The 544,703-nt window shown below is 38.8% G+C and overlaps 4 protein-coding genes across 5 annotated transcripts; 1 reads left to right on the top strand and 3 right to left on the bottom strand.

Annotated features, from left to right (window-relative positions):
* Positions 1–3,005: 3,005 nt before the first annotated feature.
* CPED1 (cadherin like and PC-esterase domain containing 1) lies at positions 3,006–148,280 on the bottom strand. Its single transcript, XM_074168371.1, has 23 exons — positions 148,137–148,280; positions 147,193–147,668; positions 135,975–136,161; positions 114,425–114,531; positions 112,421–112,496; positions 100,401–100,557; positions 98,759–98,927; positions 86,056–86,198; positions 84,585–84,657; positions 82,778–82,939; positions 81,710–81,814; positions 79,872–80,041; positions 76,227–76,294; positions 75,850–75,894; positions 73,794–73,980; positions 72,371–72,539; positions 25,789–25,906; positions 20,944–21,080; positions 12,049–12,269; positions 11,685–11,786; positions 11,390–11,477; positions 9,237–9,383; positions 3,006–3,209 (listed from the first exon to the last, which is right to left on the bottom strand). The coding sequence occupies exons 2-23, from the start codon at positions 147,442–147,444 to the stop codon at positions 3,006–3,008; spliced, it is 3,087 nt and encodes a 1,028-aa protein (XP_074024472.1). The 5' UTR covers positions 147,445–147,668; positions 148,137–148,280.
* A 15,321-nt stretch (positions 148,281–163,601) lies between these two features.
* ING3 (inhibitor of growth family member 3) lies at positions 163,602–179,029 on the bottom strand. 2 transcript variants are annotated; one of them, XM_074168025.1, is made up of 12 exons: positions 178,855–179,029; positions 178,606–178,677; positions 174,316–174,416; positions 172,855–172,920; positions 171,633–171,729; positions 169,428–169,499; positions 169,022–169,141; positions 167,687–167,844; positions 167,151–167,341; positions 166,101–166,293; positions 165,152–165,190; positions 163,602–164,500 (listed from the first exon to the last, which is right to left on the bottom strand). In XM_074168025.1, exons 1-12 carry the CDS (start codon positions 179,027–179,029, stop codon positions 164,384–164,386), a joined length of 1,401 nt encoding a protein of 466 aa, XP_074024126.1. In that variant the 3' UTR covers positions 163,602–164,383. The 2 variants fall into 2 exon arrangements, with proteins under 2 accessions (XP_074024126.1, XP_074024127.1); XM_074168026.1 differs by having other exon boundaries at positions 167,687–167,745; positions 178,855–178,972.
* A 27,627-nt stretch (positions 179,030–206,656) lies between these two features.
* Positions 206,657–254,933, top strand: TSPAN12 (tetraspanin 12). Its single transcript, XM_074168530.1, has 8 exons — positions 206,657–206,797; positions 207,160–207,296; positions 221,235–221,317; positions 221,967–222,102; positions 237,007–237,081; positions 241,699–241,806; positions 244,828–244,971; positions 253,264–254,933. Exons 2-8 carry the CDS (start codon positions 207,231–207,233, stop codon positions 253,567–253,569), a joined length of 918 nt encoding a protein of 305 aa, XP_074024631.1. The 5' UTR covers positions 206,657–206,797; positions 207,160–207,230; the 3' UTR covers positions 253,570–254,933.
* A 7,023-nt stretch (positions 254,934–261,956) lies between these two features.
* Positions 261,957–534,884, bottom strand: KCND2 (potassium voltage-gated channel subfamily D member 2). Its single transcript, XM_074165300.1, has 6 exons — positions 533,770–534,884; positions 279,218–279,380; positions 269,640–269,738; positions 267,949–268,044; positions 263,713–263,960; positions 261,957–262,134 (listed from the first exon to the last, which is right to left on the bottom strand). Exons 1-6 carry the CDS (start codon positions 534,882–534,884, stop codon positions 261,957–261,959), a joined length of 1,899 nt encoding a protein of 632 aa, XP_074021401.1.
* Between the last annotated feature and the right edge of the window lie 9,819 nt (positions 534,885–544,703).

Raw genomic sequence — 544,703 nt, 5'->3', positions numbered from 1 at the left:
GCTGTTTCAATGGTAAGTAATGGGACTAAGGTAAATTTATGGGGAAAAGAACCCTACATTATGAATATAGTAGGAACACTTTAATATTTATTCAGGAAAAATGTCACAGAAGATGTGATAATTCTAAAGTAAAACATTGATAGCAACACGTGCTCTGGCTGGAATTCAGATATGATAGTTTTTCTATTGTCTTAATCTGTAAATTTTCGTGTGCATGAGCGAGTGATGCTTCCATGTGAATCTCAACTCTCTCACATACCTATAGATGCTAGATATATTTTAAAGTGTAATGAAAAGTGTACCTTGGTACCTGTTCTAGTCTGCATTCCTTTTGTTTATTCCTAAGATTACATGGATCATATATAGTGTTGGAAAAAAGCTTATTTAAAGAACTTGTTTAAATAAAGATCAATTTGCGAATTGTACCAATAACTTTGTACAGACATATATATGTACATAGACATATAAAAAAATAGAAAACACGGGAAAATTTCAACTTGATACATTTCAAAAATATTAAGATTTGGAAAACATTAAGACATCTGGGTGTACAGCACAAGTAAACCATTTTGTGGTGAAACCAGCAAGTGATGAATTGCACATTCGCTGATATCAGCTACAGTATAACAGTCAGCTCTTTCCTTTTCATCATTATAGCTGATGCTTCAGCAATAGGCTTTGAATAAAAAAAAAACAAACAAACATAAAAACCCAGTTTGTGCCTTAAAAAGATTCGTGTACAGAAAAATAACATTAACAGCATGTGGATTTAAATGAGCTACAAAAAAAATCTTAACAGAAGCAGAATTGTAATACACGTGTCATTGATCATCTTAATACCAAAGGTATCTGGCTGCATTTTGTATCTAGTGAAATTAATGACCTGATATTAAATCCCTCAACTTTAAGGTTGTGCAGCCCTGGAGTTCCAGACCCAAGATTATATATTACAAAATTTGCATACAATTATGTTTCTTAGATAATCATATTGCTCAAAACCAAATGCTGACATTTTCAGCATTTATGCACAGTTCTTGACCCATCCTTCATGTAAAGCTCCATGCCAGCAAAAACCTTACATAGAAACTCAGGGACTTTAACTGTAAGCATAGCAGCAGCATATTATAGAGAAACAGAAATATTCACACTGTCTCACTAAATGTAATGTCATTGTCTAAATTAGGAGCTTTGTCAATATAGTGGAAAGTCTCCTCAATTAGATATGCCACATCCTCTTCTTGAGGATCCTCCCACCATCTCGGGAAGGCAAAGTCCATTTTGCATGACAATTTGCCATCATATCTCCCCATATCTTATCTGAAGGAGGAAGAATTCACGTTACTTTGGCTGAGGATACAGACCGTGTTGAGTTTAAGGATCTTTGGCAAATCCTAAATGTGGTGTTAAGAATTTCTAGTCCTACTTCTATGTAGGGCAGCCCCTCTGTGTGCTACTAAGGCCAATAAAGTGGTGATTAGTTCTGTGCTATAATTTGTTTCTTCCCTAACGTTTCTGGAGGCTTCCTTTCCCAAAGGCAGTAGAAGCTAGTGGAGATTATATATAGAATTGTGAAGGGCGAAGCATGCCAAAGAGCTGGGTGGATCCTTCATTAGACTTGTACTTACCTGGTTCTGACTCCCTTCTCTAGTGCATGGTAGGAGAGAGCAGTGCCCTGATTCCCAGCTTTGTGACTGGATTCATTAAAAATCCATAACTGGATAATTTTTGGGGAGAACAGTGTCAGGGGGCTTTGCTCTCTGTCACCACTATACGATCACCAGGCTGCTAAGCGTGGACCACGTTTGGTTTCCCACCAGGGTACCACAGCTGCAACTGAATTTGCTGTCAACGTGGTGGCAGGGGATCAGCAAACTGGTCCCTACTTGCAGTGGTGAAGCCTCTCCCTGGGATTTCACCCAGACTAGATCTGCAAACACTGGTGACGTAGCTGGGCTACAGCATGAAACTAGCATTCAGAGAAGGTCTTGTCCCTGCCAAGCAGGAGATGTGGGCAGTATATTCTGCTCCCATCGCATCGCATCGCACACTCGTCATAACAGATTAAAAAACAGACCCCAAAGTTCTTGTGTGCTCTTGCAAAAGGGATTTTTCTTCTGTTCTGGCTTCAGAAATTGGCAAGTGTTTTATACAAAATCATAAAAGAAATGGCACTTCCATGTGGGAAGAATACCTCCTTGGCTTACAGGCCAAGGCAGATGCTGAAGCACGTATCTAAGAAGTCTTCCTGCATATGGCCACTCTCGTAAACTGGGACCATAAATAAGGTTATGTTAACATATTCGCTATATTTACATGTTACATCGAGACAGTTATAATCAGTCTCAAGTCTGAGTAATCTATTTCTATATTAGCTTTATAACATGAAAAAAAATAAAGTAGACATCTGTTCCATCAAAGAAGGGGTGTGTTTTCACAAAAAACACTAGAGTTCAAAACTTGGTGTCATCAGTAAAATGCTAATAGACATTTTGAAATTGTATAAACCAAGTGTCCAAATAGAAAAAGGTTTGATATTGAAGGGAACACATCCACATAAAATAGAACTCTTTAAAATGGAATGTAGCCAGTTTCTAAATACATTCAAACATTACAGTGTCTCTATAAATAGAAAACTAGATAGTGCTGAAGAGCTAAAGCAGTCCTTTCCAAATCGTTCAAGTGTATATATTTCTTCCTCTTTACTATCATTAATACACAGCTGTTCTAGCCTTTGGCAACAGTTCAAGTAACTTCCCCTCTTCTCTCCTTTGCGTTCCTCCATCTTCCATTTTGACACCACAGAGTTGCCAGGGAATATCTCAATTTCATAAAGTTTTAGGAGAAACACCACAAGTTCCAGGCTCTGTTGGTGGGTGCGCAGCCAATCAAGGAAGCGTGTCATAAATAGCATGTCATAAACTCACCACAGTCCTTCGATTGTCACTCAGGTGGTGGCACATCTCAGTCCTTCATCCGAGTGAGGCTATGTGCTGACAAGCTCCCTCTTACTTGCACAGCCTGCTGAGAAGGATTTCAGAATAAACTTGATTTATTGGACCTCGGACGTGATATGGGGACTGAGAATTTGTTGCATAGTCCTGCAGTTGTGACGGTTTGCTTTGACTGCCGAAATATTTCCCCAGCGTATAGTGCCTTGATAACGTCATTGTTATGTGCGGACTTTCTTCAGTGGGATTGGATTTCACCACCTGCAAAAGAAGTGACATATCTCAGTGCTTTCTGCCTGCACCTAGAAGGATACACAGCTGTGTGTACAGAAATGCTGAGACAGTTCTCCACAAAGCAGGTCCTGATACTCTTACCTTGAGCTGCAAGTTGCTCACAAACAGTATTTTAGTGAGCCAACTGGTTACATACTAATTACAGTGCAAAACCTCATTCACTTAAGCACTGAAAACTACATGCATAGGCCCATTATACTCAGTTGGCTGATTCTGTAACGCCTTTGTATATTAGACTCTCTTCTCTTCATTAGGGACAATTTATCTGAACAACAAAATTCATACTTAACAGCTTGTCTGTATATTTACCATGGGAAAAAATAAACTCAGGACAGCCCTGACTTGCAGGAAGATTTAAATCCTGCTCTGATCCCAAGCACTTGAGGAACGTGTGCTGTGTCTCAGCTGTGAGCCTTGTGAGAATGTCTCATTCTCAGGTCTTGATGCAAACCTGGCCCAGTTCCATGTTGAGACGAAAACACTCGTGTCATTTTTCTCCAAAAAGGTACTTACAGTGCAATTTAACATCCCTCTCCCTGGTGCATCACACTGACATAACCACAATGTGGTTCAGTAACTTAGTTGGACCCCCAAATATGTATAAAACTCTGGAATTACCATGTTCAATTTGTATGGAATAAAAAAATTATCCATGGGACAAAAAATCCATGGGACTAACGAGAGAGAAAGCAACAGGTATGGTTGTCAGGAGCCTAATGACTGTGTGTGGGGTGGTCTCCCATAAGATGCAGAAGGTCTCATCTCACTGAACACAGTAGCTGATGAAGCAACTTCAAGAGAGGCAAAACCTCAGAATCTTGCACAGATGCAGGACAGAGGACCCCAACCCAAGCATTGGCAAATCCAGAGAAAGCAGAAAAGGGGCCAAATGGTTAACTTAGTTTTAAAAGAGTAAATATATGCTGACTTGATAGCTCTGATGCCCATCAGTTTTCCTGCTATATCAATCACATTAGACACTTGAAAAAGCAGGCTTCATTTATTAATGCATGTATTTATGCAGAAGCATATTAGCTTTTTAGAAATATAATGTAAATTTACTGTCACTGAACAATCAGAAACAATGTTCATATGTAGTGAAGCTCATAATAAATGAAGCAACACATACAAAATTAAATGTGAGTGAAGGAATAACATATGTAAAGGCTTGAAAGACTGGGCAGAGAGGCTGTGAGGGAGCTGGCAGAACTAAAAAAAGGACCAGGAATTATCCATGTAGAAAATTAATATATCCTCTGATCAATTTGATACAGCTAAACCATGGGCTGTTATTTGTTTTCATGCAATTACTGCAGGTTCATTTTTCTAAATTAGTACCTTAAATCTTACAACTGTTTCAAAACGATGCCACCTTGAACCAATCACCCAAACTGCATTCCTGTTAGGCATAATCTCCCAGGAATGCAATCTAATGTTCATCCAGCAGCCAGCCACAGATTAAGATACCAAAATCCCAAGGTTGCTAGTTTCTATGTTGTGACCATGATTTCATTGCCATTAAATAAGGAAATAAATCTGAATAAAAAAATAGGTTCCATAAAGTTCTTTATAACTGCTGGCCAATCTACGTCTCCATAAGCATTTGTGAAGAATGAGGTAATTAAAACTTAGGTTTGCATGTGTGCATATAATCGTAGAATGGTTTGGGTTGGAAAGGATCTTAACAATCACCTAGTTTCAACCCCCTGCCATGGGCAGGGACACCTCCCACTAGAGCAGGTTGCTCAAAGCCCCATCCAGCCTGGTCTTGGACACCTTCAGGGATGGGGCATCCACAACTTCCCTCGGCAACCTGTTCCAGTGTCTCACCACCCTCACAGTAAAGAATTTCTTCCCAATATCTAATCTAAATTTCCCCTCTTTCAGTTTCAGAACTAGAAGTATGTATAGGGCAGAAAGTTCCAGAGTTATGCAAGATTATTTGTCCCAGATTGATATAATCCCTTTGTGAGTCCAGATCTCTTGGCATTCTGAGTAAAGATTGTAGGGTCTAAAGAGCTGCAGATTTCTATGCTATCAGGGTGATCTGAGACCCTCTGAAGTGGGTTGGTGGGAACTCAATTTATCAGGACAATCAGGGGAAATAGCTTTCTGTTTGGCCAGCTAGCGAGAACTCGATGAGAACTGCTGAATGCATTTCATTTCATGTTTTCTGACTGCAAAGAATGGCCAGCCCTCCATTCCCGCATAGCTGTGCTTTAGCTCAGATGGCAATTACAGAGGGGTGCCTGTCTTCTGGGAGTTTAGGAGGTCACTATTTAAGAGAAAGAAAGTGAAAGCACAAAGCAGTAGATTTAATCCATCTCATCTGGTTTCATAAAACATGAAAAGTGCTGGGTTTTTACACAGTGTTCTTGGATCCATCCTTGGAGGCAAAATGCCATTTTCCTTGTGCAAACTGCTTCAGCACCTGATGAAACTCCACTTGCCAGGATGCAGAAATAAACTGATGACAAAACTGTTAAAACTAACGAGGTATCAAAAGCATCCAAGGACTTTCTTTTTGCTTTCCTCAAGGATCAAGTCTCATTTTGAGGGGTTGATGGATTCTCCTCGGCACTGCTATGCCTCTTTCAGGCACAATGGCCTCTCAGGCCTCATTAACAACAGCTACATGAGCCAAATTCTCCCCTGATCCTCACCAGAAACACATACTCTCTGTTGAAATTCCTTCAGCAGAGAAGTAAGGTCAAATCTGCCCATGATGGAGGACTGCATGAAAAATGCTGATGACCGATCTTGCTCTGCTGTTTTCCACTCAGTTCCATACAAAGCATCTGAAATATTCACTTTGAAGTTTCACTCAAATGCTCTGTGGAAATGGCGAGCATCAGCAATGACCCACGAAGACACCAGCATCTAGGTTCTAGACAAAAAAGGGTCAATAGAGCTGTCTGGGTGAAACGGAGGGAGACATCTGCTCCACGGGACATTGCAGAAATATCTGCTCTGCAACTTTTTCCCTCTTTTCCAGCTCCATTTGGACTGAGTTGTGTTTGTGCCTCTCTCATACTGAGCAGAGCAGATGAAAGGATTGGTTAACTAACCATACCTGCTCTGTTTGGTCCCAAAGCAGGACAGAGGCCACGGCAATGGGCTGAAAACTGGTGAGCTGTTGAGGAGCCTGATGTGGAAACCAGCTGCGAGGTTGACACAGAGCACATGAGGTCAGAAGAGTCTGATAACGCTCCCAAACCTGTGCTCAGTCCCAGTGAGCCTCATACTGGAACACAGTCCCAACCAGTGGCAGCTGATTGTCTCCCCACTCTTATTTGGGAACACATTTGCATTCTCTGATATTATATCTCTGTCTGTGATATTTAAGGAGAAAAATAAAATCCTTATAGTTATTAATTTTTTATTCTCCTTTATGTAAAGGTGACTGCTGTGGCTGAGATAATTAAATGTAATCTACTGGCTACAAGAAAGGCTTGCTATGCTAGTCCTTGGCCAGCAGACACCACAAGGACACTCTGGAGCCTAAGCTTGAATTTTACCATCATCACCACTGAATTTCAGTTTGTTTAAACTACTCCTAGGTTTAATTAGGCACAGTATATTTTGTTTTCCAGTGTATACTGTGGGTGTCTGATGAAGGAAACCTTATTTTTAGACTTTGCTTTTTTTGGATCTTGAAGGAAAATATATCACAGCTGTCCTGACGTTTCTTCACAGCAAAAATTAGTGCTTCCCCTTCATTCTTGGTGTCATGGCCCACCTTTGTACCTGTGAAGCTCTACGGAGCTTCTGTGCTAACCCTGTACATGCCCAGGTCCTTGGAACAGGCTTGGCCAGGAGTGCGGCTTACAGAAAAATAGGCATGACTTGGCAAAATAAGCAAAGGGGTTTTATCCTTCTCTTGAGAGATTCAGAAAACATTTGGTGGTCTCTCTTATTTGAAGTAATATGTTTTGTCAGAAAACAAATTCCTAAATTCATGCTGGAAAAACACTAGCATTTCACTTGTGTGGGTGATAGTCTTTTTAAATATCTATGCACTTTTGATAACTGTAATAAAAGTTCTAGGATTTTCTCGATAAGAACTAACTTGTGGAGTTCTGTCTTATAAATGACACATCCAATTGTTTGTGTCATTATTCTAGTGAGTTACCAAACTCCATCTTCCAACTAGTAGCTTCTTACTGGCTCAAAGCCCCCAGCTGACTGTGAAGCACCATAAATTCATTAACTCTTGGTTTCAAAGAGACATCTTTCATTGCACCCCTTTTTCTTCCTCCAGTTTTAACTTTTTGTTAACAATTTTTTCTCATTGTATATTTCATTCTATGAAAGAACTTGCACCTGTCATCTCTCTTTTGATCATGCAGAGGAAATGCTATCTTCCTGAAAGATATGACGGTTCAAGTTTTATGGTCTTAAACAGATTTTAATGGAATAAATTGTGGTAGTTTCCCAGTCTTTTGTTAAACAGACAACCCAGGTTCAGCCCCTAAGAATGAAGATCCTGATAGTATCACAGGCAATGTCTTACTGTGCTAAATGTGAGTTTTTCTACAGAGGTACCAGAAGACTTCTCTGTCCTTAGTTCTAGCAACATATTAAGGCATGGGGATACTGTGAGTACATGATTCCAGTTTTCACTGAAGAAATATTTTTTACTGGGAGTCAGGAGCTAAGCATCTGGAAAAGATATGAGTCTCCTTTATTCCAGAAAGATTTTTCTGGTTTCTAAAGAGGGTAATGTAATGTCCATGGGCAATGAAAGATGTGTTCGGATTCTCAGTAGACTGACTACTCAAATCTGGAACCTGGGAACTGTCCTTTTATACCAACAAGTTGGTGTCATGGGTAGGAGGAAGGACTTGGTTGTAACCTACAGGAATAGTCTGGTGGCCTCGGTGACAGTTCTTTAACTATCATATGCAAAATGACTGTCATCAGCCTTATGGCAGAGGGTACCTGCTTACTTGACTATTCAAAAATTACACTATCTGTTTTTATTCAGGGTTGCCTGCATGAAACCAGGGCTGCATTTCTTCATTTGGTATACATGAAGTACAAGAAATCCCAAACTAAAACAGATTCCTCCTTTGCTGATGGGGAAGAGCACTCACTATAAAAAGACATACCACATACTTAAAATATATCTTAAAGGAAACCAGAAAAACTTTAAATATCTTGTTTTTCAGACTCTTGACTTTCACTGGTTTGGCAGCCTCTGGGCTGATTTTGTGCCTAGATATAATAATGTGTTTGCTTATTCATTTTTTATTTAATCCATGGACTCATGTCATTTGTAATATATTGTGAAGATTCCTCTCCAGAACTTCAAATGGACAGAAGAATATGTTCTCAATTGCCCTGCTCATATATTTTACCATGTCCCTATTTCACTAGTCCAGCAGTTATAAAACAGAAGACAGAATTTCTATAGACTTCAGACAAAAAAGAAAACAGAGCTATGGGTACGAAATCTCTGGTTGTATAGTCAGTCACTGTAACTATGCCAGATAACTCTTTCTCAGACATATGGAAAGAGATACACACCAGTAAGATTGGTCTTTCAATTTTAAGCTCCATTTCAAATGTAACTCTGGTTTGATGGGAGTCTTCTGACCCCCTCAGTTAGGAAGGCTTAAGGAAAAAACCTGTGAGACTGATTGGTACAGCAAAAAAGATGAAGTGAGTCCATGCAGAAGCAGTAGAAATATATAATGCATAGCAAATAATATAAGAACCTGGAAACTGTGCAACATCCTTTTATACAGGTTGCCTTTGCAGAAAAGTATGTTTGTTTTTATTTCAAGCAGTTCAGCCCGTCCTCGGGCGGCATCGCACTTGGAGCAGAGAGGGGAAAGTGCTGTCATACAAACTGCTATCTCCACGGTTTTTATTCAGGCCAAACTTTGAGTCACTAATGCAAATCCTGTCGCACAGCTTTTTGTTTCTAGGCATCTGACAGTTAAAATATCTCTTAAAATACCTGGGAATGACATAAGCATCAACTATTACCTCATGGAAATGGCAGCCACACTTCCCTTGCAGGAATTCTTTGTAACGTCCCATGGTGATGACAAAGGTGTCAACAACTTCATAGCCGAAATTTTTTGCTGTATCCAGAATAACCAAGTTTTCATTCCACAAGTTTTGCACTTCTGCCTGCGGTCCAGAGAAAATATTGCAATTTCTTGTCAGAATGCCTGTTCAAGGGTTAATTTATTCTGCTACAGAAATGGACAGCAAAACTACATTTTGAATAAAAAAATTATGTTATACTCCAGACATGAACTACTATAAATTCCCTCTTGAAAGTAGCTATTATTCCAAGACTGTTGTAGATTTTTGCAGAAATTTCTTAGAATGGGTTTTTCAGCACAAAAATAGTCACAAGAAAGTCTTTTTTTTTTTTGCTTAAGTACAGAACAAATCAGGTTGATTTCAATGAGCTCTAGATTAAAATTAATTAGTGGTAACTATAATTACATTTCAACAGTTGTGTAGCTTCCTCCATAGAAAGAATTCAATGTTATTTTAAATATAATTACTAGGTAACCGGTTTTAATATATACTTAGCTAATGTGAGGTGTAATTCAGAAAAAAAATCCTATTATAAAGTTTTCTTTAATAAATAGTGAAATTGTTCCTGTAAAAGAAAAATTCAGCTTCAAATGAAAGTCATTGAGACTGTTGCTTAAAAAGGAGTTTAGGGCCATGAATACCTTAGAAATGGTTACACTGAAGAACAGACTATTATTTCTCAAGATACTGCAGGAAGGCCAGGAATAGAAAAAAAGGTTAGCCATAAATTTGCGAAGGCAGTGGATTTGACACTGAAGACAGAAGGGCTTTGAGAGTAGCTGGGGTAATCCAGAAGTCCAGAGCACCCAAACCACATGGGTAATTTGGCATATGATTCCAATATTGAAAGGAAAAAGAATGTCAGTTATGTACTGTAGTTGATTTTTTGAGTTTTATAAACTACTGGATGGGAAACAGAAAAAGGCAGTCCTGGGAAGGCTTTAATACTCTTTCTGTCCTTGCCTCACCTACCTTTGATCAAACTTCTGCTTCTTCCTCCTAGGACTGAACCCCCCTGAAAGCTATGGCAGGAGCTACAACATTTCTTCATGTTGTGACCAACCATTTCCCTACTGTATCCTAATTTGGTCATCTGGATAAATTAAGGAAATGATTGGAATCAATAATAAGAGATTTGGTAAAGACAAGGCAGATAGATAGTACTAAGTTAGAAAGAAAGAATGGGCAAAATCTGACAGGGCAGTCTCGGTAGGAAAAAGAAGGGGGAGAGTGACAGTAAGTCACACACTGAATACAGCAGTGTGTTACGGTTGCAGAAAGACGTGGGTGCCAGTCCTTGGTGTGATAGGAGCGCTGTACGTAAACTATGAAAGCTAATAATTTTCTCTTTTCAACACCTGTGAATAGCTGGAGCGTCACACGCAGCGATGGGAGGCATCGTTTACTCCATTCTGACCTCCAGCCCTTCCCAGCCCTGTCGCATCCACACACTTTGTATATGTTTAATGGAAAACCACCATCCAAATTGTAAGTAAAAATGCTGAATTGAATGAGTTACACAGCACATTGAAATGAGCCCATCTGTTGCTCTGAGGGTCTTGGACATGATTTAAACTGACTGTAACATCCGATTAACATACAAATAACAGGCTAGATTCACCGGCACATTCCAGCTGCTCTGTAATGTTCTGGCTTCATAGGTTGGTTACGATAGATTTATGGGGAGCTGTGCAATGCAGCCAGAGCAGTGAGTCTGATCCAGCAGTAACCACGGAGGAAGCCTGGGGAGGGCCAGTGCTCGAGGTGGTACGAAGAGCAATCTGCCTATCCCCAGCTCGATTTCTCAGCTTTGACAGCAGGATTAATGTCGGAGCTTCTTCTGGTTCTTGGGACGTCTGACTGAGCATGGCATCTCGCACGGCGCTCTGATTGCAGTGGAATCCACGAAATGAGGCAAATCAGTTTGAATCTGCATCAGCAAGCCGTATGAGCAAATATAAATGGTATTCTTTGATCCATTTAAAGCTTGCTCAGCAGAGGTTGCAACATATTTTGACCAGACAGCAAAATTATTTCTGAAATGACAATCTTCCATAAAAATGCACTCTAATTATACTGCAGCTTACCTGTGATAGAGAATGTATTCCATCCACTGGGAGGTGAAAGCCCATCCCTATGGATTTGATAATTACCAGGATATTTGATAGATTTTCCCTGTTTCACAAATAAAGAAAAAAGAAAAGATAAACATTTTACTCAACAGATCCATCTAGTGACACTTTGTTTTTATGTTTTCAAAGTCCATTAAGTGTACACTCATGAGAAAACAAATGAAATGTTTGTATTTAAAGTGTTTGGTTAAGTTGTTTCTCATAATTTATCATATCAAGGCTTGGAATAACACCAAGCACATAACATTACCTGTTCAACACCTTTTGGATAATTTGCAGGTGATTGGAATTAAGCCACTGAACACCACCTACAATTAATACGGTCTGGTCTGTATTCTCCAGGGGACGTGATCTGAAACCCAGAGAGGAAAAACAACACATGTTGCCTTAAAACAGATGGCAAACATTTTAACTGCATTGCACTGCATTTCAGCGAACTGTATCTGGCATCCTGATCAGAGGCCTGATGTCATTTTCTACTATTTTTCAACCACACAATACGGTCTGCACACGTTATGTTTAATTGTTTACTGATTTTAATTGTCAAATGTGTTAAACACATTTGTGAACAGAATGAGAATACAAACAAGCCAGCAATAGAGTTTGTACAATACCTCTGCAGCAGCTGTTCTAGTGCTTTTTCAAAAGTTGGTCTCTGGTTTGCATTCATCCAAAACTGGGGGTAGTAGGAGTAACTGATAAAGGTTTTCCCCTCATTGATATTATGATAACATTTAATATCATGAGTCTTTTGCCATTCCTGAAGAGTCTTATTCACTCTTTCTATTAGATAGTACATCATCCCTCTGTTAGTTGAGTCACCTATAAAAAGAATCTTTGGATAGAAAAAAAGATATGAATTAGAAGCTTTACACTCCAAAACCCAAAAGCTAAGAAAAGAATACAGCTCGTCTGGAGGCTTTTAAACCCTTCTCATAATGTTCAAGAAATATCTCTGTGAGCTGACAGTTCTCCAGCCCTGACATCTCAATACTAAAGTTCTCCTTTAGCAAAATCTGTGTGATCTGATTAACAAAAAGTGATATTATGTGTTTCAAAGACGAAAAGCACAGTTTATAGATGGCTATAGCTGCACAGTTAGTCCTGTATTTTTCATCCTTGCTGATCATTTATTTTGCTTAAGTTTATATTTACTTGCAATTGCTATTACAGAGCCTCTCATGATTTCTTGCAACTTCCTGCTTTCGTTCCTCCAGTTTTTCATGTGGTTTGTTCCTACACAGCACGTCTTGGTTAATGTCTGCCTTCCATAAATGTGATTCATTAGAATTTCCACCAAAGGGACACAAACACACACTCACACATCAGTGGATGCAGCTGCTGCCTTATTTGTAGAGAGATGATCTTTCTGCAATTTCAGAGGGGAAAAAAAGGGAGGTTATTTTGGTGGCAGATAATCTGAATAGAGTCCTGGCATGTGTGACGTGGCCACCAGGAAGCATCGTGGCCTGAAGGGAGCTAGAAGAGCTGTTAGAATGACAGAAGAACTTCAAGTATCAGTAGTCTTCACTGGGCTGCTCTGAACTTGCAAATGACTGAAGAAGTCAAATTTGGGCTTGCTCCTACTCATTCTGTAGACTCCCCTGACAAATCAAACATCTCTGTACGTGGAGACCACAGAACTTAATATGTGGGGTTTTTTAATGTAATTGCCCTATTTTTAGTGGATAGGACTAGCATTTCCTCCTGCTGAAGAAAACACGTTAGTAATGACAAGAGTTCAAGGGGGAAGAGAATCCAGCTTCACTGTGGTTTTCCAATGAAACTGTGTGCGTAATCAGTTATTACCACAATCATCTCAGCCAGAAAATCACATAGAGGAGCATAAATGTAAAACTGGGAGTCAGAAACCCCGTAGAGCTGTAACACAGTAAGAGACCTGTTCTCTGCGCAGCAGTGTGCTGCTTCTCCTACCTCCTCTGGCACTCAGGGTAGTTGGCACCCTGTAAGTTGGGGTTTTGTTGTTTGTTTTGTTTTTTTAATTTGATTTGGGATTTGATGCTTTACCACTTCCACCTTGAATGTTTGGTTCTGCAAACAAAATTCAGACTGCACAAGATCACATGTTTAAGAGTACATTTCCAAAGCTTCTCTTAGAGATTTTACATGGTGAAAGCATCTTCTCTCATCTAATACATCTCTATCTATCTGTTCCCTTCAGGAATGTCACAATTTTAGGGACTGATTCCAGTTCCCACTATGAACCTGTTGTGAGTAAAAATAAGACACATCAGCGTATCAATGACAGTTCTTACAAAACAGAAACAGTTTCAGATGAACATTCCCTGACCTGGTGTAAGGGCCGAGAACGGGCATGACAAGGATTTGAACATCCCATGCCTTGCCCATTGTGGGCTGCTAAGAGACCCTTGGTAGATTATGTGTGGTAGCAAACAAAACAAGAGCACCGAACATATAGAGGCTCTTTCACCTCCTGTCTTGGACCTCTCAAAGCTGCTTCACAGAGTAAATTCTTAAACAGCTGCTGTTTATTCTTGGACTGTACAAACCCTTCCCTCACACACAAGGGGTTTTCCAACTCTTTTCCCATTGTGTCAGAAGAAACCTCTTTAAACCAAGCATAACATGACTCAGAGAAGTTAAGGATCCTTGGGTCCTTGGAAGGACTGGTTGGATATTCTCTTTTTCCCTCGGTGGCAGACACAAACATGCATACAATCACTTACAATTAGGAAGACAGTCCACGCTTACAATATGTCCTAGTTCTAAAGTAGGTTAGCTTGAGGTTTTAAACAATTCTTTTAACTTGCAAAATGTCCTAATCTCTCCAGTCTGTCTATATCCTTGTCTCTTTAATCTCCGTTTCATAAGTCCATCACTGTAGTATGTAGATGTGTATCTATTTAAAAAGCAGTTCTCCGATATTAGCAGGCAAGGATATCATTAACTTGCAATGTGGGTGAGAACATTTCTGTAAAAACACAGAACGTCATTAGCAGAGTAACAAACAGGCTCTACTGAGTTACACACATAGAGTAGTTGATAGAACATGCTAGATTATTTCTCATCTATAAACATATGATACCATTTTGTTATTACTGCACATGGGGTTTTCCAATTGCAAAGGAGCATATTCAGCTATTAATTACACTGATTTGGAGATGTGGCATTTTTATCTCGCTCTTCATTCTACTGTGACTAAGATTCTGACAGATATTTTCTCCTTCTAACTGGATTTGGTTTGCTCACATCTACCACTGAATTCAAATAGCAGAACAACACCTTTCATCGAAAAAAAAAGGAGAGAAGAACCATGGCCAAGGCCAATGAACATGAGGCACAGATGTCTAGTTTTGCCAACACTGTGTATTCTCTAGGAATTTAAGTGTGAAGTGTCATTCTAAATATATACCATATGAAAATATCAGGTGGGCCTTGGAATAGTATTACTGTTGTTTCCCTGATATTCTGAGAACATGAAGGACGTGAACACGAAGAATCAGAACAGATTCCTTTAGAGCAGTCAGTATAAATGGACAAAATAAATAGCCGCTAGGGCCCAGGTATAATTCTTCAAATATTATCACAAGACTGATTGATAAGACTACAGACAGCCCACCTCTGAAGGAGTAAGTTCCGAGTCTCAGAACATCTCCATTTTCACTCTTAATGAGTTTGTTATGCGGAGGAAAAGCAGAAGGTCAGGAAATAAGATCAGACAGCTAATGCTATTGAGTGTCTGGGTGTCCATCTGGGAATGTATACTTATTCCTAGGAGAAGGTGTGGCTGAGCAGGGTGAGCCCAGAATGAGACAGATGGCAACATCACATTGGTGAGGAATACAGCTTGTTTCACTGGGGAAATTAACCTGAACTCTCAGAAACAAGTCTGCTAAGAGAATAGTTAAGACTTCTTGTAAGTGAGGAAGAGAGAAATGAGCCAAAAAGGACTTGTGGTTGCTCAGAAAATCAGATCAGAAGTGTAGGTTCTCCTCAAAGATGTCTGTCAATTATAACAACAATATTAGCTTTCAGTCAAGAGCTCTTCGACTGGTCAAGTCCATAACAGGACTGTATCACTGGAATCATGCAAATCTGTTTAACTCCAGCTACTTTTTCCACAGTGAAAATACAGCATTGCTGAAAGAGATGTCATTAAAACTAGGGCTGCAGTATGTGAAACCTACAGTCCCTGCCCTCTAGCCTTGAGAGACAGCTCTGAAGCCTGCTTGCAGTCATCACAGGAGGGTATCAGCAGTCACACTATGGAGACTGTGTGTGCTGGGATTTTGAAGGGAAGGCAATCCCGTAAGTAGAGAGAAGATCTCAGCTAGAGAGATGGGCATGCATTCTTTGTAACCCAATGAATCCCAGGCTGGTGGATACATAGCACAGCAAATCTGCACACACAGAGCACCCACTCATTAAGACCTCATCTGCATCCAACAATCTGCTTTTAACTATTGGTCCAACCATGCCGTGAGATGTGTAAATCCTGAAAATAGAAACAAATTCTTCTTTTTCTTCTCTCTAAAAAGAAATCCAGGCAGAAGAAGAGGACATTTGTAGGTAATACTACCTGCTTTTCAAACTGCCCTTTTGCAGAGCTGGCCAAGCACATTTTCTTGTGGTATGCAGGCCATCAGAAAGCATCTTTCAAAGCATCCACCTTTTTCAAGTCAGCTTCATTTTCAGCAAATCCTTGGAAGACTCAAAGGCTAAAATAAGTGGTGTTTAGCCCCAGGAAGAAACCTTACGTCCTTCAACTAACCCAAGAGCTTTGATGAATTAGAATAATCATTCAATGTAATTGAACGTGTGGTAGCTATGGCCACATTTATTTCTACACAGTTGCATGAACTTACTACAGTTGTGCGCACCATGTGGTATTTAATTTAATTTGAACCAGGGGCTCTGGGGATGATTCTGTATTTAGCTCTATGACAAGAATGAGCAAAATGATGGCTCAGGTGCATAGAATATGAAAATTTCTTTACAGTCTGGCACAAGGCTTAGTCATGTAGTGTTCAGGTCAATGGGGGATTTGTCTGCAGGATGACTAAAGGATCAGGCATACATAAGTCTGTAATTTTACCAGACAAAGAACAACACTTTCATGCCGACAGATGTTTTCAGTGTCTTCTGTTGCAAATGTTTGGTGTGAAAAATTCCATTATAGCTTACAGGCTTTAAAAGATTGTGTAAGCATAGTGGAATTCACTTCTTAACCAGACCTATCATTATAAATTAACCACACTTAGGAAATTTAAACACCTGTAAGTCCAAAACACTACTTAACTTTAAAATATTATTAAGAAATTATAAGTTAAAATTCCTGTTTTAACAGCTGAATTTTAAGTACTTCAGCAAATATTGCATTTTCATATTTCCTGTTCTTAATTACACATGACTCAATGGTACTTTTTTATAAGACTAAACTCTGAGTAGTATTTCTCGATGATAAACAAAATACATATCCCCCCTGCTATTGAGGCCAGCTTTCTATATGCTGCTAATTGGATAAATAATTACCTGTTACAACCCCTTTTCCCTCACCACTTTTTAAAGTTCTTGTACAAAAATCAAAGCTTCATATCTTAATCGAATTGTATAAATCTTACAGCAAAAACTCATTAACCACAGTTACAGAGGATTTTGTTGAGCCAATATAATATTTTTATTATGATTGCCTATTTCTTTGATTCAATTAGGACATATATGTGGAGTTCCCTAAGAACAACACAGCCTGCATCTCAGTACCGTTAGAGTTTAAAATGGAGGAGAAAAAGGACTGTAGATATTAAAAGTTGACTGAATGAAAATCTACTCAGCCAGAATCAGCTTAGCCTCAACACTTCAAAATTTTCTTGTTTACTGTGTCTGAAATACAAACATATGACTGACTAGTCTGGCTAACACATCATAAAGCAAAATAAGGCCTCATAAACCGTTTTTGTGGATGTATATCCTTTCTCATGTCTCCACCAATCTGGGTGTTACTGTTTCACTACAGGTGGTCTTACATTTTTATGAAACAGAAACAACTTAGCTCAAACACAGTTTTATATGCACACAAATTAAAATAACAGTTAATGATGATGTGAAATCAATTGCAAGTCATAGCCAGGGAAAATTAATTTCTGTTGTAGAGAAAGGAGATGACAATTTTAGAGATGAGCTCTGAAAAACAAATCAATTTTGATATGACATGAAAGCAGCCTGGAGTTCGAAAACAAATTAGAAAGCATTTTTGAAGGCTTGTTTATGATGCAGATAAGAAAGATGGGCTCTGTTCAGGTGACCATAAACATATTTCAGAAACATTGAGAAATGCATAAAAGAAATTAATGAGCAAGAGATATATCTGAATGCTGCATTTTACTGTTGTTCTGTGAAACAGGAAAAAACCAGAATGATGGTACATAAACGTACAGTGGATCTTACATGTGCTGGATTTCAGCCAAAAAGAGCATTCACTTTTCATCTTATCTCATCAGTTGCTGAAGTGCACCCAGATCAGGGACACAGCATAGCAGTGGTTAACTCGTTACTTGCTTCGCTTCACATTCATTAGAAGTAGAAACACAAGTAGGCTTTTTTTCTTTTTCTTTTGCTTTATTTTTTTTTTCTTCCATGTAAAACTAACAGGGAAGCACAAGAAAAGAGCCTTCAGTTATCGTAGTTGGAATTTGACAGTGGCATAGAGATTTACACCTCCAATTTAAAGGAAAAGACATAATAACAGACACTTATACTGTTTATAATGTCTTATCATGATTTTTTTAATTGTAATAAGTAAAGCCAGCAGGTCATAATCCTGAAACCAAATTATATTTTTTCCAGGACAAAAATCAGAGACTTTGCCTAGTGAACCACGAATGTCACTACCAGCTTTATGTGTGATTCCTGGTGAAATCTTGCATGACTGAATTTTTTATGAAGGTATTCACAAGTGAAATTCAGTCATAGAAGGCTGTTAGTGTTTTGATGGAAGATATGATGTCATTTGACCCAAAGATGCTACAGACATACGTGTGTCTGCTTTCCAGAGGAAGGATTAGTAATTATGTAGGGTGTATGGAGGTTTTATTGCCTTAGTTCAGAATAAACTTTGAGTAAGAATTCAGATGTAGATCATGATACATGACTTCTTTGTAAAGGATTTTGAATTCCAGAGACCAGAGTTACACAAGCTGAATATTCAGTGTGGCAGCATACTAAAAAATCCCAGAATACAGAGGCACATGGGTTAGTTGAGCCCATTTTGAGAAGTGGACACATGAGTGAGTTGTGTTTTTCTTAGCTAACTTCAGCAAATGGCAACAGAAATCAAACAGCATTCTAGATCATCTGTGTCGTCACTTGGGTTGATGATTTTTGCCCTTATGTTTTGCACTCATGCTTTTTTTTTTTTTTCAGTCTGCTTACATTTCCAGTGTGGAAACCTTCTGCATATTTTATTATGGAAACTATGATGTCATTAGTTTAAGAAGTCAGTGATATCTGTAGTGCTTAAAGACAAGGTATATAATGGTTTGAAACTAATAGCACAAATTAGGAAATATAAATATTTATAGATTGTTATCAAAATATCTTGTGTAATAAAAATGTATTTGTTCACAAGAATTATATCTTGCTGGCTACTCAACAGCTCTCTTATAAAAGATCCAGGTTGCTTAAACAACTGACAGGCATAAATCCCTTTCAGTGAGAATCTGAAAAAAATATTTTTTCTACTGCATTGCTTAGACTGTGTAAAGTAATATTAAAGTTTGCCTTAATCACAGGTGGAATCAGGACCTTATCAACCAAGCAGAGGACCATTTTTACTCATCTGACTGAGGTGTGAAGAAAGTCTCTCTTAGTTCTTAAGTTCTACCGACACGAGGGAGTTGGTCCAAGCTCTACATTTATTTATTTGGTGAAAGAAGCAAAAAAAGCTGTTGCAAAATGCCACACAAAGTTAAAATCACTGCAAAGTCATGACAAAAATGACATCAGCTGGAAAGATACAGAAGAAATATACCAAAAGGGGAATACGTGTTAGAGTGATGACTTAAAAGGAATAAACCAGTTAAACAGACATCTGTGCAAAGGTAATTGGAGTGATTCAGCAGATTTCTACTGAGCAGTGAAGGTTATCAGACAATGAAGGAAGACTTTTGCAAAAGATAAAGAATGGGAAACAAGTGCAATTAGTTTTACAGAAAATTTTCTTGCATGGTGTTAGTGTCGATCACATAGGATCTGGCTCTCATCTGATACTAGAATAGACCAGTGATCCCAGAGGGTCACAACATAGTGGAATTTGAATTAAGCTCACAAACATTCATTTCATATACTTGGTTTTAATGGACCCTTAACAAATGCTGAACTGTTTGAGACCCGTGAATGTGAGTGGTCGAGTTCAGGAGGTGGGAATGTCAGCATAATCCTCCCAGCAATACCCTGGCAATCCCCTGCCATGGTGGCATATTGTTCCTCAGCTGTCCTTCAATTGTCTGACCAAAGGGTGTTTGCTTATTGAAGCAGTCTGATGTCTACGGAAATTAAAGACCAAAGCAAAGCTATCGAATTCTTCTGTATTTTTTGCTGTGGTCAGTCCAAATGTGCTTGTTTTGTACATGAGGACCAGGTCAAGCCTCTCCATTGTCATACAAACCTATTTTTTTAAGGAAAAATATGCTAGGAGAAACCCACAGCTCTATAGTATAGTATAGTTTTCTCCATAGAAAACCACAGGCAGAAATAAAGCCAAATGGCAATGAAGGACTTTGTGCAGGATAAGAAATGACCAGAAAAGAAGGAGGAAATGTTAACTGAAAGTCTATTCTTTTTGCATTTTTCTATATAGAAATACTCTCATATTTTATCAAAATGCCACTTTTTAGTTACTCTTTTGTTACCTAGACAATGCACTATAAAAATCTTTATAACAATTAATTACTTACTTTCTGGATACTTGTATCCTCAGTAAGGTACCTGAGCCTCAGATCAGAGCTCTCTCTCAACAGTTTTACAGTCATAGCATGCTTATTAAGGAGACCTTGTATTTCCAAGCAATCACCTTAGAAGCTTCACTACAAGAAAAGAATGTGCAAGAAGACTTGGTAAGATTAGTGTGCACAAGCAACGCCATGCATTAGGTATGCAGCGGAAGAAACCCAACTTGCATGTCAAGTGTGAGACAAGATTGTGACAATAATGCAAATCCATCCTCCATTTACAGCCCTTATATACTCACTGCAGGTCTAACTGGTAACCAACTACACCGTAGGTCTTGAAACTCCACTGGTGTGACCTGAGCTCTCATGCGAAATGGAAGCAGACAGCTGTGTCTGCATATGAGGCTAAATTATGGATAATGGTTGGTTTTCGCTCCTGTGGATTTTCCATCGGAATCTTTCCCCAGTTATAATAAAAAGGGATTTTTCCTACACATCAATCACAACATTGTTTTTAAAGCTTCAGGACACTAAATAGCCAGGTAAATACAAACAAGTTAAAATGCAGAATCTGTTACATACCTTTCTGCCCTCCAGACAGCGCTGGAGCTCAGGCTTGGCGAGCACAGAGTATCGGCAGCCGTGGGGCTGCCACGTTATTTCTCTCCAGTCACAGGTCCTGTTGTCAGAGCAGCTGAGACAAGGGACAATCCACTGCCCTGGAAAACAGCAACGGGATGTCAGCACCTCCTCTGTATTTTTGTGAGCAGCTTTATTATACAGCAAGCGAGATATTTTTGAGTATTTTGTCATGGGAGTTTTCCCTAAATTAAATGCTCCCCAGCCCTTTGAAGAGAGTATTTCTTTCCTCTGTGTTATGTCCTTTTCATTTAGCCAGGGCGGGAGTTTCTCCTTTCCCAGAAAGAGCTGCGGATGCTCAAATTTGACAGTTGGTTGTGGGTTCATTTCTCAGTTCATGTTGCCTTTCTCGTAGCAGCTTGTCCTTTCTCCGCAGAAGGGATACAAGAAAGGGAAAGGGGGTGAAGAGGCTGAATGCGAAAAGAAATGAGCAAGACTTTGAAAGCTCCTTGATAGAAAAATGAAGCAAGAGAGAGGATGATTTTCCCTAGAAAATACTAATTTCTTTAATTTGTGAGAATTCAGAGGACTGTCCCAGACTACACATATACATTTCAGGAGGTGAAAGTTAGGTGAGATGAATAACCTATGTGATTTATTAGAGCCAAAAAATGATTTTGCAGATCAGGAGCATGAAGTGGGATTATCAAAAATTGGTGAGTTTTTGGCATCTCTTACCTAAGGTTGAATGGTTTTGTTATTTTGGTTTCCTAAAGCTATTAATTTCCAAAACCCTAGTGGAAGTTTGAGGGATTTAACTTCTGAAGGAAGAGAGGAACCTTTTGGGTAGCCTTTATATTCAGATCAATGCAAGAAACACTTTTTCTAGCCCATACAAGTGCACCATCCTGACAATATCTCCGGGTGTCTATGGCATTCTGCCAGCAAAACTTGCTTTTGCTCTGATTAAAGGCATTATGCAAGGAAGAGCACAGAGGCCCCCAGGTCCGTGTGTCAATGCTATCAGGCTTTGCTAGCACAGCCGGGCTTCTCACCGCAGACTAGCAAATGGCTCCAAAAGCAAATGTTTGCAGAGTAGACCCAGCCTTAGAGTTTGTGACAGTCACAGACAGAGAGCAGCTCGGCAGCCAGTTGGGTGTGCTTCACTGGCTGTGACAGATTACTGCTACACGAGAAGCCACAGCAAAAAACCAAGGCTGTTGCCTATCGACCTTTATCAGGCCAGGGACCAAGTGGGAGGCTGAGCGGAGCAACCCTGCAGCATCCCAGTGGCCTTGGGAGAGTCAGCTGCTACCTCAGGAGCAAGGGGATTTCCAGGGAGGCAGCCTGACCTTCCACTGAGCAAAAGTCCCAAGCGAAAATGTTTTGGTAAGCAGCAGGCTGAGTTGTCTCAGCAGATAAAGAAGTCCTTCTAAATAAAAGCATCAAGAATTGATTGTATGTGAGCCCACACTGGTACACCTAAAGGCAGAATGTATCCCACGGTGCTATCCCAGGTGTGTAGCCTGCACAGCTGCCGCTACGTCTGCCCCACGGAGAAGATGCTCACCCCACCCTCAGGTACACTTGTATTTGGTGTGGAGCAAATAATGGCAGACTGAACCTAAACAAAAAAACGCAAAACTCAACCAAAGCCTGGATGCTGACCACTGCTGTAGAATTCTTCATAAATGATCTGAAAGTTGGTTTGGGCAATGGTTTATATTTAAAAATTATATGAGAACTGGGCAGTTTTTTTCCTGACATTGTAATTTTTCTTTCAAACCAAATACATAAAAGTTCTGGCAATATCTACAACATCTGAGATCCCTCATTTTATAGATTTTTCTTCTTAACATCCCATACATTTATGAGCTGATCTGGTTTTAGGTAATAAACTAGAAAAGTAGAACTATATAAAATGAATATTGAGGAGCTGAAACATCTGAATAATAAAAGTTTAAATTTTGGCAACTGAAAGTGATAAGTACCTTCTGAAAAGCTTCTTTCAAATAGTTTGGTTTATATTCAATAGCTCTCTAGGTATATTAAGAAAAAAATAGATCAATTTTGGCATATGCTAAAGGTTACTGGCAAATGTAAAAAAAACAGAGAACAAGGATATACGGAGACAAACTCATGTTTATAGGAAGCACTGACATTTAATGCCAACAGAATAGTTGCAGGTTTTATATTTACATAGATTTTTAAATGATTCATGTAAATTTATGCATTTTTAATCCAATTATTATAAACTTTTCCTACTCTAACTTCCAGCAGTTAGTTAATGCATTCTTAACCTTCAAAAATAAAATTGTGTTAAAAGATTAAATTAATCTCATATGTAAAAGAAGGCGATTAACAGTGAAAAATTGCAAGCAATCAGTATTAGTCTGGAAACAAAGCTTATTTTCTATTGCAATTATAAGTTGTTTTTTCCCCATTGCTTTCAGCACCATTTCAATCATCCTGTGTTTTGTGGTGCTTCAGCTAAAAGAGTTAACATCGGCTCTACCAGGCAAGGGAAAGTTTACCTACAATTCCACATAAGAGAGAAGGAGAGAGAGAGCTGCTGGTAGTTTATTCGCAAATTAAAATTGGTAAAAACAAAGTTTTATGAAAGCCTGTAAGTAGGAGGTTTTCACAGGAAGAGTGAAAGTAAACTGAATTTTTGGCTCATTAGAGCAGTTTCTCAGTTGCATACGTAAATCTTCTGCTTAAGGTATGAAATTAAACATTGTCAGTACTCCCAAAACTGCTCTCCTAAAATGGCATGAAAAGAAATAAACTTTAAAAAGAATTCTTTAGGACTGTTTAACTTATATTTAAAAAATATTAGCCTAAAGTTAAAACTTTTAACCAATAAAGGCTGTTCACTTAATTTGACTGGTTTGTTTCTTCTTTCAGCCTCTTTTGTTTTTATTCAACCTTTCCCATTGTCATAGCCACAAATACACATATTTTGCTTTCAAGATCAAAATCAAAAGTTTTTCTAGTGTGCAAAACAATTATCCATATAAAAAGAAAAAATTATTCTAAAGTGACTACTCAAAATTTAAATATTTAACGTAAACTGATGCTAAAGATAGTTTATTGATTTATGACTAGTTTACTTTTACATTTGGTGTCTATTTGGCACCCTAAGACTCCAAAAAAAATTTTTCCCTGAATAGGCTATAGAAATATTTTTTCTTTTGCTTTTAGCTCCATTTATGAAAAATGAAAGCAAATTATTTTTAAAAGGACACACATGAACAGTGTAAAATGCTGTCTTACTTATGCAGAAGTTTTGAGTTTTCTTCTGAGAGGAAACGCCATTGCTTGGATTCTCTAAAAATTTAACTTATTTAAGAAAAAGAGATGTTGCCGCTTTAGCTGGGAATTTGCAATTGCTCCCACATGTGTTAGGAAAATGTTCACTGCCAGGATTAGGATATCATTCAGTTGTTACAAATTTTGAATGATTTTCTACAAAAAGCCATGCTTTCCAGTTCCACTTGGAAGTTGTGACATACATTAAAACTATATAGCCTCTTGTTGCCAGATACTGCAAACTCCAGACCTAGGCTCATTAGACACCTCTTGGCAATCTTCACTTTATAAGCAGAAGTTATTCTTCCCTATTTATATACTTGTCCTTTGAGAGTACATCTTCTGAAGCTTTTTTTTCCATTTTAATTGTGTATATTATTCGCAATAAGGCTGTAAAAGATATTTTATATTCAGCTTCACTCAGATGCAGTATTCAAAAGCAGCATGTTATACATCAGGAGAAACCCTTTATGGACTCTTCTGTGGATTTGTTTTGGGCTTTCTAGTCAGGAACTTTATGTCCTAATATAGTAGCACAGGATGGGTTGTGCTTCTTTATGATTCACAACTTGCTGTGTGATTAAAATACGCTGCTAGATGCAACAGTGTCCCCTTTGTGCATTCCCTTCATATAACACAACATTAATATATGCCTCCGTTTCACATGAAGTGGTGCATTCGGGCAGTTCCACATTCCCTTTACTTTGTATTGATTATTCCATGAGTTTGTGCAAATTTACTACTGTGAGAAGCTGCTCCTATCTATGGCAAGATAAAAAATACAGTTGTGTTAGTAGACCGTGCAGGAGTGCTGGGTTGTTTTCCATTTGTCTAATAAAGAATTGAACAAAATTACTTATTGTCTAATCAAGCAACAACTTCAGCTATAAATAAGACTGCATACCTGAGTAGTGCTGTGGGTTACTCAGATTTGTTAAAGTACACTTGCATAAATCTTCATGCAGCTGTGACCTAAACATGAATACCTGTCCGACAATCTGTTGTCATCTGGGTTGTCACTAAGCCAAAGAGATGTCTCGATTGTATTGGTTGTTGGATAATGTTTGATTTGTCCATCTATTTTTTTAAGGTCTCAATATATGTAAAAACACACACTTTATTGTTTGAAATTGTAAATTGTTTTTGTGTTTCCAATATAGAAGTGGAAATATAACATTCAAACAGGTAAAAATGTTGTGTTCTTTTTCTAAAGCTAATATTTACTTTAAAATAATCCCTTCCATTTAGAATAAAACATTTTTATTTTAAATGGTTTTGATGGAAATATCTCAATGCATTTTAAAGGCTACATGACAATAACACAAGTAGTGGTGGATCACTGATTAGAAACTTATTAAACAATAAATTGTTCCATAAACTAATTATCCTGATTTTAAAAATCTGTAACTATTACAAGTGATTAGTTCAAATTATTGTGCTTGGGTTATGTCCATAGAAAAGAGGAAATATGATTTGTAGTTTTACTTTGATGAGGTGCACGAGTTAATTTGCAGAAAAAAACGATTAAGTACAAACCTTTTGTGTCTCCAGCTTCACAGGTCTTAAACCCTGTCTGTGAAATTGCCGAGAGGTATTCATGAGACAGCGGCTGCAGGCCACAGGACTCCTCTGGACGAATTCGAGAACCACAGTCCTGAATTAAAATGAAATCCGTGAAAATGACAGCACCACACCCATCCATATGATGTTGAAATCCTCTTCAAGGACATTTAAAGAGGAAAAAAGTTTTTTGGGGTTGGTTCTGGAATTCATTCATCCTTTGCTCTTCAATTTGAAATTTAGAATCCTTATTCCATTCAGACAATGATTTTGTAATAAATTATCCCAATCCACAGTAAATGTACAAGATGCTACATTTACTAAAGATATAAGAAAATTTATTAGGGTAAACATATGTAACATTAATGTAATGTCATGTTGTCTCTACTTATCGTACAATCTGTACTTATTTGCCCTCAGAAACTTTGTATGCATATCTGCAGTCATAAGGAATACATTTCTGACATGAAATGCCCCAAATTAGATTCTGGAGATACAGGTGCATAAAGCAAAAGAGAAATAAAACAGAAAAATTGCAAGGGCAAAATGCAGTGTGAGATGTAATCCATAGTAAACCTCAGACACTACCAATAAAGGTAACATAAATAATGGGCATACTTATGTTTAAAAAAATTTGCCTTTTAATTAATTTTCTTCATAGAAAAGAATCTGATCTTTTTTCACATTCTAGTTAAAGAAGAGTTCACTAAGACCCACAATTAACACAGAAATATTTTTTCTATGTTTATGCTTGGATACAGAAATATGAACTGATTATTAAATCAACAGAATGTAGTAAAGAACGAGAGATTGCTGATGCAATGGCATGCATTGTAATAAGGAGCTGAGTTTCTCACATTTTGATAACTTCTGATAAATTTTATAGGCATGAGTAGAAATGTATATGACAATTAATGCCAGATGCCTAAAACATTAGCAGTAACAATCTGGAATACCAGTCAATCATTTGAAATTAACTTTCTTAAAATTTGCAAGCGAAAAGCATTATTGGCTTTTATAAATCTTGAACATTATTCTATATGGAAGGCCAGAGGTGTTGCCAGCTCCCAAAAAATTCGGACAAAATATCCAGATAAACAGTGATTCCTTACCATAAGTTTTAGCACATGTGGGTTCTTACATTTTAAGTAATGAGCTATATCAACCTTGTGCCTTACAGTTATAATGGCATGCTATAAATGACATGACAACGTTTGTGACACTAGGCAATTCTTTTGGTACTTATAGACATCTACGGCATATATGGCTGCATGAGTTGCTCATTCTAGTTTTCCTGTAGAGAAATAGCATTCCTGGCACTTTTAATAGCATTTTTAATCTGTTTTAGATGTGAACTTCAGGATAAAATGAATCACATCCTAAAAATACCTTTCTCCCTCAACCGTGACAAGAGTTTAGAACAATTCAGAGGCGTATACCTGCATTAGTTCAGATTTCAAATTACTTTGAAAAAATACTCATCCTCCACACTGCCTTGCCCAAACTGGTGCAATTGCCAGTTGTTTCATCAGAAGATAGGAGTATTCTGGGGTCAGTGTTAGCTTAAGAAATAGCATCTACTATGTCATATTTCATTGTCTCACCCTCATTTCTGTATTGTGAAAGGCTCACCAGAACATGAGGGTTATTTTCACCAAAACTGAAAAGCTATAAAACTGGGACTTAAAGATGTGAAAAAGATCATTTTACGAGAAAGGAGAAAATATTATTAAATAATCAGGGCAATCATTACTTAATGTGATTTTATTTTAAAATACTTTATAAAAAATGCAGTTGCAGCTCTTTCTGGCTAAATGGAATATTAGCCATGGTAATGTTCAAGAATTCAAAATTTGCCTTTATAAAAAATTGCATATGCTTAGTGCTACTAATTGCTTACAAACGAACCACACAAATGGAAGCACACTTTTATTGCCCTGTATTCAGGTCAAGAAAGAGTATTCTTGAAACCAAAAAGAATAATAAAATGTAATTTCTCAAAAAAAAAATATTAATTGGTCTTTTCTTCACTGAAGTATGCTGATTCCTATTTTCATTTTCTAATATGATATTAAAATTAATTTGGCAACTTTCATGTAATATTATTCACTGTTTCCATGAAATTATGCTATATCTAGGATGCTATGCCTAAATTGGACCAATGAGAAAATGACAGTTATGTCCTAATATTGTCAAGGTGAAACTTGACAGTTTGTAGGATATGTGCCACTGATATAGATGATATAGATATAGATTCATATAGATATGAATGCATCCTGGAGTTTATTAAATACTGGTGAATCTTGATTATGTAATCAAAAGACAAAGTGAAATAGTTGTCTCACAATTAATCTGATGTTATTAAATTCCATGGTGGGGGGAAAAAACCAAAAAGTAGAAAAGAAATCTTCCCACTGACTTCAAAGGGTCAAGGTCATTTTTGTTTGCAAAAAGTCGGAGAATCGGTAGATATGTGTGGGTTCTTTTGTACAGTTTTCCTGTTCTCTGCTTAATGCTCTATAACTAGGGAAAGCTGTTATGACAAAATGAATGGCATGGTATCTTCTAGTGTTAAACTGTGATGTTGTCTTGGAGCCTCTGGGTCTGGACACACTGTATAGCTATTTGACAGTACTACTTCAACTAACATTACCATCAGAAAGCTCCTACTTTGCAGTAAAACAATTTGCACAGGACTTCACAAGAAAGCCTGAAATTCCTGAATGTGCTGCCATTGCTCTCGACATAGTGCCATAAAATAACTTAACAGGGATTTTCTTGTTCATACCTCTGCCAAGGGTATGTGTTTAAACAAACAAAGCTTGATTTTAATTGCATTCCTTGGACAATATCATTAACAACAGTTTCATGTGGCTTGTTTATTACTAATCACAATCAATCTGCAGGTCAATCTACATCGCTGATTCCCTTTGACTTTGTTGTCTTTTCAAAGACATGCAAACCATGAATTTTAAAAGACACTGCTTATGTTTATTATGTAACTCACATCTCAAACTGTAGGGTCATGAGAGACTGTGAAGCACGGAGCAAGCCTTATTTGTTTCATCTTTACTTTTGGGGGAGACCAATCCTTTATCATCATTGACATATTAATATAATGTGCAAAATGAATCTGCAGCAGCTACAGATTTACCGTAGCTTCACCAATGTACGGCTCATTAAGGGCTTTTCTAACTAACTGCCTGCAGATTTCTTAAAGTTTTCTTCAGGTGCTGCAGTGACATGACATCCTTGCCTTGCCCAAAGATGCAACATCTTGTGATGTATGTTTACAAAAGATCACTCAGGGCAAAGACGAGAGCCAGACACGTAAAGTTAAATGATAGCTCTGTGTCTGTGTCTGTGTCTGTTCTCCCTGCAAACCTTCATTTTTAGAAGGCAGACATAAAACGACCCTTGAAATGTCTGGACTAGAATCAAAAGAAAAATTCCCCTGCATTATGTACTTCAGTGCACAGTTAGAATCGACTCTTTATAAGATTGATTTGGCATTTTACTAGTAAACTTTCTTTTATCTTCACAGAAGATTTTCTGGATACCAGCAAATAAAAGAGGAATAAAGCTTTCCTCTGTACATCTAGATAGCTTTCACTTAGAGAGTGAACGTTTCTGGAGTCCATCTGCTGTGTGAAATGAGAATTGTTTTTTGTTCTAACTACAGCACAGTGAACTTGATTCTTCATAAAGTTTTAGCCTTCAAGAGATCATGCAGATTTTTCAGCCTGCTAATTTACAGTTTTTTCAAATTATTAATTTGGAGCTATTAATGCATACATCATTTCATTTATTTACAGTCTAAGTGCTGGATTTAATAAGAATTTTGTTTGTTTAGGTCAGCTGTCAACAACCACACTGTATTTCCTCTCAATTATATGCATAGGCATATGCATATACATATACATACATAGTTTCACTCAGGTGTACATAAATATTAAAAAAACCATAGTGATTTTAAGATCATATTGATGTGTGTGTGTGTGTGTGAGAGAGAGAGAGAGATAACCAAAGCATTATAAAGATGATCCACACTCATGCAGCTAATATCATGGAATGAATGTCATATACACAATACCATTGTAGTTGCAGTTATGCTTTAGATTGAGATCTAACTTAACTATTAATGGATTTTTAATTCCTGTTGTATCTTTTTACTACATCCACCCTAATGAAAGAATGATTACTCTGAAAGTACAGTAATTGCCTACAGAATAACCCCATAAGCTTCCACCAAACTGCAAGCAGTTAAAAGGAGAGAAGGTAAGAAGCCCACAGCTTTCCTAGGAGAAGTCGTATCGAATAGGGATAAATCGTTTGTCTGAACGTGTTCGTCTGAACGGTCAGTGCTCCCGCAGTAACAGAGCACCACATAACAAAAATAAAGTTACTTTTAGCATCTACAGCTGCTGCTACCTGTCAGCTCAAAAAGACATTTTAAAATAGGAAGGTAGGATTTTCAGAATTTTTCTGGAATAACCCAACTCTGTCTATTCAAAGCTCTTACTAAAACTATCATTTTCAGTGGAAGCAGACTTATGTTAATGAATTGAATGCTTTTGAAACTCCCAGCCAGGATGCCTGTGTGTAGGCTCCACGCTCAGCTTTCTCAGTAAAAGCCTTCTTGCATTTGTATTAAAACCCCTAGCGATAAATGGGGATGGTGAGCTCAACACCTCAAAAGACAGGTAATTTCTGCTTAGGTACTCGTGCCTGAAATTGCACCCAGCCCAAATCACTGAAGACTACCCCTACCAGACTAATAAAGGATTAGCATATCAGAATGTTTTAAACTAAACAAGGGAAACATAACTAAGCTCACAGGAATTTGTTTTAGCATTTCATACAACCAACAGGTAGCCAAAAACCTGCATCTTTTTAACATCCAGAGCCTACACGTGTCTGGGAACAGGTAGATGAGATAAAGTTGGATGAGAAGGGAGGAGGCCTCTCCATCCATGGAACTCTGACCCTGCAGTCCTTTGGCCAGTGTTGCCCATCAGCCTGGCAGGTCACCCAGCCACCTCCCCCACGGCACCACAGCCCTGCCTCATCTCATGATGCTGCCAGGGCTGCCTTATTTTTTTTGACTGTTTAGATTTTAGACATGACAGAAAAAAGCTTCCTGTGAAAGAGGTAGTTTTGAACCTTTTTCTGTCGGCCTTTGCAGGCTCGCTGACTTAATTTTATTTGATCAGGTTCTATTTAAGCTGACCCAAGTTTCTCATGAAATCCTTTCATCTCTCTTTAGTCCATCTTTTTCTACTATTTTACACATAACTAAAACTGGATGAAAAGTGATTAAAAATGATGCTATGGAAGGAATTCTAATAAAATTAGTCAAAGAATGAGCTCATGAAATAGTGAAATTGTATCTTATTGCTAGGGAATAAATTGTGAGCAGATGGGTTAGTTCCACTCTATCAACTTTATTAATATGGCAGTAATAAATGAAGGAACAGTTGGCATATTGACTTCTATTCAACCGTCTCCCTCTGTCCGGCTGCATTATTCAGTGATAGATGAACCTCCAAAGATTCAGAGGTTCAGGCTGCTTCAGTTCAACACCCAAATTAACTAGATTGAACTGAAACTCCTGGGTGTACAAAATAGGACTAGAAAGCTCTCACAAGGAGAGAGGCAGTCTCCCAAGAAATTTCAGTTCACTACTGCTTTTGGCTGGGAAACAATGACTATTATTATTCATCAAGCACTGTCTAAGACATAGATGAAGACATTACCTACATCAAAAGACACACAAATCCATTAAACAGAGAATATAGGATTAATGCATTGAACTGATGGAGTAATGTGTCCGTGTGTTGCAGCTATGTTTTAAAGGAAAGAAATTGCCACCACTGTGTTTTGTAAGGAACCTAATGTGTTCCATCTGCAAAAATGGGATAATATTTCCCCAATGACCCCAAAGGCACTGTCAAAAAAAAACACATTAAAAGACTATGCGATGCTCAGTTCCATGGGGATCTGGTAGGGGCTATAAAAACACTTTAGAAAAGGAGTCTGGGCACTCACAGGGTTGGAACATGCAGTGCACAGACATCAGTAGGAGACTGGGAATGATATGAAAAGCTGAGATGCTGGCCATATTGTCAAGGCATGGTGGAGACATCAGAGACAGTTTGAAATGTGGACAAAATGCAGCCATCAGTCTAAAATGCTTTCAAGTTCTTACTAGCGCTATTCATGCTGTTGCTACAGTTCTTCTTATTTTTTCTTAAGAATACAAGAATACCATGAATTGCAGGACTTTTCTCTCTCAATCACAAACCTGTGACACAAGAGTGTCATATCTACACCATATCTTTACTATTTGCTAAAGAGCTTTTGAAAATCCAAGTAGGTGCCTCTCTACAAAGGCAACTGTCCAAAGCCCATACAGACTATATGAGCAAATAAATTTCATCTTGACACTAAAGCAGATGCAAAGTGACTTCCTCTGCACTGAGAATGCTAACCTCGTAGAAAGAAACTGTTTTGAGAAACAAGCACTCTTTCTAAAGAGCAAATATTGCAAGTTTCATACCACTATTTTAATATCTTTTATGCGCGTAGGGAATATAAAAGAATCCCTTCAATCTATGAAGCATTTTGATTCAATTCCTTTTTACATCACGTTTGATATTGCACACGATTTCAGTTAGACTCTCTATCTGCCTTTCTGCTCCCAAATAGTCAATAGTTCAAAGTTCTGCATTTGTGAACCATAGAATGAAAATATTCTCGAGGGCTAAAAAAGGATGACTCTTAATCTAGCAGAGACTTGTGAATTATAACTCTGAAGAGCTCAGAGATGCAGCAGAATTAGTTGAAGTAAGATGGCTGAATGTGAAATCCAACCACATTAAGAAAAAATATTGTAATCATAAGTTTTGGAAAATATTTCAAACTGTATCTAAAGATAATTACAGCTTCTTTTTTTTTTTTTTTTCAGTAATTGAAGCTAACATCTGCATGGATTTTTCAACTGCTTTCTTAGCAAACATGTTTTCCTAATACAACTAATGATATTTTTCCCAAGGAAGAATAGTGACAATTTCCAGCTTGTATCCTTTATAAACTAAAAAAGCAAAGCAAGACAAAAAAGGAATGAAAAGAATTTAGTGTTTCTTCCTCCCTCAAAATGAAGATAAAACAGGAACAAGTAATAGCAGATAAAAAAAAGCTATTTTAGATTCTGGTGGGTTTTTATTTTAAAAAGTCAGACAGTAATGTTGACCTGGAGACTTTAAGAGCTGCATCAGTTTTGGATTCTCACTGAGTCCTCCTCTTTCCCTCTGTCTTTTCCCAGTGCAAGCTCTGAATGCAAATTGACTTGAATTTTGCCAAGTTCACTACCTGAAAATGGGGAATAGCCTGAGAAAACCATGTGCTTTGATAGTGCAAGAAGTAAATATTTTATGTGCCAATCAGAGGAATTATTAGGTATTTATGGTTCTTTCTCAATAAAGTGCTCTTATGGCCCTGACTGTTTTCCCTGGTAATTAGGCTAAAAATGTACTGTATTAGCTGGAAAATCCCACTGCCTTGTGGCTATTTTTGAGGAGCATTCTCTTCTACTCTCCCATGCTCAGGATATATGGCATTCATGGTTCATATTGCAGAGAGATCTATACTCTACACCTTCCTACGTGCAAGAAGCACTTGAGCTCTACCCTTTATCCCTTTGATTTTAGACTAAAGACCTTTATATCACAGCTACGCTACAGCTATGCTGAACACAGCAGAACTTCTCAGACTGAAAGGTAATCACTGCATTCAGAATGTATGAAAAGGTACGAGAGAAAGAATGAGTTGAAAAACATTACTGTTCATAAATTCTGAAACTGAAATACTCTGAGAATGAATGCAACACATTGAAAAAAAATATGTTAGCCAAGGACTGAGTCCATCTGCTAACCACTAACCAGTGCTAAACCACTCAGCAGAGCTATGCTAGTCAGCCCCTTTGCCCCTAAGAGAGTTCAAAAATCCCTTTGCCAACAGTGCTTGATCTGATAATTGTTCTCAGGACATGCCACTGGGAGCGTGCAGTGCACAAAGCACTAACTGGTATTTCCCTGGTACAACCTTTCCCTGTGATACAGCAAAGACAGTTTAAAGTCCCTCTTTTGACTGATTTGCAGCAGAGATTTCAGTTCAAGCTCCCAATATCTTGCCTCCAGTTAGCGGGCTATAGGCTCTTCTGGGCAGTTCTGTCTCAGTCTCTCCCAAGGAAGCTGTTTGCGGGTTGACATAGTGCTTAGAGACAGTTTAGCAATGTGGGGGGGTTCTTTTGTAAGGTTTTCTTTTGGTTTTTTTTTAATCAGAGTTGGGTTGGACTAGATGATCTTAAAGGTCCCTTCCAACCTAGACGATTCTATGATTCTATGATGCTATTATTTGCTTTGCACATACAGTTAAATGCTGACTTGTAAAGAGCCTTGAACCTGCTCTACCCGCAGGCTTGATGTGTGTAAAGAACACAGGGTGAAACCGGATGAAGGGAGAACCGCCAGGCTCCCTGTGAACTGTTACCTGAAAAAGGACCTACTGAAGTAGGTACTTAACTCCCTGAGAGAGCACGGGGCAATTCAAAGTGGAGGACAGGCTCTCCTGTAACCCAAGACTGGATGTGTAACTCTCAGAGAAAGGCACACTTAAGATACATTCCTTTCATATGATTTTCTGTGGGGCAATACATCTGACTCCCTAATCACTGTGCTGGCTCATATAGAATCTTATTTTTACAATCTGAACTCTTCTATTTCAAATTTAAAAAAGGGTTGCACCCAGACACTTTTTTGTGTGTGCTTTCTTTCCCCAGTTTATCAGATGTTCTACTAAAAATAATAATAAAATAAACCTTTCCCTGCAAGCTTTACTTCCTTAACACTCCCTGCGTAATGCAAAAGGAGTCCAGTTACACTGCTTAGACATGGTGTGTTTCCCTAGGCCTCATGCTTAAATCTCTCTCTTCCCAACTGATTGCCATGGATTCTCCTGCACATTCCCTGAACATGAGAAAAGGAATGCAATAGTGGGGTTTTTTGCAGCAAAATATTCATGATAAATAGCAAGCTGGTAACTGCCAAGCAGATTGCAAAAAGAACTAAGTTCTCCAAGTCCAATTCAATAGGAGCACTGATTTTGCTTCTTTTTTCTTCTTCTCATTAAAAAAAACAAAAAAGAAAAATAAAATTGGAATGTTGGGATTTCCTTTCTTAGTCTCAATTGAGTTTAATTTGGCCCAAAGGATTAAAAAGGTATTATTGAGCCATGGATGGATTGACAGCAAGATTTTAAGAATTTTGTTACCTTGGGAAAGTAGAAAAAAAAAAGGTAAGGAAATAATAAATAAATAGACTAAACATATTCATCAAGAAAGCCAGAAAAGTTTATTACTCTATTTATGTTATGTTGGCTGCATGGTGAATTAAAATGTCTTTTGTTTAAGGAATTAGTGCACACCCTGTTTTATACAGAAATTGTTCTCTGTGGCATACTAGGTTTTGGAAAACACGTCAGTCGTGCATGGTCTGGGGAACACCAAGGAAGCAACTAACAGAGGCTCAAAACACCAAGTGAAAGACTTCTGAAACTGTTTTCCCAAACAATGCCAAAAAACCCAGCGAGTTCCTGCCTTTCATGTAAAGACAGAGTCTACATATGTGTGGAGGCTTCACTCTAATGGAAAGCATGCTTGAATCTGGTGGACAACAGGAGGTATTTCCCTTTGTATATTTACAGTCTGCACTGACGCACTTGTTTGAAGAGCCCGAGCACATGGCCAGCTTCGTGCAGCCATGCACTTTGATGTCAGCTGGCTTTAATGGTGTCCCAGGGAACACAGAGGGCCAGATCCTGAGAGCAGCTGTGTTGAAAACCAGAGTCGTTCAAGTCAGCTCCCAAGAGCCAAATACCCTCCTCTTCAAAAAGCAATACCCCTGGTGAGAGGACAGAATCACAGAATAACAGAATCACAGAATGATATGGGGTCGGAAGGGACCTTTGGAGATCACCTAGTCCAACCCCCCTGCCAAACCAGGTCCAACTAGAACAGGCTGCACAGGAGCATGTCCCGGAGGGTTTTGAACGTCTCCAGAGACGGAGGCTCCACCACCTCTCTGGGCAGCCTGTTCCAGTGCTCTGTCACCCTCAAAGTGAAGTTCCTCCTCATGTTTAGATGGAACTTCTTATGTTCAAGTTTGTGCCCGTTACCTCTTGTCCTGTCACTGGGCACCACTGAGAAAAGGCTGGCCCCATCCTCTTGACACCCACCCTTTAAGTATTTATAGGCATTGATGAGATCCCCCCTCAGTCTTCTCTTCTCCCGACTAAGAAGACCCAAGTCCCTCAGCCTTTCCTCATAAGAGAGATGTTCTAGGCCCCTAATCATCTTTGTAACCCTCTGTTGTACCCTCTCCAGCAGTTCCCTGTCCTTCTTGAACTGGGGACCTATGCTTGCTCTCCAGTGAGAGTAGCACAAATGGTTTGTCTGCTCAATAACCACTCTGCACTGAAAAATATCACCCAGGTATAGATGGCCAGAGGGACACTGAGGTGTGCCATGGGACCAGACCTGAGCCTGTGGATGTCCATTCTGTGGAAGGCCACCTCAGAGACTACTGCTCCTCACCTGAAAGGTGCCAAGAACAAAGAGGTACATGAAATAGATGTGTGCTGGTTGCAATGTCCCCATTCAGGGCAGGGATGATCCCTAGCACCTTGCGCTTTGCTGGCATCTTGGTGGGAGGCAGGTCGTAGCGGCTGGCATTCCCACACACAGCAACCTCACCATTCTGTATTTGGTTCATTTTTTTAAAGTGGCATTCGATGAAGGGCCCATCTCTGATAAAGATGATAGATAAAGTCCACCTCTGAGGCTTTCCTGGCCAAATATCAGACCCTTCTCTTTTTAAGACATTATGCTGTTTGTTTAAGTGAGTCGAGGGACAGGCTCAAAGATCTTGAGATGGTATATCTTTAGCAAGGACAGCATTTACACAAATCTTTCTAACTGTAACCAACAAACATTTTATGAAAAATATATTAGTGATGTAAAGTTTAGAGCCTTGTTGCATGCACAAAGAAATGTGAGGACTAAAACTAAGAATGTGTAAATGACACTAGAGAAAGTCTCAGTGCAAAGGTCCAAGACAGATGGACAGTGCCTGGATAGGTCTCCATTTCACACTATCCATAATTAAAATTGAAGATACTTATACTCAGAAGGTTTTCTATAAGCCTGTGGTAGTGCAGAAGGGAATACTATGACTTTTACTCCGTATATATGAAAGAGAGTGAGAGAATGTGAAGATTTAAGGAGTGGTGGGGTTTTTTTCTCCTTTTTTCCTCTTGAGTTAAAAGCTTCAGTAAAAATACAATACTTAAAAAGAAATCAGCCAACATCATTCAAGATTAAAGTTTCTTGGACAATGCACACAATGAAGACTGTATCAAAACAGAAAAGATAAATGTATTTATAGACAGTATCTGGTTATCATTTATACTTCCCTTTTACCACACTGTGGCTTACCATGAAAAGAATGAAGTAACGAAGGACCGATTTGTCTTTGAAAATCAATACATATTTCATTCAAAAGAACCTTTGAGTTAGAATATTTTCCTTGCTGTCTAATAGCTATGTCCAGCACTAAATTTTAAATATCCCCAGATACTCATTTAATATACACAGCTGGGAGACAGAAGTAAGACAGGCAAATGTGTTTTCCTAGAACACCTAAAAATCTGGCCACGTAGTAATTTATTTTCTAAACTATAATGGGGTCAAAATTTACTCTAATGAATTTGCAGCACACTTCACAGAAGTGAATTTCACGGATTTTTATTAATCATGATCTTTTTCAAAAGATGCTGATTAAAGGTTTGCCTTCTGGTGCATAGCAGACTGAAAATGCAGTCTCCTTACAGCTTGATGGCTTACCGAAGAGCAGACTGCATGCAGGTAGCTTTCACACATGGGCAGAAACAGATTGCATGCAGTTAGTGCCAAATGAGCAGATTGAAGTTAGAATTCACCCGCTTTCTCCAACAACCTGCTCGCAGTAATTTACTACTGCATGTCCTTTTCATTCAGCTAAAGTAATCAAGCAGCCACTAGTTGAACAAGGTCCCCCTCACAAAAACCAACTAATTACTTCTGAAAACTGAATAATGTGCTTAGTGACAATGTTTATTCTACTGCACGAGGCATGATAAGTGAAGCTGCGCTAAAGCCTTGCTTTGGTCAATACTGAGATCACATTAGCACGGAGATGAAGCATGGTGAAAATACAAAAAAAACCTTAAAAATAAAAAATAAGGATCCCTCAACAATGTTTTAAGGCAGTTAATTACAGTTTATTAATCACCCAAGTTCCCCTGACCTACACAAATAGTTTTATACAGTAATTTACTCTCCCTAATATACAGACATCTGGAAGATTTCTGTGATTCACTTCAGGTCTGGGGAGCAATGAGGAGGCAGATAATGCAGCCAGTGCAGCACTACAGACATAACTGGATCAAAATGACTCAGGTTGTTCCTCCCCCAAAATGTCAGAAACACGTTAACTACTGTTTTTCTCAAGGACAGAGGCTACACCTGGATCTGGGCAATGTCCCAGGCCCAGGCAGTGACCCAACCTACACTCACCAAGATTCAGCACTTCAAAGAAATAACTCTGGACAGAGCCAAGGCCTCCTCCACCTTTCCTATGTATTTTGAGTCAGCCTATGAGGCATTTTATGTTTAACTTTCTTGTGTCCACTAATAAAATGAATTGCTGTAAATTTAGGTTTCTGGAGCAAGTTTTTCCTTCAGCAAAGTAGGCATGGCTATATTCACATCCCATAGCAAGCCCTCCCACATTATAATTCACATTGTTTTCCTGATTGATAGGATTATTTGATTACAGGCAATGCGCCCTGAGCAGCTCTGAAACCATGGATTGAATATTATCTTATTGTTTAAATATTTTTGCCTAGACAGATGAACAGTCTAGCTGACGGATTTCTCTTGGCCTGCCCATACTCTTGTTTTTTAACCAGCTATTTTTAATCTTCCTACTCTTCCTGGGTAAGATAGTGGATATCTTGCAATAGGAATTTCACTCAGAGTGTTTGCCCAGTAGTAACTCAGCAAAACCCCTACAAACCCTGAACCAAACACACAGCTCAGATTCCCTCCAGCGTGAGTCCTCTTCCACGTGGCAAAGGGTGGCCAGAACTTAATGTGGACACCGAGACCCTGGCCTTGCTGCAGACTTGGCTGTTGTGGAAAACTAAAACATTTCCAGTTCGAATCAGACTTAGAGGATGTACTACAGACAAAAGGACTGAGATAATGGAAGGGACTTTTTCCAGCAAATATTAGGTTACAGTATATTATGATACAGCACTCATTAGATACCATTATATACAGTATACTGTAATCTGTATTAGATACATTATAGTAATTTAACAAAAGTTAAATTAAGTATTAGTGCAAGGATGTTGTCATTTTACTTTTACTTCTCTTTAATTCCGTCCTTCCACATCCTTTCCACAGCCTTTTTATCATTCAACAACAGTTGAGGTTGTATAAACTTTACAGTCTTTCTTTATAGAAATACACAGATGTGGAGTAATCTTGCTGTGCTGATTCTTCCATACTGATCTTTACCCTCCGGCTGCTAATACCCCTGTCTCTCATAAAAATGGCAGTTCTGCATGACTGAATCAGGGGAGGATACTTCTAGGAAAGTATTTATGTTTGATAACTTACTATTTCTTTTCAGTTATTTTCTTTTCATGTTAGTCACATGAGGAAGAGAGTGAGAAAGCTTGAAAGAAGGAGGAGGAAAGGGAAAAGAGAAGAATTTGGGTTATATAAATGGCAAATGAGTTTCTTAGGGTACATAGCCGTCTAGATGTGCCATGTTATGACAACTGAATAGAATTGCTCACATAATTGCTTGCAATTGCTAAAAAAATACTAGGAGATACTTCAAAATGCCTCTATTTTGCAACATTAAACTTGTCTTCTATTATGTTGAAAGCATTACGTAGGGGGAAAGAACTCAAGATTGACTGCTAGTCTGAAAGCACTGTATTACTATTTTCATATGGAGTGCACTAAAAAGACACATAGCAGATATAAACTCTAGCTTAAAATTTTGCACTGCAAATGTCCATACAAAGACTGATCTTAATGGACCATCACACAGAGATTATGGTGATTAAATTTCTTTTCGGCTGATGAACTTCAGCATCTAGCATACTGGGGAATGAAAAAGTACGCAGGTCCAACAAATTACCTCAATGCAGCTATGAAGACCCAGACACACAGAGGTGCCAAATGACCTTCACGTTGCCAAGTTCAACGGCTTGGGGATTACTCCACTTTCTCCTGGTAAAACAGTATATACCCCTCCCCTGTATCAGAGTGCAAAAGTGAAGCTCCATGTAAATGAGACTTGGATGTGCTGTAAGGCATCTCTTGAAAAGAAAAAAAGCTGTCTCAGTCCTCTTCTGCCTTTCTCACCCTCCAGTAACTGACTGAAGTTGTGAAGTTAGTTCTGAGTTAAAGCCAAACGAAAGAGGTGCTATCATTATTTATGAGTGCTGGTGGTCCACTGGCAGTGTGCCATTCATAACCAGTTTTTACAAGAAGTTGGACATTTCCCAAGATATTTTTTTTCCTGTCTTCTAATTGACCTCAGTGGCAGCTGTTGAGCACAATTATCTCAAAGGCCCACACGACTAACGAGTACCTCTCCACAGCAAATACAATGACTTCCAAAAGTAATCTCTATCCTTTCACAATGCTTAATAGTGAATGACTCAAATGCCAGGAGCTAATGCAAGGTGTAAGTGCCCCAAATACTCATTTTTGTACCCTACCAGATACAGCTTACAGACTTGTTTTTTCCAACAGAGCAATTCTTCAGATCTGCTTGTCCTTTTCTGAAGTACAAGCTCCTTATTTGAAGCTTTTCTCACACAGACAGTAATGGTATCAAAAATATGATATCAAATCATGATATACTCTCAGAAAAATGACAAACGGAGCAAAAGCATGCTGATCGTAACTTTACAGTGATTTTATCTGGAATAACTTGCCACTTGCAACATCTACATGTGCAGTGTTTAAGGGGTTGTCTGACCATGTGTTTTTGCTCCACATCTGTCAACTAAGAGCAGAGATCTGTTTGCACAGTGTAGTGCTCTGGAACATTATGATACTCCCACAAGTATTTCTGGTTTATAAAGCAAGAAATGGGTTACCTTGAGGCTGTGGTATGTTCATCTGTGTTTTATAAGTTACAGTTGTAACACTCTTCATATTTTATAAATTGTATTAGTTACTTCAGATGACAAATGATAGAATTTCAAAATGAAAATACACTCCTAATCATTAATATAAACTAACATATATAACTTTGAATCTTTCACATCATAATGATTTGCCACAGTCAAAGAGCACATCTGATTTGTTTTATAGCTCTCAAAAATGTGCATCTTCTTCCATACAGTTCACAGAATCACAAAATCATTCAACTCGGAAAGACCTCAGGAGGTCTCTAATCTAACTCTTTGTTCCACACAGACTCAGCTATGAGATCAGACCAGGTTGCTCAGGTTGCTTTGTCCATTCTGTCTTGAAAACCTCCAAGGATAGAGCCTGCACAAGCCCCCTCTGCAGTCTGCATCACTTGACTGTCCTCAAAGTGAGAAATGTTCTCTTACATATTCCCAGCCAGAAAATGTCCTGTTTCAATTCACGACCATCGGCTTTTGTTCTGCTGTGCATCTCTTTCATAAAGAGCTCGGCTCCCTCTTCTTGGCAACCTCCTCATAGATATTGGAAAGCTGCTATTAACTCTCCCTGAAACCCACACTTTGGGATAAAAAAGACCATCATCTCCCTCAGCCTCTTCTCAGAAGGTAAGTGCTGAAGGCCAAATGTGCCCTAAGGGCTCTATGCTGTACCTTGGCATGCACACAGCCACCTGAGACCTGATGGTGCTGAGATTCAAGTTAGAAGTAGGTATTCCTCTAATTTTGTCAGCAAAGGCTGATTAGTAAATATTCTGGGAATTTATATGCCAGGCTAAAACCAGTAGAAAACACAGCTAAGAGGTCTCTATAATCTCTAAGTGCCTAATGAGTAGTGCTGAGATGTAGGAGATGCAAGTTCAAATCCTTTATGTACTGATTGATGGGAGTTCAGTTAGCGGTTTAAGCGAAAAGTCTCCAGTGGGATAAGCAGAAACTAACTGTAAAGTAGGGGCTCATCTGGCATGAGGATTCTGCTTCACTTTAGGCAACTGTTTCATAGATTAAAAAAAAGAATTTTTACTATGAGTTGTAAATAGAATTCCTAATTTAACCAGCTGCACAATACCTATTGTCATGAAGTTTTATTTCAGTAATTGCAAGTTTGACAAGTCCTCTATTTGATGTTACTAGTATTTTAACTCCTACTTAGATAATTTACAGCTTCAACTAAACAAGGAGCTGTAATTTAGCACTTACTTGGAATTTACAATTAAGTCTGGTTATCAATCACAGTTCTGGTCTATAAAGACAAGATATTTTTAGCAATACCGAACTCAAAATATGTATTCATTTATATCAGCTTCTGTCGTCATTAGGGGATTGAACATGGCAGCTACATTTGCAGAACAACCTTTAAAAATATTATATAGTAGTTTTCTGAATTGTGTAGCATGACACCAAATGCGGTTTATTAGAGACTAGCAATAGCATGAACCATTACAAAAACATAAATTAAGAAAAATCTATTGCAAACACATCTGCAGTTACAGCAAAGGGCTTAGCAATCAGTCACTACAACCAAAGCCTCCTAAACAATAAGAGTGTAGAACAAACATGTCTCGCTCTATTTTAAAACATGGCCCAGTAAATTAATCAACAGCCTGTGGATGGAAAGCTACATGTAGCAGCTGTGCAGATAACAGAGGGGTAGGATCTTTGTATTTTTACTCCCCAGAACTGCTTGCTCCAGACAATCATCATTTTCTTATAACGAGTAACTAAATAACAGTATTTCTGCAGTTTAATAGATGTGATTCCCTTAGCAGGACAGAGGGCTGAGATGTGACAAAAATTCCAAGTTCTGTGGCAGGAGATGGAGCAAGCAGGCAGGGTAAGAGCCTGTTCTCGCTAAGCACATGCATACGATTCCCATTCACACCTCCCTGCTTTAGGTTCACATGTTTAAGGTTGAGCACTCATATCAGGTTCATGAGGTTCAACAAAAGCAAGTGCAGGGTCCTGCACCTGGGCTGAAACAAGCCTCAGTATAAATACAGACTGGGGGATGAGGTATTAGAAAGCAGCCCTGAGGAAAGGGACTTGGGCGTGCTGATGGACGAGAAGCTGGACATGAGCAGGCAATGTGCACTTGCAGCCCAGAAGACCAATCACATCCTGGGCTGCATCAAAAGAAGTGTTGCCAGCAGATCCAGAGAGGTGATTCTGCCACTTTACTCTGCTCTGGTGAGACCTCACCTGGAGTACTGTGTGCAGGTCTGGAGCCCTCAATATAGAAAGGACATGGACCTGATGGAGCAGGTCCAGAGGAGGGCCACCAAAATGATCAGGGGGCTGGAGCACCTCTCCTATGAGGACAGACTGAGGGAGCTGGGGTTGTTTAGCTTGGAGAAAAGGAGGCTCCGGGGAGACCTCATAGCGGCCTTCCAGTACCTGAGGGGGGCCTACAGGAAGGCTGGGGAGGGTCTGTTTACAAAGGCCTGCAGTGACAGGACGAGGGGCAATGGTTTTAAGTTGGAGAAGGGGAGATTTAGATTGGCTATTAGGAAAAAGTTCTTTACCATGAGGGTGGTGGAACACTGGAACAGGTTGCCCAGGGAGGTGGTTGAGGCCCCTTCCCTTGAGATATTCAAGATGAAGCTCGACGAGGCCCTGGGCAACCTTGTCTAGTTGGGGGTGTCCCTGCTGACTGCGGGGAGGTCGGACTAGATGACCTTTGGTGGTCCCTTCTGGCCTGGACCAATCTATGAATCTATGAATCAGTGCTGGGTTGAGAACAAAATGCTCAGCACAGGAACAACCACTTCCATTCCTGCAGTTGCTGGTGTTACAGGCACAGAGACCTCTTTCTGTACTCTCTTTATTGTAAGAGCCCTCTTTCACAGATAATAGCAAGGAATCTCACAGGTCTTTTCTGAAGCTGCAAGACAGTCTGCAAAAATTGTGGAAAGGCAGAGTACAAGCTCACTAAATGTCTTTTGTCTCATCATCACCTAAACTATACTTCTGGTTTTAAAGTGACCATGATCTCTGATCCTTGAGAAGGGAAAGAATAGGGTTGCTATTGACTTTGAGAGAAGAGTTGTTTTCTGTAATGTCTGGATGGCGTGGGTTAGGTTCTCCAGCTCACTCCCTGGAGGATTGCCTTTCTCCATTCGCTTTGCTGAGGACTGAGATGCTCTAGCTTTGGCATCTGAGAGAGATGATCAGATTTGTACAGGGATGAACACCTCTCGCCATTTTGTTCAGGGGATCTTCAAATACACTACATACATAAGGAATTGAGATAAATATGGACATATTTAGGATGACTATGAAATCCAAAGTTGTATTAAATTTTTTAACTATAATATTTTATGACAGAGACTAGGTATTGACACAAGAGTTTTTTATCATTAGTGTCTTGGCATGTAAATTGATGCTTTGTCCCATATTCCTGTTTAAAGGTGCCCTGTAAGAAGGGCAGCAGATGAAGCCATCTGTAGTGAAAGGATGGAGAGCAGCACCTCCAGAAGTTGATTTGGATCATGCCAAAGTTGATAGTCTTCTGGAGGAACCAGAATAGTGCCCGTTTGCAACAGAGGGAACTTACTCTAAGTATCTCCCCAACACAGATGCTCCCATGAAGAGTTAATGCGAAGTCAACGCTCCTATCAAGAGGAATGGAATTAATCCAGGTCCTTATCACTACAAATTAAGTTTCCAAGCTTCTTAAAGTCCAGTATTTGCTCAGCAAGTGAGAGGGTCAAAAACACATCCAAAATTAAGTGTATCATGTGCTTTTTCCATCAGACACCTACCCCTAAGACTTACACACCATCTATTTCCTTCCTCTTTTCAGGAAGACAACTTTTCCAGATGATCCTTACCTACTTTCAAGCTTGGTATTTGTAGGTTAAGGAACACTCTTGAAAGAGCCCAGATTGGCAGGCTGGGATTTGAGAACTCAAAAGAATGAAAAGTGCGTTTTTGAACCTCTATACTGTATGTTAATTTGCTGTGTGTTCATATTATTCTATTACAAAATAATAAAAGCAAATCATGATATTTACAGATCAGCTTTAATATTCCAACTGTTTTTGAACAAGTTATAATGTGTTTCGCACCTAAAGGTAGGGAACAGCCACAAAAGTATGTAACTGGAGCAAAGCTTTATAACTTCATAAGGTGAGGGGTGAACACTTTGAATTTTTATTTCATAGAAAGTAAAGACAGAACCTTCAGTCTTATCACTGGTAGGTTTATTTTTCCATTGTTTATTTAAATTATAAATTGCATTCCTAACAGATGATAAAAACCTGGATGAAGGGTAAAGCCTCAAGGCATATAAAGAAAAAGTAAAGAAACCCACAAATTTATACTTTCAAATAAAATTATTATGGGAAAAGTGGTTTCACTGTTCAATTTCCTTCATCAGTCATCTTTTTTTTTTTCCTTTTCTCTTCTTTCACTTCCTTTTCCAAAACAAACCTTTATGTAAAAATCACATTAGCGCTGTAATGATTTGACCCTGTACTGGTAAGAGTTTTAGGAATTTTCAGTGGGTAAAGAGTCAGCTCCAACACGGGTCAAATCATTTAGGAACATGTGCTTTCATTCCACTGAAATATATGTCCGCAGAATATCCAGCACCAGCACCCCACAAGTCTTTAACTTCTGAACATCATACCCATCTTCAGATACTCAGTAGTCAGAAAGTGGCACCACAGTTACGACAGCAGGTTTGATCTATGTCTATCTCATGTGCTAGTGGATGCAACCAACATCCTGCTAAAGAAGTCTGCACCACATTCCCTGCCTTCTGTGAACAGGAGACCCGTGTAACTTCGCATGTATGAGTTGTCACACATGTTTTATCAGGATTGCTCAGGATGCAAGTTACACAGGACAGGTTTCATCTGATCAAATATTAACAGCTGAAATACAGACACTACATCTTTATAGCTAAGCCATTCAGACAACGTAAATAGATATTCAAAACAGATCAGCTGAACCATGCCTTAAAACTGCCGATTTTTCCCAGCTGACTATAAAGGCATCCAAAGGAACAAGCTCAGCTGTGGAGCTCTACATTGTTGAAAACCGAAGTCAGGTAAGACAGATCCCATCCACAGTGTACAAGAAAAGCTTCTCAGTTCACAGAGGACTTTCCCTTCTATACCACCACCATATTTTCATTTTTGCAGAGTGGGGAATAAGCAAAATATTTGGTACAGAGGGCCAACATAAGCGGTCAACTATCAGAGCACCCTTTAGAAATGCACATGGTAGCTCTTCACGTACCACGTCAGCTCTCTGGCAACTCATCATCAAACAAATTTCTTATAAGTCTGCTACAAAGCACAGAGGGAATCCACACTACTATCCTCATCTTTTCTACTGTCAAAAGAGTAGACAGTAAAAGATACTGTTAATATTCAATTTTACAGCAAACCAAATATAAAACTTAACAGGCTGCAATATACAGCAATTTCTTTCACAATCTGTAGCAGAAGCAGTCAAAGAACATATGAGCTTTGAAAGGGCTTTGGAAACAGTTAATAGTGGGCAATAAGCCACAAAAATGAAAAACAGAGCTTTGAGGCTACACTGAAAACTGTGCTATTTTCAATATCTTGCTTTCAAAGGGAACAACAAAATGCATTCTGAAGAGATGATACTCTTTCATATTTCTTTTTCGGTGGATTTACATGTTTTTCTGGGCTCCTGTCTAAAGCTGATGATTATTATTTTAATTTATTGCAAACCAGAAAAGAAATAATCAAATTCCTATTGAGTGTGATATACTTTTAATCCTTGACTCGGTTGTTCATCTGCTTTTTGCTGAAAACATCCACAAAACGCACAAGTATTGAAGTAGAATAAAACAACTACAGTGCTCCATTTTCTTTTTCTGAAACACTGTTCTTTCTAGCAGAGGTCTCTGTCTTTATTAATGAACCTTTCAGACAGAGCCTGGTCTATAAAGCCTCACCTTAATTTGGCTTGTCAGGCATTCAAACTCTGTCACACCCACAGAACAGGGAATAAAGAGTTTCTTTCCCAACCTAAGCCCTGGTGGAAAGAATTATTAAAACCGGTGTGGGTGATGTATTGACTCTGCTTTTCTGGGTTTGAGCCTCGCAGAGGTCTCTGAAAATGCCCCTTGGCTAAGGACATCGTAATTTCACCTATCTGGACCAAATACCAAAGTTGCATAATATAGCCTACTGTTATTTTGGCCTTCCACAGCTTTTGTCAGCAGGATCTTCCCACACAAAAGGACCGAGTTGACATGTTTAGACTTCTGCGGTTATTTTTGAAGTCTTATCTAGGCTTAAAATATGATACACAATCATTTTCATCATTAAAATCAACATTTTTGGTGGCTAGACCAAGCATAGTCTCAATAATTGAGACTGTTTGATCTTTTGCCTATTACTAATAAGGAAGCCTTGAGCCCTGTTTCACTGGATTAAAGCATCAGTAAGGCAGAGTGGAGTGTGGAGGTAAAATCTGTAACACAGTGTTACAAAAGGAAAAAAGGCAGCCTAACGTACTCCTGATTAATGATGCACAAGTGTGTATGTAACCACAGTCCAAATTTTATTTTCAGAAACAACCAGATAGATTCTGCATCTAATAAATTAACAAACATCTTGACAAGATATGTTCAGCTCTTCTGGTACCTATGTGTTAATACATGTTTCCGAGATGAGGAATGTAGCATCATTAAAATTGAAAAAAGTCATCATTTCAGTATTCGTATGTGGTCACAGGTCTCTTTGCAGCTGCTTTTTTACTGTCTCGTTTCTGTCCTATTTCTGTTCTGTTGTTTCAAAAGAACACAGCTTTACATACTCTCTCTTTGTTCAGCACACTAGAGCTTAGTGTAAGTTTAACATATGTGACACAGCTGATGTTAATAGACATAAATGTCCCCTAAAGTAGTTTTCCATATTTATTTTGGAACAGATGTTTGACCTCTTTTTGTGTCCTTGGACACTGGCCATTCCATAGGACTTTGAGATACAGTAGGAGATGTGTGGCTAAAACGTATTTTGTTCAGCAAATGTATCTTCTTTTCAGTTGGAATTACCACCAATATCAGAGGAAACATTTTATCTGAACAGGAAAAAATTAATAATTTGCTTTCATTGTGCACAATTGACCAGAAATGTAGAAAAAGTGTTAAATGCTTCCTATGACTATGCTGTAAAAAAGAAGTTAATTACAACTTTACCTCTTGTGGCAATATATAGCTTCGCATACCCATACACAACAATTATCTTCAGATAGAAAAGACTATTTCTAACAAAACACTTTTGTCTAGCTTCTCTATTTGGTGTTATGAACCCAATACGAAAAAAGATTTCTGGAAAATTTATTGATTATTATTAAGCTGAATGTCTGGAAAAGCATTAGAGCGGCAATATATGGTTTGAGACCACTTTGCTAGCAAGCAAAATATGTTGCCTGAAAATGTCTTTGTTTTCTACTACATCACAATTCATTAATTTAAACTAGGTGGACATAATAGCTTGCTTTGAACTATGGATTAAAGTAATTGCTTGTTTTCTTTTTATACTTTTATGTATATCATAACACCACAGTTCTGTTGACCTCCAACAGCGTCAGAATTCTTCAGCAATCATAAATGAAGTCTTTATTCTTGAGCCCTCCTTCATTCTGAGTTAAAATCTGTATCATGAGTTTGTCTCCAATTCAGTGACTTCCTTTTTCAAATTCTGCCTTCATTTCCCTAATGTCCATATGTACGGTTACATAGCTCTGTAACAGAATGTTTACTGGATCAAAAACAAGGGAAAAGTCTCATTGTTCTAATGATGGAATCCATCCCAAACTCTATTAGCTACAAATAATTCCTTCCTAAATTGCTCAGTTGGCAAGGAATATCCTGGTTTAAAACCCTCTTGACCTTTATCTTTACAGAGCAAAGCATTTGTGAGCAAGATTTCTGGCAATAAGAAGTCTCTAGATTACACTTCTCTCTTGTTTCACAGCTTTAAAACTGAACGGACAGAGAAGAAGCTCTTAAGCTCAGATATATGAAATATAGATAGAGCAAATCATTAGCAGTTCTATTTTATTTCCAGTTTAGGCTAAACTAAATGTAGCACGGGACAGCTTTTTACAAAAGGAAATCTGAGTTGTGAGAATCACAGACATGCAAAGCAGGAAAGAAAACCACGAGCAAAGAAACCCATAAGGTCATCTAGTTCATCCTCCCATATTGAGGCAAGATCAAGTTTACCAGCAGTTTTACTGATCTCACTTAAAGTCTCCCAGTGAAGGGCATTCCACAATATAGCCGAAAAAGTCTGGGAGAAGCCACATAATCTATTACTCATGAAATGCTTAGAAACAGCAACGGGTGAAAGGAACGAGCAATAATGTTCTTTGCCAAATATCTGTTTTCCATTTATTGTTTCTTCTTTATAGGACTTTCCTTTGTTTCATAGACGGATCTATAACTAACTGCTATTAGAAAGGAATTAATTCACAGGGCAAAAAGCAATGCTCTACAGATCTGCAAATATAAAGTTAATTAAAACCAGTGCAGAGGAGAGACACTGGCATGAATAAGCACGTGAAGGATTCAGAAAGAAGTGAATCCAGAATTTTAAACCAAAAAGGATATTTAACCAAAAGACCTGATAACAGAGAATTCCAGATTATTTTTGCGCATTTCAATTAAAAATGTTTAAAAAATACAAATTCATATAGGATACTCCTTACTAATCCCAGTTACTTTTACATGAATATGGCTAAGAGTCAAATTCTTCTGAGTGGAGTTTTTGATTAAATGTGATATGAGAGAGTATATGGTATCCTTTGGACCTCAATGAACTCTCTCCTTCAAAATGTCAGAGTAATGGTAGAGAAGCAAGATGAATTTTTATTTGAGTTTGATGGAAATAAACAGCAGTTTACAAAATTGTAAATAAGAATGATAAAGATATAAAATGTATAAGAACAGAAAAACAGTATTAGTGAATGTGCTCCCTCTGAACTTCTCCATATGAGAATACTAGGATATATCTTCTCTCGTATTTAGCTTTAGATTAAGGCAAATTTGGCACAGTTTCTAACTTGGTGAGTGGGGAGTTGCAGTCTGGCTCGGCAGATGATGCTCCTGCCTTAGAGTGCCAAAGGTCCAGAGGCTGAAACCCAGCTGCAGTCACGGGCAGGATACATAGACAGCAAGTTCAATCCCCAGCAAGAACCGGGATCCCTTCTAATTGGTTATATCCACTTGTATATTGGATCACCAGCTGGCAGGCACAAAGTACTGTCGGTGGTATTTAGCAAAGTGGAAGTGCTACAGTCAACTCAGACTTTCAAAGACAGGTGAAATTTTGCTAGAGGCAGTGGAAGTACTCCCTGCTCTGCTCCCTGCGGCGTGCACCCACAAAAAGCAGGTGGAAAAGCTGTATTCACAGGAATAACAGAAAAACCAACAAATTACAGGGTTGATTCTGGCTCAAAAAGTGCCCAATATCCTTCACTGAACTGTGGAGTCTTAAAAGTCTCCAGCGTTGGGGAGTCCACCACTTCCCTGGGGAGATTATCCCAATGGCTGACTGTTCTCATTGTGAAAAATTGCGTTATATTTAAGGTAGCAGAGAACCATCAATCCATCACCCCAGTACCTCAATCCATCACCCAGCGACATAAGAGATCAAAGTCAAGGAAAATTCCACTCATTTTCTCTAAGAAATCCTGCTTCAGCAGGGGAGTTGGACTAGATGATCTATATGGTCCCTTCCAACTCTAAAAAAATTCAGTGAAAATTCAGTGAAATTTGGGATTTTATCCAAGACAAAATATTTGAAGTATCAAGCAGATGTTAAAATCTGTAATTATCTTTTGGACTAAACTGTCAGTGAACGACAGTTCAGCTTGCTCAGGGCTCAGTTGGGAGGGATTCGTTGGGAAGCTTCCATGGAGGATAAAGGAGTGCTGGGAATTTTTCAAGAATGCTCTCCTGGAAGCACAAAAACAGTTCATCCGCTTAAAAGGTAAGGGAAGTGGGTGAAGCAAGAGACCCCCTTGGCTTAACTGTGAGCTTCTGAGTCTGCTCAAAACCAAAAGAAAAGTGTACCAGAGATGGAAAAGCAGACTAATACCCATTGAGAACTACAAAGGCATTGGCAGGGTGTGCAGAGGTGCAGTTAGAAAAGCAAAATCTCAGCTCAAATTGAAACTGGCCAGACATGTCAAAAAGTACAAGAAAGAGTTCCTCAGGTACACAAACAACAAGCAGAAACAGAAGGAAAATATTGGCCTGCTGTTAAACAGGAGAGGTGAATTAGACAGAGGTTCTCAACACTTTCTTCACGTCTGTCTTTACCAGCACTGTTGGGCACCAGTCCTTGGAACAAAATTCCAGGTTGATGCAAACACAGACTCACCACCAGTGAAGGAAGAATTTGTATGTAAACAATTACAGCAGCTTGACCCCTACAAATTGGTGGGTCCTGACATTATCCACCTGAGGGTGTTAAGAGAGCTGGCTGACATAATTTTGAGGCCGCTCTCCATAATCTTTGAGAAGTTGTGGAGATTGGGGGATGCCCCAGAAGACTGGCAGAAGGCTGATGTCACTCCCATCTACAAGAAGGGCTTAAAGGAGGATCCAGGAAATTATCGGCCCATCGGTTTTACTTCAGTCCCTGGGAAAGATATGGAATGAATCCTCCTGGGAGCTATCACAAGTCAAATGAAGCATGTGACTGGGAAAAGCCCACATGCATTCAGCAAGGGTAAATAGTTCTTGACAAACCTGATCACCTTCTACAACAAAGTAACCTACCCAGTTGATGTGGGGCAAGTGGTGGACATTGTTTACCTGGATTTCTCCAAGGCTTTCAATACAATTTCCTACAGCCTCCTCCTAGGGAAACTGATGTGTTATGGTCTAGACAAGTGATCTGTGCGGTGGGTGGGAACCGACTGGCAGGCACCCAGAGGGTGGTGGTAAATAGCTCCTTTTTGAACTGGCAGCCAGTCACAAGTGGGGATCAATACTGGGCCCAGCTTGTTTTATTCCATTTTTCTGGTGTGCTGATTTCAAACGAGAATTCTAAGGTTCCCAGGCAAACTATATTATTAAGGGGAGTATCTCAGTCTTTCAGACAGTGAAGGAATAGTTCAGTCCTCCTTGACTTTTTCTAATTTAAGGTCAGGTGTGTTATGATGCCCTCAGTCCTGTTTTGGAAGCTGACTAGAATGCCTGAACTGCTTATGTAATGTGTTAAAAGTTCGTCATATTCAAGCACGAGATTCAAAGTCTAACAAATACATTTTACCTGGTCTTCAATATAACACCCTTACCCAAGCTAGCAACAAACAAAAGTTAAGAGACAGAAATATATCGGTTCCCAGAGGTTTCCATTTAAAAGACTGCTGTTAAGAAAATGGGATATTATATGTCATAAAATCATCACATAATCAGAGCAATAACAATGAGTTACGGTTTTGGCTCCGATCCACCAAAGTTTCCAGATGCTTTGCAAAATGCACAAGCCTGCAGTCTGTACTCAGTTACAATAGCTTCAGTTACTTCGGTGGGGTTACGCCAGACTGACACAGCAACAGCTGAATGCAAGCTCAGTCCTCATTTGCAACAATAAAATATAAAAAATATAAATCAACTTAAGAAAAAAACCCACGCAAGTATATTACTGATTACAGTAAACTGCTTCATAATATCTACATAAAGTATGCAATATATCTGAAAAGAAATGCATAAGTGAAATAAAGACAATAACCTGTGCCAAGCCCCTCCTGTGTTGCCATCCTCCTAACACTTTCCCTTCTTTGACATGCAAGAATTTCATGCAGTTTAGTGTCAACTTCTCTGCTGGAAGGTCCAAGGCTCCATGTCTCACAGTGTGAATTTGCCTTCATGTTGTTTGGAATATGTGCTAGTTATCACACATATTTACAAAAGGCTTCTGGATGTTATTATTTGGTTTGGAAATCATAGAATCATAGAATGGTTACAGTTGGAAGGGACCTTAAAGATCATCGAGTTCCAACACCCCTGCCATGGGCAGGGACACCTCCCACTAGACCAGGTCGCTCAAAGCCCCATCCAGCCTGGCCTTGAACGCTTCCAGGGATGGGGCATCCACATCTTCCCTGGGCAACCTGTTCCAGTGCCTCACCACCCTCACAGTAAAGAATTTCTTCCTAATATCTAGTCTAAATCTCCCCTCTTCCAATTTAAAACCATTACCCCTTGTCCTGTCACTACATTTCCTGACAAAGAGTCCCTCTCTGGCTCTCCTGTAGGTTCCCTTCAGATATTGGAAGGCTGCTATGAGGTCTCCCCGGAGCCTTCTCTTCTCCACGCTGAACAACCCCAGAAATGCATCCTAGTCATGTGCCCAAATCTCCTTGAAATGTGTGGGCAAAGCTGAGTGCAGAATTGAAATCAGTACGTGCAAATGTGTATTTTTCAAAAGGACTGAAGGGGGTTGGGGTTCTGGGAGCCAAGCACCCTCTCATCCCTCAGCACAAACTCTTTCTAAACAAAAAAAAAAGGGGGGGGCATTTTATCCTGCATACTGCAAGTTAAGAACTGCTAATAGTGATACATAATGGAAGTTTCTCTCACTGAGATCTACAGTGCTTTCCCTGCTGTTTAGCTGATGCCTTCAATATAAACGTCTTTTACATTTTCCTCTTAAAGGTTTTTTGGCAAGAAGCATTGCCTTGTACCACCAGCTGCTCTCTGTCTGTATGTGAGAGTAAGCAATACTGGGAATTGCCTATTTTTAAAGGCTTATGGTGCATTATCTTTATCGGGAGAGAGTGGGTCTGGGACAAAATGCTGAGTCTTAGCTCCCTGCCAAACAAGCTGTGGAGAAGCACTCCCTGGGCTCAGGCACAAGGAAGTAGAACGGCTCCCTCTGTGCAAGCACTTTCTGCACCACCCCGCAAACTGGACAACTAACGTAACATCCCAGCCAGGCATTCACAGACCATGTCCTTACATCCCGGCTCTCAAAGTCCTTGGTATGCAGTTCACCAACAGCCCCTAAAGTGCTCAATGATTTGGTGCAATACCTAAGAACGCAGTAATCCTGTCTTCAACCAGGGGAAAAGGACATCAGTGCAGGTGTTCACTCTACTCTGGGCTTCACCCCCGGACCTAGATGACCTGACAGTCTTTTGTACTCATCTTCCAGTTCTGCTTGGGACACACCCAATTTATTTGCAAGTTTGAAAGTTTCGCTGACACCTACTTTCCTCATCCAACAGGGGAACTGGAAGGTTTGTGAGAGTGAAACCTGTGTGTGAACTTTACCGGTGACTGAGCTGACGAACGTTGTGCTTGCTCCCTAAGGAGAGGTGGATGCCTGGGAGCATCAGCTCATTCAGAGCAAATCGCAACCTCATTCCCTCAACCTATATGCATCCTCCTAACAAAATACAGCAGAATTCTCAAAGGAGATGACAAAAGTGAGAAAGTTGAAAGGAAAAAGGAGGGAGAAAGAAAAAAAAAAAAAGTCCTATAAAACTTCAGGCAGGAGAAACAGAGCAGCATAATCTTGTACTGTTATTAATTTTATTTTGTTAATTTTGCTCTAAAGATGAACTTTAGTTTCTCCACCCTCTGTAGCAGTCAGACTATTACAGTGGGAGAGTGAATGCGCAAATGAATAAGGAGCAGCAGTGGCAGAGGTTATCACAGTCAAGAAGCTTTGAATACCAGAAATAAAATACTGAAATACCAGTGTAAGTGCACCTGCCAGGGACTGAGATCTACTGCTGTAGACATTGCTCTCACATGGCTACTCTCTTCAGTGAATTTGCTGCTTGTATAGACAACTGTAATGCTTTCCTTTGGTCACTGTAACCCATCTAGAGTATTTTGATCTCAAGGTTACTGAAACACAAATAAATTCTTGAGTCATATGTTCCTGCCATTTGTTTAGTGGTATACAGCATGCATACTGCAGAGACCTATCTTGTACATCCCTAGGCAGGGACTCTGCTCGTGACCGGCCCTGACTATAGCTTTCATTTAGATTTCAAGTTTTCAGCCACAAGATTTGAATTTTAGCTTAAAAAAACCACCCAAACTGCTCTAAATGGCTCCACACCCTTTAAAGAATGGAAAAGTCATGTCCTAAGATTTTAATGCAAAGATTAAAAGACAGTCCTGCATCATGTATCTGCACTTCTTTGATGTTTTCCTAAGATCCACTACAAATACAGAATACTTGCTGCGTACTTTTTCCTCAAATTGTATCATGGGATTTCCAGATCCTCATGAAGACCTCAGTTTAGCCTCTTCTCTCTTTGCACAATCAGTTAGAGGATTCCAGGTGTTTACTCCTAGGTTAGGCTTGTCAACTCATGCAGTGCAAAGAATATAAAGGTTTGGCAGAGGGAAAACTTAAAGTATTTAACTGCAAACAAAAAGGAACAGTAAGAGGAGTGGTTGATTTGATAACAAAAATGAATATCTTGCAGATTTCTTACAAATGAAAGTTCATGTTGAGCTCATGTTGAGCTCAAAACAAAATCGTATTTGCCAAAATACATAATGTGCACTGTGTAATATTTTAAGGCATTTTACTATTAAAAATAAAAAATGGTTCAATTATCACTTGATCAGCTAAAGCTTTAATTGAATATACTTTTTTGCCTTGAGTAAAACAGCTACAGAATATTTGAGAATATTTGATTTAATACTGCTGGTAAAATATTTTTAGGGAGAAATTTTAAAGGTACATGCAAGGTAACTATAGCTAGTTGAGTATTTTGTTACTCTGTTCCTAAATGAGTGGAAAAGATATTCACAACCTAAGGTCTGAGTAGTTACCCAGGTATGATGCTTAGAAGATAAAAGCTCAGTCACTCCAGCACAAAACATACAAATCCAATTTTCTCTCTGTCCTTTGATTACTTGTCCTACTTACCAAGACTCTGGCCTGGTGGGAACTGAGGACACATACACTGTACATCCACTAGATGTACTTTCTGGAATGACATGCCTTTTGGCCTGTTTCCCCCCAAAACATTTGCTCAAACTTCATGACTTTACCAGCCAATGAAGACTAGCATTTTTTTCATTGTGAAAGGGACATCAACGGTGGAACTAACAGACATTTTCCACAAACATTTGCCCAAACAATGGGACCAAATATTACCGATGGACGCACAGACAGAAAGACAAAAAGGAAGAAAGTATAAGAGAATATATTCTTTCTTTGTTAATTCTGAATATTCTAGCAGATTATGATGTTCCATCAATTTGTAAAGACTTCAGGAAATCCCAGTGTAAAACTAGTTCAGAAGAGATGATTCAGGCCTCATACATATATAAGCAACTCCTTGATATTCATCAACGGCTCTGTGTAATCAATGAATTTGCTTCTCTGAATTACTAATATCATAATTCACATAGGAAAAAATAAGTGCTCTATTTAAATTTTTCTAAAGATCAGTGTCATTTTTTCCTAAATATCAAAGCATGCCACCATGAAAAAGAGCAAAAAGAATTAGAAGACAAAAGTCATGAGCATTGATAGGCACTACAATTATGTTTCTGTTTTAGGAATAAGTAAGTACTGACTGTCCTGTTTTAGCACTGGACAAATGTGAACATGGATACAATTATACACATCCCAGACTTAATAAATTCTGCTTAAGTCTTTGGGCCTGCAAAGATGGAGACATATGGTATTATTCAGAACGAGTTATCCCAGTGACTTCAGTGGGAACATCCACAGTGTGTGAAGTTAAGTGTGCATACTCCTTTGCAGAAAAATGCACTAAATCTTCATGTTTTCCCTCTGAAACCTCATCAAGCCACGGGGATTAGAGCTCTCCTCAAGTATTTTCTGAGTCTTTTTGCTGTCACCATATTGTTGTTCAGTTCCTGCATTCTGTTAGCGTTCCCTTTTGCCTAGAATTTACTTGGCAGCTCTTAGAGATTTTTGGTAACATCATAACCAATTTCCATCACATCCACCCTCTCTCACAATAAAATTCTGAAGTGTCAAAGGTCTGTCTCAAAAAAAAAAAAAGGCAGCAGCAACCACTAAACAAAAGTTGTGCAACCTTTCTTTCAAGCACTGCATCTCTTGATAATGCTGGCAAACTACATAATAATTTTACTTAGGAATGTTTTTATTTTAATTAAAAGAAAATAAATCCTCAAGAAATTTTTTTCCAATCCCTTTTTTGCATTGTCATCTGTAGCTTAATACCATGAAAAACACTAGTCTGTTGGACCAGCAAAGGTATAACACAATGGCGACAGAGAAAAGAAGGAGTATCAGTAGGGTTTTTGAGTTGTGACAACATGCTTCATAGAAGAAATTCATATAGCAACAACAGGTCATGGGAATTATCTTAACCTATCAGGTGACCAGCCAAAAACATTCAGGGTTTGGTAAAGGTACTGAAACACAGGTATCTAGTGCCACTTGGGTGCATTAGGGTGTAAAAAAGATATTCAGCATACTAAGCACTTACACAGAACTGGCAAGTATGCGCAGTCCCAGTCTCTTTGGGTTCAGCAGCTTGGGATGAGATGTGATACTGGGTTTCTGATGTGTCCAGCCAATTGATCCTTGTTCCCTTTCTCTCTGATCCTTTTCACATGGCAGTTCCTAGTAAGTTCCTCTGTCTTTTTCTAAAGTGATTTCATTTCTAAAGAAGCAATTGTTGGGAACTTCCCTGCTGAAGCATTTATTTTTCTTGGAGGAACTCAGGCTAAGAGGTCTGAGTGACTGGAAGAGTCCTAAATCCTTCTCCCAGCAGAGCATGGTATGGCTGGGAAAGGGCTTGTGCCTTTGTATCCCATTAAGGTCGATAAACAGAGAGCTGACTACGGAGTAGGGTCCACCTTGAGATACAGGATAGGCATTTCTTTAAAATTTTAACCCTTTTTGGTGTTCTTCTAAGACTTTAATTCTTTTTTGTGGTTGTGCTTGCCATCCATGCTGAAAACACAGTAACACGGGGAATGTCTGAAGGAAGAAGAAAATAATGGAACAAAAAAAAATAGAAAAGAAATCCCTAAAACATAAAAGTGATGGTTCCATAGGAAAGCACAGGCACTATTTGTATTCCAACCTACCACTGGTAAGAACTGAGAGATTCTGCAGCTATCTCCAAGTATTTTATAAATTAAGGCATCCTGCAGAACATAGGAGGGGTATGCATAAATAAAACAGATGATTCTAATTAAAAATAAGCTGGTTTCTCTCACTGGAACAGGGATACTCTGAAGGGTGTGATTCATTTTGAGAGACTCTCAAAGTAAAAATGGTAGCCAGAGCACTGGCTAAATTCACAGGTTAAGTGACAGATTCATAGACCCTTTAAACCACATGACCTATAGAAGACAACGTATACTCAGAGGGCATTTCACTGTGTGTAACTGAAGAAGGCTCTATTCTGCAATCTCTTTGAGCAGAAATTTCCCCCTTTTTCAGAGGGTTAGACAGAGGGGGCAATGCTCATTTAGAGGCAAAGGGATAACAGAATAACAGGGTGAGACACCAGCCCACCTATATCACATATTACTCAAATTCTTTACTGAAGCCAGAGGACTTCTGTGTATGGTGGCTCATTGTCATGGCTGTTTCACTTTTCATGCCATGCTCAGACATTAAGCCACTCACAACTGGTCCTTCTTAAATAAACTCCAGAAGCCTTTGATCTGTTTTCTACAAGGCTTCCCAGCAGATATTGGCATCTACTTTATTTTTCAGACAACACGGATGGAATGAGATTTATGAATAACTTCTGTCCTCTGAAGCAGTCTGGTTGCAAGCAGCTGAGCACATGCCACTCAATGGAAGCCTCAGGATCTGCAATAGAATTTGTTTCCTTCCTAAAACTTTTGGGAAAATATATTTTTCAAAGTGAGAACCACTGCCAGTGTGGTCAACACGTGAAGGCTAGCATTTTCAGACTGAAGATCCCAACTGTGGTTGACACTAATGTTGAATACCTTCAACAAGATTAAGGTGCAAGGCAGCTTCGCTACGATTCTTACAGTGGAATTTTAAAATTGATGCATTTTATTACAAAGTATAGACATCAGCTTCAGAGCAGTATCTGACTTTCCAGTATCAGACACACACACACAAATTTCTAAAAACACTGAAAAAAATAAGTCTCAAGTTCCAAAATGAATTACCCCAGCACTGAATACTGTTCTATTTTTCCCCCACTAGCATATTGCTGTCTCTCTCATAGAGAGTTGTGCATGTAAATGAAAGGAGTCTGAGATGTACAGAGACTCCAGCTGGAAAATATTGTTGGTTCAACACAATAAAATGAGAAATAGAAATATATTCAATCATAACTGTATCAACAAAAATCACATAAATAAATAAATAAATAAATAAGTGTACCAAAAGTATTGTGAAGCAGACTACAATAATTCTTTATAAAGAGATCTCATACTACAAAACCTAGGGATCGAGACATAGCAGTAGTGAAATGGTTTTGTCTTCTTTGAAATGCAGTGAAATATGCCCCTAACCAATTTTTTTTCAGCAAGTAGGTTGACTGTGTCTTTAGCAAAAGAGCAAGGATTCATTCCAAGAGTGGTAGCATATTCAAAAGTAGGTAAATGACCTTCAGACTCTATTTAAAGTTCAAGCTCATTTTCTTCCAGTAACTAGTCAGACCCCCGGAACACCCTTACTGAGGTACTCATGTATTCCATTATGTTTCTGCAATGAATCCCACTTTTTCTCTACAAACTTAGTTTTAATCGGTCACCATTTTTATTGCAACACTCTGTGACTAATTTATGCAGGTAATTATAAATGTTTATATTTATTTCAAATTTGACTAATTAAAAAACAGATTCGCTGGGTAAGCTTTTCATTGATAAACTTTAAGTTCACAAGCACCTGCAATGGCTGGAGGTTCTCACCCTAAAGGGAATAAGGCTGGCCTTGATTCTGACCTGTGACTACTCTGATGTGACTGATTTAAATTAAGTACTTCCTTGTTTATACCTACACACACTAACCCTGAGCAAAATCAGTAACACTTATCATACATCAGTCATTCCATGCTCTTTTACGATATGTTGCATTATGTTCTGTAAACACCTAACTTGACAACATTTATCACACAGGTAGCACATTTTATTTGTGCAGCTAAACAAAACAGTTTGAAAGCACACAGAAAAAAGTACTGAACACCCTGAATTCCAGATCGCTGACTCGCTCCATAAAGTAACAATATCTGCTGAGATGACCGTGGTACTGTAGTTCTTTCTCCTTATCAAATACATGTAGTAGGAAGTTTTCCTCTGCTCCTTTGTCATCTTCTTTGCTGCTCTCTTATTTCATGACCTCTGAGTTAATCCTTCTATTCTTCCTATTAGCAAGTTTAAGCAGGCAAACTTCAAACAGACTAGCGATGGGTCACAAGGTTTAATGGGCACGTAGATAATCATCTAAATTACATTTCTGGAGCTGATGGGCCAGACAGGCTTAGAGAGTAACTTTACCAGCTTTCACTGTTAATCAGCAAGGATTGTGTGTCTCAGTATGTATCTGCCTTTGCCTGCCTCCCCGAGGGGCTGGCTCATACTGACTGATTAGCAAAGGCAGCTGCATTAGCTTTCTTCTCCCACAAAGTGTGTTATGGAGGCCCAAATGACTTGAAAGGCAAATGTGACCACAGCCCAAACACCAAGCACTCTCTTCTCATCACTGTGGAATTGCTGGCCCTCCTCTTGCAGATTATGATACTCGGCACAACAGTTGTTGCCAATTTTCATGATCTGTTAACACTTAGGAAGCCTCACGCTGAAGGCTCTTCTTTCACATCTATTGTGGTATCATCAAGGGGAAAATTCAACAGGCTATTTCACATTTTCTGATGAATTTGAGAGCAGTGTATGAGGTGAACTGAAAAGAATACAGTAATTGAACTGTCAATAGTGAATGGCCTGGATTTCAGCTTTGAAACACAAACTGTAGAGGGTTAGCTAAAGAGAATAACAGTTCTCTGTAGGATACAGACAATTTTACAGCTACAGAAATAGCAATGGATATGTACTGTGAACCTGATTTTCTCAGTGAAGATACTTACATAGCAAAGTGTACCAAATCTGAGTCTCTTTTTTGTCTTATATTGGTGGTTGTGTTTTATATCTATCCTTTTGATTCCAAAAGGAACAGGAGCAGTGGAGAATTGGCTTCCTGACTTTGGCAGGAGCTTGTCCTTCAAATGTTATGCTCGTCTTGCATGGTAAATACTTCTCAATGATTAATTTTACTGCTCTTTATCAAGTTGTTAAATAAATGCAAAATCAGACCAATTAAACTATGACTAGCTACGCAATAAACTTTTATTGTCTTACTTAGGTGCAACATAGGCCAATACCAGCACTCTTTAAAAGTAAAAACTGTTTATAACTCTATACAGAAAAGAATTTGACTAACTGTCTAAGAAGTTAAACAACTTTCTATTTTGAATCTCAATTAAGAACATTCTACAAGAAGAAACTACTGAGGAGAAAAGTAAAACAATCAAGAACACTGATTTCCTTATTTGCCTCTTGAACTTTGAGAAAGGAAGTTGGATTCTGACTTTCCACAATTTTTCATAGATGAAACTATGAAACATGTATGGCTCTGTGATCTAGGTGCAACTACTTCTGACTTCTATGTTTTTCCAGTCCACAAAGCACGCTATTTCTCAAGCTTCTAAAGAAGGGTGAGTATTTCCTGTTTTATCTGGGACAGGCCCAGAATGCAAGGACTGCTCCATATTGTTATAAAACCTTTAGGTATCAGTTTTGTTTCAAGTATTCACTGAGACATGGGATTATCCAATTTCCCAGCTTTCGTGTGGCAGCCTGAGTAAGATACCCATTCTTGGTGCCACGGCATCCTTGGCTCTTTCAATGAGAACAAAAATGGTGAAACCTCTATGCCAGAAACTCACAGCAGGATTTCAGTTATGTCCCATCCTCTTTACCAACATAATGCACAGGAAAAACGATCTGAATTTCAAATATGCATTGTGAGCCAGAAGAGGTGATAGCCTTTATGCAGTGCAGCAATAAATCACTTCAATCTCCATTGTTCTATTGTGCCATATGGCTGACTTGCAGAACTACCCTTTTTGCTTTTATTTTACCAAATCACAATTACAGGATTACCATTAAAAGACAGGACAAATTACTCTGAAGAGTTATGGAGTAATTACTACAACTTATTAGTCTTCCCCTTGTATCATCTTCATAACAGCCTATACCCTCTACTTCATATCACAGCTTTCTAATGGCAAAATGTCACCAACAATTCCCACCAGCATCAAAAGCTGAGATGATCAAAGCACAGCTATTATTTCTGGAGATGCGATGGTAGGCAAGCTTTATTTTCTGCAGACTCATTTTTTGACCCCACATGTTAACAAAATAAGTCTAGTTAGGTCAGACCCGAAGTACATTGAAGTCAATGGAAGTCTTGTCCCTTTTCAAAGGGCTTGGATTAAGGATATTTTTCTCTTCTTTTACTATTATACACATCACAAAAATTGGTACAGAAGCTGTTACTAAATCCAAATGACAGTCTGTTTGGAGATTCTCAGAACTGGAAGAGCTGAGGTGTACTTGCACAACTGTCCACTAAGCAACATGCAACTTTTTTGTGCCCTAATCTTGGCTTTAGACAGTTTTACCATGCACAGCTCATGGCACCAAATTAACATGGAGCCTGGGTGCCGTGCAGCACTGGCACCTTCTGTGTTACCTATATTTGCACCAGCTTGCCCACAGCCAGCACAAGTAGCTCCACAGCGCTCTACTGTCACGTCAGCAATTTAACAAATACCATCATTCACAAAAAAATGTAACTGAGGCACCACAGAGCCCTGGTATGTCACACAAAGCTACTGAAGTTTAACGTTATAACAATAACTTTTGCTCCAGTACAAACTGCAATGACCATTCATTAAAAAAAACCACAGATGCATGCGCAACATATATTTTGCAAATACTTTGCCCATATGCATGTACTGATTTGTCTGTGACTTATAAAATGACAGTCTGATCACCTGATCATGATGATAACACTTTGTGTGCTGTCATACAGTGCAAGTTATTTCTAATTAATGAACTTTCCCTCCATGAATCAGGCACATTGACAGAATGCAAACACTGACACAGCTATTTACCCAAAACATAAGCTAAATATTTCAGCGAAGCTTCAGAAACTTTGGATGACATTTTCTTCCCCCCCACCTCCTTCTATTGTACTTTTAAGCGTGTCATTGCAATTCCTGGAGCTGGTAAAGGAGAACTGCCTAACTGCTACTTTGCAGTTCTCATACTTACGTGGCTCATCCAAAGACTTGTAAGGCTTTACACTTTACTGAGTAGTTAATCCTTATATCCTTATGTTGCACAGTTAGAAAGGGAAGCATGGAAAAACTATGGGCTACACTCTGATTACACTAATTAAGTACAGTTACTGTAGGCAGTGCAAAGTCTGAAAGCAAGAGCTTGGCCCACATTGGTGAACGAGATAGCTAAAGCTAGGTTCCCTGTGGAATCAAGGAAAAACAACAACTGTTAGAGGGTGACTGAGAGTCCCCTAGCACATCCATCATCTGTTCCCCTTCAGAGATCTCAGGTGCCTTCATGAGGTGATATCACTAGTACAGTACACAGGGTACATCTCAAGAGCACCTGGCTCAGGGCTGCACGCTCAGAGCTGCCTCTGCCTGCTCAGGGTCTGGCTCCAGCAGTGCCCTCCTGTAGGCAGGGGCAGCCAGAAAGAAGCAACCCTTCTGTGGGTAGTCAGGCTGGGTCAGGATTCTCCCCAAGCTCTCATCCTCTAGGCTGGTCTCATGCTGAGGCGATTTGAGCACGTGGCTCCCTCTTTTCCCTCCATCCATCAAGCTGTACCCCTCCTGCCCAAGCTGGGCCACAATGCAGAAATGCACGGAAGAATCATTGTGGAGGGCAGGGAGAGGAAACAAGAATAAACACAAAAAGTCTATGCTACATGGAGTCTTCTGCAGAAGTTACTGCTACCAGTTCTCTAGCAAAATGTAATTGATTCCAGTGGTGTTACTGGGCCTGTATTATACTGAAATCATCCAAAATAAGAGCAAAAATAGAAGCATAAGCAAAAATCAATTTTAAATATGTGGGATGATTGCCTGATAACTCAGTGCAAACAAAAACCCCATAGCTAACAAGAATGATATAAAACCAGCTTTTCTGATAAGCTTTTCCAGACAACAGTATTCTCCCAGGAACTGAATTGCTTACCCAGCATTTACTGTTGCCTGTTTCCTTTCACAGCCACCCACAATGGTTCACTGATATTATTTCAAAAGGCATTTCTGTCCTGTGGTTAAAGGCAAGGAATCAGAAAAAACTGGGTCTAGTCCAGTCTGTACTAGCAGTCCTTGATGGACTCAGAGATAGCACTGTATCTACAGAATCTGCATCCATAGCACTGCATCTGTCTTAGCATCTCCCCATCCTGCAGCACCCTAGGGAACAGGTATTGCAAGGCATCTGTCAGGCTTAAATGTCCAATTACACACCCCACCAATACCAGAGGAATCTTGTTCACCACTTGAAATGACAGGGGTTGTAATTTGACTCCCAAACATTTTTTAGTCATGCACTTATGAATATCAGCTTGGCTACTTCCTGGACAGATCTTCATCTTCTGTACCTTTAATGTGTTGCGGACACCCATGAGATGATATCAGTATGAAGGGGGAGAAAAGCCTGAACACACAAAAAAATCACTGTCAGGTCATTGAGCTTTATCTTTTATGGTTTTGTTCCTCACATAATGATATACTAATGACATTTTTCTATGGCAGCATAATAGCAGAATAACTGTTCAAGTCAGGAGTCACCTAACTGAGTATCTAGGATGGTGGGATGTTCCGACTAAGACTCTGCTAAACTGCAAACACACTGAAGAGGGAAAGGAAGGAGAGGAGATACTAAATTTTCCACTGGCAAGGTAGGAGGTGCTACAAACAACACTAGCTGGTGTCAATAAATTCACTGGTGATTTAGAGATTTCCTGATTTAGGAAGATCTTAACTACAGGAGTGCTGCCCAAGGAAAGGGAGCATAGGAAAAATGAAGGCTGAAAGCGGCCTAAAAAATTCTACCTCTTCAGGGACTAATTATTTTAGCAACCTAATACTTTCTCTGGCTAATGATCATAAACAAAATTAGTTAGTTGGCATCATCTCAGTCATTATTGGCTTAAAATTGTTGAATCACTAAATCGGCATTCACATGGATTGTCTTAAAGCACTGGTGGCAAGTTATCTGTCAGTGATCTGTGTAACACACCATTTCCCATGTACAATCCATTGTAATAATGACAAATGTAGCTGCTGCATGGAAACATCCGCTCTCTTCAGTCTCTGCCTCATACTTCTGGAGAGTTTTCCTGGAGGGTATCTGGTATTAATCTTGCATCACGTGTTAAACAGGAAATGTAGCTATCTAGAGAAGATTAAGCACAATATAAAATCAGGAGTGTAAGCAAAATGCAGTAAACTGGAAGACTATACACTTTTCTCCAGGCAGCTGGACCCAACATGGAACTGAGCCTCAAAGTTTGGGCTCGGTAATGTGACATCCCCAAAATGCTGGAGGGTATGATGACGGTCCTAGTCAGGCACAGCCTACTGGAGATACGGGATGAAACTGTAAAGCAAATTTTCATTCCATGCTTAGAGAAAGAGATACCTAAATAAAAGCACAGCCAAACTCATTCTTTTTCTGGTTCTTCCCACCTTATGCCTAATTTTGCCCATTTTCTCTGTATGGCCTGTTCAGAGCCCGGCAGATGTCTGATGGTGAACAGTGATTGTGGGAATCCTTGATTAGCAGATGATAGTGCAGACTATGTATGAAATCAGCTGTGTAGGTGAGAGAAATGACCGTTTGATTTCTAGAGAAAACCCAGAGCATGACATTAATTCCCACAAAGGACAGGTCTGTGCTCTGTTAATCTTTTGAGACCTTTCCTTAAAGTAGCAGATACTGCCCGCTGATCAAGATACCAGCCTAACAGCCACATCTCTGATGCTGAGATCCAAAAGGAGTTCAGAACAGCATAAATGTAAAGAAGATCCATCACAAACCTTAATTGTTCCTCTGACTCATCTACAAAGCAATGCTTTAAATCATCACAGAAGTCTTTGTTAAAATTAAGAAAATGTGGTAAGCCTTCTCTCCCCGATAATGTAGATGTTGACAAAGCCAGAATATGCTGACTCTACAAAATATTTTGTTCTGAGATTGACACAGAAATTAACCCTCTACTTGTAAATTAGTTCAGTCCCTTTATCATTAAATATTTTAAAATCCCCTTCAAATACTCTTTAGGTTTTCCTGAGCTGTTGTTTGGCCATGAATACTTGGGAAAATTACTAACAATTTCAGCAGTTTTATGCAAGTGAATTCACTCACTAACATTGCCTGGCATATATAATGGAAGAGCATTTAGGCGTATGTTTCTGTCAGGACAGGTATACCATCACTGTAATTTGGAATTGCTCCTCTGAAATTAATTGAACTATGTTGACATACAGCAGTTGAAGATATAAGCCTTCACCTTTCTTTTTATGGCATTCTCTGTGTACTAGCTCTCTACTAATTTTGTGGCTTTCATCTGAAATGCCTCCAATTTAACAACGTATTCAGTTTGCTACATATTTGCTCCTCAAGGTTATGTGAATACTGCTTTGTCTTTCCTGGTGAATGGGTTGCAGGCACACAAAACCCAAAATAATTTATGCTTTATTTAGTAGATTAATAGCAATGCAAATGTACTTCAGGTGTTTTGTGTGTTTTCACCCATAAATCACTTCTACAATTTCTAAACATGAAGCTCCCGCTCATTTAAAACCAAGCCTCTGGGTTTTTTCTGCATGACTATAACTATTCACTCGTGAGAGCTTTAAACCAATCTCCATGTGAATTTCTTTCACAAAGAAAGCAAAAGCTGCCTTTAACAGCACCCACTACCACTCTTCTGTGCTCAACTGTTCACTCTTGCCCCTGCACCTACCCCTTCCCTTGTGTCTACATACAGAGATTGGGAACCTTATCCTAGAAACTAGTCCATTTAGGAAAAAAAAAAAAAGTTCTCCCATCTGGTTCACGAGTAGCTGCAGGCAAGGAAAGGGAAGCTTAAGTTGGCATTGCTCCTGGAAAAAATTACTGTCATGCTATGCTCTCTACAGTGTTTCTGAAGAAAATTTAGAGTATAGACTTGAATATTTGAGATCTAATAATGAATGGGCTTTTTGCTTGTCCCAGCCACTCCCTCCTTGAAAACAGAGTTAGCATTCTGGACTGCACAATAGCTAAAATCTTAAACTTAACAGCTATGTCATTTGTGTCATAAAATATAATTTTCAAATTTTAATATCTTTTCATCAAATAACCCTCTTTGAATCAAAATATCTTCTTTTGAAGAATGAATATGCTTTTCTTTACATATTTTCCATAATAAGAAAGCTTTAAAAAAAACAGAAAAAGAAAAAAAAAACAGGGACTCATACTATTTTTGTTTTAAGTTTGTGGCATTTTTTGTTGTTTTCTGAAAAACTCAAAACCACTGGAAAAATTCTCATCTGCTCTAGATCTGAAAAGACTAAAGAATGCAATGCCTGATTGCTCCTATAATGGATATTCTTTTATTCTATGAAAGGGAAGTAAGCGAACTGCAAATAGGGTAGAGTCTGGTTGCTGAAATAATGAGGCTGTATATTCAGTTCCAGAGATGCGTTTTCTATGTGTCTGCAAGCAAGACACTCAAACCCAGAATTGCCAAGAAGGTCAGCAGCTACTACAAACAAGCACTTCAAAACCTGAGTCTGCACATGGCATCCCCATGTCCTAAGGACAGAAGAGATGGGTGGTCTGTGATGGGGATCACACTGAATCTAATGAAGCTAATGGGAAATACAGAAGAGACTAATGTGTTTCAAGCCTTTCCTACTACAGGGCAAGTTCTTTGTTTCTCTCCTAAGCTTTTTTTTAAAAAAAATTATTTAATATTTGCAAGGTTCTTTGAAATCTTTGCATGAAAGCACTAAGCAAAGAGTTAATTCATGTTTCTATAATTGACAGTTTTTACTTGTACTGTATGACATGAAAGGCATTGCAACTGTAATAGGATGGAGTTTAAAATGAAATAAAATTATTTTATTTTCCTTGGGAAATTTATAACTTGAGTGGAAAAAATATAAGTATTCTCATCTTTTTTCTTTTTTTTAAGGTTTCTTCTTTTCTAAAGGGTTTTCTCATCTCTACCCCTCAGAGACTATAGTAAAATTAAATAAAGTTATTATATTAGGCCTAGGTCTTAATTGTTTTTTCATCAATGGAAGTTTAGCAGACAGAAAGAGAAATCAACATCTTGTTGCTGTCATCTTGTTGCCAGCTGCATTGCAGCCATTTGGTGTTACACAGTCATGCTATACCAGTATCTCATTATCAGCTTTGTTGGACTTCTTATGCTATCTGAACTCTAGGAAATGAATATGATAAAAGGGTTTATAAAAATAAAAGAGATAATCGTACTTAAGAATACGGTGTTTATAAAAATTGGGAAAGTTTCTAAAGCTGTTCTCCTGTGAGTCCATTCTCTCAGACCTGAGAAAGCTGTAGGACAGCCAGAGCATCAGCCCACTGCACTGCACGGATTCGGGAAAGTATTGCACAAAGAGAGTGATACACACTACAGCTATAAAATTAGCTACCCATTACTCACGAAGCAAATGCAAAACCAGATAAATAACTGTACTACTAAGATACAAAAAAAACCCCAAACAAACTAAAACCCAACAACAAACCTGAAACGTGGCAGCAGGACACTATAGGTACAAAAGTTCACAGTATCACACAAGGTTCCCTAAGCACATCACCAGTTACTTTCCATGATTGCAACTAGGCAAAGATTAACAATCAAAGACACAGCATCCACAAATTTCAAGTGAGGCACAGATAAATTTGTTTGCATTTTAAAGATAATGGACAATGCAAGAATGAATAAAATATTTGTCCTTTATGACAGTGTGTACGTAGTCTGGAATCTTTCACTTGAGAGTAATACTGATACCCCTGTCTTAAGAGCTCACCATTTTTTGCCGCTTGCTTTGTATTCTGCCTATCTTGGTATAACAGTTCCACAGGTGATAATGAAACGGCACCATTTCTCTCAAGGACACTTAATTTGAATGTTGTCAATAATTGCACAAAATTAAGTTAAAGCACAAACCAATAACCTCTCCATTTGCAGTCCAAGCAATACTGTGAGAATGCAGAACACACAATAAAAGACACCCAAAGCTGCTGTAGGTGCTATGGTGCTGCCACAGTTTATTCCCTACTAATTTGGTTTTAATGAGGATATTATAGCTGCTATCAAAAAGTAGAGAGGGATATATTTTTTCCCCTTTTAGGGGCTGCAAAGCTTGGAACCACACACTTCTTAACTCAATAGCTTTGAAATTAATCCAGGATTATTCAACTGCATGAGGATTGTTAGAAGACTGGAAACAGCATCCTGCACTCTGTCTTTTTATTGTAACCTTCCTTATAGTATCATCTTGCAGTGAAACCTGAATATCCTAATGGGATTAAACATAAAAGAAAGTCAGGAAAAAAAATTGCTGGATTAGAATTTTAACTGAAGCCTTCTGTGAGAAAGACCACACCACTGTCAGTGACCTTTCTCTCCCCATGTGTGATCCCAGTTGTGCCTAGTCGAGTGTCCAAAGGAGACTCCATCAGTTCACGCTGTATTTATCCTTTTGCTCCTAAAACAGGTGTCTTGTTACTAAGAGAACAAGCATTCATGCCATTGATCAGGGTGTATTAACCCACCCTGCAAAAGTGCATAATGTTCTCTGGTATGAAAAGCAAAATTTAATGATACTATTTAAAACCTGAGTTTTGTATTGATAAAAAACATCACTTTAAGCAAACAGCAGTAATTTCTGTTCTAGCAAATAGGGAAAAGGTGAAAAAATGCAGGCTTTTGAGTGTTGAAGAATGCCATTTCTATCTCCAGCTCCAGCCTTCATTTGTTTTTAATTGCACTCTCTGATAAGTTTGCCTTTAACATATCTAAAAAACCGTTAGTTTAGAATCTCATACTCTGTTTTCACAGCCCTCATTAGATACCACAAGAATGCTTTTCATCTCATTTTTACTCTAAACTCCTGAAGTCCTCCCTAGCTCTGAACAATTATATTAATTAGAGAGCAGTTATTCACAGATGAGCAGAAAACCAAGCTCAATCAAAAGGAACTTCTAAAACACTTTTCATTTTTATCTTTCTAGATCTCTTTGCCTTCAGAGGGCTTCAAAGATTCATACTCAGTCTCAAAAATGTTATCATAAAACATTAACAACAGTGTAAATTCTAGTGTGGGAGGATGTGTATGAGGTTGAATTCCTGTTCTTACACCCAGATACATGCCCCAAATTGGGCAACAAGAGGAGATTTCCTCACATTTTTCCAGCCAGCGTGCTCTCCTAGTAATATAACTCAAGCTCAACCTACTGCTGCTCTCCTTTTCATACTAATTCACACCTAAGGTGTCAGGCAAGTTGCTGTACACCTACACTGAAATCTTAGGTATTATATGTTTTTACTCTTACTTGTTTTACTGTAACAACTACTAGATCTAGTGCTGAGCCAGTACAAAGAGCAAGAAGATGGTTCTTGACCTTTTGAGCTCATAAGATAAGTGTAAGAGAAGAGACAAAGAACAAGCAGAGGGCCAGACGGTGCCATAATCAGGTATTCAGATCAGCAGTCAGTAAGCTATGACTACTACATACATTTTCTCTGACAGTTCTGATTCACAGATTGAGATAATTATTGTCAACCTACAATTTGCTATCAACATTTATAATCTCTTTGGCTCCTGTTTTAAGCCCCAGTGTTTATTTCTCCACAAACATAAAAAAAAAATCTATCTTGATCTGTCCCATCTCATAAAATGCTTTGCCTTCTCCCACCCTGGTCTCCCAATCTCTTCTGCAGTATACAGAAAGAAACTGGAGAAGGGAAATAAGTTTTACAAAAAGGATATATTGATACATGAACATCTTCATAAAGAGAAATAAAGATAGGATTATACATTTGACATGAGCATGGACGACAGTTTCAGCACTATGGTTTTGAAAATCCTGCTTCCTGGTTACAGAATTAATTGTGATGAAATACATTCCTTCAGGATGCTCTAATATTTAGAATTAACCCACCAAACTTTTTAATCTGCCTAAAATCCTGTAGACAAAAGCACTGCCCTTGATTATGATTTACCATGTCATTTTCCTCTTTGAATTGACTGGCTTATCTTTGCCCACTGTACCAAGTACCAACATTTAGTCCTCAAACTTTGGAATTCAAACAGCTCTGCTCCAGCCTGTGTCCTAGGTTTTTTATCTTACAAAGAATATCTTTATCACCACAGTCTCACTAACTGAAAACTTCACTGTTCCTTTATTTCATTATCTTTATTCCAATTTTGTATCTAATTTAGCCTGAGCTTCCCTTCCCCAGACTCTTTCTAGCCCGATCAGACAGACTCTCACCCTTTTTTTCATTCAAGAGACCCACTGCTTCTTAAGGACTATTATTTGTTAGGAGTAATTTATTTGTATTCCCAAACTTACATGTGGACAAATATGATGTAAGCGATAATCATCCCTTCCTTTGGAATCATCCAAAGGATGTTTTTTTCCATTGTGTTTGTTGCTCTTCTCGAATAAACCCTTTTGATTCATGACTCGTCTAGCAGCATTTGTCTTGAACATTGATAAACACACCGTCATCATAAATATATTTCCTGGTAAAAGGATTTCATGTTTCCAATGTCATAGATATAAAAACTGCAGTCTGCCTGCTGCACAATACAGAGGGACTGTTTTCTCACAAGCAAAGAACAGCTCTCTGACGGGTAAGGTTTTGGCTGACAAAAGTAACGATTAATTAACCCAGAGCTGTCAAATATATGATAACTATAATAGGTACTTGCACTGTACTTACTTTTTATATCCAAAATGTTGTGTAAATTCTGTATTTCATACAATTATAGCATTTAGAACTCAGATTCTAATCTCACCAAAACTGGCTCTACACCAGCTTTGGCCCATGTACCCTAATTTATACCATAGGATGAACAGAAACCAGTTAAATTCACTATTACTTTGTGTAGCAAAAGAAAATAAAAACAATACCTGCACAAACCCACACATCATATAGTCATCAAACAAAGGCAGACTAGGTCGGTCCTCTCGATAAATGGTGATTTTGTAGCTGCTCACCACCTGAGGGCTGGGCTGCGAATCATCTGTTACAAGAACAACGATTTTGTTCAATCCAAGGCCAAGGGGGTAGTTAGCAACACTGCAAGGCAAAACAGGAAAGAAGTGGAATGAAGACTAAAGAAACAAATATTTACTCTATCTATGGCAGCTAAACTTGCTCCTTGAGGCTTCTATTTCTAACATTTACCTTCTCTTACAAAATACATATGATTTTAAATAAAAAGCAACGTAAAATAAGATTTGTAACAAATCACAGTTCTTTCAGGAAGACAAAATACTGACAGAGAAACTTAGTGAAAACAGCTTCAGTGGCAGTAGCACCTCAAATACTGTGTTCAGTTTTGGGCCCCTCACTACAGGAAAGACACTGAGGTGCTGGAGCGTGTCCAGAGAAGGGCAATGAAGCTGGAGAGGGGTTTGGAAAACAAGTCTTATGAGGAGCGGCTGTGGGAACTGGGGTTGTTTAGCCTGGAGAAAAGGAGGCTGAGGTGAAACCCTATCATTCTCTACAAGTACCTGAAAGGAGGTTGTAGCGAGGTGGGGGTCGGTCTCTTCTCTCAGGTAACAAGCGATAGGATGAGAGGAAAAGGCCTCAAGTTGCACCAGGGGAGGTTTAGATTGGATAGTAGGAAAAATTTCTTTACCGAAAGGGTTGTCAAGCGTTGGAACAGGCTGCCCAGGGAAACGATTGAGTCACCAGTCCTGTAGGTATTTAAAAGACGTGGTACCTGGGGACATGGTTTAGTGGTGGACTTGGCAGTGTTGGACTCTATGATCTTAAGAGTCTTTTCCAACCTAAATGATTCTATGATTCTATGACAATCTCATATAATTCTGATGAAAATGGATCATTCTGAATGAGTGAACTTGAATTTATTTCTTCTTTTGATCCCAGCTGCCCTACTCTGACCCACATAAGCAGACTGTTGGCTGACGGACCAAGCCCAGCAGGGCAGTAGCTTAGGCCACAGTGCACAATCAAAGCTTGGATATGAAAGCTCAAATTCTTTGCTGTCTGCTGTGTGCAGTGTAATAATGGTCTCTTCCAACCCAGCTTTGATGCTGTCAGTGACTGGAGAAGCTGGGGGAGATGCTAGCAACTGTGCGCTCTGTAAAACTAGGATTAATTATGGCTTGAGAACATACTACCATTGCCTTCAGGACTTCGACAAAAAATACAAATAGCTGAGTGCTGAACTCCCTCTGAACTTTCCTGTGACTAATCTACAGGCATTCTGTGCTTTTGGAAACACACAAAAAAATCTGTAATATTCTGGCATATTTCCAAAATTAAGGACACTTTTAGTTTTTACACTCTTTTTGTCACTCATACCTGGGACCTTTCTTCTCATCAAGGTGTACTTGGCATTGACAGTTAGAGGGTTCTGCTCCTATCTTCACTGTCACCATGTCAAATGGGACTTCTGCGTAGTATTCTTTGATCTTTGGGTTAAACTGAGGATTCAAGTCCAGCTGTGGACTGGTGAAGATCTGCCTGATATGAGATAGGGTATCTTTATCTGTTCCAAGAAGGCATCAAAGAAAAAACTGTGAAATGTATGAACATTTTTAAGTAACATGCAACTTCTGGCAGATTGATAACATGTACAGTGGCAAGATTTTTAATGCCTGGTCACTCTGAGACTGATAATCCTGCTGCAAGGTCTTAATGGAGTTTGTATTAGCACTTGAGAGAAATTTTTAGACCCTGGAGGGATTTTAATCATTCAGCGCCCAACGACTCTAGTCAAAGTCTCAAAACTCAAAGTCTGAGTAAGCCTTTGAAAATGCAAGGATTAGGTCTGAGAGATCCTGTCTCCAGTTGGTTAACTGAAACTTAAAGAAGAGTTAGGCCAAAATTCATAACCTACTTAGGTACCAGCCTGTGTACAGGGTTTATGTACATGTGTAATTGCCAAGAAAAATCAAAATAAGTAAGACACACTCTTACTGTTCATAAGATCAAGTCACATGTAGGTATGTAGACCCATAGGGTCATTTGCAGTACAGCTGGAAGAATGTTTTATTAAAATTCCTAAATCAACAAATTCCAGCTCCTTGCCTGTGTATGAAATCTCCACAATCAAATCCTATTTGCTCAAATGTATCCTTTATTTTGTAGTGTTTGCCAAATGACTCATGAGAATTATTTGCTGGCAACCCACTTTTGACAAATATTTTAATCCAACCTATTGGATTCAGATTTACAGTATAATTACACATTCAAAACTTGATTTCCACATATATTCTCTAGTATGTGCTTAAAACTGGGTACTTTAGAAAATACTCCAGCCAGGAAACTCTTTTACTCTAATACCTGAAAAATCTTGTGGCTTAAAAAATGGTTTATAAGGGTCATGAAGGATGCAAACCGTTCTATGTGGGCCTTTTCTATCTCATAATATATGCCTTGAGAAACAAAGCAGGGCAACTTCAGCACTCTTTTGCATGGATTTAAAATGTAAAGGAAGTTATTCCAGTGGAAGAACAGAAATTGGACTAGATTTGTAGGTAAGCAGAGGCTTATAAATAGACACACAGAAGGTATTTTAAAAAATCCTGCAGATGAGTATAAACAGTTCTCCAGATCCTGTATGCCGTACCTAGAAAGGTTATCTCACTAGTAGCTTAAAAATGAGGAGGAATTTTCAAAATCAAATATCAAGCAATCAGAATGGTGATGCCAGTCAGCCAGCCCAGGAGCCTTTCTGGCCTCTGACTGACACAGAGGAGTTCCTGGAGGCACCACGAGATCAGTAATAGAGGGGAAATGAGGCTCAATGAGTAGAAAACCCCTTCCACCACCGAGAAATTGTTTAACATTTATAAAGTAGCTTCTCAGATAATGTGTCAGCGAGGAAGGCAGCAGAAAGCAGTGCTCCCACCAAAGGCAAATATACTTTAAATCTTTACATATCTTTAAATATACTTTAAATATTCCTACAAGCAGATATTTTAGAAAAACTCTTAATCTCTTAAGCAGCTCTTTAAAACTCCACCACTGAGCTGAAGACTGGCCTTACACAAGAATGATTGAACTCCATACAAGTTTAAAGGTTATTATTCCACAAGAACAAATGTATGCTAAGGTTCTTGGAACTAAGGGGCAAAAGTCTATTGAAGTACGGCAAGGGATCAATGAGTACTGGAATACTAACATTAATATGCATGCATAGCAATGTTTAACTTTGTGCTTGAGGCTTATTGAACATAATAGCCTGATTATCGAGTGATTCATAAACATTTTTGCTACTTAAAAATCCTTTTTATTTTAACATAACAGCCCACAGGCACTCCATTCACTGAATGGTTATGTAGAAAACCCCAAGAAATTTGTTCAAGTAATCACTCTTCTTCCCCTTTAGCGGTCTAGAAAGACCCTGACTTACCATAACTGCATTGTCTTTCTTTAGTCTTACTGGAATAATGCAATGCTGAAAGATAAACAAAAACAATTAGTAATTTTCTGCTCTAAGACTGATTCAAAACCCTATGGAAGAAGGAACCCTCATTGTGTCAATTATAAAAAATACTGTGCACTTTTATTCTTTTCAGCATGAGATCTTTGCTTTAGGCTCATGAGCACTGCTCGTGGCTCAGCAGAACAACTTACACAGATAAGGAAGAAATTGGTCTTTTATATGTAGTAAGCCAAGACCTTCCAGCTGGAATGCAAAACAACGTAATCTAAATCATACATGGTATCAGAAGTAGTAGAAATAGGGAAAACATACCGTATATAAAAGACCTTACTCTGATCCCTTACCTTCATGATTCTTCCTGAAGTCAGACGGAACATTCTGCTTAGAATTCACATTTTCTTGGGAAGAATTCCTGTCAATTGAATAGCAGACATATTTCTACATGAATGGAAGGAACAGAAACCATGGGAAAATTTTCAAAAATTTCTATATGGCAATCCAGGGAACATGGTATTTTAATATTCTCCATGGAAAGATGAACGTTCTGGATTCATGTTCCCAGCATTAGCAATATTATCTGAATGAAAGTGAGAGAAAACACACATTCTATAATAAAAGTAGCATATAACATGAAAAAAAAAAACAACCCAGAAATAAATTTCGAAACATAGTTGAATTGCTGGGAAAAGGAAGCATGAATTCATATAATGGAACAGCTATCTGTTTTGATTTGTTTGTTAAGTAAAAAAAAAAAAAAAACCATGATCAACGTCCTCTGTGTGTGTGTGTGTATTATATATATATATAAATCCTCAGTGAAAAAAGACAATTGCAACAATTCATTAACATGTTAGTGGTGTCCATATTGCTAACTCCACAGACTTTTTTCTTTCATATAGCATTTTGGTAGCATAGTAGAAAAAAGGCAGTAGGTTTCTCTCCAATCCATGTACTGGACCTCTGGCTGATAAGACTTTTTTCAGAGGTCCATTACCATTTCGTGTTTTCCTCTCAGTGTTTTCCATAGAAATTCTCATAAAGCGGCTTCTTCCCAGATACTGCTGCCCATTCAGTTTGGATTTTGAAAGACACAAAGTCACTTTCTGTGCCAAGGAAGGGAGGTGGCAATATTGTTCTGTGCAATCAGCTATCACTAATGTTTCAACAGGAGCCGCTGAAAGCAATATTGAGGTCAATCATGGTAAAAGGTAAACTGTCCAATAATAAAACAGAGATTTCTGCATTATCTCAATGAGATAAGGAAAGAAGCAGCTGGCAGATCCGTGTGTCTCTGTGTGTGCATGAAAATGTAGTTCTGAGCTTGCAGTGTCTAGACACCACCCTAATTTCATGCACATTCATGACCTCCTTCAAAGGAGGCACTTAGCAAACTTTTAGACAGTTTGTTTTCCAAGTTATAAGTAATTTTGCACCTCTCTTTCTGCTTGCCAAGGAGGTCATGGCTAACACCTGTCAAATACATTTTTTTCTCTCCTCTGCTCCTTTTTGATTGCCCAGTCCCAAACCCTACCGTAAGGTGAAAATAAGATTTATTAACTCTATAACATGTCAGACTTTGGCTTAGCCAAAGGAAAGCTCCGAAATATGGCAGCCACCACCACTGCAAGGCCCCAGCTTCCAAATGAGTGGTGTGATCTGTACGTGTCAACTCTGTAAAGGGATTGTAATTATCATCAGAAAACATTAAGAGACATATAATAACTCTATGCAATTACAGGGGGGTATCAAAATGTAATATTTAGAAATGTTAGTACAGAAAGATACTCAAATTACAGTATTTACAGAAAGACACTCAGATTACAGTGTGGCCAGCACTTTTCCAAAGATATAATTTTATTTCATAAAAGCATTTGCAATTTCATTGACCTGCTTAGGCTTTTGTCTTATGCAAATACAGAAGGGTTAGCTTTTCTCATTAATCTGATTCTCCCATGCTACCCTGCTGTCTGGACACAGCCAAACATACTTGTCACTGTACTTCACAGCCCCTGTTCTAAAAGACAGTAATGATGCCACTCTTAGTCATATCAATTGAAACTGCATAAAGTTGAAAAACAGTGCACAAACAATCAAATAACACAGAAAATGGATTTCAGTGCACATGGTAGGTAGTACCACTCCTTAACTTTGTCATATATTATACCAATACATCTGAGGTGGTCATTCTCACCTAGGCTGTAACCATTTCATTATAGTTTGAGATGAGTTTCTAGAGTTCTTCTTGCTTCTCCTGTGGAAGGAATTCGGAGAGTTCACTAATACCATTTAAGGTTTCAATATTAGTCATGTAGATGAAATGGGTTAAGACCAGGAGACTTCTTTAAATCCTGTCTCCATCGTATGGATTCATGCTCAGTGAACAGAATAACTGTACAAGACCTAAGTCAGAAGTCACTATTTTTCCCATAAAGTATGTTGTCTGGTTGGACTGCATACCTGAGTTATTTGGGGAGTAAGCTCTACTAAGCTCTTTCTTCCCTGCAATTAAGTATAATTACATGCATATCTGACACATGCATCACCATCATTGATTCCGCAATGTCAAAACATATGGTATTTTATATAGTGAATGAACAGAATGGCTTTATTAGCTTAGCCATTGCAGAAAAACACAGTGCAAAGAAGCAGACTGGCCTATGCCCTGGAGAAAGGTCATGGTACTTCTACATATTTATACACATACAATAAGAAAAAAAAAAAAGAGGCCAAGGGGCTTGCTTCAAGTGAGTGAGTGGCACAGCTTAGATTAGAACAGAAAGCTGCTAAAGGTTGGTATGCTTTGATATGCAAACCTAAATATTTTGGCAAAAGGGCAAGGGCTTACACATGAATGCAAGCAGCTGCATCTTTGAGTTACTTTTCATGGAGTGGCCGGCAGTAACAACAATAACACTTACTGCATTCATGGAACTGCTTTTTTTCAAAACACTAATAAACAGTTACCTAGCACGGTGGTAAAGTTTAAGCTCCACTTTATAGCTAGGCAAACAAAGATACAGATGACTATTGACTTGCTGAAAGCCACGCCCATGCAATGAGGAACAAAATTAATGCCTTATATAGTCATTATGGCATTCTCCCAGCAAAATGCACAAAAGAATGTCATTCACGCATTTAACTTGAAACTCAGCGGCATGGAGCACCCACATTGTCTGATGCACCTCTGTTCACAAGCCTTTGTTTGCAAAATCATATATGCCTGTAGTCAGTAAAGAAGTGTGGCATACATGTGTATGAAACGTCATTAGCCAAGAGATAATGAGTACAGAAAACACATTTTTACAAATTTTATAATAAAAATATAGCATACCACAACTTTTCTTCTTCCCTCTCCCCCTTTCTTTCTTCCTTTCTCCTTCCCTCCTTATGAAAGTTAAAATTCCTTGCCAGAAGCTCAGTGTATCTAACCTCGTCATTACAATATTTTTCCAGCTTTTCAAAAAGAGTTAAAATGAGGTTCTCAGAGTATTATGCTCTTTGACCTGTATCTTGCTGGACAGAAAATTTAGAGCCACTCAAAATTATTAGTTCCTTTTGGAAAAATCTTCCCCTGAAACTTTATATTTTCTTTACAGTTTTGCTTTTAATTGGTGAATAAATTAAAAGACAGTCTTAATCCTGGTAAGCACTCCTAATTTTGAGTTTCCAGTTGTTCAGAAGCAACCTAATTTACTTCACATTTATTATAAAAAAAATTACTGTAACTCCAATTAATTTTTTTAAGCCAGAGCCCTCTGCCTTAGAAAGAGAAGCAAAGAGACAAAACTGTCCTATGTAGAAACCTAGCTACATCTCTAATGGCAAAATGGCTGACTGTGCTCCGTGATGGGATTACAGACCTTCATCTCAAATGTTATAAACCTACCTACATCTATTGAAGGATTAAATTTTATGATGCTCACTGAAGCTACTGCAATCAATACAATTTGAGAAACTATCCTCAACATATCATGTAATAGTTATCTTACCATTCTGAAAGGTTAGGATGTGCCTCTTTATTCATGAACTGGAATTGTTCAAGTAAACTGGAAAGCAACCAATGCACAGTCAGGACTGAACCAAGCCGCCTCATTGGGTCTACCACATGGTAAAGGTCACGCAGTAAAGTTTGAATCTTGGGTGCAGGAGAAGGGAAAAGCTGAGAAGAGAGACATTGATTAGAGACTACAGATTATAATATTTGTAAAATGCAAAGAAGTGTGAAATGATCACAAGACAGTGTATATACCATACAGATGGATATATATTAATGCTCTTTCCCGCATGTGTAGAAAATGATTGTCTCGCCCAGCCTTGCAAATCAGGATTACTAGTATTTACATGGAAGGCTAATGCCTTTGCCTCTGATTTGACTTCCTGTCCCGGTTTGAAGTAAAACTGAACCAATTTTCTGTTCTGTAAATTTACATCCTAGCTAGGCCTCCTCTAACTCTCTGAAATTAACGGCATATTGTGGAGAAAACTGCTCGTTCTCAGAATGATAAGACCAATGTTTGTGCTCCATGCCAAGGAATGGTATGCAGAGAGGCCTTTGCTTATACTTATTGCTATAACAACCAAGGTCAGCCCATTTCATTAATTGATCCTTAGAGGGTCGGAAACGGAAAAAACGTAGAAGGGTCACATCAGTGAGGAGGAGTGGACAGGACAGGTGACCCAAACCTGACCAACTGGGGTATTCCATCTCATCTGCCCCATGCTCAGTATAAAACCTGAGGGATCAAAGGGTCAAGCCCCTTCCTGCGATGGCCGACGTCCAGAGAGGACTCTGTCTGTTCATCTGCCTTTGGTCCCGATCCATGTGTTCCTGACTCCAGAGCCGGAATCCAGTTCCCATCCATCACTGAGTCCAGTCTGGGACTTCCCCAGTGCCTGCCGGTGACGTGACTGTCATCCTGGGAGCTTGATACGGTTTTGTATATATTGTATCTATTTCATTATTTTCTTCTTTATTTTTATTTTAATATTAATTCTTCATTAAAGTAGTTTAGTTCATTCTAAACTTCTGAATCTCCTTATCTCTTTCTCCTCCTCTCTCCTCTTTTAGGGGGAAGGAAGAAGTGGGGGGGAAGGGCCATCTGTCGGTCTGGTTTTGGTAACTTAGGCCGAAACCACGACACTTCCAGATCTATTCAACTCAATCCCTCTTCAGAAAGTCTCACCAGTCTCCAACCCTGATACTCACCAGGAGGTCTAGAAGAAATCCTGATATCATACAGACTTTCTGAACAACAGATCCACTTGCAAATCTTTTTTTTTTTTTCCCCAGTACTCATAATTTCCCTCAGTAACTGCCATGCCTATTCACAGACACTGACTTATTCTTGAATCTATGTTCTTCTCAAAAAATGAACGCACTTGAAGTGTGGAGAAGACATATTACTTTTTTTCACCTGCTTTTTTTGCCACTTTTTCATCTATATCTATTCTGTGGTCATGATCTCAGTGTTGTACTGTCTCCAGTTCTTCATTCACACCTGCTTTGCTTCATTACCATTCTATTTTCTTACCAACTCATTAGTCACTTACATAATTTTCCTCGTTTTCCTTACATTTTATTTTCTGGCCTCTGTTTCTGCTTTAGCTGTCCTTTTCAATGAATCCTCAACTCAAATTCTGTTTTATTTCTTTTAATTTAAATTCAAAAAATCCTTCAAAATAAAATCAGCATAACCTCTACCTCCCTGCTTCCCTGTCCATCCAGCCAAATACATACACCAGAGACAGCAAAGAATGGTAATGAAGGAGAAATGTTAAGAGATTTACATAAAATGTGTCCAATACAACAAAACCCTGTTTATGTTACCAGCTCAAATTGTCCAAGACTCTTCAGCTCCTTTATGAAAGTAATCATTGAATTTATCTCTTCTAAAGACAAACATTGTTCATCTTCTCTGTGGTAAGTTCCATCCTGTGAAGGAAAGGGCAGCATATTCTCGTGAAATCACATGGAAAGCAATGTGCTTTCATTAGACCCCAATCCCTTCAGTGATCAAAGGAACAAGTTACAACAGCTCTCAACTTGCCCTAACCTCATCCAAAGTCATGTCAAGCCAGCTCCTTGATAGCTCTTCCCATTTCTCAGTCTAGAATAAAGTAGGCTGTGCGTTAGCTTTGTGTAGAAAAGTGCCCTCAGAAGCTACCATGGAAGAGATTACATGAAGTCTAGGCAATGACATGGACAGTTTGAAACGAGAGCTGGTCTCCTGCAGAACACAGACATAGGTAATCACGTCTATGTGCGTGTATGTCTATGGTTTCCTACTTTATCCCGTCATAAATTTAGAACCCATGACTCTGTTTTAGTCACACCTGTCTGAGAGGCACAAGTCACGTGGATAATTTAGTCCCTTGCAAGCAGGAGGCTCCTCAGAAATGCACTCTTAAAAGTGCCCAGACTGAGATAAATACTGCTAAAGGAGATACCAGCTTTTCAGAAATAGTTTTGACTAGGGATGCAAACTTTATACAGATCCTATAAATGCAAAGAATTGTAATTGTGGCATTCAGAATAAGACACAAAGTTGTAGGAAACAAGATTTAATTCTGATGCTCATGAATCTGCTTGTCTGAGTTAATTAATTCTAGGTTTATGAAAACACACAGACTTTTATATTAAAAAAGACCATTTAAAAATGGTGGGGAAAGTACTGTACTTTGGGGAATGACATAATTTGACAGTGGAATTTTTATAAAAGAAAATTCATTTGTTTACTCTAATTACAGTTTTATTCCCCAGAATTCAGTAACAGAGAGTTTTGATTAAATAAATTCTTCATTCTATAAGTTGGCACCAACAATTTCAGAAAGGCATTCAATTTAGAATGAAATATTTTCAAATAGTTAATAATAAGAAATAGGTGGGATGAACTACCTTGTTCACAGTTGATCCATATATTTTTTGTAAAGCTTCTATGAAACTGGATGTTTCATTAGATAAGAGAAATTTAAAAGTATCTTCAAAAAGAAATTCTTTGAAAGTTTGGTCCTGAATGTCTGATTCATCGTCATCTTGAAAGTCAAAGTTTTCATGCACCTAGCGGAAAATAATGTAAGAATGGACAGGTTAGATATCAATTCCAGTCTTCTCGTAACCACATATACCAAACAAACTATTTATAAAAAAAATAAAAGTCATCATCATACCACTGATAAAAAAGACGGGATTATAATATAGCAAATACTGTATCACATTTTCTGTCAGAACTACACATCACAATGTTTGCTGACCTCCAGTGGATAGACTACAACATTGCAGTCTAATGTGAGAGCATTTTCCCCACGTGTTTGATTTGAAATATGATAAAAAAAATTAAAATAATAAAATATGTCATCTTATATGCTAACATAACTTTTGTAAAAATCAGGTATTTAGGAGTTACTACAGATGAAAGTATAAGTTTTTCAATCTATGAACACGAATAAACTCATGTTTATAAAATATTAATAAATTAGTATTTTAGCATAAACACAAATATAACTTTAAGCTGCATGGGATGTGTGCATACTACGGTTTCCAAGGGATACTATTCAGAGTCAAATGTCATAGTAATTATCAACAATTATAATGAAATTTGTATTTTCATAACAAACTATTAAACCCTGCTGATTTACTGTACATTTATGGATTATGGCTGATAGCTGAGAATACTATACAGGCAAGTAAATATTATGCTTGATGTTTAGTTTTTTAAGAAACTCCTGGGAGAATTTTTTAACAGCCTAGTATAATATTTTTAAGTTGTTATAACAAGTCACATTTCTTATACTAGCTAAACAAGTCTTGCCAGACTAATTAAGGATATTTTCTTCATGGATTTTTTAAATTGTGCAAGCTTTCTTTTATGTGTCCATTTGTTCTTTGTGTTCAAAGGATGTTTTTTTTTGGTGAAGGACGGAGAGATTGACTGCACTGTTGTTACTAGAAAATTGAACAGATTTTAACTGAGGGTGAGTTTTAAAAGTGTTCCCTGTAATTTCCTGGGATATATTTACTGATTTTTTTTTTTTTTTTTTTTTTTTTTACTTTTGTGTGTCATAAACATGGAGAAAGATTTTATATACCTAGGTATACACACATATTCATATGTATATACAGGGGGAATGAGAAGCAGCTGGAAAGCAGTACAACTTTTGTTTCTGGCCAGACTGTTCTGAGGCAGGAGTGGTACAAAACTGGCACAGGGAGTTTATGCCATAGGTCACATTTCTCTGCTTTTTGAGGGACTTGAGGACCATGCAGGAAGAAGGCAGCACAGTCGAGGTCAAAGCAGGTCATGAACTGAAGTACAATACAATTCATGGAGAACTTCAATTTGTATTAAAAGCCAGTTGTGGTATTTTAACTTCCTCCCTTCACCTCTGTTCCGGCACAGTTAATACCTAACACTGCTTTCATGCAATTTTTCCTATGGATTTTGCTTTGCTGATATTCAGTTGTGGTGATAGGCCTTTAATGCTAAAACTGAAAGGTTTGCACACTTAATGGTGTGTTGAACAGGAACTTTGTCCCTTAAAAGCTGGTTTCTCCCACAGCAACTCCCCACTTTTAGGCAAAATTAACATTAATGTATTTGTACATTTCACAGAGATTCAAGGATACCTATCAAAGAGGGTTCACTGCTATGTTCTTTTTGGTGTAAGTTTTTTGTGTCAAGCAATAATTTGTGTAATTTTCTCACCTCAAGAACTACTGGGTATATGGAGGTGCTGAATCCAATGTCAAAGGTTAGCATTTGAAAACACTGGCTGCATCTGAAATATAGAAATATAACAGGAATTGGATTTAGTGAGATTAGGTACTGTTGTGAAATACAGAATCACAGAATCATTTAGATTGGAAAAGACCTTTAAGATCATCAAGTCCAACTGTTAACCTAACACTGCCAAGCCCACCACTAAACCATCCCTATATATGCTACAATGACATACAGATACAGGTCCAGAGAATGCCCACAAGAATATATACATGTAGGTCAAGAGAGAGCATGTGACACAGACTAAATAAAATTTCTCAGAAGAGTCAGCAGCATTAAACATAGATGGAGCCAGATTGTGAGCTGATGAAAGCAGTACTATATTAAAGTGTATTTATATGGTTGACTTCTAAACCAGTGAGGGAGGTGAACTGCACTGGAGGAGGAAATGTCTTTTGATGAGAATGAGGTCCTGCAAAAGTTTTGAAGATATTTGGAGGGCAATAGACGGTGAAACTCTCTGGGCTCACTGAAGCAAGAGCTGTGCTGCAGCTATGGGGATGTCTGAAGGCATGGGCGAGCAGCTCTGAGCAAGTCTTGGGTTACATAAGCAAGAGATCCCATTGATAAAAAAATGTAAGAGTTTGGACCACTGTCACAATAGCTCCATCCCTGTTACACTCCTCCCCTCTTCACTACCCTCTCCACTCACAATGTAATCTTTATTCCCAACGTGCGTAAATCAAATAATGAGCTTTATATTACTTCTACTAGAACACCTGGGTTCTCAAATAGCTTTATAAAACATATAAATGTATAAATAGTAATGCATTTAGTATTTATCATAAAAATGTCAGGGATGTGACATAACATATATAGGACAAATACTAATTTTAATTAATAAAAATATTACATAATAAAGGTTGATTTATGTATAAGAACTGTAACACTCTAATAGGAGTGATTACAATGACTTAACACTCACAGAATATCACTGTTGCTGCCTAGGTATATTTCATAAGGTACATTTCATAAAGTATTCTACAGTGTCTCTTGTTCAGATTGCCTACCGCAGCCAGCTCTGAACCATTTGGGTCACTCTAACATTAAATATTTGCCATATGACAGAAGGGTCACTGAAGGGAAATTCACCTTTATATGTTATGACTAGCCCAGTTGTGAGTGATTTGTGATCATTTGTGCTGCCTGAAACACTTAATCGGGACACAGCATCTGGTCCTAAGTATTCATTATAACATTTTACAAACTAGAAACACTGTGGATTTTGAAGAGTTTGACACCCTAAATGCAGCACATCCTCGCTTTATAATAAATTATGAAATAGAGATTTTTTTTTATATTTTATTTTAGGAGTCATGTATCCTCTACAATTTTTATTCTGTTTTAAGGAGCTATCTGGACAACAGCATAGCAATGACCACTGCAAGTCACTTACTGATTGAAAGAATTTGGTCCTGAGGCAGATGATTCAGTGAAGACCTCAGTTATAAGTAGAAGTTTGCTTATAGCTTCCTTCATGTTGTTGAAGGCTTGTTGGGGAGAACTGCTTTTGAAGAATATCTCAAAAAACTTTTGCAGCTGTGAAAGAGATTGCATATATTTTTGAACATTTACAATGAAATCAGTGTTTAAGATCATAAATTAAAAAACTGGTAGAAGTAAAAATTGCCTTAGAATGCCAACTTCAGTTCTTATTCACTTGCACAGGAAAGTGGCATAAAAAGCTCCATGCAGCATACTAGTAGAGTATGACTTTTTCTTTTTAATAAATAAGTATATCAGAAACAAACTCTGTATTAATGCTTTTCAAAAATGTTTCTCACAGTCTAAGAGCACTTTGATAAAACCTTTTGCTGTCAACTGGTTCTAGGCAATGGAAACCACAAACACTTATTTCTTCAGCAGTAAGAGCACACTCAAAGTAAAAGCCTTCTCTCTTGTTAACGTCCTGTCCCATGGGCTATCACACTTGACCTTGACTAAGAATCCTTACCTCAGGTTAACAAGCTGCAAATAGAATATAGAATAAAGACGTTGAAGAAATGAACAGCCACTGCAGCCTGTGTTTTGACTGAACTCTTGCACATCCTGAGGTTTTCAGACTTGTGAATCCTCTTAATGGCATATTCACTGGCCTGCACAACACTGCCCTCAGCTGCTTTCAGCACTCGTGCGAATTCACCCATCCCACCATTTCAGATAGAGATTCAGGGAAGCAACTGGAGCAACACAAAGACCCAGTGAAGAGTGGGATACAGCCAGGTTTTGTTACATCAGAGTCCTCTGTGCTAAGAAAGGCACTGCCTTTGAACCATATTTCCATTAGAGTAATCACATGGCACAGAACCCAACTAATGCTTGAACTATGTAAAACTATCAGATAATTTAGTAGTACTATATTGCCAAACAGATACATTTACATAGTAAAAAAGTACTATCTTCAGAGATAAGGCACATGAAGTGCACATAAAACGTGTTTTGCATTGATATTCAGAAAAGAAAAAATTCAGATTGTTTCCAGGAATTTATCTACTAAATTGACTTAGAAATGGCATTACATATGTACCAGTATCACCCACTTATACGTGTCCCACTGGGATAACGTGATGGAAGTGTGCAGGCTTCTGTACACAATCCCACTGGGGACTGATGTGGTTGGCATCTCTCTAGCTGCCTTTGACTACTACAGTCATAAAAAAGCATCCACAGCAGACGGGTTAACCAAGCCTGGCCTTTAGCAGAAATCTGTAACAAGGTTTAATGTGATATTTTGGCTCTAAAGCATGATCACAGAATCACGGAACCACAGAATGGTTGAGGTTGGAAGGGACCTCTGGAGGTCATCTTGTAGCACCCCCCTGCTCAAGCAGGGTCACCTAGAGCTGGTTGCCCAGGACTGTGTCCAGGCAGCTTTTGAATACCTCCAAGCATAAAGACTCCCCAAACTCTCTGGGTAACTTGTGCCAGTGCTCAGTCATCCTCAAAGTAAAAAAGCGTTTCCTGATGTTCAAAAGGAACCTGCTCTGTTTCAGTTGTGCCCATGGCCTCTTGTCCTGTCACTGGGCACCACTGAAAAGAGCCTGACTTTGTCATCCTAACAGCCTCGCTTCAGGTATTCATACACACTGATGAGATCCCCCTGAGCCCCTGAGAAGTTTCTCCAGGCTAAACAGCCCCAGCTCTCTCAGCCTTTCCTCATATAAGAAATTCTCCAGTCCCTTAATCATCTAAGTGGCCCTCTGTTGGACTCTCTCCACATTTCCTCTTGCACTAGGGAGTCCAGAACTTGACACAATACTCCAGGTGTGCCACAAGGGCAGACTGCTGGCTGATGGTCACCTCAGTGTCCACCAGGACTCCTAGGTCCTTTTCTTCAAAGCTGTTTTCCAGTTGGTTGGCCTCCAGCATGTACTAGTGCCTGGGGTTGTGCCTTCCCAGGTACAGAACTTTGTGCTTCCCCTTGTTGAACTTCATGAGGTTCCTGTCAGCCCATTTCTCCAGCCTGTTTAGGTCCCTCTGGATGGCAGCACAACCCCACTCTTCCTACTTTTGTGTCATTAGAAGGTACACTCTGTCCCATCATCCAGACATTTAACAAAGATGTTGAACAAGAATGGAATGGACCCAGTATGGATCCTTGGGGTACACTGTTAATTACTAGTGATGTGTTATGAAGTATTCACTGTGTTGACAGCAGATCTTACAACATACTTCTGTGCACTCTAGTCCACAGAATTTTCTAGACAGTGCTGGAACCTCCCCATGTGAACTTGTATACTGCCAAGCACACTAGTCTGCATTGGCATAGATGAATGGCTTTCAGTTTCTTCAGGCAGCATATTGTCATTAAACCTAATAAGCACTTTCCACTTTCCTTTTCAAAAAATATTGTATCATTGCCTACTGCCAGCCATGGGAAATACTCAAGTATACAGCTAACACTGATCCCCCTTGCTTTTTTCCTCTCTTCAGTTCCAGTAACTCCATTCAGTTGTGCTGGTAAATAACTGGTGGGTAGGAAGTTGTTCTGCCTGTCTTCCTGTTCTTATCACCTCTGGTTTTATTCTAACAAGTGGTTCCCTTCTCAGGCTTTACTGAATAAAATAAATGTCCCCCATGCAGAGGACTGGGCTGAAGCTTTGAAGTGCCTGGGACTTTTTCTCCTCTTTTTGATAAAGGTATGTAAAATGCCAGTAGACAAAAAATGACAACAGTATATATGACTAAAGTTATAAGATTGAATCCAGACTGCCAGGAAAATGCAAAGCAAAAGTTGCACATATAGCCTCAACTCTGCCCTTTGGATATTTGCACCATGTTGAAATCCTGAATTACATCACACTGTATTTTTATGCTGTAGAAAGTTTTCCACGTGTACCGCAATTCCATGAGTCTCTAGGGCAAAAGAGCCCTGGAGCTGCTATTTAGAAAGAGATTATGCAAATCCTCAGATCCCACTCCATTTCATTGCCACAACAGGCTAAAAGGGAGTCCATGTTTTCCGAGATCTAATATCACCAAAGCTGTGTTTCTCCTGCAGAGCAGTACAAAGATTAAGAACAAGAAGCTGCACATTTTTCAAATCAGTTCTGATTTAGATTCATCTCTGAGTGAAATTGTCCCATTCCAGTTCCTTGTTCAGGCCAAAACCAGTTCATTATCCTGTTCATGTGAAATAAAAAAATTAAAATGAAGACTCATCTCACCAAGGTGGGACTAGTCAGTGGTTCTTCAGCTGACTTTGGCAACTATTTCCAGCATCTCTCCCAGATCCTGTACATCCCTCACATTCCTGCTACACTGGCTTGCACCTTTTCTTTAATCTCCTAAATATGCAGTGGGTATTGAGGGGATAAGTAAGAAGCTGTGTTATTTTGCTGCACAGGGCATATAAGGAGTTGCAGAATTTTATAAGGAGAGATGGCATTACTGGAAGGAAGGGAAAGAGGGACAGAAAAAGCCCCATTAGCTCATTTGTTCCTCACTGTAAATCAATTCCTAAGCACCTCAACACAAAGGATACAGAATGCATATATTTCCAGTAAGAACTGATGAAAGACAGGCTGATTTGCCCTATTTGCACTCAGAGCACACTGTTGGCTATAATAGCCACCTGTTTCCAACACAACAGGCATTAAAATACAACTGGCTTCTCCAAGGTGCTGCATTTTAGTTACAGACCTCTTAGAAAAGAAACATTACTCAACAGGTTCTCATTAGGGGATATCAGGTTTTAGGACAATGTTTATTTTAAGCCAATGACTGAAAATAAATATTTAGTCAGGCTGGTTCAGGACCAATGGAGACAAGAGACAAATACTTCAGGTTAAATTCCAATTAATGAAAAAAAATCCTATTTAAAAAAGTTCAGGTTATGTTTGACTCCTACAGATTCTATAGGATTCTCAGCAACTGATAGGGAAAATGTAAAGTGTATGAATTAGGGGTGATAAAGTGCGAAAACCTGCAGCAACAGCAGGTTCTTCTGAGTGTGCCCAACAAAGACATATAAATATTTGTGATCAACTGAAAAATATTAAAGTCACTGAGCTGAAGGTTTCTTCAGATGATTGCCACTGATGCTGGTTCTTTCAGCTTCAGAGGAAACAGAGTACCTGTCCAGCAAGATTCAATCTCATTATTGATTGAACATGATTAAAAGCAGCATTGAATTGTGAAAAGAGGACAGATGGGAAAAACTGGTGGCAATCACAGGAATTTAGTCTGGGAGAACGCTGACCTCTGGCTGGCAATTTTTTAAGCAGAGAAATAGGGATTAAATTTTAGTAGGCTGTAAAACTTAACGCAGACATGCACATACATTTTGTACAATGACACCATTGTATACAGAATTGCAAGATTTCTCAGGACCTGGAAGATGTTCATCCACATTCTGGATGCATACAGTTGGAGGTATGTTCCACATATTTATGTAATGTCTTACAGAAGTGTGTAAATGCAGTCAAATTCCATGGATCAAGCACATATTTTCTGTAAAGACAGAATGAACTAGAAATATTATTAAGATTAATTTTAACTCATTGACCTTTCTCTCACTGATAACTACTTTTGCTTTAGGATAAGCCACTGGAAAAAAAAAGATTTGGCTAACTCAATATTAATTTTACAGCACTTTTTCTCAACCCACTTTGACATCCACTTTTTAAAATCTGCAGTCATTAAAATAAAGTTTATGATCTCAGTGACGTGGATCCCTTCGGCTCCTCAAAAATACACTGAACCATCAGTTAAAGGCCTGACACAATGAAAAAATGCAATTTAATTGATAAAGGAATTCTGATTTGCAAGCTTCCTGTACAAAACCATGGGGACTGAAGGAGAGTGGAAGAGTGTGGTACCCATAAGGCTGGATGTTATGGTGACTGTAGTAATTCCCTTGAGAGGATTTTCCTCTGGCAATTTTTCTGCAAATTAATTTCTTAGGAGAGATGCTGGGGCAGCCTGGGGCAGCGAGCTCAATGGCCTGCTGAGGCCTGCCCTTAGAAAGAGTATAAAAATTAAGCGTAGCGATCTTTCTGACATTGCCTTCTAGCTCAGTCGTGGCACAGTTTTGCCTTCTGATGAGACAAACAAGAAAGATTTTCCTTAACTAACCTTAGGCATGGCAATAAATGCAAACTTAAAACACCTGCCTTCACTGACTGCATTGATTAGCTTTCTGTTGATTGTAACAGGTGTTCAGAGGCCCAGTTCACATGAAGACAATTCGCTCAGGTGTCAAAATCTGCAGAGGAATCCCACCCTACAAGACTACATGGCTCATGTTTCTGTACGAGCTAAATGTCTAGGTTCCTTTTATTCCTCACTGCAGAACGCAGACGCTTGAAGAGCATGATTTACTGTCCTAAGGCAGACACGTCAAAGCAGTGACATTAATTGCAACCTAAAACTGCTCTGTTCCTCCAGTGACTGTACAGGGAATCTAAATGAGACACTGAAGACAAGTAGGAGATATACCATGGGAGTGTTCACACTGCCCACCCATGGACAACAAAAACTGTGTGCCTGGAATATACAGAATTGTCTGGGACGATGTTTGTCCCAAACTTATCATGATAACGAGGAAGGTGACCAACAACAAGGTTAAACAGTAACCAGGAAATTACAAAGTGACTTTTGAAACAAGGAAGGAGTCAGCTTGGGAAATAATATAAAAGCAGCATGAAAATTTTCAGTGGGGGGAGAGGCTTTGGGGTGGAAACAGCAGCGGTCAAAACCTGGTCAGGCACTGCCAGAAGTCAGCCACATCACAGCAGCTCTAGAAACTGCAGGGAATTCTAGGGTGTAAGGATGGGCATGGGTCCTACGTGGGTACATGTGAAACGGGCACACACAGGGCTGGAGCCCCAGCCTCTCCAAGCAGAGGTTCATGCAAGAAGGGAAGCTGCATTCCAGGAGAGGGGGGCTGTGTTTGTAGCCCCTGCTGCCTGTGAGACAGGGTCTGGGTAAATGTGAGTGGGTGGGTGTGACTACAGCTTCACGGGGTATTTATAGAAGGATGTTTAGAAATGTGCAATGTTTATTAACATTTTTGACTATGGTATCACAGTATCATACCTGTTCTGTTACTGAAATTGATGGTGAGTTTGTTATTATTACTGGTTGCCAGTTAATTTCATATCAACAATTAGACACTTCTATCCTGGTTTTGGTTAAACAATGTGAACTCATCAATTCTTTCCTGCAATGGTGTCTCACCTTTGGAGGTGTAGCTGAGCTCTGAACTTACCTAAGAGGCAAGGAGATGGAAGATAAGAGACCACTGGGGACATTCAGTATTTCAGTGTAATTTTGAGGTTTACATTTTGGGATTTGGTGCATCATACTTTACAGGATTTGTGTGAATAGATTTTGAAAGAACCTTGCCGGTTCCTAGTTGTAGCCTTCAAAACTAGATGGCAGACAAAATTACCAGGGTCGTATCTGAAAGCACGACCTTTCGTTTCAAGAAATTACCCTTTTTGTAGTAATAAAGGGTGTCCTCTCCAGCTTGTTCTGCCAGGCATTGGAGCTGTTGCACTCTTTCTGATCAATTCGATCTTTGGGGTCTCAAAAGACTTAAGGTAATTGCCTCTCCTTGAAAATAGCTGAGGATGTTTTCACTTGAATCAATTCAATCAATCTCTGATAACTTTCCGTGTAGGCTGTATACTCTCAGTTCATTTTTGTACAGTCATTCTCCTTACTGGATCTATATTTGATGAAATCTCTTCACCACATCCAAATACTTTTGGGTGTAAGTAGTTGTTCTTAGATAAGAAAATACTCTTTTGCACACAAACAAGAATCTCTTTAACTATACTTATGGAGGTATCTAAATATCTAAGATGTCTGGAAGAATACAGACTGATTCCACATAGAAGGCCAGAAAAAACATATTTTGCAATGAAGCTATTTCCTATATTGCCTGCTAGTACAGGCAGACCTCTCCACTGATCACAGTGTATAGAAAAAGTCGTAAGACATGTAATGGGAGAAAAATGTACCCGTAATCAAAACAATGGTTCCAGAATACATCACAGACAAAACAGTGCAGTAATTTATCATAAGTTTATAGTGTTAGCTTTAGGTAGGTCTGTTTATTCATCCCCTGATTTATTGTTATGATGTGCTGTTTGGCTGGAGCTCTAACATGACTTTTGATGAAGGAGGAAACCACAGTATTACTCAGCTATTTTATACAGTAAATTTCCTCCTTATGTATATGTTTTTCTTTACATAAGATTTTTTTCAAAGAGATATTAATAGTTCAGGACAAAAAAACCCTCTTATCCCTTAACGCTTTTATAACTTATTTACATGGAGGAGAAAAGGCCATCTGAGAAAGGTTTCCTCTAAAGATCTTTGCTCTTAAGACTAAGCCCAAAGACAAAAGGCTGATCACTAGCTTTAGCAACTACTAAATTAGGTCTTTTGACTGAGACTAAACTAAGAACAGTTTCCCAACGCTGCATCGACTTCTTAGTGGAAAAGTAAAGGTGATTCACTAATACTTCCCAGCTCACTGTGAGAGGAAAAAGCGGATCAGCTTGACTAAGTGAAGCTGGAAAGCAAAAAGGGAAAGATGAGAATGAATATCAGGATAATGGTAGGTAGGACTAGGGAAGTTGGGAGACACAAAGGGGCATGCTTACAGAGCTGCCTGGATTGAACAGCCAGAGCAAGAGGATCTGGGGGCCAGGAGAAAAGCAGAGAGCCAAGGGCCTGGATAACAGTGTAAAGACTTACTTATGACATAACCACATTATAATGAATAATTAGTCTAAGCCCTCACTAGCTAAACTGGGATGTTCATAATGTGAAGAGCAGAAGAGAACTCCAGGAAGAATTTTAGCATTATTTGTGCACTGCATGACAGTTTGACACAGACATAGAGGAGGTAAAGAAGGAAGAACTACCCATTCTTTCTCTTAAGACAAGAATTAGGGATATGAAATTAAGTAATCAGGTAGAAATTTTAAAGCAAACTATTCTTTCTCAAGCAACACATAAATAATCTGTAGAGTCTCATTGCTGCAAAACAGCAGGTTGGGAAGACCAAAGGCATTAATGGAGAGTATTAATAGAGAATTGCATGGCATAAAAGTCCACTGGAGCTTATTAAACATAAAGAAATATATTTCACTTCCAGTTTTGTGTTTCTAACCTTGCAGGTTACCAGAAATAGCTTTAGCCTGCCTAGGGATGAATACCACTTTATGCTTGTCCTGTTACACACTTTCATGATGCTTTCTTGCCTGGTTGTTGCCAGAAACAGAATTTCAGACTAAGATGTCTTTGATCTCCCCCAGTCCAGGCAGACTTTCACTCTTATATCAGTGAAAAGAGAAATTATAGGGCTCTAGATACTATAAGGACAGAAAACAGAGATGGCATTTATGTTATGCTCAGTCTCCCAGGAAGAGGAGCATTACAGCATTTAATTCTCTACACAGGCTACTTGCAGGAAAAGTGAAATGCATATGCTAAATTCTTACAGAACCAAATGAACAAATTTAATTTTATTCCCAAATACCTCTGCAATCTAATTGATTAAGAGTTGATGGTAATTTTCTTTTGTATTTGCTCCTTCTAAGTGAAAGGGCAAGAATAAGGAATTAAAAAATAAAACAAAAGGAAAAAAATGTGAGCCCTTCTACTGTTTCTAAGCATTTTGCTCTTTATCTGTGTGTACGTTTGCATTCTATCTCACATTAAGTATCTGCGGCTACTACTTGAAGCAGTATCAAAACTGGCCACTTGAGGGCAATACTGTAACCTAACTGTCACAGTGTTCGGCCCTAAGCCAGACCTCCATGTCATATTAAACGATGTATTTCCAGGGTAGGTGAAGGTCCAGTTTTATTTGCATATGCGGTAAGTATAAAAAATAGTTCTCTTTACTCAAGTTTCCAAATGCTTACTACACAGAGAATTTCAGCAAGTTACAGTGACTTACACGACAGCAATCTTAACAACAAACTGCTATAATAAATTATGTTTACTTCACTGCACAACTGGAAAATCGCTTAAGAGCAGAGGTTCAGCTGAGGGTACCGAGTGTTATGCAAGAACACCAGTCAAGGAATTCAAATCCAGGAGGCACCTGACTGTCTATTTTGGAAGAGCAAAAGCAAGATGAGCCAGAGCGGGGGCCGTGGGAAGATGCTGACAGCACAGAAGACCCTTTGCAGGTGACATGGGATGTGGCACAACTAAAGTCTCTGAAAGTGTATCCCTTCATTAAGAAATGGGACCAGGTTGGGAAAGGTTAATGGCAGGGCAAAGGAAGCACTTTGCAGTGTGTTAAATCTTGAGATAATGAATCATAAATGACTGTTTTGCACACCAGCTTCTATAAAACAGAAAATTATTCAGGGGCCAGCCTTCTGCTCAATACACATGCATAATGTCAATTAACACAAAGGGAATTATTGCATACATTGACAGAGGCCTGTCCCTTAATTGGTACCATATGCAAAATAGAAAGCTTCTATTTTATTATTAATTTTTCAAAGCACAGATGGTCTAAATAAGGGGTTTCCAAATTTCCTCAAGGAAATAAGACTATTACGCAAGTCTCATATCAAAACATTTGTGTGGCAGAAAGCCATTCTCTCCCCTGCATTTCCTGCATCTTCCCAACAGGGGCCCAAATGTAGTCGCACTTTTGTCACTCCTTGACTACACAAAATCCTCATGCCAGCACAGGATTTAGCTTCCCTTGCTTTCTGAACTGAGATACTAAAATATGTATAATGCAGAGAAAACCTGGCAGCTGGTGAGCAAAACACACTTGAACTCTTCCTGAACTGCCATTTGGCCAATGCTTATTTGAGGAGTCATTCTGAAGCCTTGCCACTATGATTAGGATAAGTAAATCTGAGTTGTAAAAATCATTTATAATAGTTTACTAACAAAGCAGCAGTGGGAAATGCAGTATTAAATTCATGAAACTTCTGTTTTTCTTTACACGTTTTTTCATAATTATTTGATATCATCTGGTACCCCACCTCTAGTCTTCTTCAAAATCTCTCTTTCCTGTACACCACATCCTGGCTACTTCTAGCAAACTTAAAGACTTGTTGTACACAGGGAATCAAATTTTAAACTTAACATACTGATTTTGTGATAGTAATGTTGTAACCAAGTTAAAACCACAATTGTCATCAATAATAGTTTAATTATACTGGTAAGAGAAAATTTGCTGACCAGAGGCCTATATACACTGAGGAGGTCTCTAAATTATTGTGCAACATTACTAAAAGCAGGACATCTATGATGGTAATGCAGCAGATTAAAATTATTCTCATCTGTTCATTTAAAAGAAATAATAATTCAGTCAGCTGCTCTGGGGGAAAAACACATCAAACACCAGGAAATTTTTCCCGACCAAAGTCTCTTCTATAGGTATGTTCACTCCCCAGTGACACCCACAGGTATTCTGTCAATCAGCCGAAGAACAGGTCTTAGAGAAGCTTTCTGTCATTATTGACCATTGAGAGGTTGGGCTTCACAATGTAACAAAGAGTTTTCTGTACTACACAATAGAGATGGCAGAAACGGAAAGCTTAGGAGGTTTCTGGATCAGGTTCCTTGGCTGGTACAAATACACATAGTTCTACTGTCTACTTTGGAAAAGCCAACCACTCCGCTGGCACTGTACGTTCCACTGGCAACAAGCCACAGCTTCATGACATTTATCGTGATGTTTATGAGAAACTTTGTATAATCTCATCCCAAAGGATATCAACAATTGAATTCAAACAGTCTCCCAAGTATTGTTTTCTGACTGATGATCTCCTGTCTGATGCCTCTGCACCAAGCACAAAAGCCTCTCTATGATTCTCCCAGTACTGCTCTCCGGCCATTCTGTGAATTCCCAGTGTCTCAATTCTCCTGGAGACCCCCTGACTCCTCCCAGGTTCTTTATAGAGCACACCATTTATGCTGAGAGACAGTCTTATGCACCCCACTTGCCATCATTTTTTAATTTGCATTTTAATCTATACATCACTACAAATTATGCTTTCTGTGGTGCCTATTTTTTGTTTATTCCTTGCCATTCTGACAAGTCTGCCTAAAGCTGTGGAAGATATAACACCACTGCAGCAGTAACCAGATTGGAACTACTGTAGATGTGCTGCTGCTTCTATCTATCATTTTTATTGCTTCTTCAGCTGCCAAAGTACTCTGTAAATGGTGGCTGGCACCCTATTCAGCAGACTTCCCTCAGTGGGAATTATTTTACAGAGCCATATCACAATTACTAATGACTGCTAGCCTTTAAAGTATGTCCCTACTTCTGTTGCAATAGAGATGCTGCTGGACATTTTGCTATTTTAATAAACATAAAACAAAACTGAACCCCAAGATTTGAAAGCAAGTGACCATTAGCCTTCCTAAATGTAAATAGAGGAAAATAGATGGCAAAAGAATATATTTCCATGGTCTTCCACAGCTTCCAAGAGGAGAAAAGAAAGAGAAATAGGTTCATCTCACCTAATTTTGGCAATCTAGAATTTGGCATGTTCTCTAAAAATGTCGTAGCCCATGGAAGGAAGCAGACACTTTTAGCAGGAAACTCATCTCATTCCAAAATTAGAGTCTAAATTGGGTGGGATGATTTGTTCTTTAGAGGTGTCTGTTTCTCCAATAACTAGAATTAGATAATGAGCTTAGACTAGGCACTTAACTTTGAGAGAGCTAAAATTGTAGAACATACCAAATGGCTGGCATCATCAGGAGTCCTGACAGTGGACACCACAATATTCAGACAAGCCAAGACCTGCTCCTAGCCCAAGAAGACTACATGGGCAAAGTGCACCCATCCTCAAATGGCTGCTGCAGGAGTTGATCTATGTGACCCCAAGAAATCACTGCTACTCTGTCAACTTATTCCCTCAAAAGGAAAAAGAAAAGGAGCAGCCACAGAACTGCAGTTCCTTCTTGAAGAGCTGTTGTGTTGCAAGCACAGTTCCTTGCTGAAAGAACAAAGGAATAGGAAGGCATGTTTGGAAATCCATAAGACTGTTCAGCAAACTTGATGTTGAGAGAGAGGGCTTTCTCCAAGCACTTGGAGGTGTTCAGAGTTAATCCTATTAAGGCACACGTGAAACATCTTTCTTCATAAAACCGAGACCATGGGAGGCCCGGCCCACCCTCTCCATGGTATACTTCCTTCTCCTTATTTAGAAGTGCCCTGACCCTCTTCCATTCTGTTTTACTGCATCTAAAAAGGAAATCTAAACAAACCATTTTAAATATTTACTTTCTTTTTTTACAACACTGTCAATGTCCGGGCAAAAAAACATTGCTGCATGACAGTACCCCCACTGCTGTACTTTAGAAAAACTCCAACCTTGCAGCTCCTGTCAAATGTCACAAATAAAAATGGTTTCTGAGGCAAGCAAATCCCAGGGTCCTTCATAACCCCCACTGCACAGGGCAACTCTTCCCTGCTTCATGAAGCAAACCCCACTCCTTCTGAGAAATGAAAGCTGTACATTAGGAGAATATTCACTGTCAGCTGAGGACTGCAAATAAAGAAGGGGTAAAAGAGAAAGAAGATATTATCTGGTTTTCTGTTTCTGAACTTTGCCTGAAAGATGGAAAAATTAGGAAATGAAACATTTTACCTTTACAGAAAAGTGCTTCTTCTTGGGTGGATGCCAGACAGTGGCGGTTGAATGAATGAAGGCCCGCAGAGGTGTTAAGGATGTCACAAGCACATATGCTTTGATGATGACAGAAAGGTCTTGAGCTTTAAGGATGTCCTTGTGGGCTGGTGTAGCTGATACTTGATTCCTGGAAAGTAATAAAAGTACATAGCATTAATGAAGTGCTTTTGCAAATGAGGAAATTGAGATATAAGAAAACAGTGAAACAGTGAAATTAGCAGAAATAGGGAATTAGCCTTTTTTCTCCTGAGTTAAGCAACACAGTAAATGAAACCAAGCAGGCTGGAACAAAGCTTTACATTAAGTATTTTTATTGCTTTCGGTATTTTTAAATCTTAATTTCCATACATAGAAAGTAACTATGTTAGGAGGGAGTTATATTTGAAAGTATGTATGGGTAAATACATTGTGGGCATATTGTAATTGTTGCAGACCCAGGACATTCAGCATGAAGGTAAAAACATTAAAGAAATCCAAGCAGTTTAAGTAACAGAAGTGCATAGTCAAGGTATCTAGATTTAACACTGATTTGTAGTGAATTCAGAAAAAAACCCAAACAACCCCATGGAAAGACTGCACTATTGTTAGCACTTTCTTCAACGTAATAAAGGGACACAAACATGTGGTACCACATGCTTTCCCTAATAAAAGCCATAAAATATAATTCCAAGCATTATGAAAGACCATGACACCTAGGAATAACCCATAATAAATCAGCTAAACATAAAAGAATTATGAAAGCTAACTTTGTCTAGGAAGTGACACGGCACTCTAGGTACTGGTTTACAGCTCCCACAGCCCACACAAAAAAGAATCAGCCATAGAAACAGGACAGAAAAAAACAAACCTAAGGGAAAAATCTGTTATTTAAAAGCTCATTACTTGGGGAAATCAGAGCTATACTTGGGTATATTCACAAATGTAGTAATTATTCTGCCTGTTAAACTCTCTGAGTATCAATCTACCTCACAGCAAATGCAATGAGAAGATGACTGTACAAATTACGGGTCTCCAAGACTGATTATTGGTAAAAGACACAGAGCTTTCTTCCCATTTCTGTGTAATCTTTGGCAATATGTGGCCTTTCCAGACCTCAATTTTGCTATCTTTTAAGGGAGTCTAATAATATCTATCTTAAAGAGACCTTTTTCTCCCCCCTGAAGAATGGTAGGTCCTCAGAGCATAAAATTTGTGAGATACTGTAACACAGGAAGCAGCACTTGGACAGTCAGTTCTCAAGTACTTCTTGGTTCTTCACTTAAGGGAGGGTCTCTGTGCAGAGGACTACGTATGTGTCTGTGGTAGATGCAAGGCAGGGATAAGGGTAGCAAATAGCTCAGCCGTTTTGAGACCTAAACATTCAGGGGTGTCTCTGGGTCTGTACTTGCTGTTTAGGTGTCTCGATGCCCTCAACATAAAGACTCAGCTGCTCACACACAAAGCTTTCAAGCTTGGCTAGTACAGACACAAACATTCTGCAAGTATAAGAGGCACAATGCATCCAAATGCTCCTCTCTTGCTATATTCTGCATCCCTGACTCCCAACAAAAAGCACAATGAAGCACTCGCAGTGTCTGAGGGTGGGGTATCATTAGCTTACAGCTGTGTGCTAGTGCTTTGCTTCCACCAGTACCGCAGATGGGCAGCACGTGTCTTGTGAGTCCTTTCGCTCCTCTGGGACACATTGCTTGTGGCGCTGGCCCTTGACAGCCCAGGTTGGCCAGAGCACTCCGGGGTGACGACTGGGAGCTGCAGGTCTGAAAAAGTACCAAAGGGATAAGAAGGAAAGTCAGAGGAGCATTGAAAGCAGCAGTCAACTCCTGCTGTTAAGGATTAAATGTGCAAAACATAATAGGTAGAGAGGAGCTGCCAGCATGTCAAAAATGTAAATTAACAACTGCTGAGACTGTAGCCCTTTTTGGATCTGCTAGCAGAGAGCTTTACACCTACAAAGCACCCCCTTCCAGCTGCAAGCTCAGAGGCTTAGCTGCAACTCCCACTTCACAGGTGAGTGCATGAGTGCTGCATACAAAAAACATCCCCTTCCCCCTTTTTAACAGAAATCCTTTATTTCTAAACACAGGATAACAAAACTGTCTCTCACGTAGCCCTGATTACAATTAATGGGGTTAAAAAAATTATTTGACTAAGGACCAAGGGACTTTGCCACAGTAATCACACAGACAGCTCAGTAAATAACCACATATCCTTGTTTTGAGGTTCACCGTCTAAGGCAACATTTTCTAGTTACTGAAATCTATGGGAGGCTTAGTTCTGACACCAAACGCAGTGAGAGCAGACTGATGTAACAGAGTCCTCAAGATTACTGAGGCATGTGACTATTAACAGTAATCAAAATATTGTGATGTGAGATCAATCAATGGGTGGCATGTATTTTCTATTTTTACTGTGCTGATAAAAAGGCACAGAGCCCTTATGTTATGTCATTATTTCATGTAGGGTGGTTTCCATTAACTCTAACACACCTCACATTTCAAGTTCTTAAGTAATAGTCAGGGAAAAGTCAAGCTGTTCACATTATTCCCAAACCTTATTACTTATCTTTTTAATGACATACTGCATCGTGCTAATGTTATGAATTTATTTGTATAGCTTCTCTTTTAATGCATGCACTCTTCACTTTGATGCATGAATGAAAAATAAAACTGAAGTTGTATTTCTGGTGATGAGCTGTGAGCAGCCTTTCAAGGAAAAGTACTATTCATTTTCATATTCAGATCCTGCTAAAATGACATTGTGATTGTCTGTTTATCGGCTGTTCATCAGATCAGCTCAGTTCAGCCTTCCAAGCTAAACTGGGATCTAAAATTAATCTGATCTTTTGCCTTACATGTACCCTTTAGCAGGATTAAAGCCTTTATTAATCAAAACCAGACTTTTATTAATATAGCAGCTCATGTTCAGATTATACTTTCATTGGTATCTTTGTGTTGTGTTACACATCATAAGTGATTTGGACTTTGTAAGTGACTACCTGTTTGCTGATGTTACAGAGACAAAACAGACTACTCTCTGCCTATTTGGCTGTCCAATGATAACAGGAATAAGTCAGTAAACTCCCATTAAGTCATTTACATAGAAGACTTCCTTCTGAACATGCACAAGGAGCATAAATCAAGTGTTTTTTCTTCCATATCTGCCCTCTAAAGACACAACGGCATTTCACTATGGCAATTCCCACCCTCTAAAGAGACAATGGCACTCCACCATGGCAATTTGCAATGGTCTCACTGCAACTACTCCTATGTATTGCTTTAGTTACCTAACTGAAGTGCCTACATTAGCAAAATAGTATTCTTAGGCTTTGTCTTTAGGCAATAGAGAGAGAGACCAGTCCTTGGAGTACTAAGAGAAATACCAGTTCTGAACTGCTCTCTGAAAGGGTCTGTTTTTTTCACTGACTATGCAAGAAAACTAAGCTACTTGGAGCTGCAAATAATTTCCAGAGTGTAAAGTTTGATCATACATCTTTGGTGTTCAGGCAAAACAATTAAAACACATAAAGGCCCTCCACAGTGCACAGATAACTTCAGAAACCTTTTTCTGATTTATCCTCACCCTGGTAAAAAGGCAAGACACAGACCTCTGCTGTTGCATCTGTGTATGGAGTTATGGAGCCAAGCCCTGTTCCCCTTTATCTTGGTACTGTCGCACATCCATCAGGAACAGCCCAGCAATGTCAGACTCTGGAGTTCAAATCTCATGGCCTAGATCTTCAAACAGCAAGATCTGTTGACCATGAGTGGCATCAAAGTCACACAAAACCCAGTTAATCCCATGACAGCAATCCAAGCTACCCCCTTGCCAATGCTGCCTAGGGGGACAGATGAGAGAGAGACAGATTGTCCTACCTTGGTGGCTACAACACACAGCTGAAAGAAGGCAGAAGTGTGCTTCCAGAACAAGCTCCCTATAACATATACAACTTTTACATTAGGCTGCGGCTACATGACACCACTAACAGAACCATGCAAATAACAAGAATGACAGATCTTCTCCTCTCAGCTGATCATCTATAAGCCAAATTATGTCAAAGGTCCACATTTTTCAGCAATTGCTTTAATAAAAATAAGCATAATGTTGAGAAAACAGAAATGCACAAAACCTAATTTCCTTATTTAAAAGAAATCAATTATTTCACTGAAAATAAGAACACGGAAGCAGAGAATGGGTGTTTAGCTCATTACTCAAGAGAAAGGAGAGCATCTTTTCCTTTTTAAAATATGATTTTAATTGTGTTGCTAAGGGAACAAGTAAGCCGTACAGTATTAACTCAGAAGACAGAATTTGAAAAAAATGAGATCAGGTTTGTACCTATATTTACCCCTCCTAAATGAGAGTTTTAGCTGTTTTAGGGAAATAGAAAAGATTACTTTGACATTAATTTATTTCTCACTACCCAGTGGACCATTTACTGGAGCTAGATATAACAACAAAAAAAAATGGTTAGGGACAGATGAAAAACAGAAGTGTTCTGAAATTCTCAAACTACTGGGTAGAAGATCCTTAGTATTGCCCTAAGTCATTGCAAAATGCCTCAACATTAAAGAAATGGAAACCTGCCATCTCTTGAAGAAGAGCAGGTTAAACAAATTGAGGGTGTTGGTGATTAACATAGAGAACTTAAAAAGGAGCAATGCTTGTAAATTATTCCTCATGCTATAGAGCATCCTGTTTGCATAGTGCTTTACACACCTCTGTTGGTTTTGTGTTAGCATCCACCTGGCAGACAGCCCATCGCAAGGTGGCTGGAAGAAGGAGAAAGGGGAGTGAGACTGTCACAATGTGCTCACTCCTTTGAGATGACACACAGCACCTATATCATTGGGCAAAGCTAATGAGGGAGTGACAGTCCATCGCTTTGGTAAATCTACTCCTAGTAATCAATGAATTCAATTATCATAATAATAAAGAGATGTCAGTAGCACTGAACTGCAGCACACTCAGCTGCATCAGTTCTCATGGCAACTCTTCACCTGGTCTTGCACTCGAAAGCAGTAACACTGTTCATTAGAGCTGTAAATTTGCTAACCAACATTATCATCAATGAAAATTAGCCTGCAGTGCCTTTACTGTTTGCTGTAATTGCCATGTTTTTCCATCTTGAAATCACTCTACAAGCTGTTGTTAATTAACTAGTCCTTTTGAAGTACATAAATAACATCAACATTTTATAATAGGAGAGGTGAGGCAGGCTCAGCAGTTGATGTGTGTCAAGCAGCTTGGGAAACCAAGTTAGGAGGAGTCCCAGCACCTGAGTGTCACATCCAGGTTACATCTCCTCTTTCACAAATCCAGATCCTAATACCAGTAATTCCTCAGTAACAGACTCTAAAGATCAAAAGAAAAAAAAAGAAGATGTAAAATAGTAAAGAATATTTTCCCTATTAAAGTGGCTATGCAGTAATTGAAAGGCTACACAAACTGCTGGTTTTCCTGAGGAGCAGCTGCAGGCTTTGCTTTGTCTCAAGTAGCTTTTGCTGCCGCCATTTCTGATGATCCGGTGTACAGCAAAGGACCCAAGGCCGGATACATGCTTTCACTTAAAAAAAAAATAAATGCTTCACTTCCTAGAAATTCTGGCTTGAAGAATGTTTCTTATGCTGACATCTCTGAAATGGTACCATTGAAAACACCAACAAACAGCACCGCTTTACCTCTGCCTATAGTGTTCTCCATGATACCATTCTGATGGGTAAGGAAGCCACTACAAGTTCTCAGCTGAATTCACACATTAGCCCTCTAACCACAGCAGTGGGTAAAACATAGATCTGAGACATGGGAACAGCTGGGGGGCACATGTGAAAGGGAGGTCTGAGATCCACCAAAGCAAGTCAACACCTCTAGATCAAAACAATTAAGCACCTCTTTGTCACATGAACTGGTGGTAGACATTGTTCTGTCGACTGCAATCTCTCAAAGTACCACAGAGTCAAACAGATCAGTTGACAGCAACAACTGATATCTAATGCAGCAGCTACACTGACATCTAATGAGGCCTTTCAAGTATTTTACACAGCTATGACTTCTTGCTCCCTCTCCCCCCATCTCTGGCTCCCAAGTTATTTACTTGTCTTTGGCTCAGAGTTCTGAAGTGTAACATGAGAGTCAACCCATATGCAATAAAGAATAGCTGATTTAAGAGTTACAACATGTGGCTGAGCAAAAGGTTTACCGATAGCTAGAAGTACATTCAGACAAATTAAGACTTCCTGGAGCAAATCCAGGTCAGTGTTGACTCTGCTGCAGCCGTGGGCACTGGTGGTAAATGGAATGCTTAGGTTAACAGGAACATCTGGTGATTTGCAAAGGTAGTGAATTCAGCAGAAGACCCTATTGGCTGAACTGAGTAACACTCAATTGAAAGAAGAGGAAACAGATGATGAATGAGAATGTGTTCTCTTTATCCTTCCTTTTATATTACCCTTTGTTGTTACAAGGAGGGTTAAGATATGGTTTTGTTTCTTAAATATTTTAACTCAAATCGGCTCAATAGATCAAATAGACGATATTTTACACACTTCAAACATGGAGAAAGGACAAATGGTTGTTTAATGAAGCACAAGGCCAGAGACGGATGAAACGCAACTGAGGTGCTGGGCTTTGTCCTGAGCCCAGCACATTGTTCATTTCTTTCATAAAGGACATTGTAAGCTTGGCACATTTGTATTTGCAGAATCTTCATCCAATTGCTTTTCTTTTTAAGAGGAAAAACATCACTTCAGATCATGAAAGTCCATTAATCCTGAAAAGTATACAGGAAACTTTCCATCTTCATAGAAGCCTTCTGAACTTCTTAGATTTTCATAGTGGTCATCTGTCTCTAGCAGGAGCCTAAATTCTCTCGCACAGGAAAAAAGGAGAATGACCGCCACCTCACATCATTTCTCAGCAGCTTCTGCAGCACAATATTCAGGAAGGACTGATAACAAGTCCTCTCTGCCTGCCTTGCAGGCTTGCCCTCTGACAGGGCATCTCGGTGTTAGAAGAACTTCATATTGCATCCTGTGCTGGGGTCATCCATCTGCCTGACTGGTGTGGGATGCTGGAGCACAAAGAGCTTATTTCTGAAACAGACTGGGCAGGCTTCATTGGTACAATCTGGTCCTCTTCTGGTATTTACAGCTGGGCAATTTTCCAGCCTTTGTAGGTTGGAAAGGTGTGTTAAACAGCTGCAAAGATTGCTTCACATCAGGAGATGCTTAAAAAGCTTTCATGGAGTCTTAGGCAGACTTCCGAGCACCTCCGGGACTAGAGGATTTTGGTCAAAATAAAGCCTACTATCCAGTACCTTTTGCTCAGTCATGTATAGAAACCTGCTCTGAGCTGCATAACCATGAAAGTAATGAGCATTAAAAGTGCATTTTTTCATTTTTCAGTGTTGATTTTGGAGGATGGATGATTTCAGTTGAACTACTGCCATTACATGCCTTGAGGTCATTGCAGACTCGTCACAGAAAGCAGACCTATTCCATTTAATTGCCTCCTGTTATCCATTTGACCTATCGGGTGAAAAGACTCTGAAACAAAGATAAGTACTCTCCTATGGTTTACACATTATGCCTTGAGGTTGCTAAAGAAAAAGAGAGAACCTTTAACACACAGTTTAATAACCTATGCATTTAGAAAAGGGTGGCTGTGAAACTCAAAGCAGATGCTGGGTATTTGAAGGAAGCTAGGAAGACTAGGGGCAATCCTGGCCCCCAGTGAAGTCCTGGCAAAATTTCCATTGATTTCACAGGAATATGGTTTCTTCCTTGATACTTAACACTCCTGTGATGGTTCTGACGTGTTATAAGCTTCATTTGTGATGTGCACATTGCTGCAGGTTCAATATGCCACCCACTAATGACTATTGATCTAGCTGTCCTTAAAAGGCTTTCATATTCAAAAGATGCAGTGATCCCTCCCTCTGTAATACAGTTAATCTCAAAGCAAGTCACCCTGAATATTTTGAATGGAGAAATTTCAAACCATTTGACATTTCTAGGTATTTAAACTATCTAAAGTATATTTAGTATTTAAAAAAAAAAAATGTTTATAGTAAAGCAGATGTAGAGGGAAAGGAATTTAAACTGTGAGTTGGAATGCACTGAAATTCCTGCTAAAAAACACCCGTGAAGTTTCAGAGTTATAAAGACAAAATGATGATAGCGCATAATTTTGAAATGTATGTGTTGTTTATTTTCCCCTTTAAAAACATCAGCAAATACAGCTTCAGTTTAGATTATTAATATACCGTGTTTTTTGCTTCTCTGTTTTGGCAGGTGCATGGAAAACAGTATTTATTAAATACAGTGTTTGCTTCTTCATTCCTAAAGCATCCTCACGGTTAAAAGATGGGGTGGGAGGGTGTTCAACATAATCCGGAAGGGCTGCTTCTTCTGTGTGCAGCCTTTATACTATAACTTAAATTTATAGATAAGCTATAAAACTCTGGAAAAAGCAATTCAGTTGCTCAGTTACATGATTAGAACCACAACTACAATTCTGTACTAGTAACAGGGTAGAATATAGAATATTATAGGCCAAGTAATTAAATTCATTTAGCTCTTTTTCTTCTTTTTTCAGTTTCCTCATATTGGTTATTTCAGAAGTACATTTTTGTCCTATCTGAGATCTGACCTTGTTGTAAAACAAAGAAAATCCTGCCCCACATAGTTCATAATGAAATTAACTCAAAAAAAAAAATAAATCAGATGCTGATTTTATTGGCCATTCTTGAGACTATTAGCAACTTCAGTAGCAGAAAGGTGGTAGGCACAAAACTGATCACAACTGGTGTGCAGACATTTACAAGGCCCAGCTGGCAAAAGAAACGCATTCCCCTATGAAGAAGCATGTTTCTGTCACAGAGGTGTTGAATTATTACAACAGAAAGTAAATTTAATCTAGAATTTCTCTCTTACATAGGTGGCACAATGAGGCTTTGCTTCCTCCCCTCACTTCATCACGCTTCCCACTGACTCCAGAGTAACCCAGGGATGCTGGGGACAGGCAGGGCAGATTTGCTAGGCAGGGGGAGAGGAAAGCTGGAGTGGGGTTAGCACCAGACAGTAAATATATCACATAGTGAGAGCACAGTCACACATCTGCATTATTGTAGCTCTCCCTCCCACCCAGTTTCATTGGGGTTGTGCTTAACCCAAGACCTTCTATGTGATTAACACCACTGTCCAGCCCCACAGGTGACCAAGTGAGCACACAAGGCTGGCATATGCTTATAAAGTCACTGCACTAGTGACACTAAAAACAAATGCAGAAGGGAGGCTTACAGCAGAAGTATTACTTTAAAAAGAATTGGTGAGCTGGATGGGTAGAGGAAACAGCTATGCATGGCACAGGCTGGGCCCTGGAAGTGATGAAGCAAGACAAGTGCCTGTGTGGAAAGACAGACTAGCCTGGACTGCTTAGGGAACAGAAAAATCAGGGAGGCAGTACTGTAAGCATTCCCACTGCTTCCCCAGGCAAAACCTGACAAAGACTGTATTTGTTGTGCATATATTGGGATGCCTTTCCTGTGCCCTAAACTGAGGCCGGGCAGTTCTGCTGACATTGTGGACCTTAGTCCTCTCCACCTCTCAGCTCAGAGGCAGGAGGCAGCCAAGCCCAGTTGTAACTACATGTGTGATGGGACACCGAGTAAAAGCACCTGAAATATCTTTGCCAGTCATTTTCCAACTTCAGAGGGCTTCTAGATTTGGGTTGCTTGCAGGAAGACTTCATTCACAGATCCATGCAACAGCTGCAGTCTTTGCTGACCTAAGCAATAAATGCCAGGAGCCCTCCTTGGTCATTCAATAGCCATTCCAGAACCTCCTCATGGCCCAAGTCCCAAATAGTGAGCAGACTTCAGGAACCTCATTAAAAAACTGGGCCAAATGCCCTGCAAAAGCAGGAGTGAAACAAATCTTCTCAGACTGAGCAGCAAGCACTTCTCAGTGTCTTCTGTACTGAATTTTAAGATCCATTACCATTCTTATGCTTCATCACAAACCCACTGCAACATACACTCATCCTCCAGCAACTGCTTTCATCTCTTTCCTTCTCTTACGCAATCCAATTTATTCACACACATCACATATTTTTGCCTTTTTTGCTCCTCTAAATTCTTCCTCCAGTCTGTCTTTCCTAACTTCTTTTCTCTTCCCAGCTTCTCTCCTGTCTCCTGAAAAGGCGTCGTCACTGGTATGTGTGTAATTTTTCCCCCCATACAGATAGAACCAGTCTGAATTTTCAGAGTGACAAAAAGATTTTTCCATTAAAGAGACAAAGCAAAGAAACAAACACTGACCTGGTATTTTCTACAACTCATTTTCTTTCCCTTGTTGATACAACAGGGATATGAGAAGGGGCATGCTCTCTTAAATACAAAACCTAGCAGCTTAAGAGTTCCACAACAACAAATACAATAACTTTTTTTTTTAGAAATAACCTTTACTCTCGTACCCACTGCTTATCAATATCAACAGTGTCATACACACAGTAAATCCAGTAATGCCATTCTCTCCATCTTGCTGCCTGCTATTTCTTTCTACAACTTAGTGTGCCTTTAATTAGGTCACATAATTCTTAAAACAGAAACTTTGTGTTTTCACTTTTACAGGAAATTGCTTGGCTCCTTGGGGGGCTGACTAAATGACAAACACAGTAATAACAAACCAACTGATCCTCTTCAACAAGAATTACAGAGAAGCCCTGTGGACTCAAACACACAAGAGTGAAAGTACGTGACTGATTTAAAAGGAAACAAAATTCTGTGGGGAAAATATTGATGAAAACCATTCTTTCCCCAAATAATTTTAAAAGTGAGGATCAGACAAATTCTAATAATTGGCAACTTTGCAGTTGGGAAGAAATGTCTGTCAGAAAAAGAAAGGAAAAGAGCTGGCTTTATCGGATAAATGGAAGGGGAGGAGAGGATCTGAAATCTTGGGTCTATGAAATCTTGGCTCAAACTTGCTTTAAAGTTTGCCTTTTTGTCATCTTAACCTGAAATCAAATTATTTACCCTTCTGATTCTAATTTCACCTTCTATAGGTGAATTTCACTAATAGTAAATTAGATGTCACATGTCCAGTGATACTGAAAGGGATTAATTTCTGGATTGAGACGCTTTGAGATCTGGTATATATAAAGATAACTCCCTGTGTGCCACCATCTAAGTTCCCAGTCCTCTCAGTGGATGTTACTGTAGTCTATACATCCAGAATGGAGCAATTCAGCTGAAAGTAAATGCTCTTTTGGGCTTGGTCACTCTGAACTATACTTCTGTTAATTTTGGGAACTTAGATACCAAGCGTTAAATTCAGGTGTCCACATATAGGCACCTACCGCCATCTAAGACACCATAGGATATTGCTCTGAGCCTCCACCTGCCAGACCAGAAAGACACAGGTTTTGTGCCAAATCTGCCCATCCTACTGGGCGTCCTGGACTCTCCATGGCATCTCAAGTGACATGAGACCCTTGCATTGAAACAGCTACCTTGGCCCCTAGGCCACACACTAATGTGCAGACACCTAGATTTAAGAGACAGATTTTTATTTTTTTTTTAAACTTTAAAACACTACAGCTAATTTAGGTTCAAAATCTTTTTTACTGGTAACTGAAATGTGAGGAGTGGACCTTTTTCTGTCTGACAGTCCTTCAGCAGACTGCTAGAATAATCCTCCATTACTCAATGGGTAGGACTCAGACCCCTGCTGCCAAGCACACGTACTACTTTGATTTCAATGGAATTTCAGCATCAGTCAGAATGGCTTTTCTGACTTTTTTCCAGAATGCCAGGAAAGCACTAATAATGTAAGTATGGAATAAGATGTTTGCAAATGGCCCTTCCCTAAAGAAGGGAAAACACCGGATAGCTTAACAAACCGCATACACAGTGGCTTGTACCACAGTTTATGGACATCAGTGAAAATGTGCATATTTTAAGAGGAAAGCTCTGTGTGTGGTGAGTGCCTCTTGTGCTTGTGGTTTTGCGGTAGCAAAATAATAAAACTACCGCAATTGGCCTTTCTCCAAGTAGCACGGCAAACCAATGTTTTTTAAAGGCAGTCTGTTGCAACGTGAGAAGGAACTACCAGTTCCTGAAGTGCTTGAAATTTTTGGAAATCTGCTCAGGTTTGTCTGAAACTGGTACTGTATCAGAATACTTTCTAATTCACTTTCCAGTGCAAGGGAAACAAGACACTAGGCATCACTGAAGACATACTTAAAACTCATCCAGAACAGAATATATCACTTACCTGCTGTAATATGACTTCATGATAAAGAACCCTCCTGGGACCTGGATAGATGTTCCTTATACTGCGCGTTCCTTATGATCAGTTTTGACAATTTACTGCACCAGGAAAATGGAAATGTCTAATTTAAACTGACCCTCAACATACAGTTCTTTAAGGGAAACACTTCACGTAAGTTTTAAATATTGATCAATCTTTAGATGAAACAGTAAAAAATGAAAAGGGAAAATATGGTATGCTTAGGTTAGGAGCCACCTACCCTCAACTTTAGTCAAGCATCCAAGTGTGAGGTATTTAATCTAAGCTACTCGTCTAGGCTTCATTTACAGTCAGTGGTGACAGGTAATTGGGCAGTAAGTACCTGCAGAGGGTAATTCAACACACTTATTTTAAACACCTATTTCAGGATAAAATGATTAAGTGTTTGAAGGTTCCCCTCTCTCTCCACTGGCTTAAGGGGAAGACTGGAATACCGGTGCAGAAGATACCTGATTTCTAAATGGTTAAATGAGATGTAATGAATCCTTTCCTTATGTGCTAAATATAGCATTATATATAAAAGGTGAAAAGGAAAGTGGGGAGAGGGGATCAGACCAATCAATCTTGTATATTTCTCTGCAAACAAAGCTAAATACTAATGGAATAAATGTGGGGTTGGTTGTTATTGTAATACAAAACCAAAAAGGACAAGATTATTTATAAGCAAAGTTTATATTGAATAGATCATAAATCCAAAATAGCATTGATGTTGGATCTTTAGTGGTGTAACTGAGATCAGAATGTGTCCCTCTGTAGTTTAAATACACCTAATATGGTGCACAACAGTTTTTTCCAGTTTCTATTCAAAGCTGAATTTCACCCATAGTAAATCAGAATTCTCTGGCAACAGGCCCATAACCTTTAAACTTTTCTGGTTGATGATCTTAATACACAAAGGGTTTTTATCAGTAAACTATGTCTGGATGGGAACCAAACTCCAGCTCCTACTCCTTCTCCATGCCACAACATTTTTGTAAAGCTGAACAAACATATTACACCGAACCCAGGGCTTTGAAGTGTAAACATCAATATACTATATTAACACAAAACGGTCCAAAAATAAGAGACTTATAGCCAAATTATTTCTGCAGTGTGCAATGGCTAAACAAGGTAGTATCTTCACCTGAGAAGATACTGCATAACTGTAATTTGTATTTAAGTGGTGTCTGAAATTGTTTCATTTTTTCCCCCTATGTATTCATGACTAAAAATAAAAAGGAACTTTAAGTCTGACAGTGTCATTTCAGAGACTTCCTGTGACAACTGTTAAAGGACCATCATCACATACACAGATTTGAAGAAATTAGGTTACCTGAAAAGGCTTTTGTTATCTGGCATAATCCCTCTTTTCTGCAAAGGAAATGCTGGATTTCTGGAAGCAGATTTACCTGTATGTAAAAAGAGAAGCTTTAATGATTTCATTCCGAAAAATGCTCTTTCTCCTGGAGCCTTCAATAGGTTTGTGTTCAATTTGTCAGAGACACCTCATGTGCAAAACTCCTGCCTGTGTCAGTAGTGAATTACAACTTTGCCATTCCTGCAACGTGGGATAATGAAGTTAAAGTATGGGCTCTTCCTCCATGGCCCATCACAAAACAAAATTTTAGACTTACAGTTTTCCTCCTGGCTGCTGAGTTTTCACCCCTTCTCTGCCCCCATTCCAGTTTCTGTAGCTTCTCTGTTCACTGCCAGTTACCAATCACTGCCTCTCACTGCATGGAAATAGCCTATGCCTCTTGAATTTCTGTGCTTGGGAAGAGTGGTAAGCTAACCTGGCACATCCAGTCTCTGCAACAAAGAACTGTTTTGCACCATGGTATGGATGTGCCAACAACGAGTAATGTTAGTCCAATATTTAAAGTTATCCGGAGATACGGGCCGTCTGGTTTAAGTCCCTGCTGTGTTGCAGACTTCCTGAGGGAACTTGGACAATTCCTTTGATCACCTTATGTCTCAGCTATTCATGTGTGAAACTTCTGGATGTTGCTGAGTGCTGTAAGGGTTATTATACTGCACAGTATTAGAGGCTCAGATATGATAATATGGGTAGAATGAACAAAAAGCGGCTTGCACAAGCCTGGGGTGTTTTATGATCTGAGATCTGAATCCCAAGCATGTATATTTCTAGCAAACTGGAACTGCTATAACAATTTCCTTTTGGTTACACTTAGATAAGGCATCTTGTCCCTCAGAACCCCAGTGTACATGCTCCTAGTTCAGACTTCTGTGGACACAGAGTGGTTTTTGCATCCTTATGAACTCACACTTGAACTAAATACCTTTTAAAAGCAGCTTTTTTTCTCCCCATCCCTCAGTTCAGAGTCTATAGTTTTGGGTCTTGCCATTATTATGTGTTCCATTGTACTTGAAATATAAACCAAGCTTTATCCATAGTTCAGTCACATTTTTCCAAACAAAGCCCTCAGTTTAATTCACTTGCATATTTTCACCAACAAGTCAAGTCAGGTGCTTATTTAGATATTTGCATATCTAAGTAACCTTAACTGTGCCCAAAACATACTCAAATGAAAAAAAAAAAAGTCCTGAAAATACCAGGAAATATTGGCACCACCAATGCTTTGGACTGTGAATAACCAGATTGCAGTGCCAGAAAAAGGAATTCTCATGAAGGCCCTGGAGAAAGACACCCATCCAACTCACACGTTATCAATTGTAGGAGCACTGTTCACACATTATCAATTGTAGGAGCACTGTCATCGTCTGGAGAGGTGCCTGAATTATGTTTACAATGGAGCAATTACATTAGATGAAACTCAATACTGATATAAGATGTGAATTCTAAATTAGACCAGCTATCTTCTGCTGATGCTATTATTCTGAAACATTGCATGAATTGGCTAGTTGTTTCTCCCCATTTCTAAATCCCCTTTCTTCAATGGGGTAAATTGCTTAAATTTGCTTTTGACTTCTGTAGGCACTTTTTCTGACTGACGTGCCAGTTGAGGGTGGCCAAGAATGCAAAAGTTCAAGCTAAAGAAGAGAAAAGGAAAACTTGACATTCAGTTGTAAAAATGTTCAGTATTCACACTGAAATACTTACATTCAAAATAGCATACTACGTCCAAATGAGAAATTCCTTTTGATCACTGGGTGTGATATAAAGAATGAAACATTGGTAACTGACAAGTATTTCTCAGTAGATAGGAAACCTGAAAAAACTTTTTAGTTGCTGTTCAACTGTGCTGCTGCAGTATAAAATGAGGATCAGATACTTTTCTTTTTATGAGTGAGTGCTGAAAATCTGGGCTAGCCTTGTCCTGTCATTCCCACAAAGTATAGCACAATAGTCCCATACCTTTTGGAATAACTCTAGACGATGCAAGTCATCTATTTGAATGCAGCCAGTACCATCATTTTTTCTGGAAGATAAGCAGATCAAAAGATCCCAAGGGCTTATACCACCTATCAGGAAAGAAAAAAAAAATTGTAGTGAGAAAGAAACTGTCATGCAATTCCTATTTGAACAAAAAAATACTTAGACCCAAATCCTGAAGAATAACAAACTGTAGGAGCACTAAGTACATGAACAGCTACAGGTGATAGAAGGGAAAAAGACATCTATTCTTCTATCATTCACTATCACAGTTCAGTCTCTGGAACCATATTCAGATATTTCACAGTTGGCACCTCCTGCTATACCTGCCTACTGATGTCCAGCCCGCAGGTGTCTGATCTGTTTAGCATTCAGAAATGAAAAAGTTCGATAACATGGTGCTGTTTTAATTTGTTCTTTTTTCTGAACTCCTCAACACGAACACTTACAAAGCAGATCCATGATATGCAGTGTGATCTTCTGAGGTCTTCCATAATTGGTAGTAAATTTTACAGGAAGTAATATTGGTCAGGCTATTGGAAACAGCAGGAGTTTCTAGCCTGAATTTTGGTGTAGCAGCTTTCTAAATATTAGACACTGGATTGCCAACATCTAGACCCGGTGTATAAGTGGGAATTAAGTTTCACTGAGCAAGTAGGTAGCTTCTGAGCTAGCTCCGATTCTTCTTTTCTGACCTGTGAGACCACGGGATTCTATTATCAGGAAACAAGCAACATCAGAGTCAGAGATGGCTGCTTGAAGAAGAGACAAAACTAAATCGCACCAATAAAAACACCATTACAGATTAGAAGATCTTGGAGTTTTTCCATTTCACAGCAAGTGATGTGGTGTAGAAATGTCAGTGTAGCTTCGAACGAGCTTGGTCAGCTCCCTGAAGTGGTTATTTGTTTTCTTCCATATACAGCTTTCATAATCTGGACTAGTTAGAGATGATGGCATCTCTCAAAAGATTAGCAGAATCATTATATCTGTTGAGGACACCACAAATACATTCATTAAAGGGTAAACTATTTCAGTGGCAGGATGACAATTAGAAATTAAGAACTTCCAAACAGCAAGGGCAGCCAGAGCAGCTGTATAGCATCCAAGGCAGGGTATTGCATTAGGTCAAAGCTCTCTGCTGGACAGCTATTTCAGTGAACTGGTTGGTTGGTTCTTTGTCCCAAGGCTGGGAAGATTAAATGCATATTATTTCATTTTATGCTCTCCATCTGTGATACCTTCCTAATTTTATTAGATTACCCCCTAAATTTGGTCCCACTGATGGCCCACAGAGATATTTATTTTGGCTGATTTCCCTCTCCAAAATGTAATTTTTTCCTATCCCAATAGCAATTGCAAACGCCAAGCAGGGTGAAGACTTCTGTTAAGGAGATTTAACACTCTATTTACATTAAACACAGTAATGAACTGATTGTGTAGAATGGGTCCAGGACTATGAAAGTAACTATCAGCTTTTTAATGTTTATAAGCAGTGCAACAAAGCTGAACAGTTGAATTTTCAGTTCCGCTGCATCCATTACTATAAAGAATCCTTCAATTTCACATTATGAGAAGTAGTATTATGGTATAAACATAATTAAGGCATGTGAAATTTCGGCTAGACAGATTCACTATATGCTTCTTTGTGAAAGAAACAAACAAAAACCTGCAGGTAGATAAAAATGGCACAGATAGCAAATGAAACATTAAAGATATGTACAAGCAAATACTTCATTTTAGTGCAAAAGACCGACAGTGTTAACAACCTACTCGATGACCTCACCAGCTGTGTAATTATCAGATAAGCAAGATGTTATGCCTTTGACTAGTAAACACCTTTGAATAAATCATTATAATTACATATAAAGCACAATGCCTAGCTGTGTACAAATTGAAAGGGAGCTGGAGGGAACTCCATTTCTCAGAAGCAGTTAATTTCCTTCCCTTGTTTATTGTTACACATCCTGGCCAGGGATGAATTTGATCCCTGACTCGAAAGGATATGCTGCACTGTGTATCATTTGCCTTTAGGACATAGCAGAGTGATCGATATGAACGTACCGAAGAGAAGAAAAGGAAAAAGGGCCCCCAGACCCCCGAGCCAGTGCCCAGGAAGTAGAACAGTTAACTGCTAGGAACAATTTTTCAGGAGGGGTTGAATGCCTGCCATTATTTGTGTTTTCTACTTAGAGTAATTAGATATCTAGCCAGCTATTTCAGCACAGAACAATCAGAACTGAAACATGTCTATTTATAGAAAACAGGAGACTTCCTATTAGAAAAACAACGTACACCTAGTGCTGTCTCTCGGATTCGGGCTGACGGAGCAGTCTGACCTCTATTTAAATGTATCAATACATTCCTCATCAACTACACTTGAAAAAATGTTCCCGGAAAACAAAAATGAAAGAAGCATGTGTTGCAATATAGCCCAGAAATTGCCCATGTCATTCCTCTCACAGTTTAACTTCTTGTGGAATATTAACATCTATGATCATAAGACCATGAGTCTGTCTCCCTTCTGCAAACCTGGTAATTATAAAACCCAGTGACAAGGTGCTAGTGTTATTAATATTCCAGTAACATCAAGTGGCCCAGGAAAAGGATTCCAAGCTGTCGGGCACTGGATTTTAACACCGAAGATGCCCCTCACAGAAATTATGTCTAAGGCAAAACAAGGTATAATGTGTGAGCTAAAACAGTCCACAATAAAAGAGAAAGGAAGAACAAAAGTGATAGTAATAATACATGTCATCTGCATGGAAACAACTCGTGTTTCAAAATGTTTTTAGAGATATTTAATGAAGAAACATTAATAATGCCCATATTATTCCATCTTCAACGTACACACTGTTTTGCCGGTTTCCTGCAGACTTCACATCAGAAGTGTCTTTGACAGGACACTTGCAATGAAAGGCTAAAATGGTTACTTCATAAAAATTTAGCTATTTGCAATATGCAAATGTTTTTTTCCATCTAAAGGGCTTTGTCTACAGCAGAGCTCAGCATGCAGGAGCTGTAGACCACTTAAACAGTATGAAGTCCCACCTCACGGAGATGATCTCTACTGTTTTGTATTATTTTGCGTTTGCAGCAAACAAGCAGAAGAGTGGTAATGTCTTATGATGAGAATATACAATTGTCTGTTCATCCCCCCTCTGAGCACCTTTTTGAACCAAGATTTTTTAGTTCAGCCTGTTAAATAAGGCTTTGCCTACACAAGGAATGTTCATCTGCAGAATTACATCTTATTATACAGGCAAAGTGAGCTTAATGTGGATATGGATTATGCCGCAGTATGATTTTATTCATCTGTTTTTTTAGGCCAGCTCTTTCCTTCTCATCTCCTCCAGTCTCTGTAACCCCATTTTACAGTCCCATCTTCAAAAGAATTTGTGTACCTGAGATATGTATCTCATATTTACCTGAGAATATCAACCTGAGTTGGTAATCCAAGAACCAGTATTACAGCATACTTTGATTTCAATCCTCTGTGACCACCTTTAATTACTCTCATTCTGAATGAGTCAAAGTACATGCTATACAATATAGAGGGCAATAACTTTCAACTGAAAATTGATATAATGTACAAATTATAATTTTCAGCAAGATACCACTGTTTTCATTGGCTTTGACTCTGACTTGTTACTTGGAATAATTAAAATGGTTAATGTGGAAAAATAATCTAAATGATAACCTAGGGAGAAAAACCAATATGTTTTTTAGTAGCGGTGGAAATAGCAATGCAGAGACCGATAAAAACATTTTACTTTTTCTATAAAAATATTCTGCAGAGAGGTTTTGTATTCTGATATAGATAAAAGTAAACAGAAACAAAATGAGAACTGCAGGATTTAGTGGGGTTTTAAGCTTACAGCATATACATTTTCTTGATGAACTTCAAGAATTTCTGAAGGGGATTTCTAAAATTAAGTCATCTTATTCCTATCCGTGAAATTCTCCCCATGAACTATGGCATTGGAGGCTGGATTTTGCGGGAAAACTGTTAGAGGCATGCCGCTCCATGGAGTTTTTAATCTCTTGTGTGTGTACAGAGAAAAATGTTATTTGATTTAACCAAATGAGTAAACTCAATCTCAATACCATAGCTCGAAATTTCATTTTTCAGTGTTAAGGTCCCCATCCTGGATTTTGAAATGAAAGAACTTTGAAAGTCAAATACAATTTTCATCTTTTATGCTCATCTTTCTGTACTTCATTCATTCTGGGAAATGAAAAGGCTGGTTAGCTTTATTTTTATTTTAATTTCTAGTCAATTTGCAATTTTGCACTCGCACCATCACCCTAAAAATAATCAATTTACCAGCACTAGAGGATAAGAAGATGACAAGAAACAGCCAACATTTGTTTGTCAAGAACACATCATGTAAAACTAGTCTAATTGTTTCTGACAGATTAGCTGATTTAGTGAACAAAGGGGAAATACTAGCAATGAAACGGTGTGACTTTATTAAGTCTGTAGACACTGTTTCCATAAGATACCTATCAGATGAGGCACAGCTATTTGAAAAAATGAAAGTATAGTATCAAGGTGGATTTCTTTTTTGGAGCAGAAACTCAAAAAAAACACTATACATTGTTTTGTTTTTTTCATTAACAAATTAAATCATGGAATACCGAGTGCAGTTACAAAGAGCGAATTCCAAGATGAGGGGAAGCATAAGCAATTTGGAAGACACGATCAGAATTCAAAAGAATTTTGACATATGGTCCAAACTCAACCTAAGGAAATTCAAAACAAATCCAAAGTGCCACAATTTGGAAGGAGAAATCAGATGGACAGGTACAAATGGCCAGAGAGCACTACCACAGAAAATTACCAGATTCATAAACTGTGTATGGCTAAACAATATAATATTTTGCACAAAAAAAATTTCTCAAATAACTTTTGCGTTGTTGGCAAAGATTTCTAGGGACTGAAACAGCTGAATTCCCCCCTTTAGAATTGCAGTTTTAATTTATTCTATGTAACACAAAATTCTAAATAATAGGGAATATTTCTTTACAATAATAACCCTGCAGACATTAAGAACTGCAGCCAAACCTGATTATGAGTGTTATATACAAGGAACAGCAAAATCCTGCTGCTGCAGTTGTTGTTGGTCAAACCTCACCAGTAACACTTCTTCCCGGTTTTGGAAAACACAGTTTCAGGAGAGGGTTACAAGAAGGAAGTGGGTTTTGGAAGACATTGTGCTGGGTCTGAGTGGGATGGAGTTAATCCTCTTCCTAGTACTGGAATATGTTACTTTATGGGGCTACAGAGCCCCTGCCACGGGAGATCCTGAGATTTGTACATGATGTTTTTTTTAAAAGAAATTCCCCTCAGCTCTACTTGAAACATATTTCCAGGCACTCTGAGCTGCATGGATGTGAAGAGAAGATTTTCAGAAAAAGGTATTGTTTAGGTACTGACACATTGAACTGTATTCAAATATCCTTTGGCATGTTGCAATCCTGATCTGTAAAAAAAGAAATATGATGAATGTAAGTTTTAGCTTCATACATCATGAGGCCTCATAGTCTACAGGGGGAAAAAAAAAGTCTATTTCCTCTGCTCCTTCAGGGTAATGGAGTGAGCACAGACTGAACCTAGGTTGGTGAGGAGGCACATATTTATGGAAGTAGCTGCTTGTGCATAAATCCAACTTTAAACAAGACAGAGGAATATGTTTTACAATGCGGGCTTCATCCCTGCAATGTAGTCAATTTATAGGAGTCAATAGTTTGCTAGTCAAGAGTTTAGAGTGGAAGAACTACCAGATGTCTGAAAGACAAAACTACTGCCTCACTGCCTGACTCTGGACTCTGGCCTGGATTTTATGCCCCTCAGCATCTCAGAGGGCAGCACCATCAGGCAGGCTGCGTGACGGGCTTTGGGGAGGTGGGAATTCTACACCTCTGAAGATCTGAGCTTCACTGATAACACTCCCGGGAAAATTATCCTTTGAAGACTATTTCTGGTTATGGCAGCTTGGCTGTCTCACTTATGCAAAGATCAGAATGCCGCTTGTTGGACTGAATGCTCTTTGTTAACAATACAGCCTTTTACAAGCTTTTGATACCACTGTTTCATTTGTAGGGCTTTCCTAAAGGAACGGCTTATACCTAGCTGTGCAGGGATTTTCCCCTTAAAGAAGTATTTATTGGAAATATCTTAATTTTTCTTTTGGCGTGGCTCTTGATAGTCATGAGCTACCACCAATTTGAACTCATAACAACAATGAAGAAATGGTCACTCTGCTGAGTGGAGATAGTGTAGGAAAAGACAGCAAGGTTTCTGATATTTTCTGAGCTATTCTGGAAAGCAGCTGATCACCTGCCCATGGGCAAACCTTTCTCTGTTTCACACAGTGTGCTCCATGCTACTTGTTGAGAGTGACTGTACTGTGCCATAACACACAGTCCAGTCCAGTAACCACCTGCTTAACTGACAAATTAGGCTGAAATATTTTGGCACATGAATTGCAGTGTCGCATTGTAAGTGTAAAAAACCCCAAAAAACAAAAAACAAAACAAAAAAAAACCCCACCCTAAGTATAAGGCTGAGATTGTTGGATGCAGTCAACTCATTCACGAAATACTTTGTACTGTTTCTGTATGGCTGCCAGGGAATGACAGCAGGAATCCTGAGGACAGCCACTATTCCCCCCGGTCCCCTTGAGGATGATCAGGGTTTTATTTTGGCTCAGCTACCCCCTAAGTAAGAGGATCTGGAACGCCAAGGGAAGCATTCTTTGCAGAGGAGAGGCTGGAGTGAACCAAACGGAACCAGTCTGATTCTAAGGACAGCTCATCTGTCCTGCGACAGTTTAGTACAAAACATTGCCCTGTGCTCAAGAATTAATGCACAGTCACATCTGTGCATTTGGAGAGTGAAATAGCCATTTGATGTCCTATCACAGTGCCTCACCCATAAAAACAGGGTAATGCTTGACTCTTCTGTACCTCTGCTGCAAATACTCCAGAGACATGTTAGGTCCAACTACAAATGGGGAGGCATAATGCTTCCACTCTTGTCTGGAAAAAAAGAGAGAGTTATTTTATTGCTGTTTCCTTATATAAGGAAGGGCCAGGCTGCAAGCCTGCTTCTCTTGGCAATACAAAGCAAAATTTTAAAAGTACAAAAATAGGTGAGTGTAACGAGCCAAGAGCTACCTGTCTCCCCCAGAACTTCTCAAATGTGGCAAGATGTTTTCCTTTTTCCACCTGGTCTCAGAATCTAAAACTGCCTTGGACCTACTGACCAAGTCAGCCAGTAACCCTTCTTCCTTCCTGGAGTAGTTGATAATACAAGGCAGATGACTTTCTCTAAAAGAAGCAAAAGAAATCTATTGCAGGCATAAATACAAGAACAGAAAAGAGAGACGACAATCCTTTCTCCATTTATGTCACATTCAGTCACGCAATAGATTAACAATACTTTCTTCAATCAACAAATTACCCTCCTTTAAGATACAACCACGAAAGGATTTGCAGATCTGCAGCGAATGATTTAAAGCAGTGTTTTTCAATTTGCAAATAACTGTCTGTAAGACAACAAAAGGTAATGCACAAAAAAATTGCAGTATTATTAAACTATATCCATATATTTTTCTGTGCAACCAAAGAATGAGCAGAATACTGGAAATAAAAGTAACTAAAGTACATTCAAAAATTATATTAGAGATGAGAAAAAGAGTATTGCAGTATGTAAGACAGGTGCATTAGACAGTTCTTAGTTTATCAGGGAGAGACTGTGACAAGCTAAGAATAATTCTCCACTGAGCTGTATTACAGCTTGTAACTCTAATAACCTATAGTTTTTATCATGGCATAATCTGTCAACTCAAGCTATGAAAAGATGTTGTCAAAATACTTTCTGAGCTACAGTAGAGTGCAATAGCAAACAAAAGGAAAATATGTAGTCCTGACCCAATAGCAAACACATCAGGGCAATTCAAACACTCACGCCTGTTACTCCTCTTCTGTGCTTATACATCATGCTTTGGGTGAATATTCAGATTACTCTGGTATGCTCTCCACACATGGGTACTTTCTGCATAGCAAGCCTCAGTGAAAGCCTACTTGTATGCAAGCTAAAATGTTTCATATCCCTGGTTGCTCCCAAATGCTGGAATTCTTGCTCTATGCATATTTAATAGACCAGGTAGGCTACCACAGTCCATGCTGCTACATATGTTCCTCACTCACATAGGAAAGTATTTTGGAGCTGAGATGGAATTACTTCCATCCCAGAGGAAGTACTTGGTACCTTGTTAAAGCACACAGCTGTCACAGATCTGCCAAAGCTCACCTAATCCATCTATGTAGGTGCTTCCTTACCTGCTGTGAAGGTGGAAAAAGAAACTGACAGAAAAGCCAGATTGAGAGATATTAGAAACAGGCTACTGACGGTGGACTGGGATGTAGAACTAGGTGAAAACTGGAAAGAGAGGGTATGCATATGGGGAGGAACAGGATGCAGCTGAGACACGTAGGGATCAGAAGAAACTCAGGGAAGGCAGGTCTATAGTTAAGGAAGTCACTATCCATATGCCCTGGAAAATTTGCAGAGACATCCCTGCCCTGGTAGCAGGGTTTGGGGCTAAGCATGAGAGGTGGCAGCACACCATGCATGGATCAAAGAAAATAAATCAAAATATTACCAGATTTTCACATGTGCATCCTGCTGAGGGAGGAAAACCTCACTGCTTCATGTGATGAGGAATAGGGCACTCAGTTCCCCACGCCTCAGCTCCACCCTGCTCTGTGCCAAGGAAGAGGACTGCCTGACACAATTGCCTTTGGACAACCCTCACTTCTACATGAGCCAAGTTATTCTAACTGGTAACTCTTGGGATTATATCCAGGAAAGAAGTTTTTATCCCTGTTCTGTGCACCCTGAGGCAAAGTCATGTGAAAAAGCAGCATGCAGTCATGAAGTGGAAAGATGTATCATGAGCAAGTGACTCAAATCAAAGTTGGAGAGTGCATGGCACAGCTTTGGCGTACCTAATTGTGTGCTACTTCTGTGCATATATGCCTGCTCTGGTCTGATATTCACAAGGTTCTTCAAGATCTCCCACTGTTTATTATTAAGTTATTTTATTTAAACTTCAGATAACGTAAAGAAAAGTAGGGGAGTCCCAGGGGAGACTCAGCCCCAATGCCCATCACCGTGAGTGAATGGGAGCCCAAAGCACCTTGTGGACCTGGAGGGGGGGGAAGTGTATTGCCTAAGGGCTTGGGACCCATTACAAAGTACACAGTAAGAGCATTTCCCAATTGCTTATTGGAGGTATCAAGGTGGTTTGAAGAGGAAAAAGCATGGAAAAAAGAGGAATAAAGGGATTAGAAGGGCTTGCCATCTCTAAGCAGTGGGCTGGTTGCTACTCTCGGCTGGTCATTTCTGTACCTGGTCAGGGCAGTCTGTCCTGTCCTCTCAATAAACAGTAGTGGCAACTCTTTTCCTGTCTGTGGGGCTCTCTCACGTGTGCGTATATGTGTGCGTGGGTGTCTGGGGCTCTAAGTGCAGACCATGGAGGGGGACCAAGGCTTGGAGGCCCATGTGTCCACGAAGGCAGCAGCTGGAGCGAGTGTACAAGTACGTGTGTGAGCACTTGGCAAGTGGATGAGGTCATGGGTGCTGTTTGTGAGAGTGATGAGTGTGTTGATCTGTGTAGCTGGATGTGTGTGTGTATGTATGTGGTGTATAGGTGTGACCGTGAGCCAGCTGGGAGTACATGCTCAGCTTCACTGCTGGTTGGGTGTAGGGGCACAGCTCTGCATCAGCCTCACCTCTGTCAGGCTGCCAGATTTGGCAATCTCTGACTTGGATGAGTGTGTTCACAGGAGCTACAATCAAAACGAGAGGTACTGAGGCATCTTACCCACTATTACAAAGCCTGCTGATCCTGCTACTCTTACAAAAAGGAGCCTGGGTGTTTAGAGAGACATACACAACAAATGGAAAGAGCTCAAGGCTGGAGAAAAGATTCAGTGGGTGATTTAACGGGAAAGTAACACCTGGGAAGGACGAGTTCTGCCCAAGGAAACAAAACTGCCAGCTTGAGTATACTTTCCATCCTGCCCTTCACCCCAACCTTTCTACCACTTCCATTCTGCAACAGGACACAAGGAACCTGAGCTGAGAAGCCTTCTGAATGACAGCACTAATGAAAATTCATCATTGACTTTAAAGGGCTGAAATTGTGTTAGAGCTGAGAAAACAGTCTCTTCCCTTCTATGGATATAGAAGAGCCCCAGGGTAAGCAGCTAAGGAGTAGATGGGTTTATTTGTCTTAATGTCCTGTCTCATTCTAATTACAATTAATTAGGATAACAATTACAATGTTAAAAGTATGGTGTTTGATCACCTATGCAAGAAACAAAGACACAGATTTTAAAGTGTGAATGGCAGCTCTTGATCACTTCATTTACAGCACTCAGCCATCCTATGAACCCTAATTAATGTGTCAGATTCCTTAATACCCAAGACACAGGAAACAATCCGAATACTGAAAAAGAGAAGCTTGGGAATAAAGGCAATGGCTAAACTAAACAGTGTCAGTACACAGGCTCAACCACTGGCCTGCAGTCATCCTCTGTGTTTGTTTTCTTCTTGCTGGGTGGCCACGCAATGCCCCAGGGGACAGCTCAGGCCAGTGACAGTTCACAAAACTCAGTGAAGAGCAGGCCACCCTCAGTCAGGGGAAAAGAGTTTAGACACGTGGACATGAGCCACATGACTGCACCACTTGTCCTCAGGACCTGGGAATTGACCCATTTCATTTGTGAGTTAGACAAAACCACAGAAGACAGTGATGCAATAATTAAGTCACGACTAACATAAGGGAGATTTCCATCTGTACCCCACAGATACTGTTTTCTATGCAGCACCCTACGCTGCCTTTCAACTCTATCCACCTGGCATGCCATGGGGTAGTGAATGTCGGTGATACAGGCATCATCATACAAACCATGTAGAGCATCCATGGGACATGGACTCTAAAGTAGAAGTTAAAATTCTCTCTCTGAACATTTTAAAGAAATGTAGGCTCAAACCTCTCACTTTTGAAGGTCCACAGATGCCCCTACTTTGTTAGATTTGCAAAAAAAAAGAGTGTACTGTAACATCTGGGTTGTAAATCAGACGTGTTATGATGCTGGGTAGAGAAGAAAAAACCTGTTGCTTTCTCCTACCCCACACACCAGCCTGCCATAAAGAAGGCAACCTGACTAGTCTATAGGTACCTTCTGTGATAGTACTTTCTTGAATACTTCTTTCTTTCTATTCTTAGAGCTTTCTTCAAAGGTCTTCTAACCTTTTTCTAAAGTCATTGATTCCAAGTGAAAATGGGGTTAATATGTGCCAAAATCTATGTATTTAAAGTCCTTGTCTTCAGCCCACTCTTTACAGACAATTAATTCAATTAATTTTTTTGAAGACTGACTCTAGACAGGCTCCAGTGATACTTCACCTCACCGTGGTTGTGAAAACTGGAGTGAGGGCTTTTCTTTTCTTTTGTATTTTGTTTTTGAGAGAGTTGTTGAAGCCAAATGGAAAAAAAAAATTTAAACATCTAATTCCCATTTAGACAGACAAATACTTCTTGATTTGGTCCAAAATATCTAGGTCTTGTTCTTATTTTGTTTATCAGCCTGTTTAACAAAGTACTTCGGTATGCTGATAGGTTTTCAATTTTATCTCTTGTAAAAATATAAATAAAGAATTGTAGCAAACAGTGGTTTTCTTCCAAATAAAGAAAAAGTGGTTTTGTCTTATTTTACATTCTATACTAAAACTCCTTTTTCAAAAAACTGAACGATTGAGCTGTATTCTAGCTGTCACATCTAAAATAACTGTGGTTCTGCCACGTTCGTCTTGCATTTACACAATGCAGAAGAAAACTCAGTATATTCTATGTACATACATGATTTTAGTAGTTGCTATAAATTAAAAATGAAACTCCTTTTTATAGCTAAATGTTTATTTTGGAACACATTACGACAAATGTCAGAAACAAAGTCATTACAACAATGAGCTTGTTATAGAAACACTTTATGTCTTGAATCATTTGTTTCAATCTTTCCAAACTGCATACCACTCAGCTCTTCTGTCCTTCCCTCTGTCTGAATACATTTTACTTATGTGAGGCACCACTGAGGAAATACGTTAAGGCTATATTTTTTTAATCTTGCTACCAGTTGCTCAAATCCAATTCCTTTGTTACTTTTTCATCCAAACCCTGTCTATATTTTGCCTTTGTCTTGTGAAAAATGGACATTGTTTTGTAAGGAAACACACCTGCCAAAAATGATAGAAATTAATTATATGTGGGTTTTGTCCTTTCTAATTAAAGTAATAATAGTAATACTCACTTTTAGTAAGTTTTCTGCATGAAATAATTTTTTTCAGAAATCTCAAAGCCCTCACTTGAAACTGAGGGATAGTTAGTTTTGATTTCTGACTATGTCAGATAAACGTCCTTTCTCTTCAACGTCTGTGCAAATAAGGATTCCTCCAAATAGACAACCTCATGGGCCAAATAAAAAAAAAAAAAAAAAAAAATCAATATTACCTTGAAAAATCAACTCTGAAGGAGTATAAGGAACATCAGAAAGGTAGAATAATCATTCCCCTCATGAAGGAAAGGTTCCCATTTGATGTAAAATAAGCCACTGTAACAATATGGTGTGTGAAATTTTCAGAAACATTTTCTAATCCATGGGTGGCTACTGCACTTTTGATGTCTGGGGCATTTTTGGGATGCAGCATTCAAAAGAGCTGTCAGCTGAAAGTGGATGCAGCTGGAGAAGTTGGACTCTGAACCTAGGAATGGAGTGGGCTGGCTGCAAATTACAATGAAGGCCCACACAGTGTATAAGCCTTTTGTTATCTGAACAACTAGAAGTCATGGTTGCTAAAGTAAAAAATAAAATTAAGTGGTTTGGTTTCAGTGGTATGTAATGCCTCTACCTAAAATGGGAGCACAATGATGAAAGACACCACATTTCTCGCAGCTGACCAGGGCTCAGAGCCAGTGAGTGCATCAAAAAGGAGGGCAGTCAAAACACTGGCCAACACTAATGCAACAATCCCTTAGAGGGAGTGCTCTGGCGGGGCTGCTCCAGGCTTCTGGCGAGGCTTACTGTCATTCTCCCGGCACCTATATTAGTAGACAATCATCTGACATTTAGGAACAGTCATATATCTTTATAAACCAGAGTCTCTGCCTGAACCCTCTCAGAGCCAGGATTCTTAAAGCAAAGCATTTAAAAAATACTTGAATAAACAATTATCTGCTGTTACCTTCTTATCCCATAGGCTACATTTACAAAACAATGCCTCTAACTCTTTTACAGGATTTGCATGTTACTAGCATATTATAAAGCTTGTATATTTACACCTTAATCCCTTGTATTTATTTAATTTCAGTGGACTCACACATTGTTTCTTTTCTTTGGCCGATGTGTCTATCTGCCTGGACACTGGTGTTTTTCAGATTCTATTAACATGACATCATTTATTCCACCAAAGGTTTTAATTTCTCACTTTGTAATCAGTGTGTAATATTTTAATTATTGTGAGTTCTAAGTCAGCCCAATAAATCCACTCTCTACTGGACTGTATGTTCTGTTTACACGACTAGAAAGAACTTTGAAAGAAAAGTATGTTTGGTAACTATATGACTAAATGCTATATTTTGGTTTTGACTTGACAAAGTTCAATGCCCTCACGTTTGTTATGAACAAATAAAGAATTTCCCTTTCTTAAGGAAAAGAGTGCATTGAAACAGGGGATTTAGTACAATTCTACAGAGGGTTTATTTTAGTGATACAAAGAAATAGTTTGTGTGCTCTTTTGCTAGAAAACATGAATATGTTCTGCTAATAATTATGAAGGAGAATACATATTGTTCAGAAAAATACATGATGCATTTAGATTTTCTAACAAGAAACCACAGCATTGCATTAGAGAGCAGCATTTATTTGGGGATGTCAGAAACTGAGCTGTCTTGTCCTAAAACCAGTGATGTCTGGCATGAGATTTGGCATCCACTTTCAACCAGTTGGCAAATAGCCAGGCTTAATTGCTAAAAGCAAAATTTAAAAGTGATCAAGGAAGTGTATGTTTCTGGCATGCATGTTCTTCCTACAACTATGTGAACTTTCATTTAAAGGAAGCAGAACAAACAACAAACATTAAGCACGCTTGTAACTCAATACGCTCTGAGGATCACATTTCTGCCTATTTAGCTTGTTTAGGAAGCCAAAAAGAATGCTTCTGAAATGTATGTTTTACTTATCAAAACTTTGCCCAGGACTCACATGACATATATTTTGCATTAGGAAACCAACCAGTTTTGTATGCTGTCAGCCATGTACTTGTACCAACAGTTAACCAAAATGAGTTTTGGGAGAGAAGTTACATCTTCTAGATTTGAAATTCATATTTGTAAAGTAACCCACAAAATACTTCCGTGGCTAGCCTCACCATTATTATTTTGCACAATATTTTAAATTACTTACTTGTGATAGAATGATCCTGTGCTTTTGCTGGCATGCTAGAATCTCCAGTCCTGCTTATTTAACCTTACCTCCATAGGGTTGTTTACACTTTCAGAACCTGATTTCAATTTACTTTAATTTTCTCAGAGACTTTTGTATTTATAAAAGCTGAGCATCTAGTGACCTCTCTATTCCTGACATTTCCTTTACTCTCCACTATGAAAAAGAACAAAAACCCCAGTGTCCCATTTCTGTTCCAAAAAAACTAAACTGCTTCCTTCAGTGGGTTGGTCCTTGTAATTGAAAATGGCAACCAGATGTTTACAGAACACACCAGCAATTTTCCTTGAGGCCTTTAGTCTTTATAATTGTTTGCTAAAGTTAGTTGGATTTCATGGAAACTTGTTTGAGGCTGTAACAAACAGCAAGTAGGGTCTCCTCCTAACTGTACTCTGAACAATTAAAAATAAAAAAATGAAATAAAAGTAAAGTTAGAATTAATACAACCTCCTGCTGTTAATGAATTTCAAACTCCATAGAAAAACAGTCACTAAGGCAGGAGATCTGGTTCTTTTAATACTGATTTTGACATGCTGTCCCATGAAAACCATCCCTATTTCAGAGTATGTTATTTGCTTTCTACCTCCCCAAACTCCAGTTGGCTATACTCCAAGCACCACCGATTTTATGCTCCCTTCCCTTTTCCCCACTCCTGTCAGGAATATATTTTCATAGATTTGGGGTTTCTGAGAATATTTTGCATTTTAAGAAGATGCTGTAAGCTACATATTGCTTGTTCCTCAGCTGATGGAGTCACCACAGCTGGTTCATACATCTGACATCTCTCCATCTGCTGTAGAAATCGCTGTATTTTCCCTCTTCAGTTCCTTGTCTGCCTCATTTTCTCAAGGCTGGGCATAGACTTCAAGAAGTCTATGAGTCCATCTTGTTACACCATAAGGGGACACACTACACCCAATAAAATCTCCTTACCTAATATTTCAAAACCTCTAAGACTGAATGCTCCACTGCTCCAGGGGATCCATTTGACTACTTCACTAGCCTAACCCCCAAAACAGCTTTCCTAATATGTAACATAACTTTTGTTGTTGTTGTTGGAGAACTTCATGTCCTATTTACTGTAGCATAAAGAAGAAATTATTCTTTTTTCCTTGACAGCAGACTTTTTGAAGATTTTACATTAACAAGTACCTCTCTTCCCCAGTCATACCGGCCTTCACACTCTTTGAAGAAAGAGCATCACTGTGTCCTCCTGTCTCTACTACCTCCTCTAATTCTCTCTACTTATGATGATATAGTATGTCTTGGAAAATGAAAAGCGAATGTCTGACAGTCACCAGACATGGCCCTAGGGGCCTCCAAAACCCACGGCTGTAGTTTATTCTCCAGACTAATTAGCAGCCCTGAGGAAACTATTGCCGGCTGCACTTATGAAGTAGCACTTCTGCAAGTTCCTACCTTGCTGCTGGCCAGATGTCAGCAATTAAGCTGATTGTTTTGCTGATTTAGCCTCTGGTCAAAAGTATGAATAGTGAGGAGTACTAGAGGTGATACAATATGTTAAAGGAATAACATAAGGATATACAGCAAGGAGCATGTATTTCATCCTAGTTCTGACAGTGACTCATGTGGTTTCTATCCTAGTTTCTCCATCTGTAACTCTGGTGCAGCAACATTTCTCTGCCTCCGAGTCCTACTGTGAACAGAGGTGAACAGACGCAGACATTTTCTTCCCATGGAAAAACGTAGATTTTCTTTAAAGAACAATTTTCCAAAGGATACCCAACAAACCAAAATGAAAAACGGACAAAGACTGACTTGGGAAATTGCCTTTGGGGAGAATCAAAGCAGAATTTTCTTTCATCTGTCCTCAACTACTTCTTCAGTCATCCACCATCCAGAAAGAGACAGAAACCTGCAGCTACCATCACGCCATGTCTGCTGAACACCTGTGCTTGCTCCTGCAGGCTCACGCTTCCTGACATTCCCCAAGCAGCAGCTTTTACAGGGAGCAACTGCCAGGTACAAGGAAGCAACAGAGCGCTCTGTAGAGACCCAAGGAGGGAGGCAGCAGAGGCCATATCTGCCCTAACAATACAACAGTTCTCAAATCAGCATTTTACAGCAAAATTAGTTATGTCTGAATATATTCAGGTTGCTTTAACAATGAGGGGTTATGCACTCCTTGCTGTAATACCTAACTAATGCCACGAGATGCCACCTTAAGTGCCAGACAGATGTCCTGACCCCAGCACGTAATGAGAAGGGCCAAGATTCACTCAGATTTGCTCCCATGGGTCTGTTGTCTCACTCATCCCTTCCTGTTCTTGGTGCAGCTCCACCCAAGCACCACTCCCACATCTGCAAAAAGCCAGATCATCCTCATAGTTGCTGGAACCAGGGCTTAATTTACACAGCCAAGTACATAACCACTGCATGCTCTTAAAATGGAAGAAAACAGAACAGAATTCAGTGCATATTGATAAAGTCAGAAAAGAGGAAATAACTTCAGATCTAATATACTTCACAATATATGTACATTTAAGGATATATATAGTATATGATCTCCACTTTACAATCTCAGGTGAATGAATAGGACATGAGGCTAGTCCTGATTTCAGTGGAAATAAATATCAAGACTTATTGACCCAAGAGATAAATATCAACCAAAGCTAAGATGGGTTCAATACTTATCTTATGGAATAATAAATCACAGAAAAAAACCCACAACCAAATCAATATATGTAGTGTAATGATCTTTCTAATGACATGGTTAAAATTTCATCTTCAGTGGATGTCACTCAAACTGCAAATAGACACCACAGTAAGGTTTAAATACTTAACTGTAGTATTCTAAAAATAGGAAATGACTATGTAAAATCAATACTATGAAAATGGTTTATGATTCTTTTTTTGAAGTCACTCATTGCAATTGCAAAAACTTCCACAAAATTATTAAAAATTAATATTTTAAAGCAACCAGGAGCTTATTAAGTTACACTGTACTCAGTTTGCCAGCAGCCTGAATAGATGGGCTTTTTTTCCATGGCCAAACTGACTGGCAACCACTAAGGTTATGCAGAATCTTTTCCAGTCCAAAAGCTAGCGGTAACAACAGAGTTTTGCATGTTAGTGCAGAATGAATTAAAACTGGCTGGTCACATTTTTAGCATATAACTGCGTGTGTTTTTCAGAGCCTGCAGTTTTCTGAGATTTGTGTAACTATTAGTAAAGGTGAAGAATTGAGAAATGAAGGAAACGCCTATTAAGGGAGGGTCACCATTGACTAATGAGGCAAGAACATTGAGCAAAGACCAGAAAAAATGATGGCTCCAGAAAGAAAGATATAAGTAGTTTATTTAACTTAGAAGATGTCATCTTTGGAAAGTATGGAATTCAGGAAAGGTTCGGACAGCAGACAGTAACTAGGCAACATTATTTTTGGAAGGAAGAAATGCTTTTTAATGCAACAAATTTCTGAGATAAAACCTTCCTGTTAAAAAACATTGTGAAAGTGTTGGCAGGACATCACAGAGCCATAGGGACCCACAGATCCTGTTCATCTTTGCTCTGGCCCCAGAGATGAGAGCTTCCCCGACTGGAGGGAAAGGGAAGAAGGCAAAAAAACTTTGGGAAATACTTGGCAGGTTCTTCTCCACTGTCTGCCACTCTGGAACGACCTAAGGGTGCTCTGAAGCCAGGTGGCACATCCCACTCACCTCTGATAGAGTATCACAGCTCTGTGCCAGGCTAAGGCAAGGAAGGCCTGAGGCTCATGCAGCTCAGAACAGAAAACCTCCCAGGAGAAAGTCTGGAGGTGTGGGATTTTCTCACTCCTCCTGGTCCTTTTATTATTTCCCATGAAGCTGTATGACACCGGTTTCACACCTGCTCCCAGGCTGCAGCAAAGGCAGACCACGTCCCAGAAGCTATGACTCTATGAGCAGATTCTCACATTTATTTTTTTTTTAAAAAAAGGAGGAAGGAAGCAACAGCACACCAGGCACACCTTCTTCTGCCTAGCTGGCAAACAAAACAAGTGGACCATTTATAGATGCTCTGGCCAATACAACCTGGTATCTTTTTCATCAGCTGTTACCCAACTTCATTTGAACTGCTTGCTTCATGATGGTCTTACCACAGACACTGGAGATACTGACCAGTCTTAAACGGATCTACCCCAGCAGCCATTGCGTGCCCAAGGCAGCAACCGCAGATCTCTGCAAAGCCCGACTCTCCCATCATCTGCTACTAACACAGTCCCACCTCTCTATCTCCATTCCTGCAGCAGACTGAGAGATGTGTTAAACCTTACAGCAAAACTGGCTCATTTAGGGCTGCTGCAAAAGGAAGACTCCAAGAGCTCAGAGCAGCCACAGATATCATCAGCCCATGGGCTTTTCCCTCCATGTGGGTTTAATTGCTAAGGAATGGTGAAAGCACAGCTACTTTTTGTTCAAGCAAAGCTGCTTGAGAATTTACTGACAGAGCTATTTTTCAGAGAAAAATTAGGGGTTTGAATAATTTGTATTTTACTGCAAAAGCATCTGTACAGATTTTTCATAGGAAACCCATAAACCACAGTCCCTTTCACTGAAAAAAAAAAATAGTATCCTTTTCTCTTTTAGCCAACTATTTTCCAGTTACCAAAACTAAAAATGTTTTGGTTGGTCTGTAAGAAGGGAAAAATTTCCACTGAAGAAAACTATTCTCCTGGTGTTTGTCTCTGACAGCAATGAACTCAACACAGTGCTGCAGCCCAGGTGTGGAGGATCTCTCTGGAAGATCAGTGTGCAGAGCTGTCACGTTTGGGTTTCAAACGGGAGCAGAACTGGTCCAAAATGAATAGCGGGCCAGCACAAAAAAGTTAGGAATGTTTTGTGGTGAATTTTTTTCCATATATGACTTCAGCTAGACTCTTGGCTCTCAGCCATTCTAAACAAAAAATCCTTTCAAAATTAGAGTGAACTTTGAAAGATACACGAGTAAGACAGACTGCACAAAAATAAAAGCACCGGTTAGAGCTGCTAAATAATACCAAGTAAGAAGGAATGATTCTTTTTATAGATTTTTCACAAGACTTATGATCTGTTTCTCAGTCCATTATCTATATCTTTCTAGTAGAGGCTCCAAGGAACATATTTTTTAATAATTTATAACACTCGTATTAGGAAAATATTATGACAAAGCATAGCTCAAAATACCCTTCTCCAAAATAAGGAGTAATATGCCATCCAGAACAGTAAACCCCATCATGTACTCACAAAAAAACCCCAACTTTGAGCGTAACTTGTTTAGTTCTAAGAAAAGATCATTGTTTTGGTATGCAGACACGCTCTTTTACTTACTTCTTGTTTTTAAAATGTAACTTTAAAGCTCAGCACTTACATAACACAGGGAATAAAGGCAGACTTATGTTGCCATGAAATTGAATTAGTAGAGTCTTACTCTTTACCTTAAATTGGCAAGTATTTGACTTTTTTTACGTACTCCAAACATCTGCTGGAAGCTGTAGGATGTTCCTGGAAAATACCTAAACCCTTTTTATTTTTTTTTTTTTCCTTACTGGAAAAATACTACAGGAAGTACTAGTGCTAACCTGTAAAATATAAATACCCACAGTTAAATTGATTTCTGCAGAGGGAGTGTATTGCAGAACTTCAGCCTGATCTGATCACTGTAGCAAAATCTACTAGTCTTTTTTTTTTTCCTAGGTCATAACTGAATTTGGCATACCCACTTCCTTGGCCATTTGAAACAAAAACATTTCACAGAGATGGTGCACATGGTCCCCAGAAATGCCATCTTTTCTCTGCAGCCTGTCTGACATTAGCAAAGCCTGTCCTACTGTCTGGCAAAGCAGACCCACTGTCTCGTGTCACTCTGAGACGGAAAGTACTCAAGGCAATGAGTGGCTGAAAGGTGCCTATGAAACCACATTAAAATAAAAGAGTGAGGTGAAGACAATTTGTTATTTCTTGGTACAGCCTGCCAAGAAAACTGCATGTACCTCATTTTAAAGAAAGTTTCTTAAAGAAACTTGAAATTAGTGGTGGAATTTTGAGCAGCCTCAAGCATGCTAAGTAATTATGTTTTTCATCTATGAAACTACTCTGATGATTGGTTGTAGCACAAAGCAAAACTGAGCTCTCTGGTAACCCCAGGAATGCATTGCAAGCCTGAATGATGCAAGCGGCACTCCCTTTAGCATAAGAAATAACCAACCACACCATTTTTCTACCGACAGAATGGTGGCCTGTGTATTTTTTTCAAAGCCTTCCAGTTCCAAAATGGACTTCCAGCAGAAGACCAAATTGAGATCACAGTTTCAGTTCATACCTCTAAGGTGTCCAAGAGCCATGGTCAGCATATATATAACTGGTACCCAAAGTCTCTCTATCAAGCACAGTACAACTCTATACATCAAAGCTACACTCCCTTGTGCAAGAGATCAAGCTTCCTCAGTAGCCTGCTTTAATTGTGGATCAAATTACCACAGGAACGAAGAACCAGCAGTAATTTACCCCAGCTTCTGCTGTACGTGCAAATGCACTTCTTCTGTATCATGTTCTTTAACAAGCTTACAGAACAGTCAAAACATTACCAGAGGAAAAAGTGTACCTTGATGCATTTCTTTAAGAGACCAAATGAGAAAGAACCAAATATAGCAGGTATTTGTTTTGTTATGGAATGCTCTACTGAAAGTCACTCCGTTATTGTATTGATGAAGTTGGTATGAGAAGTCATCAGGAACCAAACTCATCTTGTCAAGACTATGATGAATCCCTCTGCTGCATTTTTTTTTACAGAAGGAATTATCTAATTAAAGAATCATCTAATTGTGGAAAATTAGCTGCATAACTGGGAAGGGCTAGAATTTGTCTTGTATCCTTGCTTGTATTCAGAGTTTGTAAGCTTCACCTCTGTGGAAGAATGCTAGATCAATAGCTAACATTTAATAATTAATGAATTAACTAAGTCAAATTATTCTTACTGTGATAAGGGCACCCATGGCTGGGATCTTCCATCAGTCTCCGGTTTTCAAGGACTGTGACTGTATATCCATGCTTTGCCAGGATGCGCTGATAAAGCTGACGCTCGGTTTCACGGTGGGAAGGAGGTGCGTACAGAACTGCTCTTCTCGTACGGCTTCCAAAGTGCTGGAGAATGGAGTCGTCGATCTACAGCAAACACAATGCAAAGACAATGGTTGTAAGATAGGATGCTCCTCAGCAGTATAATATATAATTGTTATTTTTCACAAAAAGAAACTAGTCACTTTCTGTGACAATCCAGGAAATATTTCTAGTATAATTAAGAATTCTCTTTGAATCACGGAATTCTGACCACAAATTCCATTTTTTCTGCCTTTCAGTTTTTTCTACCTTCATTGAGGACTGATACTGGGTTTGAAAGCTCAGGGTGGCAATGGAGGATCTTTAAACCATGGTCTTCCCTTCATGGAAACATCTTTGGTGAAATCTGGGCTGCTGTGGTGAGCTGGTAACAGTACTTGCCAGCTGACTTTGACTGTGGCCTCAGGCTGGTCTGTGGGTCACCTAGCTGAGAGGGCTTGGTGGGTCCCATGTCAACTGTTCCATGGAACCTGGTCCTACGCTGATGGTAAGTGCAGGGGTCTGAGTTCTGCTGTGCAGCATGATTAAGAAAAATAAGAAGAGCACTGAGGTAAAAGCATCCAGAGGCATCCTAAACAGTACTGTAGATTGCTGTGCCTCTAGAAAATTAAATGTAAACTTGTCAGTAGTTTAGGCAACAAGGTTGCCTTATTAGTCCAACGTGATCCAGCCCATAGGAGGACTGGCAGAGAGACTTGTATAAAGGAGCAAGTGGAAAGGTGTATGATGTGTACATCGTGTAGTGAATCCCAAGGAACACTTGGATTGTCTACCATTCACTGTCTTCCCATACAGGGGCTAGGGACCATGGCATCTAGAGAAAACCCTTCCTCTGTATAATAGCCTGAGATACGGCCCTTGTCCTTCTTGCAAGGACAAATGGAAAAGAGCCACCCCAAAGACACAGAGATATTGTGAACTTGACATTAAGATCTGCAAAGACCAAATTATTGTGCCGCTGTTATCGGGTCTTAAAGAAAGGGGGATATCTTATGTCTTAAACATAAGGCATAAGACTTGGATGCTCCATGAGGGAAACGGGTCACTAATATCTGGAATAATCTAGCTTTTTTTTTGCAATAAAAACACCATTAACAGCCAAGGTTTGTTTTTGATGAAAAGTATGTCTTCAGGATTGAAACATACCAGCATTTAAGGGATTAAATTCAGAACATGAAATTAGCTCTTGGCAAGTTCATGAATTTCACCCTAGCAGTAGGTAGTATTATGTCCTTTAAAAACTGAGCTATTCCATAACTTCTAATTTTAGTAAGCTTATCACTGGAGATAGGAAGTGCTACACAAACAAGGCACCACCACTTTCTGCACAGCAGACCACACTGAAAAGAGACTGATGCTTTGATATAAACGAATGTCATTCAAGATGTGTCCAGTTGTTTATAGGCCTAGAGTCACTCTTCTCAGCAGTCTGTTCCCCGATTACAGGATGCAGTTTTATGTTACACTTGGCTGAAGTGTAAGCTTCTCTGGGGCAGTGAGGAGAACATACTACTTTAGAGCCCTGAGCCTCTAACACTATGTCTGCTTTTGCTCCAGAGCACACATCCCCCGTGGAAAGGGTTAGCACCATTGATGAGGGGACCCTGAAAAGTATCTTGATACAGCACTATCAGAGTCTTCCCTGTATATTTGCTAAATGTGCAACCAAAAACTGCCTTAGACACTGGGATATTCAAGTAAAGGCTGATCACATGCTGGCCGGAAGAAGCACAAATAGCACAGGGTGAAGTCACAGGAACTGTGTTCGGTAACTGTCAGATGCCCTCCCTGGTGTCCCAGAGTTTTTAAAACACATTAATCAGGTGGCAAGCACAGCGTTAGAGCATCTCAGGTCATCCTTCCCCACCACAGCAACCCCCATTCCTTCCCCTCTGCCTTTGCCCCTCCCTTCTCTCCTGTTATCTCCTCTCTTTCCTGCTCTCCTGCAGTGCCAGCAGCCGCTGGCAGCCCTTCCTCTCCATTTCCCTCCCTGTTCCTAAATCCAAGCCCTGGCTTGGCCCCCCTCCTGTGCTCCCTCTCCCTCCTCCTCCAGGCGGCCCAGCCAGACACTTCCCACTTTCCATTTCACTTGCTGTGCGGAAGAAACTCACCGCAGAGAGAGAGAGAGAGACCTCTCCCTTTATTTTGCAAGCAAATCCAATTTTCCATCCCACGTGTGCAGCAAGGGCCAGTGTGGTGGGGTGAAGCAAGGACAGGTGAGGAGCGCAGAGGGGTGGTGCCCCAGGACACATCCCTGCCCGTTTTCAGCTGGAGACTGTGGCTTCTCCAGCTCCCGTCCCTCCCGCTGCGGCTGAGGGCGAGGGTCCCGCCTGCTGCAACAGGCCTTGGTGGCCCTGGTGACCATCTAGGCTTGGGGGCAGAGCTATGCCCTCTGCCTGGGCCAGCGAGGCACAGGGGGACAGGACCCAACTGGCCTCAGGGTGTCCCCAGGGCCCAAGGGATCCCTCAGGGTCGGCCTGTTCCAGCCTGCTGGCTGCAGGATCTTCCAGGGGAAGGGAGCTCTCCCTCGCGCCGCCATGGGAGTGCTGAGGCGGACGGCTTCTTCCCTAGCTCCCTGGGGATTAGCGGAAATGTTTACAAAGCTCTGGTTTGGCAATGGCAAATATTGAGGAGAACGCTGATAGTAGCATTAGGAAAAAAAAATAAATAAAGGAAGTTCAAGTGATGGTGTTAACGTAGGACACTTCCACAGGGCACAAAGGCAGACGGCCCTGAGCGGCTCCACGGGGCCTGTGCAGCAGCCGGCTCCCAGCGGCCGCCTCTCACGGGGCCTCAGAGGGCTTGTGGTGGCCCTTGCACACCACCAGCTGCTCCAGAGGGCTGTAAACACCATCCAGAGACACATAAAAATCCTTCAGGCTGCTGGTGCCCAAAGCACCCTGACACAGGGACAGAGCTGGCCTGGCTGGGGACACGCTCCCCTGCACCCACAGCCTCCCCTCCCACCGCCCAGGCGCTGGACACCAGGCACATTTATCTTCCCAAAAAGCCATGACAGGATCTTTGGGACACCGAGAAAATTCAGGGTCCTAAATTTAACAGCTTGGCTTGATGTCTAATCCGGTACTATTAAATAATATGAAGTAGCTTGACACCTTTTACGGTGCTTGTTTGAGACCCATGCGTAGTGTTGCCAAATTTATTTCCTCTGCCCTTTCCTTTCAGAGCTATTTGCAGTCCAGGTTACAAGATGCAACGTGTCCTCTCTGTTTTCTTGCCAAGCCAGTGCAATGTAGGGTGGTTTTTTTCTTTTGTTTTAAACTACCCATTGGCTACACAGAATTAAAAAAAAAAAAAAATCTAGCCAACTGCATGCTTGTAGCAAGTGATTTCATAATTTTTTCCAAAGCTCTACATAAAACGCCTTACATCACTGGCCATGCTGATCTAGTTACTACTGGATGTATTTCAGAATTTCCAATATTATAGCAATAGCAGTCATGTTTATACACTTAAAGAGTCTGCTGGTTTTTATAAAATGTTTCTCAATCATAAAAATGCAGTCTGGGCAGAGAGCTGGTATAAAAGAAGCAGAGTGCGATAGATGAAAATAAGCTGTTCACATATTTTAATGTTTTATGGTTTTGATTTTTTCGGCATTCCTATAACTTTTACGTGCAGTAGGTTTAGCCCAAAAAAAAACCCCAAAAGGATCCATAACATTGGGAATATTTGAGAATATTTGTTAAATGGTCACATGTTTTCATGTCCCAACCATTTTTTAGCTCTTCTCCAGTTTGAAGTCTCAAGCTATTTGTTAGCAGGTCAGTTTATTACAGACTCAATACACCTCATGTGAAAGGGATTGGTAAAGAACATCTGTGGCCCATGTCTTATCTAGAGAATGGTGTGGCTATCTCCAGTGAAATTAATAGGCTTTACAGCAAAGCTGAGATTTCCCATATGATTTAGGATGAGGCCTATGTCAGCTTTGACATGATATACCTGCTCTTAGAGCTTGCAAACCATTGCACTTAGCTGAGTCACTGACCTCATTTTAGTGCAATAGGCTGTTACACAAATGATCCCCAGCCTTAACAACTGGTCTAAACAAACCACAGGGGGCTTTAAAGTGAATAAAAATGCATAAAAATGAATTTTGTAGTTTTATTTTCAATTTATAGAATAGCATGAAAAACACAAATGAAAACAAAGTAAGCTCCGTGAAATTTATTATGGATTTTTAAAAACTTATCAAATCAAATGTATAGTCCTCTGAGGTCTTAACAAACAAGATAAACAGCCCAGTTTATACAACATGAAAGCTCAAGAATTACGTAACCATCCTTGTCTGACTGAAAATAGACATCTATTATCTGAGTTGTAATTCTTAGTTCTGTCTGCCTGCAAGTTCCACATAGCTGTGAAGTTCTCTGTTAAAGAGAAAATGTTTTGACATTTTCCTTGAAACCAGTTTATCCAATTCTAGGTTATGAATGTATAAAGATATAATTGATTGTATTAGTCTCTGAAGCTTTCCTCTATTGTACAGAATTGCCGGGTTGTTCCAAAAATCCAAAACTTGGTCAGTAACTGAATCTTATAATATATAATTACTGTCATTGTTTTAGCCAAGAAGAAAATAGCAAAGATATTTCAAGTTGAGGAGAGAAAAACAGTTCCTTGGCGTTTTTTCAGATTCCAAGAAGATTGCATAATTCCATAAATATTGATGCATTGTCTCTGCCTGGCAAGGAAGCAAATATACAGGTTGAACTGTTGCCATAGAATTTCATTGACCATCACTTCAACTGCAGAAACAAAATTCTTCCTCCTAACATAATGGCCCAACTCATGTCTGCCTGAGCTTCTCTCAGGAAAGAACTCAAAAACTGTGAATCATCTTGTCAGCTAACCAGTTCTGGTGGCGCTGGTCCCTGTGTCGGTCTCAGGCAGCCACTCTTTTACACCCGGCTAGCCAAGGCTGTCAGAGTCTTGTCCAACAGCTTCAAATAACTTGTCTGCAGCTTGCTTTAACCTCACTGCTTTCTGCTGGTACTGGGCTGCTGCAAAAGAGATGTATGAGCCTCTATGCAAACCAAAAGGCCTTTGCATGAAAGGGGAGTGCAACAGAAATACCATGAAAAAGAAACAGCGTTATACAAACAACACTGGCACTACTGGCAATATTCACAGGAAGCAAACTACCTAAATTCTCATTTAGCCAGCAAAGGAAGTGTGGCTCTACCTTCTACCTGCTAAATACCACTTAGCACAACAACATTACAAAAATTCCATGAGTGAGACTCTTAGAAACTACCGCACTAATATTAAACAGCATCAAAGAGAAGAGTGATAATAAAAACTTAGCATGTGGTTCTAATGCCCTAAGTCATTCATTTACAGGACTGTGCAGACCTTTATTAATTCCAAATGTGACTTTTAAGTTCTTTTTCATGTTTGCATAGAAGTTCATAGAAATAGTAAGTTGTTCATACTACCGTTATATTTGAAGTGCACATAGCTCCCATATCAAGAAGTAACAGAGAAGTTAATTTCCTGTTTCACTTTCTGGAGGACATTTAAATGTGTTGGCTTTATGTTCTGTTAGATTTCCTAATCAGAACGGACTGGGCTGTAGAATGAAATGGTTGGAATGTAATTCTGCTTCCAATTGTTTGCTGAATAAATATAGAACAAGCGACTAGATTACTGGCACTACTTTGATGGCTGGTTTCTGATGACTTCATAAATCCAAGAGCAAAACTGGGGTTATTTGCATAGTCATCACCGGCACTCTGAGCTGGAAGTACAGAGCTACTTTATCAAAATGCCTTTGCTTTCTGATTGCGTGTAGTCCACGGTACCAACTGCCTTGTCTTGAGGACAGATGATGAGCCAGTCCTACCCATCTTATCAAAACAGCTACGTGTGAGGAGAGAGCTCCAATGAAGCGCGTCAGTGAGATTCTGCCTCCGTTTCCCATTTGCTGCTGATGGATCCTTCTCAAAGTTCCCTTCCTGCAAAGAGCCTCCACCCTGCCCCTCTTTCCTGACTGCTACCACAATAGCCTTGCCCTTTATCACCAAAATATCTCTAGCTATCTGAGCAGTAAAAATAGCTGTTTCCTCGCTGCCGTTTGCATTTTACATTGAAAAGGGGGGCAAAAAGTCCTGCTTTCGCAGGGTGCAATTTGAATGTGGTATCATTCCAAGGAAACCAGTTGCTGGTACCACACCATCTGTCAATTGCTTTCTATTACCAGGGGTTTCATACTAGCAGAGTTCTTTGTTCTTTTGTGAGGAGAAAAGAGTTCTTATCCCCCTACTGTATTCTATAAAATAAATATCCTTTTTAAGATTAAATTTACTTTAAAAATGTATCAAACCTTATTATGCATAATGTAATCTTCTCTATCCGGAGCTCTCACCACACTCCATTTCTGCATAATAGCAAAAATCACCCCTTCTCATTCTATCATCCAGCTTCCTTTCTCTTTTGTTCATACATTTACATTTCAAAAGTTTCCACTAGCTTTGTCTTTTCTTTCCATTTCCATTCCCATCCCCATCTCCCATTTCTTTTCCCCTGCACAAATCCAGCCCCCTCTGTGCACAATCTTTTCTGTGCTTTTGAGGACAATGTTACTTTGCAGCCATAGTTCCCTGCTCTGCCTCCCACATCTGCCCCAGCCAGTGCCTCCTTTCCCCACACCTTCTTCCATGACACTCCTCTCCTGCTCCCTTTCTTCCCTACTTCTGACTGAAGCAAGTACATTCCATTTGAAAAATCAATAGGAAAACAACAGACACATGCCTTTGGAGGGTGAAGTTCATCAGATTTGTTTTAAATGTCTACATTAAGTCATGATTAATTTTGCATCAGAGGCAGTTACTTCCATTGACCATGAAGTCCAGCTTTCTGGCTCTGAAGAGTGGAACGTTCAAGTAAAGAGAGGATAATTCCACTCTGGATATCCAGAGTTCTTAAGTTCTAGTAAAAATTCTCAGCTTTTCAGGAATTTCACTTCCGATTTTCAAATATAGGTACCTGGTCCTGTAACCTGTGCAAGGTGTTCAACTGCATCTCACTCTAGATCTTGGTTAGAACTAAAACACGATGTTTCTCTTTTTTTTTTCTTTTTTTTTTCTTTTTTCTTGCTTTTTTTTCTCCATAGTATCTGTGAGATATGGCCACATCAAGCTGTCATTATCTTGCTTCTTCCATGCTGTCCCCTGCCAGTAAATTATATCCTATCCTATTTTTTCAGAATAAAGCTATAAAAATCCTTTCCCCGTTCTCCCCATTTTCTCACCTCATTATAGCTCCTCTTGGAAATATATATCTTTTAGATCAAACATAAGTGGCAGGTCGAGGGCCTTGAAAGTGCATAGAACTTTTTTCACCATACCTATTATCTTTCATTTATTAAGATGCCAGCCTCACCCACTCATAAAATTCTCATCAAATCAGCTGCATGTCTTTTTTGTTTTCTTTTTGTCAGGTAGCCTTAAATGGCCAGGGGATGTGGCAAGGCTCTTGTGAGTATCCATAAAATAATCTCCTTCAAGACCCATCTTAAAATTTAAAATCTCATTTTTTATACATTGGCTGTGGCTGAAGAGCTAGTGTGCCAAAACTGTGCCTTGCAATACTGTCTCACTGCTTCCTCACAACAGCAAAGGTACTACGCCTACCTGGGCAAAACGCAGTCCTCTGCAGAGGCACCTAAATTGGCTCTGGCTGAATTGATTCAGAAGGTGGAAACACATCTGCTACCAGCTAATTAGCTCTTCTCAGAAGTGGCTGAGAAGCAGAGTTGAATTACTTAAGAGGAGCGTAATGGTTTTACATCAGTCTGTTACCAAAGGTCTTTCTGGTCCAATACCATGCCAGGCAAACCTACACAGGGCTTGTGTGGGCTTTTTCTTTTTGATACCTATTTCAGTTTAGATGCTAAAACATCAACTCTCCTCCTTACTATATGTATTTACGAATATTTCCTCATGCAGGAGGATGTGTCTGGCTGAACCCACAGACCGCCTGCTGCTTCATGTGACATCCCCCTCTCATGCCTTTAATGCTGGAGATGCAGAAATAAGCCTTCTATTTTTCAGGCTACAGATATTAACATTTAATTTTATACTAGAAATTGTTGACCTCTGTTTATGTGAAAATAAGGCTACAGGACCAGCTCTCCAGCAATTTTTAAAACTCCTGCGATTGTGATACCTGCGAGAGAAGTACAATGAACTCTGTTGGGTTTTCCTGGCTATGAACAAAATCTGCATTTTTGCAATTTAAAAAAGACAGGCACTATGTGCCTGACAGTAGTGGCTCCATCCCAGGGCCTCTTGGATGTAGTTAAAGTCCCATTTATAGACCAAATTGGCAATTTCCATCCCTGTGCTTTTTCCACGTCAGGAACTTTCCCTTCCAAAATGAGACAAATTTGGAGATCAGAGATGCAGTGGCAAAGCTGCACTTTTTCTTCAGATCTGCCCCTCCACTTTCCCCAGTGGCTCATACAAGGTGCCAGCATATTTTTTTTTATCTTTTTATTTTTTAGGCACTTGTACAATGCAAACTCTGAATGGAGAAATTATCAGACCTTGGAAGGGGATTTTGCTCATGCAATACCAATCATAACCAAATTCTCACAGCGCGCTCAACACAATACTGATTGTTTCTCTGAAGGAAACAAGAATTCAATCTGCCCCTACCCAGTCAGAAGAGATTCTGTAGCATGAGAGATGCTATGGCGTAAAAGCCAGAAACACTGAGTATTATCTAAACGATATTATTTTCAGCCAGGTCTTCTTTTCCTTAAAGCTTATTTGTGAACTTCGGTTTCATAATACATGCTGCAGTGTTTGCTTTAAGTCACTGTTTAACTGCACAACAGATTCTTATTAATAAATTTGCTTGCTGGAGTATTTACAGAATAAGAATACATGTGTGGCTAGTCAATTAAAAATGTGAATAATTTAGACTATATTTTAAAGTGTTTTTCCAGATTCATACATGAAAATTTAAGCCAGAGCTTTAATGAGAACTTGTGTCCAAACTAGCTACTGTGGGTGGGCACGTGACTCTAAAATAAAACAGTGTAAAGTTTCAGCCATGACATCTGTCTTAGATGTTACTGGCTACCCAATAAAATCAAGCAAGATTCAGATAACAGTTCAGTTATCTGAATAAGCAGCGGGCGAAAACAGACAGTTCAAGAACACCCTCTCAAAGCAAAGTGGTAGAGATTTTTGGAGATGTTTGTCTTTCTGTTCCCTGAGATTGTTATTCAGCCCACACAACCCGCAGAGCATTCTCTGGAAACAGAGAGCAACTTAGAGTAACATCCCAACATGTGCAAGACATTTTGTTTCTCATGCTCTAGAGGGAACTTTCAAGACAAATAGTGAGCCAGCTATGGGTGGTCTTCAGAACTTGAAGAGGAATGTGTTAGAGTAGCACAGCCCTGGAAAACATACCTATAAGGGTTAACATATGCATTTACATCTGTACTATAGGTTCAGAGCGTGCGTGTGATAGTCACATCCAACCATGTAGGCTGGAGGGCCATGAGTACAGCATGTTGTAAAAACATAAGCTTCCTTCTCATTTCAAACAGCCAGCACACCAAGCTCAGCATCAATCTGCATTTTTCTCAAACAAATTGAGAAAGAGGAATTTACAGATATTTCCAGCCAAGCAATATGCTAGAAAACCTTACCATTATTCCACCAATTCTTGCAGACTTTAGGTAGCCCAAGGTAAGATAGGAATGTTCTTTGCCATTACCACAGCAATGAGTAAAAGGGAATGGACTTTAAGTGTCAAAAGTTGTAACACAGTGCAAACCACGCTTGTCAGCTGTGCGTATTTCCCTTTAAATTGTAATTCTTCATGTCACATTGCTAAACAAAGCTAAATCTGGGTACCTAGTGTACTAAAGCATCATTAAAATACAAAATTATGACAAATGCAGCATGGAGCACATTTCTGCAACTTGTAAGAAAAATCTCTCTGACCTTCAGAAGAACAAGAATCCATTTTTTAAGACTTAAGGTTAAAGAGTTCATGCCAAAGCTATTTTACATATCTGTTTTCGATTGTTGCAGAAGATGCACTTTACAACTGCTCTCCTAAAATCAATATTGCTGACCTTTCAGACTGTGAACCCTATCTATTCAGAGGCAGTGTTCTAATTTATTTTTTTTTAAATTTGAACTGCTTTATGTGAATGCTGTCCATAATCTGTGAAATCACAGATTAATATTTATAGTCCCAATACAGCTGAATATAAAACACCAGCATAATGGTAATTTCACAGTGAGATATCTGCTGCACTATTAGCAGCCCTCTATAGGATTGAAGAAAACCTGAAACATTTGTGCTAGTGCTGATCACAGATTCCAGAGTAAAAATAACTACCTCAGCCTGGACCATTTAACAAACCACATTTTCCAACTAAAATAACAGCGTCTGCATTTGTTAGTTTTAACATCCATTCTAGGAACCCTATACAAAATAAACATGAGGTCAGGTAACCTAAGGACAAAGTAAATTTTGTGGGATAAAGATTCCAAAGTAAACAGCATGATTTTAAAATGTGAAAAGCTCTTTTTTTTTATTTCTCAAATGCAGTTATACTCAGCTTTTCAGCAGAATCCCAATAAAGTTCAAAACTTGATGAGCAGATAACTTTAACACCAGGCAGCTGCATTCCCGGTGCTAATTAACAGCCTCAGTCACTTTCGTGAAACCCCACTGGCTCCTGATTTACGTGCCTGTACTGTAAAGCCTCTGACCCAAGTCCTAAAGCCAAAGTAAAATATGGGCTGTGCAGCAAACTGAAATCCCCCTGGAGTCCCAGAGCAATGCCGTGTTTCAGCCGAAGATTTCAGGATTCCTGTGTCAGTGACAGCACGCTGCGGCGCTGGTAAGGGAGATGTGCTTGCGCATATGCCGCTGTCATTAGATCACCCACTTGTTTGTATACAGATCTCAAGACTTCCAAGCTTAGGGCTAATTTTAGCTGGACTCGGATGATCCTGCCAGACTCGCTATCCCTCGCATTGCTAATTATTGCTCAGCACTCTGCTCCAGCTGACTTACCTTTTTCACTGTCTGTGAGTTACTGCCAGGGAGGAAGCAGTGAGTGGTGCTTGGGGAGACCTCCTTGTATCTTTCTTGCTGTGTTTTAGTCACTTTGCTGGGTGTGATCCCATGAATGACTGCCGAAAGGATGCTGCTGGTCATGAGAGGAGTCAGGGTCTGGCAGAACAGGCAGATGGCCACCACCAAGGCCAGAAGAAAGGGACGAGGGCGACAAAGCCTGCGGCACCTGGGGACTTGCCCACAAACCATGGCCTCTTTGCCGTCCTCACTTCACCCTTTGCCACATTGCAGAAGCAGTCCAAGGATCCACGTCTTGCCAGGGTAAAAAAAGTCAAAGGCACTCTTTACCCAAAACTAGTGAGAGTTTTCCCCATTTCTGCTGCTGAGCTTTTTCCTGGTGCCTGGCAAGAAGTCACGGGTTCCAGAGGAGCAGAGGCTTGGGAAATGCCTTCCCATGAGGGTACGGGAACAACCTGTGAAAAAACAAGAAGTGAGCAGTGGCGAACAGCAGCCTGCCATGGGGTGTCCTGTAAGGAGTCGTAGCATCCACACCACGCTGTCGGGAGAGCAGCCCTGCCGGCAGACAGGTGAGGAGCAGAAATCTTCACCCCCTGTGCAGAAGGAACGACTCAGCCAGACAATCGTATCCAAGAAAGCAAGAGGTTAAAGCTTAACACGTCCTGTCCACAGCTGAAAAAGAGTAAGAGAGTGTACCAACCTCGTGAACAACCGTTTGCTGTTTTTTTTCTCTCTTGCATTCTCAATTCCCACTTTGTTTTTACAGTTTCCTTCATTCCAGTCCTTTTAAATTGCCTCCTTCCTGTCAGCATGCACGGCTTTCTCTCTAAAAGTGATCATTTATCTGAAAACTGACAGCCTATGAAGATTTTCGCTTGCATTTGTTTTGTCCAGATTGCGAGTTCAAAGTTAGGTTTACTTACTCGGTTCTTATCCTGTTAGAAGTTTTCCGTTCTCCTCTAATGGGCTGCTGATTAAAACCACTTGGAACAACCCTGGCTCATGATCCCAGCTCGTCTCACACACTCAGGAGGCAGGCACACGCACATACACACACCATCTGAAGCCAGTTGGACCACAGATTTCATATAAATAAAGGCTGGACTGCTCAGAGGGTGGGGCTAAACTAGCTCCGCTCCGGGCAGGCACGGGGTTTGGAGACGCAGCCTGGGATCTGGATGGGGAACAAGAGGTGTCCTTGCTCACACTGCATGCCTCGAAGCCACCATCACGGCAATTTTTAGAAAGCTGCTGTTACAGCAACCAGCCTAATTGAAACAATATTAATATCTTGCAGGCAGTGGAAATCTGAGCAGCACCTGCAGTATTTTAATCCAGATTAACAAAAATGTTGTAAAAGGCAGCAGAATTACTTGGATTTAAGTGTCACTGACAAAGCAGTTGTCAGTAATTTTCCATAGAAGATACAATATCTCATAGCAGTGTATAAATAAAACTTCTTACTGATGTCAAAGAGGGAAAGAAAGGAGGGCGGACAAAAATACTCCAATGAAAACACTTAGTATCTAAGCCACAGAAGGTCTTAGTTACTACTTCCCCCTGCTGACACAGGACAGGGATGAGACAGATGGGAACAGTTGAGGAACTCTGTTATCTTTATAGACCTAAACTGCTCATATAATCAAGATCTTTTAGCTAAAAATATCTGTGTACAAGTCGTCTATTTTATCCTCCATCCTTAGTTATTTTTGAAAAGAAAGACTTCTTCCTGTACTGCCTCATACATAAGAAATGAGCGTTGTTATGATAACTTTGAGCCAACCTACACAATCCGACAGCAGCAGCAGCCTTAGCAAGTTAGAGGCCTATATACAGCAACAAAGAGTAGAGTATATATTTGTTTGAAGTGTTGGTGTTTATTCAGCTTTCAAATCCTTTTTCTTTTTCCCCCCATACTAAAACCATCAATTTTCACATACAGGAAAATGCCATAGAAGTGATTCAACACATCACACAGAACCTCAGCTGGCACATGTGCTGCGTTTGAGTGTCCTGTCTGGGGCTGTAGTTGTCTACATTGGATTCCGGGGTTATCCTGAGCAGGAAAGGAGCACAAAACTTGCCTGGACCCTTCCGTGACAGATGCTTACCGTCCAGACAGAAACTCCCATCTCTGCTCTCTGGGTTCATACTGCCTCTCCTCCCTCCTTCCCAGCATACCAGCTCACATCCCTGGGCCCTGCTCCAGCCAGTCCATGCTGCAAAGCCTCTGGCAAGGCAACAAATCTGGCTGGTGGACATCGGAAAACCATGGGCTCCCTGCAGCTGGCTTCGGGGTAGGTCTATGCCATACAATGGAGAAGGATACCCGGGGAGCTGGTACTTTCAAGGGAGGGTTGTGGAGACACTACAGCCAGCCTGGGAGCCACAGTAACCCCATCAGCAGAGGAAAAGAACATAATAGAACCGCTTTATTGTTTTAAGAGATTGTCCTGTGGTTTCTGGCATTCCCTGATTTCTGGACCACAACCACCAGCTGTGTGGGTGGCATTTGCACGGTTGTCAACCTCTCCCAAATTCTCAGTGAGGGGATTTTAGTCAGAGCTTTATGTGCTATTGGTAGAAGACTTGATTAAAACCAGTTTATAAAGATTTGGATTAATGGTTGCTTCATGATGTGGAGATCATACCCCCTTGCCAGAGTCCCACACTAGAACAAAGTCATCATTTCTGTCCTCACGCCCTGTTCCTTCAGTTACCTTCAGCACAGCAAATAGCCACGCTCTCCCTCCAGCCCAACATCATTTTCCCCTTTCAAACTCATAAGTAGGGTCTTTATCCTCACATTTTCCCCAGTACCTCAGAGCCAATTAATCCTTCCTGCAACCCCAAGGTCACCCATGGGCCCCAAGTCTTCAGGACAAGCTGACAATTTTTACTCATTTATGGTACCATGACTGACACTGCAGAAGCAGAGATGAAGGATATCAGCAGCGGGCAGGCAAATCGCTGCCTCCTGCATAGTCCTGGGGATCAGCCTTCTGTTCGTCTGCTTTTCCCAGATGTTCCAAGGAGCAAGCTGGCTTTTCCCCTATGTCCTGTGGTTTCTTTTCATGACAATAGCATGTAATGCACATTTCTTAAGCTGTAAATACTTTTCTCAATCACAGCTAGAGTGCAATGAACAGGATTCCTGTCATCTTTCCAATCAGTATTCCACATCTCTGGGCTTACATGTCTACTGATTTATCTGGTCACAGTCTGACACCTCAGAAATTAAACCGGGACTAAATGGGGACTAATTCCCCTGGCATTAACTAGTCATTTAGGAAAAGGATATAAGTGGATAAAGAGTCAGGGGCCCAAACTCAATGAGGAAGCTTCTTCAGTGCATAATATTCAGATAACTGCAGAACACAATTATCTGGAAGATCAGAGGTATCCAGCTCAGTATTTATACTCACAGGTATATGTACATATTTGAGAATTCTTAGCAGAAAGCTGCAAATCTCTTCTTTCTGACATACAAAACTGGGATTTCCAGACCTGTTCCTTCCAATGGCTGCTCCCACTGCATGGATGAAGGGCTCTCTACCCGGCTTACCTCTCCCTACTCCTCCCACTCACTCAGGACTGCTTGCCTGGATGCTCCCTACAGCAGCCAGCTGCTGCCCTGCTCTGCGTGAGGCAAGGTCCTGCAGGCATCGCTCCTGCCAAAACCAACGAGTTTCAGAATCCCAGTTCCATCTACATCATCTAGAATAGACTGTAAGTGTTTAAAGACATAGAAAAGGTGAGAGGAAAGTCACAAGGCTTGCTAAAGATTGCCAGGGACTAGGTTTTGAAAGGGCTTAGCCAATATGCCATGCAGGCATGTAATGAGCACCATTCATCATCTCACTGGGGTTTTAAGCCACCCAGCTCATATTTACACAGCTTCCATTTTACACAAGTCTCTGTGTTTGTTCAGTGGTGAAAGCTAGTGACCACTGTAGAATGATTTCCATGGTCTAAGTAGTGACCTGGACAGATAATTGCCAGGAGCTTAACCAAGAAGAAAATATCAGAAAGTTAGCAGGAATTTAAGGCCAGCTGAATAAATCCATTCTATGCATGCTTAACTTCACTCAGAGATCTAACTCGAATCATTCTGCACCTCTGAATCAAGATAAGTCTAGATATAAGTGCTTGTAAGATCAAGTCTTGATATAATAAAATCATTTTGCATCAATAATTTCACTATATAGAGGCTGCCAAGAAGAAAATATGTTTAAAAACCGTTTCACAATTGCTCTTTTCTACAACAAGTTTCAAATTTCAAAGTATAGTGTCCTAGCAACCATTTCGGTGATAAATGAGCTCACATGAAAAATAAGCTCAAACAGATAATTTCTAAATTGACTGATAGTCAAGTCCTTGTAATCATGTCTGTCATCTTCACAGTGCAAACCTACATGGAATTTTCATTGTTTATAGTCAACTTTTAAAATTCTTTTTTATTTTCTAGCATACTAAAAACTATGCCAAGGGCCATAAATTCGCACTAACTTCAAAAATTGGATAAAGGCTTTATAAACAATAGGCATTAATAGCACTGTAAATATTTGAGCAATAAACATCCAGTTAAACTGTGCTGGAGAGAAAGCCAGCTCAGCCACACCCTCCACGATTTTTGACTTCGCCCTGAATTCAATCCAGATTGCCACTGGATTTGCAGTGTCTTCAGTCCTATGTGTGGTCCCATTACAAGTCGTGAATGGGGAAGACTGGCACCGAGTGAAGAAAATAGGAGAAATACATTTCATTACTGCTCTGCACATTGGAAGTTTTGATACTACTGAAGTTTAAATTAATCCCAGCATAGTAAAAACCCAGGCTCTCTCCCCTTTTCCCATTCACAGAACACTGTAAGCATTAATGATATTGTGATTTTGTTCCACAGAAAACTCCAGAGAACAAAGATTCACGTCTCAATCCAGCTTTGGCTCAGCCCTCTGATTTTGGCTCGCAGAGAAGGCAGGCTAGCAGGGAAGATTCTGTAAATCCTTGGAAAGCAAAACGGCTCATGTAATGGGAGAAGAGTTTTAGGGGAGACTCCCCTTTCGGTTTTGCTTCTCATTATCTCATTATTGTTCAATTTATTTAATATTTTGCCTTTTGTAAGAGGCAATGTATTATCTGGACTACATAAGCAGTGTGTTTACTTCTTTTATGGTAGGATTTACAGTCTGTATGTATATATAGTTGATATATATTCAATTTTAGATCCTTAGTCTGTCAATTTTATCAGTGTGTTAAGAGCTGTGATTGCTGGATATTTTGCCCCAAGAAAGATGCTCTTAGGCCTGAAACTTCCAGATCAATCACTCTGGTAGATCCCTGCCATGGAAAGGGGAAGGTATTGTTTGCTCCCCTTTCCTCTGCCTTTAGCATCTTCTCCTCACCTCTGCTCCTGCTCTTTCCCTTCCTCCCTCCCTACCTTGTGGTGGAGCTCATTAGATCCTTTCATGAGAAAAAGCTGCGCAGCTGGGTTGGTTTTCTGCCAGGTGAGCGAGTTGAACTGACGCTTGGAGAGGTCCAGTGGGCCCCAGTGCTGGTACAAGCTAAATGGCAGGAGAAGAGGAGCGAGAGAGGATGTAAACAGAGGAAGGGAACAGGACCTTTCAGGCAGTGTCAAAGCTTGATATTCAGCTCACCAGACTACTGAACCTACACCAGCTTCCCTACAGTTTTAGGTAGGATCTCAGCCAACTGATTGGTTTGTCCAGACGCATCTCTCTTGTATCTCAGCCATGTCCTTCACTATGTTTTGGCAGAAGGGTGACAATGAAACACAGGTATCTATATATTTATATATGTTAATAATACAGAAAGTTGCTTGACATCACAGGAAAGGAAAGCAGCTGAAGACCAAAGTCTTATGAAGATACTGGTTCCTGTTTAGCAGGGAAATTTGCATGTCAGGAGGAAGAAAAGGAGCAGTAGTAGAAGAAAAGTCTTTCCTTCTTCCCGTCTACAGTTATTCACTGACTCTTGACATGATCCCTTGGCAGCAGTTATTCTGAGATTGTACAAGATGTAGACAAGGACAGCAAGGGCTAAGCATGGCAGTTTGGAGGCTACTGCGAAGAGGAAGGAGCGACCCCTCAGCCAGGCCTCCAGGGTGACAGTAGGATGTATCCAAAATTGCTTCCTATGCACTGGGAATGTGTGGAGCTTGCAAACCAGTCAGGGAGCTGCTGGAATGAGAGCAGCAAATGTGAAAGAAAGGACCAGTCTGTAAGGGTATTTAGCAGGTAGAAGAGAACCATTTACAAACCTTTAATTTCTAACATTTGGCATTCTGCATTTTCTCTGGGTTTTTTCTTTTTTTTTTTTTTTTTTTAAATTTAGTTGTTCTAGTTTCTGTTCCAATAAATCCTAAATACAGAATTGAAATGTCACTGTTCTCCAGGTCTTGTCTTTATTCTCCAGGTCTCCAGGTCTTTATTCTTCTTTGTGTGAGCTACGTTTCATTCCTTTTTCACTTTAACCTGGCCTCATTTTGTAGGTAGCCAGAATGTTTATTTTTTTCTCCTGTTCTACACCACAAGTGGGCCCAAAGTGGACTCAAACCAGTCCAACAAATGAGAAAAGCCAAGGTAACCAGAAAATTCCTGGCAGTCATCCCCAAGCATCAGTGCTTTATACAGTTGCCCTCAAGTTCAGAAGCAAGATCTGTTTCAAATAAACCAACTTTTAGAAGCTGAAAGAGAAAAATACGACTCCTCATTCCATAAACACTCACCTTCCCATTCACCCCCTAAATTCCTTAAACCATATTTTCTTCTATCCCTTTACCTTTGGCTGCCTTTCTTCCTCTCCACTGCTTAGTTGGAACATCCTCTCATTCTTTAGCAGAGCGGTTGCTTTGCTGAGACCACTCACAGACTTTTGAATGACCATCCCACTGCCTCCTACGTTCACAGAATCACAGAATCACAGAATCACAGAATCACAGAATGATATGGGGTTGGAAGGGACCTCTGGAGATCACCTAGTCCAACCCCCCTGCCAAAGCAGGTCCACCTAGAGCAGGTTGCACAGGAACGTGTCCAGGCAGGTTTCGAATGTCTCCAGAGACGGAGACTCTACCACCTCTCTGGGCAGCCTGTTCCAGTGCCCTTGATGCTCTTTGGCAGCAGGGAAACAAATGGAAGGCTCCTACAAACAAGAAAATATTGTCACCTCTTTTGTATGCATATAAAACAAGAGTGCAAATGCTCTCACGTCTTTGTGTTGTCCTCCAGAGGACTTAATCTGTGCTGCTGGGGACGGTGTGCCTGCCACAACTGGCAAACAAGCTCTATCATTTTGGACCAAGTTTTCCGGGTGCCAATCGTTTCAGACATTTTGGTCATTAAATTTTGGTTAGAGCCAGAGCAGTAAATATCCATGCCAATGTACAACTTAAACCGCATCATGGCCTCCACTGACTTCAGTGGATGAGTTCATCCACATGGGTGTTTTAGGCACAAAGGAACAAGAACTTGATTTTTTCCTGTCAAAAGGCTTTGTATTGATGGATTTTTGTTTAACAGAGCTCCTCTGTTGGCAAGGAGAGTTTTAAGACATCACACAGAAATGCAGACTAAACGCTCAGCTGTGCCTCTCAAGCCACCCATACATTTAACCAGCCCCATCAAGAGCAGCCATTATTACATATACTGGAGTATATAACAGTTTATCCCAGTTTGTTGCATTCTCGTGGTGCTGCCAGAATATACAATAAGCCAGCACAGAAATTCCTCACCTGGGGCACTTCACATATTGTGCACATATATAAGAAATTATTGTACAAGTAAATAGAACGTGTGGAGATGCAAGACATGCCGTTTTGTTGTTCTTACGGACAAGCAGAGAAAGATAACGGTGTACTGCTGAACTTACTGATCTGATTATAACTGTGCACTTTCTCTCATGAGTCCAGCTGCCGCCGCATGATTACAGCAGAACAAGATAACAGCAACCACTGCGGCCCACAAGTTACTTCAGAAATACCCTTAAGTACACTACACCTTTTTAGCACTGAGTTTTGGCAACCTGCTCTACAAATAAGGCTGGAAATGAAGTTTAACCATTTTTACAGCTAACAAAAGCAAGGTGGCTGGAATAAATAGAGTGAAGGAGGCCACACAGAAAGTGCAGTCCCCACTGCAGCTGGCGTGAGGACCGATGAGGTCTTTGTGTCCTGCCCCACGCAGAGTCACTGCGCTGCCTCTCAGCTCCGGGCTCTCGGCTGCCCGGCTTGTCCAAACCAGGCCTGATGCCGTGGCGATGGGCTGGGAGGAAATGGCTTGGAAGTCGAAACTGAGGGAGGGAGGTCATGCTGAACCGCAGGGATATGGCTGGGAGGGGGCTGGATACCACACTGTCAGTGGGGGATCTTAACCATTTTGATGAAACACGTCGTGTGTAAAACTAGCAATCCAGGCAAAGGGGCTGCTGGAAAAGAAAGGTTTAAGGAAGGTATTTCTCATCTCTGAGAGATCTAAAATGTTTTGCTGTCGTTTTCTACCCATCACAACTAATTCCAATTGTCCAGAGGGGCTTAAAAATGAAGAGAAGTATTTTTGTTCATTTTCTGATTACTGGGTTGTTGAGGATTGTCTCTTCTGTGGGTTTTTTGTTACATTTTTCAATTATAGAGGTACGTTCTACGACTAGAGGTAGATGTAGATGTTTTTAGGATTTGATTTTGCAAAAATTAAAATACAACCAAAATATAATCAAATCAGAATCCCTCTGAAATACAGTATGAAATCCCCTCTGAAATACAGCTCTTATTACAATTTTTAAATCGATCTCTATTTCCATACAACTATGTTTTGATGCACTTTTAAAACTAAAGCATATTGAAGACACAATTTGCTTTGGAAAATAATGTAAAACCTGGTAGTGCCAACACAGAAAATTAATAAAATGTATACAAGGCTGATAGCTAATTTGCTTGTTTTTAAAACAGACTTTAGAAAGATAATTACAAAGAGCATTGGGGGTGAGTAATGTGCTCGAGGAAATCCTGCTTTGGCAAGGGAGTTGGACTAGATGGTCTCTAGAGATCCCTTCCGACTCTGACAATTCCGTGATTCCATGAATAGCCAAATACGAAATCAGGTTACAGTTTTATAATGTGCTGATGTAATTATGAACAATATATTTAATGATTCCTTCCTTCATGAGTTTAAATGTTACTGCTTAAGATTTAAACAATAGGGAAAAGGAAAACTTGGAATCTTTTCTATTAAAAGGCTTGTCAGCCTCCATAAAGAGACATTCCCAGTACATTCCTTTCACCCTCTTAACAGAAGTCCTTAAGTAAATAGCTGTAGGTGAGTGTTTGGAAAGCACTTTCAAAATGGAAAGCACTTTAGCGTTAGTAAATCTTGACCATTAATGGAGATACTAACAAAAACAGTTGGATTTTTTTCTCTTTTTTGCTTTTGGGAATCATCTTTAGCTTTCCTGTCCGGGGCTAAAACTTCACTGAGATGTTTCCCCGGTGCATATTTAAGATTGTATTTGTGTCTTATGAGAGCAATCACCAGTGTTACAGAAGTGGGAAAAACGGTTCTGACGTAAGTGACCCTCTCCAAGGTAATCATTACTTCTGAAATCAGCACTTCTGTGTGCAAAAGCATGCTTTCCATCTGTGTCTAAGAAAATTTCTACTCTGGATTAAAATGATTAACATGGAATTTTTGGGGGTAGTTTTAAAATAACTGCTAGTTTAACTTCTGTTTATTCCTCAGTTCCTTATCTGTTCCAAGTGTAGTAGGCTATCAGGATCTCTGGGAAATGTATGGTATCAGATCTCTGGGAAATTTCTAGTGCACATATATACCTGCCTAAATTAAAATAAGGGGTCGGTCAATGCTATTGGCTGTAGAACCATTTCATTTTCCAGACCTGACTAAGGAACACATGTTTTTATTGTGAGTTCATTCAACTATTGATTAATCCATCCATCTATACAATGTGCTTTCTTTAAAAGTCTGGGATTAGTTGACCCACAAATAACACGACAGAGAAATTAAGCACATTTTTAAATCAAGAATACCATATCCAGATGAATTCATCACAGAGGGATGCTCCATACTGTCACCTTTTCAAGCCAACCATGTAACTGAACATTTATTAAAATAATTTTTAAATATGCTGAGCACTTATTTTCACCCCCACATAGAAGCAATGTCATTTTAGTCTCAACAAAATAAAAGAAAATGGAGCTGTAAAAAACATTTCTTTTATCAACACAGGGAAAAATATTCCTGTATTTCTGACAAGAAAAGATTCTCTAATTCCATAGCACTTCCCTGACTGACCCATTCCAGCACTTAACTACACTCACGCTTGCAAAGTTTATCCAAACATCTATCCCACATGTCTCTTCCTGAAAAGAAATAATAAAACTGGCTTTGAAGTCACAGGGCCACAATTCCACAGGTGAAACAATATAAAATTAGCTTCGTATTGCTCCCCTATTTCTGTTTCACCAATTCTCACGCGTGGAAATATAGTATTACTATTATTTATTCTTCTAGAAAGAAAGGCTTAGTATAACCCTAATTAGGGAAACTACATTAACTGTCAACCTAATAAATAAACCTGTGTTCAGCAATAAAAGTACACTTAGAATTCCCCAAAAATGTTATTTTTATGAAAAATATAGAAATTGTAACTGAACAACTGCATCTACTTTATTTAGTTACAAATCCCCTCATTGAACTCCTAAACTTCAGTAAAACTTTTCTTCATTGGCAGTAGCCAGTTCCATAAATGTGGGCATACAGATTTGATTCAATGTGTAGGGCATTGCTGAACAAATATTTAGTAAGGAGCAGAGCAGTCACAACACTCAGAAGTTTTCATTATATAAGGTACAAGGTTCAGATAAGTACTAGGGCCTTGAAGATGTTAAAAGAGCTGTGGATCCTAACATTGTTCCTCGATTTCTACCGCATTAGGTAGATTTCTTGTACAGTCGTGAGGCAAGTAGTTTCTCTACTCGTAATATGCTAGGGCTTTTTTTTCAATACCTTCAGGATTATTTTTTTTCCCATAAAAGGAATACAGTTTGCAAAAGTTAAAGTCATGGTTATAATAAAGACTGTTAATCTATTGTGAACTAATGTAGGAAACTATTGTGTTTTTCTGAAGTCTAAGACATGCCATCTGCAAGCACACGTCTGTAAGGAATCATGCAACTTGTTGACAACTTTTGCATGCTCAAGTAGCTCCTAAATACAAGATATATCTAGAGGAAAAAGCTGCTGCTGGTCTTTAAATAGAATCATAGAATCATCTAGGTTGGAAGGGACCTTCAAGATCATCTAGTCCAACCATCAACCTAACTCTGACAAAAAAAGCCCCATCGCTAAACCATGTCCCCCAGCACGTCAACCCGTCTTTTGAACACCTCCAGGGATGGTGCCTCAACCACTTCCCTGGGCAGCCCATTCCAATGTCTGATAACCTTTTCAGTGTAAAAATTCTTCCTAATATCCAACCTGAACCTCCCCTGGCACAATTTGAGGCCGTTTCCTCTAGTCCTGTCGCCTGTGACTTGGGAGAAGAGACCAACCCCTGACTCTCTACACCCTCCTTTCAGGTAGTTGTAGAGAGCAATAAGGTCCCCCCTCAGCCTCCTTTTCTCCAGGCTGAACAACCCCAGCTCCCTCAGCCTCTCCTCATAAGATTTACTCTCCAGATCCCTCACTGGCTTTGTTGCCCTTCTCTGGACCTGCTCCAGCACCTCAATGTCTTTTTGTGGTAAGGGGCCCAAAACTGGACACAGAACTCGAGGTGGGGCCTCACCAGTGCTGAGTACAGGGGGACGATCACCCCTCGGGTCCTACTCACCACGCTGTTCCTGATACAGGCCAAGATACTGTTGGTCTTCTTGGCCACCTGGGCACACTGCTGGCTCATGTTCAGCCGACAGTCAACCAACACCCCCAGGTCCTTTTCTGCCAGGCAGCTCTCCAGCCACTCTGCCCCAAGCCTGTAGCGCTGCATGGGGTTGTTGTGACCCAAGTGCAGGACCCAGCACTTGGCCTTGTTGAACCTCATCCTGTTGGTATCAGCCCATCGATCCAGCCTGTCCAGGTCCCTCTGCAGAGCCTTTCTACCCTCCAGCAGGTCGACACTCCCACCCAACTTGGTGTCGTCTGCAAATTTGCTGAGGGTGCAATTCTTTGTATATTCTTTGTAGAATATAATGAGTATAAAAGCAAGATATGCATTTGAAAGAGCTAGAGGAATATTACTGTGCCTTGCTATAGATGTACTGAAGCGTGGCATTTTTCCTGTCTTAGTTACATTATTCTCAGTGCATTTTAGGCAGTCCTGGGAAGAGTAATAGAACTGTGGAGACGGTGGCCATAGAGTGTGGCTTAACTTTAGTTATTCATGTGTAAGAGTGTAAGAAGCCAGACCCTTCTCCCTCTTGCTGTTCTGCCTCTCGGAGCCTTCTTGTGTAAGTGCAAGGCTGAACTCTCTGCTGTCAAGGTGAAGGCCACCCGGGTCCTCCTTCTGTCACCCGTCACATCCGTCACGCGCAGAAAGTGCACGGTCCAGACGTTCCCGCAGGACGAGGTGGGAGATGACAAAACTTGCCAGGAGAAGTGAGGGAACAGTGGGACGTACCTCCCTGCCGAGGGGGAACAGGTAGGGGAAAACAAACCCCAGGATTTCTACTCTTTATTGTGTGTGGTTGAACAACATTTTGCAAAGTTCAATAAAGAAGGGAAGAATGCAAATGACTCTGTGCTCTTCAGCGAGACAACCCAGCAGGATTTTCAAAGCAGGAAGCGAAGTGTATTTCCTCTTTCTATTTCAGACCTAGAACAAATAAAACCCACAGCTGAGAAAAACTATTACTTCTTTGCAATGCAAACGGACAACACAGTTTAGACGGCAAAGACCTCTTTTTGTACTGCTAGAGTGCTCAAGCACATCGCTTCTCCATTTGTGGTACTACAAATACCTCCTCATCCTAAAAATTCACCCAAATGCTGGGGCGTTGAGGTGAAACTAAACCCAGCTGCGTTGCAGAACGCCGAAGGGTCACCCAACCCGGTGTCTGGTGTCAAACAGCATTCCGTGGTGGGTGCACATCAATTTACACGGTGCAAAACTCCTTTCTCTTCTATTCTTTATCTCCTGCTGGGTCATTCTTAGCACTCGCCTGACTTGCTGCTGAGAATGAGATGGTGCTTCCATAGAATTACCTAGATAACTCCAAAATCACATTCCTATGCGGCAATAGCTATTTCGGAGGCCCCAGCTGCGGGTAAATTAAATATTACTTTATATATTCTTTTATATTTACAATATTTTAGCAAATGTTGAATTACATCTTCCATTTTATCAGACACACTGTATCATGAGATTGTTCTGCTATTTTTAACACTTTCTGGGTTGGTAACTTTTGAGAACCCAACATAAGTGCAAACATCACGTTACTATTTACCCCCGTTCAACTGACCTTTTACGGATGTGTTGAGCAGCAGAGTCCTGCTGGGCTCCTTCAGCAGCCTCTCCTTCTTGGGAATATTGGTAATTTATTCCTTTACTCTTTTATTATTCTGTTTTGCAAATAGCCACGTAGCATTAAGGGACCTCTCCTCTCCAACCAGCACATCACTGTTTTTTAAGGAAACTTTAATGAGATCCCGGGCATACACCACCCTGGGGTTCTTCGTCTACTCAGTGAAGCTTCCCAAGGACTCTGACAATATGTAACGACTCACACGTAAACTAATTCTAGCCTTTATCGGTTTCTATCAACGTACAAAGAGATAAAAATCAAGCTTGTAGATCCAACTTCAAGCTTTTTAAAAATTAGCAAGTTTTTATCACTTTTCATTCCTTAGACATTTAAAATATGTAGTAATTGCTCAGATAATCCATTCACGAGTTCTAGAACTCTCAGGCAGGTTTGGTCCCACCGATTTGTTGCAGACCCACTTCTGTAGGTGCCTGCCTTTGAAAGCAACCCTCAAGCAACCTCAGAAAGGGTCCTGCTACTCACGTTTGTCTAATCTCTTGCACACGGAAGAAATAATTTTGCTTGTCTTGCAAATCTTCAGTCCTTTTTGCTCCATAATCGTGTGCTGATCCTTAAGCTTCTCTCACAGGATTCCTGCTTAGAGGAAAACAAAACTAAGGCAAGTACAGGTTTTATTGTTCTACACCTTTGTCTTAGGTATTGCATCGTATTGCATTTTTTCCACTTTTTTCACATTTGTCCATTTCTATTTTTTAAGCTTAGCCACAAAATCCTACTCTACTAATGAGGACAAAGGTACATTTTTTCCTCTTGTAAATTCTCTAGCTCCTTCATGAAAATATAATTTAAATTGGCTAATCAGGGCAACAAAGATGATCAAGGGATTAGAGCATCTCCCTTATGAGGAAAGGCTGAGAGAGCTGGGACTCTTTAGCCTGGAGAAGAGAAGGCTGAGGGGAGACCTTATTAATGCTTTTAAGTATCTGAAGGGAGGATACTTATAATGCTTGTAAGTATCTATGAGGGAGGATGGAGCCAGACTCTTTTCAGCGGTTGCCAGTGAGAGGACGAGGGGCAACGGGCACAAGCTGGAACATAGGAGGTTCCACTCAAATATGAGAAGAAACTTCTTTACGGTGAGGGTGACAGAGCACTGGAACAGGCTGCCCAGGGAGGTTGTGGAGTCCCTTTCTTTGGAGATTTTCAAGACCCGCCTGGATGCAGTCCTGAGTAACGTGCTCTGGGCAATCCTGCTTCAGCAGGGGAGTTGGACTAGATGATCTCTTGAAGGTCCCTTCCAACTCCAACAATTCCGTGATTAAACAGTGAACCAATGCTCACAGTAAAAATTCAAATCTGGATTTGGATTTGCAGTCTGTACACCATCTGAGGTACGGTCAACCATCAGAGTGAGGGACGTTGTGCTATATATGTTCTTAATTCTTAATGGATGTACTTCTTAGCCCTAGAGACTTAGACATTCAGCCCAAGGGGAGTCTGGATTACCCGTCGCTTATTTAACTTCAGTTCATAGCACGGCACCAGTTTCCAACAGAACAAATAGTTTCTTATCTCTACGGTCTCAACAGCCTCACTTAAAACCAGATATTCCAGTCCTCGAGTGGTTTTTTTAGACCGAGATTTCCACAGCAATACGTACACAGCGGGTTCAGTTCCCAGTGTTAATGGAACCTCGTTACACTGCTCTTTGCTGTTTACTTTCACCAACTTCTATCCTGTTATTTTACCAAAGTCTACTTACCGTCCATAATCCCCAGTTTCCTTCTTGCCTATCTACTGTTACCCGGTTCATGGATTTAAAATGCCTATTTTTTTTTCATTTTTAAATAAACGTTGTGGCACAAGCCTGGTTTCATTTTGGTGTAGGTAAAGCCTGCATTTTCTGCCCATACTCCTATTGCTGATGAGCCCAACTCCTTCTGTTTCCCAGACACTACTTGCATACTGGTGCATTGGAATACTGCCTCTCTCTCTCCCTCCTTCCCTTCTGCATGGCTTCGGAAAGCAACAGCCCAAAGAGCAACCCACTGCTGAAATAAAATCTTTATTCCAAAGGGAAAGTGTATTTTTTTAGTAGCGGAAGGAAGGAGGAACGAGGAAAAAGGAGTAATAATCTTGTTTCTGTTCAGTGCTGCTGCGTGAAAGAGCCGTACAAAAACAACAAAAGGAAACTGTCAGTAAAAGGAAATCTACAAACTACGTCCAAAATAAGCAAGTGGGGAAAAAATATGGAAAATCTTTCTTTTATATTCGTGCTCAAGGATCTAATTTTAAGATGAGTTTTCTGATCCTGTATCGCAACACATACAACTCCCAGATCCAACCATTTCTGGGGCTGCACTGAGGCTTCCTGACAGGATCCTCTGTTAGCCCAGGGATCCTGCAAGGAGCAGGAATTCCCTTGCTTTTTGCCTGAACCGTGTGTTGCTTTTTACATGAAAAGCACTGTGCGGGAAGGAATACAGCAGCTGCAAGACACATACCAGGGTTTTCTTCTCCCCTTCCTATTTCCATCCGTGCCACGGAAATAGGAGGACAATCCTGACTGGGGATCTCTCTTGACACGGTAGAGATTTTTGTTTTCAACCACTTGGAAAACAGAGGTTTTGTGCCCATTGAAGCAGGTGCCACTTACCATCTGGAGACAGGGACAGCGAGGCAAGTGACACTTCATCGTCTGCCCGTTATGTGTATTAGTTATGCACCCACCAGAGAAACATCCATCTGTACAACGAGCCTTCCCACGGGTCCTGTGTAGCAATTTCTTACGTAAACTGAACTGCAGTCTTGTGAAAGCGTCTCAGGGACAAAGCTTTTTTTTTTATTTTGACAGACGTACAGGAAACATTAATTTGAGGAGTTGAGGTTGTTTTATTTTAACACCTAATACAATTCAAATTTAAAGGATTACTTGCACAAAAAAATAAACACATTTGGTATAAAAATTTATCATCACTTTAACACCTTTTTTTTTTTTCCTCTTATGGCCTGCACCTTCTCTGGAGCAGAAACATATGAAGACTAATGGCACAAGTTCGTTTTATTCTACAGCATTTTTTTGTTTGATTTTACATACTCAAGTACCCTAGAGGACAACAGCCCGCTGTATACAAGAACCATTTTCTTCAGCCTGCTGAATTAAGTTTCATAAAGAACCAAAGCTATAAAGGCATTTTAAAAACCATTGTCTCATTTTTTTTTTCAGAAGCACTGACTTTTTGCACCATTTATATACATAGTGTTACATAACAGCTCTTGAGTACAGTACATGCAGCAGAATATATCTGTTGAATATAAAACATACATTTAAAATCTTGACTTATTGGAATTTTTTGAAGATTGAGTAATAGTAGAATGCCCACTGCTTAGAGAAAATGGTTTGATAGTACAAATGTCTGCATATGTTGGCCGCTGGAACAATCCAAGGCTCACTGGAATAGTATCTGTAGCACATCAATGTGCATAAATAGTTTACTTACAATATTAAAACACAACTAGCAAAATCAATAGTTCAAGATCTTATGACTGCTATGTTAACCCTTAAGTGGTTGCAAAGAAGTGTGGTGGGGGGTTCCTCCCCCTCCCGAGTCCCCTATAAAACCTATAGTATGCAGTTTGTTTTCCAGACGAAGGAACTTATTTATGCCGACTGCCTCTTCTCTTCATGGCAGCCGTGCACTGGGGACAGTACCATTTCCCTTTCGGTGCTTCTGTCAGTCCAACACATCCATAGTGGAACCACTCAATAGGGCACTGTAAAAACAGAGTTAAAGAGAAAGTTTTGAGATTTGGGTTTTTGGTTTTTTTTTTGAAACACCTGTCACAAATACAATTCTATGAAAATGAAGCACGAGTAAAAAGCTTAGATTCTGCTTTCCAGACAAAGCCATGGGACAAAACGAGAAGAGAGGAGGACATCGGTCCCTAACATATACCCAACAGACTTAGAAAAGCAATAAAAATCCTAGGAGTCATATATGGACTCACATAACAGAAGAAGTATGTTGTGCTTCAAAAGACTTAGTTTAACAACATTAAGTGACACAACAGTAATCTTATAACGCTTCTTTTTAAATGTAGTATCTCAATAAATGCATTATTACATTCAACTGTTCTTTTACAATGTGTTTTTTTTTTTTTGTTTTAATGGGACAACTGGTATCAGCAGTGACACAGCTAAAGGTTCCTAGAAATAAAGGGCATTTTAAAGATGTCAAACCTTCCCAGTAAAGGCTGAAGCCTTCTAAAAGAACCTGAACTGCGGGGACAGCTGAGGAAGAGTTTCATGAAGAATGATTCAGCTCATATGCACATTACTCTAAAAAACTCTAAAGAAAAGTAACTCCTGCAAGAAATAGCTACATGCACAAAGCTCTCAAAAACCTTTTGATCTTTGTTACTTACATCTTGGTTATCACAGCCTACCATTTCACCATAGGACACCTACGAAATAAGAAAGAAATCCCCTTATTAATAATTACATTACTACATAAAAGCAAACTGTTTTCAAAGGGCTAAAGTTTAAGTTTCTTCCTTTGAGGAGCTTTTCCACTAACAGCAGCAACAATATTTTGATTTTTCTTTTGTTACATAACCCAAAGAACATGTTCACAGCAAACTGATTTTCAATATTTTTTTTTAACGCAAAAAAAAAAAGATATTTCTGCCTATTTCTGGGTGGATAAAAAAGGACAGCATTCAAAACCTGAATGAAGCACATTTTGGTCTAAACAACAGCGCTCAGTACATTTTCAGTCCAGTTTTCAAGATTATGTTGCTGTCTGGCATTTCCCTTGCACACATGATAGTTTCAAGCACTTTGTTGGAAACTATCAAAAGGAAGCCAAAGTCTTAGCAGGGTTTAAAATAAGAAGAGGCGTTTTAAATGCAAGTTTCTCATGTTGTCATCCAGTCTCTCAAGTTTCCAGGTGGCTTTCACAAAACTAGGTTTTTATATCATCAGGGTTTTTTTTCATTTGTGGAGCTTTTTGGTTTTGTTTTTTTTTTTTTTTTTTTTTAAAGGAAAGGAGGAGAGACCAGGCAAGTTCTTTACTTAGAATTTTAACTAAATTCACTGAATTTAGTGAACCGGTTCAATTTTGAATTTAATTATTCCTGCAGTCTTCACTAAAAGATTTAAAACTCTCTGGGTATGTCACATCACTGGAAAACTTGCTTGTTTTTAGCTTCAACAGTTGAGTTCATTATTCGTACCATGAATAAGTAAATAAAAACAGATCAGGATTTCAAAAGACTGCAAATAGGATGTTTTAAAATTAGCAATCAGAGAAGGAAGTCCAACTACAGCAAAACAGCAGCTCTAGCTCTGTTTCAGGCTGGAAGCCATCCCTACCTGATTACAAATGCAGTATCGTGGCTCATTGGGATCATAGGTCCAGTCCACTTGGCTATTAGAATCAGACTCTGGTATTACTGCTGTTTGCTGAGACAGTTCTTGTGCCAGTGCAGATGAAGAAGAACATGATGACAGAGACGAAGAAGAGGAAGATGATGAGGACTGCTGACTTGAGGATTTGTTGTTGTTTCTGAAAAATAAAAAAAATAAATAAATCATAATTTAAATTCATTTCCTGCCAAGTGAAAGCATCACAAAACAAGTACTTTGTTGACTCTGAAATACTGCAATACGTAAATCCCAAAGCATCATTGCCTAACAGATTTCATTCACCAACTGCAAGAACTGAAATGAACACAATGCTCTTTGGAAAAGGAAACAAGTCTTATCAGCTTACAAGTGCAAGACACACTATTCTCATCAATGGAATTTAACAGCTTTAAACTGCCAAATGGCTTTAATGAATGTTTTTCTTCACAAAATTGTCCATCAACAGCCTTGTTGTAAAATCTCCATTAAAATCATGTTACCAATAAAATAGCAATTTACATATAAATAATGTCATATGTCATGTACAATAAGTGTGTTTTGAAGATGACTGACTCAATGTTAATCTCCACTCAAGCATCACCAATCACTCCACAGGAACAGTGCCAGAATACAAATTCTATGCTTTTGCTTATAGGTCAGATCTGACACCCAAGATATCCGTAGATGAAAAATGCTTCTAAGAAAAAATTACTAATCAAGCTGTGAACACACACAAATTTGTATGTAAGAAAAAAAAACACAAGTCAGTTTAAAAGGATGAGCATTTTGAGATAAACTCTTTCAAGTACAATTTGTGATTGTTGCCACAATGTGCTGTGATATTGTTTTGTTTAAAATGTTTTTAAATTTCATTTTAATCAGAAATAAAACTCTTTCTGTCCTAGATGGTCAGCCATCGCAAAGCATTGTGATTATAAGGTCATGGCCCAGTACCTTTAAAAGAAAGCTTAGCTGTCTTAAAAGCTGTAATTGCAGTCAACAAGTAAGAAAACCTACTTGCTTTTTCTGCCACTTCGTGAATCTGTGGTTGATGAACTTAATGTCTGTGTTAATGTAGATGCCAGAGCTGATGATGAATATCCAGTTGAATCTCTGGATAATGAAAATTCTCTTCCAAGCTGAAAATCATTGTTCTTAAATGCTTCATAGCTGGCTTTTAGACTGGATGTTCGTCTTCCTTCCTTCATCTAAAACGAATACTGATATTGTATCAGATCACACAGCAGAGCTCTTACAGAAGACATATACCAGGCTGCTAACTGCTAATTATTTGCACAGGTTCATTAGTCACCCTGCTAACAAAATTATGTAGTGGTAAAAAAGTGTAAGAACATCCCACAGGAAAAGCTAGAAAACAATCTGTCCCTTTATGCAAGTTTTACAGGACGAAACTGTAGCACAGAAACAAAAATGAGAACTCGAATCACATCAGCTGAAAGTGATCATGGGAATTCAGATTAAAAAATAAAATCACTAGTCTTCCGTCTTTATCAGCAGCGGATGGCAGAATGACAAGAATGTTTTGACATTACCTGTGCCGTGGCTTGCACTGCTTGAGCTGCTGCCATGGTAATTGCACCGGCCCCAGATCCTGAAGATAATGAGCCCAGGTTATATGATGCCAATGGTTGAGAAGAGTTTGTATTGTATGCATTGTTTGAAGAGGATGATGAATTACTGTTTCGACACCCTTGATGAACAGAACACATTCATGAAATTCAAAATGAAACTAAATTCCTTTGCATTTTAAGAAGAGTTATATATGATGACCAGTGAAAGAGTGGGAACTCCGTTTATGTATCAGAGCAATCTGATCATTTGGAAAAAAAGTTTTAAGAAGTCATTTGACACAGCCAGTATTGGCCTAAAAAAAAAAAAAAAAAAGTTTGTTCTGCACCTATCCTCATGTGCAAGGAGTCCTTCCAGAAAGAAAGTCTATTATATTCAGCTATCAAAGAACTGATGCAGCCGCTATGTCTGTATCTACATAAACCCAGTCTCTGTTGAAATGATGCCGATTACTGCACCATCAAGAAGGTAAGAATTTGATTGCACACCTATACTGTTTTGAAGTAAAACTTTTCACAATTTTCATTCTAAAAACTATAAATCACAATTTTAATGCAAAACAGGTTTCCATGGCCATTTACAGACTGAAACCTGCTCAAACATAGTTACATTTTATTTGCCATCTCATGTGAAGTTCCTTCAAAAGAGAAGTAAAATGGATATGAGGGAGACTACTTAAAGCTGACGAACAGCACTGAATGCCAAAACATAAAGTAGTTTACTTACTATAATCTCTCACAATCTTTTATTTTCCGAAAAGAAACTATGAAACACCCCAATTTTGAAAACGGGAAAAAAAGTTGTGAGTTTTTTTTTTTATTCACTACTCAAAAAGACTTCTCACCTCTTTTGAAATAGGCAACACACCTAAGAATTCTATTTTACTGTAGCTGAATGCCATGTCAGACCGACCCTTAAGGAAAACAGTGGGGAAAAAAATAATAATCTTTTCCTTTACTTTGGAATGTTGCATGCATTTCTTTTTCCCAGAATAATAACACATTGATCCCTTATATTTCTACTACTGGCTGAATGAAACTGTACTGTTATCTTCTTGCAAGCAGTGTAAATAAAAAAGAAACAGCCAACATGCAGCTGTTACATGACAACAAAGCTGATGCACTTTATGGACAACACAGATGAGTAACAATGCCTGCAACTTCTCATGTTTCAAATGACTGAGCATCCCAAAGGAAAGAGTATGAGCCTCTGATTCCAAAAGACAGTAACTCACAGATATAACTGGGTTTCTCTTCTTCCGATTAAAAAGTAGTAAAACACAAGACAATGAAGATTACCTGGTGTATTCTCTTTAGAAGCATCTGAAGTAAGGGTAGATAGAAGGGCTTCAGATTTAAACTTCTTTTCAGGAACGTGATCTGTTGTACTGTGATGAGAAGATGGATTGTGTTTCCTTTCTAAATGAAAAAAATAAAAGGAACTTAAACGTAAAACCTTTTCAGCTTGAAAGTCAAACTATATATTGGCATAATAAAACAACACTTTCAACTATTTTCCACCAGGAAAACCTTATCATTTCATTCTTTGACTTCTTCTGAATAGACGTTACTATCATTGCATTATGCCAGTCTTTTTCCCCCCGATGTTTGGAGAAAAAAAGTTCTCAACATTTTTTTTCTTAGACTACTCAACAAAAATAAGGAAACATCCAAGTGGACACGTTTTTAAGTCTCAAATACTTACTCTCTACTGGAGTGTGAGAATGGGCGTGATGGTTATTCACAGGCTGTGATGGTGTATCCAGCTCCAGAGACCCTAAGAAGGTAGTGAAAAGGATAGGAAAACTTCAGTGTCATCATTGGCATGGTTTTGACTTTTAGATACTAAATGAATCTTTATAATATTAACCAAATTACTATGCAATTATATCTATTTTGAGCTGAAACCCTTCTGGTAGTACAACCAGGAGCCAGTGAAAATAACAGTTTTAAAATAAAAATTGGGACTGCTACTATTCAACTGTTGAAATCAAAAAGGTAAACTCAAGGCCAGTAAGGAAAACAAGCAACAATATTGCCCTCAACATGCCACTCATTCAAATGAGTTGCACACCAGCTGCTGATGGTTGGAAAATGCTGCACCAAAAGTACTGACAATTTACACCAGTATGAACTGCAAAGAAAGAAGACTGTAACAGGTAAACTGTATTAATGAGGCATTTTATCCCACTGAGTCCATCCTGTCTCACTGAGTCAAAACACACGAGCACCAGCAATGTCTTTTAAGATGATCTGACATTCAACGGGAAGGCCTTCAGATCAGTATCCAAATTTTCTTAACATTCAAAATACAGAGAGCAAAAATCAAAGAAGACGGGGAAAAAAAAAGGCGAGGGTGGGGTGGGGTGGGGGGTGGTGTGGCTGGCACAAATGCAAGTCTATGTCTAAGAAACCATTTATTGTAATGTTAGCCATGAGGCTGAACGATCAGACCATAGGAGAGACTTTGACCATAAATTTCCATTAGAACAACATAAAATAGTTTGTGTATCAATCTTTGGCAAAAAGATTTTGAACTAGCTGCAATATCTACCAACTTACATTATACAGAAGACAATTCAAGAAAGAATTCACAATCATTTTTCAACATTTCTTTACCTCTTTCTTTTTCAGTACTTTCAAAAAGTACACGAGTGTATTGTATTACAAAAGTTTAAAGAAAATTATTCTAGAAGAGATTCAAAGCATAGGAAGGCATTTTGGCTGAGATAACATTAATCATGTTATGAACTAGTCCAAAGGCTGCCCTCTGGCGGAACCTCAACAATATGTATTTACTCTGAAAACTAAAAATGTTAAGAGGCTTCTACTTTTCACTATATTTAAAACAAACAAACAAAAAATACTTAATGATGCAACACGCAGTCTAGCACATTTCTATTTTGAGTTCTTGAAATTCAACCTACCTACTTCACAAAACACATAGCTCTACTGAAGGCAGTATCACATCTTAAACTCAGCTGGGATTCCAACTAAAATAAACCAGTCCTTTTCTGTAGTTGCTAGTTCAGTATAAGCAGTTTTTGTTCCTGTTATTTGTAATACCAGTTACAAATAAAATATCTAAAACCTCCCAGCTCTAAAGCCATACAAAGCTCAAAGAAAGAGTATTTATTCCTAATCTCCTCAAGCGATTTAGGTTACTTTTTACTATCTTTGGATATGACAACAGTCACTGCCTCTTAGCTCCATAATCACAGTAGTTAAATCAACTTTGAAATTTATCATAATCACATTTGAACTTGATGTCTAAATGCTGATGCGTACAGAAAGGCCAGATTCTTCTACACCAAGCTGGCCAAAAAGCTGTCACATCACATTTTTGTTCACATTCTGAATACCAACATTGCTGTATTTGTTAAGCCCACAGGTTTCTTACCCAAAATGCTTCTTCCTCACTACCCCAGTACAAAACAATCTGTTCCCTCCCCTTTAAAAAAAAAGAAAACCACTGACTACCTAACTTTACTTGATATTCCACACCTGTAACTATTTAAACAACCCTCCTCAATTTGGTGGCAATCAATTCAAGTAAGAAATGGTATACTTTCAACTGGGTGGGTGGCAAGCTTAGGCTGAAGTACTTGTCTGAATACTTACAGTTGTTGAAAACAGGTTTAAAGAATTCTGTACTTCACTACAGCAATCCACAAGTGCAACAGTTGTGTGGAAAAAATTATTCAAATTACTCAGTTGTATTTTGACTTCAGTGGTAAAAATTGAGGTGGAAACTAAAATTTGAGAATCACTGACTGACGAAAAGTATGCAGGTTGGAATACAATTTTGAAACAAGTGGAAATACTGCCATCCACAACAACTGTATGCTATTTTTTTTTGCAAATTGACAGAAGATCTGTCAAGTTCTTAAAGAAAATCATGCCTACTTACGTCTCTCTAATATTTCTGTAATTCCGGCATTATCTGCTTCAAGTTCCATTTTAAATTTAGCAAGTTCCTGGTCCAGTTTTCTCAAATGACGGTCTACCTGTTTTTGAAACAGAGCAACAATAAATAGCATCCAGTTCTGGAACATGAATATCTACATCCTTAATATCAGGCTTACTAAATGTTTCCCTTCCCTTCCAGCAATTCTTTGCCATGCAGTACTAAGCACGTATGAAAACGCAGAGAAGCATAACTTCTCCGTCACCTACATTTCCCTAACTCAGCAGAGATACTACAGTTAACACCAAAACAGCACTGTTGCTCCTAAGCTGTGCAGTCAATCACAGGATACAAGGTGGCTGCACACTGGCTCAGCAGCTAGAAGGCCTGCTCTTACTGCAGGCAATGTTCCCAAATACAGCATTAAGTACTTCTTTTGAGAAAAAAGATGAAGAGGACTTTGGGGTGTTGTAGGTACAAGTACAGAAAGGGCAAGAGAAAGAACAGTAGATGACACGCACTTTAGAAGAGGGTGGGTTGCACTGGGGAAATTGGAAGTTTACTAAATTGCAATTTGTATGCCTCTACACACATGAGTAAAAGGGTCTCTAAACTGAAAGTGTAAAGACGTGTGCATTTGACTAAACTATGACCTGCTGTTGGGTACTGAAAATGAGTGACAAAAAATAATCTGAACTTAATATCATGGAAAGAAACACTATGTCCCAAATGCTTTCTTCATCCAGAGGCATCCAGCAGAATGTATCGGTCTCTAAACTACTAAAAATTGAACAGGTTTTGGCAGTTACCAGCTAACCAAAAGAGAGGGGCTAAGTTCCAACTCTAGCTAAAGCAGACAAGAAAGATTTGGTTTACGTCTACTATATTTTAGTGCAGTCTGACTTGCAGGTTCTGTTCTCTGAGAAAATGTAAAATAATTATACTTAAAATTCAAAATCCACACGCTACAAGGAAGAGTAACTTGTTTGTGATCTATTTTCAGAAAAAAAACGAATAAAACAAAATCAACATGCATGAAAGCCTTACGATTTCTAAAATTATTTCTCTGCGTTTTGTATTTAAGTGACACTACCCAAAGCAACAAAATTCTTAGAAGTCAGTAAAATATTAAATGTTTCTTTCACCATGAAATAAATCTTTATGTAGCTGACATAACAGTACAGGGAGCACAGCTGTAATGCTTATCAAAATGTTTAGAACTTACCAAATCATATATTTGATTAGCCAGTTGCACTTTTTCATCTGCATCTTCCAAAGCCTTATAATAATCCTGTTATAAAGAGAATTATTTTAAAATTATGAATGTGACTGAATTAATTTCAGTTATTTTATCTGGCACAAACTGTAAGTTAAAAGGAGAAATTCAAGTCAGTTTTCTGAAATACTGGGAAACTGTACTATAAACAACAATCAGCATAATTTCAGATGAGAGATATAATGTGTATCAATTTATTGTTTGTGCCTTAGAAAAAGCCGAAGCACAAGATGTGGACACTTCCTCCTAGAGTGATATTTAGATTTCAGCAAGAAATGCTACAGAAAAAGAAACAGTCTTGGATTTATTTTATATTAAACAGCATAAAGTTATGGACTCAAAATGAGATGATGTCTTTTACTTCATATGGATCTTTAGGAGCACTGGAGATACTACTGCCCTTCAAAATGACGCTAATGTGAGGGGAGGCCTTTCCAGTACTGTAGAAATAGAGATAATGATGTGTATGGTTTATAGCTTAAATTATTTTAAAATACACTTATGTAACTCCTAAGTGTATGATAAAATAATTTGACTACAGCAATCCAATTTTGAAGTCTGCTCTCACTAACGAAAATCCACAGCCAAAATTTTTTTATTTTTAAAAAGGTATGTTTACACATGGTTTTACTCTAGATTTAAACAGGTTTAAGTGCCTTTTTATTCTCAATTTCCATTGAAGAGTATCTAGCTTAGGCCAAACCTACCTGACATTTTGGTTCAACTAAAGTAAAAAGTAAATTTTTCATTTACTCTAGTGAATCAGAGCTTTGACTGCTTCTCTGTTTAAAGACAGAAATCTATTTGTATTAATTAAGGAGAAAAACCCCACCCTTAGCCAAATAAGGGGCTGAAGTAGCAACTGTAGGAGACTACAAAGGAGTTTCTCCTGACAAAATGACGGACTACCTGGCTAACAATACCATTACCAATGCCTGAGAGTTGAAAGATAAAACAAAACACATCCATCTTCTTCTTCCTCCCTCCCTAAAGCTACATATACCATACCTATAACATATATAAAGACACAGGCAGAATCACAGGAAATGCTGATGCTAAGCTTGAAGAACATCCTCTAAAAGAAAGCCAATTAACTTACGCAACTTCATGTCACACAAGCGAAAACAAAAAGTCTGAGCTGAAAATGTAGTATCTGGTTTCCTCACCGTTTCAGGACCATAATTTTTAAAATGCTAGCAAATACTGGGTAAAACTTGAGAGAAATGCTTGATCAAAGAAACCTTTCAGTCATTTTTTTCCTCCTAGATAGTTCTATCCATCTCTGTGAAAGCCCAAGGGAAGTCACACTTCTGAACGCTTAAGTCTCCATCAATCATAAGCTATTTTTTTTTCCTAAGGTTATCTCTGTTTGCAAAAGAAAAATGTGAGCCACTCCTGTGATATCCTTACTTTTTTGATTGATGTCATTTGTTCTTCTCTCCATTCAGGTTTGTTTTTCTTTGCGTTCATAAAAAATTCATTTACCCTCTGCTCAAGCTGATCCATTGCATCTGTAGCACAGGAAAAGATTAAGAAAAATGTTATCTTCTCATGTACATAAACATTATGAAATAAGGCAGAATTTTTTTCTTAAACAAAGTTGACAGGACTGAGGTGCAAACTATTAGAGAGGAAAAAAACTAAAAAAAAAACCAAAACAACCAAGTGACAGTGGACAGAGGAGGGAAATATTTACCTTAATTTCCAAGAAGCAGAATTGCATTCTGGTAGGACTCTCATCAAGGTTCTTGTGCGCTCCAGCATGGGACAGGCAGGACTCCAAGTTCTAAAGGTTTTTTGTCCCTAAGAGCAGTGGTAGTGACTTAAAGCACGACCCAAACTCCTCACCCAGGGCTCTAGACTGCTGACTTTGGAACATTCTAGCCAGTTACAAACTGAGCAGGAAACAAAATGTTCTCCTAAGAGAAACAGTCAAATACAAAACCAAATAATTGAAAAAATTAGTGCCTCAAAAAGGTAGAGAAACTGAAGAGTCAAGTCACCGCCTTTAAGTCAAGTCCCTCTCCGTTGTATGGTAGGAAGGGTGAGGGCAAATTGAAAGCACTCACAAAGTTATTCCTCCCCACCCCCACGGGAAAGCCCTAAGGGGTAAATGCCCTGATGAAATACTATTTGGACAGGACAGGATTCTCACTTACATGAAGTTGAGAAATATCATAAGGGGAAAAATAAAGCCACCAATTCTCTAACATTAGCTATCATATGAAAGGAAAATGTCAACTACAAGTTATTTGTTTCGTTGTTTTATTGAAACAGGAACAGGGATTCCCTTCCCTTTCCCTCCACCCTCCTTCAAAAGGGAAAAAAAAAAAAAGCACTGAGTTTACTATTTCAACAGCCGGACAGTGCATGCAACAGCTTGCATATTTCCAAAAACACGCAGCTGCCTCAGTCAAACTAGCTTTGACAGCCTTGCTAGTCCCAGGAGAGATGACAGTACCGAAATTTTTTTCACAGCACTCTCAGCAATACTGTCCAGATAGCAGTTTCACATTAAACATGACAATGCATCAACTACCTACAGACTTCGGGCTCTGGGTGTAAAGCATTTAAGGTACTTTCCAGAAAGCACCATTAAAACTGGATCAAATGATTGCCAACATCTCTTACAAAAAAAAAAAAAAAGGCAATTAACTAGTTCAAGAAACTCATGAATTCCCAAGTATGATTAACTGTTCAAATCCAACAGAGCCCAAAGGTTTTCTCACTCTGAAAATTCACAAAGAGAACTGTTCACGTAAATAACCAAAAATCATTCATACTAAATGATCAAAAACATTAATCAATTTTCCCTATGCTGGGAACGTCCAGCACCAAAACCAACAGGAACCTTACAACTGATCGGACAGAGGGCAATTAATCCCAAGCCAGAAAGTTGTGACATAGGCTCACATCAATTTACTGAGACCCAGACAAAGTAGTCAAACAACTTTGGTGTAGAACAGGTTAAAGATGGGAAAATCCGTGCAACGAGCATTTTCCACTTGCACTGTGCTACTCAGGGAGAAGATTAAGAAGCCTGAGCAGCAAGCAAGCAGCACACCCTTTATGTGGAGGCTTCTAAAAGCTTTGCTCTTTGGCCAAATGACTATAATTTGGTCCATAAAGCCAACAGACTTTGTTCTATCTCCTATTCCCAGAGTGAAAACAGCTAGATGATAATTATTCCAATGGCTCCATAGACATGAAAAGAAAAAAAAAAAAACCAAAACAAATAAAATCTTCCCTCTTTACTTTTTATTGAGGACACGTATCAGTCTGTGTGAAACTGCGTAAGGGAAAAATTCCACAGAAACTTGGTCTCTCCTGAAAAGGCAGAAATGGCAAAGGGGAATGCACGTCAGATCTATTAAATTATATGAGAAGTTCTCTTTGGTACACTCAAGTTTCTTCACCTTTTCTCCCTCCCCTACCTTTTTAATCCAACTGTGATACTATATTCTAAGATACTAATTTATTAGTTCAGATTTCCCAAGAGAGTTGCCAGTAGTTCTATTAGGAAGGAGGCCTCTTTCCAGAGCTTGACATTTTACCACGGAGGCCTGATAATCCATGATTTAAACTTAAATAGAGAAACACATTTTATGCTCCATGTGGAGCTAAGTTAAAGCTCGAGTCGAGTCACAACCGAAATAGTTTTCACTTTTCCCACAGCAGTCATATCAGCACATGCAGTAGGTACAGCTGGTTTATTATTTCTTCCTACAACAAACAGCAGCACCTGCCCCATTGGAAGCCCAGGTAGTCCAAACAGGACAGAATACAAAGTCAACATTGGCTCTAAAACACAGCACACAGTTATCTCTGAATTACAACTCATATAGGTTTCTGGGACAGCATCACTCATTAAAGTACTGACTTCAAGTACTTCAGAGACACTGAATCTTTACAGTAAGTCACTACGTCACACCATGAGAACAACCTCTACGTTTGCATGTAGCATTCAGTGGGCAGTCTGGCAACTGATGTTGAAGAGATTCTAGTACAGAAGTTTTGTAAATGTCTCTGGATGCTTTGTCACACATTGGTACTTCTGTAATTCTTGCACAAGGTCCAAGAGAACTTTTCTCTGGGCCTAAGGTTGACCTTACCATATAATATTCAGTGTTATTTGCCATTTCCAGTTAAAGCAGAGGAAATGACACTACTACAGCCTTGGCAGTGCTAGTTGGCTCAGTTCTGAAACACACTTCAAAAAAACTACCAGGTTCTTTGCCTCTCTACTGAATATAAATAAAATCTGTGAATTTACTCAGGACTACCTAAGGCAGTGAGCTACTCACTCCCTCTCCTGGTGCTCCCTAGCGATAGTTACTTCAGAGGTATTATCTCCCATAAGGAGCCATTGTTCTGTTCCCACAACTTTAAGCACTGGACCCAAGAGAGCACATAGGCCATAGTATACAAAAAAATCCTATAGCCAGTTCAACACATGTCAGCAAACTTCTGCTGGGTCCACTAAAGTAAATACCCAAGGGAAAGCCTGAGACCACACTTTAAAGTGTTATAGGTTAGCTACTGTTTTCAAGAACTGTGCTTCCATGTAGTGTTGCATTTTGTATTCCTGTATGGCATTCACTTGTTATTTCAACCCTTACCCTTTCTCTTTCTTAAATAGTCCGACCCTTCTCTATTGATGATTCCTCTCATCTTTTCTGCAATAACAGTTTCACTAACAAAGACCTTTGCATCACTGTTATAGATGAACGTATTAATTGTGTGTAAAATAACAACCCTACCTAACTAGGTGTTACAGGACACCTAAGTCCCTGATGAAATTGCATTAGAGAAGATGAAAAGGGACTGAATCCTGGAAACAGCATAAGGCAGCATATTATATCAGGATGCAAGCAGAGGTAAACAACGCAATCAATAAAGAAACTGACAGCAGACTGTGTATTTGCTTACCCGTCTGCTAGGGCACAAGCAAGTACGCAAAAGGTGCCTTCACATATGCTACTATGAGGGGAGCTGGCTGGAAAGTTTCAGAGACAGCATGCTGCTACCTGCTGGAGAAGCAGGACATAACTCATGTTCCAAACCACCATCACTGCTCTTAGGGATCAAAAATCTAAAGAGTTTGGGACGTGCCACCGAAAATGCCTTTGGGAGCAGCACAAGCCCAGGAGTGAAACTCCTGTAAGATCCTACTTGCGCCGAGATTGAACTGCGGGCCCAAGGCGGGGGCCGGGGCGGGCCCGCAGCGGGCGGGCGGGCGGCTTGGCGGGGCCGGGGCCCGGAGCCGCTCACTGTCACGGCGCTGGGCGAGCGCGCTCCGCCCCTCGCTGCGTCCCGGCGGCTGCCGGCGCGGCGCCGGGTCTCCGCAGCGCCGCCTCCCGCGGCCGCAGCCGCAGCGGCGCCCGCACAGCCGCTACGCCGGGCGCCCGCTGCCGACGAGACGCGCCCGGCGCCCCGGGGAGCTCGCACCGCAGCGGCGCTGCCGAAGAGCCAGGGCACGGGGTGGGGAAGGAGCGCGGGTCGGCGGCGGGGAGCGGGGCTGCCCGCACAGGTCGGGGCGCGGCGACGCCGCTTCGTCCCCTTCTTCCCTCCTCCTCCTTCTCCTCCTCCCCTCACCGGGGCGGTGGAGCCGTTGCCCGCGGCCGCCCCCCGCCGGCGGTGCGGTGCGGGGAGGGGCGGTGCGGGGGCGGGCCGCGGCGGAGGGGGGCGGGACTCACGTACTCTGCACCTGCAGGTCCATCTCCCGCATCTCGGTGAACCTGTCGCGCAGATCCATGGGAAGCTGCTCGATCACTGCGGGGACAGGGAGGGGCGGGGGAGAGGAGGGAGGCGGTCGGTCAGTCAGTCAGTCACCGCCATGGGGGGGAGGGGGGGGGCGCCGCCTCTTCGCCGCGGCTCCCCTCGCCCCCGCCGCCCCCCGGGCTCCCCTCCACCGGCCGCCCGGCACCCCCGTCCCGCACACACACTCACTCTCCAGATAGTCCTCCAGATACAGCATGGCGGCGGCCGGGCCAGCGCCAAGGGGCTTCTCGCTAACGGGGGGATCGTCCCTTCCAATATGGCGCCGCCGCCAACAACACCGGCGCCTCGACTCAGCGAAAACAACATTGGCGGCGGACGGCGCTGGCTCGGGCCGCGCCCCCATTGGCTGCCCGCGCCGCTGACGCGCACCGTGCCGCGCGCTCTCTCCTCCCGCGGCCTCACGGGAAATGTAGTCCGCGCGGGCAGGAAACTACCCGTCCCGTCATGCACCGCGCCCCTCGCCCAGCTGAGGCGGGGGCTGAGGCGTTAGCGGCTTCGGCGGCTCGCTGGAGCCCGGGCCTTCTGGCCCTTCTCGGTGTGACCGGTCTCGTGTCCCGCCTTGCCGTGTTTCCTCTGGGAGCCCCCGCTCAGCATCCCCGCTCTACCATGACGCGCGGCTGCCGGCCCCCCGGAGGGTGCCCCGGCCCCAGCGCCGCGAGTCTGGTGGGGAGCGGGGGAAAAACGCGCAGCTTTTCCATCAGGCTTCGTGCTCTTGTTTGTTTATCCCTTATTTTAAACGCTCGTAGCTGGCAATAGTGCATAAAAACCACTATTGAAATTACTCTCTTAATTTCTGCGTCTTCTGTGTCAGTAACTGGGTAGTAACGTTGCGGGCACGGGAGAGCGTCAGCTGCTGTGGGCTGCTCAGAGGAGAAAAAAAACCTGATGATTGCAATCCAGTTACAATATTTCTTATTGTAATTAATTTTTAAATGTTTGGGGATGAGGTTTTTCACGCAGTTTCAGTCCCCCCGAGAGTTTATTTCATCACTATCTAGTATTTATTGCTCAAATCATGGACTGATGCTTTTGTCCTGGTGTGTTTTTCGACTGGGGGAAGGAGTTCTTAGGGCTTGTGCGATGTCAGGTGTAGGTACAGGCACCTAAGAATTGCAGTAGCAGAACAGACTGGCTCTGCGCCCTCTCCTTTTCACGTTCTCACCTGTGCTGGACGCACCCAGGCAAGGACAGAAAGCGGATGCTTCAGCGAAGTCTGAGTAAAAACCCACGTGGGATGTTTTTAAGTGTCAGGAGCAATGGAAAACGGCATTCTTTCCTCATGTTTTAAGTTGATACATTGTGAGTAGTTAGTTAACGAGGACTGAGTTTTGGGAAGCGAAGCGTAGCCTTTATGAAGACTGGTGTTAGCTATGTCCTGAATACATAAGGCATAGCTAAGCTTTTTTTTTTTTTTTTTTTAATCTCTCTGTCTTTATAGATGGAAAAAAAGGTATAACAATAACTATCAATTTAGCAAAAAAAGTGCTGTGCCAAAGTGGTCGCTTTCTGCACTCACTCCATCATAAGCCATGTAGTCTCTACTGCCAAAACAGAAATACCAACTAGTTTCGTACGTACCAATGAGCTTATTTTCACTGGTCATTAAGCTTAGTTAGCTTTAGTTGAAAGAATCTGTATACTATTGCTCCTTATCCTGGGTTGAGAGACACAGGACTGACTTTTCTTCTAATGCTGGGGAAAATTGCACTTTTAGAAGACTCTAGTGTCTGAATTTGTGAAAATATTTACTTTATAGCCAGCCAGGCTCTGTGGGATTCAAGGTTAGTGTTTTTGAGCCTTGCCAGGTGCAGGGACAAAGAGCAAGGCCTGGGCATTTGACCCAGGCTGGCCAACAGGAGTATTTCATACCATGAACGTCACACCCAATATAAATTAGAAAAGTTTGCTGTGTAGCGGGCTCTCTCTCCCTGATCGCGGTGGTCCAGACAACTCCTTGCCCCGGTGCCAGAGCCCTGAGGCCTTCCCTTCCTCCTGAAGCCATTGCGCTCGCAGTGTCCGATACTTGCTATCCACTGCTGGGAGTGCACAGCTTCCTACTGATATAGATGGCTGAGTATAATTTCTGTATATTTTATATCAGTATTGGGATTAATACTGGTTCTTTAGTATTATTGTTAATTATTTAGTCTTAGTCTATTAAATCTATTTATATTTCAACCCTTGTGTTTCTTTGTGTTCCCCGATTCCCCTTTCCGGGTGGGGAGGGGTCATCGGGTGATAGAATAATTGTCTAATGACAATAGATTGTTATGGATTCTCTCAAACCATAACACTCCTACAGATCACTCTTTAATGTATGACTTCTGGCACACTGGTGTAGGAATGGCAATATTTTTGAAGTTTTGTGTGAGAAAGTGCTCGGCCCCGTTTTGTTTTGTAGAAGACAAGATTGACCCCCTTCTTCTGGGAAGATAAATGCCTGCGCTTTTATTGCAGTGGAAGGGTTTCATGCAGCGAGAGAACTTAGTCCATGGAGAAGCACAGCAAAGTAATGACATCCTATATTCATTAGGAGAAAAGCTACGTGAATTTAGGGAAGTCTGAATTAATGGGGTCACTTTCTTTTGTGTTCAGTGGTGACTTTAATGCTTTTTAAAGAAAAAATTTTGTCGTAGACATGTTTGGGTGCACATTTCATGCAGCCGAAGTTTAAAAGAATGATATTGTATGCAAATACCATACAAAGACTCCACCGTTAGAGCCACAACTGAAACATAGTCGTACAGTACGTTCTTACCATTTGCTCCATGACCAAAATCCTAGGATGACCAGGGCATTGGGACCTTGTAACTTCTCATGCTCCAGTTTTCATGAGTTTGCCACGTTGTCATCTTTGCAAGCTTGGGAATGCTCACTGAGGTTTATTGTGCAAGGGTATTTTCATCTAGTTCCTGTGTGTTGTGGTGTCCAGATCAAGCAAACCAAGAACCGCAGCTCTTGGGGCTGGTGTCTCAGTCACTGCCTTTAGTAATAGCGTGTGCGCTGTCTACTTTTGGGGAAAGGGAAAGTGAAACCCAGGCACGCCAACAGAGTGACAAAGACAAAATACCAGCCGGGCTGGCTGGTCTCTTCAAGGTGTAACTGCCCCCCTTTATGTTTCATGGTTTATTGGAGCATGTGAGAGACTTTTAGAAAAATAGGAACCTGCTTGAAAAATTGTTTGTTGTAGTGCTTTTACAGCAGGGGATGGGAGGGGATTATGTAGTAGAATACAAATGAAAATACAATTCAACTTTGTTCAGTATCTCTCAAAAAGTAACCAGAACGTATTTATCTAGCTGTAGTCTTCTTCAGTACTTTTTTTTTTAGACAGGTGGAGAAACTGTCGTTTTTCATTTCTGCCAATGTTAATCCATATTGTAGAGTCAAATGAGTAGCCGTACCAAGTTCAGTGGGATTGTGTGTATAAGTGTCACTTATTATGATATACTGATGGAACTGAGCTCAAACTGACATTTAAGAAGTGATTATCCGCTCAGACCATACCCCCCCCCCCCCCCCCCCCCCGTTTTTACAATGGAAAACTTCCCATTGTGTATGAATGTAAAGAATTAACTCCATTGATTAACTCACCATTTAGAACAGCCTAATTAGAACAGCTCCTGATAAGGAAACATGGATTAATGACAGTGTTTATTGGGATGCAAACAGAGTGAAAAAGAACTAACCACTGACTCTGAACTCAAGGTAAAAATAAATTCAATTTGTGAATTCCATCGACATTGCTCAAAAAACCTTTTTGCAGCAAGAGAACTGCTTAGCACAGAGAAAGGAAGGGAGGCCACAGGAGCTGCTGTTTTCTCCTGTTGATACAACATTATTAATGTTGATAGCATTTCTCCAGCAAATGTTTCACATAAATCAGGTATCATCACTCGTGACAGAATGATGGCATAAAGGAATATTACAGTTGCCCTGTGATCTACCTAAAGCTAATTGCTTGCATGGGTTTCATTAGTTTTCAACTGACAGGAAAAAAACTGATTAAAAACACGGATTTATGTTCTGATACACGCTTCTGAGATGGAGTTAGGACTTCTAAGTCTTCTCCCTCACTTCTGTCCTTACCCATTCTAGATGTCTGTAATGTCCTTTTGCTATAATTGTCATTTCTTCTGTCTCTTTCCACGTATAGGGTTCTTTGTTACATCTCTAACTCCATCCTTTCCATCTTCATATTCCACCTCCTATCAATGCATTGGTCCTTCCCTTTCCTTGTTCCTTCGAGATCTGCTCTGTCTTCTAAGATGTATGATTTCCGGGGCTTTCTGTACCCATTTAGGACACTCACTGTTACCTATTTTCTTTAGTACTCCGATTTTTAACTCATGTCTAATCCAGTGTTTCCAGATCTATAGTCCTTATGTTTTGTTTCTGTGTTTTCAAGAAGGACATGTTTCTAACGCTTTGCTTGGAGAAAACAAGGAAAGACCTCCCTATCCCATCCCTAGATTGATGCTCCAGGTCTCAGCTGATGCTGGTAGGTTCCTGGGTTCGATTTCTCACACGGGAATGTCGCTGCCCGTTGGTTGCACGCACGGATTGCTGATGTATGGAGTGCAGAAAGCAAACCCTCTCTGTTCCTGAGTGCCAGCCTGCTCTCACAGAAGGACCTTAAGACACAGTGACAGCTAGGCAGCACCAGGCTGTGGTGCAGCAGAACCTATGTACAACTACAAGCCTGGGTAGCTCTTGAACTACTAGAAATGAGCATTTTTGCTTTTCTTTGGCACCTGCCGCTGCTGCGCTGCTGCGGTCCTGTCTGGCGGGCCAGAATCCATTCACCACGGTGCGTTGCTGCAAGCATGTGTTGTCGATTGCAGCATTCCTAGCAGTTTTGTCTGCCAGTGTCAGCATCAGGCCTGATGGTGTCCTCACACACTTTCAACTATTTTATTATAATTCCTCTTCACTTCCTGTTTGTTGCCTGCTATTTTTCTGCTGTTGCTGCTGTTTTTCCATTTTTTCCAGTCCTCCCAGTCCAGCTGTCCTTCTCAGCTGCTGTGAACCCCACCATCTCCCATATTCCACCCATTCTGCTGCTGCAGGGGCATCACCCACAGGCTCATTCTCCCTCTGCAGGAAATAACTCTCATTCCTGCTGTACTACACACCATGGCTATTGGAGGACATTAGTTAAATAACTAAATTGTCTTGAGACTGAGCACCATGTAAGGGTTACAGCATGATCGTATTTGTTCTGGACAATCAACTTTATGTAATGGGAAACTCCATCCAAAGCCGGATCCTAGGAAAAAAGCTGGGTGAGACTATCAAATACATAATGTTACCCTTGTCTAGTGCAGCACTGTGCAGAAACTTCACACTTCCATAAAATGATCCTCAAAAGGGTAAATTTGGCCCAGAAGTATTGTGGCTGGATGGTAATCTATCTGAGAAATCACTTTCCTTTTCTACTTATTACAAACTCTTTCAAATTCTGAAATTCACATTCTTATTTCTGGAAAAAATCCATGACCTCAGATAATTAATTTGCTTTAACAGTCAACAGGAAAATGGAACTGCCATTTATCTTTCAGCTTGACTTTGTGTACAGACTCAGGCAATTACATCTTCATCTTTTAGTTAATTTTATCTGCTGCAGACTCAGTTAAATTTACTTGCAGATTCCAGTTATTTCCTGAAAGGCTGCAGGATATGAGCAGTTGCTGTTTATATATTAATCACTGAAATGTTTTATCATGACTTCCTAAGGAAATAAAGCTTATATGAGCAATCCATATGTTTGTGTGCACACTTCTTTATCTGTCCTTTTACTCTGCCCTGTCTCTCTTGAATTAATTGACTAATTTCAACCTATCTGAACAAAAAGTTATTTTATTTTAGACATGAATTGTGTACTCCTTAAATGCTGTGTTGTCCCTAATAGTTTTGGGTTTTTTCTTCCTTTCACTGAGGCAAAGGTTGCAGTATGAAACTGCCGCCTATTAGACTCAAGAAAATCCACACACCAGAGCAATGAGTTCCCGAACCATGGAAAAAGCTCCAGTTGTTGAACATAACGTATTTGGCACTGTTGTAAGCCACAAATGCACAAGGAACCAACTTAAGCAGTTTTGCTGCTCAGAGAATGTCTGGGTTTGTTCGCTTGATTTTCTTAAAATCCTGAATCCTGGGTCATGTGGCATGCATGGGAATAAAGTTTGAAAAGAATTATTTTAATGATTATTTAAATGCTTCTAGTAAAATTTTAAGTTTCAAATGCCTTTAGCTGATTGTCTGTTATGGAAGATATTTATTGCTTTTTTACAATTTTCAGATTTGCAATCATGCTTTTTTTCCATGAGGTCAGCACATTCTTGTTGCTGGAAGAGGTCCATATCTGCCAGCTTTCCAGCAAGAAATGCTATAAATGCCTGCTACGACATCAGTGGCACAGAATAATGGGGGATATGACACCATCTATCTAGACGTGTCCTCTGAGAGTTGAGGTCTGCAGATGGAGGAGGTTAAAAAAAAGGCAAAAAACCCCCTGAAAGTTAGGAGATGAGGATGCGGTTGTGTTACCCTCCACCCAAATTCATGCCCTTGTAGCCTCCTTTGTCCCTGGTGCAAATTCAAAGAAGTTGAAAGCAGCAGCAGGGGAAGGAAATACTTCGAGAAATTTGCCAAAATAGTGACATTGTGATTGACTGAAGGAGCTCAGCTGCCACAGGAGAGGATGCAGCCTTTGAGGGTGGGCATGAATCTTCACTGCTCTTGGGCATACGCTGTCAGATACATGAGGGTAACCCAGAAATCACCTTCTCCTCCGTGATCATTAAGTAAGAGCTGTGCAGAGATTACGGCTCCTGAGAATCCAGAGCTCAGACTCAGAGGAGTTGTGGGAGAGGATAGATCCTTGTGACAGAATGCAAATACTGTAACATCTTATAAAGGGAGAGAAGATCTGCTGGAATTTAGCACAAGACATGGGTCTACCTTTTTGCTGTGATAAAGTTAGGCAAAACTTGGGGGAAAAATGGAAGAAGAACTGACTTTCTTGAAATTTTATTACTGGATGTATTTAAGATGGTAATAACATTGTAGCTGTGATGCTCTAAAGATATAATTAAGGGATCTTTCTGGGGAAGCTAATTTACATGTCATTTATTTTATTAGGGATGTATACAATTGATGAAAATACAGACAATTTGGAGAGCACATAAGCTCTTCTCCACCTGTCCTATTGACATTTTTTTGTGTGATGTTTTTAGCTTTTATAAATATTTCACATGATCTAAACATACCTGGTTTATATATCCTTGGTCAAGTTTGCAACACTATTAAAAATATATCTGCTTAGCTTACAAATGAACTAATATTATTCTCTACTGATTTGCATCAGCTTACTTTAAGGTTATTATTGTTTATAATTTTTGTTCTGAAATGCAAATTTATGGTTCCACATATGGTGAGCCCTGTCATGTTAGTGACTACCGAAATAAAGAATAAAAGGTGGCCACAGGCTAAGTTAATACCTAATTTGTTTTTCATCTCATGCATTGGTGGCATAACCTTACCATATTTTTAGTGGACTTCTAAAGGTTTGCAATCAGCATATACCGTAATGATGTAACAGATTACCTAATGTTTGCATAAATGCAAAAATCTTTAATGTAAGCATGCCCAAGGTTATTTGAAATTGCATTGCTAAAACAGAACAGGCGATAAGTCCCATTGCAGTCCATTTTAGAAGGACTGATCTTGTTTCAAGTTTTCAGACAAGTCCACGATTCTCATGTTTTGCAAGGCCAATACTTTCAAAAAAAAAAAAAAAAAAAAAAATAAATCTAAATCTTAAGCGGGCAACATTCTTTTATTTTAGTGCACGTGGAAAGTTTCCCCGTTAGACATCCACCTTGTGACACAATTGTGCTTCAGCAAAATAGGAAGAGAGTTACACAGTCACTGTGGACTTAACTGGCATAATATTAGTTGGCATTCATTGCAACTAACAGCACATTTCCAGTGTTGCAAGTGGTAGGAATGCCACTTCAAAACCAGCTTTTCTACCATCAGCACTGAGTTCTTACAAAAGAGTTAATTTTGGTGAAGAGGTTCTAACTGAGATACTTTCCAGCTCTCATTTTCATGCATGTTGGTTGCAGAGCTGTCTCATCTTTTACATTCGCATATGTTTTGCCCATTAAATTTGTTGGTATCACAGAAATTGTAAGAATTAAGAGCTTTACCAGAAAAGAGAGCTACTTCATTGGAGGCTGTTAAGTCCTGGTCTCTTACAGAGGCCACAAGTTGAATTTACAGCATGTCAGCAACTCTAAGTTAATGTGGCAGGGGAACATATTTTTATTAAGAAAAAAAATCCTTATTGTTAAATAACTGTCAGTAAATTATGAGGAAAGTAATAAAATTGCTGCATTTTTTTACCCCAATTCAATTTGAAAACAAAAAGTAAGTATTTTTTCCCTGTTAATGAGAAATCTTGTATTCCACTTAGTTACAGTCTCAGACCTTCTCTGCTCTTCTTTGCATCTCTGCCTTTAAATATTAATGCAAAACACTTGGGAATGCAGCTGACCAGGAATTCTTCAATGGAACAATTTTTTAGCTGGAAAATACTCATTCATTATATACTAAGGCACTTGCAAGAACCAAGGTGCTTCAACAGGACTTTTACTGAAATGCAAAACTGAAAGAGAGCAAGAGGTATAATAGGTGATTGGGAAACTCTCTTGGGAGATAAGCTACAAATTCAGGAGTCTCTTCTGCCTTATCTCAGGTGTTGGGCCTGAGATTTTTTCTTCTTGATCTTAACTTAGTCCCCTGACTGGGAGAGAAACTGCTATAGAGCTAGACCAACAGTTATTCTCCGTATCTGGGATGTCGGGTACTAAGCTTCACAGCTTTGTTGCAGAGAATTTAAACAAAACATACAAATAGAAAAAGTCATAATCCATCTCTAGCTTAGGCGAACCACTGCAGAGCTGATATCCTGGGGGTTGGAGCAGATTCTGGGACAGGGAGGAATGGCAGACCTGCAGACTGAACCTGAACCTTTCCCACTCTAGGTAGATTCCTCTCGCTGCCAGACTATTATCTCTGCATCCATAACATTGAAAGGGTTTACTGTCATTAATAAAGAAAAAGAACATTTAAGAAACCTTAAAAACTTTTGCAGGATTAAAAAACCCATTTCCTGGTCTAACCTGATATTGGGCATCTTTCATCAATAGAGGACAGATTTAATAAAAAATATTTATGATTATACATGATTATAAACTCATGTTATTTCAGTTTGACTGTGATTCTATTTATATCCTGATATTGCTAACATTAAGAATGACTTTTGTTAGCAGTGAAATCTTGTACTCTATGATTGACAATGTTCTGCATATAGAAAGGGTGAGTCTCACCTAAAAAATTTGACAGAAAACTTAAGAACTTTATATGCCTTAAAAGACAGTGTTTTATAAATTTTCGAGAACAATCCATTGGCTTCTAATTCTTTGCATAAGGTAGAATCTTAAAACCATCAGGTAACGCTACACATCCCTCTGCTCCACTCTGGTGAAACCATACCTGGAGTACTGCATCCAGCTCTGGGGCTCCCAACATAAGAACGTGGACCTGTTTGAATGGGTCCAGAGGAGGGCCACGAAGATGGATGATCAGAGGGCTGGAGCGCTTCTCCTATGAGGACAGGCTGAGAGAGTTGGGGTGGTTCAGCCTGAGGAAGAGAAGGCTCCGGGGAGACCTTATAGCGGCCTTCCAGTACCTAAGGAGGGCCTTACATGAAAGAAGGGAGGGACTCTTTATCCAGGGAGTGGAGAGCGATAGGAGGAGAGGTAACGGTTTTAAACTGAAAGAGGGGAGATTTAGATTAGAAATTAGGACACAATTCTTTACTGTGAGGGTGGTGACACACTGGAACACGTTGCCCAGGGAAGTTGTGGATGCCCCATCCCTGGAAGTGTTCAAGGCCAGGCTGGATGGGGCTTTGAGCAACCTGCTCTAGTGGGAGGTGTCCCTGCCCATGGCAGGGGCGTTGGGACTCGATGAGCTTTAAGATCCCTTCCAACCCAAACCATTCTGTGAATCTATGAACACAATGTTGTAATTTTATAACAACATTTAGCTGCTAATTAACATCGCAACAGATAAGTATTTGATAAATATAGAAACGGGTCTTAATTATTTTTTATCATGGATGTCAACATTTCTTTACTGTGATTATGTCTGGGCTGTTTTTCCATTTTGGGGCTAAACATAAATTCAGATTACGAATGTTTGCTTCTAAAGAATATTTACTGGAGGAAGAAAAGCCTAAAATAGTATGTCTTAGCAGGTCTCTTTGCTTGTAAACAGGATTAACACAAACGGTGCTGCCAGAACTTGATGATTAATGGTTCTAAACACTATAGATCTGCATTATGTAATGCATCTCCTATCCTTGAAAGGAGGACTGTAATTTGTCATTGTTGTCTAGAGCTAAAATTACAACAGGCAATTTACAAGAATAGATTGCAGTGTTTTATAATTGCATTTTTTTAATTCATATGGTCTTATACGTGGATAAATGTTAGATCTCGGAGCAATGCATTCATTTTCTGTGTAGTGACGTGCAATGGCTGGATAATCAATTATACATTTGTTTAGCTAAAATGACCTCTATCATATTTCTCATACAGTGTGGTACCTGGTAAGTAGCACCACAGAATAAAACCACACTCTTCCCACCAAGAAGCACTCATTTCCAACTTTTATTTCCTCATCCCTACTCAACCCTGTGACCGGCAGGGTTTGCAGCTAACCCTTGGGGCTGGAGCATGTTCTGCCTGCTAACGGGAATTACCTTCTAGTCCCTTGTCATCATGCCCTTATGGGGAGCTTCTTTCTCATGGGCCCTCCCCGGCACATCTCCTTGCCCCTCCTGTGGCCCCCTATTTTAGACAATGAATGAATTCTCTGTCTGGCCTTGGCTCATACCAGGTATATGGCTCACTGTAGGCTGCAGAGTTCATTAAAAGGCACACGATATTTCATATTCAAAGAATTTCTCTCTCTTAACCTCTTTGTACTCTTTCACAGTATTACAGAAAATTTATGTAGGAGATGCCAGACAGAAAAACCTGATTCATGGCATATATATATTTTTTTTATGGGAATGCATTAAGAATCCAACATTTTAGCTTGTGATATGGTCTAATATGCCCTAATAATTTGAATGGGAAATTCCATTGAATCAGTGACTTATGGTTCTGGAATTGCTCAGTGACCTCAAGTGCTGGAGGACAGATGTAGCTTGCCTTCTTTATTTACTGATGCTGGCTCATAAATGTATCTTTCTAGCTTGGACAACAGAGACAGCTCCCTTGTGGGCCACTTAGTTGAACTTGACTGAAGAATGTCTGCCCCTGGAAAGAAAAATATTTGGTTTCCAACAGAGAACTGGAAATTTCTGTGCCAAATGGGACAGTGTTTGGAACAAGCTACAACAGAATGGAGAGAAGATTAAATTATCATGCTAGGACTGAAAGTTATTATATAGATAAGTAAAAACATAATACACCTATGCAGTGTTAACTGCATAAAGCTCATGAGTAGTCATTCCTTGGTACTTCCTTTCAAAAAGATAGGCAGATTTTGTTAAGTGTATAGCATAGGCAGCAAGTGATATGGTCACATCAACCTTTTTAAAAGAAGACAAGTATAGGTCACGCAAGTCTTCGGAGACTTTACAGGGCCCTGCAAAATTCATACTAGCCAGAGCTAAATGCCTTTGTATCTAGCGTCACATACATTTAAAGTATAGTCTTGAGGTGCTCTGTGTCTGCTGCCTGTTTCAGAAATGTAAGAATTTATTCACTATTAAGAATCAATATATTACACATATTTTTAGTTCAGGACCAGCATATTTGAATCAAGGACAAGCATTGTCATCTGGTGAGGATTTCAGCTTTAATCACCCACTCAGATTTGAATTTTAATCACACCCTTCCAAACACACATCCACTCCATATACAGACGTGTATGTGTGTGAATGCATGTGTATACATACACGTGTTATTTTGGCAATGGTACTCAGATCTTGTTCATAATATTATCTGCCATTTATCTGTCCTTGCATATCTCATTTCACATACCTATACTTATAGATTCAGAATTTGAAAGTAATAGGAAAAGAAAAGAATGTGTATTTTCAGTGAAGGCATCTGTGTGGTTTTATGTAAGATTTTTATAAGATTGCATTGAAAAAGGGCAAAGAGAACATCATGAAGGTAAACTTATAGAATTTAATGGAACGTTATAACTTTGTTGTATTTTTTATTTATCTTAAAGATTTCATTAGGAAGTAGTAGTCATACTATAGAATCTTGTAAGATAATGTCAAAAATAAAAAGAACACGTACTCAGGTGAATTCTGCAAGTTTTAAAGTAATTTCTGTAGAATCCTACCAGCCTCCTCACTCTGGTGAATTCTAAAAGATTTTCAGTGGAGACTCTGTTCTTCAGTCTGTTCACAGGAAGGCTGAAGGCATGGATACAGCTGGACCATACACGTGCCTTGCTCAGTGAATTACTAGTAGCTATCATTTGCTGCCTTGCCACAGCAGTAACAAAATAGTAACAGAGAGCAGAACTCCCATATCGGGTAGCACACACGCACCAGCTGTCCCTTTAACCCACTGCTCTCCTCCTTCCTCATAACTCGCCTCCCCCTTTTTTTTTCATCTTCAAATATTGCCTGTTTTTTACTTATGAATAATACTTTGTTTACAATGTCACATTTTAAGTACCCAGTGAATTATGGAAAAAATCTGTGTTTGCAGTGGAAATAAAATATTCACTTCACACTGATAAAAGAATCACAGAAGTTTGCCCTTCCCGCTAGTATTTGTGTAACTTTAAGAAATGTCTTTGCATCATGTACACAGGTGCCATGTGATGCAGGAGTTACCATGGAAACAACACTATTGAATGGCAAAATCAGGCTTCAGATTGGCTTTATCTTAATCACCTTCAATTTTTCCATGTGTTCCAAGTATTTTTCTCTGTTCAACATGAAACAACAAATCTGTGGGCTGAAGGATGATATGCTTCACTTGCACAACTTTTCAGGCATTGCCATCCTGTTATAGTAATAAATTCCTTTTGTTCCTATTTTTGTTCCTATTTTGTTCCTATTATTACTTGTATAAAAAAGACAAGTAATGGACAGAATCACAGAATCACAGAATGATACGGGGTTGGAAGGGACCTCTGGAGACCATCTGGTCCAACCCCCCTGCCAAAGCAGGTCCACCTAGAGCAGGTTGCACAGGAACATGTCCAGGTGGGTTTTGAATGTCTCCAGAGACGGAGACTCCACCACCTCTCTGGGCAGCCTGTTCCAGTGCTCTGCCACCCTCAAAGTAAAGAAGTTCCTCCTCATGTTTAGATGGAACTTCTTATGTTCAAGTTTGTGCCCATTATCTCTTGTCCTGTCACTGGGCACCACTGAAAAAAGACTGGCCCCATCCTCTTGACACCCTCCCTTCAAGTGTTTATAGGCATTGATGAGATCCCCCCTCAGTCTTCTCTTCTCCCGACTAAGAAGACCCAAGTCCCTCAGCCTTTCCTCATAAGAGAGATGCTCCAGGCCCCTAATCATCTTTGTAGCCTTCTGTTGTACCCTTTCCAGCAGTTCCCTGTCCTTCTTGTCTGTATTTACAATACATACAATCTTGTATGTACATACAGACAAAGCATGTATGTATTTTATCGACATATCTTGGGAAGATATTGTAAGGCAAACAATTCCCAATGGAGAGTTTAAGCAGGCCATAAGCAATGGTGATCCCATAAAAGGTCCATCATTGGTGCCATGCTGTGTTTTATGGAATAAAGGAGAATGGTTAGTTTGGGAAGGAACTCGAGATACCACAGAACCTGTGGATACTTGTTAATTGAGCCACTATCCTATTGCATTAAGACCTCTATCAAACAATGCTTCCTTCTTTGAATATAAATTTCATCATATGAAAGAGCTTTTATACGATTCTTTGTATTATAAGAGGTTCTCAAAGGAAACAGAAAATATACATGAAATAATGCTGTACATAAAGAAGAGCTATTTTCTTACGATAGTGATGACTGGCGAAATGTGTCCAATGTACTTGTATAATGTAATTCAATACGTTTTTTATGTTATCATTCAAGCTCATTGACTATGTAACAGAACTAACAAAATATCTTTAAACATTTATGCTCTCAGATCTAGAAAAGAGTAACAAACAATGGTGAAAAATATGTCAATGTTTAAGAGTACAAATATAGTTGCTAAGTATTTACGTTATATTTACTTGTAGAATAGAATCATAGAATCATGGAATGGAATGGAATGGAATGGAATGGAATGGAATGGAATGGAATGGAATGGAAAAGCTTACAGTGAAGACCTCCAAGTAGCCTTAAGATTTGTCTAGCAGAATTCAGGCTGCACAAAACCAAAGGAAAATGCTGATCAAAATTATCTATGTCTGGAAAATGGGGGGAAGAAGGAGAAAAATTTACGGATAAGAAAGAGAAGAGAGGGGATAGGGCAGATGATAAATGCAGGAAGTAGAAATGACAGAAGACTGTGAAGAGAGAAGGCTGCAAAGTCATGGATCACTCATGAAAGGGTAACACATAGCCAATAAGGATGTAGGAAACAATGGTGGCTAGTCAAAAATGGTTCGGATGGTGATCTCCTAGCCAGATCAGTGTTTAATAAAGACAAAGCTAAGCTGAATGGACGTTTTGGTAAGAAGAGCAATCACTTCAGAGAATAAAATCAGAAAAAATATGTCAAATCTAGAAGGAGGGAAGAAGCCAAATGAGTTGTCAAAATTAGAAATGCAGTTTCCTTCATACTTAAGAAATTAAAATGTCTTATTCTAGTCTTGAAATTGTACTTTCACCCAGTCACTTCCCTTTACCTCTGGTATTCTCAAAATTGCTTTAACCCCTCAAGAAAATGTTCTGTGCTTCTCTTGGCTTTTTAAAAGTCAAACATAATATCTGGCATTAGATTTTGACAGGGGTGTGGACTCGTTAGTTGATATGGTTTTATAAATAAAAAAGATAAAATGCATGAATATTTCATTGTCATTGTACTTTGTTATTAGTTAGAACAGGGATTTTATAGGCTAAGAATTTTTTTATGAAATCACAGTTGAACCTTCTGCAGTGAAAACTGCCATCCCAAGTTGCAGAAACTGGTGAAGCAGGAAAGCATGCCCCTGCTGCCCAGTAGCGCTGTGCAGTGTGAGGCTGTCACTAGCCTAGTCATTTTAGCATCGATACCAAGAAGTTGTTGCCATGATGTGACACAGACAGAAGTTCTTTTGTCTTGTCTCCCAGATCCAATAGCTCCTTACAAATGTAAAATGTCCCCAGAATAAGGTTTATTGGTATTTTAGTTTAATCAGTTTTGCATATAAAATACTTCTGTGTGTATAATTTGTTCTGCTTCCATTTTAAAAATCATACTGGATTGCTATTAGAAGCATGGCAGTGCCAAGAGATGCTGTTTGTCCTTAAGCTGGAGCAAGCGTTGCACACAAAGCGACTGTGATAGAGCACAACAGTAGAACATGAGTAGGAAGAAAACGTTCAGAATGAGTCTATCAGACTTGGGGAGTTTATTGCTGCTGGTTTTTCTCAGTGGAAACTAATAAAGGGTTTATTCCATCTACTGTACTTGAGTAGAAGTGCAGGAAGTTGCCGCAGACAAGCTGAAATCTTTCATAGGTCCACAGGACAAGAGGAAACGGCCTCAAGTTGTGCCAGGGGAGGTCTGGATTGAATATTAGGAACAATTTTTATGCTGAAAGGATTACGAAGCATTGGAAGAGGCTGCCCAGGGCAGTGGTGGAGTCACCATCCCTGGAGGTATTTAAAAGACATGGAGATGTGGTGCTTAGTGATGATGGTTGGACTCAATGATCTTAAAGGTCCCTTCCAACCTGGACAATTCTATGATTCTATGAATTAAATGTTTATCAATAATTACGAAGCATGAATACCAGTCTGGGCATTTACAGAATCACAGAATCACAGAATCTTCATGGTTGGAAGGGACCTTTGAGATCACTGAGTCCAACCACTAAAAAACCCCCCAAAAACAAACAAAAAAACCTCCCCCACAAAACACCACACCCCACACCCACCCACAAACAGACACAAACCAACAATCTCAGGCACTAGAGCATGCCCTGAAGTGCCACGTCTACACGTTTCTTAAATACCTCCAGGGATGGCAACTCCACCACCTCCCTGGGCAGGCTGTTCCAGCGCCTGACCACCCTCTCAGTAAAGCAATTCTTCCTAATATCTAATCTAAACCTCCCCTGCTGCAACTTCAGACCATTTCCTCTGGTCCTGTCATTATTCACTTGGGAGAAGAGTCCAACACCCACCTCTCTACAACCTCCTTTCAGGTAGTTGTAGAGGGCAATGAGGTCCCCTCTCAGCCTCCTCTTCTCCAAACTAAACATGCCCAGTTCCCTCAGCCTCTCCTCATATAACTTGTTCTCTAGACCCCTCACCAGCTTGGTGGCTCTCCTCTGGACATGCTCCAGCAGCTCAATGTCCTTCCTGTAGTGAGGGGCCCAGAACTGAACACAGTACTCGAGGTGAGGCCTCACCAAAGCCGAGTACAGAGGCACAATCACTTCCCTGCTCCTGCTGGCCACGCTATTCCTGATACAGGCCAGGATGCCATTGGCCTTCTTGGCCACCTGGGCACACTGCTGGCTCATGTTAAGCCGGCTGTCCACCAACGCCCCCAGGTCCTTTTCTGCTGGGCAGCTTTCCAGCCACTCTTCCCCAAGCCTGTAGCGCTGCCTGGGGTTGTTGTGACCAAAATGCAGGACCCCGCACTTGGCCTTATTAAACCTCATCCCATTGGCCTTGGCCCACTGATCCAACCTGTCCAGGTCCCTCTGTAGAGCCTTCTGACCCTCAAGCAGATCAACACTCCCACCTAGTTTGGTGTCATCTGCAAACTTACTGAGGGTGCACTCAATCCCCTTATCTAGAACATCAATAAAGATATTAAACAAGACCGGCCCCAAAACTGAGCCCTGACGGACACCACTGGTGACCGGCCACCAGCTGGATTTCACCCCATTAATCACAACTCTCTGGGCATGGCCATCCAGCCAGTTTTTTACCCAGTGAAGAGTACACTTGTCTATGCCATGATTCGCCAGCTTCTCCAGGAGAACGCTGTGGGGGACGGTGTCAAAGGCCTTACCAAAGTCCAGGTAGACAACGCCCACAGCCTTCCCCGCATCGAGAAGGCGGGTCACATGGTCATAGAAAGAGATCAAGTTGGTTAAGCAGGACGTCCCTTTCATAAAGCCATGCTGGCTGGCCCTGATCCCTTGGCTGCCCTGCACTTGCCATGAGAGCTCACTCAAGATGATCCTCTCTATGATCTTTCCCGGTACTGAGGTCAGACTGACAGGCCTATAGTTTCCCGGATCCTCCTTCCGGCCCTTCTTGTAGATGGGCATCACATTGGCCACCCTCCAGTCATCTGGTACCTCTCCTGTTGACCAGGATTGTTGATAGATAATGGAGAGAGGTTTGGTGAGCTCTTCCGCCAGTTCCCTGAGTACCCTTGGTACCATCTGGCCCCATAGACTTATGTGTGTCCAGGTGCATAAGCAAATAATTAACTACTTCCTCCTGGATTATGGGGGGGCTCTGCTCTCCATCCTTATCTTCCAGCCCAGGAGGCTGAACACCCTGGGGGTAGCTGATCCGACTATTGAAGACAGAGGCAAAGAAGGCATTAAGTATCTCAGCCTTCTCCTCGTCCTTGGTCACAATGTTTCCCCCCACATCCAGTAAGGGATAGAGATTCTCCCTGACTCTCTTTTTGTTGATGTATTTATAAAAAGTCTTTTTGTTGTCCCTTATATTAATGGCCAGGTTGAGTTCCAGCTGGGCTTTTGCCTTCCTAATTTTTTCTCTGTATAACCTAACAAGATCTCTGTACTCCTCCTGAGTTGCCTGTCCCTTCATCCAAAGGTGGTAAACCCTCCTTTTTTCCCTAAGTCCCATCAAAAGCTCTTTGTTCAACCAGGCCGGCCATTTTCCCCGCCCTTTAATTTTGCACCTCATGGGGACAGCCTGCTCCTGGGCCTTTAGGATTTCCTACTTGAAGAGCAATGACCTTCCTGGACCCCTTTGCCCCGCAGGATTATCTCCCAAATTTAGCTGCTGATAAAACTGAAAATGAATTCTGACTGGGAAAACAGAATGATTTCTTTTTCCTTCATTTAAAAAAAAAAAAAATAATGCAAACCTCAGGCTAAAAAGGTTACCCGAGGCAGGTCTCATTTGCAAAAGTAGCAGCAATATAGACATATATTACATAAAAGCCAGAAGCCAAAGCAATTTATATCTGTACAACAAAGTGCATAAAGCAGTAGTTCATACACAATGAGAACTATGGCTATTAAACTAGCCTATTAATCTATAAAGCAAACTTTGTAATCAGTCCAGCAATTTTTCAGTCTCAAATAAGCCATTTGATGGGAGTCTAATTAGATTTGTGTTTTAGTTCTGGAAATACCACTGTGTGCTCTTTTTCTACTGCCTTATAGGCCGTAACAAGTTGTTCCCAGGACACTTAACAGACAAGTCACATTTTCATTGTTCAGTGGAGCCTTGAGTACATTCAGGACATGTCCTGCAGAGCTGTTCATTGTAGTGATTCAAGGACACCTGGTGCTGTGGAACAAATGCTTTATTTACAAATACAGATTTAATGAGTTTCTGACGTGCAGTAAGTTATCCTTTGATCCAGAAAAACAAGAGTTGATGCATACTAGTGTGATGCAAACAGAGAAGACGATTTAAACTAAGGCATGTCATAGCTATCAAAAGCATCCCAATGCTGTAGTACTGAAGTAAGAGCTCTTTGATAAACAATCCACCAGGACTGCAATGTCATTTTAGCACCTTCCATGGAAAATCAGGGATGAATGACAGTAGGTAAGTGTCCAAGTCACTGATGTGATAGATCAGAACAGACAATTCTCTTTGATAATGGTGTTTTAGTGTCGGATGAAATTGAGCTTTATGGCTTTGGGTTCCTACTCTGTTTTTCAGAATCACTTACAAAGTCTATTTGTAATCACTCTGGCATTGCTAGGATGTTATACTAAAGATGTATAGCATTTCTGCACCCCTGTTTGTGACCACTTTATCTTATCTGGTTGATTATGTAGCTGTGTTCAGCCATATCAGTACCAACGGGTAGTGGCACGAGTACTGATGATCTCCAGCACCACTGAGTGGCAGTCCAGTTCTGCATGCTTATGTCTGCATGGCAAATCCAGCACCCTCCCTCCCCAGGATGCTTGGTCCATGGGAGTAATGCATCAACATCTCAGTAAGACAATTGCTTACATGATGAGCAGCCAAATCACTGACTTGAAAAATGGGCTACATTCATGAAAGGTATTATACAGAGACTCTTTATGGTGGAATTTTAACAAATAAATGCCATGCATTCTCATCTGCCAACTTAAAATTAAAAATACTTGAGAATTACAAGAACTTGTGAAAATAATGAGGTTTTGTGTGCAGAGGAAGCAGTACAATGATTCTGCTGTATATGTTTGTGAAGTATTGTTGTTTGTCTTGCAGCATATAGAGGCTCCAAGATAAAATCAAAGCCTATGCTGAGTACTACCTACAAAAAACTAGCACAGAGATGGCTCAGATTTAGGGCACAAGAACCTACTTCATTAATATAAAGGAAATAGAACAAATTTGGTGAGGACGTTACAGTCATCCTCTTTCCCATGAAAGATCATTTCTGATTCTGACTTTAATGAAAGCTAGTTACTTGCTGACTCTCGTGATATTAGCCTATTTTCTCACATGAAGAATCCTTCACATAGCAGAAATGTGAGACTGATTACAGTGTGAAGGAAAAATATGGTAGTAACTCTCATATCACTCATCATTCATAGTAAGAAAAACAGTTTGGGCTTAGATACGTTCACTTCTTCTGATCATAAGTTCAAAGCAATTAAAACCTGTCACTTGACAATTTCAGATATTCGGTAAAATAAATGATGCTTTGAGAGGCATCCTTCTCATAAAGACTTTCCATGCCTCTTATATTTTTTCTGTTTAGTTAAGTATCTTGGCAGGCATGTACCTTTGTCCAATCAGATCTAATCATCACGTCAGACTTAAAAAGTCATGGTAAAAATCTGTCTTCTAACATGGAAAAAGAATATTAGAATGAAGAAAATTGCAGCCAGACAACTTACTTTTCTTTCCTTCTCTGAAGAGCTTCTGTCTAAAGCATCTTCACTCCACACTTCCTGCCAGGCTTTATAATAATAGCAAAGTAATATATAGTTCAGATGACTTCATATCCCTTGTTTTCTTTTTCAAGCCTCAGCATCCCTCCATCTTTCTCCAGATTTTTACATGCTCTTTTATCTTGCCTGTACTTAATGTCTTTGAATTTCCACTCATCTCTGTCATTTCTGTGTCCTGCTTTCTCCTGCGATACACTCAAGCCTCCAATGACAGTTTCAGCAGCAATTTTTATGGAAACTGTGAGCCAGCCAGGGGGGCTTTCAGATCCAAGGAGAAGGGAACACCGGTTGTCTTAAGGCATCTCATGCATCGTAACTCCAGGCTTTGTCATCAGAAGACTTCAGTGTAAGTGATCCAGACACAGCTGTCACCTCAGACACTTCTTTATCTGGCTCCTGCATGACAATCTCCAATGCAGAGAAGAATCTGAACAAGGCAGGGAAACTTAGGAAGAAAAACAAGTTAGCTGCAGAGAATACTTAGAAGAGGACAAAGGAAAAAGTAGAGAAAAATAGGATAAGGATAAAAAGGAAGAAGGTGAAACAAACGGGAAGAAGGAGCATACTTCTCCCCTCCCTGTAAGGCCACAAGGTAATTGATGGTTACTTAAGTGCTCTTCTAGTGCTTTGCAACACCAAATTCTGCTTCATTGCCTCTAGTCAGTTCTCTGCTAATTCTTACTCAGAGTTGAGCTCTGATTGTCACACATTCCAGACCTGGGACCTTTATTATGGAAGATAATCCCATAAAGGTATGTGTAATTAGATGGAACAACAGGGTGTGACAGCAGCTTTGTTACTGAAGAGCAACTATGTGCAGACCAGCACATTCACCTTAGTTAGCAAGGGAATCCTTTCCGGAAACCTATTTCATATTTACCCTGATGTCCCCAAAGAAAAACTGCCCTAAGAGATAATTTATCAAGCACCGAAAAATAAGGAAGTGTCAGAGTTACAAGATGTCTGTGCATCTTTTATCCCTTACTAAATTATGATGCTGGCTTTAGTTATACAATCATATGCATTTTTCCCTTTGACCCTTGCTTCATTATGTGTAAAGAATGAGCTTTTTAGTGTATTCTTTTAGCTTCATTCAGTGTGTGGTCTGTTTACTTTCCACTATTGAGTCTCAGCTGTTAGGGCAGTCATATATTTCCTACTAGCCTGTTCTGTGGTTCTTACCGCACATAGATGTTTTACAAACATTCCTCTCCACATCACTTGACCTGAAAGAACGGAGTTTTATCATCTCCAGCTTACAGCTGGGAAGCTCAGGCTGTACGATAGGAGTATCTGAGAACTCGGGCTGATCCATCTGAGTAGTTCACAATGGGTAACACTTCATATTTTCAAAGGACAGTTCCCAGTAGCTTCAGATAGAGCTGTGAATGTTTAAACATTTCTGCAAATCAGCCTGTGAGATCTGAAGCTGGACAATGAAAACAGAGAACAAAATAAGCACCTGGGGAAAATGTGATTAAAGGAACTTGCCACACAGGGACAGGGCAGTGAAGACTGACTCCAGTTCTCCAAAGCAGCTACCGCCTGGTGATGAGATCTCCCTCGTATTTCCCTGTGGCACCAGGGCTTTATGATAAGAAGCATCACGCAACCTTGATAACTAGCAGTGCTACTGGCACATCGCAGATACTAAAATGTGCTCTTTGCTCATGTAAAATCCCCTGTTGTGCCTGGAAAGGAAGTGCAGACTACAGTAAACAGGACTCTAAAGATCACTGTGCCTTTTCTCTTTTCTGGAGCAGTTCCAAATGCTGGATGCCTCCTTATGGGATTTAACTAGAAGAGAACGTCTAGCAAAATCTCTGTGACTCCCATTATAACATCAAGCACCATATATTGAAGAAAAGCCACCAGAAAACAATAGAGCAAATTTTTCAAACTCTGTCTTTTAGCGTAGGCAAGATCTTTCTGTTGAACTGAAATCCATACTTATGGAGAAGGGAATAAGACTAACAACAGGCACTGGGAAGATTTCTAGGATAAACAGCAAGCAAAATCATTCTGTGGCAGGGATAAAATAATCCAACTCCATATTTTTCAGGCCCTCTAGCTGGGCTCACCTTGGGAGTCACTTTAAAGAGCACTGCTCTTTTAAATCTATGAAGTATTCTTTCTCCTGAGCTCTGTGACACATGGCTCACTGACCATATGACATTTTCTTGCTTGCTTCTCAGAAATTCACAGTTATACTGTCTGCTTAAACACTTTTAGTGATTGGCTCTGGTAGCAACCTTCCACCTCTCACTGGCTGTGCATATTTTCTGGAACGGATGGGATTTCCAGACTGTCCTAACAGGGAGTTAACTCCTAATGAGCTGATGTGCACCCCTACTGAGGATTCTCATCTCCCGGCTTGCGTAGCACATCTCAAGACTGTTGACCTAGAAATCACAGAGCCAGATTCATCTGTTTCTGATTATCAGACGCATCGTTTTTGGTATTCCTAACATATTAATTTTGATATAAAGGACATATTTTTCCAGCTGAATTTGGTTCTCACATCATTTGTTTGACATGCAGACTCTTACGCATTTTTATGCTCTTTAAAAAAATAAAGTAAATAAAGACTGACAAATGTGTGTCGTTCTTTTTCACCAAGTATTAAGAGTAAATTTGAATCTTCTCATTTTTCATTTTTACAGCTGCTATATGGTATATTGTTCTCATATTTTTAATGTGTATTATTGTTTCTCTCCATTCATTTTCTTGTTCCAGATGTCCTGACTTTGACGACTCCATGCTCGTCTGTACTTATACCCGTACTCATCTTCACAGAGAAACATTGAAGCTCGTTGTGATGGATGTTATAACTCTTTAGTTGTTTTTTGAAATGTACTGTGTATGAATTAAATATATTGTGTATTTTAAGAAGAGCTTTGCTGGCTGTGAAAAGGAAGGCTGTTTGCATTGTCACTGCTGCTGTCCTCTAGTTAAGGAAGAAAGGAGATTGCTCCCCACCCAAAGGATGACCCAGAGGAGCTTCTAGAGGGACACCAGTGGCCAGGACAGGAGACAGAGAAGAAAGAGGTAGAAACATAGGCTTAGAGGGTAGCTCAGGTTGGAAGTGACCAGCTGTGAAGTCAGACCACATTGCTCAGGGATTTATCCATCTTGGGCTCACACTAAAAGATTGTTGAGGGGAGAGGAGAGCAGATCTGCAGCAAAGCCTCTGAAATGATGGGAAAAAGGAAAATTGTCATAGAGTCCCAGAAAAAAAAACCTGCTGAGATCTTATTTCAATTCAAGGAGCCACGGAAAGGTGCTGAACTAGGAACCAGGGAAGCCCATTAAGCTAGAGTGTTTTCAAGACTATGATTTTAATCTCTTAATCTTCTGTATTTTATTTTCTGTATTTTACTAATTTCAAGTGTGACTTTATTCCAGACTGTTGTTTTCACGTTCAAGTAAAACCAAGCTTTAGAAAATTAAGAATTTGGTGTCTCTTGATGTCTTTATTTCAGAAGAAAGGAGGGCACTTTTACCTCACGGTCTTGAGCAATGCTGGATCCTGTTACAAACATGCATTTACCAGACAGGTTATTCCTGAGCCAACTAGTACACCTTCTGTTTTCTAGACGGATATTTGCGTGATAATTTTGTTCTTAGACAAAACTCCATCCTGCCCATTGACATTAATGCTGTCATTAGGGAGGGATATTGATAGGGCAGACAGTTATAACCAGTGCTGAGCACCAGCAAGAACCAGGCTTAAAAACAAGGCAAACCAGACCCTGGAGAAGTTAAGCAGTGCATCAAGCGAAGAGCAGAAAAAGGGAAACATGAACAGGAGGGCTCTGCAGTAAATGGCTCAAGGAGTAAAGGGAGGGAAATTAAGGAAGTCTGAATGTAGGCTAAGGAGCAGATCTGGACCAAAGTTGAGAAAGAGCTAAGCTAAGCAGACAGGACCAAAGCACAGAATACCATTACCATCAAGTAACACACTGAGAAAGCAAGACCAAGTGGGAAGATGCCTGCCTGAGACATTGACACACCACCAGCTAGCTTCAGAAATCCATCCTCAGAGATCACTGTCGGCTATTTACGTATTTACTATCTTGTGAATAAGGTTGTGTGTGAACAATTTGCTCATTGGAGTAGCCTGAGCTGAATGGTACCACACAGAATTAAACAAATTATGTGCCAAAGCACAAGAACATGTATGTTCCTCTGTTCAGTACTCATCTGAGTAATTTTAAATGTTATAGCAGCATATAGAAAGACATTACTTTAACTGATTGCTTTTTCAGTGATAAAGTTTCCTGCTATCCAGGATCAGGTTATTATCACCTATAAATTTACACACATGCCTAATGCTATTCCACTTGATCAGGCTACTCATGTATTTTAAATTAAAGACACTTGCAGCTATGTGCTGGATGGATGTCTTTAATATCTACTCCTCTTTTCGTCGGGTTTCCTGATGAAGAAGGGCTTATGAGATCATACTGTAGTATTAACACAGAAATATGTCTGTCAATCCACACTCTTCTAATAGCCTCTGAACCTGTTGGCCAATTTCAAGCACATTTGACAAAGAGGAGCTAGCTTACAGATATTAAGTTTCCGTATATCAAATTAAAATAGGGAGTTAAGTGGAGGAAAGAGAGGTTATTAGAGTTATTGGTATTTCCATCCCCCTCTTCTGCCATTGATGGAAAGGCTGTATCATGAACACTTTATTTAAGTCTATAGAATTCATATTAGAAAGCTATTGAGGATGCCCTGTCACGGAAAAATGGAAAAAAAGCTTCACAATTTGTAGTTCATTAGACATTGGAGAATCCAAGCAAACAATACCAATCCAGAAGGCTTCAAGAGTTTCCATGCTTGTAAGTCTCTGTGCTACACATTAAAGAAACATTACTTGCTAAGAGCAAACTCGTGTTTCAAAAAATCATAAAAATTAAGAGCTTCACCATTAGACTTCTCTTTGTAAAAAATATCTTCTTGTCTTGTCCTAAATAAAACCCAAAGTATTTAGTTTAAAGGAAAACAAAAAATCATGTACTGATGCAGCATAGTAGCTTCCCTGTTTTTTTTTTTTATTTATTTTGGTAATGAGCTAATACTTCTAGTTTAGTTACTGTTTTGAATGCATGGGAACTTTCTGTGTATTTCTTTCCCAGTGTTGACATCATGGAAATTTCACAAAGTTTGACAGCCTGGTAGAAAGCAGTATTCCAAAGGGACCATCCTCTGGACCCTATAGTGTTTGGCAGACATTCATAAATAGGACCTGTTTTCTTTAGGTTTTGAGCAAAATCTCTTCTAGACAAGTAATGATTTAGCTAACAGCAAAAGGACAGAAAAATTCTTTGATCAACTAGGGGATCCTCTTTATGTTTGTGATGGAGTTATTGCAACCGAATTTTAAAAAATTAGTCTAAGAGCATCTTACAGCCAGAGACCTCAAAGAATGGAAACTCAGAGACATAAAATCTTTAAGTGTCATTTTTAGTAGGGTTCTTAACAAGTAAGAGGTCTAAGAGACTGGTTTTCCTTTTCCTTTCCTCATATTCCTTACGTACTAGGAATAGTTCAGCTCTAAGCCAAAAAATATCTGAAACAAGTAAGAGAACTTCTCATTTGCTATTTTAGGCATGTTTAAAGAAAAATCACTGGGTGTAAGGTAATTGAGAATTTTTTTAGTGCCTTTTTTATAAAACCTTGCTCAGGTAATTTGTTCTCTCCCAGAGAACAATCAAGAACAGAAACACAACCTCAATTATTTTTAATTTGGTTTATAACAGACTGTAGTGTCCTCAGCCAAGGCTGAAGCTCAGTTGTAAACTGACACTTTTTTTTGTAAACTGGCATGGTTTCACTGAAAATGCCGTACCTGTTCAAGATCTGTCTTGCTGACTCTGTTCATGTGAAGTCTTCAGTAATAAGAGGAATGAATGGTATGTAAACAGCACAATGAATGTACAATGTCACCTTTTAAGAGTATCTGGTTTAGCTCAGTTTGCCTTATTTAGGTATGGATTTAGCAATATTCACTGAAGAAATGTGGCGTACTACACTTCCCGGAGGGGCTCGTGATTCCAGAAGAGAGGATCAAAATAGCAGCTAAAGCTTAGCAAATTTCAAGGAAGAAAAATCTTCACACACCACGTTCTGCAACATTCTTGATACTTTCAACTTTACTACCATTTTCACTTCTTTAAATTTGGCATAAAATCCCTGTTGCATGGGATTTTATGTCCATCCATGTCCATTTTACTTCCTGTTTAAGAAAGGATAAATACACCTGAAGAGTCTGTCTGCCCCGATTCATTACTAATGGCATGAAATAATGGAACTTAAAGCTTTAAGTGAGATCCCACCAGCAGCCCCAGTGACACGCATTCTAATATCTGGAATTTGTGTGTTTTTTCAAGTCATTGTTTCTAGTGCTTCAAGAAACAGTTTTTTCCTTGACCTCGTAAGAGCTAGATTTTGTCCATTACATCTTTTTTCCGCTCTCAGCTTTCACTAGCAATTGTTAAAACAGTCTTTATATAACATGGACTGAAGACCATTTTCCTCTTCTAGTTAAGAAGAATTTTTCAGTGGATTTTCTTCTAATTTTTGTGATGGTGCCACTGCAACATCTTTATATGTATTCATGGAAAATTCTTTCCTAGTCTGCATATAAGTCTGTTTCAGATCTTCCTTTTGAAATATGGAGATACATATATGTTGAAACAATACAGACGTCAGTAGGAAATTACCAACCCAATCACCAGATGCACACACACTTTAACAGAGACACGATGACTTTTTCAGCTTAGTCGTAGCACCTGTAGGTATTATGCACAGTGTGGGGCACATCAACGGCCATTTTGCCGAAATGATAACTGCAAATTTTGCCTGTTTCTGGAATAATTTATCTCCAATATGGCTGTGCTTCTAAATTTGCTGTTTAGCGGTGGGGAGCAGGTGCTGCGCTGCTCATGACCACATTTGGGTTCGATGTCCGCAGGGTTTTATTTCCGAGGCAACAGCGCTGAAACCTGGTGAAACGCCTATGAAATCTTGCGAACGCTGCCATGTTTTCTGAGGTATTTGCCACCTTGGGCCAACACACTACAAAAGGGGGGTTTCGTGTACTTCAGCTTGGCTCAGCCCATTGCTTCACGTCTCCCCTGAAGAAAAAAAAAAGCAAACTAACCCCCAAGCCTCGCCTCAAGTGGGGTTTTGAGAGCATCTGTCAGCAGGGAATGCGCTTGGGGGGTCACCTGCTCTGGGCTTTGTCCACAGGCTGGCAGCCAAAACCACCCAGGTGGGCGCAGCTCCCGTGACGGAAACCCGCCGCCTCTCCCACCGAAATTCGGGCACGCCCCGAGCTGTCACTTCCACTCGGGTACGTTTTCAAAGTCGGCGGGCGGTAGAAACACCTCTGCTTCTCTTCTCCTCGCCATCAGTGGGTCAGGGCCCACAGGCCCTCCCTCACCCCCTCAGGGCCCTGACGGGGCGGGAAGGGCGGCGGCGCTAGGACCCGGCGGGCGGCGGGCGCGGGCGGCGGCGCATGCGCGGGCGCGCCGGTGCAGCTGGTCGCCGCCGGGCTCAGCGGAGCGGAGCGGGGCGCCGCGGGCGGGGGCGGAGGGGGCCGGGGGCGGCCGGCGGGACCTTCCCCTCAGCGGCTCGCACCGCCGGGCATGGGCGCCGCGGCTCCGCGCTGTGTTGCCCCTCCCCGTCCCCATGAGTCCTCGCCGGAGCAAGTGAGTGAGGGGGGCGCCCGGGCGGTAAGTGGCCACTGTCCCCCGGCCGCTCGCCCCGGGGCAACGAGGAGGGGGCCGGCGACCCCGGGCCGCGCCTCCGCTACCCTCTGCTCCCGGCGCGGCCCGCGGCTTCTCCCCTCTCCACGGTTTTATTATTTATATTAAAAAAAAAAAAAAAAAGTGGCCCGTCAGCATCCCCGGGCGGGGCGGGCGGAGAAGGGAGGCTGCCGGGGGTGGGCGACCGGCGGGCGCTGCGGGGGTCGCCGCGGGGCTGGGCCCGTCCGGGGCGGACCTGCGGCTCGGGACGGCTCCGCCGCCTCCACCTGCGCGCCGGTTCCTCGGCAAAGGGGAACTCGCACGGCCCCTCTCCGCCTCTTCCCCTGCAGGGCGCTGGCGGCCCGGCCTCGGGCGGGAGGATGTGGTGAGAGGATGGGGCTGTCTCCCGCGGGGGCTCGCCATGGCCAGGGAGGACTCGGTGAAGTGTCTGCGCTGCCTGCTCTACGCCCTCAACCTCCTCTTCTGGGTGAGTGGAGCGACCCGGGCCGGGCCGGGCTCCCGCTGCCGCCCGAGCAGGTGGCGAGCTGGGGCGGGGGGGGGGTGGGGCGGGGGCACGGCCACCTCGAACCGCGGGGCTACCCGCACTTGGCAAAGGGCTACAAGTTGCCTGCCTCCGTGTATGCCCCGTGTCCGGCTGTTCCCATGAGGGAACACTGATTTAAAAAAAAAAAAAAAAAAAAAAGCCTCTGGAAACTAGTTGGAAGTAAAATTAGATGTGGTATTAACCTCGTGTTATAAATACACGTGTGAATTTGTGCACCTATAATATGTAGAGAGGGAGATACTCACAAGTGCTGTGGCTTCCTGACTGGGTGAGTTTCAGAGCATCCCGTGGCCCCAGCTGAACTCCGAGCTCTCGCAGGTACCTGAACAGTCAGCTGCTCCGAAAAGGCCTTGCCCAGAGTCTTTTTTGTACTTTCAGTGGCCAGATCCTAATTGGAAGGCAAGGCCTGGGGTGATCTTTCTTTTGTTTTCAGTGTTTCGGTCACAGGTGTATTTATAGCAGCAGGGTTTCTCGCTTTCCAGCATAAGTGGGTGTGATCAGCGCTTGCTCCCAAAGTTCCACAGCTCTGGACAAAAAGCGTGATGGAGATTGCTCAGAGTCCTCACTCACTTTCACCAAATGAAATCTTCACCTGAACAGTTGAGATTTATGCTGGATAAGGGCAAAAGGTGTTACAACCCAGAACTGTTCACAGCCACTGACTCTTGAGGTGCTGTAGACTTGAATGATGCAAGGATAACAATTGCCTGGGATCGAGCTTAGTTGGATTTGAGATGAAATCCTGTGATTACTGAAAATTGTGAAGATGAGAATATGAGTGAGAGAGAAAAGTGATAAACAGCATTTGGTACAGAATGGTACTGTTTATATAATGCAAGTGATCTGAAATTCTGTTGAAAGTATGTAGCTTTGTATATTATGTAAAGTAGAGGAGAAAAATAAGTTATTTCTGTAGTGGACATAGGAATATACTTTCCTTATCTCCTTTTAATAGGAGATAAGGAAATCTTTTAATAACAGGATAAAATACAGCATACATGTTGTTCATTGGATACTGTACAGCATCTAAAAAAACATATTTTCTTTTAAGATGAAGGTTGCCTGGGTTCAGCTGACCTGAGTTCAACTTTGGATTTTTACACATAGACTTGAGTTAGACTTGAGTGAACAGACATCCATATGGTGGAAAACATCCTGTCCTGCAGTTCACTGCTTTCCTTTGGTTCCTGTGATTCCTGCCTTGAGCTGTCCTCATCGGTTCCCATTCAAACCTTAACTCACTGCTGTCTGTCCCCTTAAACTTACTCTGCTCTTTTCCCTTGCTTGTTGGCTGCTGGGTCCCATCAGATTTATTATTCAGTGACAGCTTATTATGGTTGAAGCCGCTATTTAGATGGTACCCAGGTAACCATCTAAATGAGGTTGTACCCCTGTGCTGTGTCAGTTGGTCTGTTGCGTGGTGATGGGGACTTTGGTGCTGGAGCTTCATTTCTCAGTCCTGAGATGCTTTCTTTGTGTAGGAAAGCCTGCCCCTATCTTTGGAGGGCACTAGTGCATTGTGTTGCAGTTCTCTAGGGGAGATCAAACTCTCACCTGGGAGATTTAAATGCGTCTGCCTGCCTTGCTCAATTTTTAATCTCCTTTCCACGTCAGGTTGCTCCTTCCTACTTTTCATTGTTCTTGAACCTCAGGCGTGGAGCTACTCAGCACCTTTGAGCTTGGGAGTGGAACAGCATTAACTACAGCTGTAATGCAGTGGTGCTGTTAACTTTTTCCATTCTTAATTCGTGTCTAGATTTGGTTTAAAGCATTCATGGCTAGAAATAATTTCTCATTCTTTCAATTTTTTTGCTTTTTAAATAATGATGTCTCAGATCACCCTTAACTACAAAAATTTTAAAATTCGTCCCTGTTCCCCAGTCGTACAGGAAAAAGGATCTTCTGAGTCTGTTGTGGTATGTGTCGTGGTGACAAGTCGTAGGGAAGAAAATGTTAACTTCTCACGCTTGTCTCCAAAATATAAAAAATGTCAGTAGTTAATCTTCCTAGCTGAGATCAGGACACTGGAAATTACACCCTAGCAGCAAAGTGAAATCTGTGTAGTGCTGAAGCATGTGAATATGTAATTAAATAATAAATGCCAATATAGCAGATGACTTGCACCACGACGTTGCAAAGAATTAAAGCTGTCTTCCATAACGCATATAAAATTAAAGGTGTTGGAACTCAAATGAAAAATTCACCAGTCTGTTTGGAATTCTCTGCATTTTACACAGCAGATGAATGCAATGGTTTCATTCAAAACAAATAAGCAAAAAAACCTGAGTCTGCCAGAATTGTGTGGTAAGAAATAGGATGCATGGTGGGTGGGTAGTTAAATGTATTGCATTTACATCAGACTTCTTTGGAGCAACATGTGTGTAAAAACCTCTTTCTGCTTCCTATCTGGTCCTGTCCGGATGTGTATTTAACAGCTAAATACAAATCTGCTACGAGCTGCTTGTTGTAGTGAAATCTCCCATATCTTCTTCTCTGTCAGAGCCTTTTCTGAGTGTCAGGGCATGACCCCATGGGGCCGAGTTTTATTGTGAAAAGTTCCCCTGACAGCAGGTACCCACTGGTGTGGGGATGGGGGGTGTGATTTCCCCTTGCTGCCGCTCTTCCGTTTGGAAGGCTTTAGCTTGCCTGTTGCTTATGTTAGCGCTTACTGTGATAAATACCAGCCCAGGTTACGGGCTGGATGTCAGGAAGTTTAGAGTAGATCAGTCCCTTGAAAATGTGCAGCCACATTCCTCCTGCGTCATGAGAGCGGCGGGATCTGTCCCAGTGGGTAAAGATGGGAGCAGTGTGTGATTCCAGAGTCTACAGACCTGCCAATCTGGGATGCATATGTGTGATTCTCTGCCAGCCCTATCTTGGAGGGCTTTATGCTTTCTCTTGCTTGTTCCTTCCTTCCCAAGGGCTGTTGCCTACAAATGTCTTCAAGCCTATTGGTAACATCCCCAGTTGCTGTGGCAGTTATCAGTGTTTGGTTGAAAACAGTGAAGATGTGTGTGGTGACTTTTTAAAATCATGGTTTGTTTGAGGGTCCTGGCTGGAGTAGGGTGACATTCTCGTTTTGCTGTGGTGGTGTCTGGCAGTAGATCTAACCACACATGGTGCAAAACGAATTGCTTTCTCCTCCAAGCTGGGTATTGATGCTTATGAAGGCCTAACAAAAACTGTGCAGGAGCCAGTAGTCACTGTCTGGTACATTTTGATTGACAGCCTTATAGAAAGGAACATCAAAAGTAAGCTTCAAGCATGTTGTGTGTGCAACTGTCCCAGTGTGTCTGCGATGGGACTCCAGCATTTGTCATTGGCAGCCTGGTGAGGGCAGGCTAGTGCCTGTGAAGCTCCTTGAGAAGATGTTACGCATAACAATTGGCTAATCTGACCATCAGTCTTGCTGAAAAGTTTAAGATGCGGCTGGTTGCCCACAACACACTAGTGTCTTCATAATTTGGTTGCTGTTGGAGCCTACAGATGCAGAGAAGTAAGAGAACATTATTAGTCACTCTGCTGCCATCCTTGTAGCTCCTCCAGAACATTACTTGCAAGGGTACAGCTGTGTGTTGTCTTTTTGGAAAGAAACTTTTGTTACTGGGCTCAGCTGATGAGCTGTGATGGGTAACTGTAGACAGGGCAATGTAGTTGTGTGTGCGTGAGAGGGGAGCAGGCGATGTTTTTTCTTACGCTTTTTGTCATTTCTGGCCTGAAGGCTGCTTAATTGTAAATAATTCATAAGCAATCAGCTGGAAGATCAAGGCTTTGTTTTAGTGGTTCATCCTGTTTTGATAATGGACCAATAAATGTACTGCCTTTACTGCTCCAGAAAAACATTGGTTTTGTGGATGTGAATGGATCGGTACTTCTGGAGCTGCGACTTGCAGCAGATCTTGAAAGGTGTTTTCTTCTGAGGTGGGAATAAATCTGTTGTCAGTGCTCTAATTGTTGTTGATTAAGTGACTGACTGTGGTAATAAACCTGATGGTGCCCTTCTGGAAGCTGTTGAATCATGTCAGTTGAATGATGCATCTAACTGCTTGATGTCACTTTCAAAGCAACAGGAGTTGAAGTTTCAGGACCTCACCAGTCTTCTAATTTTATGAAGTTTTTTTGACAGTGCCCTGGACAAGGAATTTCAGACTAAATCCTGCAGTTAACATTTGGTTACATTCTTCTGTCATCCCCAGGTATAAATGAGCATCACTTTGAGACCCAACTTGATTTCTGCAGGTCTCTCTTCTTACACTCTGTAACACTGCTATTTTCAGCGTTCTGGACAGCCTAATAAAAAGAGGGGACTTTCAAAGATGTATGATTTGGTGTTTGGTAGTCAAGACTTACTGCTTAACTAGGCAGATTGTCTTAGTGGTGCTTGAGAGAAGACATGCTCCTACTGCTTCCTAGTTTTCTGTTCTTAGTGGCAATACTGGTCCTTGTTATGTCTAGATAGCATGTGTCAGGACTTGGAGAAATTTAGTTTTGACAGCTCTACAAACATATTTTATGCAGTTTATGAGACTACAGGGCCTTTCCTTCTGCTGAGGCTTTTCTGTGTCAGTGAGCTCCTGACGCTGTTCCAGCTCAGTAGCAGTCATGAATGTAACATGAGCATCTTCATTCATTTTGAGCACTGTATAACTTGTCCTCACAGAAATCCTCCTCACCACATTTTGCAGTGTTGCCATTGGTCTTCTGTACTTTGCTGCAGTCTCTTTCCCCATTAAAACACCTTTGCAAATGTTTATGCTGGGGAGACCTTCAGTCGCAGACTATGGCCAGCCCATCATAATGGCACAGGCACAACACAGGAGGTTATCTGAGGGCGATGGCCCCTAGGGGTTGTACTAGAACAGGAACTAGAAAACAGTGCTGAGCACAGGGAAAATTCAGTGTCCTGGCTGCTTACACTAGTAGAGGATTAAGTATAGCAATAGCTTTGAGAGGTACAGGCCTGTTTTACTTTTCTTGGTAGCTCAGCCACGTGTGTTCTCTCAAAAAAATTATAAATAGTCAAAACTGGTGAACTGGTAGTGATAGTAGATGCAAGTAAAAGCAGCCCAATTTTTTTGTCAATTTTCTCATTTAAAAGAAAAAGCAAAATACAGATAGCACGCAGGACAAAGTCTGTATAGGCTTTCTGCCTTGAGAAAACTGCCAGCTTTTTTTTTTTTTTTTTTTTTTTTTTTTCTGGTGAGCATGTGAGGCGGAAAGGAGGAGCAGCTGCCGTTGTGTTGCTGGTAATTGAGGATGACTGCACTATAGTGGCTTGGGCAAATCAAGGTTGTAAGTTGCAGATGACTGTGTCATAGGTAGTAAGGCTCTCTTAACCGATGATTAATAGTGTCACTGGATGTTTGAGCTAAGTCGGCAATGTTGCCACATCCTTCACCTTGTGAGGTTTTTCTGCCTGGGGATACGCTGTTTTTGTTGAGAAGTGCCTCAGCTTTCCTTCACTTACATAGCAGTACTATCTGATTTGGACTATGTGGTTGCAGCCAATAAACCCTCCTGGCAGGCAGTGGAAATTGTTTTGCATCTATCTTAAATTTGTGCTTGTGAACAAAAAAATCGCATCAAATGAAAGAGGAGCAAGCTTTCAGTTAGTTTTCCTTTTGTTTTGAATACTTTACACACTTAAATCTTCTCGTTTTGGCTATGCATACCACCTGAGAATTTCAAGCAAGGGAATATTAGCGTTGTGCAAGGAAGTATTTAGGGTGGTTGGAAGTGGTGGTGTTGTGTTTCCTTCTTTTTCCAACCTCAGATGTATGTATTCAGTCTTGTAATTTTTTGCTTCGTTTTTCAAATCTACTGTGACATGAGAAAAAAAATCAGTCTATCCTTCCTTCCCTGGAACCAGATTCTGCACAGAGGTTGAGTTTCTGCTGCTTTCCAGCTTCAGCTCACATTGGTGGGATTTGTAGATACTTGGTATGAACAGAATTGTCAAATTTTTAAGGAATTTAAGTAACTGATAATACCTGTTGAAATGAACGCTGCCTGTCTGGGTACCTGTAGCAGTGTAAACATGGGGTTCGTTCTAGGCTAATATACTCTGCCTTTAGCGACTGCAGTGTAGATGTGCATAATTGAATCCTGATTTTTCTCAGCATTCTTGTATAAAGAAAAATACACTGGCTTCTGTGGGAATATGGTGTCTTTTAAAGGAATGTTTTCAGCAGAGCAAGCTATAGGCGGAGTTCTAAAGGAGCAGAAATACTTTTAATTCTGGCCTTTGAGAAATCTCGTACTTCTTGATGTCTTTAAGCTGCAATATTTATATAGCATTGTTGTGTTACCAGATCGTGTCCTAACGAAGTAAGGCAGAGTTCAGTCATAAGTCAACTTTGTATCTACTTCTGTATAACCCTTTATACCACATACCTTCGTAGGTGACATGGCTCACCCTGCGTGGCATGTCAATGGTGAATTTGTAGATGAGTCTCTGCAAAACGGTCCTGAAAAAAAGAATGGCTTGATATGATGATGATGAAAAGGAAAAAAATAAACCCAGACCCCACCCTGATTTTAGAAATAACATTAATATGCTTCTTAAAGGGCATTCAGAAATCAGTGAAACACGGATGTTTTTTGTGTGGTCCTAACGATTGATTGTGTGGAGCTCATTGCACCAACCATGAGAACGAAGGCACAAACCTGTGCTGACTGGATTTGAGCCAATAGCTCAAGGGGAAGGAGAAACTTCAAACTATATCCTTATACTGGTAAGGACCATCATTTCCAGCAGAACTGGGAAGGTGCATCTGGCCTGTAGGTACTTGCGTTTATTTTTTTCCTGTAAATTCACATTTTTTTCTGTAGAAGATAGATACCCAATTATTCATGAATCCCCAGGCACTGCTTCTCTAACGTGAAGATTTTCATCATCTCAAAATCTGTGGTAGACACTAGACAAGGTGCATATGAATAATACCTATTTTTTAGTGTCTTGTAGCTATTTCCCACGGTATAGGGGACAGTTTAATTTCATGCAGTTTGATAGAAGCATGTGATTTAATTTAAAAATGCAGGTTCATTTTAGTAATCTTCATGGGTATTCACGTGTAAAACAGGAAGGTTAAGTGATGTACCCACAACCAGCTGATACGTAGGTCTGTGAATCGTAGGAAATACATACCCTTTTCTCGTATCAGTCTTCCAGTTGTGTACCCGGGCTTTAAAAATCATTTGCCTGCTGTCTGTCGGTCCAAGAGAGATTGACTACTGCCTGTGAACAGAAACAAGTTCTTACAGAAAAAAAAAAAAAAAGAATTTATTGTGTATAAGTGAAGATACATCATCTTGAAGGTGGTGTGTGCTTTTGATGTGGATCTGGACACTTGAGCTCTGAGCATATGAGATGGTTACTTTTGAGGGAAGAGTGACACAAAAGGTGTCCTAGGTAGTCACAGAGAGAGTGGATGCAGAAATATATGCAATTTCTTAGCCCTCTTTGCCTTTGCCTTTACATGACGTGACGCGATGCAGAAGTTGATACCTGGGTGTGACACTGGGAAGAACGGGCTGCGAGATGAACTGCGTCTCGACCTGTTTGCGTATTTGGGCTCTCATTTCACAGTTCTTCACGCTGCGCTGCCACAGGATCCTTGCACAGCCAAGTGCTGGAAAACTTCCCCGCTTCCCTCGGGAGGGTGACCCTTTTGCAGCCTGTCAGTGCTCCCACCCCCACCCCCCCCCGGCAGTTGCCTCATTGCAAAGGGTGCAGGTTCCAGCCCGTGCCAAACACGGAGCAGGTTGTTCCCTGGCTGTTGCAGCTGTGCAAGCAAAGCCGGATTCAAAGCGCAAATAAGTACATGCTTCAGCTGTTGGCAAGCGGGAGGGGACCAAGACGTAACCCTGTGTAGGAACCTTAGCTAAAACTCAGTGTTGGCACGTCTGTAGAATGAAAGGTGCGTTAGTGGGGAATAGGGGAATTTCCTTTTTTATAGGCCACCCTTCGTTCTGTAAACATTCAACTGCTTTTGCCAGGTAATAACAGAAAAACAGGACCTCTTGTCCTTCCCTCCCCTGCCCTTATGCCCTTCTCTCCCAAAAAAATGCAGTCGCCTGTTTGTGTCATCTGAGTCATCTGTGTTTGTTCAATGATCTGAATATTGAACTTAATAATGAAAATCCTGTGAAAACATTGCAACATGCTCATTCATGACCTTGTAGTGATTTTGGCCCCCGCCCACCTCTGCAAGTCATAGCTTAGGTTACCCAAATCAATTTTAACTGAAAAAATTTCTCAAGGATTTTTTATTTACTAAAACTAAATGATATATTCTGATGAATGTTGTCATATCTTGGAAGTAATTTCCTTGGAGCTGGAAACCTTTTTCTGCAAAGCAAATTCCTCCGTAGCGCTGCTGTTCGATGTTTTGTACAGGTACCAGAGCGTGGCCTGAAGTTGTTTATCCCATCTGTTTGAATGAAAAGAAACGTGTGTGATTTTTTAATGTGGAAGATACTTTAAATCTTTCTCCCCTTTTAATAATTAAGAAAACCCACCCTTCTCTCCAATTTGAGGAAAGCAACTTTCATTGTTAGAACATTAAGGTGTTAGAGCGTTTGAATGAAAAAAGTGACAAGAGAATGAAATCAGGTGTGTAAATAGCTACAGCAGTTGGTCTTGCACCCTCAAAGACAGAATTTCATGTGTATTTATTAATTGAAAATGCAGATTTATTTTCCAGTTTAGGTATGGCCTCAAAGACATTGTGAGTAGTACTGTTGCAGTAAGGGCTTAAAATGTGTACTTAATGAATAAAAGATGATTTGGTGTTTTAATTTTGATGGGTAATTTATGTATAAGAGTTCCAAGGACAATTTAAAGTATGTTTGGAAATGACCACTCCTAATAGTTGGCGTTCGTTGTTGGATATTTTAATTCAGTTGTCTGAGAAAGCTCTACTAGCTTTCAAATATCAGAAGAAACTTCTTTACGGTGAGGGTGACAGAGCCCTGGAACAGGCTGCCCAGGGAGGTTGTGGAGTCCCCTTCTTTGGAGATTTTCAAGACCTGCCTGGATGCAGTCCTGAGTAACATGCTCTGACATGCTCTGGGCAATCCTGCTTCGGCAGGGGAGTTGGACTAGATGATCTATATGGTCCCCTCCAACTCTAAAAATTCAGTGAAATTCAGTGAAAAACTTTATGCTATAAATTAGTTCGTAATTTTAATATATTATTCTGTGATCTGCATATTGCTCGTATATAAAAACATAATTTATTACCTTTGTTTAACAGGGTGAAAATATATTTAAAATTGAGAATGACAGCAGGCAGTTTTGTAAACTCTTTGGTGTCATGTTGATGGCTATATAACCTACTGTGACGGTTCAGAATGAAACCCACAGTGACTTGTGCAGCCAGCTGCAACAAATAAACATGTTTTACCGCCTACTGTCATATTATGTTTACAGCACAGCAGACTGGCTGTCATCAGAGAAGATGGCATGAAAACTTTCTGGTGAAATGATGTAATTGCTAATGTGGTGAGAATTATTTTGGTATTTTTAGTTCTCATAAACTTGCGTCCTTTCATCTGATTGCTTGATACAGATTTCTAGCAGTATTTTAAATCTAAATTAGTTACAAAACAATGGCTGCCAGTTTTTTAAGGCCACCTTTTTTCTGCTCTCCAAACGAACCAAGAAAAACTGTTATCGGACCTTGCCCCTGCCCGTGACTCCTTGGAAATGGGATGGCAGTGAATTGCAGTGACGTGACTGTTGTTTGTTGCTGGTAGGTCTGGATGCATATCAAGGTTCTTGGGGAGGTTGTTACTGTTTACTGTTCCTGTCTGCTGAGCTCATGGGCTGTTATGCTGCTGGTGTTGGTGTAATTTCTGTGCAGGTGGCTGAAGATCTGCCTCTGCCCTAAGTGGTGGGTGCCTGGAGCCTCCTTAATGTCCATTGGCACCTGAGGACGCTTGTGCTTTACAGGGCTTTACCTATGTTGAGTCAGCAGGAGGCTATGGAGGTCGGGCGTGCACGTCCTGTTCTTGTTGTAATTCCCCTGTGGCTATGGAGCAGGTGAGCAAGTCGATTGATGGGTGTGAGTTAGTGCTTGATAATCTTTTGTCGCTAAACTAAACATCAGTCATTATTACACAGGACAGTCTGGCGTTGCAAACGCATCTTTCATCCCGCAGGGTGTTCCTGCCCAGGGAACTTTTACTGGTCAGAAGGGATATGACTTTTTTCCTAGCGCTTACTTTTGCAAGTGAAGAGCTACCAAGCACCTACCAGGTTATGTGCTGTAAAATACACCTTTTATAATCAACCTGTTGCTGAATTGCTTTTTTAGGATATTGCGGTTTGCTCTTCCTTGGGCCTCTTTGCTCAAGAACTTCTTGAGTATTTGCCAGTTCTCTTTCTGAGCCGTGTCTTTATGCTGCCCCAGTTTGACAGTGTTACTGACCTTCACGGGTGTGAGTCCAGTGTGTCCCAGCACTTTGGCTTTCAGCTTGTTCGGAGTAATAATTCACTTCAGACTTTCTTCAAAACAGGGTGCCAAAGGTACCTCCCAAGGAATTTGTCTGGTTGGCAGGAGGGTGTTGCACATGCCATGTGCCTGTAACCTCTGTGTAGCAGCGAGGTAAGGCAGGGTGGGTGAGATGTAGCCTGGCTCTCACAGAGGTTACAGGGTTATTCAGGCATGTCAGTTTATGTCCAGCAAGAAACAGTAGTAATTGGCTGTTAACCATTTACGCTGAAGAAGAACAGCCAGGGGGACCTAAGTGGCTAAAAGCTTTTTTGAATGAAGTGAGAGACCTTTCATAGAGAGCTTGTTCATATGAACTGAAATAGTGTTCATGTAGTTACATTATTGGTGAAGGTTACATTTCCTAGGTGAAAGGAAGCAATCTTTGTCTTCCAGTTGCTATTCTTGATAAGTGAAAATGGAGTCATGTTCCATGATATGGTCATGAAGCGTTTCTATAGAAGTCATGTGGCCATGTGTTGGCCACAGCTTGGAGATGTGTCTGCCTAGACTTTCCCCTCACTGATTTTATGCGGGAAAAATACATATCCAGGTAGAGAAAACTCAACTTAGGTAGACAGATCAGAAATATAAGTTCTCCTCCTTCCTGATTTGCATTTGTAGGGAAGTCATTTCTTCTATCAAACTGAATAATTCTTTCAGTGGCAGGGCTCTGCTGATTTCTTTTGGTCTCTAGGAAGTCCTTTCTGTCCCCTCTGCCTTTTAGCTGTTTGCTTCATGATCTCCCTGTTGTCTCTGGGAGACTGTTGGCTACAATAGCCTTGTGATGACTCTCTTGCCTGCTAAATCTTACCTCTGCTGCAGAAGCAATCTCTTGCCCTCTTCCAAGGAATCCACCTCCTCTCCTTGCTGTATGGGAACGTATTGCCACATACTGAGGGCTGAACAAAAATGTGTGCAGCGTGTCAGTTCCTAATAGAGAGCGGGGACTGGGCAGTCCACCAGTCTGGCATGGGAGGAAAAATATTATTTAGCAAGTGAACATTTTTCTGGTACGGTTTTTGTAGCAGGACCATCTGGCTCTTGTTAAAAGTTGCTGAGCAGTTTGGTTTTGATGGACTTCTCACCCCTGAGCACCGCTGCTGTAAAGCAAAGTAACCAAATTTATCTCAAGTATTTTGCTATAAAAAGAGTGGAGGTGGGAGCTAACACTATGTCTGTGTGCATCAGCAGGCCTTGCAGGAAGGGGTGGAGGGTTAAAAATGGTTTCTGTTGCTTTTTGACCATAAGAAGGTAAGCTGGCTGCTTGTAGTTGTCTTTACCTTTCTTTGTGTTAGAAACATGTTTTTTTTATTGCTTGTGTGGTATATTTGCCTTTCTTCCAAGGAAGCAGCTGTTGCTGAGGAGTTGATGTAGGAGGAGATTCTAGTCATCTTCTTTCCCTTGGTCCTGCAGCTTCCTGCAAATAACACAACAGAAAACGCTATTTACTTCTGCTGTTCCACCAGCCAAAATAGATCCCACAGAGCGCAGAGGACATGTGTGTACGTAGTAGGCTTGTAGCATGCAGTAGCTTTCAGGATTCAGTTTGCAGCCTGCTGAGCACCCAGGGCTCTCGCTGGCACCACCCAGAACCAAGGCAGTGCATGAACTTTGTGCATCAGTTTTGAAAAGCAGGAGGAAACCGTGGGGTAGCCACTGGGACTTCTTGTGAAATTTTAAAGGCAGAAGTAGCCTGCTGTGGCTGTGCTGCAGGCAAAGGAGCCAGTAAGGACACAGAGAGACTTTTCTTACATGCTGGGTTTGAATTTATTAACTTGTCCTTCGTAACAACTTTAGGGAAATAAGAGGGCATGTGGGAAGGTAGTTGTTGAAAGCGACAGGGGAGATTAGCACTTCTCACTGATTTAAGAAGCTGTCAGTATAATGCTGAGGTTTCCTGGCACGCACCTATACAATGCATGAAAACATTAGTAATCGGGAGAGCCAGTGTGCTTAGGTCTCCGTTCACGGGTGCTAGACAGTGGTGCTTCTGAAGTCCAGAGTCTGCCCGGTTCAGCCCCTGAGCTGCAGTTCAGGCTTAGGTGCGCACGTGAAATTGGTATTTCTAAATTCTCCTTTGGGTGTGATAAACCAACTGAATTCGCTGAGATGGTTTGAGAAGTAAGCAGTGGCATTAGAAACCTTAACTTTGCTCTGTTTTGTAGGAAAGCTTAGTGGTTCACTCCTCTCCTTGAAGGTGTTTTTAGCTGTATCTCTCATCTTTGGTTTGGGGAGCATTGCTCTGCCTGTCCTGTGTGTGCGGGAGGAGACGCAGTGCTCTTGGGGCCTGAGAACATGCACAAAGGTGGGGATGACTGCTGCTGTTAGGTGAGCCCTCCTCCAGCAGGAAGGACATACTGACTTACCTGGCTGCTGCAGTTGTATTACCCAGTGCAAAATACATGGACAAGTGCCGTGAAGAGTGCCTTGTCCTCTAGTGGTACCTCTGCTACAGCAGCAGAAGAGCTGGTGCTGTCACGGTGCAGCAGGTATCTTCTGAGCAGGTTGTTCCAGTTTGGCTTCTCAAGAAAATCAGAGACCAGAGCTTCTGCTGGTAGATGCGAACTGCGCTGGGGTGCACAATAGCATCGGGTGACAGAAATCTGGGTCTGCTGAGGTGGTGGTAGGTTCTAGTTGGGTTCAGGCTCAGGGATTTACTTGCTGTAGGAACAGTCCTGGTGAAATTGTAGTGGCTTTTTGCCTCTCAAGTGCCTGGCAGGTTAGGTACCCAAATACTTTGATGACCTGGGGTTTATAATTGAAATGCAGTGAGTTTTATTGTCATTTTACCGTTCAGGAAACTGGGGCATAGTGTTCATTATATGACTTTATCTGAATGAGCAAGAGGATCAGATTCTTCTAAATTTGACCCCAAGACAAATCTCCTCTCCTATATGTCAGTGTATCGGTACTGTTGCATCCTGTATGGGGCTTCAGATTATTCTTCCCTGGCTGTGTACCTGAAGAAGGCTTCGTGGTTTCACACAGACTGGTGGATATCACTTGTGAGCCCTGACAGGGTCACTGATTTTAGCAGCATAAACTCTCCCTGTTGTTTCTGTGGTACATTGTGCAGTGGTGGGACTTGAGCCGACACTGGGATCACTCCACTGGGTAGAGGAGAAGGTATTTCGGACATTAATTATCTATACTGGAAGAGAAGATAATTGTCACTGGCTCCCTAGGTACTTGGACAGCAAACCAACTCTAAGCATACAGAAGCACAGTTTTGGAGATGGTGTGCTGTTTGGATAAATGAATGCATGAAAGATGTTACTCATGATTGATCCTCTACTTAAATTATGAATGACCTTGAAACTTTTTTAAATGCATGATAAACAACTTCATCTTTTCTTTTTAGTTGATGTCCATCAGCGTATTAGGTGTTTCTGCTTGGATGAGAGACTACCTGAATAATGTTCTCACTTTAACTGCAGAAACAAGGTAAAGTTTTCCTTAAACCTGTTAATCTGTGTGGGTGATTGATTGTGGTGTATGTTTTTCGTTCGGTATGGCAAGTTTCCTAATTAGGATTTCTAGAATTAAGAAGCCTTCAGTTGAGCTAATTAATGTTTTGTTGAAAGGTGTGTTTTTGCAACCATTTGTGGCTTCAGTTGAAATTAGGGAAGGGGAAAAGATATGATTTTAGTCTTGTTTTATTCCTGTGCCTTTCTCTGCTGACAGGGATCGATTTTTGGCCCTTTGCCAACATGTATCCATATTATATTACTGTTTGGTTTTTGAATACTTTATTCAGTCCAGAGATTTAGGAATGCTGTTAGTTTTATTACAGCAGTGCTTATGAGCCCTAGTGATGGAACAGGGCCTCATTGTGCTATGAGCTGTGCAAGTGCAGGACAGGGGGATTGCCTTTGCCCCAAAGAGATTTCGGATGATGCATTACTTTCTGGTTCCTGAATGCAGCATTTGACTTTAAAACCACATAGAAGAGATTTCTATGAAACTTGTAAGGTCCTGGAAATATCACATCTGCTATTCCACCGTTTTTGTTTTAATGGCTATATTACATTTTTTCTTCTGTATCATGTTTTGTGTGATTATGCCTTTTGATTATAATTCTGATTGGATTTAGGGTGGAGGAGGCTGTCATTTTGACTTACTTTCCTGTGGTCCACCCGGTCATGATTGCAGTCTGCTGTTTCCTCATCATAGTTGGAATGCTGGGCTACTGTGGAACAGTGAAAAGAAATCTGTTGCTCCTTGTCTGGGTATGTTTCATAACCTCTAAAACCAGCTAACTTTTTGCTTCACTTCAGCAGTGTAAGAAAAGTTTTAATCTACAGGCATTACATAAATACTGATTATTTTTTATTATCATGTTATGATATCGGTGAGGAATTGTAATTGCAAAGCACACAGTAGGAAAGAATTTATTGCCTAGGCTGCATTATGCTGTGTCTGAAAGACAAGCAGTGTCTCATTTGCAAAAATCCACTTCATTTAGTAGAGGAGTTGCTGAAGTGAAAAATAACTCAAAGTCTTAAGTACTAATAATTATAGGAACGTGAGTCTGAGTGTTCTGAAATAAACCCTTATTCTACCTTTTTGTCTCTTGGCTGTGCAATAGCTGAATAACCTAGACTTTGCTTTATCCCCACAGTTGGTTGTGTGTGTAAAGTAACAGCATTTGTAGCTAATGAAAGTTAATTCTGAGTGCATTCAGAAGCTTTGCTTTCTCTTACATGAATGTGGAATTTTGCAGTTGCATTTGGTTGTGAGCAAGTTTAAAAACAAATTCCAAGTACCCAGCTTTTTCCTTTGTTTGGAAGCTACGTAATTGAGCCAACAGCAGCTGAAAAGCAATAGTATCTCCTGCACAAGGCTCTATGTGCAATTTAACTTTGCTGAGGCTTTGACTCTCAAGGGAGCCAAATGCCTGACCTGGAAGTCAGCGAGTTTCAGGACAATAAAGAACATACAACCAAAAAAACCCTCCAAACCAAAAGCCCATCAAACTTGCACGAATTTCAAAGGTTTAGATTTTTAAAATGTTTAGACCATTGGCAACACTGAGGTCAAGGAGTGCCACATACCTGTATGCTTCTTAGAAGTCTAGCAGGTAGCCCCCTGCAGAGTTGGACTTTGTCTTTTAAGGTGAAGGTGAGCAGGATTCCAAGCAGTCTGTAAGCCCCAGAGAGTGGGAGCGATGGATGTGAAAAAGGTGTATCAGACCTGACTACCACAATTGCAGTAGGAGAAAGTGGAAAGGTAAAATCCTTTGGCTCTTGAGAGTATCCAGGAGTCATACACAAGTAGAGTTGGACTCCTGGTGTTTTTTTCACTGCAGTGTGTATTGGATTCTCCCAAGGTGCATACAGTTGCATTTTTCTTGTGCATTTGTGCTGGACTGAAGTACATGATACCTGGACCTCACAATTTTTGCACAATTTTTGCAAAAGTGGTCATAAAAAACAAGTGAGAAGTTAGCTGAGATTTATGCAACCTTTGCTTTTATCAAATAGGAAATATTCTGACTGCAACTAAAACAGTTGGGAAACCGTACCAAATTTTTGTATTAAAATGTCTGTCTTATTTGTAAGGTTTGGAGTAAGCTTTATTTGAGACTTCCAGCTGAAGGTCTGCAGCAGAAGTGTTCTTCAGTTGCAAGATGGCAGATGCTGTTTCTCCTCTTAGATATTTGTTAAACCTGTATACAATATGAAGATTTTGTTTCAAAGCTAGTAAAAGTTAGGAAAAACTCTCATTTAATTCTGAATACTTAATAGTTATATAGTAGTCATGCATTTTTTTATTTCTAGATTTTAACATTGCAATGTTAAAGGCAATGGAAGTGAGTCCTAAGACAGATGTTACTTAGTTATAACCACTTGCATAAAAATAATGGATTAGTGTAATTTCAGACCATATAATTATTTATCTAGTAATCTTCCTTACATACTTTAAAAGGGTTTTGTACATATTTTTGTTTTATATAAATAGTGAAAGTATTAAAAGATGGTAAACTTAATAAGCCCTTAGTTTTTATAAGGTCATAAGATTATTTTCATGAAGTGATTTTTGTTTTATAGTAGTGATAGTTTTTAATGTGAATTAAAATTAATTAAAAGGCATAAGCAACTATATGATGGAGACCAATGCTACATAGTATTTGAAAAAAAAATTGTCATTTTTGGTATAAGCCTTGAAAAAAATCATAACTAATTCAAAAGAAAATGAAGTTAAAACTTGTTTTGGCCTTCGGTTTATTTAAACTGCCAGTGAAAAGAAGAAATCATTCATAGCTTTGAATGCCATCTCGAAATAAATTATTTAAAGTATTTTTAGGCAGTCAAATTATACTAAATCAAAACAAGACATTTCTATCATTTTAAATTGCACTATTTCATTTTCAGGAGCCTGAGAATTTGCTCTTGCTAAGCAAACTGATAAGCAAAACTAAGTGATATCTTCCTAAGTATGTTAGTGTCTTTGATTAATTGTTAAATGAATGCAGTCGTGTTGTACCACAGAAGTATGCAGACATAAGTCAATGCTTCATTCATCAGACTAATCAGAAAAGTGATGGATCAACAAAATGAGCTTTTGTACAACCAGATGAACTAAAAGAAAAGAACCTTCATGTAAAACATTAACAATGTCTTCAATCATGCTTTTAATCTTCTTTTTGAAGTGCATGAACAGCCATAATGATGGCATGCAGAGTTATTTGGATACAAGTCTTGACGTTCCTGGCAGCATGCTAATTGCTAATGTTAATTGAATTGGATTTTTGGAAAATCTAATAAAGCATAAGGACCATAAAATATATATATATGGTGTGAGATGTTTTTAATACATCTGAATACATAATTATTTTCATTTGTTTGTGAAATTTTGTCTTGCAATTAAACGTTTGAAACCATCCCAGCTTCACATGGGGCATAAATACAAATTGAACTAATGTTTACTCAGCTTAATAGTAAGGAAATACACCACCTCAGTCTTCTGTGGTGCATGCTCTGGATTATTTGTAGAACCAGCAGCTTAAAGGTATTATCATTTAATTACTTCAGGAATACGTAGTCCTGAAGGCTAGTTGGGATCAAGAGCCCCTGTCTACCTTAAGTGTCTATAATATCATTGTGTTCTGTGTCATGAATGACCAACGTCCTCATGTAGAAGTGGCTGTGATGCCAGTCTAAACTGGAAGAGCTGGACTCCTCCAAGTCACTGTCTTGAATGTATGAAAAGTCCAAGGATGAGAACTAGAGTCCAGGTTTTGTGGTACTTATTACAGTTTTTCAAATAAAATTCTTTAAATTATTTTTTTTTTCAAGTCCAGAACCATCCTTTGCCTCTTCTCTTCTGAGGCTCTGTACATTTTGGATTGTTTTTAATGTCTGTTGTGCACATAGCCTAACTAAGGGAAAAAAAAATTCCCCCCAAAAAACAACACATGCATGTATTGTTTAAGAATAGTAACCTCAAGGGTGTGTGAATTTTTTTGAAGCTCTTATTTTATTAAGACAACGTGAGTAAACTCATTTGCTTGACAAGAAGAGCTTCATGAAAATCCCACTGGAAAATATTTTCCTGGCTGGAGTTTTTATTGCAAATTCTCGCATTTATAAGTATGAGTCTTCTGTAATTACAGCATTCAAACAGCACAGGATTCAAATTTGTCTGCATATGTTTTCACAAAGGGAAAACCTGTTAGAAATATTTGATGGTCAATAGAGCAAATCCTTTTACTGATTTTTATCATAAAGTTGGCAGAGAAATAAATATTCCTCAGAGCTCAACGTTTTTAGACCTGTTGGTGTGTGGTCAAACAGCTTGTTAACTCACTTACGGCAGAACCTGGTTATAAATTGGAACTTGGCAGACTAAATCTTCTATTAATTGAGTTGAAACAACCAGACAAACCATCATTAAACTTTTCTTTCTTTCTAAATTGATCTTTTCTTTAGAAGCAGGCAAATATTTTTTGTAAAGAGAAAAAAAATGAAATGCTACTGTGTTTTGATTGAAAGGGCAAACTGGAGATGTGTGACAAACCTAAGGTTCAGCGTTGCTGAAAGTAGTTTCTGTAAAGTCCATCTGAAGAATGACAGGGAACCACTGACTCTGTCACCACGTGGGGCAGATTCTTCTATACCCATTTCAGTCGCCATGTGGATGCAGAGGTGATAGGGATGATTAAATTTGGACATCTGCTATGTTGCAAGGTATCAGTTACTGCTAATGCCTTCCTAGAAGGGACCCTTACTCTGTGTGACATGTTAGCTGCTCTATGGGACCACAGCACCAACTATTCTGCAGTGCTTGTGGCTACAGTTGGCCTTAATTACTATGAGAGCTTAGTGATAATTACTTTTTGTCTTTTTTTCTTTTTGTGGAAGCATGTATTTCTGCAATAATACGTAATATAGGTTATTTTTTCTGTAATAATAAAGGATATTTGCGCTGACCCATGTGGACTCTTACCACAGTCACAGCTGCTCCAGTACCTTGTACTAACATTTGGCACTGGAATTGTTATTTACCAACCAGAAGTATTTCTTCATTATTTAACTACCAAGCGTTGAAAGGAAAGAAATTAATGACACACATACTTGGTGTAAACCCGTACAGTTTAGAATTAGACAGGACAGAGACTGAGTTCATTTTCATATTTTGTGCCTTTTGTCAGCAGCTTATTTACGAATGTGGTGTGAGCCGGAGGAGAGCAGAGATTCACAAGACAGGCAGGTCTGCCTCGTTGAAAGATGTGTTTAAGTGGGTTTATAATACTGTAGTACAAGTTTGATGAGAAGCCAGTACTGTGCTAAAACTCAAATTCAGATAGTTAGTGGTAAGTAAGGGACTGGACATTTAGCTTGTATTTTGAAGTACTGCTTGTGTGATGTCTACTTGTAAGAGAAAATACACTTAAAGTTCACCAATTTTTATTATGCCCCAGTAGTTTCAGATAGGAGCAACTTTCTCAAGAAAATAAATATAGCTTTTTTTTTTTTTTAATCTTTCCATATTTCTAACTTTGAATTGAAAGGTGAACTGCTTGAGGAGATGCCTGTATTAATCATTATTAGACATCTTTTTGCCTTGAAATGGGATAGAGGGTAAGCTTCTGTCCTGTTCACATCAGGGTTTTTAAGGTTCAAATTGTTAGATTTTGAGGTTGGTGTTGGTGATGCCGCGGTGTCACCACAGAGCAAAGTGGTGCACTCTGTAGGGCTCCCAGCGTGGTAGAGTGGTCTATGATGGACTTGGGGTCCAGTGCCAACCTCTCTGTCTGCCTGTGTAAGCATGAGGTGCATGTTGTTGACCTTGTCTTCTCCAACATAAATGTACAGTGCTGTGTATGTACTTAAAAGTCTTTCTCAAAGGCAAGTTCTTTGAAACAGTGTCCAATTTTCTTAACTAGGAGAGGGAGCTTAGAGAGGAGAGATGGAAGTTGCTCCGTGTTATGGGTTACTGGGAGGCATTTAGGGATGAAGGGTGCTGCATGCTGAGCAAACTCCGAGCGAGAGCAGCTGCGTATTTGGGCACCACGGAGGGAAGAGAGTTGGGATGGAGGAGCACGACAGGAATTGAACTGGTGGGAGTGTCCAGGTCTTCTTATGAATGCTTGGCTTAAATCCAAACGTTTGCTGTGCTCATGGTGATGATCTTCATCCTTCAAGCTGGCACTTAGCAGCTGCCTTGAATGCACAGCTCTGTTGTACCAGAGCAGAGGCAGCACGGTGCTATTTGGCGCAGTTATCCCACAGCTCAAAGTAACAAGAACTGTCCAGCCCCTTGAGGACTGTTGAGGGAAATGCCTTTAATTTCTGAGAGCAAGGCTGGACAGTGTGGTTATGATGCCGTTAAAATGTTATGATGTGGTTATGATGCAGTTAAAATGTTGGAGGTTTTTTTGCTTACTTCTGTAATAGTGAAGAGCCACTTGCTCATCCTTTTGGAAAAAGTGCTAAGTTAAAAGGTAAGTATCTGTTGACAGTTGTCATTTTATGGTTCCAGTATATTTTCAGCATGAAACATGCTGCCTGGACTTCTGTGACACACTTTTCACTGTATGCTATACTTTTAGACTCACCTGATGGGGGTGACGACTTTTCTTGTTCTTGGGGATGTTATGTCCTGAGTATTGGTTTTACTAGGTGTTACTGTGTCTGCCCTCATGATCCAAGACTTTTGGAACAAGCATTGTTCCTTTTATCTTCCTTCTTCCTGTTCCCCCCCATTCCCACTTGTTAACACTGTTAATATTGTTTCCTTCCTCCAAGTTCTTGAAAGTCTTTGATGCCCAAGGCAGTAGGAGAGATTGAAATGGCACCAGAGCTGAAAAAGACTCTGGAGTGATACTCCCTAGTAACAGAGGCAGGAAGGTAGTAATAGAAAGGTTGGTGAAGTGAAATGATGGAAGCGGGTACCAGGAAGCTATTGAAAAGACAGGAACTGATATGACAGTAGGTTCAAGGGACTGGAGTTGTTGAGGTTAGAGAGCCGGGAGTCATACCAGGATGGGAATGAGGGATGCTGCATCTTGATTGACAAAAGATGGGCAGCTGCTGAGATGATGTGTGGTCTTGCTGCCATGGTACCTTTTTTCCCCTCTGTCTTTCCCAGCTCCTCTTTTCTCACTGCTTGTTTGCCCAGCTTTTTTTCCTCTGCTGAAAGGATTTAGGGAATGGGAGGGTCCCTGAGAGCAAGGAAGGAGTGAGTAAACAGATCCATAAAGCCCAGCCAAACCTCCGTGTCTTATATGAAACGCAGCCCAGCCCCACTGTTGGGTCATGCCTTGAAGCTGTGATTCAACTGCATTCTTGCATCCACTAACTGAGTATGGAGTGGATGTCCTGTCAGGCAAATTAATCTCTCTTTCTTTCCTAATCTTGCCCTTTTGACTAATTAACCACAGAGACACTTTGCTGCGTGCACAGGGGCTGCAGTATGGGTTTTATATCTAAGAGCACTTCTTCACTCCAAATGGTGAATGTTTGAAGTGCTTTGGGGCATGCTGAGGCAGACTTATTGTGCGTATCAGCAGCAAATTGGTCTATTTTACAAGGAAAAGGGATTTTCTTGACTAAAGGAACATTTTTATGGTGTTTAATTTCCTTGGTAGAAAATAAAGAGGGGGTATAGATATGAAGGGAGCTGTGTTTCGAAAATCTGTGCAGAACAGTAAACTTTAGTTTTTTATATATATATCCTATTAAATAAGGGGAGAAGAAGGGGAAAGAGACTATTTTAAGCCGTGAGGAAGTTATGGTCTGATGTCTATCTTTACCTATGTCCTGGTCAGTACTTTACCATGACCTTGCAATGACCCTTATTCTTTGGAGTTCATTGACTTGAGGTAATTGAGCCTTGAGCAAATAAATCTTAATAATTGTCTCAAGTGTGCATTTGCTTATTTCTAAAGTAATATTTGTTTCCTTATATAAGCAAAGATTAACCCTTAAAGTAAAAATTTAAAACAGATCATGAATATCTCACAGGAGAATGGAAGCTGTTAACAAAGTCCTAACTATTCATAAATAATTTGTTTAGTTTTTAAAAAACAAAGGGATCAATCAAAAAAACTTGGACTCGTACCTTAGGAAATGAAAATGTTCATTGCCATCATTTTTTTTTTTTTAATTCAGAAAATTAGGTACAAAGGTTTTAGAAAAAATGGTAGCTATTTATATAAAACTTGGACTTTGCAAAGGACAGGCTTTAAGACATTTTGATTTTGTGAAATTTTGTGATCTGGGAAACCGAATCTAAAATAGTAGAAATATTTGATCTTTTTGCTGTGGAATGTATTTATTTGGAAGAAATGGATGGCATCCAGTAGCTGCTGTTGTAAGTTGGTGGTTTCAGCCCATTTCCTTGTTGACTTGTGACTGCGTCTCTCACAAATTTCTGTGTTGTCAAGCAAGTAAACCAAATTTTAAATCAGAATGACAAATGAACTGTTAATCCCTTCAGGGCAGGGCTGAGGGAGGGAGGAAGGGGGGGCAGGGGAAAGTTTGTGCTGTTGGAATGGATAAACAGGATTTCAGTTTTCCACGCAGCTTGTCTGACTCCATTTAGTGATTGTTGTTCCATTTTTAAAAAGCGTAGCTGGATTAATCATTCAAATAACCTCATTAGGTTTTAAACTAACAAAAGTAAAAGGAAACATAGCTTGTAACTTACTGAGGGAGGAAGGACTTTTTATTAAGTTTTGCACAGAAAGAGTTTGGTTCCCGTTGGTGATCCAGCATTGTGATGGTGGTCATCTGACATTTCTCAGGGTGCAGACAGATGTCTGGATGACTTGTGTCTCAGAAGAACAAGGCTGATGCTCTCAGGCTCTTAGGCATTGGGAAATGCGATGCACAACCCTCTTAAAATCTTCTGGCATCTGTTTTACATACCATGTACTCCAGTCTTTTAGAGATTCCCGTAAGGTTTCATTCTGCAGCTGCCTTACCCTTGGAATCTCCTTCAGCCCCTGCCCTTCCCTCCCAGAGCTTTCCTTGCCTCTCTTGCCATATGCACCACGTTGCCCAAGAAGGCAGTGTGAGCACCAGACAGCAAGTCTGAGGATGCTGGACTTGCTGATGAGCTACTCTTCATTTGCTCTGACATAAGGGTTGTGTTTTTTCTTGATTCTGGGAATGAAAAAAACCCAACAAAGTTGTTTTATATCCTCTGGGAGAAAAGAAAAACGCTTGGGAGGAGAGCATTAAAGCTTTAAAAAGTTGTTTATTAAATGAAATACAGCACATGAATGATGATTCACTAATAAGTATACTGATCCTTCAAATAAAGGCACATTTTCTCAAAAATGGAAAGATTTCTACAGTTTTGTAGACCAGATTCTCCAAAAGCTGTAACACCCCCACCATGCTCTCACTTTTCTTCACCCATGTTGGAACTTTCGACTCCAGTTGTTAGCCCCTGCCTGCTGTTGCCATTTGCTTTCATAAACAGAATGCTCTCTTGCTTTCTCACTGTCTGGAGGTGAGCTTAAGAAACTGCCAATATTTTGAGTATGTTGTGTGATGGGATATATTAGTTCTCTAGGGATGAATTTAGTAAACTGTGAAGTCTCTTCAGATTTTGTAGGCTGACAGTAGTTAGCTAGGAAGCTGTCAGAACAGATGAAATAGGGTCCTAATCCCGGTAACAGGAGCGTCATGCAGCATGCAAACCAGAAGGTCTGACAGAAGAAAAAGATAAATTAAGCTGTTCTTGTGCCTTTCTAGTTCTGATGAAATTTGGGTTGCCACGTTTTCACCAGTTGCCTAGGCTCTTGCTTCCAAATCACACTTTCAGAACACAGACGAAATGATCATAACCACATTTGGTACGAGCAGGATCAAGAGAGCATGGCTGGGCTTGTGTTCAGGTCTTTGATTCTCCTTGCATGTGGGCTAACAGCCCACTGATTTTACAGGTTATAGTAGCTGAACGCTGATGAAGTATTCCATAGGTGTGGGGAAGTGGTTGAGTCACTATCCCTGGAGCTATTTAAAAGGTGTGTAGAAGTGGTCCTTAGGGACACAGTTTAGTGGTTTACTTGGCAGTATTAGGTTTAGGGCTGGACTTGATGATCTTAAAGGTCTTTTCCAACTTAAATGATTCTATAGGTCATTGGCAAAAAACTACCAAACCCAGCTGCGGTAGAGGAAAAAACACCCATGTGCTACCACCTCAGGAACATAGTTGGGTGTCCACGGCTTTGTAATATGGCTACTCTTATCTGCCTGGGCTGCTTGGCACCACCACAGTGACTCATTGGTCACTACGTACCCGAAGTCATCGAATTTCTGTGAGGACTCCTGCTCTTAGCTTCATTTCTGGCATAATGCTTACACTAGAGTTTGGAAGGGCATCCTAAGAGGAGAGTCACGTGTTTTTTGTATCTGTGCCAGTGGGATTATCCCACTGGCAGATAATAGGGCACTGGGTATTTGGTGCAGTAGCCAAGGCAATGTGAAGGAGACTACTGCAGGATACTAGGGTTTTAGCTCTAGTTTTCCTTTGCTAAATGTAATTAGAATTTAATATTTCCACTGACAAATATCTCTGAAAAATTCAGTGTTCTTGGAAGTACTTTGGAGAAGAGCATTTAAAATGGCGACTGGAGTGGGAGGAGGAGCAAAATTTTTACAGACTCCCTCCATGTACTGTGTTTTCTGAACTCCAGTTTTTCTGTCATCCTGTTGCCATGTTAGTAACAGTAATAGAAGGTTATTTTTCACCAATTCTTTTCACCTGTTGCCTAAGAAGCATAGACAGATTGTATTAAGTGATTAATTGCAGGAATTGTGTGGTATATTCAAGACAAAAAGTCTCTAGCACTACAGTAAAAGTTTTGTATTACATCTCTGCAAAAAAAACATAAAACATTGTGCTTCACGCTTTATAGCCTTCCCTGCAGTTGCCCATGATTGCAACAAAAAATTCTATACTCTGCAGGACAGAAAACCACAAGGGAGAGATTCTATGTTGAGAGGCATTTCGTGTGTGTGCTGTTCACCATTACTCTCATAACTGAGTGGGAATTGTTGGAACAAAGACCTTTTAAATGAATGCAAAATATCTTAGAGTCAGTAAAAGCAATTTGGTGCTTGCGTTTGCTATTTTTATTTGTATCTAAATGGTTGAGATGATCAAGAAAGAAATGTGTTCCTGTAATGTATTCTGTGGTGGTGGTCATTCACTTAGTTTGGTAGAGCGAGCAGAACAGCAAAAAAACTGTTAATGAAGATAAATTAATTTTATAGTTCTGTTGTTAGCCTTAAATAGAGAGACAGGAGGACATTTTGGGCATATGCCAGAGGATATATGTCCCATGTATGGAGCACTGGCATATATGGAGTTTGTATCTTGTGGGATGCCACTGCTGTCTGCAGGGAATTTTTTTCAGACTGAAAGTTTTGATCCTATATAGACAGTCTGTACAGATCTTTCTAAAAATAGTTTTAAATTATTTTGATTTTTTTTTTTTTAATGCATAGGTGAAAATACCAAGTACCTTTCCAGTGCTTAGTCAGGTTCTGATAGCCTTTATGCAAGTAGCTATCTGAAAATAGCCACCTGAATTAGCGCAAAACCTATTACTTCAATGCTAGTCCCCATGTTTTGGTTTCTTTTTTTCTGTCTTTCACTATTTACTTGATGGTTCCATACCTTCTGTGGTTGAATTTCATCATCGGATTTCCATTTCATATGTTCTACTGTCCCACTGTCCTTTTGTCTTATATGTGAATTCCCCCTAGAAGTGGACTACAGTTGTCTGACTTCCACAAGAGCAAGACCTCTGCGGAGGCGGTTAGAGCTTGTTGTAGCTGCGTATCGTCTCACAGTGTCTTTGTGCTGGCTGGGAGTAAGTGGATTTATGTGTGTGGTTTCTGCATCAGAGGTTTCAGGGCAGGATGAAGATTTTGGCTGTGGTTGCTCTTACACCTGTGCCACATGAAGAGTATTCCACCAGAACAGGGTTTGGTGACCTTTCCTTAGCCCTTCATCCCCCTGTCTTTTCCACATCTCTTTGAAAGTGTTTTTTATAGTATTGACTTTGTTTCTGTTCCTGCTTCTTTCCTGTTTACTCTCTTGCACAAGAAAGGAAAGGGAATGGGATTCTCTTGAACTCCAGCGTTCCTAGTTCCTTCACTTCTGTCTCGGGACTGATGTGCTGGAAAAAATACAGTTGTTTAAACTTCCACAGGTTGCCAGTGCTGCAGGGTTGTGCTCTGGAGCCACACACACATACCCATGCATTCCTGCATTAAAATATTTGGGTGCTTCTTCAAGGTTCCAGGTACTGGAGGAGATGCTCCTGTTCGGTAAGCTACTGCTTCACTGATCTGCTGCCTGCCCTCCTCCTCTGTGGCCAGCATGGCGAGCCAGCTTAATGAGGAAGTTGTGTGAGAACCTGCTCCTGCTAATAGTTAACATCCATCAGACACTGCAGGGATGCTGAAGCTTAGGATCTTGGCCACATTTGTGTCTATGGCATAGTGAGGAGCAGTAAATGTCTGCATTAATTTTTTTTTTTTTTATTGGCAAATATTTTTACTTTTTTTTTTTTTTTTTTTTTACTGTCAAAAGAGTGTTTTCTACCAGCATTACAGTTACTCGGCTTCTCTCGAGGAGGAAACATTTTAGCTTTTTACCAGTCTTACTGGAGGAAATCCTTCTATGAAACTGACTCTACTGGGTTTGTAACGGGATGAAAGCACCACATCAATTTTCTAATGACTGGGGAAGAATGATAGTGATTACCAATTACCTACAAAAGAAAGGTGTTGAAAGTTTGTAGGATTTCCCTTGTAAAAGGTCTCTAGTTCTTGGGAGTGATCGTGGCCTTGCATTACCGCTCGTAGATTTTTTAAATTTATTTTATGGTAACCTGCAGATATCTTTACAAAACCATTTGCTCCCTTCTGTGCCTTTCCTATCCTACTCTCTCCCTGCCAAAAAAACCCCACCCAAAACAAACCAACACAAAGAAAAGAAAAATCCAGTAGAAAATACCTCAGCAATGGCTGAGAGTGCTGTGAGGGAGGTGTGCTCTAGGAGGGAATATCAGTGACCTGCTGGTGCAGTTCTCAGGGCAATGCCCAGTGGCGCTCCTCAGTGAGTTAAGTCTCTTTTACAAAACATAGACATTCGGCCCATAGGAAGAATTATTAAGGCTTCCTTCTAAACCAAGTCCCTGTTTTTGGCAAAAAGCAGAAGTGTGTAAATGCAGGAAGATGCATTTAGCATTCAGACTCCTGTGGGAATTTAACTGGGGACAAAGAATAAGCATTGAAGCCAGTAATAATTTCTGTATTTGGAAGATGGAAATTAGGGGTAATAAATTTAAATAATGGTTAGAGGGTCTTTCCCTCCTCCCCTCAACTTATATAAGAATTATTTGTTTTGCAAACCATTACATTCAGAGGGAGGTATAATATTCGCCTTCAATAGCAGAGTGAAACTGAAGCTCCTGTGTGTGGGTTTGGTGCTTGCAGTTGCTCAGTTCTTAGAATGGGCTTTCATGTGTGTAAACGCCTTGTGTCTTTTTTTGTGGGTTGGTTTGTTTGTTTGGTTGGATTTTTTTTGTTGTAATTTCCCTTATGGACAGATGAGGTGCTTTCTCAGGACAGAAGGCTTGATTCTGCAGTGCCTTGATGTGTCCAGAGGTAGCTGGAGTCAGGAGTCTTCAATTCCTGGCAGGCCCAAAAAAATTATTTTCTGTCCCAAGCTGTATTCAGTAACTGGAGAAAATCTTGGTTTTGGATCTTCTGTCCGACTACCAGAAGCTTTCTTAACTATATGCTGACAAAAATGAGGAGTTTTCAAATTTTAAGAGTTGTGAATGAAGGAAACGTTACAAGGAACTGCAAATGAAGAGTTTTCCAGAGAATGTCACAGGTACACCCCCAGATCTATCACTTTCACTATCATCAGTGAATTTTGCTTAAGATTTGAGGATAGCAGGCAGTCCTAGGCTTGTTATTCAATTAGAGTATAAAACCAATGACATTTTCTTTGGCAGCTGAGAACTGAAATTTGTTTTTCACCTAAACACTTAGTTGTTTGCCCTTTCAGAAATGTCAGTATTACCCATAATGTTCTTAAACTTTTTTTTTTTTATGAAGAGCTAAAGCATGTGGCATTCTTTCCTCCTTTCTAAGTGAATACTTTGCAAAGCACATTGGTTTGGTTTTTTTTGAGAACCTTTTGCATAAATTGCAGGCACTACGTTAATAGTGGATACATTGTCTAGAAGCTCATGAATTTGTTTTTCAGAGAGAGCATCATTGTTCTTACAAAGTATGACTCAAATCTTTTCCTCTCTTGGACCTTTGGAGGATGAACATAATGGTTATTGAAGGCCTATGCTAGAGCTCTGCTTAAGCTCCCAGTGTGGATTTATAAGGATACACAATGTTCTGTTCAGCTGTAATGACTATGAAGGTGCAATGTGATGTTGTGGAGACCAGTCAAACAGCATCTCTTCTATAAACACCATCTTTATTGAACAGACTTTTGCGGGGGGGTGGATGTGAGTACAGGTTTCTCTTGAAAATTCACATGGATATTTTTACATGCATGTTTTTAGTTTGTTTGTTTGCGTCTACAAACTTAGTGCAGGGAGTTAGGTTTTACCAGCAAGTAGAAGTTATGGCAAAACACTGTTCAATAGCTGCCAAGCTATCTGTCTATTACCGTGTTCCAGACTGGTTGATTGAAGAAGATGCCGAAAATTAAACTCCGTGAAGTCCATAACTTTGTCTTGTGTACTGAGAACAAGGGGGAACTCAGTCCATTCGCATGGAAGACAGTTTGGAGTTGAGAATGACTGGAACTATACTTCTGCTTTAAATAAAAGACAAACAGGTTACTTTTAATAGATAACACCAGTTATAGCAGTCATAATTTCCATGCAGCTTTATCCTGCAGTTCAGAAAGGGTTTGCTGATGCTGTACAGAAGATAGTCCTACTCTTTTTAATTGCAGCAACTGTTTTTTCTAAACAGCCATTAAAAAGACCTGTAGAGTTCCTTCATTTATATGTGTATTTTCTGTTTTTAAATAGTTCAAGGGTTAGATCTGGTAATAATAGACAAAGATATTTCAATCCGTCTCAATAAATATTTGTACATTGGTGCCTGACCTCAAATATCTAAATCACTGTGATAAGAACATAGCTTTCAAGAACCTTCTTTGCTTCCATCATGTCAATTTTCTCTTTTTTATTCTTTTTTTTTCCCCCCACTTTTGGCTATTAGCATGATTTAGATATGTTGCTTAAGTCGATAGAACCGAAAAAAACCATTTCTTTTTCTATGTATATGAGGGGAAAAAAGATTGTCTTTGCAACTTTTGTAGCATAGTGTGTCATGATATATTGCCTTGTACTCTTGGGCAACAAGGGAATGAATTTGTTTTCCCACTGTAATGTTCATATGCTTCATGTTCAGTTAATAAGAAAAGTCACATGACTTAAACTTCTAGAAAGCTTGCTGCATTAATCTTTCATATTTTGGTTACAAAAATGTATTTCAGAGTCCATGTCTTCAGTCATGTGAAATGTTAATAGTGTCTTGAGATGTCCTTTAATATTGTTAAGTCTCGTTTTCAAAGGTACCCTGAATATCAAAAATAACTTAAGACCGTTCTGTTTTCTGCAGTACTTTGGAAGCTTGCTTGTAATATTCTGTGTTGAACTGGCCTGTGGTGTTTGGACCTATGAGCAGGAAATAACGGTGAGTCAGAAAAGGAGGCTGCGTTTTTTCAGCAGAAGAAAACAAAGATTTCCATTAGCTAGCTGTTTTCTAATTGCTGTAGTGTTTATCCTTGTTCATTATTCTGACAGTCTAATTTCATCTGCCTTTTTTTTAAACGGAGAATTCTTCTGGGAAATCTTGTCTCTCTGGAAGGTTCTGTCTGGGTTTCTCCCCACCCCCTCTATATTTGAGAGCCAAATTCTGTAGCCTCTGATTTAGGGACTTTATTTTTTGTTAATTCTTGCTTAGGGATGTTCTCATTGAAGTCAGTGGAAGTTTTGAGGATAAAGTATGAACTTCAGGCTTAAGATAAGTATTTTGAGAGAGGAGATGTGAGAATTTGAAGGGATTTTGCCCCAAAAGGTTTTCATGTTTTAAAGAGCTGTACCTGAGTGTACTACGTGGTAAACACAGTGTGATCTTTCAGTAGAGGACTTGCTGTCTGCTGCAATCTTCATGCTGCCTCCACAAGCCATAAATGCCAGTTTTAAGCAAAACATCTTAGCTATAAAACGCTCTTCTGTAAACTTGTGAAGAGGTTTTATCTCTGTCTGGTTTTTATAGCTGTGCCAGCCTTTACTTTTCAAACTGAAGACTTGTAACCATCATGCAAGAAAATGGGTGAGTGTTAAGCAGGAATTAAACTGAAATGTTATTCTGCTGGTTGCTATATCCTTACCTCTGGTACTCAGTCTGGTACATTTTTATGATTAGAGGGACAACTATTTTCTCTGAGCTGCCAAGATATGCCCAATATACTGGTCTTTCCAACAGTGAGTAGCAATTACATTGCAGTAATGGGAGGGAGCTGCCTTGAATATTTACACGGTACTGGGACCAGAGGAATATCTGGCAGATTTGAAGGCTGAAGTTACGTGGCAGCACTCATTCCCTTGTGGTTCAGATTCCAGAGGGGTGTTCTAATATAACAGCGACTGAGGCTATCCCTTTACTTTAAATGACAGCTTACATTGATGCATTTTAAAATTGGGAATGCAGACAAGAGGCATGCTTCATCCTATGGGTACAGCTGCCCTCTGCGGGGGCTTTGCCAAAGCTGACAGTTATCACATCAGCTGACAGTTATCCATCTTTCCACAGAAATCTTGTCAGTGGAAGCTGCCTGAAATAACATGGCCCTCGGTGCTCTAGTACATGCCTTCTCCAGCCCTCACTATTCAGTTAGAGAACCTGAAGTTACACTGTGGTTTAGCGTGACCCCCAAGCTTTCAGTTACCTGCTATGCTACTGAAACCCAAACCTGGAATAGTTTGTTAAAAGCTGATGTAGCCCTACCATATGTTAAGGCACTAGTGATGCTGCTTCCCTCTAGGAAAAAAAAAAAACAAAAAAAACGCTGTCCTGGCACGCATTTGCCAAAAGAAGCAGTGCTGAGCTCCATGTCTGCGCCTTCTGCAATGGGTCGCAGTGAACCCAGATACTCCACGTTCCTCTTTTCTTCCCCTTTCTCCCAGGAGTTCGAGTGCATGCACGTGAGCACGCAAATATAACAAGAAAAAAACCTTTTCGTCAGCTGCTTTTCTTTTTTTTTTTTTCTTTTGTCTCTCTTCTTCTCTCCCTTTATATATTTTTTTTCATTCCTTATCCCCTTAAATAGTTTGGGTTTGTTTTGTTTTTTTTTTCTCTTTCCATCTGATTTCCTCTTCCCATTTCCTTTGACCTAACACCACTGCTCTTTGTGTGAGGAGGTGGGCCAGACACAGGTAATGTGGCAGTCTGGAAGTGCACAGTTGTCTTTCAGTGTTTCTTTCATACCTGTGCAGGTCACTCCCCTAGAGCATGCTTTCTCCTGCTCTACTTGATAAAGATAAGAAGATCCCCCTCTTATACCTATGGCAGGGACTTGATGTCACGTTGCTTTCAGTGTAGCATGAAATCACACGACCCCTTGGTAGGTTTCAGAGAATCAGTTGGCATTAGTGTAGGTGGGTGGGTGATGTTGTAAAAAATGTCACTAAGGCATAACCGCCTCTGCTGATCCGATATGGGCTCTCCTTGGCGTGTGGACAAGTTGCTGTAAGAGTCCTTGTATAAACAATTTTCCTTCCAGCTCATGATAGCTCTCGGTGTGAAGTGTGCCTCATGAGTAATTTATTCCACCCACAAGACTAAAAAGCCAGCATGGATTCTTGGCTTACTTGGGCATTGGTCAAGCCTTGAGACTCATTAGAAAAATAAAAATGAGTAAGTAGATCTCAATGGCAATCCAAGCTTTGCAGAATTTATGCTAAAATCAAACCAGAATCTCTAGTTTTTGTTTGCCTATGTACTATGCAGAAGTGTTGGTGTATAGTCAAACAAATGCATCTTGAGATGATGTATTGTGCACTACTGCATGCATGAGCTGAAGCTGGTTAGTAGATACATCAACGTCCTTAGTTTGACATCTTGGCGTTCTCAGAGCAGTCAAACACATGGATTCCAATATCTCTCTGTAGCTCCAGAATCAAATTGCCTTCCCACAGTGGAGTTTAGTTTATTTTGACTTGCTTTTAATTTCCTTCTGTCACTTCTTGTTTTTTTTTTTTTTCCTCTGCTTTCCGTTGTTTTCATAAAGAAGTTGGACGCCTTGTGTTACGTGCGTAACCTTGGACTATATTCAATTCAAATAAGATAATAAAAAAAAAAGTCTAGCAAATATGAGCTTAATTGCAGCAATAGCAAATATTACCCAAAGAAAGCAGAGTGCTAACTTCCAGTGCAGTAGAAAGAGAAACGCATTGAGTACAAACTATATTATTATATTATAGTGGCTAGTGTAAATGTTTGCAGTAGAAATATTCTGTGATACTGTTTTTTTTAAGTAGTTTTAGTACTCTACTGATAGCACAGTTTTCATGTGGACGGTTGTGAGTTCAGTGCTTTGTAGCTTAAGAAATAAAAATCCTGCTAATTCAAAGGTGTGTTAAATTTCTGAGATATTATTAATATATTAATATTCAGAATATATGAAGCTTTACCAGGGTGTCAAAATTGTAGTATATCTTAGCAACAGTAATGAAATACTACCAAATATTCTTGTTTGGATTACGAGGTCAGGCAGGCAGTGTTTGTCCCTGTATTTTTGTAGAGCATCTAGTGTGACAAAGACCAGGCTCCTTGGGGAATATTGTAATCATTATTTTTTTTTCTTAGATAACTTTTATTGCTATTTGCAGAATGCCCTTACTGTTTACTCCAAATTGAACAGGATTGCTAGAGTAGCCGGGCTCCCACACCCTCTGAATGAAAGCTGATATTGCAATTGTGATTTCTTTCACCACGACTGTTAGGGCTAATGGGAACAAGACAAAACTCAGCATGAATGGTATGTGTGCCTAGAAGGGCAACTGCAAAATCTTCAGCTCCTTGTTTTAGTTTGGCACACTGAAATTTGTGCTGCTGAGCAGAAGTTAATTTCTTATCTTGACTCTTTCACTGCATTGTATTCCAGGTGCAATAGCACTTGCTTCTGTTGTTTCTAACAAATTACTAATTGAGGGTTTTAGACTGACAACAGAGAGCACCAGCTCCTCACTTCTGAGCAGTCGGATTTGAATCATAGAATGGTTTGAGTTGGAGGGGACCTCAAAGATCATCAACCCACCTGCCATGGGCAGGGACACCTCCCACTAGACCAAGTTGCTCAAAGCCCCATCCAGCCTGGCCTTCCAGGCGTGGGGCATCCACAGCTTCTCTGGGCAACCTGTTCCAGCATCTCATCACTTTCAGAGTAAAGAATTTCTTCCTAATACCCAATCTAAATCTCCCCTCATCCTATCACTACACTCCCAGATAAAGAGTAGAAAAGTACTTCGAGAATCCTTCTTTCAGAAGAAAAGATTTACAGGGTTGTGAGTGTGTGTGAAGAAAAAAGTTCACATGGCCTAAGCTTTCTAGTTACCGTCCTTGAGTGAAGATAGTGAAACTGACTGCCTTCAGGATACCTGTGTGTGGGACTCCAGGCAAAGCGAGAAGGCCACTGAAAAGACTCTTAGGGTAGAATTCATCTCAATTAATTTTATATATTTAGAAGTTAGATGTTTAAACCTAAGTTTGTCACCTTAGTGAAGTGGATTTGAGCCTTCCAGGGGATGATTCATCTGCTCTGTTTAAAATATTAATCAAGATGAGATGAATTGCCCTGTTTGGCTGTTTCTTTCTTTATATTGACTAAGATGACACCAAGGAGATACCTAAACTAGGACAGACTAATGCCATCCCTGATGACTTGAATGGGGCTCAGTGCAAGTTTTATGCCAGATAAAAAAAAAAATAATCTGGTAATGATGTAATCAAATTGTACCCAACTATCTCTGAATCTCTTCAAAATGCAACTACTTTTCCACTGCAAATTAATTTGTAATCAAAGGATGCAAAAAACTTTTTCTTGATGTTGAAATATGACTCCTAAAGTTTCAATACCATAAAAATTGATGCACTTATTTCCCTGTTTTACTCAAATACAGAGTTATTTTGGTCATTGCACTGAAATTATCTCAGAATAGACAGAAGTTGTGGGTTTGGAGCCACATGCCAACTGACCTATTTTATGATCTTTCTGTTAAGTGAATCGCTTTTCTCTCCTTGCTCCAGGTTCCAGTGCAGTGGTCTGATATGATCACACTGAAAGCCAGAATGACCAATTATGGCCTGCCTAGGTACCAGTGGCTCACCCATGCTTGGAATTTCTTCCAGAGGGAGGTAAGAAAACAGTTAATTCATGAGCTGAAGTAATACATGCTCAATAAATGTTATTTATTAGTTAAAGGAAAAGGTTTATTTTTAAGTGAATAGGTAAATGCAAGTTCATTTCATGTGCAACCCTGTGTAGTGATGATACATTTTAACATCACTTGATATCTAACTCTTAAGTTTTTGTAGGCTCCAAAGACACTAAACCACAAAAAACCCCAATGTTACTAAATTCAGTTAAATTACTAACACTGCCTTCTCCTTTGCCAGTAAGGTTAGGACACCAACACCTTTTAGAATTATTACAACATTTAAGAATATGATGTATATAAAATTAAAAATCTGCAGGTAAAATAAAATGAACATTTCTATATGCTTTTTTAATATTAAACTGTGCTCCCCTTCCTGTGTGCCGTGTTAGTTTCCTTTCACAGAGCTGTCATGGTTAAGGTATGTTTAGCTGGAAATGAGTAGAAAAGGAAGTTTCCAAAAAGATGCCAACACTGTCTCTTTAGAGGTGTGTTAGAGGCTGAGGTTAGAGAAAGTGATCAGGATTTTTATTTGCTTTGACCGGGGTGGGTAGGGGAAAGAAACCAAAAAGCTGCCTTGTGTATTCACAATTTTGCCCTCTGGCCTACTAAAATTCAGAACTGTTTTTAAAGAATGAGCTATTATGTTACAAAAACATGAAATTGCCCAAGGTAAAACCCATTAACTACAAATATGACTCACGTGCAGGAAGAGAACTCTTTAAATGCCTGTCATTGTGCTGCCCTTGTTGAAATGTTGAAATCTATCATTGTTGCACAGATTTCCTGTTTATTTAAACATTTCTTGGCAGCACTTGGCTAGTCTTTATTTATAGTAAAACCTGAAAGACTGAGTGAGGACTACACGAGGTTAAGCATCCCCCACTCTCCCGCGTCCCCTGCTCTGGCTGTGCAAGTGCGCTGTGAAACAGAGTAATCCTTCATACACAGGTAGCATTTGTGTCTGTTCTGTACCTGAGATAACATAATCAAACGGTCTCTGTTTCCCTGAATAGACCTGATACTGTATCCAGGTTTAAACGTATAAGTTGATTAAATTAAAAGCTGCTTCTTATACTCCTGGTTGTTGCAGTGTCATCATAATGGCTGGTTTTAATATGAATATCAGTAATAAAACTTCAACTATGCCTTAACTCTTCACAGGAGAAAAAGTTCAGTTTAACTATGAAAAGTTAGATTTCATAGAATGGTTAGAGTTGGAAGGGACCTTAAAGATCATCGAGTTCCAACCCCCTGCCATGGGCAGGGACACCTCCCACTGCACCAGGTTGCTCAAAGCCCCATCCAGCCTGGCCTTGGACACTTCCAGGGATGGGGCATCCACAACTTCTCTGGGTGAGAGATTCCTATATTCCATCTCTAACCGGAGGAATAATGTGGGGAAAGTTTGAAGTGAACTGAGAAGGCTCTCTTACAGTTTCTAGTTAATTGGTGGGCTCTCATTTTTATTCTTTCTACTCATAACTCAGATGATGGATGTGTGAGCCTGGTATGTGCTTTATGCCTGGATGAGCGGTATGCTTGGGACCCTTCTTCAGTCAGCATTTCTTTAGGAAAAATGTTGTGATTACAGTTCTGTTCCCAAAGATTGATCAGCTTGTGCTCTTTCTTCTGTATCTTTTAACATCTGAGAGAGATGGGAAATATATTTCCCCCACAGCCCTCTTACTGGTTTAATCTCAGAGTTGTGGCTGTGCTAAGGAAGATGGGATGGGTCAGTTGAAGTCAGGAAGGAAGAACTGGGTGGGGGGAAGAAAAGATTTGAGAGTAAGAAAAAGATATTTAATGAAGTTGTCTTTGCAATAACACTAAGGAGCTAAAGCTTGAGTTTTCCTTAGAAAGTCCCATGTTGGGAGGATTTTGACTGACTAACGAATTGATAAAAACGGAGACATTAAAGCTGTGGTGAAAAAGGAAGTAGTGAGATCTGTAAGAGGACTGGTAATGTCAAGGTATGGTGTGTGCTGATGTGGTGTCTGGGCACTGATCTGCTTGATTGTGGCGGAGGAGTGCCATGGTATATAGGACTCTGAAGTGGGTAAGGGGGGCAAAGGTTTCCAAGCCCGTGGGTCAAAGGAACCAGGTGAATTACAAACACTCAGGCTGGTACTGGAGAACATCCAGAAAAAAAAGCAGCAGTGTGTTCCTGCAGCAAGACTTTTTTTTTCAGTCATACCGAGTCCCCATCCAACGCTGAAGAAAATCTAATGTAGCTGCTTCAGCGCTTTTTTATGTGCAAACAGCTAGGAATGTGTCAGGCTGGTCGTTTGGCTTTAAATCTCTTGGTGTGCTTTGCAGAGGAGAAAACAGGTTGTTAGTCCTGGTGGGTTTTATAGCCAATTATGGCTCATCTGCTTTGCAGCCAGACTTTCTACTTTTATGATTGATTCTGTTGCAGTGTTTATTTCAGTGATACCCCCTCCTTCCGTTTTCCTTTTCAGCGTTTGTGATTTCTATACCTTTTTGCCCACTTTTTAAATCTTTTTCTCTCTTTTTTTTCTGTATTCAGATAAATCTGTGCTTTTTCTCATGTAGTTTTCAACAGATGTGTCCATAGCTATAGCCTTGCAGAAGCAGTCCTCACTCATAAGACCTTAATTATCATTTCCTACTCCTTCAGTTGTTCATTAGTCACTCTTTTGACATGAAATTATCATGTTCCTTGTAGTAAGGATAGCAGAATTACAGGGTAGGACAGTTTCTGTGAAGCATCCTTTGAGAGAGCAGTTGGGATTTAAAGGGCAGAGCAATATCAAAAGCTGTTTCCGAGGTGTTCATTGGTCACGACATTACATTTTTCACGTTGCTTTTATGTCAAAGCACAGCAGAAGAAGATATGTGGAAGCTCTTATAGAGGTTTTTAGCCTTCCGTAAATATTTTTGAAGTAGTTAATAGGAATTTATGTATCTTGTTTGATGACCTACTTTTATGAAGAAGTAGCATCATTATTGCTGATCTTGGTTAATCCTTCCTTTGCAGTTTAAATGTTGTGGGGTGGTGTACTTCACAGACTGGCTGGAAATGACAGAGATGGACTGGCCGCCTGACTCCTGTTGTGTCAGAGAGTTCCCAGGATGCTCTAAGCAGGCACATCATGAGGATCTCAGTGACCTTTATCAGGAGGTAAGAAGAAAAACGTGGAAGGCTTTGTACGTTCTTCCTGATCCAGTCATTTTTCCATATTCATCACTTGCAGTGCAGCAGAAAGGTTTGTAGAGTAATTGTGTTTATGGAAAGTGTTTATTGTGTTTGTTTATGTTTATTATTTTTTAATGCTTAAGGGCAGGGGGAAGGAAAGAAGAAAGAATGAACTCACTCACCTGCCCTTGCCTGGAAGTGAGATAACTTAGTAGCAGTGCTGTTAACATCTGAGATACGCTTTTGTTTTGTATTGATTAGGTTGGAGTTGCAATTTGCTCCAGTCAAAAAATAAAAAATTAGTTTTGGTGTAATGTCTAGTCTCCAGCTTGCCAAACTAAGAAAAATACTACTTACCCTGTGGTAATGAAGACTCTAGTGGTATGCATGGTGAAGGATGCTTTTGAGAAGTCCTTTGGAAAATGAGAGTTCTCTTGTTAGCAGGGCTCGTGAAAGGAGGCATATAATTCAGTTACTCTGCTGTGAGCATGCATAGAAACTGTGTGAAAATGCTCTTTCTCTCTTAACTACTACATTACAGTAGGATTATTATTTTAAAAGAATAAAGAAAAGCCTTAAAACCAGGAGAAGACCTATGTGAAATCAAAAAGTGGGTAATGGAGGAGATCATGGTAGCAAGTCATTACTGTTCTTAGGGTGAAAATTATAAAAACAAGTAAACATGTTCTCTACTAAAGCTGTGCTTAACTGTTCTCACAAAAAAGTTGTCCAAAGTTACCTTTGTCAGGGAACCGCTGCCTACTTTTATTTTTTTTTTTTTTATGTTAACAGACCTCTGAAGACCTTTAATTATGTATTCAGTAATATCAGAATGACCAAGAGTCCAGGTAGTCCAGTAGTGACAAAAAGCATGTCTCAGTCAAGTAGTTAAGAGGATCTGAGAAGAGATATGTTCTTCGTTTGCTTGCTTGAAGAGTAATATAGGGTGGGTAGGAAGGAGGACAGGCCTGAGAAGCGTCCTCTCAGATGCTGCAGCACGAACATTTCTCTAGTGGACAGCACAACTCTGTGTTATGGAAGAGCACACAAAGAACCATTTTATCTTGTCTCAGTCTCTTACGGCTGTTCAAGACTCTTTCTTACAAGAATCTATTATGTAGCTCTTCAGGAGCTGTGGAGAGATACCTCTGAAGCAGGGGAGATTCACTATATAAATAAGCCAAGATGAATGTTAGCTGTTGCCAGGAAACAATCGAATTTTGGCGAAATGGCATCACTGCCATGGAGTGTTTTGCTAGGTTTGTATGGCATTGATTCTATAAGCAGAAATTATACAATCTATTCTGGACTTTCAGACATCCATCCTAGGCCTCCTGTGCTTCTACTAGGAAGAGCTGCCAAAAGGCAGGTGCCTCAGAAGGCCAGTCTGTGCTAGGGAACCTTAAAGACAGCAGCAGATGCTGTTTTCTTTCCACCCGCTCCTCATAGAGCCGCACCTGCCTTATGGCAAGGCTTGCAGCACTGGTTACACTTTAGAAGCTTCAGTCTCTGAACGGGAAAGCCATTCAGGCTTCTTCTGGGGCCTGCCGGTCTCTTACGCATTCTTGAAGAAGAAAGAACTGTGGCTCACTCTGCAATAATGTTTTTGGGGTTTTTTTTGTAATACTGTTTCCGGTATTGATGCCGTACAGCCCAACTCTGCTATGGAGAGCCCTCAAGGACTGTAGATGTATGGAAGCTGCGGAATGTTAATTTGCCCTAAGCGTCCTTCCTGCTTATGTAAAAAGGCAAGAGTATGTGAGCAGTGTCGCTCAATAAAACACTAATTTTTAAGCTCAGGAAGCTTAAAAATTTCTGAGAAGATGTGTCTTGTTGAAACTGCAAAGTTTTCTCATCTCTTCTGCTAACATTTCATTTCCACAGCCATATTCCAGGAAAGTGGTTCTCTGCACACTTAGTATGTTCAGGTTCTTTTGGTTCTACTTAGAGAAAATTAACAGCCAAATATACTGATGGTGTAGAACATAAGGGTTCTGTTGAGACCCACTTGATGAAAAAAAAGGCTTGCCTGCCTTTTTTTCTAAAAGAAACCTGAAAGGCTCATTTCTGTTCCTTCTCCTACCCCTACAGCATTTTGGATGGATTCAGCTCTTACCAAAAATTTCTTTTTTGTTGTCTGCTGCAGATTCTGTTCCAAAAAGGGACAGGCTGTTTTCTGTTTTGCCAGTTACAAAGATATTCCGTTGCTCTTTGAGAAATGTACAATATTTGGTTGGCAAAATGTTTGGTTTTTTTTTTCCTTCCCCATAGTGCTTGCCTGTGGGTTGTCTCACAGGCTCATACAATATACTTGCTAATATGTTTATCAATATCATGCAAAACGAACTTACACTTGAAAGGCTAATCTGTCTGATTTCTGCTTTGGAGGATTGAAGGAGAAAAGCTTTTTTGGAAAGTGATTCAAAACCGACTTGCATAGTCTGGTGGTTTGAGAGGGAGCCTGATGAGATTAGCCTCGCTAGCCTAAAATTGGCTTATGTAAATGCTTCACAAGTCCATTTTGGTACTTCAGAAAAATTCTTTGTAGCACTTCAGAAAACTGAAGTTCAGTTTGGCTGGGATTGCTGTAATTTTCTGCTGGGATCTCAGAGCTTTCTGTAGTCTAAGTTGGAATCCTTCAGAATACATTTTTTGTAGGAAGAAGGGTGGCTTACTTATAATTTTGCCTGGTTTTGGCAGGAATCACATTTCCCCTGCTGAATTTTGAAAGCTATTTTTCCAATATGTAGTCTTCTTGGACTACTGTTATTCTGATGAGCTTCACCTTTGGTGCAGTTCATGGAACTGACTAACCCTGGCAAGAGCGTGGTTGTGAGGGAGATGCATCAGGTGACGATGTGGCATCGGAGGTTTGTTGTTGTCTGAGGACAAGGAGAGCTTTGCCTGTCTTGTGATCATAGAATCATAGAATGGTCTGGGCCGGAAGGGACCTCCAAAGGTCATCTAGTCCGACATCCCTGCAGTCAGCAGGGACGCCCCCAACTAGATGAGGTTGCCCAGGGCCTCGTCGAGCTTCACCTTGAATATCTCAAGGGAAGGGGCCTCAACCACCTCCCTGGGCAACCTGTTCCAGTATTCCACCACCCTCATAGTAAAGAACTTTTTCCTAATAGCCAATCTAAATCTCCCCTTCTCCAACTTAAAACCATTGCCCCTCGTCCTGTCACTGCAGGCCTTTGTAAACAGACCCTCCCCAGCCTTCCTGTAGCCTCCCCCTCAGGTACTGGAAGGCCGCTATTAGGTCTCCCCGGAGCCTCCTCTTCTCCAGGCTGAACAACCCCAGCTCCCTCAGCCTGTCCTCATAGGAGAGGTGCTCCAGCCCCCTGATCATTTTGGTGGCCCTCCTCTGGACCTGCTCCATCAGGTCCATGTCCTTTCTATATTGAGGGCTCCAGACCTGCACACAGTACTCCAGGTGAGGTCTCACCAGAGCAGAGCAAAGTGGCAGAATCACCTCTCTGGATCTGCTGGCAACACTTCTTTTGATGCAGCCCAGGATGTGATTGGCCTTCTGGGCTGCGAGAGCACATTGCCTGCTCATGTCCAGCTTCTCGTCCATCAGCACCCCCAAGTCCCTTTCCTCAGGGCTGCTTTCTAATACCTCATCCCCCAGTCTGTATTTATACTGAGGCTTGTTTCGGCCCAGGTGCAGGACTCTGCACTTGCTTTTGTTGAACTTCGTGAGGTTCGTCTGGGCCCACCTCTCCAGCCTGTCCAGGTCCCGTCCCTTTGGTCTATTGACAACACCACACAGCTTGGTGTCATCTGCAAATTTGCTGATGGTGCTCCCAATCCCTCTATGTTGTTGATAAAAATGTTAAACAGTACCAGTCCCAGCACGGACCCTTGAGGGACAGCACTTGTCACTACTCTCCATCTGGACTTCAAGCCATTAAGTACCACCTTCTGGATGCGACCATCCAGCCAATTCCTTATGCACTGAACAGTGCACCCATCAAATCCGTATCCCTCCAATTTGGCAATCAGGATGTTGTGAGGGATCGTGTCAAAGGCCTTACAGAAGTCCAGATAGATCACGTCCATAGGTCGGGAACTGTAGCCTAGATAAAATGATTGGTAGGAGTTGATATCTTCGGGGAAAAAAAATTGCATATGCAATATTAGTTCTTTTGTTTCCTAGCATAATTTTGAGTATGCTCAAAATTTGACTAATGCTGATGGTTTATCTTTTCTACTCTGAGAAGTGCCTCATTTTAAGATCTGGTCCTTATTCTGTGATGTTGCAGTAAATCAGAAGTATATGCTTTGTCTCCATTTTAAGACTGAAAATATAAAATGGTCTTTGTAATAAATGCGAATCACAGCTTTAATCCAAAGCTCTGTAGCAGTTTGAAGCTAATTCTTCTGAATGATCGCTGCAAAGTTTTATATTATTTTTGAGTTGTCAACAAGAGCTCCCTGTTTAGTGACAAACTTTTACTTTTGCCAAGGAAAGTATATTTATGTACTCTTTAATTGCAGGCTACCAACTATGAATGTGTCGCATAAGCAGAAATAAAGTGCACGAATGGGAGGATAACAGGGGTGGCTTGATATTTCTCGATTTTTAAGCTGATTTTGAACGTGTATTAGAGCAGAACTGTAAGAACATCATTAAATGGAGGGAGGCAGCCTATCTAGATTGGGCATAATTTGTCTCAGTTATGTGTCTGTACTGTAGGAGATGGAGGCATTAATGTTACTGCTCTCTGTTAATGGATGTTTCCTCTAGGCAACAAATGAGCTGAATTTGAATACTGCTGTGGTTGAGCATTTTTAAATTGTGACCAGCATGTACCTTTATCCCTTAAAGTTATCAAAACTATTAAAATGCAGCCAGTTTCTCTGTAATTAAAAACAAATTTGGAAAGTAGTATAATTATAACACTGTTTTCTAGTTGAAGAAAAAAAGACAGCAATGTGGCAATTTTTGCTCCTCATCAGGTTCAATGACATTACTTTTGCTAGACTGTGACGTTTTAGGGTTTTTTTTTCTTTTCAGATTTCAAAGAATCCACGTTTACTCCTTGTTTACTCCTTGTTTACTCCTTGTTTACTCCTTGTTTACTCCTTGTTTACTCCTTGTTTAAACTATGTTAATGTGTAAAAAATGACACACTGAAATGATGAATGGAGCAAAGACATTGAGATCCTTTAACTTACTCTGGTACAATTGTTGTATAGTACGTTAATTTTATTTAGATCCTAAATGAGAATCTGTTGACCACAGTGTGAATTTTTTGTGTGTGAGGCAAGAATCAGGCCTTTCATCAAATACATTCAGGACTGTAGCATTTGAAATTGTTGGCTTTGGGGAATTTCAGTGTGATTGAAAACTGTTGTTTATCATGTCCTGTCTTTAGATTCTGTCACTTTGATCAATTGCTTTCTTTTCATAGAAAAGCTGTAAGAAATACGTATTAAGGATATAAGTGCAAAAATGACATTTTGAAGACAGTGCCCAAACTCTGAATTTTCCCTTGGTGGCTGTGTACCTTTGATTTCTGTGCTGTGAAGGCCTGTAAAGTTTAGAATAGAGAATAAGCATGGCCTAGAGTAGCTCAGGGCCTTCTCTTCAAAGTTTTATCCTTTCTAAGACTGGGCATCACCTTTTCTGAGCAGCAAGAACCATAGCTTGTGTTTACACTGTTGTCCAGTAGTACCTAGAGCTAGTGTCTGTGTGTCACTGCTGCCTTATGAGGGCTTTGGAGCTTTCCTGAAGCCTTCTACAGTAATTATCCATTTAAGCAAACTGGAGCATGCACTGATGGATCGGAAAGAGCTGAGGAGCCAAAGAGCAACTACTCTTTCTAAATTTCCATTTCTAGGAAACATCAACCTAGATGTGATCACCTAGAAGGTGACTTTTTTTTTTTAACATACTTTTTGTTCATCAGACTTTTTCTGTGTAAATAGTAATAGTAATTAATATGATTCTTTAAATAATTGGTTTGGATTTGCACCTGTTCAATGGTAGGGAGAGGTGGTGTGTGTCATCCCAATACAGCGTATGGATAGATGGTCAGCCCTTTGGAGCAGGGTCTGGCTGCCTGGGTTTGTGCAGAGCCTGATGCAGAGTGGGTCGTTACAGCTGCTCCCACAGAGGTTAATGAAACAAATCAAGGCAGTGACACAGTGAGGTGACTTTCTAGCTCAAATGTCTGCATTGGCGTAACAGTCAGTGGTGTGTGTATTGGTACTTGCGTTGCCTCAGAGCTGTAGGTAGCCCAAGCCAGCCTGGGGACCTGCCATGGCCAGGGGTGGTCCCTGCTGCAGCCAGAGGTGGTGTAAAGGAGGGGAAAAAGTGTGGAAACTACTGTGCCAAACCAGTTCATTTTTGAACTGGTAAGTTTCCCTGCCATTTTTCACAATATTGGCTTTGATATTGCCTCCCAGTGACAATGGGGGTGATTTCAGTACGGTTCCTAATTAATTAGTAAGCAGGCATCGTTTTTCAAATTTTACCTTACGTGTGAACTGCATAACTTGCAAAACTCAAACTAGATTTTTTTTTTTTTTAGCATAAATCTTTCCCGTTACATTTTGCTAATGCTCTATTTATTTGCAGTGAGCTTGGCTATGAGAATTCCTTTGGATTTTGATGAATTCCTCAACTGCTGGAATATTTATAGCCCGTGGCTACCTCGGCTGTGGACACTCCCAGAAAAATGGGATGAGAAATCTGTCAATGTGTGATGGGCTTGTGAAGCTTGATGGTACCACAGAAGATCTTTAGCTGAGGGCTGCCATAAACAGATGGAGGAAAAAAAAGCAGAGCCAAAAAAATATATATTTTTTCCTTTTTCCCCCCTTTTTTTCTGCTTCAAGACCTAAAAATGGAGCAATATCCACAGGTCAAAAGGCTGAGGGCTCCCTAGCTCAGCATCTTTGTGGACTGCTTAGATGTTCCCGTCTGGGGAAAAGGTTCAGTCACTTGGAGAAGCTCTTTAATTCTTGAAAGAGGGTGGATAATCTACTTGTTCTCCTTGCCTGTGATCTTGATAATGTCACAATTTAGGGCTGGAGACCGCTACTGCCAAAATTTTGCCGTAGGGTTTGTGGTGTCACTTCTCAGGAAGTGAGAAGTGTCCCATCGTATGGGACAGGGGTTAGTGGTGGTTTTGTCAGTGTTAGGTTGACGGTTGGACTCGATGATCTTAAAGGTCCCTTCCAACCCAGACCATTCCATGATTCCATGAATGACTTGGGAGTTGATGTGATTTTTTTCCTTTTTTTCTTTTTTCTCTTCCTCTGAGCAAATATCCAGCAGTCTTTTCAAAGACATTGGGATATTGCTGTGCTTTAAGTAGCAACAGCTCAGCACAAGATACAAGATAAAACTGGCTCCTGGTATAATGCTATCATAACAATCAACAGAGAAGTTTCAACAGTCAGATCAGAAATTAAGCCAGGTAATTTTAAAATACAGCCTACGGAAAGAGGAGGTAGGTGGAGTGTAACTAACATAAATGGATATGCTGTTTGCAGTGAGGAGATGCTTCTCCTTCAAGAATAAAAAGCAGGAGTAATGCCACATATATGTGGTATTATTACTACAAAGTACTAAGTAAAATCTGTTTGTACTCACTGCGTTCTGGAAATTTGTCAGAAGTCCTCTGTTAAAGGTTATTCTGTTCAATGCTCCTTACTCAGACAGTGTCTGGAATGTAATGATTTTTCTACTCCCTAGGGACTTTCTGCAGAACTAGTAAACTGGCATATAATGAGTCCAGATAAAGCACTAAAAAAGAACAGGTGGGAAGAAACACTGATGAGGTTATGCAGGTCTGTAGATCTTTCCTAGAATAATAGTGTTTTAACTTCAGATTGTGGTATTATTTGTAGAAAAAGTCTGAAGATTTTAAAATATTGACAAGCTTGAAGATCTGCAATTTAAGGAGAGAAACGAGGATTAAGAGGATTTAATGGCTTTTAAGCCTTCACGAAACCTTTGAGTTTCTTTAAAAATCAGTGCTAGTTGATAGGAACTCAGATTAACTTTGAGTGATTTCTGAATTGAAGAGCAGCACAGATCTCTTGGAGCTTGTTACATGCAGTAAACTCTCAGTGCATGAGAAAACTTTAAGATGGCATTATGGAGGCCATTAAAAATTAGGGAAAATAATTTTCAAAATATTGCTTGAAGGAGGCAAGAGAGGAATTTTGGGGAGCCAGCTCTAGATAAGATGAGAGAACCTTCGGAACTGCAAGGCAAATAATATTGACTAATTTTTTTAATCTATTGTTGTTCCATAGGGATGCGGTAAAAAAATGTACAGTTTTCTGAGGGGGACGAAGCAATTGCAAGTGCTGAGATTTCTGGGAATCTCTATTGGAGTAACGCAGATCCTGGCTATGATCCTCACTATTACTTTGCTGTGGGCTCTGTACTATGACAGAAGGGATCCCGGGGCAGATCAGATCATGGCCCTGAAGAGTGACACCTCACAGCAGCTGTCCTGTCATTCCGTGGAGCTACTGAAACCAAGCCTGACAAGGATCTTTGAACACACATCCATGGCAAACAGCTTTAATACACACTTTGAAATGGAAGAGCTATAGGTGATTCAAGGAATCTAATCTGAGAAGTCACAAAGGGGTTCAACTGGGTTTTGTTGTTGTTTTTATTCTGTTCCATCAAGTATGCCAAATATACCAGTCTTCCCATGCTTCAGAAGACAGCTCGTGAATGGAAGGAGGCCTGCACAGAAAGAAGGAAAAGCCTGTCAGCTTCTTAGAAGATCACGGAATCACAGAATTTTTGGAGTTGGAAGGGAGCTCTAGAGATCATCTAGTCCAACTCCCCTGCTAAAGCAGGATTTCCTAAGGGCCATGAAACAGTTGATTTTGTTTGGTTTTTTTTAAAAGGCACTCATTCACTGGGCACAGAAATACTTAATTTATTGTCACAAGCTGTGTATGTGTAAAATACCGATTGATTCACAGGTAGACAGAACTTCTAAGGAAGCATCATGGGAAAGGAAGAGAAACACTCGTCTTCTGAAGAAGTAACTGTGCTTTGGACAAGCAAAATGTGACTTCAGCTCAAATTGACTTACATTTTTAATAAGCCATTTGGAAAATGTCTTAATCAGGGATCTATGTATATATAATTGTGTGTTTTTGTGTGTGCATGGAAAGCAGAACTACAATTCAAGTCAATACTTGGATTTAAAAATTTGCGAGATTTGTAAAAAGGGCAAGATTTTCTTTTTTCTAACAAAATCTTTATCTTAGCTGTTTTTAAAGATGTTCTAAAACCTCTATTTTTACCTAACAACTGGGTTTTTTTTAATTTTAAATATATTAAACAGGGATTAAAAACAAAACTATGACTCTGGACAATAGACTTCAATTTTCTGAGTAATTCTGGAGAACTCTTCTTTGAAACAGTTTGTTGTATGGACTATTTCTTAGTAAAAAGAAAAGGAAATAAAACCTTAAACATTCTTTCCAAAATGGGAATCGATATGGGAGTAGCACATTTTTATAGATAAATCTTTTCTCCTGTCTGCGATTCCCCTGAAGGTAGAAACAAAAGACTACAAGGAAAATGCTTACAGTTCTGGATGTTATTGCAATAATTGAAAAAGTACATAAGGAGAAATTTTACTTTGGTGGCGTCTTCATTAAGAACTCTCTAGTGGCTTAAAATGCCAACTGGAAACAGCATTGAAATGTATTTATTGAGGTGGGGAAAGTGCATTTTACTGTATTTTTATGAACAATGTTTATTTCATAGGATTATTTTTACAGTTGGCCACGCTCCTGAAATATATATTTGTTCCACTGAGTACAGTAGTTTGTGGCAAATGGGTTTTTAGATAATACTGCCTTTAAAAATTCTGTCATTTGTTTTGGAATTTGTAAAAGAAAAGGAAAAAAAAAAAGCAAGGTGTGATTTGGTAGACAATAAAATTACTTTTGTCTCGAATTCCATAATGTCTTCTTTATTTTGAAGTCCTAGAATGTGAATGCTTTGGGTAGGAGTTGGGAGTGTCCTCCTGCTAGTTTGAGTTAGTCTGACATGTCTTTACTCATTCCACTTACTCTGTTGTGGAGAAACTGAATTATAAATTTCATTTTCCTTTTTTATTGCTTCTGAGTAAGCTTCTTAAGGGCTCATGAAATTTATCTCTTCAGCTGTGTGGGCTGTTGTTTGTTTTTTTAGCAGTGTATATGTGGGTGTAGTTATTTCACGGCTACTATTGCAAGCAAGATTACCTTTCTGCTTTCGTTACTTTCCTACAGAAATGCTAATACTTATTTTGGGAGGTAAGAAAAAGGCTAAAGGATAGACTTTCCCAAAATTTTGCTTGGAGTATCTTTGTCAGAAATACTTCCTCATGTGGTGTTTGGGAAGCCTGGTGCCAGCATTACTGCAAATTTCCATCCTTCCCATCGCTCAGCCCAGGCAGCGTTTCTGTGGCTTTTGGTGAGGTTCCTTTGCAGAAAAAGAGCAAGTCTCTGAACCTGGATGTAGACCAGCTCTAGACTTGGGAGTGCTACAGAGGCCTGTGATGGTACACAGTGGAGCCATTGTTGGGGTTTTTCCCTGTTTTAAAAAAAAAAAAAAAGAAAAAAAAAGCCAAACCACAAATTGTGGAATGTTGGAATGTTTTGATTGTGGATTGCATGGATTACAAGTACACAGCTACATTCAGTTGTGGATTACAGCTGAATATAGGGAATTTCACCCTAAGTAATGTAAAAAAGTGCAGGAAGAAGTCCTGCCCTTTGTCCAGGAAATCCTGACACTTAAAGTTTTACCCAAGGAGTGTCTGTGGAAGCTCCCTTAGCCATGCTTCAGCACCCCAAACCCTCACACGGGATGACTCCCTAGGCTACCAGTGAGGTTGCCTCTGTATCTTCTCGTGTCTGGGTTGGAGCTCATGAAGGAACAAGTATGGCAAGCCAAGCTAGGGAGATTTGTTTGAGAAGTCCACAGCTAGAATTAGAGATACTGACAGCCCAGGTCAGTTGGTTTTAGGCTTCCCAGCTGGTGAGGAAGCACTACCATTACGTGTAGTCAGGTTATTCTAAGAGCAGGAGTAGGGCTGGCTGAAAGGGTGAGCCAGTGCACTTCTGGGACTGGCTTGGGGGCAAAGGCCTCCCTCTTCTAGAGAAATGTTTATGTGGTGTAGTCCCTTGTTAGTGTCTCCTTAAATCCAAAAACATTTGGACACTGTGAGGTAGTAATCCTCTTCCTAGGTATTGAAGAATGGTATTTATTCACCCCAGATGTTAGTCTGACAGAAGAGGTTAGAGCTGCAAAGTGACAAATTATGCCAGAGCTTCTGCAGTCAATCCAGGGTTAAACCCAGGATTGCCCCTACAGGGGTGTAACCAGTAGTGGTTACATGTACCTACATGTATGGTCCTTGTGGTGGTTGCCAGACCTGGGAATAAAAAGCAAGCAAGGTGTTAACGGCACCCAGAGAAACAACAGGCTCCGAGGTCTGGAGATGTCCCTGGGATCTGCTCAGTTTTTCAGTAAAGAAGCTCATTCTCTTTCGTCAGCTCAAAAAGTGAAAGGGATTTCTCGTATCACAGCTAAACCAGGAGACTAGGTCCAGGAGGTGGTAAATCCAGGTGGTGGGGTTTGAGGTAGCTCTTCTCCAAACCTGATTTGGTGGTGGTTCCCTTGTTCAAGAATTGTTTGGGGTAGGGCTCCTTTGATACAGAAGCGACTTCCCAGACCAGTGTTTGTGGACCACCATGACAGTGAACATCTGTGGTTGAGGTGACCTCACTTGGGCTTGCCTACCCAAATCCTGAGGCAGTCTGTGTTCAGAATGGGGCCAGTTTCATCAGGGAAAGGACCCACATCAGGAATGAAAAAAGTATTCCCTTCCCTAGTAAGGACTAACTGATAAGTATTCTGGGAAAGAATCCTATTTTGAGTATTTAACAACAGTTGCTGAAGTAGGTCTCAGCTCTCAATTGGAAGGCTTTCAGACTTTTTTCTTTCCCTGTGCTCAGGCTCTGAGATGTCTCTGTTTTTCTAGGGCTTGTTCAAAGAGCCTTAAAATTGATTGACTTGGCTGCTGCGAGTCTGTTCTTTTCCTGTAGAGCTTTAGGATATACACAGGAGCGAGGCTGCTTGGCGAGAGGGGAACATTTAGAGATACTCGGAGCAGTGAAAACTACTTCATCCTTTTATTTCCTTTTTCCTCTCAGTTTTGCAGGAGTACCTGGAGAAGGGTGGTGTGTTGTTTCTTCTCTGCAGCATAAACTGTAGTGAACCAAGTATTTCTTGTTTCAACAAACAACTATGGAGCTGCTCCTTAACGTTTTTCACAGATGGCTTAATGTTGAGGAGAGCAACTGTGTTAGAAAAGGGGTCACCCCCTTGCCTGCATCAGGTGTTTCTCTTCAGCCCGGTGGATCACCCCGACTCCACTCAGCTGTGGGGCTGAGTGAGGTTTGCACCACACAGTCATGACTTGGGAGTGTGGGGAAGCAAAACTCGCTATTCCTAGTCTTTAGACAAGGTATTGATCCATCTGCCAGCAGGTTGTATGACAAAGCTTTCTGAAGGAAATGTAACTGTTTTCTGTTCTTTAAAACAGTTCATTTTGTAAAAGCAATCCGTAAATATAAGGGAAATTATAAAGAATAAATAGTAAAAAGAAAGGCTGATAGTCACAGCAACTGTACAGTTAAATATGATGGAGACAACGATTTTCAAATAGTTTTTGAAGTTTTTACCACAAAAGCATAATGTTTAATTCATATGAATTGCTATTATTGAAGTGAGATTGAGTCTAAAACTTTAAAACTCGCATATGATTGGCAACATTTCTTTTTTAAAAAATAGGATGTCCTAAATACTTCAGAATTTTTATGCATCTACTTGCTTTTCATTCAGTGCTCCCCCACCTTCAGTTGTTTGTTGTACATAGGTACTGTGAAAATGGGTATGTAAAAGTAGATAAACAGATAATGCAAATAGGTAAGAAATTAAGCTGTCCAGGTAATTGGGTATATCTTACGGTCTTTGTCAGTCTGAATATGTTGTTCGCTCCTGATCTTTCTTTCAGCTACACGTTTGCATACCCTGTCAGCTGATTGCAATTCCAGAACACCTGAAAAATCTTCAGATCTATCCGTAGTCAGTGGGAAAATAAAGTCCTGGTAGGGCCCAGATGGAAGAACGAGAGCAGATGATCTCCTAAGCACCCTCCCTACCCAAACCTTTAGGATCCTGTAATTTCACTAATATATATTCCTCCGGACCAGTTTCCTCTCTGAAAGCCACCTTCCTCCCTGGAGCAGCTGAGGCTGCATCGTGTTCTTGGCTGCGAAAGCCTTCTCTCGGCGGTCAGTGTGTTTACACAGGGACTATACCCAAAACCTTAAAATGTAAAGCATATGCTTCCAGTTTGCCTCTGGGAGCCATTTTATGTGGGAGGACAGTCGTTCTCCTTAAAAATGCTCTGGGGTGAATCACAGGCAGGTATGACTTTTACCTCTTTTCCCCCCACAGAGCAGTAAGCTCCTGGCAGAGGTGGCTGTGGAGAGGTGTGAGTTCATGTTGCTGGAAATAATTTAATACCCCAATTTTCTCTGCTGCTGCAGGCTGGGATGGGAAAGGTGGTGGCCACTCGCACAGGATGGGGACAGCTCTGTGTTATGGTATCACAGAATGGTTGGAGTTGGAAGGGACCTTAAACATTATCTAGTTCCAACCCCCCTACCATGGGCAGGGACACCTCCCACCAGACCAGGTTGAGTTGAGGTAGCTCTGGTATGGTTCAGATGCGCTCATGGCTTGCCTGGAATTAGTGTCGGGGAGATTTGTTGCCCTGAAATCTAGTGTTCCTTCAATCGTGCTAGGAAAAAAAATGAAGTTCCGTGAATAAGTTATTGCAAAACCAGATTGACCCATTCAAGCATGCAGATGTTTTATTTAAATATTCCTCAAATGTCTATTTATTCAGCATAACGCATGTATTATGCTGCCTTCTGAAATACGATATATGACTGTCAAACAAAATTGTCAAAACAACAACCTCGGTTTCTTTGTATGATACACAGAAATAATTACATTTCATGTACAGTACAGATGCATTTTACACAGTCATCAACAGTCATTCACTACCAAAACAGCATTTAAATCACCTAAAACACCAAAAGAATGTGTATTTCCCAAATTCAGAATAAATTAATGATTTTGCATGTGACATATGGAAATAGGAGACAGGACTGGAATTCTGAAAAATCATATTAAATTATACCTTAGGCTGCATTTAAGAAATGAAAGTACAAGTTGCTTCAGGGGTATAACTGTTATGCAAGTGTATTGCTGTAGTGCATTCTTTTTAGTCCATATGAAACGGAGAATAAAGAGATTTTAAAAGACACATGACCTGATGGAGTCAGTAGGTTTCCTAGGTTGTATGTACTCTGTCCCAAAGCGGGCTTAGTAACTGCCTTTTTGCATTATTTACCCGATATAACTCATCAAGAAGTACCATGCGGCATAAAGAAGTTGTTGCTGCAGATTGGTAATATCAAGGCAGTTTTTATGTCAATAACCATTTGCCAAAAGGTGGGGACCAAGCTGTTCCTTGTATGAGTAACCATGGGTAGAAGTAGGATGCAAGTAAAAACCCTGGGTCCATTCTGCCTCTCTTTCAAACCCAGTTAAAACTTACGTGACCCACCAGCTTCAGCAGAACTACTGCGGTTTTCCAAGAGAGTGAAAGAGAGGAGAGCAACCTCAGGTAATGGACCTCAGCAGAGTTCCTCAGAAGGAGCGCTCCTCAGAAGAAGGCTTGAAAGAAATGTAGAAGCTCAGTTTACAATGACGACGTTATTCTGATTTGCAGAAAAAGTGGGAAGTTAATTGTAAATTAACCAAGCTTCCAAGTAAGTAAATGATAAAAGAGTAATGCATGACATTATGTACTCCTTTTAACTGCATTTTAATTCTAATATGTGATATTGTTGTATTTTGGTGTATATACTGTAGCATGATAGTCTGTCATCTACTCTTCAATCTCTGTTGACAGGTAGAGCGAAAGACCAGTATTTGTGTGCAATAAAAAGTGTATCATCAGCAAGTTGCAGTTTTTAGTGGGTATTTTCTCCTAATGTAAATTTTCAGGTCAGTAGAATGCTAGCAAATACTGTACTGAAACATACACTACTCAAACTATTAAATAACTGTGTTAATCATTTATTTTAATGGCATCTAATGCACTGAGCCTTTTGATTTATATGCGTATTTTATTTTGCAGACATGCAATCATTTCTGATCCAGTGTTTTTGATGTATATATGTATGTATTGATATGCACATATTCCATGTATACTTGATGTATATGATATATGGTATGTCATGTATATAGGAAGCAGTATGGTACATCTCCTAATGCACTGCCATGAAGAAAAATGACACTTTTTTTATCAGAAAGGTTTCTGGTAACGTCAATGTCTTTTAAAAATGAAGCCAAAAAGCCTCCACTAGTAGAGCCTTCATATTAGCTTTTAGGCCTGCCCATGTGCGTAAATTCCAATTGAAATAAAGTATATTTTTATATATTTGGGACCCAATCCATTGTTCTATGAGTGTTCTTAGGTAATTAAATATCTTAACACAATTAAAATTCTCAAACAAATTTTAGTATGCAAGTTTACAGATAATTACAAAAATATTTTAGCCATCTTTTTTACTGATTATCTTTTGGTGTCTTCCAGCGTAGCCAATACTCTGGGTGCTGCAGTATGTCAACAAGGAAGGTTTAGAGATAAGTGTTAGCTGATCCCCAAAACACTTTTTTTTGGTAATTTTAATTCAAATAGGATTGATCCTGCAAGAGTACACTGGGATGAGAGGTTTGTTCTGAAAATACAGAAGTAGACAAGATGTCTACGGAAGAAAGGACCGTGTTGATTCATCAGTAGCTTTGAAATCCCAAATAGTACAGTAATACTGGAGTGGACAACAAATTGTCATAGAAAGAGAGGACAGTGGACAGAAAGAACAATGACTGAATAGCGCATTTGTGGTGCACGGTTTGGCTGTAATATTATTTAGATGCTTGCCATTAGAAGTTTATAGTGTAGATGAAGTTGTGTAAAATACCTTAAAAAAAAAAAAGAAATCCTGATTCCTGATACAACAGGTGTACAATGACTTATTGCAGTTGTAACAGTACCTAGGAAGCAAGATAAAACAATAGTAAATATTGAACTAACTGAACACCTTTAGTTCACTAATGAGTGTTTGAATAAGAAATACTGCATTTTTCAAAGGGAAGTTATTTGTACAACTACCATGGAACATTAACAATCAGCTTGTTGTAAGTGCACGGAAATGCCCCTTTCTACAGTAATATTTTATCATGCCTAATCTGAAAAACAACAAAAGTAAACTGAGATCACAGCTCCAAATAATTTCAGCATGCATTATGGTTGTAGTTCTTTCAGTCAGTACAAACATATTTCATATGAGCATTTTTTTCTTTCATTTTTTGATAGTTTCTCAACAAGTTTGTGGTTTATTAACAGGAAAAAAAAAAAGACACGTTATCAAAATGTTTCTCGTTGTTTTGCATTCAGCAGGAACACAGGTTTGTTTCTATTTTTTGTTTTGCGTTTTTGTTTTTTCTTTTTTTCTAAAAAGAGCTCTCATGGTAAGAAGAAGCATCAATGGGGACATTTCATTGTGCTCATATAGTAAGTCAGGATGGTCACAGAAGATTCCACCGCGCGTCGGTTCGGACAAGGGGTAAGAAACTCCTTTTGGTTCACACGCTACGACACCGAAACCCACAGAGTGTTTTGTTTCTCCGGCGCCTCTCGGTCGTCTGCGGCCGCTGGCGCACGTGTCAAGGGGCGTTGGCTTTGTCAGCTCGCTCATCGTTCCTCGCCACTCCTTTCTCACTGCTCGAGCTCAGCTTGCAAGTGGTCTTTATGCTAATTTATAAATAATTCCTTATTTTATAAAGCGGATACTCTGACAATGTTTCCTCCCGAATACTCGGGAGACTCTGGCCTATCATCTCCTTCGGGTGTGGTGACTGGAGGTGTCGGGATGCTAATTATTGCTGTAGTGACGTAAGGCTGCTCACAGTTTAGTTTAACGCACTCTTCCACTTTGGCATTTAAGCTGGAACGGCTGGAGGAAGAAACAAAAATCCATGAAGACAGAAAGTCCACCCTCCTGCAAGCCTCCTGTGTGCCCAGTCCTGCTCCCCGAGGTGGCCGTCTCCATCCTGCCCTGTTAGAGAGCTCCAAGGTGCCAAGCAGCACCACCCCGCCACTCTGTAACCCAGCAGCAGGTGGTCCATGTCTGTGTCCATGGACTGGCCCCCTTTTTCCCTTCCTTCCCACTGTTTCAGCACTTCTAAAAGTTTCCCAGCCCATCACTTAAGTGTTTCTGAGCAGGGGAAGCATTTGAGCTGCTCCCTGGGGAGCAAACTTACATAGACTTAGTGGAAACCAAGGGGTAGTCCCAGTCTCCTACCAATTCCTCCATGCCATGGTTATTTAAGAACATTTTGTATATTACAAACCCTCAAGAGTAATACACAGTCATATACGCACTAATAAAGGCCAACGTTGCTGCAGTACCTCAGCATCGTAAGAAACTTGTAAAACTCGAACTGTTGAGGCGAGATTGGCATTTTGTGCTTGTGTTTTTAGCTTGTTTTTTAGCACAGAGCTGGTGCTTTGTGTTTTTACATACCCTCTGACTGAAAGTTTGGTGCAGGAAAGTCCTCTGGCAGAGAAAGGATGGGTAGAGGCAGAATATTTCCTGAAAAGCTAAGACAGATTGGAGCTTTGTGCTGGTCAGGAGGTCTCATTGCGGAACAGCTTCAAGCTGTTGGATTGTTCATGGAAGTGAAATCCAAACCTAGTAACTATACAAAGCAAGCTACTCAAAATGTAACTTAACAGGACAATCTCTATAGCAACTAGTGCTGAAAGTGCTTCTTTTTTAAATGGTGGCATGTTTGAGTTCAACAGAAAACAGTTCTGAATGTCCTGAGACCTTTGCTGAGTTTTTGGAGGTGGTTTTTGGATATACCTGAAGGCCAAATGGTTTATTTGTGAGAGTACAGAGATGTTCAGTACATTACAGACGCTTGGACTGCGCTTTCCTCACTTTTGTAATAACTCCTCAAGCTAAGAAATAAATTTTTCTTATCCATTTCATATTTTTTTTTTAGAAGATTCTTTCTTATGACTATTGCACGTAGGACTCCAGGAATCAGTTTTCTCTGCTCTGTGGAAATGTGAGGAAATCTCATTTGTCCTGTGCTTCTGAACCAAACCAGTAGAAACAACAGGGACAGACCTTTCTCTCTCTTCCCACTTGCTCGTCTCGTATAACTGAACTGCACATTTTTCTATGCTAAATTTTTCTTGTTACATGTTTGTCCATGGCATATAATATCTGGTGCTCTATTTAATCTGTGGTCCCTGGATGCTATTCTCTGCAAATAGTACACAGAGGTTTGTGGGGAGGGCAAGAGAGGGCAGAAATGGATATAGAGAAGGACTGTTCTGTTGTCTTGGCTTAATCTTGGAGCAAACTAAGTGTGGGATGTTTCAGTACTAGTGTCCGTTCTGGGGTGACTATTTGACTTGAATCTTTTGCCTCACAAGCCTACCTGCAGAGGCCACAACACCGCTACTCTACAGCCCTTCTCCAGGGGCTTCAGTTCTGGGTGTGCTGGTGCCCATGAAGTACCTGTTAGACAGAGGCGTCCTCTCCACACATCTGATCTGGATGGTGCTGAGCTCTTGAACGCTGCCTGGGCGGCTGCCGGTGATGGTGGTGTTTGGGATGCGGTAAGTCTTTTTATGTCTTCGTGAGCAGCAAGTGCTGGTAACACCTTGTTGAGACGAGAGAGACGGGCTGTGGCTGGGGGGTCTATTGACTGTGGAAACCTCCATGCAGCTCTCTTCATAGACTTGCTCATCCACAAACTCATGATTCTAGCCCGGAGGAATCCAACAAAGGGACAAAGCACACACAGAAAGATAATTAAAGTGAACATATTAATCATGATTGTTTAAAGGCTTAAATTGACACAACTGAATAAACTGGGAAAGTTATACAGTTTATTCTTGATTATGGTGTTTAGCCTTTATTAGCCTGGGCTGAATACCAATACAAATGCTGGAACAAAACGCTCAGAGCTCTAAATAAGAAAAAGTTAATCCAAATTATTTTGTAAAATAGCACATGATTGTAATGTAGTTTGCATCATAAATATCTGTATAATCTATGAAGTGCCACAGAATAGGGGATTATATTTATTAATAAAAATGCAAGTGGTGCTTATATAAATGCTCTAGATGTCATTTGGAAATAAATAAGATTTATTGTGTTGAACTGTAATAAAATAAAAATCACAATTCTTTTCCAGATGAGTTTATAAAGCTTCCTGTTGAGTTACATGTTAGAAATCAGGATCTGAAACAGTGTGTTTCAAGGTATGCACCTATGTCAAAGAAAAAGATTCAATTAAATAGAAGTTTTGATTAGAAGAGATGAGACAGTTATTTAAAACCATCCCAAAAGTTCCTAATTACTGTAGATGGATGTATTGAAAGCGGTTTAGAAGAGCATTTAGTTAAATGAAGTAGTCTTTATTCATGCAATCTTTGCTTAATCAATCCCAGCATAGACAGTAGCCGTACAGGGTTGTCATAGAGCTGAATACAAATTCAAGCAAACGGCTGGTTTATGTTGACTCAGGTAATTAGGGAGTATTTCACACATAGCTGTGATTTCCACATTATCTTTGTGTGCGAAAGAGAGTGAAATAGTCATGTTGCTTACCAGGGGGAAGGAATTTTTACAGTTGTTTTAAAGTGGCAGCCCAAATTAAGCAGAGATTAGGAAATATGTTTATGCACAGTTTGAGAAAGCCGCTTTCTAAAAAACCAGATCTTTCCAGTTACTGCTGGAATCAGTCTGCATATCTTGAGAATGGTTTAGGGAGCATTTTCTGGGGGTTTTTTATGGTCTGCACAGTCTCATTCATGTAAAGTTTGTTAGCCTGCTGCGTCTTTGTGCATTAGATTGAGAAACATTATTTTTCCCCCTAAAGAACGATGCGCTAATTGGAAATGTGCTGATATTTTCCAGGAGAACTACAGTAAAGTGCTAATATAAAATATGTGAGCGAAGTAAAAAGAGTGACAACTGTAGCCAGGTTTTTGCTACACATGGAAATACCTTCATAGGCATATTATTTTTATTTCCATTTCTTCTGTTCTTCTTCACTCATACATAAGTTTTTGTGCACGAGTGGTGTTGAAGAATGCCAGTTTTAACTGATACGGAAAGAAAGAACTTGCTTGAAAATCGACTTCTATAAGGTGTATTTTAATCAAGATATTGAATGTGATCACACAGTAGACATAAAATTCAGAGAGAAAAATTACCTAATAGCCATCTTTAGATTACGTTCAGTGGCTTACAGTAAACTCTGCTAGTTTTCCAATTAAAAGTAATTTTGTGCTTCCTAAAACTTTTATGGAGAAACCAACTCAATTCATTCAACTCAATTCAATCTGTAGGGTCCATTAAAGAGGGTTATTGAGTGAACTTTTAATGTAGACTGGAAACATTTTGAAATTATATAATGGCTCAAGTTAATATATTTGATTATACTTATTAATTAAATGTTCTTAAATCAGGTAAAGTAGCCTGTAAAATATAACTTTTAGTGCAATTATTTTCATTATTAATGTAATTTTCACAGAATTCCATAACATTGCCCACACTGCGTTTTTTAGAGTGGAAGAGATCTTATCCTATTGATTGTAAAGTGCTGGAAAAAAGAAAATATGCCTCTGCTTAGCATCATCTGGACTGATGCTTATACCAAATGATATCTCAAGGGATGAGGAGAGGCTAAGAAGTCCCCTCACTCTTGCTGTAATACCATGAACCAGCAACTTGCCAGAATCCACAAGCTGAGTGCCCAAAATTTCAAGTTTGCACTAAAATTTTAGGAATGCATGATCTGACCAGGCAGTCGCAGAATATGGCTTGGAACCTCTGCGTACATTTTTGTGTTCATGTGTCATATGAACATCAGTACCAGTAGCAGGACCCAACAAACAAAGAAAAATGAAAGTAGATTCTATGTGAATTTAGGAAATGAGACAGTGCTTGCTTTATAGACTTTTTTTTTTTTTTAAATCCTTGTTTAAGGAAAGAAGAAAAGAATAGGGTTACATATTCCATCATTATGATAACAGGAAATGTGAAACTTGGGGAGCCTAATCCAGCTCCTACCAAATGAATCAAAAATATTTTCCTATGATTTTTATAAGACTTTGACAAGACTAAGGCTACTATCAAGGCTTTTAAATATGTTTGTAATGTTCAACTGTGGAACTATTTTTGAGGCAGATTGCTGTTATCAGGTTCCAGTACAAAATGTCTCAAAAATGTTCTAAAAGGACCCAGCCTGAATCCTGGCAAAGAACCCACATTATACTCTGAATAGGAAGCAAGGCATTTTGTTCTACAGCATATAATATAAAAATAAATACTCCAAAAGTAAGAATAAACACCTGTAGGATGACATATTACTAAGTGATGTAACAATTGAGCCATTCTATTTACAAAGAAATGCTGTCAAAAGGAGAACATTAAATTAATTTAATTAAATTAAACATATACATACATCATAGTTTAATTTAGCAATGTCTGTTGTGGGGAAAATTTTTGATTTTTTTTTTTTTTTTTTTTTTTGAGAAAGAGGAGAAAGACTTTCACATTGAACTCCATCAAATATAGTAGAAGATTTTTCTTTTAATGAAAATCTAAAACCAGGCTATAAAGAAAAGAAAAAATAGCATAAATTTCCTCTACATGTACAAAACTTAAGGAGAAATCATATAACTTTTATGTTTAACTGGAACTCATATAACTAGATATAAATTTGTAAATGGTATTTTAATGGATGTTGACCAATTTACCTACAATATAAGGTAAATTCTACATGACAATATAACCCCTGCAAAATTATAAAACTACAAGGAGATAATTTTAGTGAAGTTCCCAAGTCTACAAAGATTAAATTCAATATAAATAATATTTATGTTCTTAATTTTCTTAGGAAATTATGAGAGGAAACAGTTTAAATTTAGGGACGATTAGGGTTACTGCTGTGATGTAATCTGTCCAGAAATATACTATTAGTAAACACGGCACTTAGTTATCAGTGAATCATAACTCTGCTGTACTTTACTATTCTTTATGGCTGTATAATTATTCAGGTATTGACCAGGGAAAAACATAGAGAGCTCGTAATAAGTAGTGCTTTTGATTTATAGGGAGTTTCAAATCTAGATGAGCATATTTGGGCTGTTATGAAGTACATCGGTGATTTCTACAGGGATCTCAGTGTCAAACTGGAACCAAAAGACTTGAAAGCTTTGCACCTGCATCTGGATGTAGCACTTTACGTTTCAAAATAGGATACTGGGGGATCCTCTTTTACAGTCACTTCAGTAAGAATCACATTGACGTCCAAGGAAACGCTCAGCAGTTCTCCCTCTACAAAAGCCCAACGTTTGCTCAGGCAAAAACTTGCTTTGACTGCACTGAGTATTGAATGTATACAGATTAAAAACTGTGTTTTACGAACTGTACTGCAGAACAGTGCAAATCATAACATTATCTTTGGTATGAAAACCATACCGAATGTCACACACAAACAGCTTGGCTATATGGATGTCATCTCACTGATGCCAGTATCTTTCACTCTAGGTGAGGCTCTCATCCAGGGTCTCTGTTATTTATATGCAGTGGGTATAATGCCTTAAAATAAAACAAAATGGCTTTTCTTCCCAGTTAACTGCTTTCATATAAAGGCTCGTTAATTGGAAGAAATACTGAAAACATTCAAAACTAGCCTGGTGTTGGAATTCACAGGAAAACACAGTTCTCTTTTCTTACCGTAGTTTTTTCCAGGCAGTGAAGCAGGTGGTGGTGCTGTGTTTCAAAGGAAGAGCCAGATTTGCTAACAAAGGCCTGTTCTTCTTCACTGGAGGACTGTTAATACAGACAACTCCGTATTATTCTCATTTGTGAACAAGAGGGCTCTTATCCAAATATTTGATCAGAACTAATCTGGATTGTACACGGTAGCGTAACTGTAATTCCTCATCTACACAATATAACCCAAATAATTTTGGACCCCAGTTCTCTTTTGCTTGTTTGGTCTTTTAATCAAAATATTTTCTTCCCTTGCGCCTCCTTTTAAACATTTCCCTCTTAGATATTTTATGCATCGATGGAATAGTACAGTTTATAAGTGCAATCAACATGTAAGCTTTGAATGTTGAATCAACGCATGCTTAAAATTATCATAAATTTTAGTGATGGTAATTTTTTTTTTTTTTTTCCTGGGAATGTGCCTCATTTGAAGGAAATTAAACATAGTTGTCCTCTTGGGATCATTTCATGGCACTGAAGAATTTGTGGTATTGCTGCTTACACAAAAATTCATGTCAGTGATCCCAATCTGCTGAGTTTGGAAAGCATATAGCAGATGTTACTGGCACAGAATGAAGAATTAAGTAGAAAGCATCCACTGTTTATTAATTGCTTTCATAATTATTCACTAGAAAGCAGAAGACTAAATAGAGGAGGAAGTGGGATAATAGGAAAGATTACAATTCAATTTGGGGATATTTGAAATCTGCATGGCAATTAAGCTATTTGGTGTCTTCTTAGTTCAAAGGTTTGCATTCTTTCAAGCAGGAGCGGAAGCGAGGGCTCTGACTGCTCGCCTTTTGTGTGAGACCGGACGGACGGACGGACAGCCCCTTCCTCCTCTTCTGGCTATAGGTTAAAGCATTCGGCTTTTTAACACATATTGAACAGAAAGGGCATAGAGGAATGAAAGCCTTCCTGTATCCCTCAGGGAATTGCCTAAATGCCAGAAAATGGCAGGGATTATAAAACACTGTGTCTTCAGTCTTTCTCAGCTGGCTGCAGCTCCGTGCAGCCAAGGGGCTGTCTCCGGCATCGCAGTCGCTCTGGATCCCGCTCCCAGCCACTGCCTGTGGCTCCTGCTGCTCGTCCTGGCTTCCTCGGCAGGGTACAGGGCGGGGATTTGCCTCAGGTAAACTTAGATTTCAATGTGTTTGAAGTAATCGCCAGGATTCTCCTCAGAGCAAAGTAAGTGCTTCCAGGGACCAGGTGCTTCCAGGGCTTTTCACTCTGCAGCCCTGCAAATGGTACCCCAGACCTGCCTCTTCCCTTCACTGAGGATGAACCCTGGTTTTGCCACCCATGTTCTACCTGTCTAAAGCCAAATGAGATAAATCCAACTGACCTCCTAAGAGGCAAACACTGTACTTTATTAATGAGGCCTGCTATGGGATCTAACTCTAAAAATGTGGGTTACATTTGAATCCAGCATTTCTATCCGGCCGTTTCCCCTGTCTTTTAACACCCCGTCACCGACTCTCATAAACTTCCTTTAACAAAAGTAATTGTCCAATTTATCCTTTCTTAATCTACCTCTAAACATAATATGGCCTAAAGACCCAAGTCGACTTGCCCTGGTGATAAATATAATAAGCTACTACTGGGCTGTCATTAAGCTGTTTCTCTGGAGGTGGAGGATATGAAAACATTACCTGCTGCAGCTGGTTGCTCAGTAAGCCATTTCGTTTGCTCTGCATGTAGGCATTAGCACTCCCACTCTTTGCTGCACGAATTCGAGCAAGTCTGGCTTTCTGGGTAAATAGACAAAAGGAAGAGTGTCACTTGTACTCATATCCATTATTCTGTTTATCTAAAACTGCTAATTGGAATCAGCTGCTTATGAATACCAATATCATAAACACAGAAAGTCTGCATTGCATCTGTCCTCCAGGTGGAGCAAATCATAAGTGCCTTCCTATTTAAAATGCAAATGACAGAAGTTTTTATTTGTTTGCATGCATCAGCTAATAAGAACAATGATTTTGGACAAGGGAGTAGACAGATCAGCGTGTAAGTGCCTCCTTTTTTTCATTGCTGCAACTGTGCCACTGCTTATGCTTTGTGGATCAGGAACATGGGCATCCATCTCAGCTGCTCCTGCAGTGAAGATCTCCTTAAAGGGGAAGAAATGGTTCAGAAAAACATAATATTGCAACTGCTGTGAGCTGGTTTCTCAGAGCCTTCTGGGTTTTTAGAATAGCAGGATGTGATAGTGTTTTTTTATGCTGTTTCTCAGCTAGGTTCCTGAATGTTTGCCAGGCCTTTTAAAAGCCGTTTTACCTCTTCATGTCTATTGGTATAGTCAGATGGTCATAATCTGTCCACAATCTGATTTTTCAGAGTCTGCAGGCATCAAATTTCTGGGAGAGATTCGAGATTTCTCAGGTGAGCTTCACTGCTTGTGAATGTGACTTTCACCCCAGAGTAGAAGGTGGCTCATGAGCGAAGGACGCTTTGCATCCACTGACTTTTGCACAATAGTTAAGAGCCAACATTAGGGGAAAGTGTGAAGAAAAGGCTCTCTCAACCAGTAATATAGAAAACAGGAGCATTTATGGAATTTCTAGGATGGCATCCCGGTTCGGTGATGTTTGTAGCTGGTGACATGTAAGAGGGTGTCTAGATTTATCTTCATGCATTGGTTTCTGATCCTGAAAGCCAAATGCTGAGCAGCATCTGAAGTTGAATGGCCACTGAAGCACAGAAGGAGACACAGTGAAGAACTTGAAAAACTGACTTTGATATATTAATAGGGATTTTCATATCTGATAATTACTCAGTTGGCATTTTCAGAAAATAGAGGGAGCATTTCCCCCCTTACCCCAATTTCTGTGGCATTAAATGTCAGTATGAAATAATTGAGAATCCCTGAATACTTGTAGAGGGAGGCAGCCTGGTCACTGTAGCTGCCAGATCTCTCTGGCATGATTAATAATTAACTGACTATGAGGAATGACTCAACACCACACTTCTTTGCACTCACAGCCTCAAACTCACAGATCTTCTCAACAGCAAGCCAAGAAATTCATGACAGCTAACAGTAAACACGGCTAGAATCTGGTTTATGTTATATGTCCTGTATTTATTATCTTTTAATTGTTCTGAAAGAAAATAAGATGATGTTGTGCATGTGTGCATCACTGAGTCAAAAAGCTCACATGAGAGGCTGTTGCCTTATTTTGTGAGATATTGGCCATTTTAGAATAACACATTTCTTTGTCACCTTCCTCAGTGCACACAGCCTTTCCAGCTACGCAGGTAACGCACTGTATTCCAGTGGTAAGGAGCGAAGCACGCAGATCACCTGCACTGTGCTTCTGCACAGATGAATTCCTACCATCCCCTTCCTCCTGTTAGGAAAGGGCATCTGCAGCCCCACGTTCCATCACCCTGGGTGGGTCCCTAGAGGCTGGACTGGGTGTAAATGTCCAGTCAGTGCTCTTTCACCATGGCTGACCAGCCCTGGGCAGCCTGGCGTGCTGCAGTGAGCCACCCAAGAGGGCAACGTGCCAGGCTGGTCTGTGGTCCTCAGGAACCCACCAGTGTGGGAAATGCTTAACAGCTCCACTCTCCAGGCTCACACAAACTCCTTGATGGCACATCCAGGGTTAACAATGTGGTTAGGGTTGAGTCCTCAGGGATGGCAATTAAAAATCCCCTTGTGTTGGCAGATAATAGGTTATTTTCAAGGTGGAGTTCTTCAGATGCCAGCACGAATGGCTGAAGGTTGGGGTAAGAGCATTGCAGAAGAGTCATGGTTTGGGACATGTGCACTGGGTTATGTTCATAAATATATTACAGGTCTCTCTTAGCACTACTGTTTAGCCTTAGGAGCTTGAGACACTTTAGAGATGCCTTTGCAGAGTGCAATATAGAGTCCCATAAATAAGTGATTTCAGTCACAGATTTTTTAGCTGTGGTACTTTTTGGTGTGCTCTTTATACATGGAAATTAATTAGGTTTAATGAACAAAAATTTTACATACATTAGTTATGCTTTTCCTTTTAGCTTGCATATTCATTTTCTCTTAATAATTGAAATAATAATTATGGTGCAGCACCATTTAATAAAGAAATATAAAAAATATAACAGTTCATCAGACTGTCTCAATATGTCAATGTGCTACAACACATATAATACGAAGGTTGTACTTTCCATGTGAAGATTTCAAATTGCTTTGCAAATATGAATTTATTGCATCTTAGAAAGCTTTTGCAAGGTGGAAAGTAATAGCTTACATTTTTCTAGCTGAGACTCATTCAGATGGCCTGAATTTACATCATTTACCAAAGAGAAGACAATACATCTATTACTGAGACAGAACCAGATATTGTGGCTTTCATGCTTATACTTCAGCTTACAGAACATACTCCTGAAACTGGACGTGTTTACAAATCTGTTAAAGTGACAAGATTTCTTTCAGGGCTTCTGCCTGATTTATATCGGAGCCTGTAGCATGAGTAGTCTCATGACTCTTCACATTCCCTATCAAGGAATCACTAAAAGCTCATGTCAGCCACAGGATTTTAAGGGCTGTGCACTGGGGATTGAATTCTCATGAAGGACACCAAAATGATGTGATGACATCAGGAAAGCTGTGATTACAGAAGAACTGTATTTTCCTTTAGTCTGCAAACTGCATTTTCTGCCATGTACAACAGAAAGGGAGCGATAACTGCCCCTTTCAACCACTGCAAAGCCCTTCCTAACTCTCCCCTTTCACGTAATATCTAGCAAAAAAAAGAAAGGATTAAGTTCTTCTGAAGTAGATTATCTTCTCTGCTGTGACGTTTTCCCTGCCGGCCGCTGAATGTGATACTTTGATTTTGGTAATTTTTACGTTGTCTAGGACAAACCCAATGTAGCTGAAATACAGCTTTTTTATTTATTCTGATTAAATTCCATCATAATCATCATGTCTGAAACTTCCAAAAGAAAGTGATGATCAGCTCTAATTCTTACTACATCCCTTGTATTTGCACTGAACTTCTCTTTTGAATGCATCACTTTTTTTTTTTCTAGCTTCAAATTTTAAAACTTAGAAGTGGAATTCACTGTTAGTCAACAGCTGGTTCTGTCAGTTTTAGAAATATAAACATTTATTTTCACAAGATTTTAAATAGTGCTAAATGTAGCACTGTGGGGTATTTACAACATCCGGCTTTTAACATCCAAGATGCCTTCAGCTGTCCAGCTGTGTTTAGAGAGAGATTTTGTCAGGAACACTTTAGGTCAGGGTTTTCTGTGATGCTGGGAATCATTGTTGGCAAGAGTCACTCTTCAATTTGCTATGAAAGAAGCCCAGGTAGTCCAGGTAATTTAATACTTAGATAGCTCCTATTTCTTCTGCTGCTCTCCAGACAACATACCTACCTATCTTACCATCAAAACTCAAAAATTACTAATTACCTTATATTTATTATTTTTTAATGATCTCGTACAATTAAAATATAAGAATTCCTTCACAGTCATTCTGTGTGTACTGGTTTTGGCTGGGATAGAGTTAAATTTTGTCATAGTAGCTGATATGGGGCTATATTTTGGATTTGTGATGAAAGCAGTGTGGATACCAGAGAGATGTTTTAGTTGCTGCTGAGCAGTGCTTACACAGAGTCCAGGCCTCTTCTGCTCCTCAGACTCTCCCACCATCGAGTAGGCTGAGGTGAAGAAGAAGTTGGGAGGGGACACAGCTGGGACAGCTGACCCCAGCTGACCAGAGGGATGTCCCAGACCATATGATGTTGTGCTCAGCAATGAAACTGTGGGGGGTGGATGTCGGTGGGGGCTGCCACTGCTTGGGGCCAGCTGCACATCAATTGTTTTCAATTGGTGAGCAATTGTTTTCTTTTGCATCATTTGTTTTTCTTGGTTTTTATTCCCTACTCCCCTTTGTTGTTCCCTCCTCTCCCTCCTACTTAAAAAAATACTAAACTGTCTTTATCTCAACCCATGAGGTTTTGCACTTTTACCCTTCTGATTCTCTCCCCCATCCCACTGTGGGAGAGTGAGGGAGCTGCTGGGTGGTGCTCAGATGCCTACCGGGGTTAAACCACAACACTGTGTCTCCTAGAGGAATGCCCAGATTGCCCAAAAATCAGTCACATCATTGTTATTTACCTCACTTTTGGTTTGGCCTTTCACAAATCCATCCTATATGTTTGCTTTCAAGTGAAAAATCAAGCCCACGTTTCATGCTCTGATTTTCTAATTTTCAGTAATTGCAAATAATTGACTTCAGATTAGCTGACAATAATTTATAGGATGTCAGCATGCAGTAGAGAAGAAAATGCTGTTTACTTTGTACGTTAATGGATATGGAATTAAATAAGGTTCATATATTTGTTGTTGTGCCTTGCTTTCACAATCTATTCAAATTATTGTTCAGTAAACACAAGTTTTACATTTCCATTCTGCTAAATTCAAAAATCTTGAGTAAATTATTGTTAGTTATGCTTCTGCAACCCCACTGAGCCTATCTCATTTAAAAAAGTCGTAATGGCTAGCAGGGTTCCCTACCGCAAATGCTCAGCTCTAGACTGCCAGGTGCTGTTAAGCAGTTGTTGCAATTTATCCTAGAGCTATTTATATTTATCTAGTAACTAATTATTCATAACTTGACAGGTAAATATATCATGTATAATCAATAAATAATAAAGCCAAGCCAATCTTCAGGATATATTTTGCTATGTAAGGTAGAAGACCATACTCACATGAAAGATTCAGGTTGAATTTTATGTATTAAGTCAGATTTTGGAGCTGATAGTTGTTTGGGTGTTCAGCTGAGGCACCATGCAAAGTCACTCTTGGGAGAAAGCAACTAGAACTAAGGCTCCCTCAGTTACCAAGTAATGAACAATAATGGGCAGATGGACCCACACTTAGGACTTGCTGGCTAAGAGAATACAAGGCTCTTGCCTTCAAAAATGCAGAAAAATAGTTGTATGGAAAACAGGGTAGCTATGCTATCCTCCTTTCCTTTCCCTGTGCTGGTAGTCATCCCAGTGAATCTGACACTGTGAGGATCTAACCATACCTTAACCTTTGATGCCTATCAAATACGGAATAGGAAATTGTATCTGAATTTACCTAAACCTTTCTTTTCCTTTCCCCTCCTTTTCTTTCCCCTTTCCTTTCCTTTCCTTTCCTTTCCTTTCCTTTCCTTTCCTTTCCTTTCCTTTCCTTTCCTTTCCTTTCCTTTCCTTTCCTTTCCTTTCCTTTCCTTTCCTTTCCTTTCCTTTCCTTTCCTTTCCTTTCCTTTCCTTTCCTTTCCTTTCCGCATGGATCAGTCACAACACATCTGTCATAACTTTGCCACCTGAAGGCACTGATGGGCAACCAAAATAACTTGGCCTCTTGAAGTTGTCTCTAGCTGAGAAAAGCTCCACAAATAGGATTCTTCAAAAGTGTTTCAGTTATGATAAATCTGCTTGAGGAAAAGGCATAGTAAGACTACAGGGCATAATTAGTTCTGCTTTGAATTCCAATACCTATTTGGGATTATTTATTTATTTATTGTCAGGATAGGTAAAATCCTTCTTTTCCGATAGAAGAAAAAGTTCTGTTTATTTTACTTTGTTGTTCATTTTAATCTATTTTGTTTTATATTGAGGTCTCTTTTACAAAAATAGATTTCCATGGTTGGAAGCAGGAGCTTCCTTTAAAATCATTCAAAATGAGATGGTATATAAATAAATTTCTCTCTTCTGTCTTCTCCTGAGCATTAATGTGCAGCATCTTTTTTGCCAAAAAGAAAAAAATGGAATTGTCTAATCTTGAATGGCTGTGCAGAACTCAGTAAATTTGTATATTGATAGTCACATGGCTCTTGAACAAACCTAATATAAGTGACAAAAGTTTTCTGCTGAAAATTGCCAGTGCTCCTGGGACTAGATTTAAGCTCTTCACCAGAGAACTTTCTCTTGAGTTTCCTTACAGCCCAAATGTTTTGCCATTTCTGAAGACTGCCTTGATTGAACTTCTGTATGAGATATTGATAAAGTAAGTTGCACAATCCAAATATACAACCCACTCAATCAGATGGAAGCTGTTGTAGCCAGCAGGAGGTACCATCATCTGCAGGGGTTCATGCCGTGCTCCATGAAACAGCACCTTCTTTCAAGCTTATGTTCTTCAGCCTTAGAGAATAGAAATAAGGTTGGTGGCTAGGGAAACATTTATTTTAGAAAACTGTGTAAAACTTCTATTGTATGGAATGAAGAAGGGATTTCAAACTTCAATAATGTGACCTTTTTGCTTGAATGTTCTTATACAATGCATTACAACCCTCCTGTGAAATGCAAGGCTAAACTTCATAGTTAAATATTGCTAAATATGGACTATATAGTATGCAAGAAGTGATTTTTTTGGATTTTTTTTTTTTTTCAGTTCTTGAAAGCAATATTCAGTTCAACATCTCAGTCATTTTAGATTGACAGAGATTAACTTTGCAATAGGAGATATCAATGAAACACATATCCAGTGTTAAATTAGTCAGACCTCGAAGCCGTTTTCTCCAAAGCAAGAAGGGCATTAACATGGTCAGAGGAAATCTCCCATCCTCACTGTTGGCATTGTTCTGGGGAGCAGAGGAAAAATGCTTGGCAGGATTGCTGTTCATCATTTCATATTCCTCTTTGAAACATACAATGAGCTCACTGTTTTGCGAGGAAAAAAAAAGTCAGTTATTCGCTCAAGCAGCTTCTATTCAGGAAGAGATTATGGGGAATATCAGCCAGTCTGCCAACCTCATTTTTGCAAGGTATTTTCTAGTGTCCACCTCTTTTTCTCCGGCAAGTGTAAAGCAGACATAGAGAATTTTGTTTCATGACATGCAATAGGAGACAGTTTCTATCTGAAGTAAGGCGGTTGTGTCTGCAGTTATTATGAAAGCTCAGAACAGGCACATTGATTGCTGGGATCAAGCAGATCTGTTATCCGTGACTGGCGCAATGCTCGGGGGCACAGTAATGAAGCGCTGTGTTCTGGCTGATATATGCCGTTCTTTCTCTGTCTGCTGCCATTACGCAAACAGAAGTGGAAAAGTTCTCGACAGAAACAATGTAGTGTGGAAGTGACGTTTCTCTGCATGTTCCAGCTGTGGGAGTGGGGAATGCACAGCTGGAACCAGCACATGGGACAAAACAGCATGCAAAAGGATGGTTGGAATTAGTAGGATAGGTGAGGTACAGTATTTGGATCACTGAAGCAGCACATATTTGAAACCAGCTTTCTAGAAAGGTGTGCCATTTCTGTGATACATCCAATTTCTTTTATGGCCATTTTCCTCATCTGACAACCTTCTTCCAAGATGTGGCCATTAAATGGTACAATATCTTAGCCTGGGCTTGTGACTGAGTTTCTTGGTCACGTATCTGTTTCCCCTGATTTTAAGATATTCTGAGAATGGTATCATTGTGTACATTTACTTCATTTCCATAAAGAGATCAGTCAAAATGGTGACCTTTCTGGTCAAAGGCCAGAAAGAAAAACACCAACATTTTATATCTCTAGACCTGGTGCTGTTGTCTATATGAGACAGATGCAACCTGGGGTGGCCCGTGTTCCCTGGTCTATGTACATAGTCCCCAGCCATGGCCTGCCTGCATGCCTCTGTGGGCAGCAATCCTGCTCTCCCTGGACCACTCAGGACTTCTGAAGAGAGGCCATGGGACCACAGAAAGGCCAATGGTGACACCTCAACCTTGGCAAGGTCTGTGCTGCCTCCAGAGCCTTCTGACTGCCACTGTCAGTTGTCATGGATTCAGCTGGGATGGAGTTAATTTTTTATTTATTTTTTTTTTCTTAGCAGCTGGTGTAATGCGATGTTTTGGATTTGTGATGGGAATAGCGTGATAGCACACTAGTAGTTTTGGTTGTTGCTCAGCAGTCAAGGCCTTTTCTGCTCCTCACACCTTCCCGCCAGTGAGTACGCTGAGGGGGGCACAAGAAGTTGGGAGGGGACACAGCCAGGACAGCTGACCCCAACTGACCAAAGAGATATTCCATACCATATGATGTTGTGCTCAATATGCTAAGCTGGGAAAGAAAAAGGAAGGGGGGAATGTTCATACTGATGGTGTTTTGTCTTTCCAAGTAACTGTTACACGTGATGGAGCCCTGCTTTCCTAGAGATGGCTGAACTCCTGCCTGCAGACAGGAAGCAGCGAATGAGTTCCTTGTTTTGCTTTGCTTGTGTGCATGGCTTTTGCTTTACCTATTAAACTGTTTTTATCTCAACCCATGAGTTTTTTCTCACTTTTACTCTTCCAATTCTCTGCCCCATCCCAACGAGGGGAGTGAGCAAGAGGCTGCGTGGTTCTAGCTGCCAGCTGAGGTTAAAGAGCAACAGTAATGTATCTTGGCTCCCTTATCAGGGCTTCAGGTGCCAATGGAGGCTATCTGAGCTGTTTAGCATCATAGGGTTGGGAGAAGTGGATCAGGAACTACTATTTTGGCAGTGATGTGGAAATGAAGGTGACTACCCAGGCTGGGCTGTGTCTCTCCTGGTAAACAGTTCTTCCTGGCTGCTGACCTTGCCATATGGGTCAGAGATGGAAACTGTCTTGTTGCAGAGGTGGTTGATATTTTAGTGAGAAATTCAGAAAATCGAGGAAGCTGGAAAAAACGACTTTTGCTTTCAGCTTTTTCTGATTAAGCTCTTTTTTCTGAAGCCTTTTAAGCAAACTAGAGCTGAGGAGACAAGTTCCCCAATAATCAGATTCCCCAGAGACTGAACCTGGGAATTAAACACATGGATTAGTGAAGCAGGCTGTTAGGATAGACATTAGAAATCATTATTAGGGTTGTGTGTTTTTTTTTTTTTTTTTTTGTTGGTGGTGGTGGTTGTTTTTTTTTTTTTCAGAAGACTCTGGTGGAAAGAAAGTCTGCCTGAAAAACACAGAAAAATCTTCAGTGTGTGGGACTGCAGCTATTGCCTGAAAATACTAGATCTAGCCAAACAAGTAGAATGAATTACCACAATAGATCTGCAAATGATGATAAATAATTTAAAGATAAATGAACAGGTTTTGGTTTTTTTGTTGTTTTGTTTTGGGTTTTTTTCCACTAAAAATAATACCGTATTTGCATCTAGGACATGGGCTAGGCATTGAGGACATACATATAGTGGTCCTTTTGCTAAGAAATACTCACATTGAGGATACACACCATATGCAAAGTCATATTTTATCTATTGCTCAACAAAAAAAGTGGGGAAAAATTAGAAGCTCACCTTTTGTGCCCTGCGCTTGTCTGCTCGTTGATTCTGGTGGTAGATGCGGCTGAAGTTGGAGACAATTACAGGAACCGGCAGAGCAATGACCAAGACCCCACTCAGGGAGCATATTGAACCAAAAATCTTGCCAGCTATTGTCTTCGGCACCATGTCACCATATCTGGGTTAAAGAAAACAAAATGCTTAGTAAAGACAAAATCTCTGCTAAGTATTGAATTTTAAGATGAGTTAATTGCAGAATAGATTTTACTTCTCTTGCAAATATTACTCACTGCATATAAATAATACTTTATACACATATGCATAGACATATAGCATGCCCATCATTGTGCACACATCATAGTTTTAATTTGAAGCTAATGTTGGGTGTCCTGTCCATCAAACTGTGGGCACCTATGTTCTACCTGCTGTAGTTTTCCCAGGCTGCCTCTATTGCAACGGAGAGAGAGTGACCTTGCTAAGGTAAAAAAAAAAGATTAGTGTTGAAATTAAGTCCTTACTCTGCTTGTTGGAAGAACTCATCACTTTCCATCAGCAAGATCCTAGGGAGAACACTTGGTAAAATGAATAATCTGTTATCTCACTTAAGTTGATATAGTACTTTCATTTAGGAGGGTAGCACATCTTTGGAACAGGTTGCCCAGGAGATTGTGGGCTTTCTATCCTTGGAGATTTTCAGCACTTGGCTAGACAAAAGCATGGCTGATCCAATCTATTGTTGTTGATAGGCCTTCTTTGAGTGGGAGGCTGACCTCCAGAGGTCCCTCCTATGCTTTAGCTGAAAGCAAACCCAAAAACTCAAGATACAGGCAAGCAACAAAACACATTCTCACTGCAAATCCTTCCAGTGCTTAAAATTACTAGGGCTGCCACCTTTCTTTATGATGCTGGATATTGTTTTGTCCAGCAAGTAAAAACATAATACTACTGAAGCATGTAAAGGCATTCCAGTGACAGCTTATCAAGTGACATCAGCCCTTTGCACTCTGTAGAATGCCGTATTCTACAAGACAAGTACAGAATTACATACTATAGAGTTTAAAATAGAGATAAGTTACCTTCAAGTACCATTCTGTTTTTAACTTTACTGCATTTTAAGTTATTATTAAACATTGATTGTAGCGTGTGAGTTTAGTATGCTCGTGGGCAGAGAGTTAGCACATTTCCCTATTGCAAAGAATTTATAAACTGTTAACACAAGGAGAGGGAAGAAATAAAACTGTAGGAGGGGCAGCGTTTGGAAAAATGCTGTCTGGAAAACAAAACCTGTCTGTTCAGCAGGAACTGGAAAAATAATAGAGAAGATGGGGGAGAGTCTTCAAGTCACATGGTCCAAATTGTGCACTTAATCATGAGAAGGAGGGCATAAAGGGACGAGGATATCATATGATGGAGAATCTATATGGGGTTAGAAAACACCTTCTAGCAATGAGCGCTCTGCATATGTCAAAAGGAGATTATGTATCAATTTGTAGGTGAAGATGAATGCTTTGCATTTTGTAAGAAAAGAGGAATGTGTTTAACATAAATATTCAAATAAGTTGTCATCCACAAAGATATAATATAGATGACCAAGTCTTAGACTACTGACAAAGATTATGTTGTGTAAAATAAATGTATTATTTGCTTTATAAACCATACCCGAGTGTAAAATTTTCACAGGAAAAAAAACACATAAATATTTCTATCAATAACACCCCCACCTGCTCATAATTTGACTGCTGTTAGTTTCTAATTTTGTGACATGCAGGACTGGATAAAAAAACATAGTACAATAGAATTCATCTTCTAAATTGTTACTATAGCTGGTCTTAATTACGAGTTGTCTAAAACTGGAAAAATACTAGAAAGAGAGTTCACATCAACATTTGCACCTCACAACACAGGCATTTTTGGTGCTTATCTTCCTAAAGCCAGAGCTGACTATCAGCTGTCAGGAGTGATGCATACCCAGCTGCTCTTTCCTTTGGGCAGGGAAGTGGATAAGCGACCTTTCAAGGTCCTTTTGACAAACAGGATCCCCAACACCTAACTAACCCCAGCCTTTTTTTCAGGCGGAGCAGTGAGGTGAGCAGTGGGCATGGGGCCAGGGTGGTGAGCTTAGGGGATAATCACTGATAATCCGTGATTTACACTATTTGTTACTGTTTTACTTCATTCTTTTAGATACAATTCAAATATTTTCTTAAATGGAATCAAAGTGTATCAAAAGAAAGCTATTCAAAAGGTAACACACACCTGACACAAGCAGATCTTGGAATGCAAAAATTTACACTTGCCCTCTGCTACTGGACAGATCTCTTAAACTAGATTCCTGAGTCTATATTTAGATGCCTATCACTTGAAATGCTAAATTGCTGAACCTTCATAAGCTCACATTGTCACCAGTGGCTGCTGTGGACAGAAGGCATTTCTGACTCTAATTAATTTGATTTGAAGTTGCTCAGGGATATAGTTCGTCCTGTTGATAATGTAACACTACAATTACGTGAATCAGTGGTGACAGGAGCTCTTAGCTGATCTATCCCTAACATTTCAGTATTTATGTGTGGACCTAGCTACTGGCATAAGGAGGTGCCTTTTCACAGTATTTCAGTGTTACACAGTGAAATAAAAAAAAAAAAAAAAAAAGGATTGTTTGATATATGAAAGTATTTTGCAATGTTTTTCTTACCTTCTGGGCAAAATGACAGGTAGATGGATATACTGCTTATTTTTAAATAGCTTGCTTTTGATTTTTTTTCTATTTCAGCTTGGATAAGTTGTAGTACCATGACATTTTCCAAATGTAATGTTGTTTGTCCATTGTTTAGTGCTAATAATGTCTCTCACATCGTTAATAACCCTTACATATTTATTTTTTCTTCTGTTGATAAACACTGTGTTTGAGAGGTTTAAAAAAGTTACGGTCAGAAAAAATGACTTCCAAGAAATTAGCTTTCCTGCACAGAGTGAGAAATATATTTGCTCATTTTTGTGACAAAACAGTTTTTACTACATTTGCCCTGGTTAGCCTTACTTTCCTTTGGGACAGTGAAACAGATTCTAGTCTAGTGTAGTCTTGCTGGATTATTAGTTATACCTCATACATCACTGAATACCACTGATGGAAGTGGATGACATAAAATGAAGGGGAAATTTCCTCTTTTAACCCACCTGAAATTGCTCTATTTGTTGGAAAGTCTCAACTAATAAAGAACAGAACCCCGTTTTCAGACACCAGGGTAGCCTTGTGGTGCTTGTATTTCAAAGTGGAAAAATTATACTTGACCTCTAAAACAAATTCTAAATTCTGCAGAAACTCTCATCCCTTCAGTCATGGAGACACAAAAATATGGAATCTTATTATGCAATTTTCACAGAGTCACTTTTCAAAAGGGAACCATTTCAAGGTTTTGTCTAGTGCTACCCTGCTTGTCTCACTGCTCTTAAGACTGTAACCACAAACATATTCTCCTTCCTGTGTTTTTTTCCTAGTTGCAGCCTTTTCATAGCTTTGTTTATAGTCTGTTCCACATATGTCTATTATTGTGGTCAAAGTTCAAGTTGGCCTTTGGGTATTTATGATTTGTACTGACAATCTAATTTTGTAACGTCAAAAGTGTCATCCCAATATTGTATGATCTGGATGAGTGAAGTAAAAGATATGTCTGACTGATCCCTGTTATCAGTCAGGTGCATTCTACTTCATTAGCCAAAAAGGGAAGGGAAAAGGCTATGACAAAGTAGATGTGTCAATCAAGTTTTACCAAATCACAAGTCAGAAATTACATGATCAAAGTAATGCATAGGTTTCACTGGATGTAGTCCAGACCGGTCAGGCATGTGCTATTGTTTGCAGTCCGTGGATATCTGTTCACTAAGTAACATCATACAGGGAGGGAGGGAAGGAGCGATGGACGGGCAGATGGAAGGATGGATGGATGGATGGGTGGATGGATGGATGGATGGATTTAAAGGCATGTGTGTACGTCTCAGTTGTTCATATTCAACAGGTGACAGACCACTTTTGCATATGTGACTCCTTACTGCAGGGGAAGCCAGCAAGCCACTGGATTCCTTTATTTTGGAAATACTGCATCTTTCAGAGTAACAAGGGCATGATTTCTTATAGCTTTGCATGACAGATCTGGGGGCATGAAATGCAGCTTGAAACACACACAAAAGGCTGAGCTGTTATAGGAACTTGGGAAACAGGAATGTATTTGGGTTTACAAATGCCCAATCTGTAACCTAAGCATTGCCACGTCAGAGCTTATGTGTGGACATCCACCTGCCGAAGCAATACTGCTTTTTTAACTGGTGAGTGGAATATATCTGATGTTGCACGCCCATAATTCAAGAAATCTCAGACAACAGAGGCTGTATTTTTGGCATCATCGGCTATTTATCTCATTCCTGAATCTAATAGAGACTGGGTTTTGATGTCTCTAAGATGGAATATTTCATAAGTCAAAGGTCTGAATTATAATTAAAACGAGTCACACCTTTTGGCCATTTTTCCTTGATATGAGCAGAAACGTCCTTTCTTTAATAATCTTCAGAAATGAGAGGGACAATGTTGTTTATTTAACTTCTGTTTGTTTGTTGAAACACAAGATTAATTTTTTTTGAAGAAAAAATAAATATATTTTGGAGGATAAAATAATTAATCACAGAAATTGTAATTTAGCAATATTTTTCTATGTGTTTGACAGATCAGAAATGCGTATTTGAAATAGCTTACTTTGGATAGAAACATGACACACACCCCCCGCAGATGACCTCTACAGCAAAACTCTGAGACTATAGGACATAAATAATAGAAATAAACCCAGGATGTGCATTTTTACAAAGACCAAATAGTTTAGAGTGATACTGACAGAAACAGGCAAGGAAAAAAATTGCCAGTATTCAAAAAGCTTAGCTGCAATAACGTTTACTGTCACTAGAGGGCATAAACGCCATTAAAATAAATGCAAATGCAAACCCATTTTCAAATCTGTGTTACAAATGCATGTGCTCTCTCCCACCTCCTTCGAATTCATTTACATTCTTTAAAAAAAATATTACATTGATTGAGGTCTGTTGTCTGCTCCCATCTTAATTGCTGAAAAGGAAAGCCAGTAACATTTTTGTTTTCAAAGTTGTAAAACATGTCAGAAAATAATGGAGTTGTAAAATAAATGAAAAGGAATTAAAATTAACTTGGTAATATTTATTTTTAAAGCAAGGGAAATTTTGACCAGAAAACAATGAAAACAGTACAAAATCCATGGAAACGAAGCAATCGTTGTAGAAGTCAGCATGGCACATTCTTTTTTTTCAGGTGTATGAGACAAATCAAGTTTCCCAGTGGATTCAGCATGTCATCCAGGCAAAGTTCAAGCTTTTTGCACTGGAGCTGATTAACAGAATGGTGTCCTGCCTTTCCAGGACAAGGTCCCATCCTCCAGCTGCTTGCTTGCTCTGGGCAGGGTGGGTGCTTTACCCACCTGGGTGGGATGATGATGCACCTGCCCTCTTGCTTCCCGTCTGGGCTGGTGGCCGATTCCTGCTCTCCAGGAACCACAGGCAGAGCCCCAGAGGCTGCTCTGGTGAGACCTCTCAGCGAAGATTATACATCTGCTCATCAGCCCATGCGTTTAGGCAGCCAGCCACCCAGTCGGGCACGCACTTACGTGCCGGCAGAGGGGAGAAGGCAAGAAAAGCAATTCCTATCCTCTCTGACACTAACGGTAATCATGATGAATCTGCAGCCTTACCTAGGTCTTAAAATAGCTTAATGACTTTGGAAAAGTAATTTCTAATAATACAAAATATTGCTGTTAGTGTGAGATGCGGAACATTACATAGATTATTCCAAATTTTATTCCAGCCTAGGGAGATTCTGTAGCGAATTGAAAATAATCTTCCCAGCTGCTTTTACTGCTGCAAAGGGCCCTCTGTTGCAATGGCCCTCTCCTCTGCTCAGTAGTGATGGACGTGGTCCTCTCTGGGGTTCACAAATGTTCCTCCAAGAGCTGGCTAGAATGATCGCTCATGAATGATGAAAACCACATCTGTTCACAAGAGTAGCAGTGCTCCCTGGGCTTTCCAGCCTGCAGTGCAAGAGAGTCGAACTATTGCCCCTGCACCTGGCTGAGTTTACAGTTTCTGAAATAGAAAATTTCTAATACAATTCAGGGATATATATATATATATATTTTTTTTTTTTTTTGCATGTGCACCAGGGCTTTCATCTAAGAAGCTTGAAGAGATTTGTAAAGGTGGGCTTTAGTACCTAGAGGTCAAAAAAAGGAACTTTTGCATGGAAAAGATAAAAAGCTTGCCCAAGGAAACCGTCCTGGCTTCTTGCAGTCAAGACAGAGCACCAGGTAACCAAATTCCCTCTGTTTTCATTTACGATAAAATATTAAACACAAAAAGGTAAAAAAATTATATTTTTTTGTCATCTTTCCCTCGCTCCATAGGAAAAGCTAATATTCTAACTGTTTCTGAGCTGCTGCAAAGCACCACAGAAGTGCGATGCCTGGTTCATGTTGTATGGGGGCTATTTAAACTATCAGAGCTACAGCTCAGCTGACTCCCACCAGCTGCGTTGCAGTCACACAGACCGTGTTGCAGTTACACAGACATGCTACTGAGGTGGCGTTTTGTTTCGTTTTTTCCCAGATTTCAGAGGCAAAAATGAGGATTTTTTTTTTTTTTTTAGAAAAAAAAAAGAGAGTATTTCTGAATGGATCAGACACTTTTTATGACTAAGAGAAGACAAAAAGCAGACAAACCATTCTTGATGCAAAAACTGCAAGCTGCCTTTCCTAGTGTTACCTAAACTATGGTGGTTCTCACAATGCACTGGCCATCATCCACACTCACAGGTGAAAACGGGATGTTTTTAGAGTTTGTGGGCAAAGGGAGCTTCGCCCAACCTTCCCCGTGGCAGCGGGATTCTGCGGCAAGTGCAGGTGCCCTCACCCTGCGTGGCCCCTGCCAGCGCCCGAGCCTTCTCCTGCCAAAAGGTGACACTGAGACCATGACAATCACTGCTGAGGGTCTCTGCACACCAAGGCAGGCATTGGATTCTGCTCCAAACCCCTTTTTGGCTTTTGTTTTTAATGAGGTAACATCACGGCCCGTTGTGGAGTACCTTGGAATTGAGGCTTCCAGCACCAGCTTCTGTGTCAGAGATGCTTACCTGGTGAGAGATCTACCATGTATTTGATGGGGTTTTATGCTTAGTACAGTGGATGGAGGACAGTACATCAGCAATAAAATTCATCAGCTGGATTGCCACACACCCCAGAAAGGAGTGACTGGTTAAGCCCTGCCTTTGTGTTATCACACAAAGGTGTGAATTAACCAGTCACAAATAATTCCCTTCATACTAAGGCTAGATCTAGGACTAAGCAGACATGTTGCAAGGGAGTTGTCAGATAACCACTTTAACTTCGAGACCAGATAAAAAAAGACCATCAGTGAAGAACAGAAACTATCCATTTTGAGAGGAGAAAAAGAAGTGCTATGCATAATGCAATATTATAGCAATGTCAAATTATATCTGACAATTGCAAAATGGTGTCCTTGTCTAAGGAGGGTGCTGTAAATTCTTATAAAGCTGTTCCCTAGAGCTTTCAAGCTGCTCGGTGACTAAATGTTGGCAAATTGACACTAATTAGTCATTCATTTCAATGTTACATCCAACAACAGATAATTTAAATTGCTACTGGTAATAAGTTTAAGTGGAATTTCAAAATAAGCTGTGTTGCCTTAAGGATTCAACCTGTACATTTACAACTTGAAAAGTATCTGAGTTACTGTTTAGGAGCTAATTTTATTTTTAAAACACCACTGTATGTGAATGTGTAGAGATACAGGGCTAGATTAGGAAAAATGAGACAGAGGTAAGTAAAAAAGTCTTCATTTCCTACAATCATCGTTAGTCCTAAGAATACTATATCTAATTAACATAGAATTCATTTATTACTTTGTTGTATTACTTTAGAATTTCAAGTCTTTAAGATACCATGGTGATAAGCACAGAATAAATGCTTGGCTGGATAGTTATTCATAAGATGGTACAAATGATTGCAGGAAGAATAGACTTCTCCCCTGTCACTCAGATACTTAGCATTTTCTGGGGCCCGATGTAGACATTCCCTTTTTTCATTCTATTTTATGTGAAGCCAAATGTAACTCAAAGGGAAAAAAAAAATAAAAAAAAATACAATTTCATCTTTGCTCCTGTAATTCTGACTTACTTCCCTAAGAGGAAATGTTCCAAGGTCTCTGCTCCTAAAAATCAATGACTTGTATCACTTATTTAGTAAGGATCTAATTTTTCAACGGTTCTTTTGTCAGTGCATGCACCTGCACACAAACATATATATATGGGATGAACTGACCAGCTCAAGGCTTAGAAATGAACAGCAGAATACCAATAATAGGTCAGACCAAAACTTCCCCTACCCTAACATTCAGTCTCCAAAATTTAACCTGAAGTAAACAAACATATAGGGAAAAAGAGTGGGCTAAATACACATGATAATATCCTTGAATGCCCTTCCATCTTCCAACCACTTACAAATAATTCAAGAAGTACCAGAACTGTAATTTCTTTGTAGTTCGTGATCCTTAGTGGATTGCACCTCCATGGGCTTTATTTTGTCCCCTTATATCCGTGTACATTTTTGGCATCCACAACGCTGTTTGGCAGTTCCTTGGTCAGTGTTCTTTTGACTGCTCTGGCTGCAGTCCCTTGCTTTGTATGATGCCCCCAACCGGCTCCTTGTATTTAAAAAAGCAGCTGGTGTGTGATCTCTGGCCACCCTCCTCCTGCTACCTGTGTTTTCATACCTACTTACCTTATGTCTTTTCTAGCCTTACAGATCCTACTCTGTTCATACAGATTGTACTCCCTAAATTTGATCGTACCTTTTGGCCCTTCTCTGAATCTTCACCAATTCTTTTATACTATTTACAAGAAAACAAGACCAGAACCGCACACAGTTTTCAAAGAAGAGGTACGGACAAGTTCAGAACAGCTTATTTTTCTGGTGCCAACTTGGATGGTGAGGCATTGCTATTCACAATGTTAGTATGTGGTTTCTCGGCCTGGTTATTTCTCTGTCCAAATCTTAATGGTGGGAGCTGGTAAAATCTACCTTACTTCCCAGTTCTCTATCACTGTCAGAGGAAAAGGAGCTGTTAGGCTTCTGGCACAGCATGGGGGTTTTGATGACCATCATGACACAATCCTTACAAAATGATAAATGAAATGGCATAGCTCACCCAGCACCTCTGCTAACCAGAGGAAGAAAATGCACTCCCAGATTAGTACCAACATTTAAATTAAAAGAAATGCATCTTTGTTAGTCATGTGAATATGAATTTTTAGAGGATTTTTTTTTTCTTTTTTTTTAAAATCTTCTTTTCTGTATTCTTTCAGAAAATCCTTTATTGGGAGAACTGGACTAAAAATCAATACGAAGTTAAAAGATGGTGTTTCATATATCATGGAGAAATAGGAACTGGGATGAATGTACACCAATCCCAAATGCTCAACAGTTTAAATAAATTGATCCAAATACAATAGAGTACAAGGAATTTCCAGTAGTTCCTACACAAGACATTAACTGGAAGCAACATGAACATCAGGATGTAAAAAGCCCCACCTTCAAAAGTAGCACCATCTCTAACCACTCCTCACATTAAAGGTTAGGGGCGAAAGATGGGCAATGCCTTCAGGTGATGGCCTGGCCATAGAACCTAGTGAAGACTGCATAAAGAACCCATAGTAAAGGTGGTAAACAAGGGCAATGTGAGATTTATTGACTACGCCAAGGTTGGCTTAGTCAATAAAATACCACACATTTCTGCATTCTAGGAACACACTGTTTAGTAAAACTTTTCAGCATCGTGACTAAAATTAGGACTGAGCTGTGAAGCACGGATTTTGGTGCAGATTCAAGTGCACCTTTCTGAAGCCCAGGGATGTGCCACCCTGCTTCAGTGGAGGGGTGGAGAGAATTTTCCTATTAGCAGTATGATTAGGTACAGCCTGGATCCAGTGTTACTGTTTCACCCCAGAAATATTGCTGAAAATTTAATGTAATTAATTTCTCCTACAGATTTTCTTTTAGTTGCAATATTTGTGCTAAATACCAGCCAACTCAAAACAAAGCATTGATCTGCCAATCCATTCCTAAATTTCTCTTGAGTATATATTAGCCATCAGGTCAAACTGCTCCAAGTATAAATCGCATTAACACTAGAAAAGCACTGTGGAAGTTTGCAAGGACAGCCGTGCCTTTTTTTTGTGACAGCTACTGGGCACAGCGCTGAGATCAGTGAGCTGATCTCGCTTGGGAATCAAATCCAGCTGCTCCCACATTCAAGTAAAACTCTGACTGACAGTGGTTTTAGCCACTGCTGGCATTACTGCGGCTCAGCGCTATAATGGACAGATCAAGATGTAGGCATGATTCCCAGCAAATTCGGAACTCCTTGTTTTGCTTTATTTCAGCAAAGAACTAGACAAAGGCCCCAGTCTGCAGCACTGGTTTGTCTGCACCCTTCGGCACGTGTATGGCATGTAACTGAAAAACATTCTGGTTTTTCTTCCACATGTTTAGTCCAATTAGATAACATTGGAGTTTAGTATGTTAAAATACTGATAGTGAATATTATTTTAGGAACACTTTTGAAATATTAACGGAATTATTTCCTTCTCTTTAAAAACAATCAGAACTCCTCATCCTCCCAACTTTCTCTTTATTTCTTGTTTTGCTGCAAATATTTTCATCTCACTTGAAAATAGGCTATTGTATCACCTTCAGCACTGGCCAATTAGGCCAAGATAATTTTTTGCTTGCCAACACGACCACCAATGGACCAGTATTATTTTTACATTCCTTCAGGCAAAGCTGAAAAACACAAAATCGCTTGTGTCAGTGTGACAGTGCTACTGGCCTAACCTTCTATGGATCTCTGCCAAATATTGAATACTTCAGTTAATTTTTCTCTAATGTTAACTCTAAATCTGTTAAACCCAGAGTAAAAACTACTCTAGTGTATTTTTATACACACACACACACACATATATTTTATATATATACACTTAGATAAGACTAAGATCTTTCCCTTAAAGGTAATAATAATTCTTTTGTATCACTTTTGTACAATAAAAGATTTACATAATCCAGGATTTTAGTGTCCCTTTCTAGCTAGTAGTCAAGAGAATATTTTTTCTAAGAATATCTACTGTTATTTTGCCTATGAAATGCAGCTCTTTCCTCTTTCATGACATTTTTCATGCCTTTCTATTCAGAATATATTTGAGAAAACATATCAGTGGAAGTTACTAGCTACAATGGACTATTTATCTTTTTTTTTTCCTCAATCTAATTGTCTTTTTTGCTCTTTTCCAATTTTTGGGGATTTCTGAGCTTGCTCAGATAAGTCCAGGAAAAATGAAACAATTTGTGTACTCCAAGACTAGCAAAACAAAAGGCTATTCTGAGTTCACTCAAGGCTCCTCACAATTCAGTTTTCCATCAGTGCTAAATCACCCCAAACCTTGAAAGAAGGAGGGGATGCTATAGTATTCAATCCTCTTAAACTTTCCTGGCAGAGTAATTCATTTCAGCTGAGCATAGCTATATCCCGTTTCTTGCAAAGAAACCAAGAGCCCGTGTGAACTGCTCTGCCCATGGACTTCTTAACCCTCACCCTCCCAGCTGCCAGGCACTGCCTCCGCAGGCTGGAAGAGCTTGGCATTACATAGTTTATATAATTTAAAGATGGAAATGTGTAATTATTACATGTGAGAAGTATTGGATCGATGGTGAGGAAACTAAAGTCTTCTGTTCATCAGATTGTGCAGTGTGGACTTTAAATGCTTCACCACACTGGCTTTGAGTCTTGACATGACTTTGAATGGATAACTTTGGATATGGAAAGGTAACAGCATGTTACAAAGAATAGAAATGGCTTTGACCACCTCTGCCAGTTTTGATAGTGCATTTTGTAACGTGACCTCTTGTGTGCTAGTAATTGGACTCAAGCCACCAATGAATCTCTAAATGTTAGCAAACTGCCATGACATGGTAATGACTTTCTGTCACTACTACCCCATTTCTATTTGAATTCACATCCCATAACTGAAAGGTTCTGTGTCTCACATCCAATCCTCTCATTCAGTCATTCAGGCATAATGTTCATAAAGCTGATCACCACCATTCTTTTCACAGGTAGTAAAGAAATAAATTTTCCAGGTGCTTTATCCATTTTTAAAAAATGTCTCCCTCTCTGTTGGTTACAACACTTAAAAACTTTTTGCCAGAGCCCTTTCAAAATCTAACTTTTTAAAGATCACTGATAGTGCTTGAATTTTCTCATGGATCCCTCAGAAATGGAGCTTCTGGGCCACTACACATCCTTTCCATCATGTTTTTAAATGCAAACTCTGTAAAGTTTCAGTATGCATTAAAAAGTCTGGAACTTTATGGAAAAATTGCCAGATTCCCAATGGTAAAAGCAAGGATTTGGGAAGGTCATGTGAGACTTCTCTGTCCAGAGAGATATGAGTATAGATACTCCACATGTGTACTCAAGAAATCATGCTACAGGGAATGCTGGAAAGGGATTTTCTCAATCTCCTCCTGTGCAGCCTGTATTTCATAAAATACTTAAATATTCAGAAAGCTAAGTCTGCAATTTGGTACTGTTCTAAATGAACAATCAAACCACAACTACAAGAAAAGTTGTAATTTTTTGAACAAATTAATTTTCATTTTTCAATTATGACATAGAGAAAATACTTTACCCACCAACAGTAAGTAGAGCTTTTGGAGGCTGGAAATTTCATGGAGGGTCAAATCCCTCATGCAGAAAATCATTTTGATCCCAGCTCTCCAAAAGCTAGTTCGACTGCATCAAACTCTGAGGCTGGAATTCAGAGGGAGCCCATGCACTTACTTCTCTGCCTTTTGGAAGAAAAGCCTTATCCTGTTCTCTCCCTTCTTCAGGTTTTGAAAGACATATGTGTTTCACTTAAGATGATGGCTCAGAATGTATTCCTGGAGGATGGAGCCCTCCTTGTAGCATGGATCTGGATTCCGTGAGGGAATAGGAATTTAGTCCCCCAGCACTGCTTTGGCTTTTTTCCCACCAATTGGCTTACACTGACCTTCCCCGGAGGGCAGACTCCTTTTTTAGGTGTCTAATTCTTCCGTCATTATTTGGCACAGCCTGTGTGCAAATCGTTATGCCTAATAATTAGATACTGCAGTGCTCAGGGTTGTGACACGAGACTTTCTGAATCATTAATATTATGCCTCGGCTGTAATTCTTTCCCCTTCCAAAGGTTGTGTGTCACGCTCAGAGAAATGCTGTGGTATGTCAGACATCAGCATAGAAGAACTGTAAAAGTTACCTTTTCAGTAATGATTTCTGTGCTGCAAATAAGGGCTCCTTCTGCTTATCCACCAAGCAGTGAATTCCCCAAACCAGTGACTCCTGAATGATTTGAACCACATACCAGGTTCTTTGACCTACTGTGAACCTTTAGAATCACATTGTTAATTGAAAACACTGTAAAAGCAATACACTGCAGATCATTTATCTTGGCCTTGCAGGCTGTGTTTTTGGACCCCTTGATGTAAACAGTACCAAACAAGTAAATCTCCTCCTGACCAGCACTCTGACCGCAGCTGGAAGATTATTTCCTGAGCCACTCTCTCCAGCTTGACCTCAAGGTCCACAATGGCATCAAAGAATAATCTAAGAGTCTCTACCTGTCTCCACTTCAAGCACAACTATATTCGATGTATTTATCTTTCTGTTTGTCAAAATCAATCAGGAACTCTAACCAATATCTGACAACCCTTGTGCTTAATTTTGCCTGTGCCATTCACTGAAAATGTTGTCCTTGGATTTCAAATTTCTACTCAACCTTTTGGTTCAAACTGTGTTTCTTTTATCTCTACAACAACAGGCGCAATTTAATGAGGACTGCCAAACCCTCTCCTTTTTATGCATTTTCAATTAGTTTTGCTTCTCACTGAGTATAAATCTCTTTTTAGAGACCTTTATATAGCAAGTCTGCTGTCCTTTTCTGCTGTCAGGTTTGTTGTTTTCAGTGTGTTGAACACTGATTTTCTTCCTTTTCTTCTTGACTTTCTTATTATAGGTACTTTCTTGTTTATGCCCACATTATGACTGCACAGCTTGGGGGATGGAGCTGGCATCCTGGGAGAAGAGAGTCAATGCTGCAATCCTGGTGCAAAAAGATTATATACCTCAGAGCACTGCTTCTCCGCGAACTGGGTTGGGGCTCCCTGACAATTGTCCCCCTGGTTCCCCACTGACTTTCAGCACTGTACAGAAGTTGTGTATCTAGGGAATGTGTAAAGAAATGACTTGTTGGGCTTGAGCTGTTACATGGACAGAGGAGTGACAGATATGGCGGCATGTCACTGCTGTGTCATCTTGCACACCCTTACCTCCAGAACTGACTTCTGCTTTCCTGTGGGAGGTGGGAGTTGGTGTCTCATGATTGCAAGGACTCTTAAACTGACTTTTAGCCCAGATATTTACCATACTGGGTCATTGTAGTCTGAAACCCGGAGATGTTAATTTTTTTTCAACGGTAATATTTTTTCCAAGTTAGATTTTCAAGTGAAGTATTTCTTCTGATGAGGACCAGATTTTGGCCTCTCCACTTTCAACAATAGTTTCACTTACTTCGGTAGGTCTTCTTTTATGAGTACTTGTTCTCGGCTGTAAGTATCTGATGTTTGTGATCTGGCTCACAATTTATATCTGATTACAGAAGAGACCCCATCAATGCTGATGTTAACGCTGTATGTTGTTATGATAAGGCACATTACTTAATGAGGTAATTTGCATAATTCCTATTAATTTATCTTCTGCAAAAGACCTCCCCATTTTCTCCTGTCCATTTTCAAAATACGCTCTACTTTCACATTTGTACTGGTTCCTGGCACCCTGCTTAACTCCACCTGGTACCACACCAGAGGTTCTCCTTGGATCTCTTCTGTTTCTCTCTTTTCAGTATCCTGCTTTCCCCCACAGCTGCAGTCACAGCATCCTTCTTACAGGAAGAGATTGCTTAAAGTCAGTTGGGAAAAAGGGATGGAGCATGGATCTATTCCACTGCCACAGCAACAATGCATAGCAGTGGGCCTCACCATTCTCATCCTCTTTTTCAGTTCCATACTTAGGATTACTTCTATCACTACAAAAAATGAACTATTAATAATTTTCATAAAAAGAATAAAAATATTTCAGGCATCTGAGACAATAATCATAGAATAGTATCAGAATAGATTGGGTTGGAAAGGACATTTAAAGTCATCTGGTCCAACCCTCCTGCAATAAGCAGGGACATCTTCAACTAAATCAGGTTGCTCAGACCCCCATCCAACTTGACCTTGAATGTTTCCGGGGTGGGGCATCTAACACCTCCCTGGGAAACCACCCTTTTCACCCAACATTTTTCATTGCTTTCAAAGTAGGGCAAATTTTCGTTGTAAATATTAGGAGAGCTTCTCTTTCTTCTTACTCAAAACTGCTATTAAAAGCTCCTATGTCAGATAGCAATTCAAGCCCTCTCTCCAGGCCTTTCTTTCTTTAATGTGCTCATCAGTATTAACCACTAAATGCATTTGCCTTAGAAGCTAGAAGATACCTACTTTCTATTACCAACGTTATGTCTTTAATAAGTAGGCATGCAGGTATGTCAGTGATCTGTTCCTCTTCAGAAGGAGTTTGAAGGAATGGACAAAAAATCTGCAGGGGGTCAACTTTCACAGGAAAGAAAATAAAAGACCAAACTAATGGAAGCTTCCTAGGGAATAAAGCAGCAATTCCTGTCTGTGCCAATAATCAGAACACAGCTGAGCGGTATTTTTTCCTTCTGATTTTATATTACTCCACTTTGCTCTTCCCCTCCCCAGCCTAAAAATGTTCCATTCTCTCAGTCATTAAGAACTACTGTCCAGTCATTCAACCTCAAATTTCAGTTTGTAGGACCATGGCCTACAGGGTTTGAGATCCTGCCTTCATATAAATCTGTATATCACCATATGCATAATGTGAGGATAACCTTACAAAGAGAGTGAAGAACAAAGGGCATAAGCAAAGAGAAGAAAGAAGCGCCCAGGGACATGCTTCCTCGGGAATTATTATAGACATGTCTATAAGGACAGCTGTACATGTGGTCCCACTGGTGATTCGGTTCTGTGAAGGTTAGGTGGGGGAACCCAGTCGATGCGTTGATCACCTTTTCAAGAGGTTTATCAGCTGTAGCTCAATGCTGTGCTGGCATAAGCCTCAGACCAGGTCTGGATTTCATCCATCAGCTAGTACTGCTGGTATCCCACAGGGAGAGGGGGAATGCTTCTGCTCAGAGGAGAGGATGATCTGTGACCCTTAGTGGACAATATGGACCACATTTTAGGGTGTAGTTACTGGTGACTGGAAGACAGTGACTCAGCTCATCTGCACCCATTCTGCCCTTCTGAGATAACAATTATACAACTATTAAAAATGAGTGATCAAACAAAAACAGTCCATGCGGTTAGTTTTCCTGAAATACGGAGTTCATCAAAGTGTAGGAACAAAACAGTGGTGCCAAATTCCTGTTAGTACAAGTGTTTGCTGCAGTAAGAGGACTAAGCCCTATATAGTGCTGGAGAAACACTAAAGACAATCAAAACTTCATGACAGTCCAAGTAATTGATGCATTTTAGCTTGTAGCTAAAAGATTGAACAGATTTACTTAATCCTTACAAACCCCCTCCATCTTAACTAGTTTATAAACCTATATAATGTATTATTTGAAAAATAAATCAGGATGTGACACAAAACAACAGGTATAATAAATGCTGTTGTACTTCCAAAAGTCTTTTTGGACATCAGATGTAATTACACTGATATTTGTTTTATTCTATTTCCATAAAAAGGATGAATTTGTGGAGGTCATGTACTGCATTATACCTGGCCCTTTTTACTCAGCTGAGTAAAATGCATTAGGGCTACAGGGTAGCTCTTGCCAAAGGCCGAGTGGCACCATAAAAAAAGAACACTTAGCAGTGGAGACTTCATTAAAATATATCTCTCTTCCTTTTACAGACAAATAATTTTGCTTTGTTGGAGTAAAAATCCTGCTGTTACACAGTCATGGATGCTGGTTTTTTTGTATCTTAGTCTCTCAAGGTCTCAGGGTAGCAGTTATGGAAGCCTAACACAGTTTTTTTTGTCCTTCTATGAGGAATGCCCTAAAACTCCATTCCAGACCCTATCTGCAGTATTTGAGGAGGGCAAGAGCAGCTTATGAAGAAAGACAGGCGTATTTTCCCAGCTGAAGCCAATGCAAAGGCAATATGTGCGCCCTTACGTGTACTGTCTGATCTTATTCATTGGATTATCAAGAGCAGGATTAGACCCATAATTATCTTTCAAATCGACAGGAGGTGGATTAGGGCTAAAACTACTGATAACAAACTGTTTTCTTCAAAAACAATCTGCACATGAGGTTTTAGGATTTAAATGCAAAAAACATTTGTAAGCAGTATAAGAAACTACTTTTGAGTTGAAATTTACTTGGAGGATAATTCCATAATGGCCAACAATTACAAGTTTGTGTAATGAGTGTTCTTTAAGCTCTGGAGATACAGTCTCCTTTGACTTCTAATACAAAAATATGTAATTTATAAAGTAAAGTTTTGAAATTGTTGAGACAGGGAACCCAAAATAGGGCTTTTCATGAAGACAACTTTCATGATAGTGAAACAAAAAGTTTTTCTGTGACACGGCACTACATGAACATTGTAGACTAAATTCTAACCTCATTTACATCAATGAATCCCCACTGGAATCAATTGGCTAGTAACACAGAAAAAGGGGTGGTGAATTTAAGTCTGAAAACCAGTCTGTCATCTGGAATCTTTCAAATAAGTTAGGAAATATGCTCCCTTTTGTTGATGATGAGGATTTATTACTACTGTTGCAATGCTAATATGCTTATGTACTTATAAGTACTAATATACTTATAGACAGAGATGAAGGCAGTGTCTACACTTCAAAAACCTTAGCAGAGCTAAGGTTTCATGAGATGAAGCCAAAATGGAGAGAAACTTGAATAGGAGTTAAAGTACATATTGTTGATTGTATGATTTTTGAGAATGTTGTTTTGTGGTGGGAATGTTCCTTTCTCTAGTAAGAATGGTGGGACACATGATGTGTACCTGCATAGGCCTTCACCTGGATTCGCCTGACTTCCCTTTGGAAAGGTATCTGAATCTGAGTCGGAGAGCTCTCATTTCTAATGGATAGTTGAGCCATTTCCAAAGACTTTGGGATAATTTCTTTCTTATCATCATCTGAAAGCCTAGGTAAACTCAAGTGCTTAAAAATGGAGAGCTAAAAAGCAGAAGAGAAGAATCTCAGCTCGTACATTAATATCTTCAGAAGCAATGTTCAAGAGGCTCAGAGACCAATGATGGTGCTCTTTAGAAGTTCCTCAGGCTCTCTTTCCAGTTGTCAAGATCAAAAACGTTTCGTCTCAATAGATCAGTAAATATTTAGGGAAATAAAACATGTCTTTTTCTCTGAGATGCACTGAATACTTCAGTTGTTCTTTTTTTCTCCTTATTTGACTACTTCCTTGTCAGTGCATGTGTACTCGAGCATGTGTAAGTGCATGTACACTAATTACCTTTGGCCAGACTTTTAGGGAGTTTAATAAATAATATATTTGCTTTTTATTAGAAAGTCTGGTACTTGTGGTTTAAGTATCTGATGCCTGGTGTTAGAGATGATACTTGTGACTTTTTGTTTTTGGTTTACAGTTGGGGCTGACAGGTCATTTCTAGTCTAAAGATATTGTACTTCTTTTTTATTACAATTTTTATTATTACTCTGCCTTAAGCAATGGAATTTATACTTCAATATTTCGTGTACTTGGTCTATTAAGATACACATGCTCTTCTCCCTTTCCTTTTCATTTTATATGCTCATACATTTTTATGATACTACTCTAAAGGATTATCTGTAAATCAGATCATGCTCAAGTTTTATATTAGTATGTGCTAAATATTATAGAGAAACTGTTCAAATCTATTTAACACACCAGACCGGAAACTCTTTACTGAGAGGTATCTTACTGGGCGTTTCCTAGGTCCCTAATCTCCATTAGCCTGAATAAACAACTGCAACCCACACAAAGCAGCTAAATCCAGGACTAGATTGCTTACTGAGGCAGAAAAAATAATCTTTCTGCAAGTTGATGTTAGCGAAGTCAAGAGAAAATTACATATGTGAGTAATGTGTTGTCCAGATTGAAGTACTTTCTTATTCCTATACTTGCCAAAATCATATTTAAAAGAGAATAAAACATAAAGCACTACTTCACTTACAAGAGCTGCCCGTATGCTCATCAGTGCTCAGCTCAAATGATTTCCTCCAGCAAACAATAAAAAGCAATGTCACTTCTTAAGCATTTGGAACAATTATTCTAGGCTGAATATATTATGCAGTGGGATGTCTTTTGTGATCTGAGATGCTGGTCTCAGTAACTGCTACTCATTTTATAAAAGGGACCCAAAGCCAGCCCCCAAGAAAATAAACACTATGACGTGAGCTGAAAGACATCAAATGATGCTCCTGGAGCTCTTCAGTGGCTTATTGTCATATCCAGTAGGAATACAGATGTGCTGCCCGTGTTGATGTAAGGAATGGCACAACGACTGCTGGGGCCTGCAGGGTTTGCAAACCAGAACTCTCTGCAGAGGTGAGGCTGCCAGTTGCGTTGGTTTGTGTATCCCTTGGATACAGGCACATTTCTAACACCTCTTCAGTCTAGCAGTATTTTCCAGGCAAGATTTTCATGAAAAAGTTTTATAAAACAATAAACTGAAGAGAAAGAATGTGATAAGGGAGAGGACAGAGTGCTACTCCATCCTCTAACAGTGGCTTACTGTGTGAAATGGGGCATGCTTCTGTAGGCACGTTCACACTGTCCGCTGTGGCGTGTAAGGTAATGGAAACAACCCACCCAACAGCACCTGAAGGCCTTATCACAGGCAATGAGAATGTGGCACCAAACTCTCTCTATTTTACTCTATCACAACTGTGGCAGAAGAAGGAATACTAAGGAAAATGAGAGCCTGCTGCTGGGTATGGGACTGGATGTCAAAGGACAAAGAAAAGGCGGAGATACTCAATGTCTTTGTCGGGTTCTTTACTGGAAAAAGTGCCTTTACAGAGAAGAGCCTGCGTGTCACGGTGGGCAAGCTGAACATGAATCAACAGTGTATTCTTCATAATCACATGTACATCTCCATTACCAGGAGTTTAGCCATCAGGATAAGTAAAGTTATTCTAGAACTCTATAGAGCAATTTTGAGATTGCCTCTGGTGTACTGTGTCTGATTTCAGACTTTCTGTTGCAAGGGATACATTGGTAAACTGGCAGAGAGCCACCAAGACAGAGGAGTCTCTGCCCTTGGATATATTTGGAAATGGACTGGAAAGAGCATGAGCAGTGTGACCTAACTTCAAAGCTAGCCCTGTTTTGAGCTGGCTGGACCAAATGACCTCCAGTGACATTTTTTCTACAATTTCATGATTACGTAATGAGCCAGCAGCTCTTAACAGCAGGTGGACTCTCAGCACTCCTCTTGGTTTGAACTACCACGAGATATGTAATCTGAATACAGTCCTTTGCACTTCTATTTCCCCTCCCTTCCCTTGATCTCTCTTGTGCTTTGAGTTGCTATGAGGTTTGTGGTGCGTAATCCCCAGCGAAAGACTGTTTTATGTTTGTAGAGCGAACATGGAGCACCTAGTTATGATCGCTGGGGATATTGCACAAATAATAATAAAAACTCTTTCAGACTGCAAAAGAGTGAAATTTTGTCCTAGAGAACCTAACCCTAACCAACCCAAGGCAGGTAATGTGCACAGTTAGCATCAATATTATATCTTCACTTTTGCTTAATGTCATTATCAACTTCCCCCTTCTTTGCCCCCCAACACTTCCCCTCCAGAAACTAAGAACTGTTATTGTTTAGCAGTCAGAGACCGCTGAAATGCTGATTGGGCTAATAGAACTTGGGAATTGCTACCCTGGTTATTTCTTGCCCCAGGCTAACTTTCCTAGTGAGATTCTAAAATGAAGCAGATGATGTGACATCATACTCAAATCATGACTGGCTTTTTAAAATGAATTACTGAATTACCCTTGATTTTATTTCTCATTTAATTGTAAGCCTTCTCCTTCAGCTTTGCTGAAGCTTAATACATGTTTTTATATTTATTTGCATTTTGTATCTGTCTTGGTTTCAGCTGGGATAATTTTCTTTTTAATGGTTGCTGTGTTTCAGATTTGGTATGAAAGGAATGTCTATAATGCATGCAGTTTTAGTTGTTGCTAGGTGATGTATATATTATTTAAGGACTTTTTCCAGCTTCTTATAGAAGCTGAGAAGGACCATAGACAGAACGATGGAATGACCAATGAAATATTCCATACCATAGATGTCATGCTCGGTATATAAATGGGGGTTGGCCGGGGGGTGGGACTCCATGATGACTGCTCAGGATGGACTGGGCAACCAGTTCACTGGGTGCTGAGAGTGACTTGTGTTGTATTACTTTATCTTGTATATTCTTTTACCATCATGATTATTATTGTTATTTTTATTTTCCTTTTCCTATTATTATTCTATTAACCTATCTTTATCTCAGCCCACAACTTTGTTTTTTTTCTCATCTTTCCTTTCCCCTCCTTTTCTCCCCCTTCTCTCTACCCTTCTGGGGTAAGGAGGAGAACTGCATGAGTGGCCGCATGGTCCTGGCTGCCCGCTGGGATTAAACCATGACAGTATCATAACGCTTTAAATGTATTTCCTCTAAATAATCTCTACACTACTGGATATCAAAAGCGTTTACAAAAAGGTCTGTTCAAAAGTGTAGCCAGGCCTTCATTTTTGGTAAATTACTTAGGATTTGTGCAACGTATTAAAATACAGCCAAGTTTGCATCTGTAGGCTACATAAGATCCAATCGGACTTACTTGAGCCCAGTGCCACCTGAAAGTAGCTAAATTCTGCTTCTAATGCCACTTAGTGTATGGGTACAATACTGTCGTATTTGTACAGCACCGGATCAGTAACATCTAAGCTGGGCTGCCTGGAACATGTCCAGACATCAGCTGGAACCCAGAGTCAGGTAGGTTAACCTTGGCTAGCAGCCAGGTGCTCACCAACCTGCTCTCTCACTCCTCTTTCTCAGAGCAACAAGGGGAGAAAATACAATGAAAAAGCTCATGGGTCAAGATAAGGCAGGGAGACACCTGACGACTCTGTCTCCCCACCCCAAGCGGTGCAGAAGGATGGGGAATGAGGACTGTGGTCAGTTCATAACATTTTGTCTCTGCATCTCCTTCCTCCTCAAGGTCTTTCTCTGATCCACTGTGGGGTTCCTCCCATGGGATACAGTCCTTCATGAACTGCTGCAGCATGGGTTCTTCCCATGGGCTGCAGTTTTTCAAGAATGGGTCCTTTCCATGTGGGTACAGTCCTTCAGGAACAAGCTGCTCCTGTGTGGGTCCCCCATAAGCCACAGCTGCTGCCAGGAGACTGCTCCTGCATGGGCTTTACATGGGCTACAGCTTCTTTTAAGGCACCTCCATCTGCTGTTGCATGGGGTCCTCCAGGGACTGCAGTGTGGATGTCTGCTCCAGCATGGAGGGACAACCTGCTTCTCCATGGTCTTCTCCGGGAGCTGCAGGGAAATTTCTGCTCCATTGCCAGGAGCACCTCCTCCCCCTCCTTCTCTGACCTTGGCACCTGCAGGGCTGCTTCTCTCACTCCTCTGCACAGCATTTTTTACTCTTTCTGAAATACATTATAATGGAGGCACCACCAGCATTGCTGATGGGCTCAGCTTTGGGCAACAGCTGGGTCTGTTTAGGAGCTGGCTGAAACTGGCTCTCTCTGACATGGGAGCAGCTTCTGGTGTCTTGTCACAGAAGCCACCCCTGTAGCCACTCCCCTAACCCCATCCTGCTATCAAAATCTTGCTACATAAACCCAACACAGGGCAACATGGTGATGAGCCCCTGAACTGGCTCAGCTGGAACCAATGTGACCAGAACAGAGCTTACCAGCACCAGGTGAACTGTCCCACCCGGACTCATGCCTTTCTGCTGCCCTGAGGCCTCCCATTACCTCTCAAGGGACTGTGGACTCCTGGTCTCCACCAGTCCTGAAGTAGGAGGTATTTCTGCATCTGAGATACCACAGCTCTGCATTACAGCAGCTGATGGCAAGTAGACTCTGTTGATGCTTCTTACTGTGCTCTGTTCGGTCTTGCCCTGAACTCGTATAACTGTGAGCATTCACAGAGAGAGTTCAGATGAACAAAAAATAGACCAGAAATTTGCTATCAAAGAGTGGGCTAGATTCTTTTCAGACCCATTCAGAATGACTAAAACTGTTGGCTAAATAACAGCTTGCCAAATTCTTGTGAATTGCTTGTCTGTTTGCTGCTTCCAGGCCCCTGAGAACAAAGCTCAGAGATCAAAACCCACACGTGGGGTGGCCTTACAGACAATCTCTGGATTTTGAAAAAAAAAGAAAGTCTGAAAGAAGAACTGAAACAGACTTTTTTTTTTTTTTTTTCTATTCAATAGAATTCACACAAAAAGTAGACCTGGAAGACAGGAGAACAGCCAGGCCCATCTTCACTGGCTCTGAAGCCTGCTTTAACTGGATGGCAGCAAAGATTTTCAACATCTCATCTGATGATAACTAACCATCACAAGAAAAGGCCATTACCCGCTCAGCTCTAAATTAACTCTCACTAAATAGCACAGATGCTATAATCTCTCAACTACTGATCAGACTATCACAAATAGACCAGCAGAAGTGGTCTCCAGTCCCGACTGTGAGCTGGCGCTTCCCAGTTTGGCCTCAGGTCTGGATGGGTCATAGAATTTTTTTTGTCCTCTGGTCCATAAACCTGCCGCCTTGTTTCTCAGGTCTCTGTTCTGGCTTCCCATTAATTCTCATCAGGCGCGTTGACTAAATTTCTAAATTTTAAAACCCGCCTGCTGAGGGACTGCATGCCCTGTGCTAATTGTTGCCTCTGATAACCCTTACGGTCCTCTGGAACAATGGAACACCACCAGACTGGTGTGTGCAGGGAACAAAACTTGCAGAGAATAATGGACATCATCACGCCCTCTTCTGCACAAGATAAGAATATCCACATTACTCTAAAAGCTTTCAGAACAAAAGATAACACTTAGCTTATTTTCCTTCAATAATTTATTTACACATGCATGAGACACGCATTTGCCCCTTATCACATAAATACAAACACGAGCAAACAAACAGAAACAAGTAGTTTTATCTCTGGGCTTGTGAGGAAAAGAAGAGATATAGTTATTGTTTCTGTTTCAGAACACCATAGGGACACCCAAAGTCTATGAAAGTAAGACTCATTCAGTATCAAGACGGAAGCAAAAGAGAGAGAGAGAGAAAGAAAGGTAATATATATGTAATATGAATCAGAGAGATTTCAGCTAGGTTTTCAAATCCCCAAAAGTGTATGCATGTCTGCCAGAAATAAATATTTTCTTTTGACTGATAAACTGAACTAACTTGATATGAAAGCAGATATTTCTTTGACAGAAAAACATGGACACCGGAGCGTCACTCTGAGGAGAACTGTGGGTTCTCGTGATGCCCAGTCAAACATGTAATTTGCTGATGAATAAGCTTATTTAATAGACCTGTTTTCTTTTTTCTGATACTGTGCTTTTCTGCCCATGAGTAGGCATTTCTTATTCTTTCTTGCACTCCAAATCTTAGATACGTGAAATGTTGCCCAAAATGTCCGTACGGGAGCTTCCATAATTTCTTTCAATGAGGATGGTTGCTTGGGGAAAATGGGGTTATGGAACAACTCAGCCTTTCTACTGCTTTGTGACAGGGAGGGTGCCAAAATTTGTTTCACCCCCCTCCTTCTCCATCCCAAAAGCTGCTACCAGTCAGGAATGTGTAAAGCTCAGGAGGTATAAAGCTGCTTGCTGCTCTAGGCTGAACAGACCCCAGGCTGGCACTGCATTGGTCCCTTTCTATGCTGTTCCTTTCTTCTGGGCCATTCCAGTCCTCTCCATCCCAGTGCTCCCATCGTGCCCTGCCTGGTCTCTATTAAAAAAAGAATGCCCTACTGTTCCTTTTAAATGAATCTGCAGATGACAAAGGTTTGTTCAGCTGCCTTTGTGAGGCATCTCAGTTCTGCAGAAATCCAGGTCGATACCCATTGCTACTCCAGTCTGCGCTGGCAAGACTTGCAGCCCACCCCTGTGCGTACACATTTGAGGAACAGGGGTCACAGGCCATACAGTGTCATACAATGAGGCTGCGACTCCTTCCTCTGGCGGTGGGAAATGTTGTTGGTGCTGGGATAACACAATTATCTTCCTGCTTTTGCTGGAAACATTTTGAGAATATGAAAAAAAAAATAGTAGGAGTTGATCTGAGATGTGATCTGTGCCCCTCAACCTCTTTATCTTTTTTTTTTTTTTTTTTCTCAGTAACTCGAGGCTGCATTTGCCTGCACTTGTTTTGTCTGTGCCTGAGTGTTTTCAGTTTCATGCCTGGTTGCCTGCCTACCTGAGCACCGCTGAGAACATGTTTTTCTCTGTGAAAGGAATGCATATGTTTGCCTGCCTGCTTGAACCAGGAACTATTTCTATGGGGAAAAAGAACAATTGCTGTTGAATTACTGGCAGGCACTTCTTTCTGAAAATTGTTCTTCTTGTAGACAACAGCTGAGGTTCACTGGGGTGAATGCAAGGTTGTGTAATGTATTTCTACCTGCCCAAGCCTATCCATTTTTTTTAGGTAAGGAGAGAGTGCAGTTTCCTACATAGAGAGAAGGGATTGTTCGGCCACCCTCAGGGTTAGAAGGCATGAAGCTGTGAATGGTGGATTCTGGATCCTTCCATAATCTCAGCCGCAAATTATTTCTTTTTATGCTGGATAAAATGGCCTCACCAAGAAAAGTGAGGATACAGCTGCTTTCCATGGCTGCAGCTCCCTATGGCTGACTTTTGTCCTTAAAGGCCTTGAATGTGGTCTGTGTTAAGGGTAATTTAAAGAAACTTTTTTTTTTTTTTTTAATTTGGAGTAAAAAGAGCTTGTGAGTCTAACACCAGAGCTGCAGCAAGAGGCATTGTGTATTCCTTCTAGCTTTGTGTTATGTTTTTGCCATGTGTGTGGATATGAAATCAAAAGTTCCAGCACTCCTTCCTAAAGGCAGATACTGAGCAGCACGTTATTTTTCATCTGCAAAACACTGCCAAGAAAGTGGAAAAAAACAGGGAGAAACAACATAACCTATGTTACTGCAGAATCTTAAATCATGGCTGAAACGAAAACCTTCTCAATCCCGTATGTACTTAAAATGCACTATTCTGAGAAAAGGAAAGAGGCAAATCCATGGAAGTAGGAGTCATATCACAAAATTAAAAAAAAAAATCTGCTGCACAGCATTTCTTGGAAATTCTGTAAATAATAAATTCAATACAAAATCAATACACAACACGGTTGGTCTTATTAAAGTCTGAAAATTTTCAGTAATTAGAGCTGTATACTTAAGGAAAGAAAATAGAATTGAAAGTTCTCAGTTTTTTACTAGAATTTAACCTGAAGGAATTGGGTTTGTTCCTTTTTATTTTTTTTTTCCCCTGGTATTATCTTCTCTTTCCCTGGTCAATGAAAACTGATCATTTCAATTTACTTCCAGGTTTATGCCCTGTAACTAAGCTCTTATCTGATAACAGCTGGCCTTTTCTCATCTTTCCTATCTTCTCTTTTTCCTTAATATACCACTGATCTCAATACACATTCTCTAAACCTCTTCTCTATTCCTCCATCCCTGGTTTGTGTCACTGCAGAACCAAAAGTGTGAAATGTAGGTTTACACTGTGCATGACCTTTTTCAAGTGGTCTTGGCTGTTTTTCATTTTGAGGAAATCAAATGTAGAACACCAACTTTGGATAAGTCTTTTGAGCAGGAGGTGGTAGACCAAACCTTGGTGCTAACAAGAAATTTGGGCTCTGTTTTGTGGGATTCTCCAACTATTTTTCCTCTACCCTTATTTGCATACCTGCCCGTATTTCTCTGTTAACTAATTCAAAGCTGGACCTTCAATGCATTCTGCTAGGAGAATGTCTGAAATTTGTCCTGAGTAAATCACAGACATTTCTCTGAAATGACATTTATAAGAACAAAACACTTCTCCAGTCAATTTTCAGGTTTTAATAGCAAAGGCTGTTATCACAGACCTCAACTTTTAGGGGCTAAGAGATCACATCTGCCTGGCCATGTTTGCATAACGTATACTGGAAAAATCTGTGTTCAGCAATTTGGTTTCAGCCGCAGGTGACATGATGCCTCTTGTTAATACTGTGCCATCTTCTGATGGCTGGTCAGACCTGCTCCTTGCCTTTTCTATGTATTGATTTCTATGTCTGCTTCCTAAATTAACTTCTTCCTTCATTTTTATTTCCCATTTGAACCTATTTTGCATACTTTTTGTAGATATTTTAGTGTTATTACATTGAGTCCTCAGCCAGCATTTTCTGTGGTTGATTCAATTTCCTGAATTAGAAAGAGTAAATTTTCCCTTTTGTTATGTGATGAAGTTAGTCAGAGTATGTAAAAGTCATTTTCTTAACTGGTACAGGGGCTTTTCCTATTTATAGGGCAGTATTTTTAACTGTAATAAAGAGGTCATTTAGAAAGTGAGGCATTTCTTTGTCTATGAGCATTTTCCTTGAACAAATGGCAGCTGGGACAGAAACTTCAGATTAGCATATCTCTCTGACGGTCTTTAAGATGATCTGGTAAGATCCAGGCTCTTCACTGTCACCAGCTAGGGAATATGCATCTTTGAAGTATTTTTACCAACTCTTTGTCATTTTTGTTGTGAGCTGAAAAAACTTTTTCTGTGTAGAATTTAGTAATCCCTAGTCTGAGATCTTTTCTAGTAATTTCTCCCACTTTTTGCAAGTATTCTTGAAGGAAATGTAATGTTTTCAATCCCAGATTTATAGATATCTGAAGCTGCAGCTCAATTCCTGGAAGAGAGGTATTGCATATTGTTGTTTTGGATAATGTCTCATTTTGATGTAGATTGAACTATGCTTTTTTTTTTCTGTCCACAACTATTTCTTTTTTTTTTTTTCTTTGTAATAACAGATATCAAACCAACTAAAGTTGTTATATTTGGAACAAATATTGCATAGTCCTATCTAAGCAGCAAAATATTTTGAGGCATACCTTGGACATCTAACATCTGCAGTAGCCCTTCCTCGTCAGAAGGAAAACTTAACAAGCCATATTTTAAAAAATAAAATCCCACAAGGTATTCTACAGCATACAATGCTTTTCCAATCCAACAGACTCTTCCCTCTATGCCACCGCATCATCCAACATCTAGCTCCTCTCATGGCCTTAAAGCTCAACCCTGGAGAACTCTTAAAGGCCCTATTTATATTCTATGTATACTGGATTTTAATTTTTGGAAGATATGTAGCCTTAATTTTCAGCTCATGTGCTACGTTACCTGGCTTGGGAGTGTGGGGGGATGAAAAATCCAACAAAAATGAGTACACTAATCTTTGTTAGCTTTAGAATCACATCTTTGCAATTTCTTTCAAGCCTCCTCTAGGTTTTGTAAATGTTCATCTGAAATCTTCCCAGTTATTAGCATGTCATCCAGATAACAGACAACACCATTTACCCCCTGCCTTACTTAGCTCATTATTCTTTGAAACACAGCAGGTGCTTTTTCTGTTCATACCTAAATAGCCCCTTATGTGTGTTTGTCGTCAGAATTTTTTTTTTTTAATACTAGCTGCAAAGCCACCTGCTGGCACTCTTGGGACAAGCCTTGTTTGGTTAGCTCCTCTCCGCTCAGCACTTCGCAAATAACTATCCTGCTCTAGAAATTCAGTGTTGTCCAGTCTGAGTCAACGAGCACTAGTGATTTTGTTTCTGACAAGATTTTCTCTACTGTCCCCCCGACATACAGTTTGCTCAGCCCATTCCCTGACATCCAGGGGAAGAAACAGACTCTGGTTTCCATTGCAGCAGCTGCTTTTCCGCCAGCTTTTGCAGAGCTTATGGCACAGGTCTCCTCCTGAGAAATGCAGAAATTACTTTGTCACTAACAGATGACACTGCAGTTATACCCGTTACTAAACCATGTCTGTAACGAACACAACTTTCCTTTGAATTTTCCTACACTGTTACACAGCTGATTAGCTACTATCCACTATAATTTAGACTTAGGGAAACAGCTTCTGCCCGCCGCTTTCAGTTATGATTGCTTTCAATGTTAACAAAGAATATTTGTAAATTACAGTGATGAGAAGACCTACCTGTTAATCATTACTTGTCCTTACACTACCACAGTACAGTGTGCTATATATGTTCATTTTCTACTGTGCACAGCCAGTGCTCAGTTATCCACGGACAGTTTATTTAGTTGACAGATTAATTGTGCCACAGATGCAGAGACGCTGGGGGAGGCCAGCTCAGTTCTGGCAGGATTATTCATGCAAGTGCAGTTCTGTGCAGTTGTTGATACATTAGTCTCACTGGGAGCACGATGACCCAGCCAGGGAGGATACAAAGGACCACAGACATCTCCAGCCAGCTCCAGCATGGGCAGGACAACCAGGCACAGTAAGGTTCAAGCAGATCCACTTGGATGCATGTGAGAAATGACCCCGGTGCTATGGTTAGGGGCCTCTTACCAGATTAAGTAGTGTGGCATGAACTTGCCAGCCACTTTAGGTCCAGCCCCTGGCAAAAGCTCATAAAATCTTCAGAGAGCTGTGGAGCTTAATACAGAGGAACCCAAAATAGTTCCGCAAAAATCAGTTCAGGATGAACAGGAAACATTAGCTCAAATTCAAGACCAGCCATACCACCCTTGTAATCACAGCCAGTTTACTGGGATGCTCCTGTTTAGATCTATTACCCAGGTTTCTCTGATACCCATTGTATTCCAGACCCTACAAGCACCTACCCTTCTGGCACTGTAGCTTCTTACACGAATGATGCTCCTGACTTGGGCTGTAGTTCCCCAGGCACTTTGGTGGAGACACAGTGAGCTGAGAGAATGGACTCAGGTTCAAACACTTAAGTTCCCAAGTTAGTTTAAACCAGATTACTTTGCAATATGGTCCATGACTGTCCAAATACTTCTGCCAGCCTCATGGAAGCAGTGGTACGGAGGTGGAACTATTGAAACAACCAGTAGCAGGAAACATTTTTAGGCCTGGCAAATACCAGAATACTTTAGCCTTCTAGTTGACAAGTTGCTTCCCTAGATAAAACTATTGTTCTTTTTTTTTTTTTAAAAAAAAAAGGTAAAAAATAATGGTGAGCTTTTACTGGTTTCCTTAGATGATCTACTATGTCTTTATCTCAATAAGTTCCAGTGTAAAGTATAAGTCTTTAAGGACCATTTATGCTTCATATCTGACAAAGTTAGGAAAATAATTTTGTATAGTGGAATCTTCCATACTGTTTGTATAAAAAGACTGTACTGTCAAAGCCTGAATCTCTTTCAAAACTTTTCTTATTTGCATTATATAGGGTCCCTTTTACCCAATGCAAAGTTTATTTTTTGCTCTCTTTTTTTATTTCAAGATCCCAGATGTTTTGTGTTTTGCCATTTGCACAGAAGTTAAAAAGTATATAATCCACTGTTTTTTATAAAAATAGGTTCAGAATACGGGTCTATTTCCTTAGGATGCAAGACAATAACTCCCAACATCCAAAAATGAAAGACAACTAAAAGAGAGGAATAATTTATCCTCCCTTGCTGCAGCAATTGTAAATCATAATTGAAAGTAAAGACTAAGTCTTGATCACACACATTTTGTATCATTGCTCTACAAGAGGGAAGCAAATCCTTGACATTTAAAGCAGAGCTGAAATTGGGAAGCTGAAATTGTTTAGTTCTTGTTGGAAGGGCCTTTCTATGCAATTGCTCTCTTTGGTCCAGTGGAATTACTTAAGGAGAATTTTATAGATGTACTCCCCAAACTTGTTATCCTTTCTAATTCCCATATGAAGATTTTAAACTCTGCTAGAATCAAAATCTTCTTCTAAATGTAGAAAAAAACCCAACTACTGAAAAGAGATTGAAAAAGGTGGGAATTATAAATTCAATCTAGATCTCATTTACAGTGGTAAAAATCAAGAAGTATTCTCATTTCTGTAACGTACAAGTGGTACGGAGCTGGCAGTGGAGGGAGGAATGTAACTGTCTTTCTTATGGTTCTTTTTCTCTGGGTTACATTATATAATCCCAAGCAAGAACAAAGCTATGAGCTATATTTATTAATGATGAATCTGAGTCAGTACTTTCTTACACCACTCTAAAAAAATATGATTCCAGAGGTGTTGCATTGATCTAAATCTACAGCAAAATCAGAGTCAGGTCTCACTTTGTCATTTGAAACATTACTTAATTTGGTCCAAAGCTTTCTTGTCTGCTTTCAGCACAATAATTAATGGATGCCAAAGGATGCTGATGCCTGTTGCAGACCGACCTAGACAGCTGTGATCTGGAAATGAAAAACTGGAAGAACCGAGTGGCAAAGAGTTAGCAACGGTGCTGTGGAGAAAAAAAATAATAAAAAGAGGGAAGGAATAGAAAACAGAGCAGACAATCAATGAAGGCTAGGCAGAAAAAGAATCCTGATAAACTAGTAAGAGATGGGGTGAATTTCGTCAAATAGAAAAATGTATGTGCACGTGGAATGGAATGATAGTAGGAGTTAGAAGATTACACCATCTTACAAAGTGTTTTCTGAACCTATGAGGTAAGTATATCTTTGAAGAAATATAATATAATTGCTTGTATTGTCATACAGTCTCCTTTTGGGTAGATCAGGGGAATCTGCCCTTTGCCCTTGAGTTTTTAACCAAAATCTTGTCTTGGGGCAGAAACACTTGTTAAGTAGCAGGGTTAATGTCACAGTTAAAGAGTCAGGAAAGTGTTATTCTGTCTGCCGTTTGTGACCTCCTGTCTATGCAGCATGAATAAAACAAATTAGAGGAGAAAATATCCAGCTACATATCCCTGATTTCTCTTTCTAAAGGAAATTACCTAGAAGACACTGAAATCCACAATGGGCTGCCTAAAGTATGACAATAGATAGGTGTCAATTGTCAGTATTAGATAGAATGCATATAAAATAAAGAGGATGAATATCTATATTTGCTTGAGTATAATCCCAGGCCCATTATCTTCAGCAGAAAAATCACCCACAGCTTCAGGTCTTTGTAGATTTTTTAACCCCAACAGCAAATGGCCGAAACCACTCTTTCTCTGTTTTTTTTTTAGCTTTCTTTTTTTTTTTTTTTTTTTTAATCTGTGCTGTAATTGCTGAACCTCTTTTAGATGTTATCTAAACACAGTCTGCATATGGATTCATTACAGCAATAGTTAGAGAAAAAAATCCAAATATATCTACCAGTGAAGTCAGAATAGCTACATGCTATGTGTAAGTGAAATGCATTTATTTCAACATGACTGCAAATGTCAGCTGTGCTCCAGGTATGGTCAGATCACGGTAACCATTCCAAAGTTAATATGCAGGAATTATAATGAAGTTTAAATGTAGTGCACTGACAGAGTACACTTAACAGTCAAGGCTTATTTTTAGCAAATGGAGCTGAGAGGATGCTCAGACTCCATTCATAAAGCTACAAAGTTCAAGAAAAAATGACTTATAATGATTATGCTCTCACTTAAAGGTGCACACAAAAATTCTGTTTAAGGTATATGGACTCCTGATTTGTTTTATGTACCCAAAAATAAAACTTGATACTTCTGAACGACATGGTAAATCCCAATTTATTTTTTTTTTAATTTTTCCTAAGAGGTACAGTTTACATTAAAAGCAATGGGATATATTTCATTTTGTATTATCTTTCTAAAGTTACATGTTTGGAAGAACTGGCCAGCTTTTTTGTCATAGACATCTTAAGGATGATTCAGACAATCTGCTCCACACAGAAAGAAATCTACCACATACTATTTAAATGGACAGTGCTACAACACCAGCTCCCTGCCTGCTAATCACCAGTTACACCTGCTCAAGACCGATGCCATTATGAGCTGAGATTAAATGCTCATATGAATCTTGACTTTCCACTGCAGCCAGGCTTTCTCATTAGAGATCCAGGACCCATGAATGGTTTCAGGTTAATTGCTTCTAGACATTTTTCTCTTTTCGGAAGTTTCAGGTTGTGATAGTTCTAAACTGCAGGAATCATTTTTAGAAGCCCTTCATTATAAAACTTCAACATCTGTAAACCTAGTGGTTCATTATATTTTCAAACATTCAGAAACAAAGAGAAGAAAATCCTGTATGTGAAAGTTAAAATGGTCTGGTTACCATGGCAAATATATATATGCATTATCATTCCCAGGAAAAAAAAAATAATTCATTGATCAGGGCACAGGTTATTTTTCATTTCTTAATTTATCTGTGATATTTTGGAGCATATCTTCCTTCCAGCAAAATATATTGCATTCATAAACACTTAAAGGATTATAAAGTAATCACATTTTCTGGCAAAATATTTTTTAAAAATAACTGCTTTGTGAGATATGTATAGTGCATTCCAGTATCTCTTCACTAAAAAAAAAAAAAAGGAAAGTATTCCCTATGAAATCTAGAGAATCTGTGGGGTTCATTTAATTGTTCAGTAACACTATAAATTATGAAGGAAAGTACTGTGGTCTGTAAAAACATAGTGCAACTGCAATTAAAAGCTATGGAGAAAGCTCTTAGATAAATAAAGGAGATATTATTAGAAGTATGGTACAGAAAAGGTCAGCTGGTTCCTATTTACTTGATAAAATTAAAAGCCAATGAATCTGATTCATGCTGGCATAGTTCCACACTTTTCATGGAGTTGATGGTGGCATAATAAAGATCAGGAAGTATTACTTACTGCACAGCACGTTTTTGAAAATCCATCGACAGTACTAAAAATGCTGAATGGCAACAAATACCACATTTTTGAAAGTATCTCTTTTTCGACTAAACAGAAAGGAAACGAAACGTCACCCTGAAACAGTGAATTGAGGGGTGTTACAGACCTATAGGACGCCCATCTAATTATTGATATAAATTGCTGCATGAATAAAATAATACCAGTTGTAGGAACAATGCAGAGAAAAGGGACATCCTGAAGAAGACAGGAGTCCACTATAAATTCATGCGTGATGTGCTGTTCAGAGCAGAACTGTCTGCTCTGAGTGTGTCAACACTCCTTGACAGCTGTGATACACCTTTTCAGAAACAATCCTGGCTCTCTCCTTAATAAGTACTTATGCAAAGGAAGAAGAACTCTCAGGAACAGTCAATCTGTTGCTTAGCTAGCATGACAAATTTTGCTCTCATCAGACTCATGCACTTCTTATTTGCTGAAGCTAACATGGATTGCAGAGTTAAAAATGGGAACAGAATATGGCTCCTCTGTAAGTGCTTTTGTAAGGCACTCTTCTTCTTAATTGCCCACCCTATTGTATATTTCATTAGTTCATAATCACACTTTGTTTTTCATGCAGCTTAGTTTTGAAGCTTAAGAAAATCTAAAACTGAAAAGCATTTTTGTTATTGAACTCTAGAGGTGCATCAAGTCACTTCCCATAGAATGCATTAGTGTTCAGAATATTTTGGTAATGAAGAAGGGCATGGCTTATTGAGCCCGAGTTACTTTTTTGGTTTATTTCCTTTTCAAGTGAACTTATAAAAAATTGAAGAATCTCCAAATGACAAGCTTGCTTTCTATTGCTATTTACAGAACAGGTACAAAATGTGAGCTTCTTTGCTGCAGCCTTATGCTGTCTTACCCAACGGTGGGAAAAAATGGGGTACTAACCAGAGATACATGCATATTTTACATAACTTTTCAAACATTTTAAAATGGGGGAAGCATGACATTTATTAATACCTGCTGCCAACATCACAAGGAGACCATTACTTCTAACCAACACTGAACTGAAAATATCTGATGATTCTATGTATTCCAGAAAATAAGAATTACATTACATTAATATTCATATAAATATTAATATTGAATTTATTTTAAAAAACCTGTAATATTCAAGATAGCTATATGTTTGGGATAATTTAAAGAATGTTGTCCTGTGCTCAGGTTCCATATCACTCCTCAAACCTATGAGCTGTATGGTGCTCATGCTGAAATGTTATTTAATTTAGTCTCTCAAAGCCCACGTATCCTACTGTTTTTTAAGACCTATTCAGTTTGCAGATAAATTTTAGCAACACTCTTTTCCTCATTTTCATCAGATATCTGAAAGTAATGGCTTAGGACATCTGTAAGATCTATTTGCCTCCTTCTGATTTTTGTGTCCTGTCTCAAACTTTACACACATGGTTATTTTCTTTCTGGGGTGGGAAGAGGGTCAGGCAGGGTGAAGTGCTGCCAGTGCAAAATTAACCTCTAGCAGCTGCTGCTTTGGTGACCTATAGCAAAAGAAAGGAGGTATCTGAAAATCGTTACATTCCTTTATGACCTTTTCAATTTGCGGAGACAAGAATGATGTTGGCATGCAGCACAGTCCCGTCCAAAGGTTCTTGCTAAATTGTAGTGTCTCCTGTTACTGGGACAGTTTTATCTACTGCTTCTGCTTATAGTGCTTCCCTCGTGAAAAAAAAAAACCAACAAACAACCCTTCTTCCTCTGCTTCCAGAGAAAGCAGTCTGAATCTACCTCCAAAAAATTTCCACTTTGCTAAGTCTTTTTATCCTCTGCCTCTGTACTATATAGCCTTTTTCATCAGAGAAGGATCTGTCAGTAGCAAGCTGGAGGACCGCTGCCCAGGGACCACGCTTATTTCAGACAGAGGTTATGTAAAGCTCTGGAAACCAAACTTCTCGTGTTTTTGGTAGGCTTGCTTTTGTAGAGCCTTTGCTAGTAGATCTGAGGAATGGGAAGGTGTGAAAAGATGAAAGGAGCTCAGCAGATACTTCAAATGATACCAGTGTTAGAGTTTTGTCCTAGTGTGAGAATGCACCAAATCTGAGAAGGCACTTTATTGCTTACTTACTTGCTCCTGGCTTTAGATACCTTAGTAAATATGAAACTTGGGCATCTATACTTAATTTATTGTCCTGCTACTGGAAATTAAGCTTTATTATGCATAGTGAAACAGGTACAGCTAAGTATGCTTAGCATGGTCTTTGCTAACTGGGGGTTACAAGGTCCTTGGTACTGTCAAGGTCCTGAGGGCACTAATGGCCTTCTTTGCCTCCCCCATCCCTACCACAGCCCAGGAACCCTCTCGAGGCCGTCAACCCTTGTCCCAGTGATGCCACATAGGGCAGGTCTCCAGCTGCCCACAGCCCTGCCCAACCGTGGGCTGTGACAAGCTGGGTCCATATCCTGGCCTGGCCTTGGTCAGTCCCCACTCCCATGGAGGTGCTCAATGCCTGGGGTTGGGGTTGTTTCTTGTGCACCCCTGATATGTCCTCCTCCCTCAGGGCAGGGTCCCCCAGCCAGGGCCCGTCCCACTGCTGGGGCAGTGGGATGGGCCCTGGCTGAGAGACCCTGCCCAGGCACCCTTAGGAGCCCCTGTTGCTCCCAGCAGGAAGCATAAGCTGTACATAAACGTAACTTTTAACTTTGGTAGACAAAGTACTGGAAAGGGGGAATAAACAAAGTAGTGAATATGAAACATCTGCAGTTACTCCACATGAAACTGGTCCAGAAGACCAGTTCTGGCCTTTCTCACATCTGGCGATTACATTTTGCCATGGCCCTACATCCTCAAAGGAACAGGTTTGCAGGTATGCCTGTTTGTCGCCTGCAAGAATGGGTAGTAAAAGTTATACATCTTCCATTGAACAGCTGTTGTGAAACCTTGAGCTGCTATAAAATATTTCTACAAGAAGCTGATCTTATTTTACAGAGAAGTAACAGAGAAATGACTATACGAGGAAGATAAAATGAAATGAAGTGGTATTTGTATCATCATATATTTCTGAAAAGACCATAATTTTAGAGGTGATGAAATTGGCACTATTTTTTTATTGATTTGCTGTATCTGTTCTGGTTCTAAGTGGCATGTAGAAAATATCTTTTACTAAAGATTATTAAAAGCCTATCTGTCTAACTATGAAGTTAGTCTGCATTCACTCTGTGGACCTAGACTAGCAAAAGACAGCATCAAAATCATTAGAGGTCTTTTGATTAAGAATTACTAAGAACTTAATTTCTTAGTAATTGCTTGGAATTTTTTCTTTAAATTTTCATAATGGTGAATTCTGTATTTTTTCTAGTAACCCACTGAATCTAAAGTAGTTAGTTTGAAAAAAATTCAGAACAAATCTGAAATAGTTAATTTTATGCTTCTACTTCTCAAAACAATGATTATTAATAGTATTATTAATGACTTCTCCCCTTCCAGGCGTAAGAAGGCATTCCCTTGATTAAAACACACCCCTGTGTATTCTAAGAATTCTGGGAAAAAATTGTTATGTGTAAAATTTATTGGAAATATTTTAAATTCCTGCCCTGTTTCTAATGATGAAAAACTGCAGCTTTACACATTGTGACAAAGACACAGGATGAAGGATAATTACAGAATGTGTTACTACCATTCATGTGTGAAATCTTCTAGGCTGGAAAAATGCATGCTCTTAGATAGTAAAAGAGACACTGGTTAAACGGATAACCTTGATGCACAGAAAAATTCTAAACACGTCTAGCTCTTCACCAGGTATTCATCTGAGAAAGCCCCTGTGTACCACACTGTTTTTTATTCTGTTTGGGTTTTTGCTTTTTCAGCACAATGATACTTTTTAAAGAAGAAATACCCTAAAGGTCAAATTATTGTTGAAAATTAATTCCTAGCTAATATATTTTTAAGTAGCTGGGTTTTAGGCAATTTTTTATTATACAAGTCCTGAATTCTTTGCTAAACTATGTATTTTACCTTGGCAAGGAAACCTTTTATTTTATTTACTTGACTAAGACTCATGTATGAATACTTAGATGATTTAGAATGTGTATGTGTAAAATTTATGCAGCTATGGTATTTTGCTTGAAATTGCACTTATTTCTCACAGTTCATTACACAATCCACAAAGAGATAACTTATGAAAGAATATTCACTTAAGGTACACAAATCTTTTAAGCAAAAATAGACCCACTGTTATCCAGCAAAAAATAAATCCAACCCCCCTCTAACTCAATCAAAGAAACAAATTAATTTTCAGATAAACATGTTTGCATAAGAAGCTGCTGGAGATCAAGAGGTTTTTCAGCTACTCCCATGAAGCGTTTTGTAAGTAAAAAGCATTGGGATCAAATAGTTAAGAATGTCAGCAAAATAAAAAGTATGACATTTTCATAGAGCTGATCTAAAGCAAAGCAAGATTTTTGAGTTATGTACTGTCCATGCTATAGATCGCAACAGGTTATAACATTTCTCTTTTTTTTTCCCTTTTCTCATTTGTATCATGTTTAGAGATCAGTCACTGCTTCTTGTATTTCAGTGGTGGTACCAGCACTGATGGTAAGTTACTCTCACAACAGCTTCTCATATTCTTCCATGCTCTACCACATGTGTACCTTCCCTGCCAGACTGTAATCAAAGTGTCTCTCAGCACAATCTGTTTCTGCTGTTCCCCCCTCAATGGATGGTTAGGAGAGATAAACAGAGAGGGATGAGAGGAAACATCCACACGGTATTTGAAATTATAACAAAAGAACTTTATATTTCATTTGAACATTGTAAATATTTGATATTTCTTTCACTCCACTCTGTGTGCACAGCCAACATGAATTCTTACTCCCTGCAGCAAAGGTGCAGACAACTGCATGACTTAATGTGATACATGTAGTACCACTGAAGTTGCTAGGAGTATTCAGTAGTTAAAATAAATAGGAGTAAGTTTTTGAGGGACCAAACCATTTTATAGTAACCTATTTTGAGCAGGGATGTTCTTTTCTGCTCAGATGAGCCTATCTAATTTCCTACCTAAATATTAAACAGACAAGCAACTTGTTATAATACAGTTCTCAGGGAGAGAGAGTCAGTATTATCCCCATCTTTGTGAGACTCACAAGCCAAAAGATTCAGAATAGGAATTTGGGTGGTTGAGGTTAGTCTTTAGAAGGAGTCTTTTTTTTCCATTTACTGCAGAGGGACCCCTGGGAGACCAGACTTCGTAAAAAATGCATCTATTGTGCAGAATCACCAGGCTCAGCATCCAGATTTTTTCACAGGCGACTTGGTTGATCTGGAGCAAGTTACTGAATCACAAGTACTGCTTAGTCAACTATTGCCTTTTCTTACAATTACAGCAGTTCAGTGAGGCCTCTGCAAATTTGGGGGTTGTGTTATTCTTACCAAGTTTCTGTCAACAGAATGTTTTTAAACTACAGAGCAGCATACAATTATAGCTTATTCCATCTGCCTTCCTCTTTGCTTTGGAAGATTTTTTTGAGAAATAAATCTTTTAATGATTCTGTATGAAAAAATCTGTTAGTCAATTAATATAAATAGGAACGGAAATGATATTACTGTAGTACTTTTTTGAATAGTAAAAGTGTTCCATAAAAACTCTGAATTCCCAAGGTTTTTAACTAATTTTATTTCGGCTTTATTGGCAACAAAGTTGCATGCATATGCAACACCTTTTCCTCATGCCCTCAAGGAACAAAAGCTGTTAAAAACATTATAAAGAAAGCTTTATGACTTAAATCTGTTGTGTTTCTCCTTGTGTTACACTGGAAAAATACTCCATAATAATAAAATTAGTTAATGAGGAGTTTCATCAATTTAGAATAGCAAAAATGCCCTGGTATATCATGTAAAGCGGAGTTCTGCATTGTTGCAGCAAACAAAGCAAAAAATTCAAAGTACATGTTTGATCAAGCGCATTTGAAAATGCAAAGAGTGCTAGATGTGTATCAGATGTGAAATAATCATAGCCTGAATCTACCTATCAATTGCTTGGAATATGAGTTATAATTACTTGTAACTAAAACTGCTGGCAAATTAGTATTTTAAACTGAACTGCAGGAGAAGTATAAACAATGGACAGAAGTATGTCATTTAAGAGTAAAAGCTATATTCAGAGAATAAAGAAGTAGGGGCCACTTCAGCATAGCTGAGTAGGAATTAATGGAATTTGAGAAGAGATTCTAGTCAGTACTCAAGGCCAGATGAAATCTTGTCACTTCTGTCAATGCGTGCCTTTGGTTTCAGTGGGGTCAAGATTTCTACCCTAATATCAGATTTGAGGTCCATCACTTCTTATTCCAATCTCAAAGTCAATTTTATGTGAAAGTGGAAATGTTGCATTCCCTAAGGTAAGCCATATAATGCCTTATGCTGGACCTCCTTCTCTCCTACTTTTTGTGTAGAAAAAGAATGCACTTATATTTAAAATGTTTACAAAAGTGCTTAGTTTTTAAATCTATTTCTTTAATGGGAAGAGAAATTCTTCCACATCTGCTTGATCACTGCCTCCTAAAAGCATATTCAGAATGGCAGTTTCTTTGGTCAGAGGAGAACTTAAACTGATCTTTAACACGGACAGAGATCAGGAAAAGCCATAAGTTAACCTCTGTCCTAGGATTTGGGACTTGCTTGAGTCAGGGCTTTCCATAAAGCAGTGAAAAAAAAAAAACCAAAACAATTTATATAGCCTCTACCATTGAATAATTCCCAAGCAATTACCAGGTACTGCCTTCGAGGTTGTACGTCTTCAACGAATTCTTCACCCCACCTCCTTGCAACAGAGAAGAGTCTGATATCATCCAGCTCTTTGAGACTCATGCAACAAAAGAAAGAAGAATCAACAGGATGAAGAAAGAGTCCTTTCTTATCCTCCCCAATAGGATCCTCTGTCTTGAGATTTACTCAAAATGTGGATAACACCGAGTAGGTTCTAGATAAATTGAACTGTATTTTAATTACTTTTTTTTTAGAAATGAAATGTTTGCCATACCCTTATGTGTTCATTACTGGGAGAGGAAGCCAATTATCTCATTGGGCTGATTTCAGTTTACAAAACAAAGAGAATAACATTGTGCTGTACAGAGCCTACCATGGCATCTATATAGCAATAACTTTAAAGTTCTCCTTGAAAAGATAACTGTGTTGGCTTGCTTACAAATGTTATCACTTGCATTGCAGACAACCACAACCACACATCAATGCCTGTGATTCCGACCTCTTAAGTCACTTCATGAGAACCCAGATGGTCTGGTTCAACTGCTTAGATGTATATACAAGCTTACAATGCTCAGCTCTGTTTAAGGGTGAATTTCCTTTTGTCTTTGCTGTTAAAACCTTGGAAGAGTTTTCTCCTTCTGACTAGGCACCCTGAGACAAATAGTTTTGACCTGAGGAAAGTTGTGTCACTTACTCCTAGGAAAAACAATGACTGTTTCACATGCTCTCTTCTATAGAAAGACCTCTGCAAGTTGATCTTCTGCAGAACTATGACTGATTCCATTTGGTTTCATCATGCATTCAATTTATCTGTGCAATGATATAAGGTTGTTTTTTAAAAAAATCACGTGTCTGCATAGGCAAGATTATGTGAAGCTGCAGTAGAATCAGGTACTTGAGCTAGATTAAGCACTGGGGTGAGTCTACTAATGGCAGTAAAACGATCCTGTAACCTAATTGCCATTGCTTCCTGGTGTTAAAACATCACCTAGAAAACCAAATTGTGTAGCAGGCTGATCATTGTCAATAAGTGGAAAAAGCCATTATCTGTCTGCCTATGTGAATTTTTTTGAAGGGATAGAGCAAACATATAATCGGAGTACCCCAAATGATTCAAAGTCCCCATAACATACTTTCAGAAAGAAAATCAGTTCTTTGACAGGGTTTAAGGAGTAAAAGGCTGGGGACAAAGGGGACATTTGGGAAAGTGAGAAGAGGAGATGAGATATGTTAGTAAAGAAGAGAAACATGAGGGAAAGCCTGGGTAAACAAGAAAAATTAATATAAGGAGAATAGTGAGCAGAGGAATGGAAAACAGGAGGAGTAACCTGAGAGAATAAATGGGAGTGCCTGTTAGCTTCACTCTTCTCTTTTTTAAGCTGTGATTCCCTATCACCCTTGGGATGTTTCAGCTCAGCCCCATTCTGATGAAAGTGTCAAGATGCAAGGCCCTGGCATCACCTAATGTAGGTGAGCTCTTCTCCTTGTCTTCCTCATGGCAACTGGGATTTGTCTATTACCTGTTCCCTGTTTCTCTTTCCATTAGTCAGGACCTCAGTCGTCTCTGCCATTTGCTTTCACAACAAGATAGAAAGGAGTAGGAGGAAGGACTGTGTATGCTCAGAATGACTCTGCCCTCCATGTGAATGAGAATTAAGGTTATTTTGGCATTTCAGCTCAGTTGGTTTTACTTTTAAAAGCTTTGAATACAAAAGTAACTCTTCACTGCCTGGTATTTAGAAGTCAAATTTTGCTGACCACAACAGAAAGTACTGAGAAAAGCTAATTCCGTGATACTGAATTTTTTCAGTCAACGTGTCTTCTACTTTGCAGAGATGCTGAAAAATTATTACAAAGTGTTTTAAACTCTTCTGAGAAAGTTGAAAACAATGGGTGTGTATAGGTATTTGTTTCACAAAAATATAACAATGACTTAAGTGATATGATCAGTATTTTTAGAAAAAGAAACAAACAAGTAAAAAATACTGTTCTGCCCTTTTCTCTATGCTGTAACTAATGCATCCAATGTTTTTAACTAAGACAGATACTTCTGCTACAAATTTGTAAATGCGGAGCAAGCTTGATTTATAGAGGAATTATTTAATGTTCTGTATTTAAGGTCTATTTCTTCTCTGTAAGTTAGTTTTGGAATGAAGCACACACCATAACTTTTATGTTATTGTTGTTCAGCCTTGTTGTTGGACAGTTAATTTGCTATAAAATCTACACTACATCATTGTTATTAATTAGAGTAGCCATGAACTTGCCTTTCAAAAGCTATTAAATGCAAATGTTTAGCCACATAAAAATATAAATGTGCAGTGAAGTTCTTCAGAAGAAAAATGCCATGAAAGAATTAATGCAAAGTAATTAAATCTTCACTGAAAGGAATGCACTTTGTAAAGTGATGAACCTAACTCATGGGATAAAAATATAAAAAATGAAAAATACTATGTCAACTGACAATAAAAACAAGACTTTGTGGCTTATAAAATTCAGAGGATCAGAACTGTACCTTTACAACTTTATTCATCAAGAAGCTGAAGAAATAGGTTAGTGTAAGTGAAGTGATCTGTACTTTACAGTCTGCATTGTGAATTGTCAAGGTTTTTCATAGCATTAAGAGACATGGCAGATATGGTATCACTAACCCCTTACATGAAATTTTTTCAAATATGTGTACCTTTTACAGAGACACAGAGTACTGTAAAATATTAATGGAATTATTCCAGCTGTGCAAGCAAAATTAAGAATTTATCTAAGGTTTATAATTTCAGAGATTTAATCCAGAAATTGTTCCTTAATGGGAACATATTATCCATGTGCTTAACTGAAATTATTTGCCTAAGTGCTTTTCTGAAGAGAGAAAATCCTCTTAGACACTTAAATGCATTTCTGATTCATAGCCTTAGATTTTAAGAGACAAGGTTTATCATTTGCTTCCATTCTGTACAGCAGCTCATTGAATACTAGCCTGGCTTCAGGTGCTCCTAGAATACCAGTAGACAAATAATAATAAGTCTGTGTTAAAATAAGTGACAATGTTAATCAGAGAATATGTGTTTGCAATCTACATACCCTTGGAAACAGAAATACTAGTGTCAGTTTGAGGAACTCGTCTGAATTATGCTCTGTTGGGAATCCGGTAGGAGAGTAACATTTTTTGAGTATCTATAGAGAAATCTTGCAATAAGAGATGAAATAGTAAGTGAACTTTTAATTCACCATGATTGTAAAAAACTTATAGGAAAATATATTACTGATTAAGATGTCACATGTCCTTTAAATGGGAATTACATTTGTTGTATCTGTACCATATTGCAGTGAATATGAGATAAAATTAAGAATGAGCTATGTATCAGAGAAAGGTGTTCAAACCAAGAGGTTTAAGTGTAAGAGCAACAGACTGAAAAAGACCTGCCAACTACAAAAAAGAAAATAAATTCATAGTCAAACGAGTCGGGAATGCAAGCTGTGTCTGACAAAGTCGCATGGAATAGGCACAACCATTTATGGGATTAAAATACAGCTAAGGTCATTTAGCATCAGTCCTTTGCCAGGAACCCAGTAAAAACTTGTGAGCTACACTAAGTACTCCTGGCACAGATACTATACAGCTAACATATATTGAACTGTTACAGATTAATATCTCTCCTTCTTCCCTTGCCATGGCCTCTTGAATTTTGTTTTTATCTGGTTAGAGAACAACACATTTTCTATCACTCTTATTCTAAGAGAAAGGTCAGCTCTCAGTGTGGCCAGGCCTCTGCAGGGGAGGCACTTCTGTGCATATTTCAGTTCTCTAGTTGCACTCTCTGTGCAATCTTCTAGTTGTGCTCTCTGTCCAATTTTTCAAGCCAAGCTGGCCTTTTTCAAGCCCTTACTGGGAAAGGAAACAACAGGCAGTTTATGTTGCTGTAAATTCCACTCCAGCAGATTTTCAGACCACACACCTACCCCATGAATTCTGCCAGTAGAAGCTAGCAAACATTTTGACTGAAGGCAGGCAGGAGACTTGTAGAGATAAGAAACTTCTGAGAAGTTGTTTAGGAGAGTTTTAACCTCTATTACTTTAAATAAGGGGAGGAAACTCTTTTTCTGAACTCCTCGTTCCCCTTCTGATTAGTGCATGATGATGGCCGACTCATAAAAAAATACTTCTGATCATCATATTGGAGGTTCATGACCAACATATCCCACCCACCTCGTTAAGCAAAACCAAACCACTGGAGTAAATGTGGTTTCCAGTTGGCTGCTCTGGTTGCTGCAATTATGAAACTGACTAAATCCTGGAGCAGTTTAAATTATATTTGAATCAATGAATTGGACACATAGATATTTAACTAATCTCTGATAGTTAAATGGCATCCTTCCTCTAGATACTGGTATGCTGTTTCAACAACATACAAGTGACACGAGTGGGATTACTTTCTTGCACAGAAATTAAAGTCGTTATATCTTGGACAAATGTTAATAATAATAAAAAAATAATTTAGATATCCTACTTCCTTTGTCCTGTTACTTGTATCAATTCCTTTCAGAACATGCTAAAATATGAAGTATTTCTCCAAGAAGAATGTACTTCTTTAAGAAATACCTGTACTGTTTCTACCACATTATCAGGGAAGCAGTAATTGCATTGGCATAGTTTGGAATGCAATCCTGACTAAGAGTTGGTGTGCAAATGACTAGTGTCCAACAGATCCAGTGGCTTACACATATTCTTTTTTACAGAAATTTTCGCTCTGAATATGATGTGTCATTCATGTTATCAAAAAAAGGAATCTTTTTTTTATTTTTTTTTTTTTTTTTAAACACATGACCGTGCCATTTTGGAGTAAAGCAGTTGCAGTTCAACAACATGCTGCAGGTAAGACAGAATATAGTGAATTTACAAAATATTCTTACTGTAAGAATGAAAACGTCGATAGTTTTCCCCATACGTGTATAGAAATGTCTCAGATACATTTTTTTTGTTGGTTAGTCATGCTTAAAAAGAAAGAAAATACATCTGCAGGGACAGTTGCTAAAGTTACAATTAGAAATAGGACTGGTAATAGGGGTAGGTGGTTTTGCCTGGTAGATAAAAACTAGTTTTAATTGAAATGAGATGACACATTTGGAAGTGTTGGGTAAGATGAAAAAGGAAGAAATACATAATTTGAAGAAAACCTGAAAATTGTTATCGAAACATTTAGTGCATTTTGTGTTAGTGTTATAAAAAGATTTTAGAAACCTTTATTCTATAAAATAATAGGTCAACTAGAATTTTCATTTTGGAATACATTTAATTTTAAGAACTGCTGAAAAACAGTATTTGATGTTTTGGAAATTTCTACCCATTTTTTGGCCCGTATTTTTGGCTAGATTCAACTTAATTTAGAGAATAGCTCTAGGCTCTTCACAGATATATTTTGGAGTAAATCTGCTGTTCATCAAAAAGCAATCATTTAACCTCATTAGGAAAAATATTGCTGATAAGTGTTCATAATTCCTCATGAAGAAAATGAGTATTCATTTAAAATGGTCACAAAAACTGTAGCTTACGAAACTTAAATCGTGGCTAGTGAAGTAATTTTAGAGGCAAAACTACTTATTTTAATCTCTTCTGTAGTATGCATCTGGTCTGACCAATAAAGCAGGCTCAAAACAGAATTATACTAAATGGGATTGTGAAACACATGGAAAACTCCAACTCCAATTGTATGCTTACCCTGGTTACAAACAATTTAATTAAAAATGCACTTAAAAATAGGGAAAATACAGAAGCATGCTTATCCACTGGTCTCTTAATAACTGAAAGACACCTTCTGGCACAGTATAAGGAGAGTTTGGAGCCAGAAAACAGAAATAGGTTTTCACTGAGTTGAACCACTCTCCAGTATTGAACTGTAGCCATAAATGTACCTTTCTTCCACAGCAGTGTGACAAACTTAACAGTGAAGCAGCTAGCTAACTATTCTTCATCTCAGCATAGAGATGAGATGTCTTTCAGCCATTACTCAAAAATATAAGATTTATAAGATCAGGATGGGGTAAAGTTTCATATGGGTTAAGGTAAACACAAACCCAAAATACCACACTGTTAAAAAATACAGACTTCCAGTGTATAGATATACGATTCCTCCCCTCTTTTTCCAGTTTCAGGTGGAGTCAGATGTTCTTTGTCAACTACTTTTCCTAAGGTAGCAGGGTGTTTGGGGGGACATATTTTTTCTTTTTTTTTTTTTTAGTGGGAACAGTGGAAGAGGGAATCAACAAATCTAATTTGCAGCTGTTGCGCTTTTAACCATCATGTTTCATTCCAAATGGTAAATAATAAAATGTCTCTATAGAAGTCTGTGTTAATAATGAAGATTATCAGAAACGTTTTCATCATGAAGCTCTGTTTTAGCTTCAGGAGGGTCTGTCAAATCAGAAAGTCTAATATATGAGGCTGTAACCTGTAGCAGAGTGCTCTTGCAGAACACAGAGGTGGCTCATTCAGTTTACATAGTATCTTGTTTGAAGAATCTGGATCCCCAGAGACTCTTCCCTACAGGGCCTTCCCCTTTGTGTTATTCCTTAAATTCAGCAGTGAATTGGATGCTTTCAAACCAGCATGTGCTGATCTAACAAGAGAATAGTCTGTTCCCTCCACAGAGGAGGACTTTACGAGGATCTTTTGCTTAATAAATCCAGACTTTCTTACTACAGTAAAAGTTGAAAACTTTTTATTTTTCAGCCAGGCACAAAGGGAAAACTGATTCCCCTTCCATCTGTATTTGGTTAAGCACCCTAGTCCTTAGAGAGAGAGCTGCTGCACATACCAAAGCCTATCTTCAGCTTTTAATTCAAGTTCTTTCTGCAGACATTTCTTAAATCATCAGGAGCAGATCCTCCTGGAATCTCTGCTAAGGCACATGGAAAATAAAGAGGTGATTGGAGACAGCCAGCAAGGCTTCACCAAGGGCAAATCCTGCCTGACAAATTTGGTGGCCTTTTACAATACTGCCACAGGCTTGGTGGACAAGGGCAGAGCAACACACACACACACACATCATCTACCTGGACTTATGCAAAGCATTTGACACTGTCCGGCACGACATCCTGGTCTCAAAATTGGAAAGTCATGGGTTCGATGGATGGACCACTCGGTGGATAAGGAACTGGCTGAATGGTTGCACTCAAAGGGTTGTGGTCAATGGTTCAATGTCCAATTGGCAGCCAGTGATGAGTGGAGCTCCTCAGGGGTTGGTACTGGGACCAGTGCTGTTCAACATCTTTGTCGGTGACATGCACAGTGGGATAGAGTGCACCCTCAGCAAGTTTGCTGATGACACCAAGCTCGGTGGCGCAGTCGACATGGTGGAGGGAAGGGATGCCATCCAGAGGGACCTGGACGGGCTTGAGAGATGGGCTCGTGCAAATCACATGAAGTTCAACCCGGCCAAGTGCAGGGTCCTGCACCTGGGATGTGGTAATCCCAGGCACAAATACAGGTTGGGCGGAGAATGGCTGGAGAGCAGCCCTGAGGAGAAGGACTTTGGGGTGTTGGTGAATGAGAAGTTCAACATGAGCGGGCAGTGCACACTGGCAGCCCAGAAAGCCAACCGGATCCTGGGCTGCATCAAGAGAACTGTGGCCAGCAGGTCGTGGGAGGTGATTCTACCCCTCTACTCGTTATACCCCACCTGGAATACTGTGTCCATCTTTGGAGTCCTCAACACAGGAAGGACATGGACCTGCTGGAACGGGTCCAGCAGAGGGCCACGAAGATGATCAGAGGGATGGAGCACCTCCCCTATGAAGACAAGCTGAGAGAGCTGGGGTTGTTCAGCCTGGAGAAGAGAAGGCTCCAGGGAGACCTCATAGCAGCCTTCCAATATCTGAAGGGAGCCTGCAGGAGAGCAGGAGAGGGACTCTTTGTCAGGAAGTGTAGTGACAGGACAAGGGGTAATGGTTTTAAATTGGAAGAGGGGAGATTTAGACTAGATATTAGGAAGAAATTCTTTACTGTGAGGGTAGTGAAGCACTGGAACAGGTTGCCCAGGGAATTTGTGGATGCCCCATCCCTGGAAGTGTTCAAGGCCAGGCTGGATGGGGCTTTGAGCAACCTGCTCTAGTGGAGGTGTCCCTGCCCATGGCAGGGGGTTTGGAACTCGATGATCTTTAAGGTCCCTTCCAACTCTAACCATTCTATGATTCTATAATTTCCCTATATTAAAAATGTCAGGGTTTTTTTCCCCATGTCATTTTATTTGAAGATTTACCATTCAGAAAACACAGGAACCAGAGCAATTAATGTGTCAGGCCATAGGCAGTCAAACACTACTGAGATAGATAGCTCTGATAGTTAATGTTATTTCCCCTGTGGTTCCTTGCTCCCTCTCTGCTGCTGAGGTTACCGAGTAGCTGGGATACAGCATGTAAGTGATCCTCAATGCACTCCCTGGCAGCTTACCTCAGCATCTGCCCCAGCAGGTTGAATTAGCCTGCCAGACTCTGCCCAGAGCTGGTTGAGCACATGCATCTGTGAGGATGATCACTTCATTGTCCGTCCCGAGGTAACACCTAGGGACAGTGACGTCATACATAGCTACAGCCCTTTGGCAAACATATGGCTTCACCTTTGTAAGATTGCCACCATCCTGGGCACACTCTGGTTGTATCCACCAGTAACTTCCTCAGGGGAAGCGCCTTCATTATCTTTTGAGGAATCATCTAAAGAGCACTTTGCTTCACTTCATTTAGCTTCGATTTAGCAATCGTACTGAGAATTTCCTTTGCCTGTCTTATCTGACTGTAGATTATGTATCTGCCCAACACCTGCTGAGAAACCTGTGAGGATGCTGTCCATTTCCCTATTAGGTTCAAACATTAACTACCAATGAGCAAATTCCGCTCATCTCCCAAATGAAAGGCAATCAACTGCATAGGAGAAAGACACTGTATATTTTATATAAAGTCATTGACTCATGTAAAAAAGTTAAATGCATTTGGTTCAGTACATTTCCCTAGGTCTTTCTAGAAGAAATTGACCTCTTTAGTAGAATTTCACAGGAGTAAACATGGTATGACATGAGCAAGGAAAAATTCCTGGATTTTAACCTTAGAACAGTATATATAGCGTTACCACTTTTATGTTCAAAGTATCAGTTCCATTTTAGAGTGTATTATCTCCCATCAAATAAAAAAGTACATTAACATGAATGTGCAGATAAGGATGCATTTCTGGTAAACTGAACATAAAGCAAGATAAAAGGATGCACCAACCAAAGTATCTTGAACATATCAAGAGAGAAATATTTTACTGGTTTTTTCACTGCTTATTTTTTATGAGATTTGACTCAAAAGACCAAACATGAATTCTATTAGTGAGATCAAATATTCTATGTTAATTATTCTGCCACTTGCTAGTAACAAAAGAATGCTAATATCAATGTACTTCTAAAATCTAAAAATGTAAATGTAAATTAATGTATAATGAATACCAAAAAGCACTGTAGCTAATAAAAGATCAAGCTTACTAGAAAGCCAGTAGCAGGCTTCAAGGCAATCTGCTAGATTAGAAAAACACTTAGTTTAAAATTAATAGAAAGTAGTAGGTAAACAGTCTAAACTGCAAACAGTGACAACTTTACAGAGAAATAGGTTAAATGACTTTTCTGCTTATATTTTGGGGCTATGTAGAGTGATCTGTCTGATTCCATCTCACTTGTCAGTTCTCACTGGTTTTCTCTAATTAATTCCCTCCATTTTGAATGTCAGTATCAGATGGAATCAAACTGCAGTATACATTACTGGAGCAGAAAGTTGGAGAATGTCAGATAGGCAGCTGCCATTTTCTGACTTTTCCATGGGATTTTTATAAGCTTTGTATGCTCATGACAAAGATTTATATGACAATTTGAAATCAATGGCAGAGCTGCTGCTGACTTTGGGGAGTCTGGGAATTCACCAGTGCCAGTCAAGTTAAACTCAAAAAAATGGAAAAGCAGAAATGTAGTTGGAGACTGAGAGATCTGATTTTCAGGAAATGCTCAGAACTTGGCTTCTGACAGGCAGGCCCCAGTGCTATGCTCCAAGTTGACCACTCGAATCATCAATCAATGATTGAAAAAGCTGGATTTATTTGCTGATATTATGACACGCTGCAGGAACTGAAACCTCAGCTGGAATACGGAGGAGATGGGGGAAACTAGAGATTTTGCTGCATGGAAGTTTATAAGTGTTACAGACTAAAATCAGAAAGGAAATGTAAGAGCGCACAACCTAATTTTGGCATGGCAGTGTAGCATCCAAGAAGACCGTGTGCCACAAAAAATGGCATTTACAATGTTCATGGGGAGAATTAGGCACCTCAACCTGGGATAAATCAGGCAGCCATCCAAGTGGGGAGTCAGCTGGGGACAGCCTTTAGAAAAATGCAGGGGGAAAACCTCAGTCTTGAAGTCTGCCAGTCTCCTTCTGCAGGTAAGAATCTCTGTCCAGGCAGGACTGAGAGCCCAGAAGCTTGTGCTGAATGTAGGTGCTGATTACCTTTCCTTAAATGAGAGCAGATCTTGGTGTTTGGAGTTTGGTGGTGTTTTGGTGTTGTTTTTTGTTTTGTTGGTTTTTTTTTTTATTTTGTTTTGTTTTGTTTTGTTTTTCCTAGTATTATTCACTGTGGCCAAAAAGTAGAAATGTACTGGTCATACATGAAGGAAACAAGGTGATGTCCCTACTGTAGAAGCTGTTCAGGACTTGCAGGTCTACTTGCAGGTCTGCTCCTACTTGCAGAGGAGGCTAAAGGAAGCAAGTCTGCTGAGAGAAGCTCAGGTAGGAGTTCACCTGAGAACTGGAGTTTCTGCTCTAGACCCAAAGGTGGTTTGTATGCTTCGTTTTAGTCACATACCATCTGTGGAGCTGGGACTAGGCAAACAGATGAGTCTTCACTCTAGAGCCTACTCAAAAGAAAGTCCTAACAGCGTCTCACGGTTGCTTACACATCCCTTCCCAGGAGAGGGGAGTGAATCTCCTCAGCCCGAAGGTGGGGAAACGGTGCTTCATCTCCTATGAATTTGTGAGTACATTAACCCTTAGGCTGTGGTTACCGAATGGAAGAGTGTAACTCAGTCATGTTTTAAAAGAAAGTGACTGTAAAAGAAAGTCATGTTTGAGAAGTGTGACTTCCCCAGTTCCTGGGAAGCCCCCTTGGAGAGAGGCAGCAGGATACCCAGAGTCTCAAACAGCAGAGTTATAAGAAGAACAACAAGCTGCTCAGTCCCATCAGGACTGAGGTGCTGCCGGGCAGCGGCAGAAGCAGCTTGGCAGGGGTTTGAGGACCTGAGACAGAAACCTGGTTAGCAGTGCCGGTGGTTTTCACGGCTCAGACAATGGGAGATTTCAGAATCACAGTTGTGTGCAAAATAAAGTTCACCTGAATTCTCCTTTAAGTGTTTCTTTATATGTGGCCTGAAGTTTCATATCCATTAAAATTCACAAGGATTAAAATCTAATTATTATATTGTTGCTAATTCTGAATTTAAAGTGCTCTATCTGGCAGTTAAACAGAACAGCTAATCGTGTCAATCCACTCATGCATAAATCCATGGAGGTTAGCAGAACTGTTTTGGGGTCTATTCAGGTGCATCTGGAAGTGTAAGAGGCATCCTTTAATGCTCCACTTTGAGTTGAAGGATTAGAATTTTAATAGCCGTAAAAAAACGCCATGAATTTTAACTTTCAAACAAACGACTGAGAGGGAAACATGAGAATGTGTAAATTGGCAGGGTGCTAGCTAGCTGTGATAACTTCCATTTGCACAGAGGTGCCCCCTGGTAAGGCCAAAGTAATTTAGCTGTTCATAAAATAGAGATCCATATTTGAGGGATTCATACTTTTGGCTTTGCCATGGGCAAAGACTATGCACAAAGAAAGTTTTCTATAGAAGGATGGGACACAAATTTATATCTGGCATTTTAAAAAGTTATATTTCCCCCCAATTTTAGATCTCAGATAGATTCCATTTAAGATTTATGTTCCATCTGTGAGGAGGAAGTGGTCTTACAATAGACAGAAATAAGATTATTTAGTTTGGAGAACGCGGCCCCTAGATTACCAGCACTGATTTTGCAATGGAAATGAGTGATGCAAAGTAGGATGAGGGAAACAGGGAATAGGGCTCAAGATAGCAACCTAGTACTTCCAGAAGCTCCTGACCAAGTCACCTAGCAAAGTCCTGCATAGCTAAGTCTAAGTGCAGAAGGGGAAACCATACCTATGCTGTGTCAAAGTTACAACCAGATCACCAGGTACCTCCGGTGTACACTGCCAAGGGAACTGCCCTCCAGCACATTTGCTAAATCAACCCACCAGCTTCTTGTGATTTCAAACACACCTTGGGCTAGATTAACCTGGGCTGATGGAGTCCATCGTGGCACTAAGGTGACTAGCACCGAGGGAGAGCAGGTGGATGTGTGTGCGTGTTGGTTCTTCTGAACGTAACTTTACTGCTGAGGTGAAACTTGTGTTCACCAAGGACTTCACAGCAGCCAGTGATGGTTATGGAACTGTTACTATTTATAGTGCTTTCCAAAGTCTGAAACAAACCATTTCCCCAGCTGCTGTGATCACAGTATCCTTTAAACCAGAGCCACCTGACATTTGGAGGAGCTAGATGTTGTGAACAGGGTAGCTGATTCCCTGCATATACTACCCCATTAAATGACTTGAATATGAACCATGCAGGGAAGGACCCATAAAGATGGAGATTACAGCCTCAGAAATCATTTTCCTGATGATGTCAATCTCACATACAGAGGCGCGTGGCATAATCCATGTCTGCTGCACTTGTCTCTCCTAGAAAAGAAACTGCTGGAAAACTGAATACTAGTCCTAGGAAGAGTTGCTGCATGCAGGTTAGTTTTCTTTCATACAGATTGTGTAGATAAAAAAATTCTTAAAATACAGCTTATGTGTAATGCACAGAACTTTAACATAGAGAAATAATGCCTTTTCATTCCTAGAGCTCTTAGACTTTAATTGAAAATATTAACACAAGTAGTTGCATTTTTGATTTAACAAAATAGAAGAAGTAAAACATCCTTTCTTTTGGGATAGTGTTATTCATTGTGCACACAGAGCGTGTACAATTTAGGGCTGGCAGAAGCAGATAGCTGAAAGAGCCTTCAGCGATAAGGACAATATTAATACATTAATGATTTTTATTAATATATCACAATAACTTTAACATATTCTATAGAGGATTATAAATAAATCTTTTTGTAACTTACAGAGCTACATAATGGTGGCACAGAGGATTTACAGCATCTCTTAACTTTAAGATTTTTTTTACACGGCACAAGTGTTTAATAAAAGTGTTCAATGACACTTATTGACATTTACTTTTCCCTTTGCCATACATTTATTAAGTTTGAATATCACATTCACATTAACATCAAACACATAAAATATGGAATAGCTGGAGAGAACAGATGACATATTTTAGTGCTTTGATGTTGATGCCAAAGTTTTATTTAAGATATTTATATGTAGCCTAAAAAGGATAATAAATATCATTGAAAGCTCACTATATTACTAGAATTTTCAAAGTCCACAGGGTAGACTGAAAGTACTGAAAAGTGAAAAATAGAAATACTGCTAAACAATCAATCTTCAAAAGCAATGAATGTTATTAGGAAACCACGTTTAAGATATCTGTAATTTAAATTTGATTTCTGAAAAGTGGAATGACACGTACACAAGAGTTTCAGAATAGACATAAGAATGGGTTCCATTAGCTTTTTCTGCTTTCTTACATGGGGACCATTTGCTTCAGAGGCATTGAAGAAAAGACTACTGTGTACAAAGTACTTACTATGAAGTATAGTATGTTTTAGTAATGTAAAGTACGGTCAAAGGCTGACAAAAGCAAAGAAAATTTCCTTGACTAAAGTGTTTGCCAGTTTCTACATACTGCTACGTAGTTGAAATTAAATTAATCCATAGAATTGTAGCAAGAACATGAGCAACTGAGCAAGAAGGAACATGTGCTTGGTAGATTAAATTTATCTCTACTGTATTTCTCCATTCACAGTTTGTGCAGGGATGAACGTTATTAGGCATGAGCAAACTGGATCAGATTAAAAGAAAGGTGAGCTATCCATCTCAAAGAAAGCTGCACCAGAAGATTTTAAAAAGAATAAAATTGTTTTGGTAATTTTTTGTATTAGATAGTAACCATTTATTGTTAAAAATATCCAATTATGTAAATTGGAGGTTATCACTTGAAGACAAAATTTCATTACCAAAATATGTAAATATACTTTAATGTGAACTCAGATTTAATTTGTTCTTGATGGCATTCAATGCAGGAGAAAGTAGAGATGAGAAATTCAGTCAGTGTTTCCCAAATATTAAAAAAATATGCAGACCTACTTTGGATTAAATGTCATGCTTTGACATCTCTTTCTCAGTTTTGTAAAACCTCACAGTTAGAACTAACTTTTTTACTCATTTTAGCTGGGAAACTTTTTCTGTAAGTTTCTGTTTAGATGCTTGAACTCTCACTGATATATTTCAATTGACACTTAGACTCCTAAATATCTTTGTGTATTTTCTCCTTCTTATTGCTTGCTGAACATTCCTAGATGAAAAGTCAATGGAAGCTGGTGGATGCTCAGTACCTGCAAAGGAATCATTCCTGTGATAGACAGCTATTATAGCACCAAAGAAATTCGGAGTCAGGTCAATTACTGGATCAAGGCTTAAACATACACAAGAACGTCAACTGTAAACTCTGGTTTACAAAAGGACAAAGGAAGAAACTTGCTCTCTGGCTTTATATTGTATTGCTTTCTCAAATCACTGAGGATTTTGGAGTCTATTCCCCGAGTTGTTATGTGTCAGGTTCAGCAGGTTTGCTCAGTTAGTATAAGAAACTGCAGATGTAACACCAAGAGTCATGAATGCTCAACTTGGCATGCTCCTGAAGAACACAGGGAAAGAAAGAGGAGACAGAGATGACAAAGTTATCAAAATACAGGATGAGAGAGATGTAATACTTTCCCACAGTCATGATATCCAACATATTTCTATGGTCATCAGATTTTCCTGGATCTGCCCATTGCATATCAGTCAGTCAATCAGGGAACAGCAGACAACAGCACAGCCTTCTGTGCTACCCTCAGGTAGGCTGAGATCTCATCCCAAAGGGTAGATTATCAGTACATACTGTGCTAGCCATATTTCAGTAGCTAATTATCATAAATATGACTTTGGTTCACATTTCCTGTTTTGGGCTACATCCCCCTTAAAGCAATTGGAAAACTTTGTTCTTGAGGTCCTATGAAAAAAGATTACAATGAAATTTGACTAAATGATTTATTATGTTTTATACTTTTTAATTTCAGGCTATTTTATTGGTCTTGAGATAAGAACTTGGGCTTAATACTAGTCCAAAAATCCACTTTGGAAGGTCTCTGAAGTGCCTCAGTTGAAAGAGCCCTTAGAGTGCAATGCCTGAGCTGGACATTGCCACAGTGCAATAGCAGCCTTAGATCACCTGCTCTTCCTTCTCCCCATTTCTCTTTTTTGGTATACTTCTGGGAGTATACCTGGGAGACTTCTGACAAGGAGAATCCTTAAAAACCTTGTTAGATTGGCTGGGGAGATCCCTTAGTGTCAGGCTAAACTTCAGAAATTCTGACTTTGTGGAGATGTGTAACCTCTCACTAGGAGGTAATGTCAAGGAGAATTTCCTGTTATCACTATGAGAGCAGAACAAGTTATAAACCACAAGTTATTGGAAAATCCTAGTTGGCATCAATTTATCTGCTTTGGATCTAGGAAGAAAAGCATACTTTAAGGTGCTTCTCTAGTGTTCTGTATAAATATTCCTAAAGGGTATGAACAGATATTAAAATCTTCCCTGTTCAGGTCTACATTATATCAGATTTTATATCCTACCTTCCAGATAATAATTTAATCAAGTAACATCCAATTGATTTTGTTTCAAATGTCATTGAGCTCCCTGCTCAAATTCTACTGCTGTCTATTTAAAAACTGGATAAGCCCTGCTGTTTAGAAACAAAGGTAATATTCTTAACTATGATGAGAAAGTATTAGCATCACTGTAAGTAGCTTCGAATAGGGAATGGCTCAGCAGATAAAAGTTTGTAAAATCATTATTTAAGCTTGCATAAACAGCGTTTGCTGTAACTCTACGCGGGTGAAAGATGGACCAAAAATGTTACCTTGATCACATTTTGAGATGAACCTTACAGTATTAGACCACGCATTATCTTTCTGTCAACAGCTTTAGAAACAGTTGTTAGCAATACATATAATGTCTTTTAAACGGTAGCTCCTTAAGGCTGATGTGATCACTAAGCCACAAGATTTTATAATTAACAGATTTAGTTAGCAGATGTAGTTAGCAGCACTCTTATAACATTAACAGTCATATATACCTAATTTCAAATTCTGCCATATGAGATTATATTAAAAGTTTGCTTCTGGCAAGTATAATTTGCATATTAATACAATTTAAAAAAAAAAGAAAAGGAGATACACACTTTTTACTTTTTTGGAGAGAAAATCTACATAGTTAGCACAATTCAGATGGTTTGGGATCTCTTACAAAGTCTGTCTATGCTTTAGATCTCTCCCACTTTGCCCACTGTCTTTGTCTTCAGTGTCCAGTCTCCCAGATGTCATACTCAACATGAAATCCTCTTGAAAATGTTTCGGGGTGACTTATAGGATCAGTGTGCTTCTGCTAGAAAACACATCTAGGCAATTCCTATTGATGCAATAGATCAAAATCAACGACCTAAGCTTTTGAGAAGGAAATGATGGAAACGTTTAGAGGATCAATGTTTGACTGTGGTTTTTATTCGGTCATTTTCTTTGGCAAGTGGATTAACAATATTAATGGTTAGTTACCAGTCACACGATGTGCATCCTTTGAACAGCAGCTTAATCACTGATGTTTTCCTATGGACATGAATTCTCTCACACATATTTTTTCATGTAATTAATGTGTATCTGTTGTTTGAAAACTTTTATAAATGAACCGTACATATCTAAATGCATAAATATAGAAAGGTAAATAAACACGCATGTATGAGCATGTGCATGTGTGCACACACATGCACACACACATGCATAAGGCAGAATTAGTACTGTCGTTTAGTTGCTTTGCAACTGAGTAAATAATTACTTACCATGAGGATATGGACAATAAGATTTATTCCCCCATAATCCTTTGTGCTTGTTCTCCAGATTTTTTAATCAGATTAATGAATTAATATTTTGTTCACTTTTTGCCAGCCAAAAGGAGGGAAAGCCTGAAGCAAACAGAATTCAACCTCTTGATAGCTGAAATGGTTGCAGAGTCTCCATCTTTGTGAAAATTAAAAGCTGTGTTGGACAATATCCTGGGCAACCTGGTCTAGCTAGTTGACCCTGCTTTGAACAGGGGGGGTTGAACTAGATAACATCCAGAAGTCCCTTCCAAACTCAACTATTTTCTGATTCTGTGAAGGTTTCAAGTTTTGTTTTCTTTTTTTCTAATGTAGCAAATATACTGTATGAGCCATTTCTGATAACGCAGGAAAGGAGATAGTTACTTGAAAAGCTCCATGTTGAATAATCATATTTCCAGAAAATTCAGTAAAACTAAACAAAATGAAGAAAAAAACAGAGGAACTATTCTAGTAACTTGCAATAACTCAGACTTTAGATATTTAAATAAATAGTTCACTGGAGTGAGAAATCCAGTTCCCTGCATCCTAACCAACTCTGTTACTGGAAGTCATACTGTTCAAATGTCAAATACCTTTATTATAAAAACAAAGGGGAAGTGGACAGAGGCATTATCCTATAAGAAAGTTCTCTGTGGAAGACATAATATGCAGCTAAACACATACTGGAGTGAATTCCAGTAATGAAGCCAGTTGGTAACCACTACCCTCAGATGCTGGCTTAGTGTAAAAATCATTTTGCGAATCAAAGCTATAGAATCAGATTTAAAACAAAAGAACCTCAATCAGCTAATCACACACCCCCACCACCCACACAACCTCACCCCTTTCTAAAAAATTTGGAGGAACGAAGAACATCTTTCACAGAGAGGGAACTCTTTCCAAAGTAAATGTTAGAAATTCCTTGAAATAAATGGAGGCATTTCGCTCTTTCACTCCAAATATTAGGTTCAGAGCTGCCAAGTTAATTTGCTTTCTGCCAGTCAGTAATGGATTTATTGTTATGAAATTACTCTTACATTGCGAAAAGGGAGCAAACAGCTGGTACCTTTCTAGTTCCTTCCACAGAAAATATCACTATGAAGATGATACTATTGATAAGGACATGCAGGAGAGTGGGAGTGTTCTGTAGAACAGAATGTTTCAGCAGTGTTTTTTTTCTTAAAAGCTGCGGAAGATGTATTCAGTTTCCAATCAGCGAGCCTACAGAGGTCTTTTGTCACTGTAGAGTCTGAAAATCAATTTAAAGTTATTATATTTTTGCTACATTTTGTGGTTTTGCTAAATTAGAAGCCCACTAAAACGATGATGGATAACGTCAGAAGTGATAAAACGTATGTCAATATCAGCATGTAAGTAGGTAGACTAATTAAGCATTCTCCTCTGTGTTCTTAACACCACAGCATTCTGTACATTTATTTGTCTAAGCATACACTTAAAAGCCTTAAGTCTAGACTGAAGGGAGTACTGCAATTAGAGCTCCAAGGACATTTCATATTCTTCAAAAGGAGAATGTTAGGTCCCTGAAAAACTTTTTCCAGACTAATGTAAGAGTTTGAGTCATGTGGCACTCTTCTTGGAGGGATGGAGGTCATTTCCTGAGACTCAACCTACATCACGGGAAGCTTATTTTTCTTAGTTCTTGAAATTTCATAGCTTTGATTACAGATTTGATGGCGGTTATCAAAATGTAAGACGCAGTTTTTTAAAAGAAATGGTGGAGGCATGTAAAATTAATGGACTTTTTTGGATATTTCGGCCTAAATATGCCAGTGAGTAGGTAGATCAAAAGACTACAACCTTCATCATGCTTCTACTAGTTTAGGTAGATGAAAGCCAGATTGGAAGGCAAGGCAGACACTTGTCTGTAGAAAACTAATAATTAAGAGAAACAACAAAAGGAAAGCAGGCTAAGACACAATAGCAGGATTTGTAATTCTGGGTCTTTCAGAATGCCTATGACCAACTATTTTACCATGCCTTTACAGAGGAGAGAGGGCCAGCTCAGCTTTATGATTGTGATTCCTATTGCTCTATTTTTCTTTTGGGATACATACACGTTGTGCAGCTTCTACGAAGATGAAAAGAGATGTGGATGAAGTCAGAAGGTCTACATAGGAACTGAGTTTCAGAATGAGTAACTTTTGTTAGGAACATTTAAAAAGATCATAAAATTCTGCTATTAATATCTAGTGCTTTGTTTTGCTGTTTTTCAAGTGTTTCTTCAGTTGTTTAATTTGCTTCTTTAGTTCCAAGTGATAAGATGTGCTAAATCATTTGACACTGTGTGCTATGATATTTATCACATACAGAGTTAAATGTTATTGCTATATAATATCATGAAAAATGGTATAAATATTTTACTCCACTTTTTTCAACTAATTAGACCTAATGAGAGACACTGTGGTTCTTAATCATCTTAAGTAATTACTCTGCTTTGTGAATGAGATATTTAAATGCCTTATTGGTAATTGATTGATGAAGGTTTATTTAAAACATGTTGACCCTTTGCTTTGCCATCACCACTGAGTGAATTTGTATTAACAATAAAATGCACCAATGGAAATTAAGTGTAAATCTCAGCTTGCCACTTTCTCCCCCCTACTTAAGGCCAGTGTATGATGACTCAAGTCTGCCTCAGCGAAGATCTGGAAAAACAGAAGGAAAACTGTAAATTGTGTCTCTAAGAATTATATACTTAAGTGATAATGGTACTTGTTTTTCTTATTTTGTTTTTTTAAAAGAAGGCATTTATATTTTCTATCAAAACCTGTTCACTGGGCTGATTTTAAAGATTCAATTTACAAAGCTCCTAGGGGATTTTTCACACATCGTACCTAACATACTCATAATTTTTTTTGAATTATATTGTACTGTCTTATATTTATGTTTCTGTGCCCATAGAAAGAACTAAAAAAAAGTCTGGAATAATTCAGGATTCACCTTGCTGTTCATCTGTAGGAGAGATAATACAATGATAAGTACTAAAAAAGACTGATACTGTAACAAAAATTTCTTTTTTATTATAGAAATATTGCAAATGGTGTTTGTTTATTTTTTTATTGCTATAACTAAATGAAAAATAAATACAATGTTAATAATATATTTTCCAAGAGTTAGAAGTTCTGTTACAGAATCAGAGATGTTGAGAAATCCATACAAAAAGGCTTTGTCAGATAGATATCATATTTTGAAAGAGAGAAGCAGAAAATGTTAGTATTAGTTTTATTTACATCTTCAATTCATTTTGAAATACTTATGGATGTTTCAGCGCAAGAGGGTAGATGTGTGACCAACACCATTTGTGACAAAAATTTATAAGAAATTTCTTTCAAAAGTTATAAGGGTAACATAAGAAGACACTTGAGAATTCTTTCTCTGTTTATTCCATTAACAAATATATATTTATATTCTGAGAATTTAGGGTATTATTAATTATGTCTTTAGATTGGTCATACCTACAAATGCACTTCTTCATCACTTCCCATCAGTAAAGAATTTTTCTTTTGCTGTTTCTTGCATGAGGGTAGAAAAGGTTGAAAATGATTGAGGTATGAAATGTGCTTTTCATTGGTTTCAGATAAGTGCCCACTAATTTAGTTTGCAACTTTTGTTTAGTTTCCTTTCTTCTCTCTTTTGAAATCAATAGAAGAAAAAGGTGATGTAAATATTTTCTAGCACTTATTCAGCATCTTAATTAACATTCAGGATTTTCAGCAATGGGTGCCAAATAAATAATTTAAAAGATGTAAATAGTATCCATTTATGAGAACTCAGAGGAGCATCTATTCAAAAAGAAAAAAAATCAATCTTTTTAGTACAGCCAGCGTAAGTTTTGTTAGTTCAAAGTCATTATGTTTGGTTTAAAAGATGTGAAGCTGCACTGAGTTCTTAGATGCACTTTTCAAATTTCTCTTTCTTGATGTTTGAAAACATAAACAGGAAACAGGCCATCAGATTGATTCTAACAAATTGACCTGGTAAGTTGTGTTTCATTTCTAGATCCTTTGATTCAGTGCACTGGAATCCAGCATTGAATGCTGCTGAGCGCTGCTCTTCCACTGAAATGGAACCTGAAAGAGTTTCTATTAGTGAGTTAATTTCCTTATGTGCTCTTAGAGTTTTGCTGCCATGTTTCCAACAGCAGCTTAATCTCTCAGCAGACTTAAAAAAATCATATAATTTAATTATAAGTTGTGTTCCATTTAGGATCTTGTAACTTTCGTTACTACTAAATACCACAAATGTGTGCTTAGTAACTCCTCTAGTGCCAGAAATCATCGCCAAACAGCGCTGGGCAACATTAGCACCATGGACAGCGCTGCCACCACCGCGGGTGCGGTCGGCCCCAGGACCACTGGCCTCGGAGGGGACCTCAGCAGCACTCTAGGCCAACTGCTTCCTCAAAACAGACTCTACCAGGAGGTGAGACCGGCTTGCTCAGGGATTTATCCTGTCTGATTTCGAAAAATTCCAAAGATGGAGGTTGAACTACCTCACTGGGATACCTGTTCTGCTGCTTGACTGTCCTCACAGGACTTGACTGTTCTTATTAATGTCCAGCCTAAGACTCCCTTGATTCCACTTACACCTTTGTCTTTTTCCTCCCACCATGAACCCCTGGGAAGAGTTTGGTTATGTTTTGGTAACCCCCCTACACATATTGGCAAGCTGCTGTTAAGCCTTCTTTTCAGAAGGCCTTTTCTCTCAGAAGCTTCTCCTCACAGGGCAAGTGTTCCTGTCCTCTGACCAGTTTGGTGGCCCTCTGCTGAACTTTTACCAGTTTATCAAAATCTTTCCCCAAACTGGATGCAATACTGCAGGTGTAGTATAGCAACTGCTGAGTATGGAAGTATGGATGAGTACGGATTGAGGGAAAGTCACTTCCCTCAACCTCCTGGCTATGCTGCTTGTAATGCAGTCTAGGAGGAAGTTTGGCTTCTTAGCTGCCAGGGTACCCTGCTGGCTCGTGTTCAGTTTGTGCTCTGCCAAGACCCCTACAGCCTTTTCTGCAGAGCTGCTCCACAGCCAGGCAGTCTCTAGCCTGAACCTCAGACAGGCGTTCTTTGTTCCCAGCTGCTGGATAACTCAGGAAATCTGCTGGCTAGTAAAATAAATAACCCCCACAAGACTTCTCCTACAACTGCCTTAAAAAGGAATACGCAAGTATTTTAATGAGTGGTATTAAAAGTTATGAGACAGACAGCCAAGATTTTTGTATTTCTTAAGCTGTAGACTCCAAGCAGGAGTGTCTTAATCTTGCAAGGTATCCTTGGTGGGCTAAATGAACTCAAAGGAAGGCAATGCACAGTGGAGGAATATACCATTTTTTCTTAATAGCTAATAAGATGATTGCATTAACTGCAGATAAGGAAGATAAAGAAAGAGAACCAACTTCCATCTGTTTTCATTCTATAATTTATAATTGAAAAGAGAGAGCATAACATTATCAACCCCAAAACATTGATTTTTTTTAATCTAAAATAACAGGTATATGCCCCCTTGCCAAACATTTGTATTACTTTCTTAGCTCAATATGTTCTCGATACCACTTTCCTGTATAAAAAATTAATCAGCACCAGCTGTTCTAGCCATTATTTCTCTTGAGTATATTGTGTAAAAATACAAAATATCTCTCAACTACTATTCAATGAGTGGATATATTGAAAATATATGCCAAGGAAAGCAGGTATTTTGCAAGAAGACTTATAAACAGATCTTAGCTCAGGTATGTATTCATGTCAAAAATTTTTTTCTTTAAACTATGGTTATCTAGAGGCATTTAAAGGAATAAAATCCTTTAAAAAATAAGTCCTTTAAAGCGGTTTAAAGGGTAACTGATAGCAGTTACCAACCTGAAATAAAATGCATTTGTACATGCTATCCAGGAATTAACACTTCAGAGCATTCTCATAAGTATATTTCTACTCAAAGGAGAGTATGATTAATATTTTTAAACTGTATAACACACCAAGGCAAGTTTTAAAAAATTCTTATTCAATACTCTTCATTTGTCATGAATTAGCAGGTTCATTTTAGTGTTAGTTATGACAAAGTTTTTAGGGATCTAAAGTACAAGATGTTGTGGATGACAGTATTACCTGTCTTCTCAATGCACAGACCCCTTCAGCTGGAGACATGAAATACTCATTTCCCATTCATTACCCCAAATCATCCCACTCAAGTCATTCCACTGCCAACTTAGTCTTCTTATAGTTCCCCCCTAATAGGCCTTTGTAATAAGAAAACTTACTGCTTCTCTGAAAGCAGAAAAGAAGATGCAAAGGGCAAATGCAAGTATGAATGACTGTGTATATGTGAGGCAGCATCAAGGGAAAGCATCCTCTGCACATGTTTGTGTGTGTGTGTGTGTGTATGTGGGCGTGTGCATGTGTCCTGATTTGTGCTGCCACGGCAATAGTATGGATCCATAGTTACCCTGGTGAACAGAGAAGGAGAAAACTCTGGGGCTCCAAGTCAAGTGGATTCAGCTACTCCTTAGTGCTTACCAGTGATGTACAGACAAGGCAGAACAGGACACATTCTCATGGCTTATCCACAGAAATGCAAGGCCAGAAAAACGGAATGACTCAGGGCAGATCCATATTTTTATATATAATGGGAAAAGGATTTCTGTAGGTGTGAAAGGAAGAAAACAAGGTAAAACTTGTAAAACAAGAAAAAAAAAAAAAAAAAAAGGATTCAGGGTTTCCACTTTAGAAAGAGGTGAAAAACTCCTTTCCTCACTAATGGCCAGTCTTAATGGCAGCTCTCTTCAGCAGCAGCTGGGAAGGATGCAGTATTCCTTGGCATGCTGTAAACTTTTTGGGCAAACTACTCAGGGGGAACGTGTTCAGACAGTTACAGTCATACATATCAATCATTTCACAGGCAGTACTCTGCAGTGACGCCGCTCCTTTTCTCCTCTTGCACCCAGTGTTTTTAGCTGAGTAGGAAGAAAAGTGGCAGATTCTGCAGGGCTTCTGAAGTCCTTTCCCAATTTTCCTGCACTGGTGATTCGCTGAAGGCAGTAGCTTTCTCTCACGAGACTTTACCTTGCTCAGGGGTATGATTTCAGGGCACATATGCACTCTATTATCCCTTTATACACTTCCATTCCTACCACAACAGATAAGATCTGAGGAAAGGGAATTTATCACTTGGTGTCTCAAGGAATTAGAGGAACTGGCATTGAAAGCTGCCAGATATAATAACTGTTCTTATGGTTGTACATTATTGTACCTATTATGTTAGATATTGCCTAGTCTTCATCTGGCCTCAAGATCTATGCACTATGAACACAATATAAAATCATCTTGCAGTTTCTCTCTCTCTCAGTTCAGGCCGGATTGTTTAGTCAACAATCCAGAAAGAAATTTGGTTCGACTAATTTACTTGTAAGAAAGTTTTCCAGCCTGTCAATCTGCAAAGAAGTATAACTCCAGAGCAACTTCACCTTGATATATAATTGTATTTATATATATATATATACACAGCATATCCAAGTATGTCCCACTGATAATTTTGTACTTGAATTTCAGGTCATTTTGTGAGCAAGGTCTAACATTAAAGGAAATTTGAATTAAAATATTAATATTGCTTTGGGCAAGATACTACTGAAGATGAAATGTGTGGAAAATCAAAGAACGAGCTAGGCAAAACCTTCAAGAAATAATTTGAATGTGGTTAATCTTCATATTGCTTTTATGGCACAGGCAGATATATTGGGTAATATGAGATCTGTTCCAGTTTTACGTTCTGTGAGGCATTAAAAATTTTGGAGTAGTGGTCCACAGAAATCACAAGGACCATTGGCAGGTTAGAAGCTTGTGTATGGAAGATCAGCCTGTGAGAAGGAGAGGACATCTTCAAAGGTCTGTAGCACAATCTCTAGGCTCGATTCTGCATGCTTTGTTACAGCCAGTGTAGAGCAAAGCTGAAGCTTGACAAATGAGTATCTTCTGCTTTCCTTTGTGCTAAGAGTTTAATATTTTGCCACAGGCAGAAGACCTTAATGCTTTCCCTCAAAGACTTTCATATTGGCTTGGCAGATATTGGTGCATTTCAACAAATCATAAGTTATCTTCATGATAACTTTCGGTAGATCATTTCAGGGTGGTTGGGATTAATTTCTTAAATTCTTTTGAAAATTCTTTTGAAGCACTCAGAAAAGTGATTTTCCAGTGCCTCCCAGGCCTTACAGTACTCTAAGAGATTTACTTTCTCAAATTGGACCCAAAGCAACAATGATATTACAAAATAAAAGTTCTTTCCATTTAAATATATTTGACACGGGTTTGGTCTCTTCTTTTAACAGTAATCCGTTTCCTGTGACCCAGCAATCCAATCAAGTATGAATCAGTCTCACAATTCCCTACAGGGGGAGCATTGGCCTTCAGGCCTAAACAGAGCTTCCTGCAATTGCTACTATAAAAATATGCTAATAACAAATAAATGAAGTGAGCTATGCAGACAACTGGGTTCAATGTTATCAGCAGGTAAGTAGGATGGCTCAAGCTGAGATCTTTGATAGGGTCATTGGTGAAGAGAAATGAAGGATCCTTTTAGACTGTCTCTCATAAAACACATTCCTTTTGGTTCAAAGGTGCTTTATGAATATCCATTTTGTGGATTGTTAACAATTAATGTAACTCCTTTCTCTGCCTTAAGCAAAAGTGTGTAAGTCTGGGAAGTAATCACTATGATGTTAATTTGGTGAATGTTTGTAATGCACATTAGCTTATAGTACACAGAAATTAGGAAAGTTCCATATTCCAGAAAGTTACCTGAGAAACTTTAAAAGGTTAACATATACAGATACACTGATAAATAAAAGAAAGTCCATATTTAGATACACCTATACACATGCACATAGAAGTGGTGCAGACTTTTCCTTATGTGCAGAGACGACCTGTGGTACATATATACATTTGACCTTATTACTTTCTTAAAAAAAAAAAAAAAAGGTTCCTTCATCTCATTTCTGAACTGAGGACACAGATACTGAACTTAATTAATAAATTGTTGCCAAAAAGAATAAAAAAAGATTGTTTCTCTCAACAGGGTGGTTGCTGTTAATAAAAGCATTTCTTTAAACAAACCATGCAGAGAAGTAACTCACTAAGAAGGATGCAAATGATAAGAAAACCTGTGTTTTCCTTTTTGCCTTCAATATTTAATAAAATGAGCTTCTTCAGGCACTACCTGCTTCTGTGTTAAAGAATGAGAGGGCTACTGCATATTACTATCAGTTGCAACAAGCCATATGGCATCTACTCTCTGTTTCACTGAATTTCACTGAATTTTTAGAGTTGGAAGGGACCATAGGGATCATCTAGTCCAACTCCCCTGCCGAAGCAGGATTGCCCAGAGCATGTTAGAGCACGTTACTCAGGACTGCATCCAGGCGGGTCTTGAAAATCTCCAAAGAAGGGGACTCCACAACCTCCCTGGGCAGCCTGTTCCAGGGCTCTGGCACCCTCACCGTGAAGAAGTTTCTTCTCATATTTGAGTGGAACCTCCTATGTTCCAACTCGTGCCCCTTGCCCCTCGTCCTCTCACTGGCAACCACTGAAAAGAGTCTGGCTCCCTCCTCCTTCAACCCACCCTTTAGATACTTATAAGCATTGATAAGGTCTCCCCTCAGCCTTCTCTTCTCCAGGCTAAAGAGTCCCAGCTCTCTCAGCCTTTCTTCATAAGGGAGACGCTCCAATCCTTGAATCATCCTCGTTGCCCTTTGCTGGACTCTTTCCAGTAGTTCCCTATCCCTCTTGAATTGGGGAGCCCAGAACTGGATGCAGTATTCCAGTTGTGGCCTCACCAGTGCAGAGTAGAGGGGGAGAATGACTTCCCTTGACCTACTAGCCACACTCTTCCCTATGCAGCCCAGGATTCCATTGGCCTTCCTGGCCACAAGAGCACACTGCTTGCTCATTGTCATTTTGCTGTCTACCAGGACCCCCAGATCTTTCTCTTCAGAACTTGACTCCAGCAGGTCCACACCTAACCTGTATTGGTGCCTGACATTCTTCTTCCCCAGGTACAGGACCCTACACTTTTCCCTGTTGAACCTCATGAGGTTCTTCCTTGCCCAGCTCTCCAGCCTGTCCAGGTCTCGCTGGATGGCAGCACGGCCCTCCGGGGTGTCAGCCACCCCTCTCAGTTTGGTATCATCAGCAAACTTGCTGAGGATACACTCGGTCCCCTGAGGATACACTTCTCCCTGTTGATGTTCACCGGATCACTTCTGCAAGCCAGCTACAACTCATTTCTAAGCAGACATGCAATATGCTTTCAATGCCATGACTACACAAGGGCATCAAGTAAAGTTTGAATTCAGGTCTGGATTCATAGCATTTGAGTTCAGGATCAACATGGAGAGAGAAAGCAAGGCCCGGATCACTTGTCAAAGTGGGCTGAACTGCTTTCTGGAGGTGTCTGCCTCTGTCCATTGATTGTAAAGGCAACCTACAGCTACTAGCATCCTAATTTGGGAGGCTCAGTCAAGTCAAACAGAATAAGCCCAGAGCTCCATCTCCACCAGACACTTTATTCTCTCTGTTTTTCACTTGTTTGCAAAACAGGTGGTAGTTAACAAAGAGCTACAAAGAGAAAAGGTGGAGTTATCCTTTCCTATCCTTGTATTCATCTGTGCAGAAACGAAACACAATGTAGCCATTGCTCTTAAATACTTTGTCCCTGATATAGATTGTGAATCTTTAAAAACTGGACTTCACTTTACTTGCAAGGGAGATCTGTCTTCCACAATTTAAAGGTGGTTCTGAGTATACAGTTCCCAGTATTTGACAATGCCCTTATTGTCATTACTATTCTTTGTACCACTGAAGTTTCTCTCCGCACAATGCCTATAAATACAAATAATAGTGCATAAATCTGTGCATGTGAGTTTCAGTGATTTTTGATTTATTATGAGTTTTATGAAACTGGACAGTTTTGTTTACTTTTGGCAACTATTTTTTAAGGGGAGACATTTTCAACTTACTCATATATTAACATCTCGACGTAATATTTTAAAAATATATTCAAATAAGCCATTTGTAAACCTGATATAAACAGAAAACTACTTGATAGATTCGGCTGCCATTATATTGGCAGGAAAGGAGTCTTCTTACTACATTAAAATTTATAAAATGAGGAAAACATCAATTAGTGGTTAAAAATAACAGTCTTGGCTCTTTAAGAAATCAGCTTTCAGATACATAACAGTTTACTCAGGACTGTATGTTTCAGTTAAATTAAAGTGCATGCATCTGTAAGCAACTAGGTTGTGCATGATTATTTTAAGAAGTACACTGCAATAGCATTCCATGACTTGTAGTCCTTAGCCAAGTGAACACTTAAAACTGAATCCTATTATGAATGTATTATCTCCCTGTCAGGAAATATCACTCACCTCAGAACTGGCTTATCACCTTCCTTGTATGCTGTGTGACCCCCAACTGCTAAGGGACATTGTCATTTAAGAGCTTTACAAAATGCCAAATCATTTTTGCATAAAGAATGTGAACATATGATGAAGCGCATGCTAAACTCAAGTGGCACGGAACTGCATACTGCCCAAAAGGCAAATCTGTGGGGTGAAGAAACTGGCTCAGGAGACTGGTAACAGAGTGTGGAGCTTTCTGTTCCTTGCCAAAGTCAAATTTATTAACCTTCAGCAATTCTGACATAAGGGGGAAAGGATCATCTATTATGTTTATGGACAGAAGCAATGATGGTGCAGGGTATCTCCATTTTCTTAATCTCCCTTTCAAACCCTTGATTAGATTAACATCTTCTTCTGGCACTGGGCATTGCAAGCAGAGAAGAGGTGAGGAAAGGTGCAGTTATTTCTACAGTGTAAGAGTTATGTATATCCATCTCCCAAGGGTTGCATTGACATGGAGAATTCAATCTTCTGTCTACCATAAGGTGTTGAGACAGCCTGGTAAATCAGAATGATCTGTACTGATTTTACAAATAAACTAAGAAAAGAAAATGTGAGATGAATTATTTCCTGTTATTTTGCTTCCTTACATACAGATTGGGTTTTTTTTTGTTTTTTTGTTTTTTTTTTTTTTCATTTTCAGGTCAGGAAGAGGGGATCTGTGCTATTTACTGTTTTTAATGTAATGAAATAAAACACACAAGCTCTAAAAATACCTTAGAAAATATGCTTATCTTGACCATAAAACTCTTTAAATATGATTTGCACACTCTAGCACAATGAGCATGGTTTTTAAAAAAGCAGCACTACTGCTGGATGATTCATTCTTCAGATATTGTTTGCAGATATGCAAAGGTGTTGAGGTGCAGTTACATTCTCTAAAGCAACCCTTTCTACATGGCATTGTGCAATTCTGTGTTCTCTTCTGCTGTAAGGGAACAACCTTTCTCACTCTGTAAACAAAGAGGAAAAATTTTCAACTTAATCAGAAAACAAATTCTGAGCTGTTTTCTTATTGGCTGACATATAAGCTGTAATGGAGAGCCTGCTATTTAGTTAACTGTTCTGCAGATGATTTACCAGCCAGAATAGAAGCAGATCTCTGTCTCATAGTTGTATTGACTTTGTGCTGGTAATGGTTTTTTGTCATTCAGAGAAGCAAATGTGAATAAACTCCTATGACTGAATGCAGTGCATCTGATGAATAAGATTTTGCGTAAGCAAGTTCTTGACCATTATGACCAATTTAAAGAAACGATTGAAGAAATATTAATTGTTGCATGCCTCAGTTATGACTCAATTAGAGCCCTCCTGCTGAATAGGAAATTTATGAAAAGGAACAAGCTATATTCCTTCTGCACTGCAGCTGGTTGTGATAGAAAGTTGAGAAATATAAAAAGTTAAGAAGTACTGTCGAGGGAAGAACTAGGATATCATAGGAATACTATGTATAAACCTATATTGTGACAGACCAAAATCATAAATGTGACATGCAAAGACATACACTTAAGGACAAAACACAGAAATCTTCGCTAAGATCTAGCACTTTACCAGCTGGAGGTGACTAAAGAGAAAAAAGATCTAGTAGATATACAATTATCAAGAGCCATTTGTGTAATGCTGTCACGTTTGTGTATGTCTGTCTGCTGAAGTGTAGTCAATGGCTGGTTTACATAAAACCAATGTGGAATTGCCACTGTCATAGATGATTTTGGCACAGCCATGTGTGCATTTCTGGTCACGTGTGTCAAGAAAGATGAATTCAGAGACAAAAACAAAGCTGAGGAATTGGGGTGGTCTGTTGTATACAGAGCATCCTACAGATCAGGAGAAGGTAACTTCTTGTTTACTACAGGGAAAAACATCTGAGGGGGAACATGATGCTGCTAAAAACATATAGGGTAAACACTGGAAAAGGTAAATAATTATTTAAATGAAAGGATAATGTAGACAAAAGAACAAATTAATATAAACTGTCTATAAGTAAAATTAGTTTGAATGTTTTGTTTCTAACTATCTGAATAATCAAAATGAGTAATCAGAAGAATACGAAACAAACCCAAAGCCCAAACTTCCTACTTTAAAATGTAGGTTGATTTCTTATGGCAGTGGTTGGATCTGACATTAAAGTACTGGGTCCTATAATCAATGCATCCAGTGTTTCTTAATGGACACCCTGGGCACTTCTGTGAAACCATCTGACTATCAAATAGCCACAGCCAACATCACACCTGAGTGATCTTGAGCTTCATCAGCTCTTGGATTAAACTTTAACAGCAGCATCCTTCTGTAAGGACTTAATAGGGCAAATACACTCAAAGAATGAAGTGAAACACCTGGATTCCCTACTGAAAGAGAACAGAAAACAAACTTTGTCCTTTCAGTTAAACATTTGAACAACCCGGGTAGATTTACCAGTGATATAGCACTGTCTGTTAACAAAATCATACATGCCATTGCACCAAATACCTGAAAACATATATCAAACGGAAGTGCATTTATGTTCTAATACATATGGCCAAACCAAACTCTTATTATATATTCAGTGGGGTTTTTCCATAATATTGCTAGTATAAAAAGAAGTCTTTAGAAATGTACACAATTTTAATACTGAAAGAGAACCATTGTATAATTAAACACAGCTGTTACATACTTTGTAGCTTATACAACTGCCTACCATAATTATGAAGAGACTTGACTATTGAGGATTAAGCTTTAATAGCTACGTTAAGGGCCATATTCTACCATTTCTACACTGTTCACACAAATTCTTATTCTTACAAGAATTCAAATGTAAAATTATGGCATTCTCACAAACAGGAATCAAATATTTACACAACTTCTCTTCCTGCAGTTTTGTTTCATATACCTTTGACAGAAGATTTAAAGTATGTATATATGCATTGTATGTATTGTATCTAAAGTATGGATATATAAATGTATTACAAATTTGCATGCTATCAGAAATAAAACATTTTGTCTGATGATTCCAACTGGCTGCTGCACTGGTTCCCAAGGTGGAGTTTTAAATCTATTTACATCCAAATAGAATCTTATAAAAATCATGATAGAATGTACTGTACAGAAACAGGCATAAATGGAAAAGCTATACACTAGAAAACCCCATGTGTTTCCATTTCTAGTTGCCTTGGCCATTTTCATAGACTTGATTAGTTATAGATATCCTTTTTTCTGTTGTTCCATCTGCTCTCCACAGGTTAAAAATAAAGAATCTATATAAAGACTGGAAAGATTGTAGGGTTTTTGCTGTTGGATAAATTAGTTTCCTTCTTTTTAAGTTTTTTAACTGGCGTCTGATTTTGCTTATCTATTTCTGATATTCTGTTCCATCTGTTTATTTATCAGCTCTGATTCTTTTTCCAAAATTACAAAAAAGGAAATGATATTGTTTTATAAAAGGACACCAGACAGGTTACTGCCTGAGCTTTCCATAGCTAGATAATTTTGATGCAACATTGTTTACCACCCTTCCACAGTAGGCAAGGTATTCACACTGTGTGGCTTATTAAACAACATTGCCATCATGCATGATATCACATTATAGTGGGCTGACATAAGAAACTCTGATGAGAAGGAGCCATCAGAAATAAGAAAAGAAGCAGTATAAAAGAACAAAACCTGTAAGATAGCGATGCCTAGTTGTTATTGCCTTGAGCTCTCTATTAGGATTTCTGGGGTGCTCTGATGGCTGAGCGCTCTGATGGCTGAGCAAACTCTCTCTCTGCATCTCAGTCTGCATCAACATGTGTCAACATGTCTTGTCACATAAAACTTGCTTACCCCTATCTGTACAGAAGAAGATATTCTGAAAATGCATGGGTAAAAGATGTCTCTTTCCCCTTATATACCCTTACTTTCCCCGTATATTTAATATTGGCTTGCTTCCCACTTTATTTCTGAAGCTCAAATTAGGGCAAAAGTTAAACAATCCTGAGAGCTTAATGTGACCAAGGTAGTGATCCATCTGTAGCTAGTATTGTGAAATCCTCATCTGCAATGTTGCTTGCTGTCCCATGCCAGGGATAAATGCTCTAAGGTCATGCTAAAGTAATTCATTGCCTTTGGTTCACAGCTCTCTCAGTCATGATTATCAGAGACAGCTATAATGACACCAGTTGAGTGAAAAGCAGGACTTGGGTAGATCTGCCTGTCTTTAGGAACTCTTCTGCATATATCTCTGTGTGCCTTCTGAGAATCCACATGTGCATCCCAGCAGAAGTCAACCCATTCTCCTCTGAGTCTGCTGGAATACAGTTAAAAGAGACATGTTCCCTCAGGAACATGAGATTTATCAGAAGTGGAGCAGTTCCCCTCCTAATTACAAGCATATATACATATGCATATGTATACACATGTATGGAATAAATTTGTAATAAATAAATAAACATGCATAAATATACATATATTAGTACTACTTTGATATACATTTGTACTTTCCTTTTCCTCTGTAAAACTGCTTGTTTTGGCCTGCTGGCTTCCTTTTTACTTGCTGAAAGAAAAACAACAGTAGTTTGGGTCTCCAGTGTTATTTTTTGTGCAGTGGTTTCTTTTCTGAGTGAAAACACTGAGTAAGAGCTCTGCAAAGCACTTCAGTACAGTGCAGGTGAAATAGTTTCTGATGTGCTTATTCCTTCTGCAGCCTATTCAATGTTGTTTACGTCTTCCTCATTCTGTGCCTTGAGTAATAAGCAATACTGAATGAGGCACCACAGCCTCACTGCCCTGAGGGGAGAACAGGTAGTTTTCCGCTTCCACATATTATTTACTAAAGTATGTACACGACCCTTATTCTGTAATATAGACAGATTCACAATGGGATTCCAGTGTTTCTTTGGGAGACTTTCACAACTCTCTGCTCAGCTCTATGGGTGATAACTGAAGGCTAATGCACTTATTAACCAGACATTAAAAAAAAAAAAAGTCTCATAATGGTATTTTTGTCATAGACAAAAGCCATAAAGTAACAGACATAGAGAACAAGAAAACAATGCCTGGAATAGCAAGATCTTTGTTTAGTTAGTAGACCAAAATGCCACATACTAGATATTCAAAAAAGATATCTATAAGATCTTGAGAAAAATAACAAACAGAACAAGTCACAGCACAAAACATGGAATAAAAGGCAATAATTTCACACCACTATTTTATTGGAAAGTAACTGTGCCCACCTAATCACTTTTGCTACATAACTGTAACTTTATCTATTTTTAAAAAACAATTTACGTCCACAGACTGTTGATTTCCTTATGAAAGGATGTTTATGAAACTGTTCGAAATTAAAAGCTAGTAAAATTTGCAGTCCACTTGGAAAATCCCTAGAGTACCTAGGCAATCTGTGCTCTCATCTCTACTGGGATAGCTGGGCTGGCCTCAAACACCAGCCGGGAAGACCCTAGCTAAGGGTCTATACAGTCTAGAACTGTGAACCAAGGTCTCTGAAGGAAATACAGAGACACTCAGTGTTTAGTTGTGCTACACTGTTCAGGAAAGTGGAATCAATCACGAGGATTCTCATGTTCTTCATGTTTGGTTGTTTACCTGTTTTGCTGTTCTCCTAAAGTGCATTTTTTGTGGTAAAATCATATCTTGCAGCAAAATCAATGTGCATTCTGTATATTAAAGTTTAGCACGTGAAATGGTAAGGACATGTTACACAGAAGAGCTCACTTGTAAATTCCTGAAGCTTCAAGTACGTATCTAGCCCCCACAAATTAAATTGCAGTTGAGCAAATCTAATGACAGGTAGAGGCAAGAATATGGACCTAGAAGGTTTATACTCTGAGACAAAATATCTTTAAAAAAAATCATTCTGTCTGCACTTGAAGCTTTTTGCAATACAATTCTAAGTAATAAACATACACTTTTTTGCATCATTTTGTAGTAATGTAAATTTGGGAGAACATATCAGTAAGGAAGTAGGATAGTTCCTTGTGTATTTTGGAAATGCACGGACCCTGAATGGTCTTTGAGGCAATCTGAGGCAAACCAAAGGAAAATGGTTTCTGTTTTCATACTAAGATACTATCAGTCTTGTTTCTCCGTCACAGAGATGCAGAAGGTACGGGATGGCTAGATGCAACTCAGACAGATTGAGACATTTTGCAGACTTAACTCAGTGGAAGGGCTCCTATTCACACCAGTAAATTGTAAATCAGTACAGTTGGGGGTGTTAATGAATTCCACAAAACAATCCAAAAGGCCAAGCTTTCAGGCTTAGAAAGATCAGTACTGGCCTAAATGCAACAAAAGGCACAAAGGGAATTTCAAAGCACAGTAGAGAGCTTCTCACTGAGGTCTAATAATTACTGATCTCTGTATTATATAAACCAAATTACTCGACAGAGAAGAATCTCAGCATTAAAAATGAATGTCTCAGTTAGGGTGTTTCGGCATCTGTTCATATCCAGACATGTTCCAAGTTATCTCCAGAAACGAAATAGAATAATTGGGTCAGATCCCAGCCACTCATTTGCCTATACTAAAAGGGAGGAAAGAACTAGCAGTCTTTATGATCATCTAGATCTGGATATTCAGGAAAGCAGTCAGACCTTTTCCATCAATTTCGTCTTAATTTAGTTACCAGCCAAAGGTTTTTCTAGTGCAGAATGTTATTATGTTTAACACCTGCTGTGTTATGGCACAATTTTCTTTATGCTGACATTAAAACAAGGAGAGGAGAGTGAGTGATTATGTTCTAAGACACAAGCTATACTTTTGAAGATTTACTTCCTGGCAATTTAAAAAAATGAACATATCTGCATGTTTGTCTTTCTCCATACTGAGGTGAAGAACACTCCACTCAGTACCTTTCTATTTCTTATGCTTATTATCTACTTTCACAACCTGTGGAAGTTCTGCATTATAAATTAGTTTGATGCAACAAAAAAATAATTGCGGCAGCGTTAGAGCTGTAATGGCAAGACCTAAAATCTGTAGGTATGGGTAACTACTTTAACTACCACACAGGCCTAAACATGGCAGCGTTCTCTAAAAAGGCAATGCAGCTCCAGCAGTGAAATAATCTGCCTGGTTGGCTTCTGAGAAGCCCTTTCGGGGCAAACACAGTCAGCCGTGTGGTCCCCAACTTGTGGGAGACTTGTGGACAGGCCATCTGGCAGATGGCTTTGGGCTGTGGGCCAAAGCAGGTGAGTGGTCAGAAGACCACTCAACTTTCCAGATCTTCTGGGAAACTGGTTTACGCCATCGCTGCCGGGAGTTCTACCACAGTAGTGCTGCAAAACATTTCCATCTCACCTAATACAGGTATAGTTCACTTTTTCTAAGTAGACTACACAAGACCTAAACCTTCCTCCAAAATACATTAGGTATCAGTATCTCTAAGTGTACCAACTAACGAAGCATTTCTGGCAGGAGGAGCCAAGTGGATGCACAAAACAAGGAGATGCTCAATGTTGGACTGCCAGCACAGAGGAACATGGATTCTTGTTATTATGGGCATATAGGGATGTGACTTATCTCAGACATTCACCTGCAGTGGACACCAATGCAAGCACCAGTGTATATTAATGGAAGGCTGATGAGATGCTGTGTGTGCTGCCAGGGTAAGCTACAGTCATGAGAAATTATACCATTAGTTGGTGACATGTAGACCGGCGTGAAGCATGGATGAGGACGCAGACAGCAGGGAGGAGAGAAAATTTTTTCTGTTTTATCATGCCTGCAATGATGCTTTATATAAACACTCAGGTGAAAGCTGTAGAGTTAGAACACAGTTTGTTTTTTCATCAGTGTAAGGGATGTACATCTGATAGCTGCATCTGCCACTTTTGGCCTCCGTCAGCAGATTGAAGGGTGAAAGATGTCTGATTGAATTAAAATGCTATTTATCTTTAAAAAAACAACTTTTGGAAGGCTTTTCTAAGGAGACAGTTGATAAAGAGTCCTTATTCAGCTACTTGTTCAGTGGCTGCCACCAGGTTAATGTTTCAAGTGTAGTCAACCATTTTTCAGTGTTTGAGGTTGCAACGATTTATTACTGTTATGTTTAAAGAGGGTTTGCTTACAAGTTTGGATATAACATGTAAAAAAAAAATAATTTTAAGACTTTTGGGTGGTGGTGGGGAGAACACAAGGAAACAAAGGGAAACAGGGAAGTTCTGTCACCCTGTCAGAAATATTCTTTTTTAAAAAAATATTTTTTTAATTAGTCTGAAAAGCTGTTAAGACTTGGTGTTTGGTTTGTTTTTTTTAAAGATTAGAGCTATCAAATGAGCTTGCATTTTAATCTTCTATAGTCTATTTATAATCTATAATCTTCTACAATGAACCTAGAAGGTTAATGCTTAGTATTACTTAAAATTCATGTGAATACTTTCAACCAGCTGTAGGGTGTAGTAAGGGGATTTATGAATTAAAGGGTGATTGATGCTATAAGAAGCTCTTGCTGACTTTACAAGACAATTCACTCATTTTTCAGTTAATTTCATAGTTTATTATATCCAAGATAGGTTAATGGAACATTAGATTCCATTTTCCTTTTTCTTTAAGTAAAAGTGGCACTGGCACTACAGTGTTAATTGTTTAATGTTATGGTTAGATTATTGGGTTGATTAAATTGGATTAGTCAGATTATTGGCTCAGAAACAAGCTATCACACATCTTCTATTCCTCCTGCTTTGGAATATTTTAGAGTTTACAGCATTAAAATTTTAGAAACCACATCCCTACACAGACACATTTGGAGGTTGTTATTGTAAGATGGAACCTAAAATAAACTCCTTAAAGTTTGGCCAGAAGGATCCAGGACTGATTGTTTGATACAGAAAATATCTTTTTTTTCCCCTTTGATGGGAAGTACTTGTTACAAATGTAACTTGATTCCAAAATGTAATTCAGGGAAAAAGAAGACCATATTTTGGTACCACCTTTCCCCCAAAGTAGTTTAAATAGTTTGCAATGGAGATCTATCAATAAACTCTGCAGTGCCAGCACCACCACCTCAGGGAGACATGCCAACAGTTCTCCTTCTGGTTGCCGCCTCGACTTTGCTGAGGGGTGAACAGCCAAGTGTTCTCCACTCCTCTGCCTGTCCCTCTCTGCACCACACAGAACTAGCACCATCTCTAGGAACTAATAGAATCATAGGATCGTGGAATAGTTCTGGTTGCAAGGGACCTTTAAAGGTTACATAGTCCAACCTCCTCTGCAATGAGCAGGGACTTCTTCAACCAGATCAGGTTGCTCAGACCCCCATCCAACTTGACCTGGAATGTTTTCAGGGATGGTGCATCTACCACTTCTCTGGGAAACCTGTGCCAGTGTTTCACCACCCTCATTGTAAAAAACGTCTTCCTTATATCTAGTCTAAATCTTCCCTCTTTTAGTTTAAAACCATTACCCCTTGTCCTAACACAACAGGCCCTGCTAAAAATTTTGTCCCCATCTTCCCTGTAGACCCCCTTTAAGTACTGAAAGGCTGCAATAAAGTCTGCCTGGAGCCTTCTCTTCTCCAGGTTGAACAACCCCAGCTCTCTCAGCTTGCCTTCATAGGATAGGTGTTCCAGCCCTCTGATCCCTTTTGTGGCCCTCCGCTGGATTCGCTCCAACAGGTCCATGTCTTTCCTGTGCTGAGGGCCCCAGAGCTGGATGCAGTACTTCAGATGGGGTGTCACCAGAGCAGACTAGAGGGGTAGAATCACCTCCCTCGCTCTGCTGGCCATGCTTCTTTTGATGCAGCCCAGGATATGGTTGGCTTTCTAGGCTGTGAGTGCACATTGTCGGCTCATGTCCAGCTTTGGGGACATTGTGGAAGGGTGGGGGGCACTACTTTCACACATAGACATTTTGTGCTGGCCATGTCCTCCTCTTCCCACATATTTGTACTGCTGTCATTCATTTTACTCACTCATCCCTGTTGTTGAGGCCCTGCCAGGCCTCACAGCACCTGTATGAACTCATGGTTTTGGAACCTATTTCTCATTTTGGTGCATCCATTTGCTGAGCAGTGTTACAGCTCCTCCTCTCTGCAATCTGGACCCTAGTAACTGTGTGACATAGTGTCACATCGAAACACTGGCTGGAGGGCATTTCCCCTGGGCCAGAGCTGGAAGCCACAGATCTTTCCTGTCATGGGACTCAGTACTTGGACGTGTCCTTATTTAATGGCCCTCTGCACACCTGTTAGTCACATAAACACAATACACATCCATTGTCTAAACTGGCATGTGGAATCTCAGATATCTGTATTGCAGGCCCTCCCTGATATTTTCCTAAATGAAAATTAATTGCTGTGTCAAGGGAAACCTTTAAGGACCAAGCTTCAAATCTTCAAATCATATGATCTTTTGCTTGAATTTAGTATCTTTGCACATTCCCTACATACGACGACACATGAAATCCACTGTCATAGTTGCAGTTGCTGGCAGGATGGAAAGCCCTAACTCCAGGCTGTAACTAAGTCCCAAGGGTACAGACATAAAGGTCAATTCCTCCAGCACCCAACCCTAGAGTAGAGCCCATCTTTGCATGAGAGAAACTTCAGAGCAACCATAGCCAGCCTTGTGGCTGGGATCTACAGCTGGGAAAGCAGACCTTACGGTTGCTCTCTGAAAATCCAAGAAAAGAGAATGTCTGGTTTCTTCACAGTTGGGGATTTCAGCTACACTTTTTACCGTCTTCTTTCTGTCCTTGTTTAATCTCAGGGGGAAGAGAGGTGTCTAGGCAGGAAAACCAACAATCAGTCCTTCAAACATCGCATTTCACACCCCTTAGTCCTCTTGCCATCAGCTCTGCAAAGGTGCTGAGGAACATCAGCTGGGGATCTTCTCAGCACCCACCCATCCCTGTCAATGCATCCAGCCTTGCCTGGTTGAGGCCAGTTGCCTTTCAGTCACAGCTGCTGCAGTCTGGGTTCACACTGAGCTGTTGGGTTGTGATGGAAATCTGGTCTCCCTTCAACCTAAGGCAGCTAGGGAAGGAAGGAGACAGGATCTCATGCTGCTTCCAAAAGATAATTCGACTCTTTCTGCATATTAGGCGTCCCCAGCAAGGTGGTTTTGTACAGAAAAAAAATCAAAACAAAACAAAAAAAAGCCTGAAAGCTTAAACTGTTTCTGTTGCAAGAATTACTTTTCTCTCCCTACTGTAAGCAGGTGGAAGAGCATGTGTGTTTTTTCTTGGGCACATCAGACTCAGAAAAGTTATTTGTGTTAGCTTGGTCTGACTCATCAGCTTCAGAGCCCTGTTTCCCATCAAGTGCATTTTTTTGGCTGAGGTGGAGGGAAGGTACTGTTAGTGGTGGAAATTCATTCCTTGCAATAACAATCTTCCCAGCATCTGTTGCGTATTCTTCCTCCTCTTTCTTTTTGCTCCCATTAAGACAGTGAATTTCTACTGCAACCCATAATCTCATTAGTTAGACAAAAATGCATGTTCTGTCATATGACAGGTTTTTGACTCTGGAATATGTTCTTTACTTGATTAAATTGGCTTTAGCTGTGTAACCCCTATTAACATTAATGGCAGACACATGGCTGAAGCTCTGAAAATGAACTTGAGAATAAATCATTAAAATGCAATTGTTTAACTTTTATTGCCCTGCATGTCAGCGATATCAATTGGAGAGATTATTGGAGTCTTGCATGTAACGGAACAGGTGATTAAGTCCATCTCTTCATATTTCCATTAAAATGAAACATTTTTTCAGATTTTCTAAATCCTAAATAGTTTTGCCTTGTAAAAAAAATATGTTAAATCTTTAACTAAATACATGTGGATAGATATAAATGGATATCATGGGGTTCAGTGTTTCCACAGTCTTAAAACTGAGTTAGCATAACAACTTTTTTTTTTTTTTAAATGTAAAACTTAAAAATCTTAAAATTGTTTCCAGGTCTCTAAATGGACTCATAATGAATAAATATATACATGTCTCTTTTTTAGGAAAGTATTTTTCCTTGTTAAGAAATGGCCTTTTTTTTTTTTTTGCAGAAAACACTTTGTAGCAAAACCTAGACTAGATTTGCACTTTGCTGAATACATTTTTGTACCATCGAGCAGTCAAACTGCCTTTATGTATCAGAAAATAACATTTATTGTAGCTCTGAATTTAAGTCATTCTGTAAATAATAAATTAACTCCATGGGTACAAACCACTTCATATCAAAGAGCTGGTCAAACGTAAAGGTTTACAGTTCATGATTTCTGCAAGTTCACACTAAAATCAAAGAGATTAAAAATCTGCTCCAAAAGCCTACTGAAGCCAGTGAAAAGGTGCCCACTGACATTAGTAGGAGTTGGATAGAGCCCACCATGGGAAAAAAATCAATAGGCTTTGAATGTGCCGAGTTCATACACAGGGCACATCCACATCTTGCAGAATGAGGCATTTGACTTCCTCCAGCACATGTAGGAGATATTGTTTGGATTTTAATTTAATCCCTTGTTGATTATTCATTGGTATGAGGCTGAGAAGTGCATAGAATACTAAAACAGATACTTTTAAAGCTGTACAAAATATGTTAGCCACTTTTAAATGTGTATTCAAACTTAAATAAAACATACTGTACATATAAACACACTGCCCAGACACACGCTCTTGTTCTCTTTCTGTGTTTGTATACATTCATTTACATGTATATCTATAGATGTATCTGAGAGAAAAAGGAAGACTGTTTAAAGTATGAAAAATTTCTATTACAATTTTACATCAGAAATCACTCTTTTCTGTGATTTTTGTGAGGGTGAATGAGTGCTACAGCTATCTATAGATCTGGATAAAAAAAAACAGTTACAGGAACACAGCAGGCTGGAGAGAGGAAAAATGCACACTGAGAAGGTTGTGTGGGAAAGTTTCCCAAGGACTGATAACCTCTGGAGTCTGTTGAGTCTGCAAGAACTGATAAACTCAGAACGCCGGGAGTCTGCCAAACTCATGCAAAGCCATGAGCACACACCAGTGTCAACAGCTCCCATTTGTGACCTGTGTGTCTGCCTCAACTCAGTCCTTAAACAGGAAAAGGGAATTAAAAGCATTTGGATGTCTATATGATCAGGCTAAAACAATATCTTTCATTTCTTTGATGACTGAATACTAAGACATTAATTTTTCAGTGTTCCAGCAATCCTGCTTTTATGTCAAAATGTTTGAGTTTTGTACCTTTCGGATTTCATATAGGAGTTTCATTCTGATTATGGCTCAGCTCAAGCTTTACTTTCTGTTAAATGCTTGCCAAAGAGCACTGAAATACGCAGTTTTGGTGTTGATTGACATTTGGTATTTATTTTATGTTTGGTTCTGAAATAAGCAGATATGGTATCTCCTGGCCACAGAAAGCATCAAGATGCATGTGGCATATTCAGCCATGATGTTCTTAACCTTTCTTCTATACATTTCTTGGGAAAAATCATCAGGGCCAGAGTAAAGAAGAGGTAGTGGTTTCCCGAGAGTGATAAGCTTTGCGTGAGTAGGTTTTACTATAGGCAGTCTGTAGATAGCTTTGTGTGCTATATGGCCAGGTTTAACTACAGACAAACTGTAGATAGCTGCCTGTGTTATGTTTGATCTAAACCCAAATCTATGTCGGTAAAGTACTAGACTTACCCTGCAGTCTGAGGTCTTGAGCATCAATGAGGGTAAAGGCTTGAATCATCAAGCATTGTGTAAAGAGGCAATGTTATAGATTCACGACACAGGTGTTGACTTTTGTACTACTTGGTTTTCAGAGGATTAAGTTTAGCGATTCATTCACAATGAGAGGGCTTGTGGACTCACTGAGTAACCTAATGTTAATCTGTGAATTAAGAAAGATTTTTAACAAACTTCATAAATAGGTACTTGCAGGGCAAAAGGGGAGAGATTAAAATTGCCACGGTAAAGTTAACATTGGCATTTCCTACCTTCTGAGTATTTTATTTTGTATCATGATTGTTTTCCCAGTATATGGAACACTGGGAAAGTGTGGCATAAAGCTGACAATAAATAAGAGGGAAGCAGGTTCAGACAAAGCAGTCTGTCGCCCTTGCCACAGATGGCACATGGTTTCTCTAAGACGTTAAAAACTATCTGAATCTTGTGAGCTTGAGAAGATGTAGTAAAATGAAGACTTTTTGCGGTATGTGATTTATAATGTTTTGTAACGGTTCTGAGTGCAGTGTGATCTCACAGGAAAGCCATTTAAGGCAGGAGGATTACACCAGCGAAAAGTGCTAAGTGAAAAACACAGCAGGAGCACAAACTAGGAGAAATCCCCTGAATAAGGAGTGGAGAAGAGCACTCACTTATTACATTTGCATTGAACAGCAGCATGAATCCATTCAGGAGTAGAACCAGAAGGGAAAAAGGGATCCATGTTGATTAAAGGGACATGGGGAGGAGACTGTAAACTAAAGCCTCCATCTAGCCTATGTAAATACATGTTTTTCCCACTTGGTGATCATATTTGGGCAGCTTGTCACAAGGGCAATAGAAGACATTCCTGCTTCAGGTAGCCCCCAGCCCTTCTCAAATCTCAAGTACTGTTTCTCCACATAAAAGTGGTGGTTTGACTTCTAAGCTTTATCTGCCTGCTCCTCATTTACCAACTGAAGTCCCTATTTTTTGAAGAGGACTGATTTTCTATTACTTACACAGTGTGGTCAGCGTTGAAAATATAATCTGAATGCAAAGATAGAAATCTCAGGATTCAAGAGAGAATCTCAGGATTCAAAGAGATCTATTATTACTTCATTTGGGCTCTGAGCCAAATGGGAATATGCCTAGATTTTACAATGACGTTTCTAAATAGTGCTTTAAAACTCTTGTTATATATACCATCAATCAGAAAAAGATCTTAACCTTTTACCCGAGAGTCAAAGAGTGGGTCAAAGAGGAGAATAGCACAGATACTCATGTAGTCATTGTAAAATGCCCCTGACCACTAAACAAAGTACATTTAAAAGGCAAAAATCTCTTGAAAAATAAAATATCCTGACAGTATTTTGTGTAATTCTGTCTTTTCTATGAGGGTTAAATGAACATGAAATATAAAATGTCAACCTAACAGGGAACTACTGCTGTGTGATTGCTGTTTGTTCGACATCGAATGCGTATGTGGGCCAGATGCTGCCTGACAAGTAATTTCTCTCTCTTGCAGCACCATGTGGCTGTAGGAAATTTGGCTGTTGCACCTCCCTGATGCTGGGACAAGGTGCTGTGGGCCTGAGAGCTGCCAGCAGGCAGCCGTGCAGGGGAACTTCTCGTGGGACAGCCCTCCCTGAGGAGGAGGCAACCTGAGCGAGGAGGGGAGGAGATGTGTCAGAGGTGATCCAGAGGTGTCGACATGGTTTTCCAAGAGCGGGAAAAGGTGCGAGGGGCCTGGCCTGGGAAGGGAGAGGGCATGGAAGGAATATACAGTTACTGGAGGAGTCTTTTGACAAATTTTCATTATATTGGGAGTGTATGAATCAGGTAGGGGACAGAAATGAGGGCTGCACATGGTTGGAAGAAATCAAGGGCTTCCTCACTACTTAGTGAAGAAGTGGCAAACATTTCCTCCCATACCTTGACCCTCTCTCAATGGCAGCAGCTGGGTACTGCCAAGTGTATCAGTGTATCACAGGCAAATATTCTATGGGCAGTTTGCTTGCATGCTTTCCATAAGGGACAGGTATCAGCTGAAGAACTGGAGTACCTAAGACATGTTTGCCCAAAAATCCACACCCAGATAATTTTGAAGAATTTTCCCTGTTGTTCATGACAACCAACACGATGAACACCTGCATTAAGTTGCAGAAAATATTAAACTTTCTTAATTCAGCACAGCTTAACTAGGACTCAAAGCCGGAAGACCATTGAACTGACACCACCACCTCTCCTACAGTAGCTTGGAATCTAGGAAATAGAAACTACTGAGCTCTAACCCCTCTTGAGCCAGAAGAGACCACAGCCACAGAAGACAGCTGCAGGGCATTTTTCTGCAATGGGGGAGCTGTGAGCCTGAGGTCTCTCAGGATGAAGGTCTAGATACCAGACATGCCAGATGATTGGAAATGTACTTTAGCTTCTGGAGTGTTATGCAAAAGGCGTCCACCAGTACCTAATGGCACTCTTACCAACAGAGAGACTAGCAGAAGTTCCAGGTGAGGCTCCATGCGTATTTGCTGGAACACGTATGACATCACCACCTTTGGCACAAGAAATCTAGTTTTTTGAATTCTAAGAGGTTTTAGACTTCAGATCATCCTTTTCAGAAACAGCAAGATCTCTATTTTGCACTTGTGGTAGCTCTTTAGGACATTTAGGGAAATTTGTGCTTTAAATACTTTATGCCTAGACTGTGTTTTCTTGAATTGTTCTTAACCTGAACGAATCTCAGGAAGTTAAAGAACAATTTTGTCTCCTAAGTATTTTGATGAAAGTTGTCCTAAAGTTTTAAAAAATTGCTATAAGAAAACTGAATTAAATACATAACTGCATTTAACTACATTAAATACATAACCTATTCTGCCATGCTAATTTGCTATGGATGCAGGTAGACTTAATACCGGAAAGAAAACAGTTTGACATAACAGATTAACTTATTGTGTTGCTTCTAATATATGTCATAACTACACCTAAGCACACAAATTAATAACATTAGTTATTTCTGTCAAAAATATGATATTTTTATTCTGAAAGACAGAATACACCTACTGAAGTATAGATATACTGAAGTATATCTATCAAAAGTTATTCATCTTTCATCTAATGTAACAAAAGATAAAACAAAAAAATATGAAACAAAAAGAAAGAAGAAACACAACCAAAACATGGACTGCTGACTATAAAGTAATCCAGTGGCATTTGATTATTATGTGTAACTTTAGGAGAGTGGTACTGCTGTGTGCACCCATCACACTTCATCCCAGGAAAAGACTGAAAATGAACGCCACAGGCTGTCCTGTTCAAGGTATGACCAATAATTAGTGGTTATCTGTACATATATTAAAATGGTATTTATACTTCTCAGGAGGCCTTGTGGAATTTCTTGAAAGCAATGAACTTAAAACCTTAGGCTGTAAAAAATGTGTGTGTATCCTCTTGAGCTGGACAGCAAATCCACCAGCTTGGGGCAGTAACTATCCCATAAATCTCCATAAATGCTTCAGTCATCAGAGAGGAATAAAGAGGTATATTGTCTTAGCAAAGTAAAATAAAAAAAAAAAAGAGCACTGATATTTTAGCTCAACTGACAAAAAAATGAGTATCTCCTAAAGATAAAAGTACTTGTTAATTATTTTTTTCTGGGATCAATTTCAAAAGTGCAACTCTGAAAGAAGAGATATTTTATGAACTTTTTCACAGCCTATTTTTGCCTTAAAGACCTCAAAGGGAAATAACGCAAAGTCATAGGCACCAAGTCCTTTTTTCACTTGTTGAAAGCTGTTCTTACCTATGTCGGCAGTCACCCCATGCGGTGGCATATACCTGCCTGGAAGTTCATTTCTTCTACAAAACTACAACAGTTACATTTTCCTTCGCAGTTCCTAGTTAGTCAGGGAATTTTAAAAAATACTATATTTTGAAATATGCATTTATATGCAATCTAACCTGGCACAAGATGGAATCACTGTTTCAAACACTACTGTGTATTTATATACTTACATGGAGTAAAGCATTCATATCATGTATGAGCAATTTACAGTTTTTGAGTGTTATCTAATCCTGTTAGAAAGGATGTTAAGATGTAATTGTTTTGTGACAGACTTCTTTTAAGCTGGAATAGTGGGTTCCTTTTGCCTCCTAAATAGCATTCTCTCTGCATCCATGGTGGTACATTTACATATATGCCAGGAACTTGCAGTAAAATTTAGATTTTTGGATGTTAATGTGAGATTTATTTCAGTTGTTCTTACTTTCTGCACTGCGTTTAAATAAAAAGCAGAGTCTCAGGACTTAATATCAAGACTACTACAGATGCTTCTCCAATGTTTTCCAGAAAAATACAGTTCCAAGAATTCTTGCCTAGGGCTCTTGTTCAAAATACAGTCTTTATTGATAGTGGTAGAAAATAATTTTCATTATTCTAATTCTTCCAATAATAGGTAACAGCGATCAAATTCCTACTGGACAAATGTTATGAAAGCATAGAAGGTATCAGCATCTTTGTTGAATCCTGGAGTGCCTTCATTTCTGATATCCATGCAAACTAAGAATATTACAGCTTCAGAGCCTTAGCAGTACACAAAGTATAATATAGCACAGAAGAATGGTGTTGACAATTTTATAAAAAGATCACAACTGATACTATACAGTCACTTAAGTAATACAATATTTTTGGTCCTGCCTAGACTAAATAAACAAAAAAGAAAACACCTATGGGGAATAATGATATTTCTGGGTAGCAAAATGTGAGTAAGCTATCAAACAGAAGTAAACCAGAAGCAAACAAAATCGAAAGCTTAAAACTAACATTTCAAAAGAAAGCTGGAAGACAGCTGTTGGTCTGGGAATATGTGTCAAAACACAGGTGGGAATTATGGGGAAAAGCATTTTGAAGTAGTAGAATCACTTGCTTGTCACACTCTGGAGTGCCATGTGATAAATAACATGAAGAATTAGCCATGATTTGTCTAAATGTAGACAAAGCAAAAAGATGCTGAATATAAACAACTGAAGAGATGAGTGCCCAATAATTAACTCAGTCTGACACCAAAAACTGAAGAGCTTAAAAGGCTTTAGGTAGTCTGCAACTGTAATTTTCTTCTCTTTCCAGTGAAACATCCTAAAGAAAAGGTCCCTCAGACCTCCACCCACATGCCCTGAGGAATTATCAGAACAAGGGAAAGCAACATAACAAGGAAAACCAAAAGACCTTGTGCAGTCTCCACAGCAGGCAATTGTCTTCTTGCAGGAGGAACAGCCCAAAGGGAAAAGAAATCCTTACCACGGTTACTTACATATTGGGAGAAAACAGCTGTAGCAACCCGGAAGAGGAGCTAAACTATTACCATGTCTGTACGCCAATATTAACAGTTCTGTCTATGTCCCACCTGCAGGATGCTCAAACTCAGCAGGTCATGCTTTTTTCTTCAACAGGAAGTTACAGTCAGTGGAACAGTTAATCTTAAAAATGCTAATGAAACCAATTTCTAGCACTCTCAGAGACAAGTACAAAGCTTTTTGCTCTTGCTACTTAACAGCCACTGATAGTGTTTACATTTCACTACAGAAGAATAGTTTCATCGCTTCAGTCAGTGCAATCGCTTGTTTCTTACAAGATCCTTCAACTTCAAAATAAGAAAATAATATACATGTAACCCTTCCCAGTTCAAACTTTCTGCCTGAAATAAGTCCTTTTCATAAACTGAAAAATCATGGTGTTATTTGCTCTTCTTAAAGAGCTTAAGAACTTTCCTGCTGCTGATCTAATTAATGACAAATTATTTCACCTTTTACTTTTACAGACAGAAGTATGGACCCTAAGGCAACAGAAAGTCATATGCTAAAGTTTGGTAACTAATCAATGAATTCTGATCAGCAGCTTTTACAGAAAATTTTAAGTGATCAACAGGAGAGCTGAAAAACTAAGATAAAGAAATGCAAGTTTACACTGAAACCTGGTCAGGGAAATGGGAGCCTGATTTTCACTTGGAAGGGGGGAATCCCGCATCCTGTGGCTGAGTATGTACACTTATCACTTAATTAGAGACATTCTTTTGGAAATATGAATTGAGTTTATGTAAATATAGAGTCGTTTGCTCTCCTAGCTGTGATTAGTGCATTACTGGCTACAGGGTGGACTTCTCTGAAGAGAAAGGGAGACACGCATTCATCCCTCGGAAGTACCAGTAGATGTCATCTGGAAATTACTTCAGTGATAACACTGTATGTTAATTCCGGTTTACTCATCCTGTGTCCTACAGGCTACACCCTCTCCTTGAGAATAATTCATCTGGGGCACTTTCAAAACTAGTTAAGGAATATCCTATATCATGCTTGGGCTGGATGGGTTCTTTTGATGCTCTGCACTTTATTTTTTTTTTTTTTTCCTTTTCCTTCCCTCCCATTATATAAAAAAAGTGGAAATAGAAATTTAATTACATAACCCTGTGCTGTGAAATATCCAGAAGAGCTCCTAGCATGTGGCAGGAATGCCTACATTTTTGTCATATGCCAGTCTCATCTCTGGATGTAGCCATCATATCTCAATCATCTCTTGATTTGTATCCAGACTAGTTTACACATACTCAAAACTTAAGATCTTTTTTAGGCTCAGAATGCACTAAGATTTAAATATTACCTATCAGTTTCTTCAAGCAAGAATTCCTTTGCTTGATGCCTTTGAAAGTAGCTTTAGAAAAAGAAGGAAATAATGTTTTTTTTCAAGGTTTAGGGTGGACTTAATGAGACTTAGTGTTGAAAGTGATTGACTATGTGAAGATAGAAAGATGTAAGGAGAAAGACAGCAAGTGCTTCTCAGTCAAGGAGGACAACTCTTTTGCTCAAACGTTCACCCCACTGAAAAAGATAACCTAAACAATATATCAGAAAATATGTATGTGGCAATATACAAAGGACATTTTATAACAAGTGCATTTTATTTAAACAAATGTTCTTCAGTACAAAGAGAAATCATGATGACCTTTTCAAGTATCACTGTTTCTGGAGTCTTCTTTACCCTTCACCACATTCATTGTTACAGTCTATCTGGAAAAGCCTGAATGAGAAACTATAAACCACCAAATGTCAAATGAAATGTCATTGTTAACTTTAATGTGTTACTGTTCATCATAATAAGTCCAATCTTGAAACAACTCATAACAGTTATAAACTTGCATAGCTTCACTGGCAACGGAACTTCTCCTAACTTACATGCATCACAGGAAGACCGGGATTGTATCATGTGTCCTAAATGTAGCAAATTCTGCCTTAGATTTAAATAGTTTCCTAGTAGCTGTAAGTAGAACTTGTTGTTTTTACTGTATTATTCCTTAAAATAAAATATTTTGGTAAGGACTTTTCTTCTTTTGAACTGAACAGTCAGTATGAAACATTCCAGCTGAAATGAGCGCAGTGTCCTGCCAGAAGAAAGAGCAATCAGGAAGAGTAAAAAGTCAAAAGTACAATTCATTTTAAAGCCTTCAAAACAAGAATAAACCACTTCATAGCCTCAAATTAAGAAGCCTTTTTGTACTAAAGTTTTACCATAAAGTTCTTATGATCTAAACTCCTTTTACCCTACATTCAAAAGAACCAGATCATTTGTTTACATTGTTAATATTAAAACCAAGTTACTTTGTATTTTGAGATGTATGTTGCATCTCTTTTATTTTTTCCTTTGAAACCTAAAACCACAAAATAAGATGTAGCTGCCTTCAGCATTAGAGAAAAAAAAAAAGGAAAAAAATCAGAGGAATTTATATCGTCTTTTCAGAACTCATTGAACTTTTGTATTATACATTTAAACATTTTGCTAGAATCTGTTCAGAGGTGTTAACTTTAGCAGGATGGACACTGCATAGATAATGTGCAAGCAGCATTTAATTATAAAGCCGTGTTCTCAATAGCCAAATAACAGGGCTTCAGCAGGGCTTGAGGAATTGGAACTTGATAATCTTTAAGGTCCTTTCCAACTCTAACCATTCTATGATCATATGACTCTATATGGCTTTTTTTGGTAATAACTTCTTAATTGCTTTGTATAATCTTGAACATGATAGTTAGAGATTTTGAAGCACAGTAAAGATCTGGATTAGAATAGCTTGCTGGGTTGGAGCCCTCAGCCCAGGAAAGACATGGACCTGTTTGAGTAGGTCCAGAGGAGGGCCACAAAAACGATCAAAGGGATAGAGCACCTCTCCTGTGAGGAAAGGCTGAGAGAGTTGGAGTTGTTCAGCCTGGAGAAGAGAAGGCTCCAAGAGACCTTATTGCAGCCTTTCAATACTTAAAGAGGGCCTACGGGGAAGATGGGAACAAACTTTTCAGCAGGGCCTATTGCATTAGGACAGGGCGTAATGGTTTTAAACTAAAAAAGGGAAGATTCAGACTAGATATAAGGAAGACATTTTTCACAATGAGGGTGGTGAAACACTGGCACAGGTTTCCTGAGAGCTACTAGATATGCCATCCCTGAAAACATTCCAGGTCAGGTTGGATGGGGCTCTGAGCAACCTGATCTAGTTGAAGATGTCCCCGCTCATTGCAAGGAAGGTTGGACTAGATGATTTTTAAAAATTCCTTCCATCCCAACCTATTCCATGATCCTGTGATTTGATGAAAGCAACAGAAACCGTGTCATTTCTTCTTTGTCTTCTTCCCCGGACTAGAAATCACATTCCTCCTTCCCCCATGAAGACATTTCAGAGCAATACATAGAATCATAGAATCATAGAATCGTCCAGGTTGGAAGACACCCTTGGGATCATCAAGTCCAACCATCTACCCTACTCTACAAAGTTCTCCCCTATATCATATCCCCCAACACCACACCTAAACGTCTCTTAAACACATCCAGGGATGGTGACTCAACCACCTCCCTGGGCAGCCTATTCCAATGCCTGACCACTCTTTCTGTGAAAAATTCTTTCCTAATGTTCAGTCTAAACCTACCCTGCTGGAGCTTGAAGCCATTCCCTCTTGTTCTGTCATTAATTACCTGTGTGAAGAGACCAGCACCAACCTCTCTACAGTGTCCTTTCAAGTAGTTGTAGAGAGTGATGAGGTCTCCCCTCAGCCTCCTCTTCCTCATACTAAACAGTCCCAGCTCCTTCAACCGCTCTTCATATGATTTGTTTTCCAGGCCCTTCATCAGCTTCATTGCCCTCCTCTGCACTCGCTCCAGCACCTCGATATCTCTCTTGTATTGAGGTGCCCAAAACTGGACACAATACTCGAGGTGTGGCCTCACCAGTGCTGAGTACAGGGGCACAATCACCTCCTTACTTCTGCTGATGACGCTATTTCTAATACAAGCCAGGATGCCGTTGGCTTTCTTGGCCACCTGGGCACACTGCCGGCTCATATTCAGCCGCTTGTCAATTAGAACCCCCAGGTCTCTTTCTTCCAGGCAGCTTTCCAGCCACACTTCCCCAAGCCTGTGGCACTGCTTGGTATTATTGTGGCCCAAGTGCAGAACCTGGCACTTGCCCTTGTTGAAACTCATACCATTGATGTTGGCCCAATGATCCAATCTATCTAAGTCTCTCTGTAGAGTTTCCCTATCCTCCTGGGAATCAACACTCCTGCTTAACTTGGTGTCAGCTGCGAACTTGTTGATGATACACCCTATGTCCTTGTTGAGATCATCAATAAAGACGTTAAACAGAAATGGTCCTAACACTGAGCCCTGAGGCACACCACATGTGACCGGCCGCCAGCTGGATTTAAATACATTGAGCACCACTCTTTGGGACCTTCCAGTCAGCCATTGCTTGACCCAGCGGATCGTATGCTCATCCAGGCTGTGTGAAGCCAGTTTTTCCACAAGAATTGTATGGGGGACATTATCGAATGCTTTTCGAAAGTCCAGGTATACAATATTAACAGCCTTTCCCTCGTCCAATAATCTGGTTATCCGGTACATCTTACATAGAAAAATTCTGCTTTAGTCCAGAAACTGATAATCCATGAATAATCTAGAATAACTCAAAGAAAATGGTGAAGTCAGGTCCATCATCATTATGCTTTCTTCTTTCCCCATCTCTTCAGATTTCATCATGGTTGCTGAAAGGACATGCTGGAGTCACTGCTTGCCTTCCATCTATGTAACCCTGATTCCAAAGCTGCCTAACCTCATTGAGTTCACAGTTGTGAATAAATGTCTTCTTTTCCTGAAATTCAGAGTCTCAGTAATCAAAATAAAATTTTACAAAGAATACTCCTCATATAAAGCTTTTCCACAAGTTTTGTTATGATTAAATACTTTTTCCTTTTCAGCTTCTCTGTCTAAAAAACTCTAAAACCAGGAGAACTGTGATACACTTAGAGGACAGCAGCAGTACTTATTCCCTTTTAAATGCTCTGTTTGGTCCTAAGAGAATACACCTGCCTCTCTGAAGCAGTTCCATCCACTCCCCGAAGAAGAAGCTGAAGAATGTGGCTGCAGTTATATTTAAACCTCACATGTAGGTCCTCCTGGTCCCTGAAGAGCATCATGAACTGAAACAGGCTTCTGGGAAAACAGTATATTTGATAATTAGTCCCTTTGAAACAGCCTCCATTCCTCTAAACACAGCATACTTCAGAATATTTTAATGAATGTAAAAGGAATCTGAAGATTCTGAAGTGCCAAAATTGTCTCATGGAGCCATGAGCCTTTGTGGAACAATTCAGCCTTTGTGAGGACCTTCAGAGCATATCAGCTGTCTTCAGGTGACACACCAGCCTCCCTGCACTTGTCCCTCACGCTTCACAGGCTCAAGCTATTAAAGAAGATGCCATGTTCAATTTAGGGTGGAAAATTATAGCGGCTTACTCTGCTAACTGTGCTGATCCTCACAGGGTGTCTTCCTCATATCCCATCCCTCAATGCAGGAGACTTCTCTACTTGTTTTGAAGCGCTGACCCCCTTAGCTTCCTTTAAAAGTAGGTTGCCAGCTACATATACACTATACATTAAACCTTTGAGATCATTGTGTGGTTCCACAAGCTCCAGACAGCTGTCCCCCATGCAATCAGCCGTGGATCTCAGCACGGATGTCACAGCTAGTCATGGACTGGAGCAGGTGAGCCCTGAGCCTGGCAGACTTCTCTTCAGCTACATCTATTTCTGGAAGAATGGTTCCAGGCCAGACTGGTTTTGTAGTGCTGTTAGCTGCCTCCATTCAATTCACCCTTGGAATCTGCCTTCCAGAAATAGATGGCAAAATAGGTCCTGAAACAGATGACTCTGGAGCTGACTGAGATTCTTCCTCCCTTCCTGAGGTCTGGGGTCTTAGCTTAGCTTAGCTGTGACCCTGTTTAGAATGACTTTTCCACCTCCCTCTGTTCCTGGCAGGGTGATGTCAGACCTGCCCACCCCACATACAGACTCAAGGTGCACCAACCTGTGCAGCACCATGTGAAAAGGGCAGCAGGCTTTTGGCTGGTGGAAAGAGATCGAGGTGCTCATATTTTCTTATTTGCTGGAGAAAACAAGCATGTTTTTGAAGAATAATATTTTCATGTTTTCAAAAGCTTTCCCATTTTTGCTTTAAAAATAAGCCGTCCTTAGTGACAGATTCTGCGAGGAGACAAATATCTAACCTCAAAAAATGCAAAAACAACCTTAGGTCTTAAGCGGATTTGCATTTTCTTACCAATATATTGCCTGGTATTATTAATTCTAAAGTGAATGAGCTCTCTTTAGGTACGCTGAAAATCTGAAAGGTTCCCTTTTAGTACTTGTTCAATTAACGTCACAGCACATCTCAGCATTCTGAGATTAGGGAGGCAAAATTTACTGGCGCCCTGCCATCCTTAGCCATCTTCCAGTTGTATTTATAGCCTAGGGAAGTCCCAATGCTACCTTTACCACATATGTGCAGTACAAGTTAAAATCTTTTGTATCTGGGCTTCTCTTCAGAGCTGTTAACTTGGGACACTACTAGATATACCTCCCTGTGACAGCAGAGAGATCTAATGAAAATTCAACCGAATGCATTGCACCAGCTTTCTGTTTAAATTATGCTACAATTTGACTGGAGCAGAAAATGTGAGTTAGACTGGAGCTTTCATTATAGGTTTTAGTTTATATTTTGCAGTTTACCACAAATTGCTCGGTATTTCAATACAAAATATGTATTTACTGTTCTTGAATCATTCATAATACATGCAACTCTCTAAGGTGCACAGACAATGCGTGTGTCTGTATTACAAAGCTTTTGCCTAGTAAGCTGTAATATAAGTATTCCAGATACTCACTATAGAACATACTGTGCTTAACTATAGACAAGGCAAAAGGTAATTTAGAGTTTATTGTTAGAGGCGGCATAATGAATTGAATTATTTTATGTCAACAGATTTCTGAAATCAATTAAAACATTTTAACAGCATGCAAACAAATACAAAACCATTCCCAGGACTGCTATTGTAATTTACCTTGATATGTTCTTAAAACTAATCTGAACCGTGTCATGTTAGAAATCACAGCACAATACACATTATTAAGCTCTTGCTTACACACTGGCTGCTGTGGTTTTGCTGTCATGAAAGGCTGTTATTTGAGCAAGGACAGGACAAGAACTGTCCTTCAAAAACATAATAACAGCATGCAGCTTGGGTTTTGTTATGCTTTCCTAGGAGAAAAGCCCTAAACATATAAAATATTTTTTTTACTTCTTGTATATAATTTTTTAAATTTTTTTTTTCTTTTTTTCTTTTTTTTTTTTTTTAACAGAACTAATGTAAACAATACATTTGTTTTATACACAGATATTTTCTTAGGAGTTGAAATGTTGAAATACTGGAGAAAGAGTTCTTACATAACATTGAGCAGCATGTTAAATTGTCCTTATCACAAAGGGCCCAATACAGAAGTCTGCAAAAGGATCCCAGGCTATCATTATGATAAACGTGAAAAAAGGAAGCCATCGAAGGTAAGAGCAGCAGCAGCAGTGATGTAACCATAATGTAACTGAATTTAAGTAAAAAATTAATTACTGCAAATTAGAAAGTGTTGTACATTCATAACTACGTGACAAGCTGTGTGTTCTGGTTCATCATACAGTGAGTGCAGTTAGCATTTCTTATATGTTCCAGTGCTACGAAAGTATTTTAAGAATCCAGAACTAAAAAAATAATACTGCCATTAAAATTGGTACTGAGCAATGCTGTGGCAGTCTTTCTAGCCATCCTAATGACACATAAATAGCAAGTATGAGAGGGATTTTACCTATCATTTTTATTAGGAAAACAATTATCTATTGCTTATGTGCCTGTCTTCTGAAGTATGGAACTGTACACAGTATTCAAAATCCTTTGGAAATGCACTATTATACAGAGCAAGGAAAGAAGAGATGTTGTACAAATCTATATTTTGCTAAACGAAGTCCAACCCCCTAAACAAAATTCAATTTTGTTTGTAGTTAAGTTTAATGCTGATGAATTAAGCAAACCACAGGAAGAGGCAGCAAAATTATCTGTTCAGAACTTCCTAGCACTGGAAATATTTGAAAATAGCCAACTTCCAGAACTCTGTAAAGAAAACAAAATGAAAATGGAAATGTTTATAGCGTTGTTCAAAACCAAGATAGTTCAGATACAGGATTCTGAATTCCATTCCGATGTTGACTCAAATTGAATGTTTCCAATTTACTAGGTTTCTGCTTTCCTGTTTTGGTGCTATTAAGATGTGACATTAATTAATCTGTAGAATATTAAAGATTCTTGAATGGAAGATCCTATGCTACTGCACACGTTATTACTAAACATATGACGTAAGAAAAAAGAATCAGCACGAACCCATACAGATTTAAAATTATGATAAGTAATCATTTTACTACCCTTTCTCCATCCACAACCTGAGTTTTAAATGTTTCTCCTCTCTCACTCACTAATCAGATGCTTTTTAGTAAGCTTAGTAGTAGATATTTTTTAATTTTTATATCAGCAATTTTCAAGCATTTATTTGGATCCTTTGTAAATGCAGTCTTTGTCAAACTTGAAGGTATTTTTTTCATAAAAGCTAAATCAGTTGCAAACAATGATGTAAGCCCAACTGAATTTAAAATCAGACTTCTTTTGTTATCAAACAAGTGGAATTGTCTTTGAGGAAGGCTCAGCTTCCAAATCCATTGTCCGTTTTGGTTCACCGTCAAGTTGTACCACAAGAATTATACTTTTATATAAGCTTATTGGATGTACAAGGTAAAGAACAGGGATAAATAGTTTTATTTATCATTTTTCATGATCATTTTTGTTGCATTTCAGAGATTGTCTTTTATTCCTGTCCTCAAGATCAGCTAAAGCCAAGAAGAGGCAGTTCTTTTATGAAACTCAAGAAATACACGTAATGAACAAGTGTATTTTAAAATTAATTTAATATATTTTTCTGTTAAAATTCATTGCATCATCTTTTCAATGAAATAATACTCTATAAAATTGAGTTCTTGGAATTTCTACAAACCACAAATATATAAGATACAAAACTACAGAACTCGTTTTCTGATATGCAACAAACAAATGCAATATCTAAAAAAGTAAGTCTCCAGTCAGTCTCAGGGCAGGCAACTGGACTGACGTTTTAAGCAGCTCAGTTTCAGATTTTAAATCTCCAGACTTTCACTAAAGAGATTGCATCAAATCACCAAAATCTGATTAAAACTGAAAACATCTGGATACTGAAGTAACAATGCATATTCCCTGTAACTGGCTTTGCCTTTTTTAAAAAGGTAATATTTGCAGGTTTTGGGTTTTTTTCAGCAAATATCACATAGCATTTTGTTATCCTGTGCTTCTGTTCACCCATACAAGGTGCCTTTTGCTATTTGCTGCTCCTCAGGAGAAGCTGCCATGAGACTTCATGCCAAAGTCTTTTTTTGACTTCTTTTTAATGCCAAAAGACTGTAATGAGAACTTAATGTGAGTGTGGCAAAGAAAACTGATGCATTAGTTAGAAAGAGAAAGTGGTATAAATTTCCCCTCCAGCTATATTATTTCTCTGTCTAAAGAGACAAGGATTTGTGTTCTTGTGGCACCACATTGTTTTTATAACCAGACACATTGTTTTTATAACCAGACATATTGTCTTGATTTTGTGAAACTGTTCCTGTCCTTCCCTCTCTGCCTTTCTCTATCTCAGTTTCTTTCTTACCATCAGCCCAACTACATCCAAATCAGCGAGGGGAAAAAGCTCCACACATTACTATTTGTGACTTGCTCCTTTTCAGTTTCGGGTCCCCTTTATTCCCTGTGAATTTAGGGTCAGCCGCGCAGAAGGGTGAGGCAACAGCATTCAGGAGAGACAATAATAATCTGAAGAAGTCCCTCTTGATGCTCTGCTTCCTTTTTAGTAAGCATCCCACACCAACAAATAACTGGGAAAAGAGGAGGGAGAGGGGAGAAGATATCAAAGATTCACTTGTTTTTGAAATGCTAATGACTATAAGAGAATTAAAAGTATTCCTCTTATAGAGGAAACTGCCAATGTTTTGTACCTGCTACACAGAATTAATTTTCAAATAATGAACTGGTTACATCTGAGATGTTTTAAAAAAGATTATGCAGACCTGCAGTTGAAAACTTTAAGAATCTTATTAATATATTACATCAGGAAATGGTGTGGTCTGTAAAATTAGACTACTTTCAAAGAGAGAAAATACTGTTAGTGGTTGGATATGGTTTGTAAATAGGAGGATGCAATCATGAGAAAATCAGATACATAGGTTTTAGAGAGAAAAATTAAAAATAATTTATGATATAATTGCAGAATATAATTCCAGAGCTGAAATTACTCCTTCTTTTCTGTTATTCAGTTAATATCAGGTATTAACATGTTGAATTATTTGCAAATACTCCTTATATATTAAAATAACTGTTCTTGCTTTTGAGTGCAGGTAGATTATTTTTTTTAAAATTTATTTCATTTCAATTTATATTAAATGCCAAGTAAAGAATCTCTAAATCTTGGTTAGATTGGTGAACTGAAAAGTGGGGTAACATCCTCTCCTGTTATGAAGGACCGATTTCCCCAGGCTATGCTCTAACACATTGGTCTTCATCCACATTTGCTGAGGTTTTACTTGCAAAACAAATGCATGATTTATTGTAGGAATCAGTCAAGCACTTAGAAATGCATCAGTTGTAGTTGTAAAAAATATCTTAGAAAAATAAGATAGGAATAATAGATTTATGATTAAGCACCGGATGAAGGTTTAGGAAAGAAGAATCCAGTCACTAGGTCTTTTGCAGGTTCCCTCTGAGGCTTTACTAAATACCATTGCTTTAATCGGTAGTACACTGACACCTAGGAACCACATTCAGGGGGCAACACTGCACTAAATACTATGCAGATACATAAAGGAAATTCTTAACTGCAAAGAGTTTAGTTACTCTGCGTCTCAGTCACCTACTAGTAAAATGAGTGTATTACATCTGTTTTTCTTTCTCATCTATTCTCCGGGTCAGGGAGCTTCTTCTGCTGTTTCTTTGTATAACTCGGTACAGTGGGATTCCAAGTTAGCTCCTGTTGGTGCTAGTGTGATAATCCAATAATAATACTTATGGTCCAGCTACAGATAGTGATACATGTTGAAATTTATTGCATCTGGATTAAAACTTCCACAGTGCATGTATCTGCATCAGAACTAGCTATGCTATGCTCTTTTTATAGTCAAGGAAGATAAAAAGGAGCTCTTAAGATACAATTTCTCTCACCTGTTTTAGAGGAGATTTATAATTTCTTCAGGATGAGAAGTATCATGTTTGAAAGATACTTGTTTCTCTCCTTTGGCTACTGCAAGAGTCTGGGTGAGCAGCTCAGACACAGACAACTGATCCCGTTCATAATACCTGTTGCCTCACAGAGAGATGATGACCGGCTGGATTTTAGGGATTCTTGATTTATACGTATGATTATTTCTTACCTGAGATGCGGGAAAGTGTATTTAGCAATTTCTAGGGAAGGAAGATAAATCTGTTCCCTAATAAGGTCCAGCATAAGTTGTGACAGATTTCAGAGAGAAAAAGTTTGAAATAGGATTTTATTTATTTATTTATTTTTAATAATGGCCGCGTCTTTATGTGTGTAAGAGCTCTTTAGGGATTTTTTAATGAGTTTGATAATGTCCACAGTAGGTCTGGACCTCTCTTTGCAAGTAGAACAATACAAAAATAGACATAGTAAAAATAAAACCCTAATAGCTTTGAATAATTATTTTTGCTATGACACATAGTGACACATGCAGAATGTCTATGCGTACAATATCATACAAAGGTTTTATCAAAGTCGTTGAGAGCAGTACGGATTTCGCTCCTGGTCTTTTCTGTTCACGAGGAAGTGAACCATACAAAGTGGATTACATTTCTACAGCACTTTGAAAATTATTTGATATGGTATCCCATTCCATGCAAATGAAACAGGACAAGAGGTAACGGGCACAAACTTGAACATAAGAAGTTCCATCTAAACATGAGGAGGAACTTTTTTACTTTCAGGGTGGCAGAGCACTGGAACAGGCTGCCCAGAGAGGTGGTGGAGTCTGTCTCTGGAGACACTCAAAACCTGCCTAGACATGTTCCTGTGCAACCTGCTCTAGGTGGACCTGCTTTGGCAGGGGCATTTGGACTAGATGATCTCCAGAGGTCCCTTCCAACCCCATATCATTCTGTGATTCTGTGAACTATCCCAGTGGCCAAAATTCCTCTGACTTTGGATGGCCGAAGTAGGGATGGCATCTCCCAGTGAGGATGGCCTCTCAACAGATTGGGCAACTCACTATAATGTTGGAAAATTAGTTGAAAAGTCTTTTTGGAAAATAGAAACCTAATTTTTCTGACACCTGATATTGACAATGGCTTGAGCTGTGCTGTGAAAATAGGATCACCTCTACTAGCTCATGTCCCCATGAAGAGATATTAATGGGAATATAGTTAAACAACAGAAAGGTCTAAGCTGAAGAAATGTTAGCTATCATACAAGATTCAGGTATTTGCAGATATAATTCATCTGGAGAAATAAAAAAAGGCCCTTGTTGATAGGATACATTTTCCCTGTCTCTTTTTATTATCCACTTTCTTTTCATTTTCTGTTACCTCCTATCTCTTACCTTTTTTTTTCTTCTCTAGTCATCACATTATTTATTTTTAGTATTTTCCTTTGCTACTTTTTACACTGCACTTCTTTTTCTTCCAATAAGGTGTTTCTCCCTTATCCTACTGGCAGTTCCTCCCCTTATTGCTCATTAACTTATTAGTAAATTTAGGTTCTTTGAACTCCTCATGAAAACCACTTTGACATTAGTGATATTGTATTTGCTGTATAATTGAGTTTAGTCTGTGATGTTTCTTCCTACTCCTAGGATACAGTTCCTCTTGATCTCAATAGTGGATTTTGTGATAGAACTGTGGAATTCAGTTTATTTTCTTAGAACTCCATAGTTTCCTAAGAACTTTGTAGTGTACATTGTACAAAACCCTGTAATTTACACTAATTTGCTATACTCTTCAGTTAACAGCATGCTACCAATTTAAAATTGCTCTGTGCAACCTTGGAGCCACCAGGAAAGACGAATAACTGAAACGGAAAGCAAAGACACTGCTGGAGAGAAGGGGTTGACATCAACTCTGGTGGACAGTGTTCACTAGGTCTTCATCCAGAAACTATATACTTAGGGATAGAGCAATAATACTAACTTATAAGGAACTAACAAAACTCTGGAAAAGGATTAGACAATTAAAAAATCAAGGACTTCCTTTCCATGAAAGAAAAAAAAAAACAACAAAAACTATTTAAAACATTGGTACATTTACAATATTAAGATATATTTCCTGTAAGACTTAATGATTATTCTTTATACTCTGATCCTCTCAGTGTGTCCGGATATTATGCTCTAGCTGTGATTTTCAGAAATGTATGTCATATAAGATCCTTGAAGTTTAACTGAAAAGTTGAAGTTTTGTGATAAGCATACAATACTTTGAAACATATGAATAGGTAGTCATTTCAACTGTCTGTGGGAAAGTTAGCAAGCATTTTAGTGTTACTTTTAAAATGAAGAAGACCTAAATTCTCCAGATTAATCAATCTGTTACAAGTTTCAAGTAATAAAACATTCTACAGCATCATTTTGGGGCCTCAGAAACAAGATTTTCTGTAGAAACCAGCCATTTTTATAACAACATTGAATGATTTATGAATATGCTTTGGGGCAGAAGATAATTCTGAGAACCCAGAAAAGTATCTTGCCAAAATCTAGGGGGTGTATATTAAAAAGTTCGCCTTCCATCAATCATATCCTCATTTTCCTAATGGAAGAAGATCAGATATTCAAGTCTAATCATGTGCTATGAAAAATTAATTTAAAACTAATGCATAGTAGTTTTTTTCACCTTAATTTTTCCCTTTATTCTAGCAGTGTTTTTTTCTTTAGATGTGAATTGCATAGTACAGTGCCTATTTTTACAGTATCTCAATAAGTGATTTTATTTGTGCTTTTTTAACAAACTGTTTCTCTTGTAGGGACTGCAAAATTTTCCTGTGATCAAATCACTGCTAAACTCCAGATTACTATGTCAAATAGAAACAGAGGATATTTAAATGCCCCCTGCTTTAACCTGGAGAAATATAGACTGTAGTTAATGTAATTTTTACTAGTTAGGGACTCAGACTTGGGTAATCTTTGCCTTACTGAAATAATACTAAATGAATTTGAATGTGATAGAAAGTGGAGAATGCTGTGAGGACTACATCTATTGCTAGAGGGAGTAGGATTAATCTGACTAATTGCAGATGTCCATGTAGTTTTTTATTGCCTTTTGCAGACAGCCTTTAGAGTCATGGAGGCATGATTCGTAATGCAGGCATCAGCATCTGGGGAAATGTATAGGAACTTGCAAATGTCTGTTTCTTTCCAGCGACTTTAAAGAAAGCCGAAGTTCAGTATACTGATACTGTCATATTACAGCTATTATAGATACTAGATTACACTAGTGATGTGTAGAGACAAAGGTGTTAATTGAGGCAAAGACCACCCTACAGCACCAGCTGGGGGACAAGGTGGAGTAAAACACAGCAGGTCACAGGTGTCCCACAGTTGTCCACAGAGTGAGGTGAATCAACAGAGGGAAAACAACAGGAGACTTGGGCAACAAAAGGCATTTCAGATGGTCTGGTGCTTCCAGAGACTGTCTCCTTGCTTTGCTGCTGGGGGAATATGGAGGGCTCACCTCAGCTTTTATTTGCAGGGATCCCTAATTTGTAAGGAAAGGAGAGCCTCCAGCTTGTAGCTTTTTTCTTCTTTGATATTTGAAATTTGAGTTGCCAAAGACTTTGGTTTCCAACAAAGCATCTTTGCCTTGTGATCAGTCTTTAAATTCCAGCATTATAGAACTTAATGGCTAAACTCTGCTTGAGATCTATGGAAATGGGGTTTTCTACTGTTTATTTTTAGATGCACTAAAATGATATTAAAAAAGCATAGAAATAGCACAGAAAATTTTAAACTAGTTTAAATTTGTTTCTATGGTTTTGATTTTTTTTGTCTAAGTGCTATTCTGGATCTTTTTTTTTTTTTTTTTCATTATGAAGTCACTTAAATTCATATTCATTATTTTTCCAACAAAACAAGGTGCTTAAAAACCCATACCTAACCTTTTGTTCTGGAGATTTTCTCCCACTTTTTATTTTTACTTTGCATGATTTTTTTTTTTTTTAATCAATCATTTTCTTTCTTTATTAGAAGCCAAAACCATTACATTTTTCTAAGGGAAACTTTCATCAGAGAATTTGTAAGTAAAAGAGTCCATAAAGATAAATATTGATTTAAGACATGCTCACACAAAATGAGGAAAACACTCTCTTGTTACTTCATAAAATCGGCAGCTTTAACTGACCCAAGAAGAAAAAGATTGATTACTTTCTTTAGTCTACTTAAAAAAGGAACTTAAAATGTGCTTTTCCGAATATGCTGTTTCTGAGGACCTGATGGCCACTTCCATCTCCATTTGTCATGTAGAACAAGTGGCTAAATGTTAAACTTCACAGTGAATTTAACATCTCAGTAAGAATGCCTTGAGGAAATAGAAACGTGCTTCTGACAATGTAATGCGATTTTAAAATTTCAGTGTATTAGATTACCTCTTCTCTCTGAGGTATTAAAAGGGCAAAAAGATTGCAACAGCTATACTTATTTTACAAAGTTTTCTGAACAGCATCATCTCTGAAGTTAAAACTTGTTGTGGTCTATTGGGAGTGTTGCCAATTCGTAATTTCATTGTAGGAGTTGAAGCTCATGCAGAGAAGTGGCCACGTGAAGAAAAAAAACTTTAAAATATGTGAAAACTGAGCTTTAAGTGACCCTATTTTAGATGCTTCACTTAAGAAGACAGACTCTCTAGGCTTTCTCATCAGTCTATAGGTAGAAAAAGACTTCTTCTGAACAAACTGCAGAGAACTTCTACTAGCTTACTTTTTTTATTTGGACTCTTGTGGAGCCAGTTTTTCTTCTTTGGCAACAGTGGGACCATAAACAAGTAACCCCTACTTTTAAGGCACCAAGGTATTGTGACTTCAAAGAAAACTTTGACAATTAAATCTGAGAACAATTGAAAAGCTCAAAAATTGGACTTGGGTAAACCCTGCTATCTATTTCATTAAAAAATAATGCTCCTTTCACAGAAACAAGAGGGACAATAATCAAGAGGAAAACTGAATGAGTTTATGTATACTTTGCCTTTCTGAATAACCTCAGCTTCTAGTTTGTAATATCATATTGGTAAGCTCTAGAACACATTGCAACACTAAACTATTTGTTGACTGTATAATGTTATATTATGGAAGTTAATGGTTTAAGCCAACCATTCATCTAAGATAATCTATTTCTCTAATCATCATATTGATATTTTGACCGCTTCATCTATGCATAGGAAATTGATACATTCAGTGCAGTTGTGGAAGTTAGACATGTAAATTATATATTGCACAGAAAATGAATCGTAAACCTTAAAACATTCCTTTTATATTGCAGTGATAAGGCCGAATGTCTTTATAATAAGAGAGAGATGACCAATATTGTCTTCTCTTATTCCACAATCATTTTTCTTTCACTTACCATTAGGATAAAGAGTCTCATTTGCAAATAGTGTGACTAACTTTAAAATTTAATCTAGCACCTGATTGGATAAATAAGGTCAATTTAGGATGAAGCAAATGAATACTATTAGACTGAACATCTGTCACTCTCTTGCACTGCAATTCATCTGATGAAATGGTTAACTCTTCATCAATTTCTTGACATAATAAGAATGAAGTCGTCATAATAGAGCACTGTCATAAGATCAATGTTTCCAACTTTGAAAATAAATGTCTTGGCTCTGCCTCAGCATTAATGTGGCAGCTGGAGACCATTAACCTAAGACAACTTTCGTTTCCAATGACATTATCTCTAAATTAAGAATATGCTTCTGAGCACTTGTTTTGGTACGTATCAAGTTTTTCAAATTAATTTTAAGAGTATAAAAACTTATGTTGTATAGTATTGCTACTTGAAAGAAGCAATTGCAAATGAAATGGAAATTTTTAGTAAGAGTAACCATATCCACAAAATTAAGTTACAAGAAATGGCAATGTATAAATATGAAATAATAATAAGGAAATATTCTGAATGATAGGGTAGTGCCAATACAGTAATGTTTTAGAACCATGATATTCTAGACATGATCTCACTCCTCTCGAATTGTGTATGTAGAATGAATATTAATGTACTTATTTAAGATATTAACCTTATTAAGATTAATGATTTAAGACATATACATCAGTGAAGTTAACATGATTTTTATAATCTGAATTTTATTCTTTCTTTGCCTCTAGTTAAGCCTAATTCTGGAGGTAATCAAAGATAATGGCAACAGAGTACAAAGATGGTGTAGCAAAACACCAAAATTAAAGAATTTTATCAGCTAATGCCTTGGACCAATTTTTAAACCTCCTGCAACTTAGCTGGAAGTTTCTGAGTATTTTATTTTCATCATTATTCTTTTACTCCTGTTTGCAAATTGCACATCTATTTTGTAATATGTTTGAATATGCTAGTTATTCAAAAATAGTCAGAAGTATCTGCAGTAAATTACTGTTTGCCTGTTATGCAGTCCTGTTTTACATTCCCTGATTCCAAGAGAGCTATATGACTTAACATAAACAGTACCATATGACTGATGTAACTAGCCAACACATAACAGATTGACAATAGTACAAGCTGAAATCAACTTTCGGGAGATATCCCAGTGTCTCATTTACAATTTGCACGTAGTGATGTTAATATACCAATAAAATCTGAGCACTGAGTACCAGCGGAAAATGAGTAAGAACACACCACAAAGATAGTTGAGTCATTCTTTTTTCTTCCACTTACACCATCCAAATATCCTTTCAAAATAGGAAGCAAAAATTAATACACCCAGCAACACTCCTCTGCTTCTGGAGAAAAACCATATTACTAGAATGACTGGAAAATTTATGATCACCACAGTGGGAGAAATTCTTTATTCATTCAAGTAAAAGACCAACCTGCCAGTGAGCTTAAGGGACCCAAGAGACCACTTAATTCTAATACATAGGAACCTCCAAGATGTGTGAAAATGTTGCCTGATGTCACGATGATGGCACTTCACAAGTTATGACACACCAGGGTATTCACCTCACTTTAATGTACACAAAACCTAATCCTGACTGAATGCCTATATAGTTACCTACTGATCTTAGTAGCAACTCTTTCTCTGTATTGACTGTACGTGATAGCCCAGCCACCCGATCAGGACTCTTAATTCATATGTTTAATTTAAAGTCTCACATCACTGGAACCTGCACGTCTCTAACCTTTGACCAGATGGCCCAGTTGTCAGAGGCTTCTCCCTTCCTCTGCACATCTTCAAAAAATGCCTAGACAATTACCCTCTCCAGGTATTCCAGGAATTTTGAAAGACGTGTTCAAAAATTACCGGGCAGGACATGAATGAAAAAGTCATGACTTTGGCAGCTTGTAGCCCTCTCATACCACTTCTGCCATAAATAACTTGTATCTGTCTCTGGTCCAGGCTGTGCTGAATATAATTATAACGTAGAAAAATAATTAGAATTTACCATACTTCATAACTGTACTCGGCTATGTGTTGCAGGTTAGATCATCAGACTATTCTAGTCATAATAGTCAAAAGATCCATCATAACAATGTGAGGATGTGTATTTGGAAAAAAGGCAAAGTGTGGATCAATGTACACACCAAAATATAAATTGTCATTTTTCTTGATATTTTCACTAACGAAATGTGCTGAACTTCTTTCTTTTATCACTGAAGTCCTTGTGTTTATTTATTGCCAATAAACAAGAAATTGTACTCAGGCACTGCATTTTTTAGTGTTATAGATGCAGTCACAGTCCTGCAAGGTGATGTCTGCATCACGCTGCTTCTAGAAATATGGCACCATATGCTTATTTAAGTGTGGCTGCACACTTCCAATCAAAACCATCATTAACTCAGCAAAAAATTTTCTCAGGTATAAACATACTTACACAATCTTTAAAAATACTAGGAAGTCACTGGTTATTAATACTTTCTCTTAATGCTAACTTGTTTCCTCTTCAAGGCTGACATAAAACAAATTAAACATAATTCTAATTAGATTTTTTTCTCCTTTAAATATGTCAGTATTCTAACAGATTACTTGTATTTCATATAAACTGAATTCAGCTGGGACCATAGATACTCTTTTAATTTTCAGAAGCATTTTAAGTCACCTAACAAAGTTGATGTGGACTGTCGCACAAAGAACTTTCAGAACTCTTGATTCCAAGAATGCCCTAAAAACTTTGGTTGTGGATGCTTCTTCTTCAGAAAAAAAGACATGTTATGGAACCGCTTCATTCCTGAGATGGCAACTGCCAGGAGTCTTGTCTTATTCCAGTGAGAAATGAATTGTACAAAGCACTACAAAGGAATTAGTTAAAAAGAGCAATTTCCTTTGTGTATCTCTGTTGCAAACACCTAAATCCAGAGGGAGCAGGCATGATACTTTAAAAGAGAAAAAAGCAGTGCTAATTGAGACTGACTTACTTTGGTTGTAGGGAGATTTTTTACAGAGTTTAACAGGCTTTAAAGAGAACAAACAAGACTTTAATATATTGACACTTCAGTTGCTCCCTTTATTAGCTGTTTGTAAACCTAAAGAACTTAGAGTGACATGGGAAAATGGATTCAGTTTAAGATTAGAGATTTAGGGTTAAGATTTGCACTGCAGCTTAGATCCCAAATGTATGTTCTTTAAAAACACTCCTCCAGTTCTGGCACTTAGGTGCCACATTTCTGTGGCTGGCACTACACATGGCTTGTTTCAATGGTTTTGGTGCCAAATTGTCTGGCATCAGCCCCAGTGGAAATACAGACTAGGTGATATCTCACTCACAATGATTGCTGGGTTGGATCATCCTTAAGATGTTGCAAAAATCTATGTAATTGGTAAAAAAGTATAACATCTTAAAAGAAAAACTGGAAGTGTGCCAGCTTCTATTGCCTTTTAGCTCAGTGGGTGGAGACTAACATAGATGGGGGGGGACTTGGTTTGGGTCTTCTCTGTGCCTGGGCTAAGCAAAGATTTGAGACAAGATATCCCAATTACTAGGCAAATATTCTACCTATGAGAAGGGCTGGGAAAGGGAAGACAGCATGGCCATCCTCCTGATGACACCATGATCATGGAAGAGCTGGGGGAATCTTCCAGTGTATAAATATTGTTGGGGACTAGGGACCAAGGTGTTCAGTAATATTAAGACCTGCCCAGCGCAGGAACTAAAGATTCTGCAGAACTTTCTTGATAGGACTCAAAATACTTCCTAAGTGAGATCACAGGAGAGTAAGGATTAGAGGATACAAATTTTGAATTTATGTGCTTAACTGTCACTTTGGTGGTGTAGCTTCAAATGTATAGAAACCTAATATTATTGAGATGAATTAGAAGAAGATTGAGACGAAGTCACTTCTTACTGGTAGTTATAAAGTACTTAGTTTCGTTGTTTCTGATTTTTTGGAGTTTTGCGTATTATTTAATTAATACAGCCCTTAAGGTTCATTTATACTTCATGTAAATCAAATATAAATGAGCTGGAGATATTACCATGGGAAATGGAATGAAATTAATTAATATATTACTTGATTAGTTCTTACCATTAGTTCTTAATAATTAGTTTTTTTCCTGTACAATTAAGAGATGCCTGTACTATAGGAAATGCCATAAAAAGTTAGTGTGTTTTGTTAAACACCATTCTTGGCCTCCAGATACCCCAAATTACCAGCTATTATAGAAAGATTCACATTCCTTAACAGCCCTGAATTGGTACTGTTAGTCAGGTGCCCTTGCTAGGGTGTTATTTCTCGATGGTACGTTCATTACCAGGTAGAATTAGTATGTTCATCAGAAAGCATTGAGATTTTGGGGACATTAAACAGATGCAGGTTTGAGCAGAAACACAGCCTGGTAGTTAAACACAGGTTCTGAGGACAATATGTCATTTGTTGGAAGTATTCCTGTGGAATTTTCTTCTCTCATCGTTCATGCTTATTTCTCTCATTTATCTTCCTTCTCTCATACAAGGTCTGACAACTAAAGCAGCATTAAATAGCGTGACAGCCAACCATACAAAATCCATCTTTCGAAGGCGGTATACCCCAAATACTATTATGTTACACAGAACCAATACAGAACATCGTGAAGGCACCTGAATATGTACTTCCTCCCCTCTGTGGTGTGATTTTTGTAATGACAAACTTAATCATTATGCAACAGGCTTTCACTATATTGGTGCATTGTTCACTAGCAACGTCCTGCTGTGAATATTGTACTATTAAAGAAAAAACTGATCAGTGAAAATGTTTTACAACTCATGGATTGAATTTGGCACAATGTGTGTGTAGCTTATAAAAATATGTATTAATAGTCACCTTTATTATACAGTATATATGGTAGACATAGGTACTTTGACAGAGGCAAAGCAAAATATTGTAACCATAGCCTATATAAACATGTCCTTCTTTGTCTCTTTGTTCAAAGAAGGTGAAACACAAAATGTTCTAGAGAGTGTGCGTAGACAATTTAGAAATCTCACGTAGGAAAATTAGAGCTATGTATGTTAAATAGGCTCTTTTTAATGGAAGGCTTTTTGAATCGGCATCTTAAAGATTTTTAAAATTATATTGCTAACAATACTGAATCAGTTAATTTCCTCTCATTAAAACTTCACTTTTATGGGGAGTGACATTTGCATTAGTCTCCAATCATTATATGCACTGTAGAAAAATGGGAAATATATTTTAAAATAGCTCAACACTGCTATCACTTCATCAAGAAAAATTCACCATGAAATATGCTGTTCCCAACGGAGAGCTAGTACAAGAAAAAACCTACTCCGTCCTTGCAAGTGTCATGTTTAATGAATGTATTTGACAAATTCTGAGATCTTTAGTAATACATAACGACACAGAATGATTGAAGCAGACTAATATATTCATTCTATTCAGTTTCAAATTAAACTGCACGAATATACAGAGCAGGTACACATTTCATTGCAATTGGTGATACGAAAATCCCAAAGTAACATGTTTATCAATTTATCCACATTGCAATTAGAATGCGTTACACTGTCCTATCAAAGATGGAGCTTTAAGAGAAAATTAAAGACCCTCCTTTTCTTGCTGGGTACATTAAAATGAAAATTGTGTGTAATGAGTAGGGCATGATGTTAACACACAAACATTATCAACCATATCTTAACTATGTCCCACACTTTGTGAATAACGAAGAAACAACAAACACCTCTAGGAAGGACTTGGCATTTGCCACTTCTGGCCCTTGGCTGACTTGAGTAAGAATAATCCATTACGTATTTAGATAAATGACTTGTACTTAGACTTCTATATGAACTTAATGGTTTCAACTTTTTCTACGTTAATTGCTGACAACATGGATACTCAACCCCCCAAAATTTTCATTGACTTAATGTAAGTTTAGTGTAGATTAATAATTTAACAAATGGAAAAATTCACTTTCTGATTAGCATAAAAAAATGAGCTGTTGCCTTTTTAGGAGATAAAAATAACAAAATAGCCAATTAAGCAATGTTTTCTTTTTCCTTTGTACCTTGGGTAGGGTTTTCAAAATCGCTGAGTAATGGACAGTTCCATAGAATTCAATGGCTGACCTGATATCATTGGAAATAAAGTTAGGCCAAAAATGAATGCTTTGGAAATACTAATACCATTTGTATCCAAAAGAACAAAACGAGTCTTTGCTTATTGGGTAATTTTCTGTCTTTCTTACTCCATTTATGTTTACTACATTTAGGATTTGGAGTAATTTATTTGTAATTCATACATATAATAGATATGATGAAAAGCTGTTGATACGTTGTACAACCACGGGAATAACAATGTAAAAAAAAAAAACATAAAAAAAAAAATTTTGCCAACTTGAAAAATTTTAAGTAAATGCTTAATATAAAGGCGTCCTTTACTTCCTGAATCTGTTCTGAACCTTTGCAGTAAGTCTTGACTATAATGTGCTCCAATATTTGCATTTCTGCAGAGCAAAGCGTTACTGTTATTAATATACCCAAATGTATTAAAATGCACAGTTAAAATAAATCGGTAAAAACTCCACTGCAAGCAATGTACTTTCCGTATGGGTTATTAATAATAAAAGAATGATGCTTGTCAATGATTAAATGTTGCACTATACTGTATTGCAGAGTAGCAAGCAGAACATTTCATATACTGCACATTATTTTTCCTTTTCCTTATGTAAATCTTTCTAGCAAGCACACACCATGACAGCCGGAAACACAACAATGACTGAATATGCAAAGATACCACTAGATCATTCTTCCTCTATTAAAACCATATTGCATGTAGCAATGATGTTCTGGCTGCTCCGTGTTATTTCTGGGTCAGCATCATATCTCTCCAGGAAAGGTGTTTGTGCTGCTGGCTTGACTTTCTCTCTTTCTGATTTAACTGACATAGTTGAAACCATGCCAAGGCGAGAGAGCATTTCAAGTTCAGCAATGAGGAAAGCAGTTTGGGTAAATGCCATGAACAAGCAGCTTTATGAGAAAGATGTGGTGCAGAGATTCAGTGCATGATATTCTTGAAATGAGGAAGACATGCACATTTGCACAGTGAATACTGTTCTACCCCTTTCCTCCTCTTCCCCTCCCAGGGGAAACAGAGATCAAAGGACAAGCAGTATGTTATATTTCACCTCCCCAGAACACTACTCTAAATTTTGAATTAAAATCTGAAGATGGAAGTATTTAAGTAGAGTAATTTTTATGGTAAATCCTATATATAAGCAAACCTCTCAAGGAAAATAATTCACTTCAAGGTAAAATGGGATTTTATTCAGACAAATACAGAAAAGAAAGACCTGTCATAGCATTTAAGAAGCAAACTGTTGTTTCAATAATACCTCTTTCTGTTTCCCTTATTGGCATGATAATCTAGGTACTAGGTACTTTATAATTATTTTTGTTGTTTACTGTAAGTGTAAAACCTTGAAGCAGCACAGGCAGGGTCCCTGCGTCCACTGTGCTCAGTACTGTGCGAACAGAAGAACAGAGGCAGGCAATTTAGATTTAGGACAGCTCATTGGCAAGTGCAGGCAGACAAGGACTGCAGAGGCACAATGAGGTAACGTTAGTCAGTATGAGTGACAAGAGTTTTGTCAGGGGTTGTGTAAGCATTGCAGCAAAGGAAAGGCAGAATTTGTGATTTGAGGGAAAACAGCGAGGCAGGTTGGCAGGTACTTATGGGATGTACCTTTAGGTTATGGATGAAATCACGAAAATGCATATTGGAAAAGTCTGCTGAGTGTGAAGGAATAGTGTTGGGATATACTTGTGTCTGGGTGACTGTGTGCATCTGAACAGTCTTAAAATCACAGAGATGTTGTGATTATGGGGTCAATAAAGTGGCCCAGGAACAGAATACAGTGTGACGTTGTGACAATCATTGTCATTTTCAAGACTATAGAAAAGGAGTGGTTTAGAAATCAAGGCACAAATTGAACAGTTAACTAGGGAGTGTGTGTGTAGAAAAAAACATCTGTATCATTTATGTTTTAATTTAAAAAGACATTCCCTGATACATTTCCTCCAGTAAAAAACAGTTAGGCTATGGAACTAAACCTTAACAGAAGTTCACATATGAAACAACACCTAAAAGTCTCAAAGCTTCCAATCTGTTATTAAAAAAACTACAGTGCTGCGAAACACAGCAGCGGCTTGTGACACATGATTTCCCCAAGAATAAATAAATAAACACTTTTTGCCAGAAGCTTTCAGTTAACAAGGAAGGAGACAAGACTGAAAGCCAGAGCAGCGCCTAGTGGGCATGCTCTAAGACATGGGCTGGCCAGCAGGAGCTCCAAGACAGCTGGGAAAGGCAGCAGTTTTTTAGAGGATGGAAGAAAAAAGTACGAGGGGAAGGGAAAATGAAAATGAAAAGGGAAAAGCAGTAAGATAGAATGTTTGGAGAGAAAAATAAGGTGCAGTTTGCTTATGGGAAATTTTGTAAATGCGATTTTGGCTATCACTTTTTTATAGAACAGAAGTCATCATTGCGTAGCTGTGATTATTTTTGTGGTCTTCATTTCACCAGTTACAAAGGGTATGATCTCTTCAGTACAACTTGTTCATTACACTGGCACAATTCCCAAAATAGCCTCCCAATCAGGGTCAAATATAGTCGTGATTTGCAGCCTGTATTGACTGACGAGCCAGCTGACTGAGACAGCTGGTACATCATAGTCAGGCTTTAAGGCATTCCATAATTTCAATTTAATTTCAAAGGGTACACTCTAAGTAGGCACAAAATAAATAATTTGCATGAGGACAAAGATAATCTCCTGAAATAACTATGGTATTCATAAATTATACAGTTATAGAACAGCCTCTCATTTTTTTTTATTGTCTGAGCACAGCAGAATTGCTGTCAGTATAATACTGTAAAATACATATAGTATCATTACAAATGCATGTGCAGAAGGTTTTCTGGTAGTATTATTGGTACAAATTACAAGAAAACACCTTCTATGTTGTGACTGTCTACATGGCTATGTATATGTATAAAACACATCAACAAACTCCACAGAATTTCAGAAGCCCATTTCACCCTTACCATTATCAAATATGTATGTTTAACTATACCAACATTTATGAGGCCAGCTTCACTGAAACTAAGCTGTTAAGGATTCGTTAATTAAACATAAAATCTTGAGTGTATTTCAATGGCCATCACTTTGGAGGGCTGTCACTTATTCTAGTCTTAAAGCTCACTCTGTTCTACACAAACCCTGATTAGAAATATACACAGCTTATCATTATTTATATCTGTGATATAGAATCATGAGAAGAGATCCTCCTTGTACTGAATGGTTAAGCCCACAACAACTCAGGCAAACATCTCTTTCTTTGATGTTTGGTGAGGGTTTGAGAGATCTGAGATCTAAATTGTTCTAGTACATGTGGAGGATATTTGGGATATTTAAGTAGGCTTTTGGGACAAATCCAAAAGACAACTAGAAGGAACTAGAGCATAATTAATAGAAATAATGAGGAAAATAATGTGCTCTTCTATAGTCTTTAACTGAGACTGGATAAACAGTTTGTGAGCTTCTTACAAAGGAAGGCAAATCCTTATTTTTCTGATATTCTAAACCTCACATACAATTTTAGAATACAAAACTTTTGCAAAGTTTAGGATTTGGTGAGATTTCATCTTTGTGGCTTCTCCCCAGCTTGTATTTGAAAAACAAGCAAAGCCTGATTATATTTCCTTGGCATGTGAGTGCAAGCGAGGAGAATGACGTGAACTTCACCTCTTTGCAGGCATGACAATCTGGGCACAATGGCAACGCTTCTTTGTTCATTATGTGACAGGACACCTCTGTGACAGGCCCTGACAGGAGGAGCACAGCCCTCCCTGATGGCTGCTCTCTCGGGGGCTGAGCAAGAGCCTACCCAGAGCCTGGGGAGAGGAAGCCCCACCATGGACTTCAGCTCTAGGGAAGCTGCATGCACCTCCCTCAGGCTTTTTGTCTCAGTTTTTTCACTTAGACTAGGCAACTCCATAAAACATGTCAATAGAATATAAACTTAAAAGGCAAGAGGACAATTAAGAAGACTGTTGAGTTCCTGTTCCAGTCAAAGACCAAGGTGGATTGGACTCAAGATATGAGTAGGAGCCACTGAAGACAGAATGGTCCATGTACTCAAATAACATTCTATTAAAAATAAACCCACCCATCTTTTACTGCTGCTGTTTCAAAAAATCACTCAAAAAGGTCAAATCATAAACTGGCATATGGAAGCTTTCTCATAAAATAAATAATACATGGAATCCTCTTAGAGATAATGAGACAAACCATTACTTCTGCAAAAAAAATATTTTTTCTCCATGCAAATATTATGATCTTTAATAATTATGTTAATTTGTCATTTATATTCAGAGCTCATCTTGTAAAATCATTATATGTCTTAACATTAACTTTGATTGCATAAATATTACATTAACTTTGATCATGCAAGTATTGCACAATCACCATTTTAAATAGTTATGAAGGTGACTGAATAGTTTCCAATTGAGTTTAATTTAACTGGATTAGGAAATATTTTTCCTTTGATTTTTCAATAATACTTTTGATTTAGTTATTTTATACACAGACCATTGAAGTTTTCATTCTGTCATTAACTCATATAGAAATGCTCACAGGAGCATTTCCACAAGCAAGAGAGAGTTTGAGGCTGACTACTACATAATTATCAAATTATAGCTATCTCTTCCCTTCTATGCCTTCTATGGGATAACCCAGAAACCAACTTGGGTCCTGATACAGCAGACATTTTAACGCTTGTATATCATAAGCATGTGATTAATTACCATGAATAAATTCACCTTAATTACTTCACTATTTAATTTTTCTTCCATGCTTAAGGCCCTCTATTTTGTGGGGTTCAAAAGACGGGTTGACATGGTGCTGGGGGACATGGTTTAGTGATGGTTTTTTTGTCAGAGTTAGGTTGATGGTTGGACTAGATGATCTTGAAGGTCCCGTCCAACCTAGATGATTCTATGATTCTATGTGTTTAATACTTTGCTGGACCCCGGCTGCAGCAAGCTCTTGCTGACAGAAGTTCCAGCCAATTCCTCTATGGCGTGGAGGGCTTTGATGCCTCTGAAGAAATGGTAGGATATTGATTCTCTGAAACTGGGCCTTTTGCCTTATGTGAACAGCAAAGCAAGCTGTCAAGAGCTGTCTTGAATGCATATTAGCAGAGTTACAGGGCATATAGGAACCTCCTGTAAGGTAATGTTGATAATATAAATGGCAGTTTGCTCCCTCACTGCTTTGAGAAGAGAGAATATGGCTACCAGAGTGTGATTTACCCATCCATAGTACTTGTTTGATTCACTTACCTGGCCTTTTAGAACATGAAATTTGAATGACTCCTTATCCCTTGCTGAGGTAATTTTCACCCTTCAAGAGTGATGTCTCCAGGGTGTCCATGGTAGGACATAGCACTTTTGGAGAACAAGCAGAACCACAGCCAGTTCCTTATTTCTGGAGGCGTTATCCCTGGATACAGCCTCACTTTGATGGACAAGGGCAAAAGAGCCTTTGGTGTCTGCCAGCTTTATTTAATAACACAACCTTTTTCTACATAGTTATATATCACCCTGGCAAACCTCTCCTAGGAAAGCAAACATCTAAAGCTAACACAACCTTCTCTCTATCTGGGAATTCTTTCCTCAGATCTACATTACCTTCTTACCTATGGAAGAGGTGAACCATAAACTCCTCCTCTCCTTCTTTGGACAGACTGGACAGACTAACAAGTCCCAGGCAGCTCTTTAGTGTCTCAAGTCTCTCAAGATACCACAGTTCTGATCTGATCACAGTGAAGAATGATTGAAAAGGAGAGAAGTAGTCCCAGATTTATTAAACTTCATCCCTGTTTTCTCCATGACCTGTTTCTCTGCTCAGAGGTGTTGCATGCCACTTCTGGACCAGTCTATTTTCCTCCTATCTGGCTTCTGGATATTTTCCCAATTTGCAAAGCTGCTCTCTGCAAGAACAATTGGGGTTTCTCTTTCTTTTTTGTTCCCCCTCCTCGTGGTTTTTTTTTGTTTGTTTGTTTTTTTCTCCCAGAATGAGAACTGGAATCCCTTCAGATTGCAGCCTCCTTCCCCTTCTTCCAGCCCTTCTTTCCTCTCTGTGGCAGCCTGGGTATGGAAGTCTGCCAACCACAAGAGGCTGGGATATATCTAACAGGATTTACCTTTGCAGCTAGCTAACAGGCCTGGGGTTTTGGCTGAAGCCGTAGCAACTATTCTAGAGGTACAACTATTCTAGAGGCTGTCCCTAGAGATGATCTAATCCAGTAGGGATAGGAGATTTCTGTGTTTGTGTATTGGAATAAAATCTACTGCAGGCTTTTTAAAGCCAAGAAGAGTTGATGAGTTTTTACATTTTACTTATATTCTTCTAGGGAGAAATGCATGTTTTTAATTGTTTGGTTGTAAATTCTGTTCTTGAGGCTAAAATCAAAAAGGAACAATTAAAAAATTACTTCAGTGACTCTAAATTGGCAAACATTGACACATAATATTCATGCTACAGACTTTTTCTCTCTCTCCCTCTCTTTCTTTGGGGTAATTATGTCTCTTTTAAATTCAGGCAGTGTTTTCAAAACACAGGTTAATATATCCAATAACTTTGACTTCATATTGTATTTTTGAAGCCTTTATAACATTAGCATATAAAACTGGAATAATGCTACTTAGCTGCCTTCATGCATTAAGGTCTGTTTACAACATGTATTTTACTTTAGTTCTTATATTGCGGAGTTCTTCAGGAAGCATGAATAACTCAAGTAGACAGAACAGCAATTGAAAAACAAAACTAAGGAGCAAATGGGAACAGATTTCAATGTAGCAAGACTCAAGATCCCTTTCTCTGGAGGATATAGTACTGAAAGAGATATTGTATTAACAGCTTCTTTTACAATACCTTAATTGTAAAGATGTTTTAAATGAGTCTTTACCTCATTACAACAGAAAAAACACATTCACAGTGTTGTAAGTCATAATTGATCATAACTAGCACGTATTATCTATAAATAACCTAATCAACATTCAGCAAGCAGTTGCATAAATGAGGCCTTCTACATATTGCACCTTATAATGAGCCACTACACAACTAATGACTTATTAGTGCCATGGGCAATGAATGATTAATTAGTCAATTCAAAAGTGACTTTTTAAGGGTATAATTGCTACCTTTTCTAATTTCTGAAGGTTAGACAGAATTAATGCCATGTTGGCAAACTAGACCTGATAGAGTAACAACTTTGTCAACAATACACTAAGAGCAGGGGTGGCTCCTGAGATCTGATTGCACTAAACTGAGTATGCACTCCTTCTATGGATTCCCCAGATGACAGTCGAGTACTTGACAGTGAATCTTGTCTGGTGAATCTTGGGGAAATTTAGGAGAGCAGCTAGCAAGTGAGAGCTGGAAGTGTCAGAGAAAATAAAGCATTCAGGTGCTGCACAACTGCTGCTGTGCCCAGAGTGTGCTGCTAGCTTTGATTCTGGACCATAACTCATTCCCTCCTCCAGCTGCTGCTGTCCTCTGCCTCTTCTTGCTTCCCACCTTCCTTTTGGCGTTTATGTGTCAGCTTTGGGAGGGCTATGGACTAGACATTGCTCTGCAACGGAGTGGGCAGAACCCCATTGCATGAAGATTTGTAGGAGAGGGCCATAAACATGTATGAGACTAGAAGCAATTAACGAAAGAATTTTCTTTAGAAAAACTGTGTTTGGCACATATGCAATTCTAGGAGGGCTTTCAAGGTACCACTATACAGTATTATCATTCCTGGTAACAAGCTGACCTCCATTTGTGTGATTCAAAATCCACACAAGATCGTTGAAAGTGTTCCACTGAGTCCAGCGGCATTAGGTAAGGCAATAAGTAAACGAGAAAAAAAAAAATCTTGATTACAGTGAGCTCTGTATGGTAACAGAAAGCTGAAGCCATGAAAGGAGCAGATTTCTCTGCAACATTTCTGGTTTTTTGTAGGGGAGTCATTGGAGGGACCGAAAAAGACAGCATGAAAACTACAACTATGTGATCATTTGGCCCTAATTCAAGGTTATGAGGCAGGAGCCTGACCATTAGATGATCTATTCTGCTATTCAGCAGTCTCACAGGGCTAATGAGAGCAAAGTGTCACTTCCAACACCCATCTAATGCTCCCTTTCAAAAACCTTTGGGTGCAATTGCTGACATGACATCAATTAATAGAATGGTATCTTCGGTTAAGCAAAGTTGCTGCATATGTGAAAAGAGAAAAAAAAAAAAGTGTGTTTGTTAAAGCCACATAGGACTTTATTAGGGGTTTTTGTTTGACTGAAGTTAAGTTGGAGCATTGTTTCTACTAATGTTAGTGCAGAGACCAAACCAATTGCTTCTCAGTTTAACACATCTAACTAACATCTATGCCCTCAGTTTACTCAGGTCACTTGCTAAAGAAAGTACTGAAATTATCAGTGGACAAGCATGAAACAGAAAAACATCAATAAGCAACACATAAAAGGATTGTATCTCTGTAGCACTCATATGCATTATTCTAGGTTACTGAAAAACACCATGTGGTGGGGCACAGCCACTCAGCTGATGGTGGCTGGCTGCCTCACATCCCTGGATCTGCAGTGCTGCTCCCGGCTGCAGGAATCCAGGAAGTAGGCACCACACAGCATGTGTCAGTCAACAGGTCTAAAGGGAAATTTAGGCAGAAATGAATACTATTCTGAATGGCAGTAAGTCCTTGTAGCTTTAGCTTTTGAAAAGAATAATTTTATTTCATTTGTATGGAGCATCTTTTGTTGGAGGATCTCATTACTGCGCGGGTTGTTTTCAGATAGCATCAGTAATGCTATTGCCTATAATAGAGTGGAAGACACTTTTCAAGGGCTGAATGGCATTAAGGATCTGGAGTGATGAAAAGTTAGAGCTATATAAAGTGGAAAATTAACCCTAATTTCTGAGATTAAGTATCACTCTCAATTTCTCTCTTCAGTTGTCAATAAGCTTCTTCCAAGTAAACAAACATTAGTTACTATACACTACTAATTTCCAGTGCATATAGAAAATCCAATTCTCCTATGAATTTCATAAAGGAATGGGAACACTTGTCTTAAAAGGGAAAACAGATTTTATTTTGAAATATATACAAATAAGCATTTATTTATAATTGAAGTCCAATATCAGATGTAAAGTAAGATTTATGCACCACCTAAAAATTATGTACTTTTTTCCATGCTTTTGTTCTCACTAGGGCTTGGACGATATTTAGGTTCCCTCGATGATTTTTGTTAATTTATGTAGCCCATTCCTATGACCTTATTTCTTATAGTTTCCAAACAGGTGGGAATGCATAATCTCCCTGCATAAGAAGTTATTTCACATAATGTGTGTTTTAATTATGCCTTTGTGTCTTTATTCTTTGGATTGAAGATTACTCTTAGGTTATCTCCCCCACCTCCTGAATATATGGTTGTGTCAGAGACACATTTGTCCTATTATTTTACTATTTTGCACATGAAGAACTGCACTATGAACAGTTTAGCTAATACAGTAGTGAGCATATCATCTCCTGCCCTGTGGTATCATTTGACTTGTTACTGGAAATAATGTACCTGCACTGGGAACAGAATTACAATGAGAGCATTTTACCTCCTGCATATTACAACATTATGTCCCATGAATATACAGAATAAAAGTAGTAAAGGATTATCTAAATAAGATCCACCTAAATATAACACAATTCAACAGCTGCGGTCCTTGTAGCCAGTGGCCATTCATTGCCTGAGAGGTTTATTAGAATGCTGTGATGTTTGCTGCAGGAAATGTAAATGTTGCCACTGAGAACAACAGGGAGATAAAAATTTCATGTTGTTCTCACAGCGTTTTCCCCTTCCTGTTGCTGCCAATGGGCTGGCAAAGGTTGTGACAATGGCTATGCTCTAATTTGTCTTTTTGACAAAACCTAAGTCCTTATAAACACAAAAATAACCAAAAGCAAAAGCTCTGCAATAAGGCATATGCATTATAAAAGTAATTAAAACGTACTTGTCTTGCTCTTTGATAACCATTATAAACAATATTGTTCAAAATCCTAATTATGACATAGGTTGCTTTTATGTTATTTTTTTCTTGAATAAAACTCTAATTAGTAGCTAATACACAGTTGCACCACACTTTGCATATAAGTGAATAGACAATAAAAACACTGAGGTTCATTAAAGTGATCAAAGAGAACTCCACACTCTCTGCTCCTTTTAATAACTGTTCTACAGAGAGCTAGAAGGTTCTTAAAAAGCCTGAGCAGTCCTTGCCATTAACGTATTAAGTGAGTATAATTACCTAAATCAAGAGAACACAACTTATTTGCAATGAACTTTCCAAATTAAAATCAACATTTGACTACTAACACAAATGAGATTCCATGAAGGGATCATTATAATTAAGCAAAAACTATTATTTTAAACTATCATGAACCCTTAGGACAATGACCTGAGTTTGTAAGAACTGTTCTTTGTAATATTGAAACCATGGTACTAACTCTGATTAGTTGGTTTTTAGTTTAGAAAGATGTTACTCAGTACTAAGGAGCTAAATCCACATTATATTCACTGTGAAATTTACTGTGTGCAAAGAGACTCAGAAATCTTTACAAGTTGCCACTGAACTGAGTGAAAAAATATGAATCACTTTTTAACTGCAAATGCAAATTGCTGGAAACCATCCTGTCCAGAAAAATATATATGAAGATTCAAAACTGAAGAAATAGGGAATAGTATAGGCAGGAAGAGACAAATAAAGCAAAAAGGTGAGATGATGTCACAATCAAAAGAGATCCACGTCTAGATCACTAAAAAACCAAAGAGCAGATTAACAGTAACTGAGAAACTCTAATGTGCTGTTTTTTTCATGGGCTTGTTAGTGTAAAATGCTAGTTTGGATTTAAAAGAGAAAAGCACACAGAGACACCCACATATGTATTTAGTTGAGTAAGAATGGTTTAAGACGATGCTTAACTACTTTGTTAAATCCAGATAAATTTCTAACAGATGAAATGCCTGAGAGTAAAGTCAGCTCTTAAACTTGAGAATTTGGCTCACAATGATTTAACGAAGTAAAGCACTGAGGGAAAAATCTGTGAAAAAATATAGCAGTTCTAAAAGGCTGAATAGTTTTAAGTCTTAAATTATTAATTGTGTAATAAATAAAATGGCAAATTTGTTAAAAATCTAGCAGGAATAAGAAAATGCCAAATTGCAATGAAAAGACCAATTTTGTTTCTGAAGGAAAAAATGGTGTCTATTCATTTAGATTAATATTATATTATTCTGAACATATTAGAACAATGCTAGACATTTTTAAATATCAATTAAAATTTAGTAAGAAATAAGTAAGAAAAAGTCTCTTAAAGTTTTTAAGTCATAGACCTGCACAAAGAAAGCCAGAGGTGTTTGGTTTAAGTGACTAGTTTTAGAGTTTGCTGGAGTAGGACCTTATTCATTAGAAATTAGGTCTTTGGTGTTCATATTAAAATGTGTTTCAATGAGACAGCTATGTCAAATTGTCTTATTTGTTATGTATAGATTATGTTGTGGTATACTGGAGCACTGCACAAGCCAACCAAAAATATTTTGTTCCTACTAGCGGTTATGTTGAATGCACTTTAACATAGGCAAAAATTTTCAGCTTTTCTTACGATAAAGCTTCTACTTGTATGCTCATGGTATATTCTTGTCCTAGGGAACTTTTAATTATATGTGTATTTATACCTATAATTTGATTGAAAGGTTTTCCGTTTGTGTTGAAGGTATTTCCAATTTGTTTACATTATACATTTGACAATACATTGGTTTAACCGGTACCTGCACAACTGGTACCTAGTGAAAACTAATCCTAAATAGTTTTCTGGATCAGAACTTTCTTTCCCAGAATCAGCTTCCTTTTTGAACTCCATGTAATTATTTCTCCTGGTTCATCAGAAAGATCCTGTGCTAATGAATTTTTCTGACCTCAGGTATCTCATAAATATCTTATAGATATGAAGAGATCATTTTGTAAATCATGGCTAATTGTTTTTAAACATTTGTGTATTAGTTGGTCTTCAATTGCATTTTAATAACATTAAAAGTATTAGAACATTTTCCATTACAGCAAAAATTTGTACAAAGCCAGCAATGGGACAATTCAGGAAACTAAATTCAATAATTCATTCAGGAAGCCTTTGTGGGACTTAGTCTGTGAGTCGGTTTTTCTGGTTCTTTGCATGGCCGCTTCTTCAATTAATAAGATTTAAAAATACTTATAAAAACATTGTTGTAAAATCATATATGGTTCCGAAAGGCTTACATTAACCTAGAGTTATGTTATCTCTATCTGTATCTACATAGACATTTATTGCCTTTGTACATATTTGACTGCATCTGTAAGGTGCCTCCAACACCAAATGCTATAATATAGTCATGGTAGCTTCACACAAGTAACCATGGCTAACCAAGGATTTCAGCATGGTCTAGCAGCTCAAGGATTCACCTGGCTTTTCCAGTAGTCCCTCACTGATGTCAATGGCCTGTGTGAGAACCTGTGCCAGTTTTATTTCACCTCAACTCTTTGAATCACTGAGCTGAGAAGTGATGTTCTGAAGAGAAATCCTGCCTAGCAGAGGTTTCCAAAGCAGTGGGGTGAGCTTTTTTTACACCTACACATTAACTTAAAAAAGATTCAGAAAGATAAGAAACCATTGTCCTTTCTGTCAGCAAATGGAGCAACAGAGGTGACACACTGCTCTTCTCATGCTCTTAATTTTGAAGTGGTTAGGACTTAGAGTAAAAGCCAAACCAACCCCCAAACTTTCATCAGATTAATAGCACTACATGGAATAATGCCAACCATTTCTCTCCCATTATTCATAATCTAAATATGCATACTGATATTTTCCTAATTTTAATAACAATTGTTTCACATGGTCTTGAGGATGGCATGATGCCTGGAAACTGTTTCACTAAATTGCATACCATGATGATCTACTCTTCCAGGACAAAGGCCATGAGGTATAATTAAAAGCAACTAATAATTAACTCCCATAAAATGTAACATGAAGGAAAGGAGTGATAAATTTAGGTATATACTATAAGTAGCTTTAATATTTTTCCCCAATGAGCTGAAATAAGTAGCTATTCTGGTGATTAGTGATGTACGTAAATATGCTAAGATAAAACCTGAGAAACATGTCTCATTTTTTACTTCAGTACATCAAAACAATGGAATCAGTACATCTTAATGAGCACTTATTATTTTGTATTTTGTTTTACATGCAACCTATTATCAGAACTGCAACAGTGCATTTTATATGGAGAAGTTTTAGAGGCTAGCTTCACAGAAGCACAGAACCATAGAATAGGTGAGGTTGGATGGGACTTCTGCAGGTCATCTGGTCCAGCCCCCCAGCTCACGTAGGGCCACCCACAGCCAGCTGCCCAGGACTATGTCCAGACAACTTTTGAATATCTCCAAGGATGGAGACTCTACAACCTCTCCGGGAAACTTGTTCCATTGCTCAAAAAATTAAAAAAGTTGACTTTAGTGCAAGTAAAAATTTTCATAATGCTGCAATATAAAGAAAGAAGAGGAAGCTTAAATCAATTAAGCATACTTCTATTTAATAGAGTTCTCATACATTAAATATATTAAATGTACTCTTTCAAGATGTGATAATTCTATTCATACTATATATGAACTCTCACTAAACATAAATATATATTTAGGAGGATTTGAGTGTGCATGTGTGTCTTCAGTTACTATATACACCAGCAGTCTAAGACATTTTGCCTTCACTTGCACCTAAGTAAATTTAGAGTAATTCTACTCAATTGGTCTCCTTTATAGAGATAGGTAATGTGGTGAAACTGAGAATAAGGCCAGGTCTGCTTGTATTTAAGTTACCACCTTAGTGACTATCTATATTTAATTACTATGAACAGCTAAAATACTAGCATATCACTTACTAAAGGCTACTTATTAATGTATCAACACAACGTAGTAAATAATGCAGTAGAAAACTCCAGTGTCTAAAAATATGCCAGAATCACAAGTAACAAAGCATGCATATTCTCCTAAAGTTCGAGTTACAAACCTTGAGAAATGGGTAAGCAACAATATGTTTTTTTAATACATCTTTATGAATATGCTCCATACCTAAGAATATTTTTATAAGCAATGATTTATAATATTAACTGCAAAGATGAAACTTAACTGCTTTTGAAATATGTAAAAGACATCTTCTGCACTATTAATTTTGCGGGGCCTACAAGTGATTTTGGAGGCAACCATGGCACATTTGTGTCTGTGAAACAAGACAAACATGAAGAAAGTAAAGACATTGCAAAAGAATGACAAGCTCTGATTCCATTCACAGAGAAACTGTTGTCTTCTTCATATGCATTTAATCTTTCCTTCACACTACCTTAAAGGACCTGCCATATAAATATTTCTAATGATCAGTCAATACTGCCAGTGTTGTCATCAATCACTTCAGAATGAGTACTCTTTTATACAGTAATCGCATAAATCGTCTTCCAGGAAATTATAATTCTTCCAGACACACCTCTTGATCTTCGGCAAGGTCGTCTCAGCTTTTGAAGCCTTCATGGAAAGACAGCATATGTCAAAACTCAAAGATGGATGAATTGAAGGAAAAAGTAGATTCAGTTTAAAAAAACTGTCAGAGTAAGCAAGCCTATGTCTTTAACAACCAATGTATCAGAAACATTTTTAACGAAGAGTTTGATATTTGCTGATAATGTCTAGTAGTACTAATGTTTCTACACAGAAATAAATCACAAATGCTGGTTTGGAATACTGCCAGGAATTATTCAAAATTTTGCCACAACGCTCTGGAATAAGATTTGAACTTTTAAAAATAACGCTTGGGAGAAATGTGTGTACCTGGTTAACAAAAGTATCTATGCATCATTTCTGACTACATGAAGGAGGGAAATATGTTCAAATTAGCTTAAATTTACAGCTGCTGCTTCAGTATCTGAGATGTTATTAGAAGTATTAGTCATAGACAAAACTTTAGGGCAAATCCTTGTGTGCCTTTTCTCATAAGAATTTCCATTGTCTTCTTTTGAGGACAAAATAAAGCCTTTACACAGTGTTTTGTCTTTATGCGCATATATTATGACTGTGGGTTTTGCTTGTTATATTTTTTCCCTTTAAATGTTCTTTTCTCCATTAGATGTAAAAAATACTGAAAGCAAAACAGAACAAAAATCCCTCATTGATTGCTGTTGTTTGTCTTCTTTAAAAGTAAAGAGAAAAAAAAAAACTTACAGAGAAATTATTTCTGCAACAACATCATTATAAACCAATTGCTAAGAAATTTCTCTACGTAAAACTGTTTTACAGGAAAAATGGTCCACCAATGAGAATTATTTCATCTGATGAAAAACCAGGGATAATAAAAAGACACCGGGGTAAGAGGCAATTAGGGTCTGATTTATGAAAAGATGCCACATACAGATGAACAGTTTTCCTCCTAACATGTTGTATGCATTACTGAATTTATAGGTCACCTCAGCCTATCAATAAAGAATAAATTTACAGAAATGCAAAGAGACCTGAGTTGGAATAGTCATATAGGAAAAAACAGCTGTTACTTGAATAAAGTTTAATGGCCAAATCTTGTCCTGTGGAAGGAGCTGTTCGCTCCTTGAAATGATGTTACAGTTGCAGATAACAGTCAGTCAGACCAGAAGATGCCAGGAACCAGAAAAGGAGCGCACTTGTAGATTATATCTAAGGAGGTAAATGTGTGACTGTAGGGAACAACTACTTGTTACCTTTACCTGCAACATTAAAGGCTTAAAATTCATCACAAGTTCTAAAAAACAAATCAAAAGAAGGGCAGTTTTCTTCACTTAAGGGAACTAGGCTAGATTTAGATGAATGTTGGCACACAACACAGGAATGTAATAATCCTCATATTTCCCTATGACAACTAAACATATAACAATAATTCACAAGAAATTTTGCAGCATAGCTGAAAGTTGTTACTGGTAATCAATCAGACAAGGTTATTCTCTGGAGAAACAGCACCCACTAAATAGTCTGGAAATAAAGCCCACATACTTAAAGTGTTTACTGTGAGATAAGACAAAATAAAAAATACGCATAAAGCATATTTACAAGCTGAACAGGAACACCTGGGCTCCTGATGTACGAGAGGTGTTCTGGAACGTTTAAGTGCCTTCACTGCAATGTTTTCTTCATAATATTATATCTTATCTATACTGCAGTAGCAAAGAAGTATTCACTGCCAGCCAGCTTGATTCAAATTAGGAATTCAGTAAGGCAAACTCATCTGAATTCCAAATAGTTTAAATTGATATATACAAGAGAGGGCTGGTTCTGTGGTTATGTCACAAGACAGAAAACAGATTCAGACCTCTTCTCTACCACAGCCTTTCTCTGTGACCTTGAGGAAAGGCAGTTGCGTCCAGACTGTTAAAGGTAAAGAGCTGGAGAATATCAAATATTATTTCTAGACAGGTCAAAATAAACAAAATCAGATTTATTTTTTTCCAGACAGAAAGCTGATAAATCCATTACCACATGACGATGTGCATGCAGAAGGTGACACTGGATCAAAAACTGGCCAAGTGAATTCTAGTAAGAAATATGTTACCAAGACTATTAAAAAGAAAGACACAACTACTAGAACTAGAAGTCTTTGTGACTCAGATTGCTGCTATTTTGGAGGTGAACCCAGGGGAGATACCACAGCATGTTGACCCTACTCTGGTACTCTTTCACAGACACTGCTCCAAGTCTCGGGTGGAAGTAAGATGCCAGACTACTTGGATCTTTGGTGTCGCCAGTTTTGTTTCTTACACCAACTTTTAACCTGCTAGCCTGGGAAGTACTTTTACTCTACCTACTACAAAATGAAATTAATCTGTTTGACAAGCTGAATAAATACTGATGCAGTTAGCTCACAATGAACATAATGTTGCCACAGTTTCATTGTTACCACTGCAGCTAATGTAAAGCTTGCCTATAGATATATGTAAGTTGTTATTCAGGATAAAAATAGCTTTAGATATCAAAGATGTACTTGCACAAATTAATTATGAACTTTAATGTTATGACACATCATACATTTTGGGATGAGCTACAGGTGCTATAACTCTTGATGTGAACACAGTTGCCTCATATGAACATATGCCATGGCATAGTGAAGGGGATACTCTGCCACCTTGTGCCAAAGGGTTGGAGCAATGACAGGGACTGTCAGTGATGAAAAGCTGACACAGCACAAAATGTAATGCCATAGAAACTCATTATTCTATCAAAGTTCCAAATCCCATTGATTTTCAAGTAGAAAAATCATGCAGGGACATTGTCATATTACCATGATTTAATAAGATATACTGAATTAGCTGAGCAATTTTAAATGTTTGTGCACTCAGTCTTAGCCAGTGGCAAATATAAGATAATTTTGTTTAGCCTAGCCTGAAATGATTGAAGTTCAAGCTAAGCTGATGAATGGTAACATGTTAAGCGGTAGTAACCTAATTGTGTGTCTGAGTTCTCAGGCTCCTAAGTCTGCTTAAGTCACTTTGGAAAATGGGATTTCGCTAAGTCATTTATAACAAGATTTTTCAAGGTATTTAGACATTTTACTCTCATCAAAATCAGTGGGAGATAGATGTCACGGTGTCTTTAAAAATCTTGTTTGTAGAGCCTTGCACTGCTGAACAGAGGAAAAAAGAAAACCAGGCCCGCACCTGCTAGTTGTTTTCGGACAATGACTGCTTCCTGGGCACAAGAATGCAGTGATGATTAATCAAGGACAGACAGACACAAAGGACTCACCATGAACTCACATAGACTCTCAGAGCAAGACCATACCTCAAACACACATAGCAAGGGAGAGGCTGGGAGGGAGGGGCTGAATGGTAATAATAAAATAATACTTAGCTTAGGCTGATTCTGAGTAAAATTTTAATCGTTATTGATCACTTGAAAGTAAAACACACAAATAAGTATGTATGTCACCAATTTTTTTTCTAGTCAGTTGGTTTCTTGATGTTACAACAGACATGAATAAACAAGACATGCTATTTCTTGCACTTTGGGGTTCAGTACTTAAGGAAAGTCCAAAGTCACCACAGAGGTGGGCTCTGATGCCCTTTCTCCCTGCTCAGACTGCAAATAGAAGTGCTCTGACAGTGCATGGAAGAATGAAAGAGTCCATGTGTCATTCCTGGGCATTAGAGGGCAAAGAGGAAAACTGCAGCCCAGCTGATGGCTGGCTTGTGTCTGGAGCAAAAAAAAAAAGCTAAAAGGAACAATTCCAAGAAACAAAGCAGTGATCAGGATATTTTCTTATAAGCTATATGAAGATGAGAGATCTGAATTTTTAATGTACTGACCTCTACCACTGAAAATTATCCTTTACTTTTATTTGTAGCTTAACTTAGAAACGAGTGGGAGTTATACACCTGTTATGTGAGAATGGAGGGTGACCATAAAGCACCACTCCTTAGAGTTAGTTTAAAATATTATCTGAGGTATAAAATGCAACCCTGCTTGTTCACATGCTTAGTGTGATTACAGGTGTCTCCAGTGCATTCCCTTTACTAGCTACTTAATAGCAAATGCATTGAAATAATCTAATAAAGTAGAGCTAAATATCAAAAATTGGACTATTCAAGCCATAAATGAATCTGAGCATGCCAGCATTATTCTCTTCATAAGATTTACTACTTTTCCCAGTCTTCCAGCAGAACTGAGAGAACATCAGGGAGCATGGCTGAGCACCACTGCAAAAGTGACAGCCCTAGTTAGCCTTACACAGCATCCCAATATAATTTTTAAATTGTTAACCCCAGCGTTTTTGAAATGTAAAGTGCACGAAAAACGTAAAAAACACCAGCATTTTTTATGTCCAGGGTTGTGTGTGTGTGTGTTGCAGGTATGAGGAACTCCATGTCATAAAAATACTAGAATAATTCCTCCATGGTAACATTAATTCCTATATAGGATTCCTGAATTGAGAGAGTTACACATCTCAAAGTACTCAAGCCATGGTACTAAGAAAATTTAAAAAAGGTAGAGATTGTAGGGTGTTCAGAAATGAAACTATGATCTACAGGAAGTATGTTCTTGTTTCTCTCCCCACAGTATCTAAAATATCTTGCAACCTGTGATAGAACTTTAACCTTAATTATGCTATTCTTGAAATGAGACTCTGATACAAATATCATATTGAACTGAAATAAAGTAAATCTCAGATATATTTAAAAGGAAATGAAAATATAAATGGAAAAGGATAGTTAATAGTTAAATAGTTAATGAGACAAACTCCCACTGATTTATAAATCTCGTCTGTTTCAGAGTTCCAAGCTTTAGAATTATTAATTCAGAAATAGCAATAAAGTAAATGTTTTTCACCCTTTCCTGTATCCTTATAGATGAGAATTATTAGGTAAAGTGGACATTGCAATGCTTATGCATGCTAGGCAGCAATTTCCTCATGTGAATGGAATTTCTCGCTTGTATTAGTGTGATGCAGGTTATGTCTTTGGATGCTGCTTATGAGGAAGTGACATTCACTATGAATAGAGTTATAGAAATCATCATCTAATACACAGAATCATAGAATCATAAAATAGTTTGAATTGGAATTGGGCTTTAAAGGCAATCCAGTCCAAACTCCCCTGCAATGAGCAGGGACATCTTCAACTAGATCAAGTTGCTCAGAGCCCTGTCTGACCTGACCTTGAATATTTTCAGGGACGGTGATAGAGTGCAACATCTTGTAAGCCAGATATTAATGTTCAGTGGCCACAATTTGGAAAAGAATTTCAGAGTTTAGCTCCCCTCTAGATTCCTGGATGCATAATTCTTGGAAAATCTGATTGTTCCTAACAGACAGTCAAACATCAGAATTACGAGAAACAGAAAATCTAAGGCAAGTCCTCAGAGTATCCACAGCTTTTCACAACTATATAATTTTCTCATATAGTATGGTCCACTAATAATGACGCTAAGTGTAAGTGTTGCTATCACTTCGGTCTTTATCACACAACTACACAGCAAAGCTACCTAGTGAGACCGCAAATGAAAGTCTTGACACTTCTATGGATTTGTAAATTTTTTTTACCTTAAGGTCTTCAGGCTGATTCTTGAAATTATCATGAACAAAAGCATTCTTCTAAGATGCAGATTAGTAAAGAGCTGCTTGTCTCTGGGGTTCAGCTGATGTCCTCAGCAGAGCAGCTAATAAAAGCTCTTTGCTACCAGGCAGAATTCCCAGGAATTCAGGATGTTGTGATACCCTTAATTTCTCCAGCTCTCCTGTTGTAGCACTGAATAGCTGTGGCTTTCTATTTTTCATGCAACGAGCAGCATTCAAAATCTGTTGAGTAAGTATAGTGGGACTATTTTGAATGAATTTCCTATTCATAGTTGCAGGGGCTCCCTTAAGCAAACAACAACTTTTAGTCTTACTTTCCAATGTCCTCTGCTTTTACACATCTATCTATCTCTCTCTCTATCTATCTATCTATCTATCTATCTGTCTATTCATTCTTATGTTAAATTAAGAGGCAGATACAATAATAACTTTTCACTTGTGAAAAACTGAAGAGGTGTTTGGTAAATTAAAATTTTAATATGTCTCTGCATATTTCTGTCTAAGAATTTTTGCGCAGGTATTTATTCCTAGGTTTTATAGGCAGTTGAGAGAAGTCTTGTCATGTCACACTTCTAGAAGTTGCTTGATATTATTTGGCAAGAAGTGCACCTAGCTTGCTTTCGTACTGCAGCCTGCAACACAGGCACAGTTTTGAGCACTGCTTTGGAAATATCACAATATAATTTTAAGAAAAAAGGTTGAAACTACCACACTGCAGTATTTTAGCTATCACTGAGTGTATGTTACATGATTTCCATAAAGTTTCATGGAATCCAAAACATGCTAATGATGATTGCATCTATTTACACTAATTATGTAATTATACCAATTGCACAAATAGAAGGCAATACATATCATTGACTGAAGCCAACAAGTAATTATCAAAACAAAAACAACATGAAACCAAGCTGGGAGTAAAACTGAATAAAAAGTTAGGTGTTCATTCTTCAAGTATGCACAACAAACATGTACAACCTCTCCAGTCGTTTTCCCCTTCTGTCTTCTACCCAAAAGAGAACTCCCCTACTCTTAGGAAAATTTCATGTAAAGCTCCCTAAAGCTTGTTCCGCATATCAAAGCTGAGCTTAAAGATAGGCCTAAATGATGTCCCAAATAGGAGTTGAATTACATAATCTGGGTGCAACACTGTTTTGCAAGTTCTTTAGTGCAGAGGTCAAAGATCTTTCCAGAGAAACATGGATGATCTGTTTTCCAACTGGACATAAACGTTGCTGGTAGAGGGGTGAGCTTGGAGCCTGGGGTAAATAAGCCTCATCATAAGGCAGGAACTCCTGCTCATGAAGATTCATCCATTCAGCAGGACCTGGAAGCTACACCTCTCAGGAACAGGGGTTTTTTTAGGTGCTATCTGTACCATGCACATGGAAGGTTGTTGTCAGTTTCCTCATTACATTACATCAGTGAAGTCTTACTCAATTTGATGTTGTTTTGTCTTACATCTCTTGCTAGTGTATGTGAGATGGTATATTTCAAGAATCACATGATAACGTACAAGTCAGCATTTAAATAACAAAAAGGCCTAGTCAAGCACTTCAAAGTTAATTATACCTTAATTCAGTAGTCAATTGAGGCTCATACTTCCCACATACAATCAACCTCACATATTTCACTATATCTAAATAATGTAATTTAATTTACAATCCTTTCCAGTGCATTTTCCCCCTGGAAGATCCTCTACCTATTTCTTTCTTGGGGATTACAGAAACAGTACGAGTATTTCAAGCATGTCATAAACCAACTGAAGTAACTGGTTAGGACAGCCAAAAAGTGTGTCTAAAAATCACCAAAATGCTTGAAAGGCTAACAAAGCTGGGCTTGGAGGACTCAGATTTCCCAAATTATTTGGAAACTTTTGCTTTTGTGAGGAAAAGAAACACAATTTATTTTCAGAAAGAATGTATACCAGTGCTGTTGTGTTGCAGATTTCAGTCTCTGTACAACTAAGATTTGGGGTTAATGTGTCCTATTAGAGAAAAGACTTGTATCTATTTAAACATTTATTTTCTTCCCTTCATGCAGAACAAAGGCTACCACTGAATTTGAGCGGATGTAGGGAAAGGAAAATGGCTATCTGTTCACCAGTTTATCTCTCTGCCTTAAAAGCTCACAGATTGTTCCAATAAAAATGTGGTGACACTGATTTGGGCCCATGTTGGGGAGAATCACTGAGGTCTGTGGACCCCTCGCACAGAACATTGTTTCCCAAGCCAGCCTAAGACAGTGACTCACCTTCCACTTTTTCTTGGCTGTATGTACAGTGCAGGGCACAAACAGATCTCTTGTAAGCTGTATTGTCCCTACCAGCTGAAAGGAAAGGAATAGAATTCATGGTAAAATATGCATATCTATTCCAAATTGCTTATTATAGTCTTCAATAATTATGATTTTCTTTCTGTGGAATCTCACGCATCCACGTGTCATGACAGTGAGTCTGTAAAGCAGAGTTTTACACTTTCTTTTATTTGTTTCTGTACTAAGGGATATTAACATATACATCTAATGACAGATATCATTAACTTTTAAGAGAGCTGTGGTAGTTTTAATTAGGGCACTCAATGGCATTTGCTAGCAACATTTAACTTTAATCGACAACTTGTCAACATGATCTAACATTTCCTATTTTCAAATGACTACGAGAGAAAGAAGTGCAAACACTAAAAGAAACTGCTAAAGGAACTTGCCATTAGTTCATGCAGCTAAAGAAACCACTTTAATGAACAGCTAGATTTTCAGGTTTCCTTTGAGTTTCTTATGGCAATTTTTAGTTTTAAGCAGAGAGAATGGATTTCTAAACTTCAGGTTTTGCATGAGGGTATGCTGTCTTTTCTGCAGAACACTGAAACACATTTAAATTAAATCTTGAAAACAATACAATTTTATTGACTAGTAATTTATTTTTTGCAGTAGCAAATGACAATGTACATGAGCAACTTTAAAACAATTATTATCATTATTATTGTCATTACCGTTATTACTGGAAAGCTTGGAGATTCTAACGGACCCGAGTGATCCATTTTGTCCATCCAACTCATAACCCCCAAATAGGTGCATAGGAAAACAGTAATTCATCAAAGCCCTAGTCTAGGAGGAAGAAACATTGTCTCCTTCTCTGCTTGCTTAAAAGTCCATTGAGGGAAAACAGATTATCACAGAAGGAAATTCAAAAGAGAGGGAGTGGAACTATAAATTGAGCAATTAAGGAAAGATCAGTATCAAGTGTTTATTATAACAGCTGAAGATGAATTAAGTTGTCTAGCAATTTTAAAGAGTCGTAAACCAATGATGACAACTTCATATTGCAGCAAACAATCAAAGTCGAGATAGAACAGTGTATTTGGGTAGATAATATAAACGTAATCAAAAATGGGGAGTAGCAGAGTTCATCAAATCTTCATCAGAGACAGACAAATTGGATAATGTTTTAGGCAACTTCTGCTGCCAAATGAAAAATCAAGTTTGATGGTCATTATAAAAAAAAATAAAATAAATTGCCTATTATGAAGCATATATTATTTTGTAGGAAACAAAACAAGGACAATTTTCCATAAATTGGAAGAGGGGAGATTTAGATTAGATATTAGGAAGAAATTCTTCACTGTGAGGGTGGTGAGGCACTGGAACAGGTTGCCCAGGGAAGTTGTGGCTGCCCCATCCCTGGAAGTGTTTAAGGCCAGGCTGGATGGGGCTTTGAGCAACCTGCTCTAGTGGAGGTGTCCCTGCCCATAGCAGGGGGGTTGGAACTTGATGATCTTTAAGGTCCCTTCCAACTCTAACCATTCTATGATTCTATGAAAACATTTATCTATGCCTGCAGAGATGAATTCCATTTACAAGTGTCAAGAACTTTTGTTGGGATTTTAGATGGTTGCTAAAGGTCAAGGAATATACTTTTAATGACAATAAGAATAAAAGATGTCATAGTATAGTCCCTAAACAATTACACTTCTTAATCCATGTGATAATATTAAGACTCAGATTCACCTTATTTGAAATAAATTAAGAACAAAGCTTGTTCATATTTTCTATTTCTAGCCAAAGGAAAGAAATAGGAGTCCCTAGATGGCTATACCACCTATGCTCCACTGTCTACCAATGGAACTAGATAGAAAAAAATCTAGATCCAGGGGATTTTCTGCTTTGGAATGTAGTTTGATATAGGTATGCTTCAGTTGCTTTTCTACTCATAAAACTTTGAGATGTTCTTATCTCTCATTTGTGAGGAATAACCAGAGACCTTAGAAGTGGATTAAGGTAAAGCACATTAAGAGTTTGATGTCAAATTTTAAGTGATAGTTACCCTAAAAAGCCTCAAGAGACAAATTTACACTCATGTAAAGATTTTACCAAGACCAAAAGTGATCTGATTGTGCAAGTTGCCATGCATCATCTGATCTTGGATAGCTGTCAATCCATATGGTCTTACCTCAGGACAGAGTATGGTAAATTTCTTGACGTAAGTAATCACAAGCAGAATTTTAAACACATGCTTGAATCCCTCTGAGACTCAATACAATTTGAAGTTCAAAGTTAAGCATATGCTTAAATATTTTCTTGAATATGCATGAGCTGCTCAGCTGGGCCCTTCAGTGAACATGCCTCCTTTTAAAATTGTTTGCTAGAATATTTGCAGAAACTGAATCCACTGGGGCCACAGACATAGCCAACTTTATTTTTTTTTTTAGTTCAAATAAATGTTAGTGAATAAGTTTTGCAGTATTTGCTTAGCATTTCTTTGGGGAATAATATCTGCCAACTGTCCTTGCCATCAATAAGGAAGCAACTAGATGCAAAATGTCAATATATATTGCTCTCTCCAGAGCAGACATGTCAATGAAATTAAAAGGTAAATTACTGAACATCTGACTAGAACTAAATTTTTAAGAAGCCTGTTCTAGTTCAAGTCAGAGAATTGGGAGAAGAACGCCTCGCCACTACTCGGGCATCTGCTGTGCTCAACAGCTGCCTATTCCCCAAAGCTTTGATTGAGCTGAGAACCTGAGAGGGCATTTGAAGATTCAGCTTGTTCAAAAAGAGTGGTTGCAGGGCTGCAAGTCACAGCCATGAATGAGGGTTTCCATGGTTCAGCAGCTGCACAAACTGATTTCAGTGACCTGTGCCTGTACTATAGTGATCAAGCGATCTATGGAAAAGAAAGGAATCATGGTGTGGCTTCAAACTTGCATCAAAGATAGAATGGAGACAAATCTCAATAGGATTTTCTTATGAATTCCAAAGTCAAAGCATTATTTATGACTTTGTTAACTATTTCTTTCTCATTCATATACTGTAAGATAATAGTGGATGTAATACAAGACTAGAGAAAGGATGTCAATGTCATGTCTTTACATCTGACTCACTGTTATGAAACCAGGCTGAGTTGGTGTTTGTGAAAAGTCTTACTAAGAAGCACCTACACAGTGACAACGTATTAAAATATCTGATACCTAGCACGTACCATAATATTTAGGAAAATATGATTTTAATGAGTTATATAGGTCAATGAAAATAGTTTTAAATAAGTAGTATATCTGTTAAAGGAGTGATCTCTTAATTTCTGGTACGCCTAAAGCTCCTGGATTTTCCCAGAGAACCAAAGCCCATAGCAGATGAATCTATGTTTGGAGAAAATAGCACCCATTTGTACTGAAGTGTTGTACAATTCACTGTGCATTAACTATTACTGATTGCTATACATGAATTTGCTTATTCTTGATCTTATTATTGTGCCTAGAATATAGTGATTAATTATCCAAAACCCATTAAACAACACTGCTCATCGTGGTACTTAAAATAAAATTATATGAAGGATAGGATAAAGTTTAAGATTCTTATTTTCACAGTAATTCTTGAATGTTAGTGTAGCAAATCCAGAAAAGGGGAGCAGGAAGACAGGAACTCTAGCCTGGGTTTGCTCCTAAACTTCAGTACACAATGCTGTAATCGGTGTTAAGAGATAGTGGTGTGTAAAACACGATACAGGGATGAAGTGGGAGAGAATGATTTGTTCTTAAGTGTTAGTAAACTGTTCTGACATCATTGAGTATAAAGGTAAAACATTGATGAGACCTACTGATATGTGCTGACAGTCATGTGAATTATGATCTACCTGGAAACTATGTTTATGAGTAAACAAATCTGCTAATAAGAGCTAATCATGTCAGATGTACGGCCAACAAACATAATTAATCTGAGCTCTCTGATTCCATTGGGGAAAAGGCATTACTGAGTGCATGAGGTGAAAAATGTAAATAAACCTCAGAGTGGAAGGCAAATAAGCGGTAAAGTGTGAAGAAACATTCAACTTAAGCATGGTTGAAAGCACAGAACATATTAGAGATGACAGAAAGTTAGGCAATAGGGAAATACAGAAGCAGATGAATGCAGAGAAGGAAAAATTGTGCTGGTTGATCTATGGTGAATATAGGTGAAAATGACTGATTTACAGTTTTTACATCAAAAACAATTGCCACATTGTTACTAATACTCCATTTGCAACCCTCTGACATCAGAACATAGAAAAAGCTACTCAAAAAGCCTACATTTATATATAAATGATAAACCGGGTACATGTATCATCCTTTTTACTGCTGAAGAAATATAAACTGTTCTGAAAATCCTGCTGTCTGCTATCATTGCAGGTAAGAAAAGACCACTGTCGTAAGTCAGCATGGTTGCCATCAGTGACCAAATGCCTATCCAATTAATCTATCTGAGGGGCTTCCATGCCATGCTTTCCTATTGATGTTCATGCTCTGAATTGTAACAAGGAGCCTGAAAGGCTGTTAAAAATTTGAAAGGAATGTTTACAACCCTATGATTCAGATTTCTTTTCCTGAGAATAAACAGGCCATTCTGTGGAGAGCAAAGCCATCAGCAAACACTTGAAATTTATTAAATACTTTTCTACAGCACTACTCCTCCACGTCACTAATTGCTGCAGCTGCTGCTACAAAAACATTTCAATTACAGCTGAAAGGAGAGGTGGCCCATGCAAATCTTACAGGGAAAAAAAGACCCCTATGATACTCCCCTATGATGTGATCCAAGACATGAATGTTTGTGTGACTCTTCTGCTTTCCACAGTCATTACTGGGGGACATTTTGGTTGTTGTGCAAATGGAAAAACTCCCATTACCTTTAACAGAATATGATTTCATCTTTTGTCTTTGTACATTATACAACTGCAGAGTTTCACTGTAGGAGCAAGAACTGTGAATCTTTTTCTTCTCAGTTGCAATAAAATTAAACTCAGACAAGATAACTATGGCCTTACTTGTAGCTGCCACTTGAAAACAGAAACAAGAACAGAATGAGGACAGGCTGGATCAATTTCAGTTGAAGGAGTCAATGAGCACACATAGCAAACTGAGAATGTCCTGTGGACTGCCTAATTTATCCTGTGCTGTGGTAAAGTAACTGTCCTGGTCAGTGTGATCATACCACACATTCTGGGAGGTTCACGGAATTTTCTAAGTTCCTCTTTGCAGTGACCCAAGTGGCACAACATGGATTTCCAAATTTTCATTTCAGAAACATGAAGAAACCTACACTATCATAGGCACAAACTGTTGTCTGCATTTCAAATCCCAGGAAAGTTCCTAGGTGGATGAGATCTGTTGTATTTCTTTGTTCACTGCTTACTGCAGGTGTGCTGCGCAAGGTGTTTTCTAAAAGAACCTTCGGAAGGGAGGAGGCAGCTACCAGTTTTCCTTGGCCGGGGTTAGGAAGAAGATACTAAAAAGTGCAAGGGATTGTTCCTTTCCTGGAGGCAACTATGAGAAGCTTTGGGAGTGCTCACTGGGATGACACTCAGATGGCCTGCAGCACAGGATCCCCTAGGAGTCTGTAGTGACACAAGAAGGAGATCTCCCTATGGCCTCAGAGAAGATGGTGTGAAGGTTTTGCTGTCCAAGCAGCCAGTGAATATTGGTGATCAGAAAGCACAGCTTTAAGAAAGGTTTAAAGAGGAGGCTGATTTCATGATCATTTTCTTTTAAACTTACTGAACTTTCCATATTTCAGTCACCTCATTGTAGTTTGTCTTCTAATAGAGCATGGCTTTAAGGAATGCTTTTACTGGGTTTTGTTTGTCCATGTTAAAATAATGTAGCATATTTGTACCACAAGGCTACGGTTATCCTAGAGCTGTCAAAAGATCCGTTTTCCCCAAATATTACTAGATAAAGAAAAAAATGCTAGGCCCTTTCATTTCCCTTTCCAGACATAAGGAGCAGGAACCTGTTGCTTGCTGCTCTCAGATGAGTGCCCTGGCAGACGCTGTTTCTGCATTTCATCCTGTACCACAGTCTTTGCATTTCATGTGTTTCTGCAGGGTAAACTCAGGGTGAGATTTCAAAGGGGTGGCCTGCCTTAGGCCAGAGTCTAATGACTTAGCAGCATTGGAAACTTCAAACCTGGTTTACAGGTATAGGAAGAAGCAACTACTTATCTTTTCACTATATTTTTAACTTAGAGTGGGATTATTCTCTCTTTTAACCTCCAGATAAAATCTTGTAATTTTTGTATGGAAATATCTGAAAATAGTCTCATATTTCACTAAAGTTTTTAGCCTTTAAAAAAAACTTTCTATGTATTCTGTGATTAGGATTGAAATTTTGAGAGACTTTTAGAAAATTCTGTCTTCGTTCTAAACATGATTGTCATTGCATGTCAAAGTAAATTCTCTTCTCTTCTCTTCTCTTCTCTTCTCTTCTCTTCTCTTCTCTTCTCTTCTCTTCTCTTCTCTTCTCTTCTCTTCTCTCCTCTCCTCTCCTCTCCTCTCCTCTCCTCTCCTCTCCTCTCCTCTCCTCTCCTCTCCTCTCCTCTCCTCTCCTCTCCTCTCCTCTCCTCTTCCTCTTCTTTTCTTTAAAAAAAACCCAAAGCACCAGTCTTCCACATTTTTAATATGTCATAATTTACATTCCTGTCAAGCAAAATAGCAATTATTTGTCCGTCTGCCAAGATCAAATACCTTTATCTCATTTTCAATCACATTGTATGAGGAAAATAAAGATGTCTGTCTTCAGGAGTGTGGCAGGTAGATTGACAAAAAATTGTGAAGCGCTGAAATGCTTTATTGATCCTTCACAGTACTAATTAGAGAGAGAGAGAATTTATCTTGTGTTAAGATGAAATAACAGAGCAAAATTACTAAAGGGGTCTGCTTTTTTTTAATCCGCAATAATATAATTAAAAATGATTTCCTAGCTCTTTCTATTAGTCCGCTTTTCCCTCTTTCTATTTGTGGCTTTACTACTTGGAAAATATTAGGGTTATGTTAATGACTTAGACATAACTCAGAAATCACCTGAAATCAGGTAGTTGCCAGGATTCTCTGAACAATTGCAGTACTCAACAATTTGATATTTTCTGAATAAATGTCTAATCCAAAACAACTTAAGGTGAATGGAAAGTCAATGACCTCTGTAGTACATGGGAACAGAATTTGGTTTTCTAACATTTCCAAAGTCATGTTATTTGTCTGTTGTCTGTTTCTCCTTCTATCATCCAGTCTCCCAAATATTTTTAAATAAGACACAATAAGTAAAAAGTACAAAAAGATAAAAAGACACTACAGCTATATATATGTATAGAGACTCAAACTTGTGAAATGCCAATAGCAGCAAAAAAGTTCTAAAAAAGAAGTGAAATTAGGTACAAAGCTACCATTCATAAACATAATTAAATATTAAACCTAAGCTGCAGATGTGTTCATTAAAGAAGTTGTTTCTGTATGCTGTACACTTATGAGTTTTACCTTATTTTTATCCTCTTTTATTTTATCCTCTGGCTATTAATATAATATCTAGTTCTGGTTTATTTAAATAATTTTATTTTAAGTCCAATAAACACTTTCATGAACTGAATTCTATATATGAATAAAAACTCGTGTAAATAACGCCTGAGGTGGTGAAATTTACTCCTCACATTAGGCAACTAATGAGACACCCTGACTGAAAGACTGCCATTATCTTTCGGAACAGTTGAACTGGGCCCTTAATCATCTACAAATCATGTACTTAACAAAGAGAGAAACTGTGAAGTCTGATTTTACAGGAGCTGTTAACAGAACTGAAATAAAACATCTCCTATTGGTGCAATAATGAAACCACAATGTGATTATACAGCAGTTAAATATATTTTAGTGGGAAACACACATCTGATAAATTATTTCAAGATTAATAACCACATCTACTTCATAACAGTGGTATGACAGAGATGAAATGCTGAGTTCCACAAATGAAGGTTATAATTCATTTACTTCTATGTTCTACCCGTGCTCAACGTCTAAGGGATTTACACAGTGAAGTGCAGAATGGGTCAAAGCTGAATGAATCTGTAAAGTATTCTCTAAACAAAGCAATATATTCTCTCCTAAACTTTTCAGGTAGATAATTACAGAAGGTAGAATATGATACACCAGCTTGTATGTGCAGACTGTGTTCTGAATCTCTTGTGGTCTGCAACCAGGTCAAACTACCATGACTGTCTGTGGAAAAGGATTGCAGAGTTACAGTCCTCTAAAAAAGAAATAGCCCAAATAACACCTTTATATAGTATATCTTATTATGTGTAAAGCTCATTGTTTTGTCCTAAATGTGCTGATCACATTCATTAGGTCTCTTTTCCCTTCACCTAGGTAATAAGTGGAATTTAATATCCTTCCAAAAGTTGTGAGCATGATCATGCCAGGCAAAGAGATTCTTGTATAAAAGTATTCAGTAACACACCATATTGTACGTAACCACTTGCAAAATTATAATTTTTGATAATTAATTATCATTATCCACCTTTCCTGGTACAGTTACAGAATACATTGAACCTTCATGCAATAACATATAACAATCAACACTCTCTCACTCCTGTGTTGAGGTGTTACCACTTCACGTTTGAGACCTGATAATAAACTTGAGCGTCTGGGTCTGTAACAGGTATCTTGAGCTATTTCTCTGTACTATAAAGTTTCAGGCACATTTCTGATGTGCTAGAGTGAAAAATCAATATCAGATGTTAAGAAAGGATAATATATGATTAGAAATAGTGTTTATTGGAGGCTAAAAGAGAGGATAAATAGCAAATTATTACCATTAAGCAGAACCTGAAGATTTTGCCAGGTAGTTGAATGGTGAGATAGGATCTGCATTACTGTCTTTGCTACTTTTTGCTTTACTCACAGAAGAATACACTTGTCTATGACTGCTATGATATAGTCCTATTTTAAGCACACTTTTCCAAAAAGACCTTACCCTGAAGTTTCCTCTTGACAAGGCAGGTTGCAATTAAGGGTAAATTTCAAAGTTGCTGTTTCACTGACCATGACATCTTTATCTCCAAGGTGATACCTTTACAGAAGGCCAATTCCCATCTAAGATTTCTTTGTATTTTGTAAGCACTCTGTGATCATTTCTGTATTAAAGCAACCTTTAAGGGACATGTGGGTTCCCTCCTTTGCTTAAGGGGATTCAAAGCTATTTTTATTTTTTCCTCCAGCCTATTTTTCTTGTTCTTTTTTTTTTGGTTTCATTACTGAGTATTAATGCTCTAAGTTCAGCTTGTTGCATTCAAGTACAGTCATACAGAAAGTGAAATCAATGTTTCTTTGTAGTATTCAACTTCAGATGTCAAGTCCCAAACCGAAATTGATAGTCTAATTCTTGAGACTCTTGGGCACTAAAATTAAGCTTTTTCTCTTTGATAGCTGCAGAAGTAGGAAAAACTGAATCAGCAACAAAGAAAGAGTAAACGATTGCATCAGCAAGACTGAAAGTAAAAATCACGAGCAGTGTCAGCAATGCCACAACAGTGCAATCTTCTTTGTTACAATATCATTACGAGAATTTACTTAATGGCATGATTATTTGTCAGCAATATCAAATTTCAGAGCTAAACAAAGAAGAACATGAAAGATTTTTAAAAACTCCTAAAATATTTACTTATTCAGAATTAAATACTGTGCTGATTTTCTAACTCTGCACCTTGATGATAATCACAGGGATAACACAATTGGAAAGCCAGCAAGAAAGTAAACCCTGCGATTCTGATTTAATCAGATTTTTACAACAGTTGTTTTTTGAATCAAATTATACTACACTGAAATAAAGAAAAAAGGCTGCTTGTAGAAGTTTAAAAGAATGTGTTTAAAGAATTTCAGGCAAAGAGAAAAGGGTGAATATTTAGTCCTACGTCCTGCCTAATATAACCACAGAACTTCGCTAAATTATGTCTTACTGTTATTACTAGTATTTCCAGTAGCTGTGGTTGAAATACAAGTGCTCTTTTTGAAATGAGAATTTCAGTATTTCAAATTATAGCAGATACACTATATACTTTGCTAAGTCATTCTAATGTTAATTCCTAGACTGTTTGAAAAAATGTCCATGAAAAATTATCTGGAAAATACACTAATTACTTAAAATAAAAACCAGACGGGCTCCCTGTCAACTCACCTTACTTATGGCCACCTGTATAACTTGGAACCTAAAAGTCTTGATTGAAACTAGATCTCCTGTGGCTTTGTGCCTCCTCCAGCACAGTGAGGATCTCAGAACCACTGAGGAATTGGCTTGATTTAGCATTTGCAAGGTGTCAGGTGGATTTCAGACCAGCCCCTAAGCCTTACATTTCAAAAGCAAACCAATGAGCAAACAAACTAAAATCCGGTGTTTAAATTTGTGAGTGTTCACTTCTCAGACTTCTGTTATAACTTTTTCTACTGGACTGAAAAACTCCCTGCTATCACATTTCTCCTTTGAATTTCTGTTGCAAACTACAATCAAGGTATTCCTCTTCATAATGTTAATGGGCTAAGAGCCTTTTTTTCTTTCAGTTGTGCATGTTTTCCATTAATTTAATTTTCCCTTTGTCATTTCACTGAAGCTGATTAGTTTTTGAACATCTCTCTGGAAGTCTGGTGACAACTGAACACAGTAGCCTAATAGAAATGCTCTCAGTACCAAGAAGAGACATGCATTATTAGTACATTTTCTCAAAAATGTGTATCTATTGTACACACCTACATCATCTTTGTGTCTTCATTCTCATTTGCAGTAAGAATAGCATAAAAACTGTTTGTAGAAAGGTTATATAGAACATATTGGCCCAAATGTTGAACCAGTTTTGGCCCATATAATGCTCTTTGCAGAGTCAACAAAAGGGAATTTGATCAAGGGTTAGAAATTAAAGTATTTGCTCTACAGGTATCAGCTTATAAAATCTAAAATTAGTGCTTTATGTTATTATTCCATCAAATGGAGAAAAAATCGATATTAAAACAATTATAATATGACTGTGTGGCCCCATCCTTTCCATTCAGCTTACTGCTAAAAAAGGATCATTGGATCACTTCATACGTTACATACCAGTATGTGCCAAAGCCAATGACTTGTTCTTGACTGAAGTACAAATTGAGTTTGGCCAAAGAACATCTTCTTGAAAAGAATCCAGATTGGATCTGAAGACATCTGGCCACTGAGACTCTAGTGGTTTCCTGTAGTTTTCCCCAGCAATTTTTCTGTTGCCAGTTTTGGCCCAGTTTCCTATTCAGTTTAACTATCTTCCAGTTATGAGTTCCTATTAGCGTTTTTTTTTTCTTCATGTTAAAGAGACCTTTAACAGACAGTAGTTTCCTTCGGCAAAGAAATTAATCCTCTGGTACCCGAGTCACCTCTCAGTCTGCTTTTGAGAATATAAATGGATCGCTTTTAAGTGTTTAACCAAATTTCTGTCTATCCACATTTAATAATTCTCAACATACTTTTGGAAACATGGGATCCAAACTATACATATCATGACCTTTTAAACTGTGAACACTGTACACATCTTCAGCTAGAAAATGCTAGTTATGCCATCTGCAGTAGTCCTATGGAGATATATACCATTGTGAGATCTCATATAGCTATGTTTACCTGTCATCTAAGATGAAGCCATGGATTTTCTAAAGTGGCAAAATTCCTCCCAACATTAATAGGGCCAGAATTTCCTACAAGAGGAACTGAAATCAAACAAATGGAGAAAAACAAACATTCAAAGCAACAGGAAATGAAAGGGAATTGCTGAAACATCTAATATTAGGCCTGTAAACAAAACATGACAGAGCCTCTGTAATCAATATGTGGTTCCATTGATGTGCTGTAGTGAAATAATATGCACGAGATCTTAATGGACCCTAGGTATAGATATTTTCTTTCAAAGGAAAATACTTTCTAGGGAATTTTACTGGGAAAATTTTGGACTCCTCTAGTACCATCAAAATCATATAATTGATTAAAAAGCTTTAAGGTGTGGGACCTTAAGAAAGTAAAAAAAATCCCCCTGTACACAAATTCAATTTTTTAATAATGAAAACTTGCATGTTAGCAGTGTAAATGAAGTTTCCTCATTTCAGGCATGTTTTGTAGGTAATCATATGAATGTCTATAGCAGGCAGAAGCTCCCGTGTTGCAACAATAACATTAACTGTTTAATTAAATTATTTCTTTTTGCTTCCCAGATCCCAAAGAATGAAATAATTCTTTGTACCTAATTTGATACATTTATCATGTGGGTGGTCTAAAGCCATCTAAACTCTTTGTAGGTGGCGGAGAGGAATGTCACCCAGAGATACAGCAATGACTAGCACAGGACAGAGGGACTGGTAAAGAAATCCATTGCTGAGTGCTCTTTTCTCTTGACCACAAGTAATGTCTAAACTAGATGTAAAAGTGCATGTTATAGGTAGAAAAACCGGTGAGATGCATTCCCTCCATACTGATATGTAAATAAAGGAATTTTTAAAGATAAATGTGGGTTAAGTCAGACTAGTTATTTGAGAGTCATCCCCAAATATCTTAATTGGTGGTGGTAAGTAATTGAATTTCTGGGTGGGGGAGGGGGAAGGGAATGCATGTTTAGGAGCTATGATGGAAGAGGAAATCCTCATCAATCTTCTCTGTATTTGAAAACGAAAATTCCTTTCCAAACCTTTCCACCACCCCTAATTGCCCCAACCAGATACGGAATGAAGATAAACTAGACAGATGTTGAAGCCACTTCAGGATAACAAATGACAGCTTGAGAAACCTTCTTCTTCCTCTTTGGCAGCTGGTATTTTTACTCTGGGTAATTTCCAAGAGGGTGAAAGGAAAGAGGTAAATATAAAGTGGTAACCTCCCCTCAGGGCATCACAGATGTTTATTATTGTCAAGGATTTACAGCTGTATGAATGTGCACAGAAGATGTGCAAGATGAGGTAAAGATGGAGGGTTGAAACTGGCTTAATGAAGAATAACTATTGCTTTGTCCATGAAGAGTGCCAGTTCCTCTCTGTGACAACTGGAGTCAATTTGACTGACTCAGGAAGGGCATTTCCCTCCATTGGAACAGAGGCTCACAAACTCAGTTTTCTGTCAAAGTATGGCAGTCCAATAATGGTTTGGTTTCGAAACAAAGTGACAACATTTAACTGTTTTCAAGACAAAATATGCTTGCCTGTCTGCCTATTTGCCCAGAGAGTAGAGCAAGGTCCAGGGATCCCTGACTGCCAGACCTCTGGCTGACTTACAGATTGAGCAGCTGCAAGCATGGGCAGGCTGCCCAGCACACAAATATGTGAAGGTTATCAATAAAATTGGAGCTTACCTACTCCTTACACTTGCTTAGTGTTTGTGTGCACAGTGGAAATGCAACTAAGGTCTTCCTAACAAGCATGATGGTTGACAAAAGGCACTGCTGCCAGCTGTCAGAAGGCAAAAACCACAAACATCCTGGTAATTAGAGGTGGATAGGCTGAGATGGCTAAAAAGCTAATATTCTGAATTAGCAATGGATTGAATGGAATTTGACTAATTATAATTAGAATGTAAGCACTTGACTGAGAGGACACGTCCTCATCTAACGCAGAGATAGTTGAAAAGTAAGGTTTCGAAATTATAAAGGTAAGAAGGAAAATGTCTTGCTCTGATAAAACTGCAAGGGATATTTACACTGAAGTGAGATGGGGTTAAGAAACAAAAGTTTCCACATGAAAACCAAAGTATCTTATACTCAACACAAACTGCATAAAAATGATGCTTTTTTGCTGGGTCTAAACATTTACAGGTCATCCAGAACGTTGGCCAATGGGTACTTTGGAAAAGCTAGCAGTTTTTTGCTGCTGTAAGAGTAAATTGAAAATTTTTCATCTTTAACAGCCTTGCAGCAAGTCACATGATGTAATTATAAAACACTTGCTTACTCTATTGTATGCATACCTGTTCTTCTACTGTGCTAGAATTGGTTATTATTTTGGAAATTGAGAGTATGAAACATAAAGTAATGGTTGCACCTTCCAAGTTCTTTGGAATGCACCACTCTAAGGAGACCTGATCTAAGACGAGCATACGAATTGTGATAATGGGTCAGATCAAAGGTCCACTTAATCCATTAGCCTGTCTCTGATAGCTGCCAAGAATAGAGGCTTAAGTAAAAGAAAAGATACATAGTAAGAATAGCTTATAATTAGAGTGCTCTTCCTTCTGGTGTATCCTTTCAGTTTCCAGCAGTAAGTGGCAATGGCCTGAGCCACAAATTGCATCTCAACCAACCTAAGACATATTCTCCATGAATTTAATTATTGTTTCAACTTATGTATATGAACAATCTCCTAATCACACGATTTAAATTGCATGCTAGAGAAAGCACAGCTTCCTTTTGATCAATTTAGAACTGTCGCCTGATGTTTTAATTCAGATGTTCCCGAATTCCTCTGTTGTGAGAAGCTTAGAGAAATCTTTCTGCTTTGCCTTCTTGCCATTCATAATTTTAAAGAAAACTACTGTGTCTCTTTTCCAAGATGAAGAACAATAATCTATTTTGTCTTTGCCCATTCAGAATCTGTTCCTTGTGTCTGATAATACTTGTTGACCTCCCTGGTAGTTTTACTTTGTACTGACCTGCTTATGGCAGGTCCCAGAACTTGTTAAAGACTTTTCTGTGTCAAGGCCAAAATATCAGGCTAAGCTAATGATACCTTTTAGGAAATGTACTAATGATTTCAAGCTAAATCATATGTTAAATTTTATGTGAAAATCTTTCAGAGACATTTAGTTGCTTGTAATTTTCAAGACAAAGATGCACTACAGGCACGTATGTTGTTTTGTATTTGTCCTCAAATTATACCTAAATAAACATAGCGTTTATTATGCCACTTTGTTTTTGGTGACTTCCAATCATTGATTATATTTTTAGAAATTTATTCATGATGACTCTTTTCTGAGTTGCAAAAGTTAATTTAGAGCACATCACCATATAATTGTTGTTATATATTTGGCGACAGTTTGGTTTATATCACTTTGAACCTATCATTACTTAATTGACTGTTCTTATTGTCCAGTCACTCTGTTTGGGAATTTTTCTGGAAGTCTTCACAGTCAGTTCTAGATTTAGCTACTTTGAGTAGTTTAAAATGTAGACATGCCCTTATTACTCTTTTCCCTTCTCATTTTCTGTGCTCATTTATTATGGTATTAAATAGCACTTTTCTGGGAGAAATCCCTGTGGCACATACAGGAGAAAATCTATTCAAACAAGCCCAGTTGTGCACCTGTTGAAATCAAACAACAAGCTGTGGATATAATGATTACTGTTCATATTAATATAGGGGGGTTTGTGCACATTTTCATTTAAAAAAAAAAAAAAAGTAAACCATTTCAGGTTTTTTTTCTGTCCTACGATTTCCCTTCTGTTAATACTCTATACAACATAAATGGTTCTTCTCACATACAGCTGTCATATGCCTTCTACAAAAATGCATATTCAGTATTACAAACTGAATTTCCTGGAGATTAAAGCCACATCAACTTCATGGAAAAAGCAAGAGTAGTTGCTATTTAAATTTTGCTAATATTCATAACCTAACATAATATTTAAGTCATTTATACTTCTGACAATCAAACCATTTCTACAGTTGTATTAAGGATGAACAATTTTATCTCACTGTATTTCCTGCGTTCTGATACCTAAAGGTTGCATGAGTGTGACAGGTTTTATCATAAATTGTGATTCAATCAGGCATCACATCTCTGAAAGGATAAAGTGGGGTTAATAAAATTGCTGTTTAGTTTTTCTTGTAAGGTTTTTTTTCCTCTTTCCTCTCCTGCTTGCCTTTGACAAAGATTTCCTGTGCACAAAGGTGCCTCTGCCCTTACCGAAACAGGGAATCGATCTGGATGTTCAATGACTCTCACTATCAAGATCTCTTTCACTTCAGCTTGACAGCAAATACCTAAAGGAACTGGAGTGTTCATGATTTTTCCGCAGTCATTTGGTTGGTGACAACTGTCATCTCCCCGTGTATCAGCATGACTTCCTTGTCACATGACAGAACAAAGAAATGATTTTCCATACAGCTTTAGATTTCCATATCCCAGGGCCAGCATGGTGAAATGTTAGCTTAACTGCCATCCAAATACAATGCTTTTATTTCAAAACAGTCCTTTTCAACCATCCTTTATAAACGCACTCTCTCCTTCCTGCCTTTCCACCCAGAAAAGGTAGTTATAGCAGTTACTTTAACGTAAGTAGCTCTGACCAATAAAGAAGAGTAACTACCTTGACCATTAAGAGATTGAGAGGATATAATGTCTTGCTGTGATTCTAGCCGTTTAAACACTGTTTGAAAGTCTAAACAGCAGCAACAAGAGAGCTAGTTTATTACTTTTTTTTTATTTTTTTAACAGCTTGTGAATCCAAAAATTTTGTACTGCAGAGTCTGGCCAAGTATATATCACCTCCAATAATTTCCTGGATGATTTCCTAATTTTCCTAATTTCCTAATTCCTTTAGATTTCAACACTGAACATCATTCATCTTAACCAAATGTTTAACTGCTTACAGAATATGAAGAGACAACTATAATTACTCCATTTAGTCTAACTTTAAATTCTTTCCTGAAATAAGGCATGAGGTCTAAACTTCTATAAATTCATACTTGCATTTTGGAAGGTGAGTTTATACTTCCTAAATGTTAAAATGTAGAGAATATCAGAAAGAGTCAGAAAAGAGAAAGATGATTTTGATAGTTTTAGAAACCACTGTTTTAAGATACAACATAGAATTTTTAGTTGGACATTTTGTTCATTCAGAGTAGTGAAAAACTTCCTACAACACAAATTTAAAGATGTGCAAGAAAGGACAGTCACATTGCAAATTTAGCAGGGCCTGTGTTCATAGGAGAGTATATTATAACAGGTATTACTAACAATCCTGGACAAACAGTTTGTGCCCTAATTCAAAGCACAACACTTTCAACATTTACATTAGTTAAGGGACAAGATTTTATAACAGAATTTCTTTGTTTGTGAAAGACTGGTTTAAACTATTCATTAATGGGATGTAAGCCTAGGCTTTGAGTTAAGTATGCCTTTTAAATACCTCACTGAATCATAGCCTGGATGTTTCCAGGCACCCAAACTCATTTGCTTTATACCGAGCACTTATTCAGTTAATAAAAGTGCTTTTTACTCTTGTATAGACTACCTGGCTTCTGAGTGCTCTCATAACATATACCTCTCGATAAGGGTGATACACAAAAATGCTGCTGCCCACCCAAAAAAGATTCTAGCTTTTAATCACATCTTGAACGTTGAGCAGCTGAAGGTCGTGAGACACCAAATGTCATAGAAAGGTAAGAATTGCTTATGTGTGAGAAGAAAGACAGGAGGCTAGGCATATGGTTTTCTTCAGTATTGAAGACAAGAATTTAATTCACTTGTGAGTAATATGACATAACTCACACAGTACAGCTCACTATTCCTTCCTTTATTTCTTCCAGTTTGTAGGAGACTGCCACCAACCCTTCTCTGCTCCAAGCAGAGATTAACTGAGGGGCCTAAGAAGAGTCTGTAGACAGCCCTCCTCTTCCTTCCCCCATTCATTCTTTCCCGTGAGGTGCATGCTTTGTGTATCAAAATATATAATGAATATACGTCTGTGTGGTCCTCCCCTAAGAAGACAGACAAGTCCCATCCTGTTCTTCATCTTTGATTCCATCACAGCCTTCACCAGTTTCTTCTTAATCCTTACAGTATTGCACTCATTGCAACATTTTTCACCTTTTCCCACCCTTTGGGAGGATGACTCCCCTATCCTTGCTTCCATCTGTGGATACCCGGAAAGACCTGTATATGTAAACTGCAGCTTCAACCACCCCACCTTATGGAGGTCTCAGAAAGGTGAAAACTCCTCCCTCCTCTGAAAATTTGATGACAAACGTGAAAACCTAATGCTGTCCTTCAAAGGTTAACCAGTGTGATGGATTTAGAAGACTGTAAAACCCATCCTCATGCCAAAGGGAGGCTGGAGCTGCTCATCTGTGAGAGATGAATCTGGTTATATTAGGGCTGTATAACCTCATCCTGTTGTCTGGGTGCCAACAGCTTAGTTAAGCTATACTGGCCAATACACTTGCTCATGTGGTCATTTTCATTTGTCACATAGAGAAAAACTTAAAATGAAGCACTTTGTTGGGTTTTGTTTGTTTCTGGCGGGCCCCCTATGTTGAGTTTATCAGATCATCAGGTTGAACTGAAAGCCTAGACAGACTTCAACAGTGCATTGGGGATTTTGTCTCCTTCCACCCAGCCTGACATTGCAGCCCATGTGGAGCACTACATAACATGACACAGAACATGTTGCTAAAAAGCACACCTGCTGGGCATTAACTGTACAGAGTAAATTTAATAGCATTACATGGGTATAAGGCAGGACAGACTTTGGCCTAAGAATTTTATGCTGGGTTTACACATGAAATGCCGCATTACATTTTCAGCTTCCAAAAGCCAGTTTGAAATCTGATATGTTAATGTGATACAGAGGTTTGAAGAACAATAGGGGCTAGTTGGCTGTACTCTCATCTGGCCAAGCCAATTCTGTTTCCCCTCTCGCGAATATTACTGGTTTTATAAGGTGATGTATCACCATGAGAGCGTCAGCTGCATCGTTCTACAGCTGTGTTAAATCCTTCTTCACACAATGATGTCCATTATGGTGTCCTGATACTAGTAGGCTGAGTTACGAGCTGGACATGGAGTGCTGTGGAGCGCTGAAGTGGTGTGGCAGCCAGCCAGGGACACACTACAGTAGTGTGTGCTTGGTGGAGTGTAGCAGATGATCGCCCGGTGCTGGAAATTGCAGTTCTCTCATGCTCTGCAGAGTTATGATAGGGTGTGATGTGTTGGCAAGGGGTGGCTATGATTTTATGGTAAAATTGAACTGCAGTACGAAGCAGGATGAAATTGCTTAACAGCTTTAGTTTGTCAGGATTGACTTAAGCCATTTTTTTCTAGTAATGAACTAGGTCAAAGTGCTGTGATTCAGTACTCCAGGAATGTGGCCATTTCAGCTATGAGTGTAGAGGTGCCTAGCTATTTTTGGTTCTCTTCTGGTTGTGTTTTGTTTGAAGAAATGGCATGAATTTAGAACAGATATTCTCATGGGACTGTATCATGTATGGTACTTTTGTTCAGGAGAAAGAATATTAGGGTTCACATAATTTCTATCTGTAGGTGTCTTCTATGGGCTTTCAGCATTTAATATTGACTCCTCACTGGGTTATTGCTGTATGTATGGTCACATCCTAATGAACCAGTTAGGCTTCACTGATTGTTTCATACAAATGCATTTACTCTCCCTGGAACACAGTTGACAATTCCATTGATGAATTACTTTACAGGGAAAAAAAAAATCTGACGTGAATTCTGAGAGCTGTGAAGGAATAAGACCTTCAGATGTGATGATCCAGATTCTCTCACCCCATTCCTTAATTTAATATTTTGCAATGAAAAAGAAAATAATCCTGTCTATATGGAAGAAGTCTTTTCTTGAATTTAGGTGACATTTAAGAAGATCATGTTTGTTTTTTTCTGGTTTTGTTTGGGGTTTTCTTGTTTGTTTCTGTGGTTGGTTGTTTTATTAGAAAGGATTTGGAGAAAACTACTGTGGTACCCAATTAGTTTTCATTTTTAAGAAGAATCCCTTTAACCATGGAACCTGCTTGTACCACATAATGCAGAAGGGAACAAGAAATTATAATTGAGACAGCAAGTCTTCCAAGTAGAAGAGATTATTTAGTTCTTTACTGATCAAAGCCAACATTATGCCATTCGATATGTGAATTCTGGAGTTTTAGTGTCTAATATACACAATAATGAGTGGTCACTGAGTTCTCCACTGTTTATCTCTTCAGTCTAGCCCACAATAAGCATATTTAATTAGTGTTGCTTGAAGGTGGCAAAGGCATGGGCCATGATACTGGTCCATCTCTGAAAAGATAAAAAGAACATGGTCTTTCATGAGAAGAACTTAGACTTAATCCTTTCTATTTGGGAAAGTTTCCATTAGATTTTCTCAAAACACCTGAAAATGAAGGTTGTCAGTTTTGGGTCACCTGTCCTGTCCGCTCCTCCCTACAGGTGTGACCCCTCTACACTTTTCTGCTTCTGACCCTCCAATGGGGCAAATAACGAAGTTACCTGACCTTGGTTGTTATAGCAATAAGTATAAGCAAGGGCCTCTCTGCATACCATTCCTGGATATAATCAGATCTTATCACTGTGAGAGTGAACAGTTTCTGAAAAATATGCTGTTAATTTCAGAATTTAGTTAGTTAGAAGAGGCCCAGCTAAAAAAGTAAAATTACTGAACAGAAAATTAGTTCTGTTTTACCTCAAACCAGGACAACCGCAATTATTATTTCTTCGTTGTCCAAATATATGGTTAATGTTCTAGATTCAGAAACTGTCAAAATACCCACATGCTACCATTATCTCACTTTTTATCTCCTTCAGACATGAAAAGACAATTTGCTTTAATCAGTGTCCTGACTGGTCAGTAGAATATTTAATACAAGAGAAAGATGTAAAACTGTGAATCATCTAGATGCTACTCATATTTCAGCTGACGTCTCCTCACCAAATCCTAACAATCTAATATATGCTTAGATTTAGAAGAGGTGACAGCAGCTTGAATCTTAAGCATCCTGTGAGAACAGTTAGTGTGAAGAAATTGCCCAGCATTCATCTCACTCAATCTGAGGAGAAAGAATGAAGGGAACAGTAGGATAACCTTGTCCACTCCCAGATGCATTCCTACACCAATTTTAGGACCCAGACTATCAAAAGCACCTAGTGATTTCATAGCAGCATGAACATTAATGTTTAGTTGACATCAGGAAATCATCTATCAACGAGTAAATGTATTGCTAATGTACTTCAGCTGAAACCCAATAATCATGTTTAGAGAGTTCAGTTACATTTCTGTCTGTCCTACCTTTTTCTTTTTTAACTTTTTCCATAACCTTGAACAGAAATCAAAGAGAAGTGGTTAAAAGTCAGCATGAAAGGTGCCATAAGAAAATAAAATAATACTGTTTTTTTATAGCAGTTATCTTCCAGACCTCATCATAGAAGACCTTGACCTCACAAAATAAAAATGAACTGTGGTATCTAAAACTTCCATGTACATCACTTTCTTAAACTGTTATTTCATTAATAGCTGTCATTTATATTTCTAAGTACTAGACTGTATTCAAGGGGATGAAATTTAAATCTACCCTTTAACCTTATTCCCACGAAGGATCATGTTTGTTGTTAAACATTTTAATTTTTATTTATGTTGTTGTATTCAATCAAGATATGTATTTTTAATTTTCTTCAATTTATGTGTGTTGATTTCTACTTTTATGACTTTACTGAATACTGCGATGTGCTAATATGTTCTCTTCTGTCTTATAGTCCCATCTCATAATATTTTAATATCAAGTATTACAGGAAACACCTTCTGTGCTGTAATTTCTGTGCATTTTTAGACTTTAAAAATAATACATATATATATTTACACACACTTTAATTTTAGCCATTTCTTTAAATTTTATACCTTCCAAGACAGCCAAGAAGCCAGAAAAATCAGGAGTCCTGCAGCTAAAAGTACTACAATGCTATCATTCAAAAGCTCATTGAAAATATTGGGCTATTTTGAACATTACACTATGGTCTAAAGAGGAATGAAGCTGGACTTTACTTTTACTTCTTTAAAGTTTGATTGTTAGGAGAAAAAAAGTTTGGACTGTAACTGCAGAAGACCTTGAATTTTTCATGGTTTTGGGGAACTCATCCTACAACTACAGCATGGACACCACCATTCCAAGTAAAATTTCCGAATTTGAATGACTGCTAAACAAAAGTTTTAGTTCCTGAATTGATGCCTATTCTCTTCAAATGCTTATTTTATTAACTTAAACTCAAAGGAAATGACAAAATGACAGCACAAAACTTTGCTATCAGTCATGTTTAAAAGAAATTAAAATTTCAGTATGAGATATCTAAGAAGGGGAACATTAATTTTTTTGTAAAAGATGGTTGCTCATTATAAAGAAAAAAACCCCAAATACGGAGGTGGTACATACCATGGAGCAGATTCACAAAGACTATACATTATTAAAAGCTTATTTATGAGAATGACACTACACAGAAATCAGCTAAAGATCTATTACAACAGTGTTACTTATTGCTTAAAATATACTTTTCTTAATGTATGCCTTACAATACTCTTCTCATCTTTCAAATAGTCATAATCCCAGAGGCTTTTACAGGAAACTATTATTCTTACATAATGTATAAATAATTATATACATATATAAAATATACTCTCATACAAAAATAGATTAGCCAAATTACTGGGTTACTAAGCATAAACTGTAAGACATGAGCAGATTTTAGGCTTGAATGTGTATCTATGGTTATCCCAATAAATAATAGTATCAGATTTACAGTAAAAAGACATGAAAAGTAACATAAGACAAAGTTTTAAATATACATTACTATTATTTCCTGATAGCTGGGTTGTTTTGGTTTCTTCCCCCCCCCTTTTCTTTTTAAATGAAAATATGCAATTTTAAATCAAATTCTTGACAGCTTTTATCTTATGATAATTGCACTCAATGGGGACTTCTGAGTTTATTGTATTGGAAGAACTATCATGTTATATATTGTTGCCTGACTTAAAGAGTAAACTAAAAGCTCTAATAACTTTTTTTTTTTGGCAGAGAACCAGCAAAATGCAATATGTGTGGCTTATGGATTAGCTGGTATTTAATGTAAAAATACACAGGCATCATAAACAACCCATTCTTCATTTTAATTGGCTTTATTCGAAATTGTGTGCACAATTCCTATTAAAATATATAGAACAGGATGAAATCAAAAGTGGTGACAAAAATAATGCAGTAGTTTATGGCTTAATTCATGCATCACATCATATCACCTCATTCATAGATCAGTCAGCCAATTTTTGATCAAAGCACTGGTTTGCTAGTGGCTAAGATTTTTATGGATAAGAACCCATTACGACAACACAGTCTTTTTGAGTTTATACGTTTAGACTACACAAAGCTAAGAACAATAAAGTCATCTGTCTAAATGCTTACTGATTTTTAAAAACATTCGGGATATTAGTCCACTAAAGTGTTTTCCAGTATTTATCTTTTTTTTTTTTTTTTCCTGCATAAAGGTTGAGGACTTTATCTAGAAAAAATTATTTTTATTTTAACTTTTTGTTTCTCCTGGAACTAAAGGAGAATAATAGCCTCAACATCAGGTTTACTGCAGAGAGAAAGAAACAGAGCTTGTGACTAGTAGATTAACATACAGTATATTCAGAAAAAAAGAAATTGCCGTAGGAAGGATTTGAAATGCAATAAATCTGTTTCAAGAATAAAACAGAACCATTTATTGTTATGCCACAAAGCCTCTTAAGGATATACTGATTTATTTCTATTGTCTACACACAAAAAATGTAAACTGAAATGATGATTGTAATAGCAGAGAAACACTTTTTTTTTTTGAATGTTCAAAAAGATGGTTTTAACCAGAAAGCTGCCAATATCTATTTCCAGTCATTCTGTGGAAACCTGTGACACATGGCATCCAGCATGCCTGACATGAATTTTACCTGCTGCATATTCACTGATGATTTAAATGACTGATACCTATCTGTGTGTGCTTCTACATACATATCTTAGCCTATCTTTTCTTATCTTGATTTATACTGCATGTAAAAAACCTACTCTTCTGGCATGATAATGATGGTATAGTACAAATCGTTTATACTAGGACATTTTATTTCTTGCGTTTTTCATTTAATTTCTAGGCAGGATCTGTTACCTATTCTCTTTGGACATCTCAGTTCTTCTGGATGAACACATCTCATCCCTCTGGGCCCTCTCAGAAGAAGCCTTGGCACAGCTACGCCATTCACTCCATTTCCTTTCGACCTATTCCATTTTTCCACTTTCTCATTTTCTCTCTGGAATTCAAATTCCTTTTCTTTAATTTTTGGATAGAGTATTTTATTTTATTTTTTGCTTTTCACTTGATATTCTGCTACACCAGCTAAATCTTTCCCTTCTTCTCCATCTACACATTCTCCTACTCATTAACATGTTGTCGGTGTTCAGCATTCCTCCCTCACCTCACACACGTGGAGGTGCTATCTCTTATTCACCTCCTTTGGTAGCAACAGTCATGAAAGTGCTAGAGCAGGAAGGATGCCAGCATTTTAACTACTGTGTTGTCTAAACCTGAGCAGATGGTCTTGTAATCTCCTAGGCAGAGGAGGCTTGAATGTGTGATAGATAAATTCTTTGGGGTGAAATTGTGGGAAAATGGAGGGCTCTGAAATACATGGTGCACTGAGGTCAACGTTTTAAGGGGAACCTGAGAGGTACTTTGACTTTTCTTCCTTCCTCTATTTAGAGTTTCATCTTAAAATTTAGCCATGACAAAGATGAGGCTTTGGCAATTTTCATTTCAAGTAAGCCTGGCTATTATACAGCCAGGGACGAATAGCACTTCATCCCTTCTGCTTAAAAACATTAGAGGCTTTCCTCTCTAAATAGTGTCAGTCTCCCAGTGTCACTGGTGTGTAACCTCTCTCCTAGAGGTCCTCTCAGAGCTGTCTGTTATTCAAGGACTGCTTCCGATACAACATGGTTGTGTAATCTTGGCTCAAACTTCTGAGAAAAATGCTAGTTGTGAGACAGAGCTGTGAAAAAGCACTAAGCTAGAAAAGAAGGGAAAAATGACAGGCAGAGGTAAGATTGTTGAAACAGCGGTAGTTGGCATCTCAATGATTCCAGCAGAAAAACACTGACATGAGAAGGTATAAAGATGGCACATCAGCAGACCTGAGGATAAGCAACGGAGGCTGACCCTTTCACACCAGCCATCAAGCTGTCTGGCCAGCACAGACTTGCTGCAGACCTTACTGGGGGTTGTAAGCACATTAATACTTATTCTCCTTTCTTGCTTGTTCAGATTCTCTATTGTGTGTAATAGCCAAAAATAACTGCTTTATGCTCTTCAGATGTGTACATCCTTCGTGCGGTGTCTTTGTTCAGGGTAAAAGTTGTCCAAACAAAGTGACGCAGAGAGGGCAGGTTACAGACATCAGCTGAGCAAGGGCATCAGCCCTGTCAAGGCAAAATGTCAGGTGATGATTAACCAGGGAGATTTACATAATAGCTACTGAGTGGGAAGGCTCTCCCTAGAAATCAACAGCACTGAGAAAAAATTGGGCCATATAATTCTTAATATATGCAAATGGAGAGCTGAACACTTTACCATTATTCTTCTCGTAGTGATCATTGTATCACTACACTACTAGTGCAGAAACCAGAACTTTGCCCTAAGGAAGCAGAGAAAAACCCCTTAATTTACTGCATCAGTTCCATTAATTGACTGATGTGGACCCTCCTTGCCCCAATCTATCCAAAAATACTGATGCAATATAAAAAGGCAAATAAATTTTCCCATTGCAGTCATATTGTACCTTAATTACAAGAAGCTGGATGCAGACATTTCTAGGCAGAAGTTTTTCCTCCTGTGTTTGACATGACATCATCCATGATGATCCAACAGGCCACTTCCACCCACAAGTCCACAAATGAAATCCTGGCTCTGCTAGTAGCAAGGACAGAACTCCCTTTCATTCAAATTTGAAGTCAAAAGACTACATGGATCTATGAAGTGCTAAGTAATTTATCAATGCTAATTCAAGTATATTGAAAATAATGAACGTTTGTGCAAGTCAATATTGCATGATCACTGGAATGGATTTCAGTAGGATCCATCTGTTTTGGCATTTTATAGTGGTTCCTGCCCTTACATTTCTGAACAGTTCTGAAGTAATTAAACTGGAATTAAATCTCATTATGACTTTGACTTTTTATTTCTCTCATTGAGGGATGATCTTTTTTGGGGTAGCCAGATGTGACAAAACCTTTTGCATTTTAGAGGACAAATGTACCCAAAAGAACATCTGTGACTGAAAAATGAAAACAAACAGGAAACAAATGCATGTGCCCTCTTTGAATCACAAGTCAGTATCTATAAAACCATGAAAGAAACCAATTAAGACTGAATGCAACTTTTATTCCTTGTATCACACAGTGTTTCCCATGCCGTTGTTTCGTGAAATGTAAAATGATATAGTGAAAACATACTGCAAACTCTAGTTCCATTTTCTGTTTTATATATGTCACGATCTGCCTCTAGAAAGAAAATATTTCCATAAAACAACAAGTAATTTTTGTAACTGTCTGTTGAATGTTAGATCATTTTAAGTTGTTCTCTGCAGTTGTGACTTAGGTTTGTCCAGATGCTCTGGATATTTTTTAATTGATTATATTACATTATGGATTTAAAATAAGACATTTATATGGCTATATATATAAATACATGTTTCTGGTACAATGATATTAGGAAATTTTCTAACATTCTAGTGTTTTCTAAAAGATTTGAGGCCACTTGATTTTTATTTTAATACCTTTTGTATTTCTAAGATACAAGGAAAAAAATCCTGAAGTCTGTGTTTGTTTTTATGCAGATGTGCTTTTTCATCAAGTATTGAGTTTGCTACTGTATATGAAAGTGATTCAAGCAATACCATAAGTCTGCTGTTACTGCTTGTTATTTCAAATACATTAAAATACTCAATTCCCCATTCAATGCAGCTTGACCTACAAAACTAACAACTTACTATTGCCAAAGTATCCAAAAAAGAAAAGCCAAATGGGGTGCATCAGAAGAAACACTTTTGAGATGTAGAATTCTACTAATGCACAGTAAACAGAATTGAAGATGGAAACCAGAAATGCATCACACCTTTGTCTATTCAAACTGAAACTAATTATTGAAATATAGAAACAACTAAGAAATTTTAATATTTGAAACCACATTTATATATTACAATATGGAAAGTTACTATATTTCTAAAATTGACAGACAGTGAAGATATTGACACTATTTTCATCCACAGAGAAAACTGTGAATACTGCCAGTGTAACTGCCAAAATACAAGCCAACCATTTTCATGTTGCATGTTTGTTTCATAATGATTGCTATTGGGAGGACAAGAGGGAAGGAAGAGGGAAGAAAAGATAAGAGGGAGAGGTTGCTCGAGGTCTTTTTATAAGCAGTGCTGAATAAAGAGGGGAACTCGAGCAGTTCCTCAGCAGGTAAGGTGGAGAGCAGAGATGTGGAAGGGTGGCAACATGGATGCAGTGGCTGATTGCTTGAACATTGCATCAAGATGAATAGCTTGAGAGACAAAACACACAATTGGGATGAGCAGTTGAAGTAATCTGGGACAGGGGTCTGCAGGAGAAGCATGGGCCTTCTGCGTAAGGGAACAGGTACAGTGAGATCCATACTGAGACAGGTTTCTTCTTCCTGTTTTCATTAGAGAAAGTAGAAATCCTAATGCCACCGTATCCATGCTCTTGAAGGTCTTCAAAGTCTTCTGAATAAATTTTTTTAACTGTACTTTATGTTTTAAAGTTGAGAAATCTGAGACAAAAGAAACTCAAGCTGCCGTACAAGAATGCTGCTCTCCTTGCAAAGTCAAATACATGAGGCTTATGTAACAGCATACTTACTGCACTTACTGCCTTAACTCAGATACTTTCTGTGTTTATTTGTATGATTTATTTTGTTTTCCCATCACCAAGATATTGGAGATCCTCATAATCTTTCAGATTTTTATCTTCACAGCATCCTTGGGAATTTCTTCTCAACACCGGCAAGGCTGTGTCCACTTCTAGGCTCCCCAGTACAAGAGAGATGTGGAAATCTTGGAGACAGTTCTCTAAGATGATTAAGGGACTGGAGCATCTCTCATCTGAAGAAGGGCTGAGAGAGCTGGGGCTGTTCAGCCTATAGGAGAGAAGGCTCAGCTTGGGGTGGGGAGGGGCGAGAATCTCATCAATATGTGCAAATATCTGAAGAAAGGAAGTCAAGAACATGGATCCAGACTCTTTCCAGTGGTGCTCAGTGATAGCACCGAATGCAGTGGGCACAAGCTGAAACACAGGAAACTCCCTTTGAACATCACAAAATACTTTTTATCTGTGAGGGTGACCAAGCACTAGCAGAGTTTTCCCAGGGAGATTATGGAGTCTTTATCCTTGAAGAAATTAAAAAACCATCTATACATGGTCCTGGGCAACAGGCCTTGCTTGAGCAAGTGACTTGGATCAGGTGACCTCCAGAGGTCCCTCCCAACCTCAACCATTCAGTGATTCTATAGGAGACTAGTACCTCATAGTCTTTCTCGTTTCTGCATTTAGAAATCTGAGGTAGTAATGATGGGATCCAGAACACTTAATTCACCAGGTATCTTCCAGTTTGACCTGGAACTTTCCTTAGCAACTACATGTTACCTATATTTGATCCTCTTCCATTCATGCAAGGAGGCTGAATTTAGAGTAAAAAGAGCTTTTGCCACCTTAATATTAATATAATGTGCTTTATATTCCCAGTTTATAGGACTTACATAAAATCATGTGGTTATTTAAAATCATGTGGTTTTTTTATTTAAATTTCTTGTGCCATTACCTTCTCCATTTGGCCTCTGAATTCCCTCTCATCCCTCATCTCCCCATTACCATTTCCTCAGCCCCTTGCTGCCGCTTGCCACCTGGCAGGCAGGAGAAGCAGGTAAGCCCCAGATCTCTATTTCTCTGGTGTTGACAACAACCCTGTATGCTAATTCTGTCACGCATGCCATAGGCTTGCTATCACTGCTTATTATAAACTGTAGATGCACATGAAGACTTGTAATTTGAACCCCCATAACCTAAAGGTTTGGATAAAGGTGGACTGATTTTTAGAGAAGCTGCACATTGGTGGCTCTCATTGACCTCGGTGCTGTTTGTTTAAGGGTGCGCACAAGACACTTTTAAAGCCTAATTTGTAAGGAAATATTAAAAAAGAAGATGAGCGGCCTTGAAAAACAAAGCAAAATGACTAAAAGGAATGAAAATATTACCAACCGATTTTAAATTCATTTTCTGAAATAAAAAGTGGGGGTTTGAAGTTGAGCAGTGAGTGCTGAAACCCTTAAATATCACATATAAATAAAACATAAATGTTACACGTATGTGCTTTCATCAACCTACCTTTAGTGAATTGAGCTGTTTCCAGTATTTGACACTTGCTGCTTGCATATTTATGCCTTGATTAAAATGTGTATTTTCATCCAGGTAAATATTTTGATATAATCTCTGCCACGTTATTAAAGATCTTGTACTACGATTTACTCTAGTTGCTTGTCACATTTTCCAAAGAGCAGATATTTAGGGCTGACTATCTCTAAATTGCCTGTTGGAACACCACGAAGTATGGAGCCCACAGTCTTAATTTAGGTCCCCAAGTTAGATGCCAGAACTTAGATGATGTGAATATCCCCCTCAGAGAACAAGCCATATAAAGGAACAGCAGCTATGTATAGAATGCAGAGCAGCCTAATAAATATCTCCCAAACAAAAATGCTTTATGTCTATATTTGGCAAGCGAAAGCCTGCTCCTGAGAGATGCTCATACCTCTTAACTCCAATGAGAACTTCAAGAGAAGCTCTGCACCTCCTGACATGGGCCCTTAAATGATCAAGCATTTCTATCAGCTGCCATGTTCTACCTTGCCTGCTCTCAAGCGGGGTTGTTACAAGAACAGGGATCACACATCATTTCCCTCTACAGTACTTTGAAGTATTTAATCAATGTGCTTTATTCCACAAGCTATTCTAACCATGCTTGTGAGGGTTTAAATCAAAAGGTTGCATTGTTACATGAGCAATCCTTAGAGGAACAATGTGCCCTGCTGTGTTCTCCATAGCAAGTTAGAACAATGGCGTATACTGTTTAGACCCATGGCACTAACGATGGTTCCTAGTCTGATGTATTATTCTAATAGTCTCCCAATTTTCATTATGATGTTATGTTCATCATGTTGCTGTTGGTAAATTTTGGAACAACTCACTTCCTGCTGGCAGGTACAGTAAGAGAAGATAGTGCTACAGCTGACACCAGGCGTCTGTCATTAAAACTGTCAGGAGGCTAAACACAAGAGGTTTACTGGCCAGACAAAAATTCCCAGAATTTTTAGCTTCTATATCCCTGCTGTGTCTCTTGCCATTATTAGTAATGTTACAATGGCTACTTCAATTATGAACATGAAATAACTTTTTTTTTAAACAAAAACAATGGTAAAAAAGGATGCAAACTTTTTTTTTCCTTTTTAAGTGTATCGTTACAGTCTTTCTCTTTCACCATCATCATTAAAGAGATCTTTTCCAATTTTCAAATCTAAATCCCATACTACTATTTATAAGACAGTCAAGATAGTATTTAGATAGTAAAAGTAATATATTTTTAGCTTTTTTTATATTTTTAATTCCACTGTATAATTTACCCTACTTATAATGCTTTCCTTTAAAACTGAAACTTTTACCCTATGATAAAATGATTGCTTTCTGATGTATAAATAGTATTTCAATTGCTTAACAAACAAACCTTACTATGTCTTTCAACATTCATTTTCAAAACAAGATACGTAGTCTAAAGGGGACACAAAGCAATTACAAAATAACTTGTGATGCTAATAAAAAGCCAATTTATTCTAACATTAGTCCTAGAATGTCAGGACAGGTCCCTATTATTTGGGTTCACTTGAGATTATCAATTTATAAGTGGGTTTCGATTCAGTATTTAGGGACTGTTGCCAAAGGACCTCTTTAACCAAATCAGAGACCATATATAAAAACCATTTGTTTGGAACATTTATCTAGAGAGAGTGTAACCTTCTGAATTGGCCTGATTCCTGTTGGAAGAGAAAATAATAAATGCAATAAGGAACAGGTCCATAAATGGTGTATGTATTTTTGGACTTGTGATTCTGTCAAACCAGAAGGAAACCAAACAAATAACCAGACCTGTGAAGAGGAGGAGACATAGGTTCCTTGTTGTGCTAGCCAGGTTCCTAGGACTTTAAGCCAGCAGAAGCAGTTCACATCAGCATCACACACCTTGCTTTCAGTCACATTTTTGTCATTTCCTTTCTCTATGATATCAACAAAATTGCTTAGTTGCTCTCACACTTGGCATCCCCTTCCGTAAAATGAGATGACAGTAATACATCTCTCTAAAGTCACGAGTATGTTTTTGTGAAGTATTCTAACATCCATGTATATAAAGCTCTACAAATATTTTATTGTATATCAGTACACAGAGAGGAAGAGTTTCAAACATCCTAGTTGCAGACTTTTATAAAAGTTTAACCTAAGATAAATATGGTATCTGGTTTCTGTGTTGTACTTTGTTGATGTTTTACAAAAATGCCAATCTAGATACTTCCAGCAAAGTGGCACTCTCGTTCTGGGTCATATTAATCTGTCACCATTCACCCTGAGAAGAGGATCTCCGTTCTGTGTCCTCCATTTCTCAGAATAAAATGACTTTTAGAAATTAAATTAGATCTTTTTTTGTGTGTGTGTGTGTTAGTATTTGAAGCAGAAAATATGTTTAAAGTATAAAGGATTTCTCAAAACATGATGAGATTTCAGCATCAAGGAATTAAACTATCTGGAATATTTTTTTTTCCTTAATGATGTCCAACAACATGAACAGTTCATTCTACCTAGCCTTCAATATCACCTTCTAGGCTTTTTAGATATTAGCATTAGAAAATTATTTCTGGAATGGTATCTTGGCCAAGTAGAAGGTTTTCATAAATTCCTAGATCATAAACTGAAAAGGACTTCAGGAAACGTTACTACTTACATAATACAGATTGCAGGGCTTCCCTGAGGTAAGTTCTTGTCCAAACAACATGTGTTTCAGAAACAAACAATTACTCCTGATTTTAAAAGTACTTTTGATAGAACATCCATCTCAAATCCTTGGAATTTGCCAAAAATGCAGATTAAGCTTTTCTAGCTTCAAATCTAGCCAGTGGAAAAAATAATTTCTGTCTGTTAGATTACAGAGTTATGAATGTTACCCACAACATCAGTACATGCCATGGACAATCTTACTTGACTTATTTTATAAACTAAATACATAGAGCTTCTCTAGTCTTTTAATGTATACTGTGCTTTTCACTTGTTTAACACTTTATGAAATTTCTCTGTACTGGTTCTGTATCAATATTCTTCATGTAGTCATCAAACAGGCACAGAATCACTGGGGAACTGTACGAACACTACAGACTGAAGCAATGGGAGGACTTTACATATTGCTTGATATAGGTCTGTGCACCTCAGAACCATATTTAGATTTTTCTGCTGTGCTTTCTGTAGGAGTTACTATTTATTTCATTATTTATTAGCACCCTAAGTTCTGTGTCAACTGAAAACCTTGTATTATATTTTTTTCACTATATATTAGTTAAAATAAAATGAGGCTGATCCCTTCAGAATAGCAGAATTTTCCTTCTACATGTTCATTTGAGATGTGTGATCTAGCTAGTACTTAACCCTCTTGATTTTATAGTAAATTTTTATTCCCACATTTTTCAAATCAAAATAATTTACAATGTTAAATCATTGTCTTAGACTACATTAATTATAAGAACAAAGCTTATCAACAGAAATTGTCTTATTAAAATGAAACTGTTTGAGTGGAAGAATTTTCCTTCTATCTTTCTGATTGTCTTTCGTTCCGTTATCCTTGTTTAATACTTATTTAATAGAGGTCTGTATCACAGTTGCATTGCTTTTCCTGTAGGTTAATATTGCCCAAGTTGGCTTCTTTACTCTTCTTAGATAATGATATAATAGTTATTATCTTCCATTGTTATGGAATTTCTCTCTTTGTTCCAAGAAAAATAAAAAAACAGTAGTAATAATCCAGAGTTCCTTAATTTCAAGAATCTTGGATGCAAGGTATCTACAGATGGTAGCTTGAAATCGTTTGACTTCAGTAGCTGCTGTTTAACCTCTAGCTACAATTGAAACAGAAAACGTTTTTCCTCACCCTGTGATGTGACTATAGCATTTGGCTTTTTCCCCAGAACAGAAATATTTATTGAACATTTTTTTTTCTTTGTGAGAGTTATTACTATGTTCAACTATTTCTATTTTGAGTAATGCATATTCTGAAATCATGTCTGTATCATAATGAAACTACAGTCCCGAGTTCTTTATGTTAATTGATGAAGCCATATGAACTAGTTTCGGATATTTTAAGAGCCAAACCCCATGAAGCTTTGTGCATCTTTGCAAAGTAATGAATATTCTCTGTGTGACAGATAATCCTAATGGATAATCAATATCTCAGCAATCGATATTGCTGAGAAATTAAGAACTATTAAATAAATATTTGTTTTCAGATGCACATACACGCACACATCACATACGTACAGTCACTTTGCTTTTATACCTGTGACTGACAGAAACTGAGCTCTTGCCTAAAAATATCTTTTAAAAGACTTCAAAGAGCTTAGACTTTTTTTTGTTTACGAGAAGTACAGAGATGTCCCCATTTTCCCTCCATATGCTGGGGAGATGTGAATCATTAAAGTTCAATTCATGGGTGTATAGCACCTAGTGCAAATATTCACAGACATTATTTTGATTTGGTAGTAATTCTGCATTTGCAATGGACACGTGTAAAGGATTACATGAAGTGCAGGGCTCTAGAGACTCAGTACATTGGAACATGAAAAACAAATTACTCTAATCAGGATATGTAGGAAGTGTTAACACATTTATAATGTCAAAGAAACTCCTGAAATCAACTTGAAATAAGAAAAAAATAAGAAACAGACAACATTCAAATGACTTTGGGAAACACAATGCCATACAACTTAGGAGGAAACTAGGATAAATAACAAGAGCTAGAAGCCAGAGTGGTTTTGGATGCACCTGTGCAAATAGTTTTTTTCACGGTGCTAAATATAGGAGACACATTCATACTTGATATAATAAAAGATCAGACCTTTTACTTCAAAGAATCTAAGGGGTATAAATAGGAAGAGAGAAAAAAAGAAGCGTATATGTATGTGTGTGTGCGTGGTTTCAGTTTATAAAGATGCAAGTCCTTCTGACGCACAAAGGGATAAACTGCCAACAGTCTGCAACGCTAAAAGGCAGGAACTCTGGCAGCATGTTTGATGCTGGACACCACGTATTTCTGTTTTCTTTATCGGTATGGTTGTACCTATATAGTCTGTGTGTTGTTTCGGTGAACGGATAGCCTACAGTTAGGACAGATGTGATTCCAGTTTTATTCTTTTGAATTGATTTGACAGAATCGTCTCCCTTTAATTAGCAAATAAGAATGATATTGGAAAATGCTTAAAAAGCCATTTATCCTGATAAAAACAAAATCAGACCTCTGCATCTGAGCTATCTTGTAGTTTTACGAAAAGCACTGCTAGACAGTTTGATACCATCCTAATCTGTGACCAGTGATGTGATCAGCACAGGATGTGAAAGAAAACCTGAAGTCCAAGCCCTTATCCTGCCTTATCCTGTGATCTTTTGGCTGAAGTCTGCTTGCCATGGTGTATTTACTCCTAAGCAGGAATTTAGTATAGTGCATAGTCAGATATACACGCTCTTTCTAAACTGGAAAAAATATGTTCGATATTATTATGTATCGATAATAAAAAGTCCAAAACTTTTTATTTCTTTGCATTATTTTAAACATCATACAAGATGTATTCAAAAGACAATATTTTTCAGAAAAATCCCCATGAAGACACTCTCCTGAAGGAGGCTTTTGCAGCAGTGTAAAGATCCTATGGAGGTGCCTGAAGGCAGCTAGCCATGGGTTAGACTAGGGCAGCATGGGAATATACATTGGCAATTCCTGAGGGGTGGATAGCCTTTGGCTGTCCCTATAATCCTGAAGCTGCAGTTCAATTTTCCATTTCAGCTTCACCCAGTGAACAGGGTCAGCCCACACTGTCTGCAACAGATCGATATCTTAGTTGCACAGCCATTTCAGGGGGTGCTTAGGGTTCCTCTACATAATCCCTCCTTTCTCTTTGTTGGAGCTTTCTTTATTTCTTTATTAACCCACTGTTCATTCCTTTTTACATCATGTATTTTCAAAAGACATAATAAAAAAAGCATGATTTTAGCAATAATTTAGTGACAGCTTTAATGATGTGATATAGCATCTTTTTAGTTTATTTTTAAAGCTTAAATTCCTCACTGTTGCTGCAACAGGGTGGTGTAAATGAAAGTTAAAATGTTGACTGATGAGGTTGTTATACATCACTTCTGTGTGATGTAAAATCATTGTGGCTGTTTTCTCAAGGGCTGTTCTTTTATGAGACTGAATTACATCATTGCTTCACAGAAAGCATTTTTGTGCTTTATCATGAGGCACACAGGGTGAGAAAGAGATGAATGGCAGCAGCCAATGGGAGATGCTGCTTCTTAGCATTACTCCGTGAAGACATGCTCCTAAAGGCATGTTTAATTTTGAGCGCCAGTGGCCCCACTGAAATCTGGAAGACTGGTCGCAGGATTAGAGTTCTTTTAGGATGCTCTTGGTACATTTGAAGGACAGTGGCATATACAAACAGGTTTCTTCCCCCTTGGTCCTCTCAACTTTCTCTTTCACAGGCTTATATCACACTAAAATAATGGCCTCAACTTGGTCACCTCCTTTTCAAGCAACACAAGAACATCAAGGACAGCTGTTCTCATCCTGCTCCCTGACTGCAGATATCACTCATCTTGCAGTATACCACCATATGCGGTCAAAGGTAAACTCTGTGCCCACACCAGAATCACTAGAATAATGTCTCTAAGAAGGACAAAGACAACTTGGTACATCCAACTGATGTTTCTGACGGTGTAAACCCCTTTCCTTCCAAAACTCAGGATGACTAGCAAAACGGAAACAAATTCTGTCACTGGCAGTGTAACGTGGTATTTCTTAACAGGAAAAATAAAACTTAAAAGTAAATGAATTACATGGTAGAAATGGCTGAAGGGTATTTAATAAGTGTTTGATTGCATCCATAAGGTACAGCCATTTATTGGGGTAGTATAGAATTCTGTCCTTAGAAAAGAAAAAGAGTCATAGCAAAAGGTTTCAGAGAGAAAAGCTCATGGGCTTTTATATCTTCACGTACAATGCAGGTTTTGTTCACCATGGTGCACAACAAAGAAGGCAAAGCCATAGCTCCCCTTCATAGACCAGCAGATCTTCAGAGGGACAGGGAGGAGAGGTTAGCAAAGAGAACATGAGGTCTGTGTGCAGAGCCAACTTTTTGGCAGACAGAACAGGCGAAGGGAGGGATAGAAAGAAAGGTTGTTTGCGTACGCCAGCTGTGCCTTTAGAGCTCCAGAACAGCCTATGAGCTAATTGCAAACTGCCCTGCATGGTTAAACTGAACTGACAGACAAAGAAACTGTCTGGTGATGTGATATTTGTACAAAAATCAAATTAAAGCTGTTTAAAATGGGCATAATACTGAAATGACCTACTCGAGCTCAAACACTCAGGTATCTCTGCTGTCTTAATCAATACACAAGAGACGCCAAGGTCATGCTTCAGAAGCAGCATACAAATTCGAGCCTGTTTCCTGTAAGGAAAATCACATAAAGCTGAAGAACATACATATAGAAGAAAAAAAATCTGTCAAAGTCTACTACTAACAAAGAAATACTTAAGGCTTTGAAAATTATTGAATATTTTGTTTAATTAAGACATGGCAACATTAACATTTATACTGGTGAGGAGTGTTTTTCTTTTCACCCCATTTTTCCTCCAAAGAGTTATGGGAGAATGGTTGCAAGAGAGAGAGAGAGTGGGTACAAGAAATCTACTTTGATCAGGGCAGAGTGGTATCTAACCAGGATTCTAAATGAAGAAAATGCAAGAGGTAAGCCTATTCCCTGTCGTAAATTAATGCCTTTTCTTCAGATCTGAATCAGTCAGCATGTTCTGGGTTACTGTCTCCCAAACATTTCTCTTTTGTACCTTGTATTTGACGAGTTCTTTTTTCCTCCCTGTCCAACCCTGCAACTGCCTCTGTGAAATCCTTGTTCCCTGCCAGTTTTCTAATTCCTGGTGCTGTTGCCTCCTGAAGGACTGCTTTCTTGTACCACCAGCCTCCCAGCAGCACTGAGTCCTAAAGGAAGTGCCGTAAAAAAGCAGCAAACCATGAAACAACAGTACAGAGGGTAGCAGATTAAGATGGAGTGGTTTCTCAGGAAGGATAATGCCATCCTATTTTAATAATCATTTTTGCTCCCTCTGTGCAGTAGCATGGACTCCAAGCTAACAAACCCTGCTGATCTTGTACTCAGGTTCTTATCTATGATGTAGATAAGGTTGATAACTGCTGCTCTAGATGCACGTAATAGGAACCGAGTACAAATTTGCTCCCTTGAGCAAAGGCATGGTAAAGAAATCCATACTGGTTTTCTGCAGTCTTAGTTATGTCTGCGCTTCACCGGACCGGCGAGCGCGACAGTGCCCCAAATCCTTGCATGCTCCATAGACCACCCGAGCTCTGCCTGAAGGACAACCTGCAGACAGCCTGTCTAGTCATGTCCAGTTGCATACCAGAGTATTCAATGCGCTCGGACTTGAAGAAAAACTCAGAAAAGAACATCAGTTCAAGATGCAGCATAGAAATTGTATCCAGACGGGTTTTACAAAATACTGAGAAACCCACCCCCGCTGCCTGCCTTTCCATGCCAACCCAGCCAGCAACCAGCATCATACAGCTGTGGGCTACCACTGATCCCATTAGGGCTGCTCAGCTCCTTATCTGCCTCTGACAGGATGCGTACAGCAATCTCTTGCTGAGCAACTGGTGGAGCTCTGGCCACTTTGAGTTACAGTCTTTGAGACTGACAGCCTTCTGCGCCCAAAGGGATCAGAAATACGACTGGGAAACAATTTGAATCCTAGCTCTGACACTGTCTTCCTGTATGACATTAGACATATCAGTATCTTTCCTCAGGGTGCTGCGTAGGTGACTGTGGAAAATAATAATGCATCATCCTAAATTCCCCGGAGACTGGCTCAGACATCCTAAGCCAAACTGCTTCAGAGAGAAGACTTAAATCATATTCTAGGGGGTATTAAGCTATGAGAGATATCAGAGTGTTCATGAGGTCTAAGCTGAGGACTCTTGCCAATTTTATTTTGAGACTAAACTCTGCTACCTTTTAAGGAAGATAGTTTGGAATGACACAAAAAGAAACTCTGAGGAAGCCCCTTTTCTTTCCTCTCTTTGCTACAGTTTGTCTGATGAATGATGTGACTCAACCCCAGAGGACTGCAGTAGACTGAAGCTTCAGATGACAGTTATATTGATCAAGGGCAACATGTCTACCTAACAGCTCCAAATAACAGTTTATGTTCCTATGTTCTATCTTATTATATATGCCATATTCCTATATTCTGTGTCCTATTTATACCCCTATGTGTTTTTTTCTATATGCCATAAAGAAGCTTTGCCTGGTTCAGCAGCATTAGGGAAGAGTAACAGTAGTCCTTCTAGCTAAAGGAATTTCATTTTATTCATAAAGATTCAGCAAGTTTAAAAGACATTCCTACCCTTTAAAAAAGTGTTTTCTCTGTGCTTCTTTCAAGGAGCCTAAGGACAACAGATCTGGTTCTCAGAAGATGAGAGGGATGAAAATTCAAGGGAAAAGCTACTCTGTTGAGCATCAGAGGAAAGAAAGTAGGATCCTGAGATGTCAAGAATGAGAAAATATAGAGAGATAAATTTGAGGGATTAGAGGAGTATAAGACAAGTGGAGAACAGGGGAATGTATGGAGTGACAACAGTGATGGGAAGACAGTGAGAACCAAAACAAGTTTCATGTCCTTCAGCCTAACTTTGTGCTCAGAATAGCTTCAAATGAAGATTAAGTTGCTGTGCTTCACTGAGACTGATTGCTATTTATAGACCCATATTTGTCCTAGTTCTGCAGCATTTATGCATTTTTTCCTACATTAGAACAAACAAACAATAAAACCTGAAAACATTTGCTCTCAATGTACAACGTACCATGAAGAATCTATTTGACTTTAAAAAATGGTATTTTGATACTGAGCTACTTCAAAGATTTTTAATGATTTCTAGTTAGGCAGAAGACATACAGGTTTTAGATAACACTATAAAAATTACCATTTCTAAAATATTTCCAAAAGTCAGATTAATGATATCTTAATTTTTAGGAAGTAATTTTTTAACATTAAGGATTGTTTTTACACACAGAAACAGATATTTTAATTTTATTTTTTCCAGGTTTTCATCCTGTGTATATAATTGACCATCACCATTCAAAAAGTTGAAGATTTCAAGGTATTTCTAATATTCCTTAGTAAAAAACTAGAAAAATATAAAAACTATCAATTTACTCAGTGTCCAGTTGACAGGTTTCTTTTGAGATTCAAGCTAATTTATGAAGTTATTTAATTGTATCATGTATCAGTTTTTAATCAGAAATTTTTATCAGTATAAAAAATGAATGCTGACCTGATATAGGCCGGTTTTAAAATCAAAAATAGATGGCTGTGCATTCACTAGACAATCATTTAGAATTTTTCAGGAAACATTCCAATCAGAAATCGAGGAGCTCAGATTATCGGTAACCTGAAAGAAAATGAAGCAATCATCTTGAAATTTTTTATATTTAAATCTTCAGATGTTTACATCAGATGTTTATTTCAGATGTTTACCATCAGAAGTTAAATGAACAATTTAAGTAAATTTTACAGTAGCCAAAAAGAAAAGAAAAAGGATCTGTAGAAGAAAACAAAGCTACAAAGAGCAGAGACAAGTAACTCAGTTTGTGACAGGTGATCTGCATCAGTTACTAAGATTTTAATACTGCCCTGAAAGTTAAGTGAGGCAAGGAAGGCTGAATTTGCCATTGGCTGAGAAATCCATTCCAGCACATGATTTTAGAATCTGAAAGAATTGTAAGATATTATTCAACCTGAATATGGAGGTGGGACCAGCGGAAAGGAAGCACTGGAGCAGTAGACAGGAGGTGAGAGGGGGTGGTGGGAATGACAAAATTGGGGAAGTGGATGTGAGAAGAGCCAAGAGTAAATGCAGAAATGTAAGACGCATAACAGCAATCAAGAGAGCTGCCTTAAGAAGATGCAGAAGATATAGTGCTAGGACAGTTTAGATGAAAGGGTATCTATATAAATGACAATATGATAAATTAGGAAAAACATGGGTCTTGTTTCCTATTTAGGTGATTTATGACCTTAGAAGTCTGAAGGCTTATCTTGCTATTGTTCCCATAAGGGGACAGTGGCGGAAAAGCCTTAGGCCTTATTATTTGCTCTGCTATGAGGGAAAATAGATACAACCACCAATTTATCCCCTGTATTTACAGCAGAAGGTTGTGCTGATTATTTTTGGGAAAAAGAAATATGTGATGGTCATCTGGAATGATGCATAATGATTAAATAATGTAATAAACTATTGATACATCTTTTCACATGTAAAGAAGAGAAAATTGAATTGTTACAATAGCTTATATCAGGCATGAGAGACATCCAGCTCTTTGGATCCTATTTGAGAAGCATTGCTCTCCTGGCTGTGCATTCAGAGCCTCATTATGCCACCTACCCTGACTAGCCCTTCTAGTTCACCTCAGGTATTATGAGGAAAAAGACAACAGTGGGCACAGGAAGAGACAGGAAGATAAGGAATGGAGTGAGACTTCAAGAAAACAAAGGGCGAAGACTGAAAACAATAGAGAAAGTGCATATATCTGAAGAAAAAACGCTTAAGCTAATCTTAACCAATATGCATTGCCATGGGAAGAGAAATTTCCCCTTGAGAAAAGCATCTTAAAACCCACCATGACTTTTTCCTGTGAGCTCCCATGACTATTAACTAAGTCATGCAGTAAACTGTGATACCTTACTGTAATCCTTGATTTCCTCTAGGATTTAGGGATATTTGTCACACTCATCTGCTGTGGGTTTTTCTCAGTTTGAGAGTATGAATTCCCTAAGGACTGGGAAATGAGGGCCAGATTCCCAGACAGTGTAAAATGTTGGAAATCCATTGATTCCATGTCAATGTCCCAATTGCACCACTAGAGACCGGTCCTCATATTTTTTATTTGCTTCCTGGCACTCTGCAGGGCAGGCATAGTAATGACATCACAACAATGACCATTATTTAGAGATCAGAGAATATTATACCATTAAAGGGAAAAGAATAATAATAATAAAGTCTGCACTGTGCAGTTACACAAATTTTTCACTCAAGTTAAAAAAAGATTTTGTTGCATGCATGAAAAACACAGTGAAGAATATGTAGTAATTTAGACTTGATCTGCACCAATGTTTAGATGTGTGTCTTGGGCAATTTTCCTAGAAGACTTCTCATTTCAAAATCTACTGTCAAAACATTTTATGATGTTCTGGACTTTCTGTTCTCTATGAAAAATCTACAAAGATAATATAAAATACTAGAAAATTTGTATGAAAATTATAGTTTAAAATTGCTTCTGCCTTTCCCATCTTTTTACAGCATTTTGAAGAACATCTACAGTTATTTAGCCATGTCAACAAAGCAATCTTAAAGGAAAAAAAAAAGAAAAAAGCTCTGCAATCATTCCTTATAAAACGGTTATGCTTTTATGCTGTTTTTATAACAGTCTCCATAATAAAAACCCACAGAAATATTACTGCAAGGATGTAAGGTCTTTTCAAAACAATTTCTAGGAATGGGTGCATTATGCCCATCTGGCATAATATGGGATAACAATCAAGCAGGGAATTGAGTATTTTTCCTTGAAAAATACTTTCATTCCAACCCCAAATCTAGAAATTCCATTTTTTTAAACCCGATTTTACTATAAAAGGCAATCTCATGAAAAAAATATCCTGTAAGACCTGTTTTACACGTAAGACATGTTTTACATTGAGTCTATGGCATGCAATATGTGGTAAAAACCCCAAAGCTTTAAAATAATAAAATAAAAGGATAGAAGATCACCTTTTTATGCTCTCACATATTAATGGATTTTTAGTTATAAGGCTAATACAAATAAAGGTCATACAATGCTAAGATCCATAAAATGCCTTACTGTAACAGTCATATTTGAGGGATTTATATGATTAACATTACATAAAAGTGACCTTCCCTTTAATGTACTGGTATTATCATTCCCAGTGAGAATGACCTCCCTTTGAGATATCTTATCTTATTAAATCACAACATTTTAGAAGACACCCCCTAATTTGCTTTTTAATGTAATTTTTGAGAAATTGTAATCCAGTGACTGTTATAATAGCTCTAATACTTCCTTTATGCATCTATAGGTGACCTACCCATTCTGTTTACCCTGAAAGCAAAATGAAGTTGCCCTCCTCCAGCAATTTGTATTGTAACAAGAGTTTTCTGTTTCTGTGACACAGTAATCATGGCACAACAACTATTTTAAATCGTCCCAGCACTAAATTATACCATTCCATACCTGGAATGATATAAAGAGAAAAACTCTTTTAGAGGCTATAATAGAATGAACATACAGCTATGTAAGTGAATTTGTAATTTTTTTTACCAAAGTCTAAACCCAAGCAGAAGCAAGGTCCTAACTTACTAAATCCTTAGATCCTAAAATTGATTCCTAATATTTACCAACCTATATTTTTATATTGTTTCTCAGCCATTAACAATGAAGAAGGATGTCTGTGAAAATAAAAAATTTAAATGAGAAGCAGACCTCAGAAAAAGAGAATCTCAAAAATACAAGCATGAGCAAACAGACTCACAGCTGTTCTTAGTTTTACTTCAGATACCTCTTTGTTTTACTCCCCTAAAAGTATACTTTCATTAACCTATCTCTCTACAGAGCAGAGCAGCAATAATTCTAGAGCGCAATTTACCTTCCCGAGTAACCTAAAAGGAGGTATGGACAGAAGGGAAGACAACTGTGTAGCTGCCTGGAATATAACATAGATTGCCTCTAGCAAAGGAACATAAGGAGCTAATTACCTTGAAGGTGCAAACTAATCAAGTTAGGGCGGTAGCATGCTCACGTTATTCACATGAATAGCCCAGATGGGGTTACTGAAACAGTGCAAAGTTGCTGATGAAATGGACAGTAACATTTAAAGGCATATGCCCAAAGGGGCCAGTCCTCGATCCCAACCTCTTCTGTTCCACTGGTCCTAAAGCTGAGATTTCCCATCTAACAAAACATCTGAGCTGAACCCTGCGTGTTATACAAAAAACATATTAAATTGTTCTTTCCCCATATGTCTGTGGCAACCTGCTGCTCTACAGCAACCTGCTGTAAAACCGTAATGACCTGAAGAAAAGGATTGTTTGTGGATGGTGCCTGCTTTTGCTGAGCAGTCCTGCACCAATTCCTTGTAGATTAGGACTGCACTGCCTTCCTATCTTTATATCTGCAGTAATATTGAAAGGTGAGACTTATAGAAGTTTGAATCAATGCATAAAAGCTCTCCTACTCATTTAGAGAGAAATAATATTGTTCATTTCCCAGAAATGGAACAACTCTGATTTTCCTCTTCAAGCTGTTTTACACTAATGTAACCCCCTTCAGAAAAGTGATTTACATCATCATAAAGAGGAACCGAGTCAATAACTACTGAGACAAATAAAGGAAATCTTAATGAGGCTCTTGCATGTGTTTTTTAAAATGTTAGGTGAATAATTGCAAGGAAGGCACAATTATGCACCATTAAAGTGCTACATCAGCCTGAGAGGCTGGAGGAAGTTTGCATACCACTACAGCTGGGACAGACAAGTCTGACTTTGGCTTGCACTGCTCTCCCCACACAGCAAAAGCTTGGGCACCAAGCATAAAAGCTTTTTACTCACTGGATAAATGAGTTAAGATGAAATATAAGGGGAGGGGAGTGCCTTTGAACAATTGACCTTTTTCCCAGCTGCCACACTTGAAAGGAGTAGGTACTCCTGCTCTGCTGAAGATACTGACCTGGAACTTTTCATAACGGGTAAGAGAGGAAAAAAATTGCCAGTTTCTCAGTGCAGTCTGTATGCACGATTATTCCCTCCCACTTTTATTTGACAAGACCAGTTCCAGTATCATAAATGTTAGGGTTTTTTTTTGCTTTCTGTTTTGTGGGGGTTTTTTTGTTTGGTTTGGTTTGGTTTCGTTTTGTTGTTGGTTGATTTTTTTTGGAGTGGGGTGGGCTGTTGGGTTTTTTTTGTGTGTTCTGAAAATTTAAGGGTAATCAACAAATGTAGCAGATCAGACAGTGTCAACCAGTGTATCATCAAATTTGGAATAAGACTGTCTATTCTGTATTTAATTTCTCCATCTGTAAAGAAGGAACTAACTTTATTTCTTCAATTTTCCCTCAGGTAGGTTGTGAGTGAAGTTGAGCAAAATGTTTCAGAATCTATACTCTATTGATTATATACAAACAACTTTAATTATACCTTTAATTATATACTATTCACCAAAAATATTTTATTTTAATTACTTATGAATTTTTCTGATTTTGGATTATTTCAAATCAAAAGTTGTCTTTTAAAGATAAAGTAAAAATGAATTGTTTGAAAACAGCTGCCTGTAAAACATATGAAAAATACTTTTATTAGCTGAAGTCAATGTGTATTAAATATCTGAAAATAAGCAGTACGAGTTATTATGTAGTTTGATGTGTATCCAACTCTAGATTTTCAAGGAGATTTAAGAGCTTATGTCAGAGATTTAATCACTTTTCCAGAGATAAGGTTGATTGGAGATAACCTTCAGCTCTTCCAAAGTTTCTTCAAACTTTGATTTGTCATTAGGAGAATGATTTAAAGTCTGTTTTATTCCTGAATACTTCCATCTTTGGTATTCGTTAAGGAATTGTGTACATGCTTTGGAAAATAAACAGTTGCCATTGAAATTTTTGTTGTTTGCATATTTTAAACAAACATAGAATGGGTTTTAGTCGAAGTGACAGTCTGTATACCTTGCAAATTAGAACTGCATCCTTTCTTTAATTTAAAAGAGGCCAGACTCAGCTTATTCTTCAAATGATAATCACATTTTCAGCTCTGCTTTCATACATTGACAGTTTTAAATTTCCGTGAGACACGATGCACTTTTAAATACCTAAAATATTTTCGTGATTGCCTGAAAACACCTGCTTCCTGATGGAGGAAAAAAGTAGAAATGACACAGAAAAATCCTCATCTGTAATTTGGAACACCTCAGAAAATGCCACAGCTGGGATTTATTGGCTACAATAGTCCCAGTGATTTCAGTGCATTTTGAGGGCCATCTTGAGACCTTCTGAAAGACCAGATTTGCTGTGTCAACAATTATGCTATGATTGTGGTGGCAGGCATAGCCAGAGCCTGATGGGATGCCACACGCCTGCACATATCTACAGGCTTCAGCAAGCAGTTGGAAACATTTTGCAGGTGAAGCATGTGGCAGGTCTGAGGCTGGAAAGCTGATGGCTCACCCCTGTGCTCAGCTCAGGAGGTTTTCAGGCTAGCTAGGCATCGGGGCTAGACAGGTAGACAGTATATCTCCACAGACCAACTACTCATAACATACTGATTATTTAGTTTGAAAAATCATAAATTTGTTTTACTGATAAATTCCAGTTTAGGCATACATTGAAAAACCCTAATCTTTCTGCAATTTTCAGGTTGTCCTCATTTTTTATTCCTTTGGCAGTTTCAGTAAGAAAAAGGGTTTGCTGTAATAATCCTGAGTGTATCTGTGAATTCCCAATCAACATCTGAACCCATTGTTCAAACTTGCAGTGTTGGTAATTCACTGTAGGAAAATGTCTTTTTTCAACTTTTAGGTTCAGTCTGAAAAAGATACATTGGTTCATATTCAAAACGTATGCCCACAGCTATCAGATACTGAACTATTACATTTAAGACGAAAGTGTACAGAACTGATATTTGAAGAGCAAGACTAAATTAGATTTCTAGACCAGGTGTTTGACATGAGTGTGCACTGTTTAGTAGCTTAGTGCTTTTACTAATTAAAAAGTTGTGGTTTTTAATGTATTTTTGTGGTACTAGTAAACTACATATTTCTTAATTTTAATTCATCATTTATTTGACTCTTGCAGTGTTGTTATCTTCCAGGGTGTGAGGAAACATGCAAATCATCCAATGGATGGGTTTGTTCAACAGTTCAGCTCTGTATTTCTTTCTCATGATAAAACATGGCTCTGCGTGTCCCTCAGTACAAAATTCTGATGCACAAACATCAACAGAGTTTTGCTGTAGAGTCTGATGTGACTATATTTTCCGGGAATTTACACCTGATTAATGATTATAAAACAGTGAGACAGAAGGGGGAATAAATCTGATGACCTATGGGAGAAAAAAAAGAAAGGAACTAATAGTAGATTAGTGATCAACAATGTACCTGGCTACTAATTTCTTACAGAACTGTTTAACACTGTTAGATGTCCACAGAGATGTGTGTATTTTTGTGAGTACTTAGAACTGCTACTTTGGTGTAGCTTTTACACCAGAGTTTCCAGTACAACACTTCAAGTTACAACCACAAGTGTCAATACCTTGGACGTCAGCTAGATTACACTCCAAGTGATCTTCAGATCCATTTTGAGTCCATGTTTATCTAATCAGAGGAATTACATTTTATCACTCATTTTCACTGCAGTTTCGCCTGTATTCTTCTGCTAAGGTTCTACAAAACTCCGAAAGACCCCAAGACGAGCTCTTTAACCAGAAATAATGAATGCTAGAAGATGCCCAAATCTACATTTATATCAAGCATCTTGATCACTCCACCAATGATCCAGTTTACACTGAAACAGAGCTGGCTCGATTCTGTTTTAGTGCCTGGTGAAGCAGCTAACCTTATGGTGCTGAACCTTCTGAATATTATTGGAACAAAATATTTTCCATTTAGAAAAGTCTGTCTTACTTTCTGTAAGTGACTATTACAATTTACTAGCCATTTATTTCAGCTTTATTTTACTTTCAGCTACAAATGAGCTGTTCACTTAAACTGATATAAATTTTCTGCACAGATTAAAGTGGAAGACATGAACCATTTACTGCAGAGAAATGTAAAATTACAACTATGATTATATCACCCCTTCAGTTTTTAAAAAACCTTTTAATGTGCCAGATTTATTAAAAAGTTCACATGTTTATCAAAATACCAATCAGCTATCACCAGTCATTGAGAGAGGAAAAAAATGAGTTGTCGGGGAAGCAGTACATTTGGTTTTGTACTTAGCAGCAGAAGATATAGGATAATGTGTCAAAAGATGGACATTCCTGGCATTCACTCTTTCTTTAGCTTTAGAAACACTGTATTCTACTGTGCCAAAGGAACTCTTATTTCTTTCTTAAGCCAGAAATAAAGAATGAGAAAATCCTTGAGCCTGGGAGTCCAAATCTTATTCTTTGGATTGCATCTGGTAAGCAATGGTGGTGTGTTTCTGCAGCACGAAAAGGTATCAAGTTAGCTGGCCGTGAAGTTTAGGTCAGATTAGATATTTACTTGTGTAGCACTGAAGGAATCATGCTGTTTGCAACCTAGAAACCTTTAGGGAACTCTAACATGTGGGTTTGTGTGTTGTGTTTTACTGACCATAAGAAATATGACTTATGAGCAAAACAAGAAGATGTGTTCAAATTCAGGAAACTAAATTCCTTAAAGTGTGGAGTTACAGAAAGGAACAGAGGGATTATGACAGAGATTTTTTTTCTTTTTTTTTTTATTTCCATTCTTAAAAGAACATTAACACTGCAGTGCAAAACAAATATAGACAATATCAGTAATACCTCTGCATTTTACAGGACTTGGAGAAAAATCTTAAAATAACCTGTACCATGAAGTAAACCCTTTTGATGGATCCAAACCTTTTGAAATGGAAAGGCCTGCATTAAAATCTGGTTTCACAACGTACTTAAAAGTAGTGTTTTCCATGTTAGAGAAAAATAGTGATACTATGTACATCAAAAAACAAATGAACAAGTAAAGAATTCTTGCCTCCACTGGTCTCTGACTCTTGCATTCTTAATCTTTTTTTCAGAACACTGAAATAAAATTAAAACAATCTAGGTTTAATTGACCACCTGTCCATTTTGCTTTCTTCTACTGCCTTCGCAGCTTTGATTTCTTCATTGTGTTTTCTTAAGTTCAATACTCAGCAATTCACAAAGCCCAAAATGATGGTTGGTAAACAGAAAAGAAGGTGACATGACACAGTATATAGTACTTCTTGAGAATAAATGCAATGTTAAAGCATACTGATCCATAGTACAAGAGGCTATCAGACTCTAAGGGCTGTATCTGTTTCACATCATTGTAATCATCCCAAAATCAGTTATTTCATAGATTTCAGTCATCTGTGCTCGCTTTCTAATCAAGGGAGAGAAACAGATGTTTCCAGAGGGTAATAAAAAGAATATCCACCCTCATAAGATGCCCTTTCCCTTCTTCTGTGATGGAAAACTTCCATGATTTACCTAAAATACCTATACCCATATCTATAATCTTAATTGAGATGAACACCAAGCTAAAACCTGAAGCTAAGTGCTTAAGTATGCCATGAAAAGTAAAGCATCTGACATCATTTCCCACAGCATTCTTCTGGAGAAACTGTCTGGTCATGGCTTCCCTGGGTAAAAAACTGGCTGGGTGGCTGACCCCTAAGAGTTGTGGTGACTGGAGTTAAGTCCACTTGGCAGCCGATCACAGGTGGTGTTCCCCAGGGCTCAGTACTGGGGCCAGTTCTGTTTAATATCTTTATCAATGACCTGGACAAGGGGATCAAGTGCACCCTCAGTAAGTTTGCAGATGACACCAAGTTGGGTGGGAGTGTTGATCTGCTTGAGGGTAGGAAGCCTCTACAGAGGGATCTGGACAGGCTGGATCAATGGGATGAGGCCAATAGTATGAGGTTCAACAAGGCCAAGTGCCGGGTCCTGCACTTGGGTCACAACAACCCTATGCAGCACTACAGGCTTGGGAAAGAGAACCTGGAAAGCTGCCTGGCAGCAAATGACCTGGGGGTGTTGGTTGACAGCCGAATGAATATGACCCAGCAGTGTGCCCAGGTGGCCAAGAAGGCCAACAGCATTCTGCCTTGTATCAGAAAGAGTGGGGCCAGCAGGACTAGGGACGTGATTATCCTCCTGTGCTTGGCACTGGTTCCACACTGGAACGTTGTGTTCAGTTTTGGGCCTCTCACTACAAGAAAGAAATTGAGGTGCTGGAGTGTGTCCAAAGAAGAGCAATGAAACTGTTGAAGGGTCTCAAGTATAAGTCTTATAAGGAGCGGCTGAGGGAACTGGGGCTGTTTAGCCTGGAGAAAAGGAGGCTGAGGGGAGACCTCATCACTCTCTACAACTACCTGAAATGAGCTTGAAGCGAGGTGGGTGTTGGTCTCTTCTCCCAAGTAACAGGCATTAGGACAAGAGGAAATGGCCTCAAGTTGCACCAAGGGAGGTTTAGATTGGATCTTATGAAAAATTTCTTCACCAAAGGAGTTATCAAACATTGGAACAGGCTGCCTGTGGAAGTGGCGGCACCACCATCCCTGGAGGTATTTAAAAGATGTGTAGATGTGGTGCTGAGGGACATGGTTTAGTGATAGACTTGGCAGTGCTAGGCAAATGGCTGGACTTGATGATCTTAAAGGTCTTTTCCAACCTAAAATTGTATATTATTAAGCTTATTTACATTTCTTTTTATATAATTCTCGGATACGGGCTGAAAAGCCAAACTTCAAATGAGTTACAGGCATGAATCACGTACCGATTCCTGTGCCATGAATAACACACCAGTTCTATTGACAAACCTGTGCCTGCTTGTATGGATGTGGCTTTGATAGAAACTTCTGTCACAAATTCTATTTTGAGAGATGCGAAGATTTACTTCAAGATTGCTAGGGACATAAAAGCCTGAAACTCAATTTGATCTTGAGAATTACAGGGAGACACTGACTCATTAATCTGTTTAGGAGCCTCTTGTGTTCTTTGCTTTTTTATGAACAGAATGGTTATGAAAAGGGATAGAAATCTGATTTTAGAGCTGCTAAAGAGGTTAAAAGAACTAGTGCTTAGTTTCTTTTGTTTTAAATTAAGGTCTTTCTATTACTTTGACTTGGGTTTTTTGTGTTTAGCATTCTGTTTGGATGTTAGGTCACTGGATTATTTCAGCACACTATTGTGCTGAATTTTTGAAGTATATTGTGAGCCCTAAATCTTATTTTTATGCTTTTCCTGAAAGAAATGTTATTTTCTGCATATGATAAATCAATACAGAAGATCTGATTTTGAAAGCAGAAATACCTCAAAACTGTGCAAAATCATAACCCCTGACATGAACACAGAATTACCATAAGTAGTTAGGCAAGCTAGGCTTTTTGTGCAAAAATGTTCAAGTTTGTAAAGGCAATTATTGTAGTAAAGCAGGCAGTTTTACCATTTCACTCATGTTTTGTGTGTTGGCCCTGGAATTCTGCGTATTTCAAAACTCAGTGCTGAATGTTAATACTAGAAACACAGCATTATGAGGATAGTTTTTTTGAGAATTTAAGGGTTAAAATTAATTTTATAAAAGTTATATTTTTATAGAGGTATATTTTACGGAAACATGAGGAAAGTTTTGGAGAAATTCTTTCTTTAATCAGGCCCAGTGCCATGCTAGCCAATTTCATAATCTTTTTATTTTGCATTATCTAGACCAATAAAGACTTCACAGTAATCTAGAAATTATATTGTATCAAAGAAGTAGAAATAGTTACCAGGGTATACAGTTTTCATCTTCCTGTAGATTCTAATTTTATATAAGCTTCCTTATTTCATTCCTCACTGTTGTGGTGGAATCTACTAAATTTCTTCAACCCTTTCAAGTTCCGTGATCTCACATGCACCAAGCTTTTGGAGGGAGAGTTGACTCTTTAGCTTTTGTGAAGAGTACCTATGAGATTTATTAGTGGACTTTCACTAGGACAGCTTAGTACATATGAAAGCATCAGACTTATCCAGCCCTGTGCAACCTAGGTAATACGGAAAATAATCCATCCAATTCTGCCTCCATTTTCACTGGAGGCACCTGTATCTCCTGTGGTAATAAAGGTAACTATACACAAACTGCACAGTACAGTACGGTTCTAGCCTTAGGCATTTTTTTAAACCTTCATTGCATTGTATATGAATCGGTGTAAACAACGGTTTATGACGAGATTACTCAACAGTTTTGGGCTGTAATAGGTTGCTCTGTTTCACAGGCAAAATGCATTTTCTAAAAGGGTAAAGTAAGCAAAAGTGTATAAAATTTAAAGAGAAAAAGGATAAAGCTTCTCTGCATGAAAGTAAATTTCTTAGGTCTAATCTGAAGATGTGGACTGACATGAAGACACGGTCAAGCATATAGATCAACATCCTGTAAAGAGACATGAAATAATAGAAAACAATTGCCTCTCCTGACAGAGGATTTGAAAAAGAATGAGCTATGTGTATGTCATAAATGGTAGATAACTCAGTTAAAATACTCTTGAACTGCCTAAAAACTATGGAGATAGACACGATACAAGGCACAGAGAAAAAAAAGTTCATAGACCTTCCTCCATCTTATTGAACACTGATAAATCCATGAAAACTGTGTCACTATTGCCTTCAAAGTTTTTGATACAACATATTTAATTAATATTTAATATGAAAGATTATTATGAGAAAATGTACCTCCCACAAGTGTAGTATTTCTTCAAAACTTACATCTTATTTGGACTAAGGGAATAACCATCTCTTTTCACAGGTTAGTCTCTGAACACGATGCACAGATTCTAATACGGCAAAATGACTCTGTAATACTTAGAAATAATTTGAGGATATGTACAATACAAAAAAGAAAAACTGATTTAATTAACTGTGAGCAATCTTCTGATGGGAAAAAAACTTGTTAACTGGATTTTCAAATGCTAGCCCACAGTTCATTAGGTTTAATTTAACTAACCGTGTCATACAGGAGGTAATCTTAGTCTACACAAAATTTTGTTCTACAACTTCTTGGGTACACAAAAACCCCCACTTCCTTTGATCAATTCAGGTCCAATTTTTAAAATAAAGTGTTATAGACATATTGTTTTAGTAGTGCTTTAAACCAACATTACCAATTGAAAGATGTGTTTAATCATCCCTTGATGCTTAAAGATTTATAGTAGGTCACATGATTATTATCATAGCTAAAGTTTGATAATGGTGACTAACCTAGATTTCAAAGAAAAGAGGTGTGGACATACAATGTAGGAAGTTTTAAGACAACTCCAAATAACAGCCAACTCTTTGATGATCTATTTAACACAGAAGGTGATGGAAAAGACATTCTACATTTGCTGTGAGAAATTATGACAGCCTATGTCATTTAATCCTTTGAATGTAATAATCAAAAGCTTTAATAATTACTATAATTAAATGCAATTTAATTGTAATTATTAATCCCAAAAATAATTTTATGATTTTTATTTTGTTGCTCCTTCCTAAAAATAACATTTAAGAAGTAACTTTTTAATATTAATAAGCATATAATGCTGCTAAAATATAAAAGCAAAACAGTTTAACAAGGCTTTTACAAAGCCACCCTGGCTGTAGCTGGAATAGCAGTTAAATCTTAATTCTCTAAGGAAACCCGTTACCTTAATCTAAAGGATATCAGGGGCAGCTTCTTTTGTCTTTCTAGATCTGTGCCATTAAAACCGAAGTCCCACTAACATTTACTGAAATCTGCCTTTAAGGACCAGATTCGGGGATGTGCCTGCATTGTCCATCCTGTTGTCCAGCTGTTATGGCTGTTCTCAAGACCACATCAGTAGTGGCATGCGAGTTCTCATTGCTCCCCTGATGTGAATGCTGACACCTCCCTGCTAGTGCAGAAGGGCAGGCAGCACTTTTTCTGGTCATGCAGGATGGGGCAGTTAGAAAGGCCACCTTCTCAGCAATGGCACTTGGCTTGGCTTCAGCATATTCACCTTAAATCCCAGCAGGACTGGTTCACTGCAGTCTTATGCTCCAATTCCTGCCTGTTATCTGTATATCCTCTGCCCTCTGATTTTCAGTTTTTTAAGCTAGAGCTTAAATTTATCTTCCTGGAGCAGTTCAGTTTTGTCCAAGTAATTATCTAACGATTGACACAGAGGGTTGAGCTTGGGCTGCCACTCCCTGGGGAAATGCTCTACAGAGGAATTATAAGCCTGTCCTTCACTCTTTAGTATTTATAGAAAAAGGAACGGTTCCACCAAGCAAGAAACTGCAGCTCATGGAGGCAAAGGCACCTGTCTCCTGCTTAGACAACCTTTGCCCAAGGACCTGTTTCAGGTCAGGTGAGCAGGGAGGAGCTCACCTCTCCTACATTTCTTATGGACATTCCTCCTACTATAGGTTTTTAAATATAGGAAGGGAATCTTTCTTCTAGATTCTAGGATGATGGCTGTGAGGAACACAACTCATGGATGAAGACACTGAGAGGATGGAAGCATTACTGAGCTGACTTGGCTACACACATTTCCTCTCCACCATTTTCACTTGCATTTGATTGCACCCAGCTGAAGCTGTATTCCATGCCATGGGTTTCTGGCAGGCTGAGGTCCCTGACTCTTGACTTGTGGTATTTGCTGGGCTCAGAACTCCATGGCACAGTTAGATGATGGTGAGGCCACATGGTGCTGAGCAGAACATGCCAAGTACTCTTAAAAGCTGGCAACGTAATGCAGAACTGTGTACAGTACCTTTAAAAATCTAGACTGAAATATCTACATCACTGTCTGCAAATAGATCCTACATTATATGATTTTCTTAGAAAAATCTGAAGTGTGAGATTTGCTCAAGCAAAACTACAAGTTGAACTACAAAACCTCTGCAGCAGGGCAAACTGTTCCCTGGTTTCACCCCCTCTTTCTAAAGGATGGACCCATGAGCAGTCTAGGAGTCACTCTTGCCAATGTTTGTTAACAAATATGATGCTGAAGTGCGCTGAGTTGTGAAGCTTACTTGAAAAGGACTTGCACAGTGCCTGAAGCACCAGGTAAGCTATCAGCCATGGAAGAAAACATACAGACAGCCTAATTTAATGACCCTGAGGGTTTACATAGCACTGAATGTAAGGCTGTTACTGTGGGAGAGAAAGCTACCTCCATCTCTCCCAATTTTTCTTACCTTCATTCCCAGCTAGTTAAAAAACAAAGGATCGCCATGCCTCCAAACAAGGACTCCCAAAACAGTGATGATTTCTTACCTGGAATTCCTGGATAATTTGTCCCCAAGCCCTAATTTACTTATACTCAGTTTACCTTTAATCCAGAAAAAGTTGATATAAACCTTGTAACATACTCTGCTCCTGAGAATTTGCATTTTGTGTTAGAACATGCGACAGCTTGCTGTAAAAGAAACTGCGAAAATCCAAACAGGCCCATAAAGCAGAACTATACTCCTGAGTGCAAATTCAGTTTTAGAATGAAGAGCAATGTTAGTTTAGAGTGTACCATTCTTGTTTTCTCTACCTCTGGTGGACATTTCTTTTTTTCATCTGGCCTCTTTCCAACATTTTTGTTCTGAGCATTTATGTAGCACTCCAAGGAGTCAAGGGTAGAACACTTTTATAAATAAAAGATGTGTTTGTATAATTACTAGGTAGAGAAAATCACCGTTTCTGAGTTTACTTTATTTCTTTTTGAATGCACACAGGCGGCCTGCATTTTTCCTTTCCACTTTCAGTCAATGGCCAAAGCCCTCTTTAGAATCTTGATATATGAACACTAATTCAAAATATTGCATGGTGTGACAGTACTTACAGAAATAGTGTTACCTCTCTACAGTTCTCTTTAGAAATAAGATATATTTCTCTTTAGGTGGCCAGCTGGAAAGCCTTCTGGATTTGGTGGCATCCTGTAAATAGCTTGGTAAATTAAAAAATTGAAGGGTTGGATGTTTTAGTTATAAAAATTAAAGTCTCAAGGCACTACATAATACTGATGTTAGTCATTTTAGAGTTATGGTTTAAACAGCTTACTTTCTTATTTCTGTCATAAAATTCAGCTGCAGATGAAATTCTGAATAAGGACGGCAGGTCTTCTAGGCCTAGCATTAAAGCAGAAACAAAAGGATGAACTTGAATAAGTTTTATGAATTATTTTTTTTTTTCACTGAATTTCACTGAATTTTTAGAGTTGGAAGGGACCATAAAGATCATCTAGGCCAACTCCCCTGCCGAAGCAGGATTGCCCAGAGCATGTTAGAGCATGTTACTCAGGACTGCATCCAGGCGGGTCTTGAAAATCTCCAAAGAAGGGGACTCCACAACCTCCCTGGGCAGCCTGTTCCAGTGCTCTGTCATCCTCACCGTGAAGAAGTTTCTTCTCATATTTGAGTGGAAACTCATATTTTTCTTTTGGAAACAATATTTTTCTTTTGGTGATATTGATATCAGGCTCTTAAACCAAGTATCTTTCCTTACTCTAGGAAAACAAGCAAGATGTAGTGGTACAGGTGGTACCTGTACCTTAATGATCATGGAATCACAGAATGATATGGGGTTGGAAGGGACCTCTGGAGATCATCTGGTCCAAATGCCCCTGCCAAAGCAGGTCCACCTAGAGCAGGTTGCACAGAAACATGTCCAGGCAGGTTTTGAGTGTCTCCAGAGATGGAGACTCCACCACCTCCCTGGGCAGCCTATTCCAGTGCTCTGCCACCCTCAAAATAAAGAAGTTCCTCCTCATGTTTGGGTGGAACTTATGTTCAAGTTTGTGTCCATTTCCTCTTGTCCTATCCCTGGGCACCACTGAAAAAAGACCGGCACCGTTCTCTTGGCACCCACCCTTTAAGTATTTATAGGCGTTGATCCGATCCCCCCTCAGTCTTCTCTTCTTGACTAAAAAGACCCAAATCCCTCAGCCCTTCCTCGTAAGAGAGATGTTCCAGGCCCCAAATAATACAACACCTACCCACTATATGGAAGAGCACATCCAGGTTCAAAGTTTATCTCTGCTTGATATTCAGTAAATGTTCATACTTAGCTTTCCTGTAAAAATATCCTCTTCTACTGGGCACTGAAAAGTGAGGTGCTGTGGAAGTGAAAGAGTTAATGCATAGCAAGTCACACAGCCCTGACTGCTAAAAAATTGGCAAGACTACCTCAGGAGAACGTGCTTCAACATTGAGTCCTTTATGGATCAATGCAGTTTTCTCACACTTAATTTTTTTTCCAATGTACAATGAACTTGCTCCTCATATTTCCAGTTTACAGTCTGCTCACTGCTTTTATAGGAAGGATGGCTATGGTTTGATGGCTTAAGCATCCCCTTTTGACTCCTGTGTCTCTGACCTTACTCCCTCCTCTTGATGCTATTCCCCTTCACAGAAAACACTCAGCTATCACCCTAGGCAGTGACAAGTTCAAGCTGATTTCTGAAGTTTTAGGTAATCAGAAGGAAAGGGGAGAAAGGGATCAAAAAGCATGGGACAGAAAGTGTACCAGAAAGATACAAGAAACTGGATTATGCTTTTGCTTTAAGGGAGTTGAAATATGCAGTAGGATAGAAGGGTTCCTGAGTCACAAGGATGGGTTACTTGTTTGGAAGGTGGAAAGAGGGACTCGGAAACAAGGTAAGTTTTTTGCTTTTACAGTAAAATCTGGGCCCAGCTCTAAATCTTTACACAGCTGTAGAGAGGGAAATGAAGCAGTTAATCAACGGGGAGAGGAAAGGATTTGAGAGTATTGCAACAGTGGAGTAGAAAGATGCAAAATGAGTACAAAAAAGGACCTTCAGGTACCTTGGGCTTTCTTCCAGACTGAGACCTGCCTTCAAATCTAGATCCAAATTCAAGGATCTGCCTTTAATCCACTTGTTGGATATTGAAGATACGTGATCAGACATTTATTTTTAGAATTAGGTAAGAAACAGGACACCCTGTGTGAGGCCAAAAGCCTACTTGATGCTACACTTGATTAATTGGTGGGCTGGGCTGAATTCATTTTAAGATTAATTTTGTTTTATTTCTTTCCAGTGGCATTATGTCAAGGTGAAAATGTATTGACTTATATTAATTTCTTTTGTTCTGGCACATACTATGTGTTCAAGTTAGTTTATAAATGGGTTGGTATAGTCTGGTTTGGCACATCAACTTGATAGTGACTTTTGAAAGGTACTGGTTAGTGTAAATGCTGTTGAAACTCTTTACGCAGCTGATATTTTAAAATCTCTTTAATAGTGCAATCTGATGTAGCAATTCATTATTATCCTGCCACCCAGCAAGAAGGATGATCCTTACTTCAGCATAGCTTTGACTGAGGAGAATTTACAATGATTTACACCAGCTCACAAACCAGTCCTAACTTCTCAGTCTTGTAACTGCAAGTTAGTCATTCTAGGAAAGATGACATTATTGTTTCTAGTCTACCATCCATTTCCTGAAAATCTTCTGAACAATCTGTCATCTTCTGAGAAGAAATAATCTGGTAACAGAGCTTCACCTTTCATCTCTTGCTTTTTTTGCAGAAAATAACTTCTGTGCAAAATGATTTGCAAATTGGTTACAATACAAAACCCTAGCAAACAACATAGGTGTATAAGGCCCAACACAGTATGTAAGAAGGCAGGGGAGAAAAGAGTAATATCCTTTTCCATTGAACTTTAGTAAAATGTGACTCAAATATTTCAGTAGTTTAGTGAACCACAGAGAAAATAAGTTTTCCCTCACTGAAAAAAAAAAGAAAAAAATTGTGCATGTGTTGTAAACAACTTCAGCACTGAAAGGATTGAAAAGACAGAAAATCCCCATTTGCCACTGAAACTACTCTCAATCAGAACAAATTTCCAGCTGAAATTGTATTTGAATTGACACCATTACACTTCACTGAAAAAGTCACTCCCTATAAGCACAGCAAACTCTAAGAAATGGTAACACACAAGAGCAACCCAAAAGCTTCTTCCCTTTGGTTTCAAGGGAACTGTAACAAAGTAAAATACCACTGGATCTTTTGGAAATCAGGCTACTGATGACTGTGCACATAGAACATTTCCTAAGAAAACTGCTTTAAATATATGGAAACGTAAACACTTCTGTTGAAATCCTATGTCGTTTATCTCCCTAGCTACTTTTCAATAGGGAACGAAAGTATGCGCATTTGAGCTGGACCCTGCCTATTGACAAATGGTGCTATCTCTGAAAATGAAGGGTCAACAAAGAAAAAAAGAAGAGAAAAAAGGTGGAGATGACAAGAGAGATAAGAGACCATAACGAGTAGAAAATATTGGTAAAAGATCAGAGGCAGAAGATGAAGAATGCATAAATGGAGTAAAGAATGATGGGGATGAGCGAAGTAGATTGCACAGACTGGAGCGTGGTACCAACTGTGAAAGCCATGACTGAGATAAAATTCACCATGTCTCTGACAAGAACCTTACAGTTCAGAGTGGAGACACCAAAACGTGTGATTTGCTTCCTTAAACTATATTGGCCAAGTAGACAAAATGTTATACTTCAGTCAGTAAAGCTGTTATTTTGTTTTAAGAAGCTGCATGAGACTCTTAGTGTCTGGGGTCCTGAAGGCTAGTAAGTCAAGTTATGTGTTTACAGTACAATAAAACAATGTTTTTATTCACATTAACTTATATAAAGAAGAATTGGGTTGTGTAGGACAACAATTGGGGAATTTCAGCATCCTGTCGACATATATCTGAGGTCTTGACGTGCAGTGCTAAATTATAGCGGGGCAAAGAATTACATTTTACCAGATATTAGTGATTATCCATAGTAAAGACAGTGCAGGAATATTAAAAGCTTAAAAGAACTGATACAAGGTTCAGTACAGCATTTTATATTTTATTTAATACATACCACTTTTTTTTCCTGTTTTGTGATTTTTAGGTAAAGAACAACAGAAATGTAAAGAGGAAAATTGAGCTGGCATCACAATGCATCTACAGTAAAAGAAAGACTAGGGAAATCATGGCTCTGCTGCTGGATGGGGCAAGCTGACAAAGGACATGGAGAAAGCCAACACCTCAAGGCCTTCTTTGCCTCAGTTTTTACTGGTACAATGAGACTTCAGGAATCCCAGGTCCCTGAGAACAGAGGGGAAGTCTGCAGCAAAGAAGACTTACCCTCAGTGGAGAAGGATCTGATCAGGGAATATTTAAACAAAGTAAAATCCACAAAACCCTATGGGATGTACCCAGGAGTGCTGAGGAGGCTGGCTGATGTCATTGCAGAACCACTTGCAATAATCTTTGAAAGGTTGTGGCAGATGCTGGAGGTTTCTGAGGACTGTAGGACAGCAAATGTCATTCCTGTCTTTAGGAAGGGCAGGAGTGAGGATCAGTAGAGCTACAAGTCAGTTTGCCTCACCTTGACCTCTGCAAAGATGCAGGACTAAATATTCCAGGAAAACATTTTCAAACATTGGAAGGACAAGAAGGTGATTAGGAGTTGTCAGTATGGATTTGTGAAGCCTTCGTCACTGACTTGAAAGCCTTTTGCAATGAGATGACTGGCTTGGTGCATATAGGGAGCGGGGTTTGATGTTTGTCTTGACTTCAGTAAGGCTTACAGCATATATACGGTGCTATAGACAAACTGATGAAGTATAGGCTAGATAACCGAACGGTGAGATGATTTGAAAACTGGCTAAACCATTGGGCTCAAAGGGTTGTGGTCAGGAGCATGAAGTCCAGGTGGAGACCAGTCACTAATGGTGTACTCCAGTGGCTGATACGGGGAACAATATGTTTTAGCACCTTCATTGATGACTTGGACCACAGGACAGATTGCACTCTCAACAAATTTGCAGATGGTACAAAACTGAGAGGAGTGGATGATGAACCACATGATTATGCTGACATTCAGAGGGATGTCAGCAACCTGGAGAAACAAGACACTTGGAAGGAATAACAGTGTGTACTGGTATGGGCTGGGCGCTGACTGGCTAGGAAGCAGCTTTGCAGAGAAGGCCCTGGCGGTCCTGGTGGACCATAAGCCAGCAATACGCCCTTGTGGCAAGGAAGGCTGACAGCCTCTTCAGAGCTCCAGCAGGAGCAGCATCATTATTGCCTGCAGGCTGAGGGTGTAATCCTTTCCCCCTCCTCAGCACTGGAGAGGACACATCTGTAATGCTGGGTCCATTCCTGGACTACTTGGTGCAAGAGGGACATGGACATACTGCAGCAAATCCAGTGAAGAGCCACAAAGACGAAGAAGGGCTTGGAGCATGTGAGCTGTATGCAGAGGCTGAGACAGCTGGTCTTGTTCAACCTAGAGAGGAGAAAGCTCAGGGGCATCTTATGCCCTGCCCCTACCTGGTAGGGGTGGAAGTTAAGAACATGGAGGCAGATTCTTCTGAGTGGTGCCCAATGACAGGGCAAGAAGCAATGGGGAGAAATTGAAATAGTGAGGGTGTTCACCTACAATGAGGACCAGCTCTAACATAGAATAATATATTTTCCTCTATATATAAATATTAAAAGAATTAATGTATATAATGATTAAACCTTGATCAATCCCCATGCCCAGTATCTATGCCACTTCAGCTGTACATTTCTGTCCATTTTGTCAGCACTACAGATTCCATTTAACCCTCCCACGGAACATACACTTCTCTACTAGCAAGCGTTGATTTGGGTTGGATATTTCAAAGTCTGAAAAGTCTTCCATTTGTTCTCTAATTGAGAGGAGAAATTGTTCTTTGTCAGTTGACTTCAGCAAGACTCAGATTGAATGAATATAAAAAAAAAAATTGCTAGCACTATGGAGAAATTAAAAGAACTGTGGCATTTCTAAACGCCCTTGAAGCCAATCCAGAAGATGATGTCATTCGTATTAAGATTCTTCTATATATGTACAGACAATATGGTGGAACTTTACAAAACAGGTTAGCTTTGAAATACAAAATTCCTGTTTATTATTTTCTTTGACAGCCTTATTTTTCGTTCCTTCCCATTTTTAGTGAGGAAATTGGACAAGAATGTACTCCTTCCCCTCACCCCTCCTGCTTTCAGCACAGCTGTTGCTTTCTTCATGATCATTTAATGGAACTAAGGAAATAAGGAAGAAAGGGAGAATGGAATATGGCATGAAAGGAAGAAGAAATCTTAATACAGATAAGTAAAATTAAATCTGGAAGGAAAATAACTGATGAGGCAGGAATAGCTGTGAGCATTCCTGTAAATCCCCCAAGGAATACTGGCAAAAAACACTGCAATTCCTAGGGAACTTTCCTGCGTATCTCTAAAAAATAACATATGCCATCCAAATTTAGTTTTTTAAAAGTTTTTTTTGCAAGATTGAAACCAAACATTTTATCCTGAAAGGAAACTTCATAATGAAACATTTAATGCCCACTAAACTAATCAACTTTAAAAAGCACACGGAAAAACAAACAACTTTCCTCTTGAATATTTTAGTTTTGTTAAGTAGGGAGTTGGTTAGAAGATCTTTGACAGCTGTTTCAGGTCCACAGTACAACAGATACCTCTGATCATCTACTGGCTGACAGTGCTAAGTTTAGCTGTTATATATTGTTTAAGACTTTTTTTTTGTCTGTCTATTTTCTAGAACACTGGAGAAAAAAGAATAGGAGGCCTGTCAAAGGATTAGGAAACAAACTTTCTGGTGCAGTGCTTTCTCTGTGTAGTGCCAATCTACTTTGCAGCAGTAAGAGGCAAGGGAGAGGGTCTTCCTGAGTGAAAGCCAATGAAAGTTTTTTAATCTTTTAAAGGTTATGCATTATGCCTCCACTTTCACATCTCGGAGTGAATAAAGTTTAGGACAGATTTTTCAGTGAAGCATGGTTTTAAATGCCATGATACTTTATAAGTAAATAATTAATAAACAAATCAAACATTTAAAGACTAAGTTGACAGCCCTGCAGTGTGCCTGGATAGCATTTGCAGTGGGTGGAACACACCCTCCCTGCGTTCATGGATCTGGGGGAGGCAGACAGCTGCTCCTTCTGGGACACCACTGCTGGTCTTTTCCAGGCAGTAAAAAGGGGCAAGGAGTGAACAGAGACCACATCCCACCTCCTCAAGCAAAGATCTCAAATTCAGCATCTGGTACAACTGTGGGTAGAGAATGTTTTGGCCTGCTTGACTTTTTTCTTTTCTTTTTCTTTCTTTTAAGCTTACATTTTAGGAAGAACTTAAACTGAAACAGGGCACTGTATCATGGTCCATCCGCACCCTCTCCAGAGCCAGGATCAGGCACCAGACTTCATGTGACAGATGTTAGCCACATCAGGTACTGCTGGAAGACATTTAGATTCTTGGCGGATGAGCACTGGGCAACCTTATATGGAGCAGAAACAGAGCCAGCAACTCCATCAAAAGTAGTGCCAACTGTTTCCTGGAACGAGAGGGAAGCACAGATCAGAACTGAACCTTGTCAGTCTTTTTTTTAAGGGACAGTAACCCTAAGGCCATGTAAAATCCTTTCTTTTCTAAGAGATTTTACTGCTTTGTCAACTTTCCTTATTGCAGAGTCTAGCTCTAATTAGTGCTGTGTTAATGAGCCATTGCTAAAGATAGATGAGAATTACTGTTCTCATTGAATAGTAATTTCATCAAGTTGCACTGATACCTTTATGTATGGGTCACAGAAATAATATTAAAAAGACAGCCACGTAAAACACTTAAATGAATACTGAAATTACTGGTGTTATACTGACTAAGCAATACAGCAGATTTTAAATAATTCTGCTCTTACTACTTTTGGTGAGAAGGTTCATCTCTCAAGTCCTGAAGTTTTATCTGCCTAGTCATGTTCCTGGGCAAGCAGTTTTGACCCAAGGAAAGGGACGCTGGCTTACCATTTCAGACCAGGATTTGGGTGGGCTTTTTAGTTGTCTCTTTCCATACTCGCTTTCAATCTAGTGGAAGAAATGTATTTCTTTTATTTTGGCTAATGGACTTTAATGAAAGTAGGATTGTGACTTGGCAAAGACGTGTAAGCTGGAATGTACAGGCATGGAAAAAAGCCTGGAGAAAGTGATCAGGAACAAATGAAGCATTGAGACAGGTGTTGGTGGCATAAAGAAGAGGAATACAATAGGGAATAAGGTTAGAGAGATAGCTTGGGGCAAAACTTTGTGGGTCTTTTAAGGCAAGGACAGAGAGTCTGAATTCAAGGTGAGGTGTGTGAGTAAAATTGAATAGGACTAACTTTCTCTATGAGCTGCCCAAATACATGTTAAAACAAATTTTGTACTTCTATTTTTTAGAAGTGCAACTTAAATAGACAGAAGCTCAGCATTTTTGGTCAGATTCTGATATACTCTCAAAGAACAACAAATATCTTCATGTAAAATAAAGTAGAAAACAATATAAATAGCTGCAGTCTAGAAGCTAAAACAAGCCAAGGAGAAGAGAGTCCAGGTAAGAGGGCCATGTTGTGCAGTTTCCAATTAATCATTCCCTCAAGGAGTGGAGACTTCAGAGCAACATACTTAGGGACAGCCGTGTGCTCCAGCACTTGGAACTTGCTTCCATTTTCCCTCAGGAGCTGTGTCTTCTGTGAAATCCCAGGAAAGAGAATGAGGGTATGTGTAAAGCAAGAAGCGGTATGAATGTTGAAATAAATGTTTGTCAAACTCGGAAGAAAGGAGTTGCCATGAACCTGCAACTAAAACTAGTATTCATGGAAATACATCTGCTCCCCTCTCCGAACTACTACTACTCTAACTCAGCATGTGTTAAATCACTGCATTATGGTTTTACAGCCACTTCATGGAGTCCCTTAGTAATATATAGGACAGCTTTGCTATGTGAGTAACAAATTTTGACAGATATTTGGTGCTGCACGGTTCCAACTTTGCCCTAACCAAAATAGTCAGCTGAAAATATCTGGAAATCTAAAGGAAGGTTAACCTTCACTTAAAACATTGGTACTGTTTCCTGAATAAGGTTCAAACCTATAAGAATATATTTGAATCATACATATAGTAAATTACCAAAGGCTTGTAACAGTCTTAAAGAAAAGTCAAGATTATGTCAGTACCTGGGGAACAAAAGCAAGTTAAAAGGTTAGAGAAGACAGCCTGAACGTTACCATTTCAAAATAATTCTTCTAAGCAAGGCATCCACATTTAACATCTAAGAACATTAAAATGGCTGTATATGTTCACAGTTATTTCTCAGTAGAACACCACTTCATATGAAAATGCCAATTTTCAAAACTGGAAATTTCTGCATGGATATACTGGGTTCGCTTTGGCTTTCATTGGACTGGTCCCTTATATCTAGAACTACGTTACCTGAGAGCAGAAAGCAGCCCAGAACATGCAATTGTGTTACTTACCAGTGCAGTCACCTTAGATATGGAAAAATGGGTTTTCAAGTCCTTGACGCAGAGGAGTTCATTTGTTGGAACTCTCCTACATCATACCATCACATCAGAGAAGATTTTACAGCCCTGCAGCCAGAGCATTGATGTCAGAGACACAGGTTGAAGGCCCGGCTCCCTCTAAGACCTGGGGTCAGAACAAGACATCCCACGTTGCCTTTGAGCACTTGTGCTACTAGGCTATTGTACGGAAGGAGATGTGGCAGCAGATGATGTAAAGAATTGTGATCAGAGCCTTCAGATGACACTTTCTGTATTGTATAACTAATTACATGAGAATTCTCACTAAGGCGGCTGGGACCTAGATAGCAAAAATGGTTTTGAAATATCAACTCTAACCTGAAGAAACAAAGCTCCTGAACTGTTTCTAGTTCCTACCTCTCTCTCTTCCCAGGCGTTACCTTTCAAAGCACTGTGGAGAGCTTTTTTGATGGTAAAAAATACATCTCATGTTTTTAATTCTGTCTAGGATATACTTGAGATTAAATATACAGAAAATCCACATCAATATTTAGAATGAAGCCTTTCAGTTGACAACAAAATTGTGCATGGAAAAATTTAGACATTTCTATAATTTTCTTGCAACAAGATTTTTCCACATGAAGTATTTGTTTGCTAAATCACAGCCATTGTACAAGATAAGAATAACTGACTTGTCTAAAGTTAACTGTCTTGTGAAAGAGTAATGAATCAAACTGTAAGCTCTGATCACACAGGACATAATCTTTCCCACCAGAGCAGTCTTTCTTTCCTAATCACACTTTTCAAAATCACTGTTTTTCAGCAACACTCCTTCCACTGTGAAATGCTGCCAGGGACACAAAATAATGTAAATTCCTGATAGCATATTGTGATAGTAACAGAGCAGCTCTATTTCTCAGAATAGTTGGACAAAGATAAACACATGCATATGTACATATATATATAGAGAGATATAAGTATGTACATGTGCTTATGTACACAGACTTATTCATACACACATGCAAAGACATTACATTTAAGGTAGAAAAAAATAAGCACTGCTGTTCCCAGATCCTACCAACTGCCCCAGCCCTGCTTTTTTAAACTGCAAATGCTTTTCATATCTGCTTTCTGTTCAGCAAACCAGCAGTATCTTTTCTGGTTTAGATGTTATCAACATGATACTTTGAGAAGGCATCCGGAATTGGGTATTGCTTTGGAAAAGCCACAATCTGTAATTAGTGACGTCAATCATATTATTAAAACGTAATTACAGAAAGCACTTTAATAATAAAACACTAGAATGAATATTAGAGGCCTTTTTCAGTATCATAAGCACAGTGAAAAAGATTTATATCACAATTTTTTTTTTGGTTTTGAGCCTGATTGATAGTTTGAAGATTTTGTTTGTTTACCTATGAAAATAATCTTAACCATAGCTTACAAATATAGTTTTATATCTCAGTAAATGCAGCTGGCTTAGAGGATTGTTAAACCATAAAAAAGCTTTGACCATATTATTTGCCTTGATTTCCATCTATCTTTACTAGGAAGCTGTCATATTAGTGAAAATCATCCTGTAAATTGTGTGCTTACTAAAAATGGAGAAAGCTAAGGACCCAAACCTAAGCACACCCACAGAGACCTTCATGGCAACTGAGGATGGACACAGAAATAAATAAATAAATGCAAGGAGATAAAATACTGAGACAGGATGAGTCATTTTGTATCAGTCAGTGCCAGCTCCACATTTGCATTGTGGAAGGTCAATTATCTCACACTGAAATATAGCTGAAACTATGAACTCAGTAGCTCTGGGCACTTAACACTGTTTAGATCTGTACTTTAACACTTAATTTAATATTTTTCCTGAAGGGAAATGATTAATAATTGCATTCAGTGAAGCATACACTTTAAAAGATTGACCCTCACAAGCTGTTGTTTTTTTTAGGATTAGACAAAAGTAGCTGTTTCCCCAGACACTATCCACTTATGTGACATTTTTTACACTTCACAAAGCTGCCGAATGTAATGTGCTAAAGGCAAAATTTTAAAGATAACTAATTAGAAGAGTACTTTGCAATTATGTTTTAGACCATCCAGCAACAAATAAGAGTGAAGTGCTATTTGATGTTGAGTCTGATATTGATGAAAGTTCAGACTTTCCTGCTATTGAATTCAGTGTCATGTCTCATCTACAGCTTAAGTGGATCCAGGAACCAGGCAGGAAATTCTGTCTGTTTATTCTTCAGTTCCCATACTCAAATGTACACTATTGTTTTGAAAAGATTCACTCCCACCTATATCCCACGTATATTTTGAGAAACAATAAAATTTAAGCAATGTGAGACTGAGACAAACAAATAATAGAATGAGGTAAGAATGCTTGATTCAGTATCTTAGTGTCAAGTTAGGAAGAGTTGAGAATAAATTTTCCAAGTGTTGTTTAAGAGCTAGAGCACAAATCAAGCATGGTAAAATCTATTTACAGTCAAAAAATTAATGTTGGAAGAACAAAATAGTAAATTTTCTGCTCCTCAAGCTTCTTTTGATACTAAAACCTCAATTACAATAATTAAAATTTCACGTTTTCAGAGCACATTGCAAACAATAAATAATTTTGGCAATGAAGTACATAGGCATTATTCATATTTTATTATGTTATAGATCCAAAAGCTGGAAGAAATTATGATTTAGAAATAGATATTCAAAGTTTTTTTAGCATATGAAGTTGGAGATGGCAATCTAGAGGGTTTTAAAAGTGCAAAGATTTTTAACTCCTATAGATTAAAAAGCCAAGAGCCAGTCACCCCCTTATTTGGGTCTTCAAAGCAACATTCATAGTTAATGAACTTGTCCAAAGAAAACGCTGACTGGACAGAGAAGGGTGCACAAAACAGACAGAAATATTGGTTAGAAACCGCCATTCAGAATCTAGCTACTTCTGTACAGAACAACACAGCAGTTGCTATATCATCATAATGTTCAAGAAAAATTTTGTCATGTCTCCATTATATTTCAAGTGTATATCTCGTATCCAGCCAAGGCTGCTCGCAGTCAGGTTTGTTGTGTTTGTGTATTCATATGCGGATATAACACATTAGGAAATGCATAGAAAGCTTAGCCACCAGCCTTAAAGATCTCCAAAGAGCCATTTATTCACAATAATTGTTGGTCCACATCTGCAACAGCTAATCTTAACAGAGTGTTAGGTGCAGGAGGTTCTCTGCTCCATGCCAATGCTTTGAGAAAGGAATAGGCTATTCAATCTACTATAAAAGCAAATATTGTTAAGTAAATGACCTTAATGTACTCTCTCAAAAAATATTCCCACTCTCATATATAGAGAGAAGTGTACAATGTAATTATTAACATATGATCTCCTCTGTAATCTGAGTATGCAGCTTGAATATGCAGTATAACAGAAAAGGCTCTCCATCAGTACAGTGGTAAACTAAAAACTGAAACTTGCAGCTGGGCATTCAATACTAACATGCTTTTAAGTCGAGGGGGAAGGTTACGGTCAGTCAATATAATTAAAAAACCACTATTTATTTTACTGCTACTGAATGAAATGTGATGTGTGCAGACAGATGTTGCACAGCATACTGCATGTCATGTCACACATTCTATGCAGTAAATTAGGCTTCATAGTTTGAAGTATTTACAATGGAAATGAAATGAAAAAAATTGCTCAAGAAATACAATTTACATTTCCAGTGTATAATTACCACCAGATTTAGTGACACAGTCCTTTCACACAGTACTCTTTCAGTTCCTTAAAATAAAGCTTAATTCTTTGATGTTCAAAATGAGAACAATATTTTACAGTTTTGCACTTCGTGGTCTGGCTTATCTTCTCTACTTTCCTCCCTCTGCACCAACCAGGTGGCACAGAGGAGTGAAAAACATCTCACCAGCAGGTGATACTCTTAGTGTGATAGATTTCCTGGCAGTCAGAGAGCTGGTAAAGCTGTTTCTTACCCCTTCTCTCCTACACCTTCCTGCTTTCCCTGGGGTTAAGATGACAGCAGATGAGCCAGAAGGAACAAGCTCACTTTTTTCTACACACCCTGCTTTACTCAACAAGTAAATAGGCCCATTTCCCAGCAAATAGAGATTAATGTCTCTCGCCATCAATGCATACATATTTATTTTACACAATTCATAATTTGAATAAATTTCAATGGGACCTTAGAAATCTTGTAAAGAGGAGGAATTTGATCTCTGCTTACCTCACTTCACGATACACTCGTCAATGAGGTGGCCTTCATTAGCATTGTGATACCTGAGGAGAACAGCAGGCACCACGAGGACTATTTCCAGCACCATTAATTCTCATGAATATTTTTACAGAGATCCTGCAAGGATGCTCCTTGGCTTTGTCCATCACGGCTATTTCTGATTCAGTGCTCCAGTTAAACAGTGCCAAAACTACTCAAAATGTGTGCCAAGGGGGTTTCCACTATTCTGTAAGGATTACAACTTCTGAACTGTCAGTGCCCTGCCTTGATTATCTCTCAAGTTTTAATCCTCTCCTCATGACAGGAGTACACAGTTTTCTTTTGGTTTGTATTAACATTTAACTGTTTTTATAACTGGTCCTTTTATTGAATAACTGTAAATTTTGAATGTGCACAAACCATTAGGTTACAGCAAAGTGGTGGGTAACACTTGCTTCTCTGAAGATCTTCATTTACTTCAGTTGAGAAAGAAAAGGAAATATTCAAAATGCCTTACAGAACTCCGAATCATTATTCTCACCAAAAACTAACTCCCACTAACTCCTTTTAGTAAAACTGATCAACAGAATAGAACACTGACGTTCTCTTCCATGATAAAGTCAGCTACAGATATGTACATGTTAAATAAAAGGGTAAGTCCAAGGTAAGTAAAGCATAAGTCCATAATAAGAGAATTTCCTTTAAAATCATGATCTATCAAAGGTTTGTTCATGAAAGAATTCTGCTGGAAGAACTCTTCAAAATCAGCAGACAGAACAACCAAATGGTCTGGCCTTTAAATACAGTTTTTACAACCATTTTACCCCCCCCCTGACAAGCTTGTGAAGCATTTCATTCCATCTATCTTCTTTAAGAGGTACAATATTGATCTTTCCCAGTGTGCCAATTAATTTTTCCAAAAATTTTACAGAGGAAATGTAGTTATATTTATCTCTAAATCAATATTCAGTTTTCTAGTTACAGTAATCAGGTTTCGTTCAGTTCATGCAATTTTAGGTGGTTCAAACTTACACAGAAGAGAATTTGGGATTGCAAATACAGAATCAAGTGCTTATCTTTTGTGTACAGAGGAACATGGACATAATGTGTTTTGTAACAGGAGGACAAATTAGGACACTAAGACAAAGCAAAACATAAGAAACAGCTTGTTATCTGTAACCAAAATAAAGGCTCATAGATTTAAAGTGGTACTGAGCTCAATAAAATTTTAGGGTTTGTATATAAATTTAACATCTACTATAAACAAGATATTTTTAAGATAAGAGTATTTTTATTCCTTTTTTTTACATATTCTGAGAAGTCATGCATTTGTATATTTGCAGAAATTTAATATTCAATGTATAAGGATGTGATATATTTTGTAAAAGCATTAAATATAGTGGAGTTACTGATCATGACCTGTATGAGTTGACAATTTACAACAGAATCCTAAAATTGCTTAGGAAGCTTTTAAGTTCTCTTGTCTTATTTAAAGGCATGCTGTCAACTTTCATAGCACTTAACGATTCTCATCATGGACGTGAATTGAAACTTAGGCTAACATCTGAAGCTGAGTCTTTCCCATGCTGTCAAATGTCACTTGCTGTGCAAATAAGGCCTGTCAGAAACCATTCATTACACTTGTGTATTTTTCAGTCTCTTAAGTTTTCTCCTCTCTCAATAATATGGGGCAGAATGAGTCTTTTAGCTGTTCACTTGCATGACTATTCTGGTGTTCAATGGCAACATGTATCATGACATCCCTCTAGCTTTATTCTCACCACAGTTCTCACAGATTTCCATCTTATCTTTGGATACCTTTAAGTAAAAAAACGTTGTTGAACACCAGTATTATTAACATTTTGTACGTATTGATTCAATTCAATATCTAGCATTTTTCAAAGGTGTTTGCTTTTGGAAGAAATGAGACTTCGGTCTATACCTTTGATTGATTTACATCCTTCACATCCATATGTTAAAATGAAAATAACATCTGAGCTGTAAATTTCAGAATTTGGTCTTTAAATAGTAGATTTTTAAAAGCCTATTTTTGTTTAAGATGATGAATGTAACTACCATCTTTCCAACTGATATTCTTTTCCTTCCAAAACACCCCTACTGGTTTGAATGCTACTGCCAAAATATGCAAACTGCTTCATTGCTTGAATTCCTCTGATTTCTGAGGCAACACGGGTTGCAAACTGAAGAGCTCTGACTAGACGCTCTGAGCTAATTGTTACTTCCACTTTCTTGGGATGTCAGATTGGATTTTCTGATGTGGTTAAGGAAAGAAGGCCTTTGCTTCCCTTTAGCCACCCTTCCACTCCCTGAAGACACTGCTGAGGACTTGTGTAAACCCCAAGGGGTCTCTCTGTGGAAAGAACCCTATGTTCAAATCTGTACTCAAATGCCGTGGCGTGGGACTCAGTGTAGAAGGAGCAGGAGGAGGAGGAGGAAGGCCTCCTTCCTCTATTCTGTTCCATCCTGATCCAAAACGCAGTGGGCCCAGATGTGCACTTTTCCTCCCAGTATGTCAGAGGTACATCCACTCTGCTTACCTACTGGTTATCTTTAGAAGAGCTCTAATGTCATCCATAACCAGACCTTCTAGTGGGCTGCGAATGAACCTTGTGATGCCTCTCTTGTATCCAACTTCTTGCCCACCCTCCCCCCCCAATGAAGCCAAGAGCAATGCCAGGTAGAAGAAGAAAGAGAATACAGTGTTTTTGTTGCTAGCAGCAAATGTTATGCCAGCAGACAACCCTCCTACCTGCAGCAGGACTCTCCAGGCCTGCAGAGATCACTTTGAACAAGAGAAGTCACTACCTGCTTTCCAGTCAGACATCCCTCATGGTGGGCATCTGTCAAACAGCAACACAGCACAGAAAATATATTTAAACTTCTAACTGTAAAGCTTCAAAGAATTCCCAGGAAGTGTCAGAAGTGCATGCAGTTTCTGAAGCTGGTTTTAGTTTGCTTCTCCTTAGCAGGGCAAGGAAGTACGAATTGGTTTCTTACTCTACTATCTGTTCAGCTGGTAAAGTGGGAACAGAAAAAATACGTTTCATGTAGTTTTTTCAACTTCAAGCTTGCAAGGGTGTATCTCTCTGAAGTGGCCAAAAATAATCTCAGTGAATCGACTTAAAGCCTCAGCATGATCTCTCATGAACCTGAAAGGCTGTGGATACTGCCCTCATTCTGCAGAGGGTCTGTGTCAGCACACATGCTCCCAATGTTCTTTTACGAACCTAGGACAGAATATCAGATTGGGATGTCTCAAATTCTTCCTGGGCTATTTCCTGTGAAATAAGCAACATTCTCTTTCAGTACTTGTTCCTCATCACCTTGCAAAGAGAACATATTAGCATAAAGTTTTATGTTATCTTCCTTTTTTTTTTTTATTTTTTTTCTATTCTCTATGTGTATTCTCTCAGGGTAATGCATGACTATACTGGGAAGGTAAAATCTATTGAGAATTTGGGATGATATGTGGTAGTTATAGCTTCTTCTCAGGTGTGCAGGGGATTATCGTCTCCCGTTTATTTTTATTAGACAATAATCTACAGTTTTACTCAGAGCTTCAGCACAATGAAAGCACCTGTCTGGGTGCTAATTTATGGAAAATGCCTAACTGGCACTCAGAAACTTCCTCCTACATGTCTTTCCTAATTCCAGACTTGTAAGACATTTTGGATTATGTGAATGGATGCGTACAGTTATATGAGATTGCAAGAGAGGTATATACTCAGACTGTACTGGTGGTATGCCCAAGCAACTGCCTGGGCATGTTGCTTAACATTCTTGAGAGGAAGGAAGAGGAGGAGCAGAGGGTAGGAAATTTCTGGTGGAATTCATAGGGAAAAAGCCCCGTGTCCTTTGTTTTATCTAGCACTTCTCATCCAAGAACATCAGGGCCTTCAGTCTTTGATGGAAAGAGAAAAAAACTTCAAGACTTTACTGCTACAAACCTATATCTAAAGGAGAATTAAGCCCATGAGTGTTAGGAGTAACAGGGCCTAAATTTGCAAATGATCAAAGGCAAATGATCAAAGCAAATGAGCAGTATCTCAAGCAGGTTGGGATACTGCCTTCCCACACATCTCTCTGAATTATTATTAAACAATGTCTTTGCAATCTGGAAAGTATATTTCCCATGGAAAATATACACTCTGAGAAGAGCACATTTTGACACAATATGGAAAAAACCTCTGCCAGCTTTAAGGAATGGTGACAAAATAGCTGGTATACTTTAAAAAGTAGTCCTAAAAATATCACATGTAAAAGAAGTATAAGTCAGTAAGATGTGTCAGAATACTTTAAATTCATTAGCTGAGCTTTGTTATAGTCCCAGTGAGACGGGTAATGAACAGATTTTCCTTTTTCTTATGATTTCTGAAAGTAACAGTCCCTAGCCAGGTATGCTTGCCCCGTCTGGTTAATACCTTCCTGCAGTGAACAAAATAAGCTAAATTTTGCTAGTATAAAGTTGATTTGACATGCTATTGACAGTGCTAATAAATGTTGATTTGACAACAAAACATGTCGTGACAACAAAACAAAAGCAGACATCTAACCATATAACAAGAGGAAGAGGAGAAAAAAAGTCCTTACAAATAGTGCTAATTGCATTAAACACTTAAACAAACAATTCTTTTAAAATGTTACATGTTTACAAAAGGGTCTCTTGGGTCTACTTATAACTTAAGAGGGAGATTCTTATTTAAGCATAAAAATTTTGATTTAAAAATGCAAAGTAGTAGTCTAAATCAAATGTGTGAAGGGGCTGATTAACACACACCTTAAGTACATTAGGGGCTCTTTGCATCAACAGCACCTCGTGTATGCATCCAAGGTATATTTTAATCAGAACTATTGCACAGTTTGTGATCTTCTTTCTTAATCAGAGCCTTCCCTCTTGAGGGTTATGGCTATTTGCTCATCATTATTGTCATAATTGTCATAATGATGAGTCATTTTGAGCAACCTGCTCTAGTGGAGGGGTCCCTGCCCATGGCAGGGGGGTTGGAACTAGATGATCTTTAAGGTCCCTTCCAACTCTAACCATTCTATGATTCTATGATTCTATAAAAGCATGTGCTTTTTAACACCAAGTAATTATGAAAAAAAAATACAGTAACAGGTTTCTTATGTAGTTTCAACAGGGAACCATATAACCTTTGTGGAAATATAGTTAAAATTTTAGTCTCTTCCAGTCTATATTATGAATGTAAAGCTTCTCTGAAGTCTGTGGCTATAAAATAATACAGCTCCTTTAATAATGGGCTCTACAACCTTTGTCAGTCTTGTGAATCTGTTTTAACACCTGAGCTGGTAGGACAGAGATCTAAGCCTCCAAGTGATAAATAAAACAATAGCACTAAATCCCCATTTCCTTTGTCTAGGAAGTATTCTAATTCTCAACAAGGATTTTGATGGAGATCGAAAAGATTTCTCATCAGATTTGGGGAAAGTAGTAAAGAGGAGGAAGACTTTTTTACACTTGATAACAATTGAGGTATACTAGAAAAAGAATAAAGTAACTGTCATAAATGGTAAATGCATTCTTAGGTTTAAAAATAGAACCTGAAGAAATATTCTCACTGTTAAATCAATATTAAAATTATGTTTTAAAGACATTCACTTATATATTGAACATGCTTTTTCCAAACTAAGACATTTGCATCTTATGATTCTAATCTTGTGATCTTTGTCTTGGCATGTAAGCTCAGAGAACTCTGCAATGAAAAGATTCATCAACATGATGAGTATGGGCAGAACAAAGTGCAAATCCTGTTAACTAATTAATATTTATTTCAGATAAATGTAAGTATACAAACATTTATATATTTATGTGTACACATATACACACAGAAGCAAACAGGGAATAGACATGTGTACGTGCATTCTCTTAATACCAAATAGCTTCACTGTTGTAGAGTAGGCAAGGATGAATGCCTGCTTAAATGCTTATAAAAATAATTTAATTTTACTTTTATCTATAATGTTTTCTTGAAAAGAGAGGATTGAATGTGAACCACTAGCAAAAGCTCAGCATCAAATCTGACGATGCAATATATATAATTTTGTTGCAGTATAAAATAAAAGTTTAAGAACTATAATAATAAAACAATAGCTTAAGAATTCCACTGGCAAAGTCAATAGCATATTTTACATGAGAAATATTCTAACCTGGATTAAACTTTGTGTTCATATTACAAGTATATAAATATGCTGTAATGTATTCAAATTTGTTTTCATCTGCTAATGCATTGCATGTGAATCTTGTATGCTACCAGAAGTTCCCTGGAGGAAAATGATGTAGAAGTTCTTGATCATTCTGAATTCATACTCTGTTTCCAAAAAACTTCACTTTCTAAAATACCAAACTTTAAAATCATGTTAATTAAATATGTTTATGGATGTCAAATTACCGACAGTAAATTGGGTCTTGTACTGGAAAAAAAATCAAAGGATTAATTAACTTAGCTTTAAAAGGATTACTTGTGCCAGTGAAGCTATAGGTAGAAGTTTTAAAAAGGAGGGAGTAATCCAGTATATAACATGAAAGTAATTTATGTCAGTTAATAACTAAAAAGTATTGTTTCAGAAAGCAAAGATATTAAAACATAAGTGGACCAAATGATGGACAGCCAAGCTATTTAAAAATTCTTGCCTTGTAAATGTTAATGTGGTCTCAGTAACAGGTGCAGCACGATGCCTGCGGATGATGTGTTAACTATAGGACTCCAAATCAATGGTATCTTAACAGAGGGGAATATAATTCCTCACACCCTTTCCTTACCCTAAAACAAACAAGAGTGGTTTATGATGTCATCCTAATTCCATTTGCATTTGGAAGCTGTGTCCTGTATCCACCATTAATCTCTCAACTAATCACTGAATCCTTAGCATTCATCATTCATCCGAGGCATATGTAAGTTAGGAGCCTAGCCATTTTACCATCTCGCTTCAGTCAAAAGAGAGAGATGAGTACTACCCATGCCAAGCACCTTCTGTTCCTCTACGTTGACTATGGAAGAAGTGTTAAGGCAACTACTGTCTTAATGTGGACACATCAGTAAAATTTCCGGTATTAGGTGGGATGAATTTGAGCACGACTCATTCAGTTTAGGAAAGTGTGGTGTTTGTCCCTACCCATGATCTGTACCAGGAAGAGAGAGTTTAGGGGAAGAGATTTCCTGTTGCATCTTTCTGAGAGGGACATTTGGCATTAAACAATCAATCAAACCTCCCTTTTTACTACTCTTAATAGTAAAAAAACAGGGATATGTGCACACCATGTGTACTGTGTGTATATAGAATGGAAATCTTCAGTGCATTAGCAGTAAATGTATTTCTCCTGTGTCCCTCAGCTAGAACCAAGCAGCGTGCTGAGGCTCTATACAGTTAAACTAGGGAAAGAGGTTGCATTGAAGCATTGAGATATCTAACCACTTGATTTAGAAATATAAACTGAAAGTTAAGAGTCTCCCTAAAATTAAAGGCTTTTTCTGCATTCAGTGATGTTTTACCTAACTATAAAAAAAGACTCATCTGCATCAGAGGTGAAACATCAAATAATGGCCCTGAGGTAAATGGAGACACAATCTAAGGGGCTGCTTTGATGCATTTAGTAGTGTTTAGAAACAACAGAGCCAGTGGTCAACTAAAACACTGGGTTTCTCATAGTATAGTTCTTCTAAAGTTTCTAAAGTTTGTAGATTTTTCTTTGATGACTTATTCATGAATTTATAGAACCAGTGACTGTTCTGTGATATGAATTCCAATGATTTGTGTGGCTCAGAAAATCTTTTCATATCATAAAAAATTTTCATCTTCCATCATATTTACCTCTGAACATCATTGCTTTTATCTTTACCATTACTTTAGAAGGCTATTTTATTGCTCTTCCAGCTAGGAGAAAAATAAGGTGGGAGTGGGGGAGTAATATTGCTTTATCTTTGGGAACCTAATCCACTCCTGTAAGTGGATGCAACTCCTATTAACTTCAGTGACAGCTGCAGCTGCTTACACCTGGGCTGATTTGGGCAGTTTAGGAAGGGCTAACAGCACTAGCTGACATTAAACTTCCCTGACATTTCTGATTATAAAGACTTTGTGTTCAATTTCTGATTCTTTGCCAACTCAGGCATCAGTATTTTTCTCCACTCAGAATCTGCTCAGACTTCAGCTTTTGGCTCTGGGCTTAGCTGTACACCTTTGCACCTTTAATCAGACTGGCTTGCCAGCGCCTGGATTTGGGGTTAGGATTTTTGTCATGGATTTCAGTACTGGGTTCCCACTGTCCATGTCACTGTGTTGTTTTATAGCATGCACGGATTGACATAGGCAGAGTGTAGTCTAAAATTGGTGTTAGTGCAATTTAATCCTCTTTTTAAAAAGGGTAAAATGAAACAGAGTAAATCACATCTTCTAGAGGCTTCTCCAGCTGCACCGGTGATTTGCATTAGCACAGGTGGAGTCAGCAGCTGCAGCCTCCAGGACAAAGACGATCACAGAATAAAAAGTATGACAAAGGGGTGATAATTAGATCTGGACTGTGGAAGTTAGAAAAATAAGCCAGAAAAAGCAAAATGGTTTTGTTAATGAAACAGCAATTTGTTGAGTCTGAAATGTTTCACCGAAGATATCTCAGATTTGACAAATTTTTGCTTATTCCAAAGCAAGGTAGTAATGTGATTTACATCTAAATTTCCATTAGAAGTTCCCTGGGCCAAGGACTCTTGTGTTTCTACAATATATGGCCATAGGAAATACCTAAAAAGAAAAGCCAGTGCCTCCAGAGAATGTGTCTAGACTCTCAGGACCTTGTTAAATACTAGAGTATCAGGGAATGTTTTCCAATAAATTGTAATTTCTAGCAGTGATGGGGAATGAGGTTCATTCCAGACATGCCCTGTTGCATGTTTCTGAGAAAGATATCTTACACTTCAGAAAACAAAAAAGGCTCGATTCACTTTGGATATGAAGAAATTCACAAAAGTGGGAACTCATCAGACAAACTGGGTATGAGTTCTGTTCATGAAAGAAAGAAAACACCTATTCCAGATTTGAGAGAATTGTTTTAATCACTTCAGAGTGGCCAGAATATCCACCATTCTTTATTGAAATATTAGTTTTTTTCACCTTCAGTCTTCTGTCTTTGAAGACATTATAAAATGTGCAATTATCATTCCCAAATACATTCTATATCATATCTTATTGCATAAATGAACAGCTTTCTTTCATCTAAAGATAAGTGGGCATGGGAATTTCAAAGATGACACAAAAACAAGATGTGCATTTCAAAACAAACCATGAAAAATACACTACACCTCCTACTCAAAGCTGCAACAGACATGATAAAATGGGTAAAAGCAGATATTCTTGCACAGAGAACACAGATGTTCATGACTCAGAAAATAGAATAGACACACATTGAAGTTAATCTACAAATAACAGACAAATTAAAAAACATATGATTCCTCCTCTGTCATTACTGTTCAGAAATATTTTTAGAAAAGTTTTGGACATATTAAGTGTTTTCATTGATAAGATACTCAAAAATTTACCTGTACTTTATGAATAGCCTTATAGAATGAAATTCCTCCCCAAACTTTCATATTTTTCTAAGCCTCAATCAGTCCTGTGATTGCTCAGACTTTGGTATCCTCAGCAGTACACACTCAAATAGACAAACCTCATTTGTACATAAAAAAAAAAGGGAAGGATTTCTTTATCTGCTTATGTAGAAATAGTGTACTAAATAACAATTAAAGATATATTCTTCAAAAAACATGCCTTATTTGCAATGTTTGATCATGTAGCACTTAAGTGGCTTGCTCCAGAAGCACTGATGTTACAGCTATATGGAAAAGTTGTATTTCATAAGCTTTGCAGAAATAAGAGTTGTGTTTCTGAGTTGGAGAAAAGGGGTAGCTGAGCCTATTTCATAAATAAAACAGAAGAAAAATCCCAATTCCATCTTCTAGTCCATTAAAATTTACACATATGAAAAAAATTCATTGTTGTCAAAACCTATTTTCTCAGGAATGTTTTCCTTCATTTCTTTTGGTTGAAGTGGGTCCCCTGAGATGATGCATATTACGCAAAATATTCATGTAAGGTGATATCTTTGGAGTCAGTAATTACAGTTTTAAGAAGCCACAGTCAATTCAGAAGACTGGACTAATTTCTTTGTGGAACCAAGAGTTGCACTTGTGTGCAGGAGGACAAGAAGACTTAACCTCCAAGCAACACCACCAGAGCTCTGTATTCAGTTCCCAGGCCTGCCACAAATTCTGCTAACACCAGCAAGCAACTTACTCTCTAGGTCCAAGACTTTCCTCCATAAAATGGAGATACCATTATTGTTCTCCCTACACCTCTCTCTTAGTGTGGTCTCAAGCTTCTCAGAGAAGCTGTGAAATCGTACAGTTCTTAACTCAATGGTTAGTGCAGTATGTAACGGGAAAAGTTCATCCAGGATAGGAAACAAGTTGAATAGAGAACCCATGGATGAACTATGCTTCTCCTAAATTAACATTGATAATTTACTATAGACATCAACTATTAATTGTAAATACACTATTAGTTTGCATGCTAAGGCCAGGAGGGCTGCTGTTCCTTTTTAGTCAGCATTATGGAAAAGGATGGGAGGAATACATTATTATATTATATGCTAATAGGATTTAATCCTAGCCCCACTGAAGCAGAACTCCCACTGACTCGTGTGCTGCTAAGATCTTACCCAGTGTGAAAATTTCTTCTCTGAATCTTTCTGTTTTGATTCAGGTTTCCAAAATAGCTTTGAAAACAAATGCAAATACCTTCATATGCAGGAATTAACATCTGCATAGAAATTGATTCATACCACTCTCCATATAACAAAAATGTAGCATGAGTATGTACTTACTTTCCAAGGCTGATCAACTAGAATAAAATACAAATTTCTTGTTAGCCAAAGGAAAGTAACGTGCTATCCTTACTGTCAGTACAGAAATCCCACTACAAACAAGCAATAAATAATGTCAGGAAATGTCAGTTTCAGAGGGGATGTCACCATGGAAAATAACCTTATGAAGTTCTGAAATAAAAGTGGTATTGCTTCTAATTTTGAACTTTGATAGTAGAAATAAAGCCAGTTTAGAGGTATATGTCACAGGAGACAGAGTGAGTATACCTTAAGACAGGAAATTCAAATAAATCATTCCTTCAACATAAAATATTGAAGATGCAAATTGATGTCTGAGGATTTAAGGATTTAAGAATTTTAAGGATTAAAGATTGAAAAACAAATACAGCACACACACTCACTGATAATTCACAAGTTCACTTAAATTCTCCTGATATTAGAGTCATTGTACTATTTCTTTCAGAGTGTGGCGAACTGGTTCATCTAAAGTAAAACCTAACAAAAATTTTACTTGTATTCTAAAAAAATACACACCCATTTTGGAAAATCAAACTTGTTTCTTTTACTTCTTTGTCTATCGGTAACAAAGGTAGTGTTAGCGGGGTTCCTTTCAGGCCCAAAACAATGCCTGGTCATGTCAGTGGGAATATTTCTGGTGTGTTGCAGATTAGACCCTTACAGGGCATTGCAAATGGCATTGCTCCCTGGCAGACTTTTCATTTAGGAAGTCACAAACATAACGCTTCTACTGCTGTAGACTGCAGGGAAACTTCAGAACAGGTAGATTTACGGGAAGTCCTGGTGACAGCTAAATAAATTTAGTGAATTCAGCATGTGGCAAGATTCTTCTATCAAAGAAAGCATCTATAAAAGAAGAAAATAAAGATCTTCTGCAAAGAGATACAACTTATCTTACTTAAGAATCACATACATAAATGAATCTGTAATACAGAACTTCCTACAGAAGAGAAACTTAATGTTCCGAAGGGAGTGATATCAACAAGCTACATCCAAATAGCTTGAACACATTTTCAGCCATTGTTAACCATTAATAGTATTAATAGGGATTTCATTTTTGTTAAATGCTTTATTACAGCAGGTGTGTCATTTTGTTTTCATGTGTTTTGTTTCCTGTTTTGGCTTCAGATGGTGAATTTCCTATTTTTTCAGTTTGCAGTAAATCATGAAGACTTGTTTAATTTTCTCCAGGACACCTGTTATTGGCAAAATATCTATTCTTAGCTAAACCTTTTTATACGAACACTATTTTTTTCCAAAATTGCTGGTTCACTAGTTTATTTTTGCATATATAGAATATGTGGGGAATACACTTTGTCACATTTGAAGACTGAATTTTTTTGAAAATATAAATCTTAGTTTCTAGGAAGGCTAAGTACCTGAGAAGTTGGAAATAGCAAAACTAGGGTTCTTCTGAATTGTAACCTAACAGACAAAACTAGGTAATTACTATGAAGGAGAATGGCCATTAAAAGTCACTTCTATGCATGAGAAGCAATGACTCTGCTGAATATGCACTGGTTTAGATTTTCATTTCTAGAAGGAGATGCCTTTACTCAAGTATGAGGCTTTAACAGATTTGTGATGGTTGTCTTAAGTGAGCTAAAAAAAAAAATAAATCATAAAGTGTTGTTACAGTTATTTCGATTGATCCACTAGTGAAATATTAAGTAATCCATGTTTGTTGTTGTTGGATGTATGCCTGTAACAGTGTAAATATATCCTTTTTCCAAAATGGTTTATTAAAAGCAAAGAAAATATTCTGACTGTAACATTACAGGTTAAATATCTTATTCATAGGAAAAATAATCTCTTGAATAACATGTTCCAGGACCTCATCCTCCAAAAATCCTAGTAGAATTTCAAAATGTTTTTAACAAAGGATTAAAAATTCCCAAAGGCTATGATAGAATATTTATGGATATTCCTTTTCTAATCAAATTGAGGTTGGCAACTTTGAAAATATTCTATTCAACAAGACACAGCAAACCTCCAGTTTTCATAATTGATATTTTTTATAATTTACTGGCAAAGAGGCATAATGTTCTGTCCTACTATGTTAACACATTATCAAAGTTTAAAGCAGTTTAAGTTAAATTTAACTGTTCTTAACTAGGTAATAAATTCATTATCCCAAATACTGTAGAGTAGGCTAGCACATTTAAATTTGACTCTGAAACACAAGACTTAGAAATAAGTACAAACAGCATGTTAATTTAAAAAAGCAGTCTTTGTATCAAGTACTAACAGGTCTATATGGAAGTTGAATTTCCAGTCTGAACCCCCAGGCTTTAAATACAGACTTAATGCACTTTTATCACTAGCCTTATTGCAAACTCCACCCATTCCGTATTTTCTGCTCTGGTTATTCCCAAGTTTAGCTGGCCCTGTAGTTTTCTTTATAGACTCTCTGAAAGTGATTCAGTTGTCTAAACCTATGCATGTAGTTCTGTGTAAGATGGCCTAGGGCCTCTGACCTGGCCATCTGCTCTTTCAAAAGAAGGAATGGGCCTCCTGTAGGTCATAGACACGTGTCTGCTAGACCTGTGTGCAAGCCTTGAAAACCCTAGGGTGTCCCCCATGGCAGTCAGTACACACCTGCCTTCAGAAAACTGAAGTGAGCTCTCTCTGTCCTCTCTCGTGTCCTGTCTTCAGCTGGCTTTAGAGTACCATAATCCATTAGGGTTGAATCTGGATTAAAATTAATACTCAACTTCATATGTATACATAAATTTGTGAATTGGTGTTTAAATTCCCACTGTGGTCAATTAGTGAGGCCAGCAATGCCTGCTGAGTGATGCTACTCGACTAAAGCAGACATAGTTTTGGTGTCTAGTGCCATTTTAAAGAGCTCTGTAGAGTTTCTGTATGTAAATGAAAGATATAACATAATCCCAAAGGACACACGCATCCTACAGGACAAGCAGATGGCTACCAAGCTAGATGTCATAGGCTGTATAAAATGGCACTACAGGTGCCAACAGTTCAAGGAACTGAATCCTAAGTCAACTAAACGCCCAGTTCTATGGATAACTGTCAATACCTACCTTCTCTGGAGCAGAATTTCATTTCCAATACCTACCCTCTCAGGCAAGATCTCTACATAAAAGTCAGCATCACAGTGCCTAAAAAGTGGGTGCCTGCCTGTGGCAGGATCTTTGGCAAGAGATAGGCACCTTTGTCTATCAAGGATCATCCAGATCTCTTGAGTTACTTACTTCATTCCATTGACTCAATGGAAAGGTCGGTCAAGTCTGCAGAACAGTTCAGTGTACCTGGACACTGAGTATGGCAGTATCTGGAGACAAATAGACAGTCAGAAAGAATATCTAAATAGGTGTTCACCTTGGACCTAGGGTATTGATAATGAAGCTGAGATAACTTTAGAGAGCTTAATATTTTAAAAAGGACTCTAGTTGTTATGAGCACCTATCCAGGAAAGTGGAAGAATTGCCCTGGGAGCAACTTCAGCTGAAGAGTAGAAACTATTCTTGCTTGTCTTCTTAATGTTCCTCTCCACCCCGATCCTGCTTCTTAGGACCTTCTCTTTAGAATAGTCTATGTATATTGTATCCCTGAATGTTGTGCAAATGGACACTAATGCTGCTGCCCATATTTATGAATGAAGGTAATGCCATTTGATGCAATTAACTGTTTTCTGAGTCCATCTGCTATTTCTAAATCCTTCTGGAGATTTAAGTGAGGTTTGCATTTTAGCAGAGTGAAGTCAGGAGACAAACGCCTGTCTGTCTATCTATCTATCTCTTTTGCAAATTTATCAAGATAAATGTGTATTGGGAGAGAATTGGCTATTTCTGTAGCCATATCAAGATGGCGCTCTGGATAAAAGAGCTCTAAATTCACTTCAACATTGATACCCCAAAGGCCCTCAAATTCTCCTAACTTTTCAGAAGTATGGGGATGAAGGAAAGAGATTAAACTTGATCATGATTCATGGATCGTGGGTTTACTCAACATTCTACTCAATTGGAAGCACACTTTCGTGACGGCTAAAAAAAATTAATAAATCTTAAAAATCAATCAATCTGGTTTAAGCAAACCTGGAGAATTCTAAAATCCTTGATTTAATGTATAATTACTATTGTTCAATGTATGGTATAAGGACAGGCTTTCTCTTTCACTGATGAGATTTTAAACAGCTACTGATTACCTTGTAAATTATATTTTCCCCTAGATTTACTGCTAAAAACAGGTATTTGCCTTGACAGATCACTCACATTCAGATTCTCTCAAAAGAAGGGAAATCTAGCACCGACTGGTAAATTTATATGGATAGGTACATTTGCAGTCAAATGAAGACTCATTCTTTAAGTATATTCAGCAATCAGCATTATCCCTGAGCCAAATATTATGTCTGCATTCAGCCTTTAATGAGGCAAAACTACAGACGAATTGAAAGAAGGGGCTACCAAGCACTTTTTCTTATATATAAGAACATGAACATGAACATGAAGAGTGCCTTCTGTAATACCTACAGGGCAGGCATTGAAGGGTAGGATTTGAATGACCGTTTTCCTCAAAGTTCTTTGTAGCCCTAAAAGTGAGTTTTCATGGTTTGGCTGTATTGGCAATATCAGTGCCACTCAGCAAGGCTTTTGACCTTCTGATGCAATAACAGAAAAAAATAATTACGGCAAGGCTTGTGAATTCATACATTTACTATGTCTGCAGAACGAAAGGACAGGTAAATGTGAGAAATACACCAGGAAAGGCATGGTTTTGTCAGCAGAGGTTACTTTTATCTATGCTGCAGTCCAGGCGTCAGCAGAGCAGTACCGTGGTATATGACGAAAGCAGAGAAGTAAACCCTGACCATGAGCAATACAAAAATATATGAATGCCACGGCTTATGTCTTACAGCATCTCAGGTTATGGTTCTTTCCAGGCTGTGAATGAAAAGCAGATACTACATGTTAATATGGAGTAGAATGGGCTGCAGTTATTTTATTCGGTTCTGTACCTGGTGCAAGGTAAATAGAAAATCTGGTTTGTTTCACCTGCTGAAGACAAAAAAATATGAGTTGACAACCTGGCTTATACAGGGGATTTACATTATTCAAAAATTATATCAACACTATTTGCAATTTTCTCATTACTTATATTCCGCATTGAGCTTCTGGACAGCTAAATAACACTGTCCAGGGATTTTAATCTTTTAGGGACCAGTTTATGAAATGACTTAGCAGCTGTAATTTCATTGTCCCACTACTTTCCTAATATTTGATTTTGTTATTTTTATTATGCTACAACAGCTCAATGTTTGTCAATTAGTGGACATATTTGCAGATAAACGGAATCTTTAATTAAATTAAATCTACTCAAATATTTAACTTCCTGCAGGAATTTGTGTGAAATAAATTTACCAACTCAGTGATGAAAATAACATGTAACAAAAAATATTGAATTTTCATGCTCAAACATACCAATTAAAATGTTATTATAAGTATTGAAACAAACACTTAAATTTATAAAACCATTCAAAATTAATTCTGGGAAATGTAGTATTCTAGCTGTATAGGCAGTGCATGGCCAAACTCTGTGTTTTCCAAGACCAAAAAGTACTATACTGCTTATATTACATATATGTTTCACTTAGATGAGAATATAAAACTTCAGTGGAACTTAGCAGATTCCATGACATCTATCAACTTTAATGGCAGCACAAAACTCTTTACCTGATCAGAAACTGTTTTCATTAGCTTCAAAGCATACTTCAAGAACTAATTTAGTCAATTTTTTACTCGAGTGATAAAGGGATTTATTAACAGACATGTTTCCTAATTTGCTATAATTTTTTTTTGTTTCTACTAATGCAAATGGTTTTTTGCATGTTTAATTCCTCTACCATCATATATAATGACTCACTTAAACTCTACAAGAAATATTTCCTTGCAAATAGCTTTTGTGTATCTTATATTTGGTTTATACTAATTAGTAGGATTAAGAATGGCATTAGATGCTTTATTGCTTAAAGTATATCCATGCTTTTCAAGATTTTAGAATATGAAAACAAAAATAAGTATACAGTGCTGTTTTGCATAACGCAATGTGTTGCATGTGCCTCCGTGTGTGCGCACACATAAGATAGCATTATGAACAGGAGTTTTAATTTTAGTTAAGATTGGGCCCTTGATCTTGGCTGCCTTCTTGGAATTGTCTGCCATCAGAGAAGAAGGTTTCAGAACCTGAAGGATTAGTCATAAGCCATGGTGTAAGGGAAAGTAGAAACACTCTTACTAGGAGGAGACTACTTGAGGAAAAACACATCCTCAGGTACATTCTTTTTATTTGGAATATTATGCAGCATTCAGAAGGTTTGCATTCCACAGTTATTGAGTAGATTTTTTCATAAGGAAAACAACATGCAGAACAAATTTGAGAACTTCTGCTTTTCATCTGGAAGGCACAGGCACATTTGTAGTTGAGTTGCAGTAGTTGGTGGTGGTAACTGGATTTTCATGGAAATAAATGATGACTCACTAGGATTGAGTTCATAAAGAAGTATAAGATTGATCTACTCAGTGGGCAAACTAACAGTTCAATGAGGCAAGATGAGCTTAGTCCACAAAGGCTTCAGAAATCATGTAAACACAGGCAAGCGTATTATATTTGGCTTCAAAAAACAATGAAAAATAGCTCATGCATACTGTAACTAAAGATTATTTTTAAAGATAAAAAATAACCAGCACAAGCTGTATTATTTTGCAACAAATCAGAACAGAACAGTTGCAGAAATACATGAAGGAGACTATTGTACAGAACAGCTTTCCTTTCAGATCTTTTCGTTGATAATGTCAGAAGGTTCCACTTAGCTTTGTTTAACCAGATGTCGATGAACAAAAAACCCTTTTCCTGATCTGTTCTCCAGTGTAAAGCAATGAAATATTAATTAATACTACATTTAAATGGCTATTGAATTTAGAATAGTTCATATTTTAAAGGCAGAAAAAGAGAAAGAGTAATTGACATCTATGAGCAGGTGTTCCTCATGCCAAAATCACGGCTCACTTTCATTTATTTAAAAAGCTGGAATATGCACATTTGTTTGGGAAAGCCATTTATCCAGGGAAATCTTTAACTACATGCGCCATAAACCAGGCACAAAATGCTATCTCCTCAGACCTGTAACTTTAAGTCATTACAAAGCACGAACTGCCTAATTTCACCAGAGAATAACAGTCACTACTTCACTCTTCTGTTGCATGACAGCTGTATATGAACAGCTACTCTCCTCTGTGAAGTGGAGGGATGCCACATGACTAGAGGCAAAGCACTGCATTGTGTCAATGTCATTTCTATTAAAGATCTTCCTGTAGCCTGACATCCAGAATGGAGTCGCACACTAATGTACAATGGATAATATTTCTGACAATATACGCTGGATGGCCTTGAGGTGATTACCACTACTTCTTCAGAAAACAGTTGTTACTGAATTATTTCCTTTCAATAGAGCCTGCCTGAGGAAGAATAGCAAGCGAGACTGGCTCATTAGTGCTGGATATATCATAACTTTGTAATTGCCCTACTTTGGTTCTTGAAAACAATTCTTTGTCAAGGACAGGAAACAGCTTGCCCGTAGGTGCAATAATGGAAAGAGCAGAGCTGATCTAGATGAGCTTCTGTAAGATTATCTCATGATTACATGCTAAAACTTTAGGTGGTTAACAATAACAAACCAAAGTTAAAGTAAATGGTATCATTAGAAATGATGCACAGGCAGGGCTATCCACAACACCCTTTTAATTTATTCACACGGAATATTGCTGCTGATTTAGGAAAAATTTTGACTACAATGCGCTATCTGAAAAGTGAGAAACAACTGGCATTATTGGTGTCCCACAATAATGCTACTATCTGGTATCAGTCACGGATCCTGCATTACAAGCAGCTCATGGGTAGCCTTTCAAACAAGAGCTGAGTCTCAGAACTGACAGTGGAACTGTGTAGGTATAGGGATTTGGGACCATTTAAACCCCGTGAAGATGTAAGACAATAGGGTGATGAGGTGAGATGATATTTTGCTTTGGAACTCAATGATAGGTCTAATCCGGATTTCTAGGTGATGAATGGATGTAAGGATCAGCTTTCATCTTTCACCTATGAATCAAATCTAAAGCTTGCCTTACCTTCAGCTTTCTGAGGTGTGCAACTGTCAGTCCTTAAATGTCTCAGTATATGATCAGTAAGGTCAGCCAAGAGAGCCATCCTGTCCTACAGTTCTACAGAAGCAGCCATATGTATGCATACATACCTGTCACTATTTTTAAAATTGTTGAACTAGTAGAGAAGAATTTTCCTGTGACATTTATTCCTCAAAGAGAGATTTTCATAACAATTTACTTCAGAGGCAAGGAACACAGCTCATCCAGAACATAAATACCTGCTAGGATCTCGCCTGTGTTTAGGAGCTCCAGCTGTGGAGATTTCTGAAGGGTCTCTGCAGGAGGCACAGTTCTGAATACCAGCCCACCATAACGAACACTTAAACAAATAAACAATAACTTCCTAAGCATGAAATCACCTCAAAACCTGAAATTCCATAAGCAGACAAACTAGGAAGAGAACAATTGCATTGGACTATCTATTTAACTTATGAAAACCTTGAAAAACTTAGAAGACTCACTGAGCACTGAAACGAAAAGCTCAAATGAAAGCTGCACAGAATTGCTCAGAAAGGCAGGATAAAGAATGTGAGAGGATAGGGGGAAAACCACCTAATGCCAAACTCTGATCAGGAGCTCCCATGTTGCCTAAAAGGAAGTTAAGAACATGTCAGGGAAAGCTGAACTCACTGTTACAAGCACAGCATGTGGCAAGACTTCATTTTTTTTTGGATGGTCTTGAAGTGCCAAAAAATGTATTAACTGTTTTACATGTTAATAACCTGAGTGTCCCCTTGTGATTCTGGCATGTGTACTCTTTGAAATACCCATTATTTATATAATTCTTTACTTTAAACATATAAAATGTTCCCTGACAAACAGGATTTTGGATTAATATTTAATATAAATATATATTAAATATATGTATATATATACACAACTAATTAGCCCTGGTTTTCTTGACACATATTTCCACATTGCAAGGCTGTGTTGTTTAAGATGACCTAAGCCTCTTTCCTATAAATGTCTTTCCACTTGGTCAGATATTAACCATAATCTTCATCCCAGTAAACTCTGACGACGTTTGACATCAATTTCAAGAGGAATAGGAACAAGCAATTTTTGTGTGTATTTGTAGAAATCCAAATTGGCACCTTTAATGTAACAACCTTTTCCTTCTCTGTTTTACTCCTATCTACAGGTGACTGAGTACCCCAACACATACCTCTATCCATGCAGACCCCAAACAGATTTGTTAATCATTTTTTTCTATTCATAAAATAGCATTCTTCTCCCTCATTCTTTTCCTCTAATAGTGGGTATAACCTTGCTGTGATCACTCTACTTAGACATGAGAGATATAATGCTGTATCACCTCATTAAAAGATCCTCTAACAGGGATATCTGCCCAGTTAAAAGGAATAGAAGCAACTGTAGATTTCCCTTTGAAGTTACTACTGACTCCATTCTGCATTTTCTACTTTAGAAAATTCCCACTGGGAAAAATCTGGCAGTCCTTACTAAAACCTTACTCCAGGGTGTATCAGATTAAGATAAAGACTTCAGTTAAAATTATCTGGTTTGCTCAGTCTTGTATACAATATGCAAGGTCCCTACAACGCATTGGATTAACAAGGATGATGCTTCTCCCTAGTGCACATGATATTCCTGTAGTTTATTATCTCAGATTTGACAGATTTGTGCAATATAAGTATTTTCATTTGTCTTACTTGAAACTTCTATAAAAATATAATAAACCTACAGAAGATATTTTTAAGGCACAGTGCAGATATTCAATGTCACTGACAGCACACTTCCACAGTTCTTTGTGGCTCATGAAATCTCAACACATTTTCACAGGGTCAGTGCAACTATGAATGTTCCTATTCTGCTTTCACTTAATTCTTGCCTTAATTACTTGAAATTAAACAAAACTTATAGTTGAGGATATAATCAGCTGAATAGCTCACAGTTTATTGCTGTACACAAAAAGCCAGTGTGATTCTCCAATTACTTGAAATTTTGTCTCTGGAAAAATACTGCATACAGTTCTGCTGCATGTAATTCAAGACTAATGCTGAAAATCAAGGTGAATTCTTGGAATAACCACAAGATTGACCGAGGTTTGGAAAACATGCTTCATAGTAAAAGACTCCAGGAGCACATTGCCCATTTAACTTCTCAAAGAGACTCTATTAACTGGTGACTGATTTGATCACAGTGGATACTGTAAAGTCTATCAAGAGAACACATATGGATGACAAACTCTTCCACCAAGCTCAGTGCAAATAAGACAAGTTCCAAATGTTCAAAGCTGATGACAGAGATGTTGCATGAGATTCAGGTTACCTCTGTTCAAATGCAGCCATCTAAAATATGAATAGTTGCCTTGACTTTCTTTGCAGGCTGAGGACAGCAATGAACATTTCTATCATATTACTTTTCTCATTTTAGGTAAATGAACTGTACTCTATCACTCTCTCCTGGAAAACTTGCGTAGATGTAGATAGACATCTAAATTAAAGTTTGGTGAGAAGAACTTCATTCATATTAGTAATGTCCCACACCTTTCAAAAGATATTAAAAGACTGTGATGGACTCTTCACTGATGGCTCTTCAAATAGAATAGGAAGCACTCTTATACTGTATCCCCAAATTTGAATCAGAACTATTTCAGAATACTCCTATACCTGTGTCAGATATTAAGTCTGATGCAGTAATCACAAAGGTCTTATCTGACCTTAAAAAAAATGAAAACAGTTGATTTAAACCAAAAAGGAATTTCCAGAAACGTCTTTATCAGCTCATTTTTGCTACTTTAAAAATCGTGCCATGAAACAAGTGTCATGATGTGCATCATCAAACCTAGATCTTTTATTTCTGCTTCCACTCTTCAAATTCAATTTGGAGGTCTAGCTAAAATTAATAATTAATTCCCTTACAAAGTCTGCATGAATGGACCTTTTGCAAAAACAGAAAGATATGTATAAATAACTTTATGTCACCAAACCTTTAATACTACAGTCTTGATACTCTTACAGAATTGTTGTAATTGCATTTCACAGATTCACTAACCTTTTATTTTTTCCTGACAGCAATGTTTGTATGCTCATGGGTTAGATAATACTATTTATTCATCCGTCCAAAACACAAGTTTTCACTTCTGTCTTAGAAATCCAATTGTAAGAGATAAAATAGGTGTCAGAAGTAATCAAAACTGAGAACTTCATTGCCTTCTTTTCATATTACCCTTAATTAAAAAAAATATTTCTTAATGTGTTCTTCTGTTTAGCAACCTTTATTATAAGCCTACAGAATTTGCTACTCAATGCTGAGTAATTCACTATATGTAATACTTCAGTAAAAGCTGTGCTCATGCCAAAGGAGTTCTAACGCAACATAAAAATGCTCTCTCCTGTCTAAAAACTAAAATGTGAATAAGTTTTCAGCCTTGTAACCACACTAAATTATAAATGCAACAGAATGCATCACATATTTAACATCAAAGTTCTTCATTCATTAGTTGCAAATATTTTTGGCTCTGGTTTGAACCTTCAGCATTCTCAAATCTCCTTTCTTCCTCAGTTTTTTAATCGAGCTTGCAGTTTAGAAGATGTATTATAGACTTTTAAACATACTGTAGATGCAACTTTTTGTCTTAAATCTACCATTTTAAATTTTACATGATAAATTGAAGGTTCAACTTCTTTTTTTTTGTAGTTATGTGGGAGTATTTGACTTAAATTCATAAGCGTGAAGCAGGTCCAGAGGTGCTTTAGATACTCGCACTCCCAACTTCAAAGTAGTAATATAAGCTCCTGCTTACAACCATGTGGGACATGTTTAGCTCTGGGCACATTTCACTATGTAACCTATATACGGCCAATGAGAAAGACCTACTTCTTTCCATAACCTATTTTCCCCTTATAGAAAAAGCTTACATTCCTGTGAGTAATGAGAATCACATAAAATAATTTCAAAGCCAATTTTAATATGGAAGAAGTTTGATTGAAAGAAATTATTAAAATTACTTTGCTTACCTCTTATTCTCTTGTTTCTGATTTGGGAATCTGTCATTCTCACTTGTAAGAGTTAAGTAGTTTTCTGCTCTTTTTCTAAGTTTTGAAAACAGTCAGAAGGGTTTTGGTGTTTTCACCATTTTTCAGTATTGGCTCCTTTTACATTTGTATGTGGTGAGCTTTGATTCTGACTGTGACGATAGAGAAATCAAATAATTCATGAGGGCCTGAAGGGGCAGAGGCAGCCCGACCACAGCTTAGTGTAAAACAGTTTCATGGTACCATAGCAGTGATATGGCTCTGGAATCCAAATGCGTCCAGCAGTTAGTACAGGAATCAGTGAGCTGTACATCTCCAGAAACTTAATGCTCCATAAATAAGAATGAAATTTGTGTCTACAACTTAACTTTTATAACACTTATAAATAGATATACATAAACTTATATATATATATGCTTAATAGTATATGCTTATAATAGCATATGCTTATATGCTTAATAGTAATATTCACCAAAACTTTTAACCCTTGTTTGGTTTTGTTTTTTTTTCTTTTTTCTTTTAAAGAACGAAGAAAAAATAGGGTAAAAAATTACTTTGGCTCCCAATGTTCTCATAATCAGACAGTAATTTAGTTGCACACTGAATGATGTCATGGAAGACTTCTAAGTGAAAATAAATATCACTATATTGACTTACATTTCTTCAAGCTCAATTCAGGATACTACCACAAACAATTTATTTGTTTTTTGGATTTTTTTGCAAACCAAATGTTTGGGGTTTGCAAATACTTGAGTTCACAAAGAGCAGCAAGATGGTTGTTTCTATTATTTTCTAGGCTATCTATTCTGAAATCTATTTTATGGTTATCTTTAAAATTTCTTCCAAATTCTCTCACACCATGCAAAGTTATCAAGTTTTAGTAAGACTATCCCATCACCACATTGCTTGAAGAACTGTACTTCTCTTAATTTTGTCTTTCCAGTCTGAGGTGTGATTGAAGAAATCAGGAAATAAATATAAAATAGGTTTATAGTTTAAGCTTTCTGTCCTGTTCTCTCTGGAACGTACCTAACTTTGAACCTTATTTTTTATCAGTCACTAAAATGTAAAGTATATTCACAGCTGTCACTAACATTTCACATATCCCATAAGAAAAGGAGACTTTTTCCATTTCTGATATTTTACTGAAATGTATTGTTTACATATTCTGACTTTCAATTCACTAAAATTATGTGTTCAGTTTCTTCTAAAGTCAGATTATTAGTCCCTAAACTTTTTCTATATGCTTAACCTTGCAAAGACTTTTGCTCATCCTTATCTTCATGCACTGGATATAATCAAGACTGAGTGGAAGTTATGCCACTGAGTTCAGTGTGAACAGGACAGGGTAAAAAGGAAAATAGTGCCATTTTGATGCCCAGTTTTCCAATTCCCTTGCTTGGTTTGAAGGCACTTCTGTAACTCCTGTGTAGTACTGCATTTTTAAGGATAGAGATTTTTTTCCAAGACATGTCTTTACCTCTGTCTCAAGATGATAACAAACAAATTAAATGAAATAAACAAGACTCTGTAGCCTCTTTCTTAAAAATATGGAAATATGGATACGATGTCTTTAACTTATTTCATTCTCTGAAATGACATTATTTAGAAAAGGTTTTGAAGGTTCTAGGGCTTTTTTCAATATGTAGCCAAGATCAGATACTCTTTTGAAGTGGAATTGCCTTTGTTCTAGAGCTATTTGGGATAAAGAATTAAGATTGACTTATGAGAAGAGGTATTGTTTTCCCTTAGGAAAAAAAAGAGAAATTCCAGTTTCCCCTGACAAAAAAAAAGACATTACTAAAAAAGGATGGAAATGAGATATTATTTGTTCTGTTACACTTGTTCCAAAACACAATAAATGCAGCATAGGTACTGTGAACCACCAAGTGATACTGTATATCTTGTACTTAATGGCAAATATATTACATTTTAAAAAGTTGTTTTCATGGCAAATAGAAAAATTACTATTAGAGATAAAGGAATTGGCAGAGAAGATTTACTTCAATCCAGTATCATGGATATCAAATCACCCACAAAGGGTTAGTATGTATAGAATTATTCCTATCTATACTGGACCTAAGTGATTTTTTTTCTGCTGTGGACTCATAAGTTCACTTTTAAATCTAATCTATTGGCATCTACCTCATCTGTTGAACTTCAGCAGGAAACATCTTCCCATTGAAGACACACAGCAACTCACAGCCCTCTTATCCACGTATACTCTGTCACTGCATGGGGTCAGGGCCATGGCAATGGCTTTTTACAGCTGGCAGTCAAAGATATTTTGCTGGACTTCCTCAGTACATGAACAAACTCAACTGACAAAGCAGCTGGAAACAACACCTCAATGAGTCCCAGAAACAGCCCAGCAGAAACAGAGAAAATGTGTTGCTAAACTTCAACTTTTCTTACTAAAAGTGCTGTCTTCATAAAAACCTCTCAAAATCTGTATCTTTTGAAATTTAACTGGCATTTTTTTTCTTTGGAGTATTATCACATGCCAAGATTCTTAACTCTCTGATAATCAAAGCAAAGAAAAGTTAATGAGCTCAAAACCCACTCACAGGATGAGTGTTTAAAACTTTTGCTCATTTTAAAAAAAGCCTTAAAGTAGCATAAATATACATATTGATTTTTATAAGATATTTGCATATCATAGTTACGTATATATGTCAAAATGAACCTCCTAAATCAGGTAGCTAATGTATTTATCTTCAGAATAAAGGAGTTAAGTTCAAAAACAGCAACACGGAGGATCCCGGTAACTACAAGCCAGTCAGCCTCCCCTTAACCCCGGGAAGGTAGTAGAGCAAATTGTCCTGGAAGCTCTTTCCAAACACATGAAGGACAACGTGACTGGGAGTAGTCAGCATGGATTTATGAAGGGAAAATCATGCAACAAGAACCTGAAAGCCTTCTATGGTGAAATGAAAGTGGATGAGGGGATATTGCTTATCTTGAATTTAGCAAGGCTATCTGCAATGTCTCCCATAATACTCTCTTCAACAAATTGATGAAGTACAGGCTAGATCAGTGGACACTGAGGTGAGCTGAAAACTGGCTGAACTGTTGGGCTCAGAGGCTTGTGGTCAGCAGCAAAGTCCAGCTGGAAGTCAGTCACTGGTGGTGTTTTCCATGTGTCAGTACTGAGGCCAATAAAGTTTAACATCTTCAGTAATGACCTGGTTGATGGGACAGAGTGCACCCTCACCAAATTTGCAGATGATACAAACTTGGGAAAAGTAGTTGATATAGCAGATACCTATACTGCTAAAGGGCCCTTAACAGGCTAAAGAAATGGGCAAACATTAATCTCAAGAAGTTCAAGAAAGGGAAATGCTAAATCCTGCACGTGGGAAGGAATAAACACATGCACCAGTACAGGCTGGGGGCAGTACTGGCTAGAAAGCAGCTCTGCAGAGAAGGCTTTGGCAATCCTAGTGGAAAAGCCAGCAATGTGCCCCTTTGGCAATGAAGACCAACACCCTTTCCTGGGCTGAATCAGGAACAGGATCGCATCACCTGCAGGTTGAACGTGTGATCCTTCCCTCTTCCTCAGCGCTGGGGAGGCCACAACTGGCCTGGGCTCCCTGGTAAGAGAGGGCAATGGATATAATGAAGTGAGTTGAGCACAGGGCCATGAAGATGATTAAGGCCTTTGAGAATGTGAGCTACGTGGAGAGGCTAAGACAGCTTGCATTGTTCAGCCTGGAGAAGATGCTCAGAGTCTTCTTATCCATGTATATAAATAGCTGATGAGTGCAGAAGTTAAGAATATGGAGCCAGCCTCTTCTCAATAGTATCTGGAGAAAGGCCAAGTGGTGATGGGTCACTATTGAAAGAGGAAATTCCATTTAAACATAAGAAAAAAAATATTCATTGTGAGAGTAGTCAAACACTGGAGCAGGTTTCCCAGAGAGGTTGTACAATCTCCACCCTTGGAGATATTCAGTAACTGGCTGGACATGACCCTTAGCAGCCTGCTTTTGGTGACCTTATTTAGAGCAGGAGGGGTTGGACAAGACAATCTCCAGCAGTCCCCTTCAACCTCACCTCAGTTCTGCAATTCTGTTCTTCAAGAATAAAATATTGTGTTGTAAGGCTGTATCCCCTACATCGTAAGACTCCTTCTGGAATTAATGGTAAAGCAGCTTTTCCCCCACACATGACTAAGAGACAGCTAAGAGTGGTCTTAAAACCCATGGCCCAGGCATGGTGTGATGGTTGCCAGAGAGCGTGGCACAACCATGTCAGGAAAGTCAGTTCAGGTAGGTCACAAATTAGAGAAGACTAGACTTTGCAAAACCTACATTAACATCCCTTGAGCACTTTAGAAGATAAACAGTACAGACTGAGGAGTCAGGAGAAATCAGGGGGCTTCAGAAGAATTAGAAGACATACTTATGGGTCTGGTAGTTCATAAGAGTCTTTAAAACAAACTTTTCTCTTGTATCTATGTGATCTGATGCTTAAACTAGAAAATTATGATAGTTTAAACAAGGTCCTGCAATGAAATATTACTTATTTTATTCATTATCTGATCTATCAAGTGTTCTAAAGTGTTAGATGCAAGTTTTCTAAGTTGTTAATGGCTTCAAATTCTTAGAAGTCTTTTGAACAGATATTTAAAATTGCTGGCTTTATGGTCACAAGCATCAACTTTCAGTTCTTATACCCTTATAGATAAAAAAAGTTACATACACGTTACTGGTATCGTGTGGAAGCTACTCAATTTTAAAGACATTTTCTGCAACTTTATTCAGTAGTAAGCTTTTCAAAAAAAGCACTGGAAGTAATGGTTGAGAATTTAGAAACATTTTTCATTGTAACATCCACCTCTCACATTTTTCTGTACCTCTTAATTTTTGCTAAAAAAGAAATGCCACACATACTCACTTTTAATTAAGAACAGAATAATTCCTCAGACTAAGTATCCAACAAGCAAAATATATATTGCAAATTGGAAATTTACTAGTAAAATTTTTATGTTGATATGATAGTTATGATGAGACAATATGATGACAGTGTTGAACGAAAAATATTGTGTTAGAAAATCTTAGGACTTCTGCTGACTCATAGCAAGTAACAGCAGGGACATTTTGGGACTATGGAATCTCCATTCCCACAGCACACAGGCTTGATGCATCTACCCCAAACACAGCAATCTTATGCTCCATTGCTTCTGAAGTGACAAGGACTTAAGAATTCATAGATTGCGTCAGATCAAAGTTATATCTAGGCCAGGATCTTGTAGCCATTACTGAGTGCATAGAAAAGAGTGAAAATAGAGCAAACATATCTGATGCTTTCCCTTAATACTGTCTCATCCTCTACCTATTTTCAGTTCAAGGATTTTATGAAGCAGATAGCTTTTCTATGTACTTACAAACATATACGAATTTCTGTTCCATGAATTTCCCTAGCTACCCCCTTGAGGAAAAGTAAGTTTTAAAACATCTATTATGTGAGATACTGCAGAGTTCAGTGAGTTTCTGGTTTGAGCTCCTAAGAACTATAAACCCTCTTAATACAGGATGAAAGTAAAGGTTAATGAATCATAGAATAGTTTGGGTTGGCAGGGACCTTAAAGATCCAACTCCCTGCCATGGGCAGGGACACCTTCCACTAGAAAACACTAAAGCATTCATAATCAAAAAATGTATACATTTAAATAAAATAATAAAAATTAATCCTTAAATTTTTAGCTTAGGCATTGTAGCTTGACCTGCCAATTATCTGGCATATAATCATATTATACATGATCTTGTTCTTCTGTATTAGCAAAATTTTAGTAAACAGAATTTCCATCATACTTATTTCCTCTAATTTATTTCCTCTATTTCCTCTAGTGTCTTCCTAGTCATGCCTATGTCTGATGAATACTGTTGAAGTCATATGATTGATGAGTAAGTTAACTAAAAATTTTCATGGAATAATTCTCCAGGCTTCCTGCAGAACATTCAATATGGAAGGCATTGTTACTTTTTCATAGCTTAATTACAATGTTTCAAGAGACTGAGCATTGGAACAGCCCTTGCAAATATTTAATGACATCGATCTGCTAAAAACAGGCATATACCTTAGGCTCCCGTCGTTCCTTCTACCAAATCCAGTGTTACTTTTTAGTATTCACCCCTCATTTAACTAGAGGAAAAATAGCATTCCTTGCTGAAATAAATGTAGTGATATACTCTGCAAATAATCTTTTTTCTTTCTTCCACCCTGAACCTCAAAGCTAATGAGTGACTCCTGGAAAGCAAACTCTTCTTGGGAACGTTCGCTGATTAAAACCCCATTGAAAATGGGAACTTTCTTCATGCATAACCCCAAACTAAAACAGTTCTTCATGTCTTCCAAAGACTGAACATATGCTCACACACAGAGGAACAGGAACTTGGACTACAGTGGACAAGAGCACCACCTGGTAATGCCTTCCCTTTTGTTACCTCGCCCTACTGCCATGCACTGAGCCTGGTCTCCTTCTCAGTTCACACTAGCATGAGAAGAGAATCAGTAATTTTCAAAATTCCTTTGGATCTTCCATGTTCTAATAAAAAATGCTTCTTCAGGTACTTAACTTTCAACTACACTTTCAGGTCTTGAATTCTTGTTCTGAAATTACTTCATTGTTTTTTCTCCCTATTTGGGAATTATACTGCCTGGTAAGGGTTTTTTCTTTTGAATTTTCCAGAACTGAATTTCCATGAACAGGTCTATTTTGATTTTACACAGAATACCAGGAAGCAGTAATCTGGATATAAAAGAAGGAAGCTACAAAATTCACAAGGACAAGATGATTTTAAAGAGAAATCCTCCTTTATCAAGCATTTTCAAGATTTTTTTTTTTCACAAATTGTGCTCCAATCTAATAATTACTGTGGCTGAAGATTGGATTGTGATGCAATTTATACTTCTAAAGATACCTAATTTTTCCACTCCTCTGAGATTTTTTTCTAGTAAAGATTCTTTATTGAGACATAATCCATAACTCTCTGAAGTCAACAGGATCCTTAATAGGCCTTGAATGAGCCACTAATTTACTTAACATTTGCCTAAAGGACACAGCTTTAACTGTAATTATTTTTCTGTCATTAATATTCAACTTAATTTATATTCAAAATGTTCTAAAATGATTTTGTAGAAATGTTATCTCTGGTTTTAAACAATGGAAAAGATTTTGATTAATTTTATGATTATAAGAACAAATTAGCATGAAAGTAGGTTAAAAATTGCAAACATGCCTTTGATTAAGAAAGTTTCTGGGCTCCCTGCCAATTTTAAAAGAAAAGAGAGAGGTTGAAGGTAAAGATGTTACTGTTTAGCTAGTGCCTGAGTCAGAATCTGGAAGCAGAGACTTACATTTTGAGTCCTTACATATGCAAGAAGTCTTACTGAAATTAAGTGGGGCAAAAATAAAGCACTCAAAAAAAGGAGATATAGCAGGTAGCAGAGAGACAAAAATGAGCTCCAGCACTTTTCAATATTTGAATACTCTTGAACATATTGAAGTATACATAAGGTGTGCCACTAAAATACATAGTATAATCACATCTAACTTTTATTTATATAACTATATATGCTACATATATACTCTGTGTATGTTTATATGTGTGTTTACATGCGCACAAATACAGGTACACACACACTGTAATTATTTGGTATAAACTGTATATTGTACATTTTTAATAGGCCCTAATAAGTGTGTAGGGAACAAAAATTCAAATAGGCAGTAAATTAGCTTTGAGGCACATCATACCTGTGTTTTTTTGGGTTTTTTTTCAGAAAGAGCCAGGTACGTAACAGTGTAGTCTTCTGAAGATAGTTGCGCGCAGAACTACAAGCTTTTCAGGAAAAAAATAGCAAAGGTCTTAGTTGCTTTGCAAGGCATAACCATATTTTATGGGGAAGAAGATATGTCGCTATTTGGGAACATAAATTGAGAACATCCTTTAGATTAAGATCCTGTGAGCAGTACAGCTGTGTTCTCCTCCCATTGGAGCAGAGAGTGTCAGGCTCCTCTGACAGAACAATTCTGCACTAGAAAGGGAAGGAGGAAGCCTCTGTAATTAGGGCCTTTTTCTATTAAATATTTATACAATGTGAAAAAGTTGCAGTAGGCAAAAAAAGAGGGACTCACAAGGATACAGTGCCTGATAATCAGATCTTTCTCTGGGACTGGAAACAGAACAGAATGGTCCCACTGCTCAGCTGACCAGCCTAATAACAACCTTAGATCCCTTTTGCTCAAGTTGTGTTCTACACATAACTGAGGAAATATTAGTGTAACTTTTGTTTTTTAATTGACTTTTAAAATTAAACCTTATTATTTTACAACTCTCCTGACAAAGTGGTTCATGGCTGAAAAGTGTTTATTGCATTTTTAATACAACATATATATTGAAAACCGAAAAAGTCTTCCACTGCATTTGAACAAGAAAATGGCTAAGACATGCTATTTACTTCATACCTTTTAGGCCATAGTAAAATTCGCCATACAAAATAATGTTTTATTCTCTTTTTTTTAATCAGTTTATTCAAAACCTGTAACTGCTCAGAGGAAATTAGATTAAACTACACAACAACGTGAATATTGGATATATGGGTCTATAACTACTGTCTCAGAAGAAAGAGGCAAAATGTATATTAAAAATGCATCTAATACTTGATATGATTAATGAACATATACAACTTTTGATAATTAGAACTGTTATATGGTATTTTAACGTATATCCAGTATTATTCTCAAGGAAAATTGACATAGAATTTACCACACTATGTTAGGCACATTCTTTCTGAAACATAATATTTGGAAATGTTGTTGAAATAGCTTGTAACAGTATGAAACATTGAAAGTAATGAACGCAGAATTATTCTACCACAAACCACTTGTGGCAAAATATGAGGTTGAACCAATCTATTACCTCTTGTACTTGAAACTCCAAGCAAGGGTCTCCACTTATTACCCTTGATTATCCATGTGTGGCTGCTTGATTGAATGGATTGCTGATAGAAATAATCTGTTAAAGGCTCTGTGTCTCAGAGACCTCCCAATCAGTTTGAAAAAAGAGAGTTACAAAGACATATAGTACCAAAATTAGGCCCCTAGGTTGCATCCTGGATCTCTTAATTTATTATATAAATAATAGATTCAAGATGTAACTTCCTGGTAACTTCTCAAAAAGTGAGAAGTCCACAGCTTGCTCGCTTTTGACATTTCAATTGAACCATTCATTTTGGGGCTTTTCTTTCCCTTGCTGACAAGGAAAATATAACAACTGACTCTATGAAGCAGATAGAAGAAACGGACAGATACTTCAGGAACATTAAATTGTCCTTTTTGCAATGTATAATCATATAACTGTGTCTCATCTGCTGTACTTCCAGACCAAGAATTCTGTAGTTTCCTAAAATTTACGAGAAAGACTGCCCATAATTTGTTTTTCCAGAACAAAGTAATATTTTATCCAGTGGCTTCTCAGTTATTTGAACAATTGGAGAACACTTGTCGCTCACTTTCTTAAGTCATTACGGCACTGTTGTCCCTGAAGAGAAATTTTAAGTTACAATCATAAACATCATATAACAGTTGGAATGGTTGATGAAAATTGTTTCTAACCTTAGCATTTTACATATGCATCACTTGAATTACAATATAATTTCTTCGCCTCTTTCCTACATCCCACTATTTCAAAAGAATTTAAAATGTACTGTGCTGGCAGTGCTAAGCATGACCGATCAGGCCTCACTCTCTTGTCATGTTACTGTGAACTAGGAGTAGCTCATGAAACAATGGATTTGCACCACTGTAAAACTGATGTAAGTGGGATAAGCAAGCAACACGGCTGGGCATCACATATGAAAATGCTTGGAACTCCTCCAATAAAAAGGTCATGCTTCAAAAGATGAGCTTAATCTTTAGATGATGGGTAATGGATGCAATAAAACCATAGACACTTTGCATAGACAAAATCCACACTGGCGTAGTGGCTGAGATCCACATGTTTGGGACCTCAACGCTTGTCTGCTGCAACAATGTCTAAACTACCAACTTGGAAGGCGCTCCTATTACTGAAGGGTAAATACTGTGTTCAACTTGTAGAAGCGTGTTTACCATATACATGCTTGGGTACCATGAAGATAGACAGAGGGTAGAAACCTAAGCAGAACTGGCTGCATCGCTGTGGAGCTCTGTCTTCTATACTAGCTTCACAACAAATGGTGAGTAAACCAAGGGTAAAGAATTATGGGGTCTTGATACACAGAAACATTCCCAAGACTAACCAATGTATCCAAAGTGATTGCTACTTCTTTAATCACCACAGCGACTGAGGGAATCGACAATACACTGCATGATAAATCTCTTAGTGAAAAGAATAGGAACATAGACAAGGGAGGACAGTGCTATCTCAATCTGTATCTCAGTGCTACGTCTGAACTCCAGAATAAAACAGATTTTTCTCTCTTTAGTTCAGCCACACACACGCATGCATGTGTACACAGAGAGGGAAAAAAAGCTAGCTTTTATTTTAATCAAGTGTGCAAAGTATTGAGAAGCCATGGCGGATCTTGTGTGTATGTCTGCCTGCAGTTTCAGGACAGGACTCCCACTGAGAATAAAGGATGTACAGAATGAATGCCAGAAATGTTCATACTTTGTAGAACCAGTATTTCATATTGGGAATTTAAAAATAGAGAAAGACTATCTCTGTATAAAACAAAAATGGAAAAAGACCTAAAGAAATAAAAGAAAGAGGAAAAAGATTTATTCTTTACTAACTTCTGAATGTTACTGTAAAATAGCAAAATTGGGATACTGTTTATGATTTAAGACACCCACATTTCAGTAGCTAGCACACTAAATTGATAATTGTTCACAAAACCAGCTAAAACATATCTGTTGGTTTTACATGTACTGGTAAAAAAGAACTGGCACCATAAAATACTAAACCCCACAAGTTTTTAGTTTTTCTGTCACATCTCAGTGCATTTAATATCCTTCTGTCATATTATTTATGACTTCACAAAGAAACCAGTTATTTCCTATTATCTCCTCAATAAATAAGTAAAGCAGAGCATGCTGCAGTGCTACAATTCGTTAATGAGATGCCTACAGAATCGTCACGGTGTCTAGTCACAGAAGCTTGCACAGCATCTAACTATTAGCGTTCGCCTCAGCCCTGAAAAATAATTGCATTTTTTACACATTGATATGTTCCAACCTGATGGCTGAGATATACATTTTTTGAGTGGATTACATAAAGTAAATAAACCTTTCCATGACACATTTAACATTTAAAACCCCCAAAATTCTAACAGCATTTTCAGCATTTTCATTAACATTTCCACCAGACTATCATAAGAGAGTTGTCTTCTTTTCTGATAAGGAGAGCAGGTCAAAACTTTTACTTTGGATTTCATGTGAGAAAAATCCAACACTCCAGTCTGATTGGACTGAGTTCTTTTGAAGTTATGAACTAATGACATAGAAACGTTAGATTATATACTGTAAGACATAACTAAAATCCTGATCTAAAGCTCGCTGAAGAAAATGAAAGCCTTTCCATTAGCTCCTGTGGGCTTTGCCTCCAAACCTAAATGCTGGTAAAAATAATTAACTTTTCCACCCATTTATCTGTATTGCTGTTTAGAAAAAAAACCCACACACGTGAAAAATGTTTCTCTTTGTATTAGATCAACAAGACTGTCACAAATGAAGAGACTGGCATGAAATTACTTCTAATTTTAGAAAGACAAAAAATATACACATATTTTTCAAATACTGTAAGTATAGTTTCCCCTACAGTTTCTAGTGACCTTTTTATCATAAGACATAGTATTCACTACGTATATTTCTTTACATTTATTTGCTGTAGGTTCTCTCATTTCATTTCACTAGTTTGTAGTACAGTTCCATAATATTTCCCTAAATCTTTTTTCTTCTAGCAATATTTTATACCTGGGAATATAATTTCATCTGTGTTTTCCACTGTTTATTAAGGACAGAAGATGTAAATGCTTTGAATTTCGGATGTTTTCCATCTTGCTGTTCAATTATCAGAAAAATATTTACCCAGGACTCTTTAAAGACGTGGTCAGAGGCTATTGTAATGTAACTATAATGTTTCAAGAAAATATGGGTACACGAGTTTTTCTGAGGTGACCTGTTCAGTATATTCTGTGTCCTTTCTCCTGAGAAAGATGCTGTCACTCTGAGTAGACAATGCCATTAGGAAAATGCATCCTGGGAAAAGAAGCTTGAAAATGGAATACGGAGTATTTCATTATGCACTAGATCATTACACAGAACAGGACACCAAATCTGAAGGAAAAAAAAAAAAAAAGAAAATAATAGGAATTCATAGCTCTGACATCATGGTCAGTTCATTTTGCTGTCCTGGAACGGGATTCAAATAGAAAGTGAAAGCGCTTTTGGTGTATGCGTGTGAGTTTTTGCATGTGAGTTAGTCTTGAAGCTCCCACTGCAGTCATTGCAGTCAATAAGTCTAGAGAGTGATTTAGCTCACCTGAAAGTACACACATATATTTGAGCATTGCACCTAGGCTCATATTTAGACTCTCCTGAGTTCTGTTCTTTTTTTTCTTCAAGTATGCGATTCAAGAGGAGCAGAGAAAAATCAGCATTATTTATATATGAGAAAAAGAAATTTCTGAGGCAGAAAATCGGGCATAAGATGATTGGTAAAATTCCTGGAAGAGTAAATGCCATCAGAAAAACTTTTTAGTCAACAACCCATCTCAGGCAATGAAGATAAAGATATGTGTTTATCCACAAAACTCATTTACACATACTATATGATTACTGTTTAATAAGCCATTTCCTTCCAAGAACCAGTTGTGAATATGCATAAAGTCACTCATGCAGTGCATCCATGCCAACAAAGCTGCAAAGTGCTCTCAGATGGAATAAAACCCAAGAATAAAATCTACTCCCTCTCAGTCCTTCTTCCAGGATTTTCAGAGTATTGGCATTCAAGTCTCACATCAGAAAAAAAAATTAACAGCAAGTTTATTTGTTTTTCATCAAACAAATTACATAGCTAATGGTCATCATGTATGGGAGGAACCTAAGAAAGTGTGGGCCTTCTCACTGGGAGTCATGGATTTTAGTGTGGAAAGTCAAGCAAGAAGTGCATAAAATAATCATTGTGCTGTTGATATGTATGGGTCTTAGCCAGCCAATCATCTTAACTGATCATTTGACAGTATTTCTTCTTTATGCCCATTTAATATATGATCTTATCCTAATATAATTAAGCAGGACAATCTCAAAGTATAGGCAGAACTATCGGTTTAAAAGTCTTTATATCAGCAGGATAATAAGGGGATTTAATATATGGCACATTTTTTACTGATTATTTTAGTAAACACATCAACCAACAGATAAAACCTTTATTGGTCTAAATAGCAATGTTATACCAGTCCAAAATTAGTTACATCAGGCTCTGGCTGTCATGTTCTCTGATGCTATTAATGTGTGATGTCTTTTCAAGGTTGCTGAAAGTTTCTGTGAGTTAACAACACTTTGGTAAGTTAAGGAAGAAAATATGCTAACTTGTTCCCCTTTTAGTTATAAGAAACTATGAGCAAATTCCCTACTCCAGTGTTGATTATGACCAATTTCTGTGAAATACTCATGGAGGGATCCCATGTATGACTCAACCTCCACGTTACCAGAGGAGATACAGAATTATTTGCTTCCCATAAAGACCTTCCTCTTGATAAACTGTGGACAGAATAAACCTGTTATATCAGAAGTTGGAATCTATTATCTTACTGTTTTTCTGATGATGAGGCTATGCTTCAAGAAATATAACTAAAATCCATCTTTTGCTTTTTTCACTCTACTTCTGTATAAGGTATTGATAGCAACACATGTATTGCAGGAATCCCTATTGCACTGCCATGGAGTTTGGTTTAAGTCTATAGAGTCTGAGATAATTCAAATAAATAATTGTTGTCCTGGTCAATATCTTGCTAGAGTTGTTCATACACACGCTTGACACAAAGCGTCCTCTCAGGTCAAATCCAAGTCTCTAATTGATTTCCATGGGCTTTGGATCAAGTGAATAGCACTAAATCCTGCAAGGCATTCAGCACTCCCAGGTGCTGCAGTATTTATTCATCTTCCATTGAAATGCTTATTAAGTTTCAGTGTTTTGAAGCTGACATAAGTTCTCATCACCTTGTAGATTACAACCTTTGATTATATAAATAGCTAATCAAAATAGAGATGCAAGAAATAACGTGACTTTAAAGCAGCTCTTTTCCTATTTGCACAGTTTTCAAGCTCTGTGATATTAGTGGACCCTCTGAACCTTTGGTACTTAAGAATATCTATCTTTTCTCAATTACCCACGATTCTTCAAAAGAATTTAGGAAAAAAGTATAAAACAGTTTATTTCTCTAATCTAAGCCTGACCCAACCCACATTTAAGTCATTTCCATTAACTAAGAACATGAGAAGGCAAGATGAAGGAGCCATTTAGTCCAATGCCCTATCAGCGGCCAGAAGCAGATGACATGGGTAGGACACAAGCAAAGGTAAGAATAGAGCTTAAGGACTTCCCAAATCCATGATGTATCTTTCATATTTGATATGCATTGGTGGATATTTTGCCATTAATCTTTCTAATTGTTTTCTCAGTCAAAAAAGAATGGAACAGTAATGGCTGGAATGTGGCTTTTCATCATAAGATGAAATTGTTCTCTCATAGCATTGTTTCTTAAAAATATTCTCCATTCCATGTATGAATGAAAAGTAAAAAATGCTTAGAACTGAAATCCTTAAAGAAATTCAGATCAAACAATCCAAGTGTGTCATTTCATTTCAAATTTTTGTTCTACATTTATAAACAAAAATGAATAAAGAATAAGTGGTTTTCATTCATAGATTTTTGGAAACAGGAAATTCATAAATTATATTTTCCAACTACATTTTCCTTTTATCAAAGTCTTACCCAAAAAAAAAAAGTTCATAGATTCCAGAACAGATTTTCTATTTCGTTACGTGGCAAGAGGTCTTGAAGTTTTATTGTGAAACTTCTAGAAGGAATATGAGGCTTCTTTTGGAAAAAGTTCTAGATATTTAGTTGAACACATTCATGTTATCTTGATATTATCTTAATTTAACTGCAAAAGTTCTTTGCACCTTTTATAACTCTCTGATCAAATTCAGTAACAGAATCAGTAAATAATGATTCTTATACTACAGTAACAAAAACTTATGAACAGGTATATTGCTTTTCTACCTTGCACCACAAACCTGTCATAGTGAACCTGACTGGGAGACCCTAGTTCACGGAAGAGTTAGTGATCCACATACCAGTGAAACTGAGTAAGTGTCTTAGGCCTGTGCTGCATGTCCATCCCGGCCTTCAGGCTGGGCTGTGCTGCACAAATAACTTGTCCGCAGGATAAAGATCATTGTAACAGGGAAGCAAGCAGCTCAGTAATGGCAATTATGTCACCTGTGTAGCCCTGCCTCAATCTAAAAGTTCATCAAGAATTTCTTACGAGAACATCCTTTTTGAATACAGTTGTTTCATTGTTAAAAAAGATCAAATTTTTAAAATTATATAATAGCGCAAAGGGCCAAAAAGGAGGGTCTTCTCCCCATGGACAGGGTCTGTGCAGCATGCCATGGGAAAATCCATCAAATGCTACATGAATGCATGGTGCCCAGCATCAGAGGGGACATAAGCTTTACTAGCTATCTACATTACTCTTTTCACTCTACCTTATTAAAACAGCTATTTTATTAAGCCATTTGTTGTTAGGCCTTTCTTGTTGAGATCCAGAAACAATCCTGCACCATCTCTCTCACCTTCCATCCCACCACTCCACCCTGGTGCAGAACACCAGTCATTATCAGGGTACTCTTTTGAAGGACTAGTAATTCAAATTTCTAAGACTGTCTTCAGCTATTTCTTAATTTCCAGTAAACTAGTTAGGTAAATAATTTCTTTGCAGATATGTTGCATTAGTCCCTGTTCTCAATCTATTTCTTAAGGCTGGGGAAAAACAGTTGGCATACTAAAATATCACTTCAGGTCCCAGCATTATGTAAATAAATACAAGGACTTGATCCAAGGACAACTTGGAACTAGGCAAGAAGCTTAAGAAAGAAGCTACATTTTCACCCATCAACAATATCAGTCTTCAAGCATGTGAAAAGCTTTTACTTGAACAGCAAAAGGGAAGAGTACAATTTTTTAAATATAATTAAATCAAAACCAATTTCCCCAAATTATGAAATAACCACTGTGGCCCCTCAAAGGAGAAGCAAATTTTCTGTAGTCGTGCAGTGGTGCAGGATAGTACTTTTGCTTTAGAATTTGTTTGGAAGTTTATGATAAAGCTTCCCAGTTGAGGGGAAAAAAAGAGGAAATATTATTCCTTCTGCAGTTTATCCATCTCTTTCCATGAAAAAAAAAAAGTTTAATATGTCATTTAATGCATAAAGGAACATAATTTCATGAAATCTTACACAAAAAAGAAACACAATGAAGGAAATGGGGTTATTTCACACTAGTATAGAAGTGTACTAGCTGGCAAATTTGAGATTTGCTGCTCTAGAAAAGCACAACATGAAGATTAACTAAAATGAGTTAAACCAAGTCATTGCTGATAACAGGATTTCATACCAAATTACAGAATTTCCTCACCAGAGAGATCGGTATGATTTGCAGAGAAATGAACAAAGTTCAGAAGGCAAATGAGAAAGTCATAAACTCTGAAGCGGTTTTGACCATAATCCTCTTGCGTGGCTCTCAACTTCTGCAGTGCTCCAGTCTGGAGGCAGCTTTAAGGACAATGGTAATTTTTAAATTTAATTAAATATGAAAATGAATACTGCAATGAGGAGAGTGTCTCCACTGAAATTTAGTTTAGTGTGTCTCTATGATTTTCAGTGTACTTCAGAGTTATGCATTGGCAATGCCTAACTCCAGTCTAGAGCTCTGACACCTCCTGGAAGACGCCAGAATAATGTCATGGGGGAACATGCCTGACACCTCCCCATTGGGGAATAAATATGTTAACCTGGTGGCACTTTAAAAATGGACAGTGGTGAAATAATTAACAAAACTAATGTGAATCAGTTAAACAGGAAGAATAACGGGAATAGTTTACAACCCTTTGTAGGTAAGGTTTTCAAGCTCTCCATATCTTAATGCAAAAACATTGCTATTTGGAGAATGACTTCTTTCCTGCAGAAAATTACAGTGGATACTTACCTAAATTTTTCTTTCAGTTTTCTAGAGGTTTTTTTCTAAACCAGCAGAAACATTAAAACTCTTTATTACTTTTTTTTAATTTAATTCTTTTTTGGTGGTGTTTGGAAAAGTCAAAAAAAATGGCAAAAGCACTGAAGTGGCCTTGAAGGTTACACAAAACAAGAATATTTTGAGTGTAAATGTAGCAGACACATTGTCTTTTTGATAAAGTGGGAATTGTCATCAAATCCCAAGCACGTACTCTGCTATGATCTCTGAAAAGAATATGTTATGGGCCTGTTGGAGTTATATAACTGGGAACAAGGAGACTAGACCAAACTAGTTAGATATGAAGGCTGGGACTTCTCTCATCCATTTCACTTGGTATTTAAATATTTAAGTCTCTGCTAATCATAATAAATTTCATTTACACTCAGTGCAGAGGAACGAGCACCTCCAGATGCCTGCTTCTCTTCATTACTTCCTAAGTGAGACAAGGATGACTAGTTCAGAAGGATTTAACTTTTGCAAGGGTAAGTTAGGGCTTATAAATACCTCCGAGAGATGGTAAGCAACTGGCAGAGAAATAAGTTTGAATTCCACCTCCAGATTCTTCTATAATAATTCTATTGTACAGTATGTCCTAATTGTCTCCTTCAAAAAAAGGATGTCCTACTTGTTTCCTTTAAAAGAGTTGTATGTCCTGATTGTCTCTTTTAAAAACCCATGTGCCTATGATACAATCTATAAATTGTACAGCTATATCCTTGCACACAAACATAGGGACTGTTTGTGTGGGACATGGGAAAAGAACTGTATACAGACAACATGAAAGGCTTATTTAAGGAAACCTTTCTGCTGCATTTGGATTTGTTTGCTTTGAAAACAAAGGAATTTCTCAGTATAGCTAGTGAGCTGGAAAATAGGTATCAGAAAGTATATTAAGGCAGAAGATACACCACAGACACTAAAGAGATGAATCAGCGTGTTTTCTGGTTGAGTATCTTTTAAACCCATTTATGTGGATCCCAATCCATAGTTCAAATCATTGTCCTGCCCAGTATTCCACATCATCTAGCACTTTTCTCTGTATTTATTTAATTTGTTTGCAAAGATGTTGCAAACAGTGCACACTAGATGTGGTGGCTACATAGAGAGATAGGGAAAGCGTGCATACCTTCTGGGAAAGTGTTGCAAAATCCACAACCTCTTTCCTACTGCATGGCCAAACCCACTGTAAATCTACTCCATGGATCACTGCCTGACAGACATTGTGGTGTACTCATGGTGTGAAGAGGTCTCCGGGCAGAGAGTCGCCAGAAGGCAGTTGCATCCAAGAGGATTTGTGCAGTTCACTCCAGGCACTCTTTCCTGTCTCCTCCTAGAGACCTGAAACAAAACTGTTTCCTATCTCCCCCTCCCACAACTAGGTTTTTATCCTACATTTGCACTGCTGCACAAAGGTGTCTGTATTTTGAAATCACTGGTCGCATGTGCCAGACACAACTAGTCAGCATCATCTGTGGTCTGCAGCTGTGCCTGTCCTGAGAAGAGAAGACAGGTCATCACGGCTCTGCCAGTACAGCAAGAGGCTGAACTGTGCTGAAGAGCTCACCAGCATGACTAGCAACTTTGCTTCTCTCATGAATAAATTAATGCATTACATTTCAAAAGTTTGAGCCTTGGAAGGAAAGAAACTGTAGGTTAAATGAATGGTAATGGTTGTGGTCTTTCAGCAGCTACCAATTCTGCAATGACCTGACTGATGTGGGGTGAAGGGAGAGAGGTGCCAGAAGAAGCACATCGTCCAAGAAGAGCATCATGTTTCACTTATTACCCTTTTTTTTTTTTTCGTAAGAATCTTCCTTTATAGCATTTACCTCTAAAACACAGCACCTTTTGACAGATTAACATCCTATAGTTTGATTACTGTGTTCACAATCAAATCAGATAAAACTTGAGCTTCCCTTTCACTTGGAAAATTAACTAATACTGAGCTTGTCAAATCATTAAGCCAGTTTATGGATAGACTTGCTCTAAACTATCTGTCCATGGGGAAGCTTCAATTTCTACTCTTTGAAGTCTTCCATCCATGTCCCAAAAAGGTAAATACTAACTAAATTCTCAGTCACTGTAGAGTTTATAGTGCAAATATTCAAAGTTTCATTTTATATAAATATATATCAAATAAACACAAGAGGTAGCTGCACCTATAGCTTATCTAGCTCTCACCAGGTGTATGAGAATAGGTGTATTTACTCTAGTTCTGCCTGTCCCTGGTCCTTGCTATTTATGTCACAACATGGATTTGATCAACTGATGTAAACAAATGCATCAATAACCAAAGCCAACCAAAAAGCTTGGAATATCTAAAAATTCTCAATTCTGTAAGTGATACAAGATGCCGTGGTATTCAAATTACAAAGTTGCTGTTAAAAAAAGTTGTTGCTAAAGAATTTTTGGTACTGCTGTGCTTTCAATAAAGGCCACAATTCTTAACCTGTTATTTACCAACAACGAAGTGATTAGATATCCTAAAACAAAAAAAGTATATACCCTCTTTACAGTCAGATTTGGAAAGCATCTTCAAGCTCTCTGCTTTTCATTCCTCTGTGGAAAGCAGAGGAGTTTGGGGACCAGCATGTTGCAGCTGTAATCCACCGTGTCAAAGAGCATCAATTTTGTTCCTAAGCAACCCTGCACAGTGCAGTAGTAGCTGTCCATAGCTGATAAGGATGCTCAGGGAATTGTTAACTGCCTGCAAGTAGGAGAGATGAAAGTTGCAGAAACTGAAAGTAAGGCCACTAACACAGTAATAAAATTCCTCTTTGGAGTTATAAAGAAAGAGGGAGATGAACAGCAACAACAGTGAAAAGTTAAGGATCCCACTCACATTACGTATGCTCTCACACAGAAAACTCTCTTGATTGATACTGAGAGAAGTGATGAGTTAGGATGCAGCAGACACTTCCAGACTGAGCCATAACACAGCGTTACATTACGTCCTTTACAACCTCACAGTCTGACTCTCAGCCATTTACAAGGAATGCCTGGATGGCCAAGCTTGCAAGCGATAACTTGAAAGACTGTTCCCTGTGTATCAGCCAAAATATTTTAAGAATCTGCCAGTACAATAAAAAAAAACCCATGTCTCTGGATACACATTTGAAGAAAGTTGGGGTTTGGCCTCAAAATAATTTTTTCCAAAATAATAATGAATCAAAGCATGGCGATGTATTATCAGAAAATTAGATCATTATAAGTACCTTTATGAAGTTTCACAGCTATTTTTTTATCCACGGTGATTTAAAACTGTAGTGGAATATACTTACTTTATTTTAATTTACCAAAGTACTCAGACTAATTAAATAAATTCCTAGAAGTTTTCACTGTCTGCTATACCAGAAGAAGTTTCATCTAAGGAAACAGTCTTCAATAACCAAACAGCCAAATTTATTTATGCAGATACAGATTTTATATTTTTTTTTGTTTTAATGTTCATATTATGTTATATTCGATCATATTTAGAAAAAAAATATACAAGTGTTCCTAATATTGGGAGTTCTGCTCACATGTTAATTTTTGATATGAAGCTTTAGTGCAAGTGGTAGTTAGTAGAAAGCTGAGATAGACACCATCTGGTTAAGAGTCAACTCACAAATCACAATGTCTCGTCAAAAAGGAAGAACTGTGATACAAGATGCTTACCTCAAGAAAATAACTTTCTATACAAGGAATCAGGAAACATGAGGGAAACTGTTTTAAAGAACACAAATTAAGGTAAAAATCAACTAGCAGAGCTATGGCCCATACTTACAAAGCCCATAATATTGCAAAAAAGAAAAAACAAATACGGGCAACGTACTTCTCAAACCTCCCACTTATGTCTACAAATGCTATACACAAAAAATGAAATAGAGACAAAATAAAAGTATTTGCCAGCACTCCAGAGAAGGGTATGAATTTGCCGTGGTCAAAATTGAGACTTGTGGTTTACCTTTTCTTACCACACATCAGCATCTTAACAAATTTACTGTATATAAGCTAAATATGAGACCTATTGAAACCAATAAATCCTCGGGCTGGATGTTTCTTTGAAAAAATTGAATCTCCTACCTTGCACTGGTTTGTAATTTTTTACCCAGTTTCTAAAAACATTTTCATTAATTTAACATTGTCTGCATGTCATAACTCACATTTCTTGCACATCTTTTCATGCTGAACTGTTGGTTTGAAAAACACAGAGACAGAAAATTAGGATCAAAAAAATCTCTTTTCCCACGGATGCTTTACATTACTCTTTCAGTCATATTACTTTTTTTTTTTTCTCAAATTACTTATTCCTCTTTCCTAAGAATACCATACACAGCACTCTACCTCCTGCTACAGTGTTATGTGAATATAGGGCATATTGTATTTTAACAGGACCTTAAACCCTGTAAGATGCATTTGTTTCTGACAGAGGTAGGACATACCCAGAGCCTTAGTACAGTACTCTGCTTATCCTAGCAGTTATTCTTGTGTCCATAGGGCCATGTTCTCTAAGGTTACTGGATACCTAATTTCCCAGCTTCCTTCCTTTCAACTGTTCTCCTTTGTGTTTCTAAGCACCTAAGCCTGTCTTGAAAATTCAAGCTGGGTGCCTGTCTGCATTTCTAAATACCTAAATGCCTTTAAAAATCTTCCTTGCCGTATTTGGCTCCTATAAACTAATAAACTCAGGAGATCTCTGTGTCTGTAAGACAACATCACTGTTAAGCCAACCGGCTGAAAGAACCAGTAACGTGGGTGAAACTGAAAAAACAGAGATGAAGTGCAAAACACCGCTCCTAAATACTTTAAATATGCAAAATTTGACTTTGTTCGTATTAGCAACGTTTTTGTAGGTTTTTAGGCAACCTCTCATTTTCTGTTACAGTGCAGGATCAAGCTCTAATTAAGTATATTTACACAGTGGCTCCAAAGGCTTTCACCTTCAGGATGGAGACCCAGAGACAAGTAGGGAACAATACCATGCAGTGGAATATAAGAAAGGATACTGTTTTTTCTAAATACACAAAGAACACGATTTCTTATATGAATAATATCTTTTTATCTTTAATATTTACACAGCAGTCTTTTAATGTTTTGTTAGCTTTTGTAAATGCATTTAAATGCTAGAATCTGAACTGACAGTAGTAGGGACTCTGTACTGATGACTGAGTACATTAAGTACATATGCCTTCTAATAATGCATAAAGTGTGTCTATGCTGGTGTGAAAAAATAGAGTGCAGTCTCATTTGAATTATAATAGAGCTGAATCTTGTTGGATTTTTTTTTAATGAAGCTAAAATATTCTGATATATCGGTGACTGATATATTGGTCACATGGTCTTCATATGGGCTCCTGTTTAAATCTGAGCCTTCATACATGAGATACCTGACCAAATATTTGTATCCAGTATTTTTCTAGGGAACACTTACACCTGTTGCAAATCAGGTGCTCTAGTCAAAAGCAGTATTTTGTATTTCATCTGAATTCACATTTATTTAAGTTTATACTGTGGAAAAAAATCAAATTTCTTTGTGTACTTTAGTGAAAATGGATTTATTTTGTCAAAACAAAACCCACAACATTTTTACTTAACAGGGGGATTATAAAATATTACCAGAGGCGTGGGAAGATCAAAATCATATGCTTCAGCAAAAAATATGTAAGAAATAATGGTAAAATTTAGGCTACTAATTGTGATAAGGGTCGAAGTCCAAGCATTGTAACTATGTAGCATAAAGCTATCATTTCAAAGCATTGTCTATGAATTTAAAAACTTCTCCTCCACTGCATGAGCAATGCAGGAAAAAAGATGTTTTAAAGGCAGGAAAAAAGATGTTTTAAAGACTATGTCTTGTAAAAAATCTGTGCTCCCATCTATTGCCCAATAAATGATAGGTACAGAAATATACAGAATCTTTTCCATCACGCTGTCAGCTCTGTTGTCAGGTAACCGACGAAACCTGATAAAACTGAATCTAAACTTTGTTTCAGTATTTCTAATTTATATTCCCTCTTTTGAACAATCTATCCACTTAAGTCCTACTGAACCAAATTCTTCTCTTATCAGCAATCATTATCATTATCATGATGCAAATTATGGACTGCTGTCAGTGGACTATAGTGGCATAAAAATCAAGTAATAGGAGTAGTTCTTTAGACTTTTTTTCAAATGTCTGAGAAGTTAATTGACATCCTGAAGTTGTAAGATGTCATCAACTTATTTTGGATAATAATATTATTTCTGCAGTATTTACAAGTCCCCATGTTCAGAAATACAGTTTCCATTTCCAGACTTTTTTTTTTAGACAGTAGCACTATTTCTAACACTGTATTCATAGATTTATATGGCTTTTATATTGCAAATTTTTCTTCTTAGACAGAGACACAATGATGTGAGTCAAGTACGGATTGTCATCACTCAGTTTGAACTTCTTCAGTTCGATCACTTAAGGCTTTTACTAAAATCACAATATTCACTGAAGATTAGTTGAATGATAGGCCATAATTAATAGATCAGGCACCAGTCATAATTACTCTCTGAGTCGATTTGTTCTGCTGTACTAAGTCAGCATATTTCTTAGCTACATCCTGGCCCACACCAATCTCATTATTCTTATTCTTGACTTGCAATAACAGCAAGGAAACAAAATTCCATCTGTTTCCATGAAAGGAGAAAATAAATTAGATTCTGAGCAGAAAGATCTATTTGTTAAACATCACCTTCATACTCTTCAAAACTGAAGTAAGGAAATTCATGCTCAAGTAAAATGAGTGAAGTAAACTAACTGCTGTTCCTCTAAGAGATCTTCAAGACTTTTTTGAACAGGAAAGCTTGTCCCAAATGCAACTAAGTAAGAATATAATGACTTATGTTCTCTGTCAAGCCAACAACAGCTCGATACAGCTGTTTTTTTTTAGCAAACACAAATAATTTTTTCTCACTGCTGTCAAAATGACCCTTACTTTTCAGTATTTCAAATTCTCCCTGGAGCCCTTTATGAATATCTAGTAATGTGCTTTGAAGGTGATTACACTACACTTTGTCCCTCCTCTGTTATATAGTATTCTAGCTATTCAGGCTAAGTGTCTCTGCTGTGAAGAGAAAATAGATTGAGACATCAAACACGTTTGTAAAATACAAAATTCACTACATTGTATACAAGAATACAAAAAAAGGAAAATACTATTTGAAACATGGTTGAAAATATCAAACACAAAATGAATGAATGAGCCAAGACGTATGAGATACAGAAATAATATTCAAACTTTTCTAATCTTTATCTTTGTAATATTCATCATAAGAGCGTTTCTAAACTTTTAATGAAATTGTCCATAAAACAAAGATTTCTAATTTTGTGCTCTCTTGTTAGATTTTATTGAACTCAATTCTTTTAATAGAAGTTCTGAAGAGAGGGATGTTTTCAAACAAACATGCAGAGAGTATAAGAAACTAAAGGCACTCACAATGGCCAGAAAAGGAAAACAAGATAATGTGTGTGGCATTTGGGAAAAAAGTGATGCTGTAGAAATTTTATGATGCTTGTAAGGAAAAAATCTATCAAACAAAGGTCAGAAAAAAAAAAACCTGCTATGAGGAAAGTTCAGGTCAAATGAATGACAATGATGATGAATGAAAGATTTGATCTACTGGTGAAGGAAGTATGAGGAATCTAGAACAAAGAAGCAGAAAAAATAAAGCCAGAATAGTCTTAATACAAATGTTAAACTTGTTTTGAACAAGGGAGGAAAGGCTCTAAGCCAGCAGACAAATCCCCAAACAGGAAGAGTATGGAAAGTGGTAGTTTGACAGAAAAGTGAAGAAAACAAATAGATGGAATATACCCATAGGGATGCAATAAGAATGGGAAAGCAGTGAAGACAGGAGACAATGGAATGTACAGGAAAATGAAATCTATCACCCTATTCCCCTCACCATTTGAGGCTTTCTGTTGTCACATCCAGTCACCTGCTTGATTATATAAAGTCTTCAGGGAATTTGATATAGCTTAGGAGGGATTCCTCATACATTATCGGCTATATTAGCAAATAATGAAAAAGAATAGCTGGTTTATCTTTTCTGGAAGACACATCTCCAATTTATACAATCAAAACAAATAGATTAATAGTCTTGTGTTTAAGCATCCCTTCATAAAGTATTGTGCTCATTTACAAAAGCCTTGTATGATTTGACAAAGCTTTTCAATATAAAGCCTATAAATATAGAAGTTAAAAATCACAGTGAGGCTTTAGAACTAGTCACAGAAGATCACCATGTTCCTTATTTAAAGTATAATATCTTCATAAAGCATTAACTACACTATAGCTCTGATTTGGGAACAAACACTACCCTTATACCATCAAAACCTTACCAGCTACTCCAGCTCATTTGCTGGCTACTGACAGGGCAGAAGGGAAGTTATTAGATTATCATGTTATGAAGTGACAGCAGAAAGTGGCATAACTGTGTCATTTTGAATGTAGATATTCAGAAGTCCCCATGTAATCTGCCAGTCCCAATTTAATAGACTTGAGCTTTTTCTCTGCCAGGTTTTATACTACCCTGTTTCTTGACCTTTACGCCCCTAACTTCTATGTTTTTCATAGTTATCTTGACTCTCCACAAACTGCTTTGTGATCTCTTTCAATTTTATTCTCTTGCTCCATCTTCTCCCTTGTTGCTACTTTACTTTTGCTTTTGCTACAATTAACACTGATAAAACACTAGTTTGAAATTTGAAATCAGCCGGCTCAGTTTCTGGCAAAATGCATGCTGTTATTCTAGAGTAACCTTTTTCTCTCTTATCTCTCTCTCTCTTCAGCCTTTATCTCTTTCTCGCTCGTTCTTTCTTCCCTTCATTTCTTTGATATAACATCTCTATGTACAACTAGGTACTACTAGAGTTGAGCAGTCAAGAAGTTAATAGCTGGGATATCCTTGGAGGCTGAAATGTAGTAATATTTGAAGTCACTGGCACTCTGCAGAGGAAAATGTAATCTATGTTTTTTAAAGACACTTTAATTGCTCAGCAATCATGCAGAACTGAGAAATATAGCTCTGCTTCCAAGATAATAACTCCCCAAATTGCAAAGGTCGCTTACTCAATACCCTTGCTATCTAGCAAAATATGAGAATGACACCAAAACTCAAAACCTCAACTTTATGTTAATCTATTATTCAGTATTAGCTTTCACGTATTTTTGTAATGTTTCACATAACCTGCTGTGTGCCACTGTCATTTAAATCATAAAGACTTCATCTAGCTTTGTTGCTAAAAGAAAAAGATTGTTCGTATACAGTCCATTTATATATCCCTAATTCAGCTAAAACTAAAAATAAAAATGAATGAGAGTTCTATATTAGCAAACGAATGAGAAGCTTTAGCACAGAGCAAAGGTAGCAGTACTAATTACAATCAGCTTTCACTGACCCTTGCTGCTTTCCCTTGTAATTTTCCTCTCTTTTTGTGTAATTATTCCATCAACTAAAAAGAGTTCAAAGCTTTTATTATGTTAATTCTATTTAAATCATTCATATGTATTTAACATTTAAACATAATCTTTATATGGTTATCATGATGTTATTAAAAAGACATAATGTAGTTAATGCATTGATTAAAGATTTCCCAGAAATTTGTGATGTCTGTCATATCTGAACTTATAATCATATCTGAACTTCTGAAGGTGAAACTTTGGATCTCTGTGCAACCTGCTCAAAACTTTCTCTGTGCAAACTATCTCGAAAAAGGAGTCAAGCATGAGTGTATTTTTTTTAACCCTTTCTATTCCTTCCCCTCAGGACCTAAATATTGTATCGCTGTGTACTTAAAAATAGGTTCTTAGGCTCTATTTAAAGAGATTTTTAATGATGTTCAAATCTCATCAGTACTTTTGAAGATTTACTTGATAATACCTCAAAACCTGGAACTACATAATAATACTCTTTTTTTTGTGTGTGTGTGTGTATGTGTGAAAGAAACAAACAAATCATATAAATGCCAAATTGATACCATACGCGCGTCATAATCCATTGCAAACTGGCCACAAAACTGGAGACAAACTATGTTCAGTACCATGGACAGGTACTGCCCAAACCATCCATAACCCCAAAAAAACCCTCACTCAAAAAACACCTTTCATTACAAAAAACACAGGCCGGCTCCTGCTCTTTTATAAAAAGATTATGCATTCTAAACATTGGTAAATTCTTAAGAGCTAATTTGTTGAAATCATCACAGTTCTAATTAAAAATATGTAGCTAAAAGTATCAGCATCAGAAAACACAGGACTATGAAGCTAGTTAGCATGCATAACTTGTTCCTTCTGCTAATTTGCCCCTTCAGTTTGTCACTACCAGAAGAAAACAAAAACCAAAAAACCCAGGGACCTAAAAAGCAGATTAAAATCCCCAAAGCTCTTGTCACTCCTTTTTAGCATAACTTGCCCTTACAAGCAGTATGAAATATTTACAATGCACTATATTTATCTTCATTTGTTATATGATGCTGAAGATAAAAGCCCTGTATAAAAAATGGTGGCATAAGACAGTCCCTTTATCTTTTTCAATATTTTGTACGTATGCTTCCCAACTAAATTATAATTGCACATAATAAATCAACTTTTTCACAAGTTTAATAATGCACTTTCATTTTGTTAAATTTAAAAGTTATACATGTTTCATAAATCTCAACAGTCCCAAGAAGATGTGGCAAAATGTTTGACTAATAAAATGATGGGCTTTGTCTTTATGTAAGTGAAAAGTTTGTCTTTTAATATACATGATTATTAAATAACTAGAGAGTTTCAACAAATTTTCAGTTTCACAGATTATACCCTACAGCTCAAAATTAAGAATAGGGCAAAAAATTGTCTTCTCAAATTATTCAACCTTCTAAATCCCTGTTGTAATTACAGACAAATGCATTTTACAAATCAGTGCACAGAATCAGCTGGTACAATATGACTCTGGTATCAGAGACTTTATAAAATAATACTATCTCCCGTCTGTCCACTAAACTGCATTGGGAACTAACATCAACAACGGCATTTTTTAGCTCCTAATTCTCTGGAAGGCTTTATATTGCCATTGGAATTATGTTTTTAGACATATACTTGATCTGTCATATGTCTCACACTTCTTCAGATCATTTTCCAGAGTCTATCACTGGTCAGAGTAACTTGACACTTGCCATTTACAAGTTACGCATCTATGGAAATCAATGTAAATTTATCCAGTGTCTTAAATAACATCAGGAATTATTATTATTTTTTTGTGAAGATTAAGGTTTCTATACCTGGTTTACTTTAATGAAAACAAATCACTTTGTAACACCAAACTCAATATCCAAGTCTACATCAATACATCACTTCAAACAAAATGGCAGATCCACATACTTTTATGCATGATCAAATTAAAAGATCGCACTTGGGTTCTTTTTATAATTTTCACTACTTTAGCAACTCTGTAACAAGTCCTGTCAGCAAAGACATTACTCTATTAAAAATCCACCAATAACTCACAGATACTCATAAAATATTCCAATTAGAGAATATTGCAATTAGAGAAAATTGCAAAGAACCCAAGCAGTTTCAAATTGTTTGGGTTTTGTTGTTTGCTTTTACAGTTTATCTGCAGTTTTGGGGTTTGGGTTATTTTAACTTCAGAAACACTTTTAACTCACTTGCATGAGTAAAACATTTAGAAAGAAGCGATGAGTCGTATTCATAAAGTTCTGTAACAAAAACTTACCCTCACATTTTTTCTACCAACACTTTTTTTTAATTGAGTATTTTCCGTTCGTGCCAACACACTTGTTGAAATGTTGGCTGTAACCAAACACCAGCTGTACTTACCCCAGTGTTGTCATGGTGACAATGGTGTACCAGAATGCTGCAGGGATGCTGGTGAACTTGCTGGCTGATGAACCTTTCTCTGCATAGTACATGACTGTGGCAAAGATGATGATGGCCATAGTGAGTGAGAAGAGGAGGAAGCCTAACTCCGAGGCACAACTTTTCAGGGTGTAGCCCAGGATGCGCAGCCCCTGTGAGTGGCGGGAAAACTTAAAGATCCTGAAGACACGAAAGACTCGTAGTGTCACAAAAGCCCCACTGACATCCTCGTTATCTGTCATCACCAGACCAATGTAATATGGCATGATGGCGACCACATCAATGATACTCATGACACTGCGCACGAATTTGTAACGACTAGGGGCCGCCAGCAGACGTAGGAGATATTCAACTGTGAAGATCATGACACAGGCAGTATCCAGACAGAAGAAAGCCACGGCATAGCGCTCTCCACAGGGCAGCTCCTTGATGCGACCCGGGCTTACCCCACAGGGCACTGTCTCCACCACGTTGGCAATAACAGAAACAGCAATGAAGAAACCAGTGACATAGTAGAAGACCAGAGCCAGTGTACTGGTGTGTGGATTTTCAAAGGCCCGCCACATCCTCTGACGAGCTGTCATTGAGGGCAGGCTGCTCTCAGCTGCATGATCCTGGTCAGCATCATCCTGCAGGCGCTCGGCATTCTCACGCCGGCGATCCTTGTACTCCTCATAACAGCAGTCGCCAATGATCTCAGGGATGATGCCAAAGAAGGCCAGCTCCTCATCGTAAGCTGAGATGCACTCCTGGCGGGGATAATGAAGCTTCCCAGTACGGTAGAAGTTGAGAATGTGGCGGAAAATGTCGGGGTCCCGATCAAAAAAGTACTGCTGTGTCTCAGGGTGGTAGAAGAAGTCCCGCTCAGAACTGCCCAAGAGAGTGTCGGGGTAGCGCTCTAAGGTGTCCAGCCATGTCTGGAACTGGATGCCACTCACATTCAGCACAATCAGAGAGTCCTGGCTTCGCTTCCTCTCCTGCCGCGGAGCAGCTGGCATGGGACCTGTGGCCACTGGCATCCATCCTATGGCCGCTGCCCTGGCAAAGGGTAACCAAGCTGCTACTCCTGCTGCCATGGTCCCAAATAACTACTATAGCCGAGAGACTCGATCTAGAGACAGTTCTGCCCCAGCCACTAAAAGAGAGAGGGAAAAGAAAAATACAAATGCTCACACATTTTCAAGGCACCAGAATTTCTGAGCATTGTTGTGATTTTCAGTATTAACTGAAAACCTCTTTGCTTCCTTTTTGTTTCCTCCCCTTTTTCATCCCAGAATATCCTTTCCAGGGGCTGCTTAGCCAGTTAGGATAATAAATTAGGACACTTGGAAATCAACGTATTCAAAGCAGCTACTCTAGCAGCCAGATCCTTTGGATACAAGGTCCTCGTGAGGCCCCTGGATGGAAGCAACGGTCCACAAAGCGCTAACCCCAGGAGCCGGCTGGTAGCCTTGGTGCAGCGGTGCAGCACCTGGAAGGAGATTTTCTTCCACGCGCGATGCTGCCTGTTCCCCCGCCCCTCCTCCGCTCCGCTCCGCTCCCCGCCCGCTGCCGGAGCCGGGCCGCGGCCGCCCCCGGAGCCCTTCCCGGGCGGGCTGCAGCGGGGCCGCCCGCCGCCGCCGCCGGCTCGCCGTGGCGGAGAGGGGATGGGCCGGGCGGGCCGTTCCCCCTCCCCTCCCCAGCCGCAGCCCCGGAGCAGCAGCGGGACGAATCCTCTCCCTGACCTTGATCGCCGCCCCGGGGACTCCTCCTGACCCCGGCTGAGGGCCGGGGGAGCCGGCGGGGCAGGGGGAGGAGCTCCGGGCGGCGGCATTAAACTTTAAGGCAAGTTTTCCGTGTAGGAAAAGCGTTGGAGGGCAGAGATGCGCCGGGGCAGGGGCGCCGGGAGGGGGCAGCGCCCCGAAGAAAGCGGGCGGAGGGGAGTCTCCCCGGGACGGGGCGTCGGGGCAGGGACGAGGGCTGATCCGGAGCGAGGAGACCGGGGCCGGGCAGAGCGGAGGTGGCGGTGGCGGGGGGTAGGAGCGGGGGCTTTCGAGGCACCCGCAGAAGGTGGGATCCGTGGGGCATCCTCTGGAGCGGCCGAGAGGGCGGCGAAGGGCGAAGCCGGGGGAGCCTGGCGGCGGAGCGGGAGCGGGGCAGGGGCTCCCCGGCGGCGGGGGAGGCCGGGGCGGGCGGGGGTTCCGTAGCAGCTCGGCGGTGGATCATCCCCCCTCCTCCCGCCTTTTTCCCCTCGGCTCTGCTCTCGCATCCCTCCGGACGTGCCCAGCCTGCGGCACCTACCTGGGAAAGTCTGGCGAGAGCGCTCAGTTGCATAGAGACTTTTGGAAATACGGGCTCTGCCGCTAGATCTCCGCGCCCCGCCGCCGGGAACGGTGGGGAAGTAGTTGCTCCTGAGAAAGCTTGATCGCATCCAAAGGGACATCGATAATAAGGCTTTCCCCCACCCCCACCCCCCCCCCCTCCGCCACCGCCGAGCGCCAAGCAACAAGTTCAAGGGGTGGGTGGGGGGAAAAAAACAACGTAATCGCGCCTGGCAGCTCGGTGGAGCACGTCCTTTCGGGCGCGCGGATCCTGCGGCGCGGAGCTGCCGGCAGGCGCGGCTGCGGCCGCTGCCCCTGCCCCTGCCGCGGGGCTGCTGCGGGCTGCGGGCGGCGGCGGAGGAGAGGCCCTGGCGCGGCCGGGGGCGGGGGGGGGGCTTCCCGCTGCCTCCCCCCGCGGCGGGCGGGCCATGCCGCCCTGCCGCGCCGCCGCCGTCCCCGGGCGAGGGGCACGGGGGGGGGGGCGGGCGAGGAGGGCATCGCTCCGCGGGCGGAACAAAGGGGCTGCGGGAGGCTGCGCCGGCGGCGGGAGGGCAAGCGGGGAGTGCCTGTGTTTGTGTATGTGTGTGCGTGTGTGTGTGTGCGGTGTCTCTGCGGGATCGGGATGGCGCGGTCCAGCCCCTCCGCCGGCAGCGCCGCACAGACCCTCTGGAGTTAGCCGTGTCTCGGTTAGGGATCGGGCGGCGGCGATGGCTTAGGTGAGGTCTCAAGGGGGTTCTCGGGAGCGCTGGCTCCTTTCAAGGGAAGGGGAACGATTTACTGAAATAAGGGAAGGGGGGGGGGGGGGGGGTATGAAGTGCCTAGGAGTGAAGTGTGGCGATGCTCTTCACAGCCCGCCCCGAGCCACTCCGGAGTTCTGGCTGCAATATCCAAATGGCTCTTTCTTACCAGCTTTGGGAAAGGCGAGAGCTGGGACGGGTATGGGAGCCTTTTCCTCCTCCTTTCCTTTCCTTTCCGTTCCTGTGCGAAGCCGCCCCCCCTTTTTCCCGTCGCTAGATGGCGTGTGGATGACGGGAAGTGAGCTCCCCGGCGGGGTGCTACTGCGGGGCAGGGCGGACCCCCGCACCGCGCTCCCCGCGCACCGCACCGCTCCGCCGCTGGGCTGCACCGGGGCTCCGTCGCCGCCCCCAGCCGCCGCCAAGCCGGTGGCACCGCTGCATCTCCAGGGGAAAACGGGGACGTAATTCTTCGAGCTCTACGTGCGGCTCTGGTAGCTCTGATAAATGCAAGGAACTGTCTGTATTTTTTAATTAAGATTCTGAAAACACTCGGTGTCTTCTTCACAGAGCTCGTATCAAGACACCAGAAGGTATTCCTCCTTCTAGTTTACGCTTGTTTCAGTTTCCTAGTAGGAGGCTTCCAAAGGAATCATAAAGTAAATAGGTTCATTTATACTGGAAGATCTTCTGACCAGACCTCCCAGTCCAATAACCTATTTTAGGCATATGCAAAGAAACTTGAAACAAAAATAACCCAAATATATACTGAAGCTTGAGAGATATCGCTTCTCTGTATTTTAATAACATGCTCAACTTCCATATATATTAGCTTCTGTTTTAGTTCCCATGAAAAAAGATGAACACTATCAATACAGTAGTGTCTAAGCTGTTCCTAAAAGAAATACGGGAAAGCATGGAGAGAAAAGGTTTAAAACTGTGTGTGCAATTCTTAACTTAGGAAAACTTGTGACGATGATCAATCGTGTATAGCAAATCATGCGAAATAAAATATCACATAAAATAAAGGATAATTTATGTAGTTTTATTGAAGTTGTTTGGTGGTTTGTTGTTTTGTTGGGGTTTTTTTCTAATTCAAATGCTTGGTACATTATATCCTATAAATTAACCCATTAATTTGAAATTAGTTAGTCAACTGCAGGTATTGAGCTTTCAATGATGCAGATATTTTTCTCCATATGAAAGATTAGGGGTTTTGATTTGGTGCTACAAAAAAACAGTCCTGTAGCAATTAATAAATCCAAATTTATGGTCCTGTCAGCTCAACACTGAGACAATAACACAGGACTTCCTTTCCTGACAAATAATCAAAGGAGGTTTCATTCTCAGTTTTCTTTTTATAATCAATAACTGCTCTTATTTTTTAACATTCCTACCTTTACAGAAAACGGTGACTGCTTTCAGTTGCTTTTTTCTTTGCATGTTTTTTCTAGAATAGAATTCTTCACTTGCAACAAAGGGTTCTCCCCCCTTACAGAGACGTGAATGGGTTCCGTTAAAGAATCACTTGGATTCTTGTTGTAAAAGTTGCTTCAGATTTACACATTTAATCAGGAAACGGAAAAAAACCCAAACAAACCCAATACGTTTGGACAAGTGGGTATCAGCTAGTGTTATAACATTGTGTCGGCTTTAAATCAGAGCTTTGAAACCAGTCCAGGTTCAAAGTCTTTTCTGACACCATTGACTATTTGGAAAAATTATCACCTCACCTTAAATTTTTGTGGACAGCCTGTGTATCAGAGGCATCTTTCAGAAACAGTGTCTTGGAAGGAAAAGACAGAGTATACTCTGTTAGTGTCTTATTCTAACAGGAAGTCCATTAATATACTACTGAGAAGTGATAACCAGGACCTCAAACTTTCACATCTTGTGCCTTGAGTTTATTGTCTTGAAATTGTCTGGCTGCAGTGTTCCTTACTTTGTACATTTCAGAAAGACTAAATTCTGGTACATAAAGTGTACCTAAATAATCAGCTCTTCTGAAGTCAAAATCCTGCCTGTGACATCAGAATTAGCTACCAGGAGGTTGGTGTGATGTGACAGGGAGGATTATGACTTCAAGTAGGAGTTAAGTAGCAGGGACTCAAATGAGACAAAAATCCTATTTTCAAGCGAAGAAAATAAATCCTAGTAATTGTAGGAAGAGAAGAAAATGGTACTAAGGGGAATGCACAATGGACTCCAATATGAGCTCGCTCTTAATTCTTTCCAAAGTCATGAGGCACAATGAACTCTCTAAGGATTAAAGAAGGTAACAGCTATGATGCATAAATTTATATTAATGTGTTTAATTTTTTCTTTAATATTTTTAGAAGTATTTAGAATGTTTGCAACCAAGAATTTTCTTTACAGATTGAATGTACGTGTACATCCCCTCTTCCTAATTCCTCTACTATTAAGCCAGTGGTCTTTCCTTTTGAGAAAAGAACACTACGAATATCTAAAGCCATCTTGTAACCTCAAGATTCAGCTCCACATCTGACTTTTTTCTTTCCTTCCTGTAGTCTAGAAGAGAATTTCACAGTTCCTCCATTCTTATACTAGTATTTTTGTACACTCAATACCAAATGCATATAATCATGCAGAGATAAATGGTTTCTGAATATATGCTATTTTCCCCTTTCTAGATTATTAAGAATGGCTTCCATAAGGGGACATATATTTATCTACTATTTGGTCAAACAAGGCAACAGGCTTTTTTTTTTTTTTTTTCTTTCTATTTATAGGAACCACAATTACTTATTCTTCTTCAAAATACAAAAGTTTCTTCCAAAACCTATTCTTGTTATTACTAGCAGAATATACTACTAATCTGCCTCTTCTGCCTCATGTATTGCTTGTTTAAAGGTCTGAGTGCTTCTCAGCCTGAGCAAAAGAGGTTTGGTTTTTTGATGTTTTGTTTTGAGGGTTTTGGGTTTTTTTTGCAACAGAGGGAACATTCTTGAGACCTTCTAAGTAGGAAGAGTCTGGTATAAGGATTTGTAGAGCGCTGATTGCACCCTCACAGAAGGAGTGGATCACAAGATTAAAAACATGTCTTTCAGAGGAAAATGTTTGATTCTGTAACGCCAATTAAAAAATAATGCTTTGGTCAAACATGCAACCAACACAAATATATATGGTCCTGGTGTGTAGTTTCCTTGCTGTCATAGATTTATCTTGTCTAACTCTAGCTGCTTTTTGTACTATGGTCTAGTCAGAATAAGTGGGAGGCTTTTGATACGAGCATAATTTTTCAAAGGCAAAAAAGCCATCTTCCTGGGAGTTTGCTAAAAGAGGCTCAGGTCACTCTGCAGTGCAAGTGCTTGTGGTCCTTCTTTCTATATGAAGAAATGGATTGCTGTGGATATTAAAAAATGACCTCTCACTGGTCAAGGATTAAGACATACTGTGGGGGAAGTGCACAATATGCACCGTTTCTTTTAAATTCTGAAGACAACCTGAGAGTTAGTATAGCCATCATTAACCTAAGAAAAGACCCTTATTTCTGTGGAAAAGATTTTTTGTGCATTTATTACAGATTGCGTGGATGGAAGAGGAAGACGGAGCTATCAGCACTGTGGTTTCTTTTTTTCTTAAGGTGAGGTTAAGTCAGTACTTGGAATCATCTCAAGAAAACCTCACATTCTTCCAAACAGGGGCTGATTCAATCTCAAATATTTGTATTTTATCTGCTGTAAACCAACAAATACTGATTTAGTAATTATATATGTTTTTCTTGATGTACAGGATATTATATAAAAGATTAATTCTATTAAACTATATATTAGTCATATTAAGCTCTGGGAATTCCTCTTCAAATTAGTGATATTTTACCCATCATGAAATGGTAAATAAAAACTTTTAAACTATATTTAAGATAAATACATATTTCTCATTTTGAATTCATGTTTTGGCTTGTATAGTATCTTCAAAGGAATAGTTGTTTCGTCTATATAATGAGGCCCAATTTCAACCAATTTAGCTTTAGGCACCTGTGCTACCTAATTAAGAGCCTGCTCACCCTGACTTCCTAGAGTCGACAGAGAAAGAAACAACTACAGAGACCAATCCATCCCACCTACAGTCTCAGTGTATATGGCCAGGTACCTGTTGACTGTAAAAGGCAGGCTGAGATGACTGTGGTCCTTAAGCTAGGAGTCTTAGATACTTTAAATTAGGAAGGATGATCCTGAGATTGAGAGCCTGAGTCAGTCTGCTAAGTCAGTGGGAAAACTACCCTGGATTTCAAGTGTCTTTAAGGTCACATCCTTAGAAAGAGAAACTAAGGGTGAATTAATGCAAAAAACTAATTGACCACCAGGGTTCATACTCCTAGTTGCACTGAAGCACTTGGGGGAGTCTTCTTTGACAAGGATGCCTCTTGCCAGAATTACTCCATGTTGCTGTAGCCACATTTCTAATCACATGCAGAATCTTCAGTAGCATCAGATACTCACCCTTCACCCCACAAGCACTTGAAAAATAGAGAAAACACAGTAATGTTTAGATGCTGTTAGAATTTATAGTATGGATTAGAAACATTGTCTCCTCATACTGAAGTGTAAGGTGCCAGTAAAGTACTTGGTTCTGACAAATCTCTGCATCAGTGCGTGACAACACGTCACTTTGACTAGTTGTCTCTTTTGAGTAAGTAGAGTTTGGTTCTTCTGTTTGTCCTGGCTTTGTGCGCTGATTTTCTAACATCATTTGCTTGAGCCATTGGGTAACATATATATCAGACACAATTGAAGATATTTTATCTAATCTGGTTCTTGAAGACCAATGCACATAAAGACCATATTGCAGCAGGCAGACAGTATCTGCAGAATTAACAGTCTATGATTCAGTCATGACCATTCCTTCATATGTTGCTTCTTGAAAAGAAAGAAGAAAGCTTTCAGAAGAAAGCTTGCCTAAACTGAAGGACCAAAGGGGGTCAAAACTTAAATAAAATTTGCAAGTTCAAGTCATTTTAGTTAGGACACTGCATCCTACTTTGCACATTAAACTGAAATTATTATGTGAATTCTCCAGCCTTACAGCAGTGAAAAGGGTAAATCAGATGAGAATCTCAGTCTCAGCAGGAAAGGAACTTGCCTGGAAATGTTTATCCAGGAGAGCTGCAAGACCTGCTAAACAAGAACAGGTTCACAGGAAGTAACACTGAAAGGGACATGTGCAGTCTGTGGTCCAGTGTAACCATAGATGAGACAGACCCTGTTGGGGTGGTTATGAAGTCTTGGAGGACACAATAAATTTGCACAAGCTTGGAAAATGTAAGCCTTTCCATTTTCAAATCCAGTTACTTTTCTTCATTAAAAGTGTCCATAGACAAGAGCCAAGGCAAAAAATAAATTAGTTTACATTTCAGTAGCTTCCAGATTCAAAGAATATTAGGAGTGTCGCAGGATAAAATTTCTCTCCCTTCTCTTAAGGTTTTAAGCTCCTTACTCCAGGCCATCCGTAGCCCTACCACCCATGTCTATCTACTTATACCTGGAAAAACTAATCTGATCAGTGGAATCATGAAGTCTCTGTTCCACTGGGATGATACCTGATAGAATAGAAACATTGCTAAATAATTTTGAAATTGTAGTAAATTTGTGGAAAAAGTGGTTAAGCAAAGCAAACGTGGTAAAACCAATACTTTTTTGGAAGTTCTCATTCTGATTTTTCTTGCCTTAATCTTTACAATGTTTTGATAGTTAAAAATTAGTAAAAATTTGTAGATAGTAAAAATTAAAATGTGATGCTCTTTACATTTTTTTTTATGCTTCTTTATATGTAATTTTGCTAGCAGACCTTTCTCTGTGTTCTACACTTTAGAAGATGTTTGCTTCATAGACAATAGTGTGTATGGTAAAACGATTTATCAGCCAAAACAAAATAAAAAATATAGTGATTTTTTTTTTACTTCACAGTTTTTGACTTCACTTTTTTTGTTTTTTCATTGTTACTCTATAACATATTCGCAGCATGGCAATCTTTCAATCTGTATCCAAACTTTACCATTTTAGACATACTCCTTTTTCTTTGTATTCCAGGAAATGTAGGGTTTGGACGTCAGCCACCTTCCTCTGTTCCTGCAAAAGCCTCACAACGATCAATGGCTCCTTGCCTAATTAGTCCCATCTCTCTTATACTGTGAATCCTTTCTAAACTGCTTTGTTACTAGATTGGCTCTGCTATTCAGTACCTTATGGGGAGGGTACCCAAAGAGGGGTAATACAGCTCTGACTGAGAGTGACTGGAGTTGTATCCTACCCATTTTTAATAACTGGTTTCTGTTCCAGCAAAGCTTCCACCATTTTGAGTTTTGGTGGCTCTATAGGAATCCTATATGAAAGAGATGAATATGTGCAAAAATATAGTTAATAGAAACAATGTGTCATTCATTGGCATAAATGAATATAGAACATTTTTCAGAAGTTAGTAAATTGAATAAAGTTATTATCTTGCATTACAAATTACTTTCTTAGTCCAGCCAGCTCTTAGCAAAGAAAGAAGCTGGAGTTCAGGCAGACTAACATGGAGCTGGTAACTCTTCAAACCTGAGAATATCTGGAGAGCTGCCTGTAGGGGCACTTTTTATGCCAGTAATTGCTAAAAGCCCCTGTACCACAGTTCAGAACAGGAAATAGAAACCTTCTTTGATGTTAACGATTGCTTTCTAATTGCATAAACAGCAGTGAGAAAGCAGTTCTCTATAGCAAGCCCCTTCTCCAGCTTAGGGATGAAGTAAAATTTTTGTGACATTCCTGTTGGCATTACTGTGGTGAATGTTTAGTCCATGCTTCCAACAGGAAGAAAGGATGAAATAAAATATCTTGGAGTCTGTCTACAAAAATGAAACATTACCCATGATTGTTTGCATGAAATTGATTAAAAATATCATAGAATCATAGAATGGTTTGGGTTGGAAGTGATCTTAAAGATCATCGAGTTCCAACCCACCTGCCATGGGCAGGGACACCTCCCACTAGACCAGGTTGCTCAAAGGCCCATCCAGCCTGGCCTTGGACACCTCCAAATCAAGCTGAAAAAATAAAAATCAGAAAAGTTAGTGTTTTTTTCATAACGTCTAAAATCAGTTTTATTCCTCTGGAACATAAACGAGGGTAGAAGAGTAGAAAGTTAACAAGTCCTCAGAAGTAGGTTAATTAGTCCTGATGTCATGGTATTAGTGGATGTCATCTGGACCTAGCAGTCATAAAATCAAGAAGTTACAATTGAAAACTGTCCTAAGTTCACTAGTCATTATGCTCTACATGCTTCCAAAAGAAATATGTCAGAGAGATACATTAGACTTAGTCTTTTAGCTTCATCACAAAGTTAAACAAATATTTTATTGCTTGATAAACAATACTTCAACTCAAGGGCAGTTTTCAGCACAGGTTATTCAGTTAAAAGTTATGCTGCTAAGACAATCTGACAGCTTGCACAAAATTATTGCTGTCCGAGTTAAAAGAAGTATGTTTCAATGAAATCGTACTTGCTTCATAAGGAGGCTGTGGCTTTGTTTACCAATTAAAAATGCTATTTTGCTGTAGTATCCTCGTTCATAAATCAAATGGCTAGAAAACATCTAATTTGAATTACAACCTTTTTAAAGCAAGATAATAAGGAACAGAATCATTACAATGTCAGATCTTTCGTTTCCTTCCGGTTGTGTATGTAGTGTTGCTCAGTCACTTGAAAGAACTGCTGTATGATATAACATAAAACAGCCTCAAACTACAGCAATTACAGTCTAGATATTTGACATACACCATGTGAATTTAAAAAAAAAAAATCTGTTCAATCTAATTCATGTTAAAGCAGTAGAAAGCAGAAGGGTGAAACACCAGGCAGTAGG

The sequence above is a fragment of the Numenius arquata genome, chromosome 2 (genome assembly GCF_964106895.1).
Source record: "Numenius arquata chromosome 2, bNumArq3.hap1.1, whole genome shotgun sequence".
In the NCBI taxonomy this organism is placed as follows: domain Eukaryota; kingdom Metazoa; phylum Chordata; class Aves; order Charadriiformes; family Scolopacidae; genus Numenius; species Numenius arquata.
The sequence above is the reverse complement of the archived record's forward strand: the minus strand, read 5'-3'. Positions and strand labels throughout refer to the sequence as shown.

Bases quoted from the DNA above. Each gene is read 5' to 3' on its own strand.
- CPED1 (XM_074168371.1), bottom strand. From the start codon at position 147,444: ATGGTTTGTGGGCAAGTCCCCAGGTGCCGCAGGCTTTGTCGCCCTCGT. The intron at 136,162-147,192 runs GTAAGTCAGCTG...TGTTTGCTGTAG, and splicing joins ACTCACAGACAGTGAAAAAG to ATCGACGACTCCATTCTCCA. The intron at 76,295-79,871 runs GTAAGATAACTA...TTCAATTGACAG, and splicing joins CATCCTAACCTTTCAGAATG to GAATTCTTCCCAAGAAAATG.
- ING3 (XM_074168025.1), bottom strand. From the start codon at position 179,029: ATGGGGGCGCGGCCCGAGCCAGCGCCGTCCGCCGCCAATGTTGTTTTC. The intron at 178,678-178,854 runs GTGAGTGTGTGT...CTGTCCCCGCAG, and splicing joins TCTGGAGGACTATCTGGAGA to TGATCGAGCAGCTTCCCATG. The intron at 171,730-172,854 runs GTAAGTTCTAAA...TTTCAAAAACAG, and splicing joins CTAATCAAATATATGATTTG to GTAGACCGTCATTTGAGAAA.
- TSPAN12 (XM_074168530.1), top strand. From the start codon at position 207,231: ATGGCCAGGGAGGACTCGGTGAAGTGTCTGCGCTGCCTGCTCTACGCC. The intron at 222,103-237,006 runs GTATGTTTCATA...TGTTTTCTGCAG, and splicing joins ATCTGTTGCTCCTTGTCTGG to TACTTTGGAAGCTTGCTTGT. The intron at 241,807-244,827 runs GTAAGAAAACAG...CTTCCTTTGCAG, and splicing joins GGAATTTCTTCCAGAGGGAG to TTTAAATGTTGTGGGGTGGT.
- KCND2 (XM_074165300.1), bottom strand. From the start codon at position 534,884: ATGGCAGCAGGAGTAGCAGCTTGGTTACCCTTTGCCAGGGCAGCGGCC. The intron at 268,045-269,639 runs GTAATGTTTTCA...CTGTATTAACAG, and splicing joins TGAGCAACCAGCTGCAGCAG to TCCTCCAGTGAAGAAGAACA. The intron at 263,961-267,948 runs GTAAGAAAAGAG...CCTCCGGGCTAG, and splicing joins ACTGCCTGGAAAAAACTACG to AATCATGAGTTTGTGGATGA.